The 467,552-nt window shown below is 42.3% G+C and overlaps 9 protein-coding genes and 5 long non-coding RNA genes across 48 annotated transcripts; 7 read left to right on the top strand and 7 right to left on the bottom strand.

Annotated features, from left to right (window-relative positions):
• The first annotated feature begins 8,743 nt into the window (after window positions 1-8,743).
• On the top strand, window positions 8,744-24,855 carry CDADC1 (cytidine and dCMP deaminase domain containing 1). Its single transcript, XM_037375946.1, has 9 exons — window positions 8,744-8,883; window positions 12,358-12,452; window positions 13,993-14,170; window positions 14,984-15,562; window positions 17,659-17,708; window positions 18,785-18,954; window positions 19,479-19,668; window positions 20,315-20,375; window positions 21,619-24,855. Exons 1-9 carry the CDS (start codon window positions 8,805-8,807, stop codon window positions 21,690-21,692), a joined length of 1,476 nt encoding a protein of 491 aa, XP_037231843.1. The 5' UTR covers window positions 8,744-8,804; the 3' UTR covers window positions 21,693-24,855.
• An 8,607-nt stretch (window positions 24,856-33,462) lies between these two features.
• Window positions 33,463-101,627, bottom strand: CAB39L (calcium binding protein 39 like). Of its 7 annotated transcripts, none has more exons than XM_037375950.1 (10): window positions 80,698-81,314; window positions 73,054-73,092; window positions 71,806-71,954; window positions 59,906-60,070; window positions 55,194-55,312; window positions 48,957-49,125; window positions 45,365-45,424; window positions 43,737-43,802; window positions 42,915-43,058; window positions 39,396-42,719 (listed from the first exon to the last, which is right to left on the bottom strand). In XM_037375950.1, the coding sequence occupies exons 3-10, from the start codon at window positions 71,905-71,907 to the stop codon at window positions 42,348-42,350; spliced, it is 1,197 nt and encodes a 398-aa protein (XP_037231847.1). In that variant the 5' UTR covers window positions 71,908-71,954; window positions 73,054-73,092; window positions 80,698-81,314; the 3' UTR covers window positions 39,396-42,347. The 7 variants fall into 7 exon arrangements, with proteins under 7 accessions (XP_037231851.1, XP_037231847.1, XP_037231849.1 ...); XM_037375949.1 differs by lacking the exon at window positions 73,054-73,092 and having other exon boundaries at window positions 39,397-42,719; window positions 80,698-80,920; window positions 81,038-81,313; XM_037375954.1 differs by lacking the exons at window positions 39,396-42,719; window positions 73,054-73,092 and adding an exon at window positions 33,463-35,360 and having other exon boundaries at window positions 80,698-81,301.
• A 547-nt stretch (window positions 101,628-102,174) lies between these two features.
• Window positions 102,175-151,431, top strand: SETDB2 (SET domain bifurcated histone lysine methyltransferase 2). Its single transcript, XM_037376576.1, has 23 exons — window positions 102,175-102,730; window positions 105,926-106,048; window positions 107,436-107,501; window positions 108,311-108,413; window positions 109,125-109,691; window positions 111,222-111,335; window positions 112,560-112,729; window positions 113,146-113,374; window positions 115,400-115,484; window positions 116,450-116,552; window positions 117,341-117,681; window positions 118,866-118,954; window positions 120,834-120,950; window positions 131,037-131,172; window positions 132,744-132,851; window positions 133,621-133,754; window positions 136,869-136,915; window positions 137,987-138,043; window positions 140,210-140,268; window positions 142,338-142,404; window positions 143,919-144,041; window positions 145,350-145,421; window positions 149,447-151,431. Exons 1-23 carry the CDS (start codon window positions 102,715-102,717, stop codon window positions 149,584-149,586), a joined length of 3,066 nt encoding a protein of 1,021 aa, XP_037232473.1. The 5' UTR covers window positions 102,175-102,714; the 3' UTR covers window positions 149,587-151,431.
• A 181-nt stretch (window positions 151,432-151,612) lies between these two features.
• LOC119142704 (RCC1 and BTB domain-containing protein 1) lies at window positions 151,613-177,226 on the bottom strand. 7 transcript variants are annotated; one of them, XM_037375942.1, is made up of 13 exons: window positions 177,054-177,226; window positions 170,725-170,895; window positions 169,708-169,858; window positions 169,068-169,234; window positions 165,724-165,882; window positions 164,523-164,630; window positions 163,452-163,594; window positions 160,262-160,452; window positions 157,071-157,197; window positions 156,430-156,581; window positions 155,620-155,750; window positions 152,426-152,575; window positions 151,613-152,333 (listed from the first exon to the last, which is right to left on the bottom strand). In XM_037375942.1, the coding sequence occupies exons 2-12, from the start codon at window positions 170,866-170,868 to the stop codon at window positions 152,435-152,437; spliced, it is 1,614 nt and encodes a 537-aa protein (XP_037231839.1). In that variant the 5' UTR covers window positions 170,869-170,895; window positions 177,054-177,226; the 3' UTR covers window positions 151,613-152,333; window positions 152,426-152,434. The 7 variants fall into 7 exon arrangements, 6 of the variants coding, with proteins under 6 accessions (XP_037231839.1, XP_037231838.1, XP_037231837.1 ...); XM_037375941.1 differs by having other exon boundaries at window positions 170,725-170,875; XM_037375940.1 differs by lacking the exon at window positions 177,054-177,226 and adding an exon at window positions 172,758-176,844 and having other exon boundaries at window positions 170,725-170,875.
• On the top strand, window positions 164,625-190,265 carry LOC119142714. Its single transcript, XR_005102393.1, has 3 exons — window positions 164,625-164,695; window positions 174,184-174,187; window positions 190,252-190,265. It is a non-coding gene; the product is annotated as an uncharacterized LOC119142714 (long non-coding RNA).
• ARL11 (ADP ribosylation factor like GTPase 11) lies at window positions 180,909-190,372 on the top strand. The gene has a single exon (XM_037375959.1). It carries the CDS (start codon window positions 188,452-188,454, stop codon window positions 189,055-189,057), a length of 606 nt encoding a protein of 201 aa, XP_037231856.1. The 5' UTR covers window positions 180,909-188,451; the 3' UTR covers window positions 189,058-190,372.
• Window positions 190,373-203,693: 13,321 nt separating this feature from the next.
• KPNA3 (karyopherin subunit alpha 3) lies at window positions 203,694-252,464 on the bottom strand. The gene is made up of 17 exons (XM_037375945.1): window positions 252,242-252,464; window positions 233,452-233,496; window positions 223,551-223,640; window positions 223,316-223,345; window positions 223,140-223,192; window positions 222,959-223,054; window positions 220,544-220,629; window positions 217,679-217,765; window positions 217,112-217,281; window positions 215,941-215,985; window positions 213,295-213,426; window positions 212,015-212,143; window positions 210,244-210,348; window positions 210,039-210,110; window positions 209,772-209,934; window positions 208,764-208,858; window positions 203,694-206,271 (listed from the first exon to the last, which is right to left on the bottom strand). Exons 1-17 carry the CDS (start codon window positions 252,323-252,325, stop codon window positions 206,173-206,175), a joined length of 1,581 nt encoding a protein of 526 aa, XP_037231842.1. The 5' UTR covers window positions 252,326-252,464; the 3' UTR covers window positions 203,694-206,172.
• On the bottom strand, window positions 230,372-232,079 carry LOC119142717. Its single transcript, XR_005102396.1, has 2 exons — window positions 231,588-232,079; window positions 230,372-231,259 (listed from the first exon to the last, which is right to left on the bottom strand). It is a non-coding gene; the product is annotated as an uncharacterized LOC119142717 (long non-coding RNA).
• Window positions 252,465-261,535: 9,071 nt separating the features above from the next.
• On the bottom strand, window positions 261,536-283,234 carry LOC119142716. The gene is made up of 3 exons (XR_005102395.1): window positions 279,830-283,234; window positions 263,293-263,382; window positions 261,536-263,065 (listed from the first exon to the last, which is right to left on the bottom strand). It is a non-coding gene; the product is annotated as an uncharacterized LOC119142716 (long non-coding RNA).
• Window positions 283,235-285,113: 1,879 nt separating this feature from the next.
• Window positions 285,114-294,166, bottom strand: SPRYD7 (SPRY domain containing 7). Its single transcript, XM_037375960.1, has 5 exons — window positions 294,002-294,166; window positions 292,556-292,672; window positions 290,853-291,019; window positions 289,109-289,211; window positions 285,114-286,336 (listed from the first exon to the last, which is right to left on the bottom strand). The coding sequence occupies exons 1-5, from the start codon at window positions 294,105-294,107 to the stop codon at window positions 286,239-286,241; spliced, it is 591 nt and encodes a 196-aa protein (XP_037231857.1). The 5' UTR covers window positions 294,108-294,166; the 3' UTR covers window positions 285,114-286,238.
• An 8,090-nt stretch (window positions 294,167-302,256) lies between these two features.
• On the top strand, window positions 302,257-309,372 carry TRIM13 (tripartite motif containing 13). Of its 7 annotated transcripts, XM_037376950.1 has the most exons (6): window positions 302,258-302,423; window positions 303,334-303,540; window positions 304,940-305,063; window positions 305,891-305,973; window positions 306,148-306,260; window positions 306,716-309,372. In XM_037376950.1, exons 5-6 carry the CDS (start codon window positions 306,246-306,248, stop codon window positions 307,946-307,948), a joined length of 1,248 nt encoding a protein of 415 aa, XP_037232847.1. In that variant the 5' UTR covers window positions 302,258-302,423; window positions 303,334-303,540; window positions 304,940-305,063; window positions 305,891-305,973; window positions 306,148-306,245; the 3' UTR covers window positions 307,949-309,372. The 7 variants fall into 7 exon arrangements, with proteins under 7 accessions (XP_037232852.1, XP_037232847.1, XP_037232846.1 ...); XM_037376949.1 differs by lacking the exon at window positions 304,940-305,063; XM_037376952.1 differs by lacking the exons at window positions 302,258-302,423; window positions 304,940-305,063 and adding an exon at window positions 302,452-302,621.
• Window positions 309,373-309,499: 127 nt separating this feature from the next.
• On the top strand, window positions 309,500-313,217 carry KCNRG (potassium channel regulator). Its single transcript, XM_037376956.1, has 2 exons — window positions 309,500-310,170; window positions 312,247-313,217. The coding sequence occupies exons 1-2, from the start codon at window positions 309,593-309,595 to the stop codon at window positions 312,497-312,499; spliced, it is 831 nt and encodes a 276-aa protein (XP_037232853.1). The 5' UTR covers window positions 309,500-309,592; the 3' UTR covers window positions 312,500-313,217.
• Window positions 313,218-327,124: 13,907 nt separating this feature from the next.
• Window positions 327,125-406,594, bottom strand: LOC119143803. 2 transcript variants are annotated; one of them, XR_005102829.1, is made up of 4 exons: window positions 406,247-406,594; window positions 378,493-378,542; window positions 348,244-348,336; window positions 327,125-331,488 (listed from the first exon to the last, which is right to left on the bottom strand). It is a non-coding gene; the product is annotated as an uncharacterized LOC119143803 (long non-coding RNA). The 2 variants fall into 2 exon arrangements; XR_005102830.1 differs by lacking the exons at window positions 327,125-331,488; window positions 348,244-348,336 and adding an exon at window positions 357,284-358,297 and having other exon boundaries at window positions 406,247-406,588.
• On the top strand, window positions 355,717-447,667 carry LOC119143802. Of its 16 annotated transcripts, XR_005102816.1 has the most exons (16): window positions 355,717-355,842; window positions 357,138-357,258; window positions 360,434-360,509; window positions 363,116-363,186; window positions 365,938-366,164; window positions 366,279-366,360; window positions 373,560-373,838; window positions 377,064-377,282; window positions 383,333-383,419; window positions 384,112-384,203; window positions 388,915-389,066; window positions 400,437-400,526; window positions 404,576-404,606; window positions 427,506-427,608; window positions 437,465-437,626; window positions 442,236-447,667. It is a non-coding gene; the product is annotated as an uncharacterized LOC119143802 (long non-coding RNA). The 16 variants fall into 16 exon arrangements; XR_005102817.1 differs by lacking the exon at window positions 377,064-377,282 and having other exon boundaries at window positions 442,236-447,666; XR_005102813.1 differs by lacking the exons at window positions 373,560-373,838; window positions 377,064-377,282 and having other exon boundaries at window positions 442,236-447,666.
• Window positions 447,668-467,552: the final 19,885 nt, after the last annotated feature.

Below are 467,552 nucleotides of genomic sequence, written 5' to 3'. Positions count from 1 at the left end.
CTGCTGTTGTATCAGGGGTACTCATACACTGCAGGACACGGCAACATTTCTGTGCTCTGCAGAGGTGGCAATACAACCCCAGGAAGTCTCTGGAAGCAGCAAAAAAGTCAGCCTGGCTTCCACTGCTGCTATAAATCAAAGATACCAGCAGGGACCAGCCTGCAGCTAAACTGATCGTGAAGAGAAGCATAGGGTCCAACAAACGTGTAGCTCCTATGCAACAATTTTTGCCCATCTTAATAAGGAAATCTGTTCCCTAATTTAAATTTAGGTCTGCTCTTTGTCTGTGCTGTGCAAACACACCCCAAAGGCAAGCTGTGTTTTGACCCTGTGGAAGTAGAGGCTGTCCACAACCCCAGAAGAGGAATCTGGAGAGAAGCTGAGTTTCCCCATCTCCTGCAGCAGCTGAGCACAGCATAGGGAACATTTTCTTAATCCAGGGGTTCAATTCTGCTGACACCAAGCCAGGCAGCATTCCAAGCCCTGGAAGTTATTTGAAGGCTTGTAGTCATTACCTTTTCACAGTGCTTCATTTCAACAGACTTCAGCAGAACCTGCTGGACTGACCTGAACCAGCTGTACCTGTGCAAGGGAATCGTCTCACCCAGCTACCCCCCGCTCCTGGGGAGCAAGCCTGTGTGCTGACCCTAGCCCGAGGGACCGACCCGGCCAGGGCAGGGCAGGAGGGCAGGCTTGGTGCGTTCAGCCGCTGAGGAGGATGGAGGGGCAGCCGAGGGAGAACGGCAGGGAGCCTTCACACCTTGCCTTACACGGGCTCTTTCTTTCAGCGAGACCATCACAAAACACACCCCTAGACAGAAATGAGCGATCCCTGTCCAACAGTTATTGCAGTAGAGCAGGTCTGCAGGATCCACGCCCTCAGACCCAGTCCTTGCACCGAGAAGCTGGGCCAAGGGAGTTGCGATAAGACAAGCTGCTCCCATGCAGAGTGGTGACCCATCTTCCCCGCCTTCGGGAAGTTACCATAAAGGCGCAGAAGGGACAGACAAAACACAGTAATGTTTGCTCCTTCCCATGCTGCTTGTTGTGAAGGGAGATCCCTCCTGCAGAGCTTGGGAACAGGAAGGAGGCAGGGATGGACGGAGCTGCCTGAGAACAACCCTGGCTGAGACAAGCCTGGGAATGGTACAGGAAAACGCAGAAGAGCAGCAGGAGGTGATCCCACAGAGCAGAACCCCCGCTACCACACAGAACAGACCCACCCAGCCCCATTTCTTTCTTATATGCTCTGTTCCCCACTTACATACTTTCTCTCCGTTTACTGATTTGGTCCCCAGAGTCCGTTTCACAGCTGCTGGTGAGAAACAACAGCTCTTGTCAGGAATTTGTGATAGCTAGTCTTCATTTTCATTTTGTTTCCTTCTTTTCAGACACTTCTTGCTTTGTAAAGTGCATGTGTGTGCAAGGAGCAATCTGTCTCCAGGACACCTTTCCACGTGGAAGTGTCAAATGTATTTCATTTTGGTCTGGGATCTAGGAAATATTGCATTTATTCCCAGATAGCGAAACAAAATTGAATTCTTGCCTCCTCATCACTGAAACCCAAAGACCTGTCAAAGGAAACACATAACAATAAGAAAAATTGACGGGTTATCTCTGTTACAGAATGGGAGAAAAATCCAAGTCTGACTGTTTGACAGTACACATCACTGCATTACAACTGAAGTCCAAAAAGACAGCCTTAGAAGAAATTTTCTCTGTTGGCTTGCAGACAGGGTGCTGGTTTTGTGCTGGGCAGCCTCTGGGATATTTGCACAACAGAATTGTGAGCTTTATCACACGAATGACAGGAACAAAATCTCATGCCTGAGCTCAAGTGAGTTAGATTGTGAATGAATTTGGGTCAGACCCACAGGGCACAGTGGTATGGGTGTGCCCAAGACTTAAACTCAAGTTGAAGCCAGCAGAGCAAATTTGGAGTGGTTGCTGAGCACCCGAAGGACCCTGCTAGTGCTCGGCACCATTTGGCAGGAACCCTAACACTGCCAAGGGATGCTCACCACCTCACAAAACGTGTCTGCTGTGCCTTAGGGCTTGTTGTTTACTAGAAAGTATAACCAGGCAAGTGCCCCAAGTATCTGTACGTAACTGCAGAAGCAATCACTTCCAGGCTGTCAGCACAAACCTGGCCCCGTTAGGAGGAAGAGGCACCACTAACTGCCTTCTGTGACCGGTGTGGAAAGAGCTGTTCATAACCCAGATATCCACAGTGCCGCGTGCCACCAGCACGGCAGGATGCTGGACTCTCCCCTCACAAGGGAGGGAGGACAAGGGCCTATGGTTTCTACAGCAGGAGAGAGGTGGAGCGTTTGCACAGCCATTTCTGCTGGCTCCATGTTGTGGAGTTGACAGATACTGTCCTTGTGGCTGTCAGACTGACTTTTACATGGTTCCTAATCTGGCTGCTTTTCAAAGCAATGAAAAAGGGAGCAAGCACTAAAGAGAGTCTGATAGAGACTTACAGCCCAAGCTTTTGGAGGAGGTCTCCGATTCATCTCCCTCCTTTTTACCCTCCCTGAAGCTTGCCCAGCGGGACAAGCCCCAAGAGAAGTGCCTCACCTTCTCCTGGTGAAGCAACTATTTCAGAAGCTGAAATACCACAGGCCAAGAAGCACCTTCAGGAGCTGAGCCCTCAGACCTGAATCTCTCACCTCAACCTCAGTGTTACCATCCTCAGTCTCCACTTGCAGCCAGGTGAAAACATGGAAACCAGGCTGGGTGACATCTGGTAGAGGAGCAGCCAGGAAGATGTCCAAGCCCTGTGATGCATTACAGACAGCCACGCTTAACACCAGACACTATATTAAAAGCCTATAGCAGGCATGGCTTACACAGGACCTGGGATCCCACGTGTCTAGCAACAACCACCATGCCAGTACCCTCACCACAGCTACCTGCAAAGGCCATAGCCCAGCTATATAGATGGAAGCTGCAAAAACAGTAAAACACTCTTCTTACAGCCACCTGAAAGGTTGCTTTTATGCTGCAATCTAGGCATAGCCTACAGGCCCTGACTTGTCCCCTGCGAGATCGGCTGAAACCCCATCACCTTCCCACAGTAACATCTTCAGGGCTGGGGTCTCAGAGGGGCTCCTGCTCAGGGCAGGTTTCCCTGCACAGCATCTCAGCTGTCACAAATCACTCTTGCCACCACGTGCTCTAAATGCTTACGTTTCCACTGCGTGTACTTCAGTACACTGCTTTATAAAGCAAGCACTCTGCTGTCTGTTACAAGTTCATTTATACAGGTTTTGTTTGTGTGATATCCAGGTTGTTGCCTGTATCAGTTATACAGAGTTTCTTAAAGATTTTAAACACATAGAAAACGTTTACTATCTATCCCAGCAACTTCTAAAAGGTGTATTTTTATCTCTTCCCAAGCCATAGCTTGTAACGTAAACCCCTGTCTTGACATTTTGATGTCTAGGACACCACTGAGTGTTTGTTTGCAATTAAAAAGTTGATTTGTTTTAATTAACATCATAGATTCAATGCACAGTAGCAATGCCTCAATAAATTCTTGTGTTCCTGTCATATATGTAAAGGCATGTGTACGCACATGCAAGTATCTGAAGGAACATTAGACAGCACTGCAGGTTAAATGCATAACATGGGTATAAAAGGCAGCCAGTTAATATGGCTCGGTGAAACAATGGATCGTTACTAGCTGCTGAATATATAAATTCTGGACATCTAAGGCAGCAGCTACTCCAGATGACCACTGCATGGGCATGAATGCAGGATTAGCCTCTCTCCCCACAGTCTTTCACAACCTTAGCGTGACCCAAACCTGATTGCCTTTCTGATGCCAGAGCAACACCAGGTCCTTACTGTGTCTAAATAAAGACATCCTCACTATATAGCAATGTCTACCTTCTACTGTTTTCAACAGAGATACAAACTATGCACATGGACAGCTTCACAGGGAAGTAGACATGTCTGAGGTTGCCACGGAGGGGGGGAATTAGATCGCTTAAATTACCGCTGCCAAAGGTATCAGCAAAAGTGGTTTTATTGAACTAAGATGTTATAAAAGCGAGACCTGCAAGTTCAACGTCAAGGTTCACTGTATTACTTACTGTAGAGGATATAGCAACAATTCAAAGTTACTAGTACAAAGCCTAGTGCACTATAATACAAGGTTACGTGTGGTATCAGTCACTTACCAATGATCTGCAGTTGGTAAGGGGTGTCTCAGCCTTGAGGAGTAACCTTGAGAGGTGTCTGTGCTCAAGGGGAGATCATAGCTGCTAAGCAGGGAGAGCTCAGAGAAGGGTTACCTGGGCTGTCATATTTATGGAATAAAGTGCTTGGTTTGTAGTCAAATTGCATCTAATGGAAAAGGTAAATATGAGACTCCTTGTACTCACAGCTTTCTTTGTTCCTTGATAAATGAGTCTTGGAAGAATCACCTGCTATTCATGCGTTAATCATACGGTTGGTGTTTCAGTTTCCAAGCCCATATGCATCGATGTTCACCACGTCACCCTGTTCCTGCACAGGTTTTCAGAGAACAGGTTGAATCTGGATAATTTTTTGGCCCAGTTACAAAGGCTGAGGCCTTTGCTTCCTTTGGAGACTGAACCAAACTACCAGAAGTTGGGTCAAGGAGTTGAATGCCTCTCTCACAGAGGTGAAGCGCAGCAGCTGCAGAGAACAGAACACCAGCAGACTTAAAGCAAAGTCCAGAGAGTCAGAGCTCCCAGGTTTACATCCCATTGCAGCACCAAGCTGCAGCTGAGCTGATGTGCAGCAGATGCCTCTGTCCCTCAGTGACAGCCTGTCCTCCAACAGTGGGACAGTACATGCGACCCCTCCTTAATGCAATGCACTGGAAGGAAGAAATTGCCATCGTACTTACAAATTGATTAATTAAAATATTTGAGATGAAAATAAATAATTCCTGATTGTTTACTTGCTTGATGTCATTTCATTTACTAGATTAGCACATACTTTTTCGTATTTAACAGACTGATGAGGCTGAAGGATGTATCTGCTTTTGCCTGACAGCAGCACAAAAGCTTTCTTCTAGTGAGCTGTAAAAAACAACTCATCACCAGCAGAAACTCCTTCAACATGGCTTGCAGAGATAGCGAGAGAAGCTCATTGTAGTCGCACAGTACAAACAATGAGCAGATATCTCCTGTATGAACTGATGGGCCTAGCTGTTATGGTGACACTTAATAGTTCTCTGCTAAAACTTTCTAACAGGTGGGTTGTTTTTTTAAAATCCAGAAGGCGAAGCAAGGGTCAGACTGAAACTACTAGTGATGAATAAAGATCTCAAACCCCAGGAATTAAGCACAGCAAGCTCTTCTTACTAGTTTTGAAACAGATGATCAGCTTCGCTGTATGTCAATACACTCCAGCTAAGACTTTGGGGTAAGGTGTAAAGTCATCTGCATTAAGAGAGTGATGGTAGCGTAGGAAACCATGTTTCAGGATCTAAAACCTGTAGAGCTCAGCTGCAGAAAGACACTGCAAAGCCAGTCACTGCGACACAGGAATAAGTCATCTTATCAAATCATGGAAGAGGTGATGATGAGGAATGAGAGTCTCAGTCCACAGACACCATCAAATGGAGGGTGTAAAAATATACCGATGGTGATACAAGAAGCACCAGAAAAGCCCAGCAAGGCAGCTCAGTAATTTCTCAGTAAACACTCTTATATTGAATGGCTATTCAATTATTAAGCTCATCAGCAAAGACAATCACGCAGCTTCACAGCACTGCGGGTATCACAGGGTATCATCACAAAGAGAAACATACCAGAAATCTGAGGATGCAGGTGACATGACAATTTGATGTAACAACTTCCAAAGGACATTTTGGCAGAGTGAGCTTTAGGAATGAGCTTTCTGTCATCTACCAGATCAAAATAACATATCAGAGACTACAGCCTTCTGGTGTGCTTAGAATGAGAAATACTAGCAAATGGGTCTGCTAAATAAAGAAAAAGGGGGCCAGGGGAGGGAGGAAAGGGGTGTTAAGCAATCAGTCACTTGAATGAATTGGGTTTGTAAGACAACTGCAGGAACAAACTGCAGCTGTTGAGGAAAGTAGTAGGTTTTTCCAGCAGGTCTGATTCAAGCAGAAGAGGCCCATCCAGAAATTCTTGCTGGTGACATACTCAAAATGGCAGCTCAGAGGCTAACACACTGGTTAACTGGAAAGGCTCAATTGCCTTGAATTGTGCATAAGAAGGACAGTGGGGCCAAGAGCCCCCTTTCCTCATTACGTTCCTCTACCATCCTCCTCTTCACTGTCATCTTGCCAAAAGCAGCACACTTACTCCCTCAGCAAGGATGCTTTCTGGATGAGGGTTGGTGCCATACTCCTTTCGACCAGATTTTAGGGAATTACGTTGTCTCTCTTGGTCCTGGAGTGAACGAACACTCTCCTCAGATGCTGTCATCCACTGCCCTCTAGTTCTTAGCAGAAGGCAAGGAGGATTATAAAGTCCTTTAGTCCCAGTCCACTGAGAGCTTTCAAGTTCAAGACTAAAATTAGATGAAAAGCCAGCATAGGGTGGGACTTGCCTATAAATTGTGCTGCCTTCCCTCTTACAAAGGAGACTCCTGCACAATGAGGTAACTGCAACTCACTGGTGAGTGTTGCTGTGAACTTGACTTCCACTTACTTTGGGCTTGCTGACCCCTGAAAACCCCACCTCCATGCCCCGCTGCACATGGAAACACTAGGGCATGCAAGTCAAATACTGTGGCATGAATCAACAAGCTACTGGTGAGAGAAGCTGATTCTCCAGCACAGTGGAAAAAACACCACAAAGTTTAACAGAGCAGAGAGACTTCTTGCAAGTGTTGGTTTGGTTTTGGGATACCGGGGGATGATCATACCAAAAGGTGTTACCCTTTCACTTGCTGCAGGTCTATTCTAACATAAAAGGTCTCTCCCCTGCTTTCAGCAATAGTCCAGACACATTTGCAAGATTGGTAAGTGCAAATACACACATAATTTTGTAGTCTTTCATAAAGACATGGTCTAGAAAGGAATTTTTCTAAATAGGGAAAAAGTTCATCTTAGATAATGGTAACTTGCACAAAGGAATCCATTTGCATCCATATAGGAAATGAAAGACTCCTCAAAAAGAAACAATTCATAAGCTAATTCATGCTCTCATTCAGTTTCTAGGCTTATATTGACCTTATTCAAGACTCACGAAAGATTCTGTATTGCTTTATGTCACATCCTCAGGAATCCTTTTAGTCACTAGTCCTTTTAGTCTAGATTGTCTCGGACTCGCTTCTGAAACTCCACAAGATGTGATTTTATAGTCACTGGCTCCGAATAATTATTTTGGTGGGTTTTTTTTAAACACATGACAGCAGTTTATAGATTTATCTCCAAAAATTTAACCACAGAGAAACTTTTACATAAATGCATCACATACCTTCCACAAACTATTAGTAGTTTCTTTATAAACGTACAGTTTTGGGATCAAGTACCTCCCCTTGTAGTAAGTTTCCAGTCTTGAGGTTATTGCATACTACAGCCCCTTTTGTAATCAATAAGATTTATCCAGTTAACTACAAGTCATTCTCTTCACAGAAGAAAAGATATTAAATATGAAGTCAGGGTGTATTCTAATTTAACTTCCATGAACCCGTTAGCCTGTGAACGGAGGCCACCAAATCCCCTCAGACTGGCTCATCTTTCAGGAGCCCAATGCCTTGATGTCCAGGAGAGAAACATACCCTGAATTATAGGCTCAAATCAAGACAAGAGATTGTTTAAAAAAAACCCACCCAAGACAACAAAGGACACAGAAACAACCAACGAACAAAAAAAGCCCCAAACCTTTTCTGCTTTCATCCAGCCTTTCCCTTACCATGGGCAGTCAGGGCAGCAATCCCAGAGCCGGTCTTCCCGGGTCTGAGCGTCAATCCGTACACGATGAAGAGTTTTGGCCCAGTCGCAGCAGCCACAACACATACGTTAAAAGATGAAAACCAGACCGTTTTTCACCTGTACGCCGCCAAGGCCTTGCTCGTTTTCCCACACGGGTGTAATCTGCGTGTAACGGCTCTGCCCTGGAAAGACACAGCTGGTGCCGACGGCGCGGCCCCGGGCGGAGCCGCTCTTGCTCCGGGCACGCGGGTGAGAGGCTGGGCCGTGCCGGCGGGACAGCTCTCCCGAAGGGCAGCCGCGCCGCAGCCGGGGCCCGGAGGAACACGGCTTTCCCCACGCGCGACGGAGGCACTGAGCTGCCAAAACACGCAGCGGGCGCGGGAGATGATGGCAGCCGGCACGAAATCCCCGGCTACGAGCCACCCGCTCAGCAAGCCGCAGGGAGAGGCTGCCCCTGCGCTGAGGGGCCCAGCCGCCGGGTCCCTTCTTGCCCGCGAGCTTGTACTTTCCCCAGGAGGCCACCCAGGGCCGGCTGCGGGGGGGACGCGTGGCGGCGGCTTTCCCCCTCAGCCACACGGCAGCGGGCGGCCGCCCAGCACACAGGCTCCGCGGACCGGTGCAGGCCCGCTGGGGAGAACGGAGCGGTGAGCTCTGTGTCACCGTTAAAATCCCGCTACGGAGCACAGGCCCCGCCTCTCGCCAGGAGCCACCGCCCGCCCCGTCACGACAAGCCCCACCCCCCCTTCCCCTCCCGCTGCCTATTGGCCGAGGTGCCCGCCCATCAGCGGCAGTTGCCATGCGGACGCCTCCACCGCGGCACCGCCCTGAGGGAGGAGCGGGGCCGCCATGGGGGCGGGCCGGGGGAGGCCGGGGGCACCGGGCGGTACCGGCACCCGCACCCGCACCGGCACGGATGCACGGCGCAGAGGAAGCGGCGGCGGCGGGGGGGCCGCGGGTGAGCGCGGCGAGCACGCAGACCGACAGCATGGCCGGTGAGCGCCGCCCCGTGCCCGCCGCGGGGGGCCTGGCTGCGGGGGGGCCGGGCCGGGGCCTGCCCCGGCTGTGAGGGAGCCGCGACCCCGCCGCCCTGGGGAGCGGGCGCTGAGGCGGCGGGGGGGGAGGGGTCTGGTACGCTGACGGCGTGTCGCGGGTCTCTTCTCGCCCACCGGGTGCTTGGGGGCGTTTAACGAAATGCCCGGAACCGTCCGGTCTGCGCTGCCCGCAGGGCGCTGGCGGGGCTGTGCCCTCCGCGGGCTGTGCCGGCAGCCCCAGCCTTCCCCTCGGCTGCTGCGCCAGGGTGCTGCCGGCACAGATAACGCGGTACGGTGTGTGCGTGTCCGGCCCCCCTCCCTCGCTCGCCTGTGCTCTTATTCATAAGGCCTTTTGATAACATACGCTTGTATTTTGCATTCACCCCACCCTCAAAATTATTTTTTTCCAGTTCTACACCATGTATATTTCACGTGTGTAAAATGTAATGTGCGTAAAAATGCCTGCCTTCTGAGGGGTGTTCTTGTTAACCCCTATAGCAGGGCCCATGTATGAATTTTGTAGACAGCAACTTTCTCTCAGGGCTGGGGATGCCCAGATGAAGCTGATTTTGATGGATTTCACATATCCCGTCGCTGCTGTCCCAGGGGAGTGGTGTGTACAAACTCATTGCCCATGGACGTATATTTACAGCTCTCACACTGAGGACCATGCCAGGGCTGCCAGGTCCCCTTTGATGGGTAAATGGGTTTTGTTTCATCCCAGTTTTTTGAAAATCCTGCCTCCAAGTGAGCCAAGATGAGCTCTGAAAGTGGTTTCTAGTTTCTGTTTCCCAGACAGGAGAGTGACGTCACTGATTTCCTCCTCCTGATGGTGTGAAAGCAAAGCACAAGTGTTTGTTTCATACTGTCAAGACAACTTCTTACAAGCCTTTCAGACTTTGAACTAGGGACTCCTATGCTGCAGCCATGGCATAATCCTGTATCTGAGCCATGTCCGGAGCGTCCTGCTCCTTTTTGCTTGCAGGTGTAGGAGTAGCAGAGTTTCTGACACTGGCCTTCAGCGTGTGCTTCCCTGGAGCATGATTTGCCTCACCAGAGTGAGATCCCTAACCTGGAGGAATAAAATCGTACCTCTGTGTGAGGACTTGATGCACCTGAAAAGAGCGCTCCTTTCATGTGCAGTTTTGCTTTCAGTAGCTAAGAGCCTGATTCCTTTTCTTCCCCAATCTTCTGTAGTTGCTTTAAATTCTGTAAGATGTCTTCTACCTTTTTTCCAGGCCACTTTAATCAGTATTCTCTTCACTCTGTTGAACTTAAGGGAACATTTAAGTACTGAGTCACTGAAGATGTGGATACATAGATAATAGTGACCACAGGTCTCTCCTTTTTCATCATGATATTCTCCTGCTTCTCATTATAAATTCAAGTCAAGTCACAACTGCATTGTGATCGGTACATTCTTCAGTTTGTTTCCCATGTGTTTGACAGGTCACATTCAGATTAGGTCAAAGAAAACAAACAGTAATTAAAACTTGGTTTTGGCATATTCTGTTTTAAGTATACTTTGTATGCCAAATTGTAATCTATTTTAGAAAACATGACGGTGTATGTGTGAGTTGATACAAATTGCACTGTTTATTTCAGCTTGCCACTTGGGAACTGTACACGTGTGTGCTACAACAGGAGTGAACAGGGGCTGTAATGAGAGTGAACTCAAATGCCCATTTAAGAAAACAAATTCTACTTGTTTAGATGTGACTTGTAGACTTCTTTTACAATTTGTTTTTAGTACAAGTGATAACAGATTCATAGGTGCTGCAAGCATAGCACACATATCTGTGCTAACCATGTGTCCCTTGCAGTGCTTGTGCACTGTGGAATTAGCGTAGCTGGGTAGCCTAAGGAGTAGTAGACAGTGTAGCATCAGATGGTGCTGCTGAGATGTCTATAGTTGCTTTCCAAGATCACACATCTGTGTGAAAAAAAGCCGTTAAAATGCTGTCTGAAAATGGTATTCCAGTCATGGATTGCATATGTTTATCTGCTGTCCTAATTGTATGGGTTCACAGACATGTCATTAAACTAACCCTCTCTCGCACCGAAGCAATCTTAATATCTGATTGTATCTCTTCCAAACTGCTGGAACTACTTCAAGAAATGCCTTCCTCTATTCTATTCTTGCCTTTGCCTTTTCCTCCTTTGCAAAAACTTTGGCATTTGCAGGAGGGGATAAAAACAGAAATACTACTGTCAGGTGGCACATGAGACCTGCAGAGGAATATATCTTCATTGCAGCTCTCTGTAAGCACCCCTGAAACAGGGACTGGAGCTTCTTCGAAGACTTAATTAACTTCATGCCAAGTGTGAAGCACGCCAGCTTTACATCTGGAATGGTGCAAGCATTAGTGAGCAGTGCAGTACTTCCTCCTTTTTCATTTGTGGGGCACTCATGCATGCGGAGCGCTGCCCCTCACAGGACAATGTTCAGATTTTGAGTAGAAGCACAACACAGCACAAGGTGGTGATCCGAGAAGCGATTCCTTGCTACCTCTTTGGTTATTCAGTCAGAAGTGACAGCCTGAGCAATAGGCTTACACTTTTGTAAAAATCTAACCAAAAGTTAAGCAAACTGTAAAAATCCAGAAGTAGGTTTCTCTGGAACTGATGTAACTGGAAGGTTTCACAACAGCTCATCCACTCTTGCTGTGGTTGTCAGTGATCCAGTGTAGGGGGACGAAGACAGTTTGATGTTGGTGTGCAGCTGTGGCCTTGCTTTGACGATGTGCAGCTGTGATCCTGCAGCAAAGTGGTTAGGTAAAAACTTAGATGAAGCAGAGAAAAGGAGGAGGAGAGGCTGGCTGGAAGAAGAGCACAGGACGAAGAGAGAACATGGACACAGCCAAGAATAGCCTGTGGGGTGGCAGTAGCTGGTCACATGGACGAGTAGAGTTTGACCAATGGTAAAGCTTTTGACCACGCATGTACAGAGTGTAAACTTATGGAAGCTGTGGCTAGCCAATATCACCATCCTTACAAAGTCCATGCTATCATACGCCACCATCCAGTGATCATGATGTGTGCCTAGATATTTTCTGTGGTGAGCCTGAAGCTGAATCAGAAGCTGTGTTTCAAATTTCTGTGAATCATTTAAGCACATTAAGTTATGTGGGATCCAATCTGTGATTTCTGCTCTTCACCTCTGAGTAGAATTAACTCACTGAATTTCAGTGAAAGTTGCACCATTTTCTCTCATTGCACAAATCTGATCTCTGCATCCAGATGTCAGCATTCTGAGTTGACAACTGCTGCCCTGAAGAGGATAGTGTGGATTTAGCTGCGATAATAGCAGAAGTGGTTGATGAACTAGCTTCTTAGCAGCTGTGGTGTAGAAGACTTCAAAAATATTGTTCAACAATGTGGGGCTTCTTTATAAATATTCTTTAATAAATACTTCTCTTTTTCTTCTGATGACAGGACAAATGCCAAGACTTTCTAAGGTCAATCTTTTTACTTTGTTCAGTCTCTGGATGGAGCTCTTTCCCTCGGCTGAGCAACAGAAAAAATCACAGGTAATATGTCCATGCATACTGTTAATTGGTCTTTCTGAACAGCTCCTGCAGTGAATTTACTCTAACTGCTCTATACACAACAGATAGTCCAGAGGAGGCGAGGGGGAAGAAAAAAGCTGGTAAACCTTTTTCAAATATTTCTTACAAGTAGAAAAAAAATCCGCTGGTGAGAGAAAAATAGTTAAATAGTGTGCTATTTCTGAAAAACTTTGAAAGGCAAGGTACACCCTCGACAGGTGAAGCAAACACTGAAAAATGGTGGGTATTTTGAAGAGCATAACAAAGAAGGCATGGTGTATACCATGCATTTCTTAGTATATACTAATTGTAACTTTAAAATTAGCGCGGTTGATGGTGTAGCAATATTCTTTTACAATTACAATGGTCATGATTGCAGACAAGTTCTTTTTTATCGTGGAGGTGCACAGAACTACTTGAAATGTTTGCTGATCAAGAACTTGTAGATAACTTTAGTGACAATGAAAAGAAACCAGTCTTGAGAATGGGTCTTCTAAATAGTGGCCAGTTACACTTCAAAGTAGAGGGGTATTTTCAGAGTGTCCTGGAACAGGGTGTTTCTTTTTGTGATCAGAGTTCTTATTGTGCTCTTTAAAATTGTTATTACACTTCATGCAGAGCATACCCATCTGCTAAGATCCATAGCACATGTATCAGCCAGGACAAGAAAAGATAGGAAAATAGTGTGAGTGACAATTAGGCCTGATTTTCAGAGCTTGGTATGTCCCAGACTAGATCTGAAAGAGGGACAGATGAGCAACACCATATAAACTTCAAAAGCAGTTTCAAATTCAGTAATTCAGTTAGAAATGGCACTTGGGTTATATGTAGGGCTTTAGTACAGCCTAATTTCTGTAACCGCAAAGAAATTGAGCAATTTACAGATCTAAGGCAACAGTATTCTGGTAGCAGCTGGATCACATAATGAGATCTGTTCCACTGGCTTCATCAAACTAGCTTGTATCCAGTTTCCTCACAAGACATGGGAATCCAGATGTAAGAGGTCGTCTGCGGTACGCAGACTTTTTCCATGGAAGATTCTTTAGAACCAGGATTCATTTCTGTAAGTAAAGAGACAGAAATAAAGCTAGAGAAGCTATTGGCTGCCAGGATGGTCAAGCTTGAGACAGAAATTAAACTCATAAGCATTTCCAGATGCTGGATGATCCAGAGGCGTTTTCAGCTGTAACTGACAGAATTTTCTACACTGCTTCTCGATTTTGTTATGGGCAAAGCAATGACCAGAAAAATCAGGAATTTGCAACAAGTCCCTATTTGAAGTTTGGCGGGGCACAGCACTCTTGTTATTAGCAGGCATGTAGAAACCATGTAAAAAAGAAATAACTGCTTAGGGGAAGTATAACAGAGATTGTGTAAAGATTCATATTGCAATTTGTATTGAAGAGCTATATGCTGTGATCCTAGTTGATTACTGTTACCCAAGGAAGAGGCGTAACATCTCAACGGACTTGATGTTGAAAAAAAAGTAAAATAATAATAATAGTAACACATTTTTCTGTAGGTGAAGAAGAGTGGTCTAGTTGTGGTGAAAAACATGAAGATTATTGGTCTTCATTGTTCCAGTACAGATTTACATGCTGGCCAAATTGCACTCATAAAACATGGATCAAGACTTAAAAACTGTGACCTTTATTTTTCCAGAAAACCATGTTCAACTTGTTTAAAAATGATTGTAAACGGTAAGCAATGACTGTAGTAGAGTAGGAAAAAGTGTTATGCTTGTGATTGGTGGTATCAGAAAGCCTGTTTCTCTTTGGGCTGTCTCACTTGTGAATGCCAATCCCTAACTTGCATAGTCTGCGCTGATATTTTCCACAAGGCTGAAAATAATACTGAATGTACATTTCCTGGACCTGGTGATCAAGAAACTAGGGTTTACTACTGAGACCTTATCTCTCTGTGCAACTGTTCTTATTGGTGGTACTTGTCTCTGGGTTGGGATGCACTGCTGAGATTCTGACATGCCTGTTGCACCTTTCCAGAGCAGCCCTATGCCTGATGATGAGGTGTAGATTGCTACATTTTTCCTTGCCCCACCATTGCTAGTTAGTGGCACCAGAGGAAGTGTGTGTACTTTAGGGTTTCCTTTTCCCAAGCAAAATGAAGACAAGTCAGATTATTCTTTTCCTGACATGGCATCTGCTGGTACAGCCCTTATGCAAGTACTGATTTTTAATCTCAGCAGCAACTTTTATTAGTGCTAACTTTTCTACGTGGTGTTAATGTATCTGTTGTAGGTAAGACACAACATTAGGTTGTGACAAAGATTTTAGAACTTGGAAAACTCCAATGTTTGTCTGTAGTCTGATTATCAAATCAGATAACCTCTTGGTACTCGTAACAGCTAGCATTTTTGTTGTCCAGGTGCTCCTTAAGCAGTACTCGGTGCCTTAAAGGAGTAAAACCAGGGTTAAGCAATAGTGGGTTGAATATGAGGTTTATGTTCCACTGCACTCGTATGGTTCCTTTTGCTACATTGTCTTCTCTTCCAGCTGGGGTGAACAGGATTTCTTACTGGCCTGCAGATCCTGAAATCAGCTTGCAGAATGATGCATCCAATCCCATGACTACGGATGATGCAAAGCTAGATGCCAAAGCAGTAGAAAGACTGAAGTCAAATAGTCGTGCTCGTGTGTGTGTGTTGCTTCAGCCCTTGGTGTGCTATATGGTGCAATTTGTTGAAGAAACTTCCACGAAGTTTGATTTTATTCAAAAAATAGCAAAATCTCAGACTGACTGTAATATTGACTTTTATACTGCGTGTAGACAAGAGAGAATAAAAGAGTATGAAAGTTTATTCCTAATTTCAAATGAGGAAATGCACAAGCAAATACTGATGACAATAGGACTGGAGAACCTCTGTGAAAATCCATACTTCAGCAACCTTAGGCAAAATATGAAAGATCTTGTCTTGGTCTTGGCGACAGTGGCTGCCAGTGTCCCTGTCTTTGGATGCTTTGGATTTTACAACAGTGAATCGCAACAAACAAATGAAACAGACCATCAGGGTTTGCCCCAAGAAATTGCAAGGCACTGTATGATACAAGCCAGACTACTCGCGTATCGGACAGGTGAGCTGTTACAGTAGGGGAGGGAAGAATGTGTCTCATGAGTAAAGCGAGTTCCTGATTTCAGTCTTACTCTTCCAAATACTTTGAGGATGCTGCCGAATTCCATTCCTACATCTGTGAAACAGGAGCAGCAGTAATAGTAAAAACTCCACAGGGGTACGTAGTATTGTGTGTGCAAGCTTGCCAAGAGAAAATTAGTGCAGGTATTTTACATACAGTGCTAGCAAAGCCTGTCCTGCCAACATGTCTAACACCTACCTGAACACAGAATACAATGACATTTAAATTCTTCAAGCTGCTCTAAGGCTCTTTTTACTGAGGTTTCACAAGATGCTGCTCTTATCAAATAAATGCCAATATTTCAAGCAGATTATGTACACTTCTTCAGAAAAAAGGCAGTGAAATATATCCTTTCAGTAGGGCATTAAGTACAGTTATATTCAGTTTCCTAGTACTAATCTTATTAGTCAAAGTGTTAATATATCTGATGGGGTTTTCTTTGCAAAAATGCTGGAGTTTTGATGTACAGGAGTTCAGGATGGAAGGATAGTTACTGACTGTCTTGATGCAGATGACTTCTGTTAGCTGCTTTATTCTGTCTGTGTATCAATGCAGTAGTGTTCCAGAGAACAGACTTATGAAGACTTAAAACTTGGTGGTACTTCTTAGGGATGGTTTTTTCATCTAGATAGGATAGTAGCTTTTTTAAAACACTTGTAAACAAATAAATAGTACACATTTAAAGCTTAAACCAAAACTAATCCCTCAACCCAAACACACAAATCCAACCTATCAAGTCAGGAGCTCGATACGCCTTTTGACTTACTTTTGACTTTGTTGTTTGAAAAGGTGAACAGTCGTCACATTTTAGAACCTCCTCCCCACCCCACCCCCCTTTTTTTTTTTCTTTGTCAGGTACCTTCCACAAATTTGGTCACCAAAAGTTGCAGAGGAGATTGTGTTTTTAGAAGTAGTTCAGAAATTTCATGGAACCAGTTGTGAGGTTTTTGTACAACTACAGTTTCACAGAACAAGACAGACTGACCAAACTTGAGTACTTATTTTTGGGGCAGCAAAATTCAGTTTTATCTGTGCTGTTTAGCCTGTACTGAGGCCTGGCTTTTGAGCAAACTCTTATTCCACTTTATTCCTGTAATAAAATTAAAATAAATAACAGCACACACACACATATATTTACATGCTTTACTTTATTATATGGGTGGATCTAAGAGGAGCAAGATCACAGGATGTTTTCTGTGCTGGCTTAATATACATCAGTGACTGATAAATATGCAGAACATAAATAAAGCCAGCCCTCATAAAACATATCTTTGGCAGGAAAGACCCTCTTTGAGTGATTGTATATGGTAGTGATACCATATGGTAGTGATACCAGAGATGATGGAAATGGTTAATTGAAACAGCACCTTCTACAATATTAATCGCTAGAAGCCTGAAACATTTTTTTCTCTGTGATATGCTCTAACTGGTCAAGACTCCCGTCAATAGCTACTGGGGAAGATTTCCAAGTTCCATAAAAATCTTACAGGTCACATAGTGAAAGTTCTGTTCCAGTTTTCCTGTGGTCTTGGCAACAGTGGCCCCCCTAAAATCCAATTGTTAACATTTTGTCTCTGACCTAGGTATAAAATACAACTAATTTTGATAGGAATTCAGATCACAGAACCATAAACTTAAGGAATTCACTTAAAGAATGGAAGAAATTAAGTAATTAATTAAGCAGTTGATAACTGAGAAGGTTTTTATCAGTTTGTCATCTCACCTCAGCAAACCTGTCCATATATATTCTGGCACACATTTTCTTATCTGATTGCTTCTTATTGGTTGCTTCTTAGCATTGTGAACAAATGTACGTAGCAAAGTCTTAGACTGGCTGGCCTTGCAGTTAAAGCATACCCAGCTTTTGCAGTGGACTCATACGACTTTGAAGCTGTTAAATCTTTCAGCTTTTCTTTTCTTCTGTCCATGAAGCAACAATTAATGTTATTCATTACTCTAGGATGTCATATGTTAATGTAGAGGTAACTCAGAAGTGCTTCATTTGTTATTTACTGCTAAAATTTTATGTATTTTAGAGGATCATAAAACAGGAGTTGGAGCTATTATTTGGGCAGAAGAAAAATCAGTAAGTATTGAAAAAGTTACTTTTCCTTGGACTCATAATTCATAATTTGTGTCTGCTTTGAGCTTGTTTGCTTTATGTTTATACACGTGCATTTTTCATATGCACACAGCACTGTAGAAGGCTTGCACTTCTTATTCTTTAGTTCAATGTTAATGTCTGAGTTCATTATTATGGCTGTCAAGATGAAGGGGGAGTATAAATGCGTTTAGTAACTACCACAGTGTGTCTGTCTAGCTTTTAAGCGTGCCTGCTTCCCTAGTCACTGTCAGTTACTCCAGGTGTCCTGGCCAAAAAGTTTTGCCACAGCTGCTGATCAGGCAGTGTGTGCCTACTGTGTATGGTCCCTCTTTGCAGCTATTTTTTGGAGAGGTCTTCATGCAATCATAGGCTGACAAGCTCTTGATGATTTTTATTGCAGCTGAAATGCCATACTGGCTTTAGTAGATGCCTTTTTGGATCAAAGTGATATTTTTCTACAGATATTGTTACTGTGCTTTTTCCCATCCAAACATAAAGTTTTTATTTCTTTATGTCTCTTATTATGCATGTTACTAATCCCAGGAAGCCTCATCCTCCATGCAGCTGCAAAGTACTCTTCATTTGTTTTTAGCACTTCAGTCAGCAGCTGCTTATTGCTGTTAGGTTTCTTCTGATTTCAGTTACTGATTGCTACTTGGTCAGCCCACTGGTCACTGGCTCTGTTGAGAGGCAGGTGAAACACAGCCTCTGGCACATCAGAGACTAACCCCAGCTGTCTTTAATTTTGTACATTGCAGAAAGGCTTAAGGACTAAATCCTTAATACTTTTTGTTCTTGCTGTCAGTATTACTTGCTAAAAGGAAAGCTTCTGAAGTCTTGTGGAGCATGTTGTCTGTGGTGTTACAGTTTGCCCATGCGGCTCCTATGGAGGAACTTAGTAGAAAAGCTCCATATAGACGTGGCACGGTTAGCAAGAGCTGAGTTCTAACTGCTGTAACCTGGCACGAACTGATAATGTGAAAGTATACATTGCACAACACTTTGACTTAGTACTCAGTTTAAATGTCCCCAAATTTGATGCTTTCTTACTGTTGCAGAGAAGCTGTGATGGAACAGGAGCAATGTATTTTGTAGGCTGTGGTTATAACGCCTTTCCTGTTGGATCTGAATATGCTGATTTTCCACACATGGATGATAAACAAAAAGATCGGGAAATCAGAAAGTTCAGATACATTATACATGCGGAGCAGAATGCCTTAACATTCAGGTAATGGGTTTATTTTTACTACAGAAAAAGAGTAAGATGGTTCAGAAGCAGTTCCATGACAAATGCATGATGTCACTGTGATGAAGTGTGGAATGCAGTCACGGTCTTGTTTATGCCTATGGTGCATAACCTGGATGTGCATGGACACAGTCAGCTTCTGGGGCTTCTTCAGACTTCATGAGTGAACTTGGGTTTTAAAAATTACTCACTCCAGTGCACACCAGCTATCCTTCAGATACAAGCCACTGCCTCCGATTCCTGCTGGGACCATGCTATAACCTGAAAAATGGAAGTGTAACTTGTTAAATTGTTGAGGCTTCCAATAATGATATGTGCGGAGAGGTGGGATGGGTGTTCTGTTCACAGATAGTAAAATCAAACCAGGTATTGTTGTGTACTAGTGCACTTGGTTAAGAATAAGTTGCTTCTGAGAGTATGTAACACTTTGCTTGCTCTTGTGAGCTATCTAGTTTGTTGGCATTCATAACTATTAAGATATAATTCTGTTTTCTGACTGCTTGTAGGTGTCGAGAAATAAAACCAGATGAGAGAAGCATGATATTTGTGACAAAATGTCCGTGTGATGAATGTGTCCCATTAATCAAAGGGGCTGGTATCAAGCAGATCTATGCAGGAGATGTTGATGCTGGAAAAAAGAAAGCAGACATTTCCTATATGAAGTTTGGTGAACTTGAGGGTGTAAGCAAATTTACAGTAAGTGTCTAAATATACTATATTCTAAAAACTCTGGGCAGCGTCTGGGGAGGGTGGAGCGAGCAGTCATCTGCAGCCAGCCTAGAAGCTGTGTTTTCTCGTGCTGTTTAGTCAAGTGGAACTGAGAGGTTGCTCTGTCCCCACACTGGGGAGAAGTGCTGTGCCATATGCCATATGATGGGGCCAGGTGTTTCTGTTTTGTGTAATTGCCTTGCAGATTTCTCTCTTAAGTCATTGCTCTTGTTTGAGGTGGTCTCTTCACACTGAAGTTCTCTCCAAGCCTCCCTGTCACAGCATGGCAGCTGACATGGGAGATCACTGTGATTTTGTATGCCCTTTCAGCAGGAAAGAGCTGTGGTAGGTTTTGAAGGTGGCCAAGTGCACCTGCACTCAAGGTGCTCACCATGAGAAGCTGCAGCACTGTTGGTTTGAGCAGATTCGTTTCTCATTCTCAAGGGAGTAAACGGCCATGCATCTCTTAACAGCTTTTCATCCTAAAAGCAAGTGTGTGTTGAAGGGGGGGCCCTTCATTTCCTACCTCACCCCTAGTTATGCCTTACGATGAAGGACTGTAGGGTACTTCTTTCTCCTTTTGCTTTCTTCTGTTTTCCGAAATAAGTAAACATTTTTTTTCTTCTTTTACCAGTGGCAAATAAATCCATTGCACACTAATGCCCTTGAATTCCATGACCCCACAGACAGGGAAAGTAAGTATTTTTTCATCAATTCATTTTATGAATGAAGTCAGTAAGTGAGATGGTGTTTTAAACAAACCTTAATCCCTCTGGGATTTATTAGTCTTAATTAATCTTGGTTTCAATTAGTTAAATTTTGCTGTGAAAACTTCTCTGAGCTTAGATGAACTAATGGTAAGTTGAAAATGAGCTTGTTTTAACAAATGCTTGGCTTTAGCAGATACATTACAAAACTTAGTAATGCTGTTATCGAGGTCAACAATATCATGTTTTGCACATAGATTATTTCAGACTATCATGTTTTAAATTTTTTCTATAAAGACTTCTAATATTGTGTTCCATAGTGTCATTCTTTTTCAATAGAAATTGGACTCCTCCAACATTTAAATATGTCCTGCAGAATACTTCAGTGCTGCTTTTGTGAAGTAGAATCTATGCCAATGCTTTTCAATCAACATTTATCTTTGTGTGTATATATAGACATACTTAACACAAAGGCCACAAATTCCTTGTCAGCCTGCCCCCCTGTAGCAAGGGAGCTGTTATCTTCTGAAAGCAGAGTTTAGATGAGTCTTATGTCGAAGCCTTTTTGTGCTACAAAAGTGACCCACCATTGTCATCTACTGTCATCTACCAGTCCTCAAAATGTTTCTCATCCACAGGGGAAGATAATGTGGAAGAAGCAGCTAAATAATTTTTGTGCCTCAAGCATGAAGATACGAAGCATAAAGATAGGGAGTTGGCAGTTACTCAAAGCATAGAGTACCATGAATAGCCACATACTACAAGCTAATTCCTAACGTGTACTGAGCTAGATTAGTGAAGTCTCTTTGTTAGCTATTTTCTTACGGACCAGGGGAAAGGAGGGAGGAAAGGGCTCAAAGTTGTGTTTCTGTTGTTAGCAGTCACTGCAGAATGTTAGGGCTTGTTTGTCCTTCTCTCTGCTAAATGTTTTTTTGGCTGAGCTGTAGAAAGATTGATCCTGGGGTACTTTGTTTGACAACCTTTAACAGGGCTTATTTTTCTAACAATGTTTTCTTCATTGTTGTATTTTCAACCCTGAACTGTTTTAAGGTGCTTGCTTTCTTTAGTGTATTTCTCTTGCTATGATTATTGTGTGTTCCTCTGTAAAAGTAAGAAGACAATCTTCATCCCCCTCCCTGCCCCCAGTGTTACTCCAGTGTGCCTGTATGTGTTGAGTATTTAAGCTATGCTTACTATTGTATTAATGTTTCACATGTATTTTTTTCTTTAGATGGGATCCAGAAAACAAAATCGCTAGATGACCAGCCGCACCAAAACAAGAAACTGTGTCTTGGTCACTACTGAATAATTGAGCACTTCTGCAGTCTTGCTCTGTACTTTTTATAATGCAGCCTGTTTGCACTTTCAAATAAGGAAGAGTTTTATTTATTGCTTGGAAAGTAATTTTTAGAATAAGTTTATTTATGATGTCTTTAATGTTTTATGGAATTACCTGAAGGTCTTTTTAATTTAGTTGTTCCTGGCAAAAAAAATGCTGCTTGTATTTTCTGTGAAAGTAACTGAGTGGTTAATCATTGTTAACACATTAAAAAAAAATACTGAGAGTTTATTGCTGGTAGATCAGAATGATAATAAAACGACATCTTTTTTGCTTGTTGTGTGGATTGAGGGAATGGATTTCTAAATTCTGGGATAGCAGAATGCAGAAATAAGCCCTAGTTCTTCAAGTACAATCATCAAGGGAATCTTCTAGGAAATGGTAGATAGATAATCACTAGCAATTATTCCTCTTGCTGAAAGTGGCTTCTGCTCCTCAGTCTGTTTGTATAAAGGAGACAAAGATACTGGGATGGCAGTCATTGCTAGGTAAGTGATTTGGAAATCAAGCTTGTCTCTCATACGTACCATCTTCCAACCACCATAGCAGCAGAGCTCTTCTGTTTTGTGGCACTTGCATTGCTGCTGTGTGCTTCCTCAAGTGCAGCCCACCTGAATTAATGTAGATGACGACCTTTGCTTTTTCTCAGCTTCTGGATGCAGGCCTGAAAGAATTTGGCTGTATTCATCTCACTGGCACATAGTATGTGAAGAGTGCTAGTGTTCAGGTTTTGTTAATACTTCGCTAACAGGCTTCTAGGATTACAGAAGCTAATAAAGTGCCGGATATCCTGTTGTTTCTTTGATAGGATGATCTGTACCAGTGCAATAGCCTGAGTCTCTTCAGGTGCCAGTCTCTTGGATGACTACGTGTGGAATAAGGGTGACATTAAAACAGCCAGTGAAATGGCAGTCTAATATTTTTGCTAGTTTTGAGGGGTGCTGGGTAGATAATAGGTAATCGGAACAGCGAGTTGTACCCAGCAATCTTTTGAGAGATCACTGTCCTTACTCCCATCTGTTTGCTGCTTTGAATATGACCTCTAGCTGTTTGTTTTAGCAGACGATCCAAGACTTTCTGTTCACTCCTCTGCTGAGTGTCAAGTGCAAACACTTTAAACCTTTTTCTGCTGCTGCTGGCAGGATATATAACAGCCTCTTCCCAGTTCTTTCATGCATCTTGTCTTTGCTGCCCTCTTTAAAGTGCTGGAAGGGGAATCGTGTTAGAAGCTGCCGTAGGTTCTGTTTGTTTCTTTTAAAGCTGTAATTGGATAGTGCGCAAAGCATATGTAATGTGGCATTAATTATATGGAGTCCGTTCTCACCCCATTTGGCTACTGGTACTGTGGCTTAAGGTAGTGTTCTTGATGCTTGGAGCTGCAGTGAGGAGCTGTGATTCCCCATGGCTCATAGTGTTAACTTCATTGTTGAGTACCTGGCCTGTAGAACTGGGGAATGCTTATATCCTCTTACTGCCATGAGGATTCAATCTCACTGGAGCTGCAGAAGCTGCTGTTTCTCTGAGCCTAGTTAGACTGAAGGTTACTCTAGGGCTACTGGTTGAGTTGCAGTGCGTGCAGTTAGCAGCAAAAATCTCATCAGGCAACTGGCTGACCTCCTGCACCACTGCTGTCTTCTAAGCAGGATGCATACGGCCTCATTTCCCGGGACCAGGACCCAGCGAAGGAGAAAAATCTGACCCTGTTTGTCAGCTAAAGGAAGGATGGTGAAATCCATTTGTGCGTCACACCTTAAAAGAGTGTTTTTTCACAGTAGCTCAAGAGGAAATTGCTGAACTGCCACTTCACCAGGTCTTGTAATCTCATGCGGAGGAACCTGGATCCTGAATTTAGGACCAACAGATCCATCTGCAAGAGCTCTGTGCCTCACCTGTCAGATTCAGAGTCCAGGGCCTGGGGATTAAGTTACTTGTCTGCATGGTGAACAACCATCAGAAAGACAGTTTTTTCCTCTCATCAAGGATGATACAGTTTCATTGTTTGTAACTTCCATATGAGGTTAACGTCAAAAGTTGGTGTTTCATAAGAAAGATTATAATCTGGTTTTAAGTCATAAATGTTTTACTTTGACATATTTCCTCCCCCACTTCTTTTAAGCATCTTGTGTTAGAGTAATTACTCCTGGCTTTTTTTACTGATCGGAAGGACACTGGATTACAGTAAAAAGTCCACCCCACTCCACCCACTGAAACCTTCTTGTTTCCATAATTCATAGGCAATGCTCTTTCACTTGAGGTAGAAGCAGGAGAAAAAAACCAGGGGCAAGTTTAAGGCCACTTCAAGTTTTATACTGATCACTCAGCTGGTATCAAAATCAGTAAAGAAGCCTGTTTATTTATAGGAACAGCTGAAATTGAAAAGTCCCTGAAACATCATAGGTGGCCTGGGTACATGGAGAAGTAAATCAAGATACAAATCAAATGTCACACATATTAAATAACAACACTGCAGTGAGTGCTGCTGGTAGCCTGTACTTCATGAGGAGTTAAGGCTCTACCTTTACCTTTTATCTTTTTTGAAAAGAGGATTTTTGTACAAAATTTCCATCAAAATTGGAATTGCTTGTAAGGCTGAAGGCTTGGAAGTCTGGCTTTATTTCTGCCTTGTCATATATCTACAGATTCCTCCAGAGGCTCACAAATTTCTGTAGGCTGTGATTATCAGTATAACCCTACTTCTTTAATTCTTACTGGGATTACCAGGCAGGGTCTTTATGCTGGCCAACAGGAACAATGTGAATGGGGTTTCTCTCTCAGCCCATGGACTCTGTAGGTGCTGCTGTGCATGTCACCTGCATACCAGGGAGAGCCACGGAAGACTGGACATCTGCCACAGCGCTTGTTTTGCAAATGAACTCTAGGATGTTTGTTTCCTACATAAAAGCTACAGTGTATTTAAAATTTAAAAATGTAAAAGTTCTATATTTTATATATTGTATGAAATTTCCACATGCATTTTATGTCTCTCCCATTCGTTTCAGAGCAGTCATTTTAATTGCAGGTATTAACTATAATAATTTGGCCTCCTGACTGAGAATTACAGAATTTCTCTGTTAATTGTCTGCCTTACAGCAAAACATGTTTTGTGCTAATAAATTAATCTGACAGTAAGTACTGAAGTGTATTTTTAAGTGCTCTGGGTTATTAGAAACATTACAGAGTGCTTTGAAATGCTCACACCCTTTACCAGCCCAGTGCTGTACTTGCTCCTGCAGTGTCTCCTGTTTGCTGAGCTGCATCGCCTCCCTCTGCTGTGCCTGAAGAATTTGTCTCAACATGAAACTGCTTCCTGCCAGCCCGGGGGAAGGGCTGGGATCCCCTCCCTCAGCCCTGCCAGCATTAATGAGCATTAATTCCCTCTTCCTCTGGGGAGTAAGCACTGCCTTGGGGAACATTGCATGAGGTACCACCTCCACAGCCTGTTTCTTGGCTGGAAAGGATAGAAGTGGGCAAAGCTCTGACCACCAGCAGTTAAATTGGTCCCTTCTGCATCTCTTGCCTTGCAGACCTGCATTGCCTGCATGGGCACACGCAGGCATCCTGATCCGTAGTCACTGCAGAGAGGGGTTTGTTGTGGTGATCGGGGCACATGGTTGTCCTGGTCAGCAGTGTGGCTCAAGGGGAGCGAGTCTGTAGCATGAAGCAGGTGATGCTGAAGGCCTGACCCATCAGGAGTGTTGATGGTCCAGCTCTAGCCTAGCTCTAGCCCCAGGCATGGGGACTGAAAGCCTGTTAGCCAGAGGAGTGCATCAGGACCGTTTAACTTCATCTGAAAGGAATCTACTCAATGCACTCCAAGACTAGCTCATGCCACGGAGCCACACACAGTAAATGGGGACAGATGGGAGACGCATTTCAGAGCACTCTTGAACTGAAATGTCATTGTAGTCACACAAGTGGAATATAGTCAGCCAGGCTGGCAATAGGACAGGCTTCCCAGAGCCATGCTTCATGTGGGGACTACTCTGAAAAGCTTTGCAGTCCTCTAAATAGATTTTTTTGTTTCAGCCATTCTGCCTGCAAACCACCTTCAAAAACCTGTTTGGCTTTATTTTGTTAGCTCCGGTAAGCAACACTGCTTGGAGACTAGAAAAGCAAAGGTGCGTGACATTTTCTAATAGATGCGCATTACTGTTGCATTGGGTTTGCCTAGCAAAGGTTTTGGTGGCAGGAGGTTACAGGGGTGGCTTCTGTAGAGAAGATGCCAGAAGCTTCCCCCTTGTCCGACAGAGCCAGTGCCAGCTGGCTCTGAGATGGACCCAACCACTGGCCAAGGCTGAGACTGTTAGCAATGGTGGTATCACCTCTGGGACAACATATTTTAGAAGGGGGAAAAAACCTGTGCAACAGCCTGCAGCTGGAGAGAGGAGTGAGAGCAGGTGAGAGCAACCGCCCCGCAGCCGCCATGGCAGGCAGGAGGGGCAGGGGGCTCCAGGCCCGGAGCAGAGGTTCCCCCCAGCCCGCGGTGAAGCCCACGCTGAGGCAGGCTGTCCCCCTCAGCCCGGGGAGGCCCACGGAGGAGCAGATCCCCACCGGCAGCCCCTGGAGGCCCCACGCCGGAGCAGGTGGGTGCCCGAGGGAGGCTGTGACCCGTGGGCAGCCCACGCTGGAGCAGCTCCTGGCAGGGCCTGTGGCCCTGCGGGGAGAGGAGCCCGGGCTGGGGCAGGTTTGCTGGCGGGGCTGGGGACCCCGGGGGGACCCAGGCTGGAGCCGGCTGTGCCTGAGGGACGGCACCCGTGGGGGGACCCAGCTGGGGCAGGGGAGGGGTGTGAGGAGCCGCCCCTGAGGGGAAGGAGCGGCAGAGGCAGCGTGTGAGGGACTGACCCCAGCCACATTCCCGGCCCCGGCGCTGCTGGGAGCGGGGAGAGGGAGCGGGAGTGAAGTTGGGCCCGGGGACAAGGGAGGGGTGGGGGGAAGAAGGTGTTTTTAAGATTTGATTTCTCATTACCTTACTCCAATTTGATTGGCAATAAATTAAACTAATTTTCCTCAAGTTGCCTCTGTTTTGCCAGTGATGGTAACTCTGAGTGACCTCCCTGCCCTTACCTGGGCCCAGGAGCCTTTTGTCACACTGTTCTCCCCTGCCCAGCTGAGGAGGGCAGTGACAGAGCACTTGGTGAGCACCTGGCGTCCTGCCAGGCTCAACCCACCACGGCTGTGTCGTTGACAGTGACAGTGCCACACATGCAGAGCTGAACTCCATCCTGCACAGAAAGGCGACTGCAGAGAGCTGTTGTCAAACACTTGCTCATCTTCCTCGAGATCCTCCCCTCCCCCCAGCCCTGCACACCGTGTCACCTGCTGGCATGGCACGCTAACGCCGGCAACACCTGGTCCTAACCATTCCCACATGTGCTGTCCATTTGTTTTGCAAATTTCTTCCCTCTTTGAAGGGGAAAGGGGCTGCCAGCAGAGGACATCTGCCACCGGAGCCCACCTCCTCCTGGCAATGAGAGGGACACACGCAGGGCCAAGAGCAGGGGTCCTTACCTTTGCCACACGCCAAATGTGTCTCTTTGGGACTGGGACGGACCGATGTGGCGCGCAGGGCTGGCCGCTGTCAGGCTCACCCTGCAGCCCCGGGTGAGGCGGTGAGGAGGGGCTGCTGTGCTGGTCCCGGGGCTGGCTTGGCCAGCCCGAGCCGGAGATGGCTCCTCAGGTCGGTCCCTTGGCTCCGAACCGGGGCCATCTCGCCTCAGTCGCGGCAGGAGGAGCTCCTCCCCCTGGGCGGCGGCAGGGCGCGGCGCGGCCGCCAGGGGGCGCTGTGGTGAGGGGAATGCCGCGGCCATCCCGGCCGCGGGGAGGCAGCGCGCCCGGCTCGGCTCGGCTCGGCTCGGCTCGGCTCGGCTCGGCTCGGCTCGGCTCGGCTCGGCACGGCTCGGCACGGCTCGGCTCGGCACGGCGGCGCTCCCCTGCCGCGGCGGCCCTGTGTTGTACCGCCCGTACTGCAGCCAGCACCCAGGGACGCCTGCTGCCGCGGCCAGCAGATGGCAGAGCCGCGCTATAAATGCCAGAACTCCCGCGGGGCTGGAAGCGCGCCGGCAGGCAGGGGGGAAGCTGTGGCTGGCGCGGCCGCCGTGCAGGCGCAGGGCGCGGCTTCGCCCCGGCCGAGGCCCAGCATGGCGAAAGGTGGCGTTTTCTCAGCGGTGCTTTTGCAGTGTGACATTTATCTTCCGCACTCCCAGTGTATCTGCTGTCTGTACCTGGAACGTTCCAGCCCTGCCTTCCCGCCTTCCCATCTTCCCGCCTTCCCATCTTCCCGCCTTCACATCTTCCCACCTTCCCGCCTTCTCGCCTTCACATCTTCCCGCCTTCCCACGTTCCTGCCTTCACATCTTCCCGCCTTCACATCTTCCTGCCTTCCCACTGGTTGCCTTCCCACCTTCCCGCCATCCCGCCTTCCCACCTTCCCACCGCTGCGGCCGCGGTGGGTCTGTGCCAGCTCCGATGGCCACGGCCCGGCTGCAAGGTGTTAACCACTGGCACCAGAGAGGTGCAGTAGCAACCACAAAGCCTTCGCAGTCTGCCTGTGTTTCTTCTTTTTCGCCTTCACTGCTCAGCTATCTTTACTTTGGCCCTGGTGAGGTCACCTCACTGCTTTGCCAGTGGATTTTCCCCCAGGGCAGCTAAATTTCTAACTTGGAGGAAAAATAAGGGGTTGAAGAAGCCCGAGGAAGCCATAAAGAATTTGAACAATAACTGTAGCAAAAGCCAGGCCTTAGGGACATGTCATGCAAATACCAGCATAGCCACATTTCCCCTCCCCACCTCCCCAATGTCCTTTCAGAAATGCCTGAAAGGTGTATGTAAGACAGTATGAATGCCAGTACATTCACCTGCAGTTATTCTTTCATTCCCATTCTGGGGCAAGACAGATTTAGCTAGAGACAACGAAACAGAGGAGTTTAGCTGCATGGCTAGAAGTGGTATTTATTAGCAGGAGAGCTGGATCTTTTGTTGGAATGAACATATGTCTCTCCTCCCTTTGCAATGCCTGCCATCCCCTGGGACACACCACTTTCCTGGCTGCTAGTAGGCCTGTCCCCGGTGTTGCTTTCCTTTGAGCCTTTGACAGGAAGCATGAGCCATTGCTGTCAGCCCACAGCAAGAACCTGCCCTGTCTCATGAGCTAATTGTGGCTCTGCCCTTGACAATCCTTAGGGCACAAGGCGAGTCCATCTATGAAGATCATTTTTCCCCCACACCCAGTTTTAAAACGGGGAGGAGGTGCTTTTCTCCGCTTCCCCCATGGAGTTTGAGCGACTTGCTCCCTGCAGGCTCCTGCTTGTCCTGCACACACAGAGCCCGTTGGGCATCTGACCATCTGCCTGAGCAAATGACAGGTTTGTTTGCTCCCTGCTAGCTGCCGCCTGGGTGTGCCGCCCGCTGAAAAGCTAACCCTGACTGTGTGTTTGCATAAACCTCTGAACAGATGCAACCAGCTCTGCTTTGACAGGGGTATTTTTAAATCCACTCCAAACCCTTGTCAAGCCAGCTGTTCTACGAGTGATTTGAAAGGCACTGCCAAAGCTGTGTGTTAGCAGAGGTAAAGTACCCAGCAATTTAGAAAGAAAGGGTCTCTGTTCATAAGAATTGAGCAAGACACTTCATGGCCCCAAAGACATGGTCCTGTCTGCTCTGTGCCCTCAGAAGAAGTAGCTCCATTCATTACCAGACTGGTAGCTCTCCCCAGAAGAGCTGCACTGGGGAGTTGGGTGGGTTTTGTTTCTTTAACTACGAGGAGCTGGGCTATGGTGCTATGACCGCACTGGTACCTGTCATGTAGCCAAAAGACTTTGTTCATACCTGTCACCTTGGTGGCCAGGTGCTTGTTGTGTCCAACTACTTGAAAAACTTCAACATGTCGGAGGTGCCTGCTGGCATGCCATGACAGGTAAAACACATAGGTTACCTGTTTGGCCATGGGACAATTCCCAAATCTGCACTTGGAGGAAGGATCTGAAGAAAAGCACACACCATCCCACTGCCCTGTGAGCATCACTAGCAAGGAGCAAAACAGGCACACCAGTGAAGGGAGAGGTCATGGGACACACACAGCACACACAGGGCCATATCTTATGTGCTGCACTGCAGCAGATATCTGCAGTCTCACAGATGACCAGGGCAGTGCAGTGCTTTCCTGGGGCTAAGGCTCAGTCACACAGCCCTCCTAGCTGTTGCCGGTGCCATATGGTGACAAAAAACACCTGGGTCTCTTGTTGCAATGGCAAATTACAGTACTCAGCTGCATGATGCAAGGCAGACCACTGTCTCATAGGATGTGCTGGGACACCCTCTGTCCCCATCCCTAGTACACCAGTCCATACTAAGCCAGATAAGTGCGGGTGTTGGGGGACAGGGGGAACTGCCTCCCCACTGTGGCACAGCTGGGCATGATCATGGCTTGGCCAGAACTAAGCTGGTGATGCATTCTAGGCGCCACAAGCTTTCCCCATGCTGCCACTCACTGTGACACAGCCTGAGGTGGAAAAGGTTATTTTTACTGTGGCTTTGCAAAGCCACTCACAACCGATGTCATAGGAAAGGGATTGGTTGGTTGATTGTTTTTCCTCCTTTCACATTCCTGGAAAGAAGAGCCAGCTCGAGGCAGGCACTGTGGAACAGAACCATGAGTCAAGAGGGCTGGGCTCGCTGCCTGCCTCTCCCTGGGGCTCTTGAGGGAGCTGGGCCAAGTCACAGCCTTGTGAGATGCTTGGCTTACAGCTGAACCACACAGCCAAAACTGCTGACCTTGCCCTGGGTTTTTCCTTAGCCTGGTCCCATGTTGCCTGCCCAGCACCAACCGTGCTCAGAGCTGGCTTGGACTGCTGCTACCTTGTGGCTCCACACACCGCAGGCTGAGGGACTGGAGCCTTTGTTGGAGGCAAGGCTCCTCTTCAGCGTGGGCTGGGGTGGCAGGGACTTCAACTTCTTCTCTTCCCCAGGCCACAGCAGCTCGGAGCAGCAGGATTGCCTCTATCCCTCTGGGGCCGGACGTCCCACTAGAGGCTGGGGGACACCTCACGCCCGGTCTTAACAGCTTGTGCTGCTCCACTTGGTGCATGTGTATGGAGTGCATGTGCAGCGGGCCTGATCAAGTAACTCCATAGCTCACTGCGTTTGTCACTCAGTGGGACAGGAGTGCTGGATTTGCTCTGAACAGGTAGAAAGACTGGCTGAGCTCTCTGTTAAGGTGCTGGCTGGAAGAAAGAACTTGTCTGTTCATGAGGCTGGGCCTGCGTTTACACCAAAAACTGATATATACCAGCAGCTCTGGGACTTGGGCTCCAGCAGTGAAGGTCCTTAGGAGCCTGCACTCATCACTGGGCATCAGTGAGTGCTGGGTGTCTCCTACTCAGGCCCCAGCAGCACTGCAGCCCAGCAGAATTTCCACTACCTATCTGCTCTGACGGGAAAGCAACTGGCCATTTCAAGTCCATCAGCACAGGAGCGATAAAACAGACTTTCACTGCTTGGCAGTAAATGCAACAAATCTTTATGTTCTACATAATCCCTCAGTAGCTCGATGCTGTTCAGCTGCAGGCAGTGTGTACAGGTCCAGTGGGTGATGCTCAAGGCAAGTGCAGTGTGAGCTCCACACAAGTAAAGTGGCAGGTGCCAAAATGCAAGTCCAAAACTGGTGGAAGGCCATGATAACCTATATATTTATGCAAGAGTGCTTAGTCAAGAAGGGGGGAGAGCCAGGTACAGTTCCCTTTCATGTCACAGAGACCAAAACCCGTATCATATTCCCTCTGCCTCGTAACAGACTTCACTGCCAGGCATAAGGTGTTCTGCAGAAGGCCAAAACACTGAAGTGCTTCCACTTCAAACAGAGAAGTGAAGCATTTGTTGGTCCAGAGAAAAAGCCTCTCTACTGACCAAACATCACTGTGCCCTTTGGAAAGAGGCCTGGGTTCTCTTAGCCCTGCTCCGATTTCATAGACAGGAGCAAAGCATGCACTAGAGAGCAAATGAGATCCCTTTCTCCTCTCCCTCATGTGAATGCTTTTATCATTAGATTATAAGGTCCAAGTCATTCTTTCCTTCTGATCTGACCTTGTCCCCGGAGCACGCAGATTAAAAGGCTCAAGCAGTCTCAACACCCACATTTTTTGAAGGCCACAGTCTTGCATCCTCCCCCTGGGTTCACACCTGCTGGCGTGCATGCTGTTACAGACAGGGGAGACTGTTGCTGCTTCCAACCAGTTTTTTCTGATTTCAGCACAAGCTGCCCAAATCCCAGCACAGAAGCTTATGGTTCAAAGATCCCTGGCACTCTGCTGTATCAAATAAGGTTTTATGTGCAGGATCATACATCGCATGTTGGCAAAGATTTAGTCGTATGAGCCAAACCCCCCTGAATGCTGGGTGGGGATTGGAATGGAGAGGCTGCAGCCCAAGCATCCTCCAGCTTCTTTCTCGCTCCAGACTACAATCTTCTTTCCTGTCCTCACTCTGATGAACTGTGTCTTGCAGTCACACAGCTCCCCCTGATCCTAATTTTGGAGAAATTGTGAGTTCCTGGTGGGAGCAGTCACTTAGGCAGAAGAAGCGCCTTGACTGAATGCAAAGGAAATCCAGAGTTCTATTGAGTTGTTTCAAAGTTGTACTAGAACAGACCTCATTTTCATTTAAACAGGGAGGTGTCCCCACCCACTGTGAAAAATTATGGCGCTTAATTTCACCTTCACTGCTTCTTTTACTGTCTCATCTTTAAAACTGCTGAACAAGTTGAGCTTGGGGAAGACTCAGTTACTTTGATGTGCATTGGCAGTATCAAGACCAGCTTCTTGTATGATAAGCTGCAAGGGGCCTGGCACATGTCATTTTATTGTAAGACCACTCCCTCCCCCCCCGCAGACACACATGCACAGAGACCCTGTTTTTTACAAACCTTCCTTACTACTTACTTGTGTGCTCTGACGACTGCTTGCGCTGGAGAAGGCTGCCTTTGCAGGGATGGGGGCCATTGCCCTGCTCCCTGTTGGCCTGCCACATCTCTGCCCAAGCATTTGGGGTGTTTGTTGGAACCTCGCTCCTAGTATTATAGCCAGGTTCTGATGTCTTCAAGTGCCCTTCTGTGTCCAGACCACGCAGATAAGAGCAGCTCACAGCGCTGACCACCCCCACAGATGCGCTGGGCACCTCTACATGGGTTACACTCACACTGTTAAGGACAGCATTACCCAGCGATACACCATTAGATACTTTTTTCCGAGCATGGGCGGGAAGCCCAGTGTTCTCATGTGACTCTAGAGGCTGAGGCAATGGACATGTGTCTCTTCCTTAATCCAGCCCTGGAGACCAGCCCCACCCCAGGAGCTCAGAGCACAGCCAAGCACCCTTCAGTTTCAGGCTCCAGATCTGGGAGGATCAGACTTGCATTACTAGCTCTGAGGACTGCGATGCTGGAGACTTTATCGACTGGGTCCTTTATCAGCCCACAAGCTACCACTGGTACTAAGACCTGCCCCCGGAGCTGGGGGGTGAAGATTGCAGCCAGGCTAAGCTGGACTGCCACCTGAGTTGCCAGGCCCCCTGCCAGACAGGGCTGCAGATGCGATGCTTTCAGAGCATGTTAGCTGTGACGGTAGTGCTCCTCTCTCTCTTTCCATCTGCTAAAACCAATTGGCAAAGGAGAGAAAGAATTTAGCACTGCACAGAGTCTGGCTATCCAGAAAGGCAAGAAGGGAAAAAACAGATATAAATAAAGGGTCATCAGTAATCATGCTTTTAATAACTTGTAAATATTTTTTTTTATTCCAGGCAACTAAGATGTACATTTGTTGTGTATATCTGACATCTGAAAAAAAACCCCACCCTATGAGTCCACAATCTGTTCCATTTAATCTTTTTTCTAAAGCACATAAATTAAAGTATCAGTCACCCCAATATACAACAGTTTAATGAAGGAAAAGGTCTTGTTCTGTTTTTACAGTTCAGTGTCATCTTTTCATCTGAAGCATTAGCTAGAGTTTTAGCTAGATAACTGTCTTACAACAAATAGAAAAACTCAGAACATAGGCTGTCCAGAAAAATTCAAGAAATTTCCACTCCCTGCTTTCAAACTCCACTTCCTAATAAAGCATCAGAGTAACATTTTCATTTCCTGCTGGAAAACTAAAGACCCCAAAAACTTTTCAAACACACCTGGGAAACACTGTTTGGACCACAGAGCTTATTAAACTTAAAACATTAACAGTGCAATGATTTCCCTTTCTACAACTTCAATGCAGAACCTGAATTCACATTGGGATGAACAAGGACAGAGAGCACCAGGCTACAAGTAGCCTTTGGTGCCTGGGGCTGCTACATACCTTCCCACACTTGGTTAAGCTACCCAATAAATGCCCTCAGCTTTGAGAGCACCTGCAGACTCGGGGACCTCAGGCCGCTCAGAAGTTTGGGCTGAGGCCTTTTCAGCACCCCCTTGCTGAACTCAGCTCAACCCTGCCTTGCACAGCTGGGATTTGAACCTGGATGGGAAGATGCTGAGGACCCTCCTCTCACACTGGTGCTGGGGCTCAGCGCTTGGTGCAGTTCAGCCGCATAGCTCTGGCCACCACCTAATATTATTCCCACTGAAACTGGGGACAGAATTCTTGCTGATCTTAGTAGGTGCAGGACCACTCAACGAGGAATACAGCACAGGCCTTGATGGAGCGGAGTTGCTTTTACCTTCTTCCCATTACGGGGTACATGGTCATCACGTACCTGGGGCTGTTCCTCATCAGGCTGCTTGGGAGCTGGTGGGAACAGCCTGTGCTGTAGCCCAAGGTAGGGCTACATGTATGGGAAAATGGGAGGCAGGCTAAAACAGCTCATCTGGCTGATGTCTTCATCCATTCCCTAGCACTGAACAGAAAACCTCTGATCTAGGGGAAAAGAGAACTTAAAGATGAAGGAACACAAAAATAAAGCAAAAACGTGACCTTTACTGCTTTTTCATCTCCCACTGCTTTGACTACAGAACCTGATCTATAAGTGCAGCTAACTCCAGAGACAAAAGTACTCTTTCACAGTCTTGTGTGTGTGCAGCACTAGAACAAAGTCACAATTATAGGTGCAAAGGAACGTTACACTCCTCAGAAACCTACTCCGTGCACTCACCAACAGCTTGAATTTGCTGATAAAGTTAAGCAAAGAGGTTCATTCTTCTTGAGCACAAACGAAAACCTGTCAAATCAGCTTCTATTACAGAGATTCTAAACTGACATAAATAATTATAGTCTTGATTAAAAATAATATATTATTCTAGATTTTTGGTTTTTTAGTTTTCATGTAAAACCCCTATACTCTTGACATCTAGGAAAAAGACAAAATAAAAACCAGGCACTTGCTGTGCCTTCTCAAGCACTACTGTGGCGTTTAAGGGACACAGAGGAACTTAACAAATGATATTAATGCCTACAGTGGAAAATGAGAGGAGTTCTTCATGCCGTTGGCTTTTTCAAGTCTCGGATTTGCTTAATCAGGTAGTTCTTCTCATCAGTGAATTGTTCGTCATCTGTCCTCTCTTTCTGGAAATTGCTCAGAAACTCAATTAGCTTGGGTTGGTTTTTCAACAGGATCTCCACAATAGGCTGTGTTTTGTTTGGACTGGCCACAAAAACCTAACATGCAAAGAAAACCAGACACGGGGAGGGGGGAAGAGAGAGAGAGAGAGAGGGAGAGAGAGAGAGAGAGAGAGGAACGTCAGTCACAACATCCCCTTAAGTTATTTTCTGACAAGTCAGCTGCAGTCTGGCAGGCTGATACTCTGCTGCTACACACCTTGTCCCAAGGCAGAGAGAGACGAGTTACAAACATGTTGGTTCAACAGCAAATTGAGGCAAAGCTACGCCTATGTGTGTGGTATCACTTCCCTTTAATTTTGTTCTTTGTTGATAAAAGTCTTTGATTGTAAACCCAGCTGTTGAGAGCAAGCTATCATTCTCAGCCTCTTCCATGTGCAAGACTTAAATACACAGAAATTATCAGGAGAATGGAAAAGCTTTGTGTCAGTATTGATATCATTTCCATACTAAACCAGGCCTAAAATTAGACTTGCCAGCTTTGTTCTGGTTTGGAAAAATATGTCAGAGTCTCCACTTCCTTCTGCCTAATCCATCCATGGGAGTATGGAAATTTCCAGCAGCGGGAGCACCATGGTGTGCCCAGCATCTTTGCTGCCTTTGCCAAGCAGAGGAGGGTGGCAGCGCAGGGAGGTGACGTGAAACTGATACTCATCTGGCACAGCCAGCCCAGCACTGTGGGCTTACTGGTCTGAAATAGTATTTTTTAAAGATAAAACTAGCCATGCTCCAGTTTTTCCTCCTATGATGCCTAAAGCTGCAGAGTTTTCCATCTCTGAACATGACCCCTGACACTGCAACACTGTTTCTTTAACATTTTCTCTACCCTATGTGCTGGCTGACAGGAAACTTATTAAGGCTGGTTGTAAAGGCCATTGGTGACAAGCTCTTCCCAGGAACCCATGTAGGCTCTGTGGATGTCAGTCGGGAGGGGCAGATGGGACCGGGGGCTGGCAGTAGGAGCAGATGCACAGCACAACCCTGGCCAGCCCAGGAGGAGCTCCCACATCTGGCTCCAACCGAGGTTGCCATGGCTGGTCAACAAAACACCACCCCAGTGCTTGTGCAACGACATAAATAACTTGAGTTATTCTCTACCCAATGAGAAGAAATTAAGGATGGACAGAACTGGAAAACATCCAGTTTCCCTCCAAGCCTGTCCAAACCAGAACGAAAACAAACATCTGCTGACAGTACAGAATGGCATGTTGTCCAGCCGAGCACAGGCAGCACCACCACTCACCCAGCCCCAGAGCTGCTGGGTCCAGACCTGAGGCTCTCTTCTGCAGGTTCATTTATCCCTGCTGAGATCTGCCCACATGAAAACCTGGGCCACATCCAGCTGTGCATGGAGGCATTGTGTTACATGATGGGAACACACACACACACACACACATAGTCCTGGAGGGCTGCGTTACAGCCCCTTGCCCCCAGGAACACCACCTGGTAAAGCCTGGGACAGGATTCAGACTGGACCCACCATTAGGCTTCATACTCACCAATCAGGGGATGTTACAAGTGGTGTGGAAAATGCCACATGTGGGGAATATATGGAAGGAATGGGGCTCAGCACACATCAACAGTGCCACACTAAGTACTTCTGCCCAGACAGGGAGGTAATACTATTTTTTTACTCCATAAAGGTGAGGCAAAGCATCTACTCAGACCCTTGCATCCTGATGCCGTAAGAGCCCTAATCCCTGCCTGTGCTTTTGTCTCCTCTGGATCCCTCCCCCCTCCAGCTGCTCCTAGGAGTCCCTGCTTCAAGGTACTTTTCCTTCTGCTCTGGGGAAAGAGCTGCAGCCTCTGCCATGCTGGGTGAACACTCCCAGGCCCCAAGGCTTTTTAAAGTTTTCCTTGATCTAATGGCCAGGCCATGGTCCCTGTGACAGTATATCATCTACAGTTATTAACACTGTCTTTGCACAGGCTTCCACATCACCTTTCTCTGATTACCCTGAGCTATAATCTCAAATAATGTTTTTTTATGCCTACTTGCCACATAAAACTTCTCAACAGTAGCATCAACAGCCCCAGCTCCCAAGGAACCCTTCAGAGCAGCCACTCTAAAATTAACAGCTTTCCCGCACAATGTTTCAAGCACTTGAATTGCAACATCTTACCAGGGACGCATGTATCAGTGGGTCGGACAGCCAGCTCACAGCTTTCACTATACACGATGGACTGTCAATAGCTGATTGTTCTGCTGCTGCCTGCAGCATCTGAAAGCAATAACCCCTCCTTTGCAAACAAAGATATGCTACTATTGATGGATTGGCTCCCCTTAGACTAGGAAATAAAGGATTTGGGGATGTAAATTACTAATGAACGTACTTTACAGCTTTCTAGTCTGTGCCTTATCTAGGGAACACAAATCTTGAAAGCTTGTGGGTATAAATGTTTGGCTCTGGCTGAGGCTGTGGCAGTTTATGCTCTCAGCTCAAGCAGCCCCATGATGCAGCTCCCCATATGCTGACCTACAGCATGTCATCACATTGGTGGAGGCCGGATGGTTCCAGGATTTAGACTGTGATAAGTCCCCAGTCATCAGAACAAGCTTCTTTTGAGAAAAGCATTATGTAAGCTTATGGAGAGGGACGAGCAAAGTAACCACTACAGACCTTTTTTAAAGGTTTTTGATTTTGGAGATCAGTCCCCCCTTTGTGACCAGAAGAAAACCATCAAGTACGCTGGCAGGACACAAATTTTCAGAAATAATCTGATTAAAATGCAAATGGAATCCTTTAAAGAAGGCCTGACCTTGAAGTGCTGAACACCTTCCTTCAATGAATATTAGGCACCCTTATAAAGATAGGTGAAGGCTGACTCTCAAAATGAAGAAATCTAAATCATTCTTCTTGTAAAAGCTATCTGGTCATCAAACAGAACTGGAAGGTTTTAGTGGCAAACCTAGTAAACACTAACATTTCGTATTGGCCTACAACTTGTATTACCATAGCAAATAATTAAAGAACTTGGTTTAATAGAAGACATCACATCCTGTTTATCTTCCTGCTCAATTATTTATAAATGATAATCTACCCCTTGCAAAACCGTCAAATTGACATTCAAACAAAAATTATCCTGACTGCCAGTCTTGCTCAGTGTCAACAGGGACTCATAAAGACAGAATGTTAAAGGACCAGAAAATTCCTGAAATGTTATTCAATACTTCGGCTAAGCAAACAACATCAATTCTGCCAGTATCAACTAATCAGCTTCACAAAGCCCAGGATTAGGACCACCAAGAGACTTTACTTTTAAAAGACCCCCCCTCATTCAGAACTCCGTATTGTCATAGCCGACAAGATGCTATCTAGAACATTCCTACTAAAATTAAACTTAACTGAAGCTAAAACACTTCACAGAGAGCTTTATTTCATGTATGGTTTTATTATGAAAGGTTGCATGTTCTAGAGCACTTAATTTAGACAGATGAGAGAGAGAGACCCAAAATAAAGAGAGTACTCATATTAGAATTCCAACTCTAAAAATAGCTGTTTCAGCTCAGTTCCATTTTGTGGATATTTGAAAAAGGCCTGCAATTAAAATCAACTCTGAAGCTTCAAAAGTTGTCCAAAGCGTAACTGTTGCTCTCTTCTCCATTAAAGTCATACACTGTATTTCTTCAAACAAATACCAAAATCACTTGATTAGAGAATCTGACCTTGTTTCCTTACAATAAATAACCAGGCATCACCACCCGCTAGGACTACAGCACAGCAAAAGTGATTACAGAGGTTGGATACTCTGTATTGGATATTTTAAGATTTATTCTGGTGTCATGCACAATCTTACTGTGTCAGGAAACTGCACACATAAGCGCCTTATAGGTCCATGTTGCTTATAGCATAATGCTTTGCGTAACACTTCTTGGCCTTTAAACTCTCCAGCTTTAAAATCTAAAGTAATTTAATTAATTAAAAAGCTATTTATTTATTGTTAATTTATTTTATAAATTATAAATTAAGAATTATTAAATTTTATTAATTTAATTTATTAGATTGATCAACTAAATAATTAATTTTGGAATTACTAAAATAAAAATTTAAAATTTAAAATTTAAAGGGCAAGTGGAGACTTGCCCTTTAAAATCTCCAGACAGAGAGGATGCATCCCCACAAATGCGGTTTCAGCTTTGTACCAAGAGGAAACTGTCAGTACAGTCAAATTACATGAGACCATTTGCAGAGCAAGCTGCAGGAGGTAGTTCTGTAATGTGCATGAAAGAGAATGGAAAAATGAAACTAAGGTCACAAACACAGTGTACTCATTCTATTTTTAGATTTAAACAGTAAAATGTATCTTGCTAAATTTCTGCTTAAGAACAAGAAAGTTGCATAATCCAAATTTAACCAATTCAGGGTGTTTTCCTCAAAAAAAAAATCTGTTTTTTTTATATGGAAACCAAAAGAGCTTGTTATTAGCCAATAACACGTAAATGTGTAAGGTCAAAGGAATACCTGCACCATGTTCACATACATCTGAAAGATTTGGTCTCCCCCACAGGAGAACTCAAAGCAAGCTCCGCTACTAAGTGTCACAAATCTGTCACAGGAGCTGGAGACCCCTTCCCACTATTTGGTCCTCAAAGTGTGCATGCCCAGGACTGAGACACCTCCACTGAAATCCACACAGAGAAGAACCAGCAACCTGTGAACCTACAAATCTAGGTGACCCCGTTGGATTATTTATGGAGGAGGAGGAGGAAAGCGCTGACCTGTGTCAGCTTTTCCTGATGATTAAATACTGGCTAACTCTCATGCACACATTGTCTGGGACATCCAGTTTTACAAAGCAGCCACAGGACTTTAGGATGGTGCCACAAGGCAGAAGCTCCATTTCGCTCAGGCAAGAAGAAGAGAAGGAGCTGGAGCTAGGAGAAAGATCAAGCAACTCCTCAAATAGAGGATGGAAGGAAACACTCCATGTGGGTGCTCTGTTTTCAATTTCCCACCCAAAGCATCCTGGATGAGTGAAATGTTCTCAGAGCTTTAAGGGGTACTGTCGTTTTCAGCCATGGTGTGCTACTGCAAAATATTTTTGCACTAGAGGTGCTTACCATTTTCATCTCTAGTGTTTCATCTCTATCATTCTAATTATCTAGTCTAGATTCTAGTGTTGAATCTTCAATAATCAAAAATGGCCGCAGGGAAGTAAGAGTCACAGGCTTTTTTGGGGGTCAGCTGGGGCATGGGAGTGTTGGAATCTGAATGCTTGCAAAACAAGCACTTTTTCATTTCCACTGTGTCTAACTGGTGAAACATCTAAATCAGGTAATTTAAACCCAAATCTTTTGGCAGCTCAGACAGAGCCCCAAGTATCCACTTCTCAGCAGACCTTTGATTTCAAATCACTGTGGTCAGTCTACTGTAATTTCAACCAGGACTGCACAGGTATTTTGCAAGCATAGTTTAAAAATGCAGGCACAGTTTGAAATTTATGAGATTAAAAGCGGCCGGCAAGATTCCTCTCCCAGTTACATTAGCACGGAATTATTACAGCTGACAAGAGAACCAGGCTGAGGGACACCAACCCAGAAACAGGAGACAGGGACGCTGCAGAACCAGGCACAACCAGTCAGTAGTATTTTCGCCCATTCTCTTAAATATTTAAGGGTTTCCTTTGGTATTTCTCAAGAAATTAGAATTCAATTTAAGAAGTGAAATCGGAAAACAATCTTCTCTGACCCACTCCACAAAGCTAACTCACAATGCAATTGTCTCTGCCCACAGGGAAGCTAAATGCTTCTACATCCAGCTAACCCAGATCCTCAGTGAGGACCTAAAGGGGAAGCTCTGCTGCACTTTTAGAGTTACTCTAGTGTGCTGCTGTGGTTATAAATGAGCAATTTCCAGCTGATCAGGTTCTGCTCTGGGTCTGCAATTTCCCCAAAACGATCACTTATGCATATGAGGTAGCATGAGGAATGCCATGGCACCTCTTAAATGCTGCTGACTGGTACCACTGGAAAAAAACAACAGCGTCCCATGCAAGTTAGTACCTGAGGACAGAGTCTGGCCCTTTGAACTGAAGAGACAGAATGTTACCCCCACACCCTGTTTTGCTGGGCACCCCAAGGCCTCAACATTATGTCCACGTGGTAGCAATTGCAAGTGGTCAAGCAAGGCTGAGCCTACAATATCTCCACTCTTAACTGGGAACGGGACACAAAGTACTGGAAAAGGAAAGGAAGGGAGGAATGGGAAGGCAGAATGGGAGCGACAGCAATGCATGACATGGTTGCACACTGGAATCCTTTCAAGTTATTCCAAATCCTTTCAAATGTCCCTTAAAATAAATGAAATCAGCTGTTGCCAAGGCCTGGGCAATGCCTATCATTAATTCAGGAACAGCAACTCATGTGTTTCATACACAAAAATCTGGCATTTATTCAGAGCAGCTAAGAGAGCCAGTCTTCTGATCCCTTCCCTCCACAAACATCTCAAAGGCTGCAAGTGTTGGGAGCTTGACTGCTCGCTTATCTTGTAGCCACATGCCTCCTGATAAGGAGGAGGAGTACAAGTTACTTACAGTGGTTCAGCTGACTACAGAGGAAGTCAGCAAGAGAGCAGCTTACCAAGCTACTTATTTCAGGAAGGGATTTTTTTTTTTTTTTAATCCTTCTTGAAGGTTTGGGGTTTTTTTGAAACAAAAAGCTTTTTGGAGAAACTACACATCCTCTAAGCCTCCACACTGAAGATCTGAAAGCTTTTTTCCAAATTAGAAATGGCAGAAGTACAAAGCTCAACAAGTCACCCTGAATTTGTGGAGGGTGATGTAACTTTTTTCCAGTTGCATGCCTTTTGGTGTGATCTGGTATCTTTCTTAACCATCTTGGGGAAGGATATCCTTACAGGCTCAGTGTTCCTCTTCTGAAAACCATTAACTCTATTTACATAGTTTGAAACTAATGTGTTCATTCCCAACTAAAGGCAGTTTTACATAATAACAATCCCTCTGTCCCAGAGCAAAGAACTTTTTTGATAGCAAAATGGTAAACTTTTCACTTATTAACATTAGTCATCATGGAAAATGGGACACTGGCTGGGTCTGGTAATTGTTTAAGACTGCATTAATGATCACTGCAAAAGGACGGATTAAGTTTATTTCAAGATCAGATTTACCAAACCTTTCTAATGCTTTTAAAAGCAAATTATGTTTGCACTGATGCACAGTGCCAGCACCATCTACTTTTAGTCTTAATGTAGAGTTTGAAGACTTTTTTTTTTTCATCTCTTTACCCAGAATCACATGGTAAAATGACCTAAGAGTTTGGGGAAGGTACCCTGGATACTGCCTAGAAGCTGTGTATTTTGTTACCTGTAGCATCCGCCTCATTGCTACTTGACTGACTACCCTCAGCCCAAGCCAAAATGATGATGCTTTAGATCTCACCTGAAGGAAGACAAATAGAATTCAGAGGCTGATTGATAGAAAAGTTTTCAATTAAGACATCCTCTAATGCTGGAAGTGACTGTAGTAAACCCCAACCTCGGCCTTAGTTTTCTGGGCTTTTTCTTGCCCACCTTGAAAGACATTTTTATGAGAAGAAGAGAGAGTTTGCCACCTCTACAGTTCATACTAGCTCACCTTGAACACGTGGAATGCTTCAAACTGAATGTTGGGGCTTTTATCTCGCAGCAAGTTCATCATCAGCTTCAGATTTTCTGGTTTGCTTATGTATTTTGTCATGATGGCAAAGTTGTGTCGGTCCAGAATCAATTCACCCAGCAGCTACAGGCACAATAACAAACAAACCCAGTTTTTTCAGTTTACCACAAGATTTTTGAATGCAAAGAAAGCAGCAACATAATTTAATGCTTGCCTAAGAGGTTTCAGTGTCACTACCTTTAAAAAAAGGTAACTAGACTTGTTATCATGCAGTCAGTTACTTTATGCCCAGTAATGCTCATCTTCTAAATACTACAGAGAGGGATCCCACATATGGGCTGGGTGTAATAGGAGCTGGTGTGAGTCATTTAGGACAGAAGCAAGTGCAGTTCTTCTGTCCCACAAAGACACCTTCATTTTATTTGGATGTCACATTAACACACCTATCCAGTCCCATCTACAGGTCATGTCAGACTTGGTGCTGTAGTGGCAAGCAGCACCAGACAAACCGAGACTATCACATTACTCTCAAGTTCATTTTAATCTACGTTCTGAACCAAAGTACAGATTTGCGGTCAGAGGAAAATGATAGTGTTTGTTTCATAGAGACAGCCCAGTGCTTCACCAGAGATCCAGGAAAGAAAAGACACAGTGAGCTCTTGTGCGTTGTAAGAAGAGCATCCCAAGCACTTATTTCTTTTTTGTTAGAAAGTACGTGTCTGCTTCATTGCCACACATGCCTCTTGATATTCTGCACAATGTGGAGTTCAAATGTAGAAGAGAAGTGCCGAGAGACTTTACCTTCAGAGACTGTCTCTTTGTTACATAATTCTCAGAATGAAGGAGCTTTTCATAATCCTCAAAGATCTAGAGCAACAAGAAAACAAAAATGCATCCAATTCATGTCCATCCTTCTACGTCCTGGTCCTTACCACCCCAGAGGAGCAGCAGAGGCCACAGCAGTGCCACCCTCTAACCCTTCACTGCAATGCCAGGCCCAGCTCACGGCCCGTTTTCCTTGGCTGGTTACCATGCAGTGAATTAATGCCCAGGAAGACTCCTCTTCAAAAGACTGCAGAGGGGAATACCACATATGGACGGGACATAGCAGGAGCTGGTGTGAGCCAACTAGGACAGAAGTAAGCCAGTGCCTGTGCAGCCTTCTCTTACGGGAGGGTGGATCTGCCGCCAGGACACGTGGGTCCAGCACGTGACATCGACTCACTCGTATCTCACGGTCATGACTCGCTGTGCAATTTCATGCAATACCCCAAACTGGTGACGGTGCACCCCATACTGGCATATATCAAAAGCTCCTTTTGTGAGGTGCCACCTCACCTGCCTTCAGCACCCTCGCTTGTTAAAGTTGTTTGCCCAGCGAGGGTCACTAGGAGCCGAGCACAGGCTGGCTTTTGCAGGATCGGGCCAAGGGAACCTTGTAGTTAAAGGAGACTGAGCAAGAAGGCTATGGGCAGACCATCTACCAAACTAGCAAAAAAACCCAACACTGCTATCCATGAATCACCTAAAAAAATGCTCACTTCCAGAATTCATACTTCAAAAATTTAAATATTAAATAAATGTAGCATGAGGACTGTTCCTGTGCAGTACTTCAGTATTAAAAGAAAAGATTAGCAGAGACACTAATTTTGCTCCAGTTAAGCTGCATTTGTGACCCAGTAATAATAAGCCTGATCTTTATTTAACCATCTTGGTAACTACAATAAAAGAAATAGTCTTTGGCCTTTTTACTTTGGCAATGAAATAAAGAATACCTCAGGTGACATGAGAACATAACCTGTGGACTAATAGGGATCATGGAATTAGACTAATTTCAGTTGATTCCAATGGATTTTTTGACCCACATTTGGTTCAAAACTGAGCCAAAAAATCAAAGTGAAAAATGGCAGCTAACCAAGGATCTAATTGCCTTAGCGTGGTAAGAGGTATACTCACACCTCAGTCCCCCAGTCAGGTACATGAGATTTCCTGTAATGCTAAAATTTCATCTAGTAACTCTTCCCCTCTGTCCCAAAGTATTATATATGGGCCATTTCAGGTCTATCAGTGCTGGAATACCATAAAACTGTTTAAAAAATGTGCACTCTGTTTCCCCACAATCTATTTACATACAAAGTCTGCAGTTCCACTCACATACGAGATACAATGCACACAGAGAGGAACAGAACTTGCTTTTAAACTAGGAGTTCTCCTGACACCTTGGCACGTATCCCCAGGTGTGTGCAGAGGGGGTACCTGTACTTCAAATGCCTTGTGGGGATTCTACTTTAGTAAAAGCAATGCCTAGTTGTGCAGTCCTGTGTGATCATTTTATGTGGAGGATGAAATCCTCTGCTATCGAAAGTGCACTTTTCCCAGCTAAGCACAAACAAATTAAAAAAAATATATATTCTAGCGTTTATACTTACCACATCATAATTTTGTTCCAGAAATTCTGCTACCAACAATTTGTGTCGTGTTAACAGGTCCTGGAGAAGAAGAGAAAAAGGTTACCTGAGAAAGTGTGCTTATTTGATTGTCCCATGATTCTCAAATGCATTTGAGTATTTTTTTGACCAGGCCATCTTTTAGAAGGTATTTACAACATTATTTCTATAGATAGAAAGCATTTAAAAACAATGCTGCATTGTGTGTTTAGTAGGATTTTAAGGAGAACTCAGTTAATGCTAACAGAATCGATACAAAACTATTCTAATACTCCTTATATTCCTTTTCCCTCCCACTTTTTTTCATGGTTAGTGGTCATAGTGCACAGTACTTACAATAAACTGGGGTAGGGGAAAGGAAGAAAGGAAATTAACCCTTTATGGAGGAATCAACTGTGGTCACAAAGCCAAATGTGGTTTACCTGCTACCCCACAGCTGGAAATGATGCTAAGCTCGATCAACTGCTATGGCTCATCTCCAAGAATACAACAAGGAAGACTCAAATTCAACCACTGTATATATACATTTATTTATTTATTTATTTAAAGCTTGAAAGTTAGGCACCAATCTAAGCTAGCCATCCAGGCTCCCTCCACAGCCACTCCCTCCCCAGAAAGGGGTCTCAGGTAGGAGGGATGAATCCCTTCTCAGCTCTTTTTCTGCCCAAGGTGGGCTCAGGGACAGAAGCAGTAGCAGACCTTCTAGAATGCCAGCTGGGATGCCTCCTATGCTAAAAGGCCAACTAATTCAAAGTTAAATTAAAGCAACCTCTCTCATCGAATGGGCATGCTAGAACTCAGCGACAGAAATGCAAATGTTCAGTTCCAGGAAAAATCAAGTCTCTTTACTAGATGAATAGCTATGAAATGAAGTGGGCAGTTTGAGGCATTTAAGTTTAATTTTTATCTTACTGCCTCTTTTGAAACATAACATTGATCACAATAAAAGCCTGATGAAGTCCATTCATGTTGGTATTTTTTTGGTGAATCAGATTCTGCTATCTTTTTCATTATCTTTTCCTTGGTTTTCCTACCCAGTCAGAGACTGAAGCTGATGAGTAGCTGAAGCAGATGCACAGACACATCCTCTACAGCATCACAAAGAAAAGAAATCCTTTAGATACTAATCCTTTAACTTATTTTTACCATCAGTTATAAGAGGAAAGCAGAGCGCCGTAAAATCCAGTACATATTTTTAATACATTCCTTTATTTAGCAGGATTGCCATGATAGCAGTTTAAAAGGCTGAGTGCAACAAACATGATTCACAAGCTTTTACACAGGGCACTTAGGAGGCAAGTACAACATTTTTCAATAGGGGGCACAAATGGAATATAATCCAAAATGAGTTTTTCACAGAAAATCACAAGAGAGCACGGAGCAGCAATATTATCAGGACTCTTTCCATCTGCTGCCTGTACCCTCCATAGCCAACTATATCTCCAAATACAAGCCATTTTCCTCTGCATTTTTAACAGCCCTGTTTCCTCTCTTCAGTGCACCTGGCTGAATTTAATTAAGTAGTACATCTCCAGATCATCAAAAATTCCAATACTTCTGTACTATAAATATCCTCAGACTTTAATGCACATTTAATTAAGCCCTCCTGTGGTGCATAGACTGTTCAAGGCTTTCAGCTCTGAACCAGACACCCTGGTGGCAACGCTACAAACCCAACATGGGGGCAACAGAACTGAAAACGTGAGTTCAGTAATCCAGCCAGCAAGTAATCATAGCGCTATTTTTACAGTATTAGAAATCAGGTAGCTCCATATTTCATGATTCAATTGCTTCCACATCACTACTTTCTATGCCAGCTATTCAGAGTAACAGAAATAATAGGAGATGAGACGAGCTGCTGGTTTATTTTGAGAACTGACCATGCTAAGAGGCAATTTAAAAAATAAAAATAAAAATGCAGTTTATGGACTTTCCCCCTGCATTTTAAAAGGTGAATTCTGTCCTATGTCTGAGGATGAACTCCTCATACCCCTTTCTTTCCAGTGCATGTAAGGATGTAGAATTCTATTTTTAAATCCTGCTAAAAATATACTTGGTTCACAGGGGACAGAAGTTAAGTTCCACAGATGTAGATCCACAAACATCAATCTCTTTTCTTTGGGGGAGAGCTGCAGCAGTCTGTGGTCCTTGCCACAGCTTAACTGACCCTTGTCCCCATCCTGCCTCCTGTTTGGGGTGAAGACTGTCCATCACCAACAACACATTCTGCTGTCATGCTCAAAGCAGGACCTGGGGAAAAGATGCTAATCTCTTCTGTCAAAGTAGGAACAGAGTCCAGGAGCACTTTTTCTGACCAGAGACAAATACTCTTCTGGGCACAGGGTAAAATGCCAGAGACAGAAGATTTAAATATCTGTTATGTTGCATTCTTATACAGTCCCACACTGTACTTGTCTGTGTTTCTGTACTACTTCCACTTTCATAACATTTACCGAATGAACACCATGACAGCACAACTTAAAACAATTGAAAGATGCTGCTATTGATTAATGGGTAGTTTGAATTGGTAATCCTGCTCAACTCAGTACTGAAGAATGCAACACTGCTCCAATGTGCAAATCTTTACCCCATTCAGTAGGTTAGCAAAACCAGGCCAGGTTTCAGTATGTGTTGAATCGCTGAGATGAATTCTTAACATTCCTTACAGCTATTCCTATGGTCTATCTAAATGTTTCTAATTAGCTTTGAGACAAAAGAATAAACAATGCCTTTCTATGACAGCAAGAAACAATGAGAGGAAAAAAAGAGAAAAAAAAGGAGTTATGTTTATATTTAGAAGAGTCTTTACCTGAAAGGAATTTTTCCCAGCTTTCTTAAATTATTTCTCAGAAATTAATTACCTTCCCTGTACATTAAGCTCATAGGCACCAAATTTTGCTCAAAGACTATACTAGCACCTTGTGGTAAAGAGAACGGTCGCATACAAACTCCAAGAAATCTGGCAGGCTTCACCCAACTTCATTTTTAATACAACACAGACTCTGTACAGAGTCTACGCAGTGCTTCCACCTACTTAGCTTGTAGCATTGCGGTCCTTACACTGAACCATGAGTCACAAAAGTAAGCATATGAATAAATTGTAAAATAAGCAGCGAGCATGACATTAATCCAAATCTGACTGCTGAATTCAGAAGGGACAGCAAAAATTACAAGGATTTCAAAAGTGAGTTTTAAATGATTGCTTCTATTCTGGTTGTGGTCATGATGGGTAGTGGTTTTTCTGCAGGGGAAAACAGGGAGAGAAAAAGGGTATGCATTTTACAAGAGCTGTATGTAATGTGATTAATTTGAGTTTTAAATGGTTGCATAAAAGACCTTGGGTTATCAAGATGAAGAACATTACTGAAATGTAAATCTGTATTGAATTAAAGATTCTTTGCAGACTTGACCACTGTTGTAAATCCTGTTACAATCAGACCAAGGATTAATTATGTCCTTTACTGAACAATAAAAAAGCCACCTAGTTTAAAGGCAACACAACATTTAGTGATGACTACTGATAAAGGACCATTTTTGACACAACACTATGATGCACTTTATATAAATAATTTACCTTGAATGTAGCAAAGGCATCAGAAGCTATATCAAATGTTGACATTTCCACATATTTAAAAAAGTCTCTGAACTGTTCTGAAAAAAGTATGATTTTGGCCAAGGGTTCATGCCGGATACACTCCCTCAGCATAATTCCACAGCGTAAGGCAATATTTGGGGTTTCATATCTGAAGAATGAAAAGAAACAGAAAAGATCACAACATAGAAGAACAAAGATAAACTGGCACTTTTCTAGCAACGGGGAACTTTTTAACATGGGGAATGTGTGTGCTAGAGGGGACATACACAGAGAAAGCTCCTAGCCACAGCACTGTACCCAGCTTCAGGATCCCAGCCCACAGCTAAGGTGCAGATACACAAATAAGGCTGCCAGCGTTTTCCACTGCAATCCTGTGTCTTCCCAAGCCAAAACACTCAGCCTAAGTGTGCATTACACTCATCTCCGCGGAAAGACTATGGGGAGGGCTTGATGTTTAACAGAGCTCCTTTACCCATTTAGATTTAGGAGAAAGCAAAGCCCATACAATATAACAATCTCCCTTTTCAGATTTAATTCTGAGCTCCTCAGTTTATCCAAGAAAAATATTAACATCTCATGACCATCCATCACCTCCCACTCCTCTTCTAGAGAAAGTCGCTCTAGAATATTAATGTCTAATGAGGATGGTAGAAAAAGTCTATCCAGGCAGCCTACACAGGATTAAGCTTTCTGTAGCTCTGAAGATCTTTTTGGCAGTTTAGGAGGAATTCTGCACAATCCCTCCTCTGCAGAGGCCACAATTTTGATCAGGAGACAAATATTCATTCCTCAAGTTACAACCCTGTGATGGCACACGCATTGCAATAGCCAGAAGCCAGCACGCTTCTCGATCTCGGAGAGGGAGGAAAAAGGGAGGCAATTCAGATCGTTTTCTATTTCTATAAAGTCTTGATTTCTTTAAAGCTGAAATTAATCTGAAACAAAACTGGTAGAAACACAATTTAGAGAGGGAAAAAAAAAAAAAAAGAAAAGATGAAATCCAACAGTCAGGAAAGACTTAAAATGAACTTCTTCCAGCAATTTTCAGTCATGTGAAGTGATGAAATCCAATGGAACAGAAAGCACGCTCTGTTTCAATAAGCCGGTTATACTATATCAGAACTGTGTATTATCACCCAGAGCTTATCAGCATCATTTTTCTTTGCACAATTAATTCCTATCACTAGGCCAAAAGAGAAGAAAAAAAAAAAAAAAAAAGAAGAAGAAAACCACAAAATGCCATCTGTGCTGTGAGTGGGCCCTCAATTTTACCACCAGCTTGCAATTTAAAAGAATGGTAGTGTTTTGTGAGCATACCAGAGCCGCATACTTCAACCTGATGTCAACAATAGTTGGCTTAATGAAAAATGAATTACAATTCCAAACAGGCAAATGAAACTTCCCACCCTCAAGGAAATGCAGGCACTCAAGCCTCTATTTGTTTCCTTTAGGGAAACATTTGCAAGCATGAATTTATAAGTCTTGAGACAACTGAAATTCACTGATGTTTCCCGCTGAGGCATACCTCTCCTAAACTCCATTAACAGGAATACTAATTTTCAGGGGAAAAGAGGCGGAATTGCTCATAGGAGTGCAGCCAGGAAAATATTTAATAGTTAGCTGGCTGAGGAGTATTTTGGTTGGAATAAAAGCAAATTACATTGTTTCCAGCACAATAACTTTTTAAAACATAAGTATCAACAGAATCATTCTTAGTCAAATGCTCCATTATTTGGAAGTGGGTTATGGACCTCTGGCTGGTCACATCAGTGAGGGAAGCTGGTTCTGGCTCCTAGAATATGCCTGGAAGAAGTTTACAGGCTGCCCAGTCATAACCGGCATGTTCTCTGCACCCACACTTAAATGCAAAGCCACCAGGCAGGAATGACAGAAATGTCTTTCAAAATCGCTTTTAATGAGCAATTAGTGCTCTACGCTGACGTATTCCCGCAGCAGAAAAAAAAAATACTGAGTTCTTCTCTGTTAGATAAGCTTACAGCCTAAAGAAACCCCCACGTACTGACTACTGGGGGCAACCAGAATATGAAATAATGGACTTGACATATTTCAAAACGCTTATTGTGAAGGCTGAAAGAGGGAAGACTGAGGGCAGGGATGCATCTCAGTGCAAAATGAATCATACTTGCATGGCTAGTGCAGAAGATGGTACAAGGAGAGCAGGCAGGACACTAGGAAGGCATCGAGCCTGGGAGACACAGTCTTGGCAAACAGTTATATTCTGATCTGATTTTACACTAACTTCCATAGCTTGAGTTTATCCTTGGATAAACTCAAAAGGAATTCTGCAACTTCAGCCAACATACCATTAAAGCTTTAACTGCACTGCGATATGAGGAGGTCATTACAAAACAGGTCAGGGCAGTGACCGAGTACATCAGAAACAGCATGTGGCATGATATAAACTCACAAAAGACCTTAGAAATTTGTCACTTGTGAGAAACAAGTGGCACAAACTTCAAGTCCCCTACAGTCACTGTACTAGAGGGAAAAGAATTTAAATTATAAAGAACCAGAGTTATTTCTGGACTAATGCAATATGCTGACACCAAAGAAAAAAATTGGCCCAAATATATCCAGCACTCTATATATACCAAACATTGCATTCATCTGAAATCCCGCTCGTACACAAAGCCTGCACACACACACAAAATAAGATCCTATTAAAGCAAGTCCTCAGGCACCACGAAGGTCAATTAACCTACCAAAAAAAAAAAGAAAAAAAAAAAAAGAAGTAGTGAAGTATGTGCTGTATGTTTTTCTGAAGCTGAGAAGCTGGAAGGAAGTAGCCAACAAGCAAAACGAAGCCTAGAAGCTAAGAACAGTTATCTCAAGCTGGCAGTGCCGCTGGAGTATTAGGCAGGAAACACTGGGCGGGAGCCCTGATTCAGGATCCTTCCCACTCAAGAGAGCTCACGTTATGCAACGAAAAAGCAACCTTTTGTTGATGCTGTTGGGAACTGACTGTCAGGGGGCAGAGGAAATCTTGCATCCAATACAAGTGAAACAATGACAAGCCTTCACAATAGTCCTGGACTCTTTCTTTTTATACATGGCAGATATTTTTATTTTTTTTTTCATTTTCCCTCCAGATAATGTCATAAAACAAACACGGAATGGTACAAGCCAGCCAAATCCATTTTCCTTTAGGCAGATTTTGATTTCACGTATTTAATTTAGCATTAAATAACTATGAAAATGCGTCCTTAAATCATGTTTTGAAGTGGTGGTGTCTAACATGAAGCACACGTTCCACAGTCTCACAGCTGACTGCAGACAAGTGCTGCACGCTGCAAGCAATATTCAGGGCTTCAGTAACGTATTCAGTAAAGGTGCCTCCCTTTGCTGTAGACACATATTTTAAGTATCATTTTTAGACAATGTCAGCAGCAGGACACAGGCAGGTAAGGCAGCATTGCATTTGACATCATTATGCTGTTCTGCAGCAGCTGCTCAGAAACCAACAGGGCTGTCTTCTGGACTACTGCTGATGAATTCAACAGCGCTTTCTAACAAAAAACTCCAGAAATGGCAATTCTGATACAGTGCAGTGCTGTGGAGAGATAGCCAAGAAATCAAGAAATCAAGAACAGGGAGCCTGAGGACCAAACTTACATGGACACGCTGCCGCACGCAGCAGGAATCTCCAAAAAAACACATTTAAATACATCCATTGGCTCAGGTCACCTATAGTAAAATGTCTGTCAGCAGTACATATGCATAAAATTAAATCTTTACCCTTGTCTTAATATTCTTGGTTATTACAGATGCCAAAGAATACCTGGGACATGATCCAAAAATAATTTTTAGCTTTAAATAAAGCCTAGACATATGGTAGCGATAACATGCACAATGTGCAAAAACAAAATGAGTGAAAAATCAAAAAAGCAAAGACAGAGAAAAGGGAAGAAAAATATCGTATCTACGTATGAAATTGAAAGCAGTTGTACAACGTAATGACTGAGAGAACTATCATCACCATCCTGAAACTGCTGGTTTGTGGTTTATATAAATGGTGAATTTTAATGAACAAATGAAACCAAAGTCCATTTAACTAACTTACTGATTTCCTTTCTGAGGAAGCTGGTGTTTAGTAACACTAAACAAGTCAAGAGTTTCAAAATTAAACCTAAACCACAACAAATCACTAAACTTGCAAGAGCAAGACCTAGCTCAGCCCATCCACCTGCGCAGGCTCCCCACTGCCCTGCCCGCAAGGAAGGCGGCAGGTCCACATCTATCGCAGCAGCCAAGAGCCTTGCCACCACGTTCAACCACAAGCTCACAGTTCTTGAAATCCCTGGGACTGACTAGTTCTCTTGATCACTTTTTTCCCTACTCAGCTGTGTTGGAATGAGGCCAGTTTTGCAGGAAATAACTATTTTCGAGGACTCACATGGCCATCCCTCTCTTGGCAGGGGTCTGCCCCTGGGAGAAGGGGGACGCTGACTGAAGGGAATTTTACCCTTGGGGCTGCAGCCTTGTCATGCACAAACCTTAGGTGGTGCTTAAGTACTTTCCTAACTCTGGCTGTGGAGCAAATGGTAAAAATGCAGCTCTTCAACCTCAAGAGCAAAACAGACACTTAAAAAACATTTCATTCTCTTATGAGTCTTTAGTTTAAAAGGCTCACATCATGTTTTTGAATGGCTGTTACTAGTGTGACCATAAAACTACTATGAGAGTCCACTTGTTTCATACCAATTAGCTAATACATGCACTTACTTCTACATCAGTTATTTAATCCCAATCACAAATATTCTCCTTTCCTTAGGGGTGTCCTGGTTTCAGCTGGGACCAAGTTAATTTTCCTTCTTAGTAGCTAGTACAGTGCTGTGTTTTAGCTATGCTGTGAGAACAATGTTGATAACCGCACTGATGGTTTTAGTCGTTGCTGGGTAATTTTTATACTAAATCAAGGACTTTTTGGTTTCTTGGGCCCTGCCCACCAGAATGCTGGAGGGGCACAAGAGACTGGGAGAGGACACAGCCAGGTCATCTGGCCTGAACCAGCCAAAGAGGTATTCCATATCATGGGACATCATGCCTGGTACAGAAACTTGGAGGGTTGGCTGGGGGGGATCACTGCTCAGGGACTGGCTGGGCATCAGTCAGCAGAGGGTGAGCAGCTGTACTGTGCATCACTTGGGTTTTTTTCCCTTTTCCTTTGGATTTTACACTTTTCCCCCACCTTTCCATCCTTATTGTTATTACTGTTGTTCTTATATCTTTATTCTGTTTAAATTATTGATTTGTTCTTATCTCAGTCCTCGAATTTTACATTCCTTTCCAATCCTCCTCCCCACCTCTCTGGGTGGGGGGCAGTGAGCAAGTGGCTGCGTGGTGCTGGGTTGCTGGCTGGGGTTAAACCACGACAAGGGGAAAAGTAAACAAAATCCTAAAGCCAGAAGAAAACTGAGCAGACAACTGTAGACTTCAAGGGCTGGAAAAGCAAAGCTTTTCACTGAATGGAAGGTGCTTTCAGTCAAAAGTAAAGGGGACAGAAACCTCAAGTGTTTTAGGCCAACACTTGTGCACACTTGAATGCAACTGTAGTTGATGTCCACTCCACACAGTAGTCTATTCCCCCTCCTTGGCCAACTTACCTTGGAAACCATGGGGTTACAGCTGAGCACTGACTCCTTCAAAGGTTAAAAGACCCCAAAAACAATGCTGGAAGTTGTGGAGTTCATTACAGAATTAATTTAAAGTTGAAGTTCACATGTGGCTACAAGCATTGAAGAAGTCTGTCCCACAGACACAACTATTCTTTTATGCATTTTTGCTTCTCTGTTCTACCGCATAGGGGGGCAGTTTGACTCCAGTTATTTACAGACACCACTATAAGACACTCCTGCAATGCAAAAAGGTCTAAATGAAACTCGGCAGTCATCAACAATGCCACCCAAGAGTTTAGGGCAAGAACTGAAGTACACATCATGTGGGGAGCAGTCAAAAACAATCAGCACATAGTTATTCTAATGCCAGGTTTGAAGAAGAAATAATGGCCAAATAAAATAATCCAGTATAGAGTTAAGTGGAAAGTCAATATGAAAGAAACAGAATAATTAACCTGGAACACAATCTGAAAATCCTTTTTTGTTGTTGTTTTTGAAACTAAGAGTGAGAAGAGATCAACTACAATGCCAGCATGTGCCAGGTAACGCTCTTTAATAAAAATCAGATTAAAGCACCCACCCTTTTAGAAGCATGAATAGGATATGTGGATGGGCACTAATGTATTCCACAGTAGGGCTGCGTGTACCAATTTGTCTTCTCAAGATGTTGTTAAATATCTGGGAAACGTCCTTCTTGCCCTGTTAAAGAAGCAAAATATATCTTCAACTGGAAAAACATGACCAAATGACCATTTACTATAAGCTCTATTTAAAGCAGAAATGAAATTGAAAACAAAACAAGTTGGTCTCTTTTCTTGAACTCTCTACAGTCCCACCACCTCGTACTTGCTGTTTCTTCAAGAAGGCTTCTTCTGTTGGGTGGCTCTGAAGACCACTGATGATCCCCCCACTCCATTTCCACCTTTCTTTGTCTAAATGTAGATGTGCACCCCCCCTTATTCTGTCAAGCACGTCCCTGGTTATCTTAAATAGCAACATTCAAACACAAAAAAAAGCAAGCCACTACTCTGAGACAAACATGCTTTTGCAGTGTGTATTATTGCTCCCACAGTCTCCAAATCTGAAGTTGTCAAGCTAGCACCAAGCACATCGCCCCACAGCCTAAACTTACAAAGCTAAAGCTTTTCATTATTCAAATGCAATCAAAGCCAGTGACTGCATTTTTGAAAATCAGGATTCAATTTAAAACTGCAGCCAATATTTCACCACGAAGAACGAATTACTACTGACAAAATGGCTGCATCACATCTCTGCTTTAGTCACAAGAAGATCCTTCACTTTGTCCTAATTTTCTCCTGTATACAGGTATCTATCTGCACAATTGTGTTTTATCTTTGAATGCTTCCCTGTGCAAGTAGCTTTTCAGAAGGTCTTTTGAAAGTATGTTCTATTCAGCCACAGGGTTTGACAATACATCTTGAATTAGAAGTCCTCTTCCTCCCCCACTGCTTTCTGCCTTGGCCACAGGAGACAAATTGATGTGTGAAATTAATGGAGGAGGGGAGACTGCTGCACTAATGAGCAGTAATCAAGGCACTGAATCTACAGCGGGTCACTATGCACAGGGCAAGCTAAAGGTTACTCATAATCCGTACGTGCTCATTGATCTGTCTCGAGAGGGCAAACATTCCTTGGTGGAGAACTTATCGAATGTCTGAAGCCAAGGAGCAGATAGTTTCACACAGAGGGAAATTCCCTGGTTTCACCTCTACAAATAAATCACTGCTGAGAAACACAAAATATTCTGCTTTCCTGCTCTTTCCAATCCAGCTGGTTTGGAGACATGGGGAATTCAATAGGAGAATCATGTCAGAGCAGGCCAGTCCATCTGCCTCTGTCTGCAACACTTTTGAACCTTGGACATTGTCTTAATTAGGCTAAATTGACTATAAAGTCATCCCATTCTCCCCTGTCTTTACAACACTCATAATGTACGCCTGGAATCCTGTGATCCCCAGTGGCTGCAGCAGTTGCTCCAAGACAAAAACAATCCAGACAGAGAAGAGCTGTTGAAAGGGCAAGGTGAAAATGGCCAAAAATTAAGTGATCCTCTCTGCTATGCCAAATCTTACGTTACTTAATATTAGTGGCACTGCAGCATTACATCCAATAGCAGAGAAGAGATACTTATATATCTATATTTATCTCAGAGAGGAGATATCCAATATAATTGGATATATCCAATTATATTCAATTTTGTAGAAACCAGCAATAGTGAAAGCCAGAGAAGTTAGTCTCTCTGGATTCTCCTGGAGGGAATGGAACCAGATAGGACGGAGCCAAAGCAGACTTCCCTTACCACCTGACATCTATAAAAATTGTAGGAATACTCTTGCAACACTTCTTATTTGGATCCATGATTCAGTTTTGCCTTATAATGAAATACATATGGCCACTGAAGCACAAGATAAAGCAGCACTTAAGGAGAGAAAGTGGCTAGACAAGAACAAAAAACTGCAAAGAATGCCATTATGTAAATAACAAGTTGTATGATACCTATATCATAATTTTGCTCCCATTTCAAGACAAAGTAAGGGAAAGCTGCTGTTGTCACCAGTCCGGGGCTCGTGGGTTATTTACTACCTCTTTTAGTGGCTTTACAGCTTGTGAACCTTTAAGCTTACGTGGAGTTATTAACATCTATTTTTTTAGTTGACTTTTTCTGTATGCACACTTTCCTCAGTTCTTTAAAGTTCAACAATAAATTTCGTATTTTAGATTTCCAAAATTCTAGTCTGATCTTGATTCTGGGCTCCTGCCCAAACTCAACTTCAGTGCTTCATAACAACATCATCACCAAAATTACATCTTGTCTGTTGAGTGGCAGAACCAATAAACCTGTGTTTTGTATAGCTGTGCGATGGATACGTGCAAGTCTCCCCTACACACCCGCTCGCCCCCAGCCACACGTGCTGTAAGTGTGCTGGCAGATTGAGCACAAATGAGACAGGACTTGAGTCTGTGCTTCTGCCTTTTTCTCAGTGGGGACATCAGCTCTGGCCTCACTCCTCATCAAGTTCCATGAAGTCTTTGAAAATACATCTTCAATGGGAAGTACAGCTGTGCAAAATTGGGATCAAAGTGGGCAGCAGGGTTGGTGAGGAGGAGACAGGGAGTCAGGACAGAACAAAGTAACCTACATAAACATTATTCCCTTCAGATATTAAATTTTTAAGTAATTTGTGATTTTACTTTCTACCATTACATACAGATCAAAAAATTAACTTGCATGTTATAAAGTGATGACATGGCTTATACAACAAGAAACCTAAATGCCAACTGTGGCCACCAATATAACAAAATAGAAGCAGAAAAGTTGATAAACTGAAAAAGACAATGAGAGTACGAAGGCAAAGCAGCACGCGCTCTTACTATCCTCTTGTTCAATGACACTTTGTTTCTACTGTTTTGCCAAAAGAGTATGTATAACAGCTCTCCTCAAGACTGAAAAGGTTTTATCATGGAGAAATCTGTTTTGCAATACGAGTTATTAGAATTGTTTGCAAGAACCGTTATTCAGCAACAGATTAGGTATTTCATTCAGTGCTTGCATTTGAAGACTGCGGGTTCAATATGTCCACACAGATTTTTTGTCTGACAAAAGAAATACAGACTGTCAGTAACCAAAAGAAAAAGGCAGTAGTTTCCCTTCTGTGGTGTATTTGCTAACAATATCTTCTCCTCCTTCCTCTCCTTTTTTCTTAAAAAAAAATAAATTACCAGATTTTTAGGGGTTTGAGTTAGGGTTCTTTTGGTTGGTTGCTTGCTTGCTTTTTGGGGGGTTTTGGTTTTTTTTTGGGGGGTTGGGTTTTTTTTCTTGGTTGGTTGGGGTTTTCTTGTAAAAAAAACCCAAACATTTACCAGTAAGCTGGAGTGGCAGGGAGAAGACAAATGAAAGGATCTCAATAAATTCGAGCATTAAAAAAAAAATCTCCTGAACTTCAGACCTGAGGAAGAGAACATTTTCAAAAATTAATATAAAATAAATAAATAGGTCCCTTGAATCCTGGCTTTACTGAGGTCAGGGGAGAGAGGGAAGAGGGGGAAAAGAAAACATAAATCTCCCATCATTCCTCCCTTTCATTCATTTACAATATGGAAAGAAAAGCAAATTAACAATAACTTCAATAAGGGAGAAAACTTCTACAAGAAAGTAACTCCCACAAAAGGTGGCTCTGAGAGCATCAGACAATCTCTCTAGGGAACTGATTTTTAAATTCAGCAGCCACCCAGCCCTATATGTTGGGTACCACTCCTGCTTCAGACCTCAGCAGTGGAGGTTTGGTTCCTGGGAACTGGGGTTTTCTCACTGCTCGGAGACGCTCATACACTTGTGACGATCCACCAGTGCCCAGGAGCCATAGGAATCACAGGACTCCTAACAGCAGTCCCCGAGGACCACTATCCTGGCTGGCCGTAGACCACAGGAATACTATAATGACCTGCCAGTGACAAAGTTTCTTTCCAGTTCCTACCAGTCAAAGGTCAATTAAAAGGGTCTGTATTTATCCTGACTTACTGCAATCTTTTCTACCATAACTCTTCTCCTTATTTATAAGCAAGTTCAGCTGTCTTAGTAGTTGCCTACTAAGTTTTTGGCTTTAACAACAAAACTGGCAAGGAGTTCCAAAGAATACATAATTTTATACACAAATATACAAAATTAAACAATAAATACACATATATATTCATATTAATCTTTCTGCTGGCAAAAAAAGTTATATTCCTTTCTTCTTTTAATCCAAAGAATTAAGTGGGGGCAACCCAATTTAGCTTGCTACCTGCTGCCAGTTTTTAACACTTTCTTCAACTCCTTTCCTCTCAACTAAACCATGCTAATGTTTTTCAGTCTTTGTAGCATGAGGTTTTCCCATGCTTCCAAGTATTTTTAATCCATGTCCCTGGACCCCTTCTAAATTGGACAACCCCTTCAGAGACAGTGGTCTGTTCTAGCTGTACTATCCCAAAGAGGTTCACCGCTGCAGCTTACAAGGTTGGTCATAAACATTATTCTCAGCATCATTTCCTATCTTGTTTGGATACACATGGCAATATTTCTTTATTGGTTTTATTTTAATAAAAAAAATGTCATCAGATCCATTGCATTTACTTCCAGTATATAAACACATCTATCAGGACACTGACCAATCTACAGCAGGTGCATTCTTCAGCATGTAAAAAACAGTTTTAAATGCAATAAAATTATTTAGACTTCAGAAGAATACAGCTTTACTCACTGACAGCACTGAGAGCAAGGAGATGCTGACTTACCTCAAAATCTATCAGTTGCAGGTTGGCAATAAGCGTCACTAGAAGGCCACTGTTGTATAGCTCTTGTGCCAGCTGAGCCACAATCTCTGTAGGTGGCTCCTTGTCTGTGGTCCCACACAGAATTTCCTTCATTGCTTGCAGAGATTTTGACACTTCCTCTGATGCCTGCTCGCCAGCAGATACAGGTTTTGTTTAAAAAAAGGAAAAGAAAAAAAAGAAAAAAAAAGAAAAAAGAAAGAAAAAGTGATTTATTTTAAAGACAAGCAGTTCAAAAAAAAAGCTTCTAACCATACTTAACGTGATCGTTATCTATATTAAAATGGTTTAATAATTTTATGTAAATCACCAAGGCTGGAGTATCCACACTGGATCTTGCAGGTCGTACACAAGCATATTCAATTTAAACATAGCATGCATTCACTTACAGACCACAGGCATAAAATAAGGGCGGGAGTGTAATTACCAACTGGCATCAGCAAGATCTTTTCTGGGTTTGGAGACAGATGCTGACCTGCAGCAGCAGCAGCACTTTCACCATTGCTCCCCCCAACCTCCCCAGTGGGTTCCGTTGACACACGTGGGGCAGGAGGTGCCAGATGGAGGTACCAAACTGTCTGGCTCTGCCTGCCTGCAAGGTGGCCGCTGTGCAGATTTCCCATCAACTGCTTCTTGATAGAGTGTCCCAGCTCCTTTACTGGTAACCCAGATAAATCCTTACACCCCTGCGCCATGGTTTAACCTGGCAGGCAGCTAAACATCACACAGCTGCTCGCTCACCCCCCACCCCCCAGTGGGATGGGGGAGAGAATTGCAGGGGGGAAGTAAAATTTGTGGGTTGAGTTAAAGACAGTTTAACAGGACAGAAAAGGAAAGGGGGAAACCAAAAGAATAATAAATAAAACAATTAGAATAGACAAGTGATGCACAATGCGGTTTCCCACCACCCGCTGACCGATGCCCAGCCAGTTCCCGAGCAGCAGCCCCCGGCCAGCTTTGCCCCTGGTTTATATGCTGAGCATGGCACCGTATGGTATGGAATAGCCCTGGGGTCAGCTGGGGCCAGCTGTCCTGGCTGTGTCCCCTCCCAGCTTCTTGTGCCCCCCAGCATGCTCACTGGTGGGGTGGGGTGAGGTGAGAAGCTGAAAATTCCCTGACCTAGTACAAGCACTGCTTAGCAACAACTGAAACATCAGTGTGTTACCAACATTATTCTCATCCTAAATCCAAAATGCAGCGCTATACCAGCTACTAGGAAGAAAATTAACTCTATCCCCGCCAAAACCAGAACACCCTGCTGGCTTTGCATTGCCACCACCTAAGTCTCCTCATCATGTGCGGTTTGAGCCAGCATCTTCCGCAAAGGATTTGCCTACTGAGAACACAGGCACTCCAGTCTCAGGTTGGGAAATTAATTAAATTAAACAATTTGCTATAGTAAGGCTCCACATCTGCCACCAAGCAAACTAAAATTAGTCCTTCAGCTTTTGCTCCCACCTAGCTTATACATTAGTGTGTCTGTGCAATGCTTCAAATACCAAATGTAGAGGACAAATCAGGAATTACCTGATGAAGTATCTTGACCAGAAATCTTACAACAGGAAAATGAAGGAGAAACATGTATAAACACGTAACAGCCTAGCATCTGTGGCATTCAGCAGGTTTAAATCAGACGTGAACGATAACGTCCCAGTTCCCAAGGGAAACAACCGCTGGTCACAGCATAGCAGCTCTGGCTCACACTCTCCTCCCAGGTTTGCTCCACTTTGTATAAATGAAGACTCCGTGGAGCAAAGGTGATATTTTTTCCCATGTTTGTGCATGCTTTAAACGCCATCTGCTCCAGCCATGGGGCTGTGGAGGCAATGGTTTCTTCTGGGTCGGGGTACGTTTAATACATGCATGACCCACAGCAAGTCTGGTTTGATTTTTTGGCAGGGAGTGGGAAGGAAATAAGGGACAGGTTTGAAAGCAAAGCTGAGGATGGTTAAAGATGTTGAAGATAGGACAGCATTTCACATCTATAGCGCAAAACCTTTACTTGAAATCAGCCCTTCATTAGCTTAGCAGAGCAGGGGAGCAATCACGACACGCAGAGAAAACCCAAGATTCTTTTGTAAAAGCTAACTGGACATTAACGGATGTTCAAAGCTCAATCAGTAATTTCAATCTCTCTCTCTCAGAAACCGAAAGAAAAAATGTCATGTTCTCAAATACCACCCATCAATCTGCATAAAATAACTGCTTCAGAGAGGTATCTCTCAATTGCTGCTGATCTCCCAACACTTCCAATACTGATTTACATCACCGATTTTATTCACAGTAGTGAATTAAAAAAAACTAGAAAAAGCCTAGAAATCCTAAAAAGCCATTAAAATCCTACAAACCCAATAAAAGGCCACTTTCATGTTGCATCTACCTTGAAGATTCAAGCATTGATTTTGCACGACAAAGAAATGTTCTCCCCCAGTCTGTCTGTATCTAATCCCAGTTTTCTGCTGGTTGAGTTAGGTCAGCATGAGCAGCATGTAAATGAATATGACTATGTGATAACTTTAACCACAGCAGAAGTCTTGTTTCTTACCATCGCCAGCAGAAGAGCCTATTTTTACCTCAAATGTTAGTGGTATGTCACTAGAGATATCCCACAGAGTACAGATGGGATTAACAACAGGGGTGCTATCTTGGAAACTAAAGCTCTAAATCTTTATAAGAGCTGTGAAAATATTTTCATATCAAAGGAAAAACCCATATATTTTTGGCTTTTCACCCATTCTGCTGGGCAGGGTGCGAATATCTCTGGTATTCTGTGGGTTAAAAAAGAATTAATACCTTTCCTTTCAAGTATAAGTACTCCTTTCTGATATGTAGAAAAATCTCTGCAAGACTCCGCTTTAGGTTTAATTCTCCAAAAGGAGGCCAAAAAGTAAAGCACTGCAGGAAAAAATAAAACTACAGAACACCGCAGTGTTGATGGGCACACTTAGGGACCACAGCTGTATTTCTCTGATCATCTGCCATCCCATCCGCTCATCATCTCTGCTTTTCTACACGCAATTTACCTTTCGTGCTCAACCTCCTCCCCCCTTCATATCCTCTGGATACTCTGTGGTTTGACATTCAACCTGCCACCAAAAGCTATTCCCAGTCAAATCTAAGGCGGCTTTTCAGTGCCTATCCCTCATAATCTATCTGGAGGAAAACCATAATCCTGAACACATATTCTTAAATTAACACCAATTCTAGCCTCCACTTTGACATTTCCACTTAACCTTACAGCATTTTTAGAATAATACCCTAAGTACATAAGCACTGTTTCTGGGATGGAAACTTGCTCAAGACACAGGGCGGGGGGGGGACACGGGGGAAAAGACATTCCAAGATCCAAAGACCTAAGATGCATCCAAAATAAACAACAAAGCAAATACATTCACTCAAATACATGGAAAATACAAGATGACAGAAACATAGCTACAGAACAGCTTGTCAGAAGCCAGACTGGTCCTGAGCCTCTTTAGGAAAACTAGCAAAAAACCCCATCAAAACCTCAGCAGGACACCCTTCCCCCCAACGATGCCACAAACAGAATTTCAGTGGGGGAAAAAAAAAAGAAGAAGAGAGAGAGAGAGATTTGCTAGAAACTCAAAGTCTATGAGCTCTGTAATAAAAACTATGACTTCTGTAAATCTATGTATTTTCCATCATTGGCAACAGCAACAATAGCAAAGTGCTGCAACTGTCACTTCAGCAGAAGTTATAGAGCAAAAGAAAAGGTTTTATGAAATATCTAAGCACTTTAAGCCATCTACCTCATTCTTGCAATTAAGCACAATCTTATTTCCAGCAGATTTTCCTTTTACTCTCACAGTTCGAGTCCTTTACACCATGACTGCATTTAAGCCATTATATTTAGAAGAAGAGGGAAAAGCTGGGGGGTGTGTGGGGGTGTTACACATATTACATACAAATGTTAAAAGTGGGATATGTTGAATTTTGGACAGTTAAAGTTTGCAGACAGGGACAACAAAGCACAAGATGCAAGCTGATCCCCAGCACACACATTAATGTAGTGTTTGTGTTGCTGTCACCGCACAGACATCAGGATCTTGACCTCCAAAACATCCAAACTTGGGAAGATACAATTAGAACACTAAAATTCAGGGTGGGTACATGGGTAAGTCTCAAATGAGCTAGAAGGTTGATGTGCAATAGGTTGTGTAAGGGAGGGAAGGTGAGCACAGCCACACCCCCCTGCGCAATGAAAGGCAGTTTGTGCAACGTTGGCTATTTCTTCTCTACAAGAAATAACTCTTTATCCACAGAGCATAGTTTATAGTGACCAGCAACCCACAAGAGTTGCTGTGTCCATTCTGAAATACAGTATTTTGTGTAGATGTTGAAATCCAACAAACCTGGGATTACTCTGCTAACTCTACTGGACTAGATGATCAACAATAGCCTTGGAGCTGGAAAACTGACAATGTAGATAAGACAATATAACTTCTCTAAGTTAAATTATAAATGTGTTCAACTTCTCCAGCTTATAAAGTTGATTTTTTTTCAGCATAGATGTGTCTTTCCAAACCTACCAGCAGATTGAGTTGAAGATACTTGTCTCAAGCTTATTTTCCTTGTAGATCAAACAAAGTCTTGTCATTCTTGACTTAACAGGATCTTAACACAAAGGAGCTTACGAAGAAGCTCTTCCTTGAAAGTCTGGATGAAAAAAATCTTCCCTGAAAGACCTCAAGACTCTCCTCTCCGCAGTCTAACACACACATGGAGACCAGCCGATTTTGATGCAAAGGTCTAGTCTTTATTACAGAACAGACAACATTACTATGCCTATACTGAAATATCACCATACAGCAATGTTGATATTCTTTTCCCACAGCACTAATACTGGGTTCTTCAGAACTTGCTTTGCCAGGTCTAGAAGACAATTTTAAGTTTTATCTATTTTTATTTTTGACTGATATTTAAAGGAAGGCCAAAGTGCATGACAGTGTTCTTAGGGCAGTAATTTAGCATTAAGAAATGCTGGAAAACAGTTAATCTTTCTCTGTATTTCACAACTATGCAAGACAGTTCCATAAGGAATGTCTTCGTTTTTTCATTAAGGGATTACAAAGAAATCTTCCAAGTTTTAATTTTTTTCTGTTCTTCTAAAATCTTCCAGGGAGATATTAAAGAGTAGCACAGAAGGCTAAAACAAAGGTCTTATCTGTTGTTCACACAGAAAGCTGAATGTTTATTTCCATAATTACATGGGTTGGGACTTTCCATACTCAAAGCTGTTGGTTTTTTTGCAACACTGCCTGTGCATGATATAGCAAAACAAACAAAGCAGATCTGCTGCTTCAGAGATCAAAACTTCATACAGGCAGTTTTTTTAAAAAAAACTGATAGCACAGCACAGAGATAATTTACCAAGACTGCCCAGCTTCAGCAAATTACATTTCTAGCTGTTCCAAGTGGCTTAATAAAAACTACCTCTCTACTTACTAATGCTGCGTTCCCCTCTCCTTAGCTACTTACAGCAATTTCACACTTATCTTAAAAGTGCCTATTAACTGCTTGTGATCCAGACCTATTATGCTTGTCAAAGAGAGAGAGAAAGAGGGATGTCCTGTTATGCAATGTAGATCCATCGCATCTCTTTTTACTCGCCTCCAAGGGAGATTACAAAAACCATAAGGGGAAAAGTATCAGGCCTTGAATCATCAACAGTCTGAGCTCCTACACGTGAACTGCAGCTTTTCAAAGGTTTCAGTGGGTTGTCTCTATTTTACCTGTTTCACCAACAGGTTAGAGGTTTCATACATAGGTACATACATAACGGGTCAGAAGGGTGTATTCTTTCTTTTATTCATCCAGGGACTTAATATAACATTTATGACCAACCATAACAGCGAAGAAAAAAACAGATTGCATGAACTTTTTCCACCTATCCAAACTCAGATACCAAACATACCTAAGAAAAATATAGGATGCCTGACATCTGGCATCCGCATAGCAATCAGGAAATCCTCAATTGTTCTTAAGAATATGGTGATTTGGATCATACAGCTTTTGTTTGTGTACCTAGCGTATTTCCAGGGCAAAAATCTCTTTCTAAACTGTTGCTGTCTTGCACAGCAGCAGACAGCAATACACACAGATGCCTGCCAGCGTGATGTTAAATACTCCGACGTCTGAGTCAGTGAACTGCCAGTACTCCATACTATGTATCACAACCAAAAGCATAAAGCTCCTTGCTTTGGCTTTATCTTGTTTAAAATACTCTGTGTGATTCAAACCATTTTTTCTCCTAAAAGAACAGCACCAACGCAACTCACTCTACATGCAACTGCAAGGAGTCCCAAGAACAGCCATTAGCAGAATCCGAATTCAACGTCTGTGTAGCTTCAGGATCATCCCAGCTGACTTATTCTTGATTCAATTTCATGATGAATGTATATATAGGAACAATTTGTGGACGTTTTGGATCAGGAGGCATGAACTCTGTCATTTAGCAAAATATTATGGCCTAGTACTCAAGCAAGCTGGCAAAGACAATTTGGTCAAGCAGACACAACAGGGAAACACCTTTTAAATAGACAGATGATTAAATGCAAGAGACAAGTTTGCCCCATCTGAACATAAATTCCTTTCCCACTTAATCCTGCACTTAAGACAGAACTAAAAGTTGTAAGGTCCTTAAAAATAATAATTAAAAAGCAATCAGAAGACACAGGTTTTAAACTCTTGGCACCAGCACCTGACAGCGTCTGGAGTTTCTCCCATCTCTAGGGCAATAAGAGGCCTTAGCAGAACGGGGAAGCCGAAACATTAAACACTCCACAAAACCCCATGGCGTGCAGAGGTAGAAGGAAGGGGTGCCAGGCCCTTCTTATCTCATTCCCTCCATTTCAGTGTGTAGCAACGAAGTCAAAGGCAATTTTGCAACTGCCTTTGGCAGCTGCAGAATCACACCCATGGGTATTCATGTTCACAGTAATCACGCAACCATCCTTCCATGCAAATGTACATCACATCCTCTGCAAGCACCTCACCTCACACACCAGTTCACCGCTTTATCACCGCTATGAGTGAGCAAGGTGGACAGGAGCTGATAACGGCCTCGTTGCTATGTAAAAAAAAGCAGGATCTATTGATACTAATATTTGTTCCAGAAATCTTAAAGTCTTTTAACTGTAGCCTTGATAAAATGCTGCTCTCCTGATCCTTCTGAACAGTACCAAATTTGTTACAGTACCTGGCAGTGAAACAGAGGACAGATTACAGTGACCTACCCAAACAAGCCATCTCCTTAGATATATTTAAGTGAAAGGGCAGAAGCTAGACACTCAGGTTATTTTAAGTCTAGCTTCGCTGTTTCTGAACACTGACTAAAGGTGCTGCACCCACAGTTCTGCTTGCTAGGAAAACACACAGCACAGTGTCCTGAACCTGCTCTAATTCACTTGGCTTCATCTTCTGCAACAAACCCAAGTCTTGGACCAGCTACACCTGAAACTGCAAATCTTTCAGCCCATCTAGGTCAAGTGCAAAGATGAGGCCAAGTTTCAAACATCCCCAGATCCGTTTGTTGTACTAAATTAAAAACCTGTGACAGTCTGAATGCTTTTGCTGCAGGGTGGATTCAGAAAATGTTACCAAACCTGTAGGCACTGCAGATGGCACTGAGTCACTGGTGCCGCAAGCAAAGGTGTTCAGTTAGCAGCGAGAGGGTGATGTGTTCAAGGACATCCTTCGGTGACACCCTTCAGTGACACACTGGATGCCACCTGCATTGTTTTGTGCTAACCAGACTCAGCGGCCGAATACGAGACTTTGAGAAGTTGGGATGTCACCTCCATTTTTTGTGAGATGGGTCAGGTATCCTTTCTATTAATGTTCTTTTACAACACCCATCAGCAAAAGCCATGGCAGCGAATCAGTAATAAATGGAGCAGTATGACCAGTGTGTCACATGCTGACTGTTCCTCCTCAGGTTCAACAGATACGTCCACTTGATATAAGGATCTCTCCTCTCTTGCTTCCTACTTATGTGCATCCTCCAAACGCTACAGGAAAGAAGGAAGAGAGTCTAAGCTCTAAAGTCTTCATTTCCTAGGTATTAAAATACTCCCCTGCTTTTCTAGTTAATGCCAGAATGGGTATTTCTCATTAAATCCAAGCACAGTTTGGTTCTACATGACTGAGATTAACTTTTTGTGGCATTTATAGAACTCTGTAATAAAATGTAATTAATTGTTCTTCACCATATCAGAGCCCAAACAGGATGTCAGCAATTTTGTGTGCCACAAGCACGCCTTTTTTATTTCAGATGTTGGAAGAGAGGAGGATGGTTGATAAAGAAGGCTTTAGTCCACTTCTCCAGCTCTGATTAAGCCTACTTAATCTCCCAGTTGCTACACTAGGTTTGTCAGTGCTGAAATACCTTCTTTAAAACAGAAGGGGTTTTTTTTAAAAAAAATAAGAATAAGGTATTAGGAACAGCACTTGAGAGGAAGAGGAGCCACAAGTGGTGACACTTCTCTGTGGTCTATTAACCATCAGAATGTAGCTGAGAAAATGGCAAAACTTTAAGCCCACATATATATTCATACAATCAAACAAACAAAAAAATCCACCCATACAATAAGAACCAAACATTCAAACTTATCCTGTTTTTCCATTGAGTGTGTTTAAAAAGCATTATGGCAACACTACACACATTAATAGTTTAAAGAAAAAAAGACACATGGAGGAACTGGGTCAAATTCAATCCTTATCTAAGACGACAGATGCTAGTGCAGTCAGTTGAGTTCAGTCAAAGTCTGAATGGGTCCTATTCTAAGACTAACAAAAAGCATATTAAGAAAGGGTGCAAACTTCTATATATTATGTGTGTATATGAAAACGTGACTCAGAAAAGATGTACAATTGCCTCTTTACTTACAAGTGGCTTCTCTGCATCTTATCTATCAAGTTGTTTCCTCTCCCCTCTTCCCATCACTCATAAAGTCTTAATTGATCTGCTGAAAAATTCCCTCTACATGTATACTGCATAGCTTGGTAGGAACCATCATTTCTGTATTATTTTAAAACAGCCCCTCAGAGGCACAGATGGTTCCTGCTGAAAGCTGCACAAAGTTGTACTAGAAGCGTCAAGCCTCTCCCTGTCTGACCTCACACCCCCGCAGCTGCCCAGGGCATCTTCATCTCATACTTAAAATTTCTCAACTGGGAAAGGAAACAAGGAGGTTCTCTGCTAGCCCTGCAGTTAATTTAGGTTTTGCCACACTTCTCTGCCAATTCTGGCTGTACTAGCAGCTTTTAGCTGTCGCAGCCCACATACCACATTGGCTGTGCTACAATAACAGTTCAATTGTCACAGGATAAATCTTGTTTAAGAATCTGAGGCCAGTCCTAGTTGGAAGCTATTCTGCATGCAGCAAAATCAGGGATGGTAAGGAGTCACATCCTAGAAGACCTGGGAACCTCAGGTTTATGGTGAGGCACAACCGTGCCCCTCCAGTTCTTGCAGCAGCCAAGAAGCCAGAAACCTGAAAAACCAGAGAGCCCTGACTCCCAAACGTCTGTGTTCACAGGTCCACAGGGTCCAAAAACCAGCTCTGGGATACCCAGGGTCTCTGGCTCTTGCAGGAGTCGGACCTCTGGGCCCTTTTATGAAAGTCTGACACATTTCACCGCACTTTGGAAATTAAATCAGAGGTAAATTTAAAAACCTCACCAGGTTTACAGCACTGCGCTTTGTTTTTCTTTGCTTCTGTTTTCAGTTAAATTTCTCTGATCATACTCAGAAAAAAACCAAGACGTTATTCAGTAGTATTACTAAGTGAGTAATTCTTAAAAACCCGTGTGCCTCTGAAAGTCTCCCCATCGTCTTTTCTTCTCCAATTCAAAATGCAAACACTTGAAAATGCTTTTACTAAGCCCACAAACCAGTATGGATAGTAAGAGATGGGATGAGATTTTTGCAAGAGTTATTTTTCTTGCCATTTTTTAAAGTTTATTGTTGTCACAGTATTGAAGATATTCCTTACATCTACTTCCCTAAACTCAGGAGAATGAATCCAGCTATTTCTTTAATAGGTATTTATTTCAGGACAGCTCAGTACAACCCTTTAGATGAAAGGCAGCATCACTGAGTAGCCTCGCATCTTCCCTTCTGAAGGGACAAAGGCCCTATGTGCTTCCCCTACATTGCAGCGCAAAGTCCTGAGTCAACACACCACGTAAAGTGTATGTGTAAATACTGACAAAAAAAAGGCTGCTTTCTTCACTTTCCACATTGCTGCTCAAGTGACCGCCTTGTCCTCCCTCCCTCCTCTCCCCCAGTCACCCACATTCACCCCAGGAACAGTCTCCATCCTATAGCAATAAAGTACGGCAGAAAATACTGAAAACCAACCGCCTCCTGTAAAATAAGCGTCACCATTAAAATTGCGAGCTGTTTCCATCCGAACATGCTGGGGGAATGGTCCTGTATCTTTTGCTTTGTGAGGAAAATGAACACCAGCTGTTCTGGCTTCTATAAAAAATTTACATTAAGTTCTTGATTTTCTAAGAAGTCTGAATTTCTCCTCCTCTGTTACGGACACCCAAATAAACAAATCAGCTCAAAGCCAAAATCCTCCAAACCACAACCCAGAGGAAGCATGCTGCAAAGCAAACTGCAAAGAAACCCAAGCCTAGAACTTCTGCTCTGAATGCCTTCTTTAATCAGACTCTGAAGAATGAATTCAGCAGGGGAGGGCAGATTCTGTTGGTTTATTTTGTTACTTATTTTAAGTTTTAGTTCAGAGTCAAATTCTCTCAGTGTTTTTCAGTTAACTGAAGGTATTTCAGCATGAGACATCAAATACCAGAGGCCTCCCTGAAATCCGTGTGACTGATCTTACATAATTAACACACTCTGACCTACTTGCTTTGAACCAAAATGTTTCAAGAGGATTTCACTAAGGGCACAATGGCTCCATGCCTACCTTCTGGGTTGGGTTTGTTTTAATACAGGCTCCTGTACAAGGTAGGGGAAGCCCAACATGCACAGGCAAACCATCAGCTGCCTGAAAACTGTGTTGATGTGACTTATCAGCTATTTCTGTTTCCACTGACACTCAGGTTTAACCTAAAATTAGTTTGTTAATTAAAATCATATACTTCTACTACAGTAATAATATAGGGGGCCAGTGTCTCAGAGGAAAAAAAAAATAATTTTATGTAAGCACAAATTCTAATTGGGAGCATTTTGTATGCTGGGGTGCATCACTTCCACTGGTCACTGGAAAAGTGGCAAAAGTAACTCAGGTCTGTGTCACAAAGTTAGAGAAGAGCAACAGTATTAGCAAAAACATAGCACTATAATTGGAACACGAGTAGCACAGCTCATTTAGGAAGCACTAGCACCCAGAAAACTGTAAAGGATCGATACACTGAGATTTCTTTTATATACATTTGAATACAGACAGGTTTGCTGTTTTGTGCAAACAATGTTCTGATCATCAGAAGTTAAGTTTTGCTCTGTATGTATCTACACATTGTCAGTCTCATTTGGTAGTCTGCTAAAACAATTAACTATATAAGAGCCTTTTAAACAGCCTCCCAAGCCATTTTGTTTGCTTGGGAGCATTATATGCAAATAGCATTACTATTTGAAACAGTGGATCACCCCTCGTTTTGGTTGAGGCTCCTGGTTCTCAACATTTTCTGTTTGACCCCCACTTCTCCTGCAAAAGCCCCCCTATTTCAGCAGAACCATTCAAACACAAAGCTACTTACATGTGCAAGCGCTTGCAGAATCAGAGCAGTGAGTAAATACAATTTTATTCCCTTTATTCTACTCTTTCCCCAGAATAAAAATGTTACTGGTCTTCTACAACATTACCTCATACCTTGTCTGTCTTTTTTTCTTGTTTTTCCAATATGGCCATGTTTTCTTTCAGAATTTTCACAATCTCAGCAGGATTTTTGTGTGATTTACTAAACAAAGGCATGGTTTTTCTTCACCTGGATTTCTTCCTTCAGGATAGAGGAGGACTGCCTTAAATCAAACAAGAAACAAAAATAGCTTTTAAGGTTTATATGAAAATGCAATAAAAACACACAAAGATGTTATGAACAAGAAAAGGTTATGCCTCAGGCATTATATTTTGCTTCAGCTGCTCCGTACAGCAGTAAAAGTTCTCATGTACAGTTATTATAAGTTCATCCAGGATTCACAAGCCACCATCAGCACATGGAAAGCAACTACTAGCACCTGCGCAGGAGCTGGATTCTTCCTAAAGCCCCTGACCTACAAGTCAATACTCCAGCAAGTCTACGCCTATGTCCAACATTTTCAGACACCGTGTATCTGGCAGGCTCCACTGGATTTCTGACAGGGGTTTCTGCCAAACTTCACTGGCTTCATCATGATGCACATAACTGTAGACACCAGCATACCAGAAGTGTCCTTTGTTTAGAGCATCGCAAGATAAGGCCCCAGCTTCTCTGCCATCGCTCCTTCTTCTTCAGCTGCTTTTCCTTTTCAGACTAAAGCTTCTCAAGAGGAAGCAGTACATGCTATCCCCTGAGTTTGACTGACTTCAAGAATCTGTGGGTCAGATCTCACTTGTGTAAAACATTGCCTGAATTAAATAAGGAACAGAGGATCAGGCCCAAATAGGGACACAAATGTTTTCATGACATTTAAAAGAAAGACTGAACTTTTTAATGAAAATGGATTTGTTTGTTTAATTTAAAACATTCTTCCTCTGTATGGTCAGAAAGGCAAATACCGCCATCACTGTATTTATACATGAAAGAAACCAAGTAGCTTAGTTTCTGATCCTACATAGTATTAAGTTGAAAATTGCCATTGTTTTTGCTGAGGATCTGATACAAAGACCTACTGAAGTCAACAGACAGACTACAGATGGGAATATGCTCTGGTTAAGGCAGTACCACTTTCCAGGGGGACCATAGCACCATTCTGGAAGGCATTCCAGTTTGTATGATAAGAAAAAAGAGGTAAAAAAAAAAAGAAAAAAAAAAAAAGGCATAAATAACCTCAAACTTTCATCCCTTTCCACAACAAAAGACAACCATCACCATTCCCTCCCCACACATTTGCAAGATCAGCTGTGAAAAAAAATACATACACAAACCACTCCAATCTTATTCTTCTTCAACTATTACAACTAAAAAAAAAAAAATAGCTTTATACAAGAGGTTTTAAAGGAGAGAATTAAACAAGCACAATACACACAGTATAAACAAGAAGATCCAGTGGTCCTTCTCCTGCATTGTCATTACTACTGACATGCTGCAGAATCCATCAGGAAGTATGACCGCATTTGTGCCATACATCAATGTGTTACTAATCCCTAAATATCCTATGGAATTAATACCCAGATTAGATATACATTCTATTACAACTTTAAATAGCAACCATATAAAACAGCCAAGTACAAAATTCAAACCACAGAGGAATCCTTTAAAATAATAATAATCATAAATATACACAGACTCTGTCCTAATGTCTATTAAAAACAATTCAAAATATTTTTGCAGATTATCTTTACAAGAACAGTTTCTATGACACACAGAAAATATTTCTAAATGCCTTATTTAAATCAAAAGTTCCTTTATTGTGTCCAGAATAGGCGAATTTGTATATAGCTTCGCATTTGTCGCTATGTCAGTTCTATGGGAATATTTTCATGTTCAGCGTCTGAAAGTTCACCACTTCCGGACTTCCATTCTCAAGCTTCCCATGGTTCAGTTCAAACTCATTTTTATTTCTGCAGTTTTGGCTACGTAACCTTCACTCCTTGGCTGAGCTCTCAACCGCAGAGTCCTGCTCCCATGGAGCTCGCAACTGCAAGCTTTGACAGCACCATCCAGCTAGCAACGGAGCAGATTCACACCTCAACCTGACAATGTGCAAGACTGAAGATTGGGTATACTAACAACTCCCTCATTTGGGCACACTCAGCTACTTACAAGCACCAGAAAAGACTGGGATGGCAGTATTATACAATAAATTTGTTTAAATGCTGCTAGGAAGCGCCAAGCACCCTGTAAGCTTGGACATGTTGCTATTAGTAGATTAATAATTCATAACACACTTTGAAAAGGACCTGATTCTGCATGGTTTTATTATCTGTGAAGACATGGCATGAGTATGTAAAGATGCAAGAGAGAAAGAGTCTGAGAGCAGGAGCTTAACAGACTTGTTGCATTTCAGACAAGAAGTATTTTTATCCAAGGCAGGGCAGATTTTTTCAGATTGCTGAAGCCATGCCTTTATCTTCCCCTTTTAGAAGTCTCCACACAAGGAAAAGCAAAGGGAGAGAGAATTTGATTTTTAAATGGAAGTACTCATGAGCTGGAGGTTCTGAGACTTTTAAAAAATGAAGCCCACATTTCTAACTGAAATGTTGACTATAAATTATAAACACATTCTTCTCCCAAAAAGTAAGTTACATAGCTGTCTAGAGTATGGAGTCTGTATTTAAATAACACATAAACCTCCAACAACCAGGCTAGCACTTTTCCACTGTATAGTTACAGTCTCACCAACAAGTCACCACAGCACTGCTCAGTGACAAAATACATTTCTGTTCACTTCATATCCCGGCAGTACCCTAATCACAACAGGAGAATCACAGAGAACAGGGCAGGAAGGGACCCAAGAGAATGTTTAGTTCATCCCTCCAGTGAACACAGAAAGTCTCTGCTTCATTTCATTTATGAGTCTTGCATACAAAGAAAAGCACCTGCTGCATGCAAAGAGGAGGGAGATAGAGAGAAAAAGGGGAACAGCCTCAGATGTGCATCAAAGCACATTTTTGGATTTACCTCTTTTCAGGACACAGTTTTCAACCCATCAGCATCTGGCAAAACAAGATCCATAACTCCAGAAAATACATACTGCTAGCTGCAGGTTACTTCATGCAAGAATCTTCTATGAAGTATGTGCTATTCAGCAAACGGGTAAGTCAGTTTACTGAGCTTTGGGAGTTGTACTCCTTTATCTTACGGCTGGCTATTCCACAGAGCACATGGCAAAACAAGGACTCCTCTCCTCCAGCTTTGCTCCTCATGACTGGGTTCTCCAGCACCAAAGAAAGCTTGCTACAGCTGGGCATTTCTGCCCTGTCCTCCTCCTTGTATCAGCTCCCTGCTCTCCCAGCTTTGCTTGGAAGGTCTTCTCTTCAGTAGAGGTACTCATTTGGTTTAAATTCCCTATTTCTTTCATCACTCATTTTCAGTCTTTTTTTTTTTTTAAACTCCGTATTTTCCAGGCATCTAGCTCTCTGTCAAGGTTGCTTGAAATTGGCCAGTAAGTTCGAAAGTTACCATGAGAAGAAAAGTAGAATGACAGGTGGACAGTGTGACCACTTAAGCTTCGTTTTCTTAAGAAACCAGTCTAAAAATAACTGAAATACAAAGATAAATGACAGCTGAAAAGGTAGAAACACAGGCTTACCAAAGGTAGCTCCTACTACAATCCTTTATTTTCAGACAGAGAAAACGCAGTAGAACCCATGCATCTAGCATGGAAATACACTAAACTGAATATAGTAGAAAATAAACCAGTTGAAGGAAAATTATCATGTAAAGGGAGATTGATTGCCTAAGAAGATAAAAGCAATCTGAGGACAGGATTGTATTTACAGAGGCATAGGAATTAAGAGTCTACCCAAAAATTGTGATGACTCAAAATAGGAAGATATTATCAACACAGAAGAGGACTGGAAAATCATTACCTGAGGAACTGGATTGCCTCAAGCACTGAGATAACAAAAATGGGATAAAATGTAAAAGTATAAAGTATCAGATAATGTTAAATGGCAGAAGAGACAGAGTTTGCAGATGCCCCATCCCTGGAAACATTCAAGGTCAGGTTGGACGGGGCTCTGAGCAACCTCATCTAGTACAAGATGTCCTTGCCCACGGCAGGGGGGTTGGACTAGATGACCTTTAAAAGTCCCTTCCAACCCAAACCAGTCTAAGATTCTATGAATACCTGCTTCAAGCTGACGACTTACCATGAGAAATGACAAGACACCTGATGACTACACCCATATTTTACAGACAGGAGAGACAGACACAAACCTGTGATGAATTAGGAAAGTAATTGCCAGTAGAACTACAAAAGTATTCATGTCTTTGTACAAAAATGTCTTGATGGACCTTCAAATGGAACATGGTACACAATCCTGAACACATGCAGTCAAGTAAAATCAACAGAGATTAGAGTGGGTGCAAAGAAGGGCCCTCAGCTGGCCAGAAAAACAGAAGACCAGCATGTCCAGGAGGCTAATAGTGCTTGCCTTGGGAAGCTTAGAATAAAAATACAGGGAAGCCGAAGAAGTTATTTCAGATCAAATAAGAATAACATTTTATTTATGCAGAAGCAAATGGCTGTAAACTGCCAATGAATAAACTTAAGCTGAAAATGTAAAGGTTCCTAACCATTGGAGCACTGAGGTTTTGAAATGACCTACTCTACCAGACGCACTACAAAGCAGCTGTTCATAAATTTTTGACAGTGCTGTCTGGCAGCAAGGAACAGGGCTGAATGAGCCCCTTTCTTTCCTACTTTTTAGGACAACTTTTTCCACCTAATGGTTATTCAACATACATTTTTATAACACCAGAAATGCATTGTGGACACTCCTGAATTCGTAATGGGGGACCAGCCAAGTTCTGAAACATTTAGTTGTGGTGATATTATTTCAGCAGTGCTCTTGTGAGGAGCTTACGAGACCAAGGAAAGAAACAGCTGTATCTCACCGGACTGACTCTCCTGGCCTCGGAGGCTGCCTCCCCCCATTGTGGGGAAAATGCCCTGACAGTGCTGCAGGAGCAATGGTGGTTTCCAAAGCCCACTGTTGCCATCAGTACAGACAGGACATTTCAGCTGCCAGAGCTGGAGAGTCCAGAACATTTACTGAGCCCTACTTTTACAAAAATACTTTCAGGGAATATAATACTGTGTTCATCAGGAATAAAAAAAATGGCAGTGATTTTATTTTAGGTAAGTGACAGAAACACAAAAAGGCAATTTTAAAGCATCACTTTCTAAATGTTTGGCTGTTTCTGTTTCAGTCAGAAAAAAAAGAAAAAATATGTATCACACAGACTACAGCAGTGAGTTGAATCCAGAGGTGGATGATGTTTACAAGACATGAGTTTTAGGGTATTCAGTAGCCTGTCAAAGTTAATGTAACATCCCTTCATACTCAGGATGTGCCTTCCCTCAAGGGCCTCCAGCTCTGCAAACATTTAACCAAGATGGAAAACACACTTCCAAAAACCTTCATACCTGCTATTACTCTGCCCCCTCTGCAAAGGGAGAATAAAGCACAGAAAGATTAGAAGACTCACCCAAGGCCACAAAAAAAAAAAAAAAAAAAAAAAAAGATCAGTGGCTCTGTCAGAAATGAAACCTAGACCATTTGACACCAAAGCCTACGCTTTATCAGTCTTCAAAGTATCTCTTCTGCCAGTTTATCTGCTCATAAAGGGGATGCAATAAAAAGAAACAGTGCAACTTTGCAACTTGAGCTCTTTAATACAGCTACAAAGTACAGTAAGAGATCTAGTTCTGTTTATAGGCACTCTCCCCAGTTCATTTGCTCTTAATCATACACTTTCTCAAAAGATTACAGCACGACTGAGCTTGTAAGCATGATGAAGGAAAAACACAGACCACAACACGACTCCACTCACTGGCCCATCCCACTATGAAGTGACTCAGTTGAGCAGCTGGGTAACAAACACCCCCCGCCCAGGAAGGCAGGAATGGGAGAGAGCACCTGAGCCCACCCATGCGCTCTTCACAGAAGTTCCTCTGGACAAGTCATTTGGTTTTCAAAAATAAATGAGCGGAAAAAAAGCCTTCCCTTCAAGTATCAGACAACCGTATTGTCTTAGTTCCAAACCTTCATCGACTTATTAATTGGAATCAAAACATTTCAATACCTCATACTGGGTGAGAGCTTCTTGAATGGAAGAGACCTTCATTCAAATCAGTGTGCCCAAGACCCATATATCTGGGGCCTGAATTAGCAAACTTTATTCATAATTTTACCTAATTCAGTCCCTACACAATAGAAGAGACATTTTATTATCTCTCCATTCTCCCTCCTGCCATACTTGGGAAAGTTGTTGCAATTACAGAGTCATGAACTCAGACGAGGGGATGGAAGCCCCCATGTGTGATGATTACTCAGAGCAGCCCAATCCATTCTCGCCCACGCAGTCCCCTCACAACCCTCGTTTCATTTGATAGGCAGAAGGAATCAGGGCTACACAACAAGTAACTTTTCTGCAAATTCACAAGTTGCGTATTTTGGAAGGTACATTGCAAATGAGACAAGACTAACAGAACAGAGGACAGCATTATGGTTAGGGTGAATGAATGCCATCTCTGCTTGGCAACAAAATTATTCAAAAAACTCAAGAATTTACTCATAAGCCTTGCTGTTGGCTACTTGTTGCATTACCTGGAATGAAGGTGGATATGGCTGAAACTTCACCTGAACACATAAAATATTGCAGTAATGCCTACTTATCACCACAAACATAATTCTTTTTTAACAGATGGCAACCATCCTGAAGATCAGACATGGAAAATAAGGAGGCAGCTTTGCCCTTAATCTGATCACCTCTACAGAATGAGAATAGTAATATCACACAGTTGTTCAATACTGTCATGAAACTGAAGGCATTTACGGTGATAGTTCACTCAAGTGCTGTGGTGTAACTCTATGGAAGCACTCAAAAGAAATTAATAATTCTCTTTTTAACTGAGTGCTTGAATGCCCATTCAGTAAAAAACAAAAAGCCTACACAGCCTCTCAGCAAACACAGGGTATAAAATGAAACACCGAATAGCGATCTGGTCACTGAGGCAACAGTTTGATAAATGTTTTGTTCCGTGACAGTGACACCCTGCTCCACATTATTCACAACCCTACAGCCTCTGTTGGAGTGGTACAGCTGTTTGCAGGGCTATGTGGTGAGCTAGGTCAGGTAACTGACCCAGGTTAACAAAAAATAGCCCAGTCGGGGAGAAAAAAGGTCACAGGGGTTTCCAATCCCACAGGCTTACAAACAGCTGTACCAGCACATGAGGGGAAGAAGGGGATGGCAGGAGGACAGAGAGATGGGGCTGCTGATGCTACATCTCGGGTGTTCACCAACCAAACCCAGAATGAGGCAGTGATGATGAGAAAGGGGGTATAAATTGTGTGATGATACAAACTTAATGAAAGTATCTTGAGTACAGAGAACACACTACACTGACACAGATAAATGCCAGAATTAAACTCTTTGAATGTTTGACTTCGCTGCCTAGTGTCCTTTTATTGCAGCAAGTCCTCTGCTACCACATCTACTATTATTATTAGAAAATATTTATTACAAAACAGCATTTGCAAACTGCAATGCCAGGTAACATTCAGATTTGAAACCCATGCAGAAGCGGCGTCCTGCAGCACCATATTCACACCGGCACCAATCACCTCTGTACCACAGGATTACACAGGCTGTCCCACCCATGCTAATGAACTAGCTGTAAGTAGTAGGTTATTCCTTCATGTTGAATAAAACTAGAAAGATAAGAACTGAGCAGTTTTACAGCCACCAAATTCGCAGGATTGATGAGTTAAGAATATTTGGGATCCGTATTTCCATTTGGCACCATGGAGGTCTGTCAAATCTAAAAGATTAAGAATTCAATTCCATTCCTAACTGTAGTCTACAGCAAAACTCCCATGAACTCAGTCATACAGAAAGAGGTCTCTTAACTAACGTCTCTGAAGTACACACAATTCTAACAGAACAGCCCTTAACAGCTTTCCATTTACTTAAGTAAAAGGGAAACCAAGTTAAATTTCCATTTCATGTAGAAATAATGGAAACTGGTGATAAAATTTAAAGAACATATGCAGCAGCCAAGAGGGAACAGGACTTCTCCCTATATAATAGGACCCATTAGGGAGGAAGGTGAATACTACTTTTGCTTTTTGTTCAATATTACTGAAGGTTACCTCCCTACACAGCATTCACTTGACCATGTTCTTAGCAAGCCTGCTGTGTTACCTTCAGTATCTTCATAACACATTAAAATAATTTCCTACAGCAGTAATTTCACTTTACTAGTAACATTAGTCCAAGACAGACTCTTTGCTCAGAAAAACAACTTCCCTTAAGCTCAATGAAAGTACTGCCTTATAACGACTTGTGAAGAGCCCATTGCTATTAGCATTTCAGGTTGACAAGACCTATTGACTATAAATAATGAGATGGTTAATTTACATACGCCGTTTCTTGTGACAGACCACATACACACTCATCCTCCCTTCATCCCTAACCATTCCGCACTGCCTTATGCAAGTGGCCATGCTCTCATTCCTCTGCATCTCAAGAGCCGCTGCAGGCAGTCAGCGGAGCGGAGTGAGAGAAATGATATATTGCAGATATTTTATTTTTGGAAACCACACTGTAAATAAAGCCATTTCCAGAGATATTTCGCGGACACGGAGCGCTTGGTCGCAGAGCCAGCGCCTTATGTAACAGGAGGAGCATTGTTTAGGGTTGCCTGCTTTAAAAAGCTACTCTGGTAACACAGTTTACAAAGCTATAAAAAGCAAACAGCGGAACTACCGAGAGAACAAGCAGGCAAGCAGTTTATTACAAAAAGGCCAGTGCTAACAGGAAAAAGAAAAGTTTCATTAAATCACTTAACTTTCTGTCACTCGGAGGGCATCATCTCAGCTGACACTTACTGTGGAGAAGGTGGGGGCTCCTAGGCAGCCCTGCGCAGCCCCATGGCCAGGTGCTGAAGACAGCTCTGCCGCCTCCCCGCAGCCCAGCCGCCAGCAGCCGCCTTCAGTTATCTTCCATTTAATTCCACTTTATTACCCCCCTGCCAGTTCCTGACACGTGGCAGTGACAAGGGATCCTACGATTTGGCCTCCTGCTCTTCTTCTGCCGAGCAACTGTCAACCTCTGGAAAAGCGTTAGCAGAAAGGGTTGCTTGAACACGCACAGGCGCTCACAAGCTGCTGTAAATTTCCACTCCCCGCTGCCTGTGACCGGGCTCCCGGCTTTGCTCCGGTTCCTCACCGTTCCTGAGCCCACTAGCTCCGTGGCTGGGTGTGCATTTTCCCTGCTTCCTAGTCCCTCACTCGTCTTGCTCACAGGCTCACACGCACACATACATTACCCCCCCCCCTCCCCCCCCAAACTCCACGTCAGAGGAGCGCCTGGAAAAGCAAAGGAAGAAGCGATCACTCCGCCGAGAGATTCCTCCAGGGTTAAGGGAGGAGATGCGACAATTTCGCATCACTTCTGTAAGTTTCCATTCCCGTCTAAAGTCTGTTGGTGCAGGGGAGGCATCACCAATGGCTCCTCGCACCATCACGTGGTGGAGGCTGCTGGAATTAAATTATTCACCTTGCCATCCCGCTGAGAATGCAAATCAGGGAGCCCAACAGCGGGCTGTTGTTACAAGATAATAATAAAATCAACATGCTCATGGCACCACATCTTTCAGTGGAGTCCTGCCCAGAGAAGCTGAAGTTAAGCTGCTTCCTGCCTGCCTATATATTACAATATAAAGACGTGAATACTTTTCTACAATGCTGGAGGGGAAAAAAATCCTGCAGCATACCCTAAGCAAAATTTAAATTCCACCGATGAAAAACATTAGCCTAAAGTACTTTTCCAAAAGCTGATGTGATGGGGAAAATAATCATACAGTTAAAGTATTCTGAAACAAGTACTACCAGCTATCATCAAGCACACAAATGTAGCAAAATGCAATTAAAATAAATTTTTAATGCTTTTGTCTCTCAGCAGCTATCGCTCAGCAAGCGCCACATGTTCCCAAAGGGAATGGCAAGTGCCCTCCCCCACACTCACCCTCGCTGCCCCCAAGTGTCTTAACAGGCATTGAGAGCAGGGAAAGGAGGATGCTTTACCAGCCACCATGGGCACTGCAGGACGGGATTTAAATCTCATCTTCACCCACATCTTGACTGAAAGCCCAGCATGTATTTCTGCTGAGCTCACCTGCCGGGGGGGATTTCACCTCCTGTCCTCTCTTCCTCAGGACAAAGCCTAGCCGAAGTCCTATGTTCTTAAAAATAATTTTGTACGCTGCATTTGCTTGGGGAACTAATCTTGGCCCCCACCGCATACCAGCACTACAGCTGCATCAGGTTTTGATTTAGGGCTCACCTGCAGCAGCAATTCACAGCCCTACATTAAAGGCAACAAAAAAAGCACGAGAAACCTCATTTCTGAGGAATACAAACAAAACGGCCGCCTTGCAATCCCGGAGCCTAACTGAGGCAAACAGGAGTATCCAAATCCTCATTCTGAAGAGCCAAAAACCAGTACCTTGCCCATCCTTCTTGGCCTCAGAGAGGCAGAAGCCATCCCTGCTCCCTCCACCTTCCTGCACTTGCATGGGAGGTGCCAAGCCAACCTCAGATCAGCAGCTCTGCACTCTCAGCTTCGCTTGAGGTGCACCACCCTCTGTGCTTACACTTCACCTTAACAGATCATCATCATACCTCAGCCCCATGCTTTTGGACTGCCCTGAACAGTACTGGGAATAGGCACTAATGCTGCTCCCGCTGCACCCAAAAGCCCTGCCACAAGTGACACCAAGTGGCAAGTTCTGCTTTAAACCTGTAGTGAAATATTCCTGCAGTGTGGAACGAAAAGCTTCACATCGCACACCCCTCGCCAGGTTTCCTTCCTAGGCTACTTCCAGCCAGAGCTCAGTGAGGGATGCCACGGATGCCAAGCCAGAGCAGGACAAGCCACCTTCTGAAGTGGCGTCCTTCTCTACAAAGCTTAGCAGGCACGGGGACAACCAGCACAGGCTGACATTTCGCCATATGAAGGACCTGGAGGGGAAAAAATGGTGCTAGACATCACTTCAGGGGCACCTTGCTCTGCTCCAGCTCAGTGAGGAGAGGGAACGGGCACTGTGCCCTGCAGCACCTTATACCCGCTCAGGGGTTGGCCCGTTCCTTTTATCAGATACTGCAGCCTTTGGGTAAATGTCATAGTGAAATACAAACAACAAAAACACTGCCCTGCGGCTACTACTGAAGGTATCGGCTTTTCCTAAGGCAACACAGAAGTCTAAGTACACCACATCATTAATTTCCACTGTGTGTTTTTAAGAGAATAACATTTTTCCTTCTCCTGAGGGAAAGAGCCTTTCCATAGTGCATCAGTGCATCCACCACCACTTCAACAGGTAAAAAGTCCCCCCTTTGTTGCCCTGTAGAGTTCAACATTGGGGGGTGCTACCCTGCAGTTGAATAATCACAAAAAAAGCTGGTTTAGTTGCACATTAAGGGGGTCCACTGGATAATCCGTGTATTACTGAGTTCCCTGAAGTATTCCTGGACCGTTTTGAGCAAGTAGCCCTTTGGAAGCATAAGAAATTTATTTAGAAAAATCACTATCCTCTGCTTCGAAGTAAACATACCTGTTTTCCCAGTTCTAAGGAATAAACTGAATATCTGCTCAATCTACTGCTCAACTCTGCCACTCTTCTACCTGAGGAAATAACTTTTGGGCTTTATAGGAGCCTGCTACTCACCAGGAGAGTCAGAAACACACCTGCCCCCATCCCTGCATTGCAGCAGGAAAAACAGTCCAAAGCAGAGTAGCTAAAGGGGCAGGAAAGAAAAAATCCTCTGCTATTCCAAGACTCTGTTTCATCTTCACTGCAGTTAATTCTCAGATGACAGGAAAAGGCCCTGAATCATCCAACAGAAAGTACGCCGTAATTACTTAGTGCTCTTACCTGTTTGGGGTTGGGTTTTTTTGTTGCAAAGCGGTTATTAAATATTTCAAAAGAGATGTTTTCTTCAATTCTTAATTTGTAGCCATCTCAAATCTGGGATGAGGTAATTATAAATAGTCGACAATTCTTTATAGTCTCAAAGTATACTGAAAACAAAAACCTCTGTGCACTGCTAAAGGACTCCAGCCTTCACATAATTAAATCCCATTATATTTGTTTCCTTTAAAGTGAGCAGACTCCTCAGGCTAAAGCATGGTTAAAGTACTTCTGAGAAATGTTTGTCCTCGCTTTCATAACTTAAAATCATTCTGTCTAATAAAGACCAAAGGAAGAAAACTCCAGTCCATTATTTCTGCCCTTTCCATTTATTTTCTAAAGTGGAAAAGAGAAATCAGGGAGTTTGAACAATGAGTGTGGTAGCAATAAACAACAGCAGCGGATGATAAAACACACAGTACATACATATTAATTCTGCTCCTTTAATCACCCATTTCCAGTCTGTCTACCTCCTCCAAGATTACTTCCAGCATTCCAAAGCCCTACTAACAACAACAATAATAATAATATCATCATCATCCATCCTTCCTTCCCCAAAAATTGCTCAATGCCAAGGCCCCAGGCCATCAAAATTCACTACACCACCACGACAGGTTTAGTTGTGTAATGATGGATATCAAGAGGAGAAACTTTAGAATACCAAAAAGATTTCCTCACCCTCCAAAACCTGAAAACTAAAGAACCCTCTCCCCCACTCCCAGGATTTCATCCTAATCTTACAGATCACAAGATATCAAAATGAACAGCAATTTATCAAGGTGGAGAGGAGCTAAAAAGAAATTACTTATCTACATCGTAAAGCTGTTAAGACTTAAACTCAAGGGTTTAGCTTTATGACAAAGCAATATAAGAAGTGTGCCCAACAACCTGAGGTTCTAAAACCTCATAAAATGAGAAAGACTTTACAGTAACTTTGTGCTTCTATTTTATTCTACAAGCTCGCAGATACTCACTTTCCTTTGATCCCCTGCAAGAGCAACGTGGCCGCTCCAAATTAATGCCATTAAAACTCTTCTTCATCTAATCAATCCCCAATACAGACATGTAGCAACACACCTACTTTTTCCTCGTTCTCACCCATATAATCTCTGAGGGTCACAAGATCAGAACTGAGCCTAAACACCAATCCCCCCAAAACAGCCACTAGCACTGAAAGGCAAATTAAAATTTGGCTGCTCAACCAAATACAAAACAAAGCAAAAAAACGGATACAGTCTAAGGAGGGGCAGGTAGTTTTCCCTACAGCCATTTAGAAAGCAGCAAATCTTCTAGCTTCTCTCCAGACTAGAAAATTGAAATTTCTTTAGTGAAGTGGGGGGGAGCAGGGAGCAGCCACAGGCAGTGACCGACCTATAGCTGCATTTTAGCTGGAGCAAGGGGGAGGATTTAAATGGATGTTCCTAAAAATGCAAACATGTCTTCAGTGCTTTTCCCCTCTTCTTCCTCGTGGCTCCCTCTAGTGCTTTTAAGCACATATTGCCTTTTCCTTCATGTTTTATTTAAAGCAAATAAACAGTTGGTAAGATGATTTTTTTTTCTTTTAAAGAACCGTATTAACTCTTATAAACTGCTCTTGAGATTTTACTGAACATATTATTCTCATGTGCATCATTCCAGCAATCACACACTAACACTGGCATTTCTACCAGAAACCTTTATGTATTAAATACTTCATGTTCAGGCCAGCGTATTTAAAATTTTACTCATTTTAAAGGCATCCATCAACTTTCATCCTTAGAGAAAGTCTGCTAAAATGGATCCCTTTCCTTGCACATTCCCACCCCCAAACAGGAATTACATCTAAACAGGAGGTAACTAAAGCCCAACAGCTGAAAAATGAAACAGATTAGAATTTTATGCCTGCTCTGAAAAGTCACTTAGGAAACGTTAATCACATCCCTTATCTACTATGTCCCAACAGAAAACACAATTAAGAACCATAGCCACACTCCCATTTTTATGAGTGGAGGAACAGTGAACTCACGACAACATCATGCTTTTTACCCGTGGACATATGCAAACAGAAACTAGTCCTCCAAAATCAGTAACTCCCTGAAGAGCTGAACAGGCTTTTTAATATAATTAAAGCCTTCATCTCTCCAAACTGCTTCTATCACAGCTCTGTACAGTCAGCCACTTCAGTGGCCATGTTTGCTTAAGGTCCATTCACAGAATTAAAAACGTGAAAAGGAAAGCTCATTTCAGAAGGAACAACAAAAAGAGCTTTGCTGAAGATCTAAAATATAACCTCTCAACACAAACGTACCATGGGAGGCCCAATCTTAACAGTTCGCACTGCAGCACACTAAAAAGAAAAAAAGTCATTTACAGTAGCAACAAACAAAAGTTATATAGGGCCAAATAAGCCCTCACTATCTAGTATGCTGGAAGATAGTTCTTGCATCACTGCTAACACTTTTCCTCATTAGATTGCGCAATTCTTTCATGTGTGTAAGGTATTTATCTGCCATCTCCCATTTCTGAAATATTCAAAAAATATTAATACCATTTAGTCTTCTTACAAATATTGAATTTAGCTGTTGGTTTCCATGTAACTTCAGCAAGCAATTTTCTTAATATTAAGCATGAATTAGCAAGACAGCATGGGGTACTGCTTGTTAAGACATCCCCTTCCCACATGCTCACGTACGCAAAAAACCCCTATGTATGTTCCCTACAACCTCCCTGGTAGGGAAAGACAATGGAGCATCCCTAACCAAAACCTTAAACTTCCCAATAGTGCTTGAAGCCGAAAGCTGTATTAGTGCGTATTCATCTCGCTAATGGTGATGTGCAATGAAAATACCAGGCAGATCAACTGCCTTTTGATGACAGTAATTTCTCTATACATAACGTGTGTCTCTGTTTCTGACAAGGGGCAAGGCAGCTTGAGATTAAGACTTTTCCTCTACTGACCACTACTATAGAAGTCTAAAGCATCTTTCATCAGGTGCTCTCAAGACGACTTGCAAATGAACAAAAATCAAGCTTGATTTGAAACACAAATTAAACATTCCTCACTACTCACCGTAACACACATTTTCATATGAGGAAACTGAGATGGCACCAAGCAAATACCCAAAGGTGTGCACCCTGAAATGTACAGTTGAAGAATTATAGTAAATAGGAACTGTAATTCCAGATCAGACAAATCTCCATCAAATCCCACCTCCAAGAGCAGCTGACACCAAGCACGAAGTAGAAGAAGAAATATGTACCAGAAGAAGGACCACTCTATTCTTCTGCTTTAGGCCATTAGCATCTTTGAGGTTTCCAGAAGTATCATCCAAAATCACCATGCTAAATAGCTACAAATGGCTCCACACCCATTCGCTTCAAAGATCTTAAAAGACCAACTACTTTTCTTCTTGGGGGGCTTTGAAGTTCTATCTGCAATACTTAAGATACAACAGATTGCTACAGATTGCTTCCGACACTCAAGACTGAGCAGCCAAGAGAGCTCAGAGACTATTTTCTCTAGATGGGGTATCAAACAAGAAATCAAACGCCATCAATGATTTACTGCAATCCAGTTAGCTCTCTGTTCTGGGCAGCAAAGGCCAGGATTTACCCACAGAACCACTGTATTTTTCAAGTGATTACCCCAGACAAAAGAGCAACTACTACCAGAAAGTCCCACACAGAGCTAGAGCTAGGGTGTTGTACCAATGAAGAAATTAGTTCAGACCAAAGAAACCAAGAGTCAGTTCCCATTTGTGTCATACATTTCTATGTGATCTTGGAAAAACTTCCTGTTGGAAAATGCATGCATTCAAAACCGTAAGCTGCTTTGACACTATAGTGATGGAACCAAACACCCCAGGCAGCACCCAGTTTGCTGTGTCCTTTTCTTGCAGACTGGCATGACAATCTTGCAGTTTGTGTGATGTACATCTCCAGAAACCATTCCCACAGACAGAACAAACTTCTGAGTCTCTTCTCATGCAAGTTAAGAATCCTACTAAAGCAGAACGGTTGAACCAAAAACTGAATAATATTAGGCTAAGAGGGTCCAAAGCACTGTTCATTGTGCTTTCATTCATTTCATTGTTCATTCAATTCAGATTAAGAACTACAATTTTTTCCAGTCTCCAATAATGAAGCCTAAGCATTATTATAATTAATGAAAAATGGCTGTTACATTTAAGCAAGTGTTGCTCTAAACTGACTTGCCCAAAGTCACACCAGAAAATCTCTGGCTGTCAACACTGCTCCCATGGAGAAAGAGAACCTAGGTCTTCTCAAGTTTTGCTCTTTGCCAGTTTTTGTCCTGCAATTAGTTTAACATACTGGATTAGGATAGGGAACCTTGAGAATTGATCAAGCTCAAGTTGCACATGGAGACGTTGCCTTCACAAGTACCCCAAAGTCATTCCTCCTGACAAACAATTAAGTACGTTCATCACTTGACAGATTGCAAATCTATTTGCCTTCACATGACAGACAGACGGTCAGTCAGTGCAAACCTGGATGCTTGCACTTTTGGTCCCACAATAAGGATCATAACATGATTGTAATGTGATCATCCAACCTGTTAGATGATAAACGGTCCCTGCTGTCACAAATCCCCTATCACAGATTTAGGGAGGCCTCCAGTGCCTCCCTAAAGAGCTAGTTAGTCCAGCCTGGCTAAAAGTTGACTACATTGAGCCAATTATTATGGTATTTTATGGAGTCCAATACTGTTACTTCCTGATGGGGAAAACCTAACCATGCACATTCCCACCCTATTAAAAAGCCATCCGCTGTTCTCCTCATCTGTGCTGCCCAACAGCTAACATTATAAATTAATTATAGACACATACAACCACAAAGTGTCCAATTAAAGGCTGAGTTCCTTTTGTTTTAATTAATAAACCAGGGTCATTCTTTGAATGCTTTACATGGCAGCAGGCATGCTGCAGGCTGGCATTTTTTAGTGCAGGAAGCCTGCCCTAAAGGAGGACCAACATGCAGCAGTGTGCCTGCCTTCAGGACAGTCTCTGTTTTGGAGGGAGGGCAGCTGAGGTACATCGGTGTGCTTTAATTCAACTCTGTTCCTGGCTAGCCTCTACACTGAAGGTCCCTGACAGGCTCTGGATACCTGGAAGAAAATAACTCGCCACATGACATAAATGGCAAGCTCTCGATATATAGGTTCTATTAGGTCAAAAATACTGATTAAAATCTTGGCAAACATCACTCCTCTACACATCTCTCAATGAAACCTGACAGCTCCTTTATTACACAGCACACAGATCTACACTTACATTGTCACACCCTCCAGAAACAGCTCAAGAAATTACATTTTTTTCACACTAATAGGCGTTTACATATCTCCTCTCTTCCTATGGGAACAACTGGTAACTTTTCTCTGGTGTGCCTTTGCAGCGTGCATTCACAAAATAACTTTATCTGCCATCAAAATCTACACTTCTGAAGAGTAAGACTGCTACTGTCCAATAAAAAACAGAAAGTCATGATTAGCACTGAAAGTGAGGTGTAGCCCCTCACAAACGAAAAAAAGTCTCAAGCTGTTACCAGCCCAGACTTGAGAAGTTATCTAGTATCTTTGAAAAAAACCCCAACAAAACCCCCCCACCAAAACAAAAACAATCTTGTATCATAGTGAGAACTTCTCTGAGTCTGAACACCTGCAGAACACATTGTCTAAAATTATATATGCATTCAGGACCTCAATTCTCTAGCTCTCATATGACATTCCTCAATGTCGTGTCCAAGCCTAACCTCACAAGGAGACAAAATTTCCTATCTACTAAATCAAACAGAGATTCCCAAATCCAAGGAGTCAGAGCTGTAGGCCTGATAACAGAACTGAAAGAGAAAAGTCCCAAAATAGTTTCTTTTAAAAACAGCAGTGCTTTTTGAAGCAAACTATTGCCAATTTTGGACTTTCTACCCAAGTACCAGTGAGAAGAAAGGGCCAGTTTTCTGAAAGCAGGCCGAATCCCATGAGAAGGTCACCTAGCAAGAGTCATGCCAGTTCAACTTCCCATGCCAGTCCAGCAAGACAGTCTATACTAGCTGTCATCATGGGATGAAATTACTTTCATAAGCATAAGAACTTCAGTTGACAGATTTCTGCACACAAAGACCTGTATCCAAACAGCTGTGTATGAGCCGAGTAAAGACATAAAACCTAGAGCTGTTTAATACCTTGTTATTTAACCCAAAACCCACACTACCTATTTTTACTATTTTATTTTAAATAAAATACAGATGATATGGTTAGGAAGTTTAAAAGTAGCAAGTAATAAGAATCTGTGACAATTTACATAGAACTTGCTTTTCTTCAAAATTGAAGACAGATTCTATATGCTTCCTATAGACTTATGAAATAAGACCTCATTTGGAAAAAAAAATGGGAAGATTTTTGCCTCTTCTCAAAACAAGAAATGAATGTTGGTACTACCAACAAGTGTATTTAAAAATTGAAAGATCTACTCCGGCTCTCACACAAAAAATGAATCGTCTGATGTACCTCAACATCTCCTTGAACAAGAGCAGCTTTTTAAAAGATCTTGGATCTTGACATTAATTTCAAGTGCTGGGGCACCTATATAGTCCATCAATAAGCTAGTACAATAGTTACCAGTTACCATTTCCAGTATTTTTTGCTTTTACACAAGTTTGCATTATTTTTACTTTCTGCTTCCTGCCATCGTAACTCTTGTATTTGCAAATGGATGCTCTTTGAAGGCTCTCGATTTTGTTCATGCATAGGTACATAATCAAATAACTTCAAACTCAGAGTTTACTTCATTGCTATCAAGTGTGTAGATACGTTTCTCCAACACCTACAACACGTACTGACTTCAGTTTAAAAATATATCTTCAGGTGAATCAATCAAACGATTATATTCCAGAAGTGGGGTCAATAATATTGGAAAGGAAATCTCTTATTCTGCATTCATTGTATTCAACTACTGTCAGGCTCACTTTTCTACAGGGAGTGTCTTGTCCACTGCCTGTTGCCTGTCAGTCTCAATACCTTGCAGCAGTATTTTTTTGGATACTGTTCCTCGTCATTAAGGTGCACCCAGTCTTTTTTCATGGCGATTAACTTCCAAAGCTTGGAGTCCATCTTTCAAAAGAGTCAGCTAACATGCTCTTTAATTCAATCAAATACACGAGGCTCTGCCATCATATCGTTTTTCTACTCTACATGGCCTTAATAAAACTGTCAGGATTTTGCATTTACTTCCAACTGTGCATTCATTTGGGGTTGGGTTTGTTTTGCAAACATCCAATGACTGAACATCACAAAAATACATCTTAATTCAAGGATTCTTCACTGAGTGTAACATTCTCAGGAGCCAAATATATATTTGTATACTGATATACAAATCTAATTGATATACTAGACATAATACCTGTTTTCTATTCATCATCTTGGATAGCATTTGCTACATGACAATCCTTAAAATTTTGGACAGTTTTACATTAGCCATTTTAAAAAACCAATTCCTCAGTCTCCACAAATTTGTAACACAAAAGTTCAGGTTTTATTTACTGCTGTAATATGATGGATTTGTTCATGGTTACATGATTATTTGTAATATTCAGCTTCATTCTCACGGCAGATGTACGTAACAGTTCTGTCTTTTCAGCATTGTTGCTGACAAGTTCAGCACAGCCATCAGACATATGTTGCTGTTCTTTTTGTTCCCAGTATTTTTAGAATGTTTCCTTATTAGCCCTAGATCCTAAAGAAAATCTGGAAGGTTTTCTTTAATTGTCTTTATAAAAAAGTACTTATTCCTACATATTGGCTGCTGCCCTTGAACCACTTCTAAATCGACAGGACCCCTCCTTTGCTTAAACTATCTTTTCACATTCAGCTCTGCACATTCTAGATAGACACGTGTTCTCACATTTTTTCCTCTCCAAATTTGAGAGACACTCTTGTAAGCAATGTTAGAAGTATATTAGTGATGTAACAGCATATCACATCATGCAGAACAGAAAATTTGCTTAGTCCCTTACGGTTTTTGTCTTCAAAGATGTAAGTGTCACATAGTTTTGCAGCCATCTTCTCCCATGACCTTATGAACTGCAACGAGACCTTATGAACCATGATGAGGAGATACTCAGTTTACAGGGCAGGGAGTTCAGTGAAAGAGGAAAAACAATGGGCAACATCTCTGTGAATGTTTTCTTAGCATTTAACTCCTGCCCAAGAAACTAGAATAGCATGAGGGTATCTTGGGAAATCCTCTGGCAACATCTTCCTTTCTCTGACAAAAGGGTGGAACACAGATGAATTGCAGCAGCATCTATCTCCTTACATTAATGTTGGGGTTTTGAAGGGAAAAACCTTCTCCAAACAACGCACAACCTAAAGACTACCAAGCCAACTTGACCTCAGAGTTCATTCAAACCTGTCTTCACTCAAACTGCCTTTGACCAAAGCACTTTGTCTTTTACTCTCCTGTTTTGCCCAAGGCTGTGTGCGATGCTTGCAATAGAGCAGTACAGATGTCCCAGGCAGTTACAAACTTAAACACGGATTGCAATGTACAAGACAAGACCTATTAATGACCTGCAAACGAGGAGGAGTAGGACCAAAGGTAAGCACAATTCCTATGTAATAAGCTTGCATTTAGAAGGTTCAGCCTTACTCAGCTCATTTGCTTAAACCAATTTGTCAAAAAAACCCAAAAACCAAACTCCAAACAAACCAAACAAAAATAATTAAAAAACCCCACCCCAAACCCACAGACTTTTCCCAGGGTTTATGTGATATACACAATATTTGCCTTAACAGACGTCTACAACCACCCTGCAATCCTGCCCTCACCCTATGAAGTTCAATTTGATGTCTTATTTCTAACAACAAATAAACCATATATTGCAGACAGCTTCTCCTGTATCCAAAAGCAACACCTAGTGAATGACCACCATGAACTGGCAATCTTTTCCTTATTTGCAGAAGTGAAAGTTAGCTGCCTGACTGCCAATGCACTGCAGAAAGTGAGAATATACAATTAAAAGGTATGCTTGAGGGAAAGCTGATAAGTCGTGCCTCCCTGCACAACAAAGAGCTGAATGTTACATGTTGCTTGGATCGCTATGGCTGCTGGAAATGAACTCTCTTTCCACATAATTTTAATATCTCCGTGTTCAGGAATCTCCAGTCACCTTACTTAAAAAGCCCCACACAACTTCTTTCCCACACTTAAAAGCAAGTGAACTGTATTCCTTGCTGCAATAAATCTGTATGTATAAATCTATACTAGTGCCTTTGTGCTAGATTGACATGGGGTCTTTATTAAAGACCATCCAATCCAATAGTTGTCACTCAGTTGTCCCCACATTTCAAAGTGCAGTTATGGAGCAGTACTTTATTCACTGTAAGTAGAGTCTCTTGCAACAGGAAACAAGGCACAAACATTACTGAGATGTAAGAAGTTTTCTTTTTAACTCATGCTGTAAAAAAATTTAAAGATGTTGTTTCACAATTGAGTTGTTTTAAGTTTACATTGCTGCCAAAAAGGGAATAATAGAATAGAATCATAGAATCATTTGGGCTGGAAAAGACCTTTAAGATCAAGTTCAACCATTAACCCAGCACTGCCAAGTCCACCACTAAACCATGTTCCTAAGCACCACATCTACATGTCTTTTAAATACCTCCAGGGATGGTGACTCAACCACATCCCTGGGCAGCCTGTTACAATCCTTGACCACCCTTGCAGTGAAGGAATTTTTCCTAATATCCCATCTAAACCCCTCCTGGTGTAACTTCAGGTTGTTTCCTCTCATCCTATCACTTCTTACTCAGGAAAAGAGACCAACCCCCACCTGCCTACACCCTCCTTTCAGGTAGTTGTAGAGAGCGATAAGGTCTCTAATGAGCCTCTCTTTTCCAGGCTGAACAGCCCCAGTTCCCTCAGCCGCTCCTCACCAGACTTGTACTCCAGACCCTTCACCAGCTCCGCTGCCCGTCTCTGGACACGCTCCAGCACCTCAATGTCCCTCTTGAATTTAGGGGCCCAAAACTGAACACAGTGTTCAGGATGTAGCCTCACCAGTGCCCAGTACAGGGGACAATCATTTCCCTTGTCCTGCTGGCCACACCATTCCTGATACAAGTCAGGATGCTACTGACCTTCTTGGCCACCTGGGCACACTGCCAGTTCCCTTAGCACCCTTGGTTGGGTCTCATCTGACCCCATAGACTTATGATGCGTGTCTAAGGGGAGCAGCAGGTCACTGACTGTTTCCTCCTGAACTGTGAGGACTTCGTTCTGCATCTCATACCCGTCTTCCAGCTCAGGGGGCTGAGTACCCTGAGGGTACCTGGTCTTGCTGTTAAAGGCTGAGGCAAATAAAGCATTAGGTACCTCAGCCTCTTTCTCATCCTTTGCGGCAATGTTCCACCCTATATCCAATAAAGGATGGGGACTGTCCTCAGCCCTCCTTTTGTTTCTAATGTATTTGTAAAAACATTTTTTTGTTATCTTTTACAGCAGTGGCCAGCCTGAGTTCTAGCCGGGCTTTTGCCTCTCTAATCTTAGCCCTGCATAACCTCACAACATCCTTATGGTCTTCCTGAGTTGCCTGCCCCTTCTTCCAAAGGTCATAAACTCTCCATTTTTCCCTGAGGTCCAGCCAAAGCTCTCTGTTCAGCCAGGCTGGTCTTCTAAGCCAGCTCATCTTTTGGCACACGGGACCAGCCTGCTCCTGCGCCTTTAAGATTTCCTTCTTGAAGAATGCCCAGCCTTCCTGGACGACTCTGCCCTTCAGGACCGCCTCCCAAGGGACTCTGTCAACGAGGCTCCTAAACAGGCCAGTCGGCCCTACAGATGTCCAAGGCAGCAGCTCTCCTGACCCCCCTGCATACTTCTCCAAGAACTGAAAACTATCACCTCACAATCGCTGTGCCCAAGACATCCTCCAACCACCACATCACCCACGAGTCCTTCCCTGTTTGCAAACAGCAGGTCCAGCAGGGCATCTCCCCTGGCTGGTTCACTGACCAGCTGTGTCAGGAAGTTATCTTCCATGCACCCCAAGAACCTCTGGGGAAGTCTAGCCCTTACTGCCATCACCTCCCTTGAATCAGTTCTAGGAACAGCACAACTGAAGAGGGAGACAGAACAGCCTGCTAGACACCCTGAAAATTTAACAGCTGAAAAAAACCAAATCCCTCTTATATTTGATAAAAATGCAGCTTTTGGAGAAGTGAGAGGAACTGTGGAGGGTCTTACTAAATGTAAGATTTTAAATCTTTGGAACTACCTTTATCAATCATTTCTAACATGGACAATCCAGGCTACAACACTAAAAGAACAAAAGAAAAGAAACAATCCATCCATCCATGAATACCTTTTTGGAGGATGGGTGATGCAATTTTAAAATATTTCTAGAATATGTGGTGGCAAAAACAGTTTGAAAAAAAAAACAACCCACCATCCCATCCTTTTATCCTCACTCCTGCACACAAGCTGCAACCATACCTCTTGATCTGCTAATGTAAGGGTTATAGCACCTTGCTATGAATTCATTAACAAAATCGAATAATCTTAAAAATAATCCTGCACTTAAAACTGCTACCAAACTACAAGTCACATAACTGGTTCATCACATTGACAAACCATATCAGCATACTAAACTAAGGTAACCAGTTGTATTTGGTGGACATTTCCTTTCTTTTTTTTTGGCAGATACACACGAAATGTATTTGTCTAGCTGCACTCAATCTTACTAAAGTTTGTTGTTGTGTTTTCTTTAAATGTCAATCTGCATGCAATATAAATTTGTTTTGGTATTACTTTGTAACAAAGAGCATATGTATCCACTTCTGTGAAAGGAGTGCATAATTCATATATTACAGTCACTTAAGTAACATTGCTTATGAAAAAGGGTTGCAAAGGTTTGGACCCACAGTTCACTTCTCTCATTCAGTGCTGCTGAACAGATGCCTTGCACATTTCCAACATAGCTTCTTTGATTCCAGACATTCAAGAATTTTACAGAAATTAACTCAAAGTTAAATTGAGTCACCTCCAAAAGAAACCCATTCACCTCCACTGTCTGTAAAAAGCAGGAGGGGTTTTTGGTCTAGCACAACTGAAGATGCAGAGAGGTCCAGGCTTAGGACAGCTCTGCTGGGCGATGAAGACCATCCACAGGAAGTGTTTTGCCCATGCCACCACTTCGCTTATACTGAAGAAGTAGTTGCACACACACTTTAAACTGGGATCAATGACACCAACAATCAAATTAAAAAGCAATCTATCTCCAGATGCTCATTTTGCACCTAGTACACCCTCAGTTCCCTGAAAGAAGAAGAAATACCGAAGTGGCTGCACAGCAGATTAGAAGGGGAAAGTTATTCAGATAAAATTAGCTGAGCCAAATAAGTAACCTTTTTTTTTCAAACCTCAATCAGTGTCCTGAGCAATGACACAAACGAACAAGAGAAGGCTGAACAGCACAGGGTGAACAGAACTGTTTCTTTCTTTGCCAGTGCCAATTTAAAATGTTCAGGGGACTGTGGCTTCCCTGGCCCCTTATAATGCTTATTAACAAAACCAAATGCAATAAACATTAATAGGACAATACTGCCTCACATCCTTGCTCCTCCTGTTCTCCATACCTTACTGCCAGTTTCCACATCTCTATAAAGTTAAGCCAAACCAGCTGCTAATGTGGCATAGTGAACTGGATCACGAAAAGCAATCAACTAAAAAAACCCTCGGGGTTTTCTTCAGCTAAATTAGTTTTCCCACAGGAGGCTGCAACTAAGGACTACTTAGTCCAGAATATTCATTTCAAGAGCCCTATTGTTGAGCCCCTACATCACGACATATATTTACCCTGTTTTCTGTGGCTGGTATATTTGAAATCTTACAGGTTTCAGTTTTATTTGAATGCAGTTATTCCATCTACACACAATAATGAGTTCCAAGTTTTTGCCATATGCCTCCTTTTGATGGCTTTTATTAGGTCAGGTCCAATTCTATGCCACACATTCACTCCCTTGCCTTTGTACAGCTGCTATCAAGACCAGCACTGACCAATCAACCTTACATCACCTGGCATCACAAGGACAGCTTCCTCTACACTTTGATTTAAAAAATAAAAGGCAAATCAAAAAGAAGTTGTGGAGCACTCCACAGAACATCTCCTATGAGTGGGAACACCACAAGTTCACTAACTCTTAAAGATTGCTTAGAAATTTTTGTCTGCAACATCTTCATTTAATGAAAATACTTGGTACACATACTTTAATTGGCATGCAAACGCACAAACAGAGTCCATCAAAAGAGTCAGAATACTTTACAACCACTAGCTTTACTTCCGAAAATACCCCTGAACATTTATTTCAGATAAACATATAGTTATGTTCCCATGGAGAAACGAAGATAAAAAGGTTTTTAGGCATCCATTTATTTTGGGTTCCTTTCATCACAGACATCTGCTGCCTGGTTTCCAGAGACCTCAGGCCCTTTCAAGTGCAACTGTAATCACAGGCTTTCAGAACTTGTCAATTCATCCAAGTCATCCAAATTAGAGGACACAGTTCTAGGTCTTGAACAGTGTATTGTGGTGGGGCCGTGGCACAGCAAAGACAACGCATGCTGTTCAACTTGGTCTGACATTATCTAACATTTAAACCAGTCCTTGCTTTCTGTGTTCGCTCAACTGTCTGGAATCTATGTTGGCAATGAATACTGGGACTGTAAGACAGAAATATAGCTAAAACTGAAAATGTTTCTACTACAGAAACATCTATAAAGATGAAACCCGTTACATTACCAGCCTCCAAATGCAGACCTTGAAGGATATGCCAGCTAGTGGATGGTTAACAGTTTCAGCCTATTGGGCCAGACTCCAAAACTCTCAAGCCAGTTGGTAATTAACAGACATCTCGGTCCTCCACATGAAAGAACTGTATTGTTTAAACAATGACACAAATTTTTCCTTTCCTTTTCATTGCCAGTCTCTGCCTGTGTTTTAAGATTCCCTTAGGGCCATAACAGTCTATGATTTTAGAAGCTCCACTTTTCAAATGGACAATTTGTTTGACTTTTAGTTGCCCAAAATACAAATGTGCTTTTCATTACAGGTAGAACAAAAATCATTTTACAGGTTTCTCAGAGATCCCAAATCTCCCCTTTCTTTAGTAACTGGAAAAAAATAATATCCAAATAACCTAATTAAAACGACATATCTACAATAGCAACAGAACTACAAAACATACTGAGGGCCTGTAAACAGTCTGTGACAAACCTGATTAGTAAGCAATGCACCTACAGGGAATATTACCCTGTGTCTTCATACATAATGAATCAAAATTTTTTAAGATAAACCAAAAGATGCCACACTGAACACATTTTGTAAAGAAACAATTATCTATGATCTGTATAAAATTACCAGTTCTCTGATCTGTTATCTTACCCAAGATAGATTAGATATGTGAAAAAGGAACCATACTTAAACTGATCATGCAATAAAACAGAACATTAAATAAAAGTTGCATTTTGAAAGAATGAGGTATGGGCACTTACCTATAAAGGAGCAAGTTAAATCAATAAGGATAACAAGGAGGATGTGACAGGGAAGAAGCTGGTAAAAATACTCAGTTGATATGATGATACTTTAAGAAGAAAAGGGTCAATAACGCAATAAGCCAATCCCATCAGAAAAGGGCAAAAAGCTAAATGAGAATTATAAAACATCCTCCAAATGCCCATGGCTTTCCAAAGTTGATGGCTTTGACTGCTTTGCTGTTATCTGGAGTCAGACCGGAGTCTCTGTACCTCACCCAAGCCTATCTGGCCATATGAGCAAACATCCAAATCCTCACACCACATTCAAAATAATAAAAACATCCATGGAGAAGACAACTTTGGACTAGCTTCATCTCCTCCCACTCAAAGTAGCCATTTGCAGTCTGCCTGTCTAAGCAATTGTTCATCTGAAGTCTCTAAATACAACCAGAACTATGTAACACAAAAGCACAATTCAGCAACTCAGTCACTCACCAGGACAGTCAGCCCTTTCATTGTCACCCTAACAAAGGTGCACCTAGCAAATGGGTAGGCATGTGCAATGGGCTATCCTCACCTCTAGATGCAGTTAAGTCAGTCCACGTCTAAACTGCAGAGCCCCAAGAAGCTTATACGGCTGCTAGAGGAGTGCTGCCAGCAGGTTGTTCAGATGTGTCATCAGTATCGCTTGTGAGCTTCTGCCACCTAACAAGTTCGGGAAGAACTGAGCTTACTGGCTCACTGGCAGAATTTGCTGCTATGTTGCAGAACGCCTATCTTACACTTCTAGATAAAAGCAAAAACAGGGAAAGAAGTAAGTTTCAAAACTGCCTCCTTATTAAACTTGTTTTAAAAAGGATATATTTCCCATTCCTTTTGCTTCAAATAACAAGCAGAATATATTACTAATTTCTCTTTTGTCTTAGAGGCGTGCAGTCATGTGCTTCCAGCTTCTTCCATCCCTCCCAGCTGCTAATAAAAGCTTTGGAGCGCTACCAGCACTTCATAAGGAGTAACACAGATTACACCAGTGTCACCCTCTTCAGTACATGTCCTCCGCAGTCACTTGCTACAACACCGAAAACCGCACTTCCAACCACACTGACATATAGCTCATTTGCATATGTGTGAATGCAAAATCCTGATACCAATCGGTCCTAAATTTCATTTTAGTAGATTCCTTGCATCAGCCTCCAAGGACAGTCTTGGCACTTCCCTCATCTTTTTTCTAGAGCTAGGCCTCGCCATGAGCGACCACCACAGACCGCAGCAGTGCGTGTTCACTGACAAGTGCCAGGCAAAAGATCCTGCTATGGCAGATAGAATAAGCTCCAGTGGCTTGCTCAGAGCAAAGGGGTTGCTTTCCTCAGTGCTGCCGGGTAACACCACCGACTGCTTCCAAGTAAAACCGTCATTGTGGTTAGATTCCCAATACTTATATTTCAATGAATTATTGCCGGAAAAAGGCTCGAGTCCATTTGCTGCTCAAGACCATGAAGCATATGGCAACTTTATCATCACAAAAACCCAATCACACCATCACCCTAGCCATGTCAAGCAAGCAGACATATACAATCCCATTACCAAACCATAATTATTTAACAATACTCATTGTTTATGAAATTAGTGTATCATCCCCATATTGCTGATTAATGCTTATCACACAGTTTGAAAGCATGCAGACAAACCCAGGAGGTCATTTAGCAGGCATTTAAGGAAAGAAAACTTAATGAGGAAATAACTTACAATTAATACAATTATGATGATGCTGGGCTCCATCTTCTCTGTATTTGATATATTCCTCATATACAATTTGTAACACAAGTGTTTCATAACACTCAATATTAATTTGCACAGACATATATTAATAATTCAGTAAAGTGAAATTACTTAACCTGCAATCATCACCTCATAATGCAGTATATTCCCAGAGCAAGAAAAGCTTGTAATTAATTTTTAAATAAACAATTACAGGAAAGAAATCTCACTTTTGAAAAGTACTATTTTTATTGAGAGATTTGTCAGCGCATCAGTAATGTTGAACCACCTGTTCCCAACAATGTTACTGTTGGTTGTCTCATTTCTCGCTATAGAGTTAGGCAGTACTCATACACTAATCAATGAACTTCAAACACAGGCACAGATGTAGGGATCCCTATGTAAACATTTAAAAGGCTTTATAGAAGTAGAAATCAGATGCTGGGCATCAAAATCTGCTGCAGAATCCTGGGTCTGACCAGAGCTCCAAGTTACATAAACATTGCATTCCCCCCCAGACTTATTTAATTTCTATCCCTCACCCAACTAAAGAAATACTTGTAGTAACAGCCACAATATTGGAAATGCTTTGACAATTATTGGAGTGTGTTAAGTTTATCTCTACAGTTTAACATGAGGGTAAAAAAAAGACGTGATAAAAAAGCAATGACAAACCACCCTCCCCATCTTTTAAAAGCACATTACATTTTTGCCTCTGAAAAATCCCTTTACTTAGCCATAACACAAACACTTGGAAAGTAATACCGCTGAAAATTTTAAAGCCAACGTAAACTTTTATTTTCACACTTTGAATCAAAATGACAGTAATAATTCAGCACTTAATAGGATACAGCTGCAATCAGCAAAGGCAAATTGCAAGGGCCAGCAGTCAAGTTAAGCAACTCATTCACCTACCAAGTATTTTGATTTGGAGGACTGGAATCAAAGGCCCAAACATCCCTCAGTAACACTTGCATTCTCCAATGCTCCCCACCCGTGTGCCTGCAGCCTCACTGAGCTCAGCCAGCTGCCAGAACCCTTTTGACCAAGGCAACTTCCCCCAGGGGCCTAGCAACCGCCTAGACTCCACATGGGGTGTGGGAAGCCCCGCAGACGCGAGCAGAGGGTCAGACGGCCTCACCCTACACGCTATGAGCGGCCCCACATCCCCCAGCCCCTCAGGTAGGGCGGGCCACACCAGGCCCAAAACAGCAGCCGGAGCCATCCCCGCAGCCTACCGCTCATTCAAGCGGATCAGCTGCCTGGCTCAGCCCTTCACCCCTCGCCCTCGCCGCCCGAGCGCTACTGTGCCAAAATGGCGGCGCTCCCACCGCACCCAGCCCGCTCCACCACCAAGAGTTTACAGCCAGCCCCGGCCCAAGATGGCGGACGCAGCGCCAGCCTCTCGGCTCCGCACACCCCCACCCCCCCACCAAAGCGCCGCGCGCACGGACGCCCCCGCCGCAGCCAATCGCGCCAAAGGAAGACGCTCGTCCCCAGGGGAGCGGCCCACCTCCCGCGCACGGCGATTCGCTCCTGGGACCTGGCCCCGCCTCGCGCATGCGTATGAGCGAGAAGACGCCGCCGCAACGTTATAACCCGGAAAAGCCGACGCCCAATCACCACACACTTATCTGCCCCCCCACACACACCCCTCCCGCCTTGCGCCGAAGGGGAGGGGGCGGTGCCGCAGGCCCGGCTGGTGGGTCCCCGCCTCCGGCCGCCGTCAGGCGGTTGTCGGGCTTCCCTAGCGGGGCGGTGCCTCCTGGCGGGGGGCGGTGCCTCCTGGCGGGGGGCGGTGCTTCCTGGCGGGGGGCGGTGCCTCCTGGCGGGGGGCGGTGCCTCCTGGCGGGGGGCGGTGCCTCCTGGCGGGGGGCGGTGCCTCCTGGCGGGGGGCGGTGCCTCCTGGCGGGGGGCGGTGCTGGGGCCGCGCGTGCTCCTAGGGGCGGGGCGTGCCCGTGTGCGGGGGAGGGCGGCTGGGCCCGGCCGTCAGTCGTCGAGCGCCGCCTGCAGGTAACAGTTAAGCAGGGGAGGAGGAGGAGGAAGGTGAGGGCAGCTGGCCGGGACCGAGGCCGGGGTTGTGGCCCTGTCGGGGTCGCGCCGTCCCTCAGCAAAGCTCCAGCCTGCGGCGGTAGATAGCGCCGGGTGCTGCAGACGGGGCCGTGTAGGAGCACCCGTCACCCGGCGCGGGGGTGGGCCCGGTCTCCCTGGGCCGCAGTCCCGCTGCTCGCCACGCCGCGCGGAACGCGTGGCTGAAGGGCGGGAGGGGTGCGGGTCACCCCGCGCCTCGCCTCAGCCCCGCGGCGCGTCCCGCTGCCGACGCCGCACGGCCTTAACCCTTTTCTCTCGGTACTCCTCAGATGAGCTGTGAGCCGTTGGCCAGAGGGGGGTGAAGGGTGCTGAGGCGAGGCCACCCGGCGTCGCAGGGCCGGTCCACCAGGGACTGCCCCCCCCCCCCCCCCCCCCGCGGGAGGGTCTCCCCCGCCACAGGTTGGCCCCCACCGCCGGTTCGCCCCCTGCCCGCAGGCCCCGGGCGCTGAACGTGGCCGTGTCACAGGGCAGCGTGACCGACGCGCCGCTCCCCTACCTGAGCTGAGCTTGGCGCTGGCCGGACCCAACCAGCCTACCAGCCCTCCACGCAGCCACCCGGGAAGATGGAAGAGAATAGAAGTAAGCCTTTAAAATAACTAAATAAGTAAATATGCTTCGAGCAGCAATTAGTCAGGTCTTGTGAGAAACTTTTCCAAGATTGAGCAGTCTTCCCTTAAGCTCTTTTCCCAGTCAACCAAATAAAAATTTCTGGGGTTTTGTAAATTTGGTACTGTATATAGGGCTACAGCTTGATGTATTCTCACGACGTAAAAAGGAGTTTCCTTTCTGGAATGTTTCAAAATTTCAGTTACAGCATGAAAAGGCTAAGTAGCTGACTTGCAAGTCGGGTATGTTTTATGTTCTCTGGGTCGTTAGTGCTGGTATCTTCAATGTGGACAAAGAATGCTGCTGCCTTACTTCTCCTTAGTGTTATTAAAGTAGAGCTATCTTGCATCTGTTGAGAAACAGAAACAGTAATTTTTTTACCTAAAAAAGCCTTCGTTTTTTTCCTAAACAAATTAGTTTAGCTGCAGTACTGCTGTAGTGACGGCATTAATTTAAAAAATAAGAGAGAAATGTGAGCTAATAGGAAGTGGGGATTATGTAGGCTCCGCTGAATATGCTGGAAATTCTGGGCCATCTCATGACAGCTTCATGCTTGAGGAATAGTAAGAAATTACTTGTGTAAAAAAAATTTCCTCACACAGCTTGTTTCATTTGAGTGTTCTTCAGTTAGGTCTTGATAAGACATGGGCTGACTATTTGAAAGTGGGATGACTATTTCACTGCAATGCTTTCTTACAGTGCTCCTGCTAATACCTGCTATAGTGTTTATTTGTATAATTTTTAAAAAACTAAGTAGCTACAACCATTTTAATTTCTCACCTCATCTCTTGCTTGTCCATTCTGCACCTCTTGCAGTGCTGTGCAACTGCTTTGAAGTGGAGAACCTTGCCAGTTTGAGGGAGGAGAGGATTGAGGGTAGTATAGTTTGGATTTATGGAGGGAAATGGGAAGGTAGTATATATTTGACACTACTTCTGGTCTCAAAATGATAACCGGAAGACAATAGTTTTGCCTTTTATGGCACATATGTAAGATATTAGTCAGCAGCTCTACAGGTCCTTTATAAGAAACATGCACCCAAGGTTTTTTTCCAGCAGCTGGCCTAAGTAGCCCTGGCCTTGGCTGCTTGCTGTTTCTTGCTCTAGCATCAATCTCCTGTGCAGTGCTGAAAAAAAAGAAATACATGGCCACAAGGATTCTATAGAGGGAGAAGAAAATCCCTCCAGAGGTGATGGCTTTGGCCAGGTTTAAAGCTATTGCCGCAAAATGCCAGTCCATCAGCTGACATGAATGCTGACAAGGTAGATGCATTCCCTGTTCTCCTGGCTAGTGTTGATGATAACAGTATTAACACTGGAGGGATTAGTGATGTGGACATCTGTCTCTTTTGAAATGAAAATTGGATATGAACTTTCATATGCAGTCTTTGCTTCTCCACGCAAAACCAAGTTTTTACTGCTAGAATGTTTGGGGCACTGCAGCGTGAGAATTGGGGAAGCATTTGCAAGTCAAGTGAGTGGTCTGAGCGCTGTACAGTGTGTTATATGTTTTACTGCCTTTTGGCCTGCACGAGATTATAACTGATGACCCAGAAATGAAAAACTGTGTTGTCACCCATCCTGTGAAGTAATCTATCCAGGCTCAGTAAATATATTGAAATACCTGAAATTGGATAAGAAATAAGCACAACAGTTTTAATCTGCAGCGGTGGAATTTCTTATTAGAATTTCTGAATGTGTATTTTTAAACACAGTTGTTAAATACACTTATTTCTCCATATTTTAAATTTGTGATACTGTCACACAGAGCAAAGGATGGAAAAGGCACAGGGCACATGTTGTCTCTCAGAGCAGTAGTGTAGGTTTCCAGAAAGTGGTGTGGGCATTTTTTGTTACAGGACTTTGACCTTTCCACATTTTTTTTAAACATTTCTGTGAGTATAAAAGCTCATGAAATGATGAGAGCTAGTGCTAAATCAGTCATTTTACAAGATAAAGTACTTTCAGCATTGCCTGTTGATACTAAGTGTTATGCTCTTAGCTGCTGGTGGCATAAGCAGTGGAGTTGTGGTGGCAAAAGATTGTTACTTTCTTCACTGCTGTCATGATGTGATGCTTTTGAGAGTAACCATAGACTCTGTACTGCCATAGCATCACTTAGCTTCTGGTGTCTTGGGCAACAGAAGTCATTCTCTGCTAAGTCAGAAATTAAGTAAATTTTTTTTACTAGCCTTAAAAGAACGCTGTATTGACTGGCAAGGAGGTATCACCCCAGCTCGTTTGCCAACCCAGGTTTGCTGTCTGAAAGTGAAATGTAAACCTAGTATGGTGACAGTGGACTCTACCTCTAGAAACAGAGTAGGAAAACAGATTTACTTGTTCTTTTGTGCATGGTCATTGAAGAAAAACGTTAACCATGAGAGAGAGCCTGTTCTTTTTTCTGGCATTGCCTCTTGACACACCAAACCGTAGTTCTTTTTCAGAGTCCATGCCAGAGATGCACTGCTAATGTTTTAACAAGAGCTTTCATGAATGGGCTTAGTACCTCAAAGGTACATACTCTTGGAAGAGAAGAAGTTCTGAACCTGCAGCTTAAAAAACATTTATTTAAACACGATACAAGGAGTGTATTAATTACTACAACTGATAAAATTTGGTGAACAAAATTTATCAAAATGCTTTTATCTGAGAATATTTTGAACACTTTTCCCTAGAAAACGTACAAAAATATTGATGAGTTGGCATAGTCAGCTCGGGTAGCTAAGGGAGGTTACAGCTATAAAAATATTTTTAAAGTTCTTTTGTTTAATAATATGATCAGTTCATTCAGTTGAAAGTATTCTCCTGTGTCACTTCTATGAGCTTCAGTGGTGATTAATTTATAGTGGGACTAATTGCTGGTGTTTTGAGAAAGGATTCCACAGCACTCTTTGTAGACATGCATGAGAAGTTAATTGAAGGCCCATCATGAGCCATCAAAAGCTACTCCAGTTTGTCACTTGGCTTCTGTTTCACTTTCATAATCAAGTTTAGGAATAGATTTCTTAAGGTTTAAGCTTGCAAAAGAAGACAGCAGTTCTGGCTGGTTTTTCAGAAGTGCCTCACAATGAAATGAGTGGGAGCCTTTGAAAATTCCACTAGGAACTACTTGGATATTTTAGACTTCCTGGGAGTTGTACAGACTTGTAAATTGAGATTTGCATTTCAGCTGATTTGAAGACCATTTGGGCACAATTGGGAGGTAGAAGAGTGGACATCATATTTGAACAGATGCAAAATGTACTGCTGTTGCTGAAGCAAAAGATCAAGAATGGAACTGCGACAAACCAAGGTTTGAAATCCTTGTTACAGTTAAGCGGGACTGCAGGGGAGCTGTGGCCTGCTTTGTGTAGGGCTATGTGGTATCTGCCACAAATTGGATATCTCTGAATTTAAATTACTTTGTAGTTGGTGTTTTTAAGCACTTTTTAAAAAAAGAGTAACTGTTTCAGGTGCATTTTGCCATTTTCTCATTTTGCCTGTATACTTTTTCAAACAATGTGTGGCTCTTAAGTACGTGGAACTGAAATGTTTATTCTTGAGAAGTAATGAAATACCTGCTGTGCCTTGTGTTTTGTTTATTGACAGAAGTTTTAGCCTTTCAAGCTGATCTTGGTGAACTGAATGGGTTTGGGTGGGATTATAATTTTGTAAGTATTATTTCATGTCAGAGACACCATTATAACTTAAAACATGAGTAGAAAAATGTGACAGCAATGCATTTAAGATTTGTTTCCATGAAAATCAGGAACAGTGTCCTTTATCTACATAAAAATCAGAAATCCGATAAGCCTGGAGCAGTGCACAGGTTTCTTTTTATTAATTTGTTCAGGAAAACTACTTTTTTTTAATTGTCATGCATGTAAATGTAATCTGTGGATCTTACTGCTTTTTTGTGCAAAACAATGTACAGTAGTGTCAGATGTTTTTAAACAGGTATAGCCACACACTCTGCATTGTACTGCTTGCTCAGAATTAGTAGTGCAGTTTTTTTATATACTTGAGCTCCCACATCTTGATTTTTATGACAAAACATTACAGCAGTGCGTAGATAAATGTTGAACTTGAATCCCCAAATGACACAATGAATCTGTGACATAGTTAAGTTTGATTTTTTTCTATGCTTTGTTCTGTAAAGATTTCAAACTAAAATATTAACATGGATTTTCCTAATATTTTTCTCTACCTGTAATATTTATTGCGTGGAGTAAAAGGTTGAGATAGAACTGGTCTCTTCTTTGTGTTCTTACTAGTTGAAGGCCGTTTCCACCAATTTAGGAGTAGCATTAATTTGGTCTGCCAAGATCCAGCCCTTCTTAGCCGGAAGATGACTAGTCTGATGAGAAAGTACAAAGAGAAACTTAACTAAATTGTGTTGATGTGCACTACTGCCACTGGAGGCTACTGGTTTTGTGTGTTTGGAAACATCCCAGCAGCTTTCCAAAAGCTGGAGGATATTCAGTGCTGATTCACAACTACTAATATGAGCTGTAATTTTATTGTAATTTGCAGATGTGTCTATTAAGGTCTGTGGTGCAAAAGGTTTCTAATGTTATCAGTCTTGCAATGCTCTAGATTAGTATAGTGAGGAAACTGGTGTCTCTGGAGGACTTGTTTTCCCTATTATCATTACTTAAATTAGACATCGTATCCATTTTGTTTTGGTTTTTTTTGCCTAGAATACTGTCAGGCTTCGGTACTGGTGAATGAAGCTAATCTAGGTGATCTCTTAACCTTGACAAATGGTATGTGCATCTCTGTTGTATTTATTGGCATGTGGATTTAATTTGTCTTGGTTTACTCACTAGGAGCTTATTTCCCTTCATTAAAATCAATAAAATAGATCTGAGAAGCCTCTTAGCATTACAAGGGAAAACCCATAGTTATTAGTTTCCTTAGGTACTGGACTGTGGACTCTCGCCTGCGTTTGTACATTTGTGGTTTGAATGTATGTGTATATGGCCTTTACCAGGTGAAGAGAGTTTAACTAGTAAGCCCTGATGAACCTGAGCTGGCTGCAAGCAGAGTCATTTTGTGTGTGGCTTCACTAGCTGTGATACCCTGGCTTCCTTTTACCTCAAATAATTAAGAGAAATCTGTATATGTGTTTCATATGCATGTTGTCTCCATACACTTTGAAAGCTACGTGAAAGTTGTAATGTGCAAATCATCTGGTGGTCTGTGAAAAGGGTAAATCTTCACGATGCGTTCTGCCTCAAGTTTGTCAATGCACACCAAAGTTTTTCACCCTTGGGGAAAGGGAAGGGGGGAAGAGAGGGAGGGAGAGGAGGAGCAGGAGAGAAAGTGTGAGAGCGTGTGCCAGCTGGTTGTTTACTTGCACACCTATATGCAAGCACGTGATTTTTGTTTAAGTTCCAAAAAGCAGCTTCCTTTTCTAGTAGGGTGCTTGCTAGCATGCTCTTTCTTAGCTGTAGTTCATAGCAATGCATTGTTTTTAATGTATTTTGGCAATTACCTCTTTAGCAACTGAAGTTTGATTGTAGGTTGAAATGTGGATTGCTGGAGTTTTTGCTTGCATTCAAATTTTTTTCAGTAGGTGCTGTATTTGATGGAGATGGCATACAGGAAACCAAACCTAAATGGCAACGTCTTCTTACAGATGACAACACTGCAAACTCTGTAGAAGGTTCTCACAGGTCAGGGTATTTAATAGTTTATTTCAGTTTCTCATTTGGCATACTCTTTAGTGCATCTGAGAGAGATTTTAATATCTCTTTTTGTATTTCTAAATTTACCATTTTAAACCCAGTTTTGAATCCTGCCAGTATTCAAAGTGAAAATATTTTGAACCTGACCTACATGGAAGACCTGAGGTTTTGAGTAACTTTGTCTAACTTACCATGCGAGAACATCGCAGAATAAAATAGGGCATTAGGTTATGAATAAAGATCCCGGAGTATCACCAGGATTATCAGGGTTAGGGCTTAACGATTTTTGAGTTCAGTTCTCAGGCTCTCATAGACTGTGCAGATTGTCAGGCACATGATTTAGTCTTTCTGTATTTAGCCTCAGGTACTGATTTGGAAGATGTGGGTAAAGATGTTGTTCCTTTCTTCTCTCTCTCTTTGGTTTTTTTTTTTATGTCCTTTCTGTGTTTTAGTGTAAGTGCTTCCTGGGAAGAAGCTGTTGCCTTTTTTTTTTTTTTTATGCCACTGAGTATGTCTTCATATGATGTTAGGTCAGTAACACAATGCAAACAGTGATTCAGTGAAACCCTTGGTCTTCTAGCAATTGGCTGTTTCTTTCCTGTGCTAATAATATTGAACCAGTAAAACGCTCCGTTTCTTACTGGTTCATCTAAGATGCTGCTCTTTTTTCTTATTTTTTTTTCTTTTTGTTCCAAATAGCAAAAAGGAGGAGATGGCAAAAACGGGTTCAGGGAGTAAAGAAGCATCTCTTCAAATTCAAGATTTACCTTTAAACCTTCAGTATCAGAACCACAAGTGCTCTAGTGCATGTCTTCCCAACAGAGCGGCAGGCTTCTACAAGGGTGAAAATCCTCTTAAGATACCAATCCTGTTTCACTTTCAAAGATGCCATGCAAAAGCAGACTGCCTTTCAAAATCACTGGATGTGAATTATAAAGCTCCTTGTGGTCGAAGTCTGAGAAGCTTTCAAGATGTGCAAAATTATTTGTTTCAAACGGAGTGCAATTTCTTATTTGTTGATCACTTCTCCTTCAACACATACGTACTGTTAGGCAGGAGTACCGTAAATCCTGAACCCCTCGTATTTGATTTTGATATCAGCAATGGAGCAGAGTCTGTGCCCATTTCCTTCTGTAATGATCTTGACCACGCAAGATTACCTTATTTCAAATATCGGAGGACATCGTGGCCGCATGGATATTATCTCAACAATTTCTCTAGCGTATTTGTTGATTCATGTGACTGCACAGATGGCTGCATTGATAGGTAGGTAGAAAAACCTAATCCCAGACAAGTGACGCATGATGCCTCAATAGCAGGGTGGTGGTCTAAGTGTGAAGATGTGCAGTACCAAACAGTACCAGATAATGAAGGACCAGCACAACTGGAGTTGTCTTGTGCCATGCTCTGTGGTGTTGACTGACACCATTGTGTCTTTGTCTTCCCCAGAACTTGGGTGCTTCTACCCATCCAGCCTGTGTTGTAGGGAAGGAAGCAATCAACAGGTGGATTGTTGTGTTCCTTTTCCTTTCTTCCCAAATTGGCAGTGCTTCTCCTCCAGGTGGAGCTGGCAAGCAGATCTCTGGGCTTTGGAAAAGGGGTGGGGAAGGGAGAGGCTTGTGCCAGCAAAGGCAGGCTCGTTTTCCTGGCAGGCAGGGAAGGATCCTGCATGACAACTGCTGCAGCTCTTCTGTTGGGATGCTATCCTGGAGATGGCATGGGACAGCATGGAGGGATCAGATCATTTGGAACTTAGAAGGTTACAGAGGGCAGAGGAAGAAACATCCCCCTTCACAACCTCTACATCCCATCCTTCCCCTTCTCTAAACAGAAACTATGAAACCCTGTGGTCACAGAACACATTTATTTTCTGACCAGTTAAATGGTGTTGCTCACTGCTGTCTTTCTAAAACACAGTAACTCTGAGCTGTATGTTATTCTGTGGGAACCTGTCACAGTTAACACAGGCGACTTTGGTGATAATTTTGTCCGCTTTCTTCAAGGGTGTTTTGTCTTTGACCTGATCTGTGCCTGTAGGTGTTACTTGGTATTGAATCCGTTTTGTATTATTAATAGCTAGGGCGGTTGCATGTGCTGGTGTGCAGTATAATCGCCCATGACCCAACAGAAGCTTGAAATCACAGCCTAATCTAATGAAGCTTCATTAATTAAAGTTACTTAGTTTCAGCTGAGTGGTGGGGAACAGCAAGCACATAGCATGCTGCTTCTTTTGCACTGAGTTCCTGCAAAGGTTGAGATGCTTTTGATGTGCAGTTTTGGGGTTCAAGATTTGGTCTATTGCTGTTTGTGCAAATGCTGTGGGTCTTTGGAGTTATTGTGACATAAGATGGTGAAGACCAGCATTATTGCTCGAGTTCTTTGCTCCACATGTGAAATTCTTTGCTTCCTAGGGGCTGGAGTGGGAGGAAGGTAATGAAGTACTGTCTAACAGGCTGGGATGCCAGAGCAGATGATTTGCATTCGTACATTCAATCCATTTGACAGTGTTCTGTTTATAATAAATTTCTGTTGTACCTCAGCTGTTTGCATGTGCCTTTATGGAGCTTGGCAGAAGAATGGGGTTGGGGTGGAGAGAACATGATTATTATGAAACGCACATAACCAGCCAAGAGACAGAGAAGGGCAGGGTGCCTGAAATGGCCCTGTGAAGTAAAAAGGCGGGGGGGGGGTGGTGGTGGGGGGTGTATAGTCAAGTACATTTTTAAAATGTCTAGATGTATGTTTTATTTATGCTGCCCCAAATACATTCTGAGATGGTTTACTGATATTTTTTAGGTCAAAGTGTGCATGCCTACAGCTAACTGCAAGAGGCTGTAGTAGAACTTCTAGAAGTAGTGCAACATCCCATGGATACAGTTACAAAAGACTAGAGGGACCTGTTCCTAGTGGGTAAGAAAGACTGAACGTGAGCTTGTTATTTTATTTGTATACTCTTTATTTTTATCCTGTAGTGTAAGTGCTACAGAGCTAAAATAACTGCAGTTTCTGGATGCTGAAACCTTCAGTTTTTGTCACGTTTTTACTGACTGATCAGGATGTTAAAAAATAATGTGACTTGAGTAATAGGAGGAAAAACTACTTTTGTACTGCAGATACTACAATTTTCACAGCTTAGTTCAAGGTCCAAGAAGAGTGTTAAGAGTAACAGTCCAGTTAACACTTAAGAGTCACGGTCCAGGAGCTCAGGCCATATCTGGCCCATGCGCTGGTTCATTCAGGCATGCCAAGGAGAGAAGGGAGATGGGAAAGAAACCTGCCACAAGGGAAGGAGGTCTATCACAAGAACATCACACCATGTATCAGCCGAAGAAGTGGGAAGCAGTTGCCACCCGTGGGTTTTGCCCTCTATCTTGTCCACCCGTTTGCTCTGTAGGACCAGAGTCCTAAAGAAGTATCAGCCAGCTGCTATTGCCAGATTTGGTTATGTGTGACTCTTGCAAGTCTCCAAAGCAGTCCCAGTGCTGCAAGTGTTCACCCTTTCCCTTTCTCTTATTCAGCGCCTGTGGATTAATATGTGGCCTGGGGAAGGTGCCAGTAACCTCAGGTGTGTAGGAGAGGAATTGTGCAAGGTAGCTTTCTGCGACAGCCAAGGGCTGCACCCACAGGCTGAAGTTGCTCCTTTCAGTCCATTGTTGCTGTGTGATGTTAATTTATGGCTGGCCTGGAAAATTAAAGCTGCCAGTGAACCCAGAAACAAATGCAGAACAAAAAAAGCACAATGGTGAATTCTTCTAGAAATGTTTTGTTAAATCCTAAAACTCATGACAGCTACAGCGTGGTCCAGGCAGACAGGTTGTCTTTGTAAAATCTGTTCCAGCATAGAATGATGTGCTTCATGTAGGGATTTCTGCTTCTGTGTAAAATAAAAAAGATTTCATTTATTTTTATTGTCTACTTATACCAAAATCTGGCTGACAGGCTCTTAAAATTGATGAATCGGCAATCAAGAAAGTCATGGGCTTCAGAGTACTGCTGCACAATCAGTTTTAGCCAGAGTCTTTAATCTTTTCAGTCAATGGCCTTATTAATGTGCAGGAGGGAAATGAATAATAGCAACTTTGTTTTGGCAATGCATTCTTTTATATTGTGTTTTGTTTTGCTTCCTCTTGACAGAATTTATGAGTGTAGTGTGTTGTGCAGGTGTGACAAGATGATGTGTCAAAACAGAGTTGTACAGCATGGCATTCAAGTCAGGTTGCAAGTGTTCAACACGGAGAGGAAAGGCTGGGGTGTCCGCTGCCTAGATGATATCGACAAGGGGACATTTGTTTGTACTTACTCAGGTAACAGAAGATGACCTGTGGAAGATGTATAGCGTAATTCTCCCTTGCCTGTGGCCTGTGGCCCTGGAAATTTTTGGAGAACCAAACAGGGAAATACAGGGTTGGAAGAAAAGTGAGTCAATATAATCTTAACTTGCAAGATGATCAGATGGACAGAAGAACCTTGAAGAACTGCAATGCAATGATGCCAAACAAACAAAACATTCTGGAGCAAAGCCTGTCTCAGACTTGATTTTTCCCTCACAGGCCTGTGTATCCTGTGCCAGGGCTAATTTTCCTTCAGTATAAATGCATTCATATTTTTCTTTCCCAAATAATGTTCTTGTATTTTTTTTAATGAAAGTTTGAACTGTGGTACTGAGTGTGACCCATCTTAGCAAACAATTTAAAAACCCCAACTTTTCTTCTTCCTCCAGGCAGATTGATGAGCAGAGCTAAAGTTCAAGTACTGGGAGATGATGATCAGGAGCTGAGAGAGGAGAGTGCTGTGAGTGGCAGAGTCTGTGGCTTTTTTTCCAAAAAAAGAAAACTTCACACTGATTGTTCAGAGACTGTGATTGGACGAGTGCAGACTGGCAGAAGTCACATTCTTGAGAAGGAGGAATCTTTGTCTCAGACTGTAGATAATGAAAATAAATCAACCCTGTAAGTTTACTAAAGCAAACTTAAGCATGACAAAACTAATATTCTGCTATTATAGAAATTCCTTAACTTAAAGTATAACTGAATGTCCTCAGCTGAGGGTGTGTTTTTCCTTTCTCAACTTTTTTGTTAATTCCTCATTATTTCTTCTCGTAGGACAGTTTTTTCTCTATATTAATTTTATTTATTGTCTGTACTAATTGGCATTTTCTAGAAATCAAATTAATTTCCTGGGTGTACGTGATCTGTTCAGAGTATTAATCATTATGCTAACCTGAAATAATTAATATAAAGTACTTGAGATAAATGATTTAAAGATATTGATGACACCAAAGGGTTTAATAAATTAGCCACTAACTGTCCTGTCCTTTGCTCCTGGTCTTGTTCTTTGTAACATAACCTTCCCTGCTACGATTCTTAACCTTTCCCATTAGGAGTCTGACAACACCTTGCTTTTGCAGTGAAATATGCAAAAGTTCTGGTCCTGTTTTCGTTCTACAGTCAAGGTCTTGTAGCCTATCAGTATTCCTAAAATAAAATTACTGCAAAATAACCATGTGGCTTTATGCTGTAGTGTTTTCAGAAGGAAGTTGGGAGATTGTTTTCCTAAACTATTCTTGCTCTGCCATACTACTCTGTAAACTCTTTCTTTGCACTAGTCATAAATGATTGCAAATTCTTGCTCATTTCTTAGTAGAAGATGATTGTGGATCTTTGAGAAGCACTATGAAATTACAAATGGAAACTCTAATACCTGCCATATATTCTCACTTGCATTTCAGTGTCTTGGAAGCCTAATGAATTCATGATTTTGTAAATTACATAATTATCAGCAATCAGCTAGATTTTACTTCTACTAAGTGCTGTTGCTAAAAATTGCAGGGAAGCACAGTTTTAAAGTTGTGTTCACTGCACTGCTACCTCAAATCTCATAAATTTCATTTCCTGAGAATAAACATGTTTCATGCATGGGTTGTGTTTAAAAAAAAAAAAAAAAAACCAACCAAAAAACAAACAAAAAACCAGTCTCCCCTCCAAAAAAAAAAAAAAACACCAATAACAAACCCACCACAGACAAAAAGACTCTGTTGTTCTGCCTCTTCTTTGTTATTCTGCTTCTTAAGAAATTACAATCCAGCTGAACTGAGAAACCTTTGAGAGGAAATTGGTGTGCTAAGCTTGACATGTCATTCACCCAGATTGCTTTTAACAGGACAAACAATGTAGTAGTCATGTAATAACGTCACAACTTCTTTTGTTGTAAATTCACCTTTTGAATTTACAAAGGGATTTAAATCTTAAGAAAGCCTTGAAGAGTAGCTTTTGTTCCTGTTATATAAACATTCGATGTTGAAAGTTTTCTGGAATAAGAGCTGTTACTTGATGCTAGATATTGTACAGATGTTAAGGGTAGTTTTGAAACTGGTGTTTTCTACTGCACTTCAAATGTAATCCAAATTAATATCATTTAGATGTTTTAAATGTATATGCCTGATACTGCTTCCCATCCTTCCCCTGCCTTTTCTTGATATGGAGTGACGTTCGTTCTTTTGTTGGAGAGTATTTTCTGTACTGCCATATATTGCCTGTCTTTCTATCCCTTGTCCCTGCAGCATCTTTGCTATCCTGTTTGAAAGCTGCACTGTCAAAACTGTTGAAATTGGTAGCAGGAAAAAGGCAAACCTCTGTCTATAGGTGCTCTATTTTGAGATGATCAGATATAATAATAGTAAAACAACAGAGATTTTGGTTCTTGGCAGAACTGGGAAAGGATGTGAAAGCAGTTGCTGATCTCTCAAAAAAAAGTATGAGCAACCAGTTTTTTTACAAATACTATTGAGAACCGAACCTTGGTTCTCAGTTCTTAAAGGCAAAATAGTCACAGAACTTGAGGCAAGGCCAGACTACTACAGGCTCTGGTGTAGTCTGTTCTTATGAACTACTGACTTGGTTAGAGAAATGTGCGTTGTGAGAGTTACTTATGGGTGTCTTTGTATTTTATAATTTCCTTTTGACCTTTCTGTACAGGGTTCATCCCAGGAATTTAAGTAATGCAACCGCGAGAATGCCTGGAACTAGAAGGGTTGTTTTTCATAATCACCCGCTAAAAATGGTAATAATAAGTGGCCTTAATAGATTCATTTTTCACTGTGCTGAATACATATGTTAATTTTGACCTTTCATCTTATACATTTAAATAGTTCTGATGATCTTTCTTCATGAGATTGTTTCACACTGTGAGCTAATCTGGCGTGCTGGAAGCTATGCCCCATCCCTTTTCCATTATCGGTCCTTCAACATGTTCCCTGAGACCAGCACTAACTACTCGCACAGCCTTCCCTTCTCCACCCTTCACTTACACTCCAGTCTTGAGAGCTTTAAGAAAACATTCTCCCGCCCCACGCCGTGTTGTAGCTAACTGCAGGGTTAGGGGATCATAGTGGTATTTTTGTGATGTCTTCTCAGAGAATTGAAATAGCAGGGACAGAAGGAAATCGCAGGAGTTGGACACAGTCTTCTCATGTAGTGACACGGGATAATTTAATCTGATCTGGGTGTGAGGTTTTGTCTGCAAATAGATGCAAAGGAGAGGCACTGGGGTAAATGTACTCTGTAGATTTTGTTGGTTTCATTGCACTTAAGAAATGCACATGGTATTTTCATGCTAACATTTGGCAGTGCTGTCTGTTCTGGAGCTCCCATAACTAATTGCCTTTTTGTGGTCGAAGAAATCCTGCCACATTTATTCATATTATTGAAACTGTGTAAAAGGCATGTTTGAGCCAGTTACACAAATATGTTTCAGTTCTGGTGAAACTGTTGGGACTTCCACACTTAAATGTTTTATTGAGTGGGGAGCTTCTTTCAGGTTATTCTTAAGGATAACTTGAAATTAGGAAGAATTTGCATTGCAGTAAATGTATGAACTTTTGAAACTCAGCCATAGCTGTGCATTACAGTAGGTTTGAAACTTCAGTCCTAGAGTCCTAAAAGCCACTTGCTATCTTGTGTTGACCCAGGTTTGCATACAGCAACAATACATCACAGCCTTTTCATTATCTTTTATTCTGTTTAAAGGAAAATGATACACTGGCGCACATTGTGAGCTCGGATGAAGATAATAGTTCTCAGACTCATCAGTCAAGCAAACTAACCAGTGGAACCAAGAAAGGAAAAGAAAGTAGGTTTTGAGAGCTATAAATACTGCACTGTTAGTACAATTGTGTCCCATCAGGTGATAGACACAAAATGCAGAAAGTGATCCTTGGATGTGGGAAGGCCTGTTCTCAGAGTAGAATGCTGTTGTCCACATAATGCTTAGGCTGTCTTAAGAGAGCTGAGCAGTACAGAAATTATTGCTGTCTTGTATTAAGACAGTGCATTAACTGGTGCAAAGCAATCTTTTGCCTGATAAGTTAATCTTGGGACATGTTGAATGGTCCTGACAGCAGCTTCTCAAATACAGTGCACTTGTGTGAAAGTCAGTTTATAAATCTTATTGTATCACATCCAATACATGTTCCAGTCAACAAAAATTGAGCAGAATCTAATGCAGGGGTGGGGGGACCTCAAGCTGGAGAAGCAGTGGGAAAGTGATGCTATTTGCATGTGCATCTTGTTCCTGTCTTAATTACAGAAGTTTGTGATTCAGGAATTAAGGTGGAGAATGATGATAAAATGCTATGTGGAAGAAATCAGTCTGGAGTGGGATTTTAGAAGAACAAGAGACTAGGTCACTCACAGGAGACTTGAGCAAGTGCTTTAGGCACCACAGCAGGAAACAGTCATTTGTGGAAGGACTGATGAGGGGGATGGAAAAGGGTGGTTGTATTATAGACTTGTAAATAGCAAGGAAGCTGCTTAGATTTTGGAGAACAAAGGGTGGGTGGATAAGAGTTCTGGGCCAAACAAGGGAAAGGCTTTGGCCTTAAACTGGCATCGAAAAATAACTTACGTGTCCATTGACAGAATCCACTCAGCAGCAGAAGGAAGAACATCCAATGGAAATTGGACAGACAGAGTCTGCTGACATGGACAGTGCAGAACGCAAAAGAAAGAGACTGTCTCTGCAGGGTGTTGATTGTGACAGGGCAGATGTGCTGGATGACACATCTGTTACAAGGCCATCCAAAAGCGTACCCCTAAAAGGAGGAACGTACCACTGCAAAGAGGAAAAACACAGGCAGTCAAAACACGACACATTTTGTCAGAAGGCTGATGATGACAGGATGCTTCTGAAGAATGCTAATGAAGAAAATATTTATATACTGGATGCCAGCAAAGAAGGAAATGTGGGTCGTTTTCTTAATGTAAGTAAAAAGTTTCATGTCTTCTCTTAGTTGTCTTAGCTTAAATAAATAAATTACATATTCGCGTAAATTAGAAAGCTTTTTTGCATAAACCATATATTGGTAGGTGCATGACAAGGCAGGCTACATGGTGCTCCCTGCACTCTGAAGCAACAGAACCCCAGGTTGGGTCACACTGGCTGTCAGCGCCTCCATAAGATGATGCACACTATGTACTAGCTGCAGGTTTTGGCACCACTAGGTTACTGAGCGAAATATTCCCCAGTAATAAATGACATCTTTCTCCTGAACTTTTGAACAGCCTTTTCTGGGGGTCCAGAGAGCAAATGGCATATTTTGTTGAACCACAAGCTTTCTCCCAGCCTTGTTTTTTGTTCCCCAACCATTGTAAAATCTAGCTCATGCTGATTTAGGATAAATGTTGTGATACTGTAGGAAGTTTCTCTTACTGTTCAATTATAGGTTCAGAAAGTGGTCTGTCATACTGTGTACATATCTGCTAAATAAGTCTCTCAATTCTGACTTGCCAAGAAAGGGTAATGAATTACCAAGTGCCTCCAACTAAGACAAGTAGTTCACAGACGCGTCTGCGTGTGCTCTGCAAGTAACATTGCTTTTCATTGGCATACGTGTTTTACAGCAAATCCATGCATATGTTTAAGCTGTTCTTCGTTGCAGAGGTAATATGGTGTTAAGACTAGTACTGCATCTTGCTGAAACTTTTCTTCTGCATCCATGAGCATGAACACATGTTCCTACATGTACCTGAATGACCTTTCACATCTCGTATCTCTTTGCCAACATACACAATCATTTATTCTATTGCTTGCTCCCTGGCACTGCTGCCCTGGCTGACAGCGAGATCCATCTGTCACGTACTGATTATTTGTGGTGCATCCTGAATCTAAGATGAATTCTCACCATAAATTTCTGGAGGAGTTTGATAAAAGAACTTGGTTTGCTTAGGCAAAAGTACTTTCATAATATGATGGAAATAATACTTTAAAGAGACATAGTTACTGCAAAAAATAAGTGGCAGTGGCATTGAGTAATACAGATTCTGTATGGGCTGGAGAATGGAAGGAAGAAGCTATCTTTACTAGTGACAGATATCTGACAAAATAGGTTCTTCGGCCAACAATGAGGTGTTTCCCTGTTTCTAATTAAAATATTCTGTTTCACAGCACAGCTGCTGCCCAAATCTCTTTGCACAGAGCGTGTTTGTAGAGACTCACAACAGAAATTTCCCATGGGTGGCGTTCTTCACAAACAGGTGAATTTTTTCAAATTTAATGTTGTTCATTTAACGCACTAGGGGAAAAAAGCAGTGCTTTGTTATTAGGAAATAATTGTGCTAAGAGAGGCAGATGCTTAGATCATGAAACCATAAAAGTACCTTCTTATTGTTGACTTCTTATTGTACACTAAAGACTGAAGAAATACAGCTGTTGGTTATCACTAATGAGTTTTTATTCAGTTTTTCACTGAAATGTAAAGTGGGGAAGCTTAATTTTGATGCGACCATTTCAGTGATAATCTTCTTCAGTGGAAAAATATAACTCAGTGTGGTCATTTTGAAAGCCAAGATTCACTGATCCTACTGTTGTCTCAAGGAATGGCCAGCAGATTTGGGTCCCATAGACCAAGATTGGACTCTATAGGGTCTTAAGGCTGAGACACTTTGTGGGCCAAACAAGCTGGTTGCAGGCCTTCTCCTTGCAGCTACCGAGAGAAGCAGGAGCCTGTGTAGCCCAGCATGTCCTGGTGAGGTAGCACTAGGATACACAGAGGTGAAAGCAAGAGATGTGTGTCTTCCCTTAGTGGATGACAGAAAGGGAGGTACAGAGAGCTGGTGCCAGTGAGACACAAGAAGGTGGCAACTAAACCTGGGAGGGAAAAAAATTAATTGTATGAATGAAGCTAGTGACGGCAGGAGTACTAGGTGAGAACTTACAATAGAGAATTCCTTCCAAACTGGCCTCAGGGAACACTGATCCTCTGCAGAGCCCTGCAACCCTGGTTCATACTGACACAGATGCTGTGGACTGTGCTGTGAAGGAGGGCTTCCGAGAACTGTGAAGACAATATTTTAAAGTGTGTCAGAAAAAAGATTTTGTTTACGCTAGAGTCTTTATTGCTCAGGGACTTGGTAAAGAAGTGTGTAGTGGGGACTGAGGCCAGTGGAGAGAGGTAATAGTGATGAGCAGAAAACACTTAGGGAAGAAGACTGTTGAAGGGAAGTCTCCCTGGCTGCCCCTCCTGCTTTCTGGCAATCACCTTTTACAACATTTCTGTAAGTTGCAACTTACAACAAGTATCTTCCATGAACTTGCCCAGTCATCTTTTTATTTGTTTTACATTTCTGGCCTCCAGAACATCATAAGGCAGCAAGTCCCAGGTTGCAATTATGTGCTATTTGAAAAGTCCTCCTTGTTTCTTCTCAGCCTACTGCCTGGTAATTCACTGGTTGTCCTTTATATCATATCCAGTGAGAAATATGAGAGAATCAGTCTCTTGCTTGTAACACTCACATTTTATTGTATTTTCCCTCAGTTACCCCTCAGTGTCTTAGCTCAGGTATTTAATTTGGCATTTATTTTGGGCAATGAATTTCCTACTTTAGAAATTTCTTCTCTTTCATGTACTGTCAGAGTGGCTGGTTCATGAGGAGCATATGTTTAATTTTTTGTGCATACAGGTAGCGTAATTGCATTAGAACATCACTTGTCAGACCAAAGATGATCTGTTCAAACCTCAGTGATGCACTGTATGTAGTAAAAATAACAAGTGTGTGTTATAATTTAATGTGTTCACTTAGGTGGGTTTTTTTTCCTTTTTTTTGCTTTGATTTTTGTTTCCCAGAATTTGCCTCAAAGTTAAAGCAGGTTGTTTAGACTTCGAACCTATCGCACTGCTTGAGAAATTATTTTCTCTCAGCTGTGGGTGTTTGTGCACTATAGCTCTGGCAGGCAAAGCAGCATGCACATGCCAGAGACTCCTTTATCTCTTGGCTCTCTCCCAACAAGCTGCATGTTTGATGCTCCCTGCCCCCTACAATTTCAGGGTTTGCCTCTGAGTCCTTGATGACAAATTGTAAGCACAGTACTGTTTCGCTTAGTTCAAACAAATTGACTGAGTGTTTTATTTCTTAGGCATGTGAAAGCTGGAACCGAACTTACATGGGATTACGGTTATGAAGCTGGAAGCATGCCAGAGGTAGAGATTTCCTGTCAGTGTGGAGTTCAGAAGTGCAGGAAAAAAACCTTATAGCCAAGGCTTTCCTGTTGTCAACACATGATGTCCCTGGGGATGTATATGCTGGAAGGGACTACTACGCAGTGAACAGCACACTTACATCTGTGGTCTAATTAAATTCAACTAAAATGCCTTTCACCTGATTGTTGTTTTTTTTAAAATTTACATTTAAATGTCACTTTTGTAGTTTACAGAATTAGAAAGGTTTGTCATAAGAACAGGCATCAAACTTCTCCTAGATAATATCTGTGCTCCTAGTCTCCTCCCCCACCCCTTTTCATTTGCAAGCAAAGTTCACAGTGCACTGGAAGAACTCAAGCTTCTGTGCCATCTCCAGCAGAGACATGACTGATGCAGAGCATTGCTTAGTTGATGTTTTCTGTGCCCTTCCACAATGCTGAGTTTGCAAAACTCTGTTTTCTGAAACTCGTTATGAATACAAGTTTGCCTGTTTGGAGGCTAAGAATTATTAGAATATACCTAAGCATAATGGATGCAGTGGGACAGACAGTCTTGAACAGAGATGAGATTAATCAAAACAGTTTTGCAGAACTGTGTTTGTGCTACAAATTTAGCTAGGCAAGTCCTGCTGCTGCAGGAGAGAAATGACTGGGTTTTGCTGGGTTGCATCCCTCTCCCATGTTTGTGACACACAGAGAAATCCTTGAGAAATCTGGTGCCCTTTGTTCCAGTGCCATATTGTGTGGTGTGGGACAGGAGGGCTGCAGAAGTCCTTGCCATGTGGTTTGTTGGTAAGAGAAACAAGCTATATTAGGTGACACTGAGTGCAGATGCAGGAGGCAGCTCTGAAACGGAGCAAGGGACGAGTGTGCAGGTTTGTGGCTTTTGAATGTGTTGGAGCCTTGTGCAAAGAAGACGTCGCAGAAGGGCAGTTTAGACTGCTTGAAGAACTGCTGCCAAAGGTATCGGCAAATGTGGGTTTATTGAAGTAAGATGTTGTAAAAGTGAGACTTAGGAGACTTACAAGTTCAAAGGGAAGGTTCACTGTATTACTGCAGAGGATATAGCAATGATTCAAAGTTACCAGTACAAAACTTAGCACACTATAATACAAAGTTATGTTCAGTATCGGTCACTTACCAATGATCTGCAGTTGGTAAGGGGTGCCTCAGCCTTGAGGAGTAACCTTGAGAGGTGTCTGTGCTCAAGGGAAGATCATTGCTGTGCAGTCAGCTGCTTAACAGGAACAGCTTAAAGGTGGCTCCCTCAGGCTGTCCTGTTTGTGGAATAAAGTGCTTGGCTTGTAGTCAAATTGCATGAGGTGGAAAAGGTAAATATGAGACTCCTTGTACTCACAGCTTTCTTTGTTCCTTGATAAATGAGTCTTGGAAGAATCACCTGCTATTCATGTGTTAATCACATGGTCAATGTTCCAGTTTCCAAGCCCATATGCATTGATGTTCACCATGTCACCCTGTTCCTGTACGGGTTTTCAAAGAACAGGTTGGAACTAGAGGTTTGGACCCAGTTATGGCCAAGGCCATTGCTTCTTTTCGAGACTGAACCAAACTACTGCAAGTTTGGTCAAGAGTGCATCTGTCACAGGTAGATTGAAAGCTGGCCCTGCAGTTCTCCTTATCTTTACTTACTGAATTTGTGGGGAGCTGTGCATGGCAGATCATGCAGGATTGTCTGTTGGTATTTGCTCAGCCATTAGTAGGTTTTGTCACTAGTTTTCCTGTTTTACAGAGCAGAGAGGAGGTAGTATTTGCAATATTTAGTGATGATTTAGGCAATTTTATATGGGAATGAAACATGCTTGTGAGAGACTGCCATGGCCACGGGAGTAAAGATTTCAAGCCTACAGCTATACTGCAAAATGAAAGACAAGCAGGAACCTGTTCTCTGCCCTGAGGCTGAGGGGCAATGGATGATTTATGTCCACACGGCTTGGGGTTACCCCTCTTTTAATTGGGTGGCATCTGTGCTGTGTAACTGTGGACAAACGTGGTACCTCTGGCCCTGAGCTGGTTTTTGAGTTTGCTTTGGATGGTTCAAGCTTAAAAAACACAGGTTTGTGCTGCAACACACAATGCTGTCTAATTTCTCGGCAGTCTCAGCATGCGTGAGGAGTTTAAGCCTGTTACAAATGGACCATTAATGGAGATAACAGGCCTGTGAACCATTCTGCTCACAACAAAACCTCAGCTCTTCTTTCCCACAGCCCTGTTTGAGAGCTTGACAATACCCATCAAGCAAAGCCATCCTCAGCTTTTGTCCCAGTCGTTGCACTATGGGTTTGCGTGTGGTTTCATCATGCATCTTCGGGCCTAAATGTGGAAGAGCGGGGTTACTGCCAGTGTCAGTGCAGTACCCCTTCAAAGGCTCAGGGCCACCCACTCTTGCCTTGGTCAGTGCCCTTCCACCCCTCTGTCACTGAGGAGCACCACCATGTTAGCAGCAGTCGGCATTCAGCTCAGTTGCTTGTTGCTTCATTGAAGATCTGTCTGTACTCAGAGGGACTACACCTTAGGGTAATATTGTGTGGTGTAAAAACCTCCAGAGATACCGAACCGCATGGCAAGCCCACTGGTAACCCAGCACTGCTGTAAGCCTTTTAAACAAGTGAGGTTGCAGAAAATACCTGTCCAAGCTCAATTTGATTGTGGAAAAGCAGATGGGAATGTCATTAAAGCATCAAGGAGGGAGGCGGCAGGGGGGAGGGAAGGACATTTTACTGCTGTTGATTATATTTTCCAGATCAGTGATGGGAATTATGGTACTGGGATCTATGGTACAAGAAAAAGCTCTCTCTTCCTGCAGAAAACAGACTTGATGTTTCAAAAGATAAAGCACTTACTTGCTTTGTGTGGTCTGCAACTATCAAGAGCCTGCTGTCAACTTGGATTTTACAATAGGTATGTGTATGAGACGGGGGCTTTTTGGCTAGCTGTGTTTATCAGGTCTGTCTTCAGGCTGGTGCTTCTTCATTCTCCTTTTCCGTGTGAGGATACACTAGATACAGTGGTTGCGACCCAGCTTCTAGTCCCCTTATAGTCTGATGCTTTCACTGTTTGTGAATCTGATGTACCAGACCAGAGATCATAAACAACCTTCTTGCAAACTTGCCTTACAAGGTATGTTTTCTGTCTGGTTTTGTAATTATTAGAAGGGATTCTGCTGAAGGTGCCTGGCGAGTATCCTTTGCAGATAATGGCTGTGCCAGTTCAACAGACATTGCAAAGGTGCTCATGTGAACTTGCTCTCTGCTCAGCTGTCAGTTCCTCTGCCTGTGCTTACATAGCTCAGAGATGGGTGTTATTTCTAATCATAATCCCTTGTGCCACCCATGCTACAGCAAGTATCATGTGAAAGCACCGAGCACAACCACTGATGGAAGAATAGGTGGAAATGTGCCAAGTGAAACACTCAAAAGCACTGTGGAAGGACACATTTGGGACTTCTTGTCAGCCTGCCAGGGGTATCAAAAGAGGAGTGCCTGATGGGGAATTAGTGACATTGAGACATGAAGCAGAACTTGGGAGGTGCCTGAAATCAGTTTCTATTGACGTGAGTGTAGGTTTTACAACACTGAAGGATGATCAGCAGAGGGGAATTCTGAAACCAATTTAGGCTTTTTCAGGGTCGTACCTTGTGCCTGTGAAATGGTGTCATCCAGCCACACAGTGTGGAAGTTTTTGACTTTCTTGTGGTGAGCAGGACAGTACCAACAGAAGGACAGTAGGGATGTGAGGACTTGTAAGGTCTCCATGACCTACAGGGAAATAAACATTAGTGCCCAAGGTGAACATACAAATGCAAAGACAGCTGAAGATCACCTATGGCATAGGTATAAAAGAAACTGGACTGGAGCATGTTACACTGATAACTTTTTTGTGGTGGTGGTGGTGATTTTTTTTGTTTTGCCAGAAAATTACTGAGCACTAACTTCCAGCTCCACCTATTTCAGCAGAACTCTACAGCTCTGTAGAGCAGGGCTTGGAAGAAGAGATCACAAGGGATCTGCAGTTGTTTTTTTCTCCACAGAGAATTATTTTCCTGTGTTGAAGAACATACTTGTGTTAGGAAAATTTCCATAGTTTAAGACTTAGGCACCTTTAAGGGTGCTTGAATTCAGTTGACTCGACTCGTTTGAGTGCCATCTAGATAACAGATGTGGGATTGGTGTTGCATAGCAGTATCTGGCTAATAGATACAATCTAATCGCAAGCCTCCACACAGGGGCTGATCTTAGCTCTGAAATGCTACATCTGGGCAGGCACAAAGGGATTTGGGAAACCAGCTGGAATAACGCCAGCAGTGCTGAAAAGCCAAAGCTTGCTCTAGCTGGTAAAGGGAGCTGATCTTAAAAACCTCCATGTTGTGTTTGGTGCACCCTGCTGCCGGGCCAGAACACACCTGTTGTGGCTGGTGAGCTGTATGGGGGTGGAAATCGGGGTTTATTTAATTACCCCACACAATAGCAGAGGAACTTCATGTAGGCCTAAAGCTTGGTCTTGCTGACACAGTTTTGCCTCAAGCCTTGGGTCACTGCTGTTCAAAGAGCTTTCAGAAGCATTGTGAAGCAGGGTGTGGAAACCTCTCGATGGTGCGTGTTAAGAGCTGCAAAGCAGCAAGCTTCTCCCTGTACCACATCTGCCCAGCGCATAGCTGGTGCACACCAGCCATCTCTTTATGGGGGCAGCTGGAGGGGATCACCTATGTGAACAGTGAAGCCTACAAGCAAGGAAGAACCACTCAGCAGTTGGAGGTCTTGTATCCCCAGCAGCCTGAGGCCAAGGCTGGCATCGCCTGACCAGGGGAAGCGCTGCCCAGCGACACAGGGACAGGACCGTCCTGTCCTTCGTGCTCTGGGTGAGCACCACCGTGGCTGGGCGTGCAGCCAGCACACTGCAGCCACCACCTCCTTCCCCACGGAGGGACCGACTGAACAGAGGCACCAGGAGGGCCCGCCACGACGTCCTGGCCTTTCCTGCCTATCTCTTGGATCAGATGCTTGATAAGATATCACCCTGCCAGCACTGGGCGCTAATCACCACCCCTACCCATACCAGGCCCCTCACCTGGCGTCCTGTCCCGTGGTTAAGGGACTTCCAACAACGAATGGGAGGATGGAGGATGTTCCTTTCCTCGTAGGGAAATCCCGCGAGAAAGGGCTGCCCGACGGCTGCCACTGGAATTGCCTGGCGCGGGTATCGAACCCGGGGCCTCGCTACCGCCACGCCCAAAGGCGCGGGGGATGGGCCGAGCGCCGCTCCCTCGCCACGTGACCGGCGGCGCACCTCCACCCACCCCTCCGCCCTCCACGCCGGAGCCGCAGCCAATCAACGCCCGGGAAATGCATCACGCGGCGCCCCGCTCTCTTACGCGCTCCGCACGGGGGTCAGCAGGCGCGCACTGAGCATGCGCTGTGCGGCGGCTGGGCACGCCCACTTCCGCGCGGGAGACTTGCCGCGGGGGGGGGGGTGGGGGGGTGGCCCCGAGCGAGTGCGGAAGTGGCTGCGGTGTCCGGGCGGGCGGTGAGGACGGAACGGGAGTGGATGGTTCCCGCCGCCCCGCGGTAAGTCACTGCGGGAACGGGGCGGGGGGGAAACAAGGGCCATCCGGTGTTCAGCGCCCCCTCAGTGCCATCTCTCCCCCCCCCCCCCCCCCCAAGTCACGATAAATGGTCCCTGCTGGAGAGTGGGGCTGGGGGAGGGGCTGTGAGGGCGACCCCGTTTTCCCTCAGTGGCGGAGGCCGTTGTCCTGAAGGTTCCCCACCATGACTGGGCCTGCCTCGGCCCTGAGCCTCCCGGGGCGGCAGCCGCCCCGGGAGGCTCAGAGCCTAGGTAGGCCTAGGCAGGTGAGAGCTCGCCCCGCTAGGCCTCAAAGCACAGGGACGTGAGGGAAGACATCACCTCAGCAGGCCCAATCCCAGCCCCGCCTCAGCGCTCAGGTGTCCAGATCAGTGGAGAGTACATCCGCATCCTTCTTCCTCAAGTTCTGCTGTGTGGCACGTAGTGGGGTTGTAGCAAGGTAATAACTATTAGCCTTAAAACATGGCACTGCTGTGTTTAGAATGCTGGAAGCGGTGTGTTAGTAGAGGGTAAGGTGTTACTCTGTGAAGTGCATCAGGGAGTGATTGAGAACTTCTAAGGACACAAGTCCAAACATCTCCCACCTGGAATACCGCCTTCATCTCTGGGCTCCCCAGTACAAGACAGGCATGGACCTGTTGGAGTGGGTCCAGGGGAGGGCTGTGAGAATGGTCAGAGCACCCTCCTATGAAGACAGGCTGAGAGAGTTGGGGTTGTTCAACCTGGAGAAGAGAAGGCTCCCAGGAGACCTTATTATGCCCTTTCAATATAAAAGGGCCTTGTAAAAAAGACTGAGACTTTTTCTCAGCTCCTCTTGTGACAAGACAAGGGCTAACAGTTTTAAACTGAAAGAGGGTAGGCTTAGATTGGACACAACGAAGACATTTTTTACATTGAGGGTGTAAGACACTGGCACAGGTTGCCCAGAGAAGCTGTGGCTGCCCCATCACTGCAGTGCTCAAGGCCAGGCTGGATGGGGCTTTGAGCAACCTGGTGTGGTGGAAGGTGTCCCTGCCTGTGTCAGGGGGGTTTGGACTAGATGATCTTCAAAGATCCCTTCCAACCCAAACCAGTCTGTCATTCTGTGAGCCTTTGAACAGGTCAATGTTTAGATCTTCAGTCACCCCCATTACTTGGATCTGATATGTCAAAATATATCTTTCTGAAGAAAAAAAATAAATTTGTATATCCTCAAAAGTATTTACCCTGTAGCAAGTGAAAGGTAATCAGAAATACAGGTATTTTTGGTTTTGTTGTGAAAGCCCTGCAAAGGCTGGGTGTGTTTATGTTGCTAATGGCTTCGGGGAGAGTGGGGAGGGGGCTTGCGTAGGTCATACCCAGCTAATGTATGACAGGCAGTGTTTCTTTCCCCACAAAGTGTAAATGAAGGACACGGTAAGCGTGGGGTAACAGGCATGTAATTTCATTCTTTCCCCCTACTTTAATAGATCAAATCCTTCACTGTACTGGGGTGAAAAGGAGAGTGGGGCAGGAGCTAGGGCCGTGGGTTGTGGTAGTACGCTGGGAAGTCAGGAGACTTGGGTTCTTTTCCTTACTCTCCTACAGATATGCCAAGTGATATTCTGTGCCTTACGTTTCTTCCTGTGTAAAATGTGTGTATTTACGTGCAAGGGTGCTTTCAGAATTGATTCTGGAGAGGAAAGAATTAGACAACTGGTAATATTTCAGCAAGATTTCTTTGGAAATGGTGAAATCCTTGTGCACTTGCCAAAACTGTTTGTCCTTTTTTACTTTTTGTTTTGTCCCTTTTTACTTTCTGTTTTGTTTCCTGTTTTCTTCCATTTTGTCACTGTTGCAAAAAAAACAAAAACCACCACAGTGTAAGGGCCTCCAACTCTTATAGACTAATTAGGCATCTTAGGTTCCCATAGTCTGCTTCTGTGGCAGTGGAAGTGAAAGCTGACTGTGAAGAGTTGCAGAAGGACATTGTGACAGCGAGTGACTGGACTATGAAATAGTGGGGGAAAATCCAGCATTGATAAGTGGAAAATTATGCATGTGTCAGAGCAATAATGCTAATGCTGATGCCCTCCATACCACTTAGGAAAGAGATCTGGGGGACTGTAATGTGTAGTTCTATGAAGGTGTCAGCTCCATGCTCAGAAGTGGCCTTCAATGTGATTGAAATATAAAGAATTATTAAGAAAATAAGAGAAAAATACAGCGTGCCATTGTGACTTTGTATTATAAGTTATAGCCCACCCTTTTGAATGTCGTTTGCTCCTCTTGAAACATAGCAGGAGTAGAGAAGGGACTGAGAGGTGACAGGGATGATCAAAGATGTGGAGCAGTTTCTGTACAAGGAACAACTGAATAGTTTCAGATTCTTCAACTTTAAAAAGAGACAGTAGGAGAAAGAATATGCTGTCATGAGTGTTACTGAAGGAACTGAGTAAGGAACAATGATTTCTTCCCTTTTCAGATAGATCCTGGGGTGTCACGTGGAATCCGTGAGCAGCAAGCTTAAGGGATTGTTTAGGCAAAATGTAATTAAACTGGAACTGGAACCATGCCCTTAGCCTCTCCCTTTTTGCTTGAGAGCAGCCCGCCAGATCCATTGCCCTGTTTAGCTCAGTATCTTCTACCTGGCAGTCATCTGTAGCAGAAGGCTGGGGGAGAGCACAGGGCCGAAGCAGTGCTCCTGTGTGGGACAGGATACCAAGCTAAATGGGGCAGTGGGTGCAGGCTGGCTGCTTCTGCTGTGAGAATTAAGTCAAGAGCTGTCCTTCCACCGCTTCAAGGTTCCTGCAAAGGTGCTGGAGTAACCCCAAGGCTGACTGACTGAGTGTCCTCCGTTCTCCTGTAGCACCAGGATTTCTCCTTAGCCTGTAAGAACACCAGGGACTGTAGACTCCACCTTTAGCCTCTTACTCCAAAATTCCCAGAGCCCCTGGAGCTGAATCCTCTGACTGGGCCTGGGCAGGGCCTATGTATCTTGCATGGATTCCAGGTATTAGCTTGCTGCAGAGAACTTTTCCTGAGTTCTAGACCGTTCAAAGTCTAGCTTGATCTGCTTTTTAATTTCTTTCCGTCTTTGTTTTCTATTTCTATACTTTTCTATTTATTTAATGCTTAAGTTATGAGACTGATTTGATGGCCACTGCATAGATAGATATTGAAAATCAGTCCCTACCCTTCCTTCTTTACAAGAGATAGAAGGATAGGGGTAAAAAAAAAAACAACCAGATGTGTGTGGAGGCACAGTGACTTGCTGTGAATAAGTAAATTCTCAGTGGCAGGGCCAGAGGGGGAGGAAAAAAAAATAATCCCCTTCCATTCTGGTGGTGTTCTCACTTGAGACTACACCCTCCCTTTTATGGGAAGGAGATGGGAACTAATGAAAACAGAGTTTGGCTGTTGAAAGCCACAGAAAGGTTGTGAGATTTGCTGGATGGTGAGATTTCCTGCCTGTTTTGTACTTGGACCTTACTGCCTCTCTCTCACTATAATAATTTAACTTCAAATCTTATTTTTTGAAAGTAAAAGCAGTCCTTTCTTACCCTTTTCCTACAGGAGTTTGTGGTGTCAGAGGTGACGTCTCCAGCAAAGGGCAGTTTGGAGTACCACACCTAGTAGAAGCAGGAAGTTGTTGAAGATTTCTGCAGTGGATTTGCACAGAAACTACAAGCAAAGTAAAACTTCTGCTACTAGTATATGGTGTGATGCACTGTACTGGTGGGGGATGTGGGTAAAGGCTTCTCCAGAAGCATTTAGACTGTTCTGTGAGATAAGTAGCAGTCCTTAAAATTTTGCAGCTTCTGAGGGGGAAAGAGAGGCTGTGTGAATAAGAACTTGAGTGGATATGGCCAGAAAAAGAGAAGAGCTGTCCATGGGGTAAATCCCAGGGTACAGAGAAAATTTTGTAGCATGTTAGCCCTTCACCTCGTTAAAAGAGAACATTCAAATCTCTTGTTTCTGTTTCTGGCTTCTGCCCCCTTTTACTTGCAGACCTCTCCACGCTTCTTTGCTACATCGTTTTTACAGTATGGAATTAGCGTTTCTTCCTTCTTTTCTGTGAATTCCTGGAAGGCACTGAGAGGTTTGAGGACAGCTATTTTTCATTCCTTGGTTGACTTGCAGACCCACATGTGGCAGAACTAGCTTTAGGAAAGCACTGCTACGAATAATTGACCTCCTCCAAATAAAAGGGGTTTCATATCTAGGGTGTGACTTGCTGGCCTGCCCTTGGGCCTGTTGGAGCAGATATTGCCGAGCAAGCTTGAAAATTCTTGTATTACCTGCCCCTTATGACTTGTTATTGACTTTACAAGAGGAAATAAAGCAGTTTTCCTCCTGCTCCAACTGCTGGAGCTCCTGCAAGCTGGTTTCCATCCCACTGCTGTCCCAAGAGCAGGCTTTGCCTGGTCAACTAGTAGTTGTTGTGGGAGGAGCAAAGCACCAAGGTTCAGGGAATGTAGGTGAAGGAGCAGCTGGAGGACAAGTGCTAGTAAGCTTTGCTTTCCCCTGTTCTTCCTGCTTGGTGTATGATAGTTGCAGCAATTGCTTTATGTTTTGTCCCAGTTTTCCTACTCTAGGTGTTTTCCAGATAATGGCGAAGATGGTGAGAAGAACGTGTGCATTTTGTTCAGAAGGGGAGGCTGGTTCTGTAATGTATATTGCCAAAGAGCAAAATGTTGCAGCTCATCAGGATTGTCTGGTGAGTGGCTTTTGGTTGGTCAGTACCTAAAAGGAATAAAGAAGAAGGGCTAAAGGGGAAGTTTCCACTGCTTGTCTATTTTTGACTGCACAATGATGTCTGAATTAAAAGGCTGGTTACCAAACCAGCAAGCTTGTATTAGATTGAAAAGCCATGAAAAGGCAGCAGGACTTGGCCGGAATTTTGGAGAGGGGGAGTACACGGCTGCAGAGCTGGACATGTTCATTTGTGGTGCTTTCATGCATTTCATATTCCAGATCCGTGGTTCTAGACACACATAGGGTCTAGCAGTAGGAATAGGTGTTCTTGCGATGCTTAATTGGATGAGGTTTCTGAGACTATAGAAAGTTGTGTACTTACTTAAACCTTTGCAGGAAAATATTCACATCACTTGACATATCAAGGTAAAAAACTTCCCGGTCTATGCCTTATATAAAATAAGGAATAAAAATATCAGAAGTTGATTATATAAAAATATCTGTGAAGCCCTTAAGCATGCTGTGATGGTAGAATGTATTTACTTTTCTTGCTGTCAGAATGCTTCCCCTTTATTCTGGGATCTCTGTGGCAGAATCAATTACAGATGCAATATTCTCCCTTCAGTGAGGGTTGCTTAGTGCAGGAGATGCATCTACTGCTGGAACAGTATTTTGGCTTTCACTGTTCAGCCTTCTTATTCTTGTAGGTTTTAGGTTTACATCTTTATTTTTATTTTTTTTTTTAGCAGATAGTTTCAGAAACCTCTGGTATCTCTTTTACAGTGTTACTTGGATGTTTTGTTTGAAACAGGTTTTGTTAGGGCTGCAATGCTGCTCCAGTGTGGAAACTCTCTTTTCTCTCCTACCCGGCTCCCGTGCCCTGCCCCCCACCCCACCCCCACCCACCCCCCGCAACAACTTTACTAATTTCTCTGCCTTAAGCTTCTCTGTGCTGTTTGGGTTTTTTCGCAGTTTGTTATGACATTCTGAGCAGACAGACTGTGTGTGCCAGCTGAATTTATCTATATATAATGATTCGAAAAAAGTTACTAAGAACTTTCTCTTGCCTCACTTACTGTGATGGCTCAGCACTTCTATGGGAATTAAGGTGGCCTGAATGTGCATGTATACATTTTTTTTGTGGGTTTCTCCCAGGCTTTGTACAAGGTTTATCATGCAGTCAACTGGTGTCAGCATCTTACAGAGAAATATTGCATCCAGCTATAAGGCCGAATAACTGTGCAGATAACAAGGGAAGTGTGTCAGCTGAAGAGCTTTTCCTCCTTACTTTGGGCAGCCTGGACTTCCAGACTTTCATCATTCACACTTCTTACTAAGTTCACTTTCTCACCTTTTTATCTTTTCTTAGTTCACCGTCAGGTCATGTGAAATCTCCTATATAGACAGAGGAACTTCTTTTGACTGGAAAAAGGCTTAAGCACAGCTCCTTGTTCAATGTAGGTGAAACCTCTTAAAAAAACACAGAAAAATTAACCTTCTTTGATAGGGCAAGCGCAAGAAGAACCCTTCTTTTTTCTGCACTGGTGACTCAGTCTCTGTATTAATTCTTAATATCATCTCTTTTGTCTTCAGTTGTTTTCCTCAGGGTTTGTGGAATCTGAAGAGTATAACCCGGATAACCTGGATATAAGGTTTGATGTGGCATCAGTGTTGAAAGAACTGAAGAGAGGAAAGCGGCTGGTAAGGATTTTGTTTCTGAATCTGCTTTTAGTCCTATTTCATAGTACTGAAGGTTGTCTGGCCTGTTTTGTGCTCGGAAAAAAAGTGTGAAGTGCTTGGTCCTTCTGATCTACTAAGATTAGGGAACTTACAGATTTAGAGTTGGAAACATTGATTTGACATTATATCTGGTGAAATTTAGTACATTTTGTATTAAAATGTGTTGGCTTTTCTGGCCTTTTAAGGCCTTAAGTTTCCTAAGAGGCTTTGGTAAAGGACTTTGTAAAGCTAGTGCCTGAAACAAAATTATGCAATCCATAAGTGTAGAGGGAAACACCTTCTGGTTTTAGCAAAAGGTAGGTTATTTATGTGAGATTTTCTTACTGGTTTTGTCTTCAGCTGCACTCCTCCCTTACATCCTGGGTTGGAGCTCTGTTCATTACCAAGTTATCCTAGAAAACAGAAATACAAGCACTAATACCAATAGGTATTGAAATACCTTGGGCAAGATTTAGGGGACGGGCTGGGGCAGCATCACCCAGTGCCCTCACGTGGCTTTTTCTATAATTTTACAAGTTCATCAGTATGAAATAGAGGTAAGATGGCAAAAAGGTGGCTGAAATAATGAGCAGGGTAGGAGTTTGCAGGAGTGAATTTGTCTGATGAGTTATACAGAGGTGACCTGCAATGAAAGATTTGGTTTTCCCACAGGGGATAGTATTTGCCTTGTATGGCAAGATTTTCAGCAGCTGTCTGTAATGCTTACCTGCTAAACCTCATCCTGTTCTAGGTGTGCAACTTCTGTCGCAAGAAAGGAGCCACTGTGGGATGTGAGGAAAGAGCCTGCCGCAGAAGTTACCACTACTTCTGCGCACTCTGTGATGATGCAGCCATAGAAACGGATGAAGTAAATGGAGTCTACCGGTATTGAACCTAATATTTTCTAACATTGTTGTCAGGTTTTTTGTGGTGTTGTCAGGAAGAGAGACTTAAAAATTGTGTGGTTTTAAAAGTTTTTTTTTAAAAAGAGATATGTTCTCTGTTAAAGTGATGCTTGATCCTCTGTTTACAAGCAATAGTGGAAATGTTTTCCTTTCACAGGAAAACATCACAGTAGTGGGAAAGAATCTATTAAGTGTTTCAGCCTGCAACACACCTGAAAGATCACTAGGCCAAAACTGTGGAAGTCAGTCCTTACTGGCTATGTAGCTAGTCTTCAAGGACCAAGATTTTTATTAATGTCGCTCAAATTCTCCATTTCTGTTGGCTCAGAAGCTTCAGTAAATGTGGTCTGAGCACAGAGCAGGCTATAGCACTTCTAAGTCTGTTCACACTAGGCAAATTCTGGTAATTTTCCACGATATGCTAGCAGAGAACTTTGTCACCAAAGACCTTCTTATGTTTCAAGTACATTGCTAGCATTAACATGATTAAACAGACTTGAAGAAAATTTTCTGTCCCAATCATGCTAGTCCTGCTGTCCACTGCCGTCGGGCTGCCTGTGTTGCTGTTAGTAAGTAGATGGAACGAGTTGTTTGGAGGATGCAGATGAAGGGGTTGAGAAACTGGGACTTTAGGGACTGAAGTGCTGAAGTTATAGTAAAGTCTGGGGTGCAAAAAACCCTTGATGTCTGTTTCTGCGCAAGGCCAAAGAGATCACAGACCATGTTAGTCTTAGATTAATCTGTTGGACCAATCGCTACTTGCTCCAGGGAGTAGTGGGCTAGTGCAGTCCTTGGTAGCAGTGCAAGATGGGTCCTTTTGTGTCAAAACACTGGCACTCCTGGCTGCTTCACTAGGGCTCTCGGTCCAAAATAAGTATGTCTTCCTGCAAGGCTGTAAGCCCAGCTTTATAGCAAAGACGATACGTTTAGTTCATGCTTATAAAATCTTCGGGAGTCTGCAAAGCTCATGAAAGAGTATAACTGGGAAGATGGAAACTTTCTATGATGGCAGAATAAATGGCTCTCATTATATAGCTTTAGAAAGGATACCTCAGGCTGAAGAAGACCAGCCTCTCAAGATGTTGAAAGATGAACGGGAATGATAACAGTCCAGATACAAAGTGGTAAAGAAGTGGTTGAATATATAGTTTGATTTGGTGTTTTTCTGAGCTGGTAACTTTGGAGGTTTAGAAGTGGGAGCCTTAAAAATGCCTCGTATTGAGTCACTGTTTGAAGACTAGTTGTGAGACTAGTTGCTTATCATATATAGAAATGCAGGAAACCAGGCTATAGTAACCTGCTTGGAGGAGGTGAAAAAGGACCGGATTAGAGAAAGGTGGTGAGAGGCAGGTTTCAGGGATTTGAACCCAAAGACTTATGCACAGTATCAGTGGCATAAATAAAGCACAAAATTTGTAACAAGCCTGAAATTATTAGAGAGAAGACAAACAAGATTTGAAAAACAGTGGACGTGGATTGATGGCCCACTGCACTTTTTTGTGGTGAAATACAATATACTGAAAAGCATATCAAAAAGAGAGGATTCCTTCGAGAGAGAAAGAGCTGGTATTTTTAAAATCTGAGTTGCCATCGTTGTGATGATGAGCAGTGATTATCAAAACGAGCAGAGCAGATCAAAAAGAGAAGGTATACATTGCTATGAAAGTGGCTAATAAGAGCAGAGGTGAGGAAATAAGTGTAATTTGTACTGCCATCTTGCAAAAAATGATAGTAGAGAGGTGCTTCCAAATAAAGTGGCCTGAGTAGTAAAAAGTATTATCTGTTCTTCATATGATGTTCTTGTACTTAGGAAGGTTATGTTTAACTGGGAAACAGTAGACTTAAAGGGAGAGGAGGAAAAAACAAACCTCCGAAGGGCAATATTAAAAAGCAAGGAATGTAAATAAGGTGTCTCCAGTATGTAGCCTTCTGATTGGATTCTTAGGCATGTGTAAAATCTGGGGGTTTGTGCATCACAATGAAATTTCCTGAAAAAAAGCTGGCTCGTCAAGGGAACAGACTGTGTTTCTAAGGTCAGTACTTCTATTTTGTTAAAATAAAAGAATGACAGTAATTAGAATATGTCCTAATAAATGCAGTTCCCTTTAAAATTTGCTTCCAAACACTTGAGCATTAGTCTTGGCAAATAGGTTTGTAATGAAGAGATCAGCTAAACCACACTCTTGACAGGGCAATTTTGCTTAAAAAGTGATTTGGGATCCTTCTGTAAGAAAGGCATATTATAGAAGCTGGTTCACATTCTCTACACATTATTGTATCCAGAAGATAAGGAATGTTTCCAGCTGTATTTGTTACCTTTTGCCTCTTCCATGGAATTCACATTGCTCTTCTGGAACCAGAGAGAATATTCCCATCTCACATACTAATAAAGTCTTTAAGGAACAAATGGATTGAGCATCTTTAAGCTACTGGATCTCAAACAAGGTGCCCTACTTCCTCAGGATTTGGGGACCACCTCATCAGCACTGGGCAGTGGAAAGGAAGGGGCACAGAGATCTCCAAGCAAGTAACTGGTGCAGTGCTGTGTGGCTATGCCAGCACATCGTGCAGGGCTTATAAGTTCAAGCTGACTGGTAAGCAGATACGTCTGAAAAGGTTCTGGACCTGGCCTGAGTGGTACAGGGCAACGGGGCAGAACTGCAGTAGCTATGATCAAGCAGTATTAGTACTCTGGTATTTCACCTTGACGGCATTAATCTCATTCTAATAAGGAGTTTCAATAAAAGTACCTCTGCCACAGTGACTGCAACATCAGATAAAATGTGTCTGACTCAGGATTTGAACAGTGAGCAGGTCGAAACAGAGTGGAGTAATGGAACTGATAATTCAGAGCTTTGGTGTTCAGAGTTCACTGAGGCTCTGAAAGTACAAATACAAGCTTGTGCATGTATGTGACTTTACAGCAGGCGCTTTCATAGGTGGGTAATGCTGAACAAAAATCCTGATAATTTTTTTAAGCGTTTTTCAGTTTACGTTCAATGAAAAGATGGGAAAATATCTGTTAAAATCAGTCAGCATAACTCTGTTTATTAATACTTTTTCTCTTTTTCTTAAAATTGAACTTAAATTTTAGAGTGTTCTGCCCAAAACATGACCCAGGCAATAGGACCAATCACTATGGTGAGTTTCTTTAATGGCTTCATTGATTTCGTTTGTTTTAAAAGTTTGCATCCTATAGTCAATAACTCATTTGAACAAAATAAATGTTACTCCGCCTTTATATTGAGCGGTGGATTTCTAATCTTGCAGGAGTGGTTTGGTTGAGATCCATGCATATGCACAAAAATTGAGAAGGTTTTTTGAAATAGGAAATGTTTCTATTTAATCTTCCCCAAATCTCCCTCAAAACTGCTGTAAACACTGTGGACCTGATCCTTCATGGAATTATTCTGACTCGGTGTGGGCAGGTAAGCCCACACAGCTTGTAAGATCCATGTGAGAGAGGAGAGCCACGCTAAAGGTGGCTTGATGCACAAGCTTGCACTTGATTAGCAAAAGAGGGCTGTTACAGGAGAGGTCGTCTTGGGATTTTTACCTATGTTAAAACGTTCACATTTGTATTTTCTGTATTGACTGCAGTAGTTTTTTAAATAGGGCCTTTCATTCTGAAGGATCCCAAAGAGCTTTTTAAGTGTAACAAAAGGGTTATACAACCCTCATTTAAGGATTGCTTCCTTTGCTACAGAAGTGCAGCTTCATTTGGCAGTCCTGATCCTTGCTGGTTCAGAGGTAGTCAGGAATCTCACTGAGTTAACCAAAGCTTTGACTTCATTAACCTAATGTATACGGTCCTGCTCAAAACAGAGTGGGTCCTCCACTGGCCTTTTCTTTGAAGTTAAGCTCAGTTGAATGGTGAGCACTAATGCTAAGAGTGGTGTGCTCCCACTGAAGTCTAGCAAACTTTGGCCAATCTTCTTGGCAAAGTGTGGCTCCACCCTGATGCCCCTCAAGGGGTGGGTTAGGTGATTATCATTTAAACTTGCAGACATAGGGTCTGTCTTAGCCAGACATACGGTCCGTTTAACATCTGATATTGCTGCGGTTCACTAACCAAATGCAGCTTCTTATTTCACGTAGTAGTTTTGCTTTTTATTTATCTGTAGTTCTGAGGCCTGACGTTCCCTCCCTTTTGAAAATTCATTAATTTTATTTCTGTGGTCTAATAGTTGTCAGTCTGTTTGGTTCATCCAGGGTCCCAGGTGGTCTGCTGCCCAAGTACTAGACCGGACCAGGATTGCTTCATTCCTGGTATGAGATGAGATTAAGGTATTAGGTCCAGCCCTATAGACCACCTCCTTCATAAGGATGGCTTAAATCTTACGAGGTTGAACAAGTGCTGCATATACAATGTATGGTCCATTTGCTGAGAAGAGAGTCCTTTCTTAGAGGAGACCTTCCAGAGGCACTTCATTTGGAGACACTCTGTTTATGAGTGGTAAATGGATTCTGCTGGCAGTGTCTGCCCCGCTTCCTGAACGAGCTTCTCCCACCTCTGAGAGAGTAGCTGTGAGAGTCGGGTCAATGACACTTGGTTGAGTTGGGTCAATGACACTTGGTTACCCGTGCCCCATGAGAGCAGCTCTCAGATGTATGCGTGGCGCTCAGAATAGCCGTGGGTATCTGCTGGTGAGTTGGCTGAAGCAGCAGGCACTCTGTCAGGCCCACTCCTGGCCCACCTGGGCAGGCAGGGGACACCTGTGCCCAGTGTGTTTGCAGGTCTGCACAGGGTGGGGAGCGAGAGAGGCTGGGATGGGAGCGCTGTGGCTCCATGGTAGAGTTTTGGCTTTCAGGATCCAACTCGGGTGAAGTAGCTCAGCTGTTTCTCTGGGGCAGTCCGAGCCAGTGCTGGGCTGTGTGGGAGCAGGAGCTGACACAAAAGGGCTGCCTCTCCAGGCTTGTTTCCCCCAGTAGCTTGGAGAAAATGGGGTTAAGGAACATTCCCTTGTTCTTGGTCCAGACAACATTCCTGTGCTGAAATGTCAGGGCTTTGCTGTGTGATTGGAAGGAGACAGGGTGCCTTAAGGGGCAAGAAGCTCTCCTTGCAGCTCTGTGCAGCACAAACGGAAGGGCAGTTTGGGCTTGGAAACAGGCTCTAACCTCCGCTTCACTGGAAATGTTGGATGTGCCCAGAGTGAAGGCTGACAGATGCAAAAGAGTGGGGAACACTGTGGGGAGCGGTAAGAGCTGAGCTGGCCTTTGGACTGTTCCTCATGTTTTATAAGGCATACCTACAGCAAATACCAGGAAGAGCTGAGAAAATCCTGCCACAGGTCAGGATGTCATGCTAGACAGCAAGGAGCACTGTGCCTACAGCAGCATCTCCTAGACTGCCCCAAATTAGGCCATCCAGCTTTATAACACACGAAGTGAGAGGTTATGATTTCCTTTCAGGCCATGAAAAATGCAAATGTACAGCACCGGTACACAAACCCCAAACTTCTTTCAACAGCCTTCCTGTACCAACAGTAACTCCTTGTTCCTCTTAATAGGGTGATTTCTAACAGGAAGAACCTCAGTGCTGCCCAAAGGATGTAGAGTTAAACGGGAAGGGGGCATATAACCCCACTGCATTTAAAACCCTCAGGTTTGGGTGGGAGGATGTGCTCTTCACTAGCTTTCTCTGCTCCTGCCATGTCTTCCTCGCCAGAGTTATTGTTCTCTGCTTGTGATGTAGCTGTTTTCAGCAGCTGCCAGTTAGGGTGTTGGAGAGAGGCTGGTGCATGGCTGCTAGAGAGGACAGAGTGAAAGCAGATGGTTTTGTGGAGATCTCATACCACGTCACTAAAACCACTTTGTAGCATAATATGATAGCCAACTTACAAGTCAAATTGTTTCTGGAGGCTTTCTAGGAGGGTCATTATATTGATGAAAAACCGAATGCAATTTGTATGTCTTTTGGGACACTTAAAATAATTCTTTATGTAGGCTTAGTTTTGAGGGTGTGCTAACACAAACAAGAATTTACCGGGGGAAAAAATGGTCATCTTTCATAAATTTGCCTGAAGTTTTTACCACCTAGAGGTACTGCTACTGCCGGGGAGAATAATCAATCTGTTTGATTGTATTATCTGTTGATAATACATGAGTTTTCTCACTTTTCCTTTCTGATTCTCTCTGCCACAATCAAAAATCTTACGTTAAAAACTAGGGTCACTTTATACTTGGTTTAAAGGCAAAGTTCTAATACCACAGTGATTCTTCCTAATGGTTCAAGCTTGTAATTTTTCTTACATGGAAATAATGTGAATTCCACTGAAATGTCAGGTGTTTGGGAAAGCCAAAACATACTCTTACTTTGCCACCCAAAGTGCCTCACTTTTATAGCTCTTTGGGGAAAAAAAGATAAGTTGAACGATGTGAAATCATCAGTCTGAGATTGAAGCATTGGTTACTTTGTTGTTTCTTGATTCCTAGATGCAGCTACTAAGAGGAGAAGACATCTATCGAAATCTTCCACCATCACGGAACAAATGGTAATTCTGAGTTTAAGTAGTTCTAAAACAGAAACCTGCATCTGCTACAATAAAGTGAAGTATTTTGGCAGTGTATTCAGCAAGAGACTTCCTCACAGAAGCATAACTTTTCCTTTACAGCTGCCTTGTTTTGATCTTGTCATTCTGTCAAAACAGAACTGTTTGGGTTTGGAGCTGCTTCAGGCAGAGCAATGCTGCCCTTGGGTAATGTGACACAAATATGATAGGAACCTCTGAACCAGACTGACTCGGTGGCTGTGATCTTGACATGATCAGCAAGAGCTTCCCTTTGGGGGCTCCTTTTCTTTGGAAGTGCTACTTCTCTCAGATTTGCTTAGGGCTTGACACGGTTTCCATGAAAAACAGCTTTTGATGAGTCACTTGGCCTTTTAAACGGGCACTTACTTGTTTTGTGAGCCTGTGCTTGTGGGAAACGTGGCAGATTTTCATTGGCAGGTCAGGCAGTTCTCAGGTCTGCTGGTGAAAGTGGCCTTACCAAGGGTTCAGGAGCTATCAAGCAGAGCATCCCTCTGGTTGCAGGGGGTGTTGGTTTAGAGGCTGTTAGCCTGTAAATACAGCTTATTTTAAGTTTTGAGGCGATTCTCTTGGCTCCACAGAAGTATGCATGGGAACTCCCATTGACTCTTGGGGGCGTCAGGATTTCCCCTTTCTAGAGGAATTAGCATACAGCTTTCCTTGGGGAAAACTTTGTCCTTCGCAGGTCATGTGAGGGGACGTGGATGATCTTTTGCAGCTTTTGTGTAGTACTGTGTCCTGGTTTCAGCTGAAACAGTTTTTTTCTTAGTAGCTGGTGCAGTGCTGTGTTTTGGATTTGGTGTGAGAAAAATGCTGATAGCACACTGATGTTCTTACTTGTTGCTAAGTAATGCTTGTACTAAGTCAAGGACTTTTCAGTTTCTTGGGCCCTGCCGAGCGTTCTGGAGCGGCACAAGAAACTGTGAGGGGACACAGCCAGGACAGCTGACCCGAACTAGCCAAAGGGATATTCCATACCACAGAAGGTCATGCTTAGTGTAGAAATTGAAGGGAAGGAGGAGGAAAGGGGGGACGTTCAGAGTGATGGTTTCTCTTCCCAAGTAACCGTTACACATGCTGGAGCCCTGCTTTCCTGGGGATGGCTGAACACCTGCCTGCCCAGGGGAAGTGGTGAATGAGCTCCTTACTTTGCTTTGCTTGCATGCACAGCTTTTGCTTTACCTACTAAACTGTCTTTATCTCAACCCATGAGTTTTCTCACTTTTCCCTTCTGATTCTCTCCCCCATCCCGCTGCGGGGCAATGAGCGAGCAGCTATGTAGTGCTTAGTTGCTGGCCAGGGTTAAACCATGGCGTACTCTCATAAGGGTAGGTTATTTGTCTCCAAGAGTTTCTCAGCAGTAAATCCACTTATGTTCCTGGTATTGTAACCAAGATTCATTTGACCTGTTACCCATGCTATTAATGCGCTGTTTCAGCTGCTCTCCAGTGGTCCCTATCTTGGAAATCAATGCAGACACTGCAAATAAGAAGCTGAGAGGACTCCAGTGTTTTTCGATGCAGCATAAATTGTTTACAGTTGTGTAAGCAATGCATTTTTACACTGCTGGAGTTTTGTGACAGAGCTTAAGAATTGTAGTGCTCTGGTATGACATGGAACAGCAGCAAATAACTGTGTCCTGTCCAAAGGAAAAGAAAAATATTCCCCCTCTCTTCTCAAATCCTTTCTAGTATGACATCATCAGGTCTAGGGAACTAAACATAATTTGCACTGGGAGTTAGCAGCAGGCATTTGTTAACATCTGTGCTGTTTGCAAATGCAGTAATTAAGGAGGGCGGTGTCCCAGGTGTTGGGCTTTTCCTAAAGAGTTTTTGCTTTGAAGCAGTTTTTGCTTCCCTTTTTAAAAATGAAATATCTGGAGAAGAATATTGTGAGCTGTGCAGAGAAGCTGACTGTATTCACAGAAATATGGGCTGCTTTTTAACTTTCTGCTAATACAGGGGTAAGATAATGAAAACAAAGCTGTGAATGTCAGTATGGTGTAAAAATACATTGTTTTGATTTTCTTACAGAGCACAGAAGAGACAGCAGAAGAAAACAGTTTACAAATACTAAAAAGGAAAAACAACAGGCATAAAGGTGCGCCTCACTTTATAGAACAGCTAGGAGATAACTGTGATCTGTTATGTTGAAGTTCAGAGCTTGGAGCTGGTTGATAGCAGCAATGCTGCAAACGCGTATTACTCTCCTGAGACGAGTGACTGACTCTCCAAGCTCTGGCAAGGGAGCAGAAGTCTGATCTGCGGAATGACTGTGCAGGTTTTAACAACTGTGCAGCAAACAAATCTGTGCTGTGGCTGAGACTTGCTGTGTGATGCGAGCCGGTGAATTCACCTGGGCCTGCCCCTGCTCTCTTTGGCTGCTGTGTTCAGCTGTGTGTCTCCAGTGGGGTGCCTCTGCCTGCCCCCCACCTCCTCTATATCAGTACAGTGGAATTTAAAAGGGAATCGGTCCTCCCTTCACCTCGGTCTCCTTGCACTGAGCCCCTCTTGAAGGGCAGAGGTGCGTTTCTGCCAGGCAGCGCCCTGGATGGCTCAGCGGAGGGGGTGCTGTGAGGAGAGAGGGCCAAAGGATAGCCCAGCACTGAGAGAGGAGCTCTGTAGCTTGCTGGGTAGGAATGGGGCTGGCTAAACGCTGCTGCTACTGTTACTGCGGCCACCGCATGCTTATCTTACCTTTTGAATTGGGCGCTTGACACAATATAGTATTTTACTGCATAAAGATGCTATTACAACAGCAAGATCAGCCGCTGGACCCATCCTTCAGTGCTGCAGTTTTCATGTTACCCCGAGAGTCCTGCTGCAATTGCTTGTCCGGATTACGCTGTTGCTTGGAAGTTTGGAAGGTGTGATTATTCACCTTCCCATGGCATGGTGGTGTAACAGTAGGTAGCTGCCTGATGGGTTTTTTCTGATTTTTTACTACCACTCTAAAGAACAGGGAACCTATACGGAATCCTGGAATACTTGTAGGGTGTCGAGCGAAAGTGAAATGGCATTTCTTTTCTCACAGCGTCTCCAGTAAAAAGTAGCATTGTTTTTAATGGAGACCGGCAGACTTTTGTGAGCTGCCCGATAGCTTTCCTTTTGAACAGCCCATTGAACTGAACCCTGTCACTGACCTGCTGCTCCGAGATGAGGAAAAAATAGGTAGTTACTTCTCTAGCAATCCAAGTCTGACAAAGTAGGCATATGAAACGGGCTGTAATAAACAAGTTTAATGCCTGGATCACTTGGAGTAAAATCACTTGGAGCCTTAATTTTCTTAGCAATAAGAAATGCTTTCCTATACTAGGGGGCATCAGGAGGATTTAGGAGTGGTGCATTTAGGGTTGTATTTTATTTGCTTTTGATGACTAAAGCCAAATCTAGAGCTTAGGTAATTTTACGCCCAGTGCAATGCTTATGTTTGCCTGACCGCGTTTTTATTCCCACTGGAAAGGACTGAGTGGGTAGCTGGAGCAGCCAGAGATTTGCATACGTATTTGTTACTGCAAAGAGGACTTCATCCAAAGTTTTAGTTTCTGAAGTGAGCAAGTAAAGCCCACTTTGCAGATTACCTCTATGTAAGAGTGTGGTTTTGTGTTTTAACAGTCCGAATAGACTTCCTTAGGAAATGCAAGCAAGCGGGGCTTCTGGATGACATATTTGAAGAAATGCTGGACACGCTTCACCTGGCACAGGAAAAACTGATGGATGACAACACTTCAGAAACAGGTATGGAGACCCGCGGAGGACTCTGCTCTCAGCAGAAACACTGATCCGAGTGCCAGGCGCTCGGGCCTGGGTCACCTTCCTGAGGATACTTCTGTCATGTCTTATGTCTGCAGCTGCACAGCAGGTGGAGAGTGAGTACTTTTTGGTATACCTGTGTCAGTAGAGGGGAAGAGCTGCCAACTCAGCATGCTCTAGTAAGGCCTTCTAACTTGAATTTCTGAAGCCACCTTTTACCTGTTGGCATAAACATAGGTAGGTTTGGCCAGGCCTCTTCTCCTGGGCACTAAAGAAGAGAGAGTTCCTGAAGAGAAACAGAAGGTTTTATTTGGTCTGTGCTGTTCTTACAGCTTCACAAGAGGGACCAACTATCCGTTAATATCAGCACTCTCTTTTGAGGGAAAAATCCCTGAGTATGAACATGTTAGGTCTTTGGATGATGAGTTAGACCTTCATTGTCAACTGTTAGTGTGTATTTGGGGGTTTTATTGGTTTAAGTATCAGCTTGTATGAAGCACTTTGGATTAGAATCCTCCAAGACCATTGTTGTTTTGTCCACAACACAGTTAAAGAAAATTTCAAGCATTCCTCTCCTGTTGTCCTCCCTGCTTTAAAAAGCCTTTACAATGCCTTTGGATAAAGACTGCTAATTTATGCAAAGTAACTGAAGCAGATGCATGGAAGGTGAAATGTCCCACCTAGCTAAATCTTCCTCACAAGCAGCTTGTGTGTGACATGACAGCAGCTGGAAGCAGTAACCAAGTCGGGGATATGTTAGAGGTTCAAAGGCTTCACCATTAAGCAGACCTCTTAACAGTCGTGCAAACTCTCTGTAGGTGTTTTGTATTTTGTTTTAATGGAAGCCTCAGTTATGAAATTGAGGCATAATTCTGGGCTGGTTTTTAACATCAAACAGCGATAGCTCTGTTCCACATGTCACATGATCTGTCAAGAGGAATTGGTACGGTCAGCCCTGCCATCAACAGTCCTGACACAGTGGAATGAAATATGACATAAGTATATTGCTCATTTTTTAAAATGGGCTGTTCACGTGGTGCAGACCCAAAAAGGGAATTACAGGCAGGTCCCCTTTCCTGTTTTCTGTATGAAACTAAAACCAGGGCAGAACTCAAAAATCGATCCTTCTTTCTCAATATAGATTATGGGAAGGAAGGCATCTTAAAACTTCAAGCAATCAGTGTGATATAAAGTAATTACTGTTTTGCGCTACTTCTGTGGGGCTCTGCATTAGTGTGAGGGTTCTGTAAACTTTTACTCAGTTATATTACATCAGATTATCTTTTTCCACAGAGTATGAAGAGACAGTAATGTCACTCTTTGACTGTGGACTGTTTGAAAATATACTGACAAATATTCATTCAGGTACGTGAAAAAAGCTGTTGGAACACTAGCAGTTGGTGTGGTTTTCGCATTGAGGTTATTCTTTTGAGCATTTTGATACAATGACCATTTAAAATAAAAATTCCAAGGAACTGTTTTCTCAATATTATATAAGCAATTGAGTAAAAGGCATTGCTACCTGAATCTTTAGGTATTTCTATAGTATGTCAGTATGACAGTACCTTAGATCTGGCTGGCTGACCTGAAGGGGGAGGCGAGTCACAGTTCCACCGCTTTAGAAGACCAGAGGGTCTCTGCCCCCGAGGAACTTCCCTCTCCCGCAGGGTGTGCTCCCATCCTGTTCCTGCAGGTTATTTATTTCCCTTCCTTCTCAGTGCCTCCCATTAGCAGCTTGCCTGCGTTACAGCTCTGCTTCTGTCTAGACTGGCTGTTGTGTTTCAGTTAGGTGCATTCAGTGCCATGGGCAGAACTTCCTGGACCTAATGGCAACTGTAGTGTGCTTTGAAAAACAAGCTGCAAATGCTCCAAGTGAAATGAAAACAAGGGCAGGAGCAGTTGCTTGGGTCCACCGGTACAGAAGGAAACTCTGGGGCTTGGACTCCAGCCTCAGCTGCTGGAAGCAACAAGGTTAAAATTCTTTTTCAGATAGGCAAGTCTCTTGCTTCTATTTCCCTCTAACAGTTAGTGGCCTTGTTCTAATTTCTGCTTTAGATTTGTCCCTGTGAAAATGGAAATGGGTTTTAATTAGGTAACACTGAGGTTCAGCGTGTGAAGGTGATGTTTGCTAATGTTTGGTGTTTTCCCTTCACTTGAAAAAGCCAGGTTCCTCTCTTCAGTCTCCTGTTCTCACATTTAAATTCCTCCTTTGGAAATGAGAGTGACTGGTGTTGCAGTTATCTGGCATAAGGTTCCACCAGTGCCTCATCTGAGGGCATTAAAACATCTCTGCTCAAAACTCCTCGTGTGACACAGCCAGCCTTGGATCACACACATTTCTTCACAGCTGCATCAATTACCTCATCCTCTTCTCAGCTTACAGGAGAAATTCTTGGTATTTGCACCTACAGGCACACAACCATGTGATTCTCATGTGTAAAAGTTGTCCCCTCTCCAATTCCCCACTACTTGAGCAGCTCAGTTCTTCTGGTATCACACATTCTTTTTTTCTGATACCATCAGCTTACTTTTCATTTCAAGGTCAATACCAAAAACATCCATCAAGCTTGGTTCCAAAACAGAGCCAAGAGGAGCTCTTGAAGTGAACCAGTGAGAAAGGGGTGAAAACCATGTTAATTTGGAGTGAAACTGTAGGGAGGGAAGGAAATCACCAGCTTTTTTTTGTTTTGTGGCGGGTTTTTTTGTTCTTTTTGGTTGGTTGGTTTGGGGTTTTTTTTGTCCTAATCTGTCTTCCATGCTCTAGGTAGCAAGTCTCTGTGATGACATATAAAGTCTCGGACTAGATAAAGTAGAACTAGTATAAATACTGTGGTGGTTTTGATCTTTCTCCTGGAACTAATGATTTTGGGTCATCTGACCTGCTTTACCTAAAATCCATTCTTTCATTTTATCTTTTTTTTACTTGGATCATCACGCAAAACGTGTTCTAAAGCCTTAGGCACCAGCACAGCAAGGTTACTCTGAGCTGTAATTGCTGAGAGTGCTTTTTGAAATCCCCTTTATATATAGGGATAAACAGTTATCTGGCAGCAGCATGCAGCTTTACTGCAAACTTGACTGCATTTAAAACTTTCGTATTGGACCTGCTGTCGCCTCAACAGCAGTTTCAGATTTCTTTCCTTCACAGAAAAGTGACTTCCTTTAGTTTTGCCTTCTGTTCTGTTGTGGTGTGTCCCACTTGGAGCGATACCTCAGTCACCTTTAATCTCCTCTTTGCTGGGCAGCAGCCTGTGCAGTAGCTTTTTAGCTCCTTGGTAGCATTTTTTTTCAGGGAGTCTGTAGCAGTGAATTCTGCAATTCGGTTGTGCAGACAAAGGCGGCGATACTTCATTTTAAAACTGTTGTGTGATCATTCCAGGTCCGCGTTCCAGAGGCCATTCCTGGTTTTACGGAAATACCTATTGTGTCCCTTTAGGTCATCTGCATGAGGTGGAAGGTTCCTGATCTGTTATCTGCCTTCCTGTGGCATCGATCCCACAGGCCAGTCATTCCCATCACTGACACCTTTCTCTGGGATCACTGACACCTTTCTCTGGGCTGTTCCGATTTCTGCCATGTCCTTTCAGCAGAGGGGGAATGGAGCCGTATGTCCTCCACCTGTAGGGCACCCATGCGCTGAATACACAAACACAGCTGTCATGTTTGCTCTTTGTTCTGTTTATTTCTGATTATTTATTGATTCGTATCCAAATATCCTCAGAGTGGTCTTTCTTCGGCTCCCACTTGTATGTGTCCAGCTTTTTCTTGAAATATGTGCGTACTAGTTCTTTGAACCACAGAGACTTGATACCAAATGGGAACGCCAGGAAGGCTGCCTGGGGCAGGCAATGAAGACAGCGGTTTCCGTTGCAGTTGTCTTGTCAACAGCTGCGCCGACAGTGAAACGGTGGGCACAGACCGTGGTGGGACAGGGATGGGACGTGCTGTCAAATATATGCGCTGCCTGACTGCAGAGGAAAGCAGAGAGCAGAGGGGTCATCTGCTTTCTGTCAGAGCTAGGGTGAGGCAGCAAGCCCCTCTTTTAATGAAGCGCTACCCAAAATTTTCAACAGGCAGCGGACACCACCGTTGTTCTGGCTGCCCCTTTTCAACATCCACACTGAAGCTCATTGGGTAATGTATTAAATGTGTTACAAAAGAGTGCGCATGTACATAATCGTCCAAGGACGCACACAAAGAGCAGCAGTGATGGGCTTTCTGAACAAACGGGAAGAAGCAGAGGGAGGCAGAAGGTCAAAGGTGCTTTTTTTTAAAAAAAAAAAGTATCACCATTGAGGATGGTTCAGGCTCTGTAATTCAGAATAAACGGAGGTAAATGTCTGGAGCTACTTTCCCCACCCTGCCTATTACAGCTTTGGAGACCTTCTTCAATGTCTTCCCCCCCCAAAAAGAGAGAATTTTCTTCAGGTTTGTACAAAACACCTTGTGCTTCTTACTAAAATTTTAATTCTGATTTTTTTGTTGGTCACTGGCTAACAATGCTGCTCAGAGGTCACTGATGCTTCTGTGTGTTTTGCTACTGAACTAAGCAAGCACTTCATTTAAAACTTGCAATTAACAATGTAAGGTGATGGTAACGCTTCTGAATTCCAGCAAGTTGTGTACTGAGCTCTCACTAATTTCACCAGTCTTTAACATTAGAAAAATGGAAGTGGTAGGGAGGAGCAGAAACGCAGTCAGGCAAGGTTTTGCAAATAGGGTCAACAACTTGATTAAATCCCATCAGCACACTGGCAGTAACTATTTTGCTAGAAGCAGTAACATTAAATGCTCTTGAGTTGTGTTTTTGAGACTCTAACTGTTGAATATAGTTGTCCAAACCATCTCTTTTTATGTTTAATCTTGTTGTTGGCTAGAATCCATTAGGCTTGTAAATTTGCTCTAAGTGTTTAATTTAGAGATGTTATCTTTAAAGATTTAAAATGCACCTTTATTGGAAGAGCCCCTATACAAATGGATTCTGAAAATGGAACTGTTAAAGCTCACAGGCTAAGCAACATTCGATTAGTAACTAAAGTACTAATTTTTATATTTGCTGTGACAGTTTAAATTAAACGTATAATGTGGCTAGTCTTGAGAGGACAGCATATGGACGGCCAAGTGTTTTCTTTTGATGCTTCCGCTGGTCTCATTTCATGCAACACACAGTCTGGCTCTTTACGAAGAGACCAAGCGTGCAGGCTGTTAGGCTAAAGGCTTTGCTTTGGAAAGGCAGAGGTTTCACTGTAGGTGAAACTAAGCACTGGTAGCCCCTGCAGTGTTAATGCACATACAACATTTATATATGCACATATTAATATATAATTGCACATGAGTTAATAACAGTTACATATGAATAAAAGCTTTTATCCCTTTCCTTTTCATAATAGGAACAGAGGAGAAAATCCAGGAACTTCTGGAAAGTAGAAAAAGACTGGATAACAAGATTGAGCTACTGCAGGACTTAAAAGAAGTCGTCCTTCCTACCCCAGAGAACACCGCTAGTACATCTAGTACGATGTCTGAATAACCCCCAAGTCTGTCTGTTAATGGTGTCAGTATTTAGGATTTTCTAATGATAGAAACCATAGAGCACGTCTGGTCAGTGTCTAAGTAATCCCCCCCGCCCCCCCCCAAGACAGGGACACAAGCAAGAAGTGAGTGTTTTACTCATTTTTATACCTCACTGTTGCAATAATTTTAAGTTGTCCCTTTCTTTAAATTTTACTATGGATCAGTAAGTGTTATACACCAAATTTAGCTTTTTTTAAAGCTCAACAAAACCCTCTGATGAAGACTTTTTTCCTCAAAGACAAAGGAGCATCATCTGCCACAGAACGTTAAAGTCACTTTAACTGTGGGAGCCTTCTTCTGACTGTGTGCGGTAGCCGCACGCAGACAGTGATGTTTTAAGGATCACATTGCTGCTTTGGCTTTCCAAAGAAGATGAATTAGCAGAACTTGCACTCAATGAAGCCTTCTGAATTATAAACAGGATTTTGTGGGTTTTTTAATTAAATGGTTCCCGATTGCTTAATGTGTAACTAGTTCTGCTGTAATGGCAGTGGTGAAACAGTGTTTGCAGGCAGAACAGAGATGGTTGGGCATCATACTCTAAACAATGTGTTTCAACAATGTGATCAAACAATGGCCTGTTTTCCTTTCTCCATTAAGAAAGGATATGGCTTCCATGTGCTTAGTCTTACAAATTTGTATGAATACAGAAAAGCTTTGTTTAGCTACAAAATGGTAAGTTAATGAAATAAAATGTTTTTAAGAAAGCTGTGTCTTGTCATGCTCACTCACCCCACTGGGCGTGGGACATGGCTGAGGAGGAGCTATGCTGAACCAAGGGCTAGTTTAACTACACCTTGCCTCTCAGTAACAAGTAGAGCAGGACACGAGCGATCCAGCGCCCAAATGATGATATCAAACACCACTTGTCATGAGAGGCTGCAGCACGATCCTGTTGAAAGAGTTGTTACTCTCTCCCTGACGAGTAAAAGTTTGTAACTTGAGCTTGTTCTGCATGGAGGTGGAAATCAATAAGCACAAAGTAACAAGTTCCAAAACATAAGCTTTTAGGGTAGAACTATTAGCTGTGCCACATAGAACAAAACTAGAGTGGTTTACTTGCTGATACAGTTCAGGCCTGCTGGGTGTCCAGGACTAGAAATAAAACCCATTTCCTGCCTAAGCCAAGGACCCAAGCACCACTCACCGCTATTCTGCCTAGAAAACCCCCACTTAAACTGAAAGTGTATTGACATGAAGTGGGGATTTCTCTGTTCTTAGGGAACAAAGGAAGATGCAAATCCACTGTCATCACAAAGACATAAAAGCTCCTGTGGGCCCTTTTTTCCTATAGCAGCAATGCAAATTACTGACAAGCTTCAGAACAGCTTAAAGGACAAGTCCTGTACTCTTCTGTTCCACCCCCTGCCAAGCTGAGATCTTCAGGCTGGAGTTCACAATCCAAAACAAGGTGTAGAAACAGTTACGACACGGCTGGAAGCATTTTGTCTCAGACTACCCTGGACTGAATGCCCAACGTGCTGCAGAAGCTCCCTGGCCTCTACAAACAACACAACATCCTCAGCTTTGCAAAACTCAGCAGAGTCAGAACCCCAAAATTAGACCTGTAGTTAAACTACAAATCTAAAATTCCCAAGTTCTCTGCTCTACCTCACATTTGATGTGGATGTAACAACTTAAAAGCACACAATAGCATTAGTAGGTGTGTATGTCTGTACACACCTGCTATAAGGTTACAGTCACATATCAACTTAGTGGAAAAAAAAAATCAGATCCATAGATTGTAGTCATTGGGGTTTGAATTAGCACCTACAAATAAATTCCCTGTTTCTGAAACAGATCACAGGTGTTTGTCAAGCAGTGAAATCTGTAAGGTGCAGGAATACATGGGGGGGGAGGTGTTGGGATTTTTGGTGCTTTTTTCTTTGCTTTTTTTGTTTTTTAAAATCAAGCAGCTTATATACGGTATGTAACACAAAAAGCTTGCCATTTTCTCCATAGTCCAAAGAAGTTTGCTAGTGAACAGGTAAAAAAAGTGGATTTTATTACACATAGTTTAGATTTAGACAACACAAATGCAAAACCACTGCTTTCAGAACAGTGTATCTCTTCCTCTCCAAGGGAACCAATGTAATCACTGAAGAGGGATTTTTTTTTCCATTAACCATTATAAATATTGCTTGAACAGATTACACAAAGTACACATTACAACTTAATATTAAGGTATACTCAAATATAAGAGATTTACTTCCAATTAAATTTGCTAGTTATGCCTTTCTTCAAAGTCACTTGCATAGGCTTTGAGCGTATGATAGTTTTGCACACTTTTCTAAGCACCAGATACAGTTGGTTAATTACACACAGCAAATGGCAAATTCATCCATGATCATGCAAATGCAGTAAGAGATATCCATGCCATTTGTTTCTCTATAACCCCAGGGAGTTAATGATTTAAGTGACATCATTCAGTGGCTCAGGTCAGACTATTCTCCAACACCAAAAAGTAAATTGAAAATACGAACAGGTGGTGCTAGAATGGAGCTCTCCTAGGCTAAAAAGGTGAGTCCTTAACACAGCTGGTGTCCTTTGCACACTGCAGCAGTTACTCACTCTGTCTGAAATCTTGAGCAAGTTCCACCATCCAGGCTTGCTAAATGCAAGTGAATATTTCACTTGACATTTTTGCAACAGTTCACTCGAGCACAGAAAACATGTTTTCACTCTGGCCCTTCACATCTTCTCCTACAAGGAAGCAGGTAAGACTCACTTTTACCCATACAGTTACGACATACTGTTGTAACTGCAAAAGACCCCTACAAACACCCATAACTTACAGCCTCATTTCAGTTCTTAAAGGCTCCGCATTTACTGGCTTTAGCAATGAATTCCTTTAGCAGGCGACCATCCATTTGCCAAAACGCTGTGGTTTGTGTCACTTCTGTCAAATGATTGACACAAAACTTAAAGCAGAATTCCTCTAAGTCCTAAACAGAGAAAAACACAAAAAACAAACAAACTTATTATCTTTATATCTTTAAATTACATTCAGGCACAAGCGCCTGTATATGCTTTATTTTAGCAGAGAATTAGACAAATACATGGCTAACCAGTGGCTCTCAATGGTTTTCCCACACACTGTCACTTTGTAAATGCAACAGAAAATGATAATTCTGCCCACGTAACATGGTTACAAGGGGAAAAGTAACCATAATTTGTTAAAAGTTTTCCCGCTTTAAGAGTTTCACCTGCATTCACTAACAGCTATTAAAGCCCAATATAAACAGGAGAACTTGGGGTAATGATACATAACTGAGACTGTGGATTAAGAAAATTCAGCTCTTTTGTTCCATAATATAAACTCAAATCTATACATAAGGTTGCTTGACTTCCTGCTTAATTAAGGGCTTCACTGAAACCTTAAAGTTGCGTGTCAGGCTCGATCCAAGCATATACTGAGTGGAGAGTTTTAAAGCAAGGTTTAGGCAGGCAGCCTTTCTGTGCATTAGAAACAGACCCGCATTACAAAGTATTTCACAGATGTCCCAAAAATTATTCAAAGGAAGTACTGTAGTACAATACAGCATAGCAATTCTTGCAGAAAGTAGGCTCTGGATATTTGAGTCTACTTGGAAGTGCCTTCCATTTAACGATTAGAAAAGCCTCACAACCATCATTGCACCCGCATGATGTCAGAGAGAAAGGATGTCTAAAAAAAAAAAAAACAAGACACAGTTGTTGTCAATGTAAAGTTGATCACAGAACACTTCCCACTCAGATTGTTTCCAACTCCTCTTTTGAGGAGAAAGTCTACTCTTTGCATTGCAGATCTAAGCTGCTATAAGGAGGAGGCTGCAGCCCTTGCAAAATAGCAACTGCCCACCCTGTTCTAATTTTTAAGTTTGTAGAACTAATACTTCATATGTGAGAACACACCCTTCCTTAGTTGCTCAGCAGACTGGGTGCTGCAGTAAGGCATAACAAATTTGCAGAGCTCTTTAAGCCATGAGGTACGAAAGAAGACTGATTAATATTCATGTTTTCACTTAAGGAAGCTAGAGCAACTGTGTGCCAGTGAGAGTTCTTGACACAACAATAATATAAAAATATATCCTGGCCTAAAACCAGGCATTCTGAAGCTGCAGATCTTGACTTGTGTGGCATCTGTGCAACAAAAAAAGACAAGCTTATTAGAACTGAACACTGATGGTTTTCTTTTCTAAGTAACAGCATGAGCTAGCATTTTAAACAAAATTACATCATACACATTACAATATTTTGCACTGCTTTATTAAAAAATTCATATTCCAAGTCAATGCAACAAAAGCATACAATAAACAGAAATACTGTACTATTAGTAAGTAACTTTGGAAAAATTAAATTTCTGTTTAAAAAAAAGACTGAATTTCATTTGCAGATGGATGCACTCCCAGCAAACTACTTAATACAGACTGAAGTGAATAAAAGCACAAGATATATCCAATGATAATTAAAAGCTGCAATAAGAAGCCAGACCTGACCTAATTCTAGCCATGTCAGTCAGTCCCCCAAAGCAAGCATAGGAAAGTTTCAAGTCACAGAGTTATTTTAAATTAGGAAAGCAGCTTCCTTTAACTGTTGTCTTCCAGATGCACAGTCCTTTGAATGAACATCACCCAAGCAATTTCAAGCCCCCATCTAGCATTACAGCCTGTAAAAACCAATTTTTACTAAAATTTTTAGTAAAAAAGCCACCCCTCTGTGTCACCCATTCTATCTCCTTGATGTAGCCTTTCAGCCTACAGTTCTATTGTCATTTCTAACTTCATTTAGCTAGTGAGGTAAACCCAAGGCATAGTAACTGGATTTTTTTCTACCCTTTACAAGTGGAATCAATCACACACTGAAGACCCATCCTGCTAACAGTCTTTTGAGGCTAAAATATGGAAATCTTCCTATTTTCCATGAACTCCCACTAAAGAAATCATTATTCACAGTAGAGCTGAAGCCACAATTCAGACACTAGCACAACCCTTTGGGTAAGGTATACCAAACAAGCAAAGCACCACAAGGCTCTGAAATAAGTTAGGGCACCTGCATGCTAATTGCTGAATATTATGTAAAAGGCAAAGCAATGAGCTGATTTACCAAGTACCAAAACTGCTTTAAGAGCATAAGTAGCAAGTTAAAAACTAGCCAATTGCAAAGTTGCAAACATGATGCACAGATACTATGCTGAACATAAATAGCCGAGGCAAGCCCAGGAATACTTCCTAATTAGTTCATGAAGCAGCATGTTAGTGATCTAGTAGTGAAGTCAGCCATTATGCAACAGGGAAGCTTTGCTAGCCTTCCCCCCACCTTTCACACACTCTTTCTCTGTCTTCAACATTTATTAGGTCCATAGAACAGTTCTTATCCTGCTGTGTCATTAGTTAGCATACTGTGAAGACTGAAAGTGTATTTGACTGTAGCTAAACAAGCCAAACAAAAAAACAACAAAAAACACCCCGCCAACCAAAAAAAATCTCCAATGCACTCAATCCCCAAACCTACTACCATATGACATCACACAACAAATAAGTAACTTAAAGCTTACAAGACTGCTCTTCCTATTGTTACAGTTTTTCTTTGTGTTTAAACCCTTCCCTTGTTTCAGAGCTAGTGTTTTCCTCCTCAGAGATTTTTCTTAGTGTTGTTTTTCACCCCAGAAACAGTAATTCATGAAGCTTGGCACAGCATCCTAACCTTTTACCATTAAATAAGGCAATGCAAACATTTACAGACACTGAGTCTCAGCCTGGGACTTAAGGCATCTTTAGATATCTGTACTAGTTCACCTTCCCAGTACTGGTTTATAGAAAAAAAAATAAAATACATCTCTTACAGCAAATACAGTTTTTATAAGTCCAGCATTCTTAAATTCTGAAAATGGCAAGTAGTATTATCTGATAGCAAGAGAGAGCTTATATGAAAATATAACTGGCTGCTTTTCTCCATAGTTTGTCAGAAAGCAGCCACCTATTTAAGAGATTGAAGTTTAGAAGTTTACCTCTGCATCATATCTGACAGCAGCAGAGAGCAATGAAAACGCATTTTCCACAGTAATTCCTCTCTTGATAATGTGTTGACACAGTTTTTTCAGTCTATTTTCACAGTATGAAGTAGCCAAATCCAAAAGCCCTGCAATGAAAATGCCACCGTATTAGTCAGCTGTAATGATCTCTTCTTTCAACAGGAGTTTATGCTCCTGGTGCATAGACTGCACCTGTATTCTGTATGCAGTGTTCTATAGCTCTATAACATGCTTTTTCCAAGTAGGTTACTTCTCAGAAAAATGCATTTTACCATTACACAGGAAGAAAGGCCTTTTACTACCTCATGACACAAATCCTATTAATCTCTGTAAATACGCAAGCTGTTCCACTGATTTGCATATCTAACTGCTTGCAAGAGTGGAACTATCACAAAACAGGCACTGCAACATGAGAAAAAAACCCCTACCATTATAAAAATCTGTGCCTGAATTACAGCTTGCTCTTTGCTCTGCTGTCCAAGTTTCCCTATTAGATCTGCTGAGATTCTTTGACCTTATCCTAAACAAACATCGACTCAATTTAGTAAAACATGCAAGTATTTTAACCCAGATAAATAGTCTCTCACCCAAGCTTGAAAAAAACAGCTCATAGTTTTTTTCTAAATATGTAAGTTTGCTGCAACAGTATTTTAAAGACAGCTTAATTAATCAGCAGTAAAATGCATTATAGGCTAGACCAGAAGCCAATATTAATACATTTATTCTGTATCCCGTGTCAGTTTTTCTGGATGCTGCTTTCCAATATAACTGGACCGTAAGCAATACCTATTGCATCTTCAGGCGGAAGGTCAACACTGTCTGTATACAAGTACTCAAGAAAGGCACGATACACAGGATAAGAAAACTGGTCTATTTCTATCACTTCCTTCATATCCTCATTCCAGTACGACTGGAACATGGTTCTGAAGTGTTCACACCTAAGAGACAAAGACATCATCTGGAACACTATTTTATGAACACATGGAATGTTACATTACAGTCCCCCTGAAATACGTATTTGGGGCAGTCTGCAATATTCACTAATATTTTACCATACTCCATCACAGCCAGTGGTCCACATTTTGGTTCCTAATGCTGTGGGCATTGTTATGCATCAAGATAAAACTCTTACTTGATCTATGCTACAGAAACACCTGTGTATCCATTGCATTCAGGCCAACTTAACAGAATTTATTAACCTGGGAACAACAAACAGGCTTAGTGAAAATTTAATACGGACCATTTTAAGACAGAGTTCTGATCCAACTTTTTTTCACAATCGCTTCATTTAAAGTGATTATGGATACATAGATGCCATATATTACAGGTTTAGGGGTCCCTCCCTACCCCTTACATTTTTTCCCCCTTTAGGTGCAATACTGAGAGGTTATTCTGCATGAACAGCAGCTGTGAAACATGACCACTACCTGATTTTCAGAACAGCTTTATGGACATGGATGTACTTTCCATCCACACGGAACTTAAGGTCTGAGGTTTCTGGGCTGTCAAATTCTTTCTTCAGAGACTCTGCTACTGTTAAAAAGTCTTCATGCTCTAGAGAAACATTTTTAAAACAAACAAAAAAAACCATTAAACATATTAAATAGAACACACACACCACTAGCTAAAGCTAGCAGCTCAACTAAGAGCATACCAAGGAAAATAGGTCAGTTATCAGGGCTCCATTGGCTTAAGCGGTGAAATGGTAACAATGAATTAATCCAATACCATTTCCTGTTGGCAAGGGCTGCTCCGCAACAGCTACAGGCAGCAGTGGTCGGCATTTCCCATTCCAGCTCATGGCACAGAGGTAGCACAGCACCAAGGAAGGTACCTGGAGAACTTTCTCATTCTCTGCCTGGGCACCACCCAGGAAACCAGCCTGCTGGCAGCTCAGTGCTAGTGCTGGGTCAGCTCAGCTCTGCAACCTGCAAACTAGAACCTGTGGATAACCTGCAGGCCACTGGTAACGGGAGCCTGCAGCATCACCTGCAACTCACTTGAAACATGGTGTACAGTACTTCAGCCCCACTGACAGGGTGTGAACTGAGCCTGAAGGGCAAGAAAACATGTCACCAGCTGGCCACTTTTTTTGTGCTGGCGGATTAGAGATAGCCTGCAGGTTGTCTGTTAAGGTCTTTGCCAGGTCTCGCTAACAAGAACTATCACTGACACCATTACACTCAGTTTATTAGTCAGTTATGACAACACAAAACCCAACAGCAGTGTTGTTGAAGAAGAGAGACAGTAGACACCGTGTCCTTGGTATAACCAAGGACACAGGACTTCAGCAATTTTGGAAGTGGATTAGAGCTGAGATATTACAGCTTTTTGACAGTTCTGTATATTAAGGCCTATGGCACTGGTCCCACAGAGGTCCCATTCTGTACCTCTAGAAATCATACAAGAGTTGCAGCACAAGTTGGCCAAGGTTTGCGGTAAGTTGAGAAATCTGAAGTTTTAGAAAATCTAATTTAACCCCACTACTTGAGGCTTCTGTTCATACATCTTAAAAGTGTGTTTCAAAACACATGGTTTCTCAGAAGCACAGCATGGAAAGGATAAATAAGTAGATTTTTACTGTAACAGGATGTGGTCTGTCTCTTGTGTCCCACAGAACTGCGTATTGTTCATCCATATACAAACCACAAATCCCTCTTCACCATTAGGGACAGCTAAATTAGCTGGTATTTAAAATGAAATACTTCTGTAACAGACAAATCATGTTTGTGCCACAAAAGACCATACACTCCTCCAATTTACACGGATCATCCACAGAACCTGCATCTCATCAGGGCTGACTAAACCATGTTCCAATCCCCCTCCATTTGCTCATGTGATTTTTTTTCTAGGTCATCAGCTTAGCTTAAGCTATGCAGTAGATCAACTTTCACTCCAAATACCTTAAGTTCATTCCTTAAAAACAGCTGAATATTTGTACTTCACCACAGCCAATCCTGAGTGACTGATTAATTTTTTTGGCAAAGCCATCAAAATCGGAATTAGAACAATAACTTTTATGCAGAGTTAGCTCTCACTAAGAAAAAAAAAGAAAAAAGTTTTTAACCTATATGAATAAAAAAAGTGAAGGAAAAAAATTATATGGAAAATGAAGATTAAAAATGTCCCCAGAATTAATGCTTTTGATTTAAATATTCAGTAAGTAGGATTATCAAAATAAGAAGAGAAAAAAACCCCAAAGGCTAAGAGGAATTAAAATGCAAGTACAAAGGTCAAATACCTTGTTATACTCAGTCTGGGAACACCTCATAAAAATCAAGAACTTGAAAGGTACTGAACTGGGGAGATGTCATTTAAAACACCTTCACTATTAGCAAAAGGCAACAGACTGCACAACCGTCAGACCTCTACAGAGGGCAAGACTAACACATATCACAGAGGATTAGAGAATGAAGAAAGTGAGGTGGGATAAAACACGATGGAGTTTACCCAGAAGTAGATCACTCCAAGCTAGTCCTCTGTCTTTAGTAAAACTATCCAGTTTTCCTCTATAGATGAGATGCCCTCTAGAAATGTGACAACATGCTAAATAACAGGTTAAGATGGAGAAGCTGGGTTAGGACGAGCCACATACAAAGATGAAGTCCGAGTCTGCAGAAAGGTTACTTAGGATGTGATGCCTCCATGAAACCAGTTTTGTACGGGGACTAACAAAATTAGGATCTGTTGTCAATGTGAAAACAGATTAGATCTCCTAAATGATCTCAAGAACTGAAGCAACAGATGTAAGATGAAAACATCTTCACGTTTTGAACATGAAAACACCTCAGTGTTTGCTTAGTGCAAGCTAAGCATTTTATAGCTGTATTAATATTTGTTTATATTTGGGGTCAAATAAGAATTAGCAGCATGTGAATCAAAGATAATCAAGAAGAAAAGCTTGGGCTTAAGTTGGTGGTCACAGAGGCTGCATCCCAAAATGTAATCCAAGGCAATATAAGAGAGTTCCAACACAGAAAACAATTCTATTAGAGTCTTGTTTTACAGGTACAACTATTGACAAGCCTGCCTGTCTTTGGGGAAAGTCAAACTAAACTGAGATGAGAGAAATAATCTCAAAAATGAAAACTTGGAATTCTTTACTTTCCTAACATGAAGCATATGAGTGAGATTTTCCCCTTCATATTCATATTGGAAGGGTAAATACTAAGGAGGAAAAGCTAGAGATAACCCTTACAATTCAAAGTTGCTAGATAGCAAAGTAACAGGCATCAGGAGCACTCTTCCAAGTAGGAATAGTATCAAGAGAAAAAAAAGTTATGTTTAATGATCCAAAAGTCCTTCCCAGTCCTCGGCTGGAGCTCAAACAATACAAAGGTTGGAAACAGACAATATTCACAGTACGATGGTAAACAAGGATTCTCTCCAGATGTATACTGGTAAACAAACAATCTTGTTAACCCTATGCTGAACCCTTAGCTGCTGAAGTAGACTGTTTTCTTCAGAAGAAAAAAAACTTAGCTGAAAGAGCTAGTTTTAATTACTGCTTCTGCTTAAAGCAGGAACCATCCTGACATAGAAGTGGTATCCTGTACTAATTACTACATATGTACACAGAGGTTATAGCATTGGCTGCCATACCGGAGCTTGTTCTTACCTACTGACAGCAGACGCCACATAACTGCAGGAGTAGCAAAGCAAGCAAACACGTCGTCGGTGCAGGCAAAGTGAGTGAGGTGGGGAAGGATCACTGACTGCCCACGGCATTGGCCCCACATGTACACCTGGCCGCTCTGGGTCTTGGCAGCTGATGTGTGAGCAGAGTGGCAGGCTGCAATCTCCACAACCCTGCAAACAGAAGAAACCTTGTAAGGTACAGAACCAAGTGACCTTCCAAATGTCTCACCAAAGTAACAGCCAACCAAACTATGCATCTACACTCCTGTACTTCTTTCTTTGTCCTGCGCAAATGAGATACTGTTTGAGTGGATATTTAAAAACTGAAATGGCATTTTCAGATTGCTTGTAGATTTTATTGTAATCAGATACTGCATTCTGTCATTCTCATCAGTTGACATTCCTTCTTTTTCTTCCATAACCATGGGAAAGGAATGAAGAAAAACAAAGTTTTGTTTTTCCCCTTTAAAACCAATGCACATGAGACTTACTCTCAAGAAAAAATGCTTATGGAGCTTATGAAACCTCCAGTTAGGGAACAGACAAGAAGGTTATACTACTAAGGGTTTTGCAAAGCATTTTTCAGAACTTCTTTCAAATCGATATTACAAAAATTATCTCATTTTGAGATTAAGTTCCTATGTATTTTTCAATATACCCTCCTTTCTACCCCTCTTTTAATCTGTTTTTTTTGTATGTAGACAGAGATCTGACCTACTACCTGTAGGAAACACTTTCTTTTGCTGTTGAAAGCCTCAACACTGAAATTCAGGACAGTACATGGACAGTGCTTCATTTAAGAAGAGGTGAATACACACACTTAACTCCACGTTCTTGGAAAGTTATGGTTGTTTTTTAAATAAAGTCTATATATTATTTTCACCCACCTCACATAGTTCCTTAAAATATTAGAGCTGCTGATACACAATCTCTTCTGTTTTCCCATTGCTCAGACAATCCCTATCTTGCTATCTGAAACATTACAATAACTAAGAAGAATCACACTTCCATTAAAAGGACCGCAAGGACATTTCCAGTGTCTCTGTTCACATGATAAGCAAAAACCAGGGGAAGTGCCAGTGTCAGTTCAAAACAAAAGCTACGCTTTCCTGTTTTTTCTCCACACTAAAAAAATACATCAGAGGATTTCATGCCTTTGTGCCAGAAACAGATCAGCTGGGATAAATGTCTTTCCAAGCAGTCTAAAAATATACATGTAAAAATGTTTGTTCCTTTACCCAACAATATCCATGAAGAGTTAGCTTTTTAGGAAAAAAGGGTTTTTTACATAAAGCTTACATTTTAAGTGCAAAAATTGTTTTCAAGATCAAACACAGAAAGAACCTACAATCACTTTCAGTATGTATCAGTAATTTCTGGCAGATAAAAAACTAATGGGTTGGTTTACAGCATGATCAATTTATGAACCTCTATGCAACATTGAGATTTTTCAGCATCTCTGCAAGAGACATCATAAAGTAATTATTTTAGAGACAACTTGCTTTCCATCATAGCTATGCACCTAAACTACTACCTTCCCCAAACTTCCTTTCCTTAGCAGAACAGATTCCTATTTTTAGAGTAACTATACTATAGAAGTGTATACTTAAGAACATGTACTATAATACATGTATATGTACAGTATACTTAGAGTACACATACAGGGTAATGTGTTAAGCAGACACTTAACATTAAAATTCAGGAAGCTGGCCTTCATAGCTGTTCCTCCAAACTAACACGTCTAGAAGCTCCTTATAAGCTATTTGGAGAATATTCTCCAAGATAGCATCAAATACCACCTCCTAAGGAACTGTCACCAGCATTACATATAAATGACAAAAGAGTTATATAAATTAAAAGACCAGAAGAAGCAGCAGTAATATGCCTCACAGGAAATGACAGTTCACCCACTTACAGCACTGTTTCCAAGGGAGCCAAGTGAAGCAATATTAATAAGTTCAAGTGACTTCTCTCTCCCTTAGATTCCAAGCAGAAGTTCTACGACATCTCCCTCCTTTAGCCATTGAACAAATGCCAGTTTTATTATAATCCCATGCTTGAGTTCACATACAGTTCTAAATGCAACAGCTCCCCTTAGTTTACTCAAGAAATAGAACGCTAAGAAAACAAAGTTGATTTATTTGCAAACACGCACATTTCTCTTCCAGTGCTTTTTTAAAGAATATTTTCTTTTGCTTTGCTAATGTCACTTCCTTCACAGACAAGCCAGCCTCACCTCAGTGGTTTCTGTTGTGGTGGTTCCTTTCTTCTTTCCCTCCACTCATTTTTTAAGCTCTTAAATAATCTCAGCACTGTGCAGCTTTTAATTTATTGTTTAGTGTGAGAAACAGGAAAAAAATAGGAACGACTTCCCAAAAAGAAAGTTCAGAAATGGAGGAGAAAAACCAACCAAAACTGTTTCCTAGTTAAGAGGAGATTACAAGTTAAGAGATTTACAGGTTAAGGGATTTATAGACTAAGAGGTTTCCAAACTGAGGTATGTTAATCATACACATGGGCCCAGAGAATGAGACTGAGGTCCAAGTTTGTAGGTAAATATCAGAAGAGCCATCCCAAATATGAGGATGACAAGGGTGCTGAAAAAGGGTGAAGGGTTAGGGTTATTCTTTTATGAGTCTAGGAAACTAAGAAACTACTAACTGGTACCACTAATAAAAGTGGTATTATCTGCCCTTAGCTCTAGCAACCTTGCAAATCAAGTTCTGTTTATGTGGTTGGCTATTGTCAGCCTTTGAGAAAATCTGTTTTTCCTCACATGCCACTCCTTATAAAGGTGGTGCTTCCTTCCCCCTCTCCCTCCCCTCCCACCCAAAATGTAGGCCTCAGTGCAGCTTAAAAGCTTGGCTTATCAATTTCATAGCTCCAAATTTTTAACCAAAGGAACCATATTTAGAATAACCTAACACTTAGTCATTCGTTATCTTTCAGTATAAGGTAAATACAAAGAATGTTTACTTTCAATAATCATTACAGATAGCAGAAAGCACTCAAGCCTACAGTAAACTGTAAGTTATCATCCTTTCCTATGCTTTTAACATTAGCAATACAAAAACAATCCACCAAGCCCTACACACGCATGCTTCCAGTGCTAGAAACTGCATAACACATGCTCAGACTTATCAATCCAGAAACAGCTTCAGCAAGATTACCTTTCTTTTTCCATCATGATCTGCATCGGGCTTAGCTGGTTACTTTTATTGCCAGTTCCCAGCTGCCCATAAGTGTTAGCTCCCCAGGCATAGAGCAAACCCTCATCTGTTAGTGCTAGTGTGTGCGCATAGCCACAGGCAATCTGTAAGTAAATGTACAAGCATTACTACTAAACAAAACAGAGATGAGAAACAAAATTATCGCACACATTACCTTTGTCTAGCTGATGTTAAATATCTCAGGTATTCTTCATTTAGCACTACAAATGTGTTTCTCAGTACCTAAAGCTATCACAAAATACATTAACTGTAGGTACTGGAAAAGTTCCAACTTCATTAATTTAGTGTTCATTCATTACTCCTAAATATTTACTGCACTTTTGTGAACTCTCCCTAGCTTTTACTTGCTTTCAGTTGCAGTTTCTTCACACAAAGAACAGTGAACTTGATCACATCTTGCAACTCTGAAATACTTTCAGAATTAGCTATTTTGAATACTATACAAACTACAAGAGCTGCAGTTTAACAACCAACAATCATTCAACCCAAGTTATCACATGAAACTCCACAGAACCTTACTAAAACCCCAGGAAATCCTAAATTTTAGTTTTATTCTTTAGCAGGAAAAAAAAAAAGCAGCAAAAAAGCCCTCCCAAACCCCCCAAACAAACCCCCACCACCAAACAACCAAATCCACACCCATGACTCATTTTCCCTCTCCCCACACTTCTGAAGGGCTAACAGGAATATTGATGTAGAATCTAGTTTGAACATCTTGTTCCCCTTCATTTCTTGTCTTTGCCTAGTGCATTTCATTCATTCAGCTTTGTAACAAAGATGCAATTTGCATCAGTGGTATAATTTACTTACACTAGCTAACTTTAAATCACTCAGAACATTTACAAAAGCAAGTATTTTACAGCTTACTTGCACTTTTTATAAGCCTAATGTAATTTATAGGAACTGACAAAAATCAGTATTTGAACTGTGAAATCCAGAAGCAGGTATAAGACGCCAAAGATAAAGTTTAAACAGATGCTAGCCACACTTTCATCTCCACATTAGACATACCTGGAGTATACACACACCATGTAACGCTCCCACTCTGCATGGTGTTAGTTGATTGCCATTGTTTCCAAGACCTAGCTGACCATTACCATTGTAACCCCAGCCATAAACCTGATTGTAAAAGGAAAACAAAATTAAGCCACTCCTCTGTAGAAGTACAGAACATTTAAGACTTAGTACTTTTCTGACTTGTGCTGGATACATCTTATTAAAAAACTGTACGCTATTTCAAGAGCAATACAGGGAAGGGTGAAAGATATTAAATATACTGTAATGACTAACTGTATTCAACTTTCCAACCCTGCATTTACCTTTTAAAGAAGGTTAAAATATATTTGTCTTTGAAGCAGTAGGAATTTTGCAATAAACAATACAGCAAAATCTCTCCCATAGTGTCAACATTTAGTTGACCTCTACAACTTCCTTTCTATTTATTATTTTTTCTTTCATTAAAGACAATGAATTATTCTGATCAGCTGATTAGCTATTGGATTAGTTTAAACTGAAGTCCCCAGTTTAGCTCTAATTTTTACTTTAGTTTTGTTACAGTGGGCACATTAAGACAAAAGTATGCACAATGAAAGCTCATCTCAACCTCAGTGACTTTTACAGTCCTTCCAGTCTCAAAGAAATCCTACACTCCAAGTTTGGTGAAATGTAGTAAAATTGAGGTTACAGTTCATACCTAGAAGCAAGATAGCACCATAAATGTACGTGAAACAAACAGTTGCACAATACTAGTGCAATGTTCAAAAGATTGGTTTGGTTTTGTTGCTGGCAATTAAGCAGCGTGTTTAAGAACCAGGATCAGTCAGTGTATTCTTGCAGAAAGACTAACTATTTAATTGTGCACGCTTTCAAAAAAATCTAATGAAGACATATGTTAAACAATCTATTGAAATATGAAGACAGACATGCTTAATACAACTGTTCAAATTCTTGCAGTTGCAGACATGAATAAGAATTATGTTACAATACAGTCTTCGCCACAAGAAGGAATGTTCAGTGTAAAGACAGCATCTCCAGTTAATTGCAGAATTTTCCTTGAAGTGGTCTCACAGAAGTTATCAATATAACAGTAATATAACTCTATCAATACAACTCTGTAAGTTGAGGACTCCTTTTCAGCATTTCCCCATGTTCAGACATTAACCTTTCAAGTCTGGGTAACAGAGAGAAAACATGAGAATGTAGCAATGCTTACCTCACCATTGTTTACTACAGCCATGGAGGAGGTCTGACCACAAGCAATGCCAACTACCATTTTACCCTGTAAACAGTTCGAAACCCTACGAGGAGTCGGCTGGTTTGCTGTAGATCCAGATCCCACTTGACCACAGTTATTATAGCCCCAAGCATACAGCTGTCCATAAAAACAGACAAACAAAAAACCTGCAGTTTAAGCCTTAATAATAGTAACGATAGTAACAAATTTATCTCAGTGTCGTCAGCATCAGATTGGGTAAACTATCCCATTTAACAAGCTAAAATACTTAAAATTCATTTTCAACAGCTAAAAATTATAAACAGCAATAGGACTGATCTAGCAAATATGAACATGGTACTTTTTTCAGTGTCTTGCTACAGAATCAGAGCATCTGACTATAACAGGAAACAAAAAGGAACCTATTTCCATATTAAATATGTCAGACTATAAGAGCCTAGTAAGTGGAATATCTTTATACTTTCACGACACTGGAAAAAGGAATGCAAAACAGAATGTAATTTGTTTCCCAGACAAGCTGACCCCCCCAATTTACAGCTATTTAGTTTTCTTCACAGAACTCTAAACCAGGTTGCTGCTGGACACTCATACCTCTTCTGTATCTTTCAAAAGCTGTGAAAGGAGATCAGCCCACGTTTCACAGTAGCAAAACTGTCTTACACAACGGCATTAGCAAAAAAGTACCATCTTTGACAGTTCAAAGTTTGTCAGTAGCAAACTAATGATAATAAAACCAAAAAATACTCCTTCCTTTTATCTAAAATTCCAGAAGACAGGGAAGTAGTTTGGTATAAAAAAAATATTTATATCTCTGTATTTTCAGTTCCTTCAATTTTTATTATATGCATGCTTGGGACAGAGGTAATTTTCTTCCTAGTAGCTGGTACAGTGCTATGCTTTGGATTTAGTGTAATATTTAGAATATTACAGAATATTAGAATATTATTCCAATATTATATTATATATATTTAGAACTCAAACTAGCCAAAGGGATATTCTATACCATAAAATATCATGCTCAGTATATAAACTGGGGGGGAGTTGGCTGGGAGTTGCTGATCACTGCTCAGGGACTAGATGGGCATCAGTCAGTGGGTGGTGAGCAATTACATTGTGCATCACGTGTTTTTCCTTGGGGTTTATCCTTCGCTCTCTCCTTTTCATTACACTTGTTGTCACTATTATATTTTACTTTATTTCAATTATTAAACTGTTCCTACCGCAACCCACAAGGTTTACCTTTTCCTGATTCTCATCCCTATCCCATGGGGGTGACAGCAGGGAGGGAGGGAGTGGCTTTGTGGTGCTTAGTTGCCAGCTGGGGCTAAACCGTGACACACACATATGCATAGTTTGGCATAAAACTAGTTCTGACAGTTCATTTTCTGGCGCTTCACCCAATTAAAAAGTTTGTCCTCTTGAAAATATCCAGTCATTGGCTAATAAAAGCACACTGACAGATACCCTAACATGAAGTCTGCACATCCTTTGGTGCCAGAGGCCACCTGTTTACTGCAACACCAAACCAAAAGTCAGTTATTAGAAACTAACACCTCCACTGCCACCAAAAGAAAAACAACCCAAATAAAAATCCCACAAAAGACAAGAACAAACAACCCTCCCACTAAAACAACTCATTTGCCATGTTTACATTAAACAAAACAAAAGAAAGCAGTCCTTTGCTTTTGTTACTCACATTCACTGGATATTTGATTCCTACCAAGTATTTGAAGATGCTTTATAAAATATCTTCATTTCAATAACACACACACAAACAACTGAGGTAGAGAATCTCAGGAAGTAGATCAAAATGCCGAAGAGCTGATCAGTTTCCTCTCTCAGAGAAGTACAGACATCTGCTGTCCTTTAAGTCTATCATTAAGGTCCTAATTTTTTTTTCCTAATTCGCTCTGCATTAAAATTGGACTGAACCAACTGTACAAAACAATTATGCCAAGCATTTCCACAAATACTTCCAACTTCTATGCCTCTCTAAAACTCCAGCTATATCAAGTTACAAGGGTTTTTGCAGCCAAATCTTTCTGCAAATAAAACTCTACTGAACACATTTAGCTGCTTTCAGTATAATCTGCTCTGGTACAGATAAAATCTCAGGATACAAATAGGCTAAGCTCCTGCAAGGTACGCTAGGGATAGATTTATAGTACATTAACTAGCCACAATGGCAAGCAAGCTGCAAATATCAACTCCACGGTAAATACAAAGAAACTTCCCCACTTCCATTGAGATTTCAAGCGTGTGACATTTATTACAAGAGACAGCACGGCCATCACAGGCAGCTACTACACAGCAGCTGGCACCACTAGTTTAACACACGAACATCCACTCCTTCCTGCCAGCACACTACATTTTATAGTTTAACCAAGTCAAATGTGACAGCATGAAGAACTTTCCTAAGTGCAGGCTCTCTTTTAGATACAACACAAACCACTTAAACTTACCCAAGGTCTCCTTCCTACCCTCAAAATACCAATTTGCTACTTTGTATTACAGCTGCACTATGACTCTATAGTGAACCCTAACACTGACACGCTCCAATTACCAGGATGGAAAGAATTGTAGTTTCCGTTTTCATTGTTAGGAAGGTTTTAAAATTAGAACTCTTCTTTTGTTAAAGTAGAGCTGAAACCAGGCCTTCCTCCATGCAGTAACATGCAACTCAAAACAGATACACACACATTGGTCAAATCTGACTAACTGGAAACTAATTGTATGTGTTTCCCATAATAAATAGCCTTAAGCCATATAAACAAATAGAATAAAGCAGACCTGGCTATAAACCAAGTGCTCTTTCATTAGCTACACACAAGGTATGCAGAGGTGTGCAGAGCAACATTCTTTCACAGTACCAGTGTGGCAATCATGAAGACCAAGAGAAATGAATCAAACGTGAACCAGTGAATACAAATAACTATCTACCTCTTAAATAACAGAATTTCAAGCAAATAACAATGTTACATTGTGCACCTTACAAACCATTCTTTCACCTGTTAAGTGGCAAAGTCTTCCGGTCTCATCCCTGCGAGACATACAACACATGAAAGATAAAAGTTTACTAAGCTTTTATTCCCTTGTTTTTGTGGTTGGGTTGGGGTGGCTTTTTTGATGGGGTCTGTGAGTAGGGGATTTATTTAGTTGTTTTCAAATCTGCTCTGAAGGAAAGGACATCCTAGTTTGAGGCAACAGGAGAAAAGTCGTATCATAACGAAACTGTAGAGAAAGAGAGAACTTCAGACTGCAAGACCACTTGCACTATTCACTTCAAGAAGAAGATTAAGAGATTTGAATAGATTTGAACTTACATCCCCATCAAAAGACAGTGCCATGGAATGATGAGAGCCACAGGCTACTTCCACCACCTTCTTTATTAACAGGTTTGTGCAAACTTGAACAGGAGTAATGCCCTGATTGGTTGTGCCATTCCCAAGTTGGCTGTAACCATTATGACCCCAGGCATACACTTCACCGTCTGCAAAAATATTTAAGTTTGTGATAAAGCCCACCAAAAATTCCAAGGAAGTTAGACAGGCAGAATTCTAAGAAATTAGCAAATGCCAGCATGAAAGTAGAAGGACATTAACAAACAACGAAACTATTACAAGAATCATCTGTATATTAAAAAATTATATACTTTGTATACAAACTATTTTATATATCACAATATAACCTCTAGATTAATTGTGGAAATACATGAAAGTGCACAGATAAGACTGAGCAGGTCAAAAATGACAGAGTAAAACCCTACAGTTGCAACACAGGAAATGGAAACTCACCGTACCTATTACAAATGCATTTAGTTCCACTTAAAAGCAATGAGAACCCTTTAGTGTATATTACCTAATTAACAAGTTAATAAAATTACACTTTAATCCATTCTTGTTAAATGCAAGCAGAACTTAAAATCTGTGACTTATGTTTCTATACTAAATGTTAATCTTCTACCTTCAGTGCAAAGTACAACATGGGGTCCACTTCCATAACTGAGACTGGAAATCTTCTTTCCACATAAGGCTTCTAATTTCTTTGGTACTATTGTGCTCTGATTATCTCCAGTTCCCAAACAATTACTGCAATTCAGTCCAAAAACAAATACCTGAAAAAAAAAAGGCATACTCATTTCAAGTGATGTATACTCAGGTATGCACAGATGTGGCAATATTCAGGTCTTCGTAAATCCAGGACAGTTTTGCCAAGGGCTCTCAACAGCCAGAGATTTCCCTCATGGAGTTTAACAAGCTCAAGAGTCAGCACAGAGACACTGTGTTAACTGATGATTCAGAATTCTCCACATCTGTGCAGGCCTGAAAGCTAGACTTGTTATTTGCAGAAAAAGTATGATAAAAACTATTAAACTGTGAAAGTGAAAGACACCACCTTCTTTTAAAAGGCCTTTGTAAAGAGCAGCCACAGCTGTACTGCGAGAGGTTCATCCTACAGGCAGCTTTCATAGGTCTTAGGGGGCAAAAAAAAAAAAAAAAAAAAAAAAGATAATCCTACTCTACCCAGTCTTACCAGAAACCCTCCCATTAATACATCCCAGAACACATGGCTTGTTTTCTTTTAGAGGCACAATACTAACTCGTGTTGAGTTACTGAATCATTAAGATCCACAGATAATCTTCTACTGTATTGTTACTTAGCAAGCCATAACCTCATTTTATATCTTCATACCTGGAGCGCTTGCACTTAATTTCAAGCTACTACAACTTCTTTTGAATTCTGACTGCCTTCAAAAGTGCATGTAATCCATCCTGGCCTTTGCCATTTGCAAGTTTTCTACATACTCCATCTATATTTTCCCCATACAAGACTAAAAAAAAAAAAATATTATAAGTTATATCCAACATGTTTTGAAATTGACAAATTTCACACAATGCTTCTGAGAAGCTATTAATTTACAGCTATTCAGTGGACTCTGAAAACAACCAATTGTAATGTTCCACTTTATTACAGCCTTACCTCATCATTGTGTGTTATGTATATAGCTTCATTAGCTGATGTACCGAATACACACGCTTTCCGAATAGACGCTATTTCTTGAGGTGACAGTAAGGTAAATATTGGCCACTTGCCTACATCCACCATGATGCTGCTGTGTGTCATGATGTTTCTACAAGTAAGAAGACATTGCTGTAATAAAACCAAAAGCTTATTAAAAAGTGTATTTTGCACTTTCATCAACAGGCAATAAGGTAATTTCCTTTAAATGACAGAAAAGGCATGTGTTGTGGCTTGAAAGCATAGCATTCTATTTTATACGCAATATGTAATCATTGTTTCTGTGTTTTAAGGCGAACAAATAGCAAGTCACTGGTAAGACAACGGAAAAGCAGACCTTTTCTTAGCAGGATATTTAAGTAAACCATATTTGGTTCGACTTCAGTACAACTGAACATCTGCTTCATATGTTCACTAATGTTCAGAACTTTTAACAAAAAAGTTCTACCAGCAAAGTTACTAAAAGCTTTTGATCTAGCAAATATCCACTGGTGGCAGAGGGGATTCCTGAGGGAATTTCAGTTGGAATTCCTATTTAAAAAATTTCACAAGTGAGAATTTTATTATAGTCTTACAACTTATATATGCCATGTAAGCAAGCTGTTGGTGCGTATGTAAAACGTGCACATAAAAACAAAGCTGGGGTTGTTAAGCACATGACACAGATCTGCCACCTCTTGTGTAATCAAAAGCTGCTATTATAGTCAAAAGCTATTTGTGAGAGCACAAAAGCGTGAGCTAAACTCATGAGTTCATACAATTAAGCAGTGAAACACATCAGAGAAAAGCGAGTAAGTAAAATTGTCATAATCCATTACTTAGAAACAAGCTGGACCACATTAAAAGCTGGAAACATGACTGGGTATAGATATTATCTATCAACGAACCCAGATGTATACATCCTTCCACAATGCTCCTTCTTCCCAGTTTCCTCAGGATGATTGCATCAGCTCAGGAAAAAAGCTGACAGTCAACACAAACATACAGAGCTTATCAAGGCCTTCAGTCCTGCACATAAAAATTGTAACATCACTTATACCCTGAAGGGAGTCTGCCACTGACAACTGATGACCCATTCTCAAGGATATCAGCAAGTTTTGTGAGATGTGAAAAGCACTAGATGGAGAATTCCACAGAGTGTCAGTGACATGATATAAATGACAATAAAGGATTTAAAAAAAGCAGGCTAAGGTATCATTCAATGGGTAAGAAATGCAGACACCATGCTCTCACCAACATTTAATTCTTTCCTTTTAATTTGTTTGCTGCAGTCCTATCCCATTCCACTATTCTTTGTGCTGTTGTTTTCAAGTCAGGCTTCTTCTTGATGCCCGGGCATCGGATATGGACGACAGTGAGAACACAAGAGAGCCTCTTTCCTTTGCTTCTGATGCTGGCTTCTGAAAAATGTGCTGACAACCAAGCCACAGCTTCAGAAAGCTATTTAAGACCCACAATCAATCCTAAAATACAGGTTGCTCAGTGCAGATGTGTTTTGGAAGGAGGGGGTTTATTATTTTTTAAAAGTTTGAGAAACACTGAGGTCACACAGGAAGTAGGTATACAAAAAAAGCCAACAAACAAAACCCAGACTTGTCTCCTTATCAAATTTCGTAACCATGCTCCAACAAACCCAGGTCTGCTCTACAAGTACCTCTCTCACTACAAGCCTGACTTCACTCTACATTTCACATCTGAAGCAGGTCTTGAAAACACCTGAAGTCTCCAGATGGCACATTCATAATAAATTTGTAGAATAATTTTTGAAAGTCTACCTGATGCCAAGACCACAGCACATTCTACACAGCTAAACAGATGTGAATGCATTTCTTCTTAATTTCTACTCCAGTTACAAACTCCGGCTAGTTAGCTGCTAAGATTTATTACCTCACTTTGGTAAATCTTTTAACACATGACACTATCAATCAATTAAAAGAAGACAGCGATGACTTGTTCTTTCGAGCAGACCAAGTAACCATCGCTTCTGCCTTTACCTATTTAACATGCTTCATATAACATAAAATTGGCCACACAACAAATGTGTCATAAACCAGACATCAAGAAAAATATTTTCTTCACTGAAGTTCTTTCCAATGCATCCTGTCAATTTAAAACATGAAGAAAAACGTTATTTTGATGGAGAATGTCCTAGGAAATTAACATTAACAATTCTTACCACACCCCGAGAACCTATTCTACTCTAAAGGTAATCAGTTTTAAATACGCTACTTTCTCTCTCCCTTTCTGATCTTTGCACTAAGTCTTTAATCCACTTGGCTTATTTTCCATTACTGTATGACTCAGTTAACCACTCCACTTCGACAAAACCTTTCCAAGTACTTCCAAAATCTATGTGAGTTACACTGCATTTCCATACCTCAAAGCTCAACTGGGTCTCTTGTCAGACAAACTAATAGCAGTAGGTAAAAGAAAAGCTTTCAAGCACACAAGACTTTCCACGCTGAAGGCATAAGCAATGAACTCCACCCACAGATGCAGATTCTTACAATTTTTGATGCGTCTAACACTGCTTTATCTAAAACAATTCAGTATATTTCCAATTTCAACTGTTACCACAATCCTACAATTTATTTCAAGAGTCTTCCCTAAAAGGTTTTTAATGACAACTCATCTGCCACTGGCAGGTTTCTTTAATAAATCTCAATCCTAAACCCTCTCCAGGTTTAGCAACCAATGAAGGTTCACAAAAATCCTTAAAACAAAAAAACTCACACAAGGAACCAAGAGAAAACATCTCCTGCCTTTTATATAATACGTACTGTTTCCCCCCAAACACAAGTCCTTTTCCCCTCCCCTTTACAAATATTAACTATTGTCCTTAGATGCTGCCATTCGCTGGAGTACCTATCATCATTCAGTGGCAACATTTTTACAGTAGCAACAGCTATTTTTGTTTATACTTATGTCTAAATGAGTGAAATAACATACAAACTTGAAAGTTCTGGGGCTTATACATGGATACCTGTTTCTTAGCTTTAATTGTGCATAGAAAGCTGTTCTGATTACTTATTCTCCATTTCCCACAGAAAAGAAATGCCCAACCTAGGCATAAGCACCACCTTTTTCATCTCTAAAGATGGATTCCTTAACAACCTTAACCAATTTCCTAGTTTTCCAATAAAAGTTCTATTTGCCACAAGAAGGGGGGGAAGAGGGGGGAGGTCTACATTGGGGAAAAAGTATTTGAGGAGTATTTATTTATATATAGTACTGTAAATGGAGATGTCAGTAAAGTAACTCAGTGTTATCAAAACAGAAATCCAATTAATTTTAGCATCCTCTAAGACACACTGCACACTTTCTGAAAGGGTAGACACTGCAATATAGTGATTGATCTCTCACACCAATCACTCAAACTTCATCTTTGCACAACATTTGTCAGAACATGGAGCGGGGAAGGTATGTGCAGAGTTTCTTATGGGCAAGTCCTTGCTACAGAAGGCTGACCTAGAAGACTTCAGTCATGTAATTGCCAACAGTGGCACAAAGAAACAGTGTCCTTCACTCACCCTTCCTGTACTGTATCAATAAGTTATCTAAGGCTATTGCTTACTTCTGATACTCACCTACAGGCCTGGACTCCACTACATGACATGCTATGAGTGCACCTTAACTGAAAGTTTGTAAGTATAACATAGCAGCAGATTGAGTCCAAAGTAATGAAGTTACTTTAATCTGTTTGCAGATGGCTGTCTCAGTATATTAGCTCTCAAGCTATTTAGATTCTGCATGCAACATGGCAAGCAACAGTTTGAAGGAGGATCTGTCACTTACATATCAACATCTAGATTTTAGGTAAATTGCAATTAAAAGCCATAAACTTAAACTTGGTGCTCCAGTAGATACTTGCTTTTAGAAACACTGTATGTCACTACTTTCAACTGTCTTCATTTCTGCCACATGATTCAGTGATAAACAACTATACACCATACAGCTTTATTTCTACTGCAGAACTAACCAGCAGAGGGAGCTTATATCAACAATACCTCTTCTAACTGCTTTGACATCTTTGAAATCGTCCAACAATCTCAGTATACAATACTAACAGGAACAGAAACAAAGATGATTGTTTGAATTTCAGTGAGGCTAAAAATAAGCAAGAAAGGATGACTTGTAAAGAAGGAAACTGAACCAGCCACATATTGTGATAAGAAGAAATTGAACTCTGAGCAGTCATCAACATTAGGGGGGAAAAATCTAGATCTGCTCACAATTTGAAAATGTCACATGCTTTCAGAGACACAAGTCCTTCAAATATTCTGTGCTAGACTGCTGCCTATGAGTTCAACTTCTCACTAGTTTGCTTTCTAAAGAAAAGGTGTGCAGATTGATTCTCAGTGATACATGTAGGGAAACATGAATCCATGCCTTAAAAAAAAAAAAACAACAAACACAACAGTGTTTACAAAATGTTTTGTTAAATGATTTTAGATAAAAGTTTTACAGAGTTTATAGTTCAGCTAAACAAATCCATGCTGGAGAGAACAATAGCCTAACACAACATCCTACCAGGAAAACAGTACCAATTGTCATCTCAACAAAAAAGCTATAGTTAACTCCTCAAATATTATCCCCTTATTTATAAAGGCTATTTGAACGAAATTGCGTGTGTTTGTTTCACTCTTTCCTCAGGCTCCAATGTTGCCGTTTATTCTAGCTGGGCAGACTTAGTCTGCACAGAAAGAAACTGCAGGCTCAGGGCTTCATTTATCCTAATTGTCTACAGGAATTATAAACAGCAGTGAGAACACAAAAGCTGGGATATCTGGCTTTAGAACAACATGAACCGACTGGCATACTTGATCCTTTTTTAATTTTACATACACTTCAACCAAGAAAGAGTGAAATCCTAGATGTAACGCTAATCTTGCCCATGTTTTTTCTAGTTTATGTTTGGTTTTTTAATCTCATATTTCAGTATTGAGAAAGAACGTGGAAATAATCCATACTATTAACATTAATCAGATGTGTGAATCAAGTGAGGTTATTGTGGCTTTCTTCCTGGCAGCAAAAAGATATTGCACTCCCTGAAATCACATGCCTTAACTTACTTTCCTTAGACCTTACATAAGGCAAGATTTCTGTGACAAAATCTGTGTGCTCAAACGTCTGCATGATTTATTTCTGGATGCCTTTTATGTGCAATACAGAGAAAGAAAAACCTGCTGATCTAAGAACTGACAACCAGGCCTCCTATTTGCTTTGAGTAACCAGCTGAAAGAGATACAAGCAAGCAAAAAATGCCATGCACATGAATACTATTGAACATAAGACTGTTTCAGCCATAGGAAAAATCCCTTAATAGCATGACAGTCATCCAACCACCATATCAAAACTATAATAACAATATGCCTGTTTGGTTTTTTTTTAAGCTGAGCACTACCGCAGCTTATTGAAGAAGCCATGCACACAGGACATATTCTAAAGCAATACCTATATTTTAGTCTGATGCATACAGAGATAAGCATTCAAAGGAAAACATTCATATTAAGGCTCTAAAGAACTACTACATCTTCCGAACAGTTCCTCCTAAAAATCTTTGTGCTGTAAACACACTTCCACTTATAATGCTTAGTATCTTTTCCTCATAATTCCACTCCTGGTTTAAGTGATTAAAGCCCATGTTACCTCTCCTCAGTAGGTGACAACATGCTTTCCAAAAGGGATCACTTAAGCTGTCTAAATTAGAACTCTGAAAGTTGTTTTTAAAAAGTAGATATTCCTTTAACATTTAATGTAGAAGAACTGTATTAAAACCTAAAGAAACGCTAGTTATTCAAATAAAGCTCAATGAGAAAAAAACAAAAAGCAAAACCCAAAACACTGTTGAGAGCCCTGCTTTTTCGGTAAGCTAGATCTCAGCCTTCAGGAAGCAGACAACAAAGGGAAGGATGAACTGAAACACCGTGAATCAGAAGAAAAAACAACAAAAACTGTAAGAACATACTGCGAGCTGCGCCAGGCAGGAAGAGACTTTGAGGGAGCTGTGTGGGAGACATTCAGACCAAGCGAAAGCCTCGCCAAGCCGCTCGGACGAGGACCCCCAGCCAAGCGCCCTTTCTGTCAGACCGCCCCCCTCCTCCCCCGGACGGGGCCACCAGCCCCACAGACCCTGACCGGGGTCCCCGCGGCGGCCTTCGCCCCGCCGCCGCCCCCCACCCCGCCACACCGCAGCCCTCAGGGCGCCCTGACGGGGCCGCGCGGGGCGGGAGCAGCCCGCAGCCGCACGCCGGGGCCGCCCAGCCCGTGCCGCGCCGAGCGCTGCTCACCCGGCCCCTGCGCCATGCCCCGGCTGGCTCCCCGCCGCCCCTCCGCCCGGCGGGTCGGCCGCGCCCGCCGCCTCCAAGGTGCCCCCGCGCCGGGGCGAGCGACCGCCGACACGCCCGCTGCCGTTATGGCCGTTAGGACCGTTACGGCCGCCGGGCACCTAGCCCCGCCGGTGCGCGCCGCACCTCAAGGGCGCCGAAGGGGTGCGCAGCGCGCGCTGGCAGCCGCGCACGTGACGGCGGCGGGGAGGGGGAGGGCAAAGCCGGGCGTCACGTGACGCCGAGCGGCGGGAAGGCCCCCGCCCGCTTGACCGTTCGCGCCCGGGCGTCACGTGGCCGGCGGTAGGCGGGCCTGCCAGCCTTTCCTCCCCGTCGATTGGGGGGTACGTGGGCACGTGACACACCCCGCCCGCCGGGCTTCTCTACTCACGCGTGGAGCCGCCACCGGGGCGGCCTTTGACACCGCCGTGAGGGGGGAGCGGGTGGTGCCGGGGGCCTGTCCGCAGGGCTCGCCCGCACCTCCTGGCCCTTCAGCTGCGGCTGCTTTTGCGGCGCAGCCCCAGCTGGCCCCCCGCAGGCATCGCCTTGGGTGCGCTCGGTGGTGCCCGGCGGGTTGCCCGGTCCCATCGCGCCGCGGGCCCGTGTGAGGCCTCGGGGCGGTGCTCCGTGGCTGGTTGGGCCCGGCCGGCGGCCCCGCGGGCTGCTTCTGCTCGGTGGGATCGCAGCAGGGCCGGGCCGCAGGGCACGGGCAGCGCTCCCCGCGGCGGCACCGCCGGATGGCACCTTTCTGCCCCCGTATCTTCATGGGCGTGAAGGCGAGGGGAGAATGAGGTGGGGCTGCGGCCAGCCCGGGCTTCCCGTCTTGTCCTGGGCGCGATCAAGCAGGATCTCGCTGGGCTGCGGCAAGATCTGTGCTTGTTATGCTTCAGGCTAGCGCCTGTAACATCTGCAACCAGTTGGATCTCTAGGGGTGGTGTTAACGGTCTTCTTGTGTCAGAAGACTTCTCTCCATTTAAAGGTTTTTAGCCAGTATGTAAGTACCTGCTAGAATTTAGCATTGACACAATCTTGTCTCTTTACAGTTGCCCGTGTCTATACCTTCAGATCAAGTAGGAGACAGACCTGTGGGGGAGGATCCAGGAAAAGGAAGATTGGAGACCAGCCCTCCCAAGAGAGCTCTTTTGTTACACGGCGTTATTACCAGGAAATGGCATCTGCTTTTCTTAAAATGTATTTATTTTCCTGACTGTGCAGGGGGTCAGAAAGCAGCTGGAGTCTGCAGTGAGTAGGGAGCTGATGGAGCTGAAATATAAAGCAAGTAGCGTAGAGCCCACTAGAAGCATCCATCTGTTTTGGGGGTGGTCAGTTTAGGGGAAAGCTGTTTAAAGAAGAAATTATAATTAAAGGGAAAAAAACAATTAATTGTCAGTACCCAGGAATCAAGTGTGGATTGGTTGCTCTGGGAGGGAATCGGTAATGCTGAAGTTGTTCTGCCCTGGAATATGTGGCAAGGAAAGCACAGCAGTAGGTCCAGGATAAAAAGATTTTTTTTTTTGTTCCCCTGCCAAGTTCCTGCTTACTGCACTGTTGAGTGACTTTAGCTGGCATAAGGAAGACATTGCTGAATAGGTTGTGCAAATTCTGGAGCAACCAAAAGAGAAGCATAAATAAGAAGATAGGTGGAAAAGTGTCAATCAGAGCCTCCATGGAAAGCCTTAAAAGAGCCAGAAAGGGAACATATACAACACTTATTTTCAGCTCGTGTTTATGGCTCTGCAGAGGAATTGTCAAGAGCAACTGCCTTTCCTGACGTTGCTAGAAAATGGTGCAAAGGTGGAGCTGTGTAAACAGAACTTTGATCCTATTGAGTACTGTAGAACTGAGCTGCTTTAGTTACAATATACAGAAATGCAGTTGTTTTAACAAGTACTGGAACACAAGCCCCCAGTCAGGATTTTTATTCACATAGATTTAAGTTTCTTGTTGTTAGTTTCACCAGGTAGTTTTTACTGTATGCAGTAAGTCCTTACATAGTAGTTGCAGGCAGTTTGTACTGTGTCTGAGCTTTACAATTAGCTGAAACAGCTAAAAGGGCTCTGTATGGAGGAGAAGTAATTTTATAATCTTGAAAATAACTAGTTTCAGTTCTTTTGCTTTCAGTTTGGCTTTTGTAAAAGCCAACAATAACAAAAAAACAACTTTCCCCCATTATTTTTTCTAGAAGGAAAAGGGATATGAAACCTTATATCCATCTTAAAGGTTATGACAGACTGAAAATGTTATGAAAGCATTACAAAGGCCAACCAGGCAAAACAATGATATTCAGAGACAAGTTTTATAGAAAAAAAGGAATTATTACTTAAGACAGTATAGGTAATGTGTGTAACGTTGCTGACTTTGGTGGATTAGCTTAGATGCTAATTCCTGTCTCTTACACTCATAGTTTCAGTTTACATCTCTTTCAATAACAGTAGCAGGTGACTATGAAGTGCTTTTCTCAAATGATCAAACTGGGAACATTTGAGATTTGAAAAGGACAATAGCTTGGCATGGAATTACACCCCCAACTCTAATGCAACCTGAATCAGCAGTTTCATTCCTAGGTATACATTGTTGAAACTAGAGATCACAAAGGTGCGTGTAGTCATAAATAAATCCAATTTTAGGAGAATTTGTAATTCTGTCAGTTGTAGATTGAAAAGTGTGTTCAGTATCTATAGCTCTGTAAGTGACCACGAACAGTGAAGAATCCTGATGGCAACTGTCAGTGACTTGTTGAAGGGTATTCTTCAAAGTGTTTCTCTCCTCCTCATGCAGCATTATTTTTTTCCATCAGTTGGGTAACTGTTTTCATTGAAACTGCAGAGCTGTAGGGTACGATGCCAGCTAAATCTGGTATGAAAACAATCTGGAGCTAAATGTCACCTGCTTGGAGCTGGCATCTTATTCCAGCTCTTCTGGAGTCCTCACAATCAGCTTTCTACGGATGTGAAAGAACAGGTACACAAAATATACGTACAGCTGCTGTTCAGCAAAACCCGTTTCAAAGTGATCCTGCTTCAAAAGTGTGCCAAAGGCCTGAGGGCCCTGAGTCCTCCCGAAGTCAAAACAGGAGCTCCGACATCTTCAGTTTCTGCTGGAGATAGCCTCTGCGTTGAGAAATGTGTAGGGTAACATTGACACTCTGTGGCCAGCCAGATAAAATGCAGCTTCTGAATTTGCACAGATTTTCTTTGCTTTCATCTGTTTTACCAGACAGAAAGGTAGTAAAGACCAGTTTGTAGCTTTCATTCTTGTTAATAATCTCCAGTATCTTTTCAATACATTTCCTTTATTGTTATAAAAATGTCCTAAACATGTAAGCTAAGGCAAAAACTAAAAACAAATAAAACCTTGCATCCAAAACCCCTGAATCTGAGGAGCACTGAGAACGAGGCTCCACTGTTGCTCTGGAACTTGGCAAGTAGTACAAAATGCATTTTCAGGTCTGTGCTTACACTGTCATTTTAATCACATTTCTTCCTGCGGGTCTGGAACGAGGGAATGAGTCCCCTTAAAGGGGGACTGGATTGGTATATTGCAAAGCAGGATTTCCTCCAGACTGATATGGAGGGTTGAGCTTTGTCAGCATACTTCCAAGCTGTGATTTTTGCTTCCCATAGAAGTAACGGGTATTTCCTATATTATGTATATATATATAATTATATATATAATTAGTAATATATAAATATATAATATTTATAATATTATATAATATATATAAATATAGTATATTTATATTATATTATATAATATATAAATATAGTAATAATTATATATATTACTTATATTACATATAGTGCAGGTAGGCAGTATGGTTAAACAGCATTAGCCTCTGTAGGGCTTCTTTTTGAGCAACTGAAGGAACAGTATAAAAAATAAATCCAAACCACTCCTTGCTTCATACCTTTTACATTCAACAGATGGAGGAACAAATACTAGGATACATGAGAGGATGAGTAAAAGCCTTTTTTGGCACAGGTAGCACGGATACTTTTGTAAGTGTACCCATTTTTTCCTCTTTTTTTTCTTTTCAACTGGAAACATTAAGAATAACAGAAGAACTGAGATTAAAGCATTTCAAGATAGTCAGAGCTGTATTTTAACTAGTTTCTAAGGTGAAAATAGAATGTATGCAATATGTAGGGTAGATGAATATATGACCTAAACTGGGCTAGAGACCAACTGTAAGAGGAAGAGCTAATGAATAATCTCAGAAAAGGGAGCGATGGTGTTGGGATAGATAGGGAAACCAAAGAAGCTCGGTTTTGAATTGCTCTGAGGAGACAAAGCTGACATGTTAGGAGTCGAGGAGGAAGAGATCTGTGCATTTAAGACATAAGAAGATCCTGGAATGAGAATTTCAGTGGTATAGATGGAAGAGTAAAGAGCATTGCTAATTGATGTGGGAAAAACTAAAACTATTTGGGAGGCACTTGAATAAAGGAGTCTACAGAGAGGACCTGCATCCCGGTAAAATTCTAAACAGCTTTGGAAATTACGAATGCAGAGATTGGAGTACCAATATTTATAAGAAATATTCCATAATTGTATACAAAAATGCATGGTAGTTCAAATAGAAATCAAAGCAAGGTAAGTACTTTTCCTTCCCTCATCAGCTCTTGCAACACCTGCCAGGTAATAGCTGAGAACATAAAAGAAAAGTCTTTGCTCTGTGCCATATTTCTCCACATCTACCTCATTGTCAGGGTGCAACGAGGGCTCCCAACAGGGCGTCAGTGTAGGGTCTAGCAGCCAGGGCCTGTCCCACTGTCCCCAGCCAGGGAGCAGGCAGGATGGGGGGCATGCAGGGACAGCCCCAGCCCTGGGCATCAGGCACCTCCCTGAGAAAGGGGACAGGCTGAGACCCTCAGGGTTCTGACATCTTCTCAACAACTTTCTGTTTCAGCTGTATGAGGCATACAGGAATTGAACAACAGGGAAACGTTCACTAAACATCACAAAAAAAAAAAGCATCAAACCTTTTCCAGATACCCTGGAGTGTATACCATGTCCTTTCAGGAGGGCTGAGGACAAACAACACTATGCCATGGTTGACTTTCAGGCAGTGCTGGTGGGTCATGATGAGGAGAACACTGCTCACAGAAGTTCAAATGGAGACTGTTTGGACGCGTTCCGGGCACTCTGACATTTTCAGGAATGAGGACCAGCTTATTGTATCCATTCAACCTGCTGTGAACACTGAGCACAACCACAGAAGAAGCTGAGCTGTCGTGCCACTGAATTTAACACCAGCAGGAGGCTGTTGGAGACCATAGCCACATGTAGGGAAAGTTTGACTGAGATTTCCCATTCTGTATTCTTCAAATCCAAACCTGTGACATGGGGGGAAACGTGTTTGTTCTACAAGGCAGAGCTCAGAAGCAAGCTCAGACCTTAGCCACGGCCAGTTCAGTGCTCCTGGCCAAACACCTTTGGGCAACAGGTAGGCAACAGCTAGTCTGCCTCGCTGACAACAGGGTGCTCTGAAATGGAAAGCAAACACCCAGCCCCTTTCATGGTATCCAAACGTGTTGAGCAGGGACCTAGTGGTTGTCAGCCTTCAACACAGGGGTCGTAGCAGGCCAGGCAGGCGGGGACTAAGCAGAAACGAGGACCAAGCTTTCACCTTTGAAAACTGTGACATGGCATCAGTGAGGGCATAGCAGGTGACTTTTTGGGCTGTCCAACTAGAGTAACACACTCCTGGGCAGAGTTAGCTGTGATAAGGCAAGCACAAAGCCAATAGCATAATAGCAAATCCACTGCCAGTTATGCTACCAAAAAGCATTTTCCTTCGTCAAATGTTTGCCCCAAGAAGCAGGGGCAAAATGGAGACCACAGGTTGAGCTGAACTGTGGCAACAATGTCCTATTTCCAACCCCACCAGGAATGCCCTGCAGGCACCAGAGTGCTTGCTGGGCACCTGAAGGGCAGCATCTGCTGTGCATTTTGTTGTGTGAATTTTGTCACGCTGAACTTCTGGGAGTTGGTCAACAGCTTTGAGCAGTCATATGTTGCCAAGAGATGTCACCACAGGCAGGCTTTTCTAAGGCATGTCAAAGGCTGTGGCTGTTCTTGTGTAGCTTTCAGAGTAGGCTAAGCCAGCTTTCAAGCCTCCAGGGCTTTGTCTCAGAAGGAAGCTGCTTGCCTTCAGCTGCAGGCTTTCACAGCTATCCATTGACCCTGATGGGACAGGTAGCTCCCCAGGCACATGCCAAGCAAACCAGCATTGTCCGTTAGCAGGAGAGCACTGGGTGAGTTTTCTGTGGGCATGGGAATCAGGGCAGGGCAGAACAAGAGGAATGGACCAGGATGCAGAAAAGGGAAAGGCCAAATTTCTCTAAGCCTGAACCATCGCATTTGGCTTAGTTGTGGCTTTAGTTTGGGATCCTGGCTAGGTCAGATCCAGTGGTCCTCTGCAGGTGTACAAGAAGCTCTCACAGTTCAGACTTGAAAGAAGTCCCCTGCAAGATGACTGGCAGCAGGTAGACAGGTGGGCTCTCCAGGTCAACATCCACCTGTGTCCAGGGCCTCCTTCAGCTCCCAGCGAGCTTTCTCACCAGCTGCTAGTCTGCACATCCCCTCTGTCAGTGGTCCTTCCACGTGTGTGGATATAGTGTGTGATATAGTGAGGAGATCCTGCAGGAAACAATGGCAGGGCTGGCTGAGCGGTGGCTTTGGTGTCTTTCCTCAGAGACACAAGCAAGTCTGGGTGGTGAGGCCTGCTCTGCCTTTGCTGGGCTGAGATCTTCTTGTTGCTCCAAGCAAATGCTATTAGGACAAACACACGTGGTAAGGACTAAGATCTACTCCTGTTATTTCCTGGCTCTGCTGAGGGTTGTCTTCCCTGGAGCTGCCTTCCAAAAAGGTGACATGGGCTGGATCAGACCCCCACCTTGGCTCTTCCCACCACTGGACAGGGATGTGCCCTCTGGGGCATGGGGCATGCCTGTTGGAGGAGTGTGCTGGGGGGAAAGCACCTATCTCCTGAGCTCCACAGCATCACTTCTGAGGACACTGCCTAAGGACACAGTAAGGACCCCCCAGGGAGGCTGGTTAGAGCCGGTGAGGCCCTTTAGTGCCTTGACATTCATGCAGATATTGTGAATATTTTTGGGGTGATATTTGTGAGGTCATTTAGAAATGACCCTTATTATACTCTTACTATCTACAAAGAAATTCAGTTTTAGATGAAAACTATATAGGATGAAACATTGCTTATGGTCTTAGTGAAGATAATCCTTTGGTTTCAGCGACAAGGGGAGCTAAGCTTTCACATGCCTCTAATTACCTCTTTGATTGCAAAGGTTACTGCGCGTCTAATGGAAGAGACAGAGCAGCAGTGGCCGCGCAGTGCCTGTGAGGCCATTAATGGGAATTTTGCACTTACAAAAGGGAAGGATCAGTGCACAGTTTTCTTGGAAGTTTCTGCCTTGCATTAGAGTTACTTCTGGTGGTTTGGTACTGTGTAGTAAGGGGCATTGCCTTCTTGAGAAGCGCTTCTGATGGACTCAGCTCCACCTTTGCTGCATAATTAACACCGATTTCCAGTGAATTGGTTAGAATTAGACCTACCTACTTCAGAGCTCACCCTCTTTTGGCATATGGCATCACAGGCATGAAGACTACCTTGACAGCCATGCTAAGAGCATTGTGGTCTAACCCTGAAATGAGGTGGTCTCCTTAGGGAACTATCAACTATTGGCTTGTTCTCCAAAGCCTGTGTCTCATGTCGTACTGCAGGTCATAGAATCACAGGATCATAGAATGATTTGGGTTGGAAGAGACCTTTCAAGATCATCTAGTTCAACCCCCCTGCCATGTACAAGGACATTTTTCACTAGATCAGGCTGCTCAAAGCCCTGTCTAACCTGACCCTGAACATTTCCAATGATGGGGCATCCACAACTACTCTGGGCAACCTGTGCCAGGGTCTCCCCACTCTCATCATAAAAAATGTCTTCCTTATGCCCAATACAAACTTCTTACAGTTTTAAAGTCTCTTTACCCCTCCTGTCTGCACCCCATGAAGTGAGGGCAGAGCGCTTTGACAGTGGATATAGTTACTGGGACAAAATTCCAGTTACTGGAATTTTTAGGGCATGGGGAGGAGGGAGGGTTCTCTCCTATAGTACTGGTCTTGATTATTGCTTTTTGTGATGAATGTCTAAGAAATAGGGAAATGCATGCCTAACAAACAGCAGACAAATAAATTGAAATTTATGAAATTATAAACAGAATTTGTGACCATTGGCTTTGCTCCTGTGAATTCAGAGACATGAAGCACAAGGCAAGAAAATTTGTTCTGCCCATGGGAGATGTAGCTGGGGTAGGAGCTGTCCTGGTCTCTGAACATGATTTATGAATTATTTAGTGTATTGGCCTTTCTGTTCCAGCAATAGGCTCACTCAGAGCTCATCTCATCTGCTTTTACTTTCTTTTCTTTCATTCTTTCTTAAACAGACTTGCAATTGCTCCTATGTATTATTTATTGGAAATACTATTCTTTTATAACACAGCTGTGAGTGGAACAGACTCTATGTAGGCAGTTTGCACCCCATATTTGGAATAATTGGCAGAAAGAAAGAAAATAGGCTGCAGCTATGAGTATGAGAATGTACAAAGAAGAAAATACAGAGTTGCCTCTGTTTGCCCATGAATTAGTCTGTTCTGTGCCATAGAAAACCTGAAAGCAATCTTCAATAAAACTGTACCCTAGTTATATTATTTATTTTGGCATTATTTCTTCTTTTTCTTTTTCTTTTCTTTTTTTACAGAAGCAGCCTACTTCTGTAACATGTTAGAGATCAATGCGATAAAGATTCCATCACATCATATTTCAAATACTCAATTATTCATCAGATTGTAGAATCTCCACCCCTGCTTCCTGTATCTATATTTTAGTTTACTTAAAATAAATTACAGTTCTATGAATGTCTGGTCAGATAAAACAGATATGTACCACAACCACCTATCAAGCTTACCAATGATACCAAACTGAGTGGGGAAGTGGACACTTTGGAAGGGAGAGCCACCCTGCAGGAAGACCTGGATAGGCAGGAAGAATGGGATGAAAAGAACATTATGAAGTTCAACAAAGTCAAATGTTAGGTCTTGCTTCTGGGAAGACAACCCAGGAGTGCAGCACAGGCTGGGATCTACCTGGCTGTGGAGCAGCTCTGTAGAAAGGAACCTGCAGGTCCTGGTGGACCAGCTTAATATGTGTGAACGGTGTGCTGCTGCACCAAAGAAAGCCAAGAGGATGCTGGGTTTCATCAACAAGGGCATCACCAGCAGAGATAAAAAAAGTCATTATCCCACTCTACTCAGCGCTTGTCAGGCCAAACCTGGAATACTGCGTTCAGTTTTGGTCCCCACTATACAAAAAAGTTGTGGGCAGGCCGAGGAGGGTCCAGAGAAGGGTCACAAGGATGATCAAAGGACTGGGAAGCCTGCCATATGAGGAAAGGCTGAGAGGACTGGGTTTGTTCAGCCTTGAGAAAAGAAGGTTTATCACCGTGTTCCAGTATTTGAAGGGTGGCTACACAGAAGATGGAGGCTCCCTTTTTACACGGAGTCACATGGAAAAGACGAGGGGTAATGGGTACGAGTTACTCCAGGGGAGATTCCGATTGGGCACAAGAGGAAAATTTTTCACAATGAGGACAATCAGCCATTGGAATAATCTCCCCAGGGAAGCGGTGGATTCCTCAACACTGGACACTTAAGATTCAGCCGCACAGGGTGCTGGGCCATATTGTCTAGTCTGTGCTTTTGCCAGGAAAGGTTGGAGCAGATGATCTTTCAGGTCCCTTCCAACCTGGTGTTCTGTGATTCTGTGAACATGTCTTACACATCCACAAGCTGCACAAAGCTCATGGAGGCTTTTGATGCCAACCAGCTCTCCGAGTTCACTATAAGAGAGACATGTATCACAGAAATATCTTGCAAAACACGGTTGGTAGGACACCTTGCAATTCCATGCCACCTGTCTGGGCTGGACTACTTGTTTTGTTTTGTTTCTCATTCATCTTTCTTTAAAAGATGGAAAACTGACACATCTTGCCCCCAGAGAAAGAAATATGCCTCTTGTCGGCCACCAGCGACCTGGTTGCCAATCAGACAGTCCATTCCATGTGCTGTGCTGAACTCCTTTCCCAACAACGGTGGCTTGTGACACAGAGCTGTCATGTGGAGATCATTGCTGGAAAAAACACATCTCCCGCAGATGTGTGGAAGTCCCCTGCAGTCCCAGGGAAGCGCAGATGAATCACATTTCCTTCTCAAATAAATGTGGCTGGAGAGCAGCTCTGTGTTAATGCCACGATGTGAGATCTACAGCCACTTTCAGTTCTGCACACCTCTGAGCATCCTTTTAGGAGTGAAACCCAACCAAACAAAAAGGTACATACCGGCTTTGCTGGAGCTCTGCCTGGCTGCCATCATCTGCTCTTGCACAAGTGACTCTGGGAGCTGTTTCAACAGCACATTTTTGCCTCCGGCATGTAAAGTTCAAGTGGTGCTGTCCTGTTAAACATTTTTCCCTTCTTTCAAGGGACTTTTTTACCCCCTCAGCCACAGATGACTGGCTTTGCTTCACTTATGAAAGTAAAAATGTAGCAAACACCTTGATGTAAAGAATTTTGTAGATTTTCACCCCCAGGGAAGGTGAAATACAACTAGTCATATTTCAGAGAAATTAAGAAAGCATGCTCATGTGCATTTTTTAAATTGCTGTCATTACCGTCTGTGCAACAGGTAGCAAAAGCTGATGCTACAGAGATTGGGTTTGAGCTTTTTAACATAAGACTGGCAGAAAAAATGTCAGTTGTCTTGTTGCTCATGTTTAAATCCACACCCTTGAGCTGTGATTCAGCAAATTCCCAGAGTAAACCCTGGTCTGAAACCCAGGTTCCTCCTTGTCCTGCCCTGCCGGGGGTGGATTTCCCCTAGAGAAGCCAATGAACAAAAGCTCATTTATGTCTGTACATGGTGAGGAGGAAACTTGCTCCACCATCTCCCCACCTCTTCCTGTGAAACATTGTGCTCTCTTTTGCACTGATCACTTCGGGTCACAAATGAAAACAGAACTGAGCAGCAGCAGCAGAGATGGAGTATAGAAATTGTTTTGAACGGCGCTCCCTGGCTCTGCTCCACATCTCATAAATAATAGCTCTCACCTCATTTTAGCTACGAAGTGAAGCAAAAGCCAGCTGCCTGTGTCTTTCTTCACCAAACCTAAGATTCTCTCTCGGAGAAGCAGGACTGAGCACACTGTTATTAGCTGACTTTATTGAGGCGATACGTTTTCTTTCCTTTGGGCTGCGATTTTTTTGCCACAGTTGCAGGAGCGTCTTGAATGGGGAAGCTGATCTCCAAAGGCCAGCGCAAAAGAGATGCTCGAGTTGTCATGCTGGGGCTTGACTTTGCTGGCAAATCAACCCTTCTGTACAAACTCAAGAGTGGCCGGGCTGTGGAGACCTGCCCGACGGTGGGCTTCAACGTGGAGTCCCTGCAAACACCCTGTCATGTATCCTTCACGCTCTGGGACGTTGGTGGACAAGGCAGCCTGCGGGCAAGCTGGCCTCACTACCTGGAGGACACCAGTACTCTAATCTTCGTGCTCGACAGCACAGACACAGCCCGGCTGCCCGAAGCGATGGCAGCACTGGAGGAAGCCCTGAGCCACCCCAGCATGGCTGGCATCCCCGTCCTCCTCCTGGCCAACAAGCAGGAGGTGCCAGGAGCGCTGGCTCCTGCCGAGCTGGGGGAGAGGCTGCGGCAGGGGCGGCTGGCAGGGCGCCGCTGGGTGCTCCAGGGCTGCAGTGCCTACACTGGCCAAGGCCTGAAGGAAGCCCTGGCCATCTTGGGAGAGCTGCTACGCGGTCTGAAGCAGAGCTCCCCATCCCAAGAGCAGCCCCTTGCAGGGCCGGCAGGGAGGAGGCAAGGTCCAGAGCAAACCTGATCCTCAAGTGGACCCTTCCCACTCATCGCTGCCAACAGGTTTGTCACAGAGGATCCCAGCCTCCAGGTTCCCCCTAAAATGAGCAGACCTGCAGCTGGCATGTGCTGCGAAACACTCAGCTGCTCACCACTGAAACCCACCACAAAGACCTCCAAGCAAAACTCCCATCGCGGAGCATTTTTTGGCCCCATCTCTTGGACTCTCATCACCAGCTGCAGCTTGTCCTGCTGTCACCAGCTCTGCTCATCCATTTTGTGCATGTTCAGTGCTTCAGCAGGGATGCTTTTTGCCAGGGCAATATAAATTATAAGAGAGATGTGCCCAAGGGACAGAAGAAGTTTTCTTTCTGCAGCTCCCAGCCCAGATGCAGCTTTCCTGATGGCGTGGTCCCCAGGGGGATGTTTGAATGTGCCTCCTGCCGCTTTTCTCTCAGCTCGAATCATACGTTCATCCACTGGAAAAGCAGGCAGCCACTAAAAGGAATGGCTGAACAGGAGCAGCGTAAGCGCAGGGCTTGAAATGGCCAACAGCTAATTGGTTTTATTGCAGCATCTATGGGTATAAACTTCAAGTCATGGAAACAAGCCAGGATTCGATGGCATAATGCGGTTTGAGGATGTGTATGTATTAATTCCCACATTTCTGGTTTTGGGTCTTTCCTTTCCATTTGTTTTTTTTATCAAATACTGATTTCATGAAAATGGTACCTCATTTTCCTTGGAATATATTTAAATATAAAGAAAACAAACCTAATTTCCAGGAAGCTTGGAAATGCATCTGCATGGCCAGTCAACCTCTGAATATCCTTATGGTGGCCTGAACAGCCAAGACAAAGCCCCGACTCTCAGACTTTTTGAAACTGGATGAGACGACTCTACAGGCAATGTTTGGTACCTATGGGCGCCTATGGGCACAGGCAGGTTGGTAATGAAAGGGCTTTCCATGCTCAGCTGCATCTGGAGCAGCTGAAATGCCCCTGGCAGCTCACAACGGGGCCGTGTCCCTTGTGGCACTGACGGTCTTTGCCCAATCCTGCTCAACCTACCATTAGACCTGTGTTTGCATGAGGGCTCCCTGAACCCAAAATTCTGTTATTCAGGGTTAAAATTAAGACATTTCATAGTGGTTTCTACTTTATTATGAAATGAATGAAAGTGGTGGGCTAACAGGAGAGAAAGGACACAAGTTTTTCAGGCAGCAGAAGTCAGTTGCTTTCAAGGAAGAAGAAACACCAAGGAGAAATACATGGCAAAATCCTTTTCTGTTCATACCAGAGCATTTTACAGTTGTTAAGGAATAAATCATCCAGCTGTTACTGGTGCTGTTATTAGACTCATTTCATAGAAGGCAGCAGCTGGAATAGAGAGCTTAAATGATCATGAAGAAACAGAATCTGACATTTGAGGAAGGTCTTAATAAAAGAAATCCTTCCCCATGGAAAAAGTCACATTTTTTTTTAGCTGTGTTAATGTAGAAGAACTATTACTGCTATAAAATAGTTCTCCAGTGTTGATCCGGCCTAAGTGATCATGGTTATGAGTATACTTAAACAGCGCTGAATCATATAATTAATGGCACGACAAATTTACGTGCATGGTAAGGAGGACAAAAATCCTGTCTTTAAATCTTTGCAGTTAACATAAGCAGGCTGATCTGCCTTTGACTTGTTGTAAGTGGTCATCATTTGCTTACAACACACAAGTCTGTGATGCATGTTTCAGGTATCTGACTGCCAGAGCTGGGCCAAGCATTTCTTGTGAGACAACACAAGTGCTAATGCCTAGACAGACAGGAACGAACTCAGGTCATCTGTACAACCCAGTTGCCAGTACATGAAAGAGCCACGTCTCAGGGACCCCTCTGGCCATTTTGAACAGCTGTCCTAGAGGCACAATGCAAAAGGCTCTGTGTTGCGCTGCCAGGCCAAAAAAACTCTCCTTACTGAGTCTTCTGGTGTTTCAGTCTTGTGTCTCACATGGTACGAAGCAGAGTATTGTACATTAAGGTGGGGGATCAGGAATAGTTTAAACTCAACACAGACTGAAGGGTTGTCCTGATGATGTTTTACTCATAATTGGCTCTTGATGCATGCATTTGGCTCTACATGGTTGTCTGCTGGTGGTTAAAAAAGGCACTGAAGCCTTCCCATCCCCCTGTGAGTAGTTTTTAAGCCCTTTAAAGAGAAAAAAATAGGCTCCTCTGGCAGCAAATAGAGGCAACTGCCAGACTTCGGTAGATACCACCAATTAAAAATTAAAATAGCAAGGTAAGAGGGCGGGAAGAAAGGGTCGTTTGTGGCAGCGGGAACCCTGGATTCCTGAAACTGATGAAGCAACATCCCAGTTGCTGCAAGTGTTCTCACTTCCCTTGAAGCAGTAATTTGGCAAAATACCCCAGTCTCCCAGGGCATCATGTGATTTACCATCCTTGTTTTCTGGAACAAGGCTTTGCTAGACACTTGGTCACATTGCTCAGCTCATTTATGCCATTGTTAGAGACTGTCAAAACAATGATGGGTCATAAAATATGAAACAGCAACACAGAGTTTACTTCTAATTATTTTCTCTTCTCTCCTGCGTTGGAAAGGGTGATAAACAAGTCAATCTAATGAGCCCTGCACTGCTCTTATCTAATGCCTGCAGGATGCTCACCCAACAGCACTTAAATGCTCCAGTGTCAAAACTCCTGCCTGGTTCAGAGGGAGCAACATGGAGGGTTGCAGGAAGAAGCCAGCTCAAGGCGGGGAAGTTTGTTACCTCTTTTTCTTGGTAATTCTGCAGAAAAGCCTCGGCCACACAGAGTGGTATTAAGGTCTTAAACATCTGTGCTTATGGACTCCAGCCAGGACGGCACCCTCAAACTTGGCAGTTTCCATCTTCCTGGGTGTGTGATAGATGTCACAGCCTCTGTGCTGATTTCTAAAATAACACTGCTTCTCTCTTAGTTGCAGGCAAAAGAAAAATCCTTAGGACACTTCCTTGTTTCAGGTTCCTCAGAAATTTAAAGTAGTCTTTGAGTTATTGGCCTCAGAGCCCACGCTGGTTGCTCAAGATCCCTTTTTAGCAGCTTTTCTGCATGCTGAGTCCATCCACTTGCTATCCCTGGTGCTGGCTGTCTCAAATCCAAAAGGAGAAGTTTGGAACAGCAGGATGTTTCTTTTTATTTCCTTTTTGGTTTTGTGTCCCGTGTCCCCCCACCCACCCCCACCCCCCTCCCCACCCCCACCCCCCAGTAAGAAGCATTTACTTGGCTCTCTTTAGAAAGGAAAAGGATTGCTTGGGAATGGTTTTGCTGCTGTTTTTCCCCACCACCACCCTTCTTCTTACAGCTTGCGTCCTACCTCTAGACTCTGCTAGTAGCTTCCTACAGCTTTATCGGCTCTTTTTAACTGGCCTGGTCAGTATTTAGTTGTTTATGTGGTCTGCTTTTCCATGGTCTTGAATCTGAATCTATGAGCTAAATGTATTGGCAAAAGTGGCTGACTCAGAGGATAGCAAAGTTTGGAAAGGACATCTAGTCCAAAACCCTGCTGAAATCAGGTTGCTCAAAGCCTTGTGCAGTAGTTTTGAACGTTTCCAAGGATGGAGGTTCAACAGCCCAACACCTTTAGAGGCACTCTGGTATATATTAACATTTACAGCAATGTAACTGGAATCCATAATTGTGCATTATTCTTCCCAGTCACCACTCCACTGAGAAGAGCCATACTGGTAAGAATCTGCCCTTGCTTGGAGCTGTCAGAGCAGCCTTCTTGGCCAGGGCCATCAACTCCTCCAGCCCCGTGACCTCCCATCCCTTCTCTCCTTGGCAGGGATCACTGCAGTGGGAGCTGCCTCCAGGTCCTGCTGACTCTTTCGACGGCACCAAGACACTTCAGTTATCTTTCACACCATTTATGAGAGGACATAGCTAATTACTCATTGATTTATTAACCTTTCTGTGGGAATGATTTTTAAAGCAGCTTCAACAAACCCTTTTCATTACTATGAACGCAGCACAGATTTATTTTTTAATTCCTGAAAAGAAGGGTTTCATCCACCTGCAGAGAGAAAGAAAGCAGCGAGCTGGTAAAAAACACAAGCAATGGTAAAACCATTGCAGGAAGGATGATTCACCTTTCCACCAGTCTCTTCACAACTTCCATAGCTCAGTCCATGACACAAAATGCTTTCTACTCGTGCATTAGCTGATTTCTGCTCTAGGCACCATTTCTTTGTTTTCAGATGGACCTACATGCTGCAGTTACTGATGGGGCTTCTCTGACGAATTTCGCCATGGTCTTGCTGAAGGGCCGGAGATCAGAGGGGAACCACATGGTCCCAGGGCTGCAGGCGAGGGCAGGAACGGTTGCCAATGAACTATTTAAAGAGGGGACGGGCAACCACGGGGTGCATGAGAGGGAGCTGTGAGACCGGCTGTGGCGCAGGGAGAGGAGTGTTAGGGCAGTAGCCAGAGACCTGGGAAACACCTGGAGGAAGAAAGGTCAATAAGAATTTTTTAAAATCCAAGAAGAGCTTTCTTTTTAAATACAACATGAAAAAGTTGCAAAAAACCCCTTTTGTTAGGAAACGGGCTGTATAATGCAGTGGAATGTCTTAATCGGTGCTTTAACGCACCTAACAGCTGTAAATTAATTTCCTCCTCTTAAAAAAACTCTGAAATACCACCTATAAAGATTCATCACATGTAACCCTCCAAGAAAAAAACAAGAAGCAAAACCACGTGTGACACCACCTCTCAAAAAAACTAATACTGTTGCCAAATTGTATTAAACACCAGGCATGCAATTATGACTGAGACAAATGATAAACTACAGTTCAAGGCGTTGCAGCCTTCAAAGGGTTAATTAACTGGCCTTCATCTAAACGTTCCAATACTTGACTGTTTCATGATGCATTTGCTTGAGCCACAGCCCTGAGCTTGCCATCTGGGTATCATTAACAATACCAGGTGAAGGCTGGTGTTCGGGTTAGGATCTCAGCGATGCATCCATGGCTGGGAACATATCACACCCCCCCACCTCATACTTCACACAATGGGATTTGTATAAAATTCATGCAGAGAGGGGAAAAAAAAACCCAACGATAAATTAGCCAACTGCTATGAAAGGCAATACCAACCTGGACGCGGCAAGCGCGTCCCCCTCTGCCCACGCCCCTGCCTGCCTCTCTGCGGCCGGACCAGAAGCATAAACCTCTGCTCCAACCCAGTCCGACACCCGTCACCTCCAAAGCTCTAGTGCTTTACATCAATCCGGCACCATCAACATCTTGGCCGCTAATTGCCATGAGAAACAATCTCCTGAAGCTAATAAAGTGTTCTTAAATTCTCCCTTAGGTCTCAGATTTTTATTAATTTTTTTTTGGCCTGTGCTGGCTAACCACATTCGGATGTGGCAATGAGGTTTTAGGTTTTTTTCAACAGACCACAACCACTCACACAAACAAAAAACCTGCTTGGTGATGGGCGGCTCTGCAGTGACGCTCTGCTTTGCCTGGGGTGTAGGAGCAGTATTTGCTTTTTAACCACACCACGGCGCGGCCGGGAAGCCGCTGGTTTCTGCAGTGCAAGGACAAACTCAGCACGGGCCCACGTGAAGTTTGATAATGGAGGGGAAGGACTTTGGAAAAAGCAAACAGAAGATTTCCTTGGGAAGAAAACTGCCAGCTGAGAGCAGATCTGCGGCTGTCATTTCCCAGGGGCATACATTCAGGCCAGGGCTTGTTCTGCTCATAAAGACACACAATTAGGCCTCATTATTTTCTGGCTTTTGACAGCACTTAACAGTAGCCATTTTCTTTGATAATAGCATAAATGAAGACCAAGGCTAAAAGTCCATCCCCCAACGCAGGCAGTATTTCCAAAGACATGAGGTTTGGGTCAGAGCTGGAGCAGGAGGCCGGCACCACACCAGCTGTAAGGTATCTGCTCAGCATGCCTCAGGGTTGAGCTTCCACAAGGATGGAGAAGTAGCTTCCCCCTGTTCCTGGGGGGAAGGTCAATACGGAGGCAAAATATGAGAGACCATTCCTGAGGATGACCCATTTCTGCAAGATGTGATGGACCTGTCACCAGCAAAGCAAGGCAAGCTCAGCAAGGAGGAGCAGATTTTGGGCTGCAATCACGGGAAAGTGGTCCCAAGCCTCCAGAGCTGTCCTGGGAGGGATGAGGACAAAATCTACTGTGCCCCTGAGAAAAAGCAGCTCTTCAAAGGCAGTGGGCAGGAACGATCAGGAGGGTGGGTGACATGTTCTGGTGGAGGTGGCTGCAGGCAACCCCAGGGCTTCAGATGATGTGGGCACCGTGGCCTGGCAGGAAGGCATTGGTTCAGCCCCTTGGTTCCCCCTGGGCTTTCTCCCTTAGAGAGACCTTTATTCTCCCCTCTTTTCTCCCTGGGAAGAAGCACTTGTGACTTACTTCAATCAGATGCCACTCTGTCGTCAATAAGGAAAACGGCCTCAATATTCCTGTTGTTCTTTTCTGCACCCTGTCTTCATCCCATATAAGAAAATTGCTCACGTTGCTATCTGTCCCCCCAGCACCACCAGCACAGGTAACAAATAACCGTGTTGTTCCTTCCCCTTTGCACAGCTGAAGACCCCATTAGCCACCTCCACCGCTGCATGGGAGCTCGCCTGCCACTGCTGACAGCACTAACGCAAGAAAACCGCAGGAGAACGGTCAGTTCCATAGAGTGTTAACTTACGGGAAAGATCAGGGCCTCAGCCAGAGGGAGAAGCTGAAAATGCCACAGACTGGCTTGGGGAAGGCTGTGCCTTACTGTGTCCTTAGGGCTGGCCCTGGCTCACCCTGTTTTTGCCTGTCACTTTGATCTTGTCACCAGCAGGCAGGTGGTCCCCCAGCTGCCCGGTTCGGTTCGTGGCCACTGACGCGCCATCCACGCAGGAGCATCTCACGGTCTCTGCCATCCTTCCCATGGGAGATGCATCCTAATTAAATTATTTTAGTCTCATTTTGATGCTGGAACTTAAGCGAGCTTCATGCCATTTTCTTGAAGGTGAGGTGCCCCACGAAAGAAAATAGGCACAAGGAAAGAGCTTTTGAGAACATGCAGTGAATTTTGAGGCTGCATGTTATACCCCTGATGCTAGTACAAGTACTGCACTAAAAGTCACGTCAACCTTTTAAAAAGGAAGAAAGATAAAGTAGCAATGTAAATAACACATCTGTTAAAAAAAAAACAAAACCAAAACAAACTCAAAATAAACCCCCAAACCCTGAAAACCAGGGACAGTGCAGGAAATCTCAGCTGCAAAACAAAAGCTACATCCAAACCAGGCTGCCTCATTAAAGTTATCAACTATAGAATCAAAAAAATTAAGAAATTGGAGTCAGACTGTTTTTGTCATGCCCTGCCTGGATTTTGGCTTATTTATACCTAGATCGGGCCACAGCATTCTGTATTCCCAGCACTGCGCATCTCTGTATTCAGTGACTGAACCCAGCACATTCAGTCCCAGGGAATAAGCCGCAGCCGATACCTCAGTACACACTCCGCACTGTGGCTTCAGGACAAAGATCCTCCCAGAAGCAGAAACTATCAGTGCTCCATAAAAAATTTCATTTTAATTTTTAACTGTTTAGAAGCAGCGAAATAAAACTGATTTTTAAAAGCTACAGCAATTTTTCTAGGAGACTTTGTCATTCTAGCTTTGGTGATGTGCAGGTGATGCTCACCTGAGTCAGTTGCAGGAATGGCTGGTGGGAATCTCGCCATGCCTTCACGCTGGTTTAGCACTTGGTGGAGCACAGCCCCGGCCGGCTCTGTGTAAGGAGAACCCCTTTTTTGTTCTGTATGAGCTGGAAGCAAAAGAACGTGGTTTTCCCCTGCTGTCCTGTCCAAGCTGCTCAGTGGCAGCATCCTGCCTAACACCTGCTCTCAGCTGGGCAAATGCCCTCAGCAAACAGGAGGGACTGGGTACAAGGTGCTCTTGAGCCAAGGGACCCCTTTGAGGAGCAAACTTCCAGAAAACCTTGATGACACCGAGATTCCCACACTGCAGGAATTGTTGCAGAAGCGTGCGTTGGCCTGTCCACAGCCCTAGCCAAAACACCGTGCCAACAACTGCTGCTGCTCAGGATGAAATGCATTTGATCTGCGACGGAGCTAAAGGAGATCTCATGAAGCCTGGCAGAGGGAGTCAGATGAAAGGAATAAAAAAAGCAAGTGGGCAGCACAGGGGTGTCCTGATTGCGGGTGGCAGGGAGGGGTGCAGGTGGGTGCTGCAGCAGCTGGCAAACCCTTCCTGCCCTAACAGCTGCCCTGGTGGGCACAGACCCCCCTCCTGCTACCTTGCTGTGCCACAGCCCGCACTGACACCACACCTGAGTGGGACTTGTGGGAGCCTGCAAGAGAGGAGCAGCCCTGGGAAGCACCTGCTTCAAGAGGGGAAAAATTCAAGCTGCTTTTGCAGGAGAGATATGAAATGCAGGAGCCGAAAAAAGGGGACCTCTCCATCCAACATGCCCTGCGTGTTCAGAGGGGTCGAGCCTCCAGGCAACCACCCTGCAAGCCTCTGAAGCAGCTGGCCTGCCTGGCTGCTGTGCTACAGGCCAGACGTGTCTGTCCCATGTCCCCCTGCTTCCTACAAGGCCGCACAAAACTGCCCTCCACTGAGGGCTGGGGAATGAGCGGCTGGGATTATGCCCGCCAGGGTGGCCGGGAGGTAGGGGGAAGCAGGGGCTGGGCTCTGCTGCAACCGTGCAAAGCTCCTGCCTGGGAGGTGGGTTTCAGCCTGCAGACTGATGTTCCCCTGAGCACTCCAAGCCATTTTAGCAAATCTGGGCATTGCTCTGTGGGCCAAAGGCATGACTGTAATACGTGTGACAGGTCAATGATAAACAGGGGAGAGATCCCTCCCAAATTACATCATCTTTCTGTACTGCAGCCAGGCCACAACTGCCGGTTCTCTGCCCAGCTTGTACAGTCAGGCCACAGACTGGAGGAGTCACTGGCCTCCTCTCCCATCACACCAAGGAAACACAACTCCTGGTACCCACCAGGCAAGGGGGGACACCAAGAAGCTATGGCCATGCCCAGGTCTGCTAGCCACTCCCCCGCTCCCTCCCCTGGGACTTCACCGACTTGTCCTTAAACAGGGGGGAAGAGACAAAGGTGGTGTATTTCTCTGGTGACTCTCACCCTATCCATAGCAGATTTTCTAGCATCCCATCTAGACTCCTTTGCTGACAGCATTTCTTGTCTCATTCCTGGTGGGCATGGGGACCAATCTATTCTTTTCAGCTTTGCAGCTGCCTTTCGTATGTTTAAAATGTTAAGCCTGCACTCAGCATTTTCTTCTGACATTATACGTTACATATAGATAAATATTTACATATTATGCACACTTATTACATACATATACACATTATACACACATAGATATTATACATTCATATCCATATGCATTACAAAGGCTTTAAACCCTGAGTTTAGGTAGAACGTGAGGTATAGGCTAGGACATGGTTCTTGTTGGAGTTTGCTCCAACCTCTTCACCCAGCTGATGGGAAAAATGTTTTCCAGCAGAGCTGGTGGTGCTGGAAAGCTGGAGATACACTCCAGAAGCAGCGTTGATAATCACAGTGATCCCTACAGAGCTGGAGGGAAGCTGTTGCACCCTGAGGTAGACCTCTGGACTCTTTAGAAGGTGGCAGGTCTTTGGTGCTGGGGCGATGCACTGCACCGTACAGCGTTCGAGGCCAAGGACTTCATTGGTAAGTGTCCCAAGCTGCTGTTGTCCCGCAGGGAAGTGCCTATTACAAAGCCGCAAGCTAACAGAACAGGCAGTGTCTCAAACATGTATGGAGGTGCCACTAGGAGGCTTCCCCTGGTGAGGAGCCCCATGAGAAGCTCCAGACCTCACCTGTGACCCTCAAACCCAAAGCTCAACTGTACGAAGCAACTGTACAAAGCTTCGCAAAATGCTTTCTTCACCTCCCTTCTGCTGGGAACACGAGAAACAAAATGAAACCTACTCAAAGTACACCAAGGAGCAGATTTTCCCTGACCTGTTCAGGCTGCCGCATGGAGACAACGATTTCCAGGACACATTGGGGGTGAGGTGTCCTGCCCCAATACCTGCCAACAAGCAGGCAGCAGGTTACGAAAAGGGAAGCTAGATTTCAACTTACAGTCCACTGCTGCCAAGTAGCCACCTTTACCCCTGGCAAAGGCAAAATAGGTCAAATAGTTTATTCCTGGGTTTTTAGCAGAAACCAAGGAGCCAGGTCATGGAGGAGGAAGGCAGCTGCCAGCCAGAGCTCCTGTCCCAATAGCACACAGCTGGTCACTGAGCTACTTCTCCCAGGTGGTTTTTCATCTGTGAAATGAAGCAGAAGTGCACACGGGAGCTCTAACTGTAGCAGTCCTGCATGAGCTGAGGCCAGCTAAACTCCCAGCTCCACTTTTATCACCAGACTAAATCTGGTGACAGTAACCTAAGTGCCTAATGCAGTGATACACCCACATAAGATGTCGCAAAGGGACAGTTTTTAACCACTTATAAATTATCAGTCACCTTCTCCAAAGTGCAAATACCACCAACAGCCTCTTAAGCAGCAAACCACCTCAAATCCGTTGTTTGGTTCCCAGGGACGAGCCTGCCTCGAGGCAGCCACCCACTGCGCAACCCTGAGCAACTCCAAACCAAGTCAGTCAGGAGCGAGTTATTCACACAGTGAGTTTCTCAGGTGTAACAGAGAGGAGCAGCCTGAGTTGGGAGGTCAGTCCCTGGGCATGGAGCCTGAAGCTGGCAGCAAAACCTGCCCAGTGAGGAGCTTTTACCTCTCTGGCACTTCTAGCTCTCACACAAACTTAGCTTGGGAGAAATACTGATGCAGTTCAGCAACCAGCTCTTCTCATGGTCTCTGAGAGGGGAGAAGAAAAGAGCCCCCAAGTTCTCAGTATCAACACTTTAATGCTTGCGGTGTTTCTTTTTGAGTAGGCGATGGGAGTTGGGGTAGAAGAAAAAACCCGATGCGCTCAGGGGCCCTGAGGAATACTTACAGCAGTATTCCTGCAACTGGTACACGAGAAGCTGTCCCCAGGTTACGTCAAGAAGAAACACTGAGTTTAATAAACTTCCATTATCTAAACCTGTAGGATTCACATTTTCAAATTCTCTCTCCCATCGTTAGGGGCCAAATCTTTCTTCTATTAAATTTAGGGTAATATGCAACTCCTTAGGCCAGTAAAACTCCTGGAGTATTTCAAGAGCTCAAATGTTGACTAAAGTACCAAACACAGAGAAAATTGTGACCACTACAAGCAGCGATTTCCTCCCTTTCCATCAGTTTACAGTATTTCAAGCACAGACCTCTGGCTCAGCTCCCCAGAAACACCCCCCTGGCTCTGGACAGCCAGGCAAAGCTCAGTGCAGACACCTGGCGCTGTGCTGCTGACGTGAGGTCAGGTTTAAAACCCCAGCGCTTTGATAACAGGGGAAGCAGGAACATGCTCCCACTGCAGAGGCAAGATGCCACCTTGCCAAACACTCCCCTTGGACTGCGCCCTTTTCTCACAAAAGGGTTAAACATTTCAGCACAGAACCCTGAAATGCTGAGATTACAGAGCTGGAAGTGAGTGTTATCGGTAAGTGTCTGACACAGCGTTGGAACATCCAGCTCCTTCTGTGAGTTCACAAACAAGCCCTTTGGATGGAAATTTTTCCATGTGAGATGCAAGCATCAGCATGCGTTTTAGCAGCAATTCCTTTTTTTTTTTTTTCTTCCTTCCAAACATGAAGAGAAGGGGGTTTAAGTACTTATTTTTTTAATTTTTAATATTTGTTCAAAACTAGTAAAGGCAACGGCTCAGAGATGTGAAACGTTGACAAGAGATTGAGGGATGCAAAAACTGGAAGACTGCCTTTTTTGACAAAGCTACACTTTTTGAAATTTTGTATGTATTGGATTTAAACACGAGAATTTGTCAAGTCCAAAGACTCCCCCTACACACATTTCATCCCCTGAGATGTCCTATGTGCTGATGCTGTGCTTAAAATGACAAAACCCAAGACCACAGAAACCGTTCCCGGAGAACTAATGTCAAATACTCTGTTACAGTAGGGCCAGACCTCACTGGTGTTATTTCTCCTGTAAGCTGGGGTCACCACAGCAAGGGGAACAGATGGACTTTATCCCTTATTTTCAATGTTACAAAATACAGGCTGTATCTAGATTTCAGGGAGCCCTACCAGGATGCAGAAGTATAAAATGCAGGGGGAACCAGCTGTTAACTGCATCAAACAGAAAGAAACAGTGATGGGTGTAATCCCAGGGCAAGAAGGATCTCCCTGCACAAACCAAGCACTGAACTTGCTGAAGCCACTGGCAAAATATTTCCATTTCATCCTCCTTTTGCATGGACAGAGAATTTATACAGGGGATCATCTAGCTCCATGAGGCAGGGTTAAAAAAAAAAAAAAAAAAGAGCCACTAAAGTTAACAGCTTGCAAATAACTAAGATGCAGACATGAATGAGCTCCCTTATGCTTCATTTACAGCACATTAGAAAAATCCAACCACCAGAGTTTTCCACATTTAGTAAAGAGAAAGGTTAATTCATCTTTCACATCTTTTTGCATCCCTGGGCCCTACTTAATGCACATTGAGCAAACTGAATTCCTGTGGGGTATCTAAATCCTTCACAAAACTTGCTGGTTCTGCTCTAAGGTTGTGTGGTGACATTCATCCTACTTTCCTGCTGAAGGCAGAAAGCAGTAAAGACTTTAGCCTTCATTTTAGAACACAAGAATCATGGTTTTAATATTCTTAGCTGTGATACTGAAGGCTGTAATGTTCCCAACATACTTTTTTAAAACTGAGGTTGGAAAACCCCCCAGCTCTTACGTTCCTTTATAAACTCATACGCTGCTCAAGGTCTCATGAATGCATTTGAAAAGGAAGCTGCTCGTGCTGCTGCAGCAGTGGCTGAAGATCTCCAGGTCTAAGCCAGCAGCACACATCAGACCTGCCTGCGGTAGCTTCTGCGGCAGGATAATGCACGCACAGAACAGAATCAGGTAAGGGCAAAGCTGCCTTAGTTCTTAACTCCACATTTTAAACATGAGGCAATCTTCCCTGAGCAGTCTGAGATAACATACACCACCCTGAAGCGCAGCCAAGCAACTCAAGGTGGTTTCAGCTCACCCTGCCCTCACTGCCGTGGAGCTGACAGCTGCCATCACGACAAACCCCTGCAGCACGATGTCCCAAGGCTTTGCCTTTTGGAGCCCACAATTTTCTACTGTTTTTTTTCCTTTTCTTCCCGAGAAGCTCTTTGTAATGGCTTGGTGTAATTTGTTGTCCTACATACATCTGAAGAGAAGCATAATTATGCCACAAAAGGGAGTATTTTTTAATGCAACAAAATAGAAGGAACACAAGTAAGCTGCTTTGGTAGAAATGACTTGTTTGAAACGCACTCGGCACCTAGAGGCCATTATAGATCAGATTAGTAACAAAATGGGCCTGAACTATCATTAAGTCTACTGAGATTTTAAGAATTTTTTACAAAAACATGCCTGTCAGTGGATCATTTCTGTTTAGCAGATCAAGCAAACAAAATGAGTGTCTGTAATTTTAGAAGTTTGGGAGAACATCAAGATATCCTCTAGGCTTCATTCTTTTTAAGTAATCTTGAAATAATGCATCCTTCATTCTAATGTAGTCTTTGAAGTCACCTAGGTAGTACCTGCTGGATGATTAAGAGGTTGCAAAAACCCAACACAATTCGAGTTTCATTTTGCCAACTGAAAGCTGAAGGAACCAAAAAGATTAAACTTTGCTTTGGAAACGGGAGTTGGGTTCTCTTGAAATCTTTATCCTTTATGTGCCCATGGAAGAGCATTTGTAAAGATTTAAATACAGCACTGGAAGCTCACCTCCGTCACCAACCCACTCATGGAGGCAGAAGGGCTTCTCCAGCTGACTCACCCAACCCACACAGAGCAAAGACGGCAAAGCAGTCGCAAGCACCCTTCGAAAGGTTTTCCTCCACTGGTGCTGTCATGTAATTAAAGCACGACTGCATTAATTAGGGGGCTGCTGGACAATTCAAGCTCCCAACAGCTCCAATCTATCCACAACCAGCACCCCAACGGGGCCACTCGTGCCTGAGGCGAGGGATGCTGGTCACCCCCCCCTAGCCAGGGAGGGCCACCGCAGGCCCAGCCTCCCACCTAAAGCTGGTCCTGGCGCACACCCCCTCCCAACAGACCTTAAAATTAGTGCTGAATCAGCAGTCAGCCTAGCTCTGGGAGCCTGGAAAGGATGTTTCTGGAGATAGAAAAAGACTGTGAAAGTTCCCTGACATCTTGAAACCTTTAAACTGAAGTCACTGTTTTAATAGTTGTGTGGATCAGCTGCAGCCCACTTACCACGGCCTCCTGGAAACGTCTCTGGAAAACTTCTCCTTAAAAAGTATGAAAGTCCGTACTGGAACAGCATCCAAAGTTTCAGATGACTGCATTAGCTTACTTTATTCATTCTGGTAACATACTTCAAACCTTGATGCGGAGTTCTGCTAATATCTAGTCAAAGACAAAAACCCCTAAGTCAATCCATGAAGACTAAGCAGTTTCATAATCTTCAAAATAAGTTCTTGAATTTTTTATAGTATTTGATAGCAGCTTTTTATTGGTTACAAAACCTAAGCCCATATACAAAATTAGGAACACATTTAGATGCCTCTTTGAAAGAACGTTTTAGTCTATTTTAACTGATAGTTTAAAAAAATAATAAAAACAATGCAATTTTAAACACTGTTCTGAAAACGTAAAAGTGCAGCAATATACTTTGTTTCCTTTATTAACTATGAAATGGTGCAATCCCAATCAAAAGCTGATAAGGTCACAACAGAAAGAACTGAGCAAATGCTTTGTCCTGCCTTACCCAGTTCTCTGATGTTCACTTTTAATGTAATGCATTGAGTGCAAGAAAAGGATCAAATCTTCACAGTAGTGGAAAACTGTTGTTTCAGTATCAATTTGTATGTAATCTCTAGGACAATAGCGAGTGCAGGCTGAACAGGGTATCCGTCAGTCTATATGGCATACAGGGAGACTAAATTCAATTAGAAGGGGGGAAATATTTGTTCACAACAACACCTGCTGGAACTCTAATTTCACAAAAACTTTGTGACCTTACCTAACTTTGACTTTTTATTGTTTAGTTTTTAGCGAACACCACACAGTTTCAAGATTTTAGACTATAGTGTGTGAATAGGATGCAGTTACCATATGAAGCTTCAACTCAACTTTTGGGAAAAGAAAAAAAGGCACAATGAACTTCAACTCAATTTTATGTGCACAAGAGTTGAAAAATCTGAGCCACCTTAAAGAGAAATTGATTCTAAAATTTATAAAACCTATAAATAATCAGAGGCCAAACCACTATATTAAAACAGATTATCTAGCAAGTAAAAATCTTGCAGTTTAAACATACACTTGTATCCAGTTGAGATACAAGACAACTCACTCTTTAAAGTGGCTCCACCTTGGCAGATATATATTTAATGAATGCACACTTGCTATGCGTTGTTCATCAGTGGAAAAACAGCTGATCCACAAAGCTCTGATGGCATCTGTCCTTATCTTCATCACAGTAAATACAACCCACATCCAACAACTAAATTAGTTTAGATTTTTCTATCCCTTCACATCAATGCATTGGGAAATTACACCCAGTAAACAACAGCAACAAAACCAGTTTGTGTGATAGCTTACACAATTTCAAAATTATCGATCTTCACCCCAGCAATACCAAAATCCCTTTGAAAATGACTGGGTCAGACGATTTTCCAAAAGCAATGACCTCACATATCTTATGTAAAGTTATTTAATGTGCGCTGCACATCAGGTTTATGCTGAATAACAGCAGCTTCCACACAGCCTCACACATCAACCAGTTTGTATCTTTTTTAATTACGTGAATAAGATTTGAGACTAACTTCTGAATTACTCTTCCAATACTCCAAGAATGAAGCTTTTATGACGCTTCTAAGTAGTTGCTGGTTTGTTGCCAACCACATCATCATAAGCACTGGTTACTAAGTAAAAAATAGTTTAAGACTAAATTACAGTAAACATGAAAGCTCCACAGTTTAAACCCAATATAAATCAACCATATCCAATTATCAATTTAAAACGAAATATATTGACTACTGAAAGTTGAAAGCAAGATTCTTTTTAACTAATACACTTTTGGACAGAATTTTTTTGTTCCTACGTCTGGGACTCTTGCTTTCAGCTTAAACAGAAGTTCAAGTCCATAACAGGTTGTAGCTCAGGTAAAATACCATGCACAGCATTTGATTACTTCAAAACAGCAGGAACACACAGGCTGAAGTGAGTGGTCAAATAGGGCTCGCTGTTCTCAAAAATTAGGTATAATGGCAAAAGCTTTACCAGTCCAAATCTACAGTTCATTCTCCAACCCTGGTTTCTGAGGCAGTTAATGAACACACATCAATTACTGATAGCTGAAGTAGTTTTTTGTTTTAAACTTAAGTGTTTAATCAATTGCCAAGTGTTTTTGTTTTGTTTTTGTTTTTTTAAGTTACTTTTATTTCAGTTTCACCAATGAAATTCATTTGGCTTGCATTTTTGAATCTATTCTTCCACATAAAGTATATGAAAATATGTTTGTGGAGGACGATGATGGAGGCTCAGAGCAAACTGAGCCCCTGTGAAGTCTTCCAAAATGTACGCATCATACCAAAGTGTCTTGATCCACAGCGCACCATTTTCCAAAGAAGCTACTTTTCCGTGGAAAGCCAATGTGCCACCACTATGGAATATTCTTAACAAAACTGCAGATTGCGGTTGTCAGCATGTGGCACCAGGAAAAAGGCAAAAAAAGGTAGTTGGGACTGTTAAAAAGAATTCTGAAACAGTTTAAGAGATCATGCATATGCATTTACAGTCCATGTGATAGTGATGTTTGGCAACTGCAAAGTGACCGATACATGGCTTGCTTTAGAAGCATCAAAACGAAGAGGCATGTGTGTCTTGGAGCCTTTTGTTTCTTCACTTGGTAGCCATCTGGTGGTGCTTCATACTGGTGTGGGACAGAGAAGCTGCACTTTTTTGAACTTAAAAATTAAATTCTTTTGTTTGAAGGTTGGCCGTTGGGTCAAAGTTGTAAGTACCTCCTTGAGTGGCTTCAGGAATGAGACTGGGATCTTCATCAATCTATAAAATACAACAAAGATACATGAGAGGCCAATCCTCTGCACAGTTCAGTACCCATAGAAGAGATTCACAAACATTCAACTTTTTTTTAAAAACAATATTATTGTAATAAAACTACATCAGTTTTTCCAAATCAATTCTTCAAATATGTTTAAAAAGAACACCACATCAAATCTGTCCTACCATTAGGGAAACAGAAAATTTTAATGGTTAGAGACTGGGTTGCTGCTTGGTCAAAGCAGTTGCTATTTTAGCTGTCTGATTTAATTTTCAATGCCAATTTTTAGTATTTCTGGAGTTGGCTAATCACTAGTTCTGAATTCCAAAATTAGTTTTGTACTTTCTCCCCTTTTCTTTCAACATGAAAATAATTTTTATTGGCAGCTGATAGAAACACTTATATAAAGCTTAAAAGAATACTAAGTATCTCCTATCAGAATCTGAAGGATTTAGAACTACTCATTTCAGAGCAGTTTTATATAGCTCTCTTAAGTGCAATCTGAATTTTTTTTAAAACCAGAAGTACTTCATTACTCTCTGGATATAGAATGAAAGGCATCAGTATCCAACTTCACGCAGCTTCCTCAGAGCTGTTAGAATTTCGGTATTTTCTGCCTCTAGGAACAGCAAATAACACAGTAGCATCAATACACACAACTTCAAGCCCTACTCATACTCCTCCAAATCACCAGCTGCACCTATTCTCTGAACATGCCGCCTCTAGGGACCAGGCTGCAGGAACCATAAAGCTCGTTTCAAACCATGTGCCATTCTGAAGCGGGCGAGAGCTCTCCTGCACGGTCTAAACAGCTTTCTGAGATCTGGCCTCACAGTAGTGCAGACATCAGAACTGACTCACCTAAAATCTTTCTTTCTCTTTACTTTGGGTGACAATACTTAAACTGGAGAGAGATTAAGGCCTTTGGTGACAGTAACAATATGTAGAGGAAAGAATGGGACATGTCATGCCCAAACAAAAATCGAATCTGGTTTCAGAATGCTTTGCAAAATGTTGAATTGATAAATTAGCACTTCTGCCTTCTGCAGGGGTACCAAAAGTAACATTATCTAAGTTCACACGCCTTTAACACAGTAAAGTCAGAAAGCCATTAGTACTGGTCCTAAAGTACATGCCTGTGCACTTTACAGGGCTCAGCAAAGGCTGATGGCATTAACAGTGAAGGGGTATCTGGTAGCCAGCAACATCTCACGAGAGTACAGAAGACCCTGAAGTGACAAGAAGGCAGGAATACTCCTGGGTAGTCAATCTTAACACTGCTAACATAACCAGTCTCTTGTCTCCCTAGGGCAATTTGGAATTTTTTTCCTGGTTTTGGGGGTTTGTTTTGTTTTTTCCTCCACCAGTCCTCAAATGACAAGGGTTATTTTCCTACTTAAAATTACTGCCTGCAAATGTGTCTGATTTTGTTTTAACTCCTGTCTCCCCATCATGGAATTTCTATACTTTCAAGTTTCACAAGCCCCAGAAAACATGGTAACAGTATAAAGGGTAATCTGAAATGAAGTCTTGCTCCTGAGTAAAGGAGGTGAATTCAGCACATCAGGCATAGATTAAATTGCATTAGTTTATGTAAAAAGTAAATGCACAAAAGGGACTACTAACCTCAAAAGAGGTATTTTTCCACTCACACCAACTAGACCATGCTCTTCAGTTAGTTACAGAAGTTTCAGAGCCATTATGGAGACTATTAAATGCTGCTCACAGAATCATTACAAGCATAGGGAATTTTCCCTTAACTCTTGGTAACTAACGTCACAATCACATGATGGGCCCATGAATTGAAAATTAGCAAGTCCAAAAGTTAGAGCTGATATCTGAAGAGTTCAATTTAAGAGAAGAACTGAAGACATAGTCCTGCTATGCTGCAGAACTACAGACACCCTGGATGGCCTAGAGAAGATAATTATTATTCATCTTCAAATAGCTTGTTGAAGTGCTTCCGAGGCACTCACAAGCAGCCAGTAGCAGAAAGAGCTAGAACCCAAAGGTTCAAAATACTTAACCAGCATGCAACAAAATATCAGATGGTCTAGATCAATCAGCTCCAAAAAGTGTTAATAGTTTTGATGACTTTTTTCAATGCGGAATCCAGATGGAGCAATTACAGAGCTGAAATACAGTAATCTACCTGACAGTAAGGATCCACCGCCCCCTCCAAAGACTGATGAGTATGTAGAAAGGAGAGCCAGAGAACCGTTTAGATTCTAATCACAAGTGATTACCTGTCAATTTACATGTCAGTGTAACAAAATTAGGTCAGCATCAATCAATTTATTAAGCAAAACCACAGCAGTCATCTTGATGTTGCTAAAGAAATTCCTTGGTGTTGAGAAACTCAGACTTTCAATTAAGAGAAACTGTACTGAAAAGAGAGCAGGAAAACTGACCCCCAGACAGGGAGGAACAATAACAATGTACTTACTAAGCTAACAGCACAGCATATATACTCTTCAATCTTTAGCATACTTACATCATCACCAGAGAAATACTGATCTATGATTTCAAATGCTAGTTTATAAATGTCTTCATTCTCATGCTGTTGCAAAGCTTCAATTTTCTCTAAGCCTGAATAAAAGAAAACAGATAAAAGTTGTATAAAGTTTGAACTGGTTACTGACTAGTTTGAAAAAATTAAGAAAAATACTGAAACATTACTAGTGAAACATCCTAGAAAAGACGTAGCTCCGTTTGCAAATATTATCTATACAGTAGCTATCTTTGTCTGTAAGAGGAAAGAGAAGTAGTCTGTGAACCTTTGCATGCCATGGAATATTCCATTTTATGAACAAAAAATAATGAAATCTTCTCTCTTTTTAGATAAAACTCTCTGTATTTAATTTTTGTTAAGACTTCTGTTTTAGTCATAGTGCTTTCTGTATATCACCAAAGGAAGTGGCTACATTTCTGTGTTGCATACAAGCTTAAAACAACAAGGCGACACAGCCGCACACAAGAAGCGGCTTAAAACGCTATAGTCCCATTTTCAAACTGGATATGCAATAATATAAGGGAAAAACTTCCAGCATAGTATGTCTTCCCTTTACTGCTACTTTACTATAATACATTAATTAGCATGTGTTAAAACTTGGATTGCAATATTAAAGACTCCTCATCCTGCTTCGGTCTGTAATGAAATTATGATCCTAACAGCTGCTTCTAAGGCAATGAACTAAAGCAATAATTGTGTGTTTTACCACAGAAAAAAGCACATGCACTAATCAAATGAAAAGTAGTACAATTCTCATTTTAACCTAAAAATACCCAAGCTACAGAAAGTTCCTTCAACCACTGCCTCCAACATGATCATCTATAAACTGAATGAAACAGAAAAAAAAGTGTCGTTTCTCTCATTGCAAAAGTCTCACTTGCTTATTCAGATAGCCCATGGTAAAAAAAATGCTGTAGTGAATATTGACAGCAGCAAGGCGAAGACTGAATAATATCCAGCAAATCAGATTTTTTAAAAGTCTATACTTACCTCCACACTCTTCTATAATTTCAGCTATTGTGCTAGCCTCATCTCCAGCCATTATCAGGATGTTTTTCAGACCATCCAGCACCACCTGTACCACTTGAGAATCCTTTACTGAGAGTAGATTGCAGAATGGTGGGATTACGTTTTGCTGTACAAGGTATTCAACCTAAATAATGGCACCAAAAAAAAAAGTGCTTTCAACATTGTGCTGCTTACAAACAGCTGTTTGTGCAATGTTTTAGTGATAATCTGAAATCCCACTACACATACCTGATCTTTTCTCCCACTTATTGTCAAATTGCTAATTGCCCAAGCAGCTTCCTTTTGTGTTCCAAAGTCTCCCTGAAAAAATAAAATTAATAGCTCATTAAAATCAGCATGGAAACATCTGTCAAGCTTATTAAAAATCACAGACTCCTCATGTCAGATTTATAAAAAGAGGATGACAACTTGCATAGCTTATAGTTTGACTGACCTTAGCCAGCTGGTGTATGATCATAGGGATTAGCCCAGCATCTATTACAGCCTGAACTTGTTGCTGGTTTCCTGCTGTGATATTGGAAAGGAACCAAACTGCTTCCTACAATTGGACAAAAAACAAAAGCATAACACTTAAAACTAGTCAACAGATAGAAAAAAAGCAATCAAACCAAACAACCTGAAAACCTAAAATCATACCATGACCAATCACTAAAGAGAACCTCCAGGTTTCCTCCCCCGTAGCACTTCTAGCACACAAACTGTTATTGCCCTGTGAAAGCCAAACATGCAGGCAATCAATGTAAAATTGATATGATTAATTCACTGGGCCAGATTATTACTTACCCAATGAATGTCACCATACATCAGGAATAATACTGACTTAAACCTTATATTCACTTTGCACTGCTGTAGTCACAGCCATGTTTTAAACTTTCAATTGGTTTTCCAAAGAAAATAGAAAAACTGGTAAAGCCTCACGTAAAAAAGGATTTATCCTGACTTACTACTGACAGCTCAGTAGCAGCTTTCTGTGCTGACACAAGGAAGACCAACCCCAGCTCCCATTTTCTTCCTGAAATATTAAGTGGATGGAGCTCACAAAGTTCATTCAAGTATCAGACAGGACTCTCAGTCTTGAGCCTTTACTCAGCAGTTACCTCCAGGTGGTTCATCAACATAGCTAACATCTATCTAATGGCAGTTACAAATTCCTGGTTACAAAGGGGTGATACTTGTCAAGGCAATCCAGAACATTTTAAAAAGGCTCTAATCGTTAGCGACAAACTGATACGGCAAGCAGGCAATTATGAAATACTGCAGAAAAAAAAAACCATAATGGGTTCCACTTTTTAGGGATGTGTATCTTGCTTTTATTTATACTTGCCTGTCACAACATACACTTAAAACAAAACCCAAAGTATTTCTAGACTCCCTTTATACAAAAATAATTCCTTTCTTGGCATTCAAAAAGAGCTCCTCATCATTCTTCTGTGAGAGCTAGAAGGGCAGGCAGAAACAAATCACAGCAGTTTGAACTGTCAAAAATAACTTCCACAGAGCTGTTGACAAGGCTAGAAGAAACAGAGATTCCTCCCAAATATTTTTCCCTCAGTGGTACACTAAGTGGAGAACTCACATAAGCTAAACAAAAAAGCCTCCTCCTCAGCCAGCTCCATCTTTGCAGTGGAAGATGGCACGATTAGAAAAAAAAGCAAACAACATGAAATACAGCTCTGGAAAAGAGGGCATTGATCGCTTTTATTAAACTCCCCCTGTTCCACCCGGTCCTTGCATTAGTGAAGTTACCTCCACCAAAAGGAAGGAGAGGAAATGCAAGGCCAGTTTTTAGAAAAGGACAGTGGTGGTACTCTACCTCCTTGAAGGTGAAGATTGACAAGAAAACAAACTCCACTGTGAAAAGGTGGAGTGGAAAAACTGGATCAGTCTTACTCAACTCACTGGACTCAATCAAAAGTAACACTATAATGCAGGTTTGCCAGTTACTCACTTTGCAAATGAAAAAAAGTATCACACTCCAAAGCACAAACCACCAGTCCTCCCAAGGAGTACTAGGCATCAGCACCAACACATGGATCCTCCTGTTCGGCTTTAGCCCTAATTAAGCACCTGCCTCAAAGGCTGTGGCCTCACATAAAATTGCTCACATGCCAGAAATGATAGCTGTAAAAAAATATTTTGTAACGTTCTACAGACTGCTGTTTTATTTCTTAAACAAAAAGATTAGGTCAGGAAACAAACCATACCTTGTTTATCTTCTCTTTTGGATGCGTCAGGAGATTTGGGAAATAAGACAAAACGTCACAATTGAGAACAACTTGTGTCTGTTCATCAGTACCAGTTACTATGTTGCCTACTGCTCTCAGTGCTGCTGTCTGAATATCCAAAGTGGGAAGGAAAAAAAAATTGCATGTTAAAAGACATTGCTGTTACTTATGCTCAAACAAAGATCATTTTAAGACATGTCTTCATAAATTTGCAAAATACAAATTAGCACTTCATCCTCTGAGCTACATCCTAGAAACGGGTACTGTTTCATCAAAACAGAAACACACAGTACAGCATTTTACTGAACAGATGCACTGCAGCTCAACTCAAGAAGTGTAAAAATTAGAAATTAAAAGAATACTAAAATAATAGTTCATCATTTATCTGATCTGAGTTACAATAACATTAACTGTTTCTAGGTTTTGACTATGTCTGCCAAGGTTGTTTACTTCTCCATTCAGTTCTCCATTCCAGAATTTAAAACCCCATGACTACTTTTCTTGACTCTCAGCTGACTTTCAGAAACTGACTGTATTTCTTTATGTACTAGTTAGTAAATGCTTTACAAGCAACAGAATACTGGAGAGACTCCTTTTTGTCAAGAGAACTGCTCTGACAAATTTCAAGACAGTCAAGTCTCATCTGAAGTACAAACTAAATAAACAACAAATGTGCAGATACATGAAAGAGCTCCCAAACACAGTAGCTGGTTTATAAAAACCAAGCACACATTAACTTTCAGTCTCCCTTTATCTTTGAAATTAATCAAACAAGCTCAGCTAACCTACCTTTTGTAGCCAATTAGAAATTTACTTTACTAAAAGTACTCAGCATCTGCAAATACTTTAATATGCAAAAGGTCCCAAAATATTGATTTCCATGAGCTATTCAGACTGAATATGCACAACCATGTGTGCAGCAATAGAAAAGAGCGCATGTAACTTCAATTCTGGGAAATGTAAAATCTGCTGTCACTAAATATTTTAGGACTACAAAAGGCAGGCACCCCTGGTAATCACACAATGGAAGTTAATGTTTAATCTGTCACTTTAAACTGTATTAGAACTGTTCTGTTTGAGCTTTCTTTCATTTTAATAATCCTTTTTCCCCAGCGTAGGTAACTTTTTGTTCAATTTTACCTGTAACAAATGTGGCTATAAATGTTCATCTCATTACTCCACTAATAAAATACTCTAAGGCACATTTTTTAGAAAATAGTTTACAAATGGCTATTTGATAGCAATGGAACCAGACTTACTTGAACTTTAACCTCCTGATGACTCAAAAGGGGAACTAGAAAAGGTACAACTCCTGAATCAATCACCATTTGTATCTGTTCATTTCCACCATCTGTTAAGTAGGACAAAGCCCAAACAGTGTCCACAAGAATCTACAAATTGGAAAAAACATGGTTTACACATCGAATCAGTAAAACCCACATAATGGAGGCTTAATTTAGTGATCAACATTCCTTATGTCAGTGCAGAAGCATGCAATTTAGTTACAGGAAAAACTCAAACATGATTATGATGAGATGTAATTAGTAAAATGTTAGATTATTACGTACAACTAGGAAAACTGGGGCCATTTGTTCCATAATAACCATTTTATAAGTCCTCTCAAACTTTTTTTAATTAAGTACCACATTTTGGTGCGTAAAGTGACAGCATACATCATCTCACAAAGGTAAACTGTTGGGCTTGATTTGTATTTCAAAGATAGGCAATGAGGTAAGTAGTTGTGCTAGTAACGTTCTGCAGAAAACACCAACCCAGCCTCCTAGCACTGCTATAAATTTATTAGTTGTGCTACCTTTTGATTACAGAATATGTATGTTCCCTTAGTCTCCAATCCATCTATCTACACCCTTAGGTTTTCTGATCCATAATGCCATTCTAAAGCGGAACTGTCAGCTGTTCTGGATGTATGCCTTTTTTCTGCCTTCATGCTAAGATCAAAACTCACAGCAAAGGAAAGGAGTTCTTATACCAACTAAAGGACTAGCAACTATTGTAAGGTGGCAACTGTTCAAGCAAAGCAAAAACCTGCAGAGAAATTACTATCATGCAGGGCAATCTTAGTATCATAAAGAAAATAAAGACTAAATCACTGATGACTTGGTAAGGTGATTTGAGAGCCCTCAAAAAAAGGGTACAAAAGTTACAGTCATTGAAAGGTAGTATCTGAAGCAGAAACAAAGCCAGCAGAAAGAGGGATATCACATCACTTTGAGACGATGTTAGGAACTGCAGAAAGAGAAATCTGGACCCCACACTGAGGACATGATCTGTTGAGGTACCTAGATCCACTCTACTTTTAAAACAGACACCCATATAAAATTTCCAGCTGTTAAGATAGCTAAGTACTCCATTACTGAAATGTAGGAAGGACTTTGAAGTCCTGACCCACAGGCTGCTTCTATCCAGCTCCAGGGATTAGACAGCACACACGTAATGCTTTCTTGACACAGCCTGCTGCTGCCCTCACCTGCTAATGCCATTGGGACAGCAGAACGTGCTGCAGTGGAGCCAGTATTGCAGCAGAAGCAGTGAGAGATGGTGCCTCACCAGTTTGCTGCCCCACAGCCCTGTTGGTGACAAGAGCAGCAGCCGCCAGAAGCTCTCACAGGACTGTGGGCTGACCTACCTGCATCACTGACTCATCTCCAAAGATAGGTTTGCTGCTCCAGTACGGAGAGGCTGGGACCAGACTGGTACCTTCAAACTAGCACCTGACTCTCAGGACCAAAAAGACGGGCACCCTAATTGAGATCAGTCAAAACCTGGCATCACAGTCTCGTATCTACTTCAAGAAGCTCTCACACAATCATTGTCTGCAAAAGCTTTCAAATTCAACAGGGAAAAAAAGCCTACAGGTTAGAAGTATGTTTGGTTTTGCTATGAATTTCCATTCAGGTTTGTCCAAATTACAGATTGGAAAGTCACCATGTGCTGTCTCCCACTCACATTACACTGGGAAAACCCTGGCAAAATCCCAGATTAATCTGTTTGCAAATATTTTGTGGAGCCAAGCCCACTTCAGCATTAAAAGAGCAGCAGAAAAAAATCACTAGCACAGGATGGAAATAACGAAAGACAGTTCCACCAATCTTATGCTTTTTGCCCAGACCCATCACAAGGGTTCAATTCTGGCTTCCCTAAATTGGAGTATCACTATAGAGAGCAAGTCAAAGACATCAAAGTCCTGACAGGAGGAGGAGGAGAAGAGCAGCTCAGTATCCCATAGTTACACAGATCTTTGTTCCTGAACCCCCAATATAAAATTTCAGGAGTCCACCCCTCTAGGACTTTACTCAGAAAATACATATAAACCTATGGATCAGAAATAGTCATAAAAACCTGAAGAAAAGTTATCAAAAGGTGCCACAAAATAACAGTTTATTGCTATTTAAGTGTATTTTCACATGCCATTTCCTTAGTTAAACAGGTCGCAAAGTCAGGCACCCAATAGGTTACAGAAGTCAGATTTACCCATATGATCAGTGTTTGATTGGACTGGTATGTAAATGTAAACATTTTTTCTACACATGCATTATATGTCATCTATTAAAACTATAAATTGTGGCAGAATTAAAGTGAAGCTGATAGCAAAGTTGGCACTTTAAATTTCTAGTGCTCGATTCTGCAAGATAGGAACTACATTAAAAAAATCCTAATGTAAAGGATAAAAAAAATTTAGAAAAGATATTTCAGAAATGGTATTTGCACTTTTCATGCTCTGAATGACTACAATTATGTTCGTCTTCATACTTAATTGTGCAGTTATTACTTCATTATACAAAAATTAACACACAAAACCAAGTTTTCCACTTAAACATAATCTTGCAGCATTTTCTCTCTAGAGAAAAAGAATCTAAATATTTAAAACTTTAGAAATTACTTACATTTATATCTGTATGGTAAATGAGAACACACAATGCAGGCAAAATCTGAAAAGAAGTTCATCAGTCACTACAGCAGAATAAAACTGGCTGTACAATAATGAATTCAAGTACCGCAGTCACAAAGCTGAGCTGGAAACTGCATTCGCATATTGCATTCACACACTTCCCAGCAGCTGCTCATTCCCTCAAAGTATGTACAAAAATCTATATAGATAGTATTTAAAATTTGTAAAAATACAAGACTACTATATTTCAAAGACACATGAGAGCAGACTGCATTTAGAGGGAAAACAAGCAAACAGAGACTAGAGATCCCCTTGCTATTTTTAAAGCTTTTTTACCACACAATAGAATAAAAATCATTAGCCTAACAACAACATAAAAACCTCTTTTGGAATAAAGTAAAATTTTATTTTTGCAGTAATGTATGGAGAAAACATAAAAATGAGCCATTATAAGACTGCTTAGAAGAGCTGTTTTTTTAATTTGGTAAAGTATTGCTTGTAGAAGTTTCCACATTCTCAGTTTCATTTTTTAAATTTCATTAGAGTTTAGTTGCTAACAATATTGTACTTCACATGGCTTCAAAGAACGTACCTATACTTTGAAATTTATCTTTAAATGAAGAACTTTATGTACATTACAACTATAGTTCTAGCCAAATAGCATCACTTTACTAGCTGTGCCCACGCCATGAACACCACATTTGCTCTGTTCACCAGTTTAAAAGGATTTTCAGGTGCTTCTCAACTGGGGCTTGACATTGACTCCACACTCAAAACTAGCTGAAACACAAACTACACTACGTACATTAGTTAACTTCCTTTTATTGAAAATAATCAGCATTTGAATACTTCTATATACAGAATCACATCTGTAGGAAATTTTTGATAAAAACTAAAATGCTGAGTATGTTAACACTTTTTAGTGTTAATTTCTTATTGTGTCCATTTTAATATATGGGTGATCAGTCTTACTCAATTTCAGATGTTACAAATACCTTTATTACAGCCTTAGGAAGATCAATCTGGTCAAATTACTTCATTTAACAATGGTAAGCGGCACAAGACAGTGACAAAAAACATGCACAAATTCATAATATGACAATATAAAACATTTGGTCTCTAGCCCAGAGTATAAAAAATTATCTGTCTCGTAATTCTTTATTTACCTCCTGAACTGTCTCCATAGGCGGTGGGGGGTCCTTATTCCTGCAGAGATTTACAATGACCCATGTGACGTTCCGAAGGAAGGTGATGGGAATGGAGGGATTGATGAAGGACAGAAGAGGTTTGACAACTCCCAGTGATATGACATAATCTCTACACTGAGGACCATCACCTACAGAAATGAAAATTGTTGTAAAAGAAATTACATTAAAAATGGAAAATCTTGAAATGTATGCAATGACATGTTGGGATTCTGAAATTCTATGTTTCCTCACCAAGAGACTACTATTAAAAGGTCGTGTTCAATTAAATATACATACAATACAGATAGGTATGTATATTTTACAAGACACAAAATTTATCCTTCCTGTTAGTATTTTGTGTAGCAAGTGAAACTATTGTTTAGAAAAAAAATACAATGTACACGTGTAATTCCAGCCACGTGAAAATTTATATCAAGCCACAGAATTTAGAGGAAACATAGTCTCATGATAATGCCAGCGTTCAAAAAGTCAAATTCTAAAGTAAAACGCTCCCTGAATTCAAATCATCATAACAACAAGAGTTACCTATAATATTTCCGAGAGCCCATACAGCTTGCTCACAAACATTCTGGTGTGGTGAATGAAGTAGTCTCAAGAAGAGGGGTACTGCATCTGCAGAAGGCAAAGATTGGATTTGTTTTTACCAGAACGTGGTATATGCACATTACTTTCATTCCTTAATACAAAAACCTTTCTCAACCATGCCTTGTACGTGTTTCTGTTATGAAGAGCATAAAAAAAACTTCAGTTAAACATTTCTGTACGTATCTAGAGAGAGGAAAATAGCCCTGAGAACAAGCAACAGCTCAACAACAATGCTCCCCACATTTAAACAGTTCCCCATATTTCTTGAAGTGATAGGCAAAAGCCTCAAGTACGTAGGTGTGAGGTTTCATGTCCTGATAATCCAGATTTTCCAGCTATCCAAGATCACAATACATACGTAGCAGAATGACATGCCTACTCGTACAAATGTGCTTCAAATCTTGACTTTAAGAAAATCGCTTCCTCCCAAGAGGTGGCTATAGTTAGTTTCCATATGCAGTGAAGATTTACCTCCATCTGCCAGTCCTGAGACACGTTTTAATTTGCTCTTGTATAACACAGGCAACATACCAGATTAAGGAAGCGGTACTGATTTTAGGTATCAGTCTCTGCTGAACTGCAGACATTTAATAGGGCTAAGAAACCATCCATCTACTATTACCATGCACTACTTCAGACAACTCGTGCTGTTTGAAAGACTAATTCTTGCAGCAATTTTCAAAATCTATTTATGATCACACTCGTCCTATTGTCTGAGAAAGTAAAATAGATCAATTTACATACTGTTGCAGGAAATAATATTTTTTTTGTAGAAATAGCTTCAGAATTTTTTTAAAAATGCAACACAATTTGTGAGCAACTGTGAATCAATATTCTGTTGATAATGTAACATGTGACAATAGCTAGAAAACCCTGATACATTTTCCTGAAAAGAGAGCAATGAAAATTAAAGACAACCTAAATTCCTTCCCCATACCAGATGAGTAATTCAACACTTGCCTGTAACTGACCAGTCAGGAGGGACAGCAATACACGGTTGCTGAAGAACAGTCTCTCTGTTCATGTAACATCATCCTACTTCCACTACCTCAAGTAGAACATTCTGCCTTCCTTCTCAGTGATTACTGAGATTACGCTTCAGCCATATGTGTATTCAACATATTTCAGAGAGAAGGGTCAAGTATGTAGTTTACATTAGATTGCGACCCTGGTATGCTTTCAAAAGCAGGAATGAAATTGTTTTGTATCAGCACTCAGGCAGGAGGACGGTCTGAGAAATCATGAGTTGCAGGTTATCTGATCTACTACTCTCAAAAAAATTAATTACTTCTGCTCCAGATTGGCTCCTGCCAAGATCTGTTCTGTGTATACAGTACTTCTCCTCTTGTGCTGGGCCTTCCAACTGCCATCTTCCCTCCTGATTGCAGAAGGCCGAGGCTGCACCAGCCCCTTCTACAGCTGCAAAGGTCTATGGCTTTGTTTCCTCAAACCACCCCTTATCTGAAGGGAGTAGAGTTGGGAGGCTGTTTTCCCTCAGTCATGTCCCAGCCAAAGCAGCAAAACTTTTAGACTAAACTTTTTCCATTTTCTCTTCAGAAGTAAAGCTTGAAAAATGCTTTTTGCTTCTTTAAAGTAATTTTATCGCATTTTCTCAAGCACATTACCTAAACAGACTTTGGGAGAGACATATCCCAGCCTGAACTTCTGGAAATTGGTTCAGGTAACAGCAATGCTTCTGGCTGTGCTGTACATATTTTCATTCTAACTTTCGCTTTGAGATTCTTTCCAGATTTTTTTCTGCAAAGCTAATACTATAAAACAGCCTTTTCATTAGATTCATTCACTCAAACATGGCAACACTGTGGAACTTAAAAAAGGAAGAAAACTGTGACTAACCAATGAGCAAACTGGGAAGAATGAAAAACTTGGGAACAGATTTGCAAAGATATTTAGACACACAAAAAGCAATCCAAAACCAGAGGTGTCCAAACACACTGAGACTTTATATTAGCTATAAAAATGTACAAACCAGCATTTTTATTTGAAAGGCAGGTGCATACACTTAAAAAAACCACAAATAACTGTCACCATTTTCCCATATAAAAACACTGAATATGAATAAGCCAAGACAATTTATTATATATTTGCTTATCTATAGTCTCCTGCTTAAAAAAATCACTTTTATGCTAAATATAATATTTTGTTTTTAAGATAAGCATGCTGATACATAAAAGCTGTACATGTAACCTGAAAAAATAATTTTAATAATTTATCTTATATAAACATTATAGTTTATTTCCTATCTCCTCTCATACTAGAAGTCTCAATGGCTGGTTAAGCAAGAAAGGAAGGCAGCACAACAAATGCTGTGTGTATGACATACTAATCATAAGGTCAAGGAAAGGATGGTAGTTTTCTTAACTCTGTATTTAAATGAACAACCTTACAGAATTGTATGTATTTAACAACTTTAGTAAGATTTACGAACATACCTTTGAGGTAGAAAGAATTACTTCCTAACATCAGTTTTAGCCATCAGGGAATTAACAGTATATGGTTTCAGAAATTAACCCAAGAATTAGAAAGGAGTAACATTTTTTTGTCATACTTATTATATCATCTGTCATTATCTTTATGGGAAAACCAGGTCTGGAATCCTTAATATTGTTAGATATAAGCAGATGGATGTTTAAGATCAAATGTGGAATTTTTTGGGGAAAGAGACCAGACATGCATTTATTATTTTAATGGGTTTGATAACAAATGGCATGTTAACCAAATACCTCCTTCTCCCTTTTACCTACAATATCCACCACCACCCAAAAACCAAACTGTAATACTTACTAGACTGTACAACAGCTTGAGTCTGTGCAGAAGTGCCTGATGCTATGTTAGTCAATGCCCATGCAGCTTCAAATTGTAATGAAGGACTGTAATGAAATAATTTCATAGTAGTAAGTTGGAACATGATCTACAGATTATTTTAAGGTTCATTTCAGTATTACTAGCTGTAATCACTCTGAGACACTCCACATTCAAGCAGTGTCACTGGGCTAAAAGTTGGGTTTTAAAAAAAAAATAAATCTAAGCCTGGACATCTCAGGGGAAAAGCTGTAAGAAAGAAAAGTTTTTACATTCTATGACCTTTTGTAAACCACCCATCATTCTGACTTCTTATTAGTAATAATAAATAAAAAGTAGTAATACTTGTGGAAGCACATACCAACCAGTGAAGCTGACCACTGCTCTAGTCCACTTATCTCCTGTATGAAACATTTCTAGCACTCATCACAAAATCTAATTATGCCTCTCTAATGGGTAACAGACACCTCTTCACATCCAGCTGATCCAAACACCGTTCATACATAGTGAAGAAAGTGCAACTGTCTTGCTGCCATTAGTAGGTCTCAACAGATTAACCATGTCTGACCATAATGAATAAAAACTTGGCCCTTTCTAACATTACATCCCAGATCAAGCATAAGCTGGTATACTGGGATAAAGACATTTTTCTGCTCCATCACAGAGATGGGAAAGATCTAGCATCGTTATCAAAAGACAGCATCATACCTGTATTAAAACTGACTTATTAAATGCAGATAAAAATCAGTTACACATATTATAAAAGCTCGGGGAACACCTCTTCCAAGATGCTGGTGAACCATTTTCTATGCCAACAGCAGTTTAGTAAAACAGTTTGCATGAAAACCGTTTTTCAAGCAAATGCTAAAGATTAAGAGTTCTAGAAGCTATAAAAGAGTTTACAGCTTATGGTGGTTAGTATAACAAACATTTGGCTTTGGGAGGAGAAGAGAACATTTACTTTTAGGTGACTATTTTTCATTTCCATGTTTTTGGGTCTATCAGTTGTGTTTTATACCCATAGTACCTGCTTCCTTTAAGCTTTTTTTGTCCATTAGTTTCCAAAGCATTTTAAGGTTGTATCGGGGATGGGATTGGAAAAGAATTAGCTAGGAGGGCCCAAGATGTGTAAATAAGGATTTGTGAAAATAAATAGTATCTGTCAGCACTCATCTATAAACCTTTACACTGTAGGATGAAATGCATTAAAATTCTAGTTCTAGGTCAGTCCTCCTTTTCTTCCCTTTGTGCTAAGCTTTCGGTGATAACATGAACAACAGCTTTAACAATCTGTTACAGAAAGTCTTTGCAGAGTTCAGCTCTACTAAACATTATATAGCAATCACAATTAAAAGGATGACTTAAGAAAATATTCAGTTCAGTTTTGAAAGGCTTATTAAACATACACAAAGGTAAATCATACAAAAACTAGACAGAAAATTCAAATTAGAAGAATTTTCACAGCACTGAATCATCTACTTCTAGAGCAGACAGGCATTCATGACCCACTTTAAAATGCAATCTTGATCTGAATATTATTGCCAGCTGCTTTCTAAGCAACCATTTTGTTAAACAAGCTAGAAACAAAACTATTCATGCCTCATGTTTTTGCAACCACAAAATTATACCCAAAATGCCAATTTGCATTTTTGAAGTTTCTAGCCCTTATGGCTGCAGAAATAACCTTGAAAATGCAAATAACGTAAATACGTTTATGGCTGCCTGAGAGCAAAGATAGGCTAAAAAATTTACCTCAGATGTGTTAATCCCCATCTACCTGAGTAAGGGGCTCAGATTGTGGAACATGGCATTTTTCTTACATGTCATTAAATTCTTACAGCTACATGCTCAATGTTCTCTACCTCCTTTACTGAAGCTCTTGTTTTGCCAAAAAGAATCATACCAGGGAGCATGCTCACTGTATTGTACCATCACATGAGGGAACAGTACAGAGCCAGAAGGAAACCCACCTCACAGCAAGAACAAAAAAAAAGCTAGAAACTTAAGCTAATAACCTTAACGAAAAAGACAAGTGTATTCTGGCAAAGAGCCCTGTTCACAAGTAGGCATGTTCTCTGCCTTCACACAAATATACACAGTAAGTCCGAGACAGGTTTCTTACAGTTAACAAAAAAGTCTGAAATTCAAAACCAATGAGAAATTTAGTAAGGTTTTCTTTCTCCATTAGCTGGATATCCTCAAGCAAGCACTAAATAAGAAAATGATGTTTCAGCAGCAGGATAAATACTCCTGGAGAACTTACAGTTTATCATCATGAAATGTGATCCACTGTGCCAGATTATATGGTGCCATGAATCCTCAGTTTCATTTGAAATAATGAGATGGGTTTTGTATGCAGATTTTCATAAAGGTGAACATTCTTAAAAGTATACTTACTTATCATCCCTTTCTAGGCATTTTACCAGAATTGGTAAAATTCCTGATTTTATTAAGTCATCAATAGGTGGATTTCTGTCACTGGATAGGAGTTTTCTGTGAAATTAAATGCAGAAGTAAAATAAGTAACTTTCATCATGAAACAAGTGTTGGAAGTACATTTCTATGCCTTTATTTTTACCTTGCAGCTTGGACAGCACTCAGTTGGATCACTGGGTTGTCACTTGTGGCATTCTGGGGAAAAAAAAAACAACAACAAAAAAAAAAAAACCCAAAACAAAACCTAGGCTTGTAAAAATTACAAAAGCACAGAACATGCACTTCTAATGAAAAAAAAAAAGGTGAAATAAAACATACCTGTAGTATAGCTTCTAGTGTTACGTTTTGCTTAAAAAAAAAAAAAAAAGAGGTTTTATTAATTTTGTTGCTAAATTACACTTTTTAAACATTCAACACAATCAAACTAATTTTAACAGCATGTAAGTTCATAATTTTGCTTTAAAATAACTCAAGACTTCCAGTGTTAAAAGTTAGAACAGACTATATTGAGACATCAAAGTTTTTAAAATAATTCCAGAATCAAGGAACTTACTGCTTTGAAGTCAGCATCAACATCAGAATCTTCTAAACTTTCTTCTTGGGGAACATTTCTTTTTTTCAAAAGATGTTCGTCTCTTTTGTTCTGTAAAAGAATGACAAAAAATAAAGACACTTAATGCTTATTAGTACAGGGTGACAATATAATGGCTACTTTCACAAGAAAAGTTTAGATAACGTTACTTTTTTTTTTTTTTTTAAAAAAAAGGCATTTATAACTGCACATTGAATTTGAAGTATTTCAGCTGTAAGAATCCAGCAGCTCACTAATCACAGAACTATGACAATCCATGACATTTGAATTAATTAAAACTGACAGTTTGGGGATCAACTTTCTAACAGACATTTACAATATAAATATATTTGTGTAACATTAACATTTAGCCACACATAACAGAAATTATTTTCCAGTGTAAGATTAATATTCAGCTAAACCTACTTCAAAGTTCCCTGGTTACACCATTTTAATCTTGTGTGTAAAGCAGCATGCTCTATGTACACTGACACCTGTAATATCTCCCACTCACACTATTAGCCTTATTTCTGACTTAAAGCACCCTCCACAGCCTCAGCTCCTTTAAGTAATTACTGGGGGGGGGGGGGGGGGGGGGGGGGAAATTACCTTTTCAGTAGTAAAGTACCCATTTAACATTTCTACCTTGCTTAATTAGAATATTTGAACTCCTAAAGCCCTAATTTAAAAAAGCAGACATCAAATCATCAATTGTAACTGTATCCAAATGCACTTTTTTACAAGTTTAAAATGTGGTCTTCTCTAAATTTTAGACTTTATCTTTTGCTTGGTACATCTAAAGGTACAAAAATAGAAAGGAGAGTGGAAGATGATGATGCAGCACATATATCCGAACACCTTTTTGCTTAGTTTGTTTTTTTAAACAACTACATTAAGATATCAATCTCTAATGAAGCAGAACATTGGAAAAGGTGTTAACAGCTAGCTGTAACACCTAAAATAAATCTATTACACTAGCAAGGAAAGGCAGGCTTTTCAGTCTCCAATTATCTGATACCTAAACAGTACTGACCACAGAGATTGTATTATATCATGCCTTGCTTGTAAGATATTAAAAAAGCCTCTAAACAGAATCATGTTTTGAGGGAGTCCCCAATGTTTTATTTTATTACGTTAGAAAAAAAACACCAAACTCATGTCCAAAATTTCTGGGACATGCTTACTTTTTAGACATTTAAAAAAAAATAATTTAAAACAGCTTTTCCAGCCTTAGTTAAAGGTTCCCAAGCAATGTATTAAATTTTTTTTTCAGATAAGAGAATGCTAAAATAATAAACAAGCACCAGAATTAAATAACACTTTAATGCAGAAGACAACATTCCATGAACTTAGCATAATTTAATTTTTCTCAAGTCTAAGTACAGAAACTAGATCCTCAAAGAGTGCAGAAGGTCACCTAGATTAGCTATGGCAGCCTCTCCAGAGCTGTACGCTAACAGCAACATACTCTGAGCACATTCATAGAGTCAAGCACTAAAGGTATTTTGTTATCAAGTGCTTTTGGAAAAAAGGGAGATGGAAATGAGCTGGCAGTTAAATGCTGAGAAAACAGTGCTATGCAGACAAACTGCATCAGGCAGGCACACACCGATAAGTGGATTCACCATAAAAACCTATAATGTATTTATCTTATTTTTCCACCCCAAGTACTTGGCACTGCCATTTTAAGCAAAGAGCAAACATCATTCAGCCTAGCTTTGCTCAAGTACAATTCCTTTTCCTACCGTTTGTCTAAACCATAGCCTATACTTCAGCAGCTACAGGGACCGGACCCAGTTTCCAGAGGCCCTCTCCATGACCATATCAGCCTCCCTCCCCAGTACACGGCTACTACACACATCCACCTGAGGAGAAAGCAGTTCCTTCCTGCCTTGAATGAACAGCTCCTATAGGATCAGCTGTGCTGTTATAGTAAAACAAGCCAATACTAGGAGAAGGGATTGAAGCTGGAGAAAGGTCCTGATGTCTTCAGTCAACTGTCCTCTTCCCACCTAAAGGTATCACCACAGATCACGGTGGTGAGCAAGTTCACACAAGCATGAAAGTACAGGAAGACATTTAGCTATGAGGGTGGCAGACACTGGTCCAGCCTCAGACAGACGTTCCCTGTCTTCAGAAAAGGTGCAGCCTGACGTAACTGGGGTCTTAGCACACAACTGTCACCACTGACTGCTGGAGCAAGTTAAAAGTTTCAAACTAAATCATTTACTGGGAAGGGTGAAGTTTCCTTGTCATTAGCAGCAAACCACTATGGTGTAATGCAGGGTTTTCCAATTCTGTTCCTCCCAAAATATTCGGCTGAATATTCTACATCTCATGCTCAAAAAAAAAAAAAAAAAAAAAAAAAAAAGCAGGGAAAGAGCTTTACAGGGTTTTTCTAAAGTATGCTTGACATAAGAACTGTTATCCACACTGATTCACCTGGGAGGTGACCGATGGTGAGGACGGTAACAAAAGGAACAACATTTCAAATTCTGGCCCATCAAACAAGTAGGTTTAAATTCTACTATGGAACAGGGTCTCTTGACAAGAGTAAAACTGCAGACTAATTAGAAATCTTAGTATAAGACTGAGTAACACCAAAAAGCCTTCCAGTTGTAGCTGCATGCTAAAGGTGGCCATAACACACACCATAACTGAGCTAACCAAGAGTCTAGTTCTCTCCCATTCCAGCAAGCAAGTTAACAGCTCCTTAGAAAGCCTTTTATACCTTCATATACAACTACGCCTTCCCTTTGGCAACATGAGTATGCCTAAGAGAACGCTTCCTAATGTTAATGTTAACCAAAGTAAGTACAAGTAATCACGTATAAAAACTGACCTCAGCCAGGGAAAGTAAGAGTGAGTGAGAACATTCTTGTAGCTACTCACTGTTTGCAGATGGTTGGGCTGAAAAACAGTTATCAAGAAAGAGGAGCTTCCACAGCAGCCTCAAGCAGAGAGGCTAGTATTTACCAAGAGGCACTAAAACTTCCTTACTAAGGAAAAGCCATTGTCATTAGCATTTCTTATAAAGTCAGAGTCTTCACAGAACGTTCCAGTCTCAAAAGCGTCTCTAAGGCTATGTGGAACAGCTCTGTCCACTTGCAAAAGCATCTAATTCCTGGACAGCTTAACCACTGCATACAATAATTTGATAGACCAACCACTCCCCTGTGAATGATTAAGTAAAAGAACATGATTTGCAGCTTGGCATGACCTTAAAATGTTTGCATTTTGTCGTATTGTGACAAACTCCAATGTTTTTACCTAAATCATAGCACTAGCCTCTTCTGCAGGCTCCTGTGGTAAAAATGAAGACAAATGAGCCCACCTGGGTACAGCTGTCCTGTTCAAAGCCCAGTGAGAGAGCCCCTTCAAGGAGAGAGGCATCAGACTGGAATCCCTGATGAAGGGTAAGACCTTACCGCCAACAAAACTAAGCAGGTCTCCTTCAAGGGGGGAGATCCTCAACCACCGCCTGAACAATGTGTGCTACTACAATGAAATCTAGAAGTTTATAAACAGCATCTGACTGCTGGTTATAGGAATTTCAACATTCTAGTAGAGATCCCACTACAACAGTCTACAGAGGTTTCCAAATGAACAAAAGGCACGTGGACAAATACACCAGGCAAAAATACCAAGCGATTAGAAACAACAGTAATGATACCATGAGTGCACTTTCTTGTCCAGTGTGATGATCTGTTAAGAGTTTTTGATGACAGATACCCATCATCTGCTTCACTGACAGTGGGAAAGTCAGGCTGCATGAACAGTAAACATGCAAATGATCCCAGTATTCCTTGTCTACCTTCTTGCAAGATGGCCACAGGGTTCAAAAAAATGCCTATCAATGCAAACAAGATTCAAAGACAACCTGATTAATAGCACAAGAATCCTTGTGGGCAAAGAGGATGCCTGTCAAGCTCTGTGCTGCATTCCACCTAGTACTATAGGACACAGCCAATAGGATACTCTAATGGAGCTATGAAAGGTGTTCACCATAAATTTATACATGCTTTTCAGCAGTTGACACATGGGAAAACTATGAGAGTCTCAACTCTGTTGGGAAGCATCAAGATCAAAAGGGAAAAGAAATAAACAAGAAGATCTTTGCCCTGAGGTAACAAACACCATGACTCTTCAGTCAGGGAAAGAATTTAGGAACTCAGCAGCTAGTAGGAAGAAGTTCCTTTAGCATGAAAGTTCAAGATATTTGAGTTCTCTGGGGATGAAGAGCAGAACTTGAAGAACATCTCAACATTAGGAACTGCAGGGCTAGCCAGCATTAGCTGTATTCACAGATGACAACAAGCAGCTCTTTCCTCTGCTCTTACATCCTAGGAAAGACTAAAGGATCAGGCTAGCGATGGAGGTATGAGTCAGGTTGTCTGGACATCCCTTTTAAGCTACCACTGTTGTGACAGACCGAGCTGAGCTTCTAGGTTTCACTTACATGTAATTTCCAGTTATGGCTTTGGGGAGTGAGAGCACCTGCCACAGTCCATCATGAAGAAAAAGAAAATGCCTAGCAGTCCAGCCTCATCATGTTAAAGGGATGCTCGGAAACCCTCTACTGACTATCCTCTTAATGGAAGTTTTCTTAGGGGGGCATTTCTAGCCTGAGTGAATTTCTAGTAACAGCTCTTGGATACAAACCTGGGGAAAAGATTCAATTTCTTCAGTGGTTGGGAAAGGACCATTAATTGGCTACACTCACTGTCTTAGAACCCATTAACACCTAGACAGATTTAAAGAAACCGTGCAAACCTGTAAAAACACTGAACAGGTCAATCTGATGATCCTACAACCCACGGATAATAAAATTGTATCCTACATGCTCAGCAAACTAGGTCCCTTGCATCCAAAGGCAGTCAAACAGATTCCACGACTGTTCTTCGGATAAAGAGCATAGCTACAGATACGCAGTTAGAAGACAGGCTACTTTTCTACATTTGAGTTCTGCTAGCTCACCTTTGAGACAACAGACAGCAGTCACAAGGTTCCCGAGAAAGATGTGCACTAGCCAAACAGAAGATAAGCAGGCTGACTAAAAATTAGTAGACACATAAGTGTACATCAGTGTGTGGCCCAACAGCCCGAAGCACACGCTGCAAAGACTGAGGCCTGTTAAGTTGGGCTTCAACTAAGTCTCCAGAAGAATACATTAGGAACAGAATTTTCCTCCTAAGGTCTTTTTATTAGGGTTTTTTTTGAGCACTCAGTCAAGGCAGGGTAGATATAAGTTCTTTCCCAAGAATTTGCACTACTAACACTGGACAGGGAAGCCTCCAGAAGAACATACTAATAGTGCTTCACTCTCCTGCGACTGTAGCCGTTTCTTGGAAGCTGGGTAGACATACACCTAAAACCCACACTTTACAGTAAATGAAAAGCTATACATTCATGATGTACTGGAAAAGCTGTGTAACCAAAGCAAGTTTTACTATCCTGAACCTGAAAATGTGGAATTTTTCATTTTTTTTCTCCCCCACCCCCATTCTCAGACTTCCTGAGAATCAGAAAAAGATTTTTCCCACCCTAGGTCTCCCAGCAACATGAAGACAAAATTCCTTTCTTCAAGACTCACTATTTAGGAGCTATTGTGGAGGTCATCAATCTTAAGAAAGACCAGAGCAGGGACATCAAATACAGTATGCCAGAGAAACAGGTAAAAAAGACGTATGCCCACGGCTCCTTAATCTACCACTTGTTTAGCAAATAATTGTTTTGCCTTGCATCAAACTTTTAATTGGCAATTAGAGCTTTCATGAGCTAATGTCTATGAGCTCATGTCTATGAACTCTCAGAGGCAGCTGAGTTTGCCAAGAAAGTAAAAAATAAACCTTGTGAGACATCCTGGAAGTTCTTAGGATTCCAGTTTGTTAGCAGACCTTAAAGGAGGACAAGATCTTCTGTTTCTGCTGAGGTTAGGAGTGTTAAGGCTTCCTTTGAAGGGTGGCATCTAACTCAATGATGATAGCATTGACCTGGCTAAGGACTACCTTTCTTAAAGCACATAAGCAGCCCAAGTCAAGCTTCCTCCTCATAGAAAGCCATGCACCTAGAACCAAAGGATCTCTCACAGCAATAGTTACAGGTTTCATTCAGATACGGAACCTTAAACGGAACCCTAGCCATTATTCATCCATCCCACTGCCCTTTAGAAGTGAGACAAATCAGCTAAGTTAGCCAATTCATTCCAGGGTTCCTGTTTCTTAACAGAACCGCCTTCAGGTTTCTGTGATGCTGAAATTAAGAAATAAACATTCTGAATCAGACTCTGCCAAGGCACTACACTGAGAAGTTTAATTTCTAAATCCCGAGAGTCTCCATCGCCAACACTGACACTGTTATCTTGTCTGTCTGCAAAGAAAGATGGCTACTTTTTAAGCTCTTAGGCCCGCTGCTGCCCTAACAATATAGCCAGAGACCATCTTTCCAGAAATGTAGTAGGTCCATTCCCAAAATGCGTAAAACTCATGTTCAGCAAGACCAATATGGAATCAAAAAGGGCGCCTGACCATCAGAAGTGTCATGTGACTGGCTCACAGTGCCAACCTGTGTCTCTGCCAGATGACTGCTAGCTACCCTTTCATATCAGAGAGAACGTTGTTAGCTCAATTCCTAAACAAATAATAAGTGACTGGGAAAAGAAAAAAGGAGGGAAGTTTCCTTCTGAATAAGAGCTGTGGTGTGAAGATAGTGAATAGAGATTAACATATTCTTGAAATACAGAATGTGTTGCAAATGCACCTTGATGTCTGTAATCTCAGAAGAATAAACACCTCACACTAATGCATGCAGAAATTGTTTACTACTGTTCAAAGCTGTGAATTGTTTTGATTTATTCCATCTTACAAAACAGAAATGTGAGCAACTTCATCAGATCCATTCATTTAATATTTATACACACATTGATTCAAAAGACAAACCCATGACTATGTAGCGCTTCAACTGTAGAGATCAAGAATGTTCAATTTGCCTATTTTCTTCAAAAGCCAGGTGTACACTCAGCATCTGGATAGCTGGGATAAGGGAGAAGATAACTCTTGGTTTTCAAGAGGCACTGGTGGATTACTAAGATCATGCCAACACACATTTCCTGGATTTGGCACACATGCTAGGGTAGCTGTGTTAGCTGTAAAGGTGAAGACAAATTGATATTACAGCTTATCATTTCCACTGAATAAAATATATCCCTTTACATTTCAGTCCCAATTCTCCACCAGAAGCAACAGCCTGACATTTGCCACGCAGCTCCAACAGCAAACCAGGTGCCCACCAGCACCAGTTCAGCTGTTGCAAACCAACAACTTGGACACATGCTTTCTCTCTTACACTAAAGAGATGTCTTCCACTGGTCTCTGCAGTGGAAGACGTTCCAACAAATACTCCAGAAGAACACAACTTCCTGTATTTATGAGTTCTGCAGCTGCTGTTCACTCTTGATTTACATTCTGACCTACACCCAGAGCTTAGGCTTCTCTAAACGTATAATTCATCTCTGCATGTGTAGTTTTCAGTGAAAAGTCAATAGCAGCTCATAGGCTTCCTCTTCCTTATCTTCACTCATGTATTACTGGCATATACCAGATTCCTTCCACAGAGAACACTCCATTGCCTTGTCTCAAGTGCATGACTTGCTCCACACCATGCTTGTTATAAAATGGCCTTGAAATTGTGACCTGTTACAAAAACCAATTATGAGAATTAAATTAAAACTCAAATTCTCACTTTGCACTGCAAAGCTCTCTCCAAAGACTGCACTGCTCATACGCAGTCTCAATTTAACAAGATATATGAGGATAAGCTGCATTAGCTAAGCCATCTTTTACAACACTGCTTTGCCAGCAGGCATAGACTGCCCAAATGCTATGAATGACTCTTCCCAGTACAGATTTCACAGTTATACAGCTAGTTTTACACTGAATCAACACACTAGTTCTGAACAGAGAGGGCTCCTAACATGTCAGCATAGACTTCAACTGCTGATAATTCAGATATCAAAATTACCTGAATCTCACTTAAGCAAAAACTGTGCAATTTCATTTTTCACTGTATGTAGAAGTAGCTTTCTCCACACCCCAATCCTCTGCCAGTACCCTCAATCCTCTGCCAGTACCAATGAGGCCACAGCCAGCTTAAGCTACACATTCACACATCTTCAGCTGGTTTCTTTGATTAGGAAAATATGAAAGCATTAAACAAATTTTAGATGACATCATGCACAAGTACTAAGATTTCATTTTCTTTTTTTAGTCATCTGGGTCCTATTAGGTTTCTTCAACTAATTCTTATAGTCTCGGGATGAATCTTACAAACGTTTTTTATACTGCAATGAGATATAGAAGTTTTTCTTTAAGACCTGAAAAAAACAAAAAAGCCTCTTTTAAGAAAAGCAGAAGGATCCCAAGAAAATATTAGCACAGGATTTTGGGTAGCTCCTACACAATCCGGTGACAAGTGCTGAAAAAATTCCTCAAAAACAAGTTAAGCTAATTTCTATTGACATAACTTCATTTACAAACCCTTCATTTTGATTTTAGCAAGACTTTGGTCTCCCCTCTCAGTTTGGAAATAATGAAAAAAAAATTAGACGAAATTGAGTGGCTATGCACTCCTAAGCAAGCACCTCTCAGACTGTCAATGATTCAACTGGCAAACTGGAGACATGTATTAAATGGGAGACTCAAAGGAGCTTGACCTACGTCTAGCATATTGAAAGCACACACTTCCATCTAGTCATTGATGAAAATATTAGAAAACATGGGTGACAGCAAGCTGAGGAGGCCTTGAAGCATACTGAGGAACAGAATGAGAATTCAAGTTAAGAAAGTCTGGAAAAAGCAGATGTATTTCAAAAGACAAGAAGCGATGTCTTTAAAATTTCTGCATTTATTAAACTACGTGAATAGAGAACAAACAACTACTCTTGCTTTGCAGTACTGCAAGAAGTGCCCAAAGGATATAATGGATCACAGACTGAGTGCCTGTCAACAACATACTCAAGATAAATAGGAATACTGTGTTAAGAATTGTTTTTCACTGTCCCATTTAAACTGTGGCCTGCATCCTTCCAGACTTCTACACTTCCAGAAAGATACAGGCAATTTGGATGTGAGGAGCAGCAACAAGTCAAATCTAGAAAACAGAATGTTCAAGGAAAGGGTGAATAACTGAATTTCTCTCAACAGGATTAAACTCAAGGGGCCAGTATCAGTCATCAAATATATTGAAGGTACCAAAAGGCAGATAAAAGTTTACCCCTTCTCTTTACACACATAGCTCAAGTAGTTTAGCTTGTGAAAATATTCTGCAGCAGCAAGCCTTTAAGGTGCCTCGAAATGCTGTTGAAAGAGTTCTGAATGACGAGGGTATAACAAATGCTGTGTTTTAGGCAAAGCACTGATCTAGATCATCTCTCATGCTCATGATCTTCCCAGCTACACTGGCATCTACCCAACATAACCAAAATCAGACCCTAAAATTAATTCTCTCTACAGCCCAGAAGCAGTAATTTCCAGAAAACAAAAGAACATCCACACTTTCCAAATGCTAAAACTCTCCCTTTTCCCATTCAGAGACTTCAAACATTTGAACAGCTGACACTTTCACTGTAATAATATGAGAACTGGTACAGAAACTGAATATGGATTATTTCCAAGCAATACACTGGAGTAAAGCAGTACTGTGCTGCTGTACTGAGCTTAAGTTGGAGAATAAAACCAACATTAGAATCTGCAGTAGTAATCTACAAATTTAAAACTTTTTTATGTAAGTTTGGGGCCATAAAGCAAAGCTTATAGCAAAATATTTAGCTAAGACACCAGAGTATTATTAGCAAAGTAACACGGTTGATAAACAAAAGCAGACTCACCTTCCTCAATTCAATTGTGACTTCATTTCTGTGTCTTCTCATAGTCTGTAAAAAAATAAAAGAATTATTTGTATGTAAAGAAAGCAGTATTCTGTTTTGGAATCAGTTGTTCTAGGTCAAAAGCTCAGTTATTCATCAAAAGATAAGAGAAACAGTGTGCATAATTTATAATTCAATCTTTCCTAGCAAGATGCACAAGTTTTTTGTCTGTGCTGGTTTTGGTTGTTTTGTTTGGGGATTTTTTTTACGATTATAAACCTTACAGAAAGCTTTGTCATATACCACAATAAGTATCCCAAAGGCAGAAAACATTGACACATTGACTTCCCTTGGGAGCTTCACTGGAATGACTCTCCAGGTGTTTATATGTGCATGCCAAAAGAAGCAGTAAATACAGGTTAGACTGTCTCATTCACATAGGATCACACTCACAACCTAAACACTAACTTATGCCAGTTATCTGGCCAAAATCAACCATGAGTGACAGAAGATTACTAAGCTCAATGCAAACAAGACAGATAAGGCATGTGGCAAAAGGAAACAAAGCAGTACAGTGGTACTGAGTCTATTTAGGATCTACAGACTGAACAGTGTAAAGGAAAATCAGCCCATAAACATCTCTGCTCCTTAAAAGATACTGGGCACCCAGGACACATCCCCTACAATGCTGCTATACCTCTTAGCTAAGAGAGATGAGAAGATTGAAAAAGAACAATTTTAGCCTACTGAAGCCAATCTCTCTATGTTCATTTTACAATCAGTGGAAAAGACTTGCACCATCAGAATGCAATTCAGAGAAAATCAGGACTGGATGACCGCTGGCAGCCTAGAAAGATCACCCACACTAACTAAAATTAGCCTTTTAAAATACTTTCTGTGTCCTATCCTTGTACTGACCTTCACTGCTGCTATCACTTTCCTTTTGAGTTAGGGCAAATAACTTCTCTGAGCTAAAAAGTATCAGTGAAGACCAGCAGTGTACAGAAAACGCCAGCACTCCACGTCTAGTTATCTAAGGAAATACTGAACATGCTAAATTCAAACACAGGTAAACTAAGTGAGCAGACTTCACACCATGAATCTATACAGGACGTAGTTTCAGTACTTAGAACATTATCTTAGCTTCATTGGTTTCAATTCGTTTGCATAGCAGCATCATTTAATTATCTTAGATTGACCTGAGAGTAAGGAAGGCTTGTCTTCCTACCCACAGTTTAATTAACCAACTCACTCAAGTAAACACAGGCACAATTCTCCTTTTACATCTACAAGCATGAACTATACCACTTTAAACAAAGCAAGTCCTCATTACAGTAAGAGAACACTGGTACTATATCTATCAGAACTACACTTCCCCACCCCACCCCCATTATCTTGCTAAACCATTTGATTCTTGTGACCATCTGAGCCTGCTGCAAAAGCTCAGTATGATATGACCGGATTGCTGGGGAATGGGAGGACACTGGGTAGGTAGGGAATGGACAAATGAAGAACGAGAAAAGTCACTGCATGCAACTAGTAAGACCAGCCGTTCCAGTTTCTCATTCATATTTGAATAATCTTAATAATTGTGTCAAATTTAAGGGCAATAAATAGCCTAAAAAAGTTCTTCAATACTTCTTCCCCATGATAACTCTGCAGTTCAATGGAAAAACATAGACACAGCTGTCTTAGATTCCTGCTGTAAAATCTCCTTTTCTTGATCATTATAAATGTGCTAGATACCAAAGATCTTTACAGAACTTTCCACTAGTAACACAACCCCATCTCCCCCTAAAATCTAACCTTTTACCTTAGTTTTTAAGGGGTATCCCATCACCCAACAAATCAGTTGCATATCCATTAGCATCTTCTCCCCCAAAATTGTATGTGCTTAGCGATATAACTGATACAATGCATAATTTATATTCGCTCCCTAGTTACAACTTACTCAAATGAAAAACACGTAAGTCTATGTGATAACACCTTCCCTTGAGCAGAAAAATCTGACCAAATCTGAAGCTCCTTAGCCGACAACTATACTATTACATTTGCCACCTGGTAGCAAGACAGATTTAAGAAAGACTATATGCTGTGCTCAACAGTTCAGCAGCCTCATATTTTTGGTTTAGAAAAAAACCCAAATACAGTGCAGTCTCAGACACAGCATTACTATTCATTTCATCAATTTACTCTAAAACCTTCTCTAACAATGCTTTGACTAAATACAGCTACTCAGAGTCATCCATCCATAAAGGCTCTACTGGGAAGACTCTAAGCTTCTTTCTAAAGGCAAATAATTCACTCAGATTTTCAATTAGGGTTTTATCTTTGTTTCATACTTCCATTATTTCAGCCCCACTGATCCCACCCTATTACAATTCTGTCTCAATTTTTTTTTACTAGATTTTTGCTTTTATCAAGCTATCTTCAAAATATTTGACCATCCCATTATGGTTCTACATTTAATGTGCAAGAATCTCCCATCTCTTCCTCATTTAGGGAGCTACCACTCTTTAGAAAGGTTCTTCAAAAAAGGTTACCAGCTACACAGGCATTTTTGCTGACTAGTAGTATACACTCTACAAGCTTTATGTTTTAGGCAATCTCCATACTACCTGGGTTTTGCCCTTTTAGCTGTTCTTTTATATTTTCACTTAAACTTATTATATATAGTTTCACATTCAAAGCAGCTCTGGTACATTTTTGCTTTGTTCTCCCTCCTTTAACAGGCTGAATATGCAGTCCTCACCACCAGGGTCCAGAGCTACTTCTCCATTCATGGAGCAAGTAGGTTGATAACTGGGGCTATCACTTAGCCTTAACTTCACAGAACCAATGAGTGTTATCTCCTACTGGCACAGCATCTTTAAAAATTCAGCATGTTGCGGTCACCAGGATCATCCAAGAATCAGTAATACAGTGTTAGGGCTAGACTCTTCCCACAAGTACATGTGACTGAAGTTCCCAAAGAGCCTATGGTGCGTTCTGGCAGTTAAACTTGGTTGCCACAGTCACATCATGACCAGTGCTCTCAGCTAGATATATGCTGACATCATTTCTAACCTGACACTTCATGCGATGACCACTGCATACCAATATATTTAAGACCATGGATTCTACTTCATACATGTCAATTGTTGCAATTATAGACTGTACATGAAAAAACATATGCATGCGCTTGACATTGGCCAATTTCTTAGTTTTATGCCTGCTACTTAATTGGGATTTGTTCAGGCTGTTCTCCATCTTTATTTTTTTCTCTTTACCAAGGGAGCTGATACATTAGTGACAGACTGCTCCATGACAGACCTCTGAACTGCAGTTTGGATATCCTTGCCTTGAGAGACCCTGCTTCAGCCTCATTTGATTACAGAAAATACAGGTATACATACAGCACCATGCTATATACTGGACTCTCCTGCTGGGCTTTTGCAAACTTTATTTTAAAACTTGCATATTGACAGGGGCAATTTCTAATCTTACCTGTTGGTGGAAGGGTGTGGATGCATGGCAAAGCTCAAATTTTATTCCCCAAAAAACAGACAAGTGATTCAGTTAATTTTTTGTCCTGATTTGGCATTTCTTAAAAGGTATTTAAAGCTTGTGTTCAGGTGAACCATTTTAGAAATACAGCAGGTTATCAGCACCTTCCTATAGCCTCAGAAGAAGTAAACATACTATCATCCAACAGCATATAAAAGAAGTGATCTTAAATACCTGTGCAAGCCTCCCTTTAAGGAAACATTACCACTGTAAGAAGAATACCATGCTTTTATGTTACCTGCAAGCCTCAGCACATAGGGAACTGATAGGCATTTACAAGAGATTTATACAGTAGTAGGAAGGTTAAAGCATTTTCCCCTGCTAACAGGTCTGCTAAAACAAACAGAAGTGACAAAATTATTCTGCAGCTTAACCCCACGGATTCATTACCAGCTTTCAGGCTGGGAAGACAACCATCCACTAAAGTCTAGATATGCAGCACTAGTTAAAACCTAGCGAGATGTTACCAATGCATCTAACACTGTTTGACATTCACAGCATCTGACTATGGTCATTTCTCAGCTTAATATACTCAAACAAGTAACTTCATGTCACATTGCAACAGCACATCTCAAAATCACTCTCCCGAAAAAATCTGAACTGTTTCACTGCATTAAAACAAAAAAACAAACAAAACAAAATTAAAAAAAAAAAACTAAAACCAGACTCCAAATCTCAGAAACTCTGAATATACAAAATTCTACAAATCACAAAAAAGATGAGTTTATTCCTGCAGAATCTGAACTCCGACTCTGCTCCTAACTAAAGGTATTAATGCACCATACACCACGTATAGAAAGTAAAAATGAGTAACTATCAGTCAACATGTACTATTAAGCAACAAAAACATACATTTGCCAAACTGTGCTACAACGTTACATCTCAATTGTTATACATGACAAGTCAGACTTTAGGTTCATAAGGCTTTTGTAACAAGAGATTTCCTCTTCCCAGTTCACCATCTGTGAAAAACAATTACATACCAGTGTGTTTGACAGGCTGATAAAACCACAGTAATACACCAAGTACTGTAAGTCTTGTAACAAGTCAAAAGTAGATATTCAGCAGTAATTCTAATTTCAAGTGCCTCAACATGCTATTATTTTATGAAATAAAACAGAAAAAAACCCGAAAGATCTACTAGAAGCTGTTAGATAAATCAGTGTTCTCATTCCTACCCTGAATTTCTGAATACTGTTCCAAAGCTAGGCACAAAATGTTACATGCCAAGAATCTCTCCCTAACACCTTCCAATTGAAAGAAAAACAATCCCTAGTTTCCTCAAAGTATCAAAACCTATATTAATTTCACATGCCAATAAAGAAAATCACTACACACATTAGGGCTGCTGTGATAGGGGCTGTAAGGAACCCCCATTTTACAGTGATACAAAACACAAAAATGCTAAGCTGACAAAGGAGGTTTAAGGACCCCAGACCTTGAAAACAAAGCAAGTTTCAAGTCAATGCCCAAAACAAGGCTTCAAAGAATGCCACAGTCCCATGTAAAACTGCCTTTGTCACACCCAAGGGGCAGAAGTGACACAGAATCCAACCATCCTCATCAGATCAGTGTTTCAGCTCTACAATCTCTGTTCCAACAAGAAGCTGACAAGAAACTCAACCTCAATTTGACTCAGAGCCATCTGTGGAGAAGGAAGTGTCTTCCTGATTTTTTAGTTGATATTTGGTTTATGACAGAACACAACACCGTACATAAAACTCTTTTTATCAAAAAGTAATTGTGAAAGATGACCCTGTGAAATTCTGAATTACCAGCATAACATTAACCTTTACCATCAGCACATTCAAAGAATTATTGAGTGACTAAACATTTGGGACCCTCTGGCTCAACCACAGAGACTTCACAAGTACCGTTGGTGAAACCCTGTACAAAGGTGCATAAGACGCTCACTACATATTTAACAGTAAGTATCACTGCTGTAACACTAGCACGTAGTATGTTGAGACAACCCCATGCACACCTTCTTGGGAAACAACAAAAAAAGATTACTTTGAAGTTTTGAATGGCACTGATATTCTAAGGAAAGAATTAAGTCTAGCAAGCTTCTCTGGCTTCTTGAGACTTTGTTTAACACTAAAAAAAATAAATCTTTAAATGCATAATACATTAAACTACCTGAAAAAGCAACTCATATAGCTTCTGTAAACTAAAAAAAAAACCCTGAAGGGATACCAAAAACAATCAGCTGTACATCATAACTTTTCCAAAATCCTCTGGGCTAATACATAACAGTGCATTTTTCGGGGGTGGGGTTGGGGGGTGGTTACGAGCCAAAAAAAAAAAAAAAAAGAAAAAAAACCACACCCCAAAAAAACCCCAAGAACACCCTACCAGACTTATACAAGACAGTGAGTAGAAAGGCTAATTAAGAGGACAAATCACATCTGAGACAAAAGCAGTCTGAGCAGTCCTATTTACAAACACATTGCTTGAAACATGTAGTATTTCTTAATGCAAGGTACGATTTCATTCACAATGAAATACTGGAACCAGTTTCAGGGTTTCTGTACTTGAAATTTCTATTTCATATCTAAAATCAATCTTAATTGATTATAAACACTTTTGTAAGTCCCTTAAGGTATATCACTTTCAGAGACAAGAAATTCTGGATACTTGATAAGATTACTTCATTCCCAAGTTAAAGTACAAATCAGAAAACCAAAACTATTAAATGTGTGATGATACAACTAGCAGAAGTTCAAGTCATTACATGGCCTTTGTTATGCTGGGATAAAGATTTCATTAAAATAAAAATGAAGTTGAATCTACAAGATGTTTAATAATGTAATTCTCTGTGCAGAAAAAATAACCCAATGCTGCACAGTAAGTGGTGTTAAACATTTAAGCTATATAAATTGTGTCAGAAGGGAAGACTAAAACTTACCATCATTTAATGACTAAAAATCCACCTGCCATTCTAACAGCAAGATCTGGAGGCCCGGTGTGGTGCTCACCCACATCAGCCACCTCATTAAGGGGTATACCCGAGTAGTGTCATCTTTTAATCAACACATTTACACCACTTCCATTGCAACTGGAACAAGTCCAGAAAACATGAGAGATCAAGAGGCAGGAACTGATGTTTTTATGCCAGCCAGTGTATCAATATTGCCATAGTGGCCTGGCCTGCCAGCTGCCCCACAAGCAGCCAGTTAGCTACCCCTGCTCTCGCCACACACCACCCAGCCGCCATGTAGCCCACAGAAGTGGGAAGTGGGAAAGTCAGGCTCAGCTTGGTGTGTGGTGTCATCTCACCAATGTCAGTTTTGGCTATTCTGTGGATACAAAGGTAAGTTTTCAGGAACTTTGGTAAGATGTGCATTTAGCTGCTTGTGAAAGTTGGTTACTAAGTGGAAAAAGAAACAAATTCACTGACATTCTAATTCCTCTGCATCTATGAACTCATTACAAGATAACTGGTCCTTAAGTTCTTCTTTCTGCTCTTGCCTCTAAACATTACAGGATCTGGTCTCAGAAACCCAGAAGATAAACGCTTACAGGAAAGAGCTACCCTGAATACATAGCTGGGATAGTAAAGTAGCTTGATTAAACATACAGGGTACCTGAAGAGTTTGAAATTAGCAAGCCAATTCCAGACTACTTCCACCTGCCTAACTGAAAGAAAAAAAATGGTTCGGTTCCAACAGCTGGATTGGATTTAACTAATACCTCCCCTCTTGCATATGAGCATACCCAAGAGTATATAGTTTAAATACTTTACAACATAGGTGTGGGTGCAACACAGTGAAAGGAGAAGGTGTTTGCATTCATGAAGTAAACACCATTCTTCCCTGGAAAACTGCTTTACTAGCCTTTTTCTTTATTTCTTCTCTGACACCTTTTAATAAGCATGAAATACTGCAATGCACATGAAAATGCAAAAGCGTCAGGAGCTGGACTGGTTTTGGGCAGAAAAAATTCAGGTGTTTGTTTGTATACAATGGTCAAGATTATGGTTGTCAGCTAGCCTATCTTTGGTTAAGTTTAGAAGTTAAATATTCCATACTTGCATAGGAATAATTTCTTAGTATGTGTAAGCTGAGGTTTAGACTGATTATATTGTTTTCTACTTGTTCTGGTATATCTGGCTTCAGCCAAAAACAGAGATAAAGGGACACTGTACAAGGTGATATTGCTGTTGTATCTGTTCACTTTCCAAGTGCCTATAGCTTACTCCAAGAACTGCAAGCAAATCACAACACAGGACAAAAAAATTCTGGAACTATTAAATCACAGTTCTGAGACATCATGATGGTCTGAATGCAACTCAATCCCAACTGAAAGAACTAAAACCAATGATGTTGTGCACACTGATCCCCTCTATTTCTTTTGACATGCAAAAGATTTGACATCCGTGTCAAACTAAATCAAATGTTTAGCCAAAACTGACTCTTCCTGCTAGGTTTATTCCTTATAGTTACGAGCATCATGATTTTTTTCCTCCTCAGTGCATGCTCTAGGCAGACTCTTCTTCTCCACACCCAATTTTGAGATTTACCTAATTACCAAGTACTACCATAAACCTCCAAATTGTCCTTCTAAGAAAACAGTAAAATTTTTTTCAGTCATGTAGGACTACAAAGTTAGAACAACTTCACTTCTGGCTTTGTTATCATAGCTCTGTATTAAATTATGCTGACCCAGTTAGAAATACAGGTAGGGATCATGGATTCCACAGTGCAAACAATGAGGTACCAAAGCAGCCAAATACACTGAAAATGTGCCTGTACCCTGACCTAAGATTCCAAGACAGTTTTCTCATTTTGTTACTGTTTGACCCAAAAGGTATTTGCTCCTTTTTTAGGGAAACATTCTATTTTTTGCAGAAAGTATTAGAACCCGGTTCAGGCTCTGTGTACTGCAGAACCTTAATATTACAAAGTTTCCTTTTGTCTTGTAACCTTTAACACAGTACCAGTTCCATCAGGAGCAGAACGCAGTATTTACACTGCTGTATTTTATGCCATAACCTGTCTGGGACACTCTGTTCCTCAGGGTTAATAAAGGCCACTGAAGGAAAACTAGCTCTTTTGCAGTTGGAGCCGCCACACTTTTTTTTTTAATCCCCCCCCCCCCCCCCCCCCAATGATACCAGCTGCTGTTCTGTTAGCCAGTCTGTGGCAAGATAATTCACATATCTGATCCTGGCTAGTCTCAGCAAACTGGATGCATGACATATCCACTATGACTCTTACTTAGTGATGGGTAGTGACTCACTGAAGTCAGACATGCATGCCAATATGGTGTTGACTCACCTGAAAGCCCTATGGAAGCAGACAAAGCTGCCCAGCCACATTATCTGCTTCCACTGCTCCAAAAGATCTTGGCAGAAAAGCAATTGCTAAGTTTATTTCTTACCAGCTCTTTTGTAAGCATATTCTTTGATGTCCCGATATCCTCTCTGCATTTGTTTAACCTGCATACTGAGCTATGACCAGCAGTGAGATGTGAGCACTCATGGTTTTGTTTCCACATACCAATTACCCAGTTTACAAGTACAGACTTCTCAAACAATCCTCAGGAGGCTGGACCTGAAGCAATTTAATTGGCTGCATTCAACACAAAATGCACAGATATTGAAGGACACAAAGCAATCCAGATTACAATCAGCATGTTATCTGATGCTGTAATACAGAATAGAAGGCAAGCTGGAATTGTCTATTCAACATCAAAACTCAACGGGGGGAAGACAGAATCTCATACATTTCCAGTTACTGCTGTTGTGTGAATCAAGGACTTTATGCCCAGTCAAAAGTTTTACAGCATTTCCATTCAATTGTCTTAACACTGTTAATCACACCTTCCTGACATCAGACCGAAGACCACAACGCAAGCCATACGGGCTCCAGCTGAAGTCAGACTGAAGTTTCCAGGTAATTCCACAGCAACGCAAGCTAACTCATCCCTACCCAGTAAGGCAGGCAGCAAGGATCACCTTGGATCACTAACTCAAAAGTGCTCATTTTGTCCTGTGGTCCTAACAGGACAAAGAACCTGTCCACATGGTGTTCCAAAGAACAGCAGCGATACAGCCAATCCTACCTCCACTCTGACAAGGGCCCACCTTGAAGAACTTAACTGTGGAGCTTGCTCATTTATGCTACAGCCCAAAAGAAAGTATTGGTCTGAAGGATACTTGTATCAAGTCTTTCTTCTTTTCCTGTACCTTTTGGAAACAGAAGGGCATACTGTATTTTATAATGATGCCAGCTCTGCCTTATCTGAATATTGTGATATGCTAAATAAGCACCAAGAACAGCAGATAATCAAGATAGCCTAATTACATGATTCCTATCCACACTTTTTTAAAGTTAGAAGATTAGGCTTCTTGACACATTCTAGGTACGTACAAGGATTTGAAATTTGGTAGTTTTACGTCACAGGAATCTGCTTTAGCCAGTACACAAATTTCTGTTCAGATGTGTGAACACTAAAAAGATATGTTATTTCCCTGTACTGCACAAACAGTGTAGCAGATGCTTTAGAATCTCCCAGAAACATGTTTATCCTGTCCTTGAGGGAGAACAACTGATGCACCTACACAACTCTCCCAAGACATGACACCACCTCTATCCTCCCCTAAAATTTCTAAGCAAGCAGCCCTCCCATTCCCTTACCAAGGAGGGAAAGTACACTGACCCTTTTACTCAAGCAGAAGAGTTGACTGCCACTGCAAAAGTGCAGGAGTCCCTCTCCTCTTCTGCAGTCTAGAAGACCCCATCTGAGGTATAGGTTCAGTTTTTTCTAACAGATGTTACCAGAAACCAAATCCAACACTTTTAAAGCCATAGCAGCCAAAATACCGTCTTTGCTTGTTTACAGGCCATGAAAACAGAAACAGCAGAGCAAAATTAAAATGGCTGTTCATGGTATATAGGTGCAAATACCAGACTAAAATTTTGATCTCTAGATCAGCGCAAAGACTTAAATTCTCTTAAATGTAAAGCTTTTATAAATTGTAGATAACTACTTTCAAGAATCTAATTACAAAATAAGTGTTTGGTCAGAAACGCCTCACAGAACTCTGGGGCAAATGCCACAGAAGACTAGAAATTCTAAACTTGCCAACTATTTATACCAGTTTCCCTTAGGAAGAAAAAAAAGAAAAAGAAAACCTACTAGGCTAAATACTAGCCAGATACCTTATTGTGCAGTTTGTTTGAACAAAGGACACCCCCATTTCCAGACACTTAAACAGTCTTCAACTGTAATATCAAAGTTGCCTCAGACAATCATTCTACGATATATAAGCACCTCCCTGTGAAATAAGAAAAAAAAGTCCTATTATTCGATCTATAAATGGGAAATAATAATTGCAATTTGCATACCATTCACAGGGTGCCATGAAAAAAACCAACAATCAAGTCCCTAGAGAGCTCAGTCTATATTCAACCACGACAAGCTTTTTGGTATATTACATGGCTCAAATGAAATCAGATTTTTTTTTCCTGTTTTTTTGAAAGAATATAATCAAAAGGCAAAAAAGATTAACATGTGCTAGCTGCCTAATCAAATCTATGAAGGGATCATTCTGCTCAAGATGCAAGAGAAAACAATAAACCCAGCTGACAAACCAGGAAGAAGATGGAGCATTAGGAACTAGAAAATACACACCAGTAACATCCCACGATCTTTTTATGAACCGTGTCAGCAATCCTTCTGATTTAATCATTTCAACTGTCATGAATTCTAGATGCTTCTAGATCACTTCTCTAACATGACATAAACCCTGACTCCTTGTTTCTGCCATTTGAACATTTTAGATATCATACTTCTCTCCTTGAGGATACCCTTTTTATGGAAGGATGTATAAATTAGAATTTTGGAAAACTTAAGGTATTGGCTAGCCCTAACTCATTGCTTAAGCCACCAAAAGTGGTCTGATTTTGATCAACAAGAACCAATACAAAACTCCTTCAAACCTCACAGCTATAGGGCCCAGGAAAACAAAGGTTATACTAAGCACAGAGGTATAGTGGGCTATACCCCTATAGGCAAGAGGCATGGGAAGAGGGTACTGCCAGGTTCTGAACTGCCACTGGCAGCTCATGATGCTCAAAGGTGCTGTCACATTGATTGCCTGTGTCAGAGCTCCTTAAACATCTCTTCTTGTTCGAAGGTTGCTCTTCGCTGCTGTTTCTCCACTGTCATGAATATACCTATTACCAGTCCATATTCTTCTTGCACACTTCACGAACACTGGTTAACAGGATCCATGCTGACTCCCTAGCAGGGCGCTCTCGTTTCAGGATTCTCTGTTGATGTGGAAACCCCTCTGTATCTGGCTGCAAATCAGATTTTTGGTGCAGAAAAATCACTAACACTGACTCTGCATCTAACATTTGTGTGCATGAAAAAAGCAAGAGGACCCTAATGCCAAAAACCTGCATGCAAAGACAGTTATCTGCTGGTTAGGGTGACCTTAGCTTACCTGAGAAAGAGACACATGTCTCTCTGCAGAATTCATCAACTTTCTGACTTACACTGTAAGTTGACTAAGGAAAAACAAGGACTAGGATGTCCTGAGAACGGCAAACCTGAAATCTCACACTGCACTCTGACCAGGAATCCCTTACTGCACCTCGGAAAATCTAGCCACAGGTCACCCTATCATCCTCTCTGAGCACCCTTCCTCCTCATGCTGATGAACTTTGACTACGTGCCACACCCGTTCACACCCGGCAAGTTTGCAATAGGGCTTGAGCCTCGCTAGAATACACTTCATCAAGGCTAACAAGCCTAAATATGAGGAAGGCCCAACTTCTACAAGTTGATTTTGCAAATCACTATTGTACCACTACCTCCAAAAGTCCACCTGTTACCGAATCTGACACCACCAAGGTTAAAAATGCAGAAGAAGAGATTCCTCGGCTGGTCAAACATAACAGAATACAAAAGAAACAAGTCATTCCGTAATAGGTGTTTGAATAGGGAAGATACTAATTTTGTCTCCTTTCCACAGACATTCATACAGTATATAATCCTGCTTTGTACTTGCTGTATTTATTACACTCACACAGAAAAAATCAAGTTTAAAACTGACTGTATTTGCTAACCTGAGAAAGGAGACAAGTGTCAGCTGACCTAAACAAACAACATGGAAACTTCCCCAGCAGATTTAGTGGTGTCAATCTCACTGTGAAGGAGTAACCATCCAACAGTGAAGTATCACTAGACAAGATACACCTCCTCCCTTTCACACTGACTTCTTTGAGCCACCACTGTCTTCTACAGATGTGAAGGGCGGCTCAGGAAGCTCAGGGAGCAGAAAATTAAAGAAACTTGAAGAGCTTTGCAACTAGTTTTACTCCAAGGCACAGACAGTTCTGATGCAGGGACTAACTTTTGGAAGATACTAACTCTTCTGGCTACCCATGTCAACTTTTGTGAAAGGAATGCAAAGCCCACAGCTTCCGCTATTAGAGAAGTAATCAGGAATTCGAGTATCAGATGTTCATAGTGTTGGGTATTTTGGAAACAACTCTATTCTTGGAAAATATATAGGTTTTACATTCTGTTTTATTTCAAAGTCAGTTCATTCAGCAATTTGTCTTTATTACTTGATGACATGCCCCATCAGCTTCAACCAGTTCATTGCCTCTTCTAGCTAGTCTTATAAATTAGATGCCTCATTCACTTCCAATCACACAATAAATACAAATCTGATCACTCACTTGTAGCTGGTACATCCTCCTAATTGCCGTCTTTTCAGGTAACAGTTTTTAGAGGACAAAAGCCCTGCTTGGATTTCTGCTGGAACCACACCAAATATTACGAAAGCCTCAAAGGAAATCAGGTAAAAATAGTTAAGAGCTCTTTAGTGTGACAGTTACCACTGCTACCAACTTTGACGGTTTACAAGTTAAAAATCAATCCTTTTAATAGAGGAAGCTTTAGAGATACCAGTGCACGTGCTGTAGTGTAAGAAATACACAAGAATGAAGAAAAACAAACTCTGCATTACAGGAAGATTAGTGAAAGCTTGGTATATCACAAGAAAAAAACAGTAATATCTGGGCCTCAATACAGCAAGCACAGATCCCAATCCAGCTTATGAAGATTATGTTCATCATGAGATCCTGTCTCCAAATTGTTTTCTCCACAGGTATTTCTGAAATAAACAATGACTGCCTAAGATACCAGTTTAAATGCAATGCATTCAACTGGGTTTGAACCTCACACGGAAATACAAGACAGTACATCTAAATGGACTTATGCTGTTTGTTTCTGCCGAGAGTCTGCTGTGAAATGTTTCAGAGTTGTACTGTTCTTGCAGACTAACTAAAGTTTGGAGAATTCCGTAACAGCAGCAACTGAGGAGGCTTCCCACATCATCACCTTACTTCCTACCCATGTAATTCTTTCCAAGGTACCAACACGTACACCTGTATTCTCCCAAGAGTATATACATTGGCCTGAAAGAGTAATAAAGAAGCTGCAGGAGTCAGAGCTTAGAAACTCTGCATTACAGTATTGGATATTATACTAAATCCAGTTCCCAACAGGAAGCTACCCAACACCTGTGTTTTCACTTAAAGTACTGAGATTCACCAAGCCAGCGAATTACCTTAAACCAACCTAAATCAGCTGTTACAGTCCTACTTGCTCCCAGCCCTTCTTTTGCCAGAATCCATCCCTGTGCCAGCAAAGTGAAAGGCAGAAAGCCAATCAATCTGTAAAAGTGAACTCCTGAAAGAAAACTGGATTGTTGCAAAGTAGCTAGGAGTAAGAGGCTTTCTGGGATTGCTACAAGCCTTGTTTCATGTACTGTTTGAGGGAGACAGCAAAAACACTAGTCAGTCCACGGAACAGCATCAAGAAATGAGCTGGCAGCAGCATGCCTGATCATTCATTAACACTGCACAGCTATGGTACCTCCACTGCAATAAGCCTTTGACACTTGATGGGAACACGGGTTTAAGTCAACCTATACCCTTCTCAGATGCTCAGAGACTGTACGAGATTTGGCCTCCCCAAAATGATATTCCTCCGCTTGCAAAAAAAACCTGATGGCAGCATGACAGAAAAATGCAAATAAATTTAAGCATCCTTAAGTACTAAACCCACACTGTTAGCAAAGCAGCAACAGCAAATACCCTGAAGCTACCAGAGCTGACGATGGAGGTCTGGCTAAGCTTGTTTCTTCTTCCTCCACCTGAACTGGGTCAGGATGCTGAAGGTACAGAATAAAATGGATCCTTTTTCCCTCAGTTTTAGTCAGGATGCTGACTAATGATGCTGACAAAAAGACATAAGCTGAATTGTTTGATCTGTCACAAACATTAGAACAGTGAGCCAACATCTAGGTGTCTGCTACTGTAATAAGAGTAAGTAATACCTTAGGCCAAGAAGTCAGAGGAGTAAAAAAAACTAAGAAGGATGTTACTAGGTAAAGAATGAAGCTGAAGAACTGCAAACAAAGATCAGAAGGCTCAAATTAGATTTTCTAAAGCTAGGCTAGCTAGATGTCAATATAAACAAATAAACAACAGCAGTTACAAGGGATATTACAAATTACGTGATTGCAACTGTTTAATCTTGCCCTGTAAAGCCTCAATTGTATTGGAATTATCAGTGTCATACATTTCAAAGAAACCCACTGAGGCTTGAGACTACATGCCTACGATCAACACAGGAAAGCTTCCTCTTCGTATATGGGACAATTTAAGAAGCCCTTTCACATCTCTGAAAAACATCAAATTCAGAAGTTTGTGAGGAAAAATTGTTCTGGCACTTTTTTGTCCAGATGAAGCCACTAGTGTCTTGGATCCTTATCGCTCATCACTGCAGGTTCAGGTTAGCTCTCTGCTGCTAATGACACATCAGTACCTACAAAAATAGAAGTCTCACTAATAAAAACAAGAACACAAACTCATATGAAGTGAGTAACACTTCGTTTCTGTCATTTGATTTTCCTGTTATCCCTCTTGGGGGATAAATACTTTCTAAAAGTTGTAATACCTGAAAATCAGAACCCTAGAAATCTATATACACAACTCTACCTCAACAGAGGCACCCAACAAAAAGGTAAGAAACTTCCACCCAAACCTGAAACTAGGAGAAGTGGAGTGAACTTGTACAGATCAAGGATTCAGAAGCTTTGACTTCTGCTCAACAGATCAGTTTCTTTGCTCTTAGAAAAGCAGCATAGTGAGAAGTTGCATAGGGTACCAAGGTCTGTCTTAACATAATACAGAAAAGTACTTACTCATCCTTCATTTCCCTTAAAAATTGCATTAACAAAAAGGGAAAGAGAATTATATGGCCTAGCAAACCCAGTAATAAAATACAAGTTAACTACAAATTAAAGGAGTAAGTATTTTGGTTTGCCAAAAGAGTCTGTACCCAGAGGGGATCAATAACTCACCAGTATTTATTAGAAGCCAAAGCAAGATTACTAAAGAATGTATTCAAGCCTGATGAGTTCAAAGGCAGTGACTGTTTCCAGGCAGAAGGTGACTCAAGCACCACTGTTTTCAACCGAACTGAGAGCCTATGGCTCTGAATATTTTATGTTTTCCAAAGGATATAATCTAGATACCAGACCATGATTTATTACTCCACCAACCAAACCACTTATTTTCTCTTTGGTGGAATTTGACAAAATGTGTGGATGCAAATCAATGCCAATGAAACATCACTGATGTTTCTTGAAGTACAGAAAACTGGAGGCAGGATCTCTTAAGTAAAACTCCTCACTGAAGCACAGGGACCAAAGCAAGTGTATTTAATTGTGACAGTTGGGAATTATGTATATTTGATTTAGAAAAGAAACATTGTGGAAAACATAACTTTCACTAAATACAAACTGTCCCATCAGCAGGTCAATCTGTGTACCAGTATCTCAAGAGAAGCACAGTAAGTAATGGCAACTATACAGCACTGCTGTGCTCCTTCATCCTCCCCTATAAACTTAATTTACATTGCTTTATTTCTAGAGACCTAAGTTAAAGTTTACTTATAAGGGTACTTCTAACACAAACTTTTAAATTAGCACCATGATCAGAAAAAAGTCAAAAACAAGATGCAGCAGAAAATTTCAGACATTTAATACAAATTGAGCTGTACTGAATGACACTGACACATTTCTAATCTTTTACAATCCTTTAAATGAATCTAAATTTAATTTTAACATATCTCCATGGGTATACAAATTTTACATACTTCTGCGTTTCACCTGTTTGTTGCCCCCAAAAGAAAGATGCTTCTTCGATTTTAACCTTTTTCAAAAGCATGGATGAAAGCTTTAGCCACATTAACACTGGTGGAGCTGTATACCAAAGTCTTAGGCTGAGCCACAAAAGGAAGTCAGTCAGCACACTGGAAGATAACACTAGAGGGGATATGCTTCTCTGTAACAGCAAATACCCTATTCCAAAATAATTACTCCCCTTCAGCAGGAAATAAAAGCTAAGCTACCTTAGCTGGTCTGGTATAACTAATTTCAGTAAAGCTTAGGCAGTCAAGTCCCCTCTCCCCCCACCCCCACTCCCCACAGAGGCAGATATTTAATTCCCCTAGTCTCGGGCGTGCTATAATATAAGCAAGTATGGATGACAGATCAGTTCACACTAGGCAGGAACATATCTAACCTTTCCCTGTTTGGAGCTCTGGTGGATTCAGGCCAGTGACTGAGAAAGCAGCAACAAAGCCAGTAACGAACACAGGGAGATGAGACAAGGACAAAATGAATGAGGAGCAGCAGGAAGAGTTTCACTAGATGAGAAGGGGAAAAAGAAACCCACCGCACCTCCTCCTTACCCTGAAAAGGAACTGCTAAACAGAAGGATGGGCAATTTTTAGTTACTTTCTAACGTTTACCTATCTTAGCCAGAAGCACTGAAGTTACCATACTCTTTAGGTACAGTATTTTCTGCGAGAAAGATCCACCATCACCAAGTTAAAGAAAAATTAACATGAAGAATAGTTTAGACCCTGAATGTCATGTTAAAGACACTGCTGCTGCTATGCCTGACCTGCATAAAATTGTCTCCACCCAAACAATAGCAGCAGAGGTGCGAATTCTGCTAAGATACAAAACACGCTTTTCAAAGGACAAAATTTCAGCCCTACTGATTACAGAAGTGAATTTAAGTGATAAAATCAAGAGAAGTATAGAACACACCTTCAGGTGAAGTGTAAGTCATCTGACACACATTCAGGTTTTCACTTTACCAAATCCTAATCCGATATCAATCCTAGTCTGATTTCAGAACAACTCCCTCCCCCTTCCTTTCCTATTACAAAAACTCGAACACAAGATTCGGGATTTCCTTCCTTTCCAACTGGGACTGGAATTGAAGATGTCCCCGGTAATGACACACAGATTCAGAAGACCTTCGGAATAGCTCCAGGGGAAAAAAAGCTTCTAATCGCCCGTGGTCTCACAAATTCGGGGGAGTAAACTACTACCCCATTAGCCTCAGTAAGCACCACACTCCTTCCCGATTTAGATGAAGACGCCCAGCAGGCCATTACTTATGTGCCTACCAACATTTAAGGAAAAAAAAAAAAATAATAAAAGGTTGATTTAAGGCAGTAGAGGGACCAAAATCAGCCAGCACGGCACACTGTAAAAAGACTCATCGGAGCGTGGGAGCGGCCCCTACCACCAGCGCAGGCCTCCGTGTGCGGCAGCGGCGCAGCGGGGCACGGGGGGCCGGGCCGGGCAGCCCCCGGCCCCAGCGGAAGGGCTACCACCGCCCAGAGGGGCCGGCACAAAAGGCGGCCGGCACCATTGTCCACCCCACCCGAGCCCCGACCCCGCCGAGCACAGAGGGAGCAGGACGGGGAGGCAGCCGGGGCAGCAGCGAGGAGCGCCGCGGGCGGCGGGGACGCGAGCCGCGGCAGGGGGTGGCGCATCCCGCCGCCTGCCGGCCCTGCCCGGGCACGGCCACCGCCGCGGGGCCCAGCGGGCCCTCCCGCAGCCCGGCAAGCCGCGGAGGGGGCGCGGCGGGGCCTGCACGCCGCCCGCCGGGGCCGCGCTCGGCTCGGCCGCGCCAACCCTTCCCCCCGCCGCCGCCTCCGCCCCCCGGCTGGCCGCGCCCGCATGACGGAGGCGAAAAAAAAACCCCGCGGGCGTTTTCCCCGCCGCCGCCCGCCCGCCCCGGGCGGCCGCTCCCCGCCTCCTTCCCGCCGCCGCCGGCGGCGCCGCCAGCACGGCCAGGCCCCGGCCCCTCCTCTCGCGGCCGCCGGAGGCGGAGGCCGGGCCCGGCCGGGGCCCCGCCGGCCCCGCACCTACCTCCACGTCGCGGCCCTTGTTCTTGAAGCTCTTGATGCGGTGGTTCTCCAGGCCGGCGGCAGCGGCGGCGGCGTTCTCGGCCATGGCGGCGGCGGCGGCTCCCGGCGGCGGCGGCTCCCAGCTCCTGCGAGGCGGCTCCGGCGGCGGCTCCCGGCGGCTCGCGCGAGGGGAGGGCGGGGGGGGAGGAGAGGGGGGCGGGGGGAAGCGGGACGCTCCGTGACGAGCGCGAGGAGGGGAGAAGGGGGGGGAAAGGAGGAGGGGGGGCGGTGAGCGCGCGCGCCGTTGCCGAGTGACGGGGCGAGCGGCCGCGAGCGCACGTGACGCGGCGGGGCGGGATCAGCCAATCCCAGCGCGGCGCGGCCAGCCCCCCGCGCCTCGCCCGTGCTGCGTAGCGAGCGGAGGGGCCGGCGGCCGGGGACTGCGCTTCCCGTCCTGCATCGCGGCGGGCCCCGCGCTGCGCGCTGGGGGCTGTAGTCCCGGCGGGCGGCGGCCTCGCACGTGAGCGGGCGGGAGCGCGCCCTGCGGGGCGGTCGGGGGCGCCGCCGGCCTCAGCTGTGGGCCGGGCACGGTGCTGGACGCTGTGCGGCTCCGGGGAGCGCCGGGGCCGGCGGGGAGGGCCTGGCAGTGGGGCGCCGATCGTGCTTCTGGGGGGGGCGCGGGGCGCCGCTTGCCCCGTTGGGGGTCAACCCCGCAGAGGGGCTGCGGTGGGCTCAGGGTCCCCCCTGCCTCCAGTAGGCTCCCTGAGCCCCTGCGGCCTTGTCAGCTGCGGGCTTGTCCCCCTCAAATGCACTGTGTGGTGACCTCGCTGGTGGCTCACCCTCACAGCCGGCCTCGCACAGCTCCCCAGCCAAGGGTGCACTGGGGTTACAGCTCCACACCTTGCTCTGCTCCAGAAGAGTGCACTGATACTGCTATATGTTGCCGGTGCGACAAATCACCTGGTGAATCCAGGTGTTTGGGAAGCCCTTAATCTCCTTCAGCTCGCCTGCCGTGCAAGCAGCCCCTACCTGGAAAGCAAATACAGCACTCTGTGAACATGCCCTTCGTACCACAAGTACATGTGGCAGTTGAGGCCATCCCCAGGGTGTTGTACCTACCATAATGCAGAGCACAAATGGCCTTTGTAGGTAATTGTAATTTGTAGGCAATGTAGAGGGTGGTAAGCAGTGATCTTATACCTCCCATAAAGCAGAGCATAATTTCTTAGGAAGAAAAGTATCCAGGAAAACCAAAACCCCAAAATAACAAATACATGTAATGTTCCTGTCCAGGTCACCTTATACCACATCAGGTTCTGCAACAGACCCTTATAGCTACATATAAGCTGTTCACAGACCTCTTTCTCTTAAAAAGTCTCTCCCTCTAACTGACAGTTCAGCTTTTTAATTGCCTTCCCCCAACCCCTCTTTATAGCATTCAATTGACTGTAACTTGTAACTCACGGTTCTGGCAAAACAAAGCTTGCAGCCTGATGGAGATGAATAAAAATCTGGAAGACTCATGCTCTTCTTCACTGTCGTTCAGCTGTGTGCCAAATGTTCTTATCTGAGGGATCAATGTAGCATTTCCATCCTTCTCATATCCAAGTAGTTTCAGCTTCCAATGCACATTCCTCTGTGCCTTTTCCCGGCGGCTTTTTCTGGGTGTGCTGGACCATTATTGCTAGCAATGGAAGAGAAAAAGGAGCCAGGAGCAGGCAAAGCCCAAACGGCACAACCAATGTGACCACTGTTTGTCAAGATTGCTAATGTCAGAGATGGCTTCTGAGTTCTGGCACTTGCTTTTTTGAAGGAGAATTGGATTCAGTCATCCAGCTGTCTTTCAGAGAGCTGCTAAAGCAGATTCAGCGGCTGAGAACTTTGTTTTGCCCGCCAGGGAAGGTGGCCATAGCTGCCAGCTGTGGCTTACTCAGGCCTGGTAGGACATCAGAGCAATGCCGATCCGATCCCTGCCAGGCTGGGGTGTTGCAGTTATCCTCTGGAGGAGTTGCTCACCATTACCACAAACAAAAGAGTTTGTTCAGCTCCATCCAGTGTAATCTGTGAAGTAAAAGGAAAATTTGCAAATAAAAAATGGAGTGTCTCCAGACTGGGACAACTCAATTTACCAATCCATAAATCTATACACATTCTACTAGATCAGATTTATACATACAATGGTGACAATGTCTTTTCTTTCCCATTTCTTCCTATCCATGATATAAGCCTTTCAGAGTTTCTATAGCGATTTCATTAGTCTTAGTAGACACTCAGGAATTGAATGCCTCTTAGACAGAGCTAAATGGAAGTTTGATTAGTTTTACTGCCTGAGAAAAGCTTCTTGGTGGAGCTCTTGACTAGATAATTAAACTTGCATGTACTCAAAGAGAAAACATTTTGATGTAGTTAAGCAAATACTACTTTTTGGCACTGTAATTAACAGACACTACTAAAATATAAAGAATGAGTACTTCGCTACTTTGGAAACTGAATGACATGTGGTCAAGCGTAGCCATTCTTCCTCATCATATGAGCTTCGTATCAAAGTGTTCTTGTCACCAAGACCTGCAAGATACATGTCAAGGCCATGAACACACTTATAGAATTTACTGGCCCTGAGCAGCCTCCCCACACTCCGTTTTAGCCCCCTGCCCCAGTGATGCTGCAGCAGTGGCAGTCTCCACCTCCACTGCAGCCCTGGCCCAGATGCACAGGCTGATGTCCTGGCTGGGCTGAAAAGGGGTTCCTGGGTGATGGGAAGGGGTGAAGGGTTGGAAAAGAGGCTAGTTAGGGCCAGCAAGGTTTGTGGGAGCCTTCAGTGCCCTGACAACATAAATTTCATAGCTTAAAGAGCTATGGGGAGGAAAGATCTTTCATAATTGAAATACGTGGGACAATAACAACTCTTCAAGTGTCCCATTACTGAACAAGCTGTCCTTGTTTCTGGGATGACTTGTTGGCTTCAGCAAAACACAATGAACCCAGCAGGTGATATTGCCATATTCTGGGAAGTGCATGTGATCAGCTCAGGAACCCACCTGCAGCTCCAGAGTCGGAGGCCACTCACCCTGTAGTAGCTGGTCACTTGTCCTTTTGCAGTCAGAGATTTTATCTATATCAGTGATTTTGTCTATATCCACCGAACAATACAGATGCAAGAACGTAAAAGAAATGCAAGGAGCCTAAGTCATGCTTTTGCTGGTATTCCCTCCAAGAAGGATTGGGGAGATTTAGGTGCAGTGCTTTAAGATGGTACCTGTTGTCAGTCCTATCCTGCTAGTGGATGTTAGAAGGCGAGACAGGAGAGGCAAATAAAACACGTATCAGCTCCCTAATCTCTCTGTTCACAGTGATGAGCAGCTGAAGCCAAGACTTGTGGGGTGGAGGAGGTGTGGATGCCTCCCCAGCAAAGGAGCGGGGCAGATGGCAACGTGGTATCATCTTAAACCACTGCTGGCTAAACTTGGCTACAAACCTGTCAATAGTCTGTAAAATCATGCAACTTGTAATCACAGAACAGTACAAGGATTGTTGCTCAAGCCATTAAGTTAACCTAAACATTCATGGGTTTTGTGTCTTGCTTGCTTATCTCAAAATGGGATGCCTAAGCATCTCTTACTTGAGTTGCGCAACAGCTTTAACTGTGTATTACCATTGGCATGGCAGAGCGAGAGAAAGCTTTTTCTACAAAATTTGCTGCTTTTTTGTGTGTTCTCTCTCAGCAGACGTTAACTCTCATGCCTTGCTTCCTCTTGTCTGTTAGAGGCAGCATGACTGGCACCAGCTTAGACATGGCACGCAGCTGGGGTCCCTGCCCAGATCACCTGCAGCTGTCCCCACCATACATACAGCTCTCCAGCAACCAGCTGAGCAGCGTCTCATCAGGTGTTGCTCTCTGACAAAAAGGGATGAGTAGCATATAACGTAAACTAAGGCAAAGTCCCCTACAAACAATGCCTTTGACATTCATTTTCCCTTAGGATATATGTACCATTCTGGTGAGACTATTAATGCATGATCGCAGTTCTCTCCATCAGTGATGTAAAAATTTGTCTTCATAGGAAAAGTTATGTTCTTACCTCATGGTAACTAAGGCTTAGTAATGAATGTGAGGTAAATCCTGGTAAACACTCCAGGTCTGTCAAAGGCTGCTATCATGGATGCTAAGAGGTAACATGCACTCAAGGAGACATGAGAGAGGTTCACTGAAGACAAGCCTGCGGAAAGTTGCTGTGTACAAAGATCCGCACCCTGAGGTCAGGAAACCCCTGATGTGAAAATGGTTGGAAGCTGGGGAAAGTGCTGGGGTAAGCATCACCTTTTTTCCTGTTCTCCTGCTTTTCTTAAGACATCCATTTAGTGATGACAATTGGAGATGCAATACTGAATAAGACAAGCTTTTGGTTTGACCCACAATAGTCCTTATAATTATAGCAGAAAGTTAGTGCTTAGTGAACGACATCACTATGAATTAATACTCTCAGGGCACAGTGTAGTCCTCCAGTTTCAAAGCAGTAGGTTATGGTTGTCACCAGGCTGTCCTGTTGCTGCTTTGCTCTCCATTCACCCACCCTGGAGGCAGCTTACCTTGTACCAGACTCCAGTGTGGGATGAAAACAGCTGCTCTTTTGGCAGAAAGCCCTAGCTAGGATGTTGTGCACAGGGAAACCCTGCCCTGGCTATAGTGGGGTTATATACCTTATCAAATTTGGCTCTCTGATGTCCTTTCCTGGTCTTTCAACAGTGTCTCAATGGACCTGGCAGTCTTAAATACCTCTGTGCAGCAGTACACCATATCCCACTACCCATAGGCAGCACAGTCAACAGCACTTTGCAAGAACAGGCAGCAACCCTGGGCTGTCAGGAGGTGTGTGGACTGGTACAGGGCTCAGGGGAATTAAGACTCTCCTCAGTACATCTGTGCCAGGAGCAGTCCCAGAAAGCTTCCCTTGCTGCTGGGAGAAGTCACTTCTGGGGGCAACACAAGAGCTGGTGAAGGAGCTGGCACAAGGCTGGCTTTGGAAGAGCCAGTGAACAGCCCAGGGTCAGGATTTATAAATGCCTCATTATCTGCAGGCTAGAAACAGAAGCACTGAGGGAGCAGCTGACTGGTCTGCTAGCGTTTCCAGAACCTGGGGGATGTTGTTAGTGAAGGAGGAACCTTTGCTTATTCATAGGCCTTCTTTGCTCAGTCCGAGCCAAGCTGCTGACTGAGCATCTTTGACCACACTTTGACCAGGAGGAAAATTAGGGAAAGCTCCTCCTGGGACAGAGCATCATTTTTCTCCTCTGCTATTCTCACAAGAATCCCCAGAGTAAGTACACACCAGTGCCTCATTTGCTGTTTCCCTCTTTCAGGCAGCTCCACACAAGAAGGCTACCTGGGCTTGAGGGTGACAGCAAGGTGGACATGAGATAGGGGCTTCACAGACGAGGGCCTGCCGCCATGGTACCCAAGCAAGAAGAGCTTGCTTGGGGGACAATAGCTGAGGTTAGTCAAAAGCCCAATCACCAGGCAAGACCATAGTGATAAGGCAGGTCCCAGGTCACGTCAGGGTCCAGTAAGTTATATAGCCAGGTACAGAAATAGCTGTAGTATAGCTCAGACAGAGACCAAGGGCAAAAGCCCTGCTTAAAAGCAGTGACCGAGATAAGGGAAGTGAGTCCCCGCCAAGGCTCCTCACAGCTTGTTCTCAAACAGCTCTTTGATTCAAGGCCAGGCAGCTGCACTGTCAAAGCTGGCCCTGGGCCCAGGCAGCCCAGGCCCCAGGAGGATGGGGTTGTGCTCAGGGCTCGGGCACCCACCTGGAGCTGGAGACATCCCTTTCTTCTGATGTCTGAGCTCCAGGCTGCCACAGAACCAGAGAGATCACGGAGACTTACACCAGGGACTGGACAGCTTTCCCAGATTTAAGGCAGATGGTGATCAGGAGCCAGAATGCCATCCTGCCCAGAGCTTCAGTCCAAGCAAAGCTCCTGAGGTACTCATTGTTTGCAGAACCATGGGTCCACCAGCCTCCTAGGCTTCAGCCTGGGGATGCGGGTGCTCAGGAGGCTAGGCTGTGCTGTGCTGGGCTGTGCCTCAAACAGCAAAACCTGATGGGCTCGCTGGTTTTTCTGGTAGTAACAACTCCAGCCGGTCTGCTCCATGGCCCAGAGCCTTCGGCACAGGCAGCCCAGAGATGCACCGATTGAAGCCCAGCCCCAGAGCCAAAAAGGGCCAGGAAATCCCTGCCACAGACTGTGCTGCACCTGAAGGAGATATCAAAGGGACGCAGTTTACAGGAAAGGTCCCTGAGGACCTGGGTGTGACTGTCCGCAGGATGGCTCTCTTAATTTGTATTTCAAAGTGGATAATTTAATTGGCATAATTGGGATTCTTCTTTCTTCCCTTCATTATGGATGCACAGAATACAGTAGTAGAGAAGCAAGAGGGAAGCATGTCTGGGAGCGAGATAGCTGCCGAAGTAGTCTGCAACCAGGTAAATAATGTCATCCTCTTTGGGAAACTACTGGGGTAATAAAGATCTCCTTTAAACATGCTAGTCACAGGGCATGGGATACTACATTCCTCATTGTCTAGAGCAGGAGAGGTTTGCTTCTGTGTCATGGCAAAGAGGAGGGGAGAGTCAATGCTCCTGGGTGACATCTTTAGTGGTGCAAGCCCTTGTGTTATAATGCTGGGGGCATGGTGCAGGTAGCCTCATGCCAGCTGTATGATCACCCATGGCTTCCCGCATGTCCCTTCTGGCCAGGGAATCAGGTCCATCAGGCGTGGCAGTGCCAGGCTGTGCCATTGCTGCCAGGGGAACCATGTCTTGGTGCATCCTCCAGGCAAAAAGGCTCCTTGAAGCCCTCATGCAAGCTGTGGACACTGTGACAGGGCAGGAAGTGTCACAGCAGGTGAGGGAAAGCTTGTCTTTGGAGCCCTAGGACTCAGGGTCAGCCACCCAAAGCCCCCTGTACTCCATCCTGCAAGAGTCACGGGCCCAGCTGAAAGTTGCTGCTCTCCATCTATGAGGAGGTGGCCACTGGGCTCATGGGGACAACTGTCATCAGCCACAGTGCATTTTTCAGCCTGTAATCTCTAGCATGAGGAGGATCCACCCACTATGAACCATCTGGCCTCGCTCTGAAGACTGTAGATGAGCTTGGGGCAATCCTCTGTGGTCAGACATTATCAGCATCACTTGCAGCAGGGTGATGATACTGCACATTTCTGTGTGGCCACAGTGTGTGCACGAGATGGACAATGCAGAGCTGGGTGTGCTGGCCAGGCCTGGTGTTGGTGAGGGTCAGCAGTGGACAGGCAGCTCTTCTGGCACAGCCCACTCCTGCCGGCTGGCAGGATGCGGGCCCATGGCCTGTCCTCCCCAGAGGTACTGAAGCTCCTGCAAACCAGCCTGTATACCCATCTCCGGGCTACGGTTGGACTATGAAACACGGGAGAGACCTGGTTGGCTCTGGTTGGTCTCCCAGGGGCAATCCAGACGGGAAAACCTCGTTTTAGTGAATGCTTAAAATGTCTCTGGAGCACTGGTAGTCTGCCTGGTCAAGCCTTAGTTTGCAAACACTCTTGCTCTGACAGCCCCAAGTAATAAAGTTTTGATGCACATCAGACATATCTTTGTATTTTAGCAGCATGAGGGAAGAAGATGGCTTTTGTCTTGTAGGCTTTGGTTTGGTGGCACTGGAGGATCACTTCTGCGGTAATCTAACTGTGGGTTTGGAGTTCTGTGGTTGGAGTGACCTTCATCACCTCCAAATCATAATGCAAAGCCGTACTGCCAGCTTCCTAAACACCATGGTGCTGTGACACTGCTGTTTTGAACAGGTACTGAGTGATATACATTGACTGACACATGTTAATGTCCATGGGTGAGTGGGAAAATGATGGTTTGATCCACCATAGCCAGATGTATTTAGATGTACTATACAGACGTGAATAGCCAGCACTTTACCATCTGTATTGGGTTTGCATGGCAAGGTTTTGGCAGTGAGGGGGGCTACAGGGGTGGCTTCTGTGAGAAGATGCCAGAAGCTTCCCCCTTGTCCGACAGAGCCAGTGCCAGCTGGCTCTGAGATGGACCCAACCACTGGCCCAGGCTGAGACTGTTAGCAATGGTGGTATCACCTCTGGGACAACATATTTTAGAAGGGGGAAAATACCTGTGCAACAGCCTGCAGCTGGAGAGAGGAGTGAGAGCAGGTGAGAGCAACCGCCCCGCAGCCGCCATGGCAGGCAGGAGGGGCAGGGGGCTCCAGGCCCGGAGCAGAGGTTCCCCCCAGCCCGCGGTGAAGCCCACGCTGAGGCAGGCTGTCCCCCTCAGCCCGGGGAGGCCCACGGAGGAGCAGATCCCCACCGGCAGCCCCTGGAGGCCCCACGCCGGAGCAGGTGGGTGCCCGAGGGAGGCTGTGACCCGTGGGCAGCCCACGCTGGAGCAGCTCCTGGCAGGGCCTGTGGCCCCGCGGGGAGAGGAGCCCGGGCTGGGGCAGGTTTGCTGGCGGGGCTGGGGACCCCGGGGGGACCCAGGCTGGAGCCGGCTGTGCCTGAAGGACGGCACCCGTGGGGGGACCCGGCTGGGGCAGGGGAGGGGTGTGAGGAGCCGCCCCTGAGGGGAAGGAGCGGCAGAGGCAGCCTGTGAGGGACTGACCCCAGCCACATTCCCGGCCCCGGCGCTGCTGGGAGCGGGGAGAGGGAGCGGGAGTGAAGTTGGGCCCGGGGACAAGGGAGGGGTGGGGGGAAGGTGGTTTAGGATTTGGTTTTATTTCCCATTATCCTGCTCTGATTTGATTTGCAATAAATCAAATTAATTTCCCTGAGTCGAGTCTGTTTTGCCTGTGACAGTAATCGGTGAGTGACCTCCCTGTCCTCATCTTGACCCAGGAGCCTTTTGTCACGTAGTTCTCCCCTGCCCAGCTGAGGAGGGCAGTGACAGCAGCTTGGTGGGCACCTGGAGTCCTGCCAGGGTCAACCCACCACACCATCACAGTGTGATGACCTGTTTCAAATTTTGGCACATGTTAGCAATACACTTTCTCTTCTAAACGCAGTTGCTGAGAGCTGCAGGACTTCCACCTGCACTGCAGAAAATAGGCATTTTTAGCAGAAGTATCTTGACTTGGAATTGCAGTGACATCAAAGCATCTTTAGTGCTTACATTTTTAAAGGTTATCAGGAGCCTTCACTTGGATTTGATCTGATTTCACTAACAGATTAAGAACTTTTTATATAAGCAAAGACAATTTAATGCAAATAATTATGACAGACAAGGGAAAGATTTACTGAAGTGGACTTGGGGGGCTTCTGGTCCCTGCCCCACCTGAGTCACAGCAATGCGATGTGCATTTCCACATGGTGTGCACGTTGTGCAACCAGCAACTCCCTGCACACACCCAGAGCACACTGTCTCCATCCCTGGTTAATGCAGCTCTGGTTACAGCATCCTTAGAAAGGCGCATTTTCTTTTGTGTTCTCATATCCAAGTATTAACCTGCCCTGACATCGCCTCATTTGCCAGAGCTGATAGCACAGCCTCAGATCGCTTTGCTGCAGAGATTACACAGAAGTAGAGGCAGATTCAAATAACTTCTGTTCTGCGAAACAAGTTTAAGTTTGTACTGCTGTGTAAGTTTATATATATAAGTATATTTATTACCTCTCTCTCTCTCTCTCTTTGTATAATAGCTTGCCTTGCTGCAGAGATAAGAAAGCCACAGATGCAGTGCTGTGTGAATCTGGAACAAGAGTCATTTCCCTTCGTATACCTTGATGGAAGAAAATCCAAATGTAGTTACACTTCAACACAGACCTAATACAGCTGGCTACCACCACCATCTTCTGCTCATTTGAGGAGATGTTCTGCATATTTAAAGCCTGCAAATGCTTATACATTTGGTACCAGGCTGTTATGAACAACATAAAATATTCTTCTTGTTTCAGTAACTCCAGTTTGTAAGAAGTCACCAAAGCGGTGAGTCCCCACCCTTACACATTGAAGCCAGTTTCACATGATTATTGGCAGAAACGGCAATTTTATTTTAAAACATCCCGTGATCTGATCTCAGGATCTATTTGGATCTTCAGTCCCCATGGCAATAGCTTCTCAAATCCTGAAAATAACAATGTGCACAGCTATTTTGACTGAAAAACACAGGCACCACACATGCGTAAGGCTAAGCATATGGGTGCATGCTTGCACAGAGAGGTTTTCGTTTTGGTCATAAAAGTAAATAGCTATTTTCCAAGTGCATGTATAGATCCGCTCCACTTGGTAGGATATGTCAAGTGAGGGAGCGTTATTTTTACACTGTCACTTTAAAGTAGGCCTGCATTCAGCTCTTTGAATGGCTTTCTAATGATACCTGATGGCATTCATGTGAACTGGGAACCTGTTAGGCATCACTCTTCCCAGCGAAATACCACTGAAATGGTGCCGCGGAAGAGGAGAGACAGGAAAATGGATCCTAATCTCATTTTGTATATTCATGTGTTTGCCCTTTGGACTGGAGCTGTTAATCAAAATGGGAAGCCTTGTGAGTTGCTTTAGCTAAGAATAGGAATTTGTTTTCAGCTTTGATGCTGCCTTAAAAGTCTATGATGAAGGAAGGAAGAATCAACTACATGTGGAGTTTCTTTGCTCACAGCGCTCTGCCTTTCTGGTGGACCTCAGTTTGGTCCTGTGAGGGTGCTCCAGCAGGGCTGTGCCTGGATGGACCTCTTCCTGCAGGCCACCAGGTATCATATGAACCTCATCTTCTGGTTGCCCAGCTCTACATCACTCCTGGAGCCTGTCCCCTGTGTCATTCCAATGCAGGAGTGCCAGCATCTGGTGGGCATCAGGTCCTGCAGGAAGATGGACACTGCTGTCAGTGCTTGCTTGCTGGCTGGAGCTCAGCTGCCTGCAGCCTCCCCCAAGCTGTTGTGCTGTGTTGTTGAGACAGTACAAAGATTTATTCATGGGGACTGTAGCTGGTAGCATGCATTGACTCTAGAGGTAATAAGGTAATAGCTGCTTTTGGGGAAAGATAAAAAAGTAAAAGGAGAGAAACAGAAGGGAAAGGAAAACTCACACCCATGGTCAGCTGGGAGGAGAAGGAACAGGAGGTCCCCAGAGGAGTGTCCTTCCATGGGTATCCTCTCTGGTGGTGTGAATGCCCTCCCTGCAGAAAAATTTCACAAGGCAGATGTATGGTTTTGAGGTGGGGTGTGGCATTGACCCCCTGTTGTCTGTTCCTGCTTACAAACCTGTTAGTGCTGATGGGAGCACACACTGATGGGGCACACTGGTTGTGAAGCTCAGTGTGTGCATTTTATTGGGTGCCCTAATGTAAGCTGAGAGTGACAGCCCAGGAATAGGAAAAGAGGTGGGAAAGGAAGGTGGTTCTTATGCTGCTGGCCATCAGTTCTCATGGGAGACGTGCAGGTGCAGTGCCATGAGAATAAGACAAAACCAACATGGGTTGACAAAGGAAAACCACCACCCAGGGGCTCAAGAGAACCCAGCAGCATCAGAGGGAGACACAGAGCAGCAAGGAAGCTGCAGAGCTGCAGACTGGAGCTCTTAATGTGGCACAGGTTGAGGCACTTCAGGCTGTGCACAACACAGAGCAAAGCTGGGGCATGGCTGAGAAGCAGGGGTAGAGCCAGGAGCTGGGAAACGCTCCCAGTCAGAGCTGTACAGCTCTAAATGGTCTCTTTTTATTATTGCAACCAGCAGAGTGGGTGACAACAACCACTTGCTACAATGGCATCTCACCAGCTGCGAGTGAGCTTGCTTAAGTGCAAGTGCCTTCAGCTCCCTGCTTGGCTTTTGCAGGCCAGCTGGCACAACCTGATGCATCCCCATGGGAGACTCAGTTGAGCTGACCGAGGTCCCACAGCTCAGTGGCCAGGATGGGGCAATGCCAGGTGCCACACTGCATTTGCCAGGGCCCTGTTAGAGGACATCGTGGTCTGTCACCTCCGAGCTCAGCATGGGGCATCTGGCTGCAGCCTGGAGCCACCAATGCAGCCAGCTGCTGTTTCTGTTCCTAGCGTCCACTGACAGATGCTGTCATCCCAGGGCAGGGACACCCGACCCACTGGTGAAATGAATACAGCAACTGCTGTTTTCCAGCAGTGGGTGTTGAGCTAAGCCAGTCCTGTGTTTAGCTGTCTTCAGGGTGAGCCCAGGAGAGATTTTTCAGCTTTTCTTCATCAGTACAAAGAAAAGGGAAAGGTAAGGAACAAGGCAAGGGAAGAAAAAGTCAAGGCAAGAAAATGGCAAGGCAAGGCAAGGAAAAAGAAAAAGCAGGTAGAAGCAAGAAAAGGCAGGAAACTAATAGGCAAAGCAAGGCGAGAGGAGAGGAGAGGAGAGGGGGAAGGGAAGGGAAAAGGACAAAAGAAAACTAATAAGGAGCACTGTAGTTCCTACTTCACTGCTTGTTTCAAGCTGCAGTGGATTGAGGTTGCAAGTGCAACCTCAAACAGCATGAGTGTTGGCAATGCTCTATCTAAGCCAAAGCATGACAATGACAACATAATACAAATAAAAAATGTGACTGTAGAGTAATTGAGAGGGGAGGGAGCTTTTTGTAAGCATTTGTTTGTAGATAGTTTTATGATGATTCAACACAGTTGATGTAAAATCTGGGTGTCAGCCAGCCTGGTGTGGCTACTGAAATTTAGCTGAATTTGACGTTTTGTACCAATTTATTTATGTGAGAAGAGGGGTGCTGCCTCTTGGGACCCGCCAGCACCAGTTCTGCTTCCTGATGGCCCCTGCCACGAGCCAGTACGGGCGGTAGGCAGGCTGGTAGTGAACCAGGTCAGAGAACTGATCTGGAGGGGAAGAAAAAAAGGGAGAGAGAAGCATGTGGGGTTTTTTTCTTTTCTCAGGCTGTTTTCGCTGCCCTCAGCCAGCTACTAAGTGAGAGACCACTGGGGCCTCCCAGCAAACCTGCTGCAACGCGACTTGGTATTTCCCCTGCTGCCAAGGTAAATACAAGCAGAGAGGAAAAACAACAGTGGTAAACCCCAAAACCCTGCAAGAATTCTTCACCCACTTTGAAAAATGGTAGCGATGGGGGCCCCTGTTTGGAGGGACCCCTGGGAGGGTCCCCTTCAGAGAGCCCTTCGGCAGACCCACGCACTCCCGCTTGCCCCTTGGCGGGAGCACTGCTTGCTGCATGAAATGCTGAGCTGCCGTCCCCCTCCGCTCTGCACATCGCACATCACTGTGTCCCTTGTCAGCACTCAGCAAGCCGATATTAAAACAAGAGGGAGGCCAAGTGGAAGAGAAACTGAAAGCCACTCTCCTGGCTACGGGGAATTCCTTCCCAGGCAGAAAACTGGCGCCAGCTCTGCCAAGATTCCCACTAGATTTCTGTCCTTCCAGGTAATAAGGGAATTCAGATAATTATGTCAGTGCCACTGATTTTAATTTTTTTTTTTAAATGTTGTGTAGCGCATACTTGGTGAATCCCTGGCATTGCTCCATCAGTGTAAAAGGACAGGGCTTCCTTGTATTTGAAGAGATAACAGTGCTCCAGGCTACGAAAGATAACTGCTTTTCAATTTAAGCTTACAGCCGTGACAGCAGTGCAGGGGGTCTCTCTGCTCCAAATATGCTCAACCTGCATTGACTGATGGCTGTTATATCTGAAACCTTGTAGGTTGCTATGGGGAAAGTGCCAGAATAAACATCTCTGCTTACTACAGAGGCTCAAAAGACTGAGATGCAGTTAGATGTAAATACCTGGGTTGATAGCTAATATGTCTGGGTGCTGGTGGTGGTTTGCTAATACTTGCTGTTACATTTTCAAGTGGTATCAAAGAGTGGGAATATACATTGGGGTCCTGAAGCTGGAGGAGAAATCTTTGCAGATTATGAGGGAAGAAGTCCACTCACTCTTCACGTTCCCTTTACATTTAACTGACGTTTAACAGTTAAGGCAGAAATGATAAGATTTCTGTGCAGATCATTAGAAACCCGTATTGGTAGGCAGAGAGTGAAATACAATTACATTTTGTAAATCTAGTAGAAATGCAATTCAGGAAGATGAATGCAGCTATGAAAACTTCACATCTTAGATATATTTGACCAATACGCACATGTTATTTGGAGCTGTAGTTTTTGGAAGTTACTTATAGCATTAAAATAGCAATAAATCCCTCATAGCAAGTATTATTTAGCATCTGCATTTTCAGTTCATCCCCCAAAAGGATGCCAAGAAGTGAAACAATGAATTAGAGGGCAGATGCCTTTCATCAGCTAGCTCTCTTTAATTGCTGGCCAGGTTGCATTTCTGGCAGATTGCCAGGAGACCTCTGCAAAGGCCAGTCATAGTGATGAAAGATGCCACAGTGATGGGCCGGTGAAACACCAGCAGCAACCTGGATAAATGTCATAAGCATAGGTCCAAACCAGTCTATTACAGCAGTGATTTCCCAAGATGCCAGCCCTGTCCACAGCTCAAGGAATTGGCTTTTTAACCCACCTGTGAGAAGACAAGAAATGGGGAAAAGACCCACTACAGATGTCTGCCGGTAACGAAGCAGGGGCCACAAGTTGAACTGCTTCAAACCTAGACTGGCCACCACCTTTCCTTTCCTACATACCCTTAAAAATAATGGGTAATGCCACGTCAGTTCCTTTCTGAATGCTGCCCCATGAGTTTTAACTACAGTTTGGCTCTGAAGGCATAGCGTCTGCTGTGCTTCATGACTTGCCCTGCACTTGGTGGCACCAGGGACCCTTCTTTGTCACCTTGGCAGACCCTGTGTGCTTGCCATTCTCATCTGCAGTATTTTGCTTGCAGCATTCTGCAAAGCTCATGCCCTGGTCCTACAAATCTCGTCTTGAACAGCAGGGAGAAAACACAGGGGACAGCAAAGAACCCAATTAAGGCTCAAATAATTAATTTTCCAAGTATCATCCTTGTCTTCAGATTTAGCAGGCACAAGTCCTGTAAAGGGCACTGGTGGCTGGTTTTGTTGCATGTAGGTTTCTTCATGGTGAGGCTGGCTGCTGTAGGGGTTTTCTGGAACAGTCTGATGGGCCCCCATAGCATATTTCCCCAGGAAACACAGGAATGGCTTTGTCACTGCAGGACTGTTGCTTTTTCCTTGCCTTCCCTTCCTTTCTCCAACCTGTCCTTGAAATGCCAGCATTCATATGTGAGAAGCCACATGCTGTGGTGTAAAAATGCCTGGTCTTGACTCAGCTTACCCAGATCAGCAGCAGATTTAAGCCAAATCACACAAGCATCCCCTCTGCTTTTGGTATTGATTTCAAGTGGGGAGAAAGTAGGAAGACTAAAGATTGTCTCCTTTAGCCACTGCACACCAGCCTGTCTGAGCAATGAGCATGTGTGGTATGGGCTGTGCTCATCACCTTCAGCTTCTTAACACAGATGCATATACTCTGGGGCCAAATTCTTTTTAAATATCCTCGACCCAGCAGAGAAGCACATATAAAAGGTGAAATTATTGGCCATGAAACATGTATTCATGATTTTAAAGAGAAGACAGTGTCCTTGGAAATTGCTGAGGGATGCGAGTCACCCTCTTAAAATCATTCATGGCTCTTGGCGCAACACAGGATGAAAAGGTTAAATGAGCAGCCACGCTTGTGGAATTATATACCAAAGCCATTTCACAACAGCATGACTGTTTCAGTGTACTGTCTCCTGGTGATGGACATGGCAAACTGCTGACAACATTGGATTTTAGGTGAGCATACAAGGAAGACACTGAAGCACAAGGGTCCTTTCTGGTGCACAGCAAATGTCAGTATGTCTGGGAAAGAAAGTGGGGAAAAGCCACTGCATTTTTGTGCCACTTCAGGGTGACAAAAACCAAAGTTATACAAAAATCACATAGTTTTACGTGTTTTGATGACTACATACCATCTCTTATCTTCACTAAGCTGAGAACTTGTGGTTTATCCAAGAAAAAAGGACCTTCCCCAGGTTTCCGCACTGCTGTGAATTAACATCCTTCCTTGGATCCTGCCCTAAAAATCATTACCTCTTCCTCTGAAGTTTTCTCCCCATGAGTGCCAGGGCATCTGCCCAGGCAGAGGCTCCAGCCACACAGGTCTCCAGGCAGGACGTGGGCCACAAAGCCCATCCCAGCTCCCCAGCAAAGTCACCCCGCTGTAGGAAAGGGGGCCACGACCCGGGCTATATCTCTGCGTGCATGTATCTGGCAGCCGCCCGGATAAACCTATGAGCTCAGAGTTGTGTAATGTGTTTCCTTGATGGATCATCCTATAAAATCACCAAGGGATCCTGAGGCAACCTGACACCTGTAATCAGCTAGAGGAGCAGATATTGCTTGGGAAGGTGACTTGGCAGGGGAGGGCAGGGTAGTTTTCCCTCCACATTTTTCCTCTCTGCCTGGTCACAGCAGGTTATTTGACAATTGTTTGCACTGGCTAGAGAATAATTGTTTTTCTTTTGAATAACCCCAAGTTGAAATGAAAGAAAACTGTATGATCTTAAGGCTGTGGGGTAGAAAGGAGGAGAGGGCAGGGCTGTGTAAAATCAAGCTCTGTCTGGGAAAGTCACAGGGGTTTAACTGCTTGCATCCCTGTCGAGCTTGTGCTGAAGAAGGCGACTCTGGTTTAAGCTGGAGGAGGGTCTCCGTAGCCTCTGCCATTGCAGGGAGCCTCTTGCCTGGCTGATGCTTACAGGGGTCACCCAGCGCTCCGTGGAGTGGCAGCTACTGCCCCAAGCTGCCTGGCTTGTTCCCATGACCAGTCCTCCAGTCCCATCCTACTCACAGTTATTTGGATGCAATACAGCATTGCCCCAGAGCTGGGCACCTCCACCCCAAGGATTTACAGTGCTGTCTGCCCTCTCCAGCATGCTGGGACTAAGGGCCAACCCTCTGGGTGGCCAGTTTGGGGCCAGTTTGGTGACCTGAGATGTGTTATGTTGGCTGCGAGGTGCCACATGCCTGTCCCCAAAGGGTGCTGCTCTGGCCCACTGCAAAGGGAGAGACGGGCAGAGCTCAGGTCTTACGGGGAAACATGGATACCCTGAGCTGATGTGCTGAGCCACACCAGGTCACAAGCTGCTGCATCAGGTGAGCTCCAACAGGTTTGTGCAGGTACGAGGAGCATCACCGAAGTGTGTAGGGCTGTGGATTTCATGCCAAGAGCCAGGTGGCCCCAAGCAAGATGCTGGGACATGGAGTGGCAGTTAATCCCTTATAGGAGCTGAGATTGTGCAAGTAATTGGGGAAGGTGAAAGATGAACTCAGGTTGCCTCAGTTGTGCCAAAGAAACCATAGTCAGCCCCCACTTCAGCAACACCACATCGCAGTGTTCATTTTATCTGAGGAAGAAAAATCTCTTCAAGCCTGGATAAGCTAACATCAATCAGTACTGGAGTGTTTGATTTATGTCCTATTTGCTGTTTAATTTAAATATTTTAAAATAACTAGCTAGGAAGTTGTTTGTATCTTTTTTACATCTGAATTGCAGGAACACAATACTTCTTCACTGATGGAGTTGTAATTTAATCTGTTAGTTAATTCTTTCTCAACATTAACCTTCCAAGAAGCAAAACAAGTATCAAAACAAAAAGCAAAAGGCTGAGTGAGGAATATTTATGCTACTGTTTGCCATATGTTAGTTTTCACATAGCCATCATGATCATTACTATCATTATTATTATGTATATTATGATTAATCATTAGCTGTGCAATGTTCACCTTCAGGAATGCCTTGCGCTTACTTCTCAGGCTTCGCTTCCATAATTGATACGTCCCGGAGAGTTAATTGCTATGAAATTTGGTTACAGATGATACACAGAAATTTCAGGAAATATGGAAATGAACTTCAAAATTCACAAGGGATAGAGATGAGAAAACAAGGAGTAGGCAAATCAACATTCAGCCAAGATAAGACACTTTTGTTAGTATTTTTTTGTGGCTTTCCTCTTCTGAAGGGAGTATAGACTTAAGATGCCTGTGTTAGTATGTCTGCATGCTTCAGAAAACAGAAATTGCAAAAGGCTGATATGTTGGTTCTTAACATTTTCCTCTCTCACTCTCTATTTAGGCGTTTCATCTACCCATATTAACTCTAGCAGCCTTAGGACAGGAAGGCTGGGTTAGCACAGCTGGCTGCACTCTCAAGGCTCAGACTGAAGGTAAAACCCCTTGTTAGACACCTGAGTTTATTTTTGGTTCTCACAACTCAGCATTTTTGCTGATTTAACACAGGTGAGCACATAGAATCATAGAATCGTTTAGGTTGGAAAAGACCTTTAAGCTCATCAAGTCCAACCATTAACCCAGCACTGCCAAATCTATCACTAAACCATGTCCCTAAGCACCACATCTACACATCTTTAAATACCTTCAGGGATGGTGACTCAACCACTTCCCTGGGCAGCCAGTTCCAATCCTTGACCACTCTTTCAGTAATGAATTTTTTCCTAATATCCGACCTAAACCTCCACTGGTACAACTTGAGGCCGTTTCCTCTTGTCTTGTCACTTGTTAGTTGGGAGAAGAGACCATCCCCCACCTGCCTACACCCTCCTTTCAGGTAGTTGCAGAGAGCGATAAGGTCTCCCTGAGCCTCCTCCTCTCCAGGCCGAACAGCCCCAGTTCCCTCAGCCGCTCCTCACCAGACTTGTGCTCCAGACCCTTCACCAGCTCCGCTGCCCGTCTCTGGACACGCTCCAGCACCTCAGTGTCTGTCTTGCAGTGAGGGGCCCAACACTGAACACAGGATTCGAGGTGCGGCCTCACCAGTGCCCAGTACAGGGGGACAATCACTGCCCTGGTCCTGCTGGCCACACTGTTCCTGATACAAGCCAGGATGCTACTGGCCCTCCTGGCCACCTGGGCACACTGCTGGCTCCTGTCCAGCCGGCTCTTGACCAGCACCCCAGGGCCTTTCCCACCGGGCAGCTTCCCAGCCGCTCTGCCCCCAGCCTGTAGCGCTGCCTGGGGTTGCTGTGACCCCATGCAGGACCCGGCACTTCTCCTTGTGGAACCTCATACAATTGGCATCAGCCCATCGGTCCAGCCTGTCCAGATCCCTCTGCAGAGCCTGCCTGCCCTCAAGCAGATCAACAGTCCCACCCAACTTGGTGTCATCTGCCAGCTTACTGAGGGTGCACTCGATCCTCTCATCCAGATCATTGATAAAGATATTAAACAGGACTGGCTCCAGCACTGAGCCCTGGGGAACACCACTTGTCACCGGGTGACCGGCCACCAGCAGGGTGCAACTCCATTCACCACCACTCTTTGGGCTCGGCCACCCAGCCAGCTTTTTACCCAGTGTAGAGCACAGCTGCCCGAGCCATGAGCAGCCCATTTCTCCAGGGGAATGCTGCGGGAAATGGTGTCACAGGCTTTACTAAGGTCTGGGTATACAACATCCACAGCCTTTCCCTCATCCACTAAGTGGGTCACCTTGTCACAGAAGGAGATCAGGTTCGTCAAGCAGGACCTGCCTTTCATAAACCCACGCTGGCTGGGCGTGATCACCTGGTTATCTTGTACATGCCATGTGATGGCACTCAGGATGATCTGCTCCATAACCTTCCCTGGCACTGGGGTCAGACTCACAGGCCTGGATCCTCTGTTCTCTGGATCCTCCTTCCCACCCTTCTTGTAGATGAGCATCATACTTGCCAACCTCCAGTCAACTGGGACCTCCCTGGTTAGCCAGGACAGTTGATAAATGATTGAAAGTAGCTCCTTGAGCACTTCCACCAGCTCCCTCAGCACCTTTGGGTGGATCCCATGACCAGCTGCCATGCCACACACAACCCCAGGTCCCTTCAGGGTCCCATAGCAGCCAGTGATTGTTTTGCAGTGGAAGGTACTTTTTGGGGTGCACCATGCAACTGTCCTGCTCCAGAGGAGGATTTAATGGCTGTGGTTAGCTCAGCACACAGCTCCTGCATTTAAATCCGGAGCTGTGAACTTTAAAATCCTGCACAAGCTGCTGCTGAAGCTTGGAGAGGATTCAGACTTAGGAACACAGCATGAATGCATCTCATGCTTAGGATGCAGAAGCAGCAAGAGCCAGCAGCCCACAGCACAGCCAAGCCCACCCTGGGGGGCCTGAGGCACAAACACCTGCTTTGTGTGATGGTGGCCCAGCTACTCTGAAGTCTTCTTGCTCACTGTGCTGAAGTTCCTCCGAGACCCTCTCTCCATCCCTGTCTGTGGTACCTGAGCCACAAGCATCCAACTCTGGGTGCAGGCTTCCCTTCTCAGACATGTGGGAAAAGGTTAGTCAGAGAAACATCTTATTTGAGCTAAAAACAGTGACTCAAGTACATTGCATACCTATAATATATCTTTATAAATATAAATAAATATATGAACATAGTACAGAAGTATAGATTTGTGTTGGTTATTATACAGTATCAATATGTTTCATATATCAATGCTCTACATGTGCATATATAGATTTATATAATCTATATAGCTTTTATTTATATAGACACATTAGATATGAAATATGTATTTGTTTATGTTACATTTTGTATTTTATGTACCTAGTGCTGCATTTTACTTTCAGTTGTGGGTGGAACGGCTTGGATGCTGTGAAGAGTGCATCTTTGAAACACAGTGTGCAGGAAGGCAAAGCAAAACCCCGCTCTAATCGGTTTAATCCACCCCGAGGGATGCTTCAAATTCCTCCTGAAAATACCATTTTGAGGTTTCAATAGGAGAGATGCAGAGGTTTTGTGGAAGACAACAGGGCCAGCTTTCTGCAGGAGCAATGAGGGTTTTGCAGCACGTTTCTGGGAGAAGGAGAGAGGTGAGCGGTGTCTGTGCAGTGGGGTGGTCCAGGTGCTAGATGCACTCCACCCGTGCTGGGAGGCATAGATATTCATGGAAGAGGAGAACAAGTGAGGGAAGATGCCTGGGGAGACTTAAGCAAGCTGGAGCTTGGACAGGGGTGGAATTCCTGGTGCTGGAACCCCGCTGCCACAGGACTCTGCAGTGCAGGGGCAGTGCAGTGCAGTGCAGTGCAGTGCAGGTGGCCATGCAAGGTTTGGGGCTGCTTGGAGATGAGCAGGCTGCTCCCTCTGGCATTTGGAAAGCCATATTCCCCCTCAGTCAGGCCAATGCTTCCAGAGCAACAAAAAGACATTGGTTTTGTTCTGAATCAGAACTGAGGGAGAAAAAAACATTTTAAACCTGGAAGTATCTGAGACAAGCCAAGCCCCATCTTCTCACAAGGGAGAGGGGGAATTGCCCCAAAGTTATTCCTTCCCTGTGGGAAGCATGCAGTGGTGGTGCCTGTGCAAAGGGCAAGCTCTGCCCTTGGCAGCGCATCCCCTGTCCTGCTCAGCTGCAGACCCCACGTGGGACCTGCTTGGGCAGAGTGTGGCCGGGAACAGCCAAATCTGGCCCTGGAGAGCCCACCTGAGCTGTGGTGCTCTTAGAAGAGGGAAGCCATCCGGCTGGGATGGAGGAAGAGAGCCTGAGCTGCTGAGCCATGTCTGAGGTTCCTCTCTGTCGTGCGGAAACTTGCCTGTGCAGAGCTGTTTAGGAGGACTCTGTCATGCTTGGAGGGAAAGAGCAATTACCTCCCCTGCCAGTGAATTCTCAGGTTTATGTAGATCCCCATGCCTTTCCCTAAACAAGTTTTCAATACAGAAATTAAAAGCTGAAGAGATCCTCTGCAATTAGGGGAGAAGACATCTCTCTTTCAGCTAACACGAGAAAAAGAGCCAAATGAAACGGTGCATTGTTAACGCGCTTCGGCTTAGTCACTGGGGAGGGTAAAAAACAAGGCAGACTTGGTTGGGATAAAAAAAGCGTCGAGTATGGTGAGATTATGAAACAATAGGTACTGATAGAGAGGCAGCAGAGAGCCAGTCGCAGAGCAGAAGCTTTACTGAATGCCTGGGTTTGAATGAATCCTAATGATAATCACGGGCTACATGGCAATTCGTTTAAATAGTGTGCCTCCTGCTTCCTCCCAGCCTGGCAGAATGAGTCCATACATGTTAATTGCTTCATTTTGAAGAGAAAGCTCCTCTCTGTGTGGCAATATTATATATTGGATTTTTGCTGTTTATTTACTCTGCCCTTCTTCAAGCCTTTTGCTGTCTATAAAGGCATCTGCTGCTGTCATCTTGCATTTCAAACAAAGGTGTTTGCATCCAAGCTCTGAAGCCATTACAGGGAATTTCACCATGGAAATGGAAAGGACTGATTGCTGTCCAAGATGAGCCAGATTTCAGGAGGGGAGAGGAGCTGGCGAGCCAGCCTACCTGTCAGAGGTAAGAACCCCAGCACCGCAAGTCCTCTGAACTTTGTGAAGGGTTGGGGCAGACTGCAGCTCAGCCTTCTCAAGTGTCCCGCTCCTTTCCAAGCAACAAACTGGTGTGAAGACTTAAAACACACCCAGGAATGTATCACTTAAGATTAACATCGAGTGTGTCCACCCGGTATGCACACCGGAGAGGTTGGCATGCTTAAGATAGGTTTATCAGAAAGCAACCACAATAATAATAATAATAGTAATCGACCAAGGTTTTAGCAAGATTCCTCACTGATTATGTGCCTTTCATTGCTGAAGCAGAAGTGTGCTCTGCCACGAAGCTGCACCATAGTATCGGTGGGAGCAGAAGCAGAGGCATAGCACCTTCCTGGGCATCTATAGCCAGACTTCTTGGTGCTGCTGCTAGATTTACATCCTGGGGCTTCTCTTCTCCCCCTGCCCCTGTTCAGTTCCCTGCGGGAGCCTTTATGGAAAGGTAATGAAGTCATTATTGCTGCAATTTTTTTGTCATGCCTTTAATGGCCAAAAAGGAACAGGGAATTCAATCCCCACTGCTTTTGCACACAGTAGTTTATAGGTGCAAATTAGCATCCACTAAGTTGTACTTCCTCTCATGTGGCCTTTGTTCCCATCGGATTGAGAGTATATCCTCTCTTGCGGACTGCTATGTTAGCTCGTTTCATTTGCAGAGATTTTTAAAAAGGTTTTTATGGGCCTCATCTCAAAAAGTGCTTGTGAAGGTCACCCTGTCCCAAAACAGCCTCTTGCCCAGAACACTTGATACTCAGACTTATCACTTAACTGGGATATTTCACCTTCCACCAAAGCTTGCTGATTACAATGCTGCTACCACCCTGTAGGATATTTACGAAGGGGTTACCATGACTTGAAAAATTCATTAGAATATGCTGGAAAAAACCAGGAATGCTTCTTGCAAATGCAAATAGTGTTACTAGTAGCTATTTTCCCAGGTCTTACAACCAATCTGAAAGCAGAGATGATTGCTATTTGTTTCCTGCAATTAAAAATAAAAGTTTTTCTTGTTCATTAACATCATTAACAGTATTAGATATCAAATTTCAATAGCGATGTATTCAAATGGCACCACAGATCTATACACAATACCATTTATGACTATTAAATATTATTTAGAATAATGCCTCTATGCATGGTAGGGCATGTTGCTGTAGTCCCACAAGGAGATGCAGCGGAGGGAGGTGTGCGTGGGAGGAGCAGTGCCTGGGGAACGGGTGAAGCTGGGGCTTTACGTGGTTTGGCCCTCAGGTAGCAGCAAAGTGCTGGAGAAGGAGCAAGTCCCTGCTCGCCGCTGTCACTTGCCATCTGCCTGTGAAGCTGGCAGGAGTACTCATATTTCCAACTAACTCCCAGGCTGGCCTCTGCCTGCACCACAGGAGAAAAGCCGGCTGCCATTGTGCAGGCAGTTCCTGAGGAGGGGAGAAGGACTTTTTTCAATGCTGGGTCCTGAAACTCATTGCTGAGATTAACTCCTTCCGAGCTACAGGACTGAAGGTTCTCCGCAGAGCTGGATCCTCCCTTACCTGCACAGCCCCAGTGTTCACACTGTACTGAAAAAAATTACAACCAGTTTTTGTTCCAAGTTTTAACTTTTGTTCCAAGCTTTTAGGTACAACTAATGAATGTGTTTAAAATGATGCAATTGCACCTGCATTCAAGTCCCTCTTTTTTGCATGGTTTTTGGTTTGTTTTCATTTTTGCATTGAAAACACAGGTACTTGTCAGTGAAGGAGAGAGGGTTTCATGTGGCTTACAAGACAGATGGATGCATTATGTGTCCTACCACTGCCACTCTACAAATCTGCAAGGCAGGCAGCTTGTCCCTGCTCCTTTTCAAGATGAAAGATGTGGCCATCAAGCTAGACTTCTTGGAACTGGAATTAGGAACATTTTGCTTTCTCAATAGATTGAAAAGCAAAATGCCTTCAATTGTAGGACCTTGCTTCCTCGAAACACATTAGAAAAGGAATTGCCAAAAATAACAAAAGCTATCTCTGCACTGATTGACAGCCTAGAATTAGTCCAAAACATGCAGCTCTGCAAAACATTTCCCAGATTTACTGCTGCTCCTGACAGACACTCAGGCCCTGTCCAAACACAAAAGTTGTTTCACTTTCCTCCTAGGACTGTATAGTCCCCACACCTCTTTCACAGAGTGTGGAAGCAGATACTCCAGACAAAAATTAGTAGTAGTGTAATTTATGTCCATGAAAAAGGGGGAAATACATTATTATGCCAAAGTACCTGTGCATGCCATCCTGAATTACACCTCTGTATGAGTTTTGGAGGAAAACTCCACTCGCCTCCCAAATCTCACAGCCTTTTTCTTGAACAAAAGAAAAAGAGGTGTACAGACTGGACTTTAGGCTTCAGTCTAGGAAAAAGAATCCTTTTTTTCTTTCTTCGTTCCCCTCAAAGCCAACGTAACTGCTGATCATACTTTATCCCCAGTGTTTTGCAGCTGGATCTGGTCCCCAGTCTGGACAGCTTGTGAGATTTTATGGAAGCCTAGCGCCAGCGTGAGGAAGAGGATGAGCATGGACACTCTTATTGGTGCCAATGTGGACTTTTAAGTCAATTATTTGAATATTTCTTGAGACTTTCCAAAGATTCTGAAATTACTGCACAAGCACCACATGCCCTTGCCTGTTTTCCAGGAATGGGGATTGAAACAGTTATTCCCTCTGCTACTACTGAATGCCCTTTTCCAAAGACTTCCCTTGGGAATGGGCCGCAGACTGAGTGATGCTTTCTGGCAAGTTGCATGAGTCATAGCTGACCGCTACTGCTTTGGGGTGGAAATGCTGTGGTGACGCCTCTTCTATGTTGCCTGCACTATTTATTTATTTATACTTTGGCTTTGCACTCACAGTTTTTGACCAGGACATGGGTAACCAGCTCTTCCACAGCTTGCAGTTTCAAACCACCTACTTCAGGACAATCCATTAACAACCAGGCTCCTTCTCTGGGCAGGGGGGTCACTTCACATCTCGGGTCTCATGCTGAGACTTGTTTTGTGATTTGCCCTACACAAGTGCTGGATAATTACAGAGCATTCAGGAAAGCATCACCACACACCTGCCATCTGCTGTGGTCTTCCTTACAAATCCACTTTTGACCACTGTGTTTATGGCTCCCGTTGGACAGTGTGTTGGAGGCTGCAAGCTGGCCTCAGCAGACTTTTGCCATCACCCAGTATGGACATTTTAATTTTTTAAAAAAAACCTCTTCTTCATAGCATTTAAAAGAACGTGGGGCAGTTACTGGTAGTTAAAAGAAGAGTTGGAGCGATTCAGGATGCCCTGAGTCACCTTCAGGCATCATGTCCTAAGTGAGAACCACCAAAGCTCTGGGTGAAAGGTATAATGAGTGGACAAGCGTATGCCAGATCCTGTCCCACTGAAAGCCTGGTAGAAGGGATTTGCATGATTTACATGCTGCCATCAATGTAAATAAGCCAATGAGTGTATTTTAACTTTGGCAGGCAATTTAACACTGCAGGCTAAGAGTGACTCAACAAATACACGTTACCCCTACTCAAGGGAACAGCACCCCAACACCCCAGCCCAGTCTTGCTGCCAGTTATTTGCTGCTGACTAGCTGGCATCAACCAACCATTGCCTAATGGCACCATCTAGGTTTGTTAAGCAATTAATGCTGGTTTGCAATGCATTGTAGGCAATTTGCGAGTTAGTTTTTAGTGCCTGAACATTGTGCTGTTCAGGACACTGCTTTCAGGACTTTGTATATTGCTGCACTATGGGTTTTGGTAACAGATTGGGAGAGAGCGCTGATAAAAGGCACCTTTTTCAAACTCGTAAAGACGGAAAATAAAAAGCCTTGCTTTTTATTCTCCCAATTAAAACAACAACAGGCGGCTTTGATGAGACATGCTAAACAGAAACTATGTCTAAATTTTTTATTGATTACTGATTTACACTGTTGTCTAAATGCGCTCTTCATGGGATCGGAATATATCACGTGCTTTGTAACACAGCCATGGCATGCCTGGATTTGGGTAACCATGTTTCTAGAGCAAGCTGTCTTCATTTTAACCTGATGTGACCAGGAACACATGTAGGGCACAGAGAAAGGAAATCCACGCTGGGCAAGAGGCTAACTGGCGGGGAGGCCAGCTGTGACTGGGTCAGGGGGTTTTCCGCCTTCTTGCAGGCCAGCTGTGACCAGGTAGGGCATCAGCCCAACTCAGAGAATATGTTAGACATATTTTCTGAAGGACATGGACACAAAGACCTGGAGTCTGGCTGCAGGCCAGCACAACTCCCCATGAAGACAAGGTGATGCAGACCAAGAGAGGAACTAGGCAGCAACTGCTGCAGCGTAACTTACTCTAGGGCAAAATGACTCCAGGCTGCAGGAGGAGTCCAAGCCACCAAGCAACTCACCAGTCAGGCTAACACCAGCAGCTGCAGATCCTTCTACGTCAATGCAACAGGGTTTGCACTGGTATAAATCATGTGGGTTGCTACATTCAGAGACAGGAAAATAAGGAAGGAAGAGAAACAAAGGGCAGAAACAGAGATGGCCCTAAAAGGGAACTTACTTTCTTACAGAGCAATCCTGAAAGCAACAATGAGGTACTAAACAATAAAGCACGGCTAAGCAGTTCATTGCTACACAAGGTCATAGTCTACCTTCCCCCACAACCGTCCTCAGTGGGAGGCTTATTGTGGAGCGACGGATGCGGAGCCAAATTGACAGGCAAACCTGGGGGATCTGGCCATTTCCCCAGGATGGATCTGACATCCCTGGCTCTTAGGATGAAGACGAAGGGTGAGGGAAGAGAAATATCATGATTGCCATTCCACAGAGGAGAACGAATAGCAGCGGTGTGAAGGCTATCTGCACAACAGGATGGCTTTATCAGTACCGGAATAGCAGCGTGCTATCCTGCAAAGCATGTCTAGTGAGGACAGAGCTATTTCAGTAAAACTGGAAATTTTTTTTAGCGAAGTAACACCCTCCTGAATGCAGTGAGCAGCAATGCAGCTACCAGCAACATTTTTTACAGTTTAACACTCACTAGCCCAGAAGCTCCTTCCCACTTGCATGGCTGTTTTAGCTGGGCATACCAGCCCTTCCCTCTCCTTACCGATAGAAATGGCTTGGTTCACCTGAGACTTTCTGTGTGACCTGGGACAACATATTTCGGGTAGAGCTCTACCAGAGCCCTGCTGGAGTGGGAGAGGTGTGCTTTCCCACCAGTTACAGTCACTGCCCTTCCCTTCGCACCCTACTGGGACAGCAGCAGCAAAGGCAGCAAACGCTGAGGATTTTGGCTTTGCCCTCACCGTTTGATCCAGCTCTGGCTCCTCTCCCTGGAGTCCCAACTTCCAATGTGCTGATGCTGCTGCGAAGCCTCCAACCAGCATGTCTCTGCAAGGAAAAGCTCCACGCAATACGTGGAGAAGAGGAAAAAAGGCCATCTGTCACTGCTGCTCACCCCGAGGAAACCATTCAAGCAGCATCAGCAGAGCTTTTTTGCTGCATGACATGCATCTCCCACAGGGGCTTTAGCCAACAGGATTATGTCGACTATCGCTTTTTAAGCAGAGACAAACTTTCCCAAAATTTGGGAATTGTCAGCCTGTGACAAATAAATGGCTGGCATAACATTTGTTTTAATACTAGTGGGAAAATGGTCCTTTAGAGCAGGTGAAGAAAAGCTGATTAATTAGATGAGAAGCGAGGAAGACGACTACAACAGCCCAATTCTCTCCTAAAGAAATTTCTGGCAAAATACAAACTTAATTAGATGGCCCTCCCTCTACTGTAATGTCTGAAGGTGTGTTCACACCCCCTACTCGGGGAGCTTAATTTAGGAGTTATAACTACTACATTCAGATTAGTCATGAATGATTCAGACTGCTCAGACTCGATTCCTCAGACAATGCAGAGATGGCATTGTGACAGGCATTAGGGTACAAGCAGTCTGAACATGGTCCCGGCTGCCTCACACTCCCTAGATGTGTTCTCCCGATGTTCCCCCAGAGCGGGAAGCACTATTTCCATCCTACATACAGGAAAAGGTGACTTTGAACTTGCATGAAACAAGCCTCTTCTACCAATTTATCTCGATTTTGCCAGAGTTTACTTTGGCCATGAGCTGCACTTTTTCCACACAAAATCCTCACTGAACTACTGCAATCATTATTCAGTGTAATACTTTTTCACTTCTGGAAAGGTCATAAGCCATGTTATACTGATACAGATATTTTAAGGCAAAAGGGAATTTAAGATTTCTCAACAATGGTGATTTTAACATGTACCGCTTGCCAATTTAATGAGCGCATCCAAGAAATATGACTCAAGTCTTCATGTTTCTTGAAACCAGGGGCTGTCTTGTCTGCTAAACGTGCCAGAGTTTTCCATGGATGTGACTTAGCTTCTATTTTTGCTCTCCTTGTATTGTCTTGAATTAGACTGCAGGCACAATGCAACCTAAATACATATACACAAAGATATAAATTTTTTTTCTTGACATGTTCTGGAATTAGGGAAAAGTGACCTTAGTTTTATTTATGCTCTTTTCTTCACACTGAATTTCTGGCATTTCTGCAGTTGACTTTCCACTGACATCCAGAAAGAATGTTCTTTCAATCCCCATTAATCCCCAGCCCACTTCTCTTGACTGCAGCAAAGGAAATTCCAGTGCCTAAGCAACTATGCCTCTTCCCTGGAAGCGTCAGACATTTGGACCGTGTGGGGAGATAAAGAGCTCTTCTGCTGATTCATCTTGGCAGCCAGGTCAGGTGGGTTTCCTTAGGTCCAACACAGGGCTAGAAAAGGGGGTAGGAAAAGCTAAAATATCTGGATGGCGAAAAAAAAATAAAATAAAAAAAAGGGGCTCTCATACGACAGCTCAGGAAGGAATTGGTCCTACCAATTCTTTGTTCCTGCAAATATTCAACATGCAAAAATTCAACATTCAAGCCACCAAGCTTTGCCCCAACAGGGGAGCTTACATGAAGCGTTCAAGAACAGAAAAAGTCTGCCACTGTACAGCTGAGAGCTCTCCCTAACCCTCTGAGTTTTTGTCTAGAAATCCATATCCAAGATGTTAATAACCTGAATAGTATTTTGTTGTGGAACTAGGCAAGGGAAGGAACAGCGAAGAGGCACTTAGATTTGTCCCAAATCTTCCATCACAGGCTTTCTGCAAATACCTTAGCAGCATAGTTTTGGCATATTTTGCAACCAGGTCCCTTGCCACAGCAGAGGTAATAGTTAATCCTATTTCCAAAAGCAACACTGGCCCGTAACACATTAGGTATCTGGAGGGGCGGGCAGGGCTGGATCCTTGGGCCTTAAAGCCTGGATTCAGAGAGACAGGTAAGAATCTACGTTTTGCCGATTCACTTGTGGACCTTTGTGAAAGCTCATCTCAGCCACAGGCTTGATTAGTTGTCACTATACAAAGCAACATCAACACAAACTGATAACGAAGATGAGCGAGTACTACAAAAATAATTTAAGAACTCACTCAGATAAAGTTAAGAAATTCACATCAATTACTAGGACCCTGCTCCTTCTATTTTTGCACACAGCTGTATGCAGGGCAGTGCATTCCCAAGAAAGCCTGCAGAAAGGGAAAACAGTGGTGAATACTCATGGAAGTCTGTATTCTCGTGAACATCTGCACCTGAATACCATCTCTGAATGCTCTTTGCAGGCCTGGGAGTAAAAGTGCTCTCAATAGGATTAAAGGCACCCAATACACGTCACAAAGCTTCTTTTTGCAGAGCATCTATGTTACCGTATCCTGGCATGATTATTTTGTGGAAGGGTACCTTTTCAGGTAATTCTTGACAGGTATTTCTAGATTTACAGTATCTAATTAGATTTTAAGCTCATTGGAATAGTACTACCTGACTTCACCTACCTCCAAAGCACCACAAACAGTTCCGGTATTATAAAAATAACAACTTGACCGATCTATAGGACACCTGTATTATGTGCCCTGCCAGTTCCATTGATTTGTGGATGCACAAATAAAGCCTGGTTCAGGCTTTGTATCTTGCCGCCACAGTATAATCTCAAAAGGAATCAGAGAACATACAGGATTAGTCACTACAAAGTTTTGCACTCAAATAGATGGGGTGTCCAAACTGTAACATTCAAAGATTAAGGAAACATTTGAATGCGAACAATTAGTGGAAATACCTCAACCATTTCACTGGGAAGCATGATTCATTCTTACTAAAACAAATTTGCTACTAGTAATATATTGCTAAATCTAAACGGAAAATTACTTTCTAGTACAACTTTTAGAAAGAGGTATTGCATCTCATTTCTCTGAGCAAAGCTGGGACTGGGAAAACATTCAGGTTTATTGCCAGATGCTGAAATGACATGCTGAGACACAGGTTAATTCACACTCTCTTTCTGTGGCACATCATCTTACCTGTGCAATGGAGTTAACTGTATCCTTATTTCTCTTATTAACTTATTTTCAGGTGAAAACTGTGCTCTCTTTCCATTTTGATAAGTAGATGGTAATAATCTATTATTCACACCCCTCCCCCCTTATTTTATAGAGTTCTCCTATGTCACCAGTTATAGAACAAGAAGTTACGTGATTTTTATGCAAAAGGTGTAGTTCCATTGCACAGTATTACAAATACATCATAGAATCATAGAACAGTTTGGGTTGGAAGGGCCCTTAAAGACCATCCAGTTCCAACCCCCTGCCATGGGGACACCTTCCACCAGACCAGGTTGCTCAAAGCCCCATCCAGCCTGGCCTTGAGCACTGCCAGGGATGGGGCAGCCACAGCTTCTCTGGGCAACCTGTGCCAGTGCCTCACCACCCTCAAGGAAAGAATTTCTTTCTAACACCTAATATCACACTCTGTTTAAGATGAGAAATTAGCAGCTTTGAGCTATAAAAGCAGGCTCTTTTCATGTTTTTGGTAAATTTGGCAGCTATTTTGAATATTTTAGATTTACCAAAATGTTTTCCATTTCGAACACAGCTTCGAAGAAGACAGCCTTCTCTGTTTTTTAAAGCAAGTGTATATTAAGCTCAAAGTAGCAGCTTTTACTGTTAAATATTCTTAAACACAGCAGACTTCAAAAAAAGTTGTTTGCTGGATGCAGTTAGATAAAGTGATAAGAATTTCTTTAAATAATTCCTCCTTTCCTCACTAACATGGAAATATAATTCCACAAGAAGCACCTCCATCTCAGTAGCCTTTCATGGCAAAGAACCATTGTTGAAGGCATTGCTGAAACATATCAAAAGGAAAAAGGACACCTGCCTTCCCTTTCCTTTTTAATATTTTATATATGTATGTATGCATATATAATAATTTCCAGTTTGAAGAGCTGACAAACAATTACAGAATCATTATAGTACATGTTAACTAGTATAGTAACAGCACCTAAAGGAAGAATCACGGAATGGTTGCAGTTGGAAGCAGCCTCCAAAGGTCATCTGGTCCAACCACCCTGCTCAAGCAGGGCTACCTAAAGCCACTTGCCCAGGACCATGTCCAGACAGCTTTTGAATATCTCCAAGGATGGAGACTCCACAACCAGTCTCGCCAACCTCTGCCAGTGCTCAAATCACCCTCATAGTAAAACGTGTTTCCCGATGTTCAGAGGGAACCTCCTGTGCCTTGGTTTGTGCCCATTGCCTCTGCCTGTCACTGGGTACCACTGAAAAAAGCCTGGCTCCATCTTCTTTTCACTCTCCCTTCAGGTACCTATATACATCAATCAGATCTCCTGAGCCTTCAAAGATAAGGGCTAAACAGCCCCAGCTCTCCCAGCCTTTCCTCACAGGAGAGGTGCTCCTGTCCCTTAATCATCTTTGTGGCCCTTCCTCAGACTCTCCAGTATGTCCACGTCTCTCTTGTGCTGAGGAGCCCAGGACTGGACACAGCACTCCAGGTGTGGCCTCACCAGGGCTGAGTACAGGCGAAAGATCGCCCCTCTTGACCTGCTGGCAATACTTTGTCTAATGCGGCCCAGGATACCAGTTCCCTTCTTTGCTGCAAGGGCACTTTGCTGGCTTATGTTCAACTCGTTCCACCAGGACGCTCAGGTCCTTTTCTGGCAAGCTGCTTTCCAGCCGGACAGCCCCCGGCACATACTGGTGCCTGGGGTTGTTTCTCCCCAGCTGCAGGACCTTGCATTTCCTGCTGAACTTCACAGGGTTCTTGTCAGCCCATTTCTCCAGCCTGTTTTGGTCCCTCTGGATGGCAGCATAACCCTTTCGCATGTGAGCCACTCTTCCCAGTTGTGTGTCACCCACAAACTTGCTAAGGGTGCACTCTGCCCCATCATCCAGATCGCTAGTGAAGATATTAGAGAGGGCTGGACCCAGCATTGACCCCTGGAATACACTGCTAGCTACTGGCCTCCAACTAAATTTCGTGCCACTGATCACCTCCCTCTGGGCCCAGCCACTCAGCCATTGGGGATTTCTCCATAATGGTGCCTTGTAGGCACTTCCTTGCTTACATGCAGGTGCTGGAAGTGGAAAGTTCTACCCAACACTGTCGTGGGAAGCAAGGTTAAAAGGAAGGAAAACACAAGCCACTCAGAATGAAAGACAGATGCAGAAAATCATAAGGTGAAAGGCTTTGAGAAAGCTGTTTGTATTTGAAAATTTCAGAATCAGATAATTTCTAAAAATATTTAAGTAAAATTATTCATTTATGCAAATGCATTAACCCAGGAAGAGCCAAAAACTAAAAACAAACATCCAGTATGAAGACTTTCTTTACAATAAAAATTCTTCTAGGAAGTATATTAAATATGACAAGAGGGGAAAAAAAGCATCTCACAATTTATATTCAAGGGCATCACATTTTAGAACAATGTCTTAGCCATTAATCATTTACAAACGATTCACAAAGAAATTAAATATGCTATTCCATAAGAGAATAATGTAATTTACAGTTTAGATGTAAGGCTTCACCATAACATCTCATACCCTTCACCTGGCTCTTTGCATACCCAAGTTGAGTGATCTGTACTTACTCTCCTGCCGGAGCAACACAGCACGGTGGTCCTCAAAAACACAGGTAGTGTTCAGGTTTACTTTGGAAGGTTAAAGAAAAAAAGTATTACTAGTAAGCTTCACAATAAAAGCAAATGAAAAGCTAGGAGAAATAGATTAAGTTATATTTGCTAGTCCTAGGATTCAGGGAATGGAATAAATTACACCTTGTGAAAAAAAAGTATCTAGCTACTAGTTATGCCATCATATTATTAGTCATTGTGCACAACTGGGACACCACAACTCCAAATCACAGACCAGAAACACAGTGCTTCCTTTAAACAAAGTACGTAACTTCTGTATGAAAAAAGTTGGGGAAAAAACCATGAGAAGTATCCATCTCCATAGCTATCATATGCATAAGAACTATTTGCTTTAGAGAGCTCCAGTTTATTCAAAACACTGAACGTAATACTGATGACAATAACATCCCTTAGTCTCCTTAGGGATCAAGTACAAATCAGAGAAAAACCCTGTCCCAAAACACTCAATTTCAATCACAAAACATTGTCAGAAATCTCGTATTTGCAACACAGTTACCTGGTGTTGCAGTTAACATATTAATTCTGCAGACAACAGTCACAAGTACTTACTAAAAATACAGATATGTTTCCTAAAAGTAAAGTGAAGCTTTATTTAGATGACAAAGCTTTTATAATAGTGCACGGTGCAAATTTTCAGTATGAAGACATTCAGAAGATTTGCTGCTCAAAGAGGATCTTTTCAAACCCTGGTGGAGGTGTGTGATAAAATTCACTGAACTGACAATCCAGAATGGCACTGTCATCAACTGCAGAAAAGAACCAAACAGAGGGAATTAGATAAGGAATACTTACAGTTTGATCCTCTATTACACCATCTTACTAGATTATATACTATGCTCAAACCATGAAGAATATTCTCAAACACATCCACTACATACATACAATACAATTAAAAGAAATCTCTTCAACAAATTTGCTAAAGCCCTACACATGACGGCAAATCATCTCTCTCTTCTGTTGTTTACTTTAGTTGGTAATTGTCCTTGGTGAAGTCAATGAGAACACTACCTCTGACTTCACTGGGAGTGTTAGCAGGGCTTCAGGTAATTCCCTCCAAATCTTCTCCTCCATTTCTCTGGAAATCTACAGATTAAGGACACTACCAGATACATGCTGAAGGGCTGTCACCTCCTCAGCTGCGTACCTTTCTGTCCACTTCCTCATTCTGCTGGAGTGTCAGCTATCTGCAATGACTTCTCTGGAGGTTTACAAGGTTTCAGATGTCTGCAGTGGTTGGTGTCAGACCATCTGTTTTAGCGTATGCTCCAAAAAGAGCTTCTTTGACTGCCTCTAAGTTGGAAGTTAATGATTTTTTACAATACTTCTCCCAGTTTTAGAGCCCTTGCATAATCTGAGACACAAGTGTTACTACCTTCAATGTAGAATACAAACAACAAACTGCTGAGCATTTTCAGAGCAAAGCTTTCATGTACTGCATTAGCAAACTGAAATACCCAACCAGTCAGAAAAGCCAGGTATCTTTCAAAGACAACTTCCAAGACAAACCTGGTACTCTAGCAACATCAGGTGAAAACAGAAAAGCTTCATCTCCATATTTTGGTTTGGAATTTAGATATCTGAGAGCCAAGGTAGGAATTTTTCCCTCCTAGGCTCAGATAAAACTCCTATCAGTGTATCTGTACAGTTCTGTAGTACTTACGCAGTGTTTGTATCTCAGTTCCGCAAGAGCGCCCAAGGTATAGCTGCTGTAGGGAACAACCTTTAAGTCCGTTTTTCTGTTTTACGTTCTCAAGCTTGACACCGTGTTTGCCTGCTCTATCATGATTCTTTTAAAAAGATACCTACAGTTGCAGTTTGAATTATGGACAGGGTAAATGCTTAAGAAACTCTTTTCTCTATGGTAAAATCCCTTCTCATGGCTAGAAGTTCACATTAAATTAAGGACATTTATAGTTTATACCAAGTAAGTACCACACGAAAGCAATTTGCAGGCTTCAATTGTTATAGCTACATGTAGGAGACTTGATAATTATGACGAAATTATGCCTGCTTGTGGAAGATGACAATAAGAGCCTGGCAATAAAAAAGTCACTGCATTCCTCAGGCACAGAACTTCTTTAGTCAGAGAAAAAGACGATTTACAGTAGGCTAACATGCCACCAAATGTTTTCTGAAAGCAACGTGTATTCTTCATGTTATGTAACACTATTTCCAAAATATAGGGAAGATGCAACAATCAACTATCACACAGCAGCTCTCCTCCCGCTGCTCAGGAAGCTTTTGGCACCAGGAGATCCTGCAGTGCTACAGGGCAGCCACTGTCTGCCACAACATTTTACCAGCGCCATCACGTGGCCTAAGAACACATCACAGTATGACTATGTAAAACAATTGCCACTCTAGTAGCTTAGAAAGCTGTAATTTGTCAGCTACATTTATAGGCTTCAGAGGCTCTACAACACATATATAATATTTTCTTCCCGTTCATAAAACTCAGTATTACAAATTTATCAAGATATAAACGGAAACATGCCAACAGTTCATTAGGAACCAACCACGAAATGAAACAATTATCCACATCATATAGCTAATGGTATCTCAAGAGCAAAACGATTTTGCAAGAAGCTACTGCTTAGATGAAGCTCACACAGGAATAAACTGGACATGGGTTAGGTATAATACTGGGAATCCAATGAGCAGTTATCATTTGCTGGAAATTACAGGCCAGCCCAGGGTGTAGTGTTGATTATGCACTGAGCCAAGGGCAATGCTGCCTTTCAGATGAGATGTTAAACAGAATTCTAACTACTTGGGAACTCCAAAACGATCACCAAGTTCTGGAAGAGTAAATCATTAACACATGTCTTGGCCAAATTCCACCTTCCATAATTCATCAATTGTTCCTTAAACTGCCTATGCAGGGATTAATTGGATATGGTATTTGTTTCTTGTTCAAAACTGCTGTGTTGTATTGATGGTTGCTGGCACAACAGCTACCACAACTGCTGAGTTTCAGAATTGGGCACCAATTTCATACGGCAGCAAAGAGCTGTACCACTATATAGCAAAAGCAGGAATACATTAAAGTTATGACTTCCATAATAAAATATAAACAGCAATTCAGTATCTACTTGTATTTAACACTGAATGCATTTATAAAGTATGTGAAATTAACAGGCATAAATACCAAGCTTCAGAGATAAATCAGATTAGCCCACAAGTCTACATAAGTTTGAATTTGTTGTTTTTCTTTTTCTCATCTGTTTCACAGGTTTTTCACCTTGCAATTTTTAGACCAAGTGCAGTAACTGCCCAGCTGGTTGGATGCAGACACTGTAAGCTGTCAGTAAACAGCACTTCTTTTCACCATTAAGCATTAAAAATTAGATGAAAATATACTTTTGTATTTTCATGCAATTTGTACATTTGGCAAAATGTAGTTGCCAAAAATAAATGATTGACGCGTCTTCCATTTAAGCAAGAATACATAGCTCACAAGACAGACTTGGTACAAAAATACCGTCCATACTGTGAAACAGTGAAAATCTCTGACTTACCATAGACCACTGGATAGACAGTCCCTCGGATTCCTGAAGCTGGACAATGCATGTTCTTCCCATTTAAATATACATTTAATTCTACATGGTCGTATGTAATACCCTACAAAGTACAGAAAATTAACAAAAAAGCATCAACAAGTTTATACATGTAAGATTGCTACTTAATTTAGCTTTCTTAGCCACAGGCAAATTTTAACACCATTACGCAAACCACAGCATCCTAGAAAACCTCACTTGAAATATTCCTGCAAAGGACTAGAAGTTAATAAATGACCGGTAACATTTGTATTTTCAAATAGTCAGGATTCCTTAACGCTCATACAATTTGGATGCATCACAGTACTGCACACTGCATCCTACCAAGTTTAGAAAACAAATTTCCAAACTACTCTTCACCATGTTAAAGAAACACAAAGTTTATCATGATTTTAAATATTAAGCAGTTTGCAGTCTTCTTGTTTATACCTCCTCATGGAAATAAACTTAATTCAGAGCGTCACTATTTATTAAAGTTATATGTCCATACTTCCATATGGAAACCTCTCTCAGGTCATTCACTCTGCCAGCAGCAACAGACCATGGTTTCATACAGAATGCCATAAATATGCTGACTGCAGTGCAGAAAGCAAATGCTAACAAGGTAATAAGTTACTTATTTGTTAGCTAAATCATTTTTCTCACTGTTTTGGTATGGCTGAGTGTGACAATTTGTGCTGTCATTCAGTACTTCAGCAACCTAATGGCAGAACAAAATAAATTGAAACTTTTGAAAACTGGGGAGTTAGAAGTAACACATCAGCTACTTTTTTGTGAGTAGTTGAAGCTGTTCAGATGACACAGGTTGACCAAACCCTGAAACAGTCTGCAACTGTCCAAAAAAACAATTTCAGAAGGGGATTAGAAAAATAATAATAGTACCTGAGGGCAAAGGATGGAGTAGTCAACCTTAGCTCTTTGGGGCTTCTAAAGATGAAATTTCTAACCGCTGTTACATAGAGGCAAGGTTACCCAGCAAGAAAAAGTAGTGATGATAAATGGTCTCAATTTTGTTGCATTGCTCCCATGTATTTTTGAAAATACATCTCTAACAGGACATTAAGAAAATTACAGGAATAAAACACAACCCTTTGAACAAAGTCACTTAAAGATGTTTTGAGAAACCTGGAATAGTAAGATACCAAAAAATCTTAAGATTCTCCATTTGTTCTCAATTCTTAAATAATTTTCCCAGTGAGCATTACTCCCCTTCCCCACTTACTAACTCTCCTTCCCTACAAAAGTTTGACTAAAAATACAATTCATTTCTCATCCAGGACCTGTCTTTGCTCAGCTCTGTCCTTCTAATCATTAACCAGTTAGCTACAGGATCTTGAGCTCCGCTGGGTATGGTGCATAGCTATGTAATGCATTCCAAGACATTATTTGTTCAGGGAGGTCCTATCTCAAACAGTGTAGGATCCTTGTTGTGGGAGTTATCCGTCAGGCAGATACTGCAACCAAGCATGAGAGGCTACTTTTCAAACATTGGTGAAGTCTCTTCCTCATTCAGAAACGTATCAATGCTGAGAATGAAGTCCACAGATATGCAGGCTGCTGATCCATTCAAACACAACAGGAGTTGGTATCAGCACTTTCCAAACTGGGAGATGCAAACTGAACAATTTGACTGAAACAGTCAGCCTGACCACAGAGTTGTAAATAAGAGGAATCCAGGGGAGTAAAGAAGGCTTAAGAAACTCACCACCACATCACCCTCCTGAGGAAGGTTGTTTGCTGGTAGTCTATTTTTCTCCTCATTATTATAGTAGAGAGCTCCATCATTTCTCATCACCAGGCTATGGACATCTCGACCAAGCGGAATTTGATTCAAGTTTGCTTTCTGGGTTGCAACTCCAATACCCCAAATCCCTAAAACGTGCCATTAACAGGGCAAGAAAAAAAACATTAGTTTGAAGACTATTTTACTGAAGCAGAATAGCATAAAGAATGTGTTTTTAGCTAGTGCCATAGCAGTACTAGTAGTAAGTATCTCTTGGAAATACCAAGACTATTGTGGGTTATCCCTGCTAGGAAGCTAAGCACCACCCAGCCATTCACTCGCTTCCCCCACAGGCCCAGTGGGACAGAGGAAGAGGAAAGGAAAAGTAAACCCAAGAAAACCTGTGGGTAAAGACAGAAAGTGCTTAATTAGCAAAGGAGAAAACTTCAGAAAACTTTCCAATAGTCAGGGTGACCCCACAGATGATCCCTAATAGACTGTGCAGGGACACTTCTGGGAATTGAAGTTTTAACTTAAGTGATCTACAGTTCTCCTGCCTTGGGGCACAGGAATAAAGACACGGCTCATAGGGACCAGGAGTATCAATTTCCTGTGTTTCTCAAGTATAAGAACATGGATATTGTATCTGTGTGAATAATGACCATGTATGAACAACAGCTGTGGGGGATTCTTCCCCCAACATAAAGGATACCGAAATGGTCAAGTTAAGACTGATCTGGGGTTTACATATAGTTCAAAACTAAACAACCAGTTTGACTGCAAAGTGTTTTGGACAGATTTGTGTTCATGCTGCCTGCACTCCAATTCAACTGAACGCAAACAACCCTTACCCAAAAAGCACCAGCTTCACGCTCCAGCTGGTATCATATGGCCTGTCTCTGGACTAACACTTCTCTTCTTTCCCTAAGTGTGTAAGTGTGTAGGGATATAGGTGGAGGGAAGAAGAGCTTCATTTTCACAGTGTATGTTGTTTTTAAAAATGCATGTCTGATTTTTCATGTTAGAATACCGGCAAAACTGGAGTGCACTCTACTACTGAAGCTGACTATTAGTAAAAGTATAATGCTTCCAAATTTCATTCACTTTCAGCTGCTTTGCATTATATTTGTGCAAAACAAATAAAACAGGGTGTTGAAAGACTCCTCCTGATAAGGCAGTGTCAGAGTAAGTGCCACACTTACTTGATTTGAACAGCAAAGTTTAACACAAGGAGTGTTACCCTTGCTTGGGCAAACACAGTGCATATTAAAAGCAAATGAAGGTAGACAAATAGCTACAAATATTGCTGGATAAACTGCATTGCTTAAAAAAAACCCAACTTCATACCTACAGTGTTTTATGTGGTCATAAGCATTTATTTACAAAAAAACTTTCCTACAATATGCTAACTGAAAAACATGCACATAACAGCATACAAAATAATACAGTGGTTTAGTATTTCCACTCCCTTAGTAATATACTTACCACTCTCAAATATTTAAGAGCCACAATTAAAAAAATATATTAATTTCCTTCTACACAATGACACCTATAAAACTCTCCGATGTTCACAAGTTCAAGGATGAAATTAGAAAGATGCATGTGCTCGGTATTTGAGATATGACCACCAGCAGACAATCTGACATACCTTCCAAGTTTAAAGTTGTACATTTTTGCTGACTAACCTGTGGACTGGATTTTAAACTCAAAATAGCTCTTGTTCTGATGCAAAGGTGCATTGGCCAAGCAGCCTCCTGTGCCACATATTCTTCTGCCATTTTTAACAATGACAACATCTGTCCCTGCAAGAAGAAAAAAACCCCGCAAAATATCAAAATATTTTTAGAAGTCCAGAAGCAGACTTTAACAGTCCTAAACATTGAGAACAGTTTTTGTTCTTTCTGCCCCAAGTAAGAGCTTCATTAGTCTGTTGAGAATGATGATGACAGGTGACACTTTGAAGTAAGAAAAGCAAAGCTGTTTACAGGCCAGTTCATCTTTCAGATAGGGTTTATTAATTTTAAATCTATACACTGCTCTAATTTAGCCTCTTGCATTTTATGGCTCCATGTCAATTACAACCTTTGCTCAACCACATCAGAAGCATAACTTACAATTCAGTCAGAAAGGGTTCACTGCGAGACCACAGCCCTGTACCCTGTCTCTACGCACTGGAGAAAAAATGTTCGGCAAAGGGAAGGAAAGACACATTGGGTAGAAACTTTTGATGGAATTGAAAGGTGTTTAATTATTCCCTGAAAAAATCCTTTTATTAGAAACATGCCTACCAATACAGGGAGAAAAAAATCCTTTGCTAAGTCTTCCTCCTCCAGTGGAAGACTTCATCTTTAGGCCCTGTTGTCATGGTCAAGATCATGAGACACAGTCAAAACCCACTGATAAAACCGAATAAAAACAGACTAGCAATTGTGCTTGAGCACTAGATTCTGGTTCAACCACACTGCTTTCCTCCTAGCTCTTTCCCTGGCTCTGCTGCAGCTGGCCCAGACCACTTCTCTGCTCCACAAAGCCCAGGCACGGTTTTGTGGATAGCTCGTCCTGAGGATGACACTCGAAGAGCGGTATGGACAAGGCGCTGTATGGCTCGGCTCCCTCTGAGCCTTCATCGCCAGGACTCACCTCCCCTGCTCGGAGCCACCATCCCTCGCCTCAGCTGACCGACACCCGCGGCGTCCCTCAGACACCCCCCGACACTGAGCCACACCTCCCCACGCTCATTCTGCGTCAACAGAATTTAAACCAAAAGGACATTTCTTTTCCTGAAAACTGCCAAATCCTTCTAAAGAAGCAGTCAAAAAGCGACTTTGCCAGCGCGTTTCACCGAGGAGAGGATAAACTCCAGGGGCAGGCGCACATTCCCCCCGGGCAGGCAGGGCTACACCGTATGAAACCCGTCAGCTCCGCCTTCAAGCCTCCCTCCCACAGCGCCCGGGGACGCGCACCCCCGCCCGCCCCTCACGGGCGACCCCCTGCCGCGCCCCGGGGCTGCGGCCTCCCCGCGGGGAGGCGCCCGCGCCGCCGCCGCCCCTCAGCCTCCGCCCGCCCCCCGGCCCCGGCCTGGCACGGGTGGGCTGGCGGCGGGGGGAGGGCAGCCGGGCCGCCCCGCTTACCCATGCGCTGCGTGTCGAGATGCACCGCCGGCATCTCCTTCAGCGGGATGTGGCCGGCGCCTCCATCCCTGCACCACGAGAAGCAGCAGAACACGGAGGCGGCCATGACTGGCCGGAGCCCGCCGCGCCGCGCAGACGCAACGGCGGGCGGCGGGGCAGGCGGGGGGCGCGGGCGGGCACAGCGCCCCCTGGCGGGCGGGAGGTGGAGCCGCGCGGCGGAGCGGGGGGCGCCCCGGCCCCGCTGCCCGCCCCGGCGCGACGTGGCGGGGGGCGGTGGGACATGGCGGGCAGCGCCCTGTGGCGCGCCGCTCGGCCCCGGGCGTGTCGTGAAACCGAGTACGGTCTCAAAAGAAAATCACATTAAAACCCCATCTTCCCTCAGGAAGTGAAAATTTAAATTAAAACGAGAGCAGCCGGAAACCTGCGCCTTCTCCGGAGCTGAGGAGCTGGGTCTGAACGTGGTGGTGGCCTGAGGCGGCGGCGTGCTCGGCCGGCAGCGCGCAGCCACAGAAAGGACAATACACGTGTATATATTTTTATATAAAAGGGAAAATTTATGTACATACATATTTTAAAAAAAGGCGAAAGGGATCACGGTGGGCAGGTGGTAGGTATCACACCAACAAACTCCACAGTGCTGGGCCATGTGGGAAGAGACTCCTTTGTGGAAATTTACTGGTCAGTTATTCCTGGCTCCAAGTAACAAGGAACCTATTTATCTTCTGCCTTTTTTTTTTTTTCCCTTCCCCCTTGTTTTTTTTTAATTCTTTCTTGGAAAAGGCAGGAGAGACAGGGCTCCTTGAAGCAAAAGGTTCACGCAGCCGGGCCCAGCCAGGGTCTCTCCGCCTGCCCGCGCGGCGCCTGCTCCTTGTGGGTTGCCCTTTCTCCTCGTATTCCAGAGCTGTCCGGCTACTGAGTCTTAACTGAAGTTTTTGGATCCTGTTTGCTTACAGAGTATTTTCTAATCTGTTCAAAAGCTTTGGTAGAGTGTTTTCCTGATTTACTCAGGACCAGGCGAATCCTGCTGTAAAGAATGCTACAGTGAAAATCCAGCATCCTATTATTACCATTTTTTTGCAAAGCACACTTCAAGACCAGCTCTGTGTCCCTTTCATAGAGGCAGAATGCCACATAATTTAAAAAGCTGTGGCTTGACTCGTGGCCTTTGGGTTACGCAAGTGTTTCTTTGGCAAAAACCTTAGAGCTGTCCCTGCAGCACACAGCATCCAGAACAGGGGCCACAAACCGGGCTCCAACAAATATAGTAGTAAATAGTAATAACATGGCTATAGAAGCCCACCTGTACCTACTTCACATTTTTATTTATCTACAGAAAAATATCCAATAAATGCTGTGCCATGAACTGCTGCTCTAAAATATTTTGCAGACAGCAGATAATTTCAATACTTGTATTTAAAGGCTTATTTATCTGCCCACCAATTTGAGATTAAATGGTTTCTCATGATTTTCAGCTGGTGTCTTATTTTGTGGCATTTCACCTAGAAAGCCCTCTTAGCATTTTATTACAGTATATAATATGATGCAACTAATATAACCCATGCAGTACAAAGTTATTTGTTGGGGTGGGGTGTTTAAGGGGTTAAACAGATATTAAAAATCCCACGTTAGAAGAAATCTTCATAGCCAGAAATACTTTATTGGTCTGGATGGGCTGCATCAGTCACATCCTTTACTTGAAACATGAGGTGGAATGCTGTCTTTCTCAAAATTGTACCTAAACCCAATCTGATTTTAAGAGCAGCTTTAAAGTATGCTTCCTTTCTTTTATTGGACTTACTGTTACAGCCCATAAACATTTGGGGTCAAGAGCTCACTTCCTTAAAATATGCCAAATGGGATTAGTCTTGAACTTCTAAGAAGTAAATATTAGATGGAAACTGATGTTTGTTTATTTTGTACAGAGGGCATCGTGATTCTCCTTGGTAGCTTGTTGTTCACATAATTAGTCCCATTTAAGTCACTGCGGGATTTTTATTGTCTGTCACACGCTGTGGGTTTATTACAGTAAATGCTAAAAGACAAATGTTAATATAGTTAAAAAAAAATAAAAGAAAGCAACTCAGAAAAAGATTCAACCTCCAAATGATTCCCCATCTCATTTTTTTTCTCTGAGCCCCAGTGAGTCCCTTCTTCCCCAAAATGAGCACTGGGAATACAAACACATCTCACCACATGAAGTCAGCTTTGCCAGATCAGTTGAACTCGAGGGGATGGGGCTTTGGGGAGCAGTGGTTGGAGCTGGGAGCTTCCTGCCAGTTTCCTGCTCCGCTAATTTCTTTACTTGAGAGGCTGGCTTTACAGGCCAACAGACTGCACCACGTGTTGGGTGAAGTGCACGCCACAGCTTGGGAAAGTTCCTGGCGCTGCTTTGGAGCACGTTGACTCCAGTGGCTATGTGCTTGGCAGGCAGGAAGCCTCAGGGGACCAAGGTCAGTGCAGCTCTCCTCCCTGCGCCCATCTTGCCTCCCTCCAGGTGCAGAAAGTGCCTGCTGAGCACCTGACAAACAGCTGGTGACAGCTCGGTGTCACAATGGGTTGTGCAGGAACAGCAGCAAAGATGTACTCATGCCCTGAGCGAAGGCTTTGGCACCAGACAAAATCAAGCAGATAATGCTGGTCTGGTGGAAGTAAGGCAAAAGTCATCTGGTCAGCTGGTAAGAAACATGGCTTATTCGTATGCTTTTCTTAGAGAGTGAGGTGAGTGATTGCAGCAGGATAGTGCTGTATTTGTAAATGTGCTTGTCAGCCTGTTCAGAGATATTCGAACACTAATGTTTTTACAGTGCACAAAGAACTGCCCCAAGAAAATGAAGATTGGGCTCCAATATTTAGAACTAGAATCATGCTTGGTAATGAAGGGTTAATTCAGCTTTTGCCTTTCTTGAAAGTGCATTTCTTTCACTGGGGAGGCCAAGTATTTAGGACCCTCCCACAGTGGAAGGAAAATTAATGCTCAGCATGCCTAAACATGTTTGTTGCTCTGGGGTTTTAACTTTGTTTCCTTGAACAGTAGCAGCAGAGACATTTTGTCTGGGAACCATGTTAGAACAGGAAAATGACCAGTCCCATCCATTTCACAAATGCAAATGTATTTGGAGGTCCTGCTGAAAGAAAATGATGGTCGTTGACTTGTTTTCTTCTCTAGCTCAGGGTTTCCTTCACAAAATACCACTATCTCTCATTAGCCCTGCAAAGTAGATATACTGGCTGCAGACAAGTATGTTTCAGAAAGATTCCCTGATACCGCCAAATCCATGGGAGGGAGGGGAGCTCTCTCCCGTTGTTACAGCATGTAACACAACACAACTAATCAGTTCTCAGAAATACAATTCCTGTTTGCCCGGCTAGTAAAAACTGCTGGAACTTGCTTCTCTGCTGCCACAAGCTTTGTGGAGGCATTTACACCTGTGAAAGCCAATTTAAAAAGTAGTTATTAAATATGCTGGAATGGATTTAGTAACGTCTCCATGCAACTTGCACAGAAGTAAATGATGGTGCAGGACTGGAAAATCAAGGTTTGTTTATTGAAAGCAGTCCTTCCACTCCCAGGGTCAGGCCTGTGGTTTGGAAGATGATACAGACAAGGTCTCAGATGAAAAACAGGTTGTGCTTGTACTTTTGAAATATTCATTATAATGTGTTCTTGTGAGGATTAATGTTCTGTAGGATGTATTCTGTTTTATACAGTTTGTCTCACACTTGCCAAATCATAGAAGAAATTGTATATGAAAATTAATTTTGTTTCTCATTCTATTTACTTTTGAGGTCACTTCTCCTTTCCTTTTTATGCAATATAAGCAAAACCTAGTAGAGCAGAGATTTGATCTATGGGCAATCACAAACCTCATTAAAACTGACAGGCATGCTGTCCATGCTTTGTTCAGGAAAGAGCAATTAAGTTCTTTTATGGCGTAAGACAGCTGAAAACTCGGAACTGCTGCCCACGGCACAGGGTTGCGTGGCCAAGTGCTGAGATGAGGTGACTTGTATGAGCAAGCACTAATTTGGGGAAAGTCAGAGAGATTTCTCTAGGGACCGCTTGCAAACGCGGCAGCAAGAGCATAGATTGGTTGCAGCTGTGTTTGCCTGTGTGCATGTCCAGGACCGGAAACACCACGCGAGAGCCAGCAGACAGTGGGAGAAGCAGTGGTGTATGGCCCTGAGAAAAAGCCAAGGGACAGCTTCTTCTGGGCAAGCATCCTGGCTAGAGCAGCAAACTTGGACTGCCGCACAGTACTCCCTCCCATTGGCTTCCTCTGTGTGCAAGGAAATGGGACGTGGCTGTACATTCTTTGTAAATAAATAGGATTATGCTAAGGAGCTAACTGAATTCATCGATTTCCACCCTTCCACCCCTCCTTGCAGGAGAATGTGGCAGAGTGCTGAATATTAGTTAACTGTCTGGGTCAAAGTTCTGAATGTAAACCTATAGAGCTTTTTAGTACTGCTAAAATAGTCATTGAAGATCCTGTAGTTATCTAGGCAATCTCTGATATTCAGACCTCAAAGCAGCAGTTGATCATTTCAGTCGCTGATGATCCTTCATGGATTTTTCATGCCTGGTATTTCTACAATGCATATTAAAAGTAGCTTTTATGGAACAATAACAAGAAATGGCTTTCTTTGATCCTTGTTTAGAGTTTTTAATATAGTCCAGATGCATCTCTTGAGAATAAATGTGGTCAGATACGGTAAATTGTGAAACATTTATACATGACTAAGGTGTTTGATACATGTTTTGAATAGTTTCTTATTTGTGTTACCTTACATCATCTTCTTACCAAGCTTCTATTGGCATCAAAGCTCTTGCAGATTTATTTCCATATTTAGGTCCCCACAGTGACTACATCATAGATTGTCCCTCTCCATTTGAGGGTATGCTTACACCAGCTGAATAAAGTAGCGTGCTTGAAGAAGTCACTGTCCCAGCACCAGAGTGTACTCTGTGTGTGCTCTGACACCTCAGCAATGGGATGTGAAGTCTTAACCTCCTTCAGTGGGAAGTAAAAGGCAGACTTGCAGCCGAGGATTAAACTGGAAGATGCCCTCAACTCACCTCTTTTCCTTGGTGTTTCACCCTAGGAGACAATTACAGTCTGACAGGTCTTTGGCAGCATGGCTTCAGAGAAGCCTTACTGATGGGGAATACAAACCGGAGGGGGAGGGGGGGGGGGGGGTTGCGGGGTGCGGGAAAGAAGCTGCTTTTAACTCCAGCTACATTTATCGATCAGTTTTGTGTTAGACAACTTCTCCGGCACAGTGCAGGAGGTGCCTGAGGCTCAGAATGAGCAGCTGGTGTGGCCGAAGGGCAATGCTGTGTTACTTTTGGCAGCAGTGCCGGCAATAGCTGGCTGGAAGCATTTGTGAAATTACAGCCTGTGAGAGTACTTCTGGTTTATGCTGACATGTGTGCAGGCTGCCACCGAAACAGGCCCTCTCGCTGGCTCATCCTGGCACTGGTGTTCATTCAGCTGTGGGATCAGCTGGCTGCCAAAATTGATCCTGCTGAAAACTTTTTTTTTTTTTTCAGATGGATTAGCTTTCAGCTCTGTTGGCAAGCAGATCTAGCCTAACATGTGGCCACATGAATGTCAGAGCCAGCGGAGGCATCAGGAAAGCATGACTAAGGGAAGGGAAAAGGGAGGAATTATCTCTTTTGCCAGTAGCACAGTCTCGGCTTGGCTTAGCATCCCCCGTGAATCTACCTCTCAGGGTAAAATTACCTGTTACAGCTTGAATCACATTAATGGCTTGTTTCCACAGAAAGGAAAAAATCTTGTTCCTCTTTTCCTCACTCCTTTGATGTTAGACCTGGTGATTGTCTAATCTTGCACTGAACAAACTGGTTTAACTTGTTGAATCAGCATCCTGGCAAAGAAAAGGGAATAGCAGTTCTGCTGGCTTAGAGGGTTGAATCAGCTCGGTAGAGCATCTGCCAAGGCTGGTGGAGCTGGTACAGGATAGGAGGACAGCAGCAGTCAGCTCTGAGGTCACTGACTGAACCACAGCATACAGTTGCAGTCTCAGAAATCTTCTGTCATAACATTAGTAGAAGAACCATGATCTGGGTTCTCTCTGTAGTTTAAAGATGACAACAGGTGCTATTTCTTTGTCTTACAACAAACGTGGTGTTTGTCTCAGAAAGCTGGAATTTGCCACTATTTTGTAATTGCTTTCAAACTCCTACCCTTGTATTTTCAACCCTCCCATGGGTAAATGACATTTATCCTAATACTTCCCTTCAAGCTGGGCCGCCTCTCCTTTGAGCCTTGATTTCCCCTGGGTTTGTTCCCTTATTAAATAGGGAAATATTGCCACAGAATTACTAATGCTCTTTTCCATCAGCCAGAATGTTTCTCTGAAGCTTCAACAAATGGCCTCTGATGCTACTTGGTGCGTCAGATGCAGGAACACCAGCTCGGAACCAAACTGCGATTGAAAAACCTCTATAAACAACAGAGTTAAAAGAGTATAGGAAAATGGACTCACATGTGTGCAAAAAAGTTGGTTTTGTGCAACTCTATCAGTCAGATAGAAGTGGTAAAATGCCCAAATTATATCTGCTCACGTGCAGGACAGCCATGGTACACTCCAAGTATGGTGCTGGCTGGGCACTAATATGCACCAAGCACAGAAATCCCATGCTGTTTGCCCAGAAGTTTTAAACTTTCATCTTTGACAGAAGAAAGCCCAGGCAAGGAGGGACAAGAACATGTTCAGATGGTTCTAAGGAAGAACAGATATCCCAGGTGGGCAGACATCCACTCTTATGCCCATATGGCGCCTTCATCTATAAGGAGGCGAAGTAGCACCAGCCCAAAGAATTAATGGAGAATAAAATGTACTCTGAAAATATAGCAGGAAAAAAAGTGATATGAGAAATAGATGAACTTAATAATGAGTGAGAAATCTAAAATGCTATGTTGCTGTTAATAGCTTTAACCATAAAATTACAGAGAAGATTAGTAGAATCAGGAAATTCTTAATATATTAAAAGGGCTGTTGGGAAAGTGCAGATGAGGAGTGTTTGGAAAATGTAAATGTGCAAGCATTGGGATATCATTTGAACACAATTTGGGTAGCTGAGGGATGGATTAAGCTATCATTTTTCAGAAACTACTTGGAATTACTTGTTTTTAATAAATGCAAAAGAAGATGCTGGACAATTAAGAAGAAACAAGCAGGACACTGAAGTGCACCTGAAGGTCTTGGTTGCATTTGTGCAGCAGCTCTACCTTCTGAGGCCGTTCTCCAGTAGATAGTGCATGATATGCCCGAGTGTGTGAGCACCCTGAGGGGATTTTCAAAATGCTTGTCCATGATCAAACTGTTCCTGTTGAGTCCAGCAGAGAGGGCAGGCCTGCTCAGGTGGAGGCAGCAGGAGGGAAGGTGAATTCCTCTTCTGTCTGCAGTGAATTGGGGAACCACAACCTCAGCATGTTATTGAATGGCTTTTTAAATCCAGATTCCTAAACAATTGGAGGAAAGATGTCAGATGCGTGTGGGAGCTTCACCCGACAGAAATACTGTCCAGCCTGTGACGTTACTTGTGTGGGTAGTCCTGAACGTGCATAGTGTCTGCTGTGCTGATGGGTGAGGTGACTGCAGTGGGTGAGCGAAGAGCAGGGCAGTGCCAGGGATGCAGGAGGCAGAGCACGTGCGCTTTGGAACAGCTTTTGATGCCGTGTTTCACAAAGTCTAACTCAAAAGTAAGTTCAGTTTGGCTTTGATGCGAGACCTGTGATGTTGACTGAGAACTAACATAAGGACTGGAAAAAAGATCACAAAGGATCTTTGCAGTCTCAGGACTTCCAGCCCAAATTTCGTAGTCCTGTAACCGGAGGGTCCTCCCAGGGGGACACGGGAACCCTCCTGCTCCATCTCTCTGGGGCCAGTCGGCATTATTGTGGGAGACCTGCATAGGCTTGACGGGCTGTGTTACTCCCCAAGAGATTCACCAGCAGGAACTGGTACAGCCAGTGCATTAAAGCACATGGGAATGTGTCTCTATCCTTTTATGAAGTGCATAAGGTCATCTAGCTAAAATGATGTTATATTTTTTTGTAAGTGCTTTCGGGAGGTGGAAGATGCTCAGCAGGATTGCCACCCAGCAGCGCTTCTCGGCAACGCGCGCCTGTGAGCTGCAGTCTGAAGTCAGATTTAGGCAGAGTTAATGAGCAACAGAAACCCGTAGATACCTCGGCAGAGGAGCAGGCAGCCTGCTTGGGCTGCGGAGCTCGGCCACCGCCTGAGGCAGGCGCACCCCACCCCCATCCCCGCCCGGCTGTGCCGCCCGCGGCTCCCCGCTGGCAGCCCCGGGGCCGGCCGTGCCGCTCGCAGGCCCACGGGGGAGGAAGGGCCGCGGCGGCTCCTGCCCCAGGATCAGCGGCCGCCGGCCAAGGTGGGTGGGCGCACCCCGTCCGGGTCGGCGGGCGGCAGCTCCCGGCCGATCGCTCCTGCGGGCCGGGGCCTGCCCACCCCCCCTGGCCGAGCGGCGGCGGCGAGGCGCGGCGAGGAGGGGCGTGCGGCGGGGCGGCCAGCGCATGGCGGCCCTCGGCATCGCCCGCTGCCGCTGACCGCGCCGCCGCGGCTCGCCGAGGTGAGAGGGGGGCACCGGGCCGGGCCGGGCGGCGGCGGTGCGGGAGCGGCGGGCGGCAGCCTCGGGGCCGGAGGGGGCGATGGCTGGGGCCGGCCGCGGCGCCGCGCGGTGTGGGCGGCCGAGGCAGCCCCGCTCCCGCCGCCTTCCCCCGGCCTGTCCGCTAGCCCCGGCCCGGCGTGGTGAGCAGCGGGGGCCGGCGGCGGCGCGGCCCGTGCCCGGGCGGTGGGGTCGCCGGCGGCGGGAGGGGCGGGCCCGGCTGGGCGAGCGGAGGCCGCGGCGCTGCGAGGCGGTGGCAAGGCGGGCAGCGCCCGGCCGCCGGGGGGTCGCGGGCCGGTTTCGCTGGCAGCCCTCCCCCCGCACAAGCCCCGCTGCCGGTTTGCCCGTTGCGAGGCGCGGGCTGGCTCCCGGGGCCGCCCTGCCCCGATCGGCCCTGCCCGACGGGGCGCCCGTGGCCGGCGGGAGGCCGCGGCCGGCAGCGGGGCTTCAGGGCCGGGCCTGGCCGGGAGCGGGCGGCGGGGCGGGTGCCCGGTCCCCCGGCGGGAGCGGGGCCACAGGCAGGGGCGGCGAGGGGGCGCCTGCCCGGGCTGAGGGACAAGGAGGCGAGCGCCCGGGCCTGCCATGGCGCGGCCCCGCGGGTTGGCGAACCACGTCGGATGAAACGGTGTTGGCGGGGCTTGCAGCTGCACTGAACCGGAATTGCTTATTTCTCCAGGCCTTCCTGGCTCTCTGAAGGCTGAACTTGTTGGATCTACCGGGTACTCCTGGAAAAAACTTCGGCCAGGAAATAACAGGCTTAAAGCGCGGCCACTTTCCTCAGCGCTTTTCGACCGCCTGGATACTTACTGCACCTGGAGATCAGTCATTCCACGTTAGAATGTCTACGCTGACCTTCCATTAGGTTGCAGTTCATCTCAAGAAGGTGAGCAGAGTTAAGACTGTTGCTGCTGGAAAGAGGAGCTCCCATCTCCCTTCCTCCTGCCTTATTTGCGTGGGACCCTTTTTGGGGCAGATTCATCACACCAGTCTGGCAGAAGGCTGGTGGAATTGCTTGTAGGAGGTCCTGACGAGGATTGGGGTCCTTGCCAAGGAAGGGAGACAAGGCCTCTCCTGACTAGCTCAGCTGCTTGTGGAAATGCAGTCTGACTCGGTCAAGTTTTATTTAGAACACTTACACGCCATTGCTGGAAACTTGTAATTCAAGAGCTATCTTTTTGTTTTGTTTGAAGCTTGGTGAAATTTTGGTTTTGCTTTCAGCCTGCTGCTGGCTGATAAATCCAACTTCTGTGCTGAGAAGCATGCTAAATTAATTTCTCTCTGGAGTGTGGGGAAAAAGCTACTGTGGTTGGTTTTGCATTTATGGTTTGACTTGGTTTGCCATTCTTATTCCTAATGGTAAAACTGTGAGTTGCTTTTTCTGATGCGTGGATCTGCTGGGTTTGTACCCAGAGAGTTTATGTAGCTCAGGTGAAGGAAGAAACCACTGTGCCTTTTAGCCCATGTGCTACGAGTGGGCCGTTCCAACCTGGATAAGAAATAACACAGAGAAATTCTCAATGGAGAAGTTGAAGTGTTGCTGTAGTTCCTTACACAAATAACAAGTTGCTAATACAAAGGGATCTTTCAGTCCACAGGCAACTTTCTCTCCAAAAGTAATGTCTTAAAGAAGATGGAAGTTCAGCTGTCCCAACCAGTTATACACGTTTTCAGCATTTTTGGTTTTATTGGGGGTGTGTGTGTGTGTGAGCTGATAGACTTGCCCATTTCTTTTTTTTAAATCCAAGGGTTTTAATGATGTCATATAATGGGTTTGAAATAATTTATATTTATAAAGCATAATTATTTAGTTGGGTAATTGGAGTTGGAATGCAACAGGACAGTTTTATTTGGATCATGAAACTTTTTTGTGTATGTTTTTTGTATTTTTAGGAGCATGGAAGTCTTCAATGTTTTTCCTGCAATTTTCATGGAGCATGTTGTAGTAAGCATTTTCTGCAGTGGTTTGCAGTTCTCACCGTCAGGCATGCAAAGCTGCTTTTCCAGCTCCCTAACTAAGACGTGAAATCCTCCTTGGAAAAGGAGAGAGATCAGAGCAAATATTTTCTGTATCATGAATCTCCATTTCCTAAAAGATTGAGAACTGTCATTTTAGTTACATAGTTATTACCCTCTTAACGCATGAGCAAAACTGATCCTTGTGCTCCTACTGCAGCTAAAAGCTGTGAGTACAAGTTGGAAAGACAGAACTATTCATAAAGAGGAAGACTCAAGAGTATAGGGGCAAAATCATCGTCTTCCTGTCTTCCCATTCTTTTTAGCAGTAGGAAGAGGACAGAAAAGAAACGTGGCTTGTTCTAGCATTGACGGGTACTTCAGAATCACTTTCTTCTCACAGAAAATGAAGCTTCTGAATGGGATCTCTGGTCTTACAGAAGACCTTAGGTGGTAAATGGAGTCGTTAGATCTTTTCGCTTGGGGTTTGTCCCTAGCTGTAATGGTGGCTTCTTCTGGCTGATTGCATCAGTCCTGAGGCTGAGTAGGAAAGCTGGCAACTTTTTAAAAACTCCTCGTTCAAACAAGCACAGAGAATGCTCCTCCCCCTTGTCACTGGAAAGGCATGGGAGGTTTGCTTACACCTTTCCAGAATGGCTTTTACTGTGAAGTCTTGCTGGGACTGTATCAGTCCTCCTGTGAAAGAAACTCAGAATCGACCTTGCCTTTGTTCCCTGTAGTGATCTTTACTTTCCTCAGATCAGCGATACTGATTTTGTTGCTGCTTTTGTCCTGTGCAGCATGGATCTTCCCTTGCAGCTCCCCTCTTGCCTCCCACATTTTCTGCTTTATATTTCTTTGAGGGGACAGAAACCTTAGTACTAACATCAAAACTAATTAAAAGACCTTATTTATATGCCTTGCTGTCACAGCAGTACTTGATGCTCTTTGCTGTGTTACATCTTGTAATGTATAAAAGGAATTTTATCATATATATATATGTATGTATGAATAGGTATTGTATAATATGGAAGGAATTTATACAAGGGAAGCACTAATTACAGCTCAAAACTTAAGTGTGTGAGAGATTTGGCTAATACAAATGGTCACCCATTTTGGTCTTTATTAGCTACTTGTTTTCTTAGAGCATGCTGTAAGTTACAAGGTGCCTGCATTTGAGAACTTGGCTTTGGTTAGAGGCACTGGGAGGGTTGTGCACAGAGTCCCTTCACTGAGACTTTCCAGTAGAAAGGATTACATGATAAATCCTCTTCCTGCAGGTCCTGTCCACAGAAAGAAATTGCTGCGGCATGCGTGCTGTGAGAATGGATTTGGAAATACAGATTGCAGATGAGTGAAAATGGTTAACAGTTTTGTTTCATGATGAATTATCAAGAATTATGGGCAGCTGTTCTTTGAAGCATTTTAACTTTGTGCTGAATAGTTCAGCAATAACACCTTCCCTTGGTTATTTAAAAATACTGCAGGAACAAGAGAAAAGCTAACTTTGAGTGGTGACTCACCTTTGGCTTTGCAGGTGAGCAGAGAGCCACATCACATATTCTGTAGCTGAAGAAATTCTGAAGCTGGGCTTTTTCAGTCACCTTTAAGATTGCCTTCTTATGGTGGCAGTGCATGGTGTTTGAAATGGTAAGCTTTGGGTGAGTTGAGCAAGTGGAGAGTAATCAGATCTTAGCAGAGCATACCAACTGGGTGTTTTTTGTGAAAATCCAGTTTCTGTGTATTGCATCAGTGAGGAAGGATGTAAATCTTGAACTGTTATTATGAGTACATGAGTTATTTTCATTCAGAGCCCTTGCTGGGTTTGGCAAGCGTTTTTTTCCAGCATTTGTAGTTGAGAGTCCAAAAATGGTTCTGTCTGAACACTGGGTCGTTCTTGTGCCTGCCATCTGGTGGCCAGATACTACAGCTAACTAGGCTGGCTGCAAAAACCCAGCTGAGGCTCTGTCGTAATGACACTGGAGGAAAAAGTAGATGCTTTTCTCACTGAGCTGTGTCTCAGATGGAGATTGGGTTTTGCGTGGTTTTCCTGGAGGAGAAATAAATTTTGTAAGTCCTGTTACCATCTTTCTTCTCTTTCCTAGGATATGATGGAGCTCCTAGAGGAAGATCTCACCTGTCCCATTTGCTGTAGCCTGTTTGATGATCCTCGTGTCCTGCCCTGTTCACACAATTTCTGCAGAAAGTGTCTGGAAGGAATTCTTGAGGGAAATGTGAGGAATGTCCTTTGGAGACCATCCCCTTTCAAGTGCCCCACGTGCAGGAAGGAAACTCCTGTTACTGGAGTCAACAGCTTGCAAGTCAACTATTCCCTGAAAGGTATCGTGGAGAAGTACAACAAAATCAAAGTAACTCCAAAAATGCCTGTGTGCAAAGTGCACAGCGGGCAACCCCTTAACATTTTTTGCCGGACAGACATGCAGCTGATCTGCGGGGTTTGTGCCACCCGTGGTGACCATACAAAGCATCTTTTCTGTTCTATTGAAGAAGCTTATTCCCAGGAGAAGCGGGCTTTTGAAACCCTGTTTCAGGGCTTTGAAACTTGGCGTTGTGGAGATGCCCTCTCACGGCTGGATACCTTAGAAACCAGTAAGAGGAAAGCTTTGCAGATGCTGACCAAAGATTCTGACAAAGTGAAGGAGTTCTTTGAGAAGCTGCAGCACACACTGGAGCAGAAGCGAAATGAGATTCTCTCTGACTTTGAGACCATGAAGCTTGCAGTGATGCAGGCCTACGATCCGGAAATCAATAAACTGAACACAATTCTGCAAGAGCAACGGATGGCTTTTAACATTGCAGAGGCCTTCAAAGATGTGTCTGAACCCATTATATTTCTGCAACAGATGCAGGAGTTCAGGGAAAAAATCAAGGTGCTCAAAGAAACTCCTTTACCTTGTTCCAGTGTGGACATCACCCCTACAATGAAGAGCTTTGATACCAGCCAGTGGAATGGAATAAAACTAGTTGATGTGGACAAACTTTCCTTGCCTCAGGAAAACAACACTCTTAAATTCAAGATTCCCTCAGTCTTTTCACGAAGATTTATAGTGAACTCTCTTATTTGCTTGCTTATTCTTGCTGTCACCAGAATGTCCTTTGTGGAGTCAGTCGTTGACAATCTACAGTGCTGGAAGTCTCAGTTCCTTACAATTAGCTTGTCCTACTTGGCAGATACAGTGGAGATAGCAGATCATGCAGTCTTCTACTGGGAACAGATGACAGATGGAGCTTCACTTCTAAGAGAAAAGTGTAAGAACTATACATTGGTTGTACTGGATAATGTTGCACAGTTTGTGTGCAAATATAAACTGTTGTGAAGTCCCTGCTGAAATAAAAGAACTAAGAGAGATCTGGTGAAGAAGACATAGAACTTTTAAAAATTAATTTTTTTTTAAGACTTCCAGTGAAAAACATTCAGAGATTCAAAGTGTTTCCAAAACATTTATACTGTTCCTATAGTTTGAGCGCTGATAAACTGGAAGATGAAGTGGAGCTTTGAAAATCACATTGTTCCTGGATTCTTCTTTCAGTGGTGTTCACTGCAGATAATTTTTTTACCAAGATACAGGGCCAAACTGCATTCTCAGTTTAATGTTAATATAATTGTAGAATAAGATTAGAAGTCTCACTTCCTAAAAGGTCATAGTTACATTTTATTTTTTTTCTGACGGGGAGGTGGTTTGGAAGGAGGTAGAACAGTTGTGATTGAGAAGAGCACAGTACTGAGAGGCTTTTTGAGGACTGCTCTTCCACTGCACAGTACAGAGTGCAGCATTCATGTTTTGGAACCGCTTTGTATCTGAGGATGTTACTTCTCACTGAAATAGATACCCCTAATTTTTTGTATAACAAAATGTAGTAATTATCCTGTACATTCAGATTACTGTAGATACTGGTTATTGTTTACAGGTTCTGTAAAAAAATATATCTTCAGGGCAAGCATAAATTCTAGGGGTAAAGAGAAATCAGTTGAGGTTGATAAGAGAAGAACAAGCTGCAAGATAGTACATACTTTGCAGTTTACTTTTCCAACATCAAATTGTTGGGGTGACTAACCAAGCTGTCCTGTTAGATCTGTTCCTCTGGAGCCACACTTTTTAAGAAAGTGGCCTGAATGGTAACAGTTCAGTGCGGTGAAAGGCACGCACAGATCAGCCACAGCAAGGCAGCTTGTGCTCTAGCCCTGCAAAGGTGGCAGGTAGAACAGTTTCTCTCCTGTCCCTCTCTGTCTCTCTGGATAGTAATTCCAGAAGCCAGGAAAAATGATGGGATGCTTCCTTGGAACAAAATACATAACGTGACAGGAGTATGGATGTTGTAGGTGTTTGGAAGGCTTTAGCACTGAAACATATATCAGCTTTCCTACTGTTAACTGTATTTTCATGTACCTTGTTTTAGGAGTTGAATTTTCTGGGTGTATTGACTTGGCTGTAGGCTAACAGTGATTTAAAGTGAACTGTAAGCTTGCGTTCTCTGAAGTGCCCTTCTTTGACAGATTACGATACTTAAACGTATTGCTTGAAGCACATCTAACCTCCTTCTGCAACGGTCCTATGAACAGCAATATATAGAATGCAAACATTTAGTTGACATTTCTGAATAACAGACATAATGCATGCCGTACTTTGGGGATATTCATTGGCCCCTCTCATGGTTTAGTAAGTTGTGGTGATCAATTCACTGTCTTCCAGTAATCCTTGTAAGCTGTTCATTTCAAAAATAAACCATTAAATTCCAAGAATCAAAGTTTCCAAGCAACCAAACCCTGTAAACAAAACTATTGTACATGATATTTACGTCTTTGTTGCCTGGGAATCCTGTTACTGATCCACACGTCACTCCAAACGCTTGCTAAAAGCACTGAATGGTTCTTGCAGCTGCAGATACCTTGCAGTTTAGGATAGATTAAGTCACAAACACATAGATCAGAGAGTTAAAATTCTTGAGTGGCTGAGACGGCGATGAATAATCGAGAGGTGGTTGTTCTGAGCGTGGGAGGTGTGCGATTTGTAACCTGGGCTTCTACCTTGCAGCAGTTCCCTGAGTCCAGGCTAGCACGGATGTTGAACAATAATGACCGGGAGTTTAAACTGATGAACGGAGAGTTTTTTGTGGACAGAGATGGAACTTTGTTTAGTTACATCATGGACTGCTTGAGGACTCTCCAGGTCTCCTTACCTACTAATTTCTCAGACTATCAGAGGCTGCAGAGAGAAGCAGAATTCTATGGGCTCTACACTCTGGCCGAGCTCCTGAGCCAGGAACACTTGCTGAAGCCAAGGCTGGAGGTCTTGGAAGTGCGTTTCTCTCTCCATGAGATGCAGGCCTTTTTCCGGATCTTTGGTTCCTGCAGTACCACTGTTGAGACACTGGCTGAACAGATCACTGTGTTCACAGGGCAGCAGTCCGGACGGAGCTGGAACAGCCCTTTTCCTTCTCAGAAATCACTCGTTCCACTTCCTTTGGAAAGACCTTCTCATCATGACCTGGTTTTTCAGTGTGGTACGGACTACTCTGCTGGTGACCAGTTTGTGGCCAGGTACTAACCCTGTGTGACTCCTCATTATGGAAATGTCTTTGTGACTTCTAGTTCATGAAGTAACACGCTATGTGCTAGCAAAGCTAATTTTAAAGAAACTATTGGACAGCTCTCTGAGAAGAGAGAAGTATGTTACCTTCTTTCTGCTAGTTTAATGTTATCTTTTTATAGTTCTCAAATATCCAGTTTCGTTTCTGTTGCACTGATTTGCCTGTTCCAGCTTTCTAAAATGCTGTGCTTGACGTTTGTTTTTGAGTTCTGTTGGGTCTTTCTGCCCTTTCCTCTTCACTCGCTCTCCCAGGCTTTAGAATTTCATGACATCAGTGACCTTCTAGAGGACTTGAAAAACACAGAGTAAAAGGAAGCAAAGGAAACAAAACAAATAAGGAGTGAAGTACTGGGGAGGCCTAAAATCTCCGCTAGCTCATGGTCCAAAAGACTTTTCATAAGGAGAAGAGGGAAAAGAGAATGGCTAAATAGGGTTCAAAACACCAGTGGAACTAAGATAGCAGTTCACACACTGGAAAGCTTTTGTAGAGCCTTTTATTGGGAGGAGGGAGAAGGGGTAGATTATTAACTATACCAGGGGTCCTCACACTTTTTAACCAGGGGGCCGGCGCGCGGATGCAGTGGCAGGCAGTCATCTGCGGCTGCTTGGTTTCCCCCCCCAACCCCCGGCGGGGGGGTCTGTAAATACGGGGGGCCGTATCCAGCCCGCGGGCCGTAGTTTGAGGACCCCTGAATTGTATGCTACTCAGTGGGTTTTCTTTGAATTCAGAGGCAGGTTCTGTTTTTATTAAGATTACTGTATATCAATGATTTTTGTGATAGCAGTATTGTATTTTAATGACAGCTTACATTTTTTAAACAAGCTTTTGCTGGATGTCTATTGTATGGAGACACATTCTTACTGTATAAGGAAGTGTAACCTAATTCGACGTCTGTGGCTGTTAGAACTCCTGGAATTTTATGGAAATTTCATTGAAATATTTCCAAAAGGTTTATTCTATCTGAATATATGAATCAACACTGCAGTCTTTTGATTATTTTAAAAAAAGATGAATAAATTTTATCTTTCTTCTAGCTTTCTTTAACTAAGCAAGTAGAAGAAAAGTACCTCGCATTTGTGAAGTGGCATTTATGTGCCAGACCTTAACTTTATAATGTATTACTGATTTTAATGGACTAACAATTGGTTGAGTAGGTTATGGCAACTTCAATAGTGGGGAAAATATTCCTGACTTTCCTTTTTCTTCAGACTCGGTAAAAATTTTCTTCTGCAGATCAATAGAAAATCTTATCTTGAGTAATGAAACAAGTAGAGTTTGATAATGTTGCCTGCTGATTTTCTATCAACTTGGTCTTTGTTGTGACAGGGACTCTTTTGCCTTTTTTGTGCTTTCCGTGAACGTTTGGTGTACTTTCCTGTGAACTGTGGAACAGTTTCACCCCTGTCAGCTTATGTATTTTGTAATAGTATTTTTACCAGACTTCTGTTCCTCAAAACATCTGGGTAGGTTCTTAAATTGTACTTTATATCAAGTAAAATCATTTGAGGCAATGGGAAAATGATTTTCATACCTGTTACCACACAATCTGCTGTACAAGGTAACATCGCAATAAATGTCACTGTTTGTAGAGAGAGATCCTGTGTAATGAAAAGTGATGCTGTTGGGGTCTGTGTGACTTCACTGCCCTTTCCATCATTTACTCTTACCCGAAAAACTGTTGCAGCATTATATTGAGCATGCCATTCACCTCATCTCCGTTAAATTAAATGAGATGGAGGTTATCACAGCTGTATCTTTAAAAAGTAAGTTTTGGTGTGGGGGTGAAAAGAGTGCTTCTTCCCCAACGGGTAACTGGATGAACTGAGAATTACTGTTCTTATAATGAGGGAAAGAGGTAAATTGTCCTCAAAGGAGGAAAAAAATACCAGGTACCTTTGTTGCTGTAAACCCGTGCAACTGTGCTGACCTGCACCATCTGAGGACCTGGTTTGGTTCAAAAAAAATATTCATTCCGTCCTTCAAGAAGCAACTAAAGTGTGTTGTAACTGCTTTTTTCTTATTTTAGGTATGTTTCCATACAGCCTGATAATAGAAAGCTGATTAACGGTACTAATGTGCTAGGGCTGCTGCTTGACACTTTACTCAAAGATGGATTTCGCCTCATAAGCACCAGGACAGTCTCCAATGAAGAAAAAGTCGAATGCTACAGTTTCGAAAGGATGAAGAGGCCAGCAGGCCTTACCATCACAGTGGACCAAACCCCAGGGAGCTCCGGGGTCACACAGGCAAAGAGAAGCCAAGCACAGAAAGGGAAATAAAGGCTTTTCCTTTCATCTTTTGAAGGTGGAAAAGGGGTGTGTCAGCAGTAGTGGCCTTTCTTTGTTGGCTTGTTTGAAGTTGCAACTATTGAGGGAAGTAACAAACAAACAATTTGCCCCCCCCCAGTATTCAGGAAAAAAAAAAAAATTGCTTTCCTGCCTTTTACCACTCCACCCTCTCCAACTCTAAATAAAAGAACCACAGATTCAATACTGGGTTTATGGACCAGATTCCAGCATTTTCAAGGGTTGTTTTTGTTTTGCTTTGTGGCTAAAATTTATATTAGGACTCGCAAAAAATCAACCATTTCTTCTAGAAAACAATGTTTATGTTCTGTGTGAATCTTTAAGTAAAATTGAAATACGTGATAATACATGAAGAAATAACAGCTTGACACAATTATCATCCCCCCTGTTTGGAGAAGCGGCTGGAGGAGGAATGAAAGCCTCAGTGGCTGAATATTGATTCTGCTTTCAAAAGATACATGTACATGGATTCTCTTGCAATTAGCTGAAAGCAACGTAACAGAAACATCCCAAGTTGTGCTGCTGTGTGGCTCCAGGCATGAGAAAGTGGCTTGGGAAGTCACCACTAGTGTCTGTGAAGTAACGTGTTACTGTCTCTTGCAGAATATTCCTCTGTCCTTTCCTCCTGCTCCGGAAGTATTAAACTTCAGTGCCAAGAATTAAATTATAAAGGTCTTTGTGAACAAATGGAGGTCTTTGTGAACAAATGGTCAGCTAATTTTTAGAGCTTTAACTATAAAAAGAATGAAAATGTGATAAACGGTCATTCAAATGGAAGAGTTAGTACAATTCTAAACGAAATAATACGAAAGATTTCTTAACACTTGTTAAATGCAAAATATATTTAGGAGGAAGGCTTAGCAGAAGTGGCTTTAAAAGCCTTGGGAATGTTAGCCCTGGACAATGCTTTGTAAGATGCCAGAATTAGCTCATGTACCAGGAGAGGTAAGTTAATGAGGCCTTTTAAATTAAGAATCTTGTCATTCCTTCAAGGCAAGGAAAGATGATGGCAATAACTTCAAGGTTTCATTATTTGAACCTGACTTCTGTTGTTGATAAAACATCATCTTTCCAAAGTTACGAACAGCCAAGTAGAGCTCATTTGGGCTTGCTTGGCTGACTGATTAGATCTGGCTTCTTATTAGCTTTTAAACATGAATTTATTATTTTATTTGTAGCACTTAAAAATGGGGGTGGATGGTGGGAATCACCTGTCTGTTTCCTGCCCTTAGGAGTTTTCAGTGAAAGCTATCTTCTCAGACTGGTGGTGCCACTACCGGACATCTTTTCTTTGCTACCACTGTAGTGCATTTTAGTTCGACACAAGTTCAGAAATGACTGTGGCACCAATGAGGTCCTCTTCTCTTGCTCCTGAGCTTTCTGAGTTGAGAATAATGTCATTATGGGACTACATCTCCTAAACTGCTTACAGGTCATATAATGTAAGAAATGTTAAGGATCATAAAAATGGATGCTTTCAGTTCAAATGTGGGTGGTTTTTTTGGTCAATAGTGTCAATGTATTCATAGTAATCTTGATACAAGAAATTTTTACAGTGAGAACCATCATTCGCTCACTGGAAGAACCTCCCCAGGGATGTGGTGGAGTCCCCATCTCTGGAGGTTTTCTAGATGCAATGGGACAGGGTGCTAGATAATCTCAGCTGGGCTACCTTTCCCACACAAGGTTGGACCAGATGATCTTTCGAGGTTCCTTCCAGCCTGGCCTCTTCCATGTTGCTGTGAACACCTTTTGTGAAGGTCTGTGTCAGAAGGCCTGTCATGGTGGACTTTGAGGTCAAACTGCTGATGTCACATTTGGGTGACACAGCAGACAAGCTGTATGGGATGACTGTCCAGACAGGTTGTTGTACTACAAAGACAACACTACTTGTTTTCCAAGTTCATTTGAAGGTCCAGGTACTGACCTTACCAGAAAAGTTCCCATTCCTCAAATTGGGATAAAACTGAAACCAATAAAGCTGAGCATTGAGTGAGCCAGTGACTGTGAATATTGTTGATGAAGAGATGAATAATAGCAAGAAAAGTGACAAGACACAAAACAAGACAAAAGTGACAACTTCTTAGAGAGGAGAGAAAAATAAATGAACTTGAAGCTCTATTTAACCATCACACCTTAAATGATTGCTGATAGCAGCAGTGTAAATGAAGTGAGACTAGTTTCAGAATGCCTTGTAGTAACAAAATTAGGCTACTTCACCTACAACAGTGAGTTTATTTTCCTTGCTGTAGCAGCCACTTTAAAAACTGAAGTTTGGATTACTTTTTCTTTTCTTTTCTTTTTTTTTTCTTTTTTTTTTTTAAATAAAGTGAAAGAAAATATGAAATATTTCCATTTTTTAAAAAGTCCTGGACTTTTAACCTATGCCATCACTCATGCTCCATGGCTTTGGCAAAATGAGTATTTGGTAGAACTGTTTCAGTTACAACTTGTGATGGGCCAGTGCTGAACGCTTTCTAGTTCCCCTTGTGGGTTAGTTTTTATTCAGCACAAACGTAACTCCATAAACGTAATGTTTTGACTCTGGAAAACTATACCAGTGCAAGTTCCTGTCCTGTAAAGTACCATCCGTACTTTACCTTCACCTTGTGTAACGGCGCACTGTGGGACTATGTGTCTTTTTGAAGCAAAGCACGTGACCATCAGCAAATCGGGGTTCTCAAAGTTCTTCCAGTTTTTATTCTTACTTAGCACTGAACTGAGAAATGCCACCTCCTGTCAGTTGTGTACCTGCAGAGAACAGGACTAGGCTCTTATACAATGCTTTATTTTTATCTGTGGGTTTTTTTTTTTTAAATTGATAGCTGCTTGAATAAGTTTGAGAGCATTTGTGTCGATAACCTGATGGAAATTTGTTGAGTGGCTGACTAAGACCAGTAGGATAACAGTGACTTTTAATTGATGATGATTTGGTATTAAGCTGGTTCTTCAAAGGAAAGCACCTTCCTGGGTTTCTTCATACAGAATGTGGAAGCAGCGGTAGTAGAGCTACAGGTGCTGTAGCTTCAAGCTACAACTAAATGGCAGTAATCACGGAGGAAGGGGTGCAAGTATGTTTGTTTGTAGGTGAATTAATGTAAAAATAGGACGTTTACTAGGAGGTTCTTCAGCTGGCCTAAGTAGCTGCTGTAAGATTATTTATGTTACCATAAAGTGTTGCTGAACCAGGATGGCAATTTTTCTGTGCCCTCTTTGGAGTGGCATGCAGCGTATCCCACAGGCAGTGGAGCAGTTATTTGGAAGAAGGAGTTGTCAGTATTTTCACCATGCTTCCCTCCCGAGGTGCCCATCCTGTCCCGAGGGATGCAGCGGAGAGCAGGCTGTGTGCTGCAGCAGCAGCAGAGCGGTTCGCACCGCCGCACGTCCCCAGAAGGTAGAGGCTGTACAAGTAGAAGTGAATTTGGGTGACGGGAGCCCAGATTAGCTATGAGTCTGAGTGACCTTAAAAGCCTTCTGGTCAAAACCACTTTACGTGTTAAACTGAGTCCTTTCACCCAAATCTTGGCAGGCAAGTCAGCTCTGGTGTCTCACCACACGATTTCTGCTGGATTAGAAGGGTATTGTAGGCGGCTTGGTCATGCTTTTACATGACAGAACCAGGAGCTCTGATTGCTCACATCTAGCTCTATTTTTGATTAAATACGAATGGGATTTTGAAAATTCAGACATTTTTTCTAATGAAGTTGGATCTTGTGATCCCTGACATGATCTACTTCTTCAAGTCCTTGCCAACTTTCTCAAGAGAATTCTTTTTTCCTGGGAAGCTGCAAAATTTGCTGATCTCAGTACTGCTGTATTTGCCTTTTTATTTTTCGTTGGATTCAGCAAAAGCGTACAGCAAACTGTTGCGCTGCCTGAGATGCTAGGAACTGACTGCCGGAGTGCTGTCGCTCACTTACAGCGAGCGGTGAGCTCTCTCAGGCTTTTTAACACACAAGCAGACTGCCAGAACAGGAAGATCACTAGAGGGAAAGGAAACTAAACAGGAAGGTAACACCATCCTTCCGTCCTACATGGGGGGCAGTTCACATGGCAGAAGCAGATCATCTAGAAAGAAATGATGACTTGCTGGATTTGCATAAGGCAGATGATTCAGAAAGACACCACTTAATTTGTCTTACATTTTCTTTCTTAAGTTAATCACTTTTCCCTCCTTTATAGTTGAATTTCATCCTGTATTTCTATACACAAGAGTGTCAAGGGCTTTACCAATGCAATCTTGTGATGCCTGCTGGATATCCCGACGGGATGGAGACACCACACTTCTTCCAACCCCTGTTCTTGCACCGTGTTCTTTTTCCTTTTGTAGTACTTTGTTACTTTTTTGTGCTTTTGAGTAACTTTTTGTCTGCTTCTTCACACGATGGAAAGTTCTCTTATGTCCTTCTTAGCTCTTCTGGTGACAGGTCATTTATTTAACCCCCTAAATTCTTCAGTAACCTGCTGATACCAGGAAGGAGAGAGTCTGATATGAAATACCTTCCTGTTTTTTTGGTATGGATGTCAATATGACAATTCATGAGGGTTTTTTTTTCTTTAGTTCTTTTAGGAAGTGCAGTCACTGCACTCATAGATTCTGCAGTCAGTGCTCATAAGATTATATAGTTGGTTAAGAATAGATGTTTAAATAAAGCTATTGAAATTGGTACTATGTTTAGACTAAAAAAAGACTTATCTCTTAGTGCTGGCCATAGTACTGGGACATTTTCCCCTTTACTAAATAATTCCAAACCATTTCTAACTTCCCTGCGTAATTGAATCGCATGGAAATAGTAGAAGACTCCACACGAAGATGCAGTATATAAGGAACTAATAGCCATAAGGCAAAAGAATGATGCTGGAGTAATTGTATCCTGCCCTGCTTCTACAGGCTTGCAAACAGGGGTAGTAACTTCTGTTCTGATTTTGGAGAAACATTTCACCACACTGGGATGTTCTATTTTGTTTTTACCTATTTTAGTTGGTTTACAGTTTTCCAATGCTCAGGAGTAACTCTTTTAATCTGAGCTAAGCAAGGATGATGTGCTTTTGTCTGTCTCAGGAAGGCAAGTCTAAAGTAAATCCAACACACAATGTGGGCAATACTTTGTTTTGATCCACAGCTGACTTCGCGACCAGAACGCTGCCAAAGCGGATCAGAAGTCCCGCTTGAGATCACAACAAAGTGTTCATAACTTTGAATAATAATAAAAAATTAAAATAATTTGTTTCCAGATTGCTGGAAACTGTTATTGAATATTCATTGGGAAACAAGCTGGGAGCTATCCAAGAGGGGGAGGGAGACTCATTGCCTCTTTACTCCTCCCCTCTGATTTGTGCTGAACCATTGCCAGGCTTTAACTTTACAAGGTTTATTTTTATCGATTTTCAACAATAAATGGTAGGAGTATCTACAATAAAAGATTTACAGTGCATCACAAGGCACTACGACTCCCTACCCAATATTATATTGATCCATTCCCAGATGCTACTGGAACAGCATACAAAAGCCCAAACGAAGCCCAGTGATGGAGAACTTCCTCTCTCGAGTGACAGATGCGTATGACTGTTGTGCCTTCAGAAAACAATAAAAGGGAAGGGAGTGACTCTGCTTCTTTGACCGTATCTTCAACAGCCCAGTTAAATCTGTCAACTCAATGTAATCCACATAAATAAAGAATTTGGGAACCAAGGGAACTGCTAGTGTGTCTGAAGATTCCCATTCTTTGAAGCTGCCTCTCCTGCTGCAGTCAGGCCATAATTAGTCACAGAAGGCCTTGTTGTGACTAGTAAATGGACGTACCAACAATGATTTGAATAGTCTGGAACTGGCTGGAGATATGCCTGGAGCCCTGAATATTCTCAAATGGGTGGGTGGGATGTAAATCACTAGTCATCGTATAAAATACAAATAAATCTGACTTCTATTAAAAAAAAAAAAAAAAAATGTCAGTTTTCTAGACTGTCACGTAGTTTCTGCTGAAATAACCCCCTGAAGTGTGATCCGATGTGTAAATTTTTCCAAGATTCCTTCCTCCAGCTCTACTCCGTTTCCATTCTAATGTAATGGTTCAATAATTGGTGGCTTCTTTCTGGTCAGAAAGATGATGAATGTAGCCCTAAAGGTTGGAAACAGTAAGGCGTTCGAAGTCTGGTGTAGAGAATGAATTTAGCGCTTTGCTTTCTAAGCAAGTTTCTGCTACACCAGCCAGCCCAGTGCTTGCTGAAACTGTGAAGAATTAAACATTGCAACATTGTTCCATCCTGATTCTCTATTGGGAAAAAAAGCAATAGACTGCAAACACCAAGTCTGGGGGTTTTACTAGTACTTTGGAGTCAGGCAGGAACGCTTTTCTTTGAATTTCAAAGGCAGTTTGTAGCTTTCATTGAAGGCCTTCAGAGAAGGCTGGTCTATGGCTTTTGGTCTTGTTCCCCAGTGATAACTAAACTGAGTAATAAAATAATTGCTGACATAGCGTTTTGTTTACGATGGTGTATTCCACGACAAACAGAAGGCATGCTGATCCTTCTGTCCTTTAAACTTTATGTCTTTCTACTATGCCTTCAGCCTGCTCCTCAGCCTGGTCGCTGGTGGAACAGCATAAAAGGCTCCATGATAAGGACAGGCAGAATCCACAGAAGGCAGCAAACTCACTTCTTTCCCATTACAGAGGGGGTTAATGAGTAAAATTTGGCTGGAAAGAGTCCCTGCTTTTGCGGGACCGAAGAGACACAACTATTGAAGGATGGATCGTTAACAGAGCTGTCATAAATTTCAACACCACCAGACAAGGAAAAGCACATCTTACAGGGCTGAATGAATGGGTGGGTGATAGCTGGTGAAGGAACACAGAAAAGGCACAGAATGACTTAGATGGGAGACATAAAAGTTCATGAGACTATAGGGATGTTTCATATATCGATAGTTTGCATACCTGAAGAACAAAATTTCTCTCTCGGAGGTCATTTCTGTGTCTGTGCTATGAAGTGAAACATTGCAGGATCCAGACATAAGATGGGTTAATCATGTCGATACCTCACATCAGGAAACAGAAGCTAAGCTTTTGGTGGCCGAATAGACAAAGTCTGAAGATCAGAACACCAGCACTGCTTTGGCGGCACTGGGGTTACACGCCTAGGTACTTACTGGGCATGTCCTGTTGGTGGCCTTTGCTTCAATTCCAGTTGCAGCATGGTGAACAGTAACCCTATTAGTAAGCTCCTGATTTTCCACAAACTGGAAATGTAACTTCTGGAACAGACTGGTTTACATTATGTTTTCTCCATCTCCAAATTGATCCTTAAGCCACATAATTTTCCTATGGTTGTTCAAAACATTGTCATCTGAAGATGGCTTAGTAAACTGTGGATCCCTGGGACACATTAATGGCTTAATGATTAGTTGGCCATGTCAAGAATGTAAATGAAAAACGGCAACTGCACGGCCCCTGATGTAACTGAGATCCTCCTCCCACCTTTGGTTAGGCTAACCACGTTTTCTGCTGTTATTGAGTAAGTTTTCTTTGACAAGTGTGCTAGTGCAACCCAGAGTTCACTAGTGTTCATACTCAGTCCTGAAATCTCTGTGGATACAAGTGGAAAAGGATGGGCAAAAGATCATCTTTTTGCTAGACTCATCTCTCATTTCAGAGACTGCCTGCAGAACTTGGCTGGAAAATGCACCAGCCGGCACAGGGGCACTGGTGCGGCTGCTCCGCTGGCTGTAGCTTGCCCGTATAAGCTGTGCTGTGCAGTCTCTCATGCTTAGCTATTGAAAGCCTGACCCATGCTCTCACTGCACTTCTGAGGTAAGCTTTGAGGCTGAACAGAAAAGCTGAACATCACGTGGTCACACAAGGCTAGTGGGACATCTGCCTGCTATGGCTGTGATCATCTATGCTCTGCAGAGGGATCTATACTGACTTCTTGTCTATCCCCAGCACTAAGATACAGCCATGAGAGAAGGATCTAACGACAGCGCTCAGGGGATCACACACGGAGTGCTCAGGGTATGAATGTGTGGGTTTCTGTTCTTCTGAAACAAGCGGCAATAAGCACACAGGTCTTCTGCTGGAGGCAACGACTACAAAGACCACACAGCTCCCTCCGGCTGAGGAGATAACACTGTGGAAATAACTGTCCTGAAGGCTCGGAGCAGGGCATTTCAACCTGGTAATGAAAACCCGCTGGCTGAAAACATCACCCGTATCTGATCTTTCAGATGGATGTATTCCATCTCGGACATCATCTTGGATCATCTCGGACAGCCAAAGCAAGCACTGTACTGGAACTGAGTCACTACCACCTTTCCCCTTCTCTTTTTAAAAGATAAAGTGGGGCCTCTTTTCCATAGGTAAAGGAGTATATTCTCTGCCACATTGATGAAAGAAGCAGGTGAACTGCTACACACAAAGAAGTTGGGTTTTTTTCCCCCTTAGGTCTTGTGCTGCTTTGCTGGAGCACGTGTAGGTCTGTCTGTTGGAAAGCCTGTGCTTGGGAACTTGTGTTTACTCTCTTGGGGACCTAGGAATACTGTGCACAACCTTGTCTACTTCAGAAAATGCACGAAGAAGCTGCCTTTATAAAGACGTCTCTGCAAACATAGCTATTGCCTTAAATGGTCTCAGCTGCACTATATCTAAATTCCTCCCTAGATGTCCATGGCAATTTTTATAATTCTAAATTAGTATTTGCAATATTAATTAATAATACCCCACTTGGGACCCTCATTTCCAGCTCTTTCTGCCACAGAGATAAAATTACATCTTCCTTTTGCACTAAGTGACAATTTTTGCTGTTACTGGGGGCAGTTTGCTTTCCAGAGAAGGCTGTCTCAAGACAATTTTCTGGTCTGATGGCATTTAGTAACAGGTTTGGTATTTAGTAAACCCATCCTGCCATTGGATCTTTGAAGGTTTTGTACTCACTGGATGCAAGTATTGAGTCAGGAGCTGCCTTCTGGTGAGAAACAGAGCATGAAACGTGGTCATGGATGCCACTATGATAACTGGTGACACAGCAAGAACAGGCTTTCCTTGAAGGCTGAAGTTGAGGGTCTGGGTGGCACCTCAAGGGCCCTTGGCATTCAAGAAACATTAATGAGAATACAGAGATGCTGAAAAATACAGGAAGTTCCCATCTCTATAAGCTACCCTGGTGTGAACCACACCTGACCTCCCTACCTAGTGTTGGATGCTCAGCTAAAGAGAACCTTACAGAAGAACCTTTCAGTCCTCTTCTGGTTCTGACCAACCACAAGAATATTTTCTATGTAACTAGCTCTACAGGATTCTGGACACTTTCAGAAAATGACCTCTCAGTACCAGTAGAGAATGGTTGAATCAATACTGAAGGCTGGACATCCATGGAGGCTTGTAAGGGGTGATTCTGAACCTGATTTGACAGTAGGATGCTGGATTGCTCTGTCTGTTTGCAGCTGAAGGATCCAAAGCTAATTTATCTTGTCAAAATTAATTTTGCTGTCATTGTTCCTGATAATTTCTCCTCTAGCATCATGGCTGCTGAGGCATCCAAGAACTGCAGACCAGGTACCATGAAATATTCAAGGTAATTTCAACTCTGCATCATTGGACAGCCTGGCGTTCCCGGTTTGAGCTATGCTTAACTTCAGAAGAATTTATGTGGGAGAAAATCTGGATGCTTTGCAAATGTTCTGTCCCTTGTCACCCTCTAATCAAGGTTTAGCCATGTTAGAAGACTTTCTGGCCCTAGGCTGTCAGCAGTGGGAGTGGCAAAAGAGTTCTGGTCCTTCTCAGTGTTCCTGCTCAGGCAAGCTGGAACCAGAGGCCAGGTGTCTGTATCACTTGTGACATCTTGAGACAAGATGTTTTGATTGCTCAGTCTTCCGAGAAGATTCATGCGATGCTCATCAGGCCAAGTAAAATGCATCCTGTGTGGATAGTCTTTCATGACACTACCACATCACACAGTGTCTGAATCCTAGGGAGGTCATGCTCATTCATGGGGTACGCACCGATATGGAATTCTTCCTAGGCTAAAGTACTTTCTCCGACAAAAAAATAACAAAAATGCTATTATTTCTAAAACTAAACCCCATCTGAACCACTATATAAGTGTTGATAAAGGTATAAATTAGCAAATAACGAAAGACTACCTGGTGGATCATTGACTAATGAAAAGCTCTATCTGTAGCCACCTGTAGTGTGAAGGATGAGGGGATGGCAGGATTAACACTGCTTTTGCACAAAGACACGCAGTTACGGCTTTCACAGGTGATGCTGAACAACTTCCCCCATAGCGGAGTATCAGCTGTACCAGCGTCCACATGCAGCGCCTGTGTGCCAGTGCATGAACACACACATGGAGAATAATTCCAAGTATTCTTAAAGATACTAGAATCCAGGAGGTATTTTGGTTTTATCTATATACCACCAAGAGGAGGATGGAAGAAACTGGCATAAAGCAGCTCAATATAAATTATTTGGTTTTAATACAGAGGGTGACAGAGAAATTCCTATCGCAAGGACATGCTTTATGGGGAATCAGTTTTCCAAGCCTAGACATCTCAAAAGAGCCTGCTGGCAGCCTGAGAAACTCAAACACTACAAATCACCAGGACCAGGTGCTATTTTTACAAGAACTTTGAAATAAATTTGAAAAAATAAAGAGATACAGTTAAGAAATTGTCAATTACCATTAGAAATATCCACTGTCCTGGACGACTGCTCACAGCTAGAGAAAAAGGTAGTTTTAGAGGAGACTGAGATAGCATAAGGTAGGGCCTTTCTCAGGGTACTTTATGTCTGAATAAGCATAAAATAACGGTATCACAATATCACAGGTCTGCAAGCAACCTGCATGTTCTAAGTTATTCTAAGTTACTAGACAAGAACCATGAGGAAGTGCTACAGTTTAATCCTAATTTGCAAATGGAGTAAGTAACCACTCCTAAGAAAAGGAAAAGGTGGTAATTTTTCTGATCGGGGTAAGTTATTTGAATCTTCTTCAACCCAGAATAGGCTCTTATCAATGCCACTAATTTGCGAGGGAGACTGTAAACCTTCCTGTCAAAAAACCCCCCAAAAAACCTCAGAGTGCCTCTTTAAGCATAGAAAAAAAAAATAGCTTGAGGGTAGACTGAAGGAAAAGGTGAATCCCCTTGCTGGTTGCCGAACAGCCATAAAGTTCTTTAACGCTGCTAGTTGCTCCCTGCTTTCCCTCTTCAGCAGTTTTAGAGAAAGTTGGGGCACAAAGCAGTTTAAAGCCACCTTTACTGGTGCTCTCTACAGCAATAAACCCCAGAACTTTGGCATAATAGAGGCCTGTGATGCAATTCACAAATATTCAGTTATCTCAGTGTTCATCTACTAGAAACACAAAGTATTCCTTTAGTGAGCTTTAATGGGCGCTTACATTTATTGTATGCGCATTTTACTGTTACTTCAGGAAACATCTCAGGAAAATATGGAACTTGCAAGGAACAGCACAGTTAGTCCAATAAAAGCAAATTCCACTACCCTTTGAAATCCTACCTGCAGCTTGCTTTCATCTGCTAATGGCAAGAGTTATCACTGCCAACAATCTTTGAACAAAACCGTTTTGTGACTTCTTTTTTCCACATACCCTTGATTTAACAAGAAAGATGGGGAACATCTGTGGGCAACTTCCACTGGGCACTTTTTCAGAAGCAGAAGATGTGAACCGAATCCCTTCGAGCTTCTGTTTTCTGTTTTGTGGAAAAGTCCCCTCACCTTGAGGCTGCTTCAGCCAGTTTCTTAAACTCTTCTGATGGATTTCAGCAAGTCATCACATTTTTTAAGCAGCTCTTTGGCCTGTCCCCGTCTCTGCCATTCCCTCCTATTCAATCACAGCATGTATCCTTACCCTCTGTTGTTTTTGCCAACTGTTCTAAGATATCTGATTACAGTCAGTTTTTTTATGTGTACCAAAGGAAGGGGGGGGGAAGGCAGAGTCCTTAAGCACTTTGGCTGTCTCGGCATCATGCTGCTCTTCTGTTCTGTGTTGTGGTAGAAGATTAATTTTAACATCCGTTTCTCTACTACTGTTACAGCTATGGATTTTCCACCACAAATTCCTCAAATGAAGATAAGCCTTTACTACCTAGGCCATACCTGAGGCAGAAAGAGATCACTTCTGTATTGTTTATTTCAGAGCAGAAGACCCTGTGCCTCTACGACAGGACAGTCCTTCCAGGGAACTTTCCTTGGGTCACCCATTTCCACCACAAACAGTGCCTTTTAATCACGGACACATGACAGATTCTAGACAATAACTGCTTGCATACATTCATACAATACCTGGAACATTCCATCACCACACTAATATACAATGACTGCAAGGCAGATTTTAGGTTCCCTTTAAAACACTTTAAAAAAAATCAAAACAACAAAATACTTCGTAAGTGTCCTTCAATTTTCCAATATTTTAGACGACTGGTTTGAAGAACAAGAATTTTGGGTTCTTAACACATGGGTTGTTAACTCAAACATAAACTGGAAGTAAGCAACTAGCTGCTTTGGTAGCAACTTAGATCACATACCAAAGAACAGATTAAAGCAAAGCAAACATGAATAAAAAAAATCCCCAAGCCTCTTGGTAAAACTGTACCTTGCTAAATAGTAGCAGCTCTCATAGATGTGCCTGCAAGAATCCCAGTCATTAAATAAGCCTGGAGCCTCTATCTGGGCTAGTTCACTGCTATCTTACAAATTTTGTTTTAAAGACTATTACCTGCATTCTTGATAGAAATTCATCGAAATACTTTGCACTAGCCAGGCTGTAAATGTGGTATTAAAGTTTAGATCACGGGGACAAAGTACTGTTTTACATTTTTGCTGCAGCTCTTCAAAAATAAGCTTCTACAAAGACATTAAGAAACAGTGCAGATACTCCAAGCTTTAACATTTATTTGATACACAAGAGGGATAAAACTTGATAGAAAGATAATTTTTATAAGTGCACACAATTTCCCCCCGTTTTCTCTATTTGTGATATGGGAATGAAAACAAAAGTAGCTTGTTGTGTGCAATAAATTACTGAATTCAAGCAGAATTCATTTCAGGAACCTCCACACCACCACAACCAACAGGGGGCTGTCTGGCTACACGATGCTAGCGAACCTGCAGTGAAATCCTTTTTCTGACTGTACAACCTACCAGCCACACACACTTCCTAAAACTGGTTGTCACACAGGTCATTTAACAGATTTCACACCTGCAAAACAGTAGAGCTCTTTCTCATCTTTGTCCGATACTATTGGAGAGCTCTTATTTTGCGTCTTAAGTTTTGTTATATATAAACAGATAATATACTTTACATATTTATTGGTATGTCTGAAAATAACAGATACTGCTTATAGGAAAAAGAGGAAGATTTTCATGTTGCCTTGATGACGGGAAAGGTTTGTCACAGCTGTTTCCATATGCTAAGAAGCTATACCTGTATGTGAATTTTTGTGTCAGTGTCATATGTAGATACCAATCTTCTGTAGAAGGGAAGAGGTAGACCAAGATGTTGTTTAGCCCCTTTGATACCGATTTGAACAGCAGCTAGACAAAGCCTGTCTGCAGGACCATCAAGAAAAGAAAAATAAGGCCCTAAATATTCCCTACATTGGTTTCAGCAATGGAAATTAATACTGGACTGCCATTCTCAAGAGCAGAAGGAACTTTTCCTTGGTGCCAGTACTGTTGCTCACACAGCAAGCACATTCAGCTGGCTGAGTCTACCGAAAACTAACCCCAAGTCAATCAGTGAAATCACGGTGGAAATATCAGAGCTGGGCTAATACTGAAGGAAAGAGGAAGACTCTGTCAGTCCTAAACTCCTCTGGCTTGAGAATCACACAGGACTGTAGAACCATAGTCGTGTATTATTCTTGACTATTCTAGCTGGTGCAATAATGTAACCCCTCAAGCTTCTCTTTTGCCTTTATTTCAACAAAATATTAAGAAAAGCATATACATTTGAGACTTTGTATTCTTTATTTTATGCCTTATATAGTCCAAATATTATCATACTTAAGGGTGTGGGGTTTTTTTTGAGTATTTTATGAGAGACTCCGAAGTGTTTTACTTTTAAAACCACTTAAAAGTGTAAAAGCTGCTGACAGAAGGTTCCTTTATAGGTAAGAAAGCCACATGCTTGCCCTGCAAAAACCATAGGGAAATGTGAACTTTCTACCCGTGGCTGTCTCCTATGGCTATAAACAGCAGAAGAAAACATTATGGATATATTATTACCATCTCTCAACAGCAGCTAAGTCAGTCATCTCTAGCTGCTCAGCACTGTATACTTAAGATTGAAGATTCAAATTGGATAAATTCTGCTATAACTAAATTTGTTAATTTCAGAACGTTTGAGCATAGGGTTCAAATTTTACATTACGAGATGGAAGAAATATTAGATAAATTTCATTAGACTTACTAACTCTAAGCTATTACAGGTGCATCAAAATCAGAAAAAATATTGAGTTGTTGCACCTGAGAGCCATCAAACAGATTTCAACAGAAATAAATTGTTCAGAGTGAAAAAGTAATGTCCAATTGATATTAGCCCCCTCATAGAAAGATAAATGATCTCACTTGTGCCACTGAATTTTCTCCATAATTTTTTTATTTGTGTTTATAGTTGAACGTTTTCTTCTGATACACACTTAGAAAGGAGATTCATATACATCTCAGACCTAAGTTTTCCTTCAAACACATTTGAAACTTTTTGTTTGTTCAAAAGAATTGCTGCTCTGCTTCAAATTAAACTGGTAAAATAGTAGCTCACAATATTTCTACCAATCATTTCTTCTGACTTCTGTGACGGCAGGAGGTGGTGATGAAGAACATAAAGGGAGTCTAACATTTCAAACTTCATTCATTACTGCTAGTATTGCTACCTGATTAGGAGAGACTTCCCTCAATACATAACAAGATAACATGATTAAAGGAAAAGCTGAAACATTTTCAGGTCTCTATACCTAAATACCAAGTACAGAACCACTCTCACTCAGTGAAGTGTGCCATATGCAGTACCAAGAAAACTGCTTTGGAATTTGAAGAACTGCTTTGGAATTTGGCCTGTATTAGCCCTAAATACATAGGTGTAAGTCACTTTACATTTTTCAAGGTGCACTGTTTACCACTGTACATAAGAAATTAAGTGTTACAATTTAACTAGTACATTCTTCCTGCAACATAAATCTTTACAGGTAAATTACTGTAAAATATGCTGAAGTTCAAACATAAGCGTTACCTTTAGTGTATAAAAGATTTTGCAGAATATTGAAAGTGTTACTCATGAAACCACATTCCAAAAATGGGACAAACAAGTGTTTAATAATAATAGCTATATATGCAAAATGAATCAGTGACAAAATAAGACCAAATCAGGAGTACTTTGGAGTTTACAGGACTGGTCAAAACAGGTCATGAATCAACAACACTGAAACTCAGGTTTCTCAGCTTGAGCTGGTAACAAGGAAAGCTGATTGTAGATCTGGTCTTTAAAAGATGCACAATACTCACTTCTTCCTCTGAGATCAGAATTAATAAATGCCATAGAAAATTCCATGAGGAAATGCATTACTGTAGTACACTTACTAAACAAATGTGGGGGTTTTTTGAACAAAAAAACCCAACACCCCTTCAAGGTTAAGTGTCTATTACCTCTATTTTTAATATGACATGGAGATGTAGAAATTATAGTAGTATGCAACAGTTTAAGTTACCCTGTTTAAGACAGGAGACTGTCAACAGACATAACAATACATAGTATTTTAATTCAAATGACAACTCCTAAGAAGCTCAGCTGTAAATGTTAACAGCCAGTGTTTCTGTCAGACACAAGTCAGACACCTCTGAAGTGAGGAGTACAAGTACTGCAAAAACAATGGCCTGTAACTTGTTTAGCATCATATGAGACTAAGGGCAGAAAAATAAACATCACTTCTGGCTAGGAATTCTCATTTGACATAACCATGAAGACCATGGTTTTCTCTACTTGCAGTCTTTTGTTCCATTGCCTACAGAATTTTTTACCAATTAATTTGTGTAGCACCTGTAGCAGCATCAAGCTTCTTGCTTGCACAGCCCACAAACATCTTCCCTGGCTCAGCACCACACCAGGCCAATCCTATCATTAGATGACATGTTCTGTATGACCATGAAGATTGCTTCATAGTACACTAACACAAGGGGGCAAGTGAAGATTGCAGAATCTTAAAGCAGGAGTTATCTCATCTATCTAACTGAATAGTGTTTTGGTTTGTGATCTTCATGTTTTTTTACAGTTAAGTTATAAGACTGTGTTTTATTTTTCCCCCCCAAAGCATTTCCCCCTTTGAGCTCCAATTCCCATATTAGTTGAAACATGTTATTTACTTCCACAAAGATGATGAGAGAACTGAAGCACCTTTCACATGAAGAAAGGCTGAGAAAGCTGGGACTCCAGCCTGGAGAAAAAAACCAAACAACTTGTGTATGTGTGATCTTACTGAAGTTTATAAATACCTGCTGATGGGGCCAGTGGAGAGTAAAGACAACACGGCCAGGCTCAGTTCTGTCCAGTGACACGACAGAAGCCAACAGGCACAAAATGAAACGCAAGAAATGCTATCTGAACAGGACAGGTTGCAGAGTCTCCATCCTTGAAGATATTCAAAACCTCACTAGATACAGTCCAAGAAATGTGCTCTGCCTGACCCTGTCTGAACTAGACTACCTCTAGAACTCTCCTTCCAACCTCAACTACTCTGATATTTTGGAATTCTTTTTCAGGACCAAAATTAATGAAGTAGCAGAGAGCACTAATAAGACTGCCCTCTTCTGCGGGGAATACAATGAGGGGGATAAAATTAACAGTGATTTCACAGATTACAGCAAAAGCCACTACTTAACAGTCTGCATTCCCTTCTGGATCTGAAGTGCAGAGTGCTCTAGTGAATATTAGGAATGATCTGAGGTGTGCAAGCCCCTTTCCCCAAGCCTGACTCATTCTTTTTGCCTCAGGCCAGATCCCTTCTGTCAGGCTGTTGCTTCTTCCAATTTCAAGAAACAAACAAAACCCCGCAATACTTACCCAACCTGTCCCACTCCTTCCAACCTTCCAGTTCATCAGATCTGTCCTTCCGCTGTCAGTTCTCAGCTCCAACACCGGATTTTCTTAGACATGCTCCTCTCGCTAGTTGTCTTCACTCCTATACAGCTACTAGTGTCAGATTATTTTCATACAGGCCTATCTTTTCTTTCCCTTTTATACAATTTAAGCATCTTTTTCCCCATACAGTTCCTCAGCTTAGCAGAAAATAAGCACCTGAACAGGAAAAAGCAAGCTTCCCTTTCTTACATCAGGCACAAACCTTAGGACCCCAGAGCTGCAATGTAGAGGGAGTTCCATTCAGCCATGGGCCATGGCACCGCCCATGCAAGTAAACCTCTGGAAAACACAATTGCTAATATTATTTAAGGCAAGTGAAAACCATGCAAGAAATACGACATTCTTTTCAAAGGTTTAGGAACTGAATAATTTGACCAAGCCTTCATAAGAACTCGAAGTCATCTTCTTAATTCAGACAGGAACTTTGGTTCCTCAGTTCAGCTCTGGTTCTGCAAATGCTCAAATGGTATTTTTATCACATCACTGAACTGTTCTAAGCTGCTCAGGCCACCAAGCAAGGCAGTCCAACCTTTCCCCTTCTGCTTTGTCCCACTCCCTGCCACCTCCTCCCTTATGCCAGCTCTAGGTGCTTGCACAAGGAACCAGAAGGAAGCAGTCTGTTTCACTACTCACACAAAAGACTGCACTGGCACAACGAAGTAGTTGGGAACAAACGGTTTGGCCACTAGACTTTGACAAAGCCATGCAAATCGACTTACTTGTTGCATGCTCTCAAATCTTTCTGATCAGCTCTTTAGATTCACACTTACTCATAAAAGCCTAGATGCATTAAAATACTCTATTTACAAGAGTAACAGGATGGATGGCCCTCTGCAAGCACTGTAGTCTGCAGCATGCTAACAAAAATCAGTGACATTTAAAGGGAGGAGAACAGTGGAATAAGAATGTCTTTTTTTGTTGTAACCCACAGAGTCTGGTCTTTCCAAGCATGTCCAAGTTTCAAATGGCTGAAATGCATATGCAAGTCTTTAGTATAAAGCAGTTGTAGATATGGAAATACAACACAGTGCTACTTAAAGAAACCTCAGTGAGAAAGCTCTGACTTTGAGCCAGATAGCACATTTTTTCTGAGCAGTCAACCTCATTTTGGCCACATATCTTAAGAGACCTGTAGTAGGTAAATGTAGACACAGAAGCGTTTACTTCATGGAAAGCTGCAGGCTAGCTAATACTGCATAGCTTTACTATTGAGAACTGCTCAGGTTTGAACCAAACTGGAAATGTTAGCCATCAGTAATTTCACCAGTTCAAATCCACAGCAGGGGCAGACAAGAAAAGTGGGATTTTTAACAGCACATACCCCAGGCTGAAATTCTATGCAGTCAAATAATGCAGATTTATGAATTATCATATGTTGGATTAATATTTATCTACATCATGTTTATACTTGTGCAACTACACCAGTAGCAGGCCTGTGAAGCCTGAAGTCAAAACAACCCCCCAGTGCAGATAAGCTTTTTTTTTTTGCCTTTTAAAACATCTATAAGATGTATAAACTTAAATCTATGAGCACTTACTTGAAGAAGGCATGTGTATTTTAATGGTAAAATATACCAGGGCTAATAAAATGAGATTAGCAAGTGATACTGAGTCATGATAGTGAAGAAAATAAAATCTTAAAAGGAAACACACTTTCAGATCTTGACTGTATCTAAAATTAGTGACATTTACATAACCATTAGTCTACATTTGACTCACCGCACAGTTCTTGCATGCAGCTTTTAAAAGGAAAGGAGCCCAATTAATTTCCATTCTCACTGTAGAGATTTCAATCATCTCAATGAAAGATTCCTCTGCAAGAGAAACATCTTAGTGGAAGATAAGGAAAAAAAAAAGTAAATTCACAGTCGGATACACAATTTAAACTTCTAACCATAAAAATTGTTACCTGTCTATAGACAGTGATTTAAGAAATGAAGTGTTTAATAATTTTTGTTAAAAATTTTGGAAGACACTTTCGCTTTATGTGCTCACTTGCTAAAAACATGACAAAACATTTCCCAATTCCATTCATTAAGAACATGCTGTAAAAATGAACACAGTTTCAAGATTTTTAATAAAGAAATGCTGACATTTAAAGTAACACCATTTTTTATGTATTATATAAATAAATGCACTTACCAAGGCATTGTTAGACAGGTGTAGCTTGAGATGGCTCCTTTAATAAATTCAGCTTTCATGTAAGCCAAAGCATTCAAAATTATATACATATACATCTATTCTGTATTTACCATCAGATACTATGAAGTCCTAAATATTGTTTATGAATAGGTGAAAATATAAACAAAAGCCAAGAAAGTGTTCACAATCAATCAGCACATAAATTATAACAACAAAAAGGTATCAGGAAATACATTAAATGTTTTTTTTTCATGACTCACATGCAGAAGTGGCTAGCCTTACTTCAGCAGCACAGTTAATACTGGAGATATTTACAGTCTTAACACCAATATTTACGTGCTGCTAAAGTATGACAGACATCAGCATCACAAGATTGACTAATTCATAAGTGATATTTCTCTTCAGGATGATGAAATCCTTGTATTTTTGAGGCAGCACAATATGGCCTGCACCTTTTCAAAACCCACAAACCATTATGTGCTGCTACGTTATGCCAAGGTGTCTACCATACTGCAAGGAAATAAAAAACATATGCTGAAAGCTGAATTTTCTTATTGAACACTAGTTTTCATGTACTGACATCAGCTGTATTAATGAACTACAAAATGTTTATAAAACATTTTTCAATTGCCAAGCTGACTGTTTATTTAGTGAAGCTCTGGACTTTATTGTCAACTGTGCATAATACCTTAATGGGACACGAACAACTGTGTGTCTGATCAGAGGAACTAAAGATTATGCAGATGTTTACTTCAAAACAAAACAAAAAAGTCTGGGTTATTTTCTAACCTAACTTATCATCATCTGGAAACCTCTGATGTGAAAAAAAAACCCCAACTTTCATATATAAGAGAATAAAAGCTAATTTTAAAGTAAGCTTCTGTCAAGTATCAGTCCTCAAGCAATCTGTTACCTCTGCAGGTTACCCAAGCCACAGTTTTTGAGCAGGCAGATTTACAAGTGCTTCTTAATACATTTCAGGGCAAGAAAGGTATTTTAAAAACCCACAATGATTGTTATCAAGAACAGTAACTTACCTGTTATTAAGAGCAGGAGTTTATCTGCCCCCAGCCTAGAAAGACCATTCTACTTTCCTTGAAGGGGTAGGCAAGAAACTCAAGAGCTCACATCCCTGTCAGGTATCCTCCTCTTACAAAGTGTGCCTGCATTTTAAGTGTGTACAGGACTTTTACTGGTTCCCTAAAAAGTTGAATTATGCTTTCTTTAATGTTTTTATACCAAATTATTAAGACAAAAGCTACTTATACAGAACAGACCCAAGCACTCCATTCCATTTTAACGAGCCTTCTAGTCAGTTCATGATAAAAAAGAAATAATTCTGTAAATTAACAGGGCTGTCTGTAAGCACAAAAAAAGTTTGGCAGGTCACAAAGGGGGAAAGTTTGGTGAGTTTTTGTTTTCTTCCTTCCTATTTTTGCTCCTACAATAATACAGCAGGACGACCTCTGCTAGAAGGGTCTGTTGCTACAAATGTGCCAATTAAAGTGAGGTTTTCCAGTTTCAGTTTACATGTAGCTGCAGCAACACTTAGGTTTTTATATAGCTATCTAGGAGGTACAAACCCTACAAAAAAAGCCATTTCCAGTATATTTTATACACACAGAGCTAAATTTACCTTTTTTTCCCCCCTCCTATTTATGTTTGTTTGGTTTTTAAATCAGACAGCTAAAACAGGCAAACTAGATTATATAGGCACAACTCATCCAGTATCTTGGTGAAGTAAAACCTGAATGCAAAGTCAAAATAAACCTAACTGTAAAGGTTATGCTGTGACAGTTGGTCACCCCCTGAAGAAACTGTGCTAGGCATAATCCAAGAGAGGAAGAGAGAAAGAAAAAACATCCACTATATATACATAGTGTGGAAGGCAAAGGTTAAGAAAAAGATAGATGCAAGCAAAAGTGCTAGCCTGCAGTAAAGTTTCCTTTAACGTTTCTGGGAAAATACTATGAAAGATACTCTCCAGCAAGACAGAATACTGCTTCTTATTTGTAGATTTACCATAAAGATTGAAAGGCAATTATTTAAATAAGAGAGCTACAACATTTAGTACCTTTGGAAGTACACTTCTCATTTGTACGTTCAGGCCAAATTCTTCATTTGTGAACTATGTGTGTTTAACTAGATACTGCTGTCTCAATTGCATTGTTGTTTTTAGCTTCTAGCTTAAGCATGGAGCTTTTTTTCTGTTGCAGAAGTAAATCACTCTAAAATTAAACTACACACACCACGAAATGAAGACTTGACAGAACTATTACGCTATTTTCTGCAGAAAGTACATTAGTAAGAGAGCTTGCAGGTAATTCATGCACACAACCCCAACATGAACACAAAACCTCACATGCATTACAGGATTGGGGGGGGGGTGTGGTTTTGGTTGTTGATTTTTTTTTTTTTTAAAACTTTACTACCAAAACTGCCCCTAAACTAAACAAACAAAATCAAACAGAACACAACTGTATATTTTCTATGTTGCTATTAAAAATAATTTTATCTGGAAGGAGAATATGCCAGTTTTCACATAAAATTGAAGACCTATGTGAGAGAAGGGGTTGAAGAACAGGAAAAGGATGAAAGGAGGAAGTCCAAGATAAAAACAATAGTAATAGCTAAGCCAGAAATCTACTGAAATCCAGAAGTGTCTGCACAAAACTTTGTATCTCTATGTTTTAGTCATAAAGCTAATACAGTCATGCTATCAAGAGTGCTTCTCCTACCTTTATCATTGTGTTTTAAGATGGGGTCTGTGGGTGGAAGACAGACAGAGGAGACCTCAGCAAAAGCTGGGAATCATGTATGCAGGAGCTCCGTTAGATCCCCCCAAGCCCCTGGAAGCGAGAGCTCCGCTAAGAAAGATGCAAGGATTCTGAAGATGCAGAACTGAAATTCCATAGAAGCAGGCTCTCTACACACACAGAGAAGTCAGGAATGCTGTCATAAAAAAACAATTAAAGCTGTTGTTTGGTTTTTTGTGGTTTTTTTTTTAAATAAAAAGGGTGTGTGCTTTCGTGATTGGGGTGTTCCCAATCAAGGAAGGAGCATTTCCTTGATTTCAGTATTTTTTAGTTGACTTATCAAAGACCAAGTCTAATATAAAATATGTTCAGGTTTTATTGGTTTATGGTTAAGAGTTTATGACAACACCAAGCCCAACTCAATCTCTTTCTAACCCCATGAAAACCAGCTACAAGTGAACTTCTGGCTACTGTAACTATTAAGAAGCTCCTTAAATGCTACTATAACTACTAATAAGCTCCTTAAATTCTAAGTAACATACTGTATCCAAGAAGGTACCACTAGCCAGCAATCTGACAGTTCAGTGATTTGGAGTAAAACGTATCAAGGCCTTTCTATTAAGTAACGCATTTTGTCTTGGATGCCCAAGAACATAAGATTAAACATTCACCTTGTGCCTTTTTCCTCATTCAACAAAAGCACTCTCTTGATACTTCTTGCCAAAACACCTTCCTCATTGAGTGTTACACACCATTTTGCACACAACCATATTCCATTGCTTGTTTTACGTACTTATCAATGCAAAGCAACACAGATACACTACGAAAGCAAAGCTGCCGCTTTCACTGTTCATTGTGACCCTTTCTCAACTTTATTTCAGTTTAGACATCTGAAGGTGAAAGACACTGAAAGACTCTTCAAGTCTAGAGCATTACACTATTTGTCCACCAGTGCTGCTCTGCCCCATAGCACAGACATCAGAAAGTACATCTCCATATCTCAGTTTAGCTTTGGTTCAAACAAGAAATGAGACAGGGTTTACACTCAGATGGCACAGTTTTGACAAGTGTGTCCTGTTCTGTGCATTCCAGGAAGAGAGTAACTTACTCATATGGTAGACAGGACATTTTGCAGCGACAGCTTTCTTGACAACTGCTGGTTCACCATCCAATAAGAATAAACACACTAACAGTTCACCTCTTGCTGCAAATATTTTTTTTCCCCCACTAAATTCATCTGGACAAAAGAGAATTAAGAGATAGTATCATTTCACTATTAAGAAATCTAAACAATTCTATTCTCAAACATCAAAATTGTAAGATCTGTAGCTGTATTTTTGATAATACACTGCTTACTTCCCCACCCCCACCAGTTTAAACAATAGTAGTTTCACTTCATTTTTGTCATATGCTTACTCAACGCTGTAATATTTATACTGCCAACACACTGGAATTTATAACTTGCTCATTCTTAAAACTTACATTTAGAAGTACAGTCTTTTACTCCTGCCTTCTTGTTGCTTCTGTTAAGGAACCCTCATTCTTCCTAATTCTCAGTGTCAGCGGTCTTTAAAGTGATGTGCACATATTTTAAAAAGGAGAAAAGAGTTGAGTGAAATATTCCAAGGTATTACTTTAAAGGTATCAGTTTACTTGGCTACTATTGCATTACTATTTTGTTCAGATATAACCTATGATACTCAGTTAATTCACTTAACTTATTTGAGGCTACTTTGTGGTCATAGAGGAAGAAGAATTAAGAGAATAAACTATACACCCTAAAAAATATTCTCCTGAAATAACAGTAAGATTTTGAACTCATGTTTAAGACTGCAATTCTAAAAAACAATCTGTCTCTAACCTAGTAATTCTGTGCTAGGTTTGGTGTTTTGGGTTTTTGTTGTTGTTGCTGACTTGTGGTTGTTTTTTGTTTTTTGTTTTTAATGAAATGACTGTAATCCAGCAATAAATTAGCCCCACTTCACCTCAAAAACCAGTCATTCAGGATTGAGCTTATGCACAGTCTCCATGTATAAGAGATCTTCCCATACCTCCTACCAAGCAGCTGAACATTTCTAAGACTATTATCAATTTGTGTTAAAAAGTCACAATTAATGCTTTGGATAATTTTCTGAACAGAAAGATGAGTATTCGAACAGAGATAACTAGCACTAATCTGGAGTTTTGGTTGTAAATTATGGGTAAGCTTGAGTGTAGAAGTTTTGTTTAAAAAGGGATTGTCTGTTAACTATTTCCCAATCATGTCAACAATTTTCCCCATATAACCAGGGCAAAAGACTGGGGAAACTACAGAAGTTGTTTGCAATGTAAAATATTAATAATGAAAGTTAAGCAGGTAACTGTTGATTACTGAAATCTACTGTTACTAAATTTGGAGAATCTATCTCATGTGTCCAGCCACCTCTCTCAGGAACATGGACAAACATATTTAGATTAGCTGGAGAACTCGTACAAAAGATAAACATAAAATAACAAAGCCAGCTAAAAATAAAACCCAGGAAGTAGAACCATTAAAAAATTCAGAAGTATAAAAATACCTGGAAATTTGGAAGTGCAGTTATGGCCTACCGGCATAAAATTCAATTTTTACATCCTTTTTGCTTTATCTCAGCACTCTAACCACTGCTTATACTAGCCTGACTCACATATTCAGTTGTATGAGCTGCACTTCGTTTTTTTTTTTTTTTCCCTCTCCTCCCCATTGCAGTCATGAAAACAAACCAAAGTGAAGACAGTCATTTGGTACTGCAATATTGATGCTTCTATTGGAGTGATGAATAGCAACCAAAATGCAGTGGATTTGTGTGGAAGGCAAAATACTAAAAGGTAGCAAGTTCTAGCCTGAACAAATAAAGGATGTCAAACAGTTTTTCTAGCTTGCTAGCTAAAAAAGCAGAACTAAAGGAAGCTGATACAACACAGAAATATTATCAATGTATATTTTAGTATATCATCAGTATATTTAATATCAACTCTAGCTTAAAAATAAAATTGAATAAGACTAACTCCTCCCACCTCTTTTCCCAGCTTCTAAAGAGTGTTTTGTCAGATGTTGATGCATTAACTAGACTGCTAAATGAAATACTTTACAGGGAACTTGTAAAGTGTAACAAGCTCTGGGGTTCTAACAGAGTTTTCAGAAAAGCGTTCCAGAACCCTCTCAATTGCACCGGTATAGCTTGCACACAACTTTTAAAAATCTGTCTTCCCCGCACCTCTGGCACACACACAGGAAGAAAACTGTGTGAACACTTTCAATCTGTACCAGCATTCTTTCTGCTTGAAAGGACACATACAAAATTAAGAAAAACGAATAAGCTATTTTCTAAGTTCTATGAAGTAAGTATTATATTTCATTGTAGCCTTCACTAAAATGTGCCTTTCCCTCAATTTTACCACAAAAAAATATTAATACTCAGTCTAGTGGATCTACCAAAAAGAAAGCCAGGTCTGCCTTAAAATACAACTACAATTTCTATATTATTATTTTTTTAAAAATTCTGTAACACCTTTTCAGATTAAAAACCTAAAAAGATAAAGATACATTTTTTCAAGTTCTCCAATAAACAAATCCTTAGATTATTACACCATTACCTTCAAAAAAGATTATCCTGTGATTATAGTTCAAGTTTACAAAACCTGAAGTATACAGAATCATTGCTGGTAAATGAGAAAATGGAACAACCTTTCTCCAAATGATAACACCACACAATACAAACCAGCTATATAATGGAAAGTTATTAAGATAGGGAAACAGGTTCCCCTCTTAAATATATCATTCTTAAAAAATATAAATAAAAATATTCAAAACATACCAGCCAAGTATTAGTTTTCTGTTCTTTACATTCATTTCTAGCTTTTTAAGCGATTTTTAAAAAGAAAAAAAAAATGTTAGTTTTATTAAGTTCAGAAGACTTGCTCATTTAGCCCAGGAAGCAGTCACAGACCTAGTGTAAAATTTTATGCTCTCCTAAGCTGGCACCCAGTCTTTTAAGGAAGAAAGCCATGCTATTGCTGTTTAAATCTTCTAACTCTATAACGTATTGCAAAGCATTTCTTGTTCTTACACAGTACTTTAATACTCAGGTAGTATTTTGCAGGAACCCTGGTGGCCTGTGCACAGGATCAGTTTCCAAAGTACTGCTGGGGAAGTGGAAAATACATTAGTCAGCGTTAACCAGACTGCCTTCCTAGTTGTTATCTTATCTGAATTTGGTAAATAATAATAAATCATAGGACAATAATACAGCAATATATTAAAAAATAATTTGGCCTGATATGTAAATAATACTACTTGCACTACACAAACCCACAAATCTTACATTTTGATTTTGTTACATCTCAGCACTGTATAGAATTATAATGCCTAAAGACAAAAACCAGGCCCATAGCTCAGAATGCAATCCCACTTGTGAAGGGCTAAATTTGCTGCACGTTTGCTTCCAAAGATTTAGGGTCAGAGTGACAATGCTATAAAATAAGGGTCAAAGCACAAAAAGACCAAGGCCACAGAACAAAGAGCTTTCCGTGTCCTGAAAGAAGTTGCTTTTTGTAAGCCTGCCTTCTGGCTCAGACAGTAAATTTGTCTTTTCCTTGACATCATCCCTACATGACTTCTATAAAATGCCAGACAACTGTATGGCTTAGGAAAGGTGAAACAACTGCTAGCAGAAATCAAGTCAACTGTTAAGGGAATGCACTAGTTAATCCACTGTTAAGAGCAGAGCAACACCTCCTAGTAATTGCTGTAGCTTTTCCAATCCTTAGCTGTATTTCTACAACTTCATTATTTAATTAGTTGCTTCAGCAGAAGTTTCAGGTGTCCTTAACACCTTTACGGTGTAGATTCCTAGTCACATTATCTACTTTGATTATTGTTTATTCAACGGTAGCTGAGGAAATATGCAGGAGCAGCAACTCAGAAGGCTGCTTTAATCCTCTCCCTACCCCTCTGTGAAATATTAATAGAAAAGATACCATCTAACACAGACATGTATACTCCCTTTCCAAAATGTTTATGGGTTAGTTCTCCGTTTCCCCATCAGTGAGATCCACTACTCACAGAATGGAGGTAATGCAAAATAAAACAGTGTTTTCTAGGGCTGACACAGATTGCTAAGCAGTGAAGTTCATTTTTCCAGCTAGAAAATGAATTTCACTTAGGATATGCTTTTTCAAAACAACAACAACAGTTCTGCCAAATGAAAGGAACTTTATCCACTGGAGGGGGGGGTGGGGGGAACCCAACCCATAAGGATGCAGAGTGCCTCTTATGGCTTTATATTAAGCTAGATTTTCAATATTTCACTAGCAAGCTTAAAGTAAAACCATGTTGAATTAACTAGAAGTTAATATACGAAGAGAGATTTATAATCCAATACCTAAAGCACAGAAGTAGTCAAAAAAACCCCAAAATCAAAACTGTACTCTCAGCCCTAACACACTGTCTAGTAAATATCCACAAATCAAAACCAAGACGCTAATCTCTGAACCAGTAGTATTTGACTTTTTTTTTCTTTTTAAATAAAAGGCTAGTTGACAGTATGTTCTTTAAGCGACTATCAGTATTGCAAGAAATTTCTCTCCATCGTAACCCAAACCTACATGAAAGAATAGGACTTATCACCAAGTTGTTCATTATCTTTTTTAGCAGCTCTAAAAGCATAACATTTTGAAAATCAGACCTTCCTTACTTCCAAGTAATTATTTTTCACTGCATAACAGATGGCTTCTGCCTTAAAAAAAAATTAAATATGGTAATTTTGAACTGTCCTACTAACTTACTTAAAAGCTGGAACTGGAGATTCAGATATGTGGAATTAGGTTAAAATTTTAAAAAACTTACCTTTCAACTGTGGAGATCTACAATAGTTTTTGAGTTTCAGTGGCAGCAAAACGAAGTTTTACATTTTCAAAAGGAAGCAGATTCCTTCGCTTTTACTCTGCAGGAAGTTATAACATATCTGATTCCTATTTTAAACATTAAATGTAGCATTTAAGAACAGTATTTGGTTTTTTTCTTTCTAAACATTTAATATAATCGAAAAATATCTTATTATAGGAAAAGCCTAGTGTAACATGTGAAAGGCCTACTCCAATCATCCTACACTTTCTGAAAGAAATGATCACTTCTCATCTCTCAAGAAGCACTGGTGCAAGTATACTGATTTTCCTTGTGGTGAATAGCAGCCCACAAGTTAAGGAACTGATGCAAACTGGCAGATTTCCCCTTCTAATTTTGAGTCATATGCGTCATCTTTTTGTCAAAAGCTGGGAAGAAAAAGAGTCTCTCTTCCAGCCTGCCACATGAAACCACCTGCTTAAAGACAGAACAGACCAATACTGCAATATTGGTCTGCACACTGCTTGTACTTACACATTTTTTCTTGCTTTGTTCAAATAAACAAAATTCTGAAGACAGCCTTAACACTAACTTAACAACAAAATTTATCTCTTTGATTTAGGGCAAGAAATCAAGCTGGTAAAAAATAAAAAAAGGAGACCAGTCATGTTTGCATGAAAATGCTTATTCTTAAATTGGTAGTGTCTTAACCTGCAAAAGGCTAAAGATTCAGTTCCTTAAAAGCTTACATGTATGCTTGAGTAATGCAGCTAGATTTGGTAAAAGTATTTGCATTCTCAAAATGAAGAGTTGATGCCTGTGATTAAGACCTCTTTATCACTAATTTCTCAGCATGTACCCCACCTCAAACCAAAAACCTACCCAGAGAATCTAACAACTTCAGTGGTTAAATTCCACGTCCCCCCCTTTTTTTTTTAATTCATTTTGAAAAATAAGAGATGAGAAAACTATTTTCTTCCTTCACAGATTCATCAAGGTCAGTCATTGTTGGACTATATACTGTGCGATGACAGAATCTCTCTTCCAAAGGCTCCAGTACCAATTAAGGTTGGGCACATCACTGCCAGCAGATTACATATTTTCAAATTGCACTGGAGTTGCTGATCAGACCTGCAGAAAACAGGTGTAAATGTTTACTGTAACAATGCACTGTAGTATTTCTATTGATTTGTGGCACTGCCAGAATGACTGTAAGTATTCTTTATAAAAAAAAAACGCACTTGAGAGCAGTTAAAGCAAGAGTAAGTTTCAGGCATCTATAGTAAGTTGTGCAAAAGAATGCAAAGATAATACTACTTGAAAAACTGGTACTGAGTGTTGGAACAATCATCCCATTTTAATCTTAGGTTAGCTTTTTTTATATAAGCTACACATAACGATAATAGATTATATATATTGGTATATAAAATGAGAGAGAGGTATAAACATATACACACTTATAAAATGCTGTTGTGTTGAAATCTTTACTGTGGCACAAGCATTTGCATGGCCGGGTGCATACATTTCAATATAATGAGAGAATTTGCATTGCTAAAATAAGAATTCTTGAGCGCTTTTCAAGAACCACGACATCACCATTTGCATTAGAGGTTATTATTTACAAGCATTCAAGATGTTCTGTAAATCTATGATGAACATTGCAACTATGAAAACTGTAATTTATTATGTAATGCACTGTTACATAAATTGTTTTAAGTTTTGCACAATATACAAAGATTATCTCTTTTCCTCAGTTAAATATAGCACTGACTGCCCCTTTTCACATATTGTATTTTCCTTGATAAAATTATGGACACAAAGTACCTGTCTGATGCCCTACCCTATTTGTGGTGTGATTTGGTTTTTTTAACGAAATGTATTATTTATACTGTCTCATTAATTTGCATAAATTTGTAGTATTTTGTAAGAAATCTGTAAGAATGTATTTTACTCACCATATATTCCATTTTCCTTGATACTTAACAAAAGGCATTTAAGTTTCAGTGTAACATTATCTTACCTCCCAAACCCCAGTACCTTTCAGACAAAGGGTTTGATGTAGCACACGAGAGCAAATTAAAAACAAACAAAACCCACCACTGAATAAGTTACACCTTTCTGACAGTAGCAAGAGTGAGCAAGGTAAGACACTGTGGAAGATGCATCTTAACCTCTAATTCAGCCAAGTGTAAGAACTGGCTATCTTCCTTCTCATGCAGCAGAGCACTCAAGGATATGAAAAGCGAACTAAAGAAATGATTTCGTAGAGTAATCACAAAGACCAGCTTTGGCCTGGGGGAGACCCTGGGAAAGTGTCCATAGGCTCCCTCTTTTTCAGAGGGCCACAGCACATGTAGCTGTTCTGGGGTAAGCTATTGCTTTGAATTGCCCTCTAGCGTTAGCTTTCATGAATTCCTACTTCAATGACAAATTTTGTTCAGGTTTTTATATAATGGAAATTGGGTCAGCAATATAAGTTATATTAATCTAAACATACAACAAACAAACAAAAATTAACAGCACTTCCAATGATCATTTTCAGGTCTGACGACTGTGAGGTTGACAAATTAAGTATTACCAAAAATGTACAAAAAAACCACTCAACACACACCAAAAAGAAATCCATATACATGAACAGAAAAAAAAAAGTCAAGGACAATAAATTTAAGAGATAGCCTAAGAACATTCTTATATTTTACATTTCCATTAGTTTTTTATGTGGTTTCATAAAAATATCAGTTTCTGAAACAAACACTCAATATCCACAGCTAAATGTACTGTAACTACAGTGTCATAGCTGGGATCAAAACCTTAGAGTTGCTGGTATAAAAACAGAAAACAGTCTAGCAGTACTCATACCCTGGAAGGAATTATTTTCTCACTGCTAATTCAAGAGTCTCCTAGTTACACTCTAAACCTAGATGCAAAACAGGCACGATGCAAATGAAAATCCAGATTTTGAACCTGGTAATTCCAGATAGAAAAGTGCAAGCATTTCCCTGTAAGCTTATTTCAAACCATATTTTATCTACCCTTGAATTGATTAGAGAGGCCATGAATTTAGGACTTACATATGTATGTAGATAACTTGCATTTCATACAGCCTGTGGATTTCCACATACATAGCATTAAAAATGAGCATATGACCCTTTGTTTAAAAAAAAAAACCCTCTGGTCATACAGAACTACAGTCCCTAGCACCAATGTTCACTCTGCCTGAGAACTGAAACATATTGTTAAGAGTGAGGTGATAAAACAGATGAAGAAAAATACACATTTAACTGCTTCTTCTACAACTCCTGTGCTTGGCATTAAAAGCATCATTCTCTCTTCTCCTGAGGAGCTGGGAAAAAAAATGTTTCTATTTTGTGGAACATGAGGACAGGGTAACCAGTCCATAACCATTCTTTTTGACAAGGAGAGGTTTCCCCCCCCCCCCCCGGTGCAAGATACTGACACAAGTGTGACAGTATCAACAGAGAACTCTGTTCTGCAATAGACTTTTGAATATGTATTTTGATTTAGAGATAGACTTTCTCATAAGAGCCAATTACAACATTCCACAACAGATGGAGCATCCTCCTTTTCTAATTCTTGATCTTGACTAAAATATGGACTAGCTTGTAACAGGAGGAAGCAAAGTGTTTTCAGAATTACTAAAGTGGTAACACACTTAAGACCACAGTATCTACCCATTCTACCAAAAGAAAATTTTGCCTCTAAACATAGAAATTCTAAATCAAATGTTCTGATTTATCAGATCCACTGGGAGTCCTGTCTAACTTTAAAAGTGACTTATATTATGCTGTATCTGGTTTGAAGTAGGAAATTCTTAGTTAAAATTAGGACGATCATAATCATGTTCATAATTACAACACTTTCAAAACGTTTATGTTAACTTTTCTGTTAATACTTAAATCCATTTCCTTCTGTGGGGAGAGGAGGAATTAAAAAAAAATTCATTCTTCATATCAAACAAGAAATAGATGGATAAAATAATGAAAATCTTTGGCCTGAAGGCTTAAAAAACCCCAACAAAACCTACAAAACAAAAAATCCATAAGACACTCACAGGAAATAAAAAGCAGACTCTTAAAATTTAGTGGGTTAATGGAAAGGTGTAAATAGTTTAGAGATATTTGCACATTACTAAGATTTTTAAGTACTAAAAAAAATTAAAAAAACAGATACTGCTGATTTCTTGCTTTGGATAGATTACCTTAGTAATATATTTTGCTAAAAAACACTCATTTCCTCAAAATATTGCTGTAAAAATTTAGCATAATTTAACAGAAAAAACTTGTTCTCTGGAATAAAAAAAATCCTGCCCCCAACAACCACAAAAAAAAGTTTACTGTGAATACCTCTGGATTTAAAGCAAATTCAAAATTAAGAGAGCTAGACACAGTGGTTTATTCAAACACACTACACAATTAGCAACTGCATCCTCATACATTTCCTTCTTCATGTTAGTGTGTGAACCACAGTCTAAAACAAGGTGGATTAACAAGCCATCAATACAGTAGCTGAACACTTAAGAACTTTGATTACATTTCTCATTCCCCAACCCACAGCTTAAATGTATGGGTTTACATGAATTTCTACTTAGGTTTTTGTTGAAATAAAGAAATAAAAAAAATTTTAAAAAATAATAAAAAAAGGGGTAATGCCTTACTTTCCTATATTTGCATTTGAGTGAGAAGAATAAGCATTTAAATATCCCAATTAGCATATTTTAACTTTTTCCTAAAGAATTTGTATGTCATTTGTTTTTCTTTTCCTATTGCCTTGCAAGACCATTTTATCAACAGATAAGGAAAAATGAGGTGTAAGTATGCCAGTCTTAAATCCTTCCTATACACGTTTCATTAAATGCTTAATCTAATAATGCAAGTTAACATCTATTTAAATCTAATAGCATACAAAACTCCATTTTAAATAATGTTAGGGCTGGATCTAGTTTAAACTAACAAAATCCAGAAAATTCAGTTGTTTCAGATTTCAAAACTTGTAACAGCCATGCCTAAGATATCATAGGGTTTCATACAATGGCTGATTTTACATGTGATGTAATAACTAGGCATGGGTTGCATTTATAGCTACATATCTGTTTCAGGAAAATTATTTAAGTTGCCTTAGAAAAGCAAGAGAAGTCCTTAAAAAAAAAAAAAAGCCTAAATGAGTTGACAAAGTAATCTGTAACAGTTCTTTTAGATAAGCAATAAGCTTTCATTGTCAGCTTTCAAATTATGATTCAGTCAACAAGGTCTGTAGAGCCTCAAGTGTATACCTATAATACAAAGAGTAAAAGTGACCATGAAAAGTTACATGAGAAGCACTTCAGCAAAGAAGTCTGTACATTTTTATCTTTTCAGCTTCACTACAATTAGATATTGCAAAATAGTTTATGAAGTGTACAATTTGCAATAGCCACACCAATTTTTAAGGGGCCAACACTGCTGCCCTTATTTCAGACTCAACTTCCAACAAAATCAATGGCAGTTTTGCTAACTAAGAACTACAATAGCAGAGGCTAAGAGTAAGACAATAGAATACACACCACATCTCTTGAAAGTTTCACCTATGCTTTGGGTCATGAAACAGCCATGCTAACTACTAAATGCAAGGCGTTTCTAGAAAAAAAACCACATAATATGGGCCAAATTTCAGCATTAAAATGTTGTACAGCAAATCAACACTCAAAGTAGATTCTAATGATAACTGACAACTGCAGCACTTTTTTTGAGCTTGTTAAATGAGTAAGACAATTACTGCAAAACCTCTTCTCTTCAGAATTTATAAAAATTAGACTTGTCTAAGTTCAAAATACTTCAATATCTTTTATTCATTAAAGGAAAGAAAGTTTGCATCTAATGAGAACATGATTCTACAAATCCTTATTCATGATAGGGAGTCATTAGGACTACTTGTGTATTTAAAAGTTTGCTGGATTAGGCCCTAAATTTTAAATCCCTTTGATTTACAGTTGTGAACCTGAAACCACCTTTTTTTGCTGAATAAGAATCCATGAGAAATACTCTGAACTTGTGTCAGACCAAGGAACACTCCATCAAACTTTCACCTTTTAAATATCTCACAAGGGAGCCTTAGATACCTTTGCCTTGCAATATAATCCTGATTTTCATTAACAAGAATGTAATTGCTTTTGTACAGAAAAAAATAATGAACAAATTCAAAGACGTGTTCTGTGAAATCCATATATTCCTAAGAGAACTAGGAGGCAAAAAAAAAAAAAAAAGAAAAAAAAAGAAAACCACCAGAAATGCAGTACATTCAGAGCAGAGTTTCTGGACAGACTGTTAAATATTTATTTATTTGGGAGCATATTAGGCATGTTACTCAAACACTGTTACAGCATTAATAAAAATCCTTTTACTGTAATTTTTAATCACAGAAAGAAAGAAAGGATCAGAAATTAAAGAATTACTTACTCACTAATCACAATATAAGCTTATATAGTTATGTTTCACTTCCTATACTTTCTGTATTCAAGTTTTGTTTCTCAACTGATAATTTGCCATACGAGGTTTTAACTACCCTAAAATCATAGCATTATATGAAAAATATACTCAGAACATGTCTGCCTCAAATACTTCTTTAACAGGAGGTGTATTACTGGTAAAAGCCAGCAATTTTTCAGTTACACTAGCCATCAGTTACAACAATGAGGAAATATGAAATTTACACCTCACTGGATTTGCTTGGTATAAATTAACAGTTACTGGGATAATCTAAAATTTTGGGTTTTAAAACTTCTTTTATTTTATGGTACAATTGCTTCCTACAAAAAAAATGTGCTCTTGAAGACAGACAGATTTGATTAAGGATAAAAAACTGGATTCCAGCTGAAAGCTGGAATTGCTAAAGTCACGACATGTTCATAAAATTTGTTGTACTGTAATATATTTTGCTGAAGATAAAGTCTTCCAGTTTTTACTACTCCATTTAGTATTTAAACAAGTTTATTCAATCCAAGAGCAGTTACTATTTTAATTTCAATTGTTTATACAAATGGTTAGTTAAGATTATTCACATATAAGTAGATAGGTTATGATTACTCTGAATGGATTTCTCAGTTTCAGCCAAATTAGTACTTCTAGTGCAAAGCAGGACTTGCAATATGAGTGTAGCATACTCCATATTAATTATTCTTAAATGTTCACTGGTTTACTACATAGTGTCTATTTACTAGCAAATAGATAAAATAAATCAAATTTCTGGCTATTCTGGTACAGGTGGAGGCTCTGAAGACAATTTTTTCCTGTTATCTGGTTCTTTGCTTGTCAAGTAGCTAGTTATTAATGCCTTTAAAAACAAATTTTGCACAGTACATTGAAATGCACTCAGCTAGCTCTCTGTTCTGTTCTTTAACACACCCTCCCAACCGAAAAATATAGTGTTTATTTTAAAATAACTTTTATCATCCATACTTAAGTTTTTGGATTAGCAGCATTTCAGTTGGAATAATTCCTAAGACAAGAATATGAGAACAATACTATATGGAGAATTTATGTAACTCCAATGATCAAGGCTGTTGCAAACCCAGCCTTTTATACATATTTTTAGCTACTTCATTTCCTTTTGAGCACAGCTTGTGTAAATACTTTTACTTAGTCTTTAATAATTTTACAGAAGGTGTGTAAAGAAGAATTATTTTAACAAAAAAAATCTTGAACAAACCTAACAGAACTGGCCTATTTTGAATAATCTGAATAAGTTATACTGCTGTATACATTTTTTACAATAAAGAACATACGTAATAAAAGAAACATTAATATAATATATACCATGCTCACGCTCCATCAACCTTCCAGAGAGAGTTTTTCAATCACAGGAGTAAGCCGTTCTCCAAAATCAGCTCTCTATTGAAAGGTCAAAACCTGCAATAAAAGTGTCATGTATTATAACATATTTCCAACACCCACAGTTTCATGGTTGATCCCCAAACATAGATGTAGGTCATCGGCTTGACCCTCGCATTGTCTATATTACAGGAAATCCTAATTTTAAAAATACTTATTTTTTTTTTTTAACCAAACTGACTTGATTAGGAACACCTGTGATATGCCTCTTTATTATCAGAAGCCTCCTGAAACAAATCAGATTAGCATGCTTCTGCTTTCATTCTTCCCACAGCATTTTAAGATGAAAGTAAGAGGAAGAAAAAAAAAAGGGGGGGTGGGGTGGAGTGTCTCCCCTGCCCCCAGTCTCTCTCTCCAGCCTCCAACAAGCAAGCAGGTAAGTATAAACTACTTAATGGATGTGTGATTTCAACTGCCGTATTTCCCAAAATATGCTACAGACTCTAAAGCATTTAACTTCCACTGTTTTTCTTTAAAGAAATTTAAATTTTTTTGCTCTTCAAGGCAGTACCGTTATTGCCTTTATTAAGATGTAGCCTACAAATATTTGCTACTTTGAAACATATAATGGAAATATTCTAGTCATATAGCACACTCTGAGAGATGATATAAATTTTCAAAACTTAAAGGTTAAAAAAAAAAACACACACAAAACCCCCAGGAGTAATTAGCCATGATCAGGTAAGAAGAAAGTACAACTTGGTAAGTACAGTAACCATAATAAAATTTCTACTGGAGGAAACCATGCATTCACACAGCCAAAATCTTAAATTTATTTTGACTTTATTTTGACTTTTTCACTGTAGATACCATGACAAAATACATCCTATGCCTAATAAATGAGTAGCAGATGCCTAGATCAGGTCACCTGTTTACAAATACTTCCATAAATTTGTTCTTTATTCTTTAAGTGTATTCCAGAAAACACTAAAACCCTCCTCACGGCTATGAAATAAAAATAAGCACCCTGCTTTAACAAGAAAAAGGAATTTGTCTTTACTTTCATGACTTCCATATATCTTCTATTTCACCTTTTTAAAAAAAGTTTCTGTTCTTACACCAGAAACACAAAAGTTCTTCTGAAAATCCCCCCCATACTTATATTGAGATTTAACTAATATAATATCGAAACTGGACTTACATAAACCCACTTAAAATGAAAATACAAGCTTAAGCCCTATTCGATGTGCAATTACCTTTTTCTCAGACCAAATTTTCCAGTGAATTTTAGTTCATGCTAAATAAAATAATTAGCTGCAACTAGATTCAATGTTGAAAAGTTTATTAATAATCTATTTACTGTGGATACACTCATTGCAGTGTCTGAAAACAAACTAAATAGTCACGGGGTGTGGGGGGGTCCTATTTGTAACAGTGGTTTCCTTTAGACATTAGTAACGATCATTGAAAGTCACTGCTACTTTTCAGTTTTGAGCAATATAACAATATCATCTTTAGTTTTAGAACACAATTCAGGAAACTTAACAAAATAAAAGCTAAATGTACGTAATTTACATTTTCTACTGTTGTGTGTACGTGGTAATGTGTGTGTGTGAGGTCATCCTTATACACTAGCAACTGTTCATTACTGAGATACAGAAAAGTGTTTAGAATTATACAAAGTTATAAAACTTAGTATTCCAGGTAAAGAGAACCTATTTTTTGAATGGTACATAAAATATTGTTAGATGCAAATATTAAAGTAAAAAACTTGCCAAACTTTAAGTGTTAGCTGTAGTATAACTCAAGTTCTGCTTCCCTTCTCTAATATTCATGCAAGCCTGCTGGAGTTCTCACATGACAACATACGAAGCTAAGATCAAAACTATTCCTCAATTGTGGTACTATCAACTGCCTACTAATAGATATAGCCCAAAGTTTATCAGAATTGGAGTGTTTAAAAAACTTACAATAAAGGGTTAAAAAAATTAATCAGTACAGACATTGCCTTACACCCTATAAAACATGGGCAGAAATTTTTATTCCTAGTTCATTCTAACCATTTATGAAATTGTCCAGTATCCAAAATTAAGGTATTTTTCAATAAAAAGGATCCTTTTGAAAACTAAATTATCTAGCTTGTTATGTATTAACACATCAGTTACCTCAAAATTCTAACTAACTCCTGCCAATAATGCACAAAACAAAAATAAAATTGCAGAGCAACATTTTCACCAAGTAAAAAAATTTACCGGAAATCTGTGGCTACACATCTCCAATCTGTTTGATGTCCCCTTTGTATTTGTGGGGCATATAATTTTTTTTTCCTATCCTTAAAATACATTACTAGTTCTATTAAAAAAATAGATGGCTGTGAGAAGAGTCAGAGGACTACGTACAAGAGTAATTTGGGTAGCCTGTTCACACAAAATTTTCCAAGTATTACTGATAATAGAAAAGATCATAATTTTTGAGATCAGGTTCCAGTGTTAGATGTTAAGTGTTTAGAACTTATAATAAGATATATGTACAAAAAAACCCAAAATCACACACACACACAAAAAAAGACCACCCTGTGGAGAACACATTGGTGTACATAAAAGTTATTTTTAGTTTCACAAACTTTATCATTAAAATATTTTTTGTTTGTACACAAAAGCCTACAATTTCATTCCCTATTTCTTTCACAGACAGTCAAAACTAGTCCAAGATGTGCTCTACCTTGACAGTTTATAATGAATGTAAATTAATGGAATGACTTGCAATGGGCCTTTGGGTGTGGGTGGATAACTATCTACAAAACTGAATACCTGCAGCATATTCGTGGAATATAGTGATAAGCTTCTCAGCTCTCCCTTATATATTCAATAGTTAATTGCTTACCAATGCAAATAACAAAAACCAGTAAGGTCCTATAAAAGAAATGTTAACTGTTATATAGCTACTTTTTATGTAAAGAAATGTCATGTGCTTGTACATATGTAAGTGTTGCAGAAAAGCACTGATACACCTGTTAGGATGGCTTTTGACATTCAAGATGGACGAGATGTTCACCTTCCCTAGAGTGTACAGAGGCAAAATGGACATAGACAAGTAGTGTGTACACAGTTCCAGTTGTACTTCACTACAGAATCTGACTTATTAGTCACAAGGATAATTAAAGAAATAAAGACTACAATTTAGCAGCAAAAGCCCTTCTATGACATTACGTTTTGGATGCAATGGTAGGGAGTTCAGAATTCCAGAAGCTAAGCAAAAATACCAAACCACCAAGCAAACAGAGAAAGAATCCCATGACACCTTGGTATCGTATATATAGTCTGCCTTTAAAATGTTACTACAACAAACTTCCTATGTAATACTTCCCTAACACATGAAAAAGTCACAATAGATATATAGCCACACTTCCAAATTACTATTATGCCTGAAAATTAAAAATCTCAGAGTTACTCCAAGCTTCGGTTGATTTATATGTATAAAATGAAAGGGTATCTCTTAGAAACTTTCAGTACAACTTGGTGGGATAAAAAAAAATAAAATAATAATAATTAAAAAAAATACCACAATGAAAAAACCATGAAGCCTATCTGGATGTTTCTCCTAAGAATCAAGATAAAGGATTAGACTGAAATGAAACAAACAACAAAAAAATCCCTCCAGCCCCAAAACCACACACTATGCTACACAGTATACCTAAGCAATATTCTAGCAAGCATCGAACTTTAACTTTCACTTATTGATATAATACAAAAATATATGTTCAGATCTTAAAGTTCATGTGATATTTCCTCCAAATGTAACTTTTCCAGGGCCAAGTAATCCCAGTTAATGTTTGACATTTTAACTAAGGTGAAAAATGCAAGCAGTTCTACAAGGGTCTATTTAAGCTACATTATTTTTTTCCCCCAAAATATCTCAAAATAAGGAGTACATCAAATGTAAGAAAGGAAAACCTACTTAACATACAATATAAATTGGTATTAGATTGTTGACTGCTTTCATTTTAGCCACACCCACCTTTATGTAATTGTAAAATATGGGAATGGTGCAGCTGAGAAATAAAAAGGCTGAAAAGAACAGTTGTTTTATATAGTCAAATATGTGCTAAGCACAGATTTTAATTAAAATGAAAAATAGGTATAAATTGCATGCTATTGAGCATGGCTGTCAAAGAGTGGTGGGGGGAAATGCATATGCACCTGTACAATACTGAACTATAGATATTTTTTTCCTACATTAGCTAAGAGTCAGGACAGTTATTTCCTTGAAAGTGAAAGTCAGTGTCTGTGAGTGCACTTCCACTGCTGAATAATGTAAATCTCTTAAAATCCTGATATTTCGAAGCATACACAGCTACAATGAAAACAGCTTTGTGCACATTCCCATACTAATTGTTGAAAATGTTTCTGAAAACACTCTGAAAGTAGTGATGCAAATTTAAAGAAATAAGTGTTAAATTTCAATAAGATCTTACTAATACCGGAATTTCAGAGACTAAATTGAGTTTTCTAGCTATCAGGGCATAAAAGTATAAATTATAGAGACAAATGAAGCAGCTGTTCCCAGGAAAACAGGACTGAAAAAGCATAACTTGGGTACTGCATTAGAAGAATCCAGGGAAACTAAGGATCTGAGGAAGAAAAACCTCCTTGAACTATTGTATTTCTGCGTTACACAGAAAATACCTTGAATCACAATCCAGTTGCCATACTGGGAACGCTAAGTTTTGCATTTCACTTTAAGACTACATGCTCTCAGCCTTGTACACAGAAATCTTTTGTACAGCACTTCTGCACCCCAACTCTTCTCTACGTCCCTCCTACGTTCGTCGGTTAACTCGTTATTTTCAGTGCTGAGGGTGCTAAGCGCCAGGCGACCGGTTCTGGCTTTGAACGCCGCAGAGGGATGTGCGGGGGGGGGGGGGGGGGGGGGTTGGTAGGGGGGAGGGAGAGGAGCGGTGGAAGGCTGTGACCCGGTCCAACCTCCCAGCACCGCGTCCCCGCAGGCAACCAGGGGGGGCAGCAGCCGGTCCAGTCGCTGCTGAGCGGGCGCCTTAACGGGGCCCGATGCTGCATTCGCTGCGCATCCTGCGCGCCCGCCAGCTCGACGGCAGCCCCGAGCGCCCGCCGACCACACGGCATCGGGGAAAATATCCATACGCCTTCCTGCCTCCGGGAAAAAAAAAACACACACACAAAAACAACCAAACCAAAACACTAAAAAAAAAAAAACAACAAAAAAACAACCCACCCAAAACGGTCGGCCGGCCGAAAGTGAAGAGGAAAGTAAGAAAAGGAATAAAAAGTAACGCTCGAAATTGTAGCTGGGAAGGAGCCCGCTGGCCTGCCTGCGCCTGGAGCTTACCGCGCTGCTATGGAGCTCCCTGCCCCGCTGCGTGGTGTTATCCCTGCCTGCGCTCCCACCGAGGAACTGCCGCAACAAAAAGCGGTCTGGTTTGTGTGTGTGTGCGCAACTCCGAACCGCGAGCGCCCACGCCAAACCCAGCCCCGAGAGGGTTAAACGGCGTCGTGGAGAAAAACGCACCGTGTCACGTATTATGTGTGTGCGGCGGGGTAATCGCTCGGCGGATAGCCTGCGAGAACGATTTCGGCGCCTATCACAATAAGCACGATCGCGCTTCTACAGCTACGAGAGACCGAGAGCTGCTGGCCACCGAGAAATGACATAGAAACAGCCACCAAAAAATAGCTAAGCCAATGACAAATAGCGACCCGAGTGACAGAGACAGAGAATTTTGTAGGCGGAGAAGAAGAGGTGAATGGCCAGCTCTGATCACAGTATTAGGCTAGGCTCTCCATGGGGAGGGTATTTACTCGTTTTTGGGGTGTGTGGGAGGAGAGGAAAAACACCTACAAATAGCTGGCACGATTCAAATGGCTTCGGATTATGTTTTCCCCCCTCTCGTTCAGGAAGGAAACTCGCGTTTTAACGCTAAGGGGGGGGGGGGGGGGGCGGGGGGGGGGAAAATACCCCAGTGCAATACGCCATGAGCAGCACTTTGGTCCTTCGTTAATATCCAAAGGGACAGAGATGATAAATGTGATAGCATGTGGCAGCACAACCGTCACCCAGGTTTCTGCTAAAGGCAGCTCCGATATCGTGACACGGGAAATTAAGCGCTTGAGTGGGAGGTGGAGAAAGCGCTTAAACGGAGAAGTTAATCTGCTAACACGGAAACAGAGAAAAAAGGCGAAGGTTGTCCTCTTATTTGGGGGGGGGGGGGGGGAAGTAGGGAGAGGAGAAAGAGCGAAGGGGCATTAATCCGGCTTACGAAAACACGGGGAGAGAGGAAGGAGGAGGCGGGGTAGGGGGTGGCGGGGCGGGCGAGCGAGGGAGATGTGCATGTAAGTGGGGAAGTCATCCTGGCTGCTGCTGCAGAGCCGGGAAGCAGGAGCCGCCGTGTCCCGAGCGCTGCCCCGAAATTTCCACGGCGGAGAGGCTGGGGGGAAGGCCGGAGGGATGGATTCGCGGGGGGAGATCAGACGAGAGCCTGTCATGTCATGTCACGGGAGAGCGGGGCGCACACCGGGGCCGCGGCGCGACCCTCCGCTCCGGCTGTCCCGCGCCTCCCGCCCGCCCCGCGCCCCCCCGCCCGCCTCCGCGCCGCTCTCCCCGGGGCGGGCCGCCGGGGGTGCGAGCGGGGCTCCCGGGATCCCCGCCCAGGCCAGACGCCGCCCGACGCCGCCCCGGGGGAGCGGGGTTACCTGCCGGAGGAGGCAGCCGCTCCCGCCCGCTCCCACCCTCTGAGGCTGAGGGAACCGAGTGACAGATCATCCCGGGAGCCAGCGGCGAGACCTGCAGCCGCCCCCGGCAGCCTCCCGCCCGCTGCCCGCCGGGCTCCCGAGGCGACTTTTCCCGGCGGCGGGGTAGAGGTTACCCCCGTTTTCCGAAGGACGGGCTTTCCCCGCCCGCCCAGTTCCCTCTGCCCCAGCCGCGCCCGGTTCCTCCGGCTCTTACCGCCTGTGCCGGTACCCGCTCCGAAGCGCGGCGGTGGTGGCGGCGGTGAGGGGGAGAGGAGCGGGGGGCGGAGGGAGGTGACTTTTGACGGCAGCCGGTGCGGCGGCGGGCGGCCCCGCGAGCCGCAGCTCCCCCGCGGCAGCGATGCGATCGGGCATCACTCGAAAATGGCGCCGAAAGAGCAGGGCTCTTCATTCAAATTCGTTAGAGCCAGCCCCGCTGCCCTGGGGCATGCCGGGAAGGGAGGGGGGGCGCGCGCGGGGGGAGAGCCGCTCGGGCTGAGGCAGCGCTACGGACACGGCGCTCGCTGTCAATGCCGCCCCTCCCCCCCCGCTGCACCCCCCTCCCGCTCGCAGCCTGCGCGCGCTCCACGCCCTCCCCGCTAGCGCGCGCTCCCGCGCTACCAACCCAACCGCCACTAATGGGGGGGGGGGAGGGGGAGGAGGAGGAGGAGGAGGAGGGGGGGGGGGGGTGGGAAGAGAGAGAGAGGGAGAGGGAGAAATGTCACCCGGAGTCCCGGCCCGTGGGGGAGAGGTGGCGCGTTAGAGATGTGTGTGGGAGAGAAAGGGGGAGCGAGACCGCCGCCGGCCCCACGGACTTGTCAAGGTAAAGGCGGCGGGGGGGTGCACCGCGTTTTGGGAAGGTAGGGAGAGGAAGCCGGCGGGGGGAGGGGGATGTGCGCCAGAGGACCTGAGGAAAATATGAAGAGCGCCTCCTTCCCCCCGCCCCCCCCCTGCGCCTCCGAGGACCCCCGCGGCTCCCGCAGCGCTCAGGTTGCAGCCCCCCCGCCGCCCTCCCCAGCCGCGCACCCCGCCGAAGCCGGAGGGTTTGAAGCGCTCGGCGCTTGCCCACACGGCGCGGAGGCAGCCCGCGGGCCCGATCCCGCCCTGGCAGCCGCCGCTCCCCCTCCCCCTCCCGCCGCCTCACGCGCTCCGCCGCACCGGCTCCGCGGCAGCGGCCCGGCTCCCGCCCGCCGCGGCGGCAGCGGCCCGGCGACCCCCCCAACCGCCACCTCTCCCCGCCCCCGCCCGGGTTTGCGAACAGCCTGTGGCGGAGCGGAGCCGAGCGGTGCCGTGTGGGCGCATCTCGGGGCAGATTGGGCCCGCAGTGCCGTACACTGGTCATTTGAAAATAAATATCTCTCCGAGGAACTTGACGGAGCGGGGTTCCACTCCGAGAGCGCTCCCGCCTCGGCTGCTCGCCGTGCTCCGGGGCAAACGTGAACTTTCATTTTCACGCCGCACGCCTCCGCCCCGAGCTGTGCCTGACCGTGAGGTACCTGATGGCTGGGGCAGCGCTCCTGGCCCCGTCGCACGGACGGGGAAGCCGCGATGGAGGCTGCGAGCCGCCGAACGCCGGGGCGGGCGGGCGGGCTGCGGTGCCGCCCGAGCCGCCGCTCTGCACTTGACTTCTGACTGCTGAAGGGTCCTTCCCGGGGCGGGCTGCGCGGACCCTGCCTTTGTGGGGACCCAACGCATCCCTGCCCGCGGCTCTCCAGCGTTTCTGACTTCAGTGGCTTGATTTTTTTTTTTTTTTTTTTTTTTTTTTGTATCTGACACGCTTTTAAAAAATGGGAAAGGAAAGCAGTCGCAAAGCAGAGGCCTCAGACCTGCGAGCTGTTGTTCCCATGACTTTGGGCAAGATTTTCAAAAGTACATCATGCGAGCCTGGGAGCTCGGTTCCCACTGACTTTCAAAATCTTACCTTCACATCTGTGAGCTAGTCCTCTTCAACTCAGCTGGACTACTTGCAGACGAACGTTAGCAGGCTCAGGGCCTAAAGCTTTTTCATGATTCCCCTGCTCCCTACCAGAACTGCACTGACAAAAATATAAGCAGAACAAGTTTTGAAGGGAGAGGTAATTTCTCTCTCTCTTTTTTCCCCCTAACCAACTGACATAGTTGAAAACAGCAAGCTTTTGGGCTCAAAAAGCTTAGACGATCATGGCTACGAAAACTACAGCTACTCAGAAAGAATGTAATTCTGGAGGCTCCTTAGTGAAAAAGTAGTGCAAGCCAACATGTAAGTAATCACATAGCTGATAATATGCATTTATGTTATTATATTTTCTTCGGATTTTAAGTTTGGTATTGCTAAAGAAAGTGATTCCTAATTTTTTAAACTAAGTCCTCAGTGAAAATTATCTAGATGAAAAAAAACTTTTTGTTAAACAGGAGGAAATATGAATGATTTGCACTGTATTCACATTTTTTCTCTTATTTTAAAAATTTTCCAAAAAGTGTGCCTTTCAACTGAAAGCAATGATAGTAAATGTCTAATAATTTTTTTCTCCTGAAGGTTATGTGCCTGTGAAAAGAGAACTTTGCGGTAGAAATAGCAATGAAAACAGTAAAGAAAAATATAAAATTATGATGTTGCTAATACCACTTCTCTGTACTTAGATTATGTATAGTTTTGCCCTGAAATAATTCTAGTTATTATTTTTCACCCATTTTTCCAACCGTAATATAAGATACAGAAGATAGTATGTCATTCTGTTTGACAGGACATGGTATTCTCTTACATGAATCACACTATTGTCCCTTCAGATGTCATTCCTAAAGTTTCATTAAGATTTCTAACAAAAGTCAAATTTTTACATCCCCTACTGTTTTAATACTTGCTCACAGATTCCATACTTAATGCATGTAGGCTCCCAATCCTGTACAGACTGAAATGTGTATTATTAAGTGTAAGCGCACTGAGTAGTTCTCTTCATTATTATGCTCTTGTATTTCAGACTTAAGAAGCTAATAGCGATATTATACAATCATTATTCTCAGTATTACTTAGGACTGCATGAAACATAAACCTAATATAATAGTCTTGATTTACATCTTCCATTCATATCTAAGTTAATGCACAATTATAATAATTCAAGGATCAGAATGGGTAAATATTTAACTGGGTATCAGACAAGTGAGAAAGACAATTGCTATAGTCTAAAAATCCATGTAACACGAGGTGGGTATTGCATTCTCTGGCTGTAGCATCTGGGAGAGGATCATCAGTTTGTTTCCTCAGTGACTAGTGAAGCCAAAAAGCCACAGCAGGAACATAGCTGAGAACAGAAGGGAGAGAAAGGGATTTTGAGCCTCACCAAAAGTGATGTCAGTTCTTTAGATCAAATTTCCATTCCAAACAACTTGGGCTCATCAGAATGGTAGAAGTCTTATCAGCTGTAGTAGCAAATATGAGGTTAAGCTGCAGTTTCTGGAATGGACTCCTTTCCTCATACAGTTCTCATTACAGCACTACCTGAACATCATCTAGTAGTGTCTGTCCTCTGTTACAGATTCTTCTTATCAGAGAGTGTCATTATAATGTCAGAGAATCTCCTTACATTGTAGTAAGTGACACGACCAGCATTTGTCATGTTATCTGTTCTCTTGTTGCCAGGAGCATGTTCGGCTGAATGTTTTCAGTTTATTTTATCTGTCTTTTCTTCCATATACGTATTACATATTTATGTTAGTGAGGCAAGGTCAAAGTAATGTGTTTTGTTCTTCAAGCAAAATACAGTTAGGTTTCTGATGACCCCTTAGCTCCTAGGCACATTCATCCTATGGGCTTGCATCAGCCCTGAGAAAGTTCTGTCACTGGACATGACAGCTTTTTTTCTCTCTTGTTGCACAAGCTGTTTTATGTTAGAGCAGGGAAACTGCTGACAACTGGATCCAGTTTAGAGACCTAGTAGGCACTTCTCTAGGAATCATGGATCTAGGCTGTGGAGGATCTTGAGACCCTGAATTTGTAATTTAAAATTCTGGAGAAAATCAGTAGAGAGGGGAAGAGAGGGACGTATAATAACCCACATTGCTGAGATGCCATCCCTTCAGCTTCCTGTACTTGGAGTTTCCTATATGCAGCAGACTTTGTGCCTGGATATGCTGAATTGCCTAAGTCCAGTTGAGAGGTGGCAAAACCAAAGCAAGGCATTTATTTGCCAAAATGGCACAGAAGCTAATCGCTAGTCAGGGATGATTAGAAAGCTGGAGGCTGTCTTCTGACTCAGGCACACATTACTTTACAAATTACCTTGCTACGTGTTTCTAAGATTTATTTTACAACTATGGGGATTAGAGGAATTTGTTGTAATGAAAACTGGCGTTGTGTCATTACCATGTAACTTTTTAGTAAGATTCTTTGGCTTGCCTGAGTGCTTGCATGTTATTATATTCCCTTCATCTGGTCCAGTTCCTAGGTAAGTTAGACCAGTTGGAGGGCAGCAAGATACACCCACATGTAGTAATTATAGTAATTTTTTCAGTAACCACACTTCTACGTATTATTTTGGTATTCTGTGTTTGTATGGCATGTGGACATACAGCCAGTGGAAATTCCAAAATTTTTTCTATTTATTTTTCTAATTTGAGCCCTGCCCTTGCCCCTGATGCTCATCCAGCCTTCTAGATCCCTGTTATAGATTCATCTAAGACTCCCTTCAGATCTCCTCTGTAAATTTGGTATCAGTTGAAGTTTAAAGTTTAATAACATAGTAACTCTAGTTGAATGTACTCTTTCATCTATGAGTTTTCTACTTCCTCCTGTAGCCATTCAGTCCGATTTACCCTGACAAAGAAAAGATTTGGAGTTCTTTACTTTTGCAGTTTCAGTCTGCTAGCAATGATAGAGGTTTTAATCTAGAAAGGACTGAAGTGGACAGCATTTACTATTGTACAGTGAAAACAGAGTTCTGAATTTGCCAGTATAGACCTGATCCAGGGATGCTTCTGTAGGCAGTAAAGATACAAGAAGTATGTGGGGGCTTACAACTTGCATCTACTTTATTAGATTTCCTATAAACTTCCAGATGAAAAAAAACACTTAGCTTTGTGGTTTTTTTTTACTGTAGACTGCCTCCTGATTTTTCAGTAGCCAACTTTCAATTTAATTTTTTTTGCAGCCTCTAAAATGCTGCAAATGGTGTAGTCAAAAGACTGGATTTACTGTATTTCATTCAGATCTTACAGTATTGACTGTAACGTAGCTATAGGCCTGACTCATAATCATGAAGACATCCCTGAGGATTTAAGAAAGATTCGTTATGAAACTTAGGATCTGTGGTAAGGTTTTGCTAAAATGGCCTGTTACTTCTAAATATTTTAATATTTTTGTGGATTTAATGGTTGTGAAACGTGCTGGCTTGGTATCTGTGAAAACTGAAGCCCATTCTTTATTTGTGGATTAATTACAGCAGAACAGTTGCCAAGTGCATCTTCTCCACAGCACCCATGAACTTCAGCCTTGAACTGAAGAGGACTCATCAAATGGTGAGAAAATAGCGTGGCTGGCATGACTATTAAGTTATTGAGGGGATGTTGTTTTTTTTTTTTCTTCCCATGATTGATTCTGTTATTTAATAGGTATTGAACTTAGATTTTTGTAGGGTAGTTGCTGGGACCATAACCTGATTTCTCTCCCTCCATCAGTATTTCAGCTGTTAATTTCTCAAGCTTTGCTATCTTCTTAGCTGTCCTTGACTTTTCAAAATTGTTAGTGATACACTGAATTCATGAGCTAATTTCTTTATTACTTGCTTTAACCTTAGTCCTGCGCATGTGTTTAACTCTGTTCATGAGTAGTTTTATTAATAGCACTACTTAGAGGAGTGAAATTCAGATATGTGGAATTGTTTGAAACATTGAAGCTTAAACTTTGCATGAATGTATGCCTGAATTTAAATGAAATGCCACTGACATGAATGCAGGAGTGAGGGATCTGGAAATGCTTTAGCTAGTACTAATTTGTTTGGTTTTATGCTGTTCAATTTATTTCTTTTAAGACAGCTTGATGTAAGTTGTTCATTTGCTTCTCTAGTTTCCCAATTTCTGGGCAATTTTGAAATCTGAGCTTGAAAACATTTATAAAATTTTAGTAATGCTCATAATTCTCCTGAGAAGAACAAAAGATTATTTTATTTAACCATTTTATGAAAAAGTGACTGAATTTAACACTGCCTTAATCAAGTCTTTAATCTTACTCTATCATCCTACCTTCATTAAGTAACGTTTCTTATATGTATGGATTTATTAAGCATACATCTTAAAAACGGGGAGTTTTCCTTTTTTGCAGCTATAGGTGAAGGATGGAATATTGGTAGCAGGGGGTTCTGTGTGTACGAGTATAGTTGTTGAGTGTTGATACTGGCTTCCTGGTCATTTAGGTAGGTGACAGCTTAAAATAATGGTGCACAAAATGATCCATAGTTCAGGATCACAATGATCAGAAGCTCACAGCATGATGAGAGATGCCCCTGAACTTTTTTGGTATCTCAAAAAGTGGCTCAGTTTCTGTTTTCCTTTAGTAACTGTATTGTTGAGTAAGGAGTAAAAGGGACAGAACCCTACTAGCAGCTTATGATTTCCACATTTTCTCCTACCTCTATGTTTGTTACCAGAGAGATGGGAATATGGGATATTAACCCCCTGCCAGCTATTTACCAAAATGGGTTTGGAAGTGCAAGTGTGTTTAAATAGGCAGGAGAGATGGTGAGTCCTTTACACCAATAACTGAAATACACCTTGTGTTAAGAATTACTTCAGTACTGTTATCAACCACTGAACTATTTTAACCTTTGCCAAGGTTATTTATCATACTTATTTTTGTTACTAAAAATAAGATTTAAACTTAAGACAGAAAGAAGTGGTAGTTTTCAGGCAAAGTGCATTGAGATATAACCCAGAGGTCATTTTTAATACAGATTCAACAATCTGTTTCTTTTTTCTTTCTCAGCTACTTTTTCTTCAGTTTCCTTTTTGAGACCTTGAATTAACTTTTTTTTTGAGATTCTTGAATTAACTTTAAGCCCTTAACTGTTTACATTCTGCTTCATCAAACAGTTAATCTTGCACGTAAGTCATGATGCTTGCGTGAGTATGGCTTTTGAGATAAAGAGTTTGAATCCAAATTAGTCTCTTGCTTCTTGTACTTGACTTTGCCTATCTGATAACCAATAGGCTGGATCCAGACTAGCACCGAAGTGTGAGCCTACATGTTAGCAGAGTAAGGAGTTGGGGCTCAGATTTGAATGCATGCTTGATACTACACACATAGTGAATGATTACAAGATGATTAAAATTTATTTTCAAAGTTAAGCACTCTTTAGTTGTTTAGCTAAGCAGAGTTTAGATACTCCATATGCTTAAAGTTAAATGGTTCAAGTTAAGTGGTGAAAGGTTTTCCTAAAGCATTTTTGGAATTCATACGATTCTTTTACTTTAATAGAAGGAGAGATAGGCCAATGCCAAAAGGTTTTGAAAAGCCCATTCTCATTGCTCTGCTAAGAAGATAATTTTGTTTCTTTTATTCCATCCCCTTTTTGGTTAAATCCCATTCACTTTTCTGACTCTTCATATACTCATTGTTTCCTGCTAACTTTTCCTCTAATGTCCAGTTTTCTATTAACTTTTCCACACTGACTATTCATTGTCTGTCTTCTTTGTAGTGGAGTTTTTGGAGAGGTCATTATACTTTCTTAGTTTCTTTCCTTCTTTCATCAGTTCCTGGAATCCATGACAAATAAACCCCTCTGTTTTCAAGTATGCCTTTTTGGTGAGAAACCCAGAAGTCAAAATTTAGTGCTAGATCAATACTAAGGGTGAGCAGAGCAGTGTGGATGCCATTTAAAAAAAGGGAGCTAGGACCTGCATATTATTAAAGATTATTCCCTAAATTGGGATATCAGGATCTGGATCCAGGGAGTGGGATCAGGATTTTAAGATAATTCTTTAAAAATCAGTATGCTTATTCTAAAAAAACCCACAATCCACAATGAACCAAAAACCAAAAAAAAGAAAAGTCCAGGTATACTGAATAGATTCATTAGACAATGTCACTGCTCTTTCACTGAACTATGTATCACTGAACTTCTCTTAAGTCTTAGGAGAGACAGCATGGAACTGGAAGAGAAGCGGGCATCTCCATGAAGGGCAGTCAACTGCAGTCTTGGTAAGTTCAAAATGTAGATACAAAATCTTATTTCTGTTAAATTTTCACCTTTATGAAGCAACATATATGCAGGGCTCCATTCACAGTTGCAAAACAAAGCCGGTTTCGTTATTGAAACAGTCTCTGTGTTCTCTGAATTCATTTATGCTATCACCACATAAAAATCTGTGTTTTGATATAGCTGAGTTTGTGGGTGACACCTGAATGAAAACAGTAAGTGACATAAAATTCAATAGTTATTTTTATAGTGATTATGCTACAGTGCTTTCATGCCCAGTTTCTGAACAAATCAAGGTACATTGGATTGTGTTATCTCCTAAAAACTTTTGAATCCACCACTTAATTTCAGCTGCATTTGATACAGAAATAGAGGTCACAAAGTCAAGTTTCTACAATTTGAGTGAAGCTCAGCAGCTGGTAGTAAAGAAATTACTCAAGTTAATGTCCCTGGGGTAGAAAATGCTGCAACATGGGCTCAGAAATTTTCTGTTCTGTTCAACCTGTTGACGTGCCAGTCAGCATGCTTGGTTGGTCTGCCAGTCAATGCATGTGTAGCTCAGACCTAGCCACAATGTGAGCTGCCTCTTCTTCTAGAAGTCAGAAGCTGGTGTTTTCTGCAGGAATTTAGGGAAATCTCTTTAGAAGGGAATAAGAAACCAGCCCAGGGCAGTGTCAGCCTGGGATTACAGCACAAGTGTGCTGGTGGCACGTACGAGCACGCTGATCTGGTAACTAGACTTCATTACTTCTGCTAGTCATGAAAAAAACTTGGGTTTACCAGGGCCTTCTAGTCTCCCAAACCACTTGTGAATCATTCCATTTTATAGTAGTTTCTCTGCCTGGATTAGCTGCATGTTACTCCTGTCCACGTCAGAGAAGGGAACTGCTGAGACAGCTTCAGTATTTCATTTCTTTGACTGTTTGGATGTCAGCTCTGAGCTATTCCTTCAGCTGTCAAAATTGTAAAACTGGGTTTTCAGCTCTTCCCAGGAACTGACTGTAATTTAGCCTGCAGCTATGTGTCCCTGACCCATCCTACAACTTACACTCTTGGAGCAGTGCAGGAAACATGCATTGTATTGCAGTTACCTTCCTTTGTGAAGAAAGTTGTGAGCACAGGGACAGAAAACAATACTAGGATTGGGCTGCATCAAGTTACCATATTGCATTGCAACTTGGGAAATGCTAAATCTGTAGCTGCATGATTATGGGCATCACAGTTGTCTTGAAAGGACAACTATGGGCTGTCCTTTCTTCTCAGTCAGTGAGAAATGGGCAGATTAGACTTGCCAGAGGTACTCTTTCACTGACTCTGCAGGTTCAGGTGGGCAACACTAACTTGGCAGATGTCTGATATTTTTAAATTTTCTGTGTAATGTTAGACATTTGTAACACTTTATAAACAGAACTTAGCACTGTAGCACTGTTTTTTAGAAACAGTTGAATTTCTCAGAATAACAGAAGCCTAAGAGTCATGCATATGAAACATAAAATATAAAAGCAGTAACATGAGAAGAAGCACTTCTAATTCAATATTGTAAGACAACTGCCTTGAAATTTGTCATAATAAAAGTCTGTAACGTGTATTTCAAATTTTTTTGTTTGTCCTCCTGCCCAGTTGAAAACCATCAACCTGGCAGCAAGGAACAATAACCTGTGATACTTTTCTTCATTTTCTGCTTATTTTCATGTCTGTTCTTTCATGAAATTAAAGCCAGTAAAAGAACAACTGGTCATTAAAAAAAAAAAAAAGACTGCATTCCGTTTATATGGAACTTTTGGTTCTTCTGTTAGATTCTCAAATCCTTCCATTTGGTCCCAGCTTCTTCTTAGAAAAATATCGTTGTTTCTCTAACGCTGTCTGTATTAAAGGAATGAAGAAATGTCTTCTGCATGTTTCTAGGATCTAGTGGTGGTTCTTATAACCTTTATCACCAGTACTCTTGCATAGTGTCACCAGTTAAATATTATTTCATGGAACCTATGGCTAACCTGTTTTTAAGTGGTTTATAATACATAAAAACTTTAAACTTATAATATTTTCCTTTTAAAGATCAACATAGATATGTTTTTAGTAAGAACAGTAAGGTCAAATCATGAATGTTAAGTCTTGTGTGAACAGCAAAGAGGTGGTATATTCTTGTTTAACATTATGTTGTGTGCTTCCTGTGTTTTAAATGGTGTTCATTAAGAGCTTAAACTTAGCAAATAATTATAGTTGATTTTCATAAGGATTTTTTGTTTAAAAAAGCTGACCCTGTTTAGTCAAAAAATGACTAATACTATACTACTTTTTATCCTGTATTTTTGGAGATCTTGGTCTTGGATGCTGCTATATGTGGTCAGATGCTTTCATGGTCATGAAGACCTCAATTCACAGGCCTATGCTGTGTCCACAAAATGGGTGTTGTGGGACAGATTTTAAGAAGGCTTAAGCACTAAAAAGTGCCTTGCATCATAGATCAAAGAAAGAAGGATAATTAATTTTTAGAAAAGAATAAGTAAAAATTTGTATTTCAAATATATATCAGTAAAAGCTCCCATAATGTGCTGTCAGTACATGTAAAATCCATAAGCAATTTTAAGATGACATTCTTTAAAGAAGGAGCTGAACATTCCTATAAATAATGTGCAACTTAAAAGACATATGCAACTCCTTTATTATGTGCTAAATACTGTAATAAAACAGGCTATCAGTAGGTTTTGCTGCATGTTACTAATAATTTTTTTTTAATCCCAATATTTTTGCAGGTGTGTGGAGGAACAGGTCCTGTTCTCACTGTTGTTACTCCCACATAGGCGGACTCTGTAATTGATTATGTGTGGGTAGGGCCCTACTGAAATTAAGGAGATTCTGCAATAGTGCAGGGTTCTTTTTGTGAAAGTTCAGTTGCAAGATCAGGACCCTACTGTGACTCCTTACTGTGAATTCTGTCAGTGTATCATTGATTGTGCTGGAACCTGCCTTTTGGGATAATGTAAGTCCTACTTTCCCCCCAAATGTACTTTAGACATGAAATAATCATAAAACATTTCTAATTAGAAAATTAATATAATTTACATGCATTCTTTTAATTATGTTTTTTTGGCAGTACCAAATACTATATTCCTCAAAACTTCTTAATGGCACTGAGGCTTTGTGGATAGTTGGTCACATGATGAGAAAATTCAGCTGTAAGTACATTGAAATGATTGACTTTTTCAATAGTTAGTCTTTACTGATGTTGACAAACTAGTAATCATAAAAGGTGAATCAAGAAGTTAGATTTATGTCAATTGACTTCAGTTCTTTTTAGAAAATATATACAATACATCCATTAAGGATTTTCTATTCTTGGGTAATTCACCATGTGAACCTGGAGTCCTTCTGTACTGCTATTAGGTAGGGAGTTTTAATTTGTTTATTTTCTTTATTTTCAGAATAGTGTGTCTCTGGCTTGCTCTGTATTTTCACCCATAAACTTTCGGAAATTTATAGATCTATAAAAACTGTTTATACCACCAATATTTGTGTAGATATTCCAAACTGATTTACTCACGTAATTGTCTTGCTGAGTTGAACATTGAAATGTTAATAAATATACACTTATACTTGTGTCAGTGTAACTTGGTTAAATTAAACTGAGCTGGCATTATGAGTGAATTTGATTATGCATGCTGATTAGCTATAGTCTTAGGCAGGAACTACATATTTTACTGTACTTAAGTACTTTGTGCTTAATCAATAATAATTACCCATATCATATGTCAGTGGATTCACTCAAAATTACTACAAACATATATGCTTGGTTTAAGGAGGAAGTTCTTTTCCTGTAGCTATGGGTACAGTCATTGCTATGACTCCTATTTTTATATACAAATGAGCAAAATCTACATGTAGGTATTTTCCCTGTGTAACAAAAGGGGTATTATAAACTCCATGCCCTTTTTTATGATGCTGTATTTCCTTTCTGGTATTCAAATACAAGAATGTTTTCAATGGGGTCTGAAAAATGGAAGAACTGGAAATGTTATTGAATTTGCAAGTAATTATTAAGGGGCTGTAAAGATCTAGAGGACTTGTATGTAAAGACAATTAGAGATTCTCTCCCATGGAGCAAGGACACAGATAATAGTTGGTGAGTAAAGACCAAGGAGGACAGGACTGGTTTTTTGGTCGGCAAAAGGGCAGCATGAAATGGAAGCAATTTGAAGAAAGCTAAAGACCAAAGAAGAAATCAAAAACTCTGATCAAAAGCAGAGTAGAGTCCAATTTAAAAAAAAAACCCACACAAAAACCCCCAACCAAACACAAAATAAACAAAACCAAACCCCAGAAAATAGATGGCAAAAATATGCCTGAAAGGAGAACCAAATGCATAGCTACTGGTGTTTCTCATTGCACTGAAGGTATGATATATTTAAGTGTAAAACTTTCAGTAAGTTTTTCTCTACTTTTTTTTTCCTTCTGTTGGAGGGGAGTATATGCTTTGAAGAAGACTCAGTGACTGCCTGTGAATTGTATGTGTAAATTGGGGATTCAAGATGACAGTTACAACTAAGTACAGAGGACAGTGGGTTATGTATGCTAAACTGCAGTTAGTGCTAAGCAGAAGCCGTAATTTCATGTTCAAACACAGAACTTGATGATTTTGAAATGTACCATCTTCAACAGAGCTCAAAACACAGTTTCGTTATGTTTGTTACAGGATGGGAATTTTCAAACTTCTACTTTCAAAACATACTGATTTTGTTTTTTGAGATGTTGCAATCTAAAATGAAAATTGAGATTTTTCAATATGAATCAAGATTTTGAGAACTCTGGATGTTTCATTTTGTGTAAAAAAAATCTTGATCAGTATATTTTGGTTTCAAAATGTTTAGACCCAATGGTTTACTGTCTTCCCCTGTTAATCCTACTGGCCATATTAATTCTAACTTGCACTGAGTTGGGTAAAAGAAAGAAAAAGAGCAGGAGATCAGGTGATTACAAAAAAACCCAGACATGGGAGGCCATGCCTGCCTCGCCCCAAACCAGATCAAAAGAAGTGCCTAAGAGAGTTCTAGTTTCAGAGGAGAAAAGAGAGGGAAGTGAGTGGAGCATGAGGAATCCCCTAGATGTTTTATATGTATCCAGTTTTTTCTCTCATCACTACTGAGAGACAGATCATGGAGGTGAGACTGATTCCCACCCCTGTGATGGCAACTCCCCACTGCTTTGAGGGAGATCATGTTTGGGCATAGCTCTGTTCTGCCTGCAGTAGTGCTGCTACAAATAATATTTGGAAGAAAAGGAACTCAGAATTGTCTCCTGCTGTAAGCAGCTCTCCACTACTCACTGCTGCTAACCCCCATGGTTGAGCACCTGATCTGATTGATTCTATGGTTTAATTCATGCCATGATGCCGTAAGTCACTGGAACTAGAAGAACAGCAAGAAAGCAGATACCAAGAGAAATAGTTGGTATTGTGGAATGTAGGGAGTGGGCTTTTGGTACACAGCTACACATTGTGTGGGCTTGGGAATACTTCAAGAGCCAGAATACCAAACTACAGCAACAGAGTCCTTCAATGGCAAACCAAGGTGATAGCCCTTGTTCTGTGCACTAAGAAGGAAGAGCAAAGGAACATGCCTGAACATTCAGCATGTTAGTTCTAAGTTGTGAGATCTGTTTCTCTGCTGCTCTTTGCACTTGGCTTGTATCATGGCTGTCCTGTCTTCAAGCTGGATGTAGCATGTTTTTGCTTATGTTCAATGAGACACCCATCATATTATAACATCACAAACATTGTTTTTCTTCAACCCTTGAAAGTCAAAATGTGGTAGCATAGATAGCTGTAATAAGTTAGTAATAAATGTGACATGAAAGAATTTTCTCATTTCACAGTATTTATAGGAAAAACAATGTTTTATGTGTTTCATATAACTCCTCCCATCGTCTTTTCCTCTCCTAAGCAGATCTAATGCATGAAATTTTCTTCAGTAGTGCCGTAAGTTCTTTATTCCCAGTTACAGCTATTGATCTTTTTCATTAATAGTTTTTTTTATATTTAGTTTGAGGCCCTCTCTGCATCCCTATGAATGACACCATCATTCTGTCATTTGTTTTAAGTCATAAAATCTAGGCTAAATCTGAGTTTGGGGAATTTTTTCCAACCCTTTAAGGATGGTCTTTCTTCTCTGTCAGATGATTAGATTTTTCATCCAGGTTTTCCATAGATCATCTCTTTATTAGAAAATGTTTTTCTTTTGCTTTGACAAATGCAGTCTTGCCATGCTTGTTATCTAGTCAAAGTGCTACACTACTGTAAATATCGGTTTCCAAACTTACTCCTTTGGTATTTTCAATGTCCTCCTTCAGTTTATAGCAATAAAGATAAGCTATCTGTCTTCATTTTTCAAGGTCCATCAAGACTACTTCTACTTGATAACTTCTCCTTCAGTATCAACAGGTTGACTCTGGTTTTGATCAACATATCATGCCAACTTCCATCGTTTGGTCATTACATTTTTAGACCACACTGGGTATTTTCTTCTCAGCTGCCTCTCATGTATTGGTTGACTTCTTCATAAACATAACTGTTCACTATCTTGTTTTAAATATCTTCTTAAAAGATTTATGTACTGTGATGCTTAAAACAATCCAGCTAGACAACAGTTATATTGCGGATATATTAATGCCAATGCTTATCACAGTACTACTGTGCCATTGCATTTGTATTCTGCCATAATTTCTCCGTTGTCTCTTTATGTAGAATTCCACCACATCTACTTTTTGTTCTGTGTTTATTCATGGCCCAACTTAATGAGAAGTGGTCCAGGGTAAGGCCTCCCCAAGATTTATGGTAGTACAAATTAATAATGAATACCCACTGGATACTGCAGTGTAGCTGGTGGGTTCTGCTGTGCCTAATGTCACATCACATTTAGCACAGAAGGTGCTTCAATTAGAAGCCTCACAAAAGGGAAAGAAGTGAGTTGCAGCCACCAGATAAAATGCTAGCCCCAGAGGCCTTCTCAATTGTGAAACCCAAGTCAATAGCTACTGGCATTCTGTCCTGAAAGCACCCATTTCTTCTCTTCTCCACAGCACTAAGAACAGACTCTCCCTTCTCATAGGAGGAAGTCAGTGCAAATATGATGGAGTTCTACAGCGTTTGCAAAAGGTTAAAGGACTTTTTGTACTTCTGTAGCATCCTTCTGCTCCTTAGTGCATTCCCTTCTTGACACAGCATTTCTTGATACAGAAATCTTAAATAACCACAAGCAGTTGTTCCATTGGTCAGTCCTTTTTTAAATGCCACCTGATCTTCCTTGAGAAGGAATCTACATTAGTTTTAATTTGGCATCTTGGCACATTGCTGTCTCATAGTGCTCCATGTCCATTGTGCCTTGAAGGTAACAATTTTTCAGAAGAGTGGTAAACATGAATCCCATCAGGAATTCCCAAGTATGTCACCTTTTTTCTGGAAGTGGCTCTGCACGTATCCCTTTTCTTCCTTTCAAAGGGACACTGAAATGTCAGTGTCTAGATTATACAGAGATGACAGAATGTTTAGTGCCTAGCTGATACAGAGATGGTAGACTGGACTATTCAGACAAATGGTACTGTACATACCAAAGAAAGTATAGTCAAATAAGTTAATTTTATCAGAATAAACCACAAAATGTAATTACAAATGGTTCCATATATGAATAGGAGAAGTCTAGTAAGAGCTTTGGACTAGCTGATGGGATGGAGAGAGTGACTGTGAACTGCTGTGGGAGACTGGAGAGAGAGAATCTACAACCTGAAAGATTGATCATAACAAGAGTTCTCAGTGATACAAAGTGGATAAACTTCCCATTAGGCCACCATGCACGGGCTGTATTTTTAAGTATCATCAAGAACCACTTCTTGAGCAAACCAGCTAAAGAATCCAGAAGAGGGGGGACAGCCCTTCGTTTAGTCTAGTTTAGAACACAAGGACTATAGAAGAGCCATTCAGTAGCAATATATCATGCTGAAGTTTCTCATACTTGTAGGAGAGAAAAAAAATAACATTTAAAAAAAGTCTAGTATTGTTTAAAAATAATTGCATACAAATGAAGATACCTTTTAAACAAATGAAGATACCTTTCAAATAAATATTAAAAGAGACAGGGGGATTTTTCTTTCTGATTCTACCCCAACTGAGTAAGAATTGTCCAACACAACTGAAGAGTAAAGATAGTTACTAGAAATAAACAGAGTTTTTTCTAAAAGTTGAATCAAAGCAAGCAAAGCAGAAAGGAGCACAGTTCTGACAAGTTACGTGTAGACCTATTATAAGGCAGAACAAAACGATTTTGAAATGCAACAGGCTAAAATCCGAAAAGCAAAAAGAACCATTTTTTTCAAGTGTAAATCTTGCTAGTAGGGAGGTAAGTTCAATAGATAATTGCAGGTAAAGAGAATATTTAAAGACAAAGCCATCGCAGAAAGAAACAAATGAACTCTTTGCCTTGGCAAGGTTTATTACAGGGAGATTAGGGACATCCCCACATAAAAGTTGTTCTTTATAGGGAATATTTCAGATCTGAAATACCACTAAAAGATTTTTTTAAAAATTCATTGAATAAACATTAACAGATACCCATATAGAATGTTGTTCATTTAGTAGTCCTAGAGAAATTCAGAAATAAAACTGTTGAGCCATGAACTGTGTTGTATAATCTATCACTTAAATTAGCCTTGATAACAGAGAAATGGAAAGTTACAAATGTGATACTAGTTTTAAAAAGGGCTCTAGGGACAATCGGGCACTAATGGACTAATAAGTCTGACTACTGTGACAGATAAAATGCCAGTGAATGTGATAAAGAATATAATTAATAGGAACATGGATAGGTATAATAGGCAACCATCACCTTGGTTTGTGTAAAGGGTGGTTCTTGCTTAGAGCTTTGCTAGTTACTTGAAGGAGTCAACAGATACACAGGAAAGGGTGACCCAAAAGTTTTTTAAAAGCTCTGTAACCAAAGTCTTTTGTTAACAAAATAAAGTACAGTTACTTAAAATTCTTTGTGGATTAGTGAAGGGTTTCAAGATGAGGAACATCTTGTATATAGTAATATATATGTATATGTATATAGTATATATATGTATATAGTATAGCAACTAATGTGCAGTTGTAACAATGCCACCTCACAAAAATTTATATTGGCACCTTTGCTGATCCACCTGTTCCTAAATGGTCTGAAAAAGTGCAGTGGTAAAGACAGCAGATGATAAAAGGAAAATAATCAACTGGAGTCAATCCTGATGTTGACCCCAAAGAGCTACAGAGGATCTCACAGCAGGATCTGTGGTGATCCAGGAGCCATGGCTGTCACAGAGGCCAGATAACGCTGACCCCGCTGCTCAGCCCTATCTGTCAGCAGAGAGAGGCAGTGGCTGTTGGATCACTCCATAAGCTGTGAGCTCAGCAGGCTGTGACCAGTCCTGCCACTCAGGAAGGCAGGGACTTGTAGCTGTTCTTTCTAACCACAGCAGGGGCTGCAATTTGAAGAAGAGATTCTTCCTCCCTATTTTTCAGGGTTTCACAGCTCTGACCAGCTTACAATACAGGTTTTGATCCTGGAGTTGCTGCCTGTCACAGGGGTGGAATATCACCATTAAACTGATAGGGAGAATCTTGCTGGTGTGAGAAGCCAGGGCTGTCAAGCTGTTTTACTGGTGTTTGCATGGATTTTCAGCAGCTCCTGCTAATTTCCTAAAGTCGTTCTGGATGGAATTATGCTAGGAAATTTTCTGGATGGAAAAATGCTAGGAAAAAGTTGGAAAATGCTGTTTGAAACAGAGAAATGGCATTAGCATGCTGGTCCATTTTGAGTATTGATGAGAACTACATATGAAATAGAAAAGGATGACTAAGAGGTATATCATAGCTTTTCTGCAGGGACAGTAAATGTATCAGGATTCCTCAGTTTGGAAGAATGTTGACTAGGGAGTAGGTAACGTGAGAAAGGTCTCTAAAACCATGAATACATGGAAGTGTTTTATAGGAGACTAACTCCCAGTTTCTCAGAAGAACAAGGGGCCTTTGGCCACTAGTTTGTTTAACTTAGGTAATCTTTAAGATGGCAGAAGGCTGCTTAGCACCAGTTTTATCTGCTATAGTTTTGTCGATACATCTTTTCGAGTGTTCAAACACCAATTGTTTACTGGTCTTGAAAACTCCACTTGTCCTGAACCAGCTGCGGCCAAAATCCAACCTGTGCAGAATTACAGCTTTTCTGTAAATAAAAGTTTGTAGTCCTCATTGGTTGATGATAAATTGAATTTCAAACATGAATCAAATGTAAACTGGTCCATTTTCCTAAATCTGCAGATTATTTTTTTTGTCCTCTGCCTCTGTTTCTTTATCTGGCAGTAGCAGTATTATGGATGGACAGATCAGTTTTACTTCTGCTGTTTACAAACCTGTGGGCAATGGAGAATGCCAGTTTGCTGCTACTTCAGGAAGCTAAAAGCAGTAGCAGGCCCTAAAATTAATCCCACGGGAAATCTGATAAAGAAGCAGAAACGTTTTACACAGCAACCAGAAGGTCTGGAGGGAGGGATGGAGTAGAAGACATCATCGTACCTATAAAACAGCTGGAATGGTTTCCAAGCTGTGGTCCACAAACCCCTGGTGGACTACAAGGCTATGGTAAGTGAACAGCTGTTTAGCTAAACTATAGTTAACAGTGTTTTAAATAGTGTTTCCAATTAGAAGTTTGATCAGATGGATGTGTGGTGGGTTTTGAAAAATGTTAAGAGTTGATAACTATCTGTTGTTCTAAAAATACGGGAACCACTGTTCTGGAGTATATTAAAAAGTAGAGAGCACTCCCCACTTTCTCAGCTTTACATAGGTTGCATGCCTCTCCACTAGAAGAAACAGCAAAAGGTTCCCAAAAAGCAGCCAGGAAGAGCAGTCTGGTAGCATTAACCCTTCTGTCCCCACCACATCCTCCCCAGTAACAGAACTCTGGAGTTCTTAATCATTGCATTGTCCTTGAGTATCCCTAAAAGTCTTCGCTCCTCCTACTTTTCATTTATACTCATGACTAGCAGATTTAGTTTTCTAAAAGAAGTGAGTTTAATTTTTCAAGTCTTGGGTTCTCATCAGACAAAGATTTAACTTGTCAACTCCACTAGATTTAAATGTATATCCATCTTTGAATTAATACCTCGTTTCCCATTGCCAGAAAAAAAAATTTAAATTTTTCTCTTCTGTCATTATTAACAGATGTAAACATTCCTTACAAGTATTAACATGTCTTATCACAGTATCTGTTTATTACTTCTAAAAAAATCCCAATTCTATTTGACCAACTTCTTTTAATTTATGTCAGCTCCCTCAGTGGTAATTTTACATTGTAAAAATCTTCATTATCCTCATATCAGGTCTCTTCTTACTTCTTTTTTCCTATTGAAAATTTTCCAGAATGATTTGTATTAGCAGTGCTTTTAGTTGTCCTTGACATAGGTTACTTCCCATTGTCCTGAGTACAAGAACATCCATAAGTAATTTGGAGAGATGTCTTTTCGAACATACTGCAAGTTTTTATGTTAGGAATTGTGGTGGTGTCGAATTTGAGAAATGCCCTATTATAAGCCTTATTGAAATGGTTAAAATATGTTTACCCTGAAGAAGCCAGTCATCTAAAATTACTGTAGCGTATTTTATAAAATTTATAGAAAGTACTGGAAACAAACATTATTGACAATAGTGTTTTAAAAGGAACTAAAGAAAGTTGGCAGATGAGCATGCTCTTTTTTTGTTCTGTATTTCTTATCTGTTTTGATACATATATGGAAAATGAGGGGGGTTCTGCATGTTTTTGTATTATCTTGCTAAATACCTGTTGCTAACTTACATGATTCTGAAGTTGTCTTTGCTCAGGTTTAAGCTACTAGCTGAATATGAGATCAAGGGGAATCTTTGCCCTGTAACAGAAAGGAACGTGTAAGGGAGGAGAGAGTGACTTCTGCTGTGGTGTGGGAAAAGGTTATTTCCTGGTGTCGTCTGTGGGTGACAGGAGAGAGGGACTCATGAGTCTAGGCAAGGCATATGGGTACCGAAGCAGTGATGAGGTGTATGGGTAGGACTTGGGATGAATGTATGGTAGTGAAGAATTTGGAATATGGATCAGAACAGGGTTTCAGTAAGAGTTGGAGAGATCACAGATAAAGCTGAATATTGGGGTCAGTTGGAAGTCACTTTATCACAGACCATGGCTACAGCCCTCAGTGCTCTGTCTGAATCTAGCTCACTGCACACTTGCCCTAGCTACGCTCTTCCCTGTGTCTTCTGGAACTCCAGCTTCTTCTCCAGTTCCTGCACATGACCCTTTCAAGTGGAAGGCCTCCTGCCCTGCTTACTCCAGGAACAGTTACATGCAAAGGTACAAATGGTCCCACAAATCCCTCACATCTGAAGCTTCTCTTCTGTCCCACTATACTTTCTTCTGCCTCCTGCCTGCAGGTACAGACAGGCAAATGAATCATAGAATAGAATCATGGAATCATTTAGGTTGGAAAAGGCCCCTAAGATCATCGAGTCAACTGTAAACCTAATGCTACAAAGTCCACCATGAAACCATGTCCCTAAGCACCACGTCTACAGGTCTTTCAAATACCCTGGGCAGCCTGTTAGAATGCTTGACCACCCTTTCAGTGAAGAAATTTTTCCCAATATCCAATCTAAACCTCCCCTGGCACAACTTGAGGCCGTTTCCTCTTGTCCTGTCACTTGTTACCTGGGAGAAGAGACCGACCCCCACCTGCGTACACCCTCCTTTCAGATAGTTGTAGAGAGCGATAAGGTCTGCCGTGAGCCTCCTCCTCTCCAGGCTGAACACCCCCAGTTCCCTCAGCCGCTCCTCACCAGACTTGTGCTCCAGACCCTTCACCAGCTCCGTTGCCTGTCTCTGGACACGCTCCAGCACCTCAGTGTCTGTCTTGCAGTGAGGGGCCCAAAACTGAACACAGGATTCGAGGTGCAGCCTCACCAGGGTTGAGTAAAGAGGGACTCAAAGGAGATGCTGTGGAAGTCCTGGTGGCAAAGTAATAATACCTCTCCTCCCAACATAGGGTTTGTATCTTCTCCAAGTGGGACATGTCCCATCATTTGATATCTGCTGATCATAGATGAACTCTTTCTCCTAGAATGTGCTGATTTTTTTCCACGTGATGAATTATGATTTTTTAGATAATATTTGTCTTACTAAACAGAAGAAAAAAATCTCGGATTTCTAAAGCCTAGTCCTTTGAATTGCGTTTTTCTGTGATCTGTGACCTTCCTAAAAATAAATTAATTAGTTAATCCAATAGATGATTGTACCTACTAGTGATAAGTTGAAGCTTACTGACAGGATGGTTGCTTTTATTAATTATTACTTTACAGCTCCCATAAAAGTTCTTCACGAAGGTGAGTCTGCAGGAAGATTGAAAGCCGATGTTTTAGGGCATCCTCCTAAATGCAAGGGGTATTTTTAAATACAGGGAGGTTTTTTGGCACATATCTTTTCATAAGTCTTAACCTTTTTAACAATTTTCCTTCTTAATATATGATTGCATACGCATGTCTATGACTAAACTTAGGTAGCCAGAAGCATGATTTCTGTAAAAGTTCCAAATTCAGTAATAAATTCATAAGCCTTTCAGCACCTGACAACACAAATAGGTTCCGGAGCAAGAACACCATAACAATAATAAGATAAAGCATACCTTTTTTGTCAGACGGTACATTCTAATGGAAAACTATTTTGGTGTTTCTTTCTTGGGCAGATTTTTATGGTGGATATAGAGATCACTCTTTTAGTCAATGTTGGTCCCTAAAAATTGGCTCTACTCTCATTGCTTGTCATATGTCATTTTATCTTTAAAGACTGCAGGAGGTCATGATCACTGAGAGGTGTAACACCTTGAAGTTTTGGCACTGTCCTCTACAAAGTAACCTATACCGAGCTGACTTTCTGTTATGTCAGTGAAACATCAAATGTTGATGCAATGTGTGAAAAAACATTTGATACAATGGCTATTAAGTTGCTTGGAAGAAATCTTGTGAAGTGGGATTTTATGTTTAGAAGAGTTGGCATCTAAAAATGTATGTCATGGATACAGGTAATAAATGTTGTTTATGAATTGCTGCAGGAGAAATAATATTTACATTTGTGTACAATATGTTAGTCTTAACTCTAGCTATTTTTATCTCCAAAATATCTTATCATAAGCTGGTTATAAAGTATTTAAAGACATGAATAATTTCATTTGTTGAAGCATTCAGTGCATCATTTTAAATGGCTACTAAAGGGGAGAAGTGGACATGCACTTCTCATAATAGCTAAGCATAAAAATAAGGATTCAGAGATAATAATATAGTTCCTAATCAGTAAAAATCATTTTCATGTTTTGCTGTATGAGCAGAGTTCTTCACAGAATCATGATCTCATTCTAAGATTCCAGTTACCTAAACAGATTTTAAATGCTTAACTTTATTCTGGTGATTTTATGTCTTTATTGGAAATGAGAGAACACAAACACATTTTAAGTCATTGATCTTCAGCCATGCTAAAAGCTTTCAGGACTTAGTATTTCACCTCAGGGCTGGATCCATAGCCCTTTTAAATTTTGGAATTTCAGAAAATGTGCAGGTGAGTAGGAAAAAGAAAATGTGAAAGGAAGAAACTGAAATGGAGAAAATTATTTTCCTTTACAGAAGCAAGGGAAAGATGAAAAACAACGTAATGAGGGTAGGAAAAATAACAGGGTGAAAAGAGAGGAGTCGGGAAAGTATTTACACCAATATTTTGTATGTAGTGCTCAGACATGTTGTGCTTTATGCTTGCATGGAAAACAGATTGAGACTTCAGCTTTTTGACTAACTGCTGTGCTGAGTTGTACCTTACTCTCTGTGCATTTTCGCTTTAGCACAGTTGCTTCTAAGGAAGTCTTTAAATTGACTTTGAAAGCCGCCCTGAATCACAAAATGCATTATCCTACTAGAAAATGATGACTGCCCCAGTGTTTTGTCTTCCTAAGTTAGCTCTTAAAGAAACTACTGTTAGATATCAAAAAATCACAGTAAGTTTTTTATATATATTGCTGTTTTTAATTCTAGTCACTAGCATTTGGGGCAGGGCACAAGCAGGCAGGCAGGCAATAACACTTAAGTGTGGCAGAATTTGTGTGCAGAATCTAACTGTAGTAATGCTGAAATTGAAAATTGAAACTGCTGATTAATCATTATTCAACAAGACTAGGCAAAGTCAATTAATTCATAACCAAATGTAGCTATAGAACGATGGATTACTTACATCAGCTTTCTTTAGAGGTTAGACATCAGTGTGTGAATTTCATCCATAAGCTGTAATAAAATAAAATAAATTAGGAAATAGGCAAAAAAAGTTTAATTCAGTAACGTGTTCATGTATGTGTTTAGTTACTGCATGATTCCCATGAGTATATATGGTATTATAGCGGAGTAAATGTTTAGGAAAATTATGTACTTTTTAAATTGAGCAACTGACTAATATTTATGCAGGGGCTATAACTGGTCTTCATGAATTACCATGCTAAAAGCTTATTTATTTGTAAATACAGAGATAGGGACCTCCCGCTTTCTTTATATTTGCATGGTGGTATGCATAAAATGCCTTAACTGTCCACCTGAGCAACACTTTAGTGTACATCTGAGTGCACATCTGAGCTGATGTGCTGCAGAGTAGCATCCCCTCTAAAACTGCCCCATTGCTGACTGGGGACAGGAAGAGTGAAAATGGGTGGAGCAGGGAGAGGCCTTATGGTGCCAATTCACAAATAATTTTCAAGTGGTAACGTCTACGTTTTGGAAGGCAGTGTATTAATTTCTGCTGATGGAGAGAGATAAGTCTGCATAAGAATTATGCTCTAAATTGCTGTGTGGTAAGGTTCCCTTTTCTGTGCAGTGCCTGCGTCACTGGGCAGCATTTTTTAAAGGCACCCAATGAAGATATGAATACTGAAAACCTAACATATCTGTACTCTTTATGTTCATTCTAAAAGGAAAATGAAATTAAATGCAGATACAACTTTTTAGAAGTTCTAAATAAGAGACTTCATGCTGTATTTTATAATTAGCCCTTACTGTTATGTTGGTCTGCATTAGTGTTACACCACTGTATGTTACATGACTCAAGAATTGTTTAGATCATACAAATTCTTCAGTGCAAAGTGGACCAATATTTAGATTTTAATTGCGTTGTAGCCGACAACTCTGTGTTACCTTCCTGTTATAGGCAGTATCAGGGTGACTGTATTCTGAAATACTCACTGATGGAAGACCAGTGGGGTATGAATTGCACAGTTCCAGGATTACAGCTCTTAGACTTTCCGTACTAACAGGAAAGTGCAGACTGTGAACTGTCCCTTTGGTGTATATTCCAGCCCCCAGGTCAGTGCCCAGGAGGAAAGCTCCCTTTCCCATCCTCTTCTTTGGTTATTTATGCTTTGGTACTGTGGTTCTGTAAGAGCAGAGTCTTGGGTTTGCGTCTGGGATGGCAAGCTGGTGAAGGTGGTATGAAGAGGTTGTCCCCACAGACCTGCTCCACACTGAAGCTTCCTGCACAGAGACTGAGCTATATACCAACTTTCAAACCAGTGCTTCACCCATGACTCTTGAATTTAATTATAGCTCATCTAAAATAACCATTATAATGTAAGTGTCTATGAGCATGACATTGGATTTCAGCATTGTTTCAAAACAGTATTCACTGTATTTTGTAACAAATTACTGAAATATCAGCAGTGCCATTTTAAGTATCAGTTAAATGTGGTATTTCCTGAATCAGGTCTTAATGTGGTATATATAGAATCCGAGTGATGTCAAGCTTTGATTTTTACTTACAGCAGATAAACCTAAAGCCCTAGTAGTACATAACTAGGCCCTATAGAAAAGCAAACTTTCTTTTATTTGGGTCAGACTTCATTTCTGTGCTCAGTATAGTGAACACAAGTCATATTCAGTAATTAAAAAATGTGCAGCCCAAACCTATTACATGTTCTGTGCAGATGAAAGTAATTAGTAAATTTTCTTTGTTCAGAGGAAAGGAAGTTGAAAATATGCTGTTTCTCATATTATTTTAATTGGAATTGTTGTTATCCATACGTATTCAGCTTAAAGATATACTGCTAAGGTTCACAAATACCTAGGGAACTTCACAAAATGCATTGCATTTCAAGTATGTGATTCAGAGTCTAAGATTCAGACCTTAGGATGGGATGAATTGCCTTCTGGAGGTGCCTGTTTCAGTCTCCTGACTTCACAGGAATCCTGCTTTGAACTGATTAGCTCAAACTAAAAGTTAAGTGAGCATCTTGTCACCTTAAAAGAGGAATAGCCAAGCATTTTGTACCATACTAGGTCTTTTCTGTAGACCTCTTTATTTTTAAGGATGGCTGCCTTATTCCTTACCTTTTCTGTCAGTGTTCTTGTACTGTTTCTAAAATGAATAAGCACAATTTTTACTGTTGCTATTTCCTGTGTATTTTGTTTTTTCCTGTCCTTATCGATCTTGTTATCTTATCTTTCCCTGTTTTTGTTTTTTTCTTTTTCCTGACTCTTTTCAGCTACCATCTCTTCTGAAGCTTTTCACTTGCTACCTCTCTGACCATCCTACCTTCCATGTTGAGAGTACTGTCCTAACTTCTGATGTGGAAGATTGCTGACCCTTTCCTTTGATGCTGATACCAGTATTTTCTGTGAGAGGTAGTACTGTAGTGAAGACATAGAAAAAGAAGAATATGGCACTTTATGGTTTTGAATAGTCAAGAAGTATTGTTCTGCCTTCATATAGAATGTGCTGGTTTCATAATGTACTTGTAATTTAAAGATGTTTGTAGAAATGTAAAATCTAATGTGACTAATTTAAATTCATATTAAAGACATTTAAATTTAACAAAATATAGCATTAGTCTTTATTTTAAAAATTGAGTCCTATGTAGCTCACTTGCAAAAAGTGGGATAGATTTACAAAGTTCTGTACTAGTGAAGTCCGACTTATTAACAGGTGAAAGTATTTTCTTCTTCCCTCTGGTACTATTTTCTTGATTTATGCCTATTAAAGATCTCTCCTTCTCTTGAGTTCTCTGTCTCCTCCATTTTTTTGTTCCTTTTGTTAACTTCAGTTTCCTTTTCCTTTCTGCACTGGATTTTCCTAACTCTTAGCTGAATACCAATCCATTTTTCTCTCACGTATGCATCCATTTGCCTAAAATATTGCCTTAAGCATGATCATATATATTCAAATATGTATTTACTTCTAAACACTGGATGGATCTGCTATTTTAGGACTTCCAGTAAACCAGATAAGAAACTTCACAATTCAGTGATAGCATTTTAAGTTTTTTGACACATGCTTTCATAGGCTCAAGGTAGTTCACCTCCTGCATCAATGGAATAATGATTATGGACAGAGATAAACATTCCTGTGAAAATATAGACTTAAAGTACATGTTCAATGTAGGAGTGCTAACTTAAAAAGAGTACCTGAATGAAAGCAAATGTGCTGTGTTCATAAATGGTGTGGCAGAAGTTTTCAGATTTTATTTGCAGATAAAGAGAAGTACTAATGGAAACAGTGCTTTGTATTGATAATAATATAAGCAGTTAAAAGTTTTCTTTAAAAAAAGACATCTAAAAGATGTACATCCATAAAATCAAAAATTTTTTGCAAATCATGCTTTGTTATAGCAGAAATATTAAATAACAGTTAATGTTTTCTGAGGGGTAGATACCTGCTTATTTTATTATCTATACTAAATGTTCTTTAGATAATTTGAATTCTTCGAATTGCAATAAAAGGAATGCTAAGTACATGAAAAGACATAAATAGTAAAGTTCAGAACTTTTTGGTTTAGATGTGCAAAATATGATTCTGAAGCCTCTTCTGATAGTTACAGTAATTTGCAATAACAGTAATAATAGCAACTTACTAGAAAATGATTGGAGGTGTGGCTGAGAATGTCATTTATAGTGTAAAAGTTTTTAACTGGTGTAGTTATAAGCAGGACTTTGCATAAATTTGCCCATTAAATAATTTGCATAATTAAGCCTGTTTTTAACATTCATTTACTGAGCATGTGGATGACATTACAAAGACTAGAAGGCAGAGGAAATTTGGAATCTGTCAGTTACAGTGCTGAGGAGTTTTTGTGCTGTACAGTAGTAGCAATAAGCTTTTCATTAGAATGAATCAACTGCAACTAATTTTGTAAAAATGATCCATATGAAAATTACCAATAGAAAAAGAAAGAATATTAAAAACTATGTAAAACCTGTTAGGATTTTCTGGGGTATATCCTCAAATGGTATAAATTGGTATGCATGAAGTTAAGTCACCACTGCTTACTGAAGATTTGCCCTTTCTATTAACTATATAATACAATACAGATCCTGAAATAGTCCCTTACTTAATACTTGTATTCATTTTACAGTAGAGTAGTTATGGAATAAGGTCTTACTCATCATGAGAAATAATACAATTCTAACAATGGCATATTATTGTTAGAAGGAAGTACATCAAACTGACTTTAATTAGCATAGTTTTAGAAAATTACTTTGGTTTTGAGCGTATTGATATTGCTTAAGTTACAAAATCATTGCTTGTTTAATAGTACTGCTAATAAAAAACGTAGAGTTGTAGTTTGAAGATAAAATTATTTTTACACTGAAGTTTATGTATTTTTGATTTGCAAGTTTTGGGTGATAATGTCTTGGTTAAAACAGTCGGTTCAAATGTCTATCTTTAATACATGAAGAATGGTGAGGAATAACTGGAAATACTAACAAAACAGGAGAGATTTTTCAGTAAATGAATTCAAGTGTAAGCATAGGGTAACGCTTGCAAAACGAGAATGAAGTTGAGTGAATATTGCTATGTGAAAACATACTTCATCTATAAAGTCCTGCAGGAAATAATCATGAAAAAATACGTTTTCCTGTTCATAAACACACCTTAGTTACATGTGGTCTTGAGAGATGCAGTACTACTACAAATTCAGGTAGATGTTCTTTGATTGCATTACAAACAAGTCTGGCTAAGACATAAGTATCTGTTGCTATATAAGGCAGATAAGGTGAGGAAAGCATAATTTATAAAACCACCACCCTCCTTGCAGATCCTGCAATTCACATGGCTGGCAGATATAGAAGTAATTTCACAAATGAAAATGGAAGATGGAAAATCCATGAAGATTGTGTTGAAGGTTTGTTTCGCTTGACTTTCTCTAGGATTTTGAGGATTTCTATGATTATTTTATATATACACACACATATAATAGATGTATATTATACATATATATTGCTATGTATATGAAAATAAGTTTGAAAAGCTGTAAAAGACTAATTCGAGTTACATGCAAGAAATGTTTCAGAATAGGCTACAGGACAATATTTTTGTGTAGTGCTTAAAACAGCTGCAAGAAGAAATCAGAGTTAATTCAGTTCTGGATCTGATAGTCATCAGAAAAAAAAAATATAGTAGATCTAAAATGAAGACCTTATGAATGTACAATATCTCTGGTTTAATAAAGAGACCAGAAAAAGGGTAAACATATTGTGAAAATGACTGACGGAAATGTAAAGAGTTTGAAGAATAATAGCAGAAAGCTGGTTCAGCAGTCACATTGCAACAGCGTAAGAGATTCCACTGTAAATAAATGTTAGTGAAGTATAAAGTAGGAGAAAAGAAAATGGAACTGGAAATGGGAACTTTAAGCTTGCCATCATGCAAAGATAAAATAAAATGGAAGGAAAGCTTGGACCACATGATGCTATCTGAGAAAGCCTCATTATTCGCTCAGTATAATTTCGCTAATATAATCTGAAATTACGTGAAACTAGAAAGCAGATTTTTTCAAATTTCTTCAACTTCTATTTTTCTTTTTGTTTCCAATAGAGTAACACTGACTAAAAGGAAATCTGAGACCACTGTCTACAAATCAGATAATTTATTTGAAAAGGTAGCTGAAGAGACAGCAAACAAAAATGGTAATTGAAAATAGAAGTATCTGAAAATTTGAAGGGGTCTAGATTCTGTACCCCTGTTCTGCCCACTGAAGGTAGCACAAGGCAGCCAAGATCCTTTCTGACTCACAGGCTGAGCGTTTGCCTGCTGTGGGGAAGTCACTGTCAGCCTGCCACGGGTCTGTCCCTCTGCCGTGCCAGCAGCTCTCATCCTTCACACAGGTGTGGTAACGGGAGCATGAGACAGTATGCTACTCGCTACAGATCTTCACCTGCATTTAGTTTTCTTAGATGACATCCGAACTAGAAAACAAAAGGGACCACGGCCCAGTCAAGAGTTGGTAGCAAATTACAGCTCACGTTGGCGTGGCTAACCCATCTGCTCCTCCGAAGCAGGGTGGCCCGGTTCATACTGTCCACTAACACCAGTCTGTAACCCGTGCTGTTCCCCAGACCTTGCTGCGTCTTACCTGACTGCTTGTTGGCCTGGGCCAAAAGCACACCAAAGAGCATGCAAGCAGTTAAATGGCATGCTTTATCACACTGTGGAGCTCAAGCACATGCCCGGGCCCTGTTTAGCTCAGTAAGGTGTATGCAACCTTATGAACTGCATCCAGTTGGCAACAGTTACAACTGTACTAGCCCGCTCTAAATTAAAATTGCAATGGCATAAAGCCCAATAATCTATAGGTATCTTTCAGACTACTGTTCCTCGAACAGAAGCGTCAGTGGGTGTATAAATTTGGATGTAATGTCTGACTTAAAAGGAAAGATAGTGTCGAAAATCTAAATTAAATTTTAGAATTAATTAATAAATTAATCCTAATTATTTGGGGAAATTAAGAAAGTCGGAGAAGTACAATAAAAAGCAAACCAGTACTTATCTGATGTGGAAGTATTTTTAAATGGGAACTGGAAAACCAGCTAGATGAGTGAATATTCTTTTCAAAATAAGCAAGGTTGCAATAAAGAAGTCAGTATATGACCATTTGGGTGAGCAGATTTAGTTTATTATTAAAATGCAGTTTGGGTTCCACCTATGTGGACCTCCCTGTAGGCTAAAAGCCTGAAATACAATGCATTCACTTATGGTGTTTTATTCTGAGACTTAAGAAGGACCTGATGCTGAAGTGGGCACACTTCAATATAAAATAGTGACCTCATGATGCACATGACGGGCTAAGTGCTTTACTAAATATTTATACAGATTTCAAAAAAGGATATGCAATATCTTGGGGTTAACATAATCTGTGTATCACCTGGACAGTTTTCCAGTATGTGATGTAATTACTATTAGGTTCCAGGTCATATTTTGACCTAGTGAGTTCACCAGTTATTTTCATGATCATTTCTAATTTTACAGGTTGTAGAAAACTATGTGCAAGATGCACAAAAAGGGGAAATAAAATTACACTCATAGGCTACTTTGTGACCTGGGATTAACTGCTTAAGTCTAAAGACAGAAAAAAAGGGAAGGGAAAATGTGGCAAGTCAGACAATGTTGGAACATAATGCGTTAGCATTCAGTTGAGTATTGTCTTTCAAGTTACTCAGAGGTAAAGAGAAGAAATGAACTGCTCAAATAATAACCACGTGCAGATTGTGAAAGGGGGTCAGCTTCTCTGGTGAGTGCTGAGGACATAAAGGACATAAATGAAATAAATGAAATAAATAAAATGAGCAAAATTTTAGGATGTTATAGATCAGGGGTCCTCAAACTACAGCCCGTGGGCTGGATATGGCCCCCCAGGGTCCTCAATCCGGCCCCCGGTATTTACAGACCCCCCCGCCGGGGGTTGGGGGGGGAAACCAAGCAGCCGCAGATGGCTGCCTGCCACTGCATCCGCGCGCCGGCCCCCTGGTTAAAAAGTGTGAGGACCCCTATTATAGATCAAAGGAAAATGGCCAGAAGTTGAGAAGGAAGGTTGGGAGTAGGTGTTTGGAAACAATTCTTCATAAGAAATTATTCTTAATGGAACACTGAGAAGCAAATAGACCATCATAACTATTCAGCAATAAATTTGCCTATAGATAAAGTATTTGGAGAAGCAGTCCTGCAGAAATGCAGGCAGCTTTTCTGGAGGAACTAACTGGCTGTTCTGGCTTTACTGTATTGCCATCAACTGTATGTGCAACACAGTGGGGAACTATGTTGGGAAGAATCACTTCTGTACTATGAATGTACAATTCTGTACCTTTGGCTTGCTTTGTCTTCATTAGAGTTATGTTCTTTCAAATAACAGACATACATTCTTGGAAGCAATACAAAGTACATTTTAAAAAAGCAAGAAAATGTCAATGAACAATGTAAGAAAGTAGAATTATATACACATAGATGGAGAAAAATATGAAGCAAATCTATCAATATCTTACATATCTAGCTGAAAAAGTGTTCTTATAACGACCTCGTAATTTTGAAATGCAAATACATTATAAAAAATTGTAATACTATGATCCCCTCAAGCACAGTTTTAGAAAATCAAATGAAACAACCAGACAAAGTATTTGAAGTTGTCCACTTCCTTCTGAATACATTACATATTCTAAATCTGTCTGAACTGCCAGGACTGGTAGTTCCTGTCTTGAGGAAAAAAGTCATAAGACTTCTACGAAAAGAGATTCTGAAAAATGTTATGGCAGATAGTGCAGGTAAAACTATGTGATAGAGAAGTGTTCATAAGCTGCTTCTCTCTTCATTGCAAGTACATTCTGTGTCCATCATTACTGCTTAAATAATCAGTTCTCGGGGGTTTGCTTCTCCCTGTTCCCTGAGGAAGTGAGGGGACATAGTTTTCAGAGGCTGCTGGAAGCTCAGTTGGAGTATGGAAAGGGGGAGATGACTACATCAGAATTTTGGCTGAAGGGTAGAGGAATTGAAAAAAGGATTTTCTGGAGGTGGGGAATGGGTGGCTCTGAGCAGGAGTGTAATGCTGCCGGGAGCTCTTAAGCTTACTTACTCATTTAGTATATTGAGAGCACACCTTAGGTATCATGGGATTTGGATCTTTTGCAGATGGATAGATTAACTAGATTACAAAGAACAACTACTAAATTTCAGGAATTCATTATGAAAGTACCCTATGAATAAACTATATGAATATTAAAAACCAAACCCAAACCATAGAAACCACTTTTTAGAAGAACTTTCATATGTGACAGTGGTGTAATTGCATAGTCTGTGCAACTGAAGTAGAGCAAAAAAGCAGAAAATCTGGGCTAGATGTCATAAACTGCTGCCCAGTTTTGCACTTTTTAAGATTTTTTTCTTCTTTCCAAGGAAATAATATGGAGGTTCCTGGGATAAACTATCTCTGGTTAAAAAAAGTTGTCTAGATTCTGTAAAGGTAGAAGACAGACGGTCACTGCAGCATTTACAGAAATTCTTTGATCTGTTTTAATCTTACATCCTTTATTTCACTTTTCTTGGTTCAGAATATTTCTGCTTTATTCAGACAAAACTCAATGAAAACAATGCAGAATGTGACATACTTGTACTTGTACCACAAACTATTAATTGTGTAATCACCAGAAAGAGACTCCTTAATATACTTCAACTAGCAACATTCTACCTTTCAGCAGACATTATCTATGTTGAGACAACAGAGATACAGGCTTTGAGTCAAATCTTCCATTATGCTTGATTCTCAAAGAAAACTACATTTATGCCTGCCTGCCCATCCATCTATCTGTCTACTTATTTACTAAGAATATTATAATTCTTGTTTTAGCTGTTAAATGTAAAGATCAAGTTATAGAGTTACTAAGTAGAAGGTATGCCAAATCCCTTTTTTATCCAGTTCTTTCAAGAAAAGGAAAAAAAAAATCAGAACAAGTGACTTATTCCACTAAGTGTCATTACTGATTTCCAAAAAAGTTACTGAAGAGATGGCCAGATGTCTTTTGTTTGAAGGGTCTGTGGGCCCTACTGCTCTAGAGTACCACAAAATTCCAAATAACATTGATACTGCCTGGTTTTACAGATGAAGCAAAATCAAAGAATGCTCATGCAAAATGACCAGAATAAAAGTCAATGAATAAAATTGTTGTATCTCTGTGTTAAAATAAAGTCTGGAAAAAGAAAATTATTTTGATTTCCAGGTGAATGTGAACTCATGGGAGAGCACATGAGTGAAAAGGTTTTTGGAAATCAGGAGCTATGAGGCATGTTTCAAAAGAGTTGCATTTGTTTAGTCAAGAGAAGAGAAGGCTAGGGAAAATAATATGGCATCTGAATATTATTGTGAAGAAGATGGTAATCAATTGTCCTTTGTACCCAGTTGTGGAAGGACAAGAAAAAATTATCTTAATTTACAGTGAAGAAGAACAGGCTACATATTTGAAAAATCCTTCTAAGTACGAGGGCAGTTAAAGACTGGAACCAGGCTATCTGTTGGTGCTGGAACATCTTCCTCACTGGCAATTTAGAACAGATTAGACAAAAAGTTTATGTCATCACAATGCTCTTAAATCTATCTTCTTTCATAATTGTTGGCTCCACTCAATAAATAATCTGGATTATTAAGAATTAATTTGAAAAGTAAATTTGGAACATGGAGATGAAATTGGATAGTCTGAACACTATTCTGTTTCATCAAAAATGCTTCTGTATCATCAAAAATGCAGGTATCATTTTTTTTGTCAATAGATGAATACTTGTATTTTGTACGCCTTTCTGTTTTTTAATTTTCACTTATTTTAATTTTAAAGTTCATATACATGTGATTTCTATTTACAGATCATCAATAAGGATAAAGCATTTTACCTGTCCATGCAAGCAGTACAATTAGTCTGCTTACACTACCTGACCCTCCGGATAGGAAGCTGGTTCCAGCATTGTCAATACCCTTTTTCCTTGGCTCCTAATTCTCTCTAGTACGTGCTTTTCAGGTATGTATAGTTTTGCAGATACTATGGGGAAATGCTCTGCATTCAAAAACACATGCAGTTTCTTTTAAGTCACATACAGATAACTGGAGTTTATTATTTTGACAGAATATCTTAAAAAGTCTGATTCCTAAACAAAACCAGAACTTTGATGATTAATTTTACTTTTGGTGGTTAACAGCCTATTTTAACTAAAATGAGTAAAGCCTGTTAGTAATAAAAATGAAACCTAGTATCTATGCCGTGATAATGGAACCCTAAAGTGAAATTAGTTAGTGATATTAGAAAGTATCACTTGTATTTCTGCTCCAAACCTCAAGACATTTTATTTTCCTGTACTCAAAAACATTAAAGAATATATATGGTTCATGTTCCCAACATTCATGGCCCTGATTATAATGTGAATCATTCATGTATAAGCTTTTGTTAGAGCTTAAAATATGTAACGTAAGAGAGCAAGGGTACTGAAGGAATGAAGACCATTTGCCTATTCAGAATACTGACAGAATTCAGTCTATTCAGAATACTGGCTAGCACGTCTGTTCTTTCTAAGAAGTTCAGTTTGAAGGATGATCAGAAAACCATTTCTATTTATTGTGGTGCTAATCTGTTAGCTGCTTAAGGACTTACATGCTCATATCAAACAATAATTAAAGTCTTCAAATTAAAGTGTTTCTCTTTCAGTGTTTTTTCTTCTATTGGGTCTGTGACAGAAAAGGTTGTAAACATTTGCAAATGGACATTTTATTGTACCTTCTTCCCTCAAATTGTGGTAGAAAAGTTTCAATTATTAGAAGCAGCTGCGTTAAAAACGTGAATAGTGTACGGAGAATTGCGTGGCTGTCACTGTCAGCCTCCCAGAGAGGAATATCTGAATAAGAGAAGTAGCACCCCTTCACTTTTGTAGCTTGCTCTGTCATGTTATCTTGATATAGAACCAAAGGGTTCCAGTATCACTTTTCTGTTTAATACTGCGCTTGAATGGCTTTGGTTTATGTTTTGGGTTTTTTTTAAGTAGGAGGTATCTACTTATGCTATATGAAAATTAACTTAGAAAGAGACCACCAAAATCTTAAAAGCTTTATAATACAAGCCAGTCTGGAGAAAGACTGTTGTCAACTTGAATAGAATTATTCAAGAATATGAGTCACATACCACAGCACCTTTATATTAATACAGTTTAGGCAGAAGAAAAACAGTATAGGTCAGAGAAGCTTTTGGAGGAACATGTCTAGAAAATAGCTTCAGAATGTTTAACTCACATTTTTTTTACAAGGGTAGGAAAATATAATTCCCGGATAGAAGTGAAATAGTGCTTTAAAAAGGCCTCTGAACATTGAGTGGCTGGACTTAAGAGAGAATAATGGTTCTACATTGTGAGATGCTTTATGAATTGAACAAATTGAGAAAAATGAAAAAAACCACTAAGGCTTATTTTACTTACAATTGAAATCTGAGGTTGTCTGGTTTTACTTGTCAGAACTTGCTTTTCAACATGTATGTTAATAATTTTTGTAATTTAACATTCACTTTTATATTTCTACTTTGACATTATAAAAGGCAAACTGTATTTTCAGCTTTTCCATTTTACTGAACAGCTTAAAAGTAATTTTTGTTGACAAAAGAAAATATATATTTAAGCAGAGAGGATTTATTATGATGAGAAATTTAGTTCTGCATATCTTCAGAGGCCAAATGCAACTACTACCGAAATCGACCCCCAGTAAGATGTCTGTGTCTGTTTTGGATGGTATGATACTCAGAAAAATATAAAGCTAATCATAATGGAGGATCTAATCCCCATTTTCAAAGGTGCCAATGAACTTATCATTTAATAATCTTTAAAATACCACTTACAGATTAAATAAGGACATTCAGAAACAATAAGAATAATTAAAGGGTTGTTAGGAAGAAAAAGAATATATGCAGTTTGATTAAGTGAGGTAAACAACCATAGACAAGGAAATTGGAATGATACAGTATTTATTTAAGTTGGCAGGAGACTGCAGAATTGGAGGTAGAATTGGGAAAACATGGTGTGCAGTTATTCTGAGTTATTCTATTTTAGCAGATTAAATGTTTTAAAGTGGTGGTAATCCCCTTATTTAACATAACCACAATTGGATTGGACAAAGTAGTACAAACTGTACTTCAGAAAGACAATCCTATGTTTGGATATAGGTTGGAAAGTATAAGTTTAACATTTAGGAGTCTGGAATTTTTTTGGCCAATTTTGAGAAATAAATATGAAAATGTCAGAATCAAGAAAATTTTTTTCTCTGGAGTACTAGGAAGTGTATTTATGTGTAGTTTTGGGCTCTCCAGGCTAATATTGTGATATACAGTAACAGTATAAAGAGACGGTTACTTTCTTAATGCAGTTAGTGTGTGTGTGTTAATTTGTATAGCCCAGTTTTCTATCTAAGTTGGCCAAAGCACAGAGAGTTATTCTGATTGTACATTTTTTATAAAGAGCACGAATAACTCATCTGGGATGCTTTTGGCTGCTGTTTTGAGTAGTTGTGTAGATGAATTTCACTGCTAGCGTGTATGTGCCCCATGAGTGCAAGGACAAATCCTTTGGACAAGCAGAGTCCATGAGATGGTATCGGCAGACTACTACTTGAAGCACCCTCATATCCACTGTTCTCAGGGCATTAAATAGTGATGTGAGTACAAACATCCATGATCTCCTTATTTCCATCATACCACAAGGATGGAAATAATGCAGTGTATGTACTGTCTGATTCATTTGACTTTATATGTAACAGTATAATTATTTTCATGCAGTAAATTGAGTCTCCTTATGACCATTAGCAAAATACAGTTTGAGTTAACATGCTAGGTATACCTCTTCATATATAGGTAAAGGAATCATAAATTACTGGGGTTAAAGATTTTGGCTAGTGTAATTCTTCAGAGAGTAACACGTCCTGTGCCATTTTCCAAGAGGAAGCATACAACAGGGGAGGGAGGGAGAAGACTTCCCTCAAACAGAAATCAGTTTGTTTCTAAATTCCACAAGTAAAGCTATAGTTATGATTTAAAGACAGTTTGCCTTACTCAATGCCCTAAAAGCTGTGATTCTGAGCTTCTGGGACATATCCATTACCAGTGTCGACTTTTATCATCAGGGACATCTGATGGAGGCAAGAGGAGTGTGATTCCCAGCACAAGTTGCTGCCCATGCACTTAGCAAGGGATAAAAGATTCATCAGCAATATGGCATGTCTTTGATTTGTGTATTTTAAAATTCAGGGCCTGAAAAGACCTATTTTATTGCTTGCACGCTCCCTGCAGGGACCTTGATAGTGACCAGCTTTGTGTTGAATGCCTTAGGTATTTATAGCCCCGATAGTAGTGATTGATTTTCAGTACAGTGTTGTACATAGTGCTGAGTGACTTGCCCATCGTGTGGCTTTTCTCTCTTATTCTCTGACAAGCTATCCAGCTTATTAGAAACAATAAACACCAGAAATAGATTCCCTTCTGTGACTGACTGCAGAAGCAAATGTACCATTACAAATCAGTGACAGAGCCCTCTGTATCTACAACTTTGCAGGAAGGGTGAGGGGGCTAGCAGTTCAGTGTCAACTACCAGTGCCGCAGCACTTTAATTTGCTGTTTCAAATTCAGACTGGAGTAGTATCCATAATCTCCTAACCAATCACTAATCCTCGGGGATTTTGAACTGCCAGCCTGCAAGATGTCTATTTTTACACAGGGGTCCGTGCAGCAGAGCAAAGACATTCCTCATAGTAACACTGGATGCATTACGGAATGCTACCCTTTGGTCTTTCTTGTGAACAAGCAGCAATTTTCTGTTGGCTTTGCGTTGCCCTTGCCTCTTTCCAGAAAAAGTAGCCATCATCACAGCCTGTCTCAGAAGACAAAGGACTGAAGTGTGGTACCACAACAGGTGACTAATTCAGTTTACACAGGTCTAAGACTATGTGATCAATAGTTCTCAGACTTACAAAAACAGCAACATTGGTCTGAAACACTTGGTTATGGTTTTGCTGTTATACATTGTATTATCAAGAGCTTTTACTAGGAGAGATCCTAGGCAGTAACAGGTCAATTAAATCAGCTTCTAAGTCATCTTTCAAGATCAGTGAAAACATCTCAGCGTTTTCTCTCCCAAAAGGTTCTGTACTTTATCTACATTGTGCGCAAAGTTGACTGAAACCACAGCCTTGCAACTACATGGTACGTGCCACATCGTATGTCTGTGGTACACAGAGAAGTCCTCTCCTCATTAAACTTTGAAAAAACGATACTCCATACAGTGTCATCTTCATACCTTAATGTATGAAGGGTCTGGGTGACAGGCAGTTCTATTCAGAGACAGGGATTTGCTCATATTCAAAATCTCAGTGATGCTCAGGGGTTACTTTGCCTCCGTATAAATACACCAGAGTTGGGACCCGTTGCCTTGAACAAAAGTACATTTGGGTTTGGTTTTCAGGGGCTTACTGAACAAGTGCCGACAGTCAATGTGATAATTTATTATATGTTTTGTCAACCAGCCAGTGAGGGGCAAGACCATCTTCAGGAACTTCTATGTGACATATGACTCTGAATTAAGCCAGCAGAACCAGGCAACATTTGGGGTTAGAGCTGTAACGTTAGAGGTTCTGAGCCTTTCTAGCCTTCAGCATGTCTAACCATAGCAGGGAGCCTACAGCGATGACCTGGCTTCCAGAGTAACCTTTTTCAAATGGGGACTCCTAAATGTGCACTTGTTCATAACAGATCTGAGTTGGTGTCCCATTCTAACCAGTGGGGTGCTGACAGCTCCTGAGAAAATGTTTTGTTTACCTATTTAATAATGTGGGGTTTGAATGCTTTTTTTTTTTTTTTTTTTACCATTCTTTGTGTCTTGTGAAACTTCAAGTACAGTCTCTTTACCTGCTTAGCCAAACATACCCTTCCAAAATAATAATCGCATCCTGCAGCCAAACCCAGTATGATTATAGCTGATAGACTGGGTGTTGCCTAGGTGAAATCTGCTGACAGAAACTATTTTGCAACAGTACAGATCATTTTGTGTCAAATAGACTCACTTTAACTAGAGTTACTCATAAACCTAAATGAAAAGACTTCCTGTTTGAGTATCCTGGCATCATTGGTCTCCCTTAACCTTTTCTACTTCAGTAGTACAGGACTGTTTAATAGCTTTAACACTAACTGGAGTTTACGTAATTTCTCTAAAAGTGCATTTTTCTGCAATAGCTGCTTATCTTCTTCTGTACAGCGATACAATATACCTTACCTTGTAGTAAGCTTTCTGAAAGGCCTTTGTTTATATTTTTACCTAAGAACGGAGAGCTGTCTTACCTATCCACATAATTTTTTACAAATAGAAAGTGGGCCTTCCTGTCAGCTGGAGAAATATTCCTGTGCCTTTTAAGGCACACAGCAGGGAAAATGGGAGTATACTTCACGGGTTATGAATCTCCTACTGAAATAATAGGAAACTCACACGCTTCTGCTGTTTTAATTATGGTGTTAACTGTGCCCACTTAGGGTCCACTGCCAAACTCTAGAAACAATGCCCTCCTCCTTTAGAGGAAGCTCAAATGGTTTTATCTTCAGTTTTCTGCTTCAGTTTTAAGATAAAGTTTACATTGATGCCTTCAGCTGTAGTTATTAGCAAGTAATTTTCTTAGAATGGGGCTTATTTCTGTGGATTGGCAAATGTTCTTCTCTTCATTTCCACTCCCTACTATTCTTTCAGATTCTGCTTGCAGAAAGACCAGCAGGGTTTTAAGAGCACAATATGCATGACTGCATCTTTTCCTCTAATGCATCTTCCCTAACAGTGGAAAAGAATGGCGCTCTCAGAATGTGCTCATCTAAGCTTCCAGTTCCCCAGGATCTTGGAAGGACTTCTGTGCAATAGCAGCTTCAGCATCTGCTGCAGATAGCAGGCAAACTGGCGGATGATTGGCAGGGCTAAGAAGAAATAGATTTCCAGCACAGGGGCAATGGACTCTTCTTCAGAGACTTTAATTACAGCACCCCTCTAACACTTCTTCAAAACAGCAATAAGTGTTTTAAAATCACACAGGGAAAAGATGGACAGAGATCAACTTTTCACCGTCTCTATCAATAAAAAAATGAGGTTGCATCAGATGAAGCTGGCCGTAGGCAGATACAAAGCAAATAATACTCTGAATTGTATTGTTTTATGTGTTCATGGGTAATACACTCATGACATTCGTTGCCTAAAGACCGTATGGATGAAAGAAGTTCACGTGGATCTATGGAGAGACTGCACAAGACCTTGGAAGAGAGATCTAGTAAAGGTCGCTGACTAGACGAACCACATCAGGCTCAGGAAACCCCCTGAACTAAAACAAAGTTGGATGCTGGAACCCATGGGCATTCTCAAATGTGCTTGTCCTAGTCCTGCTGTTCTCCGAGAGAGTATTTGGACAAGAATTGGCTTATGCCTGCTGTTGGTGATGGGTGAATGGCCCAAGTGTGTGCCTGGCCTGAACCAGTCTGACCTTTCTCGTATTCTTAAAATAGGCTTTATTTATGAATATTGGCCTGCTCACAGTCTTAGCAAAAATGAAACAGGACCTTCCCCTCTTTAATTCAACTAACTAGAGCCAACCTTAGTCAGTCATTCTCGTTCCTTTTACTGCACTGTCAGCTTTGCTAACTACATAGTCTGTGGTATTTCAAAGATTTTACGGCATATGTTAATAAAATGCCTCTACCTCACTTCTTTTTCCTCATTTAATCATGCCCTTACCTAAACCGAAATTTATCCATCTGTACCTCTTTAGAAACTTGTTGCTACAATTGTAATTTTGAATAGTGACTTTTCTGGTTCCTTATGCTGGCCTTCAGATTCTCTCTACTACAGACAGGAAACCTGTAAGCCTGCCAAAAGAAAAAAGAGCAAGAAAATGAATAGAAAATCCATGGGACAGTGTTGTTTCCACCACAGTAATTTGGGAGGAGGAATTTCATTCTGAACCTTGCTAAGTGAATAAATCAAATCCACAGATCTGTAATGCCCAATCTGTAAGTCGTGTTCCAAAAATCAGCAAGTCAGGATCACAACCTTTGGACATTCTCAGAAATAACTTTCCTTCTTTTCCTTTCAACTTGATGAGTTGTCCTGAGAGTAGGTTTATCCTCCTAAGTCACTTAGCAAGGACATGGAAATTCAATGGGAAGTCTCTATATTTAGCAGAGATTAAGGTGGTCAATGCTTATATTCAGTTCCTTGGTTAAGCAAAAAGTCCTTCCAATTTTCAGTAGATAGGCATAGGTGAACACAGCTAGGGCTCAAGGAGGAGTGGAATAGGAAGGGACAGAGTAACAGGGGGGGATCTAGAAGTCTTCATAGCATCCTTTCACCCTCTGCCTCCTGCTGCTGGTAAATCTGCACCTGAACAGCCAGTGCTTTAAAAAAAAAAAAAAAAAAAAGCCTCTTCTGTTTGGCTTCTTACTTTTAACACCTCAGGTGTTGAGCAAATGAAGGCAAACCTCTGTGCCAGGGCTCTGTCTCTTTAACTTTGTATGTACACCAGCAGGCACAGTAGGAACCCATTCTGTTTTGAACATACTATAGCATAAATAGCCGATAAATCAGAAAGGAAGGAATCCACATTTTCTGTTACTTGTGTGGCCTCCTGGAATGATTAATATATGTTTAAATGAGTTCTACATGTATGCTTTTTTTAAATTAAATGCTTCTTTTTTAACAAGACCACTTAAAATTAAGTATGGAAGTAGGGCAGCCGGTATTAAGGTTAAATTTACCATAGTATTTTAGAAAAACACAATAAAAATACTATGCACCACATTTTTTGATGCCAAAGTTTTAGAGAAAATCAAACCACTGAAGGGGTGGAAGTCACTGGCAGAGCAGTTGGAACTGCAACCTACGGAATGCTGAACCTGCTTCTGATAGCTTTTTTTTTTTCCCTTTCCTCTTTTAATGTACTCGGCTATTTTATATTAATGACTAGTATGTTCAAAATTGAAAAATCCACTGGGGAGATGAAAAAGCAGGCAATTACATTTTTTCTCATCAGGTCCATGAACAAAAACTGTAAGAGGGTGAGATGTACTAGTTCTAAAGTCTTGATGGTTGTGCTGACCAGAAACAATCACTTGAGTTCACCAACTAGTAATGATTATTCTTTGTTGAATAAATCAGACTTCAGTGCAGTACATTCTGATTTTTTTTCTTGCATGTTATGTACATCTATGGTTATTAAGTTGAACTGATAAAAAATGAAATGTTCTTTTGCTACAGTTTAATTAAATTCCATTTTCCATCAACACACAATTTACAAACTATAGTTGGAAGACTGAATCACGTGGCAAAGAAAAGCCATTAAATTTTCTACCGTAAAATGTAAAAATTAAGAATCAGAAGCTAGTTATACAGAGAAATTAAATAAAAATTGTACAGGCATGAAATAACAATCTGGATAGCAAAAAAATCATACTTTTTAAAGAGGGTATATTTAGTTGAATGAGGGCCCTTAAAATGAAAAATAAAATAAAGTCAGATATAAACCCAGACCAAAACAGACTGCGTAAGACAAAGTCTTTCTGTTTTAAAAGGTAGCTAGAATTGATGATTCAACTCAGAGACACAAACCAATCCACCCCGGCTGCTGATAACATGCACTTGTATTTCTGGGTCCTAAACAAACACAATATGGGCCTTGCAAGTGCTTTAGAAAACCCTGGTTAATAATCAGTTGTCCAGGAGTCCTCTCTGACCCACACAGGCCCTCCTTCGTCTTGGAACAAAACCCCAGCAGCTGTGGCTTAGACGAGCCATCACGGTGCAGTAAGTGCACCCCTCGCCACTGCCTCTGCCACCCCCTGCTCTCCCACCACCTGGAGCCCGAGAAACCCGGGCCTGCGCCTCACGTTCAGAACAAATTGAAGAAAGATGGGCAGCTGAGTTACCGAGAGCCACCTCAGAGTAAGGCAGGAGGAGATGACCTAGGGTTAGATGACCCTGACTATCAAGTGTGTTGCCTTGACAAATAGTAATTGCTCGACAATTGCTCTAGGCTTGGAAAACATATGTTATCATGTTCATGCTGTATCCACTGATAGAGATTGTTTTCATTACATGTACTGGATATTTCTAACTGCACTGAACCTACTGATGTGTGAAAACATAGATAAGATTGAACCAGAGGTCTCAAACTTGAAAGTCTAAAACTTGAAAATCTCTCCTTTGTTCAGGTTATTCCTTTTGGCTAGCAGTTTTCTGTCTTTAGTTTAAGAATCAGTCTATGTCCAGCATCTACAGTGGTCTTTGAAATGCCTTTTTTTTTTTTGAATGGTGTCTTTGTTAGAGCTGGAGAAGTTTCAATGAAATAATATCTCAGTTTTGTGCTTGGTGCATGCTATTGTATTAATTATCTCCTTGTATAGGTTTCACCATCAAGGCTGTTGGACACATTAAAGAATACTTCACACATAGCTCGGTATTTAAGGCATATGCAGCTCAGCATTGATTACATATTCTATACACTGTAAGAACTTAAATTTTTTGGTCTGTTCTGTAACAGAACTTCCTTTTCAAATACTGTCTACAGTAACTGTTTCCTCCCCTTTCAGCAAAAGTTTTAGTGATAATATAAATGTGAGCCTCTTTCAGTTGAAAAAGATCATCTTTGAAATGAAGTATTCCTTTTGCTGAAAAGCCATCAAGTCTCTCCCTGAAAGAATGTTGGGTGTTTATGTTTTTTCTTGTACCTTAACACATGTGCACTTAAGCATCAAGAAGCTTCTCAGTGCAAGAAAAGCTGTAGAGAGACCTAAAAGATCATAGGAAAAAAAATTGGGGGGTATAGATTACTAAAATAATTTAAAAAGAAGGAATGGGAGGCAGCATACAATGTATTGCACTCATAGGGGCTCAAGTGGTTCAAGAGGTGTATGCTTGCTGTATTAAAGAAAAGGCAGCAGGAGTCTGTCAGGGGTCAGTACATGATCAGTCATGACCTCAGGGGCACAGAGAGGTAGAATCCTTGTGGCATGATTTGCAAGAGAATATGTGGGCTTTGATTCATTCATTTACACAGCATCAGAAGGTAAACGGGATACTGCTTTCTTATTTGATGAAGGCTTCAGTCATCCAGCTCAGCATCTTCCATTAAACTTCTTCTCTTTCTCTCTGTTTTCATGTGCCTCTTGCGTATTTCCAGCAGGCTGTCCCTCCAGAATGATGAATCTTACACATGAGAAAAGGACACTTTTGCTGCTACTTGTAAATTTGTTGTTGTATGACACAACCTGCCATTATTTTAATTGTTGCTTTCAAATGAAGTGTCTGCCAGCCTGTATGATGAAATCATGTGTTACTAACAACTACAACAGTAATACCTAGTTCTAATATATAGCTTTTTATCTATAGATCTTGACCTTTTTTTAAGCCAGGAATGAGATCCTTTTAAAACTCACAGAGCTCAGGCAGAAGTGGCTGAGGCAAGATTCAACAGCATTTATATCTGCTCATTGCTGGGCCGATGGGCTGATGGTATGCGAACGAGACAGCTCTTCTAGGCTCTGAGTGCCGCTGACACGTAGCCCAGCATCTATGCAGTGCTTTGTGCAGGCTCTCCCACTGCACCCAAAACTTCCCCTATTCCAACAGGAGGAGGCTTATGGCTTCCTTCCACAACTCCTGCAGAAGGATCCTTCCCTGGGTGAGATGAGGCTTTTAGTGCTCTGTCCCGGCCAGGTCTTCATATCCAATGTGAAGAGTGTGGAAGACTGGTGCAGATTTCAGTCACTGTAATTTTTGGTTCTTTTATGTAGAGATACGATACAGCATCAGAACTCGCTGGATTAGCTTTTTGACATGTGGTACACCCTGCTAACTAGGCACCTTGCCTCCAGAACTATGAGTTTTATATTTTGAAAGACAAATACACAGGTAAACAAAATGTCACTAAACACTTATTTCATTTTAGACTTTTTATAACCTTAGTATATGTAGCCTTGGGACATCCTGTAAGCATTATTTTGTCTCTTAGGTTCAGTGAGATGTAGGATAGTTTTAGTTGTCCCTATCTAAGAATCAAGAAGCCGTTGGTGGAATTCTGAGTCAGGGACAGGATTAAGGCCCTCATTTGGACTCCCATTCCAAATGTTGGCCAAAACACCATCCATCTTCCACCTTGATACAGATTTAACATCAGCTGTATGACTTAGCCTGAAAGGTCTGTAGGAACAGTAACTAGCAATTGGCACTCAGATGGTGGGACGAAAGAGAGAGCAATTATTCTTTAATGTCTTCATCAATCCAGTTTATTTAAGCACGTTCAGGAAATTATGCTAAGATGCTTAATTTCTTTTTTCATTTATTTACAGGCCTACTTTATCTGTAGTGCTGAGCTGTTGTCATAATTTGGTTTTTATGACTTGCATCAAGCATGAAGCTTTCAAAACCACGTGTCAAAGGTAAGTTAGTTCAGTAATATTCTTATTTGTATACGTCCCTAAAAATAATGTACATTTGCAGGGGAAGTTTTCAGCACTTAATTGAAGGCTTAGCTCTGTTGATCAGCCACAGTCCTGAGTAAAGGATATGGAGCAGTACGCACTCCTGCAGGGAGTTCTGAGAGAGGTTTTCTCCCAGTCCTCTCCAGTACACTGAGGGAGCGCTGGGTACTGCACCAGCTTTTAAAATAGTGCAACCTGATCCTTTCTTTACAGCTCCCAGGATGGGGGTGGGGAGCAAAGGTGAAAGAGTAGCAGGCCAGATCCTCCTTCCCATTTTGGGTCTGGTTTTCTCTGTTGAGTGAAGAGGGCATTAATTGTGCATGACCGCTATGAGACGGGATCCTTTGCTCTCACCCTTCACAGTTCTTGTGACATAGGCCAGGTTTAATCTAGTCTGAGTTAGAAACTAAGTACACTTAGAGGGTTATAATGAGCTTCCCCCTCATTTTCATTTTCCCTCACTGGTATGTAAAACATTGCTTGTAAGGGATAAGGATCTGTGGAGTTACGAAACTGAAGTGATTGCACTAATGTGGCGCTCCTTCTAGTTAGTCTGCAGTGTTTATCGCACTGTTTAGTGTTGTAAAACTAAAATTAAATAAGCCCCAAATCAAAAGAGACTATCTAATATTTCCCTAACCAACTAGTAAAAGGAAAATGGACAAACCAAAGTAAATTACTAAACAGATCTTTACAAAGAAGGATAGACAATGTGCAAGCCAGGAAATGGGTTTGTTGGAGTTTTACTTGTGGGTAGGGATTTAAAAGTTATTTGGATATAGTAGTTCATAGATTTAACTTGGAAAGACTACCAACATTAATATTTAGTCAGTAGTTGTGGCAGCCAATCAGTACACTGTCATACAGTGGAATCTTTGTGAATTTTATTATTTTATAAGAAAGGATGTTCATGCATATACTACATTCAGCCAGAAACAAGGATACTAAGAGTCCTGAAAAAGTACAGTGGTTTCAATACTCCATTTTGCCAGCTAGTGTTGCCTAGTTTTCAGTATATTTATTTTTTACTTCTTCAGGCAGTCTAAAGGGCTTATTTCTCATCTGATGAACTACTACTGATTTCCTAATTTCCATTCATCTTTTATAAAAGATTTATTTGTAGCTGTAATCCATGCTGAGCGCACTTTTTTAGCCTGGGCTGGGCATATCTTGTATACACATTATGTATGCACTGTACAGTAATGCCCCGATTAGCTAATACCATCAATACTTATGTAATATTCAGAATGTTAACTGTACATGTAGAAAATATTCATGAAAACTACTACAGTACTTAAAATATTCTGAAAAATATATTACTTTTTATCAAGCACTAATGTCAAATTTGAGAACTGCTCTATCAGACATCCATCAAAGTAGCCAGAAGATAAGACCCAGAATCCAGAAGTAGGTTCAAGAGAAGGAAGTGGGGAAAACAATACTTCTCATTTCCACATACTAGAAATGAAACCTGCACAAAGATTTCTCCAAGAATGCTGTCAGTCTGCAGTTAGAAGGATCATGCCATCGCTGGCTAGCTGCGGGAAGGGAGAGAGAGTTTTCTTTTCTTTCCCACTTTCTGTAAAACACCAGTTACTATAAAAGGATAGCTGGAGCTGTGCTGCTTTCTTCCTGCGCCTCAGGCTCCATTTTTTTATAACTTTTTTTTTTTTCTCCCCCTGTATCTTACCCATTGTGAATAACTACTGCACTTTCCTGCTGTTAATAGTTTTGTCATATGGCTGTAACAATACAGAAAGGGCATTTCAGATAACTTAAGAGTTGGGTGCAGACTTCTAAAAAGCAGTAACTGGACTTGCAGTGCTGTTGGTTATGCATGGCTGCTGCTTGTTAAAGTGCTACTGTGCAAAAGCTGAAACACTGGAACTGCCTGCTTGCAGAACCAGGGAGACTCTGCTGTCTGTATTAGTCACGTAAGTTAGTAACACCCTTTACAACTGAAGAGATAGAAATGTGTTTAGAGTTTTAAATGAAAGCTGTAGAAATCCATAGCATAGGCCTTTATGGTCACCAGAGAAAACTGCTTGTTATCATTAGGAATTACGAGGCTAGATTTTTTTAAAAGAACTGGGGGGTGAAGTACAGAATTACATTTTAAAAAATCAAAAAGTATCAGACACCAAATGGGACAGTCAGAATGGTCACAGGTACAGTACTACAGCAGAAGTTGACCGATAATCTTTTTCAAGCATGAAAAGAGAAAGGAATGGTCATTCAGGTAATCATACGCTAAATTACTCACATGTAAATCAGGTAATCAAAAGAAAAGCAGACTTTGGTATATTAATAATAAGCAAGCCTTATTTTTATAAACCCCCCAAAATATTATCTTGTTCTTGCAGACCTGAAAAGTCTTTGTATGGTAACATAAAATTAAATAAAAACTACATACTGTATAAGTTAAAATGCATGTTTCGACCTCCCAGTGAGTTGATACAGTCTCACTTTTCTTTGTACTCTAGTAACTGAACTCTAGTCTCCAATGCTTTTTGATAGTTAAACCAGAGGGGCTTTTAATGTGAGGAGATATGTATGTGTATGTGCATATATATCTGTACCTGCTTCCTTAATGGATTTGTTTAAGACTTACATGTAACACAGAGAAAGTATGCTGCTATTCCATTTGCTGAACACTAATACCTTTACATGTGGGATATTGAATTCATGTTTGTTTATCAGCTCTGGGAGCGTGACAGATCTGCAGAATGACTGATACCAACCTAAAGCTAAAATTTGAGAGCAAAGTGGGTTCGAGGTACACAGAAACTTAGCTTATGGTGATGGGAGTTGTCTTCTGTGCCTCAGTCTGTGAGCCACGTCCCTACCCAAGCTGCTTTTCCAATCCACCCAATACATCTACCCACCTTCTGTTTTCAGAAAACGGACAGTGTTGTGGTTTGCTTTATACTGTTGCCACTTTGATTTCTTTCTGTGACAAGCTCCAGAGCCACAGGAGCAGCCCGGGAGCAGCACTTGCTCTCCAAGCACAGCAGAACTAGGGAGCCCTCCAGGAGCCAGTTACAGCTCTCGGTCACCGGCCAGCCCGTTGCCTGTAGAAGTTAGCATGCTCAAGTTGACATTGATCCCTCAAGGGACTAGCTACCAGCTAAACAAAACTGGAGCACAGGGCTAGCCAAGCATAGATTCTCTGTGACCCCGTGTCAGGACCTGTGATCCTGTTGTAAAAGCCAGCTATGTTACCTCCTTGCCCTCTGAGACTCCCAGGGAATCCCCAAGTAAGTGTGTGTGTGGGAGTTATTTACATCTCCTTCCTGTCTCCGTCCCCATCTTTTGTTGGTTTCTTTGTTTTTTGTAAAAACAAGAGAGGATGGAATACTTCAAAAAGACATATTTGTTCCCTTATGAAGGCTTACTACAACAAAGCCAGAATAATTTGTCCCATTAATTATAGATAATGGAAAATGTGTAAGTACCCGCGTGGTTAAAGAAGTGAGCGTACTGTCATTGACGGCATCATGACTGTTGCGTACAGCCTGGAAAGGCAGATGCATTTGAATTTCACTGGGAGGTTACAATATTTAGAAACCAGGAGACCTATAAAGTCTAACTATTAAATATACGGAGCGCAGAAATGCTCATTTGCTTGTGCAGAGGAAATAGAGCAAAGATACACCACAGCAGAGACAGCTAGCAGGACAAAGGAGATACTATTGACTCATTCCAGACTGCCGACTTAGCAGCTCAACTTTGCTTCCTTTTAACTTTTGTAACAGTAGGAGCTCAAAGCTTCTCAGTCTATTTTCTGCACAAACAGAAACACCCAGACTTCAAAAAGTAATACACTTTGAAGAAACCCAAACCATTAACACATTAGAAACTGTGTGTACTACTAAACAGGGCTTCACGGTTACTTGAATTTTGCAGTGAGCAAATGCTGATGTTTTAGTAATAATTTTACACTGCTGCATTCTGGCAAACAGTTCTTGATAAGTATCGGTTTGTAAAACACTTTTTGTTGTTTTTAGTGTGATTATGGATTTATTGACTTTGCAGTGGGTAAGTACTACTTCAATATTTTTGCAGACTGAGTAAAAAAAATCCCGCTTTTCTCACCCCAGTAGCAAATCACAACAAGTTTCTAACCCTGTAACGTTACACTGGTACCACTGGGGAAAGCATATGATGTGTGAAATTTAGATTTTGTCCTCGGTGCTTAAATCTATTTCAATAATAATAATAATAATAATAATAATAATAATAATGGGTTTATCGTCTACTCTGAGCAACAAAGTGCTCAAGGCCATCACTCTGACAGCTCCTGCGTTGTGCCAGACCCCTCCAGGAGCAGGACACCGGTCCCCTGGGGTACCAGCTTGCTCCCGGGGGGTGCACGAGGCTGGGGACAGCGCACGAACCCCACGGGTACCCCAGGTTTACACACACCCCTAAGAAATCGCTTCTCCAAGGCGCAGAACGATGCGCATAGAACGTCACCAAACGTCATAAACGCACATTAAGCGGCACCACGTAACGCAGTACTGGAGCAGCGAACACGTTGAATTTAAGTTTCGAAGTATTTAAACCCTGGGTTCGGCTTGTCCCCCCCACCCCCCTCCTCCCCCCGCGGAACGGCTCGCGGCCCCGCTCCCCGCGCGGCGTGGAAGGCGGGGGGGAAGGCGGGCGGGGCGCCCATGTTCTGCCTTGTCGCCCCCCCCCCCCCCGTTGGTGCGACGGGCTGTCACTCAGGCGACGTCACAATACGCCTGTGTGAGCGCTGTAAACACTCGGGCGGGCGTGTGTGTGTGTGTGTGTGAGTGACGCGGGGGCGCGCCTCCGCCCCCCCCCGGCTCGGGCTTGCGCTCGAGCAGGGGGAGTGAGGGAGGGGGGAGGCGCGCCCCCGCTTGTTTCCCTGCGCGCATGGTAGCGGCACGAAAGGTAGCATCACTGGAGCAAGGGATGATGTAATTCTCCCTCCGGCCAGTAACTGCCTGCGCTTGCACCGATCCGATCGGCAAAAGGGAGGGGGGGGTGTAAGGGGGGTGTTTTACGCGTGATCGTATCAGAATCTCCTGACCGCGCACCCCCCTTTTTAAATCCCGCTCCGTTTATCCCCCCCCCCCCCCCTTCCCCCCGCCCGGGGCACGGAGGAGGGAAGGGGGGAGGGGGAAGGGGTGGGGGAGCCCCGCGTCGTGTGTGCAGGGTAAACACGCCGGTGAGCGCTGCGCCGAGCGGTAAACAAGTCTAAGGTGCCCTCCGCCGCACGACAACTTGCTGCGGGCGGGGTGTCCGTCCCCGTCCCCCCCCCCCCGCATACACAAGCGCACACACACACACTTCCCCCTAACAAAAGCCCGTTTAATATCAGCGTCAGCTTTTGTTCGGCGAGCAGTGGCAACCGTCCCCTCTTCCCGGTCACCTTATTTTACCGGTGTGCGTGTCTGTCGTCCCCCCCGCCCTTCGTCCAAATCCACGGGTCCCCTACGCCCCGTTCCCCCGTGCGCGCATCCCCACTCGCTCCGTGGTGCTGCTCCCCTCCCCTTCCCCCGCGCTAAGCGCCTGCGACCCCCGGACCCGGAGCACCAGGTCCCTCCTGCCCGCTCTCTGGAGCAGCAGGCAGGTAGGCGAGCAGGCAGCTGTGTCGTTCCGTGTCCCGTCCCCCCCCCCCGTAGAAAAGGCAGTAGCTAAATGTCACTTACTGTCAGAAGAGGAGGGAGGGGGAAGCCCTTCTCTCGGTGCAAAAGCAAAATAGCCACTCGCAGGACGTTGCTAGCATAGGAGGCAGCGAGGAAAAAAAAAATAATCTTCCAGTAGCGGGGGGAGGGGGAGGATTCGCCTTTTAACCGGAGAAAAATAAAATAAAAAATAACCGTGTGTGTCCCGTCCCCCCCCCGGTTGCCTTTTTTGTGCAGTTTCAGCAAAGCTGCGAGGAAGTTGGTCCTTTTGTTCCACTATTTATAGATTGCGTCAACATTGCGAAAAGGAGAAGGCGGAGCGGTGGCACTTACTCCTCGCCGAGGGGTGGTGGTGGTGGAAGATATCGGGGTGGAGGGGCGGGGCGGGGGGGTGGGGGACGGAACGGGACACGACGGGGGGGACGGGGACATACAAGCGACCTCAGCGCTCACCCCACCCGCCGCCGCTCCGAGCACGGGGGGAACCGGGCGGTGCGGCGGCGGCGGGGAGAACCGCGCCGCTTCCCCGCCCGGCTGCCGCCGCACAGCACCGCCCGGCGGGCAGCGAGGCGAGGCGCGCCGAACCGAGCGGCGGGGCCGGCCCGCCGCTCGGTTCGGCGCACCTCGCCTCGCCGGTACCGTCCACATCCATACCCCCGTCGTGACTCCATCCCCCGGTCAAACTTGTTGCGACCCCTCGGGTTGGGAGCTCCGAGGGCAGGTGCAACGCACCGTGCAGCCCTCGGTTTTCTTTCCGAGGGAGCCGAAGGGTTAATTTGGGGAGCCGAAGGGAAAACATATTAAGACCCGGGGGGGGTGGGGGGGTGGGGGGTGTCGTGAAAGTTAGAAGTCTCATCGCCACGCGAGAAGGTTGGGGGGGGGAAGGCGACCGGCGCTTTTCTGGCCGAAGGCCAATGTTTCTAAACTGAATGTAAACAAAGAAAACTGCAAACACCGGAGGAGGCCTTCCACCGCCGCCAAGGCTGGGGAACGTGTTCCCAAACGGGTGCCGAGCTTTGCCCACCCTCCCCCACCCCACCCCCGTTTCCCTCCCCGTCCTGAGCGCCCACGGCCATCCCGGCCACCGCCCTCGGGTGCCGCGGGACGGGGGGAGCCTTCCGCCGGCGGGGACGGCGCAGGGTAGCAAGCCTCAAAAAAAAAAAAACACCACCCAACCAAAAACCACCACCTTTTTTTCTTTCTTTTTAACTCATTTGTTGTATTTTTTCTTTTTCTTTTTTTTTTTTTTTTTTCTGAGACCAATGGCTCGCCCCTCCCGCCCCGGGAGGCAGAGCCGCCGTGCCCCGGGCGGGCGGAGGCCGGGACCGGGCTTGCCCGAGCCTGCCGGGCGCTCCCGGCTCCGGCCTCGGGGCTCCGTGGAGCTTCTGGTGTTGATGCTTCCAGCACGCTCGGGGAAGCATTCACGGGAGTCCTGCTCCGTTGGCAAAAACCTTCTATGTTTAGACGGGGAAATCCTCGCTTGCTAGCTCGCAGGCCGGCGGGCTGTCACCGCGGCGTTAGAGAGGAGCTGGAGGGAAGAAGGAAGGCTGGAGGCGTGCGTGACCGTGACACCGGTGTCGCGATCGCCCCACGAACCCCCGTGATGGACACGCGGGCGATGCGTGCGCTCAGCAGAAATACAACCGTCGGACCGGGCGAGGTTTGGATTTTCCGCCGCCCCCCCCCCCCGCTCCTTGCTTTCGTGATATCTATGGGCGGATGATTTCTCCTCTTAGTTATGCTTCGTGACAACGGATGCCTTCCTGATGATGATTTTCTGGGGGAGAGTGCGAGTCCCTCGGAACTCTCGCCCTCCCGCCCCGCCCCAGCCCACGCACTGCCCCGCTGGCTGCGGCGCGGCGCCGGGCAGCGGGGAGCGCAGGTAATGGTGGGGCAAAGCTCCGAGTGAATAAAATAAAATCCGTTCGTGTGGTTCCTTTCTTGAAGCGTCCCCCCATCCCGGGCTTTCCATCTCCTCTGCAACTTTATGCTTCGCAGCAAAGCCGCCGTCCCACTTCGCTGCTCTTGCGCCAGAGCACGACGCTTGCTCATCCTCCGTGAGTTCTCCTTGGGGACTGCGGCTACTCTTTTCCAGCTCTGCTATGGTTAACAATAAATAAATTAAAAAAAAAAAAAGGAAAAAAATAACGAAAATCACCTAGTTCGAAGGCGGACAGTGTTCAGTGTCACTCAAAAGACGGATCGTCTTTTGCGTACAAAACCCGTGGCAAAAGTGAACTCTTAATAGACCTTGAACTGATGGTGTAAAAATGGACTGGTGGTGGAAAGTAGTAAGTAGTGTTAATGAAGAATAGATCCGAACTATGAACCGTGAATAAGCCTTCCTGGAAAGAACTGAACGGAACAGAGAGTAGGTAGGCAATTCGCTTGCTGCTTCTCTGCAAATTTAGAAGAAAATGGGAGTGTGGCACAAGTTTGTATTTTTTTTTAAACACGCCTCTGAGAAAAAAAAGAAAAAAACAACCCAAAACCAAAACCACAACCCCCCGAAAGTAGCGTTGTGATGGAAATGGCGAGGGACGGTACAAGCGAGGGGGGAGAGGTGTGAGTCCCCGGGCGCCTGTATGCCCGCCCCGGGCACTGCCCGCCCGCTCGGAGCCGGGGGCTGAACCTCGCCGAAAGCCTTGGCGGTCAGAAATGTTGCAACAGCGCTTTGGAAGTCTCTAAAGAAAAGCTGAATTGTTCGAACTTAGGTAACCTAAGGAAACTCGTTATGACCTACATTGCTTCTCTGAGTCAGCAGCCCCAGCCCCGGCGGGGCCGTCCGCGCTGCCGCCGCCACCGCGCACCCCGCGGGCGGGGCCGCCCCCCCGCCGCCGCCCGGGCTCGCTGCTTCCCGGGTTTACAAATAAATTTGCCTGGATCGAGACGGTTTCACTTCTGCCGTCAGGAATGCCTCCGCGTTTTGAGTGTTGTTTTTTTTTGTTTTTTTTTTTAAACTTTCCCCGGACAGAACAGTGTGCCTGCTTCGGTGGTGGTTTACCGGCTGGTTTGTGAGGGGGAAAGATAATATAAGCGGAGGACAAGGTTTGGTTTCTTTTTTTTCAAGTTTTTAAGAGCTGTACTTTATTTTCCAAAGGGTTACCGATTGTTTCCCGCACCGGGCAATAGATGCCTTATAGGGAAAAGTTACTATGTGTTGCACACTGCTTTGCTCTGAAGATAGACAAAGAAACTCTGAAGTTCCTATCAAAAGCCTACCAAACAGCTTTCCTTATTCCTTCTGTAATGTAGTGTAAAGTAGCAACGATTAAGCTCCACATGTCCACTCTCAAGACTCACAGTTTAATCCAGTCTGCGGCGAGCTCGGACAGATACACCGAGCTTTTATTAAACGCAGGGTCAGCATCAGGGAAAGAACCAAGGATGTTTTAACATCTTAACGTAAACTGTGCGCAAAGTTACCGCATCACCCCGGCGGGACGAGGGACTGGGAAAATCATCCGGTCAGCTGTCTTTTATATTGTAAACGACGAACGAGTCGAAATGAAATGACCTCAAAAGCCGCTCCCCCTCAGTTCTCATTTCGTATTTACCGACACGCCGTTGACATCAGCAGGCAAACTGAAACGACAAAATTCAGCTCCAAATGCCTGGATTTGCTGGGCAGGCGTTTTACCGGGTTTGCACACCGCTCCGAGCGCTGCTTTTGGCATTATTGTCATTATTAGTGATACCTTTTAGCAAACTTTTAAGATTTTATTGGCCAAGTACGGCAACTCACTGCGTTTCAAATTAGGGTGGAGGCATCGAATCCAATTTCCTTTACGTTTTAAAAGAAACTTTCACAGCAGTGGTGGGGAGTTGATTTGATGCTCTTTACTAACAACTTTCAGCAGCTCTGCGTTTCCTGCAATAGTGACATTTCAGCCTCCCTTCTTAAGAAACCAGCGGAATTCGGAGATAGCCATCGACAGCAGCTCCCCGTGCCCCTAAGCAGGGAGGGGGGGCAGGAAAACGCCGGCTCTGATTTTGGGGGTCGGGGAAGGGTTGTTTCTCGGTGGGGAGGTGGCACATCTCCAAGCCCCGTCCCTACCAGATGTCTTTGCAGCTGGACACGCGGGGACGTCCCCGCTGCCTCACGGTGGGGATGAGCCACGGTGGCGCAGCCACCTCCGGCCCCGCGCTAGGCGGGTGCTGCCAGCCACCGCCAAGTCAAGTCAAACGCCGTCGCCTGCCGGATTTTTTTTTTCTTTTTTTTTTTTTTTTTTTTTCCGAAGAACCCCCAAAATTCCCCCGTGGTGTCACGGAAAGAGTTCGGCGGTAACCGCCACTTCAGAGCTCTCCTTGCTCACCAGCCCTAAACGTCAAAGGCAGGCGAGAAGGCATTTGTGCTTAGGGGAAAAAAAAATATCATCAGCTATAGCTGGGGAGGAGAGGGGTGTGAGGGAGAAGGGGGTGAGAAGGGTTTTGGCTGTGCCGGGGCTGACACGGTCCGTCTCCACTTCCAGCGAAGCGGGAGCGACTCCCTTCCCCGGCGACCTGCTGGGAGCTCCCCGGGAGCCCCGCGGCTTCCCCGGGCTGGTGCCCCCGGGCTCTGCGGGGCAGCGCCGGGACTCGCCGACCTCCCCGCGCCCCTCGCCCCGGCGGCTCCGGAGGGCTTGGGCAGCCCGGCGGGGGCCGGGGGCGGGCGGTGGGGCCCCCTCCGTGCCCCCAGGTCGCTCTCCGTGCCGTCCAGCCCACAGAATGGGCTCGAAAAGCGAGATTTTGGGAAACCTGTAGAGGGAATGGTCGTGATCTGCGCGTCAAAGCGAAGTTGAAGGACCAGCAGCCGCAGTTAATACCGGTCACTTCTACCGAGATTTTGGGGCTTTTTTTTTTTTTTTTCGGTCTGGAAACTTTTTTTGGGTGTGTCTAGAGCTGCGTAATTTCGTAATTATTTTTTCAGACACCGTTGTCTATATCCAGCGTGTGCGACCAGGTTGTTAAAGACGGGATGATTTTTGCTCCTACCAGCTGGATCTCTGCACGGTTTAATTAACCCCTTGTGCCTCGTCACGTTTCTTTTACCGAACAAACTGTCAGGGCAGCCGGCGGTCAGCTCAGTACTGCTCTGTATTGCAGGACTGAAAAGGTACGATGCAATGTGTGCAGAATGATTGTAGCCTTTCAGGATGTTACCGAGGTTAAATGAAAGTCCCGGGACGGTAAGAGCGACAAAATGGTAGCTGTCCAAGAACAAAATCGTTATTTTTAATTGAGTCGAGGTTTGGTGTGGTGGTTTTCAGTTTGGGTTTTTTTGTTTTTGTTTTTTTGTTTTTTTTCCTTTCTTTTTTTCTTCCCTAGCGTAGCTGGAAAGTGTCTTTGTTCTGTGTAAATTAATGGAGGCTTTAAAACGTGCTTGTTACGATTGACTGCCGGGAGGGTATATACAGCGAATAATGACAGCCCTTAGCGAAAGAAATACAGTAACCTGGTTTTGGATAGCGGTGTCCCAGCGACGACTTGTCTTTTCCTGTGGTTTTTCCCTATTTTTTCTCTCTCTCTCTTACTTTTTTCTTTTTCTTTTTTTAAACTGTAATTATTGCAGAGCTGTGTCCAGGAGCATGGAGTGTCATTTCAGAAATGCCCTCCCCGTGGCTCCCGAGCCGCCCCTGGCCGAAGAGGGGCTGCGGGACACCGCGGCCGGGTCATGGGGAGCTCGCTTCTCTCCAGCCGCAAATATTAAGTTTCTCCCCTTTTTCGTTCCCCAGTCCAAAGATTTGGCTGATAAAAACTAAATCTCTGTATGACGGCTCGTTTTCGTGCCAGGCTCAACATCCAGCTCATCCCCTCGATGTCAGGTTTCTCAGCGTCTCGTTGTCCCGTTTTCGGACACCCTTTTCCTCGGAGATGTCTCCAAGCCCAGATTTTTATATGTTCCCCCCCGCCCCCCTCCCCCTCCCCCAGCGGCACCGGGGCTACCGGTTTCGTCTCTTGTCAAACTTCGCGGAGATTTAGTGTAAGTTCAGGTAGTTTGAACTCTACAGACGACTGTGTTATCTTATTTGTAATAATTAAATTAAGCAATTTTGAGTCTCGTCGTTAAAAATACCAAATGCAAATACTCAGCACCTTGGGTGTCTGCTGGTACTTTTATTTCTCTCGGCATATAAGGAGTTATTTAACGTATAGAAAGAAGCAAAGAATCACCTCCTTTTAGCAGAAGGTCAAACGGTGCAATTAAGCGATAAAGTTCAGAGGGTCGGGGAAAGCTGGAATATCGCTGTAAAAAAGCAGTATCAACTGGTTGTGTTTTTTAAAAATGTAATCGCCTTTTGGACTTGAGGTAGCTGCTGCTTCTCGGTTATTCACTCGTCCGAGATGCTGAGGGGTCCGATCCTGCTCCCGGGACAGCGGTCGGTGGCGGGGCCGGGTGCCGGCAGGGGGTCCTGGCACTGCGGCCGTGGCGGTGCTCAGCCCTGGGTCAGGCGAAGCGGGGTGGAGAGCGGCTGGCAGCCCGCTGCAGATCTGCTTCCCAGGCTAGTTTTGGCTTCCGAGAAAATGAGCAGTTACTGTAAAATGTTCACATTGCTGGGATGGAAACTTTTCGGTGTGTTGGAAATACATGAAGACAGAAACGACGATGACAGCGCCTCGAGGAGTAACTTCTGACCCCCTGAAAAGCAAGAAGAACTTTCAGGACCTGCTAGTTAATGACAGTCATTTCCATCCCACTCCTCTGAAACCAAAACGTGTGCGTTTGGGGGAATTTCGGACTTTCGGTCACGCCGGGAGAGCGGGAGCTCCCCTCCAGCCGCCGCCCGGCCGCGGTGCGCCGGACCGCCGAGCCGCCGTCTGCATCGCCCGCAGGTTGCCCCGCGGGGCAGGGGACGAGCGTCCCGGCAGCCGGGGCTCCCCGCGGCCGGTATTCGTTTTGCCTCGCTCCCCCCGTGCCCCTTGGCCGCCCGGTGCCTGGCAGAGGGACCGGGCACCGCCGGGTGCTGCGCCGCCACCCGCTGCCACCTGCGCTGCGCTCCCCAGCCGGGACGAGCCGGGTCTGCAGGGCTGCAGTGCTTTCGAGTCATTAGTGCTTCTTAGGTGGGTTATTGTTTGTTTGTTTTAATTTTTTTTTTAATTGTTTCTCTTCACCAGCCTCTTATTTTGTTCTCGCAAACACTAGAGCCAGCGAAGGCAGCGGGCGTGCAGGCACTGCGGCAGCCCGGAGATCTCGCTTGTCTCCCCCTCCCCTCCAAAACGCTGCAGCTGAAGTGCTGGCAGTGTGGTGATTCGTCTCCAGCTGCTGCCGCTGGTCAGTATTTACCGCCAGTCATTTATCTCCCGGGTTCAGCTTATTATTCTTTTCCTTTTCCGGGAGGAAAATGCAAAATAAATTTGTGTTCGGCCATTTTCTGCAAACTTGACACCCCGAGCTGCGGTTTTGTCTGTGCTCGGACTTCCCCGGGGCGAGCCGAAGCGTTTCCCTGCGCTCGGTAACTCTGCAAACACTGCAGCTGGGCTGCAAAGCAACTCGTGGGTCCTGTCGGCAGAATCCCCGGCTCCTTTTCCCGTCTCTGTCTCTGTGGCAGTGGCCGTGGGCTGTCCCGGGGCACGCCTAACCCTTCCCGCGGCCCTGGGACTGTCACCCAAGGGATGCCCTCGCCGAGTCCCTCCGTTTCGTGCCGCCTGGCTGGTACCCGGAGGGCCACCCTCGCTTTAAGGCAACGCGGGGGCCCAGCGGGAGGAAGATGGGTACTGGCGGAGGAGCCGGGACAGTGCTGGTACTATGCTGGGACAGTCTGCGATTCTGCTGGGACAATCTGCGATTCTGCTGGAAAAGTCTGGGACAGCCTTACTGCGCTCCGGCAAGCGCTGGGATGGTTGGGGTGGTGCTGGGACTGTCCTGGGACAGTGTGGGACTGTCGTGGGACAGGTGGGATAGTGCTGGGACAAAGCTGGGGCAGGCTGGGACTGCCCTGACACCGTCTGCGACGGTGCTGGAAGAACTGGGACAGTCTGGGACAGTTAGGATAGTCCTGGGACTGTGCTGGGGCAGTGCTGGGACAATTAGGACGGTGCTGGCAGGACCTGGGATAGTGCTGGGACTGTGCTGGCACAACGCTGGAACAGTCAGGATAGCGGCTGGGCTGTCCTGGGGCAGGACAGCGCCGGGACGGTCTGGGGCAGCGCTGGGCCGGCTGGCGGAGCGCAGCGCGGGCGGAGGGAGCTGCCGGCGGGCACGGCCGCACCGGGGGCCGGGCCGCGTAGGGCTGAGCCTCGGCCTCCGCCCGCCCGCTCCCCGCGGAGAGCGCAGCGGGGCACCCGCGACCCGGCCCCGGCCCCGGCCCGCCTCGCCCCCTGGGCGGCCGGTGGGTGCGGGGAAGGGCCGGCCGGCAGGAGGGCTGCCGGGGCTGGGCACGGCCAGCCGCCGCCCTGCCCCCGCTCCGCTACCGCGGGGCTCCCCCAGCCCTTCCGTCTGACAGGCACAGTCCAGCCCAGAGCTCCGAGGGCGGCTGAAAACGTCAGCCCCTTCAGGCTTCCCACGGCCGCGCCCGATGCACCTCGTGGTTTCCCTCCCTCCGTTCTGGGGGGTCCTCGGTCCGCCCATAGGGGTCCCTCGGAGCAGCACCACCAGCTCGGTGGCGACCCGAAATACTCCTGCTAACAGACCTCATCCCACCCGTGCCTTTGTGCTGGCAGAATCGGGCCCATTTCTGGAAACTAAAGGGCAAAATAATAAAAATAACACCTGCCACAAACTTATTTTTTAAATCATTTTTTCAAAAGTAGAGTTGCTTGTGCCTCAGCCGTGGCCTTTTAGAGCTCCCAAGCAAGCTGAAAGCTGCTGGAGTGCCTTGTGTATCTGTGAGTGTGGAACATTACTTCCAGGAGAATAGTTTAGACTTATTAAATAGAGCTATACATAGAGTTATATCAAAGACATCAATACTCATCTATTGAAACTGAAAATTATTTGCACTCTGAAATACTGATGGCTCTGAAAAGATACTTTCTTCATTACTTTTGCTTAGAGATATAAAATGCAGTTCGTTCTCCGCTGTGTGCATTTAGTGGACAAAATTCATTAAAGATGTGTGTTTTGTACAATCCCACGGGACAACTTTAATCGCCGGTGAAATTTTATTTGACTTTGCAATGTAACAGTGGGGATTTGACTCATCAAGATGTAAATTAAGAGTAAATAGAGGGAAAAAAGGTTTCTCTGCATACATCTGAATGTATATTTCCTCATTATAATATATTAATTAATATTGCTTCTCAGTCATGAATTAGTAAGTGCTCTAGAGGGAATTCAGGGAAGACTAACCGAAATGATTAGTGTACTACAGGACTAATGTATGGAGAAAATTTGTTCAATATCTATAAGGTGCATCTGCATAGATAGAAATGAAAGTAGTTTGGGCAGTGAGACGTATGTGTTTGTGGCTGGGGGGGATCCGCAGTGTGCAAATGTAACAGTACTGCTGCTGCTGAAGTGCTCGCTCATACCAGCGATGCTCAGTGCTTAAGGATGGTCCTGGGTTCCAGCCTAGAATTCAAACTGGTTTTCAGTTCTTGCTTCAAGGCATGCAATGTGATTTCAGAAGCTTCACATGCCTGGCCTGTTTTGTCACCTAGCTCCATGTGACTTCATGTGCAACTAGGTATTTGTCACTCTGCTGAGAGTCCAGATTTTCTCACTTATTTCACAGCAAAATGGAACACTTGATTCGGGGCTTTGCATGCTTACCTTGGAGGCTAGGTCCCTGAAGTCTGGCTATGGTAGCATCTAGCTTATAGGTACTGTACCAGTTATGTCTCTTTTTCCTTATATTGCATTCTTCCCCACAAAGAAACAAAAAGGTGTTGGGGAAAACATCTGTCGGAGAAGACTGTGTCCTTAGAATTAGCATTTCTTCACTTTAATAAGTACTTTTTTTTTTTTTTTTCTTTAAATCAGCTGTTACACCCTGTTCTTGTTTGTATGTTGCCTACTTGGCTTCCGAGCTTACTTGGGTAAGGTCATTTTTGGTGAGTCCAGAAACCATCAAACTCATTATAGCAGTTCTCTACACTGACTTACAGTGATTATGGAGACTTGTAAGCATGCTATGTCATAGCCATGATGGCCTAAGGATGTAAGCAAGACAGATAAAAATTCTAAAATGTTATGAAAAGATATCTTGTTAGTTATTAAAAACACGTCAGTGTAAAATGATATTCAGAAAGTATTTGCTCATCACGGAAGAGTTACCTTATTTTAGTAAATGCACCTTGGTTTTTATTACAGTTCAAGTGAGTGGCTCAACTATGTGTGATGCTCCAAAACCTGTAACTAAGTTAACACAATCGACACATCTTTCCACGTGTAACACACAACCATTTCTAGTACACATCGGCTATCTCTGATACAGATTTCAGGAAACAGACCAGCAACATGTAATTCACTGCCCAGAAGTATGTTTAGTTCAGAAGCTTTGGCAAAGTTTTCCACACAGGACTCTCACCCACCTGAAAACATCCTGAATTAATTGGTGCTTGGGTTGCTCAGATAGGACCATAGGCCTGGATTCCCAAATGTCATCTGGGATCCTTGGGCATCTGACTCCTGTTTAAATATTTCTTGTTGGATAGTAGGAGGTAACTATCTGAGTAGCTTTAGAATTTGAGCCTCTTTCTTTTTTCTTAGGCATTACACCAAAGATCTCTCATTGCACCTGTAAATGTACATTACTAGAAAGTAATCCTGGACAAGAATGTCCTGCTCTAATGAGGGGATTTCAGCTGTTCTGGACTAGTGTGCTGCACTGCACTGTTAGGGAACTGAGCTCCATTTTGTAACTGGCAGGAGGTGAGAGTATTGTAGAAGTAAATCTCTTAGTTCCTGAGGACAGGAGAGAAGCATCAGTCTGTTGAAAAGGTACTTAGAGCCTCCAAGGTTAATCCCATACAACTTCATTTGGAAGGAAAAAGAAGAAATCTCATAAACAGTGGAAGAAAGTGTGGGAGGGGGAAAGTGAAGAAAAGTGGGGTGGGAGGGCACAGCAAGAATGAGGAGAAGGAGGCACGTGCCTGACGTGTGCAGGTCATCTATAGATCAATATATAACCGGACAACTTTAATAGTGCTCTCAAAACTCAGATTAATGTAACAAAAGAAAGAATCATAGCTGAGGGTTATTCTCACAAGTATGAGTAGGTGGAATTTTTATGCTTGTCTCAGTAGAAACTAGTTTCAGCTGTACCACAGCCCTTCACTAATGTGATGCCACTCAAGAGGGACTTATCTGAGAGCAGTTACTATTTCTTTATAATAATTTTGAGGAAGAGATGACTTTTCACTGTTGTCATAATTAAAATAGTTATTTTCATTACATGTATTAATTCATTTCTAGATTTGGATGGAGGAGCAGGTACAATATATAACATACATCTGACCAACTAGCTTATCTCAACATCCCAGGCAAATCAGCTGCTTGCCCAACTCATGCCAAGTTTGAGTGAAGAAATGGGTCCTGTGTGTTCTCCCAAAGCTCAACAGATTGTGAGGTAATTAAGGGCTTCCTATCAAGCAGGAAGCAATCTGCACAGGGGCCTTCCCATAACAACGGATGCCTTCCCCAGAAGCTCTCACTGAGGAATTATATTTCATAGCACTCTGCCCGAATGTGTTTTATCATGCAGAAGGCAATTACATCGAAATAGTTTAAAATATATAGGTTATCAATATCACATGGGTATGCACGCTAATTTTATCGGCCGATTGAAGAAATGAGGCAAGGCTAATTAGCAGAATTAGTTTTTTTAACAGTAGCTCTGAATGTTCTCCTGCTAGAATTGCTGCTCTCGGAGAGCTTTCTAGAATACGTACGTGCACTTGCCACCTTACTACAAAAGTTGTCTACTGGGAAAGTTTGTGATTGTCTCCACTCCTTCCTTTTGGAGCCCTAGATCTCCGAGGAAGGAAAATAAGCATGTCATGTGAAAACCCCCTAAAGTTTGTACTCGATATTTTAACTTCCCTTTGCAAGGCAGCTGCTGCATTTGCACATGTGGGAATCTGGTGAGCCATACAATCTTAGGCTGAGGATTTCTATTCACTAGGGATTAGCTGAACTGTTTTCCTAAATCAGTCACCAGATCTGGATTCCAAATTAACAAAGTGGTGCTGAGCAATAATGTAGACTCTAGGTAGCAGCTGTGCAAATTTATTCAATGAAAGCATTATAAAAGCAGGCTGTCTAACTGCCTTAGCTTTAGTGCAGTGAACTCTGAGAACTAGCAGACTTACTGAATTTATAAGAAGTAAAAAGCTCAGGTTCATTCAAGCCTCAAGGATGCTGAATGAGAAATGCTGGTCTTTGCACAATTAGTCTAAACACAACTACTCACAACAAAATTTTAGAAGATGCAGAATGACTGTATCCTAGAAAACAGTGTTAGAAGGGACTTCAAAGATCACTGAACCTCTCCCTGTGGCCTGGTGACCTGCTATCCCTGTCTTTTCTGTTTAGCCTGCTCCTGAAGACATCCAGGGATGGAGATTTCACACACCCCTCATGCAAACTATGCCAGCTTTCAACCATCCTTCACGCTGGAAGTCTTTTCTTGCTGTGTTTTCTGTAGTCATCTGAAAACTAAACCACGCCAATCCTTCTGCTTTTCCTTCATAGGTGTCCTCTATTTTTTTTGACCTCTGACAATTCTTACCTCTCTTTTCTGAGCTCTGTCCAACTTCTCTTTTGCCATATCTCAAACTAGAGTAATCATTCTGGCTAGGAGTTTGCTGCTGCTGAGGGAGCAGATGAATCAAGCCTCCTAAAGGCTGTCTTACTTTTCATGATTCCCACTATGGGGTTTGCTTTTTAATTTTTTTTTTTTTTTTATTGCAGCAGCACAGTTGACTATATACTGGCTGTGCTCCCCTAGCTCCTTTCTACAGGGCTGCTGTCTTACCAATTCTTGCCTAGCTTGTCTTTGTGCAGTGTGAAAGTGCAGGACTTTGCATATGTCCTTACTGATTCACCACCTATTTTTAAGACTATTTCTCCAATTTTTCAAGATAATCTGAGTTTCATTCCTATCTTCCAGTGAGCTGGCAGCCTCTATTATCATGGGATTATCTGCAGTAATGAATAAGCATATTTTATCTTCTCTCATTCAGGTTATTAACGGAAGTAGTGAGAAGTCCCAAATTTAGCACAGATTCCTGGGGAATCCCACTCTACATATCCTTCCATTTCAATAACTAACCATTGATAAAATGCTTGTAGTGAATGACTTCCCAGTGAGTTTGTACTCATAGTAGTTTCCTTTAAACTGTGTTTGTCTTAGGTAGAAGAATAATACATGTCAGTGTCAAAAACAGTCAAGATATGACACCTCCTGCTTCTCCCATCTGTTACCCTGTTGTAGAAGGAAACTAGATTAGTATGTCACCACCTAGTCTCATCCAGAAAAGACTGTATACACTTAATTCAAGTCTTTATGAGGCCTGGAGCAGCAGTTCCCAAACTATGGCCTCAAGCAAAGACACTGCTGGGAGGGGAGGCACCAACCTGGCTGAAGTCAGACTGAAGAAGTGGGGCTCACAAGCTGAAGTACATCTGTCAGGGTTAACGTGGTGTCACAGTCCGGGCAGTGGGGCTGCTAGAATGATCTGATATGAGGCACTGCCCTAGAGCCTTTTTCCATCCATCTTTTCTGTAGGTGAGTATGGTGTCTTGAGACACTCCTGTTTGAGCCTAGTGACATTCAGATGCTATTTGTAGCAAAAGAAAAATGAAACAGTTGGATCTCTGGAACACACTGAAAGAATAAACCATTAAAATACAACTTGCATTCAGGTATGTGATGAAAATGCACAGAAGGTGCCCTGCAGACGGACAGGGGAAATACAACATGCAGCCAGAGGTCTGAAACCTACAGTCATTAACTTGATCATCCTAAGTAGGGCATGCCCAGATGAAACAAATATTAGGGAAAACTTGATGCAGATTAATATAATTTATCTTTCGAGGTGTACAGCATACACCATGTCACATCACACTTCTTTATAGTCAGAGAAGTAGGTTCTTTGAGTATGTAATTCATCTAGTCCATTTTAGAGGGGAGTTGCACCCACAAATACCCATTTGTGCAGAGTTTGATCTGACAGGTCAGATACAGACTTCTGTATTTTATATGTCTGATGTTAAGTTACGCACTTTTTGCTTTTTGTGTCAGGTGCAAAACAAATCACTTATGGTCTCTTAATTTTTATGGAAAAGGGTAATATCTCCACATTGGGAATGCCCAGTTAATTTGAATTTTAAGAAAGCTTGTGATCAGCAGGGCACTATTTAAATGTGCAGTATCTAAATGCCTCCATTTATGACCCCAAATATAAGCATAAACTTCTAATCTGCTGGATTTTCACTTTTCTCCTAACTGCCATCATTCCTCTTGCTGCCTGCTTAAGAACTGTGAGTTTAGATGGAGCCTTTCCCAGCCCTGCCAAAATTTTAAGAAAGAGGAAGGCTTTATGGCTCACATAAGGGAGTTCCTATTAGGAAACAGCACAAAAACTCTTACCTGTGAGACAGTGAAGTTAATCTCAATAGATTCCTGATGCATATTTGCCAAATAGTATTAAACACCTGTGCAGATACTTACTCAGAGTGTAAATTCAGTGTCATATAGTTCACTTCACATGGTAGATCCAGATTAGTTTTCTCAAAGTGCCTTGTCTAGACAAATCCTGAGGATGTATTTGACCTGATAACACAGCTAAACCATCTGTGCTACAGTACCTGTGGATGTGCATGGCGAGTGTCACTGGTGGAGTTCCAGAAGACAGTGCCTGTCCCAGAGCTACTGGCTTCTACGTTACTACTTGAGGGGTTATAGAAGCCAGAAATGGCATGGGAAATTTATTGTAAACTGATAGATCTGATGACCTTATAAATTTTTAATTTATAATATTAGAATCTGGTAGCACGTGTGAATACTTTTTTAGGCTTGGCATATAAAAGCCCAGCATGCCGAATGTTAGTTTTGAAGGGGGTTTTCCCAAGACACAGAGAAGAGCCGCTGTATGTATCCAACTACAGCAGTATGCAGAGCGTGAGACACACCGTTTATACTAGACTTTTTCCCCAGAGTTCTACAATGCACATAAGAATGTCTGTCCTGAATCTGAATTAGGAAATTCACTTGATTTCTAAAACTTGGTAAAAACACCTAAGAAATAGATAACAGTAACATAATACTTCATTGCAGAAAAGAAGCAGCATAGGCAGGTGAAGCCCACACAGATGTAAAAAACCACTTGGCTTTAAAATGTGCTTGTCTTATACTTCTCCTCACAAACTTTGCTTCGCTGGAAGGCTCTGTAGTATTGCCATAGGATGCCACTGAAGTGGTGGGTATGTGCTTGGACTATCTAGAACAAATTACAAAGTAATTTTTTGACCCTGGGCACAAGGTCATTGAAATATAATGTCAGAAAATTGCCTTAATTCAGTGCAAATGATTGGCAGGGTTTCTGAGAAGGTACATGGTTTTAGCTGTTATGTTAGATTATGAAGTTGCAGTTTTCATGGTGATCCCCCAACCCATCTGTTTTGAAAAGGTTGAAGGATGAGATCATACTTCCAGGTCTGTGTTAATGTTATTCTGCAGGGAAGTCACTGAAGAAAATGAAAATGATCTTTACATATGACAGAGGTAATACTGCTGCATTCTTTCAAGTTTTATTTGGTATCTTTGTTTCAGGGGTTTTACAGGCAACTTAAAAAGGTACAAAAGTACTGCATGAAATTGCATGCATGGTTTTGTATCGCTGCTTGCTATGTAATATATTTATTGTGCTAAGTAATTGACGTGGCTGTAAACGTGAGTCTGATTTTTATACATTAAAATGATAAAATTACTCAGTTTGTATTTCCAGATTCAACAATAATGTGGTTAGGCACTTTTTAAATTTGCAAGTGGTACCCTCCCCACTGATAAATAAGACAGGAAGACTAGTGACAAATGACGTGGAGAAGGCTGAGGTACTCGTCAATTTTTTTGGCTCAGTTTTCAATGGTAATCTCCCTTCCCACATCTCTCAAGCCCCTGAACTTCAAGGCAGGTACTGGGGGAGCAAACTCCCTCCTACTGTAGGAGAAGGTCAGGTTCAAGACCACCTGAGGAACCTGAACATACATAAGTCTATGGGACTTGGTGAGATCCATCCCAGAGTCTTGAGGGAACTGGCTGATGTAGCTGACCCACCACTCTCCTTGATATCTGAAAAGTCGTGACGGTAAGGTGGAGTCCCTGGTGACTGGAAAAAGGGCAACATTACACCTACTTTTAAAAAGGGTAAAAAGGAGGATGCTGGGAACTACCAACCAGTCAGCCTCACCTCCAGCCCGGTAAGATCATGGAGCGGATCCTGCTGGAAGATATGTCAAAACACATGGAAGACAGGGAGGCGATTAGAGATAGCCAACATGGCTTCACCAAGGGCAAATCATGCCTGATTAATTTACTGGCCTTCTACAATGGAGTGACTGCATCAGTGGACAAGGGAAGAGCTACAGCTGTCATCTACCTGGAATTTTGTAAGGCCTTTGACACAACCCTCCACAACATTCTTACCTGTAAATTGGAGAGATATGGGTTTGATGGATGGACTGTCAGATGGATAAGAAATCGGCTGGATAGCCAGTGTCCAAAGAATTACAGTCAATGCCAAATGTCCAAGTGGAAACCAGGGATGAGTGGTGTCCCTCAAAGGTCTGTACTCGGACCAATGCTATTTAATACCTTCATCAATGACATAGTGGGATCGAGTGCACCCTCAGAAAGTTTGTAGATGACACCAACCTGAGTGGTGCGGTTCATTCACTAGAGGGAAGAGATGCCATCTGTAGGGACCTTGGCAGGCTTGAGGAGTGGGCCCATGAAAATCACATGAAGTTCAGGAGGGTCAATGGCCAGGTCCTGCACATGGGTTGGGGCAATCCCCAACATCAATACAGACTGGGGGGTGAATGGATTAAGAGCAGCCCTGCAGAAAAGGACTTCAGGATACTTGTTGCTGAAAAATGGGACATGAACTGGCAGTGTGCTCTCGCAGTCCAGAAATCCAGTTGTGTCCTGGGCTGTATGAAAATAAGTGTGACCAGCAGCTTGAGGGAGGTGATTCTCCCCCTCTACTCTGCTCTCATGAGGCCCCACCTGGAGTACTGTGTTCAGCTCTGGGGTCCCCAGTACAAGAAAGACATAGAGCTGTTGGAGCAGGTCCAGAGTTGTGACATGAAAAAGGTCAGAGGGCTGGAGCATCTCTCCTATGAGGAAAGGCAGAGAGAGTTGGGGTTGTTTAGTTTGAAGAAGAGAAGGCTCTGGGGAGACCTTACTGTGGCCTTTCAATATATAAAGGGGGGCTTGTAAGAAAGACAGAGAGAGAATGTAGCGACAAGGAGAAGGGACAATGGTTTTAAGCTGAAAGAGGGTAGGTTTAGATTGGACATATGGAAGAAATTTTTTATTATGAAGGTGGTGAGACAGTCGAACAGGTTCCCCAGAGGAGTTGTGGATGCCCTGTCATTGGAAGTCTCCAAGGTCAAGTTGGGTGGGACTTTGAGCAACCTGATCTAGTAAAAGAAGTCTCTTCCCATGGCAGGGAGATTGGACTAGATGGTCTTTATAGGTCCCTTCTGACCCAAACTATTCTATGATATATTTTTCAAATTTGACTATTTAAAAGAGATTTTTTTTTTCTCTTAAGAATAGGTCAATATTACTGGCTGGTGTTATTTAAAAGAATGGGTTAAGTCAGGGTGTCCTGATTCTGGATATGTCACACTATCGTAGTCAAAGACAAATCCTGTTTTTGCTTCTGTATCTCTAAGTTGGTTTGTTACCAAAGAATTACAGAAAGCAGCCCTAGAACAGATCTGAGGCCATCTATTCCTTCCCTCTGATCAAGGCAGAATCAAATATACTACGTTCTCCTTAACAGATATTTGACTCACCTGCTTTTCCAAGACCATCCAAGAATGGAGATTTTAGAACTCTCAATGTGGTTTATTCCAGTGTTTAATCATTTTAGAAAATGGTTCTTTTTGACACGTGCAAGTTAATCTGTACAAGCCTAATCTGTAACCTGTATCTCTTTCGCTGCAAGTAAACTACTTCCTCTGGATCATGGCTTGAAGTGGCTTGAGAATAACTTATTTTTCTGGACTTCCAGCTATTCTTGCAGCTTTACTTTTATTTTTTGTCTTTCCTGATGTACAATAAGCAAAGCTGGATGCAAAGTAACCTGTGCCAAACAGAATGGAAGGATTCCTTCATATGCCTTGTCAGGTGTACATCCCATTGTATTACGGCTGCTTTTTTTCATAACCATATGATGTTGTTGATTAACCTTCAGTTTAGTCATTTTTTTCCTCAGAATTGCTCCCTTAGTCTATCGTCCTCATCTTTCATGAGCTGCCTAAGTGTAACCTTTATTCTTGTTTCTGTAGAATTGCCTTCTAGTGTTTTCAGACCACTTCTCCATTTTGTTAAGATCATTTAGTTCTTTACTAAGCTACTCTGGTATATTTACCTATTTGCCAGTGAGAGTTGTGAGGCTGGGAGAGATTTTAATACTTACCTTTGGGGTAATTGTAGGTGTCCACATGTGAGTTGGGTGTCTAAATGCCCTTTGTAGTCAAAGTAGTCAATACAATCTATGGAGCTCAGAGACAATCTCAACTCTTTTGTAGGTGTCTACATGTGGTCAGCTGAACAGATCATTCATTGTACTCTTCATCATTTATTAATGTCAATTCAGTGTAAATGTATCAAATGGAGGTCTGTAGGCCTACTCTAGCTTGGAAGACAGTATGATAACAAAGTTATCTGAGAAGACATTACAGCAATTTTATAGCTTAATGCAGAGGAACTGGAAGTAGGAGCCCCAATTATGCCTTTCTTTTCCCCATCTCTTTGTTCACAGGGAACAGCTCTGCCTCTCACCTGCCCACTCCTCATTTTTAATTATGAAAATATTATGTAGGAATCTTGTTACAAAGCAAGATAAAAAGCTTATTTTTCTCTGAGTCTGTTAAATTACAGAACATATACTTTCTCTGCACAGGACTCCATCCGAGGCTGAAAAGCATCCCCAGACTCTGCAAATCTCTACCTTTTGGTTCCTTGTCAAAGTAATAGATCATCCCCAGTGTTTGCTTGGATATATTAGTTAGGGATAATTTATTACCACTGTACTTCATAGTTGCTCTATTTTTTGTTACGGTAGATGTTTCTCTGTGGTTCATTGGCAAATTAAGTAAAATAGTAGTTATTATATGTGTGATTTCTTTTAATGGCCAGCTTATGAATTTCCCAGGTTTTAAGTCATATGTAAAGAAGTATGACATGGTGTCCATACATTCTCTGTTCCCCTCCTGATAAATAGGCCACATTCCTTCCAAATATACAGTTTAACATTCATTGTGAATGCTCAGAGAAGACTTGGGAGTCAGAATTGTCAATCTTTGTAATATGTAGGACTGTGATGACAGTATCACTTCCTAGGTGGGTCTGTGACATCAGGCACCAATGTTTTACTCTTTTGAAATGCAGATGTCTGGGGTGGAATTCTTCTGATCTAAATGCAGATGTCTGCAATATGGATGTTTGTATCTAAGCATGTCATCTTAGGTAACGTTTATGGTTAATGAAAAGGAGCAGGTAATTCTGGGGAGTTACTCATCTGACCTGTTTTGACATTTCCTTTCTGATGGGAAGAACCACATGTTAAAGTGTCTGTTTCTGTCCTCTAGTGTCCTGTTAATGAGAGGGCTTGAGGCCACCCACTGTCATCAGCTGCACCCGAGACCAGTGTTTCCAGAAGACTGGTACTGTGGCAGCAGCCAGCTGTCACTGAGGCCCAAAGAGAAAGGGAGGACAGCTTTTACAGTCACTCTCAATGGTACCAAACAAGAAAGGGCACCAAAAACCACCAAGGCCGACTGAACTGGTGTATTGCAGCTGGCACTGCAACAGGCAGTGGAGGCTGAACTCTCAGAAGCAAAAGCCCAAGTAATTTTACTTTTTAGATCTTCAGTATCTTCTCAGCCACTGATAAAACTGTCATCTTCAAGGAATATGATGTCCCAATATTTTTGTGCTATACTATATCTGCATCTCCTCCTTCTGCCTCTGATAGTATTGATGTTCTCAGATGAGATCTCTGGACTAGATTCACTCTAGTCACCACGCTGCTCCCCCCCCCCCCCGCCCATATTTCTAGGGAGAAAGTCCTCTCCTTGGCTTTTCATTTGGCTACAGGAAGTATTTTTCATCATATATTGTGGTGAGGAGCTACAATCCACCCAGTTCTTCTGGTGTCTTTCTTGCCAGGAAAAAAAAGATCTATCAAAGCCCATTTAGTGGGAACTTCAGCCAGACGCTTATGAATGCTGGTTCTTTGTTATTTTCTCATTATGTGGTTCCTAGGTTTCTAAAGGTCTTGACATACATTCTCTACCAATAAGAAAAAACCCCTCCTCATGAGATTTAAGCATGTTGCTTTTATCTTTAATGGAACCATGTTTGAGCATCTGTCATCATGTTCACTAAATCATCTGCCAACGAAATCCACATTTTTAGTAGCCATTACCTCAGCTCAGGGATAAATAAAGTTCTAGCTTTTATGTCTAATCCTCCGTATTATTTTCAGGTGGATAGGGTAACGCTGAGGCCACATCTTACATTTAATCTAAAGGTGGTTTCAGATTTCTTATTAATCAGTATATCCACTGATATAGATATTTTTCCCATGACCCAGTTCACTGGTAGAAGGATCAAAACGTTGATCCTACGTGAACGCGTTGCCTTAGCCAGACAAAGCTCTTCTGCAAAACTGTGATGCACTTTGGTCTCAAACAGCCTTTGTTGTTCAGGATCAAATCTAAAAGGATGTAGCATCAACTTCAAACTCATTTGCAATGAGTTAGCAGACTTTATCAGAGCCACGTTTGATGTTATCACATTAGATCCACCAACCCATCTCAAGGCATATACAACTAGAGCACAAGGTGCTGCCACAGGCTGTGCTGGCAGGGTTGAGGGCTGCAGAGACACTGCTTGATCACCAATACTCACGTTTACGAAACAGTACTTGTGCTGGTTGCACAAAGTCTTCAAGGACACTGGTTCTTCAGTTTTTGTTCCAGTGAATAGCTTGCATTTACTGGTGTGACTGCACTCCTAATGAAATGCCCAGAAACAATTTCACAGGTGCCAGAACTTGAAGAAAGAAGAGTGATTGCCTTCGTCACTGTAATTCTTTGGTTCTTTGTATGTGGCTCCCACAGGTGTCCTTTCTGTTCCCTGGGTGGAAGGCTTGTCATGTGGACCAAGAGCTGCTGAAGAACTGGGTGGTGATCTGTTGACATGCTTGTGGGGTGAAAAGCAGAGGTGAGCAGGTTATGCACACACCTTATTGTGGACACATAGCAACATTAGAAACATTGGAATTCTTATGTGGAAGAGACATGCCCATTTAGAGTGCATTTTACCTGCATAAAGCATCTTGAAGTACCATAGCTATTACAAGGTTAGTGGCCCTCTGTATGGTTCCTTGTGAAACACTTGATGCAAAACACAGTGCTATGTCTTTGCCAGGTATTCCCATTGTTATTGGCAGCAAAGAACCTATGGTTGCTAACACTATTACTAAGAGTCATGAGCTTTTTCACAGGAATTAGACCTCATTAGATATCAGAAGCAGGATTTGTTTTGCGCACTGCTAAATTTTCTTTATTAAACCCAGTGATACATAGCAAGATTACATGGCAACTGACGTAAGTCCTTCAGAGTTCTTATTTTAAACCTGTATCAATGAACAGTTTATTCTGAAGCCTTTCAAGCATGCATGCATATGCATTATATACATATATACCCTATATTTATATATGTAGTGACAAAGCAAGTAGTTGAATACATTTTATGGGTCCAGCCTGGAGTTCTGCATGCATGAACTTGTGTGTGGTCAAGGAAGCTTGCATATTTTTGAACTCTAAGTTGGCCTAATAAAAGATATCATACTACAGTGCTTGCTTTGTCAACCCTGTTTTGCTGCTTCAAAATGACTTGCAAGATTAATTTTCAATTTTTAACATAAAAACCAAGAAAAAGAAGTGTTTACTTACTGCAAGGAGTTGATTCTGTGTTAATGACCCTGAAGGAGGTTTGTACACAAGGTTCAGATTGTTGCCAATTTGATGTATATTTGTGTTACAGAATATGAAAATGTGAAGTTATACCATCTTGAGGATCTTGTTTTTATAAGTAGGATTGGTTAAAAAAAACCTTTAAGTAATCATACTGTGTGTTTGATGGTGGAAATTAGTATGAATGTTTCTGGCAGTGGAGTGATGTGATGTGGTTATGCGTTTCTGTTTTCACTGCCTGCTCAATATTGGCCTTTTACAAATACAGATTACCATGTCGATGGAAAGAATTTACAGCTTTGGCCCCCTTGTCTCACTCTGTGTTACAGCACCTTTTTTGTGCTTTATGTTACATATCCTCCCAGCTGTATTTTTCTGACACAAAAAGGAAATGTCTGTGGACTATTTAATTGGATGAAATGAGTATTGTTTCACACTTACCTTGATTTCCTGTGGGGTGAAAACCTTGCTCCTCTGAAATCAGTAGCAAACTTTCTGCTGAATATGACAGGATGGAGAGTTTAATCAGTTATCCCTTACCAGCTAGCAACGTTGCATACTTGAAGCTCAGGAAAAAACCCCAACCCTAATAATAATGATGGTAGAAAGAATACTTCTTTAAAAAACCCCAGGATTTAGAACTGTCAGATAAAATCCACAAGTAAAATCCAAGCTGAATACAGAAGCTATAAGTGTGGTATGTTTAATATTGTTAGTTTTGGGGCCTCACGGCACAAGATAGAGCTGCAAGATCTGTTTGTGTTATGTGGGCTGTTACACTACATCCCTTACCTCATCTTGTGGACAAGGAGCTGCTTGCTTTGACTTCACGGAATTGCAGCTGTATTTGTGGAGTGCTCTCGTCCTTTGGCACTCTCTCCCCTGTACATTAATAAGGTTTGAATGCACCAGCATTTTCTCTGGAAGCAAACGTTAAAATTTGTCTTTAATCCTGATGCAATGCATATTCAGAATTTTTTCTTTTCCCGGAGTTTAGTTCCAGAGGAAAACATACTTGACTGGTGCTCTCACTAGTCAGCTGTGGTTTATAGCAATAATTAACAGTAAGATACTGCAGCAGAGAAATGCAGTCCAGCAGCTTCAGTTATGTGGTTCTGTTCACTTCTAAGGACTCCAAAGTGCTTAACAAACAATGTTTTGGGCAGGACAGGCAGCTCTGCCCATTTGAAGGTTTCCTAACACTTCCTGTTGTAAGATTCTGTTGTTTTTGTTTTTTTTTTTTCCAGAACTTTGCTGAACTTAATGTATTTAGGTTAAAGTTATTTTTATCTGATGTTAGTCCCTAGTTTTTGGTGGGTTTTGTTTTTAAAATTTTTAATTGGAAAGTGATTAAACTGTTTATAAGAAGAAAGCTAGTGAAAATATGTTTTTCTGCTTATGTAAAAAAAAAAAATTAAAATCTGACCGCTGTATTTTAAAAGGTTTTGGAGCAAAGACAGATCTTTCTGCCTTTGAATCAGGTATGTGCCTTTTGCCATACTCACAAAGCCTTTTAAATTTGGTTGACTGTTTCAAGACGTGGAAAAAAACGTGGTTACCAAATATTCCATAGAGATTTACTAAGGCCTAACAGCAAATTTTTCCAGAGATTTCATCTTCTCCGCCTTGCACAGCTCCTTCCCATGATCAGACTTTCCGTACACCGTCCTCACAGAACAACTGAGCCGTCACTAGCTGGGTGCACCGGAGGCCAAACCAGAGGCAACCCTTGTTGTATTGTCCCAGGGCATCACCCTGAGCTGCAGCAATGCTGTGCAGTGGAATTGAGAGCAGGGAAGGGAGCCTGTCCCTCCCAAGCTGGAATGCAACTTGGGGCTCCCAGATTTTACCATTCCTGTGCTGTTGGCAAGCCTCCAGCATATAATTTCTCTTTGCCACTAGCCTGAATGCCTGTAGCGAGCTGGACAACCTCAACAAGGCCCTGAGCAACCACGTCTCATGTTGAAATTAGTCCTGCTTTGAGCAGGAGGTGGGACTTCCTGACCTCCTGAGGTCCTTCTGAACCTAGCTTAGGCTGCTGTTCTGTGATTCTTGGCTGTCCATTTCTCTATCAGTCTGTGTGGGCCATCCTAGTTGGAGGGTCATTGTGGGTATGATGCACATAGTGGAAATAGTCTTTATTAGTTTGTTTTTAAAAAGAAGTATATGCAAAACAATATTCAAGCTACATGGACGAGTATCCTAAAATTAATAACAGAATGATCTCTGCAGCCTCAGTATGCTTCCAACATATGTTTGCATTGCAACACTGACTCTCGTTTTGTGATTGCACTGTTTTTCCTCATGTGGCTTCATCCTTATTATCTAGCCCAGATCTGCTGTGGAGATGAAGCAGAGCTGAGGAGAACTGGTGGATGGTAGCTCCAGAACTGTAGCTCACTTGCTGAGAAGGTGCAAGGTATTTTCTGAATGAAGTAGGGCATGGTAGAAGAACAAAACAAGGTTTCCAGGTTTAGTTGAATTTTACTCTGGGGAGTATCCTTGCCTCTTCTACGCTTCTCCAGCATGGTAATGGGCAAATATTTCCCAAGCGGGTTTTGAATGCCAAAAGAGCCTTTTTGCTTGTGCCAGTAGTATCTGGAACAAGATGATTGTGCAAATGTCATCCATCAATCACAACTCTTTCTTTGGTAATGTCATGTATGAAGTTCCATTTAATAAAGCCTTCATCAAGTCAGGTTAGGTAATCGTTAGTTCTCTATATCTGTTTATCATCTAACGTGCGCTTTCTATTTATATTTACACATTATACTTATAATTATTTACAAATGATTATTTGGCACTGAATTAGGCAAACTATTTCAGAAATCCCTGAAATGCACAGAAATGTTCAGGCAGCATACAAGATTGTTTTTCAAACCTCAGCAGGCTAAATTAGATCCTGCCGTTCATTCATTTGCACTGAAGTCAATTGGAGTTTTACATGTGGAAATTCTGCAAGATCAAAAATTATGCCCAATGGGCACATAGCTCTATAGAAGAAAATGTCAGCTCCGGATGGCAGTATTTCTGACTTCTCATCAGTTAGACTCTCTCTTCCCCCTCACTTTTTCTCTTTTTCTCAATTAGCCTTTCTCGCATTTTTATGTGAGTGGTTTTGAAAGGGTTCCTGGCAAAAACTTGCTGCATATACTGTCCATGTTTTCATTTACAGATCGCTGAAATGGACAGGCAGATAAATAAATAGATGGGGTTTTCTGAGCTTGTGAAATGTGTCACATAATATAAACCCCTCCTCTATGTTCGTTTTGTCAAATATGTCAAATGGTATTTTTGGAATTATATTTCTGGAATATACTCAGCATTTCTTATTTCTGTTCTTGATCTGTGCACCCCTGTTTGACAGTCCCTTAATCTGTCTGATATAAACTGAATGAATAGCAGCATTTAAAAATATGGCTTCAGGGACTCCTTAGGAGGTTTCTTTGTAAGTGTACATTTACTAGTTCATCTGTAAATTTATTTTATGAGGTGTTTAAACCTCAAGAAAACTGAAAAGCATAATATTAATGCCTGGTTTACATCTACTGAAGTCAACAGGAACTTTGCAATTGACTTTAATGGTAGCCTGTGTCCTCTGATTATGAAAGTGGCAAGGATGATATACACAAAACCACAAGGAGAGTTTTCTGTTTCGTCATATCCTATTCTGTTTGCAGATGCATAAGCAAAGTACAATGTGGTTTGTTCTTGAATGAAACAATTCAGAGTTTGGACCTAATCCTGAACCGCATCACTACTTTAGGTGGTGTTTTGCTTCTCAAAAGATCATGGACTGCTCATTCTCTGAGTGGCTCATGAAGGTGGCAAGGTAGGAAATCCAGCCAAAGTTTCATAAGGCTTTTGAAAATTATGCTTTTGGTTTTGATTTTACATCTGCCCTATCCTAAGAGTAATGGAAGAAGCTGATGAAGCAGTTTTCTTCCCAGCTGTCTTGGTTTTTTTTTCATGTCATCAATTTTGACAAGGTTCCTGGAAATACACATACTATCTGTAGCACATCTGTACATGTTTTCCCTTAAGGTTCACTGAAGTGTAGTAGAAAGTTTCCATCATGCTATTGTAATCCCAGGCATCATTTTCATATCGTGTTAGTGAAAGTGAGTGAGAGTACACCACAACAAAAAAAAGCTCCCAGAACCCAGCTTTTTTCCTGTTAGTGTAACAAGCACAGCAGTCTCAACAGGCTACATCTGGCAAGTGATTTGTAGTAGTAAATAATGCTAGACAAAAATTCCCACAAGCTTCTTGTTGAATCCGCTTCAGAGGTGTTACTCATTTGGTGGCTGAAACGTTGGTCTTGCTTCACATTTTTAATGCTTGTGAGAGTTTTAAGTATTTTGTTGGTAACTGCAGCTGGTAGCACGCTGCAAACAAGAGCTCGTCAAATGTTTTCAGATGGAGCCATGCTCAGTTGGAAAATGCCACTTGTGCAGGATGAAAATGGTGTCCCTGGGGTGCACCAGCTCCACTGAAGCCCCAGAGAGAGCCGAACTGGGTGATTGCTGCTGCCCTGTCCCCACCATCCCCACCAGCCACCCCTTGGTGCTGGCCTGAGTAGACCACCGGCACAGCAGTAAATAATTAAGTGGGTAAAGTCATGTCTTAGGGTGGACAAAAGTTACACCACCCAAATTAGAAGGGAGTAAATCCTGGTGTGTGTGAGTGTGTCCCCAGGTCTCCCCCCTGCCCCAGCAGAGCCAGCTCCCACCTTGTCCGTGCCATGGGCTAGCAGCTCTCTGGCTTCTTCCCCTCACCTCCTGCCAGGCTGGTGGAGCATCAGACTTTTCTGGTCCCCCTCCACAAGACCCTTGAGTCCTCGGGCTGCTTCCCCTTCAGGCTACCCAGCCCCAAGGCTTCCTGATTCGCAGGTGGCTGCTTTTTTGATGTATCCCAGTATTCGGGCAGCCGGGAGTCCAGCAGCCCTGGGGTTTGTGCTGCCTAGTGATGCAATTGTTTTGGGAGTGAGCTGGAAATATTGTATGCTGGCTTTCTCAAAAAACCCAGTGTGTCATAAATTCTCCCTCAGAAAAAAGCAATTATTAGTATTTATTGCTGGCCTAACACAAAATTTGTCTGTGTTGAAATTACTTCGGGAAAATTTAGTTGAAAGAGAACTGGTAAAGATCATTCCAGATGGCTGCTGTAGCCCTTAGTTCATCTTTATCATCCAGACATGAACAGAGATCTCTGTACTATAATTACAGAAATAAATAATGACTAGAAATGATGTCTTTATGGGAGACTTAGACCTCCTAGATGTAGGCTGGAGGCAGGTGTGCAGAAGTAGGGACCTATTTCTCAAGGTACCTATAAACATGGTAGGTGAAATGCTTCATCACCAAATGACTTCTCAACCAATCCTATTTAAGACTTAGTTTTGATGAGCACCATGGCTTCTGTGGAAGAATAAAAATAAAAGAAATTTTGAAACAAGTACTCACAAACCTACTGTGTTTACACTAAATAGAAGAATAGATAGAAGCAGGATTGTAGTTAAGTTTCCTGATTCTGAAGAGGAAAATTTTTATAAGCTACATGAATTAATTACTGAAGTCATCCGGTTGAGGAGCCAAGGGGCTGAAATGTGGAGAAGGTGCAGAGTTATTAAAGTTTCAGATGTGAAAACTACCTAGAACTTATGTCCCAAATGAAAAAAAAATCTCAGGAAAAGCACCGTATGTAACGTGATGGGTGAGCATCACAGAAAAGGTGTTGGTAGGTAATGAAAGGACCGAAGAAAAAGGGATCAGCAAAGAAAGTTGTGCCTCAGAAGGCAGGATGTGTAGGAACAAAGTAAAAACAAATGAAAGGAGCTTGAGAGAAATACCAAAACATTCTTCATCTAGAGAAAATGTTGGAAAGAGAAAGGCTCCTGTGCTGTGAAGATGAACTATAATCTCTGCTGGATAAGCTGATGATGATCTAGCAACAGGGCAAAGTCTGGAGCCTTACTGAGGGTGTGGAAACAGCAGTTAACCAGCCAACGAGGGAATAAAGCTCAGCACAGCTAATGGGCTCCAGTCAGGGGAGCGGGATCACTGTTGTTCCAGAATTCAGGCAGAACAGGTATATGAAACCATATGTGTGAATGTTTTGTAAGGAGGAAAGGGACCATGTGACAAGAGTGCAGTTTCTCCGTGTAAGAAGGGAGGAGAGAGTTGTGTGGACCAGAGCAGGCCTATTAATCTGACTTCAGGGTGCAAAGCTTTAAAACAGATACTGAAGGAAAGAATTTTTTATATAGTACATAGAAAAATTTCTATTTTTTTTTTCAAGACCTCCCTTGAACATGGCATGCAAATCTGGTACTTTGATTTGCTGGAAAAGTGATGTCTTGTAAGATCTAACCTTTCTGGATCTCAGTGAAGTGAAGAATTTGCTATGGTACAGCAACATATTTGATATATTGCCAGGAAATGTTTTTCTTTGAGACGGAGGAGACAAATAGGGAAATAGGGGAGGACATTAGGAGGAGAAGAGTAGTGGAGCTGCAGTTCTCTAATCAAGGTTACCTGCTCAGGTGAGGTAGTTATGCTTTTTTTCCCCCCATATACTGACATTACATCCTGTGCAGTCTGCAGTGCTTACCGGTTCTGTGCAGATGCAGAAGGCACACACAGTGCAGATTCTCTCTTGTTTTGCTCTTACAGAGTTTAAAATAAATGACATTTTGGCTGAAAGTATATGTTTTTAGATGGAAAATCATAACTGTTGTTCTGGTATTCAAAGCAGGATTGCAAAATGACAATTGGAGAAAGGGAAACAATGTAGAAGGGAAAACAAGACAATGGAAAAGGAGAAATACAAACATGCGACACTGAGGAACCTTCTTACTTCCTCTGTGCAGAGGAGCTGTTGTGGCTCTGGATCTGTACCACGTTTGGGGGTCAAACTCCCGCAGAGCACTAACCGTTCCCAAAGGGAGGGAAAGAGCGGTGTACACCTCCTCTGCTGCCCCGTGGTCCAGGCAGGGGAGAGCACAGCAAGCTGTCCTCAAGTGCGGTGAGGGCAGGCTGTACTCCTGGCTGCGTCCAGCTCTGTCCCCCAAGCAGAAGTGTGGATGGGCGGCTTGGTTCAGCTTTCCGGGAGCTCTGGTTCCCCCCTACACAGCATTTCACTTCCTCATGCTGCCCCTCCGTGTGTGCCCCTTGCTCACCAGAGACTTCCAGCACTCACCAGCCTTTAGTATTCTACAGAAATGGGCATACTTCCCCAGTGCAAACCTGTGACATTCAGAAACCAGAAGCTACCTGGTATTCATTCTGGTGGGGCGAGAACTTTGTCACTGAGAAGTGGCCGCACAGTGTCTGTGCAAAAATATTCCTATTTATTATAACTCCAGAGAAGTTACTGTACCCTAGGGATGAGCAGTTCCATCCGACTTGGCTGCAAAGAGCTATGGTTGGAAGGAGAGGAGTTTCTCTGAGGGAAGCAACAAGAAGGTACACGCTGATAAAGTCCTTACACATACAGAAATGATGTGGGTAAGCCAAACAAAGAAAGCTTGAGACAAAGGAGAGGGAAGTAAGGATGTATTTTTGGGGAGGGAAGAAAGTACTCTTTGAAGCACAGAGTCAACCAACCGCAGCTGGTTACAGGAGGAAGAAAAGCGTGTCCATCAGGCGGAGGAAAAGCTACGCGTGCAAAACTAGTGAGAAAATTAAACCGTGGCACGGTACATGGTTATTTCTTATTCTGTGTGGAACAGTTTAAAGTAATGCTTAACTCTGATGTTAGGGATCACTTCTGCAGAGCCTGTGGCTGTCCCGGAGGAGATCAGCTGAAGCCAGAATGCCTTTGAGGAGGAGCTTTGTGGTCATAGCGTAGTTTAGCAGCTAAGGGAGTTTGGATGAGCTGGGACTCATCATAGGGCATATGCGATTTGATGGGGGAAGGGATGGGAGGACTTCTATGGGAAACGGCACTGGTAACACATTACCAGAAATGATGAGAGCACTTAAAAACATTGTAACTGCGGTGCTGGGATCCAAACCAGTTTCCCAGAAGCTGCCTAGTAGGAAGTAGGATGGGTCTACACATTTCATGATTCGGTGAGCAAGGCTTAAAAGGTTGAAGTTAAGCATGGCCTAGGTGAAATAAAAAGAATGGGACATGCAAGCAACCCCAATGCCAAGGTTATTCCATGCCATGTAAGTTCAGTAAGTAGAGTTGAGAGAGCTGAAAAACTTGACCAGGTTTGGAGTTCTTATCCTTATGCAGAGGCTTATTTGAATCCCAGGCTGTTTCTATCCCATGCATGCATTTCATTTGCCATGTGTAGCATTAAAAACTGGAAAGATCACGTAAGGGGGAGCAGTAACCTGAGCTCAAAACGCAAGCTGACCTCTATTCTGACAAGAAAAGCAGCGCTGTCACTTTGGGGTGAAATGTATCTTTTTGCTGGATTCTAGCACAGAACTGAGATGGTCATGGTCAGTTGTCGGTAATGATGTGCTCAATGAGACACTCCTTGAGTTAAGTGGAAGCAGCTAGAAAATCTGTTCCAGTAAAGCTCCTCAGGCTTTGGCAGTAAAAAATAAGAATGTTTTTGCACAGGCATCTTTTCTGCAATTTCCTCTCTGCTTTGCAGCTAGCTCAAACCTTGTGGGGATGGCCGGGCTGTTGTAGGTTTGGGGGTTATATCAGTCTTTCTGCTTCCAGCCTGCTGGTGTTCTCAGCAAAGTGCTTACCCTGGGCTGAGGTCCCACTCTGAAGGCATTGGGATGTCAATAGGCTCTTCATGAAGTCATTGCTTTGTTAAGGAGGTTAAGGGGGATAAACATAAGTTATGACAAAGTTCCAGCTTTGAGAGTCACAATTAAATGTATGACAAACAAGGACTCTATAAAGTGAAGTACATACAAACATACGCATGTAGCAACTTTGCAAGAAACATGTTTAAAGAAACTCCCCAGATCTGAACTATCTGTTGAAACAGACTCATGTGTCTTACATTTACCAGTGAGTTGAAGCAGTGTATCCCCTTTTCATGTGTTTGCATATACCAAAATAAAAACAATCTTTGGAAATCAGCCATTTAATTGTCATAATAAAGCCATGTTATCTTCTTTTCACAGGTGGGAGAACTGAAGAAACAGAGTTATGAAATTGTCTGCTCAAAGCCATAAAGGAGGCCACTGACAAATCCAGGAACAGAAGCCAAGTCTCCTAGATTGCAGCCTAAATGCCATCTAATACTGTAATCAACAGGAAAGTTTGCCTTCCGATGTTACAACGAGGTATGTCGTAGCATTACCTATATATTAATAATTTTCCCAAGGGAAGCACATTTTGAATGTGTATGTTTGCCTACGGTCTCATCTTTTGAGGTGTTGAGCACCAATAGTTGCATTAGCAGCTGGTTTTACTTGCACTCAAACTTCTGAAGCAGCGCAGCAGCTTTTTTGCATAGGATAGGGAGGGTTTCCTTCTGGCTTTCACCTCAATCTGACGTATTAATGCTGTGGGCATCCCAAATAATTCAAAAAAATTCTTTGGATTCTGCTTCTGAATTGTGTTTCTCGTACTGTTTTCCTTATAACTGGGCATTTTTTTCACAAATATTTCTTTGTAAGTCATATTTAAGACAAACTGTTCTCAAAATCTGATTTACTAAAATTACTACAAGTTAATGTCCAAAAATATCCCAGAGTAGCTTCAATAATTCATATTTCTAGATACTTTAGAGTCCAGCTTCAGGGTTTTCTTCAGGGTCCTGAGCACTTAGGTCCATTCACCTCAGCTTGCCCTTATAGAACATGATGGGTAGTTGGCATCATAGAAAAAGGAAATAGAGTTGTGTATTCCCAATGAGGATGTTCTTAGCATTGGAAATATTTTGGAAATATTGCTGTAAATGTGTTGGAAGCGTCAAAAGCTCACGTCTGGCTCTAGTTTAGCTGGAGGGGAGGCTAGGCCAATAGATCCAGGTGGCAGAGGTGCTGTGAATATGGAAGCCCATTACAGAGCCCAATGCTGTCTGGTGTGTTGAGGAGTATTTGTCACAGTTTTGGCAAAGGTACAGTTTGCTTTCTGTCTCTCCTAGCTATGTCCTCCTATACTGAGTCAGGGACATGTACACAATACTTCTCTTTGAGATGCTCATCTTTTGAGGTGTTGAGCACCAATAGTTGCATTAGCAGCTGGTTTTACTTGCACTCAAACTTCTGAAGCAGCGCAGCAGCTTTTTTGCATAGGATAGGGAGGGTTTCCTTCTGGCTTTCACCTCAATCTGACGTATTAATGCTGTGGGCATCCCAAAATAGTGCTAGTGTCCAACACTGAAACACTATTGAAGCATTGTCTTAGTTGTAGGTAGCTTGGTGATTTATTAAGAGAAAGTATTAAATCAGGTTGGAAAACTGTATTACCTCTACAACATACTCCTGAAAGCACCTTCACAGTTTCCAAATCTTTGTTTTCAGTAGTTTGCCTGGACACAGGTGATGAGCATGCTCAGAGAATACGTCAGGTTAGCTACAATCAAACCTGTAAAGCATCTGCAATTCATCCATGCTTCTCCCACCAGCAGGTGTCATTCTGGAAAAAGGAAAATATTGTAATTTCCTGAATTGGAGAATTTGGCTGTGACAAAGAAGAAAAAAAAAAAAGTTTGCTTAAAATACAGTTTTTGAAGGATACTTTGTTCCAAATAAAACCCAAGAGAAAGTTGGCCGGGGTGCATTTTTTAATAATCTTTGTGCAGTGTGTAATCCTGACATATGACCAATGATGAGCAGATGACTGGTAACCAATGTCTAGTTAAACCTGTCTTCTGCTTTTCACTGTTCTCTGTGACATCTTCACCTGCTTAATCACCCCTATGACTATAAAATCAGTGACATTCATCAATATTTATGATGGGCTTTTGGCTTTAGTACCCCCAAAGGAAACAGAAAGGAAAGCGTTGAATTCAGATTCATTTACTTCAAGGTAAACTTGACGTAATCTCACAGAAGCAACTGAATTCAGTAGAATTGCTTGGGATTTAGTTTGAAGTAACCAAAAGTAGTATTTAATTTTCTACTCCATAAATAAGCCTCAAGCAGAAAATAATCACATTATCATTTTAATATCTATTATAATGTTTATGTTTTCCTTTAAGTGTTCATCTGGGTTTTAGCTGCAGCCTCCTTTAATGTGAAGAGATTATTTTTGATTTCTCAGGAGCACAGTGAGAAGGCTATGCCTGAATTGTAAAGAACCAAGATGCTGCTGGTTCATTGCTGAGGGCTCTTGCTCTACCGAATCTAGTCTTCTGACTGTTAAAAACAAAGTTGCTGTGAAATCGATGCAGAACATGTCTTGCCCACCCTATATCCTACTGGAAGTTTGTTCCAACCCATCACAGCTTTGATGCTTATAAATATTTTTCTATCTTTCAGCCTAGATTTACCCAGGGCCCTTGTGTCTATATTGTCCTTCTACACTGAAGAGTTTTTCCCCTTCTGTTGTGATTTCCTCCCTGCTGATGTATTTAGCAAAATCAATGACACCCCCTTTCAGGCTCGATTTTAGTAAGCCAGAGGTGCTAGGCTGTGGGCCAACGTGCCATGCACAGCCTGCCAGGATGGCTCCTCTCATCCAGCACTGACTTTCCCTAGGGGCAGGCTGTGGGCTGTGTGGGTGTGCGTGGGAGCCACACGGTCCCTTCCCCTACCATTTGCATCCGCACGTAGCTGGGAAGTTTGGGCCTGAGCATCCCAGGCTGAACTAATAAAATTTGCATAATTTTCTTTCAGAAGCTTGGTTTTCCATCCCCCAGCATTACTTTAAGTTAAATTGATCTTTTTTAAACAAAAGCAAGCAGATGTGTCCATCCTTTGTTATTGCCGTGCATACGACATTAAAGCAACAGCTTCCACACCCTGCCAGCAATTCTTCACCTGACACATCTTAGTGCTGTATCTGCCCTTCTTTTCTCTTCACTGCGGTCATCTTCCAGTTGACTAGTCTGGCCAGGTTTATCTTAGCTGTTTCTAGAAGTGCTACTACAAAGGACTATTTGCTACTGTGATATGATAGTCCACCAAAACTCTGCCTGGAATCAAAGGGAAATTTGTTTGAGGAAAAAAACGAGAACAAGCTCCAAGGCTTGGCTGCAAGGAATGCATTGAAGTGGGAATTAGTTTTACATTTTCAGAATTTTTAATTACAACAAAATGATATAAAATAATTGTACTTTAGGCAGACATATCTTTTTCAATATAGTATTTAACTACGAATGCCACAATGCTTGTCTCCTGAACAGTATCAACCACTTGGTTGCTGAATTAGTGTATAAATTGAGAATTTAAAACTTTGCTTTAAAATAGCTAAATGTGGAGTCTTGGGTTTGCATGAAGTCTGTATTAGTGTTTTCTGACTTTTTGAATATTTAGTTTTGAAAATGTCGTGGTATTCTACAATTTGAAATTCAAAAGTATAGAAGTATTGTGAATGTGACTAGTTCATTATGCGCTTTATTTCTATAGGGCCTAGATAACAGGCTGTGATGATGTCCAAGAGGTTTTTATACATTAATGTATGAGATTTAGATACAATTTTATACAGTAAAGTATGAAATTTAGACAAAACTATTTCTTTGGAGTTTTAAATTTTTTTCATGGTTTTAGTTAAGTGAAATCCTATGAAATTTTGTTTAGTTGTTTTTTCAGTATGTTATTTTAATAATTTTAGAAGAAAAGCATGTGCCTGAATGTAGACCTTCTGTGTCATTTTAGAGCCCCTGGAGATCCCACCCAGCCTCTCCCTGCCACTTCAAAGGTGTGGGTTTCCTGTCAGTCCCATATCGTATCTGCCAGCCATGCACAGTTATCCTGGATACTCCAGGGTATTCCAGCAGGCACTAGGTACCTTCTTTTAGCCATCTGAATTTCTCCTTTAGATAAATGCTGTAAAAGATAATACACCTCTACCAATGCTTAACAAAATTAAAGATAGCACAGCTGTGAAGGTAATTCCGTCTAAGGTGTTTTATTTAAGTTTAACAAGACATAGAGGCAGGAAAGCAATTTCATGTGCAAGTACAGAGTTACTGTGTTCAACGGGATGCTATCAAGAGTCTGTTTTGAATTATGATGGCTGAGCTGAACCTGTGCATGCGTTGGGAGCTGCTGTTGCTGAGGGTATGCCCCCCGAAAGCCCTGGCCAGAAATCTGGGGCTTCTCATCAGGAACGTAGGGGTCTGATGTTTTAAAGTGTTTGGAGCATGGCAAAAGTAAGCTTAATTCCTCAGTTTTGGGCATGATGCAGCAAACCAATTTTGCTGAAAAAGTAGGTATTTTTGGGTACTAGGGCACTCACAGGGAATTAGAGGAACACTTGCATTAATTACTTAGGCAATTAGAAACCTAGGTTAATCAGGTCCATTTTTGATGGTCTACTGAATCAGAGGGAAGTTAAAAACCTTGAATATATTAGTGTAATTATGTATGAATTGTACTGTGTGGTTACTGAATTGTTTTTTATAACAAGAACAATTCGTTGCATATAATATATCAAAGTTATATAGTGTATAAGTATAAAACATATAACTCAAAATAAAATTAAAGCTATTGGAAGGCAGCAAACTCTGGATGAAATTCACCACAAGGATTAATTAGGATTGTATAGACAAAGAACACTCTCCCATGAGCTTTTTTTAACCAGTCACTAACATTAGGATCGTTAGGAATTTGGACTACTTTTGCAGAAGTTTAAAAAATGAAATTGTTACAGAAAAAGGCATGATGCAGAGTGACTTGCAAAACAATCATAAGATCTGATTTAGTAGTGTACAATATTAATTTTGTAAATTGTGAATGAAGCAGAACTGTTTTCATGTGCTGATTTTTTTTTTTTTTTAAGTCTTTATCAATCTTTGTCAGGATGAACCCCCAAGGCATGACTGTGATGGCTGTTTGAAACAAGAAACAGATACCCTCTTGGTGTTATTCTTTTCACTAATCACTGGGAATCTGAGCCTGAATGAAGATGGAGGAAGACTCCTACAGAGAACCGGGAACGGTTTGTCCCTTAAGAAGGGTATAATGGCATTTTTAATGTTTTTACCAAATACCAGGGTATGTGATAAAAGTTTATGGATTGGGAATTAATTGAAAGATTGTGAAATGGGAAAGAATGCACATTATGGGAAGCCTTGGAGAACTACAACCTAAGCACCCTGAAATTTGCGACCAAGGCCACAGAATGTCTCTGGAGTTATTGGAACCATCTCAGATGACTGTTATTTCTGATATAATTTACCAGTCCCAGTAAGCTCCCCCAGCCAGACTGGGAAAAGACATTCCTTTTATTAATGTTAGTCCAGGGGACTAAAGTGTATTCTGGGAAATGAAACATATAGTTTAAGGAATTAGCTACAGAATTCAGTTTTGTAAAAAAAGAGACAGTGTGCATTTGTACCTGGGAGGTGGTATAGGTTTTGAAAAATGCTGTTCAAAAGAAAACGTGCTTATATCTAAACTCTGTTATCTGCAACATAAAGGTTTACAGTTTTAAATGTATTAAATAACGTATCTGTATGATGAAATGTGAAATGTATAATTAAACTAATAAGTATAGAACTAGTAAATGTTATCTAAATCGTATGTGCAAATATTAAACTGTTTCATTTCTAGAGGTTACAGAAAACACTTTAAAATTTTATACAGTCTTTCCACTCCCCCTAGTTTTTAATGTAATTACAGTTTTAAAGCTAATCTATTAGTTTTTTTAATATTTGCAGTTGTGTTAAATTTTACTGAGGAACAATTTAGTTTGGAGAAACCGTTACACTTTATCCCAACTGTGGTTCGTGTTGTTTGAACAAGAAGTCCCTGAGTGTTTGTCCCAAATACCAATATTTTCACTCCACTGGCAGCTGTATATTTGTGGTCACCCTACAGCAATGTATGCAAAGAATGTATACAGTGGCAGTGCCTCTTCCAGAAAGTACCAGAAGGAAAACTGGATGTGGTCAACCCACACATAATTTGCTCTTCTTGGTGGAGGTCTCGCATAGACAACACTTAAATGGCACTTTTTGTTTCTGGATAGGATGAAGGTAAGAGATGGAAACCATTCAAAAGCCATTGCTTACATTCCCTGAAATGGGCTAAAAAGAACAGCTCTTCTGAGACACAGTTTTACACTGAACATACGCAGAGCTGCGTTATTATTAATTCTGAAAACGTGTTTACAATAGTTAGGTAAAATATTTAGTTACTATTTAAATATTTTGATGTATTATAGTTCGTACACAAATTTTAGCTGTCTACTGCACTTAACATTTCCAATTTAAATAACTGGTTTCATTAAGAATTCTGTGATACAAATTAATAACAAAAGGCAGTTAATACAGAGTGCAGTTATGAGATCAAAATACATGTGGTTTAAATTTAAAGAATTAAATGTTAGCATTTCCCTATAGAGAAAGGTTATTTGGGCAGTGGTGTACTGACATTATCACCACCCACGGAGAAGGGGACCTGTTGATCCTATCGGTTAAGCAGAAATTCAAAAAAGGAAGAATGTAGGTCTAGCGGGTTTGCTTGGTGTGAGTGATTCACACAGGAAAAATGCTGATACCTGGAGTCATCGTAGTGACCTTCTCTAATGATTAAAAAGAGTTTGTCAAGCTGGAGGGTTTAGGTTGCTTGCTACGTAAAGGTGGTCTTGGTTATTAATATAATAAGTGGAAAGTTAAATGATGACCATGGAAATACGATAACAAGTGCTATTGCAAATGAGACAAAAAAAGATTTTCTGTGGGCATTAAAACTGATCGTCCAATGTGTTAACCATGGGGCTGAAGGACTGCTAAGAAAATGATGTGCAAAGTGGATGAAATAAAGGATAAAAGTGTGTTTAAGTAGGTATTTCTTCAAAGCTTCCTTCAGGGAGGTGTTTCTAGGCACTACCATACTGCTTCTGACAAATCATGTCTGTTAAGCTGAAGGTAAGTAAACAGCATTCATTTAGCAGTATACAGTGCTATCTATATCTCTGAATTTCTGTTTGGGCAAACCTTTATAATAACTTTATTTGACCTAGAAACAAATCTATTAAAACCATCCATTACTAATTTGTCACTATTTAATGTTAGTTTAATATGACAACTCTGGGATGGCTTTGCCTGTTACTCCTGGAAGAAACTACATAACATTGTGTGGGTTCGAGTAGTTTCACGCAGACCTGGGACTGCACAGAAAAGCCAGTTCTCAACATCACTGCACATAGGGAAAGCTTGTCTCTGACCCTCAGTCGAACAGCTTGAACACATGCTGAGTGAAACCCCAGGCTACCAATACTCTGCACTTTGGCTTTTGAAACTTTCTGGGTAAGATACAGTTTCAACATGAAAAGTCAAAATACAGTGGTTTACAATCAGTTTTGCTTTGTTTGAAGCTAAAACTCAAAGCAAAACTCCTGAGGTATAGAGCTGTATGAAGCAAAACATAAGAAAATTAACAGAAAACCTCTGCAAACTGAACAATCTAGTTTCACCCAGCTCTTGAAATAACCCCTTTTTGCTAGTTCACTTTTCAATTGCATGTGTGGGATGTCAAAAATTAGTTGTTTTCACTACCCTGTGGCACAGGTGATAAACGCCGCAGCTCCAAAGCATAACCCTCTGTCCGAGCAAGGTCTCACTCTCACTCTCTGTCTCAGCTGATACTTTCGACATCTGCCAAAAGATGATATTTTCTCAGTCCCTGGCTAGTTACGTTTAGCTCTTGATTGTCTGTAAAAAAAGCCTGTATGTTTTTTTGTAGTTGCATCCAGCTCTGAACTAATTTCCTAGATCTATAACAATGCTCTAAATAGTACCCAGTCCCAAAGTAGCAGCAGTAACTTCACCTCTGGGGGATCGCCCGAGGATTTATGGCATTGTAAGTTCAAAGCCTGATATTTCAGAGATGCTGAACACCTGTTTCTCTTCCTAGCTGGTATGGGAGCTGCAGGTGCTCATGCTCTTGTGAAGATCAGACCTCTTCTGCATCAGTATGTTTATTTACATTTATTTACAGTGAAACAACAAAGAATCCTCTGCTCTCCTTTCACTTTTTGTAAAATTGTAGTGCAACTGGCTTGAAACAAACCTATGAACGGCACCAAGCCAGAAGGTACTTCTAGGAGAGCATTGCTGAGCGTGTGTGAGTTCAGACTCTCAGGGCTCCTTTGTTGGCTGGGCAGCTGATCCATTTTCTTTCCCCCTAAAATATTGAGGGAGTGAACTCCTGAGCCTCCAAAATTATCACTGACGGAGAAGCAATGCCTCAGCAGCAGTGGGACTAAGTGAGTCAGCTTCTGGATGTAGATCTCAGACTTTGACATCTTTGTTGAGAAGAACTAGAGTGATGTTCAGGAAAAAAAATAAAAATTATTGTCAGATAATCAGTGATCTTGTGTACCTATATTTTGCTTATTCGTATGTCAGGTTTTTGTGGTGAACCAGTCAGTACCTAGGAATGTGCAGAGTGCAAGCAGAATGACCAAATTTGAAGGTTGAAGGTATCTTGAAGCACAGCTCACAGGCTGGGTTACATGAGGATTATTGTGCATGGATTTTACAATATAATGGCTCACCTCTGCACAAGAGTGAATTTTATATGGTGTGAGCATATGTCACCGAAAAAACCCAACATTGGGTTGTTGGTGGAATGCAAATATTATGTGACTCTTAGTCTCACTTGGTATTTTAAACCATGAGAGTTTCAGATTTGAGTCACAGTAACTTGTAACTAGGATATGTATATACGCATATATAGCACACAGGCTGTAAGCAAGGCTTTTGCCTTGGGGTTATTTTCTCCTCAAATTGCAGATTTGGTTCTCTGTTATTGTAAGCCATTACAGCCTCAACGAAAAGTTAGAAGTCAGATCAGATGCTTCCAAAATGTGAAAAGAAACCTGAACTGGGAACCCTTAGTCTTCTATTTTCTTCTCCAGCCACTTTGATTTTTAGAACCCTTGGTCCATCAAACCACGTTACATCTTTCCTGCACCTCTGCTTCTCCATGGTGCTTCCTGTGTGGAGCTGGCATCGGGATTTGTTGGGCCTCTAACTTACCTCATCAGAGCACTCAGCAGCATCTCATCTTTTGTTAGAAGCAGAACACACTACTTAAAGAGCACCTTTCACCCAAGACCTTTATTGGAAAACTCCTCTAGTCAGAGCAAGATTTGGAGAAGATGGCACCTGAGTGCCTGCCAGCAGAGCAGCCTCAGAAGCATGTGTGGGAAAAAGTTTTTTCTTGGTTTTTTTTTTTCCTTTTAATTCAGCACTTTGAGTTAGAACATGCGTGTAGCCAAGCTGTGCAAAGAATGACTTGCTGAACAGAAGACTGTAAGGTAGGGTTAGAGGCTCTGCTTAAGAGAAAATCTGCCTCAGCCTGGAGAACAATCCCACCACAAAATAAAATTAACTTTAAAAGTAATGAGATTTTCCACTGTTAACATAATAGCAGCAAACCACATGTTCTAAACAGTTTGGGGCTTTTTTTGGGTTTTGGGTGGTTTTTTTGTTGTTGTGTTGTTTTTTTTTTGGTTTTGTTTTTTTTTTTTTGTATAAGGACTCATTTTTTGTAACAAACCCCAGACTATTAGCCCTGCCATTTTTCCACTGCTGGAGGAAAACGCGGACTCTTGCTGAGTTGTATGGTGAATATCTCAGAGATATTTGAATCTGCCACCAATAAAAAGGCCTCTGAAATGCTAGCATGGAAGAACCAGTTCAAGGTAGAGGAAATGGAAAAAATGGGAAAAAAGAAGAAACATCTCTTTGGATCTTTAGCTCTGTTATTTTTTAGATTATATTTCTTCTGAGGTCCCAAAATCTTTAGTAACAAACAAGATTTCTTTTAAAAAGTATTAAGTTATCAAAACATTTGCCAGGTCCTAATATTAAATCCTAGCAGTCAGCAATGTTTAAGTTCAGCCATATCATTTTGCTGAGTAAGTCATGCTAAAACTTAAAATTTTCCCCTCAAAATGATCTTTCCAAATGAGATTGATATTGTGAGAAAAAAAGAAAAGAGAGAAGGATGCCTTCATCTTGAGGAATTATGGAATTAATTTTCTTTATACACTCTGTTTGCACAAGACATTTTTGTTAACTCTTAATAAAAATACCATTCAGCTGCTACTTTCATTGTTTTTATCCTGGGACCAATACAACATTGTCATTATTGGATATAAAGTGCTGTAAAAACAAATCTAATTTGTTAAGTTTATTTTGATAAGAAATAAATATAAAGGTAGTGCATAGTTTGTACAGTGCTGCTATCATAGGACTCCTGGGTATAATTTATATAAAGAAAATAAAAAAGCATACATAACTTTCTAGTTGATTTCCTTTAACAGGGCTAATTGAAAACAGTTTCTGTTATTTAAAAGTAATTTATTTTAAATATACTTTTTAAAACAAAGTTCTTATTGATATCCATTTTAAGTATAATATTATCTCAGTGTGGGATACAAGTAAAAGGTCAAATCTTGTAGGAGTATTTTCTGTATGACTCAGTTCTGATCACAGATAAACTTATCGGAGAAACCAAATTAATTAACCTTTTCAGTACCAAAAGCTTGTTTTAACAGGCCACGACGGTTTCTTTCACAAATACAGAACGTCAAAGCTCACACTTTTGTTCTGAAACATGAAAAAGAGAGTGCTAATTTCCCTTTTCTCTATCTGATAAAAAGCAGAGGCTAGTGATTTTAACATGAATTTAGACTGGTTGAGAATCAGTATATAGGCATAGTAAGCAATACGTTATTGATTTTTAGTCAAGAGCTGTTGTGCACAGTGGTACAGCAACAGATGCAATTTTTAACTTTGATTATGCCTTTAATTTATGGACATTGTTAAAGGATACATTTTTTCTTGCCCATCAGCATAATCCTTATGCATGGATCTGATTACTGGAGTGCCGAAAGACGCTGTATGAGCAAAATGGCTGTATGCGGCATATCTCTAGGAACCAGCCTCTTTCCATGTTGCTTGATAGGTTGTTCAATTCCTGTCCAGTTAACTGGTTTGTGACATTTCTCAGAAGTCCCTTTAGCTCTGCTTGCTTCTTTGTTTCCATCACAGCAGTGCTGACAATTCAATGACTTGGGTTGCTTCAATACGTGCATGCAGTCGAACTCAACACCAGAAACTGCCTGTCGTTATTAAAGCCAAACCCATAGTGATTGAAAGGACTTCAGATCTGGGACCACACTCATGTCTGAGAAAAACTCTCAGACATTAACGAGCTGAAGCCCTCTTCATGGCATTCATGCAATCTCACCTCTATCAGCACAATTTAATGTAGCTGGGGGAGAGTTTGACTCATGGGGGTTTTGCCTGCAGACTCATTCCTGCCATCTTTACTCATTTTGCATATAGTATTTACTCTCACTGACTTGGGTGAAGAAGTTGTGCTGCAAGGGAGTAAAAGTGGTGAAGTCTTTCTCCAAATAGCTCCTGGAGAGCTGCGTTTCAGACATTACCTGTTGGAGAACGCTCAAGACGCTGATATTAATGATATTTCTCATATTCAGTGAAGTAAAAGCATTAAAAATATCCAAGGGTGAAGATATCTAGAAATCTGGTTTGGAAGGTCAAAGCGCTAGCTGAGCTGTGGGAGTATACTGGCTCTGCACAACAAAAAGTGAAAACAGAAGTCTGTAAGGCATGTCCCAAGCTGAACTCAAATGGGCTTGGGGTGGAAATTTTGTCAGCCCTGGACATATACAGTGAAATAATCATCTCATGCTGGCAGTGACAATCAGCGCTTTTTTTTTTTTTTCCTTCCATAATTTACAAAACATGAGCAAGTAGGTAGTTAAAGCATTTAAATTCTTCCATGAATGGAATAATTTTACATGGTATTTTCTAAGCAGAAAAATAACTGGCGCTAGGGGAATTACATTGTCACTCTTACAAAATGTAATTCCATCCAAACGAACAAAATAATGCAGTTATCAGGGCAGATAATGCAGCACACTGCACACATGGGCAGTGAAGATAACCTTTTACTCCATTAACAAGAGATGATTGCTCTGGAAAACTTGCTGGGTCACTTTTATTTATTAAAAGAGCAAATTCATGGTTTCTTCATGGACTAGTCACACTGCATAGTATTTTCTTTTTTGTTCTATTTAAATTCAGATTGGTTATTCATACTTCCTGGCAGTGGTTATAAGAGGAGGTTGACTGAGAATCTGGTAGGTGAGTTAATCTCATTTTTACTGTGTCTCTAGAGCCACCCACTTTCCCTTCATATGACTTGACACCAACAAGTCTGTACAAGTTTTGCGCAGCGAGACCAAAGTATTGACCTCCTGCACCCCTCCATCTTCTCCTCTGCCCTGTTTTTGCTGCTCCCCTTTTTTCTTTGGCACATTTCTTATTTTTAAGCCCCTCTCACCAGCCTGACACACAGGTCACTTCCACATCCACACATGCCTCCTGCCTGCAGACGCCTGCTGAGATTTTCATCCTTTGAGGCCAGGGAGTCAGTAGAGGGTTGTTAGGTGGCTGCTGACTCAGTGGGATGAAGCCCTGAGGTCCCCAGCAAAACCCCAGCTCCCGCCCCGTACCCTGAAAATGAACTTGCTTTTAATGTCAGAAAGGAATCACTCAAACATTGGGGTTCCCGAGGCCCAGTGGATTTGTGTAATGGGTAAGCACAAACTAGTGCTGAAGCCATTCTCCCTGCTGAAGTGTTGCAGCTCCTTCCCCTACAGCGGGTGCTGGGAGATGCACTTACAGGTTCATACCACAGTCCCGCTTTCAGTCCCAGTGCTTGTACAGGCTGTGTATGGTTCTCCGCTCCTCTATTTGTCCAAGTATTTTCATGTGGCTTTTAGAAATGCTGGTAACATTGAGGTCTTTGTAGCATTTGGCAGCTTTGGCCGGGGAGCTCATCCACTTTTCAAAGGAGAAAGGCACAGATGTGCACACACCGACACTGGAACTGCCTTACAAAGCAGGGCTAAGTTATAGACAACAGAGAAAGCTTTTTGATGTTCTTGCACTAGTGGTTACACTAACCTTTGGTGAGGATTTTCTGAGCAAATTTTGCCTCAGCTGTGATGTCTCTACATGTTTCTCTTTCTGACTCTGCTGAAAGACCATTGAAACAGGCCTCGGATGCGCTACCAGTCTCATTACCTGAGACAACACAAACAAGAGACTGCAGATGGCTCAGTGCATCTTTTCACAGATATGTTAAAAAATTGTCCTGCCGTCGGAGATGTACACAAACTATCTGTGAGAAATCTTCCTGGTCCCCCTGACAGCTTCTCAATTTTGTCGTACACTCTTCTACTCCACTGCGCCTAAAAAAGATTAAAAATCTCATTGGCCTGGGCCTTTTAAATAAAACACTGCCAAAACATCGCATGTTGAAAGTCACCATTTAGCAAGTGGCTGGGGATGCCATACCTCTCCCTGTGCTGCCCCACGTCATGGGCGTTCGACGTGCCCAAGGCTCCCTCTGGTCCCAAGGCGCAGTGCAGCACCGCGCTTTGCTTAGCACCTGAACACAGGCTGCCTTTGCTGTTGCAACGAGCACGATTGTCACCCTGACACGCTTTCCTCCTGACTGGGAAAACAGCTTCCAGGTTTTAGCAAACAAACTTGGAGAACTTTACAGCCCAGCTGTGACAGCTTCGAGCTAGAAGTAGGTTGTCTTATTTTCTCCCCAAATATATGTATTGGTCTGGGGAAGGATACTACCTCTTTCCACAAACCTCACCACACTTACAGCCGTGGACTACCCTGGCTGCAGCAACAGTAAAAGTGCTTTCAGTTTTGGTTTTTTTTTTTTTTTTCTTTTCCATTTTAAGCCCTTCAAATTATATGTTGACATTCTCACTGCTAGCTGGAGAGCAGTGTATCTCACAGTATTCCTGCCTTCGTATGGGACACGTGGCATGACGTTGAGGAATATGCCTACAGTGATATAATGTGGACTTCACCTGTAGCCAGGTGCAAGGACTAAAAGCTGCAGCGGCTGCCAAAGGATGAGCTCATAAAGGAGTTGAACACTTTGGATCGTAAATGGGGAGCTGTGAGGGTTTTGAAGGATCAGGGCTTGGAGATTTCTTTATGCAAGGCTGGAACATCTTTCAGTGACAAGGAAATCAACCTTTTTGACTGAACTGAAAAACAATTGATAGAGCTTCCCCACTTTCCAGTGTCTCACATTCCTGAGTATGGATCTTCCTTGTTAGTGATTGTGGACATGAAACCTTTCAACCTTTCCACAGTTACTGTTGTTGCAGTTCTGCAAATAAGAAATGACAGTGAGATAGGAACACTGAGCATGGTCCTGTCATATCTGTGGGTTGTGTGGGCTTCTCTAAACATTGACTAAACACTGTCCCACCACAGCTGATTTTTCCCTGCAGTATATTATCTCTAATAAAGCTGAAGCCATACAGCTCGTCCATTGCCCTCCCACTGCATTTTTATGTTCTGAGACCAAAGAAGTCAATTTTTGGGGGTTTTTTTGTTTTTTTTTTCCAACTGCGGAAGACAATATATATGCTTTTAATGTGCTCTTCGACTTACGCAGACTTATTACCCAGCTGCAGAATGGGCTCTGGTATACAAGTACAGGAGATGTGTTTATGTGTCTGGTCATCTCTGGAATGTGTAGCCACCGAGTGAAAGGCTGGGAAACTCCTGTGGGATGGCTGTGCCGATGATGACCTGCCAGCACCAACAGCCTGATCTCTGATGGTGGAGAGGGAACATGGATGCCTCTGCAGTGCTGAGGGTCTCCAGCAAGCTTGGAGCACACAAGCTGGAAAGATGCTCTGCACATCTCCTGGTGTTTGCTCGAGCCCCTTAGCACCTTACAATCAGCCCTAAGCAGTTTGTAGGATTGCGCTTCTGCTGGCTGAAGAGAAAAAAACCTCATTTGTGCAGGATTTTTGTTTGTGCAAAAGGCCTACTAGAAAATTGTTGAAATTAAAATAATCACACATGTCCTTCCGCTTAGGAAAAGAGAGCTCTAAGTGAGAGCATGTGTGCTCCGACTCTCGGGCTGAGAAAATGTCAGTCTGATGTGCTTGGGAAGTTCATATTGATACAAACAGGGAGGCTCCCTGCTGCCCACAGATTTCCCACATAAAAGTCCTACTGGTAGCCGTGGGAACTTAGCGGCAGCCACGCTGTGGCTAAAGTCACCACTCTAAAAATGTAGTGAAATTAGTGTTCATAAAAGTGAAAAACATGCCACAAGAATGAAGATGTTCTGATTCACAGCCATGAAAATTACATGAGTTCTGGCATTAAAATAAAAAAGCTAAATTTTGCATTTACTCTGGCTTTTGAAAAGGATTGCTGGTGGATTTTTAAAAAGTTCATTTAAGCAAAAATCTTGGCTTTTTTGCAAAACAATTTGTTGCACCAAAACATACCCCCTCCCTGCCCCAAGTCGTGCCTGTGATGTGACGCTGGTCCTTCTCACCAGCCCTGTGGAAAGGGCTGATCCTGTGCTGCACAGTGGCCTCTAGTGAAACTGAGTAGTTTGTTCCAGAGTCTGCAAAATAATTTCCAGCAGCTGTGTTGTAACTAGTTTCAGTTCTGCCTTCTGATCTGACCCTCACCTTGCTCAAACTATGACACTAGCTTTGTATATTTTTAAGAAAAATAATAAAAAAAAAAACCCATGGGAGGGTGTGATGGACCAACAGACTTGTCCAAATGTAATTTGAACATGAACCTGGGACCCAGAGGCAAAGGTAATACCAGCAATAGTGCAGCTGTTGTAGCTTAACATTATCGTTTAGCACCATTTTCAGTTTGAAGTTCCCTTTTTTGACGACTTCTGCTATGCCTGCCATAAGGAGAGGGGACAGCTATGCCAGCTGTGACTCTTGCTACTAGAATTTGGATTTGTATGTTGTATCTCTGTTCCAGTTATAGACATTCATCCTCAAACAGGTACTCTTGTTCCTTGCATCCTTGCAGCTTTCTTTTTTCTTGCACCACAAGGATCTGAAATGTCAACTCTGTAGTCAAAGCATTGTATAAGGCTTGCTCCCTGTGTCCTATCAAGCCTGTTTTCCATGATTTTCCAGGAGAGATGTTATGAAACAATGAGCATCACCCTCCCTTCATGACATTCCCTCTGCCACCATGCCTTCTTGCAGGACAGCCACCAAGCTGACCCCTTGTTCAGCTGGCTATCGTGTTTGCTGGGCAGCTGCTGCCTTCCCATCCCTACCCCCATACTGACAACAGTTTATGACAGCAGCAATCTTAAAAATAAAACAGGAAATAATTTCAATAGGGGATGTGGTGGCTGACAGAGAAAAGTGGAGTATGTCTGAAGTGCAGTTGTTCTTTCACGTGAGCGCCGAGGCCCTGCAGAAATGTTTCAGGGGAATGAATGTTTGCACAGCCTTTCATGTGGTGGAGGGACCTGTGCTTGTTTTTGTTGTTGCTTCAGAAACCTATTGTGGTGGCTGTCACAGAGTCACAGAATGGTCGGGGTTGGAAGGGGCCTCTGGAGATCATCTAGTCCAACCCGCTCCTAAACCAGGCTCACCTAGTGCAGGTTGCACAGAATCACAGGTGGGTTTTTAATGTCTCCAGAGAAGGAGACTCCACAACCTCTCTGGGCAGCCTTTTCCAGTGCTCTGCCACCCTCAAAGTAAAGAAGTTTCTCCTCGTTCAGATGGAACTTCCCGTGTTGCAATTTGTGCCCATTGCCCCTTGTCCCTGTCGCTGGGCACCACTGAAAGAGCCTGGTCCATCCTCCTGACACCCGCCCTTAAGCTGTTTGTGTGCATTGAGAAGGTCCTTTCCCAGTGTTCCCCAGGCTACACAGGCCCAGCTCTCTCAGCCTGTCCCCTTAAGGGAGATGTTCTAGTCGCCTCATCACCTTTGTAGCCCTCCACTGGACCCTCTCCAGTAGCTCCCTGTCTCTCTTGAACTGGGGAGCCCAGCACTGGACACAGCACTCCAGATGTGGCCTCACCAGGGCAGAGCAGAGGGGCAGGAGAACCTCCTTCGACCTGCTGGCCACACTCCTCCTAATGCACCCCAGGGTCCCACTGGCCTTGGCCACCAGGGCACACTGCTGGCTCACGGGCAACTTGCTGTCCACCAGAACTGCCAGGTCCTTCTCCGCAGAGCTGCCTTCCAGCAGGTCAGCCCCAGCCTGTACTGGTGCGTGGGGTTGTCCCTCCCCAGGTGCAGGACCCTACACTTGCCTTTGTTGAACTCCATGAGGTTGAGCTCTCTGCCCAGCTCTCCAGCCTGTCCTAGGCTTGCTGAATGGCAGTGCAGCCTGCCGACCTCTGAATGCTGCTGGTCATGATGCAGCAGCATTTTGCTGGAGCTCTGTGGCTCCCGGTGCTATCGGCACATGCTTGCTGGTGCGTGGGCATGGCCCTATGATCTGGTCTGCATTTGGGTCACTGTGATAACCCCTTGACTTCAACATTGCAACTATTTCCTTGCATTAGCTGCAGCTGGGATAGCTGTGCTCTGGCCAGTAAATAATTCACTTGCCTACCACATTCTGGTGTGAGATAACATTTTGGTCTGATGCCTGAAGGAAACACCTACCCAACCTGCTATTTCTTCTGAGGAGAACCTTTAGCATCTGGTTGAATTATTTAATGGGAAGGCTATGGATGCCCCATTCCTACATGTTGCTGAGAGCTCTTCATCCTCCTTGTTTGCTCCTGGTGGATCATCTGGAACAAAGAAGGGATCTGGGTGAGTGCTGCCCTGGTAATGCTGAGCAGTCGGAGCCTTTCAGGCTAAAAGATGCTTCTTGGCCTTAAAAAGCTGAGTGTTTTCTTGGAGGTAATGTCTTAGTCTTGGAAATGTGCTTTTGGTTTGCTTCCACCAGCTTTGTATTTATAGTCAACATTTATTTTTCTCACCAGCTGGGTTAAGTGTTTTTTCCTATAGCATTCAAATGCTTGGAATAGAGGTTCAAATCCTTCTCTGCTTTCAAACACAAACATACTATATCTGGGTCAAGAAGTCTCTGACCTCCAAATCACTGGAGGTTGACAGAGTATATCATGGTATTTTTTTTATAGGCTTGCCCTAGTATTGTACTCTTCTTGCTATTGCCAGCATTAGAGATGGGATATTGGGCTAGAGGGACCTTTGGTCTGACCTCCTATGGACGTTTTTATGGTCTTTTGTCTTTATCTGGGGCCTCCAGAGGCTCATAAAGATACTGTAAATATAAAGAATTCATTGTGAACCGAGAAGAAGTTGTGAGCATAGGAGGGCTCTCCCAGCCCTGCGCTCCCTGGGAGCAAAGGTCTCATAAGAGAAGTGGGTGTCTGGCAAGTGCTAATGAAACAACTTCCAAAGTCTATCAGTTGTTAGATAGATGGTCCTCAGTGGGTAATGAAAATAACTGTTTCTGGACACTTCTTAACATACACTTCTTCATACAGTGTAGGATTTAGTAATGTCATACAGTATGCAGTTTATCATTTCGGTTTGCTTCCAGCATTGGCCCACGGCCTCATTTGAAACAGCAGATCTACCTATCTCCCTTGGCTTCTTGGATGGTTTCTTCAAAGGATGAAAAGGTCTCCAAAGAGGTCCCATGTCACCCTTGCCGAGCCCTGAGGGCCTGCTGAGAAGCGTGCGTACCGGTGCTTGTTGTTTGCTGTTATCTAAGTGGAGCAACTCCAATATCACGAAGCTGTGCACGAGTGTCAGGCTCGCTGAGACGCATGGTGTTTGTGCTGCCACTGGAGATGAGCTCTGAGATATCTTCAGTGCACCAGGAAATACCAAGGGGGTTTTGAAACAGCAGGAAAGCATCTGCAGACTCCTCTGAGCTTGTTTTCTCTTCTGCCTGCCTTTTCTCTCTGCTTGGTCAAAGGGAGCAAGCGGGACAGAAATCCTCCACGTAACTCAGTTTTCCTCTCCCCTTTTCAGTTTGTTTTTAAAAGGCATTTCTGCATAAGGTAGAGCAGCCTTATGGCTGAGAAAGGACCTCAGCCAGGCGATGAGGAAGGCTTGCCCAACCAGCCCTGATACCTGACCCATGCCTGCCCTGCTTCGGGGGCAGCAGAGCTGCTTTGCCAGATGAGGAGAGAGGAAAGAAGAAGGGTGAATATTTCGATGTGAGAAAAACCAAAAAATCCCATCAGACAAGGGTTTTTTAAAATCCTCTTCATTTTTCCATCTTCCCTTACTCTTCCAAGCCTAGAAAAATCCTGTTCAGTATGACATTAAGCCTGTAAGAAGTCCTGTTTTGTTTTTAGTCAGATGGTGCTGAAGGATTTAGAGCTCTGTTTTCGAAGTTCTGCTCTGAAGCTGCTTAAGCTTCACTTGCTTCATTGCAAACCCTGTGTCCTGAGCTGGAGCTTCATTATTGACAGTGGTAAAGAAGATGCTATTTTTAAAGTCAGGCTCTACATTCATGTTTTGTGTACTCCCAAAATAGTCCTGAAGATTCAGATCTCTGTGTGTCCAGCTCTGCCACCCCCTGTGCCCAAAAGGGTCACAGTCCTGCCTCCACAGCCAGAGTACATCACTGGCATGGAAAATTCAGTAGAGCTCATCTAGCTACCCTGGGAAGGAAAAAAAAGTTTCACTTGCACAGTTGGTGCTTTCCTGCGTATTGTACAGCCTTAAAAAATCCGGTATTTTAATCAGAATGAGCAAAGCGTATGGTCCTGCTTAAAAGTTTTCTAGAGTGACACATTACAGCTTCAGAGTCAACAGTTTGCTTAATGTTATTCAAGTATCAATGCAATATACAGTCTGAAAAAAACACTTTATGTGGAAAAATACTCCTTTCTCACAGGAACAATTGAAATGGCTGGTGAGGATTCTGCTATGAAACTGGAAAACACCCCAGAAGCAAACCCGTGACGACTCACGGAGAGCATCAGCCACTTCTAGAAAGTTAAAAGTATTGAAACATAAGTAAGCACTTTTAAAGCTGTTAAGGCTGGCTGTGCGTGCATGTCACTTGCCTAATCTGTGGGGATCCTTGTTACTCATTCGGGGAGGGAGGTGGAGATCACTGAAGTCAATAGAAAGATGCAGAGTGATTTCAGGCGGTTTTAGGTGAGGTCACGCACCTCGCTCCCTCTGCCAGCGTCCTTGGAGCTCACTGCCATCCAAGCCTTCAGTGGCCTCTATGGCTGCTACAGCAGTTTCTGAGTTGCAGTGACAAGATACAGCTCTGAAGGTTCATGTTTCTGAGGTGCTGGCCTGCCCCAGCCCCCTCACACTGCGAGCGGGGGGCTTCCACAGACATGGCCAGGAACACCCGTCCACTGACGGTAGACCAAGCAGACCTGGAAATGAAGGTTTTTGAACTTTTTTTTTGTAACAAAAACTAAAGGCTGTTTTTCTTACTCAGTGGCATAAGGTAAGGTTTATGGAGGGATTAGCAGTGTCCTTTACAAATGCCGATCATAAACATGTACATGACTTTAGTGCAAGCAGCGTCAACACAGGTTTTGCTGAAAGGCAGCAAACGTACGGGCTCACGAAGTACATGTATTTGACTAAAATTCAGGGCTGGGGAATAAAGAGGGCAAAACCGCATTTTGCTGCCTGGTATTTTTTAAGAGAAATATGTCCACAGAATAGTTGGTGTCTGCAGTCATTTTTTGTGAAGATGGCTGTGGCAGCCGATTGAGTTACCCAGGGGTGAACGCTCTCCCTGTGACTGAGGCTGGCAGGGGCGGCCGCATCCCACAGAACCCCACCGAGGAGGACGGGTGCGAGCAGCGGCACCACTCTCACGGGGTGCTCTGAAATCGGCTCTGGCTGAGCAAAACAGGGTGCTCTCCGGGGAGGCCAGGCGCTGGCTCGGCGTGGCGGTGGGGACAGCTGTTGAGCACGCAGACAGCCACCCACCCACAATGTCTGCAATGCACACAGCTGCTGCCTGGCTGCATTACAAAGGTGCCTCCGCAGCAGCACATGGGCTGTCTGTGATACCGGCGGCTGTGAGCCGCGCTTGGGCTGTATTTTACAAGTTCGTTTTCTATGGTGCTGCAAGCACAGGCACGCTTTTATGGCATCTAGAGCATTTCGCTGAATGATTTGGTAGTACGCTACTGACCAGACAGCACATTTCCAGATTTAGATTACAAGAGGAAAACAGCAAGTGGTAGGTTCAAGTGCAGGTCAGTGGATATGTTATACCAGAGCTCCTTCGCTGAGCACTGGAGTACTCGTGCTCCCCTGGGACCAATACCGTAGCTGTGCTCAATAGAGATGGCCTAAGGTGTTTGCTTTTATGATTACCAGTACCATTCACAATGGGAAAACGCTGTTGTCACATTGTAAACATCATTGTTAATGTCGTGGAATCTTTTCAGTTGATATTTGGCCTTCAAACACAAACGGATGATGTTCATTTTCTCCTGTTCTCTAGATGTATTAAGCAGCATTTTAGCAGGAGGTTTTTGGGAAGGAAAGAAAGGGTGCAGAGGTCAGAGAATATTCTGAATCTGCTCGATGGGCTTGTTTTTAGATAGTTACTAGTACCAGTGAGCAGTTTGGAGGAGGAAAGCAAAGAAAAGCTGTAATTTGGAGGAGGAAAGCAAAGAAAAGCTGTAACCCAGACCATGAAAACCAAAATCAGTGCTGATGGCCTCACTACCGATGTACATGGAAAACCAAATACTGCAACACAACGTCATCAGCATTCAGCATGAACAAGCAGGATTTAAATATCTCACCTGTAATAAAACTTGAGTTTACAGACAGTGTAAACCAGCTTACTGACCTGGCTTATATCCACCACCTGAAAGTTGGTGGGACAGTATGTCCTGATGGTCCGAAGAGCAAAGTGGATCCCAATAATGATGTTTAGCAATAGCAAATTGGTTTTGAATGCTGCAAGGTTTTTTCAGATTAAATTCTGTTTTGTTAAACTTTATATCACCCTTTGCAGGGCAATATTCCCTTTAAAGACAGACCCAGGGCTGCATGGCCCCCCGCTCGCTGCTCTCCCAGTGTAAATAATGGTTGCTGAAAGCACAATATCACCAGAGAAAACTGCTTACCATTTCATTGCCACCAGGAATAAAGCACCTTCCTCACTCTTGCTGGGCTGACCTGCCTGTGAAAGCACAGCCTAGGCTCCAGCCCTGTGTTTGCTGAGTAAGATCTGTCCCGTGTAGGAGTTAATCATGAATAACCTGCCTGAAGTTATGGTTCGGATTGCTCATGGTTCTCTCATGTCTTTTAACACAACAATTATTTTTTTTAGTGTCAGGGCACATCGCCTCCCTGAAGGCTGCTAATCATGGCTTTTGGGAAGGTGGTCCCCTGTGCAGAAAGGGGAAATGAGAACCCCCTGCCAGCACACTGTGCTAACTTGGGCTTTATTTTAAATACTAATATTTTGTGACAGGGAGACTTGGAGTGTTTGAAAAGGTGGAGTATGGGCAGCTTTATAGCTTGGGGCTCCAAAGCATGCTTTGGGAAGGCTGGCTTCAGCGCAGCAGCGAAAAGCACAATAAAACACACACAGAGTAACACTGTTAGGCTGGTAAGTCTTATTTTCCAGGATGGTGTCTTTTTGCCGCATAGCAGCCCAAATCCCAAATTCCTGCCTTAGCTTTCACTCAGACAAACCTTCTACAGACCTACTCCTGTCTGGACCAGAACTGATCAAAACTTTCAGGTCTTGACCCAGAAGGTACAAAATGATGCTGAAATGAAGGTTCACAGACCTACACCCCTTTCATTTAACCTAGTTTCTGTATGACACAGGCACATCTGACTGCGTGACGGTACAGTGCAAGTAGGACAGATGCTGTTCATTGAGAAGACGTGTTGTGCTTGTGCTTCTTGTAGCACATCCCACTGTGTGGGACCTCTCCTCTCACCCTCTCTTTGAGGATGGGGCTGTGGGGGAGAAAGGGAAAAGGAAAAGTTTATAGATCTGCCTTTCTGAAATAAATAGTGGTTTGTTTTTTTTTTTCCTTTTGCCTCCTGATTCGACCTTTTTGCACAGGCAAAATATGCCAGGCTCGTTGGGTGCCAGGAGGATGGTGCTCCCTCACTGGCCCCTGCCCGCTGCCCAGCCCAGGAAGTCCTGCACTTTTGCCCATCTCTGGGACAGGGTCTGGCCTCGTGGAGGGGGCCGCAGACCCCTGCTGTGTGTGGGAGAGCAATGCTTTGCATTGGGATCTTGGATGCTGCTGGCAGATGTGGAGAAAAACCTCAGTGCGTGTAACCAGACAGCTCCCTACTGACAGTGCAGCTTGTGTTCCTGAGCAGCGCTAATGTTTTGAAGGAAAGCTGGCAAAAATTCAAACTCTCAAGCCTTTTCTAGGAGATGCCCTTTCCCTTTTCCTTCCCACATCGTGCTTCTCCAGCAGGTCTGGTTAGTCTTCGTGCCTGAACCTGCCCTTGGCAGGGCGCTTCTGGCCGGAGCGTGCCATGGGACACATGGGCTGCAGCCGTAGGGCACACAGGCAGTTCTGTGCCTGCGTCTGTTAATGAAGAATTAAATGAATCCTAAAAAGATGGGAACAGAGGGTGAGAACCAAGGCAATGGTACATTGCTCAACTGTTTTGCTTGCTGTAATTGCTCAGGTTTTAGGGCAAAATAGAAAGCTGTGCTTAATGAATTGCGCTACCTTAATGCGTCCTACAGTTAGCAAAAGGTAACAATAGAAACCTGGGGGCATAAGTGGGCTGTATGGCTTTGCAGAAGGCCACCCAAAGGACAGAAAGCAAAGGGCTGGCACTGCTGGGAGCAGGTGTCATGGTGACTGCAGCTGCAGCTGCAGTTGCAAGCAGCCGTATTTTGAATATGAAAACTTAAAGCTGGGAGGCACAAGGACTGGCTAAAAGGGGGAAGGAAGAGGAGGAAGGCCTGGGCTAGGCGTGCTCAGAGCAGAGGGGCTGAGCTAGTATCTGGCTGAGCATGGCTTGGTTACGCCAAGCAGCCAAACAGCCTCCCTGCAACCCTCCCCGCTGCAGTGCTTCAGGTGTTGCTTTAAAAAACTGCTATCGCTGCAAGAGATTAGGAGTATCACACTTCCAGGAAAGCTCAAGGGAAAGTAACAGAAAAAAAGCCTCCTACTACAAATGAATGCATTTGAGCAAATGCCTCCTGTCTAAAATCAACAGGCATAGATAGAGCTGGTTGTCCATGTTTCTGCATATTCTGGTCTTTCTATGCCCCCTAAGTGCTGCTTATGTATCAGTGACAATTTTATCCTGCTGTTTGTTGAGAGCATGCTATTCCATAAGGTCCTGTATTTCAACTTATCATGAGGCAACTCTCATTCTGTAAAAAGCCTTGATAAATTGAATATTTTGGTCTGCTTGAATGCTTTAAGTTAATTGTTGGATTATTAAATAAGAATTGAATCCAAGACTGGCGGGATTCCAATTCTTTGCGGATCTTGGTGGTAATGGCTAATGGACAATAGGAAATTGGCTCTAAACACTTAAGAACATAAGCTTCTTGCAACAGGACTTTGTCTTCTTATGTCTTTGTAAATTATTCTTCATCTCTGTGTTATCAGAGAATTTACAGCCTTCCTCACAATATGCAGGACTTACTCACAGAAGTAGATCTTTAAGAGGGTTACATCTCTGAAGTAGCAAAAATTGTGTCCAAAAATACCTATCAATGTTAATTACTATTACTGTTAAATACGTGCAAGTAATTTAAATTATGTATTTTTGCCTCATTAAGTAAATACTAGAATTATTTTGATTTTACTTAAATACTCTGTTACATTAATAACATAATAATTGTATGAAATAAAAAGTTAATCTGTTGTTTACTGCTGCTCCTTATTACTAAGAGTTTTATGTCTGGTTCTGTTATTAGTACGAGGTCTATTTTTGGTGAAAATTCTTCAAATGTCAAAACATGACTAAAGTGCAGTAAAATGCAAGTAAAACAACCACATTTGAAAGAATGCGAAAAGCGCTTTGGCAAATTGTTATCTTTACGGTGGTATCTTTGCTCTATATATTTACACAAATACACAGAAAGATATTATATATTAATTACACAGGAAAATCTTACTCATCTCTGTAGAAAAACAGGATAGAGATTTCACATGTGGCTCAGCCCTAGGATGATGTGATATTAGTGTCTGTGCTGTTTTCAAGATGCAATTTATCTAACACTGGAAAAGGGTATGGTTTGGCTGACTAAACTCTGGAGTGATGCTCGACGATAAAAGTGCTAAGGGGAATTTTTTGGGTGTCTAGAAGACAACGTCTAAGACTCCGTAGGTGTGAAAAAAACCAAAAAGACTTTTTCTGGTGATTGTATAAAAAGCTTACTGACATTTTATGACACAGACTAACCTCCCCCCGTACCTTTACCCCCCCGCCTTGCAAAATGTAGCTGCCTTAAAACTGAATGCAAGCTCCCTCACACAGAGGTGTTATTTTGGCACATCTCGCCCCTCTTTGAGAGTTTTGTTGTATACTCAGTGTCCCGAACTGGAGCAGCCTATAGTGCACATAGGCATGACCAGTAAGAAGGGCAAGCAAACAAACCCAACAGCTCATCTGGGATATGCACCACTAGTTATCTGCAAAACACTCAGCATTGCAGACATTTGAGAGCTGAGGCAAACCCTGCGCTAGTTTCAGATGCTGGGGAGGGAGAGCTCTGCTGACCCCACCCTGCCATGGGGTCTGCCCCGGGCAAGGGATGGTTCCTTGGCTGAGCCAGGCAGCTTCTGGGAAATGGCCTGCCAAAGAAGGGCTGCCTGAGCTAAGAAAGCCCCAGTGCTCTGAGGCACAATGTGGAAATAGAGGTCAGTGGTCTGGTGGGGATGATGATGGGAGCAGTGCACTGCAGGACAGATCTGCATCAGGAGAAGCACATTTTGCGTAATGGTGATGGATGGGTCTAGATGGTGATAGATGGTCCTTTCCAGCATTCACTCCTCCAGGTGGGCTGGCTCGTCTCTGCAGTGAGGCTGGAGTGTGAAGACACTGGTTAATGCAGAGGTCTGGGCTAGCTGTCAGACTCAGGGTTCCCAGAGGCCTCCCATCCTGTCTTGTCTTTGTGCTGGAGGTCTCCATGAAGTCTAGGGGACCCTGGACTTCCTCTTGGGCTGCCCAAGTGCAGCCAGGGCTGGCAGCCTGGCACTTGCAGGGTCCTGCACTGTGGGGAGGCTCTGGGCAGGATTCATCCCAGCCAACTCATGGGCCAGTTGATGGGGAGAAGGACATGGCCATGGAGATAGATTTGGATCTTCAAGGGGCTATTGAAATTATTCTTCAGAAGGACCTTTTGGCTTTGACTTGAGAGGGAGCCTGACGTGAGCAGGGCTTGCTGCTTTTACCTCTCCAAAGTCATCCAGGTGGAAATGTCCACTTTGACTTAAGCTGCCACTTACTGTGGATGGGCAGATGGGTGGTGGCCATAGGTCTTGGTGGAGGTAAGTGTACCTCTAGGTCTGCTCCTTCTCTTGCAGTGTAGTCACAGATCGGTGGACATCAACCCTTCCCTGTCTCTACCTACCACTGCTTCAGAGCCTTGCTTCATAGGGAATGCGGAAATCCAGGTCCCCATTGGGTTAAGGAGCACAAAGGGATCTTGTTTTCTGTGGTACAGGGCCTGGACTTTCGGCTCTCTGATGCTGGACCCTCATTTCAAGCCACCAGAGCAAAGATGTGATTGCTGCTTACCTTTGTGGAGTGCCAGGTCTGTGCTGATGACTTTTCCAAAAAACTGTGCTGCTTTCTCTTGTAGTACTAGCCCCTGACTACGCAGCAATCCCAGCTGTGGTTTTTTTTTTTTTTAATAGGTTGGCTCCGGCACCTTACAGTGTACACCTTACAGTGTACAAATAAAAGCTTGAAAAGCCAGTGGTCCTCTTCCCTTCCCCCCAGGTTCATAGGAAGCACCTCAGGAAGAAAAAAAAGAAGTCAATTATAGTTGAATCTTGGGATTTCTCTAGCAAGAAGACTTCAGGAGTCCAATAAACACCAACCTGGATGCAGTGGGCTTAGTGTTTTTTCTCCTTTACAATAAAACCTCATTGAACTGGGAAGGTTGCCTGCCAGGTGTGGGTGGCAAAACTCTCAGATATTGATTTTCAGTCTGTCGGTCTTGAAAGCAAAAACACGTCTTTCATGTCGCCAGGCACTGTATCAGAGCCCACAGTGTCTTGCAGGGTATTTCTGCACATCGTGGCACTGGAGACAATAGAACATCCTGTGAAGTAACAGCCTTAGCAAAACACCACAAGAGAAAATTGTGAAAAACACACTTCTCTGTTCCTTTTTTTACACAGACTTTCAGTTAGAAACACAGGCATACTGCATCTGAAACAGCTTTCTCTTGTGATTTGGCTTCTTTTTAAAGCCTCAAACCATTTAAAGCTCCACTCCTCTCCCTCAAACCCTGTTGAAGCTTGATGTGGGAGAATGTAGGCTTTTTTCCCTACTGCTTTCAGTCACTGTTTGACATATTCTGAATGTGCCTTGATGTGTCCGCTGCTTTTAATATTGCTGGCTAACACAAAGGACTCAATTTGTTCCCTCCTACTGACACACATAATTTGTATTTCCGTAGAGAAATATTGCTGTCTTTTGGAGGGAGATTACATGGGAGAGCAATGTAACAGCCTCCATAAAGTCACTGTTTGGTGCTGACTTAGTCGATCACTTTTCCTGTGGCATTACATACTTACAGACTGGGGCATCTTGCATGCTAAGTATTACATTAACAGATCTTGCCACTTGCAAGCAGAAGACTTGTTCTTGCAGTTGCTGCTTTGAAGTTGACGGAAACTTTATTTTCTTAAATTTATTAGTGCCTGTCTTCAGTGCTCTTTGGGACACTGCATTGTTGGAAGTGTAACCTCAGGCATGGGACTTGATATTGAGGTGCTGCAGCCTGCAGAAATGAAATGGTGTTTTTTCCCATTTTTGTGTGAGTCATTGCACCTACACCAGGGTGGGAAAAGACTTTCTACCAACATAAACCTCCCCTGCATTTTCAGGCACATACAGCAACTTTTACTACTCCCTGGCCTAGGTCCACGTCCAGCCTTGATCTATTTAAAGTTTATTGCATATCCCTCAAAGCTGGCTGAACCCTGTCAGTGGGTGGAATGATTCCTTTAATGCCTACCAAGTTTATGGCTGCAGCAACATCATTTTAATCTCTTCTGGGATGGATGATGTTATATAAAGAGAATGATCTGCCAGCAGTTCAGGGTAGGTATTGACCAGCTACATTGCTCACTCATGCAGACCTCTGCTGGGGTATCAGTATGAAAACAGGAAACGATGTGGGAAATGTTAATAAAACTTGACAACAACAGCTCAAAAGGTGTTTGATCCACCATTTAAGTGTACATAACTATTACAGGATGAGGAAACAGGAAATACGCTGAGGGGAGGAGATGAGAACAGAGAACGGTGAAAAGAATAAAAAGACTGAACTTGAAAAATTCCAAGTCACCTTTTTAAAGTCATCTGGCATGCATGAGGTGTTCATCAGAGCGCGCAGCTCCCCACTTAGGTGTTACACATGTAAAACATGAGGAGCCAGAATTGACATCCTTCAGCAATAAATTCCATCATGGCACTGAATATGAGACCAAGTTAATGCCAAAAAGAAAAACTCCAAATGAAAAAAAGAAGTTATTTGCAAGCAAGGGTTTTAAAATCTTCAAAACCAAATCAGCTCTCTGTAGTTCCTGTTTCTTCAGAATCTGCATTTGTCCACAGCCTTGAATAAATGAAATGTCATAGTGCTGCTCCTATTCAGAAGTATTACCATTTCATGATGACTTTTTTCTATCCTCAACCCCCCCCCCACACCACCCCACGTTCTTCCATAAGTAACTGAGTTGGAAAAAAAAAAAAAGCACACTCTCTTTTTCGTGTTGTGTTTTATTGCAGTGAGTTCACTGCCTTCTACTCATTGAGGTTTGCACGATGAGTTCCCTAGTAACACACTCTGAAGTGTTACTGAATGAAGTTTAGCAAATGCATTAATTTGAAAGAACTGTTCACAGGAAAAAAACCCATATTGATTTGGATGTAAGAACAGCAAATGCTTCCCTTATGTCACCTTTCATTAACAGCATTCAAAGCATTTTAAAGGTGTGATTCACAGTTTATAGACAAAGAAGCCGGGCTCCGGAGTTGAAGATGTTTGATAATTAGTAAACTAATTGTGGAGTTTAGATCTGCTGATTTTTAGCCTCTGGCCCATCTCCATTGGACAATACAATCTCCTGTGACAAATACACTGAAAGGAATTATTTTCTAATGTGCAAGACATCCATTACCTTCCTTAAAGTGTCCTTTGGACCTTTGAAATCAGGGAACAGTAGTTACAGGTTGCACACTTCCTTCCAGCCATGGGTCTGCACAAAACAATGGGTCTTTGTGTCTTCAAGAGAGGGGGCAGAATTGGGAAGGCAAGGCAAGGACTGTCCTGGGCACCAAGAACAAGTGCTTCCAAGTTGTGGAAGCAAGGGAGAATGTCAAGTGTCTTCTAGTGCTCGGAGCCTTGGGTAGGATTCATCTGCCTAAGCTTTGACATTTGTCTGACTGTCAAAGACACATCTAAGACAAGTTACATACCTCACCCTATAGTGATATGGGAGTTTCTGGGCACCCACTGCAAATGGTAACAACCTCGGATTTCAGTGTTTAGCTTCTGAATTTTGAAGAGCAGACCTCTTGCCTTTTGTCTCTGCCTGCGAGGAGAAGCCTGCTCAGAGAGGAAGAGGATGGAGGTGTGAGGGGCTTCCCCTGCAGGCAGAGCTGCCCTGTGACACAACAGCCTACTCCTCGCTGTTCTTGGTTTAAAATAACACTTTGCCTTCTGCTAGTTTGGCAGATGCAGGGGACTTCTGGCAGGAGGTGGCTGCCTTTGAGCTCTAACATGGGCTGTACTTTCTTCAGGAAGATAAGTAGATGGATGTGGTGTCACTACTTCGCAACTCAGAGAAGATGTGTGGCCACCACAGGTTGGACAAACCTATGTACTTGTTTCCTTCCCTGTGGTTTTCATCTTTTGGCTTTATGGGTAGTGAGTCAGGCCTGGCCCTGCTTGAGCATCTGACCCACACACCATGTGAGCTCTGAGGTGTTGATTCATGGACATGACCCCTTCTGGTGGCAGCATGTTGCTTGTTGATACAGCTATGACAGCCTGACATGTAGATTTAATGAAGCCACATATTAAACTGCTCCTGCAAAACTTG

This window comes from Falco rusticolus, chromosome 2 (genome assembly GCF_015220075.1).
Source record: "Falco rusticolus isolate bFalRus1 chromosome 2, bFalRus1.pri, whole genome shotgun sequence".
NCBI lineage: Eukaryota > Metazoa > Chordata > Aves > Falconiformes > Falconidae > Falco > Falco rusticolus.
This window is presented reverse-complemented; position numbering and strand designations above follow the sequence as displayed.

Excerpts from the sequence above, each read along its gene's own strand:
- CDADC1 (XM_037375946.1), top strand. The coding sequence starts at position 8,805 with ATGCACGGCGCAGAGGAAGCGGCGGCGGCGGGGGGGCCGCGGGTGAGC. Across the intron at positions 12,453-13,992 it reads AGCAACAGAAAAAATCACAG|GTGAAGAAGAGTGGTCTAGT; the intron begins GTAATATGTCCA and ends ATTTTTCTGTAG. Across the intron at positions 15,563-17,658 it reads ACTACTCGCGTATCGGACAG|AGGATCATAAAACAGGAGTT; the intron begins GTGAGCTGTTAC and ends TATGTATTTTAG.
- CAB39L (XM_037375952.1), bottom strand. The coding sequence starts at position 71,907 with ATGCCTTTGTTTAGTAAATCACACAAAAATCCTGCTGAGATTGTGAAA. Across the intron at positions 60,071-71,805 it reads AAGAAAAAAAGACAGACAAG|GCATCAGAGGAAGTGTCAAA; the intron begins GTATGAGGTAAT and ends GCTGGCGAGCAG. Across the intron at positions 42,720-42,914 it reads AAGCATTCCACGTGTTCAAG|GTGAGATCTAAAGCATCATC; the intron begins GTGAGCTAGTAT and ends GTCTTCCTTCAG.
- SETDB2 (XM_037376576.1), top strand. Across the intron at positions 113,375-115,399 it reads AATGAAAATAAATCAACCCT|GGTTCATCCCAGGAATTTAA; the intron begins GTAAGTTTACTA and ends CTTTCTGTACAG. Across the intron at positions 136,916-137,986 it reads CAATAGGACCAATCACTATG|GGTCCCAGGTGGTCTGCTGC; the intron begins GTGAGTTTCTTT and ends TGGTTCATCCAG.
- LOC119142704 (XM_037375939.1), bottom strand. The coding sequence starts at position 170,943 with ATGAAAGTGCAAAATACACTTTTTAATAAGCTTTTGGTTTTATTACAG. Across the intron at positions 165,883-169,067 it reads CACTGTCTTTTGATGGGGAT|CTGTATGCTTGGGGCTATAA; the intron begins GTAAGTTCAAAT and ends TTTTATGGACAG. Across the intron at positions 152,576-155,619 it reads CTGTCAGATATGATGCAGAG|GACTTAGAGGAATTCTGCTT; the intron begins GTAAACTTCTAA and ends TTCTCTGTTTAG.
- ARL11 (XM_037375959.1), top strand. The coding sequence starts at position 188,452 with ATGGGGAAGCTGATCTCCAAAGGCCAGCGCAAAAGAGATGCTCGAGTT.
- KPNA3 (XM_037375945.1), bottom strand. The coding sequence starts at position 252,325 with ATGGCCGAGAACGCCGCCGCCGCTGCCGCCGGCCTGGAGAACCACCGC. Across the intron at positions 220,630-222,958 it reads TGCCTAGAAAGGGATGATAA|TCCTTCATTACAATTTGAAG; the intron begins GTAAGTATACTT and ends ATTTCATTACAG. Across the intron at positions 210,349-212,014 it reads CAAAAGAGAAGATAAACAAG|GAAGCAGTTTGGTTCCTTTC; the intron begins GTATGGTTTGTT and ends GTCCAATTGTAG.
- SPRYD7 (XM_037375960.1), bottom strand. The coding sequence starts at position 294,107 with ATGGCCGCCTCCGTGTTCTGCTGCTTCTCGTGGTGCAGGGATGGAGGC. Across the intron at positions 291,020-292,555 it reads GTTTAAAATCCAGTCCACAG|GGATTTGGGGTATTGGAGTT; the intron begins GTTAGTCAGCAA and ends GGCACGTTTTAG. Across the intron at positions 286,337-289,108 it reads TGTCTATCCAGTGGTCTATG|TTGATGACAGTGCCATTCTG; the intron begins GTAAGTCAGAGA and ends TCTTTTCTGCAG.
- KCNRG (XM_037376956.1), top strand. The coding sequence starts at position 309,593 with ATGAATAATCGAGAGGTGGTTGTTCTGAGCGTGGGAGGTGTGCGATTT. Across the intron at positions 310,171-312,246 it reads GGTGACCAGTTTGTGGCCAG|GTATGTTTCCATACAGCCTG; the intron begins GTACTAACCCTG and ends TTCTTATTTTAG.